The sequence below is a fragment of the Mustela erminea genome, chromosome 2, assembly GCF_009829155.1.
Source record: "Mustela erminea isolate mMusErm1 chromosome 2, mMusErm1.Pri, whole genome shotgun sequence".
NCBI lineage: Eukaryota > Metazoa > Chordata > Mammalia > Carnivora > Mustelidae > Mustela > Mustela erminea.
In genome coordinates this window covers 137967760-138513754 of record NC_045615.1, presented here as the reverse complement: position 1 = coordinate 138513754, position 545995 = coordinate 137967760, and the positions used below count along the sequence as shown (strand labels likewise).

Sequence of the window (545995 nt, the reverse complement as noted above, 5' to 3'; positions counted from 1 at the left end):
CTCCTGACCCCACCAGCTCCTGGGAGGCTGAGATCACCAAGGTCAACAAGAACCTTCAGTCCCCCCAAAGCAGGACCTGTCTCTTCCCTTAGCTGATGTACCCCTTCTTCCTCCGGGCCTCCTCCTGCGACCCAGCCCTACACTCCTTAGCTGTGTTGGCGGCCTCCTCCCCCTCCTCTGCTTTTTCTTCTCTTGGCTTTTCTTTCTTCTTCCTTTTTTTTTTTTTTTTTGTTTTGTTTTGTTTTGTTTTTTAAAGATTTTATTTATTCGACAGAGATCACAAGTAGGCAGAGAGGCAGGCAGAGAGAGAGGAGGAGGCAGGCTTCCTGCGGAGCAGAGAGCCCGATGCAGGGCTCGATCCCAAGACGCTGGGATCATGACCTGAGCCAAAGGCAGAGGCTTTAACCCACTGAGCCACCCAGGCGCCCCTTCTCTTTGCTTTTCTGACACCCGCCCCACCCTCCAGTCCCCTGACCCTGTCCCCCTTCTCACCTCATGTTTTGTATGGACTGGAGGTTTCTTTCTTTCTTTTTTTTTTCTTTTTAAAGATTTTATTTATTTATTTGACAGAGGGGGAGAGAACACAAGTGGGCAGAGCAGTGGGCAGAGAGAGAGAGAGGGAGAAGCAGACTCCCCACTGAGCAGGGAGCCCCATGTGGGACCCAATCCCAGGACCCCGAGACCAGGACCTGAGTTGAAGGCAGATGCTTAACTGACTGAGCCCCCCAGGCGCCCTCAGACTGGAAGTTGGAAACCCTTTCTGGTTCCGCAGCTCTCCTGGGCTCCTTCTGTCCATCATACATCTCTCTTTGGACATGTCCACTAGAAGGGCCCAAACGTTATCTTCTGCCCACCGGCTGCATTCCTTTTCTTGCGTCCCCTGTTTCGGCTCACGGCATCATCCTTTACCCAAGCTAGACATCCCAGCCACATCCTACATCCCTTCCTCTCCCTCAGATCCGCCTGTCAAGGAGCTCTGGTGACCCCCCCACCTCCCCACCGCGTCATGCATTTTGTGTCTCATCCAGCGTGGACTCCGGTCTCCACTGCCCCAGCCCCAGCTCTGGCCCCTCTTCCTCCTCATCAGTCCTGGGCAAATGTGCTTCCTCACTTGCCTGTCAGTGGCAAGTGACCCTTTACCTTTATCTTCTTGGCCTCTGCCCTATTCTCCCCCACGCCCCCCCCCACCTCCCTGCCCGACCTACCACCGGCCACCCTGTCCCACCCGTCTCCCCGAACAAAGACTGCCGGCATCCCTCTCCTACCTGAAGATCTCCGATGGCTTGTTACGAAGACTATGTATGTCCCTTAGGATGTCCGTTTGGGACTGCTGCCGTCTGGTCCTCCTCTGACTCTAATGGGCACCTTCCAGGTGAGTCGCACATGGGCACCCTAGTCACACAGCTGGCAAAGAAGATAAGCCTGCTGGGCAGAAAAGCCTGGGGTCTGCATCTAACTCCACCACTTCTAGTTATGTGACTTTTGAAATGTAATTTAATCTCTCCATGACTCAGTTTCTTTACCTACGAGATGGCTGTAACGATTTTTCTAACAAGGATGCTTATTCACTGAACAAATACTTACAGCGTATCTACTACGTGCCACATGTTACATTAAGAATTCTGTAAACATTAGCTCCTTCCCTGGGTAACTACTTCCTCTACACCTTTGTGGATGTGCGTTCTATGTGAGCAGGACCGCCCCGCCCAGTTCTTCAAGGCAGTTCAGTAGTTCCTTGTGACATTGACTGAGTGCCAAGCCTTAGCAGGAGGGTTGGGGGCATCCCTGGGACGAGAGGTATACAGGGGGTTTTGTTGGTTTTCTGCTGGCTTCTTCCTCTAGCCCCAGAGCTCTTTTCAGAGTAGGAATGATGTCCTAGGTATCTGCATCTGTTGCATTTAAAAACACATATAAGTACATGCAAAGGAAAAAAATTACAGGGTTATCTACTGTTGTCAAGACTTCATGACCCTTAGCATGAGTCTCTGGAAATTAATTTATAAACAGACTCATGTTGAAGTATCCCCAACATTTTCAGATTGCCTTTCATGTTGTGGTCAATAATTTCCTGCCTCCCTACCACAAAACCTTATTAATCTGATGTATGAAGCACTGATTGAACTGTTTGCATTTCCTAATATTTGTATTAGATGACAGTTATTGATTAGTTAGTTAGAAAATGGGCCATTGTTGATGTGTATTATTTTGAATAAACAGTTTTGAATTAGTGATGTTTACCTACACTTGTTTCTGCTAATATTGAGCACATTTCTGTTACTTGGATTTTTTCTTGTTGTTTTTGTCTGTCTGTCCCACTAGAAGGTAAATGTTCAAAAAAGAACGTTTGTCTGCCTTGCTCACTGTTATGTCCCCAGTGCTTAGTAATATTTGTGGACTAGATGATGAATAAGAAATGTATACGACATTGTGATTTTTAAGAGAATATGAATTATAAAATGCAAAATATGTGCACCAACATGTTTAAGAAATTAGTAGAATTTCTTAATTTGACTAATTTTTATAGATCTAATATTTGTAGATTTGTGGTCCAATGTTCATAAACCTCCACTCATGTGACCCTCCAGCAGCCCAAGATCTCATGTCTTAATGTCTATTTGAGTTGTCAACCCATATCCTACAGCCAAACCTTTACCACACTCTTCTGGACCCAATCCCACCGCCATTTCTTTCCTCTTTGAATATACTCCTGCTTCTTTCCTTACTTGAAAGTGTAGGTCATCTGCTGTGATCTGTTCCACTTCCTCCTTTTCTACTTCAGAGTTAACTCAGTGTCGACTTTACTCATGGTTTCCTCTCCGTCTCCCGCTGTTTCACCCCTGTACACGTCCCCGTTTCCCAGAATTCTCTTTCCAAGCCCACACGCTGGAACCCTGTTCATTCTTCGCTGCTCACTGCAGAAACCCGTTTGCCCCATGAAGCCAGAAGTAACCCCTCCCTCATCTGACTTTTCTCAGCGCTTTATCTAACAATTTTTTTTAGGGTTTCCTAGCGAAAATAAGACTGACTTTGTGCAAAGCATGGGAGGTGTTGGGAAGGTTACCAGAAAATGGTTCTAGCCCTTGAGGAATTTACTGTCTAGGCGTGTAGCCCAATGAACAACTATGAAGCATTATCACTAGGAATGTTCTTGTTCTCTTTGTAGAATATGAACTGATCTAGAGCAGGTCTTTGGTTTTCTCATCTTCATACTCCATGAAACATCTTATATGCTGTTGTGCCTTCAGTAGATGCACGTTTCTAGGTTATTTAAGAAAATTCCGGCTTTCTGCCCAAAAAGCGGGTTGCCTGCCCTTCTGACAACATTGTCCAGACCAGAGGTTCTCCACCATCACTCTCAGAATAAGGTAAGTTTTCCTATGATCAGTCAGCAGATACAGATGAGAAAGCCGTGTGCTTAAAAAAAAAAAAAAAAAAAAAAAAAAAAGATTGTTCTTTTTTGTTTGTTTTTAATTATCCTACGCTGGGGCTAATAATACATTATACATTTATTAAAAAAATTTTTTTAAATTAAATTATAAAAAAAAGAAAAAAGAAAAGAAAAGAAAAAAATAATTTAAACTAGTAATAAACAAGGAATTGTACAAACAAAAGTGTAACTCCCATTAGAACTGAAAAATAAATAAATAAATAAATAAATTAGCCTGGAGGGACTGGGGACTGGAACAGAAAAGGGGAAGGAGGTGAAGGGTGTGATCCTTACGATAAGCTAAGAAGAGCTGAAGAGCTCGGAGCCGGCAGATCCGTTATTTTCCATAAGAAAAGAGAGGGCGAGAGGAATGGGGGTGGGGCGCGAGAGAAAGAGAGGGAGGGAAGGCTACGGCCAGGCATGGCAAAGGAGAAGAGCTTCTGGGAAGAAAGCCGTGCTATACCGGTCAGAGGCTAATTGGAAGAATTTTTTCTTTTTTAAATAAGAAAGATGTGGGGGGGGGGGTTAAAGTGCTTTCGTAATATATGCTTTCGCATGAATGAACCTTGGAAGCATTGTATTAAGTGAAAGAAGCCAGTCACAAAAGGCTACATATTATCGATTCTGTGGATAGGAAATGTCCAGTTTAGGCAAATCCACAAAGATAGAAAGTAGATTAGCAGCTGGGAGGAAGAGGAGGAAGTAGGGAGTAAGAGCTAATGGGTATGGGATTTCTTTCTGCAGCGGTGGAAATGTTCTGGAATGAGTATGATTGGTTGTGTCATTTTGTGACTATAGCAGGAAAAAGAAAACAGCAATGACAAAAAAAAACCTCACTGAATTGTGCATTTTAAGAGGATGGATGTTGGGACACCTGGGTGGCTCAGGTCATGATCTCAAGGACCTGGGATCAAGCAAGCCCTGCATCAGGGAGCCTGCTTCACCCACCCTCCCCCACCCCCCTCTGGCTACTTGTGATCTTTGTCTGTCAAATAAATAAATAAAATCTTAAAAAAAAAAAAAGAGGATGGATTTTATGTCATGGAAATTACATCTCGATAAAGCTGTACTTTTTTTTTTTTTTTAAGATTCCATTTATTTATCAGAGAGAGAGAGCGAGCACAGGCAGGCAGAGGCAGAGGGAGAAGCAGGCTCCCCGCCGAGCAAGGAGCCGGATGCGGGACTCGATGCCAGGATGCTGGGATCATGACCTGAGCCAAAGGCAGCTGCTCAACCAACTGAGCCACCCAGGCGTCCCAAAGCTGTACTTTTTAAATAACTATCCTTGACAATAAGAAATTTAACATCCAGGCAAAGAGATCTCTCCACCCTGCTAAGGCCTTCACCACCCTCCTCTTTACCAAAGCCCTGAGCAGCAGGAATTATTTAGCCAATCGTAATGGTAATAATTCAATCTAAAATTAGGGAGACTCCCTTCCTCCTGGAGAAACTATTCTTTTTTTTTTAATAAATTAATTTATTTATTTTCAGAAAAACAGTATTCATTATTTTTTCACCACACCCAGTGCTCCATGCAACCATTCTTAAAAGTCTGTAGAGATTCATTCATGTGTCTATTTTTAACTGAGCTACTTTGTGATCTGATAAGTGGTCTTTAAGAATACAGAAATTTGGGGGTGCCTGGGTGGCTCAGTGGGTTAAAGCCTCTGCCTTCGGCTCAGGTCATGATCTCAGGGTCCTGGGATGGAGCCCCGCATCGGGCTCTCTGCTCGCCAGGGAGCCTGCTTCCCCACCCCTCACCGCCCCCCACCTCAGTCTGCCTCTCTGCCTGCTTGTAATCTCTGCCTGTCAAATAAATAAAATCATTTTTTAAAAAATACAAAAATTTGTATAGGTACAACTTCTTTTCTCACTTTTACACTCTAGTCAGATAATGAAAAGCTCCTTTATATTTATTTATATATTTTATTTTCAGTGGTGAGTTGTACAAGAGCCAACCAGCAGAGGTTAGCAAAAGAACTTCTATGAATAAGGAGGCTATTTCGACAACATCCAAAATATTGGGTACAAGTCAAAAGTTTAACATTAAGAAATGATTAAATTATGATATACCACCCAAAGGAAAAAATATTTTTGAGGGGCTATAGAGTAATATGGGAAAATGCTCATGAAGTTATCATAAATATCAAAGAAGATACAGTGTACAACCTATAACCCCAACTTCACCAAATACGTGCATGTGTAAGTAAAGACTAGAGGGAAATGCTCAAAATAGTATCAGAAGTAGAATTACAGGCTTTGCGAACTTTTGAATAGAGCTTGCAGTTCTTTAATTTTTAATATGTGCTACTTCAAACAAAATACAAGCATATCATAATGAATGGAAAAGATAACAAAAGGGTAGTGTGTAGAATGGTGTGTGTAGTGTGGTAGAATGGTAGTGTGTAGAATCATCCTACTTGACATCTGAAATGAATATAACATTGTATGTTAATTAGACTTCTATAAAAAATTTTTTTGAAGATGCAAAAGGGTATACAATGAAGGGTAAATCTCTTTCCCTTGCCTGTCCTTCATTGCCCTGCCCCAGAGGAAACCACGGTGATGTCTGGGCTTCTTGCGTGGGCTTGGAGAGAGAGCTGGTGTGTACACAGGCAAGCATGATGTCCAGCTGTAGCTAGGATGGAACGGTCCCCCGGGTGAGCAGCTACCCCTGGAGAAAAGAGACTAAGGACAATTCCTTCTAGCTACTTCCCCTCCCTACAAATTCTCTCTAAAAGGATCATAACATTTGCTTCTCCACAGCAATAAACCTAGTCTGATATTTTGGGATTCCTCTGGCCCCACAAGTTTTCCCCATGCTGCTCCCTGATGTCTAACATCCCTTTAACTGGAATAGAGCTTCTAGCACCCTTCCCATCTCTTACTCTTCCATTCCTCCCTTAGTACCGTGCCCTGCTACCACCAGCTGTCTCCATCCATCAAAATAATACACAGCTTCAGGGCTCAGCTCAAAAGCTTTCTCATCCATGAAGCCATCCCATGTCCTTCTGAAATAGTCACTTCCTCCTCTTCTTTCCCATGGCCTTTGGCCATCTACAGGGTGTTAAAGTGTATCATAGTTACCTTCAAGCTTGACTTCACTCCCTTACAGAATGTGAATATTCCTGGCAGCCATCTTGCCTGGTTGAGCCTCCCCGCTCCTCCCCGACATCTAGTCCAGTCCCCGACATCCATCGTTTAATACTCTTTCTTGGACTCAACCTAACATGCAAACTGTCCCCTAGCGATACCCCTACCTATTCCACAATATCTCGAGTTTAAAAATGCAAAATAGCCCTAGGGCCTATACTGGTTGAGTTGTCATTTGTCCAGAGATATCTGTATTAAAAGGTTTCCCAAAACTTTGTACCTGCTTGGCAAGCCGCTCCATTGTGTTCCTTTGCCTTGTATTTCGGGGTCTGGCCAGAATGCTTCAAAGGACAAGGAAAAGAAACTGGGGGGGGGAATTGAAAGATCCATAAATCTTACCTGTGCCAACAAGTTGCAACTAGCACTCCATGTAAAAGGTGCCAAGAGGGAGAGTCCCTTGTGAGTCAGCCTTGGTGCCCATGAAAACAAGGGAAAAACATTTCCAGATGCTTGGCCTTCGGGAAACAGCACCGTCATTCCCTCTTAATTTCTCATAGAGTTGGAAAGGCCGTAAAGTGCTTTGCAAATTTATTTCTTGGGCTTTCAGCCATGTTAAAATTTTGTGCTTTGTATTTTCCCTTCTCGGTTAAAAACTATAAAACTCAGCTCTAATTAGGCCTTAAGAAAGTGGCATGACGTTAATTCAGAACTTCCTAAATGTGCACCTGCCTCACAGAGGGAGAAGTGATCCAAAAATCCATAGGAAGAAAGATATAAGCAAAACCACCATCGCTTCTGAAGGCATTGAACATTTGAAGTCTGAATCTTTGAATCTCCAGGTAGGACACCACAGAGTTCCATTTCCTCTTACAATTCTATTGCTTCAATTTCTAGTGCCACCTTCAATCCCAGTAGCTTCCAAGGTCTGCTCGCTCCTTGGAAGAACCTGTGTTGTGCATATCCAAGAAACATTTTCTTACCCCTTAGCACAGCTAAGACAGGACAGGATTTTCAAGAGGACTTTACAAAATGCCAAAGTGCAAACAAGGGAAGTTAAGTACAAAAAAACATAAGAAAGAGTCTAGCTCAGTGGTTCTCAAACAGGCTTCCCCAGGGGACACTTGGCAATGTCTGGAGACATTTTTTTGTTGTCACATCTGGGGAGATGCTATTGACAACCAGTGAGTAGAGCATTCAATTTCTCCCTGCTTTCAGTAACTACAGTATGATATTGCTAACTCTCCCACAATGCCCATAATATCCCCCTACAACAAAGAATTATCCAGTCCCAAAAGCCAATAGTGATGAAACTGAGAATCCCCATCACAGGTTAAGAACCAAGAGAAAGAAGAGGTCCCAGCTCTTTGAGGGAGCCAGAGGATAGCTATCTCAGATGGCAGATAGAATCAGAGGGGTAGGACTCAGAACGTGGCCACATGGAGGATATTATATAGATATCATTCTCGTAGTCTCTCCTTAATCATCTTGACATCTCAGAGGGCACGACCGAGAGGAAGAAAGATCCCCATTCTGCTACTCCCCTACAATTCTCCCACCCAATTCTGGGATCTAGGCCTCTTGCCCCGTGGACCACACAATGAATTATCTTACCCTTCAGATATGACCTCACTCCTTAGTACATGAGAGTGTCTTGAACCTTATGACAATAGCATAAACATACATTATGCAAAACAATTATCACTGCATTGACATAACACTAGTGCTCCATGGACGGTCTTCAAGCAAATCATTTGGGCACAGGTGACATCCACATCGACAGCTCTAGCTGCTGAGGAACAGTATCCCAACTATTACCACGGGTTGAAAGTCATTCAACAAGTCTTGGTGCCCAGCCCTGTGCTAGGTACCAGATAAAGCCCACTGAGCAAGATAGGTATGGATGATAAAAATAAATCAAGAAGTTGGTGATTCTCATTAACTGTGTGCCAGGCACAGTGTTGTCTGCTTTATATACATAATTTCAACTAATTATGACAATAATCCCATATGTTGGGTCTTCAAAGTTGAGAAAATAGGATCAGAGAGGTTGGATAACTTTCCTGATAGTCATGCTTTTTTTAAGGCACAGAGGCAAGATTCAAACCCAAATCTGTGTGAGGCCATACCCTAAACTCATAACGCCCAGTGGGATGGGGATGTCAAGAGGCATTTTTAGAGCACCAGCCTCCTGTCTGGGGAGCACAAATGTTACATCTCTTCCATGGCAACAACAGGAGGGGAGATGAAAGGGGGTGAGGGCTGCTGACTCATGCTTTTCCTTGCTCCTCTGGAACATACAATGGTTCATTTGCACTAAGCACCTGTTTTCTGCCCCTGAGGTTGTATCCAAAGTGAGTGATCAAGGCCTTCTCCCACCTGTACCTACATCTGCTGGCCTGCTACTAGCAAGAGCTAGAAGCTTCTAGAAGAGCCAGAAGATAAGAAATGAAAATGTCTCCAAGTGGTGACCGGGGTCAGGCAAGAAAAGGCGCTAATATAGCAGACAGGAGGAGCAGAAGAAAGAATAGAGAAATAAAGCACTAGGAAATAACTTTGTTAAATGTAATCCAAAAGGGGGATGCAAAACTCCTTCTTCACAAATGGAATGGGAAGAGTCCGACATGATCATCTGTGACATGGAGCATGGAATCCTCAGGTCTGTACCCTACTTTAAATGCCAGCGCTGTGGCCAGGAATGGCTGGTCCAGAATAATCTAGATAACACAAGAGGGTACAATTGCTCCTGCTAATTGAGTAAATGCTTTTTCAACCCTGGAAAAGACTGGAATGGAAAAGAGATGAAGAAGCAAGGCAAAGCCAGAGACAACAACTTTCTAGTCTCTTTGGGAATCCGCTTTGTAATCCCTGGGACCATCTGTAAGTATTCTGGAAAGGGGTAGAAAATATGGCGGATGAGAAAATCCAACAGATTAGATTTGTGACTTCTGGGTGAAAGCTGTAATTTTAAGTTGAAAAGCAAAAGGAATCTTTTTTTTTTTTTAAAGATTTTTTTTATTTTATTTATTTGACAGAGAGACATCACAAGTAGGCAGAGAGGCAGGCAGAGAGAGAGAGAGGAGGAAGCAGGCTCCCTGCTGAGCAGAGAGCCTGATGCGGGACTCGATCCCAGGACCCTGAGATCATGACCTGAGCCGAAGGCAGTGGCTTAACCCACTGAGCCACCCAGGCGCCCCAAAAGCAAAAGGAATCTTAAAGAAATGTTTAGCCAGTTCTGAAATATTTAAGAGAATAAAAAGGTAACTACATTTACAAATTTATTGAATCTACAAGACTTATCTAAGGCTCAGAAAAGTTTTGTTTGCGAGGTCATAAATTTGTCTTGTCAGACATTTGAAAAGCACTTAAGAAAATTAAATATATTATACATACATATAGGCTTTGAAAAGTTTAAGGGCATTTAAGTTTGTAAACGAGACGGATGTTTGGGGGAAATTAATCTGTTCAAATTGATTTATTCTAATGTTACCTTGATCTTGTTTATTAGGTTTATAAAAAGTCTAACAAGATTTCTAAATTTAGGGGCGCCTGGGTGGCTCAGTAGGCTGGGCGACTACCTTCCGCTCAGGTCATGATCCTGGAGTCCTGGGATCGAGTCCCACATCAAGACTCCCTGCTCGGCAGGGAGTCTGCTTCTCCCGCTGATCTCTCTCCTCTCGTGCTCTCTCTCTCTCTCAAATAAATAAATAAAATCACTAAAAAAATTTTTTTTCTAAATTTAACATAAAGGCTTAAAAAATGAAATTTTAATATTTATGACTTTAAAATAGTTGGAATTTTGATACCCCCCCCAAAAAAAGTAAATAGTCCTCTCCAGACAAAAAGACCACTCCTTGAGTATGAAGAGGAGGAATGCTTCCCAAACTTTTTCAAGAACTCCGGAAGGATGGGTGGCAGTAGACAAGACCACTTCTACTTCCACCATCTTTAGGGTTTTTTTTTTAACCCAAGAAGTAGATTTTGCATCCCATTCTGTCATATAATTTTTTCCATATGAACATTATTTCCCCCTAAAAACCCTCCAACAAAATTGACATTCCACTAAAAGGCCCCATGCTTAACATGCAGGTTCATGCACTTTCTGGCATTCTTCTGTGTCCCTCTGGGGAACAAGCACCCTTTGTGGAGAAGCAGGAGCTTAGTCCATACACCCAGCTCTGCTGGAGAACATCCTTCACAAGGACACATGAACAGGTAGTCTCTAACCCCAGCAGCCATGCCTCTTCCACCATTCCAAGGTTTCTCTTGCAAGAGAAGTCTGTCCTTTTCAGATGACCTTGGTTCAGAGATCTCTGCTGAGGACAAAATGCGAGTTGATAATAAGCCAGCCATCTCACGTCTGCACGCCCAGCTACGATCTTCAAGTCCTTCAAATGACCTTGGGCTTCCCTGGCCTGCAGTGGAAACCCCCTGTGCTGGTTATTAAGACCTGGCTTCGCCAATCCAACCCCACCTTTTCCTAAGCAGAGACGAGGTGGCTGGACTCAACAAACAAGATTTTTCTTTTGCCTGCTTGCTCGCCTATTAGGTTCTACCACTAGAGAGACCATAGTGCTACCAGTGGCCTTTCGCCCCAGCTCGAATGTTCCAGGCTCCCGCTTTTTCCAGCGTGCCCAGAACCAGACTCATTGTACCCCCTTAGTGGTGCCAGAACCACGGAGACAGAGCTTCTTTCTCAATTATCTACATGCCAGCTCCAAGAGGCCCATTCTCTTAAGGTCTGGTTTCTGAACCTCCCAACTTCTTTGTTTTGTCCCAGCAGCCCTGGGGGGTGGTGCTACTTCCCGGAGTGGTTGTCTGTTTGAGTCAGTGTGCCTTTTCTGCTCCGTCAGCCCTCCTGCATCTATCTCTATATTAAATTCTCTCTGTTGGCATAGACAATATGGCTTCTGTTTTCCTGCCTTAATCCCACCTGGTACATTAACTCCATTCCCTGTTGCCCAGACCCCCCTTCAGAGGCCCTTGAACTACTAGCTGTGCGAGAAGCGATAAAGAGCAGTCCCAGGCTGGGAGCTCGTGGGAATCATGGTCTGTTGGCACTTGGCAGGCAAGCCCCTGTGGGTAGCTTGGTGCTTCAGAATGTGCTTCAGTCTCAGGGGAAGTGTTCTCTATATATCTTTGAGGCATGAAAAAAAATTTTTTTTTTCATTCAAAAAGCTATATATTCGATTTAGGAAAATCCCTATGAAGAATCTTATAAGTCCTGAAGCTCATATTGTATTAGTGTTTCTTGGGTTTCTACCCAACTTGGAGTCCTCAAAAATCCCATGAAGGGGGCGCCTGGATGGGTCAGTTGGTTAGGCATCTACCTTTGGCTCAGGTCATGATCGCGGAGTCCTGGGATCAAGCCCCGCATCAGGCTCCCCACTCTTCGGGGAGTCTACTTCTCCCTCTGCCCTTCACCTCACTCATTCATATGCTCTCTCTCTCTTTCTCTCTCTCTCTCCCTCTCAAATAATATATATAATCTTTAAAAAAAAAAAAATCCCATGAGGGAGGGAGAGTGGAGCATACCTTCTCCATTTTACCAGGAAGAACCTTAGGGGAGCTTCCGTCTCTTGCCATGCTCTCACCTAGCCCAACCAGGGACAGAACCCTGTCTCTTTAACCTTTTTCTGTTCTGTCTCCAGGACGTGCTTAATGCCAGAGCTTTGCTTTACTTTTCTATTACTGCACAACAAATACCATAAGTTCAGTAGCTTAAAACAACGCCCATTTGTGAGCTCATTGTTCTGTAAGTCACATGCCCAGCAAGACCTGGCTGGGCTCTTTGCTCTGGGCATCATGAGACTGTAATCAAGACTGTAATCAAGGTGTAATCAAAAATGTTTCCAGGTTCATTCTCGTCATTGGTGGAAGTCAGGCCCTTGCCCCTGTGGGACTGAGGTCCCTTTTTCACTGCGGTCAGCTGGGGGCCTCTCTCAGCTGCTGGACACAGTCCATGTTCTCTGGCACTCCTTTATCCTCAAGCAGCCCCTCCCCTTCTATCTCTCTCCTGCTTCTAATCTCTGACTTCCTCTTCTGCCACCACCCTGAGAAAACTCTCCACTTTTAAAGGGTTGTGTCATTAGGTCCACACACCCACCAGATAAACGACTGTGTGGTATGATCTAGTCTAATCACAGGAGTAAAATCCCAGTAATCCTGGGATCCTGCAGGATGTGTGTACCAAGGACAGGACATCTTGGCAACTTCTCAGAATTCTCCTGTCACGGTGTTATCTGTGGACTCCTGCGTCAGAATAACCTAAGATACTTGTTAACAATGGAGATTCTCATCACAACGCAGACCCCTGAACCAACCTCTGGGGGCATGGGGGTCTAGGACGCTGCCCTTTACTTCTCAGATGATTCTGATGCTCACTCAAATTTGAGAATCTAGGGGTGCCTGCCCGGCTAAATTGGAGGAGCATGCGACTCTTGATCTCGGGGTTGTAAGTTTGAGCCCCATGTTCGGTATAAAGATTACTTAAAAATAAAATCTTCAAAAAAAAGTTTTGAGAATCTAAAACCAGAGTTTAGCATTTCGTCAGCTTGGGATAAAATGCACCATGTTAGCCACTTTGATGGAAGTAAGGGTTAGGGGAACCCTAATGGATGCTGTGATGTACCATCCATATGCTTGAGTTACGATCTAGGCACTCACTTCCCAGACACTGAGAGCGCCGGGTCCGGACAACCCCCACTTGAGTCCCTCTCCAGGAATTGCCCTCCTGTTAAGGTAGTGGCAATGCCCAAGATTATGCCCCCCCCCCTCCAGCAGCAGCCCCCTTCCAGTGATGAGTCCACCAGGGAAAGAAAGACCTACCCCTTCTTTGCTTCAACTGGGGACATATCCCAAGAGCCATTGCAGCTTCAGATCTCCCTCTGCGATTGTCTGAGGCCATTGTTTTAAGTGTGGATCCACATCTCTGTCTGCCCCACCCTTTGCTCCTCACTTTTTCAATGGCTTTCGAGAATGTTCCTCAAAAAACTCCTGCTTTCAAATCTCCATCTCAGAGTCTGTTTCCAGAGTCTAACCTAGATAGCCTGACATCATCTGTCCGAGATCTACCGCTCTACTTCACATTAGATCCTAAATCTGCCTATTTCTCTCCATCTCCACTGCTGTCGTTCTCATTCAAGCCACCACCTCTCTGTCTTGGTCATCTCTGTCTGCTATCTTGGCCACTACCCTTCCCTCCTCCCTTCCCCATCACATTCCACCCTCCACACAGCAACCCCAGACAATTATAACAGCCCTTGTTACTTTGTCTCTTTACGGTCTAATTCCTCCATTGCAATGCAAGCTGGAGGAGGGCAGGGACTTTTTTGTGGTTGAACGTCTTCACACTGTATCCCTGGCATAGAGTAAATGTCAATGAAATCTTGCTGAATCAATTAACAGATTAAAGCACCAACCTCCCACTGATAACCAGAAGACACCATCAGATATTCAAGTACAACAAATTAAGATTAGGAAACACCCTTTGCGCTTTGTTCCCCGGAATTAGTGATATGAAGTCCACATAGTTGTTTTCATACCAGGATTGTCTTCTGGAAACTTCCCTTTAATATCTAGGATTTGGGGTTACCCTTGGAAAATGTCGGAGAAAGGAAGACACCTGGGCCTCTACGTCACGTTGCGTTCTAGTATCTGATTGTCATATCTTTTCTTTTTTTATAATAGTTAAATTCCAACAAAATATGTTATAATAGTAACATCGGAAAAGGAAATCTTATTCTCTCAATGACTAGCAAGACCAGTGGTATTTCTTGGGTGGGATGGGAAAAACCATTCATGGATAGATCCAATAGAAGACTCTTCAGGAAGATGTGTGAGGCTTCTCTTGCAAAGTCTAGAAATTTTAACCTAGCTACAGTGGGTTTATTTAAAATGAACTATCTCCGGGTTATGTCTGGGTGACTTGGTCATTTAAGAGTCTGAAGACTCTTGATCTCAGCTCAGGTCTTGATCTCAGGGTGGTGGGTTTGGGCCCCGTGTTGGGTTCCACACTGGGCATGGAATCTACTAAACAAACAAACAAATAAAATGGAGCATATCTGTATAATGTAACTTGCCAAGTGAACTTGAGAAATGAAAAAGTTAACTCATTTTTACTGATAACTTCCTTTTTAGAAACATTCTAATATTAACTTCTATGATTAGTCAGGAATGGGGCACCCAGTCACTGAAATCGTCATCCCTGAATCAGGATTTAGAAAAGGACAGCTTTGTGATACAAGTGCAATTTTGGAAGGACTATTATTAAGGGGGAAAAAAATGTTCTCTGGGTAGTCAGAATGATTCAGACTCCAAACGTATCACATGATTTATAACAGTAATTTGCCAGCCTTGGCTTCCTCAGGAGGAAAAAAATCCTTGAGAATAACTAAATTTTAAAAATATATAGGTGTATATATATTTTTTCTATGTTACATGTATGTGTTATATATGGCAATTATATATAGTATGTAATATATATTATAATATATAGTATTATATATAATATGTAAAAGCTAAAGCCAAAAAGTGCATGATACCACTATTAATTTAAAAGCCAAAAAATAAAATAAAGAGAAATAAAAGTAAAAATTTGAGAACAAGAAAAGAACAACAACCACAAGATTGACCACGGCAATCTTGTGAGACACATAGAGAATGAAATCCTAGTCTGTGTTTTGGAGCCACCCCTGGCGCACAGAGCATCTTCAGCAGCTGCTATGGCGAGATACAAAGTAACAGATAATAGAACCACACATCCTGGTATCCCATGAACCTAGTTATTCCTGCCTGGGTGTCAACATCAGACAAAAATCCATTGAAACTGGTTAGACCCAATACCCAAGGAAGAAATTGGAAACATTGTCAGAGAATTGGCTTCAAAAATGGACTTTAACACCAAGCAGTCATATTGCCCATATTCCTGTACTTTGAAAGAACAAGTCATTCCTGTGCAATGCAAGTTGCTCCAACATATAAAATAGAACTACCTAATGTATTCTAGAAAATAACTGGTAGCAAACCCCGACATGACTAGCCTCCAAAATGAAAAGTAGGAACACAGCATTTCTTCCGGGAAGCCCTTTTGGTTTTTATTAGCCAAATGAAGTATGTATGTGCCCTCTGACTCAGAAGTTAACTGCTGAGCATATATCCTGGGGCCATTCCCACCCAGGTCCATGTGTCATGGTAGTGAAAGGAGCTAAAGGCTTGGGCGTGCATCGATGGGAAGGTGAATGGTAAAACGTGTAAGCCTACCAGATTATTTTGCAGCAAGGAGAAGCAATGAGTTGGACATACTTATAGAAGCATGGATTGATTTTTTTTTAAGATTTTATTTATTTATTTGAGAGAGAATGAGAGAGAAAGCGAGCATCAGAGGGGGGAGGGCCAGAGGGAGAAGAAGACTCCCTACCAAGCAGGGAGCCGGATGTGGGACTCAATCCCAGGACTCCAGGATCATGACCTGAGCTGAAGGCAGTCGCTTAACCAATGGAGCCACCCAGGTTCCCAGCATAGACTGATCTTAAAACCATGGTGCTTAGTGAAAATTCCGGAAACAGAATAATACAACACCAGTTCAATGAAAAATATATTGTGCAAAAAATAATGCACATTTTCAAAAACACAAAATAGAAATAAATATACACATTAAAAGAGTTGCTTACTGGGGACAATAGGACAGAGACATATGATAAAGGGCGCACATATATGCAGGACTACATTCTGACTTCCACAGTCCCTGGGCCCTTCTGCATTTGTCTGCCAAAAAAAAAAATTAAAAATTGTACTTTTACTAATGAGCCCTAAAACAGCATGCTTACTATGCCTGATGATAAATTGGGTCCTTATCTGGAATGAATGAATGAATGAATGAGAGAGAGAGAGTTCTTGCAGGACCCAGGAATAATTATGTATTATAAAATGAGAAGTAGGCTTCCTTTTGTCCTCTGCCCCTGTGGTCCAAAATCCCTTCCCTAGTGTCGGGGCAGAAACTGGAATTAGAGTCCTGCCGCACTATCCTAAGACTGCCCTGTAGAGTCCTAAAACTCAGGGGGCCTGTGGGGAAAATTCTGTATCAAATTCACCGCAGAGTCATAAAAAAAAAAAAAATTTAGAGTTGAATAACTGTGGCTAGATGGGCTTACCACAGGGGACACACTGTAAACCTTGAACTTCTGATTATAAAGTCTAAGGTTCAGTGGTACTTTCCCTGGATTAATGAGTGAACAATCTGTTACAAGTCATCCGAGGGGAGACTGGAGGGAAAGGTATCAGTAAAATCTACATTCCTTTCAAAGGTTAAGGACTAGTATTGAGTGGGAATGCACCAAACCTAATAGTACTGCTACACATTTGCCTAAATGCAGGAAGAGGGGGAAATGGGTGAAGTCCAAGCTCAATTAAGTAATTAATTAATCAATTAATTAAAATAAACTTCCAAAGAAGTAGTTCCTTAGGTGAGAACATGATGCTCTGGGTTATCACTGAGGAAGAAGGAGGAGGAGGAGGGGGAGGAAGAGGAGGAAGGAGGAGGAAGAGGAGGAAGAAGGAGGAGGAGGAGGAGGAGGGGGAAGAAGAGGAAGAGGAGGAGAAAGAGGAGAGGAAGGGGAAGGGGAGGAGGGGGAGGAGGGAGAAGAAGAAAAAGAAGCAGTAGTTTCCCCAAAAAAGTGCTCCACCTGGGCAATGCCAAGTTAAACAGTGTCGAGCAGATTTTCTTATCCTATCATCTGTCATAAGCGTGACTCTACACTATAATATAAATTGTGACTCTCCAGAGGAGTGGGCACAGAAATAGGGTGTACCATTTCCCAATGCACTTTGACAATGGAACCCTCCTGCTGGGATGGCGGAGGCCTTGAGAGCTGGAACTCCCCAGGACATGTGGTCCAGGCCAGTACCTGGCCCTGGTCCAGGCAGGTGAATTCACCTGCAAGAGCCTGAGCCCAGAGCCTCGGCTGCCAGGGGAGCTGGGTTCCCACTTGCAGGTAGGGGGGACGGCGTGACTCCTTCAGCCTCCAACTTGCGAGGACGATCCCTGCGGAGTGCTGTGACCACGGCAGGCACCAGGGCGAAGTGGTAACGTGGCTGGATTTATGCTTTGCGAATAGTTAGAGATACAGTATACACGCTTTCATTTATACTAATGCATGAGCCCCTCAAATATTCGGGCCAGTGCTGGCCTGATGGTTCCCCTAAGCAGGATGGTCCTCCAGTACCACACCAAAACTGTCCTTGCATAACCCAAATCACAGCCATTCAGGCCCCCAAGATCCCTCTCCCAGGTGCCAGTCAGCCCCGAGTTGCCCGAGGAAGGCCAGCTTTGGGTATCCACACCTCAGGGGCTCAGAAGCACTACAGTGTGTGAGTTCTGGGTCCTCCGTCTCAGAAGTGCCTCTTTTCTGTCGCAGCCCAAGCCCCTGCTTTCAGGGAAACACACACACACCGCCATACACTTAGAGACACACAGACACACACAATACCTCCAGAGACATGCATACACACAGACATACACATATACACACAGACATACACACACAGATACACACAGAGATACACATACGCGTGCACACACGCACACACACACACACACAGCCAGGTTACAGTTATGAAATCCTATCTTCAAGAAAAATCCTTGGGCGCCTGGGTGGTTCAGTGGGTTAAAGCCTCTGCCTTCAGTTCAGGTCATGATACCAGGGTCCTGGGATCCAGCCCCGAATTGGGCTCGCTGCTCAGCAGGGAGCCTGCTTCCCTTCCTCTCTCTCGGCCTACCTCTCTGCCTACTTGTGGTCTCTGTCTGTCAAATAAATAAAATCTTAAAAAAAGAAAAAAAAGAAAGAAAGAAAGAAAGAAAAGAAAAGAAAAACCCAAGGTCTTGATGGAGTGATAATATTCTAGAGTTCCCAATGGGGATCAGAATCTCCCTAAACACTCTCACCTCAGGCATTGGGCTGATTCCTCTCCATACTCTCCATTTGCCCCCCCATCAAATCCATCCACTGCCCTTTTCTGCCACGTTCTGACCCCCAAGGACCTCCCCACTGGCCTCACTTGTCCATCCAGGCCTTCAGCTTTCGAGAGGAATGTGCAAGGGGGGTAGGGGGGCGGGAAGGAGAAGACACTCAGATATCAGCCGGGCAGCGCAGGAATCCCGAAGTGAGGCTTTCACGGTGAAGGCACATTTATGTCTACACTCTGCAAAGTGCTACATGGAGAAACGCTTCTTTGCATCACAAGACAACTTCAGGGCAGGCTAGCGCTCTAATCCTACCCATTTACAACCCCTTGATGAACTGAGATGGAATTATCCCGACTGAGCTTGGAACAAACAACTCAACCTGGATTGGGTTTTTGATAGCTCACACGTGTTTTTGCATTTGAATAACCTTGCTTTGGGGAAATGTGCTAATATCAAGCCATGATATGATTATCTTAGCGAGGCCATAGGGCTCGACCATTTTCTCCCATACAGTTGCCCCAGTAAGAAATGAGCATCTCCGACTCTTAATCATCCATGCAATAGAATAATTGTCTGCAGTACGGAGGCCAAAGACAGAAGTGAGGAAGAAACTCCCCTTTCTCTCTAGGGATGGGAGACGGTTGGCACAAACCCTACGGAATTTAGAACCTTCAGAGTGAGCTGCCCCAGCCTAGGGAAGGAATGCCGGGGACCAGGCAGGGAGCTGGAGTATTATTAGAGAAACTGAGTCCTTCTGGTCTTTCTCTGTCCTGTTGTACATCCCTTTCGTTATCATTAAATCTTCAGGAAACTACCCTTAAACCAGAGGCTGAGGGAGTGAAGATATGGGAATGTGAGTAGTGCCTGCCTTACCGACTCACTGGTGAAAATACCACCCGTTCTCAGGAGAAGACCACCTTGGCCAACAGAAAAGACTCCGTGAGGGTCAGCCACACACACAAGGTCATGGCAAGAGGAACCGGTGAGAAAACAGACTGATTCCCCGGTAATAATAATTCGAGTTACAAGTAGTACAGATCAGTTCAGATAACTGAAAAAGAGAGCCACGCTGCTCATACCTCATCTCGAGATACTGATTCAGTTTGGGGATTAAACTTCAAAAACATCACCCTAAATCCTACGTGATGGTTTTTCATCCAGAGCTCGCCTAGGATCATTCCTAAATAGGTGGGTGGGTGTTTAAAAATTCTCTTCCTGTATTTGAAAAATGGGACAACTTTCCACTCCCAAAAGCCAACTCGCCTCAGAGCTATAAAAAGAAGCAACCCTTTCAAAAGCTGGCTACCTAAATCTCTCGTGCTCCCGAGACATTAAAATAATCAAATGAGATTGCACAGTACCTGATCAATGACCTTGCTTGGAAGACTCCTTCCAAAGTGCATTCGGGCTTGCGGCTAATAACAGCCATGAATCACACGAGCCACACAGAAGACTGGGCAAGGGGTAATTATATCAGGTAATAAAAGTGAGAAATAGCCAGCCATTAAAACCGGGAAGCTATTTTTGTACAAAATACAGGTCAGGGTGACATATTTAGGATAGAGTCATCTGTGTATGAGCAGCAAAAAGAGGAAGGTCTGATCCCAGAGTAAATGATTCTACCACATAGAACCAAGGAGGATTTAATGCTTGAAGCCAGCCCTGGTGTGGGACAGGGTCCAGGTACAACCACACCACCCACAGCAACTGACTGGGGTGTCCCTCGTAAGTCACTTAGCCTCTCTGGCCTTCAGCTTCAGCTGCAAAAGATGAACTTGGAATAAATATTCTCTTGGTTCCTTACCAACTCCAAATTTCTCTTTGTAGTTGATACAGAATTTATTCAATACTTGGGAGGCAAAAAAAAACAAAAAACAAAAAACAAACAATGAAACAAACAAACAAAACAAAAAAACAATGAACCCTGAAATTGCTCATAATCAGTTCTTTTCTTCTTTTTCTTTTTTTTAATTTAAAATAATCTTTGCATCCAACGTGGAGCTTAAACTCACAACTCCAAGATCAAGAGTCGCAGAAAACTTGCTTTATGCCAACGTTGACTCTGTGTGATCTCATTTCGTCTTCGTGACAGTTTTTGGTTTGGGAAGAAAGGCTGTCTTTCCTTAGGAAGAGAAACCAACCCCAGTAGAAAGTAAGGCAATAAAGAATCCCGGATGATCCCCATAAATGAATTTCCCTTATGGATTCTTACCCAGTTAAATAAATGATTGAGCTAATTGCATGCATTCTTTGTACACTTTCTTCTTTTGAAGTAGGCTGATAGATAAAAGGAGCAATAAATTTCTTACATTCAACATAGTCACGTAAGTATAGCATACTTGCTTTGGAAGTAAGCTAATTGAAATAGCAAAAAAAAAAAAAATCAACAAGATTTAAGATCTTCCTTGGGTAAATTAAACTTGTCAAGTCATAATTGAAGTGTATATTTCATCTCGTGTATGCCAACCAACTGGAGCTCCAAAGATACTCTCAGCTGCAACAGAAAATGAAGATCTCTCATACCCCACGCCTGATGCGTCAACTCTCCATTTATTGATGTTTGGGTTTCTCCCTTTGGATATACCAACTGCAAAGGAAGACTAATAAAAAGTTTAAAACTCCGGGTTGCTAGGATACATTATCCATTGATTTTGAAGTACAAATATCCATTCTTGCTCAGGCTGGGATAAATGATCATTACTGAGAAATCTTTAGAAATACAGTCAGTTCTCAAAGTACTTTCCCCAGAATATTTATTCAAATAGCACTGTTCTAAAAAGGCTCTGTGTTCTTTATTCTTAGGAACTTGGAGGGTGTACAGACAGACCTATGAGTTACTATTGGGTAAGTCATTTGCACACTAGTGGTAGTTCACCCACTGGAGAAGAGAAATGTAGGGATATTTTGAAACTTCAGAGCGAAAAGGGAATTTGGACTTTGGAAGGGTGGGGTGAAGTGAAGGGAATTTTTTCCAATATTTATTTTTAGTGTTCTTTCAGATCTAAAGTCATTCCGTCCGGGAACATGAAGATTGAGTTATGACTGGTTAGTATATTTACCAAATTATCATGTGTGTCTTATATTTTAATGTGTAATTTATTTAGATATTTTCAAATGTATTACTTGGGGGTTCTTCTCAACATTCCAAATGGTTCCTACAGGTGGAGCTATATATTCCCAAATTGAAAGAAATCCAGCACCTTTAGGTTTTGTTAAAACCAAGCCAAAATCCACAGAGAAGACAGAAAAGAAGCATTTTATATTTTTTAAAGAAATCTATTTATTTCCTTATTTATTTATTTATTTATTTATTTAAATGATTTTATTTATTTATTTGACAGAGAGAGAGGGAACACAAGCAGGGGGCGTGGAGAGGAAGGGGCAGGCTTCCCGCTGACCAGGGAGCCTGATTCGGGGCTCGATCCCAGGACTCTGGGATCATGACCTGCGCTGAAACCAGACACTTAACCGACTGAGCTACCCAGGCACCCCGGAAAGAAGCATTTTAGAGCATTTACTGGATGCAGGTGCTACACGTAGGTGATCTCATAGATTATCTCATAGAATCCTTGAGAGGTAGGGTTGCTGGCCCATTTTCTAGGAGAGGAAGGTGGGGCTTAAAGCAGTCTAGCAGGTTACACAGCCAGCAAGTGGTAGAAGTGAGTTGGAACTCAGTCTACTGGACTCCACAGACTGCTTCTTCTCTCCCATCGCCCAATGACTATGGGGGCCCATTAGTCACCGGGGGGCCTTCAGAGAGAGTCTGTTTGTCCACCACCTTCCCACATCCTCTGAGGGTGATTAATCTTTCTGCCTCCACTGTCACAGTGGCACCCGTTAATAAACCTGTGGGCGGCAAGAAAAGAAACATGTTCTGAAATTCACCCTTGACTGCATTCACCCTATAGAAGGTGAAATCGCGGATGCCGCCAATTTTAAAGACCTTTGAGGGTTAAGAATCAAATTGAATGGAAAAGCTGGAGGTCTTGGTGGAGGGGTTGTGTATGTTGAAAGGAGCAAAAGAAAGATGACCATAACTTCTGACGTGACTTCTTCCCAATAGTACTTGAAGTTTTTCACCAAGAAAGATTTGGAGAACAGTCTGCATGCTTGGTTGCACATAGCTGGTAACAGGAAAGAGAGTCACCAGTTGCATGACTGCTAGATTAGCAAGGATGAAGAAGAGGAGGAAGACAGGATCAAAACTCATTTACCTGGAATGGTTTTGCAGGAGTTCTTGAATAAAACTTGGGAACCAAACCGAACAAACCAGAAGTGCCTCTAACCGCTCACTATGTATCAGTGAGCTCCCACCATGGGATTCTGCTTCTGTGAGTCTCTACTACAAAGGGCCTATTCGTGCAGGACAGATGTCCCACATGAAGAGGGTCAGCTCCTTAGCCGGACAGCTCAGCCTGGGGTCTCAGCAGGGTAGCCCTCCTCAGGCAGGGAGGAAAGCTGTCACAAGACCAGCTCCTGCCAGCCGCTGGGGGCCGGCTGCTGCATTCAAGAAATATGAGCCCTAGAAAAAGCATAGTCACGTGGATCCAGGAAAGTGATCCTAATTTCTCACTCTCCTGTTTGAAAATGTCACCTCACTCCTGATGTCGGGATTGGGCCTATGACACACAACTGGCCAATCATAATCCTGTTTCCCTAGACACAATGGGTGATCCAGGAGTGGGCAATGACCCAAGCAGAGCCAGAGATTGTTTTTCTGAGTCTGATACGTGGATAGTGGGAAAAAGAATTTCCCCGTGGGGAGCCTGTGACATTTCGGCTGCCTGTAGCCATCTTCCCTACCAGGCCCCTGGGGGAGAAAGCATCTCTGCAAAAGGAAATGAGAGATGAGAAATAGAGTGAGGGAAAAAGAAAGTTCTGGTGGCGCCCAGTCCTGAGAACAGGGACTGGTACATGAAAGCTCCTCGTCGAGTCCTAGGAACTAACCCAGAAATCAGCTCAGTCATGTGAACCAATATGCCCTCTTCCGCTTTTAAACAAACTTGGGTGGTTTTCTGTGCCCTGAACGTGACAGAGCTTTGATTCATGCACTTGGTTACCTTCCCAGGAACTGAAATTCCCTTGATTTTCCTGATGTCTCTTGCATCTCCTTGGCCTGGGTTAGCTTACATCACCCAAGTGAGCCCCTTAAACGTGAGCCGTAGGGCCACACTTACATCAAGCTCTCGAATCATGCAGAAATAAATCACCCTGAAGAAACAAGGGCACTGTATTCCCGTTAAAATATTTAGGGATCTGCAAGATATGCTATGGGGCATGCGATGCCACACAGAGTGATGGTTTACCGTCTGTCTGCAGAGGAGGCTGAATCCCAGATAAGGGATGACAGATGAGGGGCCTCTGTGGTGCCAGATGCTTCTACTTCAGTTTGGAATCTGTCCTCATGGCATTCCAGCCTTATTATCTGGTTTCACTTTTAGGATGGTGCATTTCGTATGTGCCTTTACAGAACGTGTGCTGATTACCTACTTTCCATGTGGGGCTCCACTAGGGTTTCTCACCAGTGGCACTACTGACCTTTTGGACCAGATAGAAGACTCTTAGTTTTGGGAACTGTCCTGTTCATTGTAAGACGGTTCACTGGCCTCTACCCACTGGGTGCCAGAAGCGCCTTCTTCCATTTGTCACAATCAAAAAATGTGTTTGGGCATTGACAAGTATGCCCTGAGGGACAAAACTCCCTCTAGTTGAGAACTTCTGGTTTAGAAAAATCACCAAGTTTGGACATTTGGTCTTTGGAAGATACTTTTTTCTTCCATCATTGTCCTCAAAAAAATACATGCAAGCTCACCATCTATATATCTTTTTTTTTTTTTTTAAGAGAGAGAGGGGGTGGAGCAGAGGGAGACGGAGAAAGAGATGTGGGGTTCGAACTCACAACCCTGACATCATGACCTGAGCTGAAATCAAGAGTCAGACGCTTAACCGACTGAGCCCCCGAGGTTCCCCACCAGCACCTGTCTATCTTTAAACTCCCAAATAATTGAGAATGTTTCTCCCGCAACTGCTAGGCTTAGACGATTATTTCAGGTAAGTTTCTGTAACTCTTGCTTCTGACCTGTTTGCCTCCCTCTTATGAGGGCCCTTGTGATTACATGGGACCCACCTGGGTAACCCAAGATAATCGCCCCATCCCAAGAGCTCTAACTTAATCACACCAGCAAAGAGCCCTTTGCCACATGAAGTGACATATTCACAGGCTCTGGATATATTTGGGGACGATATTCTATCACAGTCCTTGAGAGATTTCAGTCAGCAGAGCCCCACCTGCCAACCAGCCCTAGACATGTAGTATGAGCAAACGATAAATATTTACGGCATCCATTCACTAAGATTGAAGGGCTCATCTGTTATGGGTGCACAATTTAGCCCACGTTTACACCGAATTTCATTTCTGTCTCTGTTTATATGTTGCTAGTTTAAAAATAACAGTATTCAATATGGCCATTTTCTACATAAAGCACGCTTTTAAGTAGTATACCCATAAATAATCAATCTATGGGCAAACCAAGGAGATTTTTGTTGTTGTTCCTGAACAAAAGTAACGTTGATCTGCAAACTAGACCTAAAAATAAATATTGCACATATTCAAGACCCTAACAAAAGTCTTTTCTGAATCTGAAAAATCTTCACAGATTCCCTTTGGCCCCAAAAAACTAACCAGTTAGCAATGTGGAGATATTTAGATGTTGAATCGGATGAAAGTGAGGGAGAAAACAACTCACTGGAAGATGATTGAACTTAGTTTTTTGTTTCCTTGAAGTTGGGGGAAAGGGACCTGACCATTGAAATGAAAACTCTGAGTTTCCAAATGCAATCCTTTTCTTAATTTCTATAATTACGTCGGAGGTCATGAAAAGTAGAGTAACTAATATCTGACAATGCTGAAATGCAGAGTCCGAGGTGGACCACCCCCCTCCACATCTTCTTCATAAGTCGGATGGAATGGAATACTATGCAGCCATCAAAAGAAATGAAATCTTGCCATTTGCGATGACGTGGATGGAACTAGAGGGTATCATGCTTAGTGAAATAAGTCAAGCAGAGAAAGACAACTATCATATGATCTCCCTGATATGAGGAAGTGGAGATGCGACATGGAGGGTTAAGGGGGTCGGAGAAGAATCAATGAAACAAGATGGGATTGGGAGGGAGACAAACCATAAGTGACACTTAATCTCATAAAACAAACTGAGGGATGCTGGGGGGAGGGGGGTCGGGAAAGGGGGGTAGGGTTATGGACACTGGGGAGGGTATGTGCTTTGGTGAGTGCTGTGAAGTGTGTAAACCTGATGATTCACAGACCTATACCCCTGGGGCTAATAATACATTATATGTTTATAAAAAATAAAATAATAAAAATAAAACAATAATAAAAAAAAAAATAAGTCGGGTGGACATGTGGATACGTCAGTCTCTGTCCGAAGCAGTGTTTTGCCCCTCTAATCGCTAAGAAGTCTTCAGCGCATACCTCTAACAGTGTACTCACCGAAGTGCAATGAGCATTACAATACCTACAGACACAAAGAGAACATACAGTGAAATAAATAACACTTCTAAATGCCCTGCTAATCATGATGGTATCCTACTACACTCATTAATATTTTAGGACACAATATGCCTTAAGGAAGAGCTCTTTGTTGGGGCGCCTGGGTGGCTCAGTCGGTTAAATGTCTGCCTTCAGCTCAGGTCATGATCCCAGGGTCCTGGGATCCACATTGGGTTCCCTGCTAAGTGGGGGGTCTGCTTCTTCCTCTTCCTCTGCCCCCCTCCCTGCTTGTGCTCTCTCACGCTCTCTCTCAAATAAATAAATAAACCCTTTAAAAAATAGAAGACAATTTTTTAAAATTTAAAGAAAAGAGAAGAGGCTCCTCGTAAATGATAGGTGTGAATACAATTGTAAACTTGGTAATTTTTAATATTTTTGCCGAGCTTTTTGGTCAGATCTAATTTGGCTCATGTTATTTTTACCTTTTAATGTGGGTAGCCAAGAGTTTGTTTTAGGAGTGAAAGTGTCTGTTTTGTCATTTTTGTTGTTTGTTTGCATTTGTGTTACTGTTTTCACTTCGATCCATGGTTTCCCTGCAGGAAATCTTTTCCGTCATTTGTCTATTTTATGAGAGTTATTTTAATTAAAACCAGTGACTATTATTGAAAAATGTTTGTGCTCATAGACCTGGGCAGGCGTAAACTGTAATACATCACACTGTACTGAAAGCAAATGCAAGAATGAGGAAACCACCTTCAACCCTCCTGTGTTCTGGAACTCCCAGAGTCTCCTCAGAATGGCTCCACATGATACAACCAGGACACAAGAGCATCCAACGTTTGGATCAAGTGAGGTTGCCCATGTCAATCCAAGTTCTTAGTATTCTAGCACTTTTGGAATGCACGTGCCATACTCTGTAGAACTCTAATACAATCCCCTCTTACTGATGGGGATATGTCCCAAGACCCCAGTGGATGCCTGAAGCCATAGGTTGGACTGAACCCCATATTTACTATGTTTTTTTCCTATACATACAGTCAAGCTTAACTTATAAATTAGGCGCAATAAGAGGCTAACAATAACTAATAATAAAATAGAACAAATGTTAGCAATATACCATCATCAAAAGTTACATGAACATGTTCTCTCTTGATCAAAATATCTTGTGGGGTACTTACCCTTCTTCTTGAGGTGAGATGATAAAACGCCTCTGTGATGAGAAGTGAGGCAAATGACGGAGGCATTGGGACATGGCGTTTCGCGGCTACTGACCTTCTGACCATGCGTCAGAAGGAGGCTCGTCGGCTTCCGGTCTGCAGTTGACTGTGGGTAACTGAAACCACAAAAAGCAAAAGCCACAGATAAGGGGGGCATACTGTATAAATAATCGAAATGCAAGTTTTTAAAAAGGTTTTTGCAAGAGCGATGAAATCAGGTCTGTGACAGAAGATCTATAATCTATTCAATTAGCATTGTTCTCATAAAACACATGACAAAACCCTGAATCCCAGAGAGGCTGGCTGACTTTGCCTTGATCCTACAGATGGTTCTTGGCAATGAGGACCAGACACCGAATCCTATGCGCCTCAGGCCAACATGATTCCCATTATACCACAAGGTTATGAATGAGTACATTTAGCCATTTGGTGACTTGAATTGAGTCCTGCTGGTCTCCCTTCAGCATAGGGCTATATGATGAGGTAGAAACACTCAACGCCAAAACAAGGAGAAGAAGCCAGAAGGTCCAGCTCTGGAGATGGGAGAAGATTTTTAGCTCTTTGCAAGATATGAACGGGGATAGTTTGTCTTTCCACAGTGTCTCTCATCCCCAGTAACTGTTTGTCTCAGTGACATGGTCTTTAGTTTGATTGATTGATTGATTGACTGACTGATTAAGATCCTCGTGAAGGGGCACCTGGGTGGCTCAGTGGGTTAAAGCCTCTGCCTTCGGCTCAGGTCATGATCTTAGGGTCCTGGGATAGAGTCCCGCATGGGGCTCTCTGCTCAGCGGGGAGCCTGCTTTCCTTCCTCTCTCTCTCTACCTGCCTCTCTGCCTACTTGTGATCTCTGTCAAATAAATAAAATCTTAAAAAAAAAAAAATCCTCCTGAAAAGAGCTCTTTTGTATCTCCCCTTCCAGATAGTCAAGGACATTATATTCAATGTTACATTGATTATATTGACTATATTGACATATATTGATTATATTCAAGGACAACCATCCAGAAAAGTGTCTGGTGTAGCAATATATGAGGAATGATGAATTGTATCAGTAAATTTCAACCAGGGAAGCAAGACTACTAGGAGTATTGCAGGATAGATTAGTATTATGGTGTTAGACCTTACACAGTTTGGGGAGAAGCTGAGGAAGAAAAGTTTCCAAAAGTACCAGAGGAAAATCCTACCCAGCCCTGGTGGACAAGTCAGAGCTTGCTGATGTTGGGTGAAACCAATGGCTGGAGAGGAACTACAAAGAGGCTGGTGTCGAAGCATCTGGAAGGTTGTCGGCTCTTTGTGGCTTCCACTTCTGTGAGTTCACAGCAGAGCACCTCACGGTAGGTCTGGAGTCACCGCTGGTCAGTAGGACGAGGAGTTGGGAAGAAGAGCTGGATTCAGAGTGGGAAAAGCATGAACAAGATGGAACCCACAGGGACCTCTGCGGCCATTCCCGGCTGCTTCTACTGATTTCCAAAATGGCTGCTGCTTCGTTTCTGCCTCTCAAATATCCTACATATGTCTCTTGTGGCAACCATAACTCTGAAGCATCCAGGATATTCCTTTACCCGGGTATCTGGACAGGGCAGTTCCAATATAGCTAAGTCAACACTGTACAGAGCCACCATAACTCCTCTCAGGGACAAACACCGTGTGGCTGAAAGCAACACTTTGATAAGCTGCTTGGAATAGAGGACAAGACACCCAAGGCTCTGGCCCCAGTTACGATCCACGATAAATATGCTGCCTTCTGAGGATGTGAGGCTATCTGCATGGCTTTGTGTGTGGAATATTCCAGTTTGGAGCCAGACTTGAATCATGGAGGGGAGGAAGCAAGGTGCCCCCATGGCACGTTTTTGCTGTCTTTGCCTGTGGCAGGGTTCAGCTTCCCTAGGACGAAACCTGAAACAATTTATAGAATATAGGTTTGGAGAGAAACCTACAATCACTATTAAAAATTTACATGTAGGGGCGCCTGGGTGGTTCAGTGGGTTAAAGCCTCTGATTTCAGCTCGGGTCATGGTCCTAAGGTCCTGGGATCGAGCCCCGCATTGGGCTCTCTGCTTGGCAGGGAGCCTGCTTCCCTTCCTCTCTCTCTGCCTGTCTCACTGTCTACTTGTAATCTCTGTTTGTCAAATAAATAAATAAATAAATAAATCTTTAAAAAAATTTTGTTTACATGTAAATGCTCTTGCTCTTTGGGCCAGCAATCCCCCTGCTGAGAATTTTGCTCTCACCACTTACGAACCATGTGAACTTGTACATACTTACAGATGTGCAAAATTCTGTTACCGGTGAATTCCTTGCAGTCTAAGCAAAAATGAGAAACAACCCTAGCATTTCTCTAGGGGGGGCCTAGTTAAATAAAGTGTGGCACATCCACAGGACAGAATTCTATGAAGCTAGGAAAAAAAAGAATAAGAAAATTTTCTATGATAGGGGTGCCTGAGTGGCTCAGTCGGTTAAGTGCCTGACTTCAGCTCAGGTGATGATCTCATGGTCCTGGGATGGAGCCCTGGTCAGGCTCTCTGCTCAGTGGGGAGTCTGCTTGTCCCTCTGCTCTCTACCTCCTCCCTGGCTCATGCTCTCTCTCTCTCTCAAATAAATAAACAAAATGTTAAAAAAAAAAAAGAGAGAGAGAGAGAGAGAGAGTGTGTGTGTGTGTGTGTGTGTGTGTGTGTGTGTTTTCTTTGCTAATGTAGAAATACCTCTAGGATAGGTAGGAAAAAAAAAATGAAGAAGAGAAAAAAAGAGATAGCTGCAGAACAATAGTCTCCCGACTTTTGTGTAAGACAAGAAGGAAAATAACTCTACACATTTGGATTTGCTCCTATGTTCAAGTCATGGAAAGGATCCAAGAAACTAACAGAAGTGGTTGCCTATGGGGTGGGGGTGGGGAAGGGGTGGCAGGAGCATGGTAGACGAGAACTCTGGCAACCAGAGTTCTCCGTGTACATCTTTGTCTATAGTTTTGATTTTTAAGCCATCTTAGTGATTCACATATTGAAAAAATAAATTAATGAAAAAATTATATTCAAGTTGCCTTCAAAGAAAGAGGAAAAAAAAGAATTTGAGGAAGCATCAAATTACTGGCCTGCCTGGAAAAGCCAATATCTAGGTCAGACCCTGTCTCCGCTTCGCCCAGCCACTTGTCTCAATGTGGGGGACAAACTCTGTCACAAATTTATGAACCCCATTTTGCTGGTGGGGAAACTGAGGCACGGAGAGGTGAAGGACTTTCCCAAAAGTCACACAGCTTGCAAGGGATGTATCCTTGACTCCAGGCTGTTTGATTCCAAACATTGGGCCACTACACTGCATTTCTGTACTGATTTATTTATTTACATTATTTACTTAACTATTTGGGTTATTGTGTACCTCCTCCCACTGTAATACAAGCTCCTTGAAAAAATGGATTTTTGTTCTCTTCAGTCCACAGCTGTATCCCCCAGGATCTACAGAAGTCCAGGGCTATACTAGGTCCTCAAATATTTATTAAATTATATAGCTCCTGTGACTTCAAGCCCTTCTTTCTGGATCTAAGGTGAAAACAAGAATTTTTTAAGGTTTTATTTATTTGTTTGAGACAGAACGAGAGAGAGAGAGAGAGAACACAAGCCATGACAAGAGGCAGAGGGAGAAGCAGACTCCCCAGGTGAGCAGGGAGCCTGACTTCGGGCTCGACCCCAGGACCCTGAGATCATGACCTGCACCGAAAGCAAGAGTTGGACGTCTAACAGACTGAGCCACCCTGGCACCCCCAGGAAAACAAATTGTAATAAGGGTAGATTGGTTAAGCAGCTTTCACCCAGCAAATAAGAACCTCTTCCTTCCCATCTTGACTCTGTTCTGCAGTAAGCGGGAGGCAATATATTTAAGGCACACGGTGATTGTTTTCAATATTTGGCTTCTGATTTAGAACCGAGAGTGTCACACAGCTGTGTAATTGCTCACTAAGATAATAATCTGGCATTCTGGATGCCGGTTGCAGTGATGCTGTCAGGGCCTTCCCAGAGACAATCAAGGCTGGATAGACCTATATGAACCTAGGTGGAAAGTGCATGGCAGTTCATGGCCAGCATCATATGTTATTACAATCTAGTACTGCTTGTTGTGACTCCAGAGGGCCCCCAAAATAGCACCTCTAATCTCTGAAGTGCTTGAGGGGAAATAGATAACAACAACAAAAAAACCAGAAGGAAACCAAAACATCATGTTTACAGCTAAGAAAGCTGACATTGCAGAACGTGTGGCTTGGATTTAAGAGAGAAATGTTTTCTTAATACTAAACTCCAGAACTAGGCAAACTCACCCATGGATGACTACAGACCTCCCCAGGCAGGGCCTTGGCTTTAAACTTATGCCATGAAGGGGCATATGGGTGGCTCAGTCGGTTAAGCATCTGCCCCGGTATCGAGTCCCACATCAGGTTCCCCATTCAGTTGGGAGTCAGCTTCTCCCTCTGTCCCTCCATGACCCGTCCCTCCCCCAACTCAGGAGCTCTCTCTCTCTCTCTCTCTCTGAAACAAATAAAATCTTTAAAAACAAAACAAAACAAAACCTATAGGGTAAAAGAACAGAGCAGGATACACATTCTGTGTAGGTCCACCAGCTCCAAAGAGGACTACAGAGGGAAGGGTTGGCTACTCTATCCAGATATGGGTACTCTAAACCTAATGTGGGAAACAAAGGCAAATGAAAAATGAAATTTACTTACTACTTACAGCCTACTGACAAGTCCTTGAAACAGGCAGAGTGACATTCCTCTAGGAACTCAGCTGCCTCGATGTTAATAATTTGTTAAGAGTGAAAAGCAATCTTAGCCCAACCCCCCAAGACCCTGAGTCTACTTCTGCATAAAAATTCCTTTGGAAACTTCCTTTATCTCTACCCCCCCACCAAGATATATGTTGGCAATCTTCCCCCAAGCACATGACCCACCAAGATATATCTGAAGGGTCTCATGACCAAGGTTGTACTAGACAGTAATAAACGACCTTTCCCCAACAATAGCTAGCCCCCTCAAGGTACTGGAAACCTTGCTTCCAATATTCCCTAGAGATTTTTGCTATCCTTAACCCCCTCCCAACCTGAGAGTATATAACGGGCCACTCCTCATGACCCAGTGCATCTCCTTCTGCCCATGGGTCCTATCTTGGTGCTTTCATAAAGCCACCTTTTTGCACCAAAGCTGTCTCAAGAATTTTTTCGTGGTTGTTGGTTCCAAACCCCAACATCTTTCCTACATCAAACCCACTAGCTACCCAAGTCACTGCATCTCCTCAAGGAAAGAGTATCAGTGCAGAGATGGGAAGGTATCACATGGTGGATACCCCCTTCAATGGAAGGAAGCATGAAGAGTGGGGATGACATTTAACTTCAACAGCAATGTCCCAGGGGCCAGTGGACTGGTCTCAAAAGAACCTCAGTTACATTTCCGCCTTATGAATTTGGTGTTACAGAATACGCAGTAATCTCCTACAGCTAACATGTTGTCTTGTAGTTATCACAGCTAAAACTGGATTGAAATCCTAGAATTTTCCAGTCCAAATCGAAACTTCAAAGTTAAGCCAGTCTACTGCTTTCCTTTCTGCAGATCATGAGACTGAGGCTCAGAGACGTGGTGGGATATGTTGTCCTATCACAGAAATGCAGGTCACCCAGACCCAGAACTGGAAGCCTTGTTCTTTTTTTTTTTTTTAATCTCAAGCCACAGCCTTTATCTATCCAATGGCCTATTTTTCTGCTTGTCATCAAATTGTCCCTCATGTCAAAAAAGAGAAGGAAAGGAAAACCTCCCCCAATAATGAGAAACGAAAATATAATATACATGTCTAAGTCATGGCCAAGACTATGCAGTGGGGCTATGAAATGTTCCTGGAGAAGACAGAAGTGGTTTTTCTAAATGATGGAAGATGAGGACCTCGTCAACTCTCACTGTGCCTTTTGTGATTTGATACTCCTCACTGAAATCTTTTATCTATCCAAGTCTGTGGTACTATAGTTAGCTAAGTCTCTCTGTTCAGGGAGACTTAGCTTTCTACTGCCATAAAATTCAAGAGAACTAGGCAGATTTTTATGGGAACATAAGCTCAGTATCCTAATGACGTCTGTTTTAAATTATTTATGCACAGCTCAAACCTCCTAGGCATTGTTTAAAAAAAAATCCTACATTATTATGAATCATATGAGCTCATTCTCAATGAATGGTAAAAGAAATGAGTGTTATCTTCAGAAACCTGAAGGAGAGGGACATCTTATTTCAAGATTCTTTCACTTCCTACAGTGCAATGTATACGTAGGGATGGCTAGAAATAGGGCCCAATATAAAGATCATAAATCATCATATTTGAAAATAGAAATAAAGACTATATTCGACATTATAATAGTATAGTATAATAATAGCAATGATTTTTTTATTCTGTATATCCATAATTACTGCAGAAGTCATCCAATTTATTTGTTTATTCCCATGCTTACTATAAAAAGCTAATGGTATATTTTAAATTATAGAAAGTTTAGGTGGGTACAGAAACTTTCTATGGGGCTCCTGGGTGGCTCAGTTGGTTACCCTCCAACCCTTGATTTCGGTTCAGGTCATGATCTCAGGCTCAGGAGATGAAGCCTGCGTGGGGGCTCTGAACTCAGTGGGAAGTCTGCTGGGAGTCTTCCTCTCCCTCTGCCCCATCCCCTGGACTCACATTCTATCTCTCTCTCAAATAAATAAGTCTTAAAAATAAAATAAAGGGGCGCCTGGGTGGCTCAGTGGGTTAAAGCCTCTGCCTTTGGCTCAGGTCATGATCCAGGGTCCTGGGATCGAGCCCCGCATCAGGCTCTCTGCTCAGCAGGGAGCCTGCTTCCCTTCCTCTCTCTCTGCCTGCCTCTCTGCCTACTTGGGATCTCTGTCAAACAAACAAATAAAATCTTTTAAAAAAAATAAAATAAAAATAAATAACATTCCTGATCAAAAAGGACTGGCCCATGTTACAGCCCAAGCAGCAGCCTTGAACCATGGCTGGTGGGATGGCTGTGCATGGGGCTGTGATGTTTGGGGACCCACATGCTTCTGTGTGCTTGCTTCGGGCTCCCCAAGTAGGTCAGCTCATTACAGGGATGGTTATACGCTGCAGCACGGGGACAATGTGGTTGCTAAGGGAGTGAAACCCTTACCTGACAAAGTACAGGCTCTCCCAGCAAATCCAGGTCACTGTATTGTGGAAATGCGCTGTGATGTCTTTTTTTATTGGACTGTATGGCAATTGTCGCAATCAGATATCTGTAACAGAGAGAACTAGTCCACTGGCCTGGCAATCCTGAATTGTAAAGCTATTGCTCATTGCCTAGAAAGAGAAAAAAATGCTTTTAGACCTCGCCAATGTCCAGTGGGATCGGTTGGGATATTTCTCAGTGTAGTGTAAGGAGGACCTCAAGAGAGGGGTCCCCAGGAATATGAATCTCCCATGGCGACTAACAACATATCAGAAAACCCTAGAAGCTGCACTGGTTTATGCAACCCAGCATCTTCTAGGGTCATTCTCCTCAATAACAATAACAATAATAATAGTTAACACTTATTTAGCAATTACTTTGTGCCAGGAACTGTTTTAATGGGCTTATATATATCTAACTCATTTAACTTCACAATTTACTCTATGCAGTAAGTTTACTAATATCACACCTAATTTACAATTGGGGAAACGGAGACATAATGAGAAGTGCCTTGGCCAAGATCATAGTCATTAAATGGCAAAACATGCTCCAGATTCCTTGTACTTTCCCTTCCCAGGTAGAGAAACTGTTTTAATGTGTTACCTCTTATTGGTACACACATATACAGGCCCATATGAACTGACCCCTTATCCGAGTACTTCAGCAAAGCAGACCTTCAAGTTTATTGGTCAAGTAATAAAGATCTAATGTGAAAGCTTCCACATCAGTTCAATTCTTCCAGATTTCATCCTTTTACACTCATATTACTATTTTTTTTTAATTTTCTTTTATAAACATATAATATATTTTTATCCCCAGGGGTACAGACAGGTCTGTGAATCACCAGGTTTACACACTTCACAGCACTCACCTTAGCACATACCCTCCCCAATGTCCATAACCCCACCCCCCTCTCCCAAGCCCCCTCCCCCCTGTAACCCCTTTGTTTTGTGGGATTAGGAGTCACTTATGGTTTGTCTCCCTCCCAATCCCATCTTGTTTCATTTATTCTTCTCCTACCCCCGCTTAACCCCCCATGTTGCATCTCCACTTCCTCATATCAGGGAGATCATATGTAGTTGTCTTTCTCTGATTGGCTTATTTCGCTAAGCATGATACCCTCTAGTTCCATCCACGTTGTTGCAAATGGCAAGATTTCATTTCTTTTGATGGCTGCATTACACTCATATTACTGTTTTTTAAAGATTGATTTATTTTTTTGAGAGGAGGAAGTGGGGGGGGCAGAGGAAAAGAGAAACTAAGAAACCTATCTAACACAGGGCTCCATCTCATGACCGTGAGATCGTGACCTGAGCCGAAACCAAAAGTCGGACACTTAACAGAGGGCACCATCCAGGCATCCACACTCATATTTTTTATGTTGATGTATTTTACTTGGAAAAAAAAAGGTTTTTTTAAAGGAATTTACTTTAAATTGCAAATATCATGATGTTTCACCCCTAAATACTTCAGTATGCAACTCAAAGAAATGAGCACATCCTACAAAACCAAAAGAAATACTCATCATGCTTAACATACCACAATACTAATCATCTTAATGAGTTTTAATATCATTTATGACCCAGGCCATATCCCAATTTCCATAACTGTTGCCCCAATAAATTTCATCATGGTTCAAAACTGTTCACATTGGGCTCTAATCCAGGACCACATGTCCCCTTGGCGCTTGGGTCCCTCAATTTCTTTTCCTCTGTAACAACCTCTGTCTTTGTGATTGACAATTTGCTGAGAGTTTAGGATGGTGGACCCATAGAATGTTTCACCTTTGAGATTTGCCTGAAGGCTCTGTCATAGTGTTTAGTTTGTTCCTACTTTTTCCATTTACTATCTGCATTTTAGATACTCTTCTGATACTTAGAAGGGCAAAAAAATTTATCAAGTCCGCAGACATAACAGCCTAGAAAGAAGTTTCTGAAGACTGAGGAGGGGAATGAGCAGAAACAAATGCTAAAGAAACATTTGGGGGTTCTTTCTAGACTTGGTTCATTTGGGTGATACGTGGATAAATGACCATAAGTAATTGAGAGTAGAAAAAAGAACAGCCTCAACAACTTTTCGTTCAGAGAAAGGACAAGGCACTGTAGGCACAAGGCAACTTTGTGACGTGGACGCCAACAGGCCAAGTAGGATTTGGGGTTTTTGCCTAACAGGCTTTATCATGTTAGGTGGGGTTTGGTTATACAAGTTCTGATTGGGGACTCCAATCTTTCCAGAGTCAAAGTGCCAAAGAGCCAGGCTGAGTTGCTTAGGCAACCGATAATGTGAGACGTGATGAGTCATAAATTCAACTTGTTGTTAACTTGCAGTCATGAAAGTCTTTTGAAGCTTTGTTCCAAGACAACTCATTTGAATGCACTTTAAATGCTCAGGAAATGGCCCTGAAAAACATTTATTCAAGGCAGGTAAACAAAAGCTGTTTCTATGGTATTATTAAAATAGACTGGACACATTTCCAGATCCCTCCCGCCTCCATCTACTCACCAAATAGTCTATCCGCCCGCTTTTTCCAGGACCATGGACATGTCGCAGGGGTTCACCGGGGTTCAGAAACAAGCCAGGATTCTTTGTGTCTCAAATAAAGTTATATTTGTTCTGAGCCCCCATTCACTCAGGAAATTCAAGTTTGTGAATTGTAGGAAGGTGGGGAGGAGGTAACTCTTCTCCCTAGGGTCAGGAGAAAGACCGTCCCTGCCTTCAGGGATCTTTATATCTTATAATAGAGGCAAAGAAAGAGGTTATTAAAATACAGCAACAGGACGGAGCCCTGCACTAGAAGCTAGGAAGGGTTTTTCTGAAGGAAGTGGTTCTGAACGCTGAAATGACCCTTCCTACCTATGTGCCAGACGCGGTTCCAAGCAAGTATTTTGTAGCTATCGATATGCAGTGAGGCTAAGCTCGGAGCCCAGGCAGTCTGGCTCCAAAATCCACACCCTAAATCCTTAGACTCTACAGAGAGACCTGCAGGGTCTGTGTGGGCTTGCCACAGCAAAGTGTGGGTGCCTGGGGGTGGGGTAAGGTGGACGCGGTATGCAGGCGCCCTGGGAGGCATCAGGAACAGGCAAGCTAGAGCTCCGCTCCCCGACACGACCCAGCTGAGGCTCCAGCAGCTCTCCCAGGGTACTGACCAGGGAAGGGGACTCCCAGGATACTGACCCTTGTTTCCCTAATGCTGTGGAAAGTGATCAGGTGAGGGCGGCTGACTCTGGTGATGAAAGGATTCTAGAAAATTCCTCTCAAAAGTAAATCTTTGCTGACAACGCCAGATGCTGGCAAAATATAAGGCAACAGGAACTCTCATTCATTGCTGGTGGGAATGCAAAATGGTACAGTCACTCTGCACACAGTTTGGACAAAGCTAAACATACTCTTTTTAAAAAAAAAGTGGCGGGGAGCCTGGGTAGCTCCGTGAGTTAAAGCCTCTGCCTTTGGCTCAGGTCATGATCTCAGGTCCTGGGATTGATCCCCGAGCGGGGAGCCTGCCCCCAACCCCCAACCTGCCTCTCTGCCTACTTGTGATCTCTATCTGTCAAATAAATAAATAAAATTTTTTTTTTTTTAAAATATTTTATTTATGGGGCACCTGAGTGGTTCAGGTCATGATTCCAGGGTCCTGGGACCGAGCCCCACCTAGGGCTCTCTGCTCAGCAGAGAGACTTCTCCTTCTGCCTCTGCCCCTCCCCACTGCTCATGCACGCTCTCTCTCTCTCAAATAAATAAATGAAATCTTTAATAGATATACCTTCTTAAAAAAGATTTTATTTATTTATTTGAGAGCCAGAATGAGAGAGAGCACAAACAGGGAGCAGAGGCAGAGGGAGAAGGAGAAGCAAGCAGGGAGCCCTACGCAGGTCTCAATCCCAGACCTCTGGGATCATGACCTGAGCCAAGGAAGACACTTAACCGACTGAGCCACCCAGGTGCCCCAGAGCTAACCATACTCTCACTACATGACCCATCAGTCATGCTCCATGGTATTTCCCCAAAGGAGCTGAAAACTTCATGTGTACACAAAACCTGCCCATAGATGTTTCTAGCAGCTTTATTCCTACTTGCCAAACCTCGGAAGCAACCCAGAGGTCCTTCAGTAGGTGAGTGGTTAAATAAACTGGGGCACAAGCAGACCATGGAATATTATACGGGGCTAAAAAGGGAATGAGTGATCAAGTCATGAAAAGGCAGAGAGGAAACAAACGTGTCTTACTGAGTGAAAGAAACCAATCTGCAAAGGCCACATGCTGAATGGTTTCAGCTGTTGACATTCTAGAAGCAGTAAAAAGGTCCGTGGTGGCCAGGGGTCAGGGGGAGAGAGGGCCGCGTGGGCAGCCCACAGGGGAGTTTTAGGATAGCAAAACTACTCTGTATTATATTGTAATGGTGGAGACATGTCATTATATATTTCTCCAAACCCATGGAGTGTACAACCTAGGAATGAACTGTAAAGTGAACTACAGACTCTGGGTGATCATGACCCACAGTCATTAGTTATAAAAAATGCACCATTCTGATGAGGGATGTTGATAATGGGGAAAGGTGTGCGTGAGTTGGGGGCAAAGGAGATACGGAAACATCTCTACCTTCTATTCAGCGTTGCTATGAATCTAAAACTGCTTGAAAAAAGAAAGCCTATTTTTTTTTAAGATTTTATTTATTTATTTGACAGACAGAGATCACGAGTAGGCAGAGAGGCAGCAGAGAGAGAGGAGGAAGCAGGCTTCCTGCTGAGCAGAGAGCCTGATGTGGGGCTGGATCCCAGGACCCTGGGATCATGATCTGAGCCGAAGGCAGCGGCTTAACCCACTGAGCCACCCAGGGGCCCCCTATTTTTTTTTTTTTTTAAATAAGTCTTACCCAACCTTCTATCAATTAGATTTTGATGCCCACACCTCTCCTCTAGAACAGCGTGATGCCCTGCCAAGAGATAACCCCTGCTTGGATTTGTTGTACCTTCCACGTAAAATCTGATTGGTTTTCTCCTCCCCTGACTCCAGAGAGGCGGGAGGCCGCCCCAGGGAGAGGCTTGGGGCAGAGCAGGACACAAAGATGACAATGCGCTGTTGGAATGAGATCAGAATCTCCGCTGTAAGGTACCACTGGCCTCCCTTTGACTACATATTCTCTCCGCTCTACTGGGAGCATCCTGGGTTTTTGCAGGGCTTTGTGCGTCATGGGCTATGGAAGCCATGGGCTATGGAAGCCCTCAAAGGGCTTTGTGCGTCATGGGCTATGGAAGGCAGTTCTGGAATATTAAAACGCTACACTGACTTCCAAGATGTCAATTACCGGCCTTCTGTGAGTGAAGCTAAGGCTGTCTCAAGGCAGACCGGGGACACCCAGCCAAATCAACATGCTCTCCTCTTCATATTCATCTTCAGATTCATCAGATGTTCTCTGTTTGGGCCGAATTACGATCTTTGGGGACTGCTTTTTCTCTTGCTGAGTCTGGCAGTCTCAGCCTCAAATCCAGAGGAAGCTAAAGCCGCCAGGGCTCTGGGTCGATGGCCCAAAGTCTCCAGCCGAGAGCCTGGCACCAAGCCTTGCCCGACAGTAGCGTCCGCTCGTGAAGGAGAGCAGAGCCCGCGGTCAATCCTCGTGTGACACCTCCTTTCAACCCGACTGCTCTGCTTTTGTGTGACTTGACGTTATTTATTCCTCAGAGAGGGAATGAGTGACTCACAAGATCTTGTGATTCACAGAGCCTCTCGCAGAACTAGGCAGATGGCAAGTGGAGAGCCGGGACAAGAGAAAGATGACAGGAGGGTGAGGGCCGCTCTGGTCCCTCTGAAGTCATCAGAGATGTCTCCCCCCGCCCCCCAGAAACCAGGCCACCAGGAAACCAGCCAGACCCCTTCTATCCAGCAGGGAAGAGGCGGTTGGGAGGGATACTGGAGCTCCCTGTGGTGAGGATCTAGAGTTCATCTCCCCCCGCCCCGCCCCCTACCCATCTCCCCCCCACACTACCCCTGCCCACCGAGAGCCTGCTTTCCAGTCAACAGCATGGAACTATGTACAATGCTTTCCCCTTCCACCCCTACTCTGCTTGCCTGTGTCCCTCACCCTCCCTTCCTGCCCAAATCTCTTTCTGTACCTTCATCTTATCCTGTTACCTGTTCATGTGTCTCTTCTGCCCAGTGAGGCTATTGATGACATACGTAATGCAGAGGTTAAGGGCATGAGTCTGGGGCCAAGCCACTAAGGTCTGAGTCCTGGCTGTGCCAATTCTCAGCAATGACCTTGGCCACATTGGTTACCTTCTCTGGACACATACATGCATGATACGTACATATGCTCACACACATATGCAAGTACCCATTGCAGAGCACACTGAGAGCCCAGCAAGTGGGAAAGTAACCTTGAATCTGGAAGGGCTGCCAGGAGGAGGTGACCCCCAGGTCCAGTCTTTAGGAACAAGTGAGAAAGGGGAAGCAGAGAAAGGCTGAAATGCTGGCACAGGCGAAAGCAAAAGCATGAGAAGAGAGAACATCAGTCATTCCGTAGGGTCCCAGGGGAGTGTGGGGGTGGCACAGATAGATGTGTTAGAGACTTAGACAGGAGCTGAATCATTCAGGCCCTGCTAATGAATGTGGATATTGCCTAAGGCCAGTGCAGGGAAATGGAAAGAGTTCAAGTTGGAGCCTGCTGTGAACATTTTGGCACTTTCTAGAACACCACATTTTTCATAGCATTAGCCAGCGATAATCTCTGTGGTCATAAGCCTGAAGCCCCATAGGGTGCTGAAGAAAAGCCTGGAAAAGGACTCTGTTTAGTGTCACAGTCTTCTAGGGCCAAAAATATTTTATTGTACTCTAATTCTTTGGGAAATGATAAATTCTTTCTGGGAAGGATCTATGTCTTTTTTTTTTTTTTTTAATCGCTAAAAACATCTAGAACAACATGTAGGTATACCAGATTTGTCCAACAAATAGTGAAGGGAAATTCATACAATCCCTACACATTATATATTGGTAATCTTGGTTATTTGAGGCAATTAACTGACCATTCTGTTGGAAAGTGCAATCGAGGATTGGGACATGGACTTGATTTTAACGAGATGTTAAAGGAAAAATGTCCCCCTAGGGTATTTGTGGGACGGTAGACTTCTGCGTAATGGGGACGCTGTTCATGTTTTTCAATAAAACCAGTTAGAAAGCTTTTCCTTTGGTACCACAAAATGGCAGAGGTTAAACTTCTGACTTCTGGTAACACAAGGTAAAACTAGCAATAGAATGATATCCCCTTGGGGCGCCTGGGTGGCTCAGTGGGTTAAGCCGCTGCCTTCGGCTCAGGTCATGATCTCAGGGTCATGGGATCGAGTCCCGCATCGGGCTCTCTGCTCAGCGGGGAGCCTGCTTCCTCCTCTCTCTCTCTGCCTGCCTCTCTGCCTACTTGTCATCTCTCTCTGTCAAATAAATAAAATCTTTAAAAAAAAAAAAAAAAAAAAAAATGATATCCCCTTTCACTTGGAAAAGGAAAAGGGGGTGAAAAGAAACTGGCAAATTGCAAAAGGTAATGCAGTCTGGGGGATCTACTAGGGAACACTGAGCCTCCAAAACCACAGTATCTTGACACACAGCCTTTGGATCCGGGTTCATTCATCCATCCATTCATTCCACTACTATTTCGGAGCCCCCCCCTTATCTGGCATGCTAGGTATACAACAACGAACAAAACAGGTATCATCTCCTTCTGTAGCTCAAGAACATTACACGGAGGCAGAGCAAACAGGCTTTGAAAAAAATAAGCTCAAAAATAAGTACATAAGAACAACCCATGATACGCTGCGTGGAAGAAAATAAAGACTCCTGCTATGAACGAGAAGGGGAACCTACTTTCGGCTGGATGGGGGTCAAGGCAGGCTTCCTGAGGAAGAGTCAGAGAGGAATGAGTAGGAAAAAGCCAGGACAGGACTGATGGGGAGACGACTTCAGGCAGGGGGAGGCTCCTGGGGAGCTGCCAGGGGGACGGAGCTGAGAGAACTTGAGGAACAGAAGGGAAGAATAGAAAGGAGGCAGGAGTGGGTGGTGGAGGGGCCGGCGAGAGGGTGAGCACCGTGGAGGCGCTGAAGCCAGAGACATAAAGACCAGTTGGGATAGTAGGAAACAGTGAGAAATGCTGGAGCCTTCTACTTGGTTTACAACCTGTCTTCCAACTCAACATACTCCCTAAACCCCAGTGCCCAGATCCCAGGGGAGAATCTCAACTAAGGTCAGGGTGAGCGATACAGATGACAAAGGCATCCAGCAGCTTCCCTTGTCAGACGTTGGGAGCGGTAGGAAGCCCGCACACGCGGACAGAGGACAACAGCAAGAGAAGGCTTGGGAACCAAGCCCACCTGGCTTTCACTCCAGGCTCCCGTTGTGGCCTTGCACCACTCCATCTATAAAATGAGGGTAACGGTACTCATCCTAAAGGTCGTAAAAGGGATTGCATGGGGATGGGTGAAATGGTTGAAAGTGGGCAAATAGTACAGACCTCAGTTATAAAATAAATCACAGGCACTTAGTGTACAGCAATGGTGATGATAGTTAATAATATTGCATTGCACATTTGAAAGTTGCTGAGCGAGGGAAGCCTAAGAAACATGCAACTCTTGATCTCGGGGTGGTGAGTTCAAGCCCTACCTTGGGTGTAGAGATCACTTAAATAAATAAGTAAGTAAGTAAATAAATAAATAAATAAAAGCTCTTTAAAAAGTTGCTAGATCTTAAAAGTCTTCATCTTCAGGGGGAAAATTTGGGGGGAGGGTATTACTGTATAGTGAGGGATGTTACCTAGAGTTATTGTGGTGATCGTTTCGCAATGTATACAAATATCTCAGCATTATGTTATACATCTGAAATTAATACAATGATATACATCAATTATACCTCCATAAAAAAACAAACAAGAAAGGCTTGCCTGTAAGTGGAAGTAAACACTTGACCAAGGGGCAGCGTTCGGTAGATGGTTGTTGCCGGGTTCTTTGGGATGAAAGGAGATAACGTGAACCCCACCGAGAAGGCAGAACCTACTAGGTGTCGGGACTCCGAGCGAGGCGGGAGTCTCCGAGAGCCGGATCTCAGCCTGAGCAGCTGCGGGGGGGCGCTGATGTCACCCCCAGAGAAAGGAACCGCAGCGGGGGTGGGGTGCGCTCGCAGAGGGGCGGAGCCAGAGGAGGAAGACGCGGCCCGGGCAGCTGCGCAGGAGGCGAGGACGGGGCGGCGGGGAGAGAGGAGCGGGGAGCCGGCGGCCGCGGGGCGCGGGAGGCGGGAGCAGTCCGGCTGCGGCGGCGGTCGCGGGAGCAGGCGGGCTCCGCGGGGCTCGGCGGGCGCCCGGGCGCGGCTGGCTCCGGATCCCTACCTGCGCAGGTGAGCCCGCCCCGGGTGACAGCTGGCGGCACGGCGAGGAGCTGGGGGCGGGGGGGGGGGGAGGTTTAGAGGGGACAGCTCCTCTGCCGCTTTACTGCGGGGGTCCTCAGGGGCGGGGGGCATCCAGAATCGTCCCTGTCAATCCCTTCTGGCCTGGCTCGAGCTCTGGCCCAGGTCCGGCAAACGTGGGGGGGGGGGGGGGGCTCCGGGTCGTGCAGGCGGCCTGAGGCTGGAGATGAGGCGACGCCTGCGGACTGATGGCCGGCTTCCCTCCCCCGCCACCGGGAAGGGCCGCGCGACCCCCTCCGCTGTCCCTCTGAGCACGCGCCATTCCCTTGTCCTGCTGCAGGCCTCCCAACCCCTGCCCTGGTGTCGGCGTTCCTGCCGCCCCAACCACTGAAAAAGTAGAGGGACCCCAAACCCGACCAGGGCTTGGTGGAGGGAGCTGCACCCGGATGGCAAGACCTCCCAAGGAGGCTTGCTCAGATGTGGACCGGGGATTCAGTGGGTGCGAGGGGGCCTGACCACCAGAGCTGAGACATGGTACCTTTGCTCCCTGGTTTGAGGCAGCCGCCTAATGCCAAGATGATCTAATTTGGCTTTAGGTCAGCAAAAACTTCCTGAAGCTCATCAAGAAATAGGGTCGATCTAATAAAGTTGCCCTTTACTGCTCATCGTGGCCATTGTTGGTAGAGGTGGGGTTGGGAGGGTTCATGATCCACCTGGAAACATGCCCGATTTTGCTAAATCACTTTTCTGAGCCATAATTCGTTACCGATAATTCGTTCTCTCCTTTGGGAACCCGCCCCACGCCTTATCAGCTATTCCTTCTCAGTCATTTCCTTAGCCTGTTCTGTTTCCTTTTTTCTTCTCTTGTTGGTATTCCCTTAGCCTCATCGTTCACATTTTCCAATACTCTTTATAGACAACTTTATTCGTTTCTTGCTTTACCTCTCATCTTTATGGCAGCTGCTCCCAAATTCCTGTGCCCTGCGTATCCCTATTCTGTAACTCCAGAACCAAATTATCAAATATTCTCATTCCTACTGGCTAATCCCAGTGTATGCCCCCACAGGCACCAAATCCCACCTTTCCAAACTCAAATTCAAGACCTTCCTCAAGGTCTTGGTTCGGGTCTCCTCAGTTCTTCGGCTGGACCTTCCAAACTGGTTTTCCTGACTCCGAGTCCATCCATCCCTTGAAAACTCAACAGTCTTAGTCTTTGGTGTCTTCAGAACTAACCCGAGAGAAGAGAACTTTCTTCCTCTCCTTCCTTAGTACCCTGTATTCCCGTAAAGGAGCCCTTTGCATGTTGGAGAGCTGCTGACTTGTCTGTCTTCCCCTTTAGACCAGGAGCTCCTTCAACACCAATTTTTGTCTTCCCCTAGCCTGGCACATAGTAGACACTCAATAAATATTTCTTATAGTTAGTGACCTTGTAATGAATTGAAACCTTTTGTAGTAAAACTTTTAAGTAGTAAAACCTTTAAGTAGTAAAACTGTGCATGGTGTGTCATTTCACTCCAACCTAAATCCTAATTGTCCCCCTAGTGAGTTAATTTGTGTGTGTGTTGGTGGGGGAGGAGCATTACAACATGAGTCTGCAGGTGGTTGGAGACTAAGAGTAATGACAAAATGAAAGTAAGTTTTCCAAATTGCTGAGCTGATGCTAAGGGTGTTTTTAAGGTTGATCTCAAATTCAGCCATAGTGACTGGATGGTGACCTTCTTTCCTTAGACATCGAGTCAACGAGTAAGCTGAGCACATTCAACTAGAAGAGAATCAAAGAGAGAGTCATCATGGCTTCAGTGTCTACTCACGGAAACCAAGATAAAGGCCACCATTTGCCACCACCAAGCAAGCAGGTATATTTTTAATTCAGAAGTCTGCCAACTGAAGAGGACCATCACGTAGGACTTTCCTTAAACCTCATCCTTGAGCAGTCGGTCTTACTGTGTTCAATCTGGCACTTTGCTGGATAGGTTCAGAGACAATGGGATGGGGCAGGAAAGTTTTGTTTTGTTTTGTTTTGTTTTTTTAGCTTCCTTGAAAAGGAGCCTTTTAAAATTTTATTTATAAAATCCTTTCTTTTCTCTTTCCTGTTGAGAATCCAGCCTACCTAACTCTTATGCAGGTTGTCAGTGACTGAAGAAGTTGCCTTTGGCAGAACAGCTCTCTTAATTGAATCTAACAGAATGATACATCATGCTTGTTTTTACATTTTGTTGCCCAGGCTAGCCATACGAAGTATATATGCTGCTGACAGGTGTTCCTTAACTACTCAAGTAGCATTCAGCTTGAGAACCCTGGCTTTAACAGGGGCACAGTCTTGCAAAGGGTGAAGAATGCATATTATATGTTTCGGGGACACATACATGAAGCAAAAAGAAAGTATTTTGGTGGGTAAATGGAATTCATGTTCTCTAGCATCAACTTTTCCAGCTAAAAATGGTTTCATGAAGGAGGGAATGTTTAAGGAGCGAAGTTTAGGAGAGACAAAAAGACAAATGGTATCAAGTCACAAGGAAAATGTAGACGCCCGAGTTGCCTCTGTGAAATAGAGAGCCATGAAACATGTATGACTATACAAGAAAGGATCACCAGAGCTCCTCTGGGGAGACAGTGCAGAAGTATCAGTCTTGACAGCAGAACTCATAGCGACTGTAGTGGTCAGGGTTCCTGACCCCAGATGTGGAGATATATGGGTGTGTTTGAGGCAGACGAGGAAGGGAAGTGTTCCCTACCTTTGCCGCAGCCACTTGCAGAACCAAGAAGAGATATTGACACAGGGATAAGGAGTGCTTGCTGAGCAACTAAGGTAAGTGGAGAGGGGGAACAGCTCCTCTCACCGCCATGACTCACCCTGACCGCTATCATCTGTGCGCTGTGCTGTGGGGAGTTGTAAAGAAAGAAGATGGAGGTCTACCTACTTGAGCTATTTGTAGAACTCTGAAGGCACAGATGCCACAGGGTCCTTCACCTTATCATCATGCATATAAAGTGCTTGGCACAGTGCATGGCCCATGGGAAAGTGCTCAAGAAATGGTGACCATCATCCTCATTGACATCTACTACAAAGAGTCCAAAAAGGAACATTGGCAAAAACAGCAAGGGAAGACTCAAAAGCCAAAGAGCTGCACTTCAAGAAAAACACTGAATATCCAAGCAGTAAATGGCAGAGGTCCTACATAAATAATTCACAAACAAGGAAATACAAATGTGACTTGTACAGCAAGGGAAAAATTAAATAAAATTTGTTTAAAAAATGAATGAACCACCCAGAGATGGATAAAATTATTTTCAAATCACGTATCTGATAAAGGTCTAGTATTCACAATATACAAAGAGCTCTGACAACTCAACAACAAAAACACAGCCCAATTAAAAAAAAAAATGGACAAAGGACTTAAGTCAGTATTTCTCCAAGGAAAATATGTGAATGGCCAACAAGCAAATGAATAGATGATCAATGTCATTGGTCATTAGGGAAATGCAAATCAAAACCACAATGAAATACCATTTCACAATCACTAGCATGACCATAATTCCAAACAGAAACAATTTTGTTTATTTACCTTAAATTAACTAAATAAGTTATATTTTAAAAAATTTAATGTGCTAATTTGGAAAGGAACAGAAACAAAAGAGAAAATGAGAAGTGTTGACAAGAATGTGGAAAGACTAGATCTCTCATACTCTGTTGGTGGGATTGTACAACAGTGCAGCTGCTGTGGAAAACAATCTGGCAGTTCCTCAACAAATTAATCATAGAATTACCGTACGGCCCAGCAGAATTGAGAACAGATGTTCAAACAAAACTCACACATCCACGTTCAGAGCAGCTCTACTCACAACAGCCAAAAGATAGAAATGACCCAAATACCCATCAGTAGGTGGCTGGATAAACAAAATGTGGCATATCCATACAATGGAATATTCTAGAGCCACAAAAAGGAAATGAATTACTGACACGTGCTCCAGCATGGATGAACCATGAAAACATCATGCAAAGGGAGAGAAGACAGCCATGAAAGGAAACATAGTGTATGATGGCACTTACGTATCCATAGAGACTAAAAACAAATTCATGATTGCCAGGCAGCTAAGGGTTGGGGGGGAATGAGGAGAGGCTCTTTAATGAGTATACAATTTCCTTTTGGGGTGACAAGAAACTTCTGGAACTAGACTGGGGTCGTGGCTGTACAGCATTGTGGGTGTCCTTAGTGCGTGGATTGTGTACTTTAAAATGACAAATACTAGGTTTTGTGTCTTTTACCACAATGAAAAAGTATGGAGCCTCTGTATAACCCAAGATGACAACCGAGGTTTGCTGAGGGATTGCTTCAACATGTGAGGAGAAGGGCATTGGGGCTGAAAAATATGTAGATTCTCAAACACATTAGTTATCAGAGAAATGCAGGTAAGAATAAAATAACTGCGTTGTACTTAGACTATCAACATTTAGAAAAGTGGAGAATGCCAGATGTTCCAAAGTCTGTTCTTTACTCTAACCTGCTTCTAATCCAGCTTAACTAGCTCTCAGGCAAGCTCTGCAGACACAGAGGAACATTCAGGAACTGTTGGTATGAGTCGATACTGATGCAGTCATCGGGGAGAGAACTCCAGTAAGACTCTGCAATTGGGAATACACATGTCCTCTATTTTTACTTCTAGGTATCTCTCTACAGATGTTCTCACAGGAGACTGTAAGGAGACGTGCTGGAGAATTCGTCAGCAGTTAGAACAGTAATAGCGACGAGAACAGTTAGAACAGTGACCTAACAGCAGTTAGATCTTAAGCGCATCGAGCTGAGTTGAAAACATTTTTTGAGTAATATTAAATATATAAAACAATGCCATTGGCATGAAAGAGATGTCCGTACCCGCAACAATGACCATTGTACAACAATGCATATCAACAAATGAGCCCCATTAAACCCCCGGAATGGCAGTGATGGGCAGGGGAGAAAAGGAACAGAGAAGGTAGGCAAGCACGAGTGAATAATACATGAGCGCAAAAGGGGGAGGGTCTTAAATGGTGGGAGTTAGTCCAGATTGTAGCGTATTGATAGGATAAAAAGAATACTATGGATCTAGTAAAAAATGATCATGTCAACCATGTCAGTATTTCCACCAGAAATTATGTGCAGACCACTCACAAACGTGTAAAAGAACCTGTTAAGACAGAAAGTAGAGGGGCGCCTGGGTGGCTCAGTGGGTTAAGCCTCTGCCTTCAGCTCAGGTCATGATCTCAGGGTCCTGGGATCGAGCCCTGCATCGGGCTGTCTGCTCAGCATGAAGCCTGCTTCGTCCTCTCTCTCTCTCTGCCTGACTCTCCGCCTACTTGTGATCTGTCTGTCAAATAAATAAATAAAATCTTAAAAAAAAAAAAAAAAAAGACAGAAAATAGAGTAGTCAGGGCACCTGGGTGGTCAGCCCTTAAGCGTCTGCCTTCTGCTCCTGGGATGGAGCCCCGCATGGCATCGGGCTCCCTGCTCCGTGGGAAGCCTGCTTCTCCCTCTCCCACTCCCCCTGCTTGTGCTCCCTCTCTCGCTGTGTCTCTCTCTGTCAAATAAATATATAAAATCTTTAAAAAAAAGAAAGAAAGAGTAGACAAATAAAAAGCAGTCTGTTGAGGAGTTCATGGCCTTAAAATGCCAACAGAAGTAGAAATAGGTGAATCGGAATGCCCGGTCTATAAATAACTATGCAGTCCCCTGCTCTGAGTGGGATCCCGGATACATAAACATCGTGCCCGAGGGGACATCTCTTCTTCACCCAGGAGGCAATACTGAGTTGGGTCCTAAGGATGCTGGGCAGGCAAGGGGGGGCGAGAAGCCTTGCAGGGAGAGTGAGCCGCGTGGACAGAGAACTGGAGGTTGGAAAGAAACTCGGGTCTCGGCGGTCATTCATTCTGACCAGATATCCGTTGGGTGCTTGCGTCAGTGAATCACTGCTTCTCCCGCTAGGATTCTTTCCTTGCCTAAACCCGTCCAGCGTTCAGGGTTGGAAGGTACTGGCTGAGACCGGTCGTGACTGCTGGCCGCCACACAGCACACACGCTGGGTGACCGGAGTCCAGAGTCCTCCCTGCGCTCCTCTAGGGAAAACTGCACAGGCTTTGCTCATGATTCCAGTCAACTCACCACACAACTTTCCTTACAGAGTCTGTTGTTTTGTCCGAAATCAAAACTGCACATCCACAGGGGAGAGATTTCGAAGATTATCCGAGAATGTCAAGAAGAAAGCTTCTGGAAGAGAGGTAATTGCTCCCCTCTTAATCTTCGTTAACATGATATTTGCCACAATAAACGGCCCTCGGTGTCCCATTAGAACCATGGTAATGACTCACTTTTGAGCAGGGACTTTGCACGTCCTCCTGCCAGGCCTGCCTTATGTAAGACGAGGGTGTGAATTCACACTGTGCATTCAAGTCTCTTCCAATTTAAAAAATTCATGATTTGCCATTTGAAAATGTCATGATGGAGACTATAGATCTAGTCCCAGTGTTTTGCAGCATTGGGATAATGTACACTTTGAAATATGCATCTTGATTTCTAAGATCAGTCAAGTTCAGTGTCAAAAGATCGAAAAGTAACACTTTAGAACTTGATATTCATAATACCTTATTATGATTATTGACTGTGCTCCTAGAAATGCATGGGTTGTGTGTGTGTGTGTGTGTGTGTGTGTGTGTGTTTTACAGCCAATGAATCAGTAACTTAAGTGAACACTAGAAGATTAACATTTCAGTATGACCCATTCATCTACCATCAGGTAGATAGGAATGGGGAAATCGGTAGCTCTTCGATTTTTCTGGATTGCTAGGAAGAGCTAGATGTTTATCTGCGCTCTCTGCTCTTAGAAGAAGTGTTGCATTTTGATAGAACTAGAAACTGCCTTTGCCAGACTAACTTGCCTGTCTCAAAAATCATAGCTCAACACCACCCATGTTTAACATGGTATGATCATCTTGTCATCTTCAGAAAATAGACCTCCCCAAATTGTGCAGCAAAGTATCACTCAAGACAAAAAGCTAGGAAGGGTCCTAGGTGGAGTATGATGGAGTTTATAGGGTTTTTTAACTTTTACATGGGATTAAAATTTTCCAAAGCCACAGCTTAAAGCACACTCCCCAGTTCAACGGCTAAGCGGGCACACACGCCGGGATGCCTTTATTACAGGTTGTGCTCCAAATCTGGTGCAGGGGGTGGGGGGGGGGTGCTCTGTAAAAGCAGATGGCATGGAGGGAGTAGCATGGGGTTAGGTTTTATCCCCTTCTTGCTGGGCTTCAGGTTGAAGCACTGGGGCAGATCTCAAGAAAATTCTGCCTGCGGCATTTAATAAATATTTGTTGAAGAAGTGAAATAACAAATGACTGAAAACTCGTTGCCCAGCATATTACATGGAACACTGGGTGTGGTACATAAACAATGCATTCTGGTACACTGAAAAGAAATTTAAAAACAAAAACAAAAACAAAAAGAACTCGTTGCCCAGGTAGATAAGAGAAAAAAAATCCCAGACTAATTTCCCATGACTTCTGGATGGGGTGCCAAGCTTGGAAATAGCGATAACGAAAGACATTTTTCTTTTACAGCTTTGCCTTTCTCTCTTGTGAGCATGCTTGCCACCCAAGGACTAGTCCACCAAGGTAAGATTCTAGATCTATTGAACAATTAAACTTAAGAAAGCCCAGTTTTCACTGGCCCTCCTGGCAGCTTCTTGGCACTTGGCCTTTGTTTTTTGGTGAGGGATTTATTTAGGCCGGTCTTTGCTAATTTTCAGACTAAGTCCCCCCCTCTCCAGGCTGAGTGTCTATAGTAGGTTACATGGCAAAGGGAAATTAAGGTTGCAAGTGGACTGAAAGGGTGTTCATCAGCTGACCTTAAAATAGAGAGATCATTCTGGATTATCTGGATGGGCCCGGTGTAATCAAAAGGCTCATGAAAAATGCAGGAGTGGATCAGAAGGCAGAGCAGAGGGATGGCAGCAGGAGAAGGGCTCGGTTCAACAGCGCTGGCTGTGAAGACAGAGGCGGGGCCCATGAGCCGGCGGATGTGGCTGCCTCTAGAAGCTGGAAAGGCAAGAAACCCTGGAGCCTCGGGGAAGAAGGCAGCTCTGCCGATACCTTGATGTTAGCCCAGGACCATGGTCTGAATTCACATGGTGAACTCTTTAACACCCCATGCAGTGGTATTGGGGGATGGGGGTCTTTAGCAGGGAGGGAGAGCCCTCAGGAAGGGGCTTAGTGGCCTTGGAAAAGAGATCCCACAGAGCTCCTAGCTCCTGCCATCCCCTGATGAAACAGCAAGAAGTCTGCAACCCCAAAGTGGACCCTCACCCAACCATGCTGGCACCTGACCTTGGACTTCAGCTTCCAGAACTGAGAAATGAGTTTCCGTTGTTTATAACCCCTCCTCCCAGGGAGGGGAGGCAACAAGAAGGCACTCCTGCCATATTTTGGTATGGCCACCCCAATGGACCGAGTCACCTAGGGAGACTCGTTTTGAGCTTCTGACCTCCAGTACTGTAAAGGAACAAATTTGTGTTGCTTTAAGCCACTAAGTTTGTGGTAACGTGTCAGAGCCCAGGAAACCAATGCTGTGCCTTTCTGTGCGCGGGAGTCCCTGTGTTTCGCTCAGGCTCTGCTACGGTTAGACAGAGTGTCTCCTTCAGCAGCGGGTTCCAGAAAAGGAGATATGTGGCACGGAACTCCACCAGCGTGCTGGCACCCTGTCCAATCTGAACAACAGACCCAGAAACTAGGAGCGCCCAGCATCTCCCCAGAGAGCCTCTCCCTGACTCTTAGAGTTTTCCACATTTCCCATCTAACGCTCTTCTTTTCTTCTTATTTCCATCTAACGAGAGCACCTTTAGGCCTTGCTTGGGCCCCAGACAACAAGAAGGCACTTGACTTTGTCGAAGCTGTACTGAACACTATACTGAACACTGCTGATCACCAGGACTTTAAAAAGAGTATTGTACCCAGCAAACAACGTGAAAGAAAATGTTCTGGTTCTTTCTGGGGTCTCAAAGACCATATATGTCATACGTCTAGGAGAATCCCGTCTCACTCAGTGTTACTCTTGTCTTTAAAGTTGATTTATTAAATATGATTTCATTTTTTAAAGATTTATTATTTATTTTTGAGAAAGAGATCACAAGTGGGGAGTTGGGCAGAGGGAGAGAGAGAGATATCCTCAAGCAGACTCCCCACTGAGCATTGAGCCTGACATGGAGCTCGATTCCAGGACCCTGAGATCATGATCTGAGCCAAAACCAAGAGTTGGCCACCCAACTGACCAAACCATCCAGGCACCCCTGATTTCACTTTTATAACTTGAAGATAGCCTTTTTATAGAAATATATTCATCAATCGGTAGCATGCATTTGTCAGACCATTTCTTTTCTTTTTTTTTAAGATCTTATTTATTTATTTATTTGAGAGAGAGAGAGAGAGATTACAAGTAGCCAGAGAGGCAGGCAGAGAGAGAGGGGCAAGCAGGCTCCCCACCAAGCAGATATGCTCATGTGGGGCTCGATCCCAGGACCCTGCGATCATGACCTGAGCAGAAGGCAGAGGCTTAAACCACTGAGCCACCCAGTCAGCCACCCTATCAGACCATTTCTAACAACAAAAAAATATGGCCACAATATCTATAGGGATTATGTTTTATAGACACTAAATTGCTTAAAATCTACAGTCTCCCACATGTGTGCAAATATACGTTTCCAGGTTTGTGTATTAGTTTTCTGTGGCTGCTGTAATAAATTACCACAAGCATAGTGGCTTAAAGCAATACAAATTTTTTATCTCAAGTTTCAGAGGTCGGAAATCCAAAACAAGTCTCGGTGGGCAGAAATCAAAGTGCCAGCAATACTAGCTTCCTTGGGACTCGGGGGAGGTCGGTCTGGGCCTTCCGTTCCCTTTCCAGCTTCTGGAGACCACCCACAATCCCTGGCTTATAGCCCCTTCCTCTTTCTGCAAAGCCAGCAACACTGAGGCAAGTTCTTGTCATCCTGCCATCTCTCTGGTTTGTCTCTGAATCCCTCTTCCACATTCAAGATGATTACATCTTGATTACATCAGGTCCACCCAAATGTTCCAGGATAATCTTCCTATTTTAAAGTTATCTGGGGACACCTGGGTGGCTCAGTCGGTTGGGCGTCTGCCTTTGGCTTGGGTCATGATCACAGAGTCCTGGGATCGAGTCCTGCTCAGCGGGGAGCTTGCTTCTCCCTCTGCCTGCTGCTCCTTCTGCTTGTGCTCTCTCTCTCTCTGACAAATAAATAAAATCTTAAAAAATAAATAAATAAAAATGAAATGATCTGATTAGCAACCTTAACTCTATTTTCTTCATAGTTTTCAGGGATTGGGATGTGGACATGTTTAGGAGACCATAACTCTGCCTACCACAGATTTTAATGTTTTCATGTAAAAATTATGATCGACAGGCTATGAATCTCTAAACTGAGACTTTGTGTTCAGTTACTTAAAAGGAGGAGGAGGCGATGCCTAATTGCTTGGAACTAAGTTGTTAGTTCTGCCTTTGTCATGATAGCTTTTTTTTTTTTTAAAGATTTTATTTTTTAGGAATTTCCACACCCCGCATGGGGCTCAAACTTAAAACCCCAGGATCAAGAGTTGCATGCTCCACGGACTGTGCCAACCTGGAGCCATGCCTTGATATCTTTATTTATTTATTAAAATTTTACTTATTTAGAGAGAGACCACGTGACTGTGAGAGAGCACGAGTGGGGGAGGGGCAGTGGGTGGTGGAGAGAATCCCAAGCTGACTCTGCTGACCAGGGGGCCTGACATGGGCCTTGATCTCACGACCCTGAGCTCATGACCTGAACAGAAACCAAAAGGTGGACTGCAGCCAGCTGAGCCACCCAGATGCCCCCCTGCTCGCCCCCTCACCTTGGTATCTTTAAATCACTCTTGAATTTTCTGTTTCATATTCTTTTTCTACACATTTTGGCAACCTGCCAAAAGAGGTGGTTTGAGAGTTAAGTTCCATCAAGGACTGACTTTTAACTCTTTAAAAATCTTCTCTTTAGATTGAGAATCTACGTGTATTTTAAACATTGAAGTTTTCTTTATACTTTATAAATCTGAGTAAGTTATAAAATGAAATAATAATATATTTCTGTATTGTTCCTTAGGTTACTTAGCATCTAACCCAAAATTTGGATCATTGCCCAAAGTTGCACGTAAGTTATAGAAGTTAAAAAAAACTAAATTCTTTTTTTTTTTTTTAAGGATGTTTATAGCAACTGGATATATGGATTTTCAGGCCAACCAAATTGCGTGTGTTGACACTCTGAAAAATCGGTCTCCATGTTTTTGTCTCTTTGCACTTCTTAGTTCCTGCAGCACTTTCTGGTGTAAGGCTGGGCAGTAGGGACCCCACCTTCGACAGGCCTCTTTAAAGCCTGGACCAAAGAGAGACCAACAACAGAGCCTCTGAATGATAGAGCCGTTAAGGTTTTGAATTTTCTCCTTTTGGCCAGCTTTTTCAAAATATTTTGTATGATGGACCTAGCCAATGAATATTTTTCAAAAAGCACGGACTTTCTAATACTACATTAACCACAAACGTGGGGGCTTGTCTTATTCCACTCATTATACATAGACCTGTTGGGTAAAAAGAGGATGCAGTCCAGTGTGTGGGCTGAAACCCCATTCCCAGCAAGAAGAGCAGGTTGCGGGTTTCTCCCAGGGAGGTTCCCTCTGCCTTGTGACCGCTCCTCCTGGATGGCAAGATGGGTCATGGCTCCCCCTTCTCTAACCCATTGAGAGAGTTAAGGGGATTTCCTGCCAAGGAGTTTGGAAGCTACCGGTAGCCACAACCCAAACCCCATCCCTTCCTTCTGTGGTGGCCTCAGACATTCATTCGCTCACTGGGCCTCCCTCTGGCTGCCAGTCTCTGAGACAGCACCTTCTCTCCCTCTATCCCGGCCCTTCTACGACCAGCTCAAAACTGAGGAGATCAGAAAGTCTCCATTTCCCAATCCTGCTCTTTAATAGGGAGATTCACTGGCAGAGATTTTGTTTGTTGATTTATCGTGGTACTTTTCACGTAAAAATTACTACGGTTCATGTAGAAAGTTCTAGAAGATCATTAATGGAGGAGATTCTGAACTTTTAAATGATCTGTCCTAACCTGCTTTTACAGTTGCAGGTGTCTTGGGATTTGCCCTTGGAAAGGCGTCATACATACGAGTATGCCAGAGTAAATTCCATTCCTTTGAAGACCAGCTACGTGGGGCTGGTTTTGGTCCAGGGCATAACAGGTTTGTAACTTTTTTTAAAAAATGTTATTCAGTTCTTATTTTTAATTCCAGTACAGCTAACATACAGTGTTCTGTTAGTTCCGGGTGTGCAATCTAGTGATGGTCGGTGCTCATCATGATAAGCGTCCTCTTCCTCCCCATCCCCTGTTTCACCCATCCCCCCACCACCTCCCCTCTGGTGACCATCTGTTTGTTCTCTAGAGCTGAGAGTGTTTCTTGGTTTGTCTCTCTCTCTCTTTTTCCTTTTGTTCATTTGTTTTGTTTCTTAAATTCCACATATGGGTGAAATCCTATGGTCTTTGTCTTTCTCTGACTGACTTACTTTGCTCAGCATAATATGCTCTCACTCCATCCATGTTGTTGCAACAGGTTTGTGATCTTTTTGATTGAGGGATTGTAAAGAAAGGACTTACAACAAGTTCAACGAAGGCTCTTTCACCACTTATAATAGTAAACAATTATCTAAGTATCCATATACTTAGATGGGAAAAAAACCTCTTTAACTCTCCAGTTTTGAGTTGTTGCTATTCAATTTCAATAATAATTATTTATTACTAAACTTACTCACATAATTACCTATTTCATTTGCTCAACATTTCATGAGCACCTACTGCATTCAAGGCGATGTGTAGTGGAAAGAATGCCATCATCAGCAGACATGGCATCTACCATCACAGGGCCTCACACAACGGGAACAGGTTACTCTGCTGCAAGACTTCTCAGAACCCGTCTAGGTTAATGTGTATCATGATTCCTATTCAGAGGTGTGAGCTCCATTAAGGACACATAAGGTGTCCTTAAGTCCAGAGCCCTGGACTTAATGACATTCCCTCTCCGTTTCGAGTACCTGTTCGAAACCAGTTCTACCACTTACAAAGCTGGCTAACCTTGGACAAGTTTCTCACACTCTCTCATCTTCACTTTTCTCCTCTGTAGAAAATGGTGATCAGAACTGTTTTCATGACATGTTGTAAGGAATAGAAATGATTATTTAGGACAGTAAGTGCTCAGTGTATAATAGCTATTTAGAAATAGCTATATATTTAGAGCTATATATATATATATAGCTATATAGAGAGAGAATATTTATAGAACTAGTGGTGGGGACACATTTCTCCAAAGACCCTCACTTGTCACAGTGGATTCTATTCTAGAGGCAGCATGAAAACAATGGACATGAAGATCATTATTGGCCCTTTTGGGGGGATGAAATTCTGGGAGTCTCTCACCAAGAAACAGCTCCTGTTTTTCATTTAAAAAATGAGACTTGTGAACTTTAATGTAGATGATGTCTCTTAGGGGATATCTGGGTGGCTCAGTTGGTTAAGCATCGGACTCTTGATTTCGGCTCAGATCATGATCTCGGGATGGTGGGATCAAGTCCAGCACTGGGCTCATGCACTGCATGGAGTCTGCTTGAGATTCTTTCCCTCCCTCTCCCTCTGCCCTTTCCCCACTGCTCGAGCTCTCTCTGTCTCAAAAGGAAAGACAAAAAGAAAAGTCTCTCGGCAATGTTGTCTCAAGACTAGACCTTCCAGTGTCAAACCACAACTTCTGTTTTTGCCTCCATTCTAGGCACTGCCTGCTCACCTGTGAGGAATGCAAAATTAAGCACGGATTACATGAGAAGGGAAGTTCGCAGCCTTCCGCTTCCTAAACTTCTATCTATGGCTTTTGATGTTTCTCAAACCTCTGAATTTGTACACATTTAAAATTTCCAGTGTACTTTAAAATAATATACGTAGAGTGGAACAGAAACATTGTGATTTCTCGCACTCTTTTGAAATGCTTTCTGGGGAAGATTCCCAGTTGACTCGAGCAGTGTGTGTTTGTCTGTTTAAGAACATGTCCCGAGCACTCACACACGGAACAAGGAATTATGTGGCATTCCGTAACTTACAGCTAAGTTAAAAGATCTGCGAGTCTTCTCTCATCCATTCCTTCACTCCGCATTTGTTCAGGGTTTTAAGATCTCTGATAGAGGATGAGAATGAGTGCTGAGGAACTTGGGAAGTCATGCCCCACCCAAAACCAATGTCTATAGAGGTAGAAACAAAGGGCATGGAGGAGTGTGTCTTGCAGACTTGGGAGGTGCTTTCTAAAATGGAGGGACCAAAATTTTTAATTTAGTAAAAAAATATCTCCCTTGAAAGAGTCATAATCTCAATCTGCTGTCCTTTCAGTGATCCAGGTCACTTCAGGCCTGGTCAGTGGTGAAGTTTCGGAAAAGCTTTACGTTACTTTACGTTACGTTACTTTACGTTACGTTACGTTACTTGACGTTACGAAAACTCTTTAGGTCACTTGTTTAGCTAACGGGTTCATGCTCACGGTCAACACTGGAGAACTACGTTCTGTATACTGCTCGTGGCTTGTATATAAATACATACGACTTTCCAACCTGCCTCTCCTCTCCCAAGGAACAGTTTGTTTATGGCAATAATCACTGGAAGAATTAATTCTTGGAATGGTAAACTTCAGAGCTTAGAAGCAGCCAGTCCAACCCCAGGAGGTGGATTCCTATCCTCCTACCAGATTTTTTGCATGAAAAAAACGACCAACCACCCAACCTCTTCCAATGGGGACCTTGTGTTTTATGGCAAGTTGTCTGAGCCCTACATAAAAATTTCCCTTGCATCTTTGCATTTTCTTGGGGAAATGCTTTATGTATGTGATCATTTATATATTGGGCGTGTGTGTGTGTGTGTGTGTGTACATGTTTGTATTTTACTTAATACATCTTAAAACCCATACCATGGAGGGAAAAAGGGAAATCTCATCAGAAGTTAAGAATTGATATAAAATATTTTATTTTAAATATCAAAAATATTTGTGAGTTCTTATTTTTACATGAACTTAAGGGTCTGAAATGGAGTGATTTTGACTTCGTCTCCTGGCTATTACATAGCGTGGTCTTTCAGTAGAGAAAGTGCTGTTTCTGTCCATCCGAGCACAGAGCCAACATCCTGGCTTCAAGGATGCACTTAAACTCCTGGTTTCCGACAACTAGCAATTTGACTCTTTGTTCTCTCAGTGACTGGCAACAATTCCGAATGAGACACATTTATTTCCTGCGTGCCAGAAACTGATTTCCCAGGGATCAGACCATCTTCACATCACTAAGCACAGCGAGTCGATGTTGAAATCAGTCTTGGGGTACTGGGGAAAAAACAAAAACAAAAACGAATTATTGGTGAAAGGGCCCATTGTTTTCACAGCTGACATCTTCATCACTCTTCTGAATCCATTTGGATTTATGATTTGGGCTCTCTGCTTTTCGCAGGCAGGTAACTTATTCACTGAGACGGTTTATCACAGTGATCTTGCCTTTCACAGTGTGGAAGGAAATCAATAAAGAAAAAACTGGAAGGTCACTGAAGAAATCTCAAAATTTTTGCTGCATTCTCTATCGCTTATGTTAGGAAGTGCGTGTCTGAGGCAGAATGTCTGTTTCTTGTAGGAGGATGTGTCCAAGGAGTGGCATTTGTCTTTCAGCATTTAGAAGTTATCAACACTCCTCAGCACCCTGGCCATTAGCTTGTGAAAGCAGCACTTTCATGATTTAAAAAAAAAAAAAAAAATATATATATATACACATATACATGTATATGTGTATATATATATATATATATATATACATATATATATGTATATATATATATATATACACTGTATATAATACTTATATATTTTTTAAAATTCTCACTTAGCAAAGACATTCTCAGGGTCAACTGGGTGGCTCAGTCGGTTAGACATCTGCCTTCTGCTCAGGTCATGGTCTCAGTGTCCTGGGATCCAGCCCCACACTGGACTCCCTGCTCAGCAGGGAGTCTGCTTCTCCCTCTCCCTCTGCCCCTCTGCCTGCTTCTCTGTCTGTCAAATAAGTAATATCTTTTTAAAAATTATATTCTCAAAAAAAATTATGTTCTCTTCCCTTGCTGTCAGAATAGATGACTTATCTATTTTCTGCTAATATTATGAAAGTAATAAAATTTATCTTGAGTGACTTGATTAATGAAAATGTCAGGTAGACAATTTTCTTGATATTCAAATAATGCAATCTGTTAACTGACAAAATTTCTCCACTTTATTTTTTAAGATTTTATTTGTTTATCAGAGAGAGAGAGAGAGAGCACAAGCAGGGGGGGTGGCAGGCAGAGAGAGAAGCAGGCTCCCTGTTGAGCAAGGAACCCGGTAGGCAGGACTTGATCCCAGGACCCTGGTTGGGATCTGAACTGAACCTGAGCTGAACGCAGATGCTTAACCGACTGAGCCGCCCAGGCATCCCAGATATTTTCCACCTTAGAACTCAACTGCAGAATTCGATTTCATTGACATTGAAAGTTTGCAGAGATTTCAGTGATTAACCCAGAGGCAGTAAAGCCCAGTCCCAGATAGAGAACAGAACTGGGTGAATCTGGGCGGGGGTGGGGGGCAATGCCAAACACTGGTATAGCGTTCACTTCCCACACACACAAATATGTGGGCCCACTGTTGCCAAATCTTCCAGCTTTTGAGAACAAATAAGCACAGGATTTTATGTGAGACATCCTAGTTTTTGTGTGTTCATCCTTTCGTATATTCAATGACTGTGCTCCCAGTCTGCGCCTACACACTCTCCTAGATCCTGGAAATGGAGGAGTGAACACCACCAACAAAGCTGTTCTTATCACGAGTTTGTGGCTTGAAATCCAGTCCCACCTCCAGCCAACAGCAGGAATCCCTTCTGTGGTCTGGGCGGGTGAGATTCTAGGAGCCATGTACCTACGTCCCCTGGGGAGCAGACGCGCCTCTTCCTCTTCCTTCCTTCTTTGTTCTTCTCCTTTTTTTTGGTCCCACCCAGCCCTACAAAATAGAATTCTTCTTCTTTCGCACAGAAGCCTTTAAATATTGGGGCCCATGTGCCTCTGAGTTTCTCCAGCGATTGGAGTGGGTTTCCAGCCCTGTCACATCTGGCCTGGGACACCTTTTGGTTTTGCTGTCCTCTCGTAACCAAGACTGCAAACATGGATTGACCAGTTCAGGAGAGACCCAGATTATGGGGCTTTTCATTTCCGGCACTTGAACTGCTAGCAAGGGGCCATGCGTCACGCCCCACACTCCTCTCGAGGCGCCACGGCATACTGACACTGGGTCAGCTACACATCTGCTCTGTGCCTCCATTTTCTCATCTGTAAAATGGAAACATTTTAGGCTCTCCTGACAGGTTGTCCATGAGGATTAAATGAGCTAATCCTTACAAAATGCTTACAACAGGGCATGGCTTGAGTAATCACTCAAGGGATGTTAGCTATTACTACCACTACTACTGCTGTCAATGGAGTCCTAAGATAGGTGATTGTGCCACACACTTGGCCTGTGCTAAGCTTTCACATGACCCCCCTTGATGTCAAGTCATCCCATTTTATGCTACACGGCCCGTCGTTCTGAACTTGTGTAACTCAGTACTCTTAGCTCTTTTGAAATTTCACGATGATCTGTCCCTTTCAGTTTAAAATCTGTGATTTAACAGAGGAGTCGTGTCCATTAATCCCTTTGGTTTCTTAATGTACGGCGTTCATAGTAAGTGCCCGAAGAATCTTTATCCACTGAACGTTTGAAGGATTTGTTGTAAAATACAAACCTGGAAGAGTGGTTAGGTTTATTAGAGCGATTCTCTCATCTCTAGATGAGGTGGGGCAGGACCGAGGGTAGGAATGGGAAGGCGACCAGAGAGAAGGGAGAAGTTCATGATGGTGGAAAGAAATACCAAAAAGGCACCTCACTGAGTACCTCCCGAATTTTGGAAAATTGGGGCTGCCACCCTAGGACTTTCGATTTGAAAGCCCAGAAACGGCCTCACTCATTAACTCGACATTTTTCAGGATCTACTATATGCAAGGTAATGAGCTAGGAGAAATAGGGGTATATTCGTACGTAAGACAGTCCCTGCCGTCAAAGGAGAGGAGACAAGATCTGTAAATCAACAGCTCTACTACAATGTGATGTCTGGTCTGGGTGAGGTAGATACAAACTAAAGGCCACTAGAATTCGGAGCGTTAAGTGGTTACTTTGCTGCCCTTACAGATCATTTTCCTGGCCCAATTCATACTCTTTATATCCACACCTCTTGACATGCAATTTTACATTTCCTTCCCTCTGTGAGCCGGGCAAATTACCTATCTTGACCTGGTTAGTCCACATGACTTGCCTTAGGCAAGCTGTGATGCAGAAATGATGGCGTGCAGGTTCCAAACCCAAGCCTAATGAACCTTGTGTTTCCACTTGTGTCTCTACTGTGACCATGACACAGGCCCGACCCCTAGATGCGGAGCCGATAGCCTGCACACTGCCTGCACACACCAGCTCCACCGCAGCCTGGGATCTAATCCCTGTAAGAAACCCCTTACTCTCTACCATTCAGTACAGCAAGGTCCTGAAACCTAATGGAGGGAGAGAACCCCTGGCTAGACCCCACTGGCTCTGGTTCCCTGATGTCAGCTGCATCCAGCACCTGAATGACCTAAGAGAGACACAGCCAAATCGCTCAGCTGACTCCTTCCTTCCTCAGGACCCAGAGAAAACAGATAATAAACACCCGCTGTCTTGAGCCACTGGGTCTGGGGATTTACAACAGTTAACTGGAACGCTGTTTCTAGTAGAACTGCAATGAGTAAGTAGAATTTAGATGAGACCAGTGTCATTTTCCATTCACCTGAACCAAAAACAAACATTAGGTTGATAATGAGAAAAGTATACCAAATTTTTATTCTTGGGGAATCTGCCAATTTTTCAAATATGACCACTGCTTAAAAGTGCTGAGCTATTTACTGTGTTTATTTACACACGTCACACTCATTGTACTATTAAATATTCAGAAACAGATAACTTCATTTCCTGTCCCTATCAACACTGCTTACTTATAATTATACTTAAAAATAAAGAGATTACAAACAATAAAACCATGAAATCAACAAAGATGCATGTTCCTTTATGTTTTATTTACCATAAACATTAATGAGTGAATACAGCAAACACTGGAGAAAGGCTTTTTAATAATTTCTGGATGTAAAGCTTAACACTTAAAATTATGCTTGCTCCCCCCACCCACCCCAATTCAACATGCAGGTATGTATTTTCATATATGCTGATCCCAGAGCAGACAATCTCTTTACAGTTTCTTAAGAGAGTATCCTTACCCTGTAACTTAAACAATTTCACAAACTGTATGTGATTCTAGTATAATACCATCATTCAAACAGTTCTTCAAGAATACAGCCACACAACATTCACATTAAAATCTGTGTTTTTAAACATCATTTTAATAAGCCAAACCACAAGAACCCAGGTTCTAGTTTTAAATGTGTTTATGAAGACTGCTGCTGGGCTCAAGGCATGCAGATTTTCATGACCACCTAGATGAAGCTGGATATTGAAACGCCTTCAGTAGGTCCAATGATGCAATTTTTCACTCATCCCAAGTATCTCCATATTTGTTTACTTTGACTAGGAAAAAAGCACAAATAATCGATGATTCCAAATATTAACAAGTGAAAGATACTATTTCAAGGCTGCTACTATGATGCAAATTATGTTTCAGTCTCACTTTCAATAAATGCGCATGAGAGAAAGGGGCTAGCTACACTTTTGTGAACTGAAGGTTGGACATAAATAATGATGCACTCTACCAAGAACTTTACATCAATATTTGATCCTCATAATAACCATCCCCATTCGAAGGGGGAGAAAACAGATTAGTAACTTGCCCAAGGTACAAACCTAATAAAGCAAACAGAGCCAAAATCTGCACAAAGGTCTACTTAGGTCCAAAGCGTGGACACCTTCACAACTTTACCATACTAAGTGTGGTATATACTACAGCACATACAAAAAAATTACCACGAAATAAAAAATAATGACAAACACTTGAATTTTGTTTTCCACAAAAAAACAGAGTAACAAATGATCACGTCTTCACGCTGTGGTTAATTCATTCTTCTCCCCCATGAACTCTAATACTATATACAAGAAGGAAATGGTTTCCAATATTCCTGCATTTTACATGAAACTACATCTTGTAATAAGCTCCTTTGTCTTCTCTACTCTTTTGCTCTCAGCCTCCCTTCTACATAGCCTTCATCTGTGGACGGCGACGCTTCAAAGACTCGAGTATTCATAACCACGTAAAGCAGCCATTCTCAAAGTAGGGACGAGGGACCCCTCCCCCCAAGATTCTTTCAGGAAGTCTAAGTCAAACTACTGCATTATTATACTCAGATTACATACCTTTTCCCTATTTTGCCCCTTCCCCTGGCCTTCATTCCCTCATGAGCACAAGGCAGGCTTCTAGAATTTATGATATATGGTGCTGTCATTGCCTGATGGCTAATTGATAATATGCTTGCCTTTCTGAAATTTCTGTCTTCATTTCTAATTTAGGTAAATGTCAACAAACATAATCTACACAAACTGAAGGTGAAAACTTTTAAGTGATACTTTCTGACCAAGGGAAGCTACACTGTACTAACATAAAATTTCCTGTCTAGATTCTAAAAAATCACCCAAACTATTTTGTAACTGTTTTTTTTCTTGAAATTATATAGAGCACATGCCAAAAAATCCATTTTCTTCTTACAAAGAAAATAATTATTCCACATTACTGTGTCATGTAACAGAGCTTCAGGGTTGTTCAGTCAAAACCACAAATGTCAAAATCCAGCAAATCCCAAAGATCTACCTTATTTCCTTTTGTAAACCTTTATTATTGAGGCCCGACCGAAACACTTCATATGCACTGATACATCAGTGCGTCCTATACTGTGCAGACATACAATAGAAAAGATTACAAAAATGAGAGAAATGCTACTGCCTGCCCTCATGGAGCTTACAGTCTAAATCCTCAAATTCAGAAAAAAGTACCAGTAAGTCTTTACATATTACAAAATAATGGCCACTGAATGCAAAATGTTTATGCTACAAGTTTTTTTCTAATGATAAACATTAACAGGTATTTTTTATTATAAATCTATTTTTTTTTTAAAGATTTTATTTATTTATTTGACAGAGAGAAATCACAAGTAGATGGAGAGGCAGGCAGAGAGAGAGAGAGAGAGGGAAGCAGGCTCCCTGCCGAGCAGAGAGCCCGATGCGGGACTCGATCCCAGGACCCTGAGATCATGACCTGAGCTGAAGGCAGCGGCTTAATCCACTGAGCCACCCAGGCGCCCCTATTATAAATCTATTTTAAAGCTGGATTTTTTACAATAATATGACAGCAGTATTACCCATGATTATGAAAACAGAATTCTAAATGAAGCAACCACTAAACAGAAATAAAATTGGTTCTAAAAGAACAATCGTAATAAAAAATACTCAAAATTTTAATGTATTTTTGCATTCTTTGTGGCATAGGGCTCTCAAGAAGCTATCAAAGATCTCTTCTTTCCTTCTTTTTTTTTAAAAGTAATAAATAGAAAACCTTAATGACACTCTAAAATTCTTCAAAAATGTCATAAAATTCTACACTGATATAGGTACAAACCCCTGTTCAAAATGTCTTCTTCCATTAGGAGTAAACTTATCTCAGAAAATTTATTTTGGCTAATGTACAGCTGCTCCAGAAGGAATGAAAACAAACTATGATTTTTAAATTTATAATTAATTATAGAGCAAAAGTACTACTGAAAAAAAGGTCAAACTCTTTCAGAAGTGCCCTAAACGGTGGTTTATGATGCATATAACTTCTATTTCAATTTCACAAAACATGTAAGAAAATCAATTTCATTATTCGATCATGATTCTCTCATTCTGCTTGAAGTGGCATTACAGCCTGTTATCAATCTCAGGCAACCAGATCTGGCTTTATGCATTCGATGCATCATTTAAAAAACACTTATTAAGTCCCAAGGGGATTTCTGATAAGAGAAAACATTCATAAGGATTTAGAATTTCTACAGCATAATAAAACTAGTCTTACTGTCTTAATTCATACCACTATTTGGACCTTATTATTTTTTAACACAAAACGGTCTTTGGAACAACTTAGAAAAGGAAGACTAATAACTGTGACAGAACTATTCTTTTTTTAAAAAAAAAGTTATTTTTGTTAATTGCGTGCGGAATTAAATCATGTATTAGTATAATTAATATTTTTAACTAATGCTGCAGTTCCCAATCCTAAAGAGTAAAGTGATTCAGACTAAACTATCATACCTTCTTTTTTTGGCATTCTTTCCTGCATAGGCCTGACTGAGGGGTCAGTCTTATGTGTTAAAGTTACTTCGTATGACTCTCTGTTCTTAGTCCTTAATTCCTCATATGTAATATTTTTTTTCTTAGGACTTTCTTCAGGGTAGGGATCAGGTCCTAAAACAACAAACAGTTAATAAATGGTGATAAAAGGATTTGAATAAACCCAAAGCAACTAAATTTTCTAAATGCTTCTTACCTACAATAAAAACAGAATAAAGTAAAATAGTCAAATTATTACCACCATTCCAAAGGTACTATATTTTCCGCAAGATAATTACAAAACAAAAACCTTCTTACACTTTTAAGCTTTTATTTCTAAAGTTTAAAATCCACATAAAAAAATTAAAAAGTAACCATGGCCAGAAGAATGGATATCATAATATATACCAGTGCAATTTATTCTCACTAAAATACTACTGATTTAAACTGGAAAATTATTCGCACTGTTTGTACAATTAGAAATTATACAAAAAATTTATCGTACTAGTGACAATTAAAATTTGACAATGCATATAATTTACTTAGTAATATTTTACATAGTTGAACATTCCTATAACCATAATCTATACATGAACAGCTATTGTTAAAAAAATGCTATCTTTATATTTAAACAAAAACACTTGGAAATAGCTCTTGAAAAGTATAAAACATAGTCTTTGATCACGATATGCGTCATTTTTACTCAGGTCTAATGGAGCAATACTGTGGCAGAAAAAAGTGGCAATGATCATTTTGGCCAGGGAAACAGCATCTATTCTTTATCTCTCCCAAAAAAAGTCAAGGTGGCAACGTATATATATCATCAAAGAGTTAAATACTGATGTAAAAATAGGGGAGTGGTTACTCTTACTATTAGATGACAGGAGCAAATATTAAACACAGTTTACAGAATGTATAACCAGCAAAAAAAATCATATGAACAGTTTAAAAGAAATGAACTAATGCTAACATAACATTGAGTCAACAGCTAATTAACTTACAAAGTCTTACACACCACTCCAGAAGTAATTTTCAAAAAGGTTCTCACATACAAATTGGACATATCATTTTATTAATATAATCATTAATTAAAATAATTTTTTAAAAAGCAGTTTCTTGTAAGTGGCATTTTGGAACTCTGCAGTAAGGTCCCAGTGAATAATCAGAATTTTCAAATCAACATAACTACACTTTAAATGTTTTCAAGCATAACCTTTTATTTTGCTACAAGTATACTGCACTGATACAAAGCAAAAGGCTTTAAATATTAATCTAGATATTATACCATTCTTGAAAACTAAATTTTTGCTAAAAAAGAATGTAAAGAAAAATATTATAACCTTATACTGGGTTTAAAAAGCACCTGTATTTCACCATTAATGAGTAATTATTAAACTCCTTGCCCTTTACCATAAATAATATTTTTAAGATTCTGAAGGAGACAGTGTGCACTAGATTACTAGTTAGGAACGACAAGTTCTTATTCTCACATTGCCAGCAATCAGTGAATGTCCTTGGGCAAATCACTAAACTTCTTTGAATCTTGGTTTTCTCAGTTGTGAAATACAGACATTTAACTAGATGATCTATCTCTTAAGTTCCTTCCAGGTCTAAAACTTTTTCTCACTGAAAAGAAAATACTTGTTTGTTCCAAAATTCTGTGACAAATAATGGAAACATAGATTAGAAGATTAAGGAGAATTTCTTCCACTTACAAAGCCCAATGAAAATATTCTGCATTGTACAGGGAGCATGACTTACTACTTTGGGAAGGTTATGAAGAGCTGGAAGGAATAAAATATAAAACAGCAATGATTTGAATCTGACTGTAATAAACTATCTATGATAGGTCTAACAGCAACGAAAGAGTGCTTTCTACTTTGAAAGATTAGTAACTCTATCAACTCCTAGTACAAGCAAGCAGAATCAAAGAGGGCAAAGAGGACTTTAACAAGAGGGGAGAACGTCCTGGCAAGGGAAGACAGCAGCTGGGGCAAAGCAGAGGCGGCTACGGCTGGCCCATGTGGAGAGTGGTCAGAGTGGCAAACTCGATTTAGAGAAGGGACTGAGAAAGCAGAGCAATGGATGGATAGACGGCTACTCTCAAGGACATAAAATATATTAAAATATGGGCCTTGCTGCAGTCTGTGGGCAGATACCAAAAGGTTTTTATGTCTGTCTGCTTTTATTTGGAAAAGGAATTGTACAACACAGTATGGAATTTTCTAGTGCCAATGGAAGGAAAGATGGAAGAAGTCATTACAAGGGAAGAAGTGATGCATGGCTAGAACATGAGCAGAATGGATTTGAACTTGAGAGACTAGGAAAATGAGAGCTGCAATGAGAAGTAACAGCTGCCTGTGAAGATAAATCCTCACCATTCTCTCCTAACTTGCCTACCTCCTTCTCTCTAAGAGGTCTTTGTTTCCAAGCCCTGGCGGGGGAGAATCAAGGCTCTTCAATACCTTTCATCCACTTAAGAATGTCTTTAATTACTTTAACTTCCATTCTCTCCTGTTTCTTCTCTTCCAAAATGTTAATACTTACTGTCCCCACCCCAACCTGCTCTTAAGCAACGCTGTCCAATACCATTTTCTGTAATGATGAAAATGTTCTGTAGCTACCCATTCCAACGGAGCAGCCACTAGCACACATGGCTACTGAACAACTAAAATGCTACAAAGCAACTGAGGAATTGAATTTTCAATCTGATTTAATTTTAATTAAGTTAAATGGCCACATATATTTAGTGGCTACTTTATGTTCTAACCTACCTGGAAGCCCTTCTACAACTTCTGCAACATTACTTGACCTATACTCAACTTCTCCCTTCCCACCGTTTCCCCTCCCTCCCTTTAACCTACGCAGAGATCCAAATTTCTATCCCAAGCAGCCAAAGTGTTCCTTTAACCTTCTTTGTTCCTCATAGTTACTGGCTTACGGTATTTGCATTAAAGCAAATGTTTTCAAAGAATAATCTATCCGTAATCCCTTACCTAAAACTTGGTAGTCAGAAATGTTTCAGAATTCAGTTTCTCAGATTGTAGAAAGATATCATAGTATATAGCTTGTTAATGTGTCACTTAACCATAGAGTCAGATGACTGAAGCAGCAACGCATAACCCCAAACATTAATATTTTGTACAACAAAATGCAAGACACATCATATTAAGATAAAGATGATATGGTCAGGGTTTGAAATGACTTAAGTTAGATTTCATCACCAGTTTAATTATAAAAAAGCTTTGTAGGGGTGGCTGACTGGCTCAGTCGGAAGAGCATGTGACGCTTGATCTTGGGGTCATGAGGTCTAGCCACATATCAGGAAAATAAATAATAAAAAAAATTAAAAATAAAGCTTTGTGGTTTTCAAATTTTTTGGATTTTAGGATTTTTAGATAAGGAACTGCAAAACCTGTACTTCCTGATTCTTCACTTTTCACCGCAAATTAGATTGAAACAAAACAAAAGGAAGTGAACATCTATTAAGAGCCTATGACTTGGCAGTCTCATTTCATCTCATTCCCGAAGTTCTTTAAGAGGGATTATCAGCTCCATTCCAGAGATCAAGGAACTGAAGGGATCACAAAGTTACTTGCCTAAAGTCCCACTAGCAAATTTCAATCATTCAAATCCAGGCCTTAATCCAAATTTGATGTTTCACTTACATTCTGCGATCTTCAAAGCTAGCATTTACACAAACTTCACAAAGCATTTTCACATGGATTTTCTCACTTGACAAGAGTTCTGTAAGGCAGGTAATTATTGTTTTTCTCACATTACAGACAAAGAAGATGAAAGCCTTTAAGACCAGCCTAACAACTGTAACCTCTCCGAAGCCTCCCTGTGGCCCAATTTACCACTTCTTTGCAATAATCACCAAACTTTGTTAGTATTTTTGATTAGTGGGACATACTGGTACTTTTTCCTTATATTTCTATATCTTCTAACAGTCTGAGAGTTTCTCAAGAACAAGAACCAGGTCTTACTCATCTATACTTCTTTCATGCCTAGTTGAGTGCCTGATACCTACTGGATATCAAAAAATGTTGAATGAATGAACAATCAGAAGAACAAACATGATGAGTTTAGGCTGATGGTAGAATATACAGGTGATATCCAGCAGAAAAGGTCATCAAATAAAGTTTATACATACGTTGGACCATATAATGCTGAAACTCATTTCAAGAGAAGTTTCTACCTTGGGCAACATGATCAGTAATACCAGTGGGAGTAGATTCATTCATAGAAGCACTGAATGGAATTGGCTCATAATGAGGAAGCATCTCTTTTTCTATGTTGTCTGCTGCTGGAGACGTCACAAAGGATGAATGACCACTCAAATTTGAGTCATATTTTGACTTCTGAGAATAGTGCCTGTAAATCATATTGTATAAGAAATGCAAATTATTGCCTATATCCTAAAAAGAAAAAAAGTGTTTAAGTATGAAGCTACTTATCTTACTTTCTAAGAAATTATGTAATTTTTACACGGTTATCTATACAGTAAAATGAAGTCTGTTTCTCTCTGCCACAAAAACCTTACAAATAAGTTTTGACCCATTTATACAATATACAACTTAAAAACACCACTCTTAATACAGAAGAGTAATGTATATCCAATTTTCTAATTCCCAAGCTTCAGAGACCATTCTTAAAAAAAAATGTGCGTGAGCGGGTGGAAGGAGGGGCAGAGGGCGGCAGAAAATCTCAAGCAGACTCCCCACTAAGATGGGCTCTAACGTAGGGCTCAATTTCATGACCCTAGATCATGACTTGAGCTGAAATCAAGAATCAGGTGCTTATCCAACTCTGTCACCCAGGCACCCCACTTTAGAGATCATTTTAATGTGTTTAAAGTCCTTGGAGGGGTGCCTAAGTGGCTCGCTCAGTTAACCATCTGACTCAGGTCACGATCTCAGTCAAGGTCATGGAATTGAGCCCCATGCTTGAGACTTTTTCCCCCTCCCTCTCCTTCTCTGTACCTAGCCCCACTCGCTGGCACATGCTCGCTCTCTCTCCAAAATAATAAATAAATCTTAAAAAAAAAAAAAAAGGTCCTTGGAAAGAAAAAAGTATTTAAATTTAGAAAATATATCCAGTTCCACATTAAGGGAAGTTACTTCCACAGCTAGCAGGCCATAAACACTATTTTGTTAAAGCAGATATATAAGTAATACTAGCTTTCATAGGGTTTACCTTATAACAATTTAGGTATTACATCTACTTAATTACATTATCCAGATGGACAGATTCATTCATTTATACTTACGTAATTGAAACAAAACTTTGGAGAACATACTTAAAATAATTTCCCTAATTTAAACAGAAGGATTAAGAAGTTGAAAGTTTAAGGGAGCACCTGAGTGGCTCAGTGGGTTAAAACCTCTGCCTTCGGCTCAGGTCATGATCCCAGGGTCCTGGGATTGAGCCCCGCCATCCGGCTCTCTGCTCAGCAGGGGGCCTGCTTCTCCCTCTCTCTCTGCCTGCCTCTCTGCCTACCTGTGATCTATCTCTCTCTGTGTCAAATAAATAAATAAATAAATCTTTAAAAAAAAAAAAAAAAAAGAAGAAGAAGAAGTTGAAATTTAAGAAATGGGATGATAAAATCTGGGAAATCAAAAGAAAAGTCCAAAATTTAGTAAACAAAGGTATTTGCCAAATTAAAATCCTTTACTTCGTATAAGCACTCCTAACGGGCTGCAGCTCTATATTTAAAACGAAGACTGGGTGGGGGTGGTGCCTGGATGGCTCAGTCAGTTAAGCATCTGTCTTCAGTTCAGGTCATGATCCCAGGGTCCTGGGATCAAGCCCCATGTCAGGCTCCCTGTTCAGCTGGAGCTGAACCTCTCCCCATACCCAGCCCGTGCTCTCTCTCTCTCTCTCAAATAAATAAATAAAATCTTAAAAATGAATACATAAATAAAAATAAAACAAAGGTAGGGGTGTCTGGCTTGCTCAGCTGGATAGAACTCTTGATCTTGGGATCCTGAGTTCAAGCCCCAAGTTATGTGAAGAATTTATTCAAATAAGTAACTACAAATAAATAAAAATGAAACAAAGGTAGACATATTTTACTACCCTTTTTAAAACAAAATAGCTTTAGCTTGCTGCAAACAGCAAGTTCCCAATAGTCCTTCAGCTTACACAACTGTTTCATGCCCTGAATTATGGCAGTAACCAGGTACAATTTTTTTAGCTAAAATTAAAAACCTTCAATAAAAATTAGAATTTGGCCTACCCAGATGGTGAAGATCGCCGTGCCTGTCCTGAGCGTAAAGCTTCTCCAAGAGGGGAATTCTCAAGATTTCTGAACTTCTCTTGGCAAGTTTTCACGTAAGAAAGCTTTCCAGCAAAGTATCCCATGATACAAGCAACTTATTTGTAAAAACAAACAAAAAAATGTAACTCAATGTGCCCATTTAAATAAAAATCTTTCCTAAAAAAACACTTTTTAAAGAAATATGATCTTAAATAGGTCTTGACATGGGAAAATTGAGATCACATTAGATCAGATTCAGAGTACACAGAAAGATTCTGTAGACATAGATCACTTTCACAAAAGGAATAATCCAAAATAAAACTGCTCCAAGATATATAAATTCCACTTTACTCATTATTAATATAATCAGCAAAGATGTGATATAGGAATTAAGAGTTCTAGTCTACTCATAGGGATTTCAGGCCATTTCTTTTCCTGTAAGATGGGAATCATACTATTTGTCCAGCTAATTTTGTAAGACTGTTTTTAAAACTAGGTGCGACAAACTCCTTAAAGTAATAAAATTATGAAGTGTACCTAAATGATACTGTTGCCTTGTGTGTTTATTTACAATATGTAAGTGAGGCTAATCTGGAAAGATTCATAAAAAGTCTCAGGTGCTCTTTTTTAAAGCAATTTAGCTTCTTTCCTATAATCATACTATAACATTAGATAAATTATGCTTATTTACATCTTAAAATGTAAAGAGATTTTTAAAATTTAGACTTAATTTTAAAAGACAATCTATTTCCGCACAGCTGGACAATTTTCTTTCCTCCAAAGAATTTATTTTAAAATACTATATAGTTTTACAAATTATTTAAAAGTAGCAATTTTATTACATTATAAAAGAAAAAAATTCTCTTTCAAATAACTTGTAATTCTTAATGCTAACAGTAAAATGCCCAAGTAGTTGACTAGTCCATTTAATGAAAAGCTTAAATAAGCCGGTCAAAACAAATATCAAAACAAATAACCAAATAACAGTTATGAGTTAGACAAAATAAAACATTTGGTAAAAACTAATTTTACTCAGGCAAGAAAGCTAAGAAAATGAGTGTTGCCCATACTTACATATAAGTTTAGGGATGGAACCATATTTGGGATGACTTGAAAGGATTCCTAAAGATAAAAGAACAGATATTTCTGAGTCATATTAACTGTTAGAGATAGACACATTTAGATAAGATAATTAAGATGTCTTATCTTTTATTAAAATAAAATAGGCATATGCCAAGTTTATGCTAAAAGTATGTAAGAAAATGACAGAAATTATGATTTAAAAAATGCAAGAAAACTATTTTCTCTGAGCCATACTCTAATCTCTTCTAATGTGAGCAAGTAGTAAAAAGTTTAGCAATATAAAGATGCATCTATTACTCAGCAGCCTTGGGCAACCCACAAAGATAAAAGGAAAAATCAGGGCAGACTATTTTTAAGTATTATTACCTGACTATATTAGCTCTTTCCATCACCTCAGAGAAGTCTAAAAGCTACAGCTATTTAAAAAAGAGAACCAGGGGCACCTGGGTGGCTCAGTGGGTTAAAGCCTCTGCCTTTTGGCTCAGGCCATGATCCCAGGGTCCTGGGATCAAGCCCCACATCAGTCTCTCTGCTCAGCAGGAGCCTGCATCCCTCCCCCTCTCTGCCTGCCTGTCTGCCTACTTATGATCTCTGTCAAATAAATAAAATCTTTAAAAATAAATAAATAAATAAAAATAAAAATAAAAAAGAGAACCAAGTAAATTCAACATCAACAGAAATATGAAGACAATCCAAAAGTCTCTACAAGCTATCAGAACAGGTGAATATATTAGCAGGCTCACTTGATACAAGGTCAATATAAAAAAAAATACTATACTTCCTGTATATGAGAAACAAACAAACCAAACCTTTTTCAAAGATACAATTTATTATAGCACCCAAAGACATCAAAGATCCAGGAGTAATCTAATGAAAAATGTGAAGGATTTGTGCACTGGAAAGTACGAAACTCACGGAGAGAAATGAAAGCTAAGTAGAGAAATAATACATTCATGTCCATAAAGGGAAGACTGCAAATACTGCCAGCATGACAACTGTCCATAAAGTCATCTATAAATTCAATCCAATCCCAATTAAAAATCAAAGTGTTCCTAAAAGTTGAAAAACTTATTCTGAAAATCATGTGGAAATACAAAGAGCTGAGAACCAAGGCAATACTGAAAAACAACAGTAGTGAAAAACTGAGTACCAAATACAGAGATCTACAATAAAGCTACAGTAGCTACGACTGTTTTAAGTGCCAGAACAGATAAACCCATCAAAAACCAGAAGAGTCAAGAAACAGATCCATACACAGTCACTTATGACAAAGGCAACAGTGCATGCAGTGAACAAAGACAGTTCTTTCAAAATATAGTGAGCAGTCACCTCCATATCCCTAAGGGGGAAAAATGTACCTTTACCCTACACCTCACACAATATAAGTGTACCTCGGAAATACTGCAGGTTCGGTTCAAGAGCACCACAATAAAGGGAGAATCACAATAAAATAAGTTCAATGCATTTTTCTGTTTCCCAGTGCATACAGAAGTTTATGCTGTCCTGTATTAAACATGCAATAATACTGTCTAAAAAAATGTATATAAATATTTTACTGCTAAGAAATTCTAACCATTGTCTGAGCTGTTGTAATCACTGATCACCATTACAAATATATAAGGGGAACATCTGTGAGAATTGCCAAAATGTGACAGAGACACAAAATGAACAAATGCTGTTGAAAAAATGGCACCAATGAGACTTCTTCAAAGCAGGGTCGCCATAAACCTTAGATTTGTAAAAACCACAGTATCTGTGAAGCTCAATAAAACAAAGCACAGTAAAACAAAATGTGCCTATATTCAAAAACAATTCCTGGGGCACCTGGGTGGCTCAGTTATCGTCTGCCTTCAGCTTGGGTCACAATCCCAGTGTTCTGGGATAGATACCCGTAATGGGCTCCATGCTCAGTGCAGAGCCTACTTCTACCTCTCCAGCTCCCCTGAGCTTGTGTTCCCTATCTCTCTCTGACATAAATAAATAAAATCTTAAGAAAACAAAAAAACAAAACGATTCCAAATGACTTGAAAATTTAAGTATGAAAGAAAAAATAAAGCTCATAGAAAAAAGCGTTAGAGATTCCTCATGTCTGTTATTAGGCAAAGATCTTGAGCGCATAAAGCCTTCATCATAAAAAACATGGTAAATTATTTTATATACTAAGAACTACAGTTAATCAGGGGGAAAAATAATCACAAGACATACATCTGACAAAAAATTCACTTCTAGAATATACAGAAAACCTCACAAAATCAACAGAAAAAGACAATCCAATGAAAAATGGACAACAGACCTGAACAGACACTTCGCTAAAAAAGAACATATTCAAGTGAGCTATAAACAAAAGAAAAGGTCCCCACCTTCATTAGTCATTAGGAAGATACAACTTAAAACCATAATCAGTCTTAACTATTCACTCACCACAATGGCTAAAATTCAAAGGACACGAAAAGAGGAAGTGACGGCGATAATGTGACACAAACAGAACTCTACTAATAAATTGGTGTGAGAGTGTACAATGGTCCAAACAATTTAGAAAGTCCGGCAGTAACCACCACAGCTGAAAATATACCTAATCTATGACCCAACAAAACGACTACCAAAAGGTACCGTATTCATAACAGAACCATTTGTAATAGTCAAAACTGGAAATTACCCAATTGCCAATGTATAAGAAGATGGATACACTGCTGTGGTGTATTTACACAGCAGAAAACTATACGGCAACCAGAATATATAATCTACAATTACATGCAACAATGTGGATGAATCTAGTATGTGTTAGAAAAACCAGCTCTCCAAATAAAAAGCTCTGATTTGGAATGTCGGTTGATTTCCATGGAGAAAATACTTGCACCATGACCAATTTCAAGCTATCAATGATTTCAACACTGGCTTGCCAAGCTGTTGAAATTTTAACAATCAGCTTTCTGGAAGTGGTACAAGCCAGCTCTAGTATACCACTGGATGAATCTAATAACTCTGAAGGAAGATATACAGAGGAATACTTAATTGTAGGATTTCATGTGTATGAAATACGAAAACAGAACTAAGTTATGCTATTAGCTTCAGGTACACAACCGACATGAGAAAAAGGAAGATAGTATCGATACCTACCTTCATTCAAAACTGTTCCTTCATTCTGTCTCCAAAGAGTTAGAGACCACTTACAACACACAGACATTACCTACTAGAAAGTAGGAATAGAACAGTAAACAAGATGTTCTCTCTTGCTCTCACAGTTTTTACAGTTTTGCCCTCTGATCAGTGCCAGAGATAGCCTGTTTCCTAAGAGGAAGTAGCAAGAATAGAGGCAAATAGACTTGTTGACGGCTAATTCAATACTCTTGGCAACAGATGGCTGCATTAATTATGCTGGCGGGGCAGATGGAGGTAGACAGTTTATGGAGATATTTAAGAGCTGGACTAGAATGAACACTCATTGGGCAAGGCAAATAAGAGGCAGAGGTTAAGGATAACGCCTTAGTTTCCTAGATGAAGAGTCTACCATTCAGACATGGGGACAATAGAGAAACTGGTTTGGAGGCAAATGAACTCAGTTTGGGATGAAATAAGTCACTGTGAAGAGTCTGTAATAAGGGCCATTCATGTGAAGATATGCAAAATACGGTTCTGGAGCAGAGATGTAGGTGAGGGAGAATCACGGGGATTTAGAGCAATAGAGGGTCCTAAAGCCCACATTAGCACTCCCGTAATAGTTTACACAGACTGAAGAAAGGCAAAGCAGAAGAACTCTGAAGAACACAAGTGGAGGATGAAAACCCACATTAAAATATTAAGTACTGGCAGTTCTTGAATTTCTGTCTGTTGGTATTATCTGCCAAAAACAGTGTATAATACATATTAGACACTCAGAACACATGAAAACATGGAGGAGTTTCCAGTGGCAGAAGAAAAATCAGAATGTGCTTTCACAGAAGTCAGGTGAAAACAACCATTCCAGAGATTGGTTGAAGTCGTATAATCATCAGGAACAAAAACTGCCCATCGAATTTAAGCAACAAGGAAGCTGTCCTCGAAATATTCTGAAGTGTTGGTAAATGTCAGAACATATGCATAATCTTTTCACACAGATTGTAATGGGTTAAAAGAAGTAAAAATTGGGGGCACCTAGGTGGCTCAGTTGTTAACTGTCTGCCTTCGGCTTAGGTTATGATCGCAGGGTCCTGGGATGGAGCCCGAGCCCCACATCGGGCTCCCTGCTTGGCAGGAAGCCTGCTTCTCCTACTCTCGATCCCCTGCTTGTGTTCCCTCTCTCACTATCTTTCTCTCTGTCAAATAAATCAATAAAATCTTAAAAAAAAAAAAAGAAGAAGAAGAAAAAAGTGAAGTGCTCATTTGTGAAGTTTGACTTCAAATGCAAGACAGCTGGGAACAGCTGGAAAGGGATATGAGGGAAGATTTTTCTTTTTTATGTTCTCAAGTTACAACAGACCTGGGCATGTTTAAATGTTCTGGGGAAAAAAAAAAAGAGAGAGAACAAGTAGTGATAGAGCAGCTAAGACTATGCTGAGTATGACATAACACACTGTGGATGAAAGCACATACAAAATGCTAGGCATTCTGATTAAAGGCAAAATGTCTTGGTGGATTCTGAATTCCTTTTCTAAAGTCTTCCCAATTTCTTTTTTTTTTTTTTTTGAGACTGACTTTATTAGGACACTGCATCCAAAACAAATCCTCAATACAACTTAACAATAACAAAATCCCTTAATCCTGGAAAATAGTTATATGAATAGCACATCAATGTATTTTTTATATTTTTATTCCAAATTATCAAAACCCTGGAAGTAACAACTCTGACAAAGTTATTGTATTATACAATAAACATTAATCCATAAATTAGGTTAATCATTTTCAGCAATTCTTTCCAAAAAATGGAGGGGCACCTGGGTGGCTCAGTTAGTTAAGTGTCCGACTCTTGGTTTCCATTCAGGTCATGATCTCAGGGTCATGAGATCAAAACCCACGTGGAGCTCAATGCTGGGTGTGGAACCTGCTTAAGATTCTCTCTTCCCCCCTCCCTCTGTCCCTCCTCTCCACTCACAGCATGCACAAACTCTCTCTAAAATAAATAAATAAAATCTTTTAAAAATAAAATAAAAATTAAAAATGGATTATTGAATTCTACTGTAAAGGCTCCAGGCTCAGACCTTACAGACAATTACAATCCTCTGGAAAAATGTCGTTGATCATGGTATGACTTTTGCAAATGAAATCACAGAGGCATAAAGTGCCACTGATGACAAGTCAAATCATCACCAAATGGTGACTAAAAATCCAGGAAGATTTTAGCTGTAAGAAAAATCTGCCTCCTCAGTTAGAAGTTCTAACATTTTCAGTGGGATTCACCCTATCCAAGAACAGCTCTATCACGATATATCTGCAACTTATAAAAGGAAATTTCTGCTTCAGTTGTGTGTGTAATTAGTTACGTAGGAGGAAGGCACTGTAATATTCACACCAATAGAATCAGGGACAGAAAGTGGCCCCAACCCCCTTTCTATAAGATAAAACTCTGGTTTTAAGGAGCTAGAGAGCCACTAATCTTTAAACCAGTGCATTAAGAATTACCTGGAGCTTGTTAGAACAGATTCCTAGGCCCTACCTCAGAGATGCTGATTAAGGAGTTTTGGAACAGGGCCCATGAACTTGCATTTCTAATAAGATCCTAGGTAATAGTGATGGTGGCCTTCTTAGACCAGGTTTTTTCCTCTACCTCCCTGCAAACAGTCTGCAGGTTTTTAGTTACTTTCTTGCTCTTGTAGATTGTGAATGTTGCTACAGTGTCAGAGGACATCAAATTCTTAAGTCTATTTATGAGTCAGGGGTCCATGGAGACACAACTCTCCTAATGTTGGAGAAACATACCAATGATCATGTTTAATATGACATTATTATACTTTATCTAAAAATCAGGAAAACATAAAAACATAATGATATCCAAAATGCCAAATAAATCTGAAGTTTAAATATTTACCTTTACTAATTAATCCTTGAGTAATCAACATACTTGTTGCAGCCAAAGGCACAGCTAAAGGAAGAAAAAGAGCTTGTCAACATCAACAAAAAGAAAAGACTTAGATAATCTGAGATCACCAGGATAAATATGTATCAGTACAACTATCTAGGAACATCTTTACAAGAGATTTTTCCAGGGCACAAAAATCTGGCTCAGCTGATTAAGCGTTTGCCTTCAGCTCAGGTCATGATCTCAGGGTCCTGGGATCAAGCCCCACATAGGGATCCCTGCTCAGTGGGAGTCTGCTTCTTCCTCTGTCCCTCCTCGCTGCTCAGGCGTTTTCTCTCTCTCAAATAAATAAAATCTTAAAAAAAAAAAATAAGATTTTTCCATTTTTAAAAGCTGTATTTTAGGGGCACCTGGGTGGCTCAGATGGTTAATCATCTGCCTTTGGCTCAGGTCATGATCCCAGAGTCCTGGGGCTCCTGGGATAGAGCCCCATGTTGGGCTCCTGGCTCAGCAGGGAGTCTGTTTCTCCTTCTCCCTTGGCCTCAGCCTCTTCCCCTCCCCCTACTCATGCTCTTCCTCTCTCTCTGTATCTCTCGGTCTCAAATGAATAAATAAAATCTTTTAAAAAATAAAATAAAATAAGAGCTGTACTATATACAATCAGAAGAAATAATAAACTAAGAGCTGTATTATATACAATCCACAGAAATATAAGAAAAAATTTAAATTTAAGAAAATATTATAAATATTAAACAATGTAACTCAAGAACCATCTAGATTTGGCTTTAAAAGGGCCATTCATTAATATCACCAATAAAGACAACATTCTAAATAGGGAACAAAAGTCATTTCTGAATTAGAGTAAGAGGGAATTAATAAGAGGCAAGAAGTAGTATTACAATAAGAGCCACTACTGAATAAGTACTAAATTCCATGGCCCCTGCTAAATGCCTTATATACGTTTTCTCATTTACTTTTAACGTTATCTCTAGAGTTATTTTTTTTTAATTACTGCCCTTTTAAAGGTAAGAAAATTGAAACTCAGAGATGTTAAGGTTAAGTAATTTGCTCAAGGCCATACAGCTACTTCAATGGCAATTCCAGATTCTGTCTGATATCGTTATCTCAAGCTTTTAAGTTCTGTAGTACACTGTATGAACCAAAACAGAAGAAATACTTGTCGACAATTACACCGTGACGGGGGCAAGAATACACAAGAATACATTTTAAATACTATAGTTTTTTTCTTCTAAACCAGTGTATTCCTCAAAACTAAGTGAAAATATTACATAATGCAACACTGTGTCAACTACATTTAATTTTTAAAAATCTACATATGTACGCATATTAACCCAGACTGAAAAATCCAAAGCTCTCCATCATAATCTCCAAAAAGCTCATAATTAAATATCACTGTTTTTTCCACCAGCACTGTCCAAAAGAATTTTCTGTGATGATGGCAGTAGTCTGTATCCGTGTTTTCCCGTTAGGTAGTAGGCAGAAAAGATTTAAAATAGGAACCCTGAGACTGCCATCCTTAAAAAGACCTCCTTACAATGTCCTTGCCTGATATGTGGAAACGTGGCTAGTAAACAGTTCTCTACAAGTGATAAAAAACTTGACCTGAGTAAGTGGCTCACTGTGCCTAAACTGCTTATACAAATATAGCTTATGCTGAACACCTGCTTTCCTTCTGAGAATCTGGAATTTTGGTACTTGCTAGGCTGAGCTCATGGGACCAGCCCTCAGTAAAAACCCCGGGCACTGAGTCTTTTTTACTGAGAGTCCTTGGTGGGTAACACTTCACTCACATTATCACAACTCACAGCTAGAGAAAATTATCACGTCCACTGGTGTGTGACTCTACTAGCAGAGTCCTAGAAGTCTTGCTTGGTCTACCTGGTCTTCTCTGGACTTGAACCCACACTCCTTTCCTTTTGCTGATTTTACTTCGTATCTTTTCTGCTATAAAGTATTTCAAATTTAACTAGCCACATGTGGCTGCCACACTAGAGAGCATAGTTTCAGACCAGGGGTTGGGAAATGTTCTATAAAGACCCAGATGGTAAATATTATAGGTTTCACAGGCCACAGGTCTGTCTCACCTACTCAACTGCCAATTATAACCAAATGCATTGAGCAATAATAAACAAATGAACATATGGATGCAAAAATATAAATTTAATGTGATTTTCACATGTAACAAGATATTGTAACTCTTGATTTTTGTCAACCATCTAAAAATAAAAATGTAGAAACTATTCTTACCTCATGGCCATACAATAACAGATTTGGCCCTTAGGCTATAGTTTGCTCAACTCTGGTCTATACCCCATGAGCACTCAAAAACTAAGGTAATTTAAGACCTCTGAACTATTAGAGATCTCATGATTGAAATCCATTAATTTTGGACTAGGGCATTAGCTCTGTCCAGACACAATCTGCAGAAATCCTAAGGTTTAAATCCTTGGTCTACTACTTACGAATGGATTTTACTTTTGCTAGAAAAATACGTTCTTTAAGGTTGGTTGGTTAAGATACTTAATGAATTATCGTTTAATGGTTTTTTGGCGGACAGGTCTCTTTCCATTACAGCGTCAGTAAAATTTGTTATCATTTTCCCCCTTCAGCTTGACTCAAGGATGGCAACATGAAGCACTGAAGAATCACACAAGGATAAAATGTACTGAGTCAGCCGGCCATCTCACTTTGTCCTTAGGCCAAGATGGTATAATACAGAGAGTAACAGTTTGGTTAAAATTCTAGTACTAGTTCTGCCATTCACTACTACCTCTTTATATAAATTTCTTAACTTCTTTTCATGCTATAATGGATAACGGATTAGAACTAACATCTGGTCTCATGTATTTTGTCACCGTAAAAGAGAATGGTAAAACCAAAACAGACTTCAGAGATTATCCAATCTTTATCTTAACCAGAGTAAACTGATAATTGGAAAAAGTAAGTCATGTGCTCAAAAGCAACAAAGACAGGGGCACCTGGGTGGCTCCGCCGGCTAAGTGACTGCCTTTGACTGCTTTGGCTCCTGACCCCAGGTGCTGGCATGGAATCCCATGTCAGGCTCCCTGCTCAGCGGGGAGTCTGCTTCTTCCTCTCCCTCTTCCCACAACTTCTGCTCACTCTCTTTTGCTCTGCTCTCTCTCTCAAATAAATAAAATCTTTTAAAAAAGGAAAAAAGCAACACAGGTGGATAGTTTATGGTAGAGCTGGGTCTAAAACCCAGGTTTCCTGACCCCCAGGTCCACAGCCTTTTCCACTGCAGTATGACTCCTATCTCAAAGTCTGTTTTAAAATGTTTCTTTATGCAAACCAATAATACTGCTGACCAGAAGCTTTTTTGCACTATGACCCCAGACCTGACCATATCCAATATGAGGACCCTAAAATTCCTAAACTCTTCTCCTCTTACAATAACAAAATGCTAATCTAAATTTGTAACTGTGTTCAACTGAAACATTTACTTTGTAAAATCACGGTAGCACAAATAGCCAAATACAGACAGTTTAACACTTACAAAATAAATTGAGTCAATCCTCATAATAATCCTATGAAATCAGTTATTATCCCCATATAGATAAGGAAACTGAGGTATACAGGCATCAGGTGCTTGTTCAAAATATGAAAGCTAAATGATGGATGGAGCTGGGATCTGGATCCAGACAGGCACCAAAGTCTACACTCCTCAATCAGTATACTATCTCATTAGGAAACCGACAGTACAGCACGGCACCTGGCTTTCTCAGTTAGTGGAGTATGCAACTCCTGATCTTGAGGTTGTGGGTTTGAGCTTCACGCTGGGTGTAGGAATTACTTAAAAATAAAATTAAAAAAAAAAAGAGAGAGAGAGAGAGAGAAGAAAGAGAACCAATAGTACACATGTGTATTATCCACAAAATCTATAAATGATGCATAAAACCGGTATGAATTCATATACTTTTTCACTAATTCCCGAAGTTGAGAACTGTTATATGTAATACACATTAAACTACCCTTTATGTAATAGATTCCTTCATTACCTCTACGTATGGGCACAGATATAACCAGTTTGTGGTTAGTGCATGAGACGACAATTTTAAGGGCCCTGGAAATAAGATCCCCTCATAGCTGTATTTTAAAATTAAGTAGATTAAAGTAGAAATAAGTTACCATAAAGAGAATGAACCTAGATCAAACCTAATTTTAAACCAAGAGGACTATATTTAACAGATCTTAAAAAATGTGTAAAAATTACCCTAGGAAGTACTTTTTCTACTCATTCCTACTTCCACCACGCCTTTTTTAAAAATCAATGGACATAAAATGATACTCTCCAAAGTAACATGGATTCCAAAAATTCATTGATATGAAGTTAACATCACATACTGCATATTTAACATATATAAACATGCATATCCTTATACAAAGACACAAATATTAATGTATAAAATTTCCTAATACATGACTAATAGTTCTCCTGATAACCTTATGTTGAACTGCCTATTGTCCATGGTTACAGCCAAGGTTCTGTGTTTTCCATGCTTGATGTTACTGCAACATGCAACACCTAGCCTATCTGCTTTAAAAAGTAACCATTACATACTCATGTCTTAGTATAAGCTATTCAGTAATTTCCCCATAATCGATATGGTATGTAACTAACAAGCTGAAATACAACTAATGAGGTATGCTTCCCAACTTGTGATTAATCTGGTTTAAAACATTTTATTTTTAAGTAATCTCTACATACAACGTGAAGCTCGAACTCACAATCCCAAGATCAAGAGTCACATGCTCTACCGGATGAACCAGCCAGGCCCCCACGATTCATCTGTTTGATACACAGAATTACTGAGGTTCCCACTGTTCATATACTTGACGTCCTACTTTTAATAGTCAGGCATACACGAGTACTCTACCTACTGATCGCTGCTCTTCCACACTTCTAGCGTAATGCTGTTACAGCTATTTAGAATGCTAAACCTATAAAGCAAGTAGCTTAAATTTACCAGCCAGCAATTAATCCGGACACCACAGTATCTACGTGGCCATGAGCCCAACATTACAATGATCCCAAATCCCTATCCACCAGACTTGTCTTTTTTTTTTTTAATTTTTAATTTTTAATTTTTTATAAACATATATTTTTATCCCCAGGGGTACAGGTCTGTGAATCACCAGGTTCAGACTTGTCTTCTTAATTGTGTCAAAAGTAGACTTGAAAATAGACCATTGTATCTATCTACTTTAGGCAAACCACAAAGACAAAATATCTGTTGCCAGAGTACAACTGACTTCCCTGAGAAATTATTGCCTATGGGCCATGAAAACATTTTACAGGTCCCTGATCCACGACGACTGCGGATCTAAAAGAATTGTTCTCACCCGCAGATGTGATCATCATCTAATTCTTACTCGGGTTCTTTCTAGCTTGAAAGCTCTGTAAGTCTCTGAATATCTGAACTGAAGATAAAATGCACAAGCTTATATGAAACTCCTATTTTCTTTTCAGTCTGTTGATTATTTTACCACCACCTGTTGCCTTACGCAGGGATGCCACCCAAACTTCTGCCTACCATTCCTACATATTAACCACATGAGAGAGATTGTGCTTTTATTCCTACAATTATTAATTAATCATTAAATACTTTATAAATAATTTAATGATTACTCATTATTTATTAATTATTCCTACACTTAACTCCTTGAATTCACCAATACAACTATACCTCCAACCCTAATTTCTCACATACGCCTTTGCTCTCTAGGTGCTTACAGATCTTCTACAATCATATGCTGCACCAGGAAAGACTGTCCAAACGAGTTTCCTCCTTCAAACAGTAACTCCTATGGATTAAATATCTTTTAATCTGTAACGTCATTGTTAGTCTCCTAAGATGGGTATCTTGAAGTTAATACCGTTATAGTCAGTTTATTTTAAAATCCTGTTATCTATCCTTTAAAAGAGATGCCATCCCATCTTCTGTAGTCCAAACGACACTACACTCAATGACACCTCAATGACTGCATGCCTGAGGTACTGCCAAAAACTCGTAAGACTTCATAAAGTGTTACCTCTTATCCTTCTAAGCCATCCTGCACACTGCTACCTCATCTCCCTTTTAAAAATCTGCAAACCAATTCCTTGGGCACAGAACCGAAAATATGTAATGAATCAAATCTTCAACTTTTTGGTATTGCGTTCATTTTCCACCCCCAACAAAAGACCCCATTCCAATCAATTCAGCCTCAAGGCTCCAGTTCAGATGAAGTTACCATAGATTCTGCCTTTGCTCACTTTCTTTTCCTTTTTCTAAATGTTCTTCTACCTCCATTCTACCTTATTTAATTCAAGTCCTATTAGTTGTTGAGTCTCATTTGTTTGATAAGGACTTTTTTAGTTAAATCAACTCCAATTAATTTATCCCTTTTAAAAATTCCTACTGCCATTATGTATTTAATCTTTCTCCATGTGTTTCATGTGTTAGCTTTGTCTCAATTACAACAAAAAAACTACTTCAGGACAAAGACTAGGCCTAATAAAACTTATTTACCAAGCACTGAAACCGTAAACACCAGGCCAACTGATAAAAATGTAAATCATTCTTTAATTATTTAAGTCGCCCCTTCCCTTTCTAAAATTCCACTGTTTTTTTTAGAATCACTTTATCTGAGGGGCACCTGGGTGGCTCAGTTGGTTAAGCATCTGCTTCAGCTCAGGTCATGATCCCAGAGTCCTGGGATCAAGCCCCACAGCACCCTGCCTCAGTCCCCGCTCTGGAGTCAATCTGCTTTTCCCTTTCCCTCTCCCCCTGCTCGTTCACACGTTCTCTCTCTCTCTCAAAAATAAATAAAATCTTAAAAATACATATATAATATGAAAGGACTGCAGTGATCAGATGAAGCAACTTCAGGACTCTATTCAAAAATAAGATTCTATTTTATGCTGCTTTCAACATTGTCTGTATTTAAAAAATAAAATCTTCATGTATGAAGTCTCTAGTTGTAAATGAGGACCCAGGAGCATAACAGTATTTCACAATATAAAGTGGACACTAACTAGGTTTTATAATAGTCAGAAATCTAAGAGTTAAAATCACACACTTCTGTCTCAGACAGACTTGGCTTCAAGTCCAGACATTATGACTCATAAGCTCATTTAACATCTCTAAATTTCAATTTCTTCATTTGTAAGGTGAGAGTAGTAGTTATCAATCTAATTGGGTGGTTTTTATATAATCCACGTACACTCAGTAAATGCTAGTTGTTACTGTTACCAACAAAATTAACTCATGGTCTTGAATAAAGTTCTACAAATTATTACTTTAAATATGTATAATTTGTTTCCCTTAATCGATCTTTTTTAGCAGTAACCATACTACACCAAAAGTGTGCCAATTTTTTCTATACGAAGTCACAATAATTTTGGATACTAAAGGTGAAATTTTGTTGATTAGAAAACTTAACTTACATCTGAACCAGAAGCTTTCATCATTGCACTCTGCGAAGACTCTTCTTTCTTCCTCTGTTGGAATGTAATCAGCCCCTATGTCTTTTTACCAAGGAAAATTGGCAAACATTAAAATGCCCATGGAAAAGCTAAGCCTAAAAATTTAATTCAATCTCAACATTAACAAAACACATCCAATTTTTTTAAATGAATGAAACAAATGACTCATAAACTTTTTTTAAAATTTAAATTCAACTTATTTAGTTTCAGGAGTAGAATTTAGTGATTCATCAGCTGCATGTAACACCCAGGGCTCATTCCATTAAGTGTCCTCCTTAATGTCCATCACCCACATACCCCATCTCTCCACTCACCTCCCCTCCAGCAACCCTCAGATTGTTCCCTACAGTTAAAGAGTCTCTAAACAGGGACGCCTGGGTGGTTCAGTTGGTTAAGCAGCTGCCTTCGGCTCAGGTCATGATCCCAGCGTCCTGGGATCAAGTCCCACATCGGGCTCCTTGCTCAGCAGGGAGCCTGCTTCTCCCTCTGCCTCTGCCTGCCATTCTGTCTGCCTGTGCTTGCTCTCTCTCCCTCTCTCTCTCTCTGACAAATAAAATCAATCTTAAAAAAAAAAAAAGAGTCTCTAAACAACGGGCTTATAAACTTGAAGCAAACTGACTTCAAAGAGAAGGCAGTGCTACTATTAGTCAGGACTGACTACATAATGTGCTGGTTCAGTGCAAAATGAAAATTTGGAACCATTTACTCAAATTATTAAGAATTTCAAGATGGGGGTGCCTGCGTGGCAAAGCTAATTAAGTGTCCTGACTCTTGGTTTTGGCTCAGGTCATGAAGTCAGGATCCTGGGATCTAGCCCCCTGTCAAGCTCCACACTCAGCAGGAAGTCGGCTTGGGCTTCTCACTCCCTTTTCCCCTCCCACCATGCACACCCGCATGCGTGCTCTCTCTCTCTCTCTAAAATAAATAAATAAATCCTAAAAAAAGAAAAAAAAAAAGAATTCCAAGATGGCAACAGATCATTAGAGTGAATCCCTGTCCCATTGCACAGGTCACACACCCCCTAAACCAGGCCAGTTGCTGCTACTCAAGGCAGTGAGTTTTTATACATAGAAAGTGCTTCTAATTATAAATATTTAATTGATAGTTACGGGGAATTGGTCTTGGAACTTCTGCATTTGGCTCTTGAAAATCAGCTCTCCCATTCATTTTTCCTGCATCAAAAACATTTCAGTATTAGAAATCATTCAACAGACCAACTCAAGTAAGATACAGCATAGGAAAATCACCAGTCTACAGGCCAAACAAGCAACAAATACGTACTAGACACTACTACATCTGAAGTACCTGACATAATAAAAAGTGACCTAAATAAAAATGTAACAGACCTATTAACTTACTTGGATCTGATTACCCATCTTAGGTGCCTTAACTGAAAAAGAATAGGTCCTTTGTATTTATCAGCAGATTATGTCAAATTAAGATATAAAATGGTACCAAAGAAATACACATCTCTCTCCTCCTGAAGCTTGGTGATGTCACACTACCTATCTTGTTGTCCTTTCCCAAATATATGCACAAAGATTACGATGATTTCCCAAATTAGAAGAAGAAACACCTCAAAATTCATTTCTGGGCTTCCATCTTTTTTTTAAAAAATGAAATAATCATCAGGAAATCCACAACCTCTTCCACAAAGCACTACTCCACAAAAACTGAATAACAAAGACGTCATATCCTTCTCCCTGTCGTTAAAGCTAACAGCAAATTCTGCATCCTCCAAACTTTCCTCGCTCTCTAGAGACTCAGAATGTATGATTTCAAAATGCAAAATTTCAAGAACATACGTTATTTACTTATTTTTTTTAACCCCGTATCTCAGGATTTAAGAGACCAACAGATTGGATTACTGCGTATTTTACAGAATGTTCACACAGGACCATGATAATTCCCATCTTAAAAGCCATTTACACAAAAACGTGAAATGGCATACACGGTGGGAATAGCAACCGAGGCTATTTCACTCAATAAATTTCACTCAATAAAGCATCAATGAGGGCCCACTATATGCCAATCCCTTGTACAGGAAAAAGAAATAGAAAGGGTAAAATGAACTCATGGACGGATGGAGCTTGCTAAACAGACTACCTATGAAACGTTATTTTCCGCAACAGCATCCTACTTAGAAACCCTAGCGACAGGGCTGACAAGGCCCCTTCAACAACACAATTTTAACCTCTTAATGCTACAAAAAAAAGGCTGAATCCCGCACTGCACAGTCACAACCCCCGCGTCTCCCACCTGCAACACCCCGGGACACACATCAGTCACCACGAAATCACCCCCTCGCCTCCCGCAGGCACCCGCACTCGGGAGCCCGAGAGCCAGCGGGCGACCTGCCCACTCTCGCAGGCGGGAAAATGGCGGAAGGTGCAGGGTAGCGGCTGGCCGCTCGGAGGTGGTGAGTGGCCAGGTGGGGGGCGGAATGGAGGCTCTTCGCGTCACCTCACCCACCTCCGGACCACAGCGGCGATCGCGCGGCGAGCCGAGGCGATCGGGGGCAGAAGGCCTCGAGGGGACCCGAGAGGGCTCAAGGAGGAAGAAGAGCCCGCGGAAACCCTCGGGCGCGCGGCACCGCAGCAGAGTTGGGGGTGGGGAGCAGCCAGCCACTCTGCCTCCAAGAAGTCACCCAAATACGGGCTCAAAATGACCGCGACCCGGAAGCAATGGCCACCTGTGGGCGGAAATGACGTCAAGACCTCCCTGCGGAACCCAAAGGCTCTCAGCCTCGGACTGGAAGGCAGCGCCCGCGTCTGTCAGCCCCGCCCACCTCTGCCCGCCCCTCCTCCCTTCTCCCCCGGGCCGCGGCGCTCGCGAGCTGCACTGCGGCTGCGCGCGCCCCTCTGCGGGTGCGGACTCCGCCCCGCCCCCTCGTTGAGGTCCAGGGGTGGCTTGATTTCAGGCTCTAGTGTCGTACCTTTGTGGCCTTCCAGTGACAGGTAGACAGGAAAGTTCAGGAACCCCTTTTTAAACCCGTTATTAAGAGTAGCCGATTTTCCTTGATTTCTTTGGTTTGGGGCTTTACACGATCTGTTTCATTCTTGGAGCCTCTACGTTTAAGTAATGGAAAGTGATTATTAAGCCTGCGAACTTGGCTGTGTCATGGTGTCTTGAGTCCAGCTGCGGACTCGTTCTAGAACCTCAGGCATGGCACGTTCTCTCTCTGAGCCTCAAGTTTTTCTCCTCCGAAAAAATGGAAATTACACTTGCCTCATAGGGTTATTAGGATTAAAGCAACACGCTGAATAGAGGCCAGCACTCAGTGGTTCTCTATTAATGGAAGTCTATTGGAATGCGGGCCTCGTGACTTGTGTTCATCAGACATCTGCTGCCACAGCCGGCCACCAGTGATTCATTTATTCATTTCTTTCAAGTATTTATTGAGTGCCTACTATGTGCCGGATACTCAAAGTAAATGGTGAGTCAACAGTGAACAATTAGCTCTACTTGGTGGTTTTTGTTTCATCAACTCCTAAAAACCTCTTTGGTTTCTTCCCTTTTTTCTGAGCAGCTCTGCCACTGGCCTCATTTCACCTTTCTCACTGCCTGTAGAGCTGCCCTATATTTATTCTCCCACAGGCATATTTAAGAGAGACAGCCTACTGTGATCCATCGAAAACACAAATCCGGCCCTGTGGTTTCCTTTTGATAGCTGCCATCATGCACAGACTATTAAGGCCCTGCATGGCTCAGCCTCTGTCCTCTTGAGCCTCACTTTCTTCTATTGTACGGTTCAATGAGAAACACAGCCTGCAGCCTTTTGCACTCAGCCCCTGTATGCTCTTCCCCCCAGCTTAACCCTCTTCCCTGCCTGGTTCACTCTGTTGGTATTTCAAAATCCTACTTTCACATTACTTTCCTTGTCAAGCCTTCGTGGAAATCCAGCCCAGAGAATTTCACTCCTCCCTCTTAGCACATCTTTTCTTTGTGCATACTTCTGTCATTTCAGTGTAGTTCTGCATTATATTGTGATCTTTTTGCTTATGTCTCTCTGTTACGGAACTCTTTTAGGACAAAGAACTTGGCTAATAAATATTTGTACTCCCAAAATAATAATACTCATTTTGTTTCTGGGACATGCTAAGCTGAGCCTGGAACCAGGGCCTTTGCACTTGCTGTTCTCTCTTCTAGAATAAGTTCTTCGAGGTGTTCACATGCCTTCTTGTCTCAGGTTACAGCTGATGTCATCCCATCAAAGGGGCCTTCCTTGATATCCAATTAAAATTAGAACCGCAGTCACTCTCCATGTTACCATGTTTATTTTTTTTAAGATTTTATTAATTTATTTGACGGAGAGAGAGATCACAAGTAGGCAGAGGCAGGCTCCCTGCTGAGCAGAGAAATGAATGTGGGGCTCGATCCCAATACCCTGAGATCATGACCTGAGCTGAAGGCAGAGGCTTAACCCACGGAGCCACCCAGGCGCCCCACCATGTTTAGTTTCATAGCACTTATGATCTAGAACAATTACTTGGTTTTTTATTGCTTTTTTCTCTCCACTCACTAAAATAAAAGATCTGTAAGAGTAGAAGTCTGTCTGGCATCAAAATGATTGGCACATAGTATGAAATCAATACATATTCTTAAATGAGTAAAATAAAAGAATGAATTCATTCTTTTTTATGAGAAAAGAAACATAATTAAAAGACATACTGTGTGAGCTTTATGGTAGAGCAAAATCTGATCTTTGCTTTCTAATTAGATAGTAAGATTCTGGAATCCAGTTCTGTCGTATTCTTTACTGAACCAGGCCTAACACATGGCACATGGTATTTTGATGAGTATATTTTCTGTTGCCCATGTATTTCTCAGCAATCAAGTCAATAAGTTGGAATTCTATCAGTGAAAGGATGTGGTGCTCTTTCTGTGGGAACAAATAAGATTCTAAACACTCAATCGTGGGCAAGGAGCTCTTTGGGCTGCCAGAGATAATTTATGTTCTCAACACCCAGAGAGCATGGCAGGCGTCCTAAGGTGCAGCTAGCAGGGTGGAAACCCAAGGAGATAGGACAGGGGGTTCTGGTGGGTGTAGTTTCAGGGAGTAGCCCCAGAGAGCAGCCCCAAATCTCAGTCTTCAAATTAATTTAACATATCTGGCCTTTTGTAGTTGATGCATCCTTTTTGTGATATCCAGGCCAGTTGTAGGTGGACTGCTTAAACAATGCAAATTGGAGCTCATCATTATTTTTGTATACTTAAAATCTAAAAGTTCATTTGGATTCAAAATGCACTGGAATCATCGCAAGACATTTCTGTGTCACATTTGTTAGTGAAAGATAAGAAAATGTAAGAGTCTTTAAATAAAATTTAAGTGGTAAACGTTGAAAGGTTATTATATTCAAAATTTCTCATTAATAACTATTAAGCATTCATTAGTTAAATAAGTAAATAGAGGTATCTGGGTGGCTCAGTCAGTTAAGCATCTGCCTTCAGCTCAGGTCATGATCTCTCAGGGTCCTGGGATCCAGCCCTGCATCGGGCCCCCTGCTCAGTGGGGAGTCTGCTTCTGCTACTGCCCCTTCTCTCCTTGTGCTCACTTGCTTGCTCTCTCTCTCTCTCCCTCTCTCAAGTAAATAAATAAATAATCTTAAAAATTAAATAAGTAAATAAATAAGATTTAAGGGTGGGGGAGCACCTGGCTGGCTCAGTGGGAAGAGCATGCGACTCTTGATCTCAGGGTCGTAAGTTGGAGCCCCATGGTGGTGTAGCTGTCACTTAAAAATAAGTACATAAACTTAAAAAAAAAAAAAAGAATTTGAAGAGCTAATCATTTAAAAGAAAACTTGTGTGGCCATTTCAAATTTAAACCTACAATTAAAAGTTACATTTAGAGAAGCAAGTTCAAATTTATAAGATATATTTGGGAGTTTTATACAATTTAATATTTATTCAAATAGAGGCAGTGTTTTGTTTTATTCTCTTCCCTTGTGTTTTGGATTTTATTTTTATCACACTTATGCCATAAATAAACATGTGCCTAAACATATAAATAGATGTGTGTGTGTGTATATGTGTGTCTGTGTGTATTCTATACATATAGAATCCCAGTATAGATGCCTCAATCCCCTCCAGTTTATTTTAGTGACTAGCACAAATACCATCATTTTTCTGTGTTTGCCATGATGTAAGAAAAAGTTGGGACATGTATAGAACTTCTGAGAAAAGAGAGAGAGGACAGTGAATCAAGAACCATCTTGATCTGTACTGGGATTCTGTAGAATCCCAGAGGAGTATAGAGGACTAAACATACAGGTCATGTAGCCTAGACTATGAATTGCTGGTTAACAACCTCAAATACTTTGTCCAGCCTTCTAATTAAAATTTAAAAACAAACATTTTATTATCTAGGGAAATATAGGGCTTCCAATGATGAAATATTTCAGTTCTAATCTATGCTGTTTGAGGGCTTATAAATCCCAATAATATTATTTCTTTGTTCTTTCATTAATCTCAGTTCTATCTTCAGTATCCTGAGTTTTGCACTCAAACGTATATTTGTCCACTTTGTTATAACAATACAGAGTCAACTCTTTGTCAAAAGTTAGAGGAGGAGAATTTTTTCCACATCTAAGTGACTCCCTTTTGCTGAGAATCTTTTCACTACAATGCATATTTGAAGAGAAAGGCTTTCTTACTTAAATCCCCTGCTTCTCTTTCTTGTATGAAAGTTTCATTTGTAGGCAGAAGCAGGAAGAGGGAGGGGGAAATCCTTCACAGGAGATGACCCTTGCTGGCGGTGCCCCTCATGCTGTCAATCAACCAGAGAACCATCTGTCCCACTTTAGATTTCAGGAGCCATCTTGCACATCTGCTGTGCCTTTTCTAATGTCACTTATAGAACCCACTAAAAGCTGTTAGATGAATTAGGGGAACCAGAATGCAGCTGCACATAGCTGATTTTGAATTTTTGCAGCTGGGTCCTACATGGTACTCTCAGTTTTGAAGTCATTTTTTTATGAGATTGGAAAAACAAAGAAAGTAATTCATTTTATAATAATAACTCCGAGGGTCTTAAAATTTTGTTCTCTGAAAGTTTAACATATATTTTTAAAACTCCCACCAAATGTTTAAAATTTAAGCCAACTGTAAATATTTAAATAATTATTCAAGAGCTCTTCTTAAGAAAAAGTACCACATGGGGAAAAAATATTTTTAAAACTGATTCAGGAGTTTCTGCACTCACGCTTGGGCAGTAGGAGCAGATGTACTCTGGACATGCAGAACAATTCCAATGAGTTGGTAGACCTGTATGTGCTGCCAAGATGCTCCCTCGGTAAGGGCATTAGCTGCACCAAAGACCATATGTCCATCCGGATGAACATGGCCAAGGTCGACAAGGTGACATGCAGGTTCAACAGTCAATTTAAAACCAATGCTATCTGTGGGGCCATTCGCAGGATGATGAGTCAAATGACTCCAAGGCCAACAGCATCGTTTCAAAGAATTTCTGATTGGAGAGGATAATGGAGGTGGAATATTTCTTTAAAAGAAGAAAAAAAGCAAATACCCAAAGAAAGAGAGACAAAGATTGATTCAAGAGCCAAGTACTCTCTGAGATGGAAGCAGCTTGGTATCTAGATGCCAGAAGTTTGCATGACTTGAAAGTCATCTCTCCAGTTTATTAAGCTAAAGTATTTGGAGGCATCCATAATTCTTCTAGAAATCTGAAGTATTATCACCTTCAGGACAGTTTCCCTATATCAACTTCAAAAGGACTGAAAGACACAGTATTTACTTAATTGTCTACGCAGGAAAGAATTTTCACATACTTAAAATGTTATATCATAGAACTTAAAAAGCTTGCTGACCCAGAATATTAAACCAGAGGAAATTAGTCCTAGCTGCAAGCTATATACTCTGAACATTCTGTTCAGAGTTTTTCTCAGTATTAGCTCCTGCAGTATTTTCATATGCTTTTTTGATAACACTACATCAAAATTACTTACCCACTATATTGTTCCTTGCAAGAAAAGGGGACACTTCCATTTTCAAATCAACAGTGCCATGCATTCTAGGCTCTTTTAAGAAAGCATATTTAACAAAGTGACTTACAGGGGCACCTGTGTGGCTCAGTTGGTTGAACATCTGCCTTCAGCTTTGGTAGTGATCCCAGAGACCTGGGATTGAGTCCCGCATCGGGCTTCCTGCTCAGTGGGGAACCTGCTTCTCCCTCTCCTCCCCCTCGTGCTCTCTCTTGCCATTCTCTGTCTCTTTCAAATAAAATCATTCTTAAAAAGCGATTTATATATGTAATAGAAAAGTGCTCTAATATTTCTTGAAAAGGCCTTTAATACAATTAGAAACCACAAACTCATCACAACATCTACCTGCTTACCTGCATTGGTGCCCATATATTATGTCTTTCCTCCTATTACTACTAGGATCTTCTGCCTGGGCTCCCATCCAAGACCAGCTCTATCCTTGTCGTTGTTAAGTAGATCCTATCCCCTCTTATTTGCTCAAGGATGTCTCCTTAGCAGTTCTACCCACTCTTTCTTCATTTATTGACTCATTTATGGCAACTCCCCCCCGAAAGAACTCTCTATATTTCTGTCTCCAATTCCTGTTCTTCTAGCCTCTCTCAGACCTGCCTCAAGCATGCTTTTACCATTACCTAACCATGGTAAATGGCCTTATAAACACCCTATGATCTCCGTGTTACTAAACTGATTTTTCATTTCTCAATCCTTGTATTAGTTCATCTAAAGGAATCGACACCGCTGATCACTTCTTATTTAATTATTTTCTTCACCTGGTTTCAAAATATCTTTTACATTTTTTTTCTATCTTCAAGAACTCTCTTTGTCAGTCTCTTTTGCTGATTCCTCCTCATCTCTGTATCTTCTAAGTTTTGGGATGCCCTTGGATTCAGATCTTGGACATCTCAATGGTCACTTCCTAATCTCATTCAGTTTCAAGGTTTTAAATAACATCCGTACTCAGATAACTTCCAATTTTAGATTTCTAGTACAGACCTCTTCTTCTGGAACTCTAGACTCATATATCTGTGTACATATATCTACTTGGCATCTCAAACTTTACATCCTCAAACCAAATCCTGGTCTCCAACTCTACAACAGAAAAAAGAACCTCTCATTTTCAGTCTTCTCCATCTCACTTGAAAATCATCTCTCGGGGCGCCTGGGTGGCTCAGAGGGTTAAGCCTCTGCCTTTGGCTCAGGTCATGATCCCAGGGTGCTGGGATCGAGCCCCGCATCTGGCTCTCTGCTCAGCGGGGAGCCTGCTTCCTCCTCTCTCTCTGCCTGCCTCTCTGCCTACTTGTGATCTTTCTGTCCAATAAATAAATAAAATCTTTAAAAAAAAAAAAAAAGGAAAGTCATCTCTCCAGTTTATTAAGCTAAAGTATTTGGAGGCATCCATAATTCTTCTTTGTCTCACACACTATATGCAATCTCTTGCTAAATCCTATTGGTTATATCTTCAAGTCATTTCTATAATCTGATCCCTTCTCCCTAGACCCACCACCACCACCCTTGTCCATGTCACCATCATCTCTTGCCTAAATTCTTGCACGAATCTTCTAATTGCTCTCCCGACCTTGCTTCATTTTAATCTCAACATCTCAGCCATATTGATCTTCTTAAAGCCCAATGCAGATATTTACTCCTTGGGACCCTCCAATGGCTTCTGATTGCTCTCCAAAAAAAAACAAAGTCCTTACAATGGCAAACAAGACCCTGTGGCCTTTTTCAACCTTCCTTACAGAAGTCATATCCTCCTACTCTTTCTCTTACTTATTACACATCAGCAACACGGCTATTGCATTTTCTCAAACATCTTAAGCAGGAGCCCATCTTACGGTCTGTGTAATTGTTCCCTGCTTTGGGCGAGACATCTGAGTTCCCTTGCATATCTACCTAATTCAGTCTCTTATCTACTTCAGATCTTTGCTGAAAGGTCATCCTCTCCATAAGCCTTTCTTTATTATCCTGTTTAAAAATTGCAACCCCTCTGTGCCTTTTTTCTTACCCTCAACACCTTCCTATCAGTAGCAATTCCTATCCCCCCCAACCCCTTGCCCATTCCCCTCCCCCTTCCATATCATTACTACTTACCAATGGTTTTACTTAATCCTTTTTTTTTTTCTCTAGGAAAACACTATGAGGGCAAGATTTTAATTTTTCACTGATAGGTGCCTAGAAGTACCTGATAGGTACTCTAGTGCCTAGAAGTACCTGATAGGTGCTCAACTAAAATATGTTAAAAGACCTAATGAGTAAAAGAACTACAGTCATCAATGAGTACCATATGCCAGAGACTGGATAAAGAAGGCAGAGGTTTAACAACAAAACACAAATACAAACACAGCCTCCATTGCTAAAAAGCTAAGTTTATCAGCAGAGATAGTAATCCTACCTAATGTTTGTCAAGCACTTAACTTTGTGCCAGGCATTGTTCTAAGAATTTTACATTTCATAGCATTTAATCCTCAAAGCAAAATAAGAGGAGAACCTTACTAAAATAATCTTTTCACAAAGAGGAGACCCAAGCATGGAAATTAAGTAGCACACTCAATGTCATGGAGCCAGTAACCATTGATACCAGCATCCAGATCAAACAGTCTGACTCTGGAACCCATATGCTTAACTAAGTAAGTATGCAATTTATAATGCAAGAAAATCACTACCATAATTAAGGGAAATCTAGGACATTATAGGAAAACATAACAAGGCAGGGTTTCTAAGAGAGGTGATTTTGAAAAACAAATGAATTAGTGGAAGGAAATACAAGGGAATCAGTGCATAAGGCAGAAAGTGCAGCCTATTGCACCAACATTTGGATAGTGGGGTTCTTTGGGCATCCAAAAAATAATATTAGTTATACCTAGAGAGGAGAGTAGTAGACAGAAATGGGTAAATGGGGTATACAGAGGTCATACCATGAAGAGTTTGTATGTCATGGTAACGATTTTGCATTTTTATCTTGAAGGCAGTAGGGAAGGCATAGATGGATTTTAAACAAAGAAATGGAAATAAGATGAGATTTGAATTTCAGGAAAAAACGCTATCAGCTGTCTAGGTAATATTAAATTATAGGCAGGAAGAGCACCTACATTAATTGAAGCTCTTTTGATATTTTAAGGAAGAAAAGATGAAGGCCTGAACTGGGATGGCTGAACTAGGATGGCTGAACTAGGGTGGCTGAATCACTATGATGGTGACAAAGACAGAAAAAAAGATTGTGGAAATCATAAAAATGTATTTTTTATTTCTTTCATTAGTTAGTTGTTATTATTTTTATTTATTTTTCTTTTTTCTTCACTTTTTTTTAGTAATTTCTACACCCAGTGTGGGGCATGAGCGCACAACCCAAAGATCAAGAGTTGCATGCTCTACAGAAATACATGATATGCAAACAAACAGCAAACAAACAAAAATCAGAACAGATCAATGAAACTAAGAGGTAGCTCTTCAAAAGGATTGATAAAAGTGTTAAAAACCCTAGCCAGACTTTTCAAAAAGAGAAACAACCCAAATAAAAAAAATCATGTCTGAAAGAGGAGAGATCATAACCAACACCACAGAAATACAAATAATTATAAGAGAATACTCTAAAAAATTCTATGCCAACAAAGTCCAGGACCAGATGGCTTCCCAGGGGAACTCTACCAGGTATTTATTTATTTATTTTAAAGATTTTACTTATTTGAGAGAATGAGAGAAGGAGAGAGAGAGAGCATGGAGTGGGGAGGGTGAGAGAGAAGCAAACTCCATGCTAAGTAGGGAGCCCGACTGGGGACTGGATTCTGGGACTCCAGGATCAGGACCTGAGCTGAAGGCAGTCACTTAACCAACTGAGCCACCCAGGTGCCCCTCTACCAGACATTTAAAGAAGAGTTAATACCTATTCTTCTCAAACTGTTCCAAAAAAATAGAAATGGAAGGAAAACTTCCAAACTTATTCTACAAGGCCAGCATTACCTTGATTCCAAAATCAGACAAAGACACAACTACTGAGGAAAATTACAGGCCAATATCCCTGATGAACATGGATGCAAAAATTCTCAGCAAGATATTAGCAAGTTGAATTCAACAGTAAAAGAATTATTCATCACGATCAAGTGGGATTTATTCCTGGGCTATAGGGTTGGTTCAATATTTGCAAATTAGTCAGCATGATACACCAGATTAATAAAAGGGGTAAGAACAATACAATCCTCTCAACAGATGCAGAAAAAGCATTTGACAAAATACATTGTCCATTCTTGATAAAAAAAAAAAAACCCTTAACAAAGTAGAAATAGATAGAACATACCACAACATAATAAAGGCTTTATACAAAAGACCCATAGCTGATATCAGCCTCAATGGGGAAAAACTGAGAGCCTTTCCCTTAAAACAAGGATGTCCACTCTCATCATTACGATTTAACATAGTACTGGAAGCCATAGCCTCAGCAATCAGATAATAGAAAGAAATTTTAAAAAAAGAAATAATAGGCATCCAAATCAGCAAGGAAGAAGTAAAAATTCCACTATTTGCAGCTGACATTATACTCTGTAAAAAACCCGAAAGACTCCACTAAAAAAGTGCTAGAATACTTGAATTCAGCAAAGTTGCAGGATATAAAATCAATGTTCAGAAATATGTTGCATTTCTATATACCAAAAACCAAGCAACAGAAAAAAGAAATTAAGGAATCTATCCCGCTTGCAATTGCACCAAAAACAGTAAGATACTTAGGAATAAGCTTAACCAGAGAGGTAAAAGATCTGTGCTCTGAAAATTATAGAATATTTATGAAAAAAAACTGAGGAGGGCACAAAGAAATTAACAAGCATTCTATGCTCATGGATTGGAAGAACAAACATTATTAAAATGTCTATACTACTTGACTTATTTCACTCAGCATAATCTCTTCCAGTCCTGTCCATGTTGCTACAAAAGTTGGGTATTCGTCCTTTCTGATGGAGGCATAATACTCCATAGTGTATATGCACCGCATCTTCCTTATCCATTCGTCTGCTAAAGGGCATCTGGAGAGAGTCAATTATCATATGGTTTCACTTATTTGTGGAGCATAACAAATAGCATGGAGGATATGGGGAGATAGAGAGGAGAAGGGAGTTTGGGGAAATTGGAAGGGGAGGTGAATCATGAGAGACTATGGACTCTGAAAAACAATCTGAGGGGTTTGAAGGAGCGGGGGGTGGGAGGTCGGGGTACCAGGTGGTGGGTCGGGGTACCAGGTGGTGGGTATTATAGAGGGCACGGATTGCATGGAGCACTGGGTGTGGTGCAAAAATAATGAATGCTGTTATGCTGAAAATAAATAAAAAATAAATTTAAAAAAATCTATACTACCAAAAGTAATCTATATATTGAATGGAATCCCTATCAAAACTACCAACAGCATTTTTCACAGAGAACAAACAATCAATTTGTATGGAACCACAAAAGATCCTGAATAGTCAAAGAAATTCTGAAAAAGAAAAAACCTGGAGGCATCATGATTCCCGATTTAAAGCTCTATTACAAAGTTGTAGTCATCAAGATAGTATAGTACTGGTGCAAAAACAGACACATAGACCAATGGAACAGAATAGAAAACCTAGAAATGGACCCACAACCATATGGTGACCTAAGCTTTGGCAAAGCGGAAAAGAACATCCAATGGAAAAAAAAGACAGTTTCTTCAACAAATGGTGTTGGGAAACCAGACAACAACATGCAGAAGAATGAAAGTGGACCACTCTCTTACACCATACACAAAAATAAAAATTCAAAATGATGAAAAACCTAAACGTGAAACAGGAAACCATTAAAATTCTAGAGGAGAACACAGCAGCAACCTCTTTGACCTTGGCCATAATGACTTCTTACTAGACATGTTGCCAGAGGCAAGGAAAACAAAAACATAAAGTGAGCAAGATGAAAAGCTTCTGCACAGTGAAGCAAACAATCAACAAAACTAAAAGTCAGCCTACAGAATGGGAGGAGTTATTTGCAAAAAAAAGTATCTAATAAAGGGTTAGTATCTAAAATCTATAAAGAACGTATTAAACTCAAAACCCGAAAAACGAATAATCCAGCTAAGAAATGGGCAGAAGACATGAATAGACACTTCTCCAAAGAAGACATCCAGATAGCTAACAGACACATGAAAAAATGCTCAACATTACTCATCATCAGGGAAATACAAATCAAAACTATGATGTGATACCACCTCCACCTGTTAGAATGGCTAAAATTAACAACATAAAAAACAACAGGTGTTGATGAGCATGCACAGAAAAGGAAACCCTTTTCAACTGTTGGTGGGAATGCAAACTGGTGCAGTCACTCTGTATTTGGAGGTTCCTTAAAAAGTTAAAAATAGGACTACCCTACTATCCAGCAATAGCACCATTATGTATTTACCCAAAGGATACAAAAATACAGATTCATAGGGATACATGCACCCCAATGTTTATAGCAGCATTGTCAACAATAGCCAAACTATGGAGAGAGCCCAGATGTCCATCAACTGATGAATGGACAAAGAAGATGTGGTATACATATACAATACATGATGGAATATTACTCAGCCATCAAAAAAGAATGAAATCTTTTCATTTGCAATGACTCAGATGGAGCTAGAGTGTATTATGCTAAGGGAAATAAATCAGAAAAAGACCAATACCACGTTATTTTACTCATATATTGAATTTAAGAAACTAAATGGATGAACATTAGGAAGGGGGGGAAAAAGAGAGAGAAACAAATGATAGAGAACAAACAGGGTTGATGGAAGGAGGTAGTGGGGAATGGGTTGGTTGGGTGATGGGTATTAAGGAGGGACATGTTGCAATGAGCACTAGTTATCATACGTAAGTGATGAATCTCTGATTTCTACTCCTGAAGCCAATACTGCACTATATGTCAACTAACTTGAATTTAAATAAAATTTTTAAAAAGTAAAAAATTTTAAAATAATATGAGGCAAAAAAAGAAAAAGAAAAAGTTGCATGTTCTACCTACTGAGCCAGCTAGGCACCCCCTACTTAGATATTATTAACTAAGTAGGAAGGTTCAAGGGCACAAGAGTGACTCCCAGCTTTCCAGGCTTGGTAGCAGTATCAGAGAGTGGAAACACTGAGTGACAGAGAAAATAGTGGAGGGGGAGAAATTTGATGAAGGGCTGAGTTTTGGACTTGGGGATTTTGCAATGTCCATAGGATACCCAAGGTGGGGGGTTGTAGCAAGCAGTTGGATATCTATTGGTGTGGAGCTCAGCAAAAAACCTGGCCTAGAGTCATCAGGCCATTGATGGAATTTGTGTCATAGAATGTGCATATTTAAATGCACCAGTATTTAAAGCAGTGATTCCCAATCCAAAGATTTTGAGCAATAGATAGCCTCAGGATCTAAAAGTTTAAAATCTTTTTAAAATTTAGATTTAAAAATATAGATTCTGTGGAACCCCTCTCTAAATCTACTGAATCAGAATCTTCAGAAGTGAGACTGAGCGAGCCATACATTTTTTAAATTTACCAGTTGCTTGTGCTGCGGCTAGCCTGCAGCATGCTAAAAAGGGAAATGAGAACCATTGATCAAAATGATGGATAGAGAAGTCCAAGAAGTATTACTTAAAAGAAAAGGTAATTAATAATAACTAACATTTGCTGTGTACTTACTGGGAGGCAGGCACTCTTCTAAATATCTTGAGGCAATATCATAGGAAATCCTCTCAACTCTGTCGATGGTAGGCACTATTATTATCCCCACCTTACTATCCTATTATTATTCTTCTCCATTTATTATTCCAAATGAGGAATTGAGCCACAAAGAAGCTGAATGATTTACTCAAGGTCACAATGCTAATTAGTGCTAGAGCCAGGATTTGAATCTAACCCATGCTCTAAATCAATGCCTCTCAAACTTTAAAGTGCTTTGAAACAAATCACTTGTGGATTTGTTTTAAAAGGTATATTTCTGAATGAGTGGGTCTGAGAATCTGCATATGTAACAAACTGCCAGGTAAGGCTAATGCCGCCATTCTTAGGATCGCAGTTTGAAGAGCAGCGGTCCACCATTGGTTCTCAGCTTGGTTACATATTAGAATCACTTCGATAGATTTTTTTTTAAAGTAATGAGGCCCCTACCACAAACTAATTCAAGCAGAATCTTTGGGTGTGGGGTCCTGGCTGGGGAAGAAAATGGGGGTGGGGATGGAGCATTAAAAGTGACTGAAGTTAATTATTTTTTTAAGATTTTATTTATTTATTTGACAGAGCTCACAAGTAAGCAGAGAGGCAGGCAGAGAGAGAGGGACAGGAGGAAGCAGGCTCTCTGCTGAGCAGAGAGCCCGATGTGGGACTCGATTCCTGGACCCTGAGATCATGACCTGAGCTGAAGGCAGAGGCTTAACCCACTGAGCCACCCAGGTGCCCCTGAAGTTAATTTTTTTAAAAGGGGCAGAGGGATAGTGATCATCCTAGGTCATCAACCAAAGAGTGCGATAAATCAAATCAATCTAACCTTGTGGTCTATGTCTGTGGTCTAATTTTTTAAAAGCCACAATTTCAAACTATTTTTTAAATGTATTTCTAAAGAAAAAAGTCTTCCTGAGCAAAGATAAATAAAAGTAATTTAGAAAGGATGAAAACCAGCCAAGTATAAAGTCCAAAGTTGACAATATTCTAATGAAAGCAATAAACATTGATTATTTTCTTTCAAATACTTGTTCTGACTTTAAATGATAAATGCTAAGGCCAAACAATAAACTGTGAATGAATAAAATATGGGTGGTTCTAATTTTAGAAGACAGGTATATTGTCTTTTCTGGAGACCATTAATCCATAAAACCCACATAAAATGTACATACCCACATACCCACATCATAAAAAACTTAAATTGCTCACCACTTAAGTTTAAATGTTGCCATTTTCTTCTAAATAACTGCAAACTAAACAGATATAAATATACAGACAAACCTGGTTAAAAGACACAAGGGAGATTTCTGACAAATCTTTTAATAAATGTTGCTTGTCAGATCTACCCAAAATAAGTCATACTGCTAGCCAGACAAGGATTCGAATTATTGACTGTGCCTATCTGTTGCTATCCAGGCTGAGAAGATAGTGTTTCCTAGTTTTATGCTGTGGAGTGTTTTATGTTGTACAGTGGGTTCTCAACCCTGGCCATACGTAGCAATACTGCAGACTTCCTTGAACACCCACTCTTGGACTTCTGTGGAAATTTTTTGGAACTTAAGTACCCAGCAGGAGAATGGGCCTACCTATTCTTTATTGAACTGATCTCTGGCAGATTGCTCTCCAGAATGGCTGTCCCAGTTGTGCTTCCAACACAACGCATGGGGTTTCCTGTATATATCACCCCATCCCCACCAACTCTTGGCATTCCCCAGCTTTCTAATTTTTGTCAATCTTTTAGATACAAAGTCGTTTTTATTTCCATTTCATTGACATTTTGAGGTAGAGTGTTCCAGGAAAGGGAAGTATGATAGGTTAATTTCCTAAGGATGCCTTAGGAATCAGGGCTTAAAACCAGAAATTTATTGTCTCTCAGTTCTGGAGGCTAGAAGTCTGAGGTCACGTTTGGCAACAATCCTAGGTGTTTCTTGTCGATGCATCACTCCACTCACACAGCTGTCTTCTTCCTGTGTTTCCACCTTGTCTCCCTCTGTGTGTCTGTCTCTGTGTCCAAATTTCTCCTTTCTATAAGGACACCAGTCCTACTGGATCAGGGTTCACCCTTATGATCCCATTTTATCTTGATTACCACTATAAAGACCCTATTTCAAAGAAGGGGGGGCCTGGGTGGCTCAGTGGGTAAAAGCCTCTGCCTTCAGCTCAGGTCATGATCCCAGGGTCCTGGGATTGAGCCCCACATCGGGCTCTCTGCTCAGCAGGGAGCCTGCTTCCCCCTCTCTCTCTGCCTGCCTCTCTGCCTACTTGTGATCTCTGTCTGTCAAAATAATAAATAAAATCTTAAAAAAAAAAAAGCCACATTCTGAGGTACTGGGGCCTGGGACTTGTATGTATTTTGGTCGGAGGTATGCAAATCAGGTCATAACACACACTGTGTTTATTTCCATGTGAAGCACTCCAAATTACTGAGAAGGTGGTGATACATTATATGCCAAATATGAAACCTGTTGAGTACTAGAGGTACTTAAAATTTAAAAATCAGACAATCTAAGTATAAAGTATATTAGTTTAGACTATTCGATAAGAAATGCTCAATAGTTTAAACTGCTCAATAGAGTAGTTTAAACCAATCATGATCCAATCACCACGTTAAAGAATAAGCTATCGCACATTGTGAAACAGATCCGCTTGTGCCATAGTGCACATTTACCATTGCAACTGCTGGCCTCCCTTATTCCTTCTTTTGAAAATAGGCAGTGCCCCGATTTTCCTTTGTGAAACCAAGTGCTGCTCACTTTCAGTTAGTATGGTGAGGCAGAGGTCGGTACCCCTCAGTTCTAGCCATGGGCCCACAACACAAGCTAGGCTTGGTCTACTCTGGGACTGTGGCTGGAAGTATTGGGGAAGAGGCACATGCCCTTTGCCGGGGTTGCTAAGCTGCTGGTGTCTCCTGGAGAAGAAGCCACCACAGAGGAAGGCAGAAACCGGAGTGGAAGAGAGAAGGATGTTGATACTATCTTTAGACTGCTTGAATCCAGCTGCACAGGAGTAGAGCTCTACCTCTGGACTTTGCAATTTACGTGAGCCAAAAGGAAATCCCCCTTTAATCTAATTTGGTTTGAACTGGTATCTTATTCTTGCCACAGAAAGAGTCCTGATGAACCCTTGGACTGGCAGGGACATGTGCCCATGAGATACTACAAAGACAAAACAAAAACAAACAAACAAACAACAACAACAACAAAAAACCCTGAAAACCAAGATGCAATTCACATATAGGAATATTCCATTTTTGGGTAAAAAATAAATAAGAAAAACAATTCTGAAAAAAAGAAAAGAAAAACAATCCTGGAAGAATAGAAAAATAGATACAAAACTGTTAGAAGTGATTATCTCAAAAAAAAAAAAAAAGAGGGGTGGTTTCTCTTTGACGAATGCACACAGGGGATTTTACCTTCTATATGTTTCCTTATTTAACAAAATTTTGGATAATTAGCATATATTTATTGCTAAAAAGAAATATGATAGTGAAAAACTGGGAATAACGTATCCCACAATAGGAGGTGGGGGATAATTAAATAGATAATGACTCATCCAAACAAAAATCATAATTAAAAAAACATGTTTTTTAACATTTAAATTCAATTATTTAACATATAGTGTATTATTAGTTTCAGAGTAGAGTTTAATGATTCATGAATTGCGTATAACAGCCAGGGCTCATTGCGTCATGTGCCCTCCTTAATGCCCATCCCCCAGTTACCAGATCCGCCCACCCCTCTCCCCTCCAGCAACCCTCAGTATGTTTCTGAGAGTGGAGTCTCTTATGGTTTGTCTCCCTCTCCTTGTCTTAAAAAAAATCATGTTTTTAATGAATATGTGGTAATATGGTACGATGGTCACTATTTTACAGTAAATAAAAAAGGTGGCATGGAATTGGAACATGAGGATCCCAGTACTGCAGATAGAATAATGGAGCGCTTCACCGTAAGTTATATGACCTTTGGCAAGATTATCTCTCTGAACTAATTTTTCATCTGGAAAATGTAGAAGATGCTCAAAGTACCTACCTCACAAGGTTGTTCTGAAGAATAAATTAGATAATTAATGTAAAGCATCTGCCCCATAGCAAATACCTCATAAAGGTTATATGTATGTGTTAGAAAAACATAGGAAAAATACACCGAAATTTTTTTTTTTTTTTTTTTTTTTTACACCGGAATTTTAATAGTTGCTTTTTTTGGATATGAGCTTACTGATAAATTTTATTTTCTTCTATATACTTTCTGTGTTTTAAAAATTACAATAATGGGGGGGAGGGCACCTGGGTAGCTCAGTGGGTTAAGCCTCTGCCTTGGGCTCAGGTCATGATCTCAGGGTCCTGGGATCGAGCCCCGCGTTGGTCTCCCTGCTCGGCGGGGAGCCTGCTTCCCCTTCTCTCTCTACCTGCCTCCCTGCCTACTTGTGATCTCTGTCTGTTAAATGGATAAATAAAATCTTTTTAAAAATTTTTTAAAAATTACAATAATGGGGACACCTGGGTGGCTCAGTTGGTTAAGCTGCTGCCTTCCGCTCAGGTCATGATCACAGGGTCCTGGGATCGAGTCCCGAATCGGGCTCCTTGCTTAGCGGGAAGCCTGCTTCTCTGCTCTGCCTGCTTGTGTTCTCCCTCTCTCTCTCTCTGACAAATAAATAAATAAAATCTTAAAAAAAAATTACAATAATGAGGAACACCTGGGTGGCTCAATCGGCTAAGCTTCTGACTCTTAATTTCAGCTCAGGTCTTGATCTCAGGGTTGTGAGTTTGAGCCCTGTGTTGGGCTCCACAATGGGCATGGAACCTACTTAAAAAATAAAAAAATATAATAATGAAAAAATGTAGAGCAGCGGGGTGGCTCAGTCAATTAAGTCTCCGACTCTTGATCTCTCCTTGGGTCTCCATCTCAGGGTCGTGAGTTCAAGCCCCAAGTTGGGCTCCATACTGGGCATGGAGTATACTAAAAAAGAAAAGAAAAAAATTATTTGGTTTTCTATAAAATGCAATAATGATAGAAGAAATTATCAGCAACAACATTCAGTGTCTCGGGAAGATTTAGTGCAGTTTCCTGTTCAGAGGGTAGGTCTATAACTACACTATTAGATTTGTCTCTAGATAATAATGGTGGGAAAGGGGAAATCCTGGGTAAGTTCTCAGTCAAAAGGAAAAATTTGAAGGAAGTAATATCTTTATTTGCGTAGCACTTTTTACTTTATAAAGTGTGTTTACAAATGCTATTGAATCATCAATAAAGGTCATTTAGATACTGTTATTTCCATTTTATAAACAAGAAGGTGATGTTCAAAAAACTTAAATGACAAGAATAACCGATCTTGCAAATAATCAAGGTGGGGCTTGAGTTTAGGTCTTCTAGGTTAAAAAAGAAAGAAAGAAAGAAAGAAGAAAAAAGAGCATAGCATTAGTTTTGTTTCAGAACCTTTTCCTAGAAGTCGCCCATAATAATAACATTAGATATTTTTTCCTGTGATTCATTCCGAATAATCTGTTCACTTCTTGGGGAAATTCCACAATATTATTTTAATCATTTATGAGCATTTTGTTTTTGATGTTGTTTGGTTTTTGCTAGAAAAAAATTTTCAGTGCAGATGATTATTTATATAGTTCATGCAAAAATAATCAAATTTCAAGAGAAATTTGAATAAGGCAAATAGCACTAGAGATTTTTAGTGTGTATGTGTTTGTGTTGGGGTGGGGGTTAAGGGGAAGGTAGAGATAAAATGAGGAACTCTTATTAACCAAAACTGAATTGAATGTTTATAATCGGAACATTAATGAATATTAAAAAGCTGAGAAGTTGAAAGGTACTCAAGCTACATAGAGAGGGAAATGGAATGTGGATTTGTAAAACACACACACACACACACACACACGCGTGCGCGCGATAGGAGCCTTAAATAATCTGGGCAGGAATAATGTGTTTGTCCTAAAGTCAGGGAAAGAAGTCTGCCGCTCACACAAAGACTAGCACATGCCATTAAAGGGTATTTTAGAAAGGGAGTGACATTGTCAGAAGGACAACAGAGGGAAGTTGATTTTGGCAGCAGCTTTGGGAAAGGACTTGAGGAGGAAAAAGTCTGAAGGGGAGGCATTTCTCAAAGGGAGTAATGACTGTACAATGGACATAGGGGGAATGGTAAAAACAGAAGTGTCTAAGCATACAAGAGTCATCTGTTTTAAATTTTTATGGAACCTTTCTAACTTCAAGTCCTTTTAATCCATCTTATTTTTCACCTGTCTCTCCACTATAAATTTACATTTAGCTTTCATTCATTTCCTCGCAATCACTGTAACAACAGTGCATTTAAAAGTTGACTGTCTGCTTTGACCACCTGCGTTAACCTTAGTTTGTGTCCCAACAAGACTCAGGCATGTTTAATCAGTGGCTGAGCCCAACCATCTGGGCATTCCAAACTCCAGTAGTAAGATTAACACCTTGGACTTGAAATTTTAGAACAAAACACCCATTGTTTCAAACATCATTCTGTGTCATGAATTTGTGTTAAGAGGTGTTGGGGGGTGGGGGTGAAAGGCTGTTACTCAGGCTCTTTTAATAGCTTTTAGCTTGTTGGAACCCGAATTTCAATTCTTTGAACTTTTGTCTACCTCCTATTTATCCAGAACAGTTCATTGTTGGATAAACACCTAGCTGCCTCAAGGTTTTCTCTTGGTTGTTTTTTTTTCTTTTTTTCGAAACTGTTGCTAATTTATTTTGCACTAAGCTGCTTTGTATTTTTAAACTATATCCAGACTAATGGTAACGGTAAATAGGTGGTTGAAGTATACAAAGCAAGATAGCAACTGTCAAAGAGAAAATAATATAATTTGAACAGTTATTATTTTCATATATACTATTTTTTATCATGAAATTTAAGGAATTTAACCAACATCCATGATAGGACTTTTTTTTTTTTTTTTAGCGATTTAAGTGCTTTGGGATAGAGCTGTTCCATCACATCAGTTTTCACTGGTGTAACGAAGGAAAGGCCAATGCCGTTCCTAGAGCTGCTCTTTCTACTCAATACTGGAGATCTATAAGGTAAACAGACTACAGTAGAACTAATTAAGCTGTTAACGAATGTGCCTGGGAACCATTGCGTGTACTTTTAGACATCAAAGGAAGGAATTTTCCAAGACAATGTGTTCTTTTTTTTTTTTTTTTTTTATAAGATTTTATTTATTTATTTGACAGAGAGAGATCACAAGTAGGCAGAGAGGCAGGCAGAGAGAGAGGAGGAAGCAGTCTCCCTGCTGAGCAGAGAGCCCGATGTGGGACTCGATCCCAGGACCCTGAGATCATGACCTGAGCCGAAGGCAGCGGCTTAACCCACTGAGCCACCCAGGCGCCCCAGACAATGTGTTCTTGATGGCTTAATGGAATTATCTGTGGAAAGGCCCAGAGGATTTAGGCATAGCCATGAGAACTCATTGGCCTTGGTAAAATCAGCCCTTTCCCGACTGTCAGACCACCTTCAGTAGGACCACAGGAAGGACCACAAAGCTGCCACTTCTTAGTGATCATGATACCACCTGCCTCTCTCCTGCAAAGTGTTATAAGAGGGGTGACCATGGGGCTTAGTTGGTTGAGCATCTGACTCCTGATTTTGGCTCAGGTCATGATCTCAGGGTGGTGGGATCAGCCCCGCATCAGAGCTCCATGCTCAATAGGGAGTCTGCTTGAGTTTCTCTCTCCTTCTGCCCCTTGTCACCCCCCTCCAACTTGCACTCTTTCTCTCTCTCTCTCTTGAATAAATAAATAAAACTTTAAAAAACAAACCACAAACAGGAAGAAATCAGGCTCAAAGCAGAGGTTACAATGAAGACTGATACCCACCTTCTCTTAAGCCACCATCAGAATTAATCATATTATGCCAAATGCCTTACATACATTTCCATACAAATAACCCGAGCCGCTGGGTTATTTATTACCATTCATAGATGTTAATACAACCACTGATCTGAATCTCCCACTCCACACTGACCAGCCAAACCCTTCCACTCAGTGCTTTGGAATGCATGGTCCCTCTCTCCTTCACTGAAGCTTGTCTAGCCTTTGAAGACACTTCTTCCTCCTCCTGGGCTGTCACATGGCAGCGGTGTTTTCTCTCACACCCCACTCACAAGGACCTAGCTGTGAGGTCTGTGTTTCTCACTGCTGCTTTTAGGTACTTTTATCATTCTTCCTCCCAGAACAACAATAACAACTACTACCGTCACAACCAACAACAATAACAACTACCACCACCACAACTGCCTACTCAGTGACTTTGAAGCACATGCTGTCAGACCACCAACCCTCTATGTTGAGTCATCTACTCGCCTCTTGCTGACTTCTTTAGTCAACGAAGACTTTGTCATTCTGGTCTTCTTTCTCTCCACCACTAGTCTGTACTATGTCTATACTATGCCCCTTTGCTGGGTGACCATCCACAAAATTATCTATGAACCCCTATACATACCCATGTATTCCCTAGCCTCTGTGTTCCTTAATCTTCCCACCTTCAATATTATTATCCTCCACTACATTTCAGCAACACACTGTTGTAATCATATGCCTCAAAGAACTTTCTACCACATCACTTTATCATTTTCAAAAATTCTTGAGTTTTGGTATTCCCTACTCTTCTGATCAATTATCTCTTAACCTTTCTAGCTGTACCATTACTGCCACCAAAATCAACCTCTTTGGAGCAGCCCATCTATTGGTCTATTGCTTCGTCACCATCCATTTTTCCACTAGTGTCTTTTCTTCTTGCGCAGCTCACTGTAATCAGGTCTATTGCATAGACCCACGATTGCCTTGCCCCTCTCGCTTTGCCTTGCCCCTCTCACTCTCTGTCTTATTGGAAAAACCCAACGCTGCCTTAAACATAACTCCTTACTTCCCGTCAACATTGATATTCTGACTATCGCTAGAGAATGATATACAACCATGTGAATGGCTCTTCCATCATTCTTCGAGTCAGTCTTACCCTGTGCCATAGGCTTGTTACATTTCTCTGGGTTTTCCCCACTGTCCTGGATAGTTACTTCAGTGTCTCCGCCATCTTTCAGTCACAAATATCCCCACCCCCACTTCTTGTTCTTAGATAATGACCACTCTTCTAGTTTGACTGAGAAAATAGAAGCAGTTGGAAGAAAATTGCCTCAATTTTTTCTTTATTTAATCTATCCATCTACCAGCATCTGTAGCTATGCACTTCACCTTCCCTTCTATTACCGGACATAACCCTCCGTGTTCCCATCTGAAGACAACATGCGTATCAGATCCTGCCCTTTTGGCCCAGCAATGTTTTCAATCAAGTAATATCCTCTCTCCCCTCTGCATTCACCATTTTTCCTTCTCTTCTTAATCATCGCCATCAGCATACAAACAGGATATAAATTCTCTCTAGTGTTCTTGTCCCCTTCAATGAATGTCACATTTTCCTATCTTTTTTTTTTTTATTGCAGTAGCCCATTAAAATGGTTGATTATTGCTGTCTCCACTTTGTCACCTTGCATTTTCAATTCCAATCATTCCATTTCTGGCATTTGCACTGACTATTCCTCCAAGAAGGCTCTTGTCAAAAACAAGTAATAGTCTCTATCTTGCCAAATCCAAGTCATATCTTAGTTCTCACCGTGCATGGCTTCTTAATAGCATTTCATTTGCTGATCATTCCTTCCTTAAACATTTCTTCACTGAGCTTCCAGATCACATCTCTTTTCTGCTTCTCCTACTTCACTGGCCAGTCCTTCTTCCAAGACTGTTAATGGTTGGCATATGAGCGCTCAGTCATTGGCCGTTAAAAAAAAATCATCTCTGTTCTTTGTGCTCATTTCTTAGATGCTCTTACTTAATCCCATGGCTTTGAATGCCATCTATGCACTGAAGCTTCCCAGTTTATCCTTCTGGCCCTAACAACTCCTCTGACCTCCAGATTTACAGTCCAGCTATAACTTGATAACTCACCTTATATGTCAACTTGGTATCTCCAACTTTAGCTCTTCTTTCCCCTTCTATCTGCTCCTTTCCATGCATTTCCCTTCTCAATAATCAGCATTTACCTTTCACTTCACCAACCTGCGAATCATCCTGAACTCCTTTCTTTTCGTTGTACTCTGTCCATCATCAAGTCCTATCAGCTGTATCATCATAAAAAATCCAGGATCTAATGAAATCTCACCACCTCCATTGTTATCACTCAAGTCCAGAATAGCATAATCTCTCCTCCAGTCTTTTGCAAGAGTCTTCTAGCAGGTCTCTCTGCTTCAATTCTTACCCTTACACAATTCATTCATTACACAGAATCCAGAATGATCTCTTTTAATTGGTAAATCAGATCATGTCATTCATCAGAGTCAAGGCCTATGAGGTTTTGCATTGCATTTAAGAATACAAACTCAATCTTTATCCGTGTTTACAAGGTCCTAATGACCTGGCCCACCTCTCTGACCTCATCACTGTACTCTCCCTCTCCTTTACTCTGATTTGGCAACTTGGCCTTCCTGCTCTTCTTTGAACATGCCAAATATGTTCCTGTCACAGGGGGGGAAATAGGGCTTGTAGAGAATCTGAATTTGCTTCTAGGAGAGACAAAAACTTAGCAGTGTTGTGGCTGATTAAGCATGCTTGTTGGTCTCAGAGCTAGATCTATCAAGATCTATCAATTGAATCAAATTCCATTTGCAATTTTTACATATTTGTTGATTGATTGTTGATGAGGTAGTGAACTCCATGGACATGTCTGAAAGCTCATAATCATATCATATAATTCCTCAGCTGCTGCGGATGGTAGTTGATCTTCAGCCAAGACTGCCTTGATTTGGATTATTTGTGTAATGGTGTACTTCTCTTTTCCAGTGGAATATGACACAGAAGATGCTGCCCTCATGATTAATATATTAATAAACACTCATGAAATCTGGGTTATTTTTTAATCAACACAGGACCCTTCTTCTTCTCTACTCCCTTCTTCTCCATCTCTCCTGTGGGAAAAGGCCCACAGGTTTCTTTTCCAATTACTACTTTTTCCCTTCATTCTCATTCTCCTTTCAAAATCTGTTAGCAGACATTTTTTTTTAAAGATTTTATTTTATTTATTTGACAGAGAGAGATCACAAGTAGGCAGAGAGGCAGAGAGAGAGAGGAGGAAGCAGGCTCCCTGCTGAGCAGAGAGCCTGATGCGGGACTCGATCCCAGGACCCTGAGATCATGACCTAAGCCAAAGGCAGTGGCTTAACCCACTGAGCCACCCAGGGGCCCCAGCAGACATTTTTTTTAAAGATTTTATTTATTTATTTCACAGACAGAGATCACAAGTAGGCAGAGAGTCAGGCAGAAAGAGAGGGGAGGAAGCAGGCTCCCCGCTGAGCAGAGAGCCTAATACAGGGCTCAATCCCAGGACCCTGTGATCATAACCTGAGGCCATGCTTCTGTTGTTCACTGCATTCACAGTACCTAGTACATTGCCTGGCACACAATTGGCATTAATAGTAATTGTGTAAAATGCACAGATGGAAGGAAAACAAAAATTCCTCAGTTTGTAAACAGAAACTTAACATCTTGTTGTTGTTTTTGTTGTTGTTAGGGTAATGGAGAAAGAGATTCAATCTTTGTAGAAATCAAAATGTTTCATTCGGTAAGAGGATTGTCAGGACAGAAAGGCCAGCAACTGTCCTTGAAGACACTTGCCAGGAGTGTGCATTACCCAATTGGTGGAATTTACAATCGTCACAGCCGTCATTGTCAAGGAACTCGGTCCTAGGCTTAAAAGGCTCTGAAGTCCCATTTTATCAACATACAAAGAGCAAATCCATTTCTTAAGATTGGACTGACCTTACCCAAATTTATAATAATGACATATGAGCCAGAAAGCCAACTTATTAGTTTATCATGAGAACTATAATCATCATGAGAATTAGAAAATATGCAGTCTGTATAATCACTACATGCCTGTAGTTGTCCTTCATAAGAAGATGTATTAAATAAAATGGTTGCTTGATGAATAAGAATAAGAGATGCATTACAACATAGTGATTAAGACTCAGACAGACTTGACTTCAAATCCCGAGACTGCCACGCACTAGCTCTGTGACCGTGGGCAAGTTGCGTAAGCTCAAATGCCTTAATTTTCTCACCTGTAAAATGGGGATAATAGGGATGCCTGGGTGGCTCAGTCGGTTAAGTATCGGCCTTTATCTCAGTCCCTCTGTCTGCCGCTCCCCCTGCTTGTGCTCTCTGTCTCTGACAAATAAATAAAAATAAAATCTTTAAGACAAGTGGGGATAATAATGGTCCATACTTGTAGAAGATACTTTTTGGAATGTCTTTTTTTTTTTTTTAAGGGTTTTTATTCATTTATTTGCGAGAGAGACAGGGAGAGCACAGAAGGAGAGTGAGAAGGAGAAGCAGACTCCCCGCCAAGCCAGGAGCCTAGCCAAATGGGATGTAGGATCATGACCCCTACCGAAGGCAGACGCTCACCCACGGAGCCACCCAGATGTCCCTGGAATGTCTTCACAGGTCACTTCCTTTAAGAATAAGCATTTTTGGGCGCCTGGGTGTCTCAGTGTGTTGGGCCTCTGCCTTCGGCTCGGGTCCTGATCTTAGGGTCCCGGGATTGAGTTCCGCATCAGGCTCTCTGCTCAGTGGGGAGCCTGCTTCCTCCTCTCTCTCTCTCTCTCTCTGCCTACTTGTGATCTCTCTCTGTCAAACAAATAAATAAAATCTTAAAAAAAAAAAAAAAAGAACAGGCATTTTTCCCTTTACCCCTCCCTTTCTTCTTCCAGAAATGTGGGCCTTTATTATCCACATTACGTTGTAACCTGGAACCACTGGGCACAGGAAAATGGGTGGGGGTGGATTCCTTATTTAGGTGGGACTCATCAGTTTCTCTCACCCAGACATTTGCAATTAGACTCCGAGATCCCGTCCGGTCTGGTCTGTTTGCTTGAATGAAGTGATACAAACTTTGGATTGGAAGTTGTAACTATAGAGCAAGGACACCTGTCCATGTGCTGCCAGGACCAGCTTAGGCTGGTCTGCGGGGAGAGGGAAAGGGAAATGAAGCAGACTTGCCCAGAGAAGCAGAAATCAGAACCACAGGCACCAGAGAGAAGCTGGAGCAGTGCCCACTGGCTCCCTATTCTGGTCCTTCCGAGGCTCAGCATCCTTACCCTTTCTGGAGACATCCCTGTGTTCTCTTAAAAAGCTCCTCTTCTATCTTAAGCTTCTTAGGGTTGGTGTCTGTCATTTTCAACACAGAACCTTGAACAATATAGCACTACATGGTATTTTTTGAAAACTTAAATACTATTAATTAACATATGATGTATTATTGGTTTCAGAGGTAGAGTTCAGTGATTCATCAGTCTTATATAACCCCCAGTGCTCATTATATCATGTGCACTCCTTAATGCCCATCACCCAGTCACCCCCTTCCTCCAACCCCCTCCACTCCAGCAACCCTCAGTTTGTTTCCTGTGATTAAGAGTCTCATGATTTGTCTCCCTCTCTGATTTTGGTCTGGTTTTACTTTTTTCCTCTCTCCCCCTATGATCCTCTGTTTGTTTCTTAAATTCCATATATGAGTGAGATTGTATGATAATTGTCTTTCTCTGATTGACTTATTTTGCTTAGCATAATACCCACTAGTTCTATGCATGTCAATGTAGATGGCAAGATATCATTTTTTAAAAAAGATTTCTATTTATTTATTTGACAGAAAGAAACACAGGGAGAGAGGGGAACACAAGCAGCGGGGAGTGGAAGAGGGAGAAGCAGGCCTCCTGCCGAGCGGGGAGCCCCACGTGGGGCTGGATCCCAGCACCATGGGACCATGACCCTAGCCGGAGGCAGATGGCCAGTGACTGAGCAATTCAGGCGTCCCAAGATATCTTTTTTTTTTTTTTTTTTTTTGGATGGCTGAATAGTATTGAACAAAATGGTCCAGTTTCATTCTTTTGCATGTGGCTGTCTAATTTTCCCAACATCATTTGTTGAAGAAACTGTCTTTTTTTCATTGGCGATTCTTTCCTGCTTTGTTGAAGATTAGTTGAACATAGAATTAAGGGTCCATTTCTGGGTTCTCTTTTCTGTTCCGTTGATCTGTGCCTGTTTTTGTGCTAATACTATACTGTCTTGATGATTACAGCTTCATAATAGAGCTTGAAATCTAGAATTGTGATGCCGCCAACTTTGGTTTTCTTTTTCAACATTCCTTTGGCTACTCAGGGTCTTTTCTGATTCCATATAAATTTTAGGATTATTTGTTCCAGCTCTTTGAAAAAAGTTGATGATATTTTGATAGGAATTGCATCGAATGATAGATTGCTCTAGCTAGCATAGATAGTTTAACAATATTTGTTCTTCCAGTCCGTGAACATGTGTCTTCCTCAATTTCTTTCAAGAGTACTCTATAGTTTTCCGAGTACAGATTCTTTGCCTCTTTGGTTAGGCTTATTCCTAGGTATCTTAAGATTTTGGGTGCAATTGTAAATGGGATTGACTCTTTAATTTCTCTTTCTTCTGTCTCATTGTTAGTGTATAGAAATGCAACTGATTTCTGTACATTGATTTTATGTCCTGCCATTTTGCTGAATTCCTGTATGAGTTCTAGCAATTTTGGGGTGAGGTCTTTGGATTTTCCTCATGGCATATCATGTCATCTGCAAAGAGTGAGTTTGACTTCTTTGCTGATTTGGATGCCTTTTATTTATTTTTGTTGTCTGATTGCTGAGGCTAGGTCTTCTAGTACTGTGTTGAATAGCAGTGGTGGCAGTGGACATCCTTGCCATGTTCCTGACCTTAGGGGAAAAGCTCTCAGCTTTTCCCCACTGAGAATGATATTCGCTGTGGGTTTTTTGTTTATGGCTTCTATGATATTAAGGTATGTTCCCTCTCTCCCTACACTTTGGGGAGTTTTAATCAAGAAAGAATGCTGCACTTTGTCAAATGCTTTTTCTGCATCTATTGAGAGAATAATATGGTTCTTGTCCATTTTCAAATTCATGTGCATTACATAATATTTTTAAGAAGTCAGTAAATTAGAAAGCACCTGGGTGGCTCAGTTGGTTAATTAAGCATCTGACTTTGTCCTAGGTCATGATCTCAGGGTCCTGGGATCTAGCCCCAGGGTGGGCCCATGTTGGGCCTCCCTGGGAGGCCTACTTACCCCTCTCTGTCTGCCCCTCCCCCTGTTCATGCTCTCTCTCAAATAAATAAATAAATAAATAAAATCCTTAGAAAAAGTCAGTAAGTTAGCTCATGTAGAACATGGGTATTTCTGCCACTGGGGTTGACAAACTGACTTCTTCACTCATGGTGTTCTCTCTCCATAAGGGCTTGACGAAGGTTGTCAACAGTTTTCTGGGACTCTTCTACTCCCCTGCCTCAGTGGCAAACCATCCTCATTCTGTTGGACTCTTGTCTTATTGGATATGACGGCACATTTTATCCATTTCAGACAAGTCTTACAGTGTTAGGTGACTTTGGATTTCTCCTCTGTGATTCATTTTGTGCTTGTTGTACAATGAACTCCAAATGACCTTTAGACACTTCTCATTTCCAGATTCCTTAAAGACACTTCCATGAAGTCTCCAAACGATGAAGGTAATTTATGTTTCACTTGGCTTGTCGGTTCATGGGTATAGAAGAAGCAGCACAGTCTTAATGATTCTGTTGTCTATCTAATTCTCACCCTCTTCAGATTCCTTTATAGATTTCTTAGGGCAGTTTATAGGGTCTTAAGCCCGACTTCTGTGTCTCAGCTGCTTTAATGCCACTATGATTAAGGACTACTCTCTTCACTTCTCCTTTAACCTTGGGCCCTACTCTTCTGAGAAATTTTTTCAGTGCTATAGGCAAGGGCTATAAAGGAACCTGGAGAACAGAGTATAGACCAATTTGGTCCAAATATTAGGGAACAGTGGAAGTTGGAGCTAGGAGAATGGGTTGGGGTCTGTAACGGCATTGCCATTAAAAATAACACCAACTCAGATCCCCTGAGGTGGGCAGAATCTCCATGTGGGGGGAGATTAACTGGAAGCATAGATGCTTTTTTCCTTCCCCTCACTCAACAATGACAGCTGCCTCCATCACGCGCGGCAGGAAGAGCCACTGCCCTCCCATTAGCAACACCACTTTAAGACATGCATTGCCACCATTTTTACTGCTTTTGCTGGAAGCTCTTCAGTCACAAGTTCTCCAGTGTGAAGGACACTTTTGATGTCAGTACCATTTCGGAGGCTGGAACAAATTGTTTTCTTACTTGCATGAAAATTACCAGGCTGACATCGTACAGGCTAAAAATGTTCACATAGCAGGACTTCTATAAATAGACCTAAAATACTAAATTGTGTTGAGTGGGATTTCACAACAGCAATCAGATATCTACATATGGTTTGTAAAACTTTTTTTTTATGGAAAAAGTGACCTGCTAAAATACCAAGATGTGGAAGTTCGAGGATTTTCTTGGGGGGGGGGGACCCTCACAGATAAGGATTTACACTGTTTTCCTGACCAAGTGAAAGAGCCTAATTCTCTAAAGGTAAGCTATCTCTTTAAAAGATAATTTAACATAGTGTTCAGTTGTTGTGACTTTTTTTCTTTTTCTTTTTTTTTGTGACTTTTTTTTCTATGTTAAAGAATAGGTTACTGAAAGATGATTTTCTTTTTCAGTTGGTTGATAAAAATATTTACTATGTTGGTATTTTTATTATATGTAAAAGATAATTTATGAGGTGATAACGTTCCCCCCAAAAAAGAGAAGTCAATTGCATTTTGCTCTGTTCCTTGAACTTGAGCTTTTGCTTCTCTGTGATTATATGAACTGGCATAGCTACCAGATTACTAATCTGCTTGTCATTTACATAATTAATATATGTGATATACATATATACATATATATTTTTTCAGTTTCTCAATACACTGAAATTCAGGCCAAATTTACACTTGCAGAAAGGCAGGAAGACATTAAGACTTTTGTTTCTACAGTTCAAACAAACAAACAAAAAAACCAACTAATCAATAGACAGCTAAATATCAAGAGAATTGTAGCAAAGCTATTTTTAAATGTACCTGTATGATTGACTAAGTACTTCATTTCATTTTGCTGTAGATGACCTCATAGGAACATGCACTCATAAATCTTCATTATTATTCTAGTTGGCTGGTGGGATCTCTGTACATACTGAGTGTCTGTACATGGTTTTGCAGTATCTCAGGGCGACCTGGAAAATAGGCAAGTAAAGGCAAAGTTAGAAGACAATCCTTGGAGGGGCACCTGGGTGGCTCAATGGGTTAAAGCCTCTGCCTTCGGCTCAGGTTATGATCTCAGGGTCCTGGGATCGACCTCCGCATTGGACTCTTGGCTCAGTGGAGAGCCTGCTTCCTCCTCTCTCTCTACCTGCCTCTCTGCCTTCTTGCGATCTCTATCTGTCAAATAAATAAATAAAATCTTAAAAAAAATAAAAAAGAAGACAATCCTTGGAAAAGATAATGGGATGGGATGTGAGCCAAAATAATGATTCCACAGAGCCCATTTTTTTTCATATCTCCCCAGCCTCCTGAGGAGTTCATATGATAGCATATTTTATTCTTTTTTTTCTCCCTAAAAAGAGCAGGCTGTGTTTCCAGCTATAGTAAATGGTGATGTGTTTCCCAAAACGTTCTTTCTTTACCTTGAGAAAAGTAACTGGTTTTAATTTTGAATTAGATTTCAAAGCAGAGAAAAAAGACGGGTTTATCTGGAATCTGTAATGGCATCCAAAGTTGCTGATTCGTTTTTTTCTGAACTTCTGATGTATATTGTCACAGGGCAAAAAGCAGTGAAACTTCTCCCAAGGAAAAGGATCATATAACTAGTAAAAACAGACCCCATTGGATACAACCAAAAGAGATATCCTTTTTCCTGCATGCCGGCAGAAAAGTATTGCAACAACTTAAGAAAAAGCGATTATTGTCTCATTCGCTAGCATCAGAATTCTTCTTAGGGAGAATTTCAGTCTGTCTCTGTTTTGAAAGAGTATCTCAACAAGTGGCTGAGATCCTGAGGTCTTGGAAATCAGCTGGTGACAGAGCATTAGAAAAGGAATCCAACCTGCTTAGTTTGGGAATTTGCTCTATAGGAGGAGAGAAATTCTTGGCTCCTGCGAGAAAGTTGAGAAGATAGAGGAGGGGAAAAGTCATGTCAAGAGGGTGAGCAGGACCCGGGGCTCATGGCCAAGGGCCATGAGAAAGCATTGGTGCTGGGTGGCAGAAAGGACTCTGAGCAACGGAGTATATAATAAAACACGGCTCGGAGCTGTTTGCAAGGCTGTGTCTGATGGGGTGGCTCCTTTCATAGTGTTTCCACAGGTTTGCTGGCTTTTGTGATATTGAAAGAGCTCAGAAGACAGTCTTCAGTGAGAAAGAATGAACCAGGAAGCAAAGGTGAAATCAGAACCCCCAATTCCATACCCTTGCCTGGGTAATTCACAAAAATCCTTGGGAAAGCCTTTTGGAGTTTTATAAGGTATTCAGGCTCGTTTTTTTCTGTTTCTGTTTTTGTTTTTGTTGTTGTGTTTCGTTTTTTAAGACTTTGTTGATTTGACAGAGAGAATGAGCGCGAGCTGGGGAAGAGGAAGTAGGAGAAGGACAAGTAGACCCCCTGCTGAGCATGGAGTCTGACGTGGGGTTCCAACCCAGGACCCCAAGATCACCACCAGAGCTGAAGTCAGACACTTAAGCAACTGAGCCACCCAGGCGCTCCATCAGGCTCATTTGCTAAATCTGTCTCCAGCTGATGCCTAGGTTTTATAGGAGGGAATGTTTTGGTTTCCAGAGCGTAGGTTTGCCAGATAAAACACAGGATGCCCAGTTAGATTTGAGTTTGAGATTAAACAGGCGGGGCCTTTTTAGTGTAAGTGTGTCCCAAACATTACATGGAGTACTTTTCTGTAGAGAAAGAATGAATTATTATTTAAGATTTTATTTACTACACTTTTATCTTTGGGGTAAATAGCCAAACTATGGGAAGAGCCTAGATGTTCATCAGCAGATGAATGGATAAAGAAGATGTGGTGGGGGCACCTGGGTGGCTCAGTGGGTTAAAGCCTCTGCCTTCAGCTCAGGTCATGATCCCAGGGTCTTGGGATCGAGCCCCACATCGGGCTCTCTACTCCGCGGAGAGCCTGCTTCCTCCTCTATCTCTCTTTGCCTGCCTCTCTGCCTACTTGTGATCCGTCTGTCAAATAAATAAAAAAAAAAAAAAGAAAAAAAAGAAGATGTGGTGTATATATATATATATATATATATACACAATGGAATATTATGCAGCCATCAAAGAATGAAATCTTGCCATTTGCAGTGACGTGGATGGAACTAGAGGGTATTATGCTGAGCGAAATAAATCAATCAGAGAAAGACAATTATGATATGATCTCGCTGATATGTGGAATTTAAGAAACAAAGCAGAGGATCATAGAGGAAATGAGGAAAAAAATGAAGCAAGATGAAACCAGAGAGGGAGAGAAACCACAAAGTCTCTTCATCTCAGGAAGCAAACTGAGGTTTGCTGGAGAGGAGGGGGATGGGAGGGGTGGAGTGGCTGGGTGATGGACATGGGGAAGATACGTGCTATGGTGAGTGCTGTGAATTGTATAAGACTGATGAATCACAGACCTGAACCCCTGAAACAAATAATACTTTATATGTTAAAAAAATAAAATAAGATTTTATTTATTTGAGATAGAGAGAGAGAGAGTGAGAGAGAGCATAAGCAGGGGGAGTGTCAGGCAAAGGAGAAAAGTAGGCTCCCCACTGAGCAGGGAGCCCGACTTGGAGCCAGGACCCTGGGATCATGACCTGAGCCGAAGTCAGACACTTAACCAATTGAGCCACTCAGGTGCCCCAAGAATGAGTAGTCTTCATGAGGGCTTCCCATAGATACCCAAGGCAGCCACCTCCTTGAAGTAGAGCCTCATCCCCAGTAAACAATCTAATTTCTTGGAAAAGAGACTTGGGTCTGAGCCATGGCTATGGTCCCATAGAACACACCTTCATTTCTTTCTGCCTCTTTTTCCTCACTCTTAACTTTTCTCCTGCAATTACTTCCCCTAATTCTACAAAGTAGAGACAACTGAGGGCATGATAAGGGAAGAATCGAGATGTAGTCTCTCTTCCCTAACAAGAAGTGGTAGTGCCTTCTTATGGGATTGTTGTGAAATTTCCGTGAGTTCATACATGTGAAGTATTAGGAAAAGTGCCTGGCATAGGTGAAATAGTATATTTGGCTCTGGGGCATAGAGTCTAGGGCCAAAAAGCCTGTAACTACCTGTAGTCACCACTGTCCCCCTCTGCTAATCTATTCTCCATCCTAGAGCCAGCAATCTTTTAAAAATGCGAATCAGGGGGCACCTGGGTGGCTCAGTATGTTAAGCGACTGCCTTTGGCTCAGGTCATGATCCTGGAGTTTCGCAATCGAGTCCCGCATCAGGATGCCTGCTTGGCTGGGAGTCTGCTTCTCCCAGACTCCGGGAGTCTGGGCGTCTCTCTTCTTATGCTCTCTCTCTCTCAAATAAATAAATAAAATATTTTTTTAAAAAAATGCGAATCAGACCATGCCATGACTTTCTGTGACTCCGAATAAAAACCTACCATGCCCTGAACGCTTTTGCTTTTACTTTTTTCTCCAATTTAACTGCTTGTCCCATTTCCCTTCACTTTGCATTTCAGGGACAGAGGCCTTTTGTGGCACGGGCTGTGCTTTCTACCCAAAAGATTTTTCTCCTCCTCACCTGTCAGTTCCCCATGTCAATTCATACTCATTTGTCAGTCCTTGTCAAAGCCTGTTTTTTTTTTTTTTTTAAGATTTTGTGTATTTGGGGCACCTGGGTGGCTCAGTGGATTAAGCCTCTGCCTTCGGCTCAGGTCATCATCTCAGGGTCCCAGGATCGAGCCCCGCATCGGGCTCTCTGCTCGGCAGGGAGCCTGCTTCCCCCTTTTTCTCTGCCTGCCTCTCTGCCTGCTTGTGATCTCTGTCTGTCAAATAGATAAATAAAATCTTAAAAAAAAAAAAAAGATTTTGTGTATTTATTTGACAGAGATCACAAGTAGGCAGAGAGGCAGGCAGAGAGAGAAAGGGGGAAGCAGGATCGCCGCTGAGCAGAGAGCCCGATGCGGGGCTCGATCCCGCGACCCTGGGATCATGACCTGACCCGAAAGCAGAGGCCCAACCACTGAGCCATGCAGACAGCTTTTTTAGGGAAACCTTCCCTGACCTCCTCGTCTGGATTATAAGTCATGATTTAGAGCTCTGGACTCTTCCTTCATTGATATGAATTAGACTCTCTAATTGTATATTTGTGTGCTCCCTCCATGAGGACAGGGACCATGTCTATCTTGTCACTTGTCAGCCATTATGGTCCTTAGGCCTAGCCTAGTACCTGTCACTTACTAGGCACCAAACCAAAAAAAAAAAAAAAATAGAATTATGTTAGACCAGGAGTCAGTGGTAGAGCTCTTAGGCAAATCTGACCACTACCTCTCGGGCCTGAAAGCTAGGAATGGTTTTTAAATTTTTAAATGATTGAAAAAAAAACAAAAAAAAAAAAAAAACAAAAGAAGAGTAATATATCTTGACACATGAAAATTAAAGTTCCATTTCCATGCCCATGAATAAAGTTTTATTGGAATACAGCCTTGTGTGTTCACATATATATTTTCCATGGCTACTTTTGTGCTCTGGTGACAGAGTAGTTGTGACGGAGAGCAGATGGCCCACAAAGCCAAAAATACTCACTATCTGGCCCTTCATAGAAAAAATTGGCTGACCCTAGTGTGAAACAATAGTAATTTTGGTCTCTGGGGTAGCTTGTGTTCAAAAACACCTGCAGGTGGCTTTTCTCAATTGTTAACAGTTTGCTTCTGTTGCTGAAACAAGTGATCTATTTATTTTGCTTGGCTGGGAGGATTAATTAAAGAGACTTTCCTTTGTCCTTTGTTTTTCTGTTTCTCTATCAGCAGACAGAAGTCCCCGAAGGAGATTAGTCATATGGTGTACCCCTTTGCTAGTGGTATGATCATGTAACTGTCCCCCACATCAGGTTTCCCAGTTCTTTGGATAATTCATGAGTTTCTTTCCCAAACGAGATCACGAGTTTGATAGGTGGTAGCAATGCGTTTAAATAGAGTACCTCCATTTTCCCACCCCCTTTCCACAAACTGGAAATGGACTAAAACTTGTTTTGCCTTCTTTTAAAGGGACTATATCCCTTTCCAGTTACAAATTCATACTCAACCAGAGCAACACTTTAAAATCTAACAAGGTTTTAAGATAAGTTCAAAGTGATTTCATCAGAGTACTAGATAAACATTTCAACAGAGACAGATGATGTGTTCATGCCTTTAAATAATTTGATTTAAAAATCGGATCTGAAAAGTTACCACTATATAGGCTTTGGGCTGCTGAATTCAAAGATATTTGTACTAAGAAACAGACAAGGGGGATTGTACCGAAAATAGGTGTCTTTCTTTAAGTCATGCCTTTTATTTCTGAAAAGGAGTTTGTTGCATGAAAATAGATCTAGTTGAATAGTATTCTAAAAATTCCCTCAGAATAATCCACTTATAAAGTCAGGATTCAATCCTTGATTTATCTCTTCTTTAAATTCACATTTTCACACAATGGCTCTGTTTGGAATGGAAGCTCCTTTGTAATGGAGAAAAAGAAGAAAAATGGCAGAATACAAACAGACCACCTGTAAGATATTTTGGACAAAGTTAGGATTTTATTGATAAAGGTTTAATAAAATAATATTAAGATATAAAGCTTCTAAATGATCTAAAATATGTATGGAAAATGAAGTAAGACAAAATAAACATAATACTTTATTAGTGAAAGATAATTTCACATACATTAATCATGCATTCCACTGAATAAGAAATCAATTAATTTTAAAAAAGGAAATCAATTATTTGACCCCATTTAGAAGGTGATATTTCTAGACCTTAATCATAGCACCAGAAGATTTCTTCTATAGGATGCTTAACCATTATGAGCTATCCCATCATAAAGAATTTATGTCTGATTGGGTTGCACTATTTAAAAGAGCACTTTTATATATAATTATGTATACTTGAGTATATACATATATATATATTTGCATTGGTATAACACAAAAATTTCTTCATGTGTTTTAATATGGTTTAAATTATCATTATTACAATTGACACATGATAGACTTCAAGGTATCAGGCACTTACCCTAAATTTTTGGAAGTTCAGAAAATATATGTGCTCTATGGGTAAAAATAATTTTTAAAGCACACAAGTTTTTATTGTTTGATTCGTTGATGAGCAATGGGGGAACTTTCTAAGGATTAAACAACAGTTTTTAAAAAGTGTTAAGCTACGGGAGCCGGGATGGCTCAGTTGGTTAAGTATCAGCCTTCAGCTCAGGTCATGATGTTAGGGTCCCAGGATGGAGCCCTGCAGGGCAGACTGCCTCTTCAGCAGGGAGGTCGCTTTTCCCTCTGCCCTTGACCCTGCTCTCTCTCTCAAATAAATAAAAAAAAAAAAAAAAAAAAAACTGTTAAAAAATAAAAATAAAAAGTGGTAGGTTTAAAAAAAAAGTGGCAAGTTTCCCAAAAGAAAAGGGACTCCTATATGACATGGTAGATAAAGAATTCAAGTAGCATTTTGTAAGCACTTTCATAAATAAGAACTTGTCTACAAATATTCTGGCAGGAAGCTAGCAGGGCAATTAGTGTGATGCTATGACATTTATTCGTGGGTAGAGGGAAAATTAACAAAAAATCAAATAGTTTTTCCCCTGTATGGACACCATAGGGGAAAAGAAAACCTTAGGAATATTTTCATTTCTAAACCATTGTTTAAAAATACATGAAAAGAAGCATCAGATCAAGTAATTTGAAGTGTAAAGAATATTTTAGTCTCAACTGGAGGTTTGTGCAAGTGCTTTATACTGTCAAAGGTATTCAAAAGTCTTTTATTCTGAAGTTATAACCTTCCCAATTTTTGGTGGGTGTTTGTTTGTTTGTTTTTAAGTAGGCTCCCGGATGGGCACGAGCCCAATATGGGTCCTGAACTCATGACCCTGAGATCAAGACCTAAGCCGAGATTGAGTCAGGTGCCTAACAGAGTGAGCCACCCAGGTGCCCCCAAGTTTTGAATTGTTTTGTTTTGTTTTAAAGATTTTATCTATCTATTTATTTAGTTAGAGTGTGAACAGGGGAAGGGCCAGAGAGAGAGGGAGAGAGAGAATTCCAAGCAGATTCCAAGCGTGGAGCCCTATGTGGGGCGAGATACCAGGACACGAGACCATGACCCAAACCAAAATCAAGAGTTGGATGCCCAACCTCCTGAGCCACTCAGCCACCCCTCAAGTATTGGTTTCAAAATATTTTTATTTTATGAAATAATGGGAAGAATAGATATTTATTTATATTTACTTTTATGCCTTTGCTTTGCAAAATAAAAAGTTATCAAGACTGTGTCAGTTACCAAAAATTCCTTGCAAATTTTACCAGTCCATGAAACAAAGTCTGGAAATCAGTGATCTAGACTCACTTCTAATCTTTAGACAGATTTACAATAAAACATTAAGAAATTAAAATATTCCTAGAGGAGTAATATTCTGGTTAATTAGATTTTCACGTTGTAAGTTAACCTTTTCATTTCAGCCTTGCTCATTCAACCCAATTTGAAATGCATTTATCGAAAGCATCAGTTATGCCAATGCTGATACAAAGTGCATTAAGTATGGCCCTTGATCTTGGAAAACAATTCAGACTGGTGCAAGAGACAGAAAAAGAAACATTTAAGGCTTGTCTTCAATTTGATACCTAATCAAGTCAGGAAAGGGGGTGCATTCTGAAGTCTTCACAAAGAAGGTAATGCTTCTTTTGGGTTTTGATGGACAGATATATGAGACTCCTCCAGGTAAGCGTGGAGGGAAGGCTATTCTACACAAGGGAACCACATGACCAAAGGCACTGAGCCTTGAATGAACAGCATCATTGACATAGAGCAGCCATTTTAAGTGTCAACCGAGGGAGTGGCCAGAGGAGAAACCAGAGAGGCAGCCTGGAGTCAGATTATAAAGGGAGATGTATGTTTTGCTGAGTTGCTTGGACCGCATTCAGTGTGTGCCTTGAGAATCTGAAGGATTTTGAGCAGGAGAGAATTGGAAATCTTTCTGAAAATGTATTAGCATCTCCTTTCTGCCTCAGTAGATAGAATATACAGAACAAAAATGAATCTTTTACTGATGATTAAAGGTCATTCAGTGATATTCTCAATGAGTATCGGTTCTCGTTTTATAAAGGAACACACTGGAAGGTGTGAGGACATGGATCTCCTCTGCAGAGACCCAGGAAATATTTCTTTGAGATTAAAAAAAAAAAACAAATTACTATGAACTTATTTTCTCTTAATTTGTCTCATTCTTGTTACTATTAATAAAGGGCCGGGGGAAGGAATTTTTGCTGACAACTTCTAGGAATTGGATTTTTCTTAATTTTACTGTAGAAAATCACTAGTTAATAGATACTATCCATTTAAGGGCTAAGTGAGGGGTAAAGTTGTGCCACTTTTGGATGGAATTTGGAGATTCTGTCTCTGAAGGATGGAGACATATTCATTCCCCCCACCTTCTTTACTTAACACATAATAGTTGCTATATAAGTGTACAGTGAACTGAACAGAATTTGTAATATAAATGGTAACAATTTTTTCTAAAGAAAATTACTGGCTTCACTGGTAGTTCTTTGAGGTGGTTTACCTTTATGTATAAATAGGGAGAATAAATGATTATAATATATTTCATACTTTAAAAGGGTTTTAAAAAGATATGTATGCAAGGATGTTAAAAAGCTTTAGTCAGGCTGGCACATTGGTAGAAGATTTCTTTTTATTTTTGATTTGTTTAAAATAATTGCTACATCCAATGCGGGGCTTGAACTCACAACCCCCAAGATCAAGAGTTGTATGCTCTGCTGACTGAGTGAGCCAGCTAGGCACCTCTGGGAATATTTCCTTTTAAAGAGTGGGGACCTAGATTAGAGTTGAGAAATAAATGTATGGGATAATATCCCTCTAAGGGGAAAATATAAATTGTAAATTTCTGCAGGGACTGGTTCAGTAACATTGAACATGGTTTTGTTTTTTTGTTTTGTTTTAAGTCTTTTACATTAAAAAAAATTATTTATTTGACAGAGATCACAAGTAGGCAGAGAAGCAGGCAGAGAGAGAGGAGGAAGCAGGCTCCTTGCTGAGCAGAGAGCCAGATGTGGGGCTCTATTCCAGGACCCTGGGATCATGACCTGAGCCGAAGGCAGAGCCTTTAACCCACTGAGTCAACCAGGCAGCCCAAGTCTTTTACATTAAAAAAAAAAAAAAAAAAAAAAGATTTTGAGGGAGAGAGCGAGCATGAGTAGGGAGAGGAGAAATGAGAAAGTTGAATCTGAACTGAACACAGAGCCAGCCTCCAGGCTTGATGCTACAACTCTTGAGGTCATGACCAGAACTGAAATCAAAAGTCAGATGCTCAACCGACTGAGCCACCTGGGTGCTCAAATACTGAACATTCTTAAGAATGATTTGCTAATTGGAAGCTCTAGGTTTGCAGATTTTCTAAAATTTTCTTCTATGTAAATACTAATAGTAGTAGTAGTAGTAGGAGGCTGGGTGTATGAGCTAAAAAGTGATAAACAATCCTGTTGTGGGTAAGTGTGAAATAGAGAAAAAATAATATAAATTGTGTTTGTGAGGTGGTAATCTCAGCATGATTGGTTAAATGTAGGGAAGAGAACTTAGAGGTTACTGAAGACTGCCTTCTGGAGTTGCTGAGCCCAATGTGCTAGTGTAACAGAACAATCTGGACATCACAGAACAGGTGCTTTACAAAGAACCTGAAAACATCACCTAGACCTTGAACAAAACCTGTAGCTGAAACACATCTGAAATAGTAGATGTCTTTATTTCCAGAAGATCATACTAGATGTTAGATATTAGAATACAGAATATTCTTATTCTATTTATAGTATAATATAGAATGTCAGAACCCAGAAGCAGCCTCAAAGCTTGACAGCTGTGTATCAGAAGAAAGCCAGTATTACTTTACCTTGACTATAGTTTAAAAAAAAAAAAAGGGCTAACAACCAAAAACCAAAATGGAATAGGCTGAAAATGGGGGTTTAGTTACAAACACTTAAGAGATTTATATTAGCATCTCTGAAGGCTATCCAAATATAACCTAGGTATTTCCTTGTCTCTTGCCCCCTGTAGAAACACCTGAATGACCTACAGCCTTTCCCTGTGCTCACCCTTCTTATGGTTATGTCCATAAGATTTTTGAGCTGAACTCGCGGAAAAGTCATTTGAGCTACCGATGTTTATTTCCCCCATTCTGCCACTAAACTCCCTTCTAGGGTACCGCTGAGAGCTGTCACTTTCTGGGCACCACGGGTTCCACTGCAAATGCACTCAGTATCCAGAGGTCCGAAGGCTCTCAAAGCTCATCGGCAAACAGGGCCGGGACACTTACCCTTACCCTTCCCTGGTGGGAAACCCACCAGGCTGTCGAAGAATTTTTCTTCTCCTGGGGGAGGTTTTGCTGCAAGGTCAAGCTTCCGATGCCAGATTCCCTCTTTCCCTCAAGGGATAGCTTTCTGGTGCCCGTTTGGGCTCAGCCTGGGCTCCCCCCGGCTCCGTGACGGACGTCTTCTACTTCTACTTTGAGCTAGTCACGAGAGACATCACCTATTTAGTAATTTCAGAAGAGTAACTTAGCTTTCGTGGGGAACGCCGAGATAACACAAAAGACGTGAATTAAGCGGAACTTTTTAAGGGAAATGGTTTTAAATGCTTTTTTTCAATGAACGTTTGCGAGAAGACCCCTCCAGGTTTGCAGATGCTTTTACCAAAGCTCTTCGGCGCAGCGAGATGCCAGTGGAATCGACGGTGAGGGTAGAGTGGGCAGTGAGTGAAAACTTGAGCGAGTCTCAAGGGGAGTTAGGACCCGAATTTAGGTCTTCTAGCTCACTCTCACCCGTCCATTCACTAGACAGCGTGCTGGGGCTCCGCAGAATCCCAGTTCGCGATGTGTTACCCAACTGGAGAAGATTTGGAATTTCTCTCCCCTCCCTTTCCCGCTTTCCCCAATACAGGCTGTGAGTTTGTCCACGACCCCTACCACCATTTAAAGGGACAGGCGCTTAGAAGAAGGTAAAGCAGGGAGGACTTTGCAGCGGTATTTCTCAAACCCGTAAAGGCAGAGCGATAATGGGTAAGGGGCGTGCAGACTAACTCCTTTCTTGCCCAATCAGGTACACAGGAAGATGTCCTTTTACCAATAAAAATAAAGTTCGCTTTCCGGAGGCGGGAGGGTGAGCCTTGACTGCCAGGTCTCCAAAGCAACGATGGAGTAGAGGACAGAGAGTGATTAGAGGGAGGACCAACCCGGGGAAGGGGGCGGGGCGGGAGGGTGGGGCCGCGGTGAGCGGCGGCCGGCTGGGCCAGTGGAGTGCGAGGATTGCTGTTCCTGTTGTAGTGCTTGTCGCCAATCAGGAAGGCGAGGGGGTAGGCGGGGCGGGGAAGGGGTGGGAAGAGCTCCAGCACCGCCGGGCGTCCGTCGGGCTCAGGGGGAGAGAGAGAAATCCGGTTAAAATCAGAGTCGGAGGTTTAACCACACATCGGTTCCGATCGGATTATTCCTTAAAGGGGACGCGCCATTGTCAAGAGAACGGAGCCCGGGGCCCGAGGGCGGGGACCGGCGGCGCCCGAGGAGCGAGGCAGCTGCACTTGGACTGGGGACAGGTAGGTGTTGCCGGGGGAAGGACGCTTCATTTCACTTTCTCTTCCAGCCCCGGGGCAGGCGCCGGGATGCCCGCCGACCGGCGGCCACAGCCCTGGCAGGAGACGAGGTCGCCGGCCCTCGCCCGGCTGCCCTTCCTGATGGGAGCCGAGGGGGAGGCGGGCCAGGATGGCTGGCAGGCTGCGCCGCCAGGGCAAAGACTCCTAACGGACGGTAGACGGCGGCGCAGCCCCCGCCTCAACCGAAAACCCGCCGGAGCGGCCGCGGGTCCTCGGGGAGCGCCGCGCGCCCCGCTCCCCCGCGCGCCGGGCTCCTCTCGCGCGCGCCGCTGGCCCGCGCGCCCCCTGCCCCTCGCGCGCCTCCCCTCGCGCGCCCCCTGCCCCTCGCGCGCCCGGCGCCCCTTCGCGCGCGCGGCTCCCCTCGCGCGCGCCGCCTCCTCGCCGACTCGCGGGAGCCGCCCCGCGGGGAGGAAGGCGGCTGCGGCCAGGCGGAGGGAGGCCGGCGGCCACGGCTTCGCCGGCCGGGATCGTGAAGGGAGGGCTGAGGAGCAAACTTGGCGCGGCCGCGGGAGGCCCCGGGCGGGAAGAGGCGCCGGGGGGACCCTTGGAACGCGCGGAGTCGCCGGCCCGGCCCAGCATTGTCCCTCTTTTCCTCCGCTCTCGTTTCTCCGCCCACTCTCCGCGGTCGCACCCCCAGACCCGGAGCCTGCGGGAGCCGGAGTCGGCCCCACGGACGCCGCAGCCCGGGCTCGCCGGGCGCCCGGGCCTGATGAGTGTCTTCGCCGACCGCCGTCTCCGCTCCCGCGCGGGCTGCCTGGGCGCTGAGCTCTTCTTGCAACTTTTCTTTGCGGGTTGATGGAAGTTGTGGCTTCCGGGCAGCAGGTTCTTTGGGCCGAGACTCTTCCTCCTTTCCGGAGAGGGTGATTTCTAGGGCGAACTGGTTCTTGATTGCTGTCGATCGTGCTTCCATCCCAGTTTCATTCCTCGGCACCTACAATCGCTTCCCCCATGGATTTGCAATTATACGGGAGCATTAGCCTCTCTCAGGCCAAGATAATAGGAGAAGAGAGAGAGGGAGCGAGAGAGAGGGAGAGAATAGGGAGCTATGCTGACGAGGAGCAGAAACTCTCTACGTAGAGCTGAATTTGCCTTAACCTTTGAACTGCAAAGTTACCTCGACTTACTGGCGGAGCTTCTTTTGGAATGAAAACAGCAACAACAAAACCAATCTACTAGGTTGCTAGGGTCTGTAGGATTAGGAAAAAAAAGTATTTTTTTGGGGGGGGATAAACTTAGTTTTTTGTAAAGTGCTGTTCTGCCTAGCAGATATCTACCACAGAGTTAATTTCTGGTACTGAACTCATGGGCATCATAATTAGTAACAACAGCTTTTACTATTGATAAAACAAGAGATTTTTTTCTCATCCTGAGCATTATCGCTCTGCTATACCTGCCAATACTTGCTAAAGAAATCATTTAGGAACAGCACAGCCCTTGTTAGAGACCTTATTTAGAAAAGGAATGTTTTCATAAGCATTCATTTTTGACAGTTTCTTCTTGAGCAATACTTTGTAGAGTACTTGCATGTGCAAGTTACAAGCCTATAAACAAAGTAACAGTGGGTGTGTTACTCTGTAGTCTTTTTTGTTGTTGCTTTTGCTACTCATTATCAAAAATAGCACTCCATCCTGTCTTCCCTTCTGAGTTATTTTGTAAAATTATTTCTTTGGAAGAGTGAATTTTGTTGGAATGCCTGGCCCAGTGGTTTGGTTTTTTTTTCTTTTTTCTTTTTTTCTTTTTTTTTTTCTTTTAAAGCAATACTAACAACTTCCAGAAGGGTTCCTTGATTAACTCACTGGTAACTTTCTGAGTGGTGTGGAACCTTATCAGTTCACAGGCTCAGCAATAACAAGAAAGGAGAAACTGGGCAGACTGAAAGCCAATTCTGGATAATAATATTTGAGAAGTACTCTGTTCTTCCCACAGAATTTAGGAAGTGTAGGCAAACATGTTCTTTTGTAGTAATCTTGATGGTATCTGGCATTGTTACACCTATATTCCGCTCCTCCCTCCTCTTTGATCCTCTTCTGTGATAAGGATGTCAGGCCAGTTTGCTGGCATAATCTCCCTTTCCATCTCATAATACAGTTGAGTAGAAAATTAAAACAAGTTTCCAAATTTCGATCTTTGTTTACTTCCAGCTTAAACAATAGAGGAGAGAATTTCTGAACTTTAAAAAGAACACATTCAGAAAGAATTATCTTTGAAACAGCTAGGCTATGCTTCCTGGAAAACATTTTTCCTTTGTGCTTTTCATATTGTTTTAAACACATTGTCTTATGTATACACATTGCCAAGACATTTCTTGAGTTTTGAACTGTCCCTTGAGATCCTTGGGAACTAGCACTGTCCTTCATTTCTCTGCAAACCCACCGTGTCACAATAAATGTGTTGTCTTAGGACTTTGTGACAAAGAAAGATAATGTTCTATAAAGGCTGCTTGAGAGATTTAACTTTTTTTTTTTTTTTAAGATTTTATGTATTTATTTGACAGAGATCACAAGTATGCAGAGAGGCAGGCAGAGAGAGAGGAGGAGGAAGCAGGCTCCCTGCTGAGCAGAGAGCCTGATGCAGGGCTTGGTTCCAGGACCCTGAGATCATGACCTGAGCCTAAGGCAGAGGCTTTAACCTACTGAGCCACCCAGGTGCCCCAAACTTTTTTTTTTTTTTATAACAAGCACCCTTTCTGAACAAGTCACACTAAAGCAGAGCAACTAACTAGTTTAGTGTCTATGGGTAGATATTACTAGTCTAGATGCTTTTTGTTCTCTTTGCAAAAATGTGTTTTAATTATTTATAGTATCTGTTCCCAGACACCTTTTGTGTTAGTGATATCTTATTGTCACAGGTATTAGAACTAGGTTTAGCCTGTCAACCGTATCTGTTGAGTATGTATTTATTTAAGAAGTATTACGGAAAGATAAGATAGAAATGGATTACAGTTATTGCTTTCAAAGGTATAGCAGTTTAATGGGAAGACACAATATTATCAGCCATAGGAAGAAGAGTGCATATCTCAGCACAGTAACAAGTGCAAAGTGACAGTTACGCAGGATTCATGCCCAAATGGTAAAAGAATAGTGGAATAATAGAAGAAATCTAGGTGAGGTGGGAAAGTGCTCATTGCTTTATATAGCAGGTTTTACATTTTAAAAGAAATTTTGAAAGATAAAGTATGTTTGGGGGTTGGCTTAGTGTATGTTCTCTACTTGAACTATTTTTATCTATAAAATATTTTTTTGGGGCAGAGCATGTGTTCTGAATTTCAACTGTTGTTACCTCACTAGAGAGATCATCCATCTAACCCAGCTCAAATGTCACCTTGTCTGCAAGCTTCTCTTCATCTAACCATAAGTGATTGGTCTTTCTTCTTGCTCTTGTAAAACCCTTTTACAGCACAGACCATGTTCTGACTTACAATATGGTTATGTTTTTATTTTCTGCATTAGAATGTAGACTTTGCTAAACCATTAACAAAAGTTGGAGGTACTCCCCTATTTATTTATTTGTTTGTTTATTTTTTACTGTTGCCTAAAGTGCTTGAGCACTTTTGTTATCCCACCAGTATTCTAGAAAACCATAAGCTGTAAAGTTCAAATTGTTTTACTTGGGGAAAGTGTGTGTGTGTGTGTGTGTGTGTGTGTGTGTGTGTGTTTAGTGGTAAACCATTTTTTTCCCTTATCACCAGAGCTTTGCATGCTCTTGAGTACAAGGCTACCACTGTATGTGTACAAAACATTTCAAAAACTGGTCAAAACCTGTGTCCCTGAACAGTTTTACCTGCCTTTACCCTGACATACTTTTGGAGTACATACTCCTAAGCTTAATCTCTTCTCATTTCTTGATTCTTTTAATCTCTAGAGAGCATTAAAAATTGTTTGGAGCCTGCCAACAGGCACTTCTCATAGTAGCCCAAGGAGGAATGTGGGAAGACATTTCTTCATGATCAAATCACATATGGAGGTTTTTACTCAAACCTCCTGTTGCTCCTTGTGAAAAGGGAGCTACAATTTGGGCAGATGATGTAGGTGATAAGATTCTATTGTCCTAGGTGCTTCTGTAAACTAGCCTGGGGGGAAAAAGATTTTCTAAAGGTTCCTAAATAGGAATCCCAGCTGTAAGCAGCCAGTTGGCTTAATCAGCTGAGAAATCTCCACTCATTTGGCAAATTTTCATTGAGAATTGCACCTACTTTGTGTACCTTGCCTAGTATTGAAGGTCAGATTAAGTCTGCCTCTGCCACAAGTTGTGAGCTTAGACTGGTACATGTGGATTAAAAATAATGTAAAAAGTGCACACCTAGGTGAATTTATTATTCACTTTTGTTTATTGTTCTGCATAGCTTCTTCCAAAGTACACTAGCAAACAAACATGTCTTCCATTTGACGTGGGTAGTTCATGCACACTGTTAAATAAGTCTGTGAGTTCTGGAATTTTTTTTTTTTTTTTTTTTTTTTACTTAAACCCTGTTCTTGTGGGGCAGAATATTTCTGAAATTCTGCAAACATAAATGTGTCTTTTTCTCACACCCTACAAGCGTTATCTGTTTCAAAGACCGGCATTATGACACTACAGTACCTATATGCTAGCAGATAACTGGTAGATGCCTTTTTCAGGGTTTTTTTTTTTTTTTTAAATATATTATGAAAATAACCATTTTGAAAAGCCACTTATATAAAAATACTGTGTGAATTATTTTTAACTTTTATAAAATATACTGCCCTCCACCTCTCCCCGTGTGTCTGCTGCTTGCTGTTTGTATCTGTGGGGAAGGAACTGGATTGTTAATAAAGGGACTGTGTAGGACTGTCAGTGATGAGGTCGGCCAGGTCAGGAAGAATATCTGACAGAGGGCTATATCCTATGGAGTTTGACCATAATGCAGTAATTAGGATTTGTCAGCTTTTGCAAAGAGTTAAAATTTTAAAATAACATGGTCACCTGGCTGGCTCACTTGGTGGGGCATGTGAGTCTTGGTCTCAGGGTTGTGAGTTTGAGCCTTGAATTGGGTGTGGAGCTTGCTTAAAAATGAAATATTAATGGGTGCATGGGTGGCTCAGACCATTAAGTGTCTGCCGTCTGCTCAGGTCATGATGCCGGGGTCCTGGGATGAGTTCTCCATCAGGCTGCTTGCTGGCGCGGAGCGGGGGTGTGTGTCTGCTTCTCCCTCTCCTTTTGTCCCTCCCCCCTGCTCATGTGCACGTGTGCTCTCTCTCTCAGATAAATCTTAAAAAAAAAAAAAATAGAAAAAAAGTTTTTTTAATTTTTAATTTTTTTTTTTTTAAAGAAGGGAAAATAAGGGAGACACAGCCAGAGAGGGAACATAAGCTGGGGGAGTAGGAAGGGGAGAAGCAGGCTTCCTGCAGAGCAAGGAGCCTGATCCCAGGACGCTGGAATCATGACCTGAGCTAAAGGCAGATGCTTAATGACTGAGCCACCCATAAGCCCCTTAAAAAAAAAAAAAGTCTTTAAGAAGTTAAAAAAAAAAAAAAGAAGGGCTCTATGGAGATGTAGTAATTTACATATCATACAATTCACCTGTTTACAGTATACAATTCAAGGGCACCTGGGTGGCTCAGTCCCTTACATGGCTTGCCCTTGATTTCAGCTCTCATGACTCCAGGATTGTGAGATCTAGACCCGTATCTAACCCATATTGAGCTCCTGCTCAGTGGAGTCTGCTTTTTTTTCTCTCCCTCCCTTTCTGCCCCTTCTCCTGCTCCCATGCCCACGCACTCTCTCAAATAAATAAATCACTATAAATTAATTAAATCTTTAAAAAAGAAGTAAAGTGTTCAGGTCAGTGGTTTTTAGTGTATTCCAGAGTTATAAGCCACCACTACAAAGAGTTTTACAACTTTTGCATTCACCTTCCCCATCTCCCTCACCAGCCCCAGCGAACCATTGATTTCCCTTCCATCTCCATGTGTTTGTCCGTTCTGGACACTGAATAAAAGTGAAAGATAGCATTTTAATAAATGTGCATTTCCATATACACTGGTCCCTTTCAATGTGTGTAAATCCTAGGAGGGGAGAGATTCTTTCAGTCGTATGTGCAGCTCCAAGTTTAGAAGGATTTGAAGAGGCGGTTTATCTACAATCCTTATTCTACTGAAGCCTGCAGAGTGATGGGCAAAGAGATTTTTTTTCCCCTATGAAAATCACAGCATTCGGGCGCCTGGGTGGCTCAGTGGGTTAAGCTGCTGCCTTCGGCTCAGGTCATGATCTCAGGGTCCTGGGATCGAGTCCCGAATCGGGCTCTCTGCTCAGCAGGGAGCCTGCTTCCCTCTCTCTCTCTCTGCCTGCCTCTCTGTCTACTGTGATCTCTCTCTGTCAAATGAATAAATAAAATCTTAAAAAAAAAAAAGAAGAAAATCACAACATTCATTTTGTTGACAGTTTTTTATATTCATTTAATCATGTGGTGGCTCTCAACAAGTAAATAATTTATGTCTCAAATTTCTGCCTGCTGGACCTACAGAAAGGATAGTACTTTTTAAAAAAAAGTTGAGCGGTGCCTGGTCGGCTCAGTCAGTTAAGCGGCCAACTCTTGATTTCATCTCAGGTCATGATCTTGGGGTCCTGGGTCGGAGCGCTGTATAAGGCTCCCTGCTTAACAGGGAGCCTGCTTGGATTATCTCTCTCCCTATCCCTTTAGAGCTCATGCTCTAAAATAAATAAATGAATCTTAAAAAAAAAAAAAGTTGAAAATACTTAGCAAGTTCTTTTTTTTTTTTTTTTTAAGATTTTATTTTTAAGCAATCTCTGTACCTAACGTGGGGCTTGAACTCACAACCCTGAGATGAGGTACGTGCCCTGCAGATTAAGCCAGACCAGGCGCCGCTTTAGTAAGTTCTGATCATTGCTGGTGTAATGTGATGCTTTACCTTATTGGTCCAAAATGTTTTGCTCCTGCTGTGGCACTTACCATTTATTTGATCAAAACTAGTGCTGTGTGGGTTCATGGCAGTGAACTTTTATTGCTCCCGTGTGGTGCTGGTAACCCAACTTGAAAGCACTTAATAAATGCTTAATGATTGCCTGATCACTATGATTATAGATATTTTCATTAGCTCTACTAGTCCTTATTTGTCATTTTGAAATCATAATGTTAGCTAATTTATAATAATTTATACATAAATAACAATTCATAAATAATAAAATAATAAATATAATTAAATATATAGGTATATAATCTAAATAAAATAAATAATTTCTAAATAATAGCTAAATTGAGTGCTTACCAAGTATTGTGATAAGTACTCAAATGTACTATTTTTTTAAAAAGATTTTATGTATTTATTTGACAGAAAGAGATCACAAGTAGGCAGAGAGTCAGGCAGAGAGAGAGAAGGAAGCAGGCTCCCTGCTGAGCAAGGAGCCTTATGCAGGGCTCAATCCCAGGACCCTGAGACCATGACCTGAGCCAAAGGCAGATGCTTAACCCACTGAGCCACCCAGGCGCCTCTTCAATGTATTGTCTTTTAAGGTTAAAAGGATGCAATTTATTTTTGAGAATTTCCTGAAATTTACTCCACGGATTATAGTTTTACAGGTTTCTGATCATTTCTTTGTCTTTTTAACATTTTTGAATGAGGGGCGTCTGGGTGGTTCAGTCGGTTAAGCATCTGTGTTCAGCTCAGGTCTGATTCCAGGATTCTGGGATCGAGCCCTGCCTAGGCTCCCTGCTCAGTGGGGAGTCTGCTTTTCCCTCTCTCTCTGCCTGCTGCTCCCCCTGCTCATGCTCTCTGTCAAGTAAATAAATAAAATCTTAAAAAATGAAAGATTTTTTTGAATGACTGTTTTTGGTTAGACCTAAGATACTTTGATGCTGCTGCTTTCTTGATCTTTCCAGGAGATAAGATTTTCACCGGCTGCTTCCCGCTGTTAGGTGACAGCAATGGTAAGATCTATCTCTAGTTCAGAGCATCTATACCTCAGAGGGGTTGAAGTGTTGTGTTATGTTTTGTTTAGTTTATTCAAGGGCATCTGGGAATTGATGAGGAAAGGATAGTAGTTACACTCACTGCAATGCAGCCTCATGTTTTAATTCATAAAATATTCACATGTGTGCTTTGTTGCCCGAGTAAATTGCAGCATAATAGTTCAACTTCTCAGGATTCCATGTTTTGTTTTGTTCTGTTTGGTGTTTTGGTGTGTCTTTGTTTCATGGTAAAATTCAGATGTGACGGAATTTAGTTCAGTACTAAAGAATGCTGGGAAGATCATTTAATACAATTTTAAGTTTTGTGTGTCTGTTTAAAAATAGAAGATGGATTATGCTGTTTATAATCCTGGTTAAAGAATATCGCTGTGGTGGTTCCTTTTGTGTGTCTTGGGCAGCGGTGAACACACGATGATTTATTTGCAGAAAAGCGCTGGCCATTAGCTTCCTCAGTTATCAGTCTACAGACCACCACTGGTGGTCAGACCGTGGCTTGTTCACTTGTCGGCGAAACTCTTCCTTTCTAAATCATGTTGGTTTGGGGATCGGTTTGCGTATTACTTTACTGTTAGCTCTTTCTCTCTGCTCTCATTATGCCTGCTTACTGTACCTACCATGCCTTTCTAATAATTTGATAAGTTTGGTGTACCATGAGTAGAGCCCATAAACACACTTGTGGAACGGTGGATAAAAATACTAGAAAGTTCTGAAGAACGAGCCAAAAAAGCATAGGGCTTTAATACTAGGACCTTGTTATATTGATTTTCACTGCTTGGAGGACTCTTGGCTTCTTTCCTGGTTTTGGACTCTGTTTCAGGTAGGCGATGTCTCTGGATAGCAGGTGGTGTAGTAGGGTGGTACATAATTACCTTGTAGATGTTTAGCTTCCACTGAATAATAGACCTTTTAAAATTCTGTCCTACTCAGTCTAACTCAAGTGGATGGCGAATAAATAAGTGGATGGGAAAAAGGAAAAGTTCTTTCTTGGATGTCTTGATATTCTTTTGTTTTAAGATTTTATTTATTTATTTCGGAGAGAGCATGAAGTAGGGGAAGAGTAGAGGGGGAGGGAGAGCCAGACTCCCCACTTAGCAGGGAGCCTGACATGGGGCTCCATCCCAGGACCCTGAGATCATGACCTGAGCTGAAGGCAGATGCTTGACTGACTGAGCCACCCAGGTGTCCTGGATATCTTGATATTTTACATCTTGAGAGAACTGTCGTGATTCCCAAGCTTGTACACCAGGATATTTGAATGCACTGGTGCCTGCTTGCAATACAGAGCCTCATACAGTTCCATGAGCAGAAGGTAGAGGCCTTCAATGACATAGAGGCTGCATGCAAAATAGCCACCTTTGCCTAGTATCTGGATATTTCTATTTCAACTGGATCTTCTGGCAGTCTGTTTTCTTTGAGGCAAAATTGTCTGTGTAGGTGCTGTTTTCTATGTCTGTGTTAATGATAACTTGGACTATGTGTTATATTTAATATTCCTGGCAATCATGAAACTTCGGTATACTTTCAGTAAATACTGGTTAGAGTTTAGTCATGCCTTTCTTGTAGGTTGCTGCACTTTTCCCTGTTGTAGAACTCACGGAGTTACAGTGTTTTCAGAGCTGGAATGTCTTGGGAATGATCTGATAGAATTCTTACGTCTTGTGGATGACAATGAGATTGTGACTTGTTTAAACGGTGGGTAGAATAGAGTTCTTTTTGATTCTCAGTCCGGTGTCTGTCCTGTTTTTGTATATACTTCCCTAAGTAAAACTCTGAAGGGATAGATAGAATCTCGACTTTTGTAGCTTCTGTAACAGAAGTCTGCACATTTGTTTTGGTCATACTCCAGCAGTATAAAGAACTGTGTCTGCATTCTCCATATGTATGTTTGTTGTAAACTATATATTACCTATACTGTACATAGTAAGACGTTCATAAGAAACGAGATAAAGATGAAAAAACATCGTAGAACACTTTAAAATGTATTATTTTCATGTTTTTGATTCCACTTAAAATATTAGTAATTTTAAAAATAAGTATGACTGAATGTCATCACTCAAAGAAACTTTATTTTGGGGCACCTGGGTGGCTCAGTGGGTTAAAGCCTCTGCCTTCTGCTCAGGTCGTGATCTCAGGGTCCTGGGATCGAGCCCCGCATCGGGCTCTGTGCTCAGAAGGGAGCCTGCTTCCTCCCACCCCCCTCTCTGCCTGCCTCTCTGCCTACTTGTGATCTTTGTCTGTCATATAAATAAATAAAATCTTAAAAAAAAACCTTTATTTTAAAATAACTATAGACTCATAGGAAATTGTGAAAACAGTGCAGGGAGTGTGTGTAACTTTCGTTCTGCTTCCCCAGTGTAATATCTTACATAACATTAACAATCATGTTTAATCAGGAAACTGGCATTGGAATAGTACTGTTAAGTAGCCATCTTCAGTTTTCATGGTTTTTAGTGCACTCATTCGTGTGTGTGTGTGTGTATGTGTAGTTTTGTGCAGTTAATAACATTTCATGTCTAGATTCGTTTCACTACCACCATAATCAAGATACAGCACTGTTCCATCACTGCCAAGAAACTCCCCCATGCAGCTCAAGGTCCCCTCCACTCCCCCCGTCCCTGTTTACTGGCAACCACTCTTTGTTCTATCTCTATAATTGTGTCATTTTGAGAATGTTACATAAATGGAATCCAACTGTATCTTTTCGAGATTGACTTTTTTCCACTCAGCACAATGCCCTAGAGAACCTTGCAAGCTAACCAGTGTAGTGGTAGTTCATTTCTTTGGATTGCTGAATAGTATTCGTTGTATGGCTGTTCTGCCGTACGCAGTTTGAGTACTCACCTGTCGAAGAACTCACAAGTTGTTTCCAGTTTTTGGCTGTTATGAATAAAGCTGCTGTGAACATTCATGTATAGGTTTTTAGGTGAACATAAGTTTTCATTTCCCTGGGGTAAATGCCCAAGAGTGCAGTTGTTGGGTCATATTGTAAGTGAATGATTAATTTTATAAGAAACTGCCAGACTGTTTTCCAGAGTGTCTGTATGTTCTCACTAGCTATGTGTGAAAGATTTGGTTTCTCCATACACTTGTCAGAATTTGGTATTTTCACTTTTTTTTTTTTTTAACATTAGTGATTCTAAGTAGTTGTGTAGTGGTAGCTCACTGTGGTTTTAATTTGCCTTTCCCTAATAGGCAAATTGTTTCCCTAATGAGCAAATTGTATTGTTTATCACTGTTGAGCTTTGAGAGTTCTTTCTAGCATCTAGATATAAACCCTTTGTCAGATGCATGATTGGCAAAATTTTCTTCCCATCCAAGCTTGTCTTTCCATCCTCTTAACTGGGTATCTTTAAACGAGAGTCTTTTTTTTTTTTTTTTTTTTTTTAAGATTTTTATTTATTTATTTATTTATTTGACAGAGAGAGAAATCACAAGTAGGCGGAGAGTCAGGCGGAGAGAGAGAGAGAAGCAGGCCCCCGCTGAGCAAAGAGCCCGATGCGGGGCTCGATCCCAGGACACTGAGATCATGACCTGAGCCGAAGGCAGCGGCTTAATCCACTGAGCCACCCAGGCGCCCCTTAACTGGGTATCTTAAAGAGCAAAAAAGTTTAAAATTTTTATATACTGCATCTAAACATTTTTTTTTTTCATTTATGAATTGTGCTTTTCATGTCATGTCTGTGGATTCTTCATCCAGTCCTAGGTCTTAAAGATTTTTTTCCCCTATGTTTTCTTCTAAAAGTTATATAGTTCACAAGATAATCATTCTTTTACCTTACAGTTTTGGTAGGGCACTGTTATTGGTAATAGGCATTTGGCAGTTCCTTCATTTTCTTGTTGTGTGCTTGTATTTTGCTTTATCTATTTATTTTTTGAAAATATTTTATTTATTTATTTGACAGAGATCACAAGCAGGCACAGAGGCAGGCGGGTGGGGTTGGGGGGGGAAGCAGGCTCCCTGCTGAGAGCCTGATTTGGGGCTGGATTCCAGGATCCTGGGATCATGACCTGAGCTGGAGACAGAGGCTCTAACTCACTGAGCTACCCAGGTGCCCCATGTATTTTGCTTTATTATGTTTAATCCACCTTTCTTTGCAAAAAACCCTTTCTTATTTATTATAGGGATAGCTAAATATCCAATTCTGACAGTTTATATTTATTTCTTTAAATTTCAAACATTTTAATTCCAGTGTGGTAGATATCCAGTGTTAATATTCATTTCAGGTGTGCAATATATGATTCAACGCTTCCATATATTATCCAGTGTTCATCAAGAGAAGTGTATTCTTTAATCCCCATCACCTGGTTCACCGCCCCCCCCCCACCATCCTCCCCTTTCTCGAGGCCCCCCCCCCCCCGCCCCAGCAAGCACCAGTTTGTTCTCAGTAGCTAAGAGTCTGTTTTTTGGTTTGTCCCTCTCTCTTTGCCTTTGTTCATTTACAAAAAATCTTTTATTTTTTTATTTTATTTTTTTTTTTTTAAAGATTTTATTTATTTATTTATTTGAGAGAGAGAAATCACAAGTAGGCAGAGAGGCAGGCAGAGAGAGAGAGAGGAGGAAGCAGACTCCCCGCTGAGCAGAGAGCCCGATGCGGGACTCGATCCCAGGACCCCGAGATCATGACCCGAGCCGAAGGCAGCGGCCCAACCCACTGAGCCACCCAGGCGCCCCACAAAAAATCTTTTAAAACCCATTCGTGGGTGACATGATAATTCTACCGAGATCTGCAGATGTGCTTACTTGGGCCTAAGGAAGCTGCAGGATGTTGGAGTTTGCTAAAAGTGAGCCCACAGGTGAGGGCATCACAAACAGCCCCTCCTTGGTGCAGAGGGGCTGGCTTTCCTTTAGGGGACATTTACCTACTGGAATACTGAGTGTGTGTTCAGGGCCACAAACAAAAGAAGAGATTTCATCCGGAGATGAGGTACTTCCAGAGTTGTTAGAAGGGCCTAACAGTTGCTCTGGGATGGTGACACACAGGGAACCCATAAGGGGAGCTCAGAGGGCATCCCTGCCCCTGAACTGGGACCCAGAGCTTGGGCTCCCTCAACAGCTGCTGCTCCAGACACCCTGAAAACTGCCCGACACATCAGAGCTGCAAGTCAGGACTAGGAGGGCAGAGCGAGAAACCGCTGGTGGCCCGCCACACTGCTGCTCACCATCCAGGAGGCCAGAGAACGGACCCTGCAATGATGCTATGGTGAGGTGTTGTATGTCCATGACTCTGCTTGCCCCCACACTGCCAAAAACGGTGCCTTTCTGGTTGCCTCTAGGTAGACGGGAGGTCAAGTGCGCCAAAATGTGTGACGGGCATTCTTTTCCAATGCGCCCGGCCACAAGGCTGATACCGCCTGCGCAGGACCAGAGAGGGTGCTGGTGTCGGTTTCACACACTGAATATGAAAGCACAGTTTCCAGTTGAAGATAACACGAGTATGTTCAGTCTTAGAGTATTTTCTTTTCATGCCAGCAGCGTGATCACCCTGCCTCTGTGGGCACATGTACCCCACTTTGAACTTTAATACCTTCTGCATTCCCAAGTAGTAGGAACAGAGTAGGTCTGATATGCTTTTTTTTTTTTTTTTCCTCAAATACTTGAACTTATCTGAATATTTCCCAGTTTCTAAAACCATATCTATCCTAGGGGCATCTGGCTGGCTTAGTCAGTAGAACATGAGACTCTTGATCTCAGGGTGGTGAGTTCAAGCCCTACACTGGGCATAGAGCTTACTTTAAAACAAACAAAAAACACCCACGTCTTTCCATTTTATAAATATATAAAAGTATAAAATGTTACTGTTTTGGGAAACCCTCATTAAATCAGTCAACATAATTTTTCCTTACTGTTGGGACCCGAGCCTTCTCTCTAACACCCATGTCTTCCCAGCTGTCCTTGGAGAATAATGTACAAGAGTTGGGTTTTTTCTTAGAACTGTGCTTTGGTGCCAGAGGCCCTACAGCCAACTGTCATCATTACTTTGGTATCTATTTGTCAAAAATAATTAAAGTTTGGTTTGTTTTATTGCATACTTCAGATTTTTATTCCTGGGCGTAGCAAATTTTGGCACAAACTCAAAAGTGAGACATACAGATATCCTTGTGAAGACTAGTTTGCTATGGTCTGTGATGGCAACAGATTTAAAATGCAATAAAATAAGTTGTATGAAAAATTTTGAGTATGTGTTCATGTGCCTTTTTCTAGTGAGAGGTCCGTGGGTTTATCAGATTTCAAAAGCAGAGCCCATGATCTTGAGAAGACTAAGAATGGCTGCTCTAGAGGTAAAAGTTCAATCAAGACATTTGCCAACAATTGAACACCGAGTCTTTTGCTGTCAATCGCAGACTGTTTCCCCAATCTCTGTCCTGAGTTTGTAGCCTTTTTTAAGGACATATAAAGAAAATTATTGCTACTCAAGTGTTTAGGGGAGAGTGAAGGAATACCACAAGAGTTCATTATTAAATGAGGGTGGCTAGCTGGGGCTCAGTTATATTGCCCCAGTAATCATTTTTGTCAAAAAGGATCCATTCCTGTATGGTTGATGGGATCCTGAATAATGATGGGTTTTATGTGTCAGGATATCTTAAAACATTGATAATCTCTAATCCAATATGTTTTGCCTTAGGGAATCTATCTGAATTTTTGAAATAGTTATAAAAATAATTTATAACTTCACATCTGGAGCCTAAAATTATATAATTTAGAGAGGAATCGACAAATCACATAATTTTAGCCTTGCTTCTTAGCATTCTATCATATGACCTCTTCTCATAGACCAAAGCCTAGATGGAATGGAGGTGGCGTGGCAGAGATTTAAGCACTTTTTAAACAAAATTATGCACAGAGATTTCTGATGATGAAAGGAGAGATGGTTTTGGTTAAAGTAGGGGGCAAGAAAAGCCTTTTCCCCTTTACCCCCAAACCAACACACACACACGCACACACACGCAGTGAGAGGGTAGTGAGGGCTTTAGAAACAGGCCAGTGGAGGCTGTGTCATCTGAGTCCTGGTTCCACTGGTTCAGCTCCACAAACATTATTAAAATAGTATCTCTTTTTTTTTTAATATTTTATTTATTTGACAGAGAGAGAGATCACAAGTAGGCAGAGAAGGAGAGAGAGAGAGAGACAGACAGAAGAGGAAGCAGGCTCCCTGCCCAGCAGAGAGCCCGATGTGGGACTCGATCCCAGGACCCTGAGATCATGACCTGAGCTGAAGGCAGAGGCTTAACCCACTGAGCCACCCAGGCAGCCCCTAAAATAGTATCTCTTATAAGCCTGCCTGTTTGTGTTGTTATTTAAAGTCTCTCAAAGTGTTATGGGTAGTCTCAGATTCCTCATGTATCAAATGAGTAAAACATGATTTCCCTCATAGAGTGGTTGTGGGGACTAAATTAAAAGATACAAATGAAGCAGGGCGCCTGGGTGGCTCAGTTGGTTAAGCCACTGCCTTCGGCTCAGGTCATGATCCCAGAGTCCTGCATTGGGCTCTCGGCTCTGCAGGGAGTCTGCTGCTCCCTCTGACCTTCTCCCCTCTCATGCTCTCTTTCTCTCTCAAATAAGTAAATAAATAAAATCTTAAAAAAAAAAAGATACAAATGAGGCACACAGCCGAGTGCCTGTGTCAGGCCGAGTAATGCTGTCCCTCCACGTCTTCGTCCCTGGAACCTGTGAGAGTTATATTACAGAGCTGAGGGGAATTGAGGTTTCAGGTGGAATTAAGGTTGCTAATCAGCTCATTTTAATAGAATATCCTGGGTTATTACATTAGGGTGGGCCTAATGTAATCTTTAAAAGAAGCAGGAGGCAGGAAAGTCAGGACCAGAGAGACTGGCATCATGAGAAGGAGCCCAATGTCTGTTGGTGGCTCTGAAGATAAAAGGGGGTCAGAGCCCCGTGAGGTGGGTGGCCTCCATAAACCAGGAAAGGCAGGAAAATGGAATCTCCTTAGAGCTTCCAGAAAGGAACCCAGCTCTGCCGACGCTTTGGTTGTAGCCCAGTGAGACCTGGGTTATTTTGGACTTCTGACTGCCGGAACTGTAAGATAATGAATTTGTGTTATTTTAAGCCACTAGGTTTGTGATAATTTGTCACTGCGGCAATTAATTGCACTGCAGGAAACCGATATAGTGCTTTCTTAATAAATATTAGGAGCTAAATAAACCTCTTTCTCTCTTAAAACCACCTGCTGATGGGGTACCTGGGTGGCTCAGTCAGTAAAGCAGCTGCCTTTGGTTCAGCTGCTTTGGCTCTTGATCCTAGAGTCCTGGGATCGAACCCCACATCACGCTCCCTGCTCAGCGGAGAGCTGCTTCTCCCTCTCCCTCTGCTTGCTGCTCTGCCACTTGGGCTCTCTCTCTATCTCTCTGTTAAATAAATCTTAAAAACAAAAACAAAACTGCTGAATTTAACCCTTGTCCACTTCAACATAACCCTGTACCTTGTTTTCCCTTTTTAGAAAGAAATAATGTCCTTTATCTTCTTTTGACTTGAGCCTCATTCCTTCCTCCCATTTTCTGTCCCCTCCTGTATCTTCATTTTTTCTTGTCTCTTTGCCCATTACCTTGAAATTCACACAGAGCTATTTCGTCTTGGAGAAGCCCCTGCTCGGCATTCCTTTCCCTTTTAGTTCCCACCCTGCAGTCCCCCTCCAAGAACCACAGGACCTTAAGAGGTCTTCAATTTTTATGAGATAATTTCCTGTTTAATTTTAATTCTGTATAGGTTTATAACTATTATATGCAATATAAACTCATACAAGAATTTGAGTGCTTCCCTTTTCATAAACTTTATACCATGTTGGTTGTGATGAGGTTAGGAAAGAAAGAGAAGGCGTCAGTCCTCTTAGGAATTCTGTTGCAGACAGTAAGTAAATTAGCAAACAGTTCACAAGCAGTAAATACCAAGCGTCAGGAATCAGTGAGTGGTAAGGACAGTAGTAGGTACCGTTAGAGGGCAAAGTAGGGAGAGGCCATTTTAGAATGCAGCAGACTCTGAAGGGTTTTTTTGTTTGTTTTTGTTTTTAAGATTATTTATTTATTTATTTGACACAGAGAATGAGAGTGAGAGAGAGAGATTATAAGCAGGCAGAGAGGCAGGCAGAGAGAGAAGGGGAAGCAGGCTCCCTGCTGAGAAGAGAGCCCGATGCGGGGCTCGATCCCAGGACCCCAGGATCATGACCCTAGCGGAAGGCAGAGGTCTAACCCACTGAGCCACCCAGGCGTCCCCAGACTCTGAAGATTTTATAAGATTTTATGTATCCACTTGACGGAGAGTGCAAGCACAAGCAGTGGGGAGCGGCAGGTGGAGGCAGAGGGAGAAGGAGGCTCCCCATGGAGCAGGGAGCCCGACCCGGGGTTCAGTCCCAGGATGCTGGGATCATGACCTGAGCCGAAGGCAGCCGCTTAACTGGCTGAGCCACCCAGCTGCCTCAGAAGCCTTTTAGAAGAGATTCTTGAGTGAGGAATTTGCTCTTCAAGGAATTGGGGAAATTGGTTTCAATGAAATAATCTATATTATTAAAAACAGAAAACAAAAATTTGCTCATTTATTTTTTTGTGAACATATGTGGAAAATATTTTTTTCCCTATTGAATTTTTATGGTTGAGGAGAGACTCCTGTAGAATTTTAAACATGTATAGCCCTAACTTATAGGAAATTGGCAACACATTTGTTTTGATACTCTCAAGTAGAACACCTGAGATCTTTATTTTCTCCATTGCCATAAGTGATATATATTGCTTTTTTCATTGTATTTGTATTTGCTGTGGTGATATAACCCTCAAAATATGATTTGAAACATAGTATGACCCAGTCTGGGTTCATTGTGTTTTATGCACTAAAAACGTTGCAATTACTTTTTTTTTTTATTTATTTGACAGATAGAGATCACAAGTAGGCAGAGCAGAAGGCAGAGAGAGGGGAGGAAGCAGGCTCCCTGCTGAGCAGAGAGCCCGATGCGGGGCTGGATCCCAGGACCCTGAGATCATGACCCGAGCCGAAGGCAGAGGCTTTAACCCACTGAGCCACCCAGGCACCCCTGCAATTACATTTTTAAAGGAAAGTATTACATGGGCTCACTAGAGACAGTATGATAGACTAACCTTACGTTTTAGGTAGGGTTATTAGGTTGTGGGTCAGGAGAATGCAGAGGATAACAGTATAAATGAATTTCTGCCAGGCATTCGGTAACATTTCTCTCTTTCGACAAGTGGGAGACTGGGGGCTCCCACGAGATTAGGTAGACTTGTGATTGCTTGAGTAGCAGCTCTGAAGATTAGTGAATGGTGAGTTGATGACAACTGGAGAAAAAGTTCTCTTGCTGAAGGTTACTGTTCATGTGTTTATAATGTGAATAAGAACACTGGTACTGGGGCGACTGAGTAGCTCAGTCGGTTAAACAGTTGTCTTCCGCTCAGGTCATGATCCTGGGGTTCTGGGATCGAGTCCTGTGTTGGGCTCCCAGCTCAGCACGGAGTCTGCTCTTCCCCTCCCCCTGCTTGTGCTCTCCTCTCTTGGTGGCTCTCTCTAAAATAAAAAAAAAACCTTAAAAAAAAAAAAAAGCTGACACCATGCTTTTGAAATTTTAGCATGGAATGAATTTTTTAGGGTTAACTTTTGGAAAAATCTTCCTGACTGAAATGGTGGGCCAAGGCTAACATGGTAACTTAATGGGGCTTGATACAAAGTCCTCTATATGGGTTGAGAAGAAAGCTGCATAAGCATAGGGGCGACAGACGTGACAGAACACAAATAAGCATGTTGATGACTGTAGTGAACTCAATACGGATATAAAATGTGATGTGACTATGAGGAGGACTGCAGAGACCAGTAGTCTGGACTCCCAGAAGGAGGTTCCCCAAGAGGAAAGGTGGTAGTCTTACTCTGTTCTGTACTGTCCAGACAACACCTGGAGTGTCGTGTTGAGTTCTGGATATCAACTTTGAAAACGAATGAGAAAACAGAAAATCACCCTTGTTGGTGAGGAGCTGGAGAAATTGTTACCCTTGTATGTTGCTGGTAGAAATGAAGAAGGGTACAGCTGCTGTGGAAGACAGTTTGGTGGTTATTCAAACAGTTGAATCTAGAATTAGGATATGAACCAGATATCCCACTCCTACGTATGTACCCAAAAGAGTTGAAAACAGGTATTCAAACAGTTGTACATGAATATTTATAGTAGTTCTGTACTTACCTAGCAGTTCACATTAACTAAAAGGTAGAAACAACCCAAATGTACATCAATTAATGAGGGGGTCACCAAACTGTAGCATATCCCAAGAATGGAATATTATTCAGCCCTAACAAGGAGGTACTGATAAGTGCTGCAGAGGGATGAACCTTGCAAACATTATGCTAAGTGGAAGAAGCTGGAAACAATATCCTACATTATAATTTCACTGATATGAAATATCCCACACAGTTAAATGCACACAGATGCAAAACATTCCTGGTTGCCAGGGTCATAGGGGATGAGGAGACTGCTGGTTGGATGTGGGTTTCTTCTTGGGGTAATAAAATGTTTTGGAACTAGATAGAAGTGTTAGTTGTAAAACGTTGTGAATGTCCTAAGTGGTATTGAGCTGTCCACTTTAAAATGGTTATACTGTCTGGATTTCACCTTAGAGTGTCAGTATGTAGAAATTAACTGGATAGGCTTGAGAATCCAGAAATAAACTCCATGATCAATAGATTTTTTTTTTTTAAAACAAGTATGCCAAGAAAATTCAATAGGGAAAGAATAGTCTTTTCAGCAGATTGTGCTGAGACACCCAGAGATTTGAGATTTATATGCAAAAGGAGGAATTTGAACTGCTTCCTCCTCCCATCATACACACAAATTAACTAAAAATGGATCATAGACCTAAATGTACAGCAGAAATGATAAAATTCTTAGAAGAAAATATGAATAAATCTTAATGACCTTGGCTAGGCAAAGCCTTCTTGGGCCACTGAAAGCACAAACAACAGAGAATAAAATCGGTAAGCTGTACTTTATCAAAATTAAAAACTTCTGTGCCTCAAAGGATACCATTAAGAAAGTGAAAAGACAACCCATAAAATCGGAGGAAAATATTTGCGATTTCTATCAAATACGGGACTTGTATCCAAGGTCTGTAAAGAACTCTGGCAACTCAGTAATGAAAAGACAATCTAACTAAAAATGATGAATAAACTGGTATATGTTATGGTATGTGAATTATAGCTCAACAAAAATGGTTAAAAAATGACTCAAGTGGAATATGTTTAGTGATTTCTAGACTTAAGGGATTCAAAATCAAAACCCTGGCTTTTTCCGCTGATTCTCCTTTCTGCTTTTGCCTTCCTGCACTCTGGCTTCCAACTTCTGTCAGCTGTGCCTTTTAAACTGACAAGTTCAAGAACATTTACATTCTGTTCTGTAACCTTAATGAAGTCTTTGGTGCTTCATTTTTATGTTGGTCCAATGTATTTTAATTATTGTGCAGATACTCATTGCAGAGCAGAGAAGTTGTGGTGACATTTCCTTCTCATACTGTATAGAAGGCCGCTGTTCCTAGCTTCAAAGACCAATAGACTCTCTTCCTGTAATCCCATCAGCTGCTCAAAATCATGTCACATTGTTCCACACTTGAACCATGACTGCCTTTTTAAAATGATTTTTAATTTTTCTTATGTAATCTCTATACCCAACGTAGGGCTCAAGCTCATGACCCTGAGATTAGGAGTTGTATGCTCTACCAACTGAGGCACCCAGGTGCCCCAGCACCATGACTTTCTTGAGTAGGTTTGTTTTTGTTTTTGTTTTTTGTTTTTTCCTGGTGTATCACTTTGGTTCTTTTGGCAACATTTTGCAGAATATCTCACTACAGGGGACTTAGGGGATTGTCTTGATCTTTCTTTTATTGGTGGTGGTTCCTATTGCTCCCAGCATCTTTTTCTCACTTACTAGAGGGTGGGAAGAAGGGGATAGGATGGCCACTGATTCATCATGATCTCCCCACCCTTAAAAAAAAAAAAAAGAACTAGTTTTGAAAAGTTTAAACATTTAGAAAATTGTGAAAATAGTAATGTGAACTCTTATCTAATTTTTACCTCGATTTATCAGTTTTAAGCATTTTGCTGTATTTGCTTTCTCCTTTGTCTATATATCTGTAGTTTTTTGGGGAACCTTTTAAGAGGAAACTGCAGAGATCATGACTTTGCTTTTTTTTTTTTTTTTTTTTAGTAAAGATTTTTATTTATTTATTTGACAGAGAGATAGAGAGTGAGCACAAGTAGGCAGAGAGGCAGGCAGAGGGAGAGGGAGAAGTAGGCTCTCTGTTGAGCAGGGAGCCTGATTTGGGGCTTGATCCCAGGACTCTGGGATCATGACCTGAGCCGAGGGCAGTCACTTGACCCACGGACACTGAGCCATGCAGGCGCCCCATGACTTTATTCTTTTTTTTTTTTTTTTTTTAAAGATTTTATTTATTTATTTGACAGACAGAGATCACAAGTAGGCAGAGAGAGAGAGAGAGAGGAGAAAGCAGGCTCCCTGCTGAGCATAGAGCCCGATGTGGAGCTTGATCCCAGGACCCTGGGATCATGACCTGAGCCTAAGGCAGAGGCTTTAACCCACTGAGCCACCCAGGCGCCCCCCCATGACTTTATTCTTAAGCGCTTTACTACACATCATCTATGAAAAGGATTTTCTCGTGAGATCATGGAACAAGGATTAAATTCAGGAAATTGAACATTTGAGTTCACTGGGAAGCAGATGCCGAGGCCAGGAGTAGGACTCCTAAAAGCAGAAGCAGGAGTGGGTAAGTGGAGCTGTCAGATTGTGGTCTGTCTGCCCACCAGAGAAGCTGATCTGGAGTCAGGATTGTCCATTAGAAGAGTTCTGTGTTGGCTAGAAATTGCTTGGCTTGTACCTTGCCTTTCTCAGTTATATAGGCTTGAGCTGTTCGGAGATGATCGAGACCTCCTCTTGAGAGCTGAAGCCAACTCTGATGAAGCTAATAGCTTAATCATACTCCTCACATCTGGTGGTGAGTCTCTGGCTGTGGGTGGTACATTTCTATGTCTACCATGATACAATACTATTATGTAATATACAGGCTATGTTCACATTCATCAATTGCCCAGTAACACCCTTTATAGCAAATTTCCTCCCTATCAGATCTCTTTTCATCTTGGAAGATCTTTCAAGAAGCTCCCCAGGTGATTTTTCCTATATGTCTCGTTGGCCTGAAATGAATCACTTCTCCACAGTGGGACAGGAGAGATTGCTCAGACCAATTGCCTGCAAAGGAGAATGCGATTTTTCCGCTTAGTTTAGACCTGTTGTGATTTCATCCCATGGGTCTGGGGGAGAGGCTGCCTTTTCTAATCATCTGCTTCTCACCTGATAACTCAAAAAAGAGAAAGGAAAAAATGTAGGTTTCTTCAGCAAGAAGGAAGGGAGGAAAACTGGGTAGACAATTAGCATTCTGTGGGAATTTTCTGTTGCATAATTTTTTTTTCTATTGAGAAGGGAAACACATGCATTCCTGTCATTAAACCAGATTCTTAGTTATTCTGCCTTTTGAATGGAATTTACTCCTTTCTTCCTTTCATGGAGTTCACTAATTTTCTGTTTTAATAGGATGAATTATTGTCTAGTCCTGCCGCACAGCTGCCATCCTGGGACGTCTTTTTCATTTCACTCTTGGATCATTTCCACTGTTTCTTGTGTTCTCATATCTACTTTATTGGTTTTCATCCTTGTTGCTAGAGAGTGACCCCAAGTAATGTCCTTACATGTTTGGAAGTGTCTTTATTCCGCTTTCTTACTTGATGGATCGTTTGGATATAAAAATCTGGCTCAAAATTATTTTGCTTTTGAAATTTCTGAGGCATTGTTCTGTCTTCTGCAACTGAGAGTTCCTGATTTCAGTCCGATTCTTCCTTTTAGTCCTTTTTCCTCACATCCTTTAGAATCTTTTCTTGGTGGCTGTGTAATTTCACAAGGTTTGCCTGGGTGTGTTTTCATGGACCAGAAGGTAGGTCAGTTCCTCTCATTTGTCACCTGGCTCCCTGTCTTATTTTGTTAAGTGTCCTTTATTACTAATCTTTCCTGGGGGGCGATTTCACCACTGATGTGGATGGTTCATCTGCTATTTTGGACAGACACTGTACTTACTGGTCTCTTTCCTCGCTAATGAAAGCCCAGTTTTGTTTGGGTGTTTAGTGCTTGTGTGTTTCCTGGGCTTCCCCCGCCCCCATCCCAAAGGGGACAGTTTGTGAATGTGGCTCAGCCTAAAGCCAACTGTGTTAGTTCCATTCTCCTTGCCCATGATTGGTTTCGGGCTTATGACACGTCCGAAAGTCTGTGGGGAATCTGGTGTCCTTTAACAGACAAAGGGATAGCCCTTCTTTTGGATGTTGTTATGTGGGCTCATGATACTTGGAGCTACTGGAGCCATCTTGGATTGAAGAGAGTGAGTTGGGAATGACCCTCACCTCAAAATGATCTACAGTTGAGCTCCCAGTCTCCAGTCCTTCCTTCACCCATTTCCCCCTCCATCTTTTCAGTTGCTAAGGCCAAAAATGTTGGTGTTATCCCTAACTTACCCTTTCACATCCCAGATTTTATTTATTGGAAGATCCTAGGAGTTCCTCCTTCAAGTTATATTTATAATATTACTACTGCCTTTTCATATTTGCCCCACAGCCATCCTGGTCCATGCTACTGCTGTTTCTTGCCTGGGTTACTACAGTAGAGCAGTGCCTACTCAGGGAATTTTATTAGGGTTTAACCAGATGTGTGGCAATCCATATTTGACATCCCATTCACTTAGGATACAGGAGAGGAGGGACAGGAAAACCAGCTTACCAGCAGAGAAGGACAAATGTTCTTTGGGGAGAGGGGAATGTCCTTGTAGCAGTGCAGGAAGAGAACAGCCAGGGGTACCTGGCTGGCTCAGCTGATAGAGCATGCAGCTCTTGATCCCAGGGTTGTGAGTTCAAGTTCTACGTGGGGCCTGAAACTTACTTTAAAAAATTAAAAAAGAAAAAGAAAAAAGAGGAACAGCCGGAACTATTCTGTGCTTCTGCTTCAAGGTGAAGCTTGGGTGTGAGTAATGAAGCTCACATGAGTGGCTCTGTAGCTAACCTGGCTGAAGAGCCCCAAGTTCCACAAAGGCCATGACCTTGGAAAACCGCCCATGCGCATAGCTTCTAGAATTCCAACAGGATACACGCCCTATTGGAGGAGTCCCCACACTAAGAGCAGGCCAAAGTTACAGCCACTCTCCAGGTATTTATAGTCCCTCTCAGTCCCAAGCAGTTTACCAATGGGTCATTTTTACCATAAGCCATGTTGCCTAGTAACACAGCTGACATTCGGTGGTTTCTGACATTCATGGTTTCCTGGGGAACAGAGCTCGAAAGTTAACTGAATCCAAGAGCCATCTCTCCTGCTGAAAGACAAGGGTTTTTGTAACACTTCAGTGCAAATCGCCTGCCACTGAGAGGTCCCCCACATCTGGGCTTCTCCCCCTGTGCTCTTTCTCGGCACATTGGCCACTGCACTCCTTTTCAAACATATGATGATCATGTCCTTTTCCGGCAGACTCTGTGGTGACTCCCCAGCTCACAGCACATTGGTCTGTCGGCCTTCCTGGAGTTAGTCTCTTACTATCTTTCTGATCCTTTTTTTCCTGCTACCTCTAACCCTTGCCCATCTGCAGTCATTGCCTTTGTTCTGGCTCTGATGTGCCAGGCTCATTTCCGCCTTGGGACTTTGGCATGGCTCTTTCCTGTGGCTGGGACGTGTTCACTCCACTCCCCACCTGGCTGACTCTTCAGTTCTTTGTTCACCTGTCACCTTTACAATATGCCGTATTCCATTTAAAAATTGCAGCTCCTGCCATACAGAGCGCTTGACATTCCATGATCCTTTTTTTTTTTTTTTAAATAGCTTCTTTCACCTTTTCATTCTCCATAATGATATGTGTTGTTTATCGTCTCCTGCTGTTAATGTGTAAGTTACAAGAGGGCAGCATTCGTCGTTGACCTAGTCCTCATTGACTTATCTGGCTGCTTAGGACAGTGCCTGAGTTGATGGTTATTAATTTTATTTTTCATATATATATTTTCTTCTTTAAAATAAGATTTTATTTATTTATTTGACAGAGAGAGACACAGTGAGAGAGGGAACACAAGCAGGGAAAGTGGGAGAGAGAGAAGCAGGCTTCCTGCCGAGCAGGGAGCCTGATGCGGGGCTTGATCCCAGGACTCTGGGATCATGACCTGAGCTGAAGGCAGACACTTAATGACTGAGCCACCCAGGTGTCCCTATATATTTTTTTTTTAATTTTTTTTTTTTTAATTTATTTGACAGACAGAGATCACAGGTAGACAGAGAGGCAGGCCGAGAGAGAGGAAGGAAAGCAGGCTCCCTGCTGAGCAGAGAGCCCCATACGGGGCTCGATCCCAGAACCCTGGGATCATGACCTAAGCCGAAAGCAGAGGCTTTAACCCACTGAGCCACCCAGGCGCCCCCCTATATTTTTTTCTTAACAGTTTTATTTATTTGTTATATATAGAGAGAAAACACACAAGCAGGGGGAGCGTCAGGCAGAGGGAGAAGCAGACCCCCAGCTGAGCAGGGAGAGCCGACATGGGGCAGGATCCCAGGACCCTGAGATCATGAACTGAGCCATAGTCAGACTTCCAACTGACTAAGGCACCGAGGCGCCCCAGTGTGCAGGTTTTTGTGTGGACATGTTTTCAAGTCCTGTAAATACCAAGGAGCACAATTGCTGGGTCATATGGTAAGAGTATCTTCCATTTTCTAAGAAACCTCCACACTGTCTTCTGAAGCAGTAGTTCCATTTTGCATTCCCACCTGCAATGAGGGAGAGCCCTTGTCACTTCTCATCCCCTCCAGCATTTGTTGTCAATTGTTGCAGATTTTGGCCATTCTAATAGAAGTCTGGTAACATCTCATTTTAATTTAGCATTTCCCCATTGACATATGATTTGGATCTTCTTTTTATAAGCTTATTTGCAGTATGCATATTTTTGACTAGGTATCTGTTAAGGTCTTTGGCCTATTTATTTATTTATAAGAGTGAGAAAGAGTACACACATGTATGTGTGCCTGTGCAGAGGGGGTGAGGAAAGAGAGGGAGAGAAAGAGAAAATCTCTGTGTGGGGCTGGCTTTCTTGACCCTGGTATCATGATCTAAGCCAAAACCAAGAGTCCAGTGCTTAATGGACTAAGCCAACCAGGTGCCCCTTTGGCCCATTTTTAAATCAGAGTGTTTTCTTCTTCAGTTTTAAGATTTCTTTGTGTATTTTAGGTAACAACCCTTTATTAGGGGTGTGTGTGTGTGTGTGTGTGTGTGTTTTGTAAATATTTTTTTCCCAGTCTGTGGCTTTGTCTCCTCATTCACTTGATGTTGTCTTTTGCACAGTAGATTTTTTCATTTTAATTGTCAGGTATCAATTATTTCTTTCATGGATTGTGCCTTTGGTATTTAAAAAGTCATTGTCATTCCCCATGTCATCTAGGTTTTCTCTTTTGTTATTTTCTAGTTTTAGGTTTTGCATTTCGCATTCAAGACCATGATCCATTTTCAAATAATTTTTGTGAAGGGTGAAAGTTCTGTGTCTGGATTTTTTTTTTTTTTTTTAAAGGTGGATGACCAGTTGTTTCAGCTCATTTGTGGAAAAGACCATCTTTGCTCCATTGTATTGCTTTTGTTCTTTGTCAAAGATCAGTTTGGCTGTGGGTCTTTTTCTAGGTTCTCCATTCTGCTCCACTGATCTTCCCCAGTATTACACTGTCTTGATTATCCTAGGTTTATTTTAGGTCTTGAAGTTGGATAATGTCAGTTTTCCAACTTTGTTCTTTTCCTTCTGTATTATGTGGGCTATTCTGAGTCTTTTGCCTCTCTGTATAAACTTTACAGTCAGTTTGTTGATATCTACAAAATAACATACTGGGATTTTGATTGGGATTACGTTGAATCTGTAGATTAAATTGGGAGGAACTGACATCTTGATGATATTAAGTCTTCTTGTCCATGAACATGGAATATCCCTCCATTAATTTAGTTCTGTGATTTTATTTACCAGAATTTTGTAGTTTTCCTCATATAGGTCTTGTACACATTATGTTAAATTTATACCTATACCTAAGTATTTCATTTTGGGGGGATGCTAATGTAAATGGTATTGTGTTTTTAATTTCAAATTCTGTTTGTTCATTTCTGGTATATAGGAACACAATTGGCTTTTCTATATTAACCTTGTATCCTCTATCCTTGCTATAATTGCTTATTAGTTCCAGGTGTGTGTGTGTGTGTATTCTTTTGGGTTTTCTGTTTGGTGATCAATCATGTTATCTGCAAAGACAGTTTTATTTTTTCCTTCCCAAGCTGCATATAATTTATTTCCTCATTGTACAGCTAGGACTTCCAGTACAATGTTGAAAAGGGGTGGTGAGAATGGACATCTTGCCTTGTTCCTGATCTTACTGGAGAAACTTACAGTTTTTCACACTTAAGTATGATATTAGCTGTAGTTTTTTTGAAGATAATCTTTATCAAGTTGAAGAAGTTGTCCTCTATTCCAATATAATGAGAGTTTTTATCATGAATGGGTGTTGGTTTTGTCAGATACCTTTCCTGCATCCATTGATACAGTCATGTCATTTTTCTTTTATAGTCTGTTAATGTAATAGATTACATTAACTGATTTCAAATGTCTTTTGGTACTTCTGGCTGCATAGAATGAGTTAGTTAGGAAGTATTCCCTCAGCTTCTAATCTCTGAAAGTTATTGTAGAGAATTATTATAGTTCTAACATAAATGTTTGGGAGAAATCACCAGTGAACACATCTGGGCCTAGTGTTTTCAGTTTCAGAATAATAGTTCAATTAACGATTGATTGAATTTTGAAAGGCCCATTCAGATTATATTGTTAAAGAATTAGTCCATTTCATCTAGATTATTAAATTAGTGGGCATATACTTGTTCATACTATTTCTTTATTTATTTAATATTCATGGAATCTGTAGTGATGTCTCTGCTTTCATTTTTGGTATTAGTAATTTGTGTCCTCTCTCTTGTTTTTTTGTAGCCAGCTTTTGGCTTCATGATTTTTCTCTCTTGATTTTATGTTTTCAGTTTCATTGATTTCTGTTCTAATTCTCATTATTTCTTTCCTTCTGATTACTTTGAATTTAATTTGCTCTTCTTTTTCTGGTTTCCTAAAGTGGAAACTTAGATTGCTGATTTTAGATCTTCTTTTCTAATATACGCATTTACTACTATAAATTTCTATCTAAGCACTGCTTTTGCTGAATCCCACAAATTTTAAGTATTTTCATTTTCATTCAGTTCAAAATATTTTAAATTTTTTTTGAGATTTCTTCTCTGACCATGTATTATTTAGAAGTGTGTTCTTTAATCTCCCAAGTATTTTGTGATTTTCCAGTTAGCCTTTCTTCCCCTCCCCCCCACCCCAAGACTTTATTTATTTGAGAGAGAGTATGAGCAGGGACAGGGGAAGGGGCAGAGGCAGAGGAAGAAGCAGTCTCTCTGCTGAGCTAGGAATTGTAAGTGGGGCTGGATTCCAGGACCCTGGGATCATTGACCTGAGCTGAAGGCAGCCGCTAACCTACCGAGCCACCCAGGCTCCCCTCCAGTTATCTTTCTGTCATTGATTTCTGGTTGAATTCCACTGTGAACTAAGAGTAGGCATTGCAGGATTTCTGTTCTTTTAAGTTCATTAAGTTGTATTTTGTGGGCCAGAATGTGGTCTGTTTTGGTGAATGTTCCATGTAAGCTTGGGAAGAATGTGTATTCTGCTCTTGCTGAATGAAGTAGTCTAGGGATGTCAATTATATCCAACTGATTGATGGTGTTGTAGAGTTCAGCTATGTCCTTATTGATTTTCTGACTGCTGAATCTGTTCATTCCTGAAAGAGGAGTGTTGATGTCTTCAACTATAACAGTAGATTCATTTATTTCTCCTTGCAGTTTTATCAGTTTTTGCCTCATGTATTTTGATGTTCTATTGTTAGGCATATACACATTGAGGATTGTTAGGTCTTGGAGAATTATCGCTCTTGAGATTATGTAATGATCCTCTTTATCCTTGACAATTTTCCTTGCTTTTAAATCTGCTCTGTATCAAAGTAATATAGCTGTTCCATTTTTATTTTGATTAGTGTTAGCATGGTATGTCTTTCTCCATGAGGTTGCTTTTTTTTTTTTTTAAAGTCTCCAAGACCAATGTGGGGCTTGAACTCATGAGCATGAGATCTGGAGTCCAGTGCTCTACTGACTGAGCTAGCCAGGAGCCCCTCCATGCAGCTACCTTTAATCCAAATCTATCTTTACATTTAAAGTGGGTTTCTTACAGACAACCTGCCTTGCTTTTTGATCTACTGTGACAGTGTCTTTCTTTTAATTGGTGCATTTAGACAATTGATGTTCAAATTGATTATTGTTATAGTTAAATTAGTAACTATCATATTTATTGCTGTTGCCTAATTGTGGCCTTGTTTTTTGTTCTCTTTTTTGGATTCTGATCTTCTTCTGCCTTTTATGGTTTTAATTTAAACATTTTATATGATTCTGTTTTTCTCCTTTCTTAGTGTATTGTACTTCAAAAAATTGTTTTAGTCCTTGCCCTAGAGTTTGCAATATGCATTTACAACGAATCCAAATCCACTTTCAAGTAAGAGTATCCTAAATGGGTAGTGCAATTACTTTATTATAAAATAATCCTGATTCCTCTCCCCCCTCCCTTTTCTTGTATCATTGCTGTTTTTCATTCCATTTCATTTATATAAGTGTATATAATCGAATACATTGTTGCTAGTACTTTGAACAAACTGTTGTTGTTAGCTCAATTAAGAATAAGAAAAAGTTTTAATTTTACCTTTCCTTACTCCTTTTTTGATGCTCCTCCTTTCTTTATGTACATTATGAGGTCTGTTGGCAACAAATTACCTTGGTTTTGTTTGAGGAAGTCTATATCTTCTTCATTTCTAAAGGACACTTTAGAAAATACAGAATTCTGGATTTTTTTTTTTTCCTGTCAACATGTTAAATATTTTACTTCACTCTCTTCCTGCTTGCATGGTTTCTGAGATGTAAAATGTAATTCTTATCTTTGCTTCTCCATAGGTGGGGTGTTTTCTTCCCCTCTGGCTACTTTCAGGACTTTTTATTTTTGATTTTCTGCATTTTGAGTTTTTCTTGGCATTTATTCTGCTTGGGGGTCTCTGAGTTTCCTAGATCTGTAGTTTGGTGTCTGTCATTAATTTGGAAAAATTCTCAGCCATTATTGTTTCAAATGTTTCTTCTGTTCTTTCTTCTAGTATTCCTGTTATGTATATGTGACCTATTTTGTAGTGTCCTACATTTCTTGGATATTCAATTTTTTTCCAGGCTTTTTTATTTTCAGTTTTCTTTTCTTTTCAGATTTATTTATTTGAGAGTGTGGGAGAGAGCGTGCAAGCACACGTGCAGGAGGAGGGGCAAAGGGAGAGGGTCCTAAACAGACTTTTTGGGGTGCCTAGCTGGCTCAGTTGGTAGAGCACCAACTCTTGATCTCAGGGTTGTAAGTTCGAGCTTCATGTAGGATGTAGAGATTACTTAAAAAAAAAAAATCTTAAAATTTCAAGTTTTCTCACCCTGGCACTGATCTCCATGGAAGTTTCTGTTCCATTAAGTTGTGATTCTCTGTATTTGTTATCTGCTTCTTCATTTCTGTGAATAGTGATTTTCCCTATGATCTCACTTTTTTAATGCATCTAAGAAGTGTTTTGCTTTTCCTGTTCATCTTTTCACTTTTTGTTAGGATGAAGTGGTAACTTCTGGAAATATTATTTGCTGATGTGCAATGCTGGGGTTGGTGAATATTTAGGGGGATGTATTAAGAGCTGAGTTTGAAGTCCTAGTTGGTGTCCAAATAGGTAGTTAAATTTTTGAGGTTCATGCTCAGGAGAAAGAATGGGGCTAGAGATACCATCTACATGCCCACCAGATTTGAATGTAAGGCCTTCAGCCTGAGTAAGTAAGGTCACTCTGTGCTCTTCAGGGTTCTGAGGTGGGAAAGAGGCAGAGGAATTGCAACTCATAAGGAAGAAGAAGAAAACCAGCAGTGTGGCATTTTGCAATCCAAGTGAAGGTCTTTCAGACAGGAGGGAGAGAAATGTTGCTGTAGAGTCAAGTCAGATGAGGCCCGATATTGACCTTTAGATTTCATGAGGTGTGGAAGTCATTAGTGACATTGACAAGAGGTCCCAGGGAGTAGAAGGTAGAAAGCCGTGGAGTGGATAGAAGAGAAAATAGGACAAAGACGGGAAGCAAGTGAAGTACTGCATAGAGGCAACTATATGGAAGACTTTTATTATGAAAGGGAGCAGAGAGCTGCTGTAGTCACCGACAGGGGATTTGTGGTCTAGGGAGGTAAGTTATCTGGTCGCCAGTTCCAGTATGTGTGTATATGGGGTTTTCCCACACCACCAAGCAATTCTTAGATACCTCCTGGGAGTCCTACAGTTCATCTCAATTCTGACACTACCTAGAGATATCATCAGATCCTATAATTTAAGGGCTGAGTCCTATAAGATCATCTCCTTCGTCCCCTATCCCCAACTCCCACAGAAACACTTCAGATACCAGTCCAGGTTGTCAACTTGTGCCCCTGGACCTATAGGCTATAGACTAGGGGTTCAAGCAAATTCCTCCTCAGGTTCAATTCATTTGCTGGAGTGGCTCACAGAACTCAAAAGAAACATTTTACTTACTACGTTACCAGTTTATTATAAAACTCAGGAACAGCCAGATGGAAGAGATGAACAGTGCAAGGTATGGGGGGAAGGGTGCAAAGCTTTCAGGCCCTGAACATGCCACTTCCCCCACATCTGCGCTTACGCAACACAGAAGCTCTCCAGACAGACCCCATCCTTTTGTGTTTTTATGGAGGTTTCTTTACACTGGCATGATGATTATATCTTTGGCCATTGGCAATTGATTGAACCTCCAGCCTCCCCACTGACACCACGTGAGGGGGCTGGTGACAGTTAAAGTTTCAGCCTTCTAATCACAGAGTTGGTTCTCCTGGCAGCTAGTTCTGATCCTTGGGTGTGGTCCAAAAGTCACCTCCTGAACAACAAAAGACACCTTTAAGGCTGTCATCACTTAGGAAATTGTAAGAGTTTTAGGAGTTCTGTGCCAGAAATGGGACAAAGACCAAATATATATTTCTTATTTTAAATCACAGTGTCATCGGATGGCTCTTTTTTTCCTTCCCTTGGGGCAGGGATCATTATAGAATGTATGCTGATGGGAATGGTCCTTGGTAAGGGAGGAAAGAGATGGGGATTTTTGTCAGCTTGAAACCACTGTTTTAAAAATGGCTTGGATTGGGCGCCTGGGTGGCTCAGTGGGTTAAAACCTCTGCCTTCGGCTCAGGTGGCTTAAGTCATGATCCCAGGGTCCTGGGATCAAGCCCTGCATCGTCATCATCACGAGAGCCCGCTTCCCTTCCTCTCTCTCTGCCTGCCTCTGTGCCTGCTTGTTATCTCCGTCTGTCATGTAAATAAATAAAATCTTTTTTTAAAAAATGGCTTGGAGATGGTTGGTGTTGGCTTGAGTTTTCTCTACCCCACCCTCATTACGGAGCCTTTATAATTTTATTTTTCTCTTTTTGGCTTGCTTAATCTTATTGTGTATCTCCGATAGATTTTTATCTTTCACATTTCTGGTAAATAGTGATTATTAGGAAGTTGAACCAATTGTGTGTAAAAAAAAAATGTAAAAGACATTTAGTGGGGAATGTGTTTCCTAAGACCCATTGTTTACCACAAAAAGGAAACCACTGACTTTGTATTGCATCAGTGAAGATAAAATTATTTTGTGAACACAGTACTTCTTTTATGAGTAAGATTTTTCATACTGTGCTCAAAAGGAATTATTTTATGAAAACAATAAGTTAATGGGAATTGTAGCTTTGTTACAAGTAGGAATTTATTTAGAGAGAGGCCTTAACAATCAGATTTTGCTTCATAATGCTTTAAATGTGGAGTTATTTGCCGTAATTTAAATCATGGAAAAATAGTTTAAGCAGTTTAAACGTTAGATATTTCTTAATTTCTTGAAGTGTGATAAAAGTTTTAACTAATTTGAGGGAGAAAATAGAGCAATACAGGATAGTGGGAAATAGATACTTTGATTCTGAAGCACAAGGAAATCAAATTACTCTAAATATAGCTAATATTATAGTGAGAATATATTTAAGCTATAAGTAGACCATACATCATAACCTTGTATCTCCCTGTGTATCATAAACCCATGCTTGGTAGAAAAATTCTCCGTGAAGTTTGATAGAAACAACCAAATTTATAGAATATAGGGATGTTATACTAGATTTGGGGTCATTGAAGAGAAGTCTCCTTGGACTTTCCAGTTGGGATTTTATCTTCCACTCCTACCCTCCCCTGCCTTCCATTTCCCATTCCTGCTGGCTGGAAATATCTCTCAATATATCTTTGGTAGTAATAAAGTCTCCCAAATTCTGAGTATCTAAGAAATGTACCTATGGAGAAGCATCTCAGAAAAGCCAGAGATTGTAAGATGTTTAGATGTTGTATAATAGATAAAACTTTTTTATGTAACTATGACCCTTGCACTCATGGTGTAATGATTTCCAACTTTATTTGGTCTACATATAATTTGCATATAAGGAGATAAGTGTACATGTGGATAAATGTCAGATAGTGGTAACTTCTGTGATAAAAACAAAGTGGAAATAGGAAAGTAACATAGGAGGCCTACCTTATACTACGTAGTCCCTTGAACCTTCTTTTTCTTTTACCAATTGGGAATAATAATAACCATGCTACCTCCTCAGGGTCATGTAGATTTAACTGTCTGCAAAATGCACCTAGCAGAATGCCTGGTATACCAGATGACCCGCTACGCGTCATTTTGCTTTTCCCTTTCTTTTTGTAGTTCAAGTCCTCTAAATCTCCAGGGTACAGAGTATGTGTAAACCATGCGTTTAAACTAGAATGTGTTTAAACCATGTCCTTTGTGTGGTTTTAAAGTTCTTGTTGAAAAAGTAAATGATAAGATGAATGAACCTTGAGGATATCCTGCTTAGTGAAATAAGCCTGTCACAAAGGACAAATCCTGTGGGATCCCACTTGAGTGAGGTCCCCAGAGTAGTCAGACTCCCAGACAGAGAAAGTAGAACGCTTTTTCCCTGGGGTTGGGAGAGGGCAGGTGGTCATGGGGAGTTGGTGTTTAATGGTCACAGAGTTTCAGTTTTGCAAGATGGGAAGAGTTCTGGACATGGATGAATGGTGATGATGTTTGTGCAACAGTCTGACTGTGCTTAATGTTACTGGCCTGTACACTTAAAGATGGTGAAGATGGTGAATTACATGTTATGTGTATTTTACCACAGTTTTTAAAAAAAAACGTAAATGGTGAAACTATTGTTTTCGGTAAGCTTGTTTTTGGTGGATATTACTGAATCAAGTTGTGTCCCTCCCCACATTTTATTGAGATATAATTGACGTACAACGCTATATAAGTTTAGGGCATAATGACTTGACATATATTGTGAGATGATTACGAATCAAGTTGCTCTTGACTTAATAATGAAATAGTGGGTTACTATTCTTATGTCACGAGTCTGTTTGAGATTCCCATGCATTGAAAACTGTTGATTATCAGAAATTTTCATCATCTTAACTTTTAGAGTTATCAAACCTTAAATTGTTCCTTTTAGGGCAAAGAGTGTAGTATGGCTAGAAAATAGAATTTTTTTTTTTTTTTTTTTTTTTGGTATGTCAACTTAAAAAATATTTATAGCATACTTACACTCTTGGGTGAATAGCAGTAACTGCATTTGTTGAATGATATATGCTGCTTCTTAGTTTATATTTAATAATTATAATACTTGTAGCACTTGATGATCTTTATAAAGTAGTCCTTGAAGATGTGACAGTTGAGAAATCCAACATTCGGGTTGGATAAGTGAGTTTCTACTTTAAAAATGATTTTAGAGGAATTGCGGTGCATAGAAACAAAGAGTGGACATTCCATGTGGCGTTTGGGTGGCTCAGTGGGTTAAGCCTCTGCCTTCGGCTCAGGTCATGATCTCAGGGTCCTGGAATCGAGCCCCGCATCGGGCTCTCTGCTTGGCAGGGAGGCTGCTTCCCCCTCTCTCTCTGCCTGCTTCTCTGCCTACTTGTGATCTGTCTGTCAAATAAATAAATCAAATCTTAAAAAACAAAGAGTGGACATTCCAGATGGAAAGAAAGATGTGAGTATAGGAATGGAATACGTTTGCACAGTCAAGTTCAGACAGTATTAGGGAGATGTGCTAGCAGTTTACTTTCTGACATTAGGATTTTGACATTGAGGCTTATGAATTTCTGAACTCTATTCCGTAGGAGTTAGGAGTACCACTGTATATTACCAAGCCAGAGAATTTTTTGATCACAGTTGTGCACTTGGCAGCCGTGTCTGAAGTGCATTGGAGTAGTGAGAGGGGGGAGGTCAGATACAAGTCAGAACGGGCACTTAGAACTCTTCCGACGTCATTAGGAAGAGTATTTTAGTATTTAGTATTGGCGTCAGAGTGCAAGTGACTGGAAATGAGGGTAAGTTGATAGGTGAGAACGGAGAGGCAGAGATGCATGCTAAGAGGAAATCAGGAGGAGAGTGTATGGTGCATGAATTGTAAGTGAGAATTTTTTTTTTCTTTATGGTCATCTGACTGTACAGGTCAGATGTTAAGTATAACTTTGAAAAGGGATGATCTGGAGACCTTTAGAGAATGAGAAGAGAGATTTCAGCACCCTTGAAGAGTTTGCTTTGGGTATTTTCTTTCAGTTTAAGAGACAAGTCATCTGTAGAGTTCAGAGTATGGTGGGGCCTGGGAGTGTAAAGCGTAGACAAGTTTCAGCATCTCTAAGAACTCAGTAGGCTCAACCATCACTCTTGAGAACATGAGCTAGAATGGTGGAAATCATGGTATACTTTGTCACTCCTTTATATCAACTACTTTTATAGAGTAGATTTCTGTCTCATACAATGGGAGTATGTATAATCAACCAGTATTGGGTTGGTTACATGGAAAATTTGTTTTAAGTGAGTAGTCTCAGAAAGATATAGAGCTTCCGTATTTCATAACTGGAAATTTAACATGCTTATACCTCATCAATCATTGGTATAGCCCAGGTCTTCTCTTTAGGATGTTTTTCAAGGGACTTTTACAAATCATACAGCTTAATTTTCAGGGACAAAGCATTTTTTTTCACTCATATTTTTGATGTAATATTTAACTAAATGACATAATTATTGCAAATACAATTGACATAAATGGAGTTTGGGACAAATATAGTTTACTCTGGTAAGCATGCAGCTCAGTTATTAGGGAAAAAATAATATGGTGTAACAACAGAGGACTCCCTGCTTCCCCCGAGAGGAAGTTGAAACTTGAAAGTTCTGGTTCATTTACGGTTTAGAATGAGCAAGAGTGCTGTTTTATCTTGAATCCAATGCCTTCCCTATTGTATAGTGTGGCAAGGTGATAAGGAATAATATGGAAAATATTGGTTAGTGGTGAAGAAGTTACAGACCATATAAATATATATATAGCAGCTTGATTAAGATATAATTCACATACCATGCAAATCACCGATGTGTACGGTATTCACAAAATTGTGCAGCCATCACCACAATTGATTTTAGAACATTTTCATCATCCCCAGAAGAAACACAGTACCCATTAGCAGTCACTCCTCATCTCCCCCCACCCCCGCCCTAGTCAACCACCCATCTATATTCTTTGTACGTAGATTTGTCTATTTCTAGGCACTTCGTATAAATAGACTCATGTAACATGCGGCTTCTGTGGCCTTTTGTGATTAGCTTCTTTCACTTAGCATAACATTTTTAAGATTCATCTATTTCATAGTGTGTATCAGTACTTTATTCCTTTTTGTGGCAGAAATACTCCATTGGATGGGATATACCACATTTTATTTGTCCATTCATTAGTTGATGACACTTGTGTTGTTTCTACCTTTTGGTTATTACAAATAACCTTACTGTGAACATTTATATCCATAATTTTGCATGGATGTATTTTATCATTTCTCTTGGTATATCCTACCCAGGAGTGGAATTGTCAGGTCATGTGGAACTTGGGTTGTTTTCAGTATTTCACTTTTACAGATAATCCCACAGCAGTCCTGCCGTACACTTGATTTTGTGAGTGTACAAGTATATCTATAGGAGAATGTCCCAGAAAGAGGATTGTTGGGTCAAATGATACATTCTTAAGTTTGTAGATACTGACATTACCACTGGCAACAGAAAGTGCTTATTTCTTAGGATACTTGGGGGTGCACTTTTTTTTTAAATTATTTAAATTATTTATTTATTTTTATTTATTTGACAGAGAGAGAGAGAGAGAGTGAGCGAGCCCAAGCAGGCAGAGTAGCAGGCAGAGGGAGAGGGAGAAAGCCCAACATGGGGCTTGATTCCAGGACCCTGGGATCATGACCTCAGTGAAAGGCAGACGCTTACCCAACTGAGCCACCCAGGTGCCCCAAGGGGTGTACCTTTTGAAATAAAGGCAGTTCTAGGATCATTACCCCAGTCCTGTAAAGTATATGTCCTCAGGTACTAGGGAAGTACTCTTATGATGATTGGTCTTATGTCATTAAGAAGCAGTTCGTTATGTTTAGATGGTAAGGAAATTTATAATACATTTGAGAAAGATATTATGGGTGGCAAAAAAATCTTTAATTTAGAACCTTCCAAAGACAAATTCTCATTTTGTTTTCTCTCTCCTCTTTCCCTTTGTAGTTGAGGTTTTTATATAAGAAAGTTCTTCTTGTCTAGATTCTCAGTTATAAAAACTAATTTCAATAATGGTACTTGTTCTATGAAAACCGTTCTATGAAAACAACTCCTGTTTTAAACATGGGTGTTACTAATAACCAACCATATTCTTTCTTTTCTCTCATTTTTTTGTCTTCCAGCTTTAACATTCCATATTCTGCTTTGTACATGGTGAATCACTACTGCTTCGCACCAGTGTGCCCACTTGTGTGCCTGTAAAGTACAAGCTCCAGATTGAAAAAGCTTCTAGATGGATCCTTTCCAAAATTGGTGTCTTTTCTACAAACTCTGTGCCTCAACAACCTGTTCTAAGTGGTAAGGATATGTACTTTTTATTTTTTCTGTTTATTCAGTTATTTAAAAAAATATTTTAAAAGATTTTATTTATTTATTTGACAGAGAGAGAGATCACAGTAGGCAGAAGGGCAGGCAGAGAGAGAAGGGGAAGCAGGCTCGCTGCTAAGCAGAGAGCCTGACGCGGAGCTCGATCCCAGGACCCTGGAATCATGACCTGAGCTGAAGGCAGAGGCTTAACCCATTGAGCCACCCAGGCACCCCTATTCGGTTATTATTATTTTTTTAAAGATTTATTTATTTGAGAGAGAGACAGAGAGCCCAAGGGGAAAGGAAGGGCAGACACCCTCCGGACCCCCCACCCCCACCCCGCCGAGCACAGAGCCTGTTTATCCCCAGAACCTGAGATCATGACCTAAGCTGAAACCAAGAGCCAGACACTCAACAGACTGAGCCCCCCGGGCACCCAAGGATATGTACTTCTTAACAGAATAGTAGAAATTTATAAAAACTTTTTTTTTTGGATTGCCTTCCCCTTTATTATGCCTTCTCTCCTTATAGATGAGTAATACCTGCCTTTTTTTTTTCTTGCTAATTTTTAAAAATCACATCTAAAAATAGTGGTAACATCAGGTTTTTCGAGGCTGCAAAACGTTCTTTCCATATGAGATTCTAGGTCCAGTATAATATCAGATATTTATAAAGAGTAAATATAAAAATATGTAAACCACTGTGTGTGTACGTTATGTACTCTGTAAGTACTCCATTAATCTGTTATTGGAAGGTTGAAGTAGTTCATCCTGTTACTGTATTTTCCTATCTATTCGGGTATGTTGGGTCCATTGGGTCAAGAACATTGTCTTACTTCCCATTGATGTATGTTTTGTAGTTACATATTTATGGAGCTGATAAGAGAGGTGTGTGATGCCAACTCTTCTTTTTTTAGCCTGGCACTATGTGTGCCTTTTCATATTCTAACAGTTTTCGGAAGCATAGATGCTGGTTAGTTAACATGTTTTTTGAACATCCCTGAGATTTACTCAATACATTTTTGGCCGGGGTGGGGGTGGGGTGGGGTGGGGCAGAGGCAATAAAGTTGAGCAGAACCAGTTGCTTCTATAGGAGACGTGTAAGAGAAAATTACTGAAGTAGGCTCATTTTGAGTGTTAGTCAACAAATATTTACCCAAATGGAAATACATGACGATATTTAGCACTGTAGAGAAGTAAGTCATTCAATGGAACCATGGTGTTAGATGAGGACACAAGGTCGGGAGGTTGAGTGAAGAATGGGGTGCATTTTAGCCCTAGTCCTAATCATTAATTGCATAGTGTTCTTGAGTGCGAGTTCATTAGCCTCAGTGGACCTCAGTTTTCTCATCGCTGAAATGAGTGAGTTTTGGTGCTGTCATACATCTAACACTTTTAGGATTGTAATGAAAATATTGGCAGATTGCTCGTTTTTTGAGGATACCTTTCTTCTGTAACCCCTTTGATAGAGACATTTTTAGACTGCATTCTGTGAATTATGGAGTTACAATAAGGCTTCCACTAACAGAACATTTTTCAATTAATCCTTTTGTTTTGAAGTTGATGTCTTATTTCTCTCCACGTTTTTTTAAAATTTTTAAAAAATTAATTCATTTATTTATTTGACAGACCGAGAGGACTAGTAGGCAGAGAGGCAGGCAGAGAGGGGGAAGCAGGTTCCCTGCTGAGCAGAGAGCCTGATGCGGGACTTGATTCTAGGACCTAGGGATCATGACCTGAGCCGAAGGCAGCGGATTAACCCACTGAGCCACCCAGGCTCCCGTCTCTCCACGGTTTTTATTCTTCTCTTGGCCTCTAGAATTTTCCATTATTTGATGCCGATTTTCCCTTTCTGTCTCTTGTGTCATGTTGGTGGCTCTCATCATGCTGCTTTGATCTGCCTAGCCTCCATCATTCTCACCTGACTGATTTTCCAAGATCTCTACATCTTAGACCAGAGCTTCCAGTCCCGGGCCCCTTACCCATACAGACACCTTTTGAAATACGCTTGGGAGAAGGGTATGATTCTTTGGCAGGTAGCTGAAACCAATTAGTTAACCAGCATTAGTTCACTGGGACTAGAGCCCCAAAGTTCTGCGTACTGCTTACACCCCACCCCTTCTTACCTTAGGCCTCCCCATCACCTGGAACATTTCTATTTCTGAGTTTTTGGAAAGTTTTCTGTCATGATCATTACCCTCTGTCACATCCCACTTCTCAAATCTGTTCTTAATCTTCATTATGACTTGCAGTTTCTTGGCATTTTTTTGTTTTTCTAACCAAGTGAGCTATTTCCTAGCCTCATTAGCTTTCCTCTTAGCCAAACTCCATGATCATTCTTGCATCATATATTCTCTTGCCTTTTTAAAATTCTGAGCAACTGCTTTACCAAACCTCAAACCCAAGTTCCTTTGCCATATATATCCTTTCCCCCCTAGTTCTGGATGCTTGATATAGTTGGGAAAGGACACATGACTAAGTTTGGATCTACTCAGGAGTCATTGACTTGATCTCTGAATTGATTCTTTTCAAAGTCGGTTTCTTATCGTTCCTTTGAAAGATTCATATCTTGTCACAGGCCGGTTGCCTTTTTGGAGTGATCTAGCATACTTTCCTGACCTGTTCTTCTTTTTCACTTCCGGTTTTTTTCTGTGTCTAAATAAGAAATGTTTTCTTTATTTGTAACTTTTTTTTTTCTATTTTTTTTTTTTTTTTTAAATTTATCAGAGAGAGAGGAGGGGAGAGAATGAGCACAGGCAGACAGAATGGCAGGCAGAGGCAGAGGGAGAAGCAGGCTCCCCGCTGAGCAAGGAGCCCGATGTGGGACTCGATCCCAGGACGCTGGGATCATGACCTGAGCCGAAGGCAGCTGCTTAACCAACTGAGCCACCCAGGCGTCCCTATTTGTAACTTTTATTAAGGAAAATTTAAATTTATATAAAAGTAAATGGACTAGTATAATGAACCCTCTTGTATTCATCACTCAGGTTTGATAATTATCAGGTCATGGCCAAATTGTTTGTCTGTCTCCCACCGACTTCTCTGCCACTCCTGTATCATTTTAAAGCAATGCTAGACATCATATAATTTATTTGTATTTCAGTATGTATTCTTAAAGTAGCAGACCTTCTTTTAAAAAAATACAACTACAATACCATTACCACCTTAAAAAAAAAAAAAAACAAACACAGCAACAATCCCAGTGTAATAAAATATCCAGTTGGTGGTAATTTTGATTCTCTCATACATTTTTAAAGGAGGTGACTTGATTGACTCAGCATCTAGATAAGCCCTCCCTTCAGTACAGTTTGTTAATTTTTCTCCTAAGGTTCCCCCTCCCCGCTTGTCCTTAAAATTTATTTGTTGAACAAATTGGGTCTTTGTCCTGTACATGTGACTGATCCTGATTACATTCCTGTTAAGTGACTCAACATATTCCTCTGTCCTTTGTATTTCTTGTTAATTGGTAGTTGGATCTAGAGACTTGCTCAGATTCGGGTTCACTTTCTTTTGGCAAGTCTGTGTGTTTGACAAGTGTCTGGTGCACAGAGCTTTTAGTTCTCCCTCTTTTAATGTTGATTAGTTGCCCTTTGTACTCAGTGCTTTAGATCAGGGGATGGCAAACTTTCCCTGTAAGGGGCCTGACAGCGTGTATTTTAGGCAAAGTGGGCCATCTGGTTTCCTCTGATGCAGCTACTAACTTTGCCCTTGAAATGGGAAAGCAACCGTAGACAAAACATAAAGGAATGGGTGTAGCTGTGTTCTAATAAAAGTTTATTTACAAAAACAGGTGATGGGCTCTCTGCTTTAGGTCTATTAAATAATTAGGGGTTGCAAGACAGTGATGTGTTAATACTATAGCTTTATTGTTCATTTATCAAGTGAAATCTTCTATAAAGAGAAACTGTTCCTCATGTACTATTTGTTACCTAGTTGTATAGTTTGTATAGGAAAGGTTGGAGAAAAGCTTGATAGTTTCCCCTGGCTTACCAATTTCAAAAACAGTGAGTTGGTTATATTAACCTCTAACAGTGATCAGTTAGGGTTGCCCCTTCTCCCCTAGACTCGTTATGGACTCTTAGATTTGAACATAATGGATTATTTTTATTAATGCTTAAATTATTTAAACCTTGGTCAGTGGGAGCCTTTTAAAGTTGCTTACTGAATTATTTTGACATGACTCTAGTAGTTTTTGATAGCTTCTTGATTATCTGCTATAACAAGGAGTTCCAGGCACATCATGTACATTTCCTCCCTACACCTGGTATTTAGGGACCCCTGACTGCTTTAGTGGGGCATGGGATTTAAAGACTATAATCTCGGTTCTACAGGTTCGCATTTCTAATAGATTGATCATTGTTTCTAGGTATTTTCAGTAGTTAAAATTAGGGGAATTTTTCTTTTAAGATAGAGAACCTCATGAATTCATACGGATACTTCCAATTCTGTTTCAGCTCTATGAGATTTTTGCTCAGTCTTTTTAAAAAATTTTACATCCATCTTTTTCTCTGCTGAAAATCCTGGTTCTCAATGACACCAGGAATAATACAATTAGAACATTCCATAATTCCTCATTTTGAGTACCCCTGTGTGTTATACACACAGCAGTCTTAGACCAGCAGTACAAGTGTTAAAGCTTTGTGTCTGCCTTCTTTTGCCCAACATTTATCTGTGAGATTTACCCATGTTGTGTGAAATAAGTTTTTTTCATAGCTGTGTAGTATTCCACTGTGGGAACTGCCGCAATCTATCTATCCAGTTGATGGCTATTTTAGTTGCTTCTAGTTTGGGATAATTATCAATATGGTTGCTGGGAACATTCTTGTATGTGTCTTTCAGTGGACATAGGTGCTTTTTTTTCCTGGGTAGGTACCCAGTAATGGAATTTGTAATTCTTTTTTGATAAGGGGCATATTCCCTTGGGAATGTTTAGTTAAAGTACTGTGTGTGTTATCTATTGCTGTGTAACGAATCACCCCAGAACTTAGTGGCTGAACGCAGTGAGCCATATCTCAGTTGCTGTGGTCATTTTCTGTAGGGCGCAGCTAATTGGGAGCCTCTCACTCAGGGTTTCTCATAAAGCTGCAATCTCGGTGTCAGCAAGGACTGCATTCATCCCAAGACTCAGCTGGAGGGGAAACAAAGGAGTCCCTGGGGGTGCTTTCAACCACAGTGTGGTGATTATTGGCAGGTCTCAAGTTCTTTCTAGCTATTGGCCAGAAACTAGTTCCCTGGGCTTCTCCCCAGGGCACTTAACAACATGGCAGCTGGTTGTAAGGTTGGAGCAAGGGAGAAACCCCAAATGGAAGCCCTGACCTTTTCAAAACCTGTTCTTGGAGTGACAACCTGTCACATATGCTGCATTCTTCTAAAAAAATTTATTGTGTTAAAAATATACTTAATATGTAAAATATATAACATGAAATACACCATGTTACCCATTTTTGAGTGTATAGTTCATTTGCATTAAGTACATCACACAACCATTCATCTCCAGAACTTTCTCTGTCTTTCCAAACCAAAACTGTAGACCCCTTAAATATTACTAACGCCCCATTTCCCTCTTGCCTCAACCCCTGACAGCCACTCTTTTGCTTTCTTTCTCTGAATCTGCCGACTCTGGGTCCATCATGAGCGAAATCATAATGGTATTCGTCTTTTTGTGACTTATTTCAGCTTAGCAGAAGGTCTTCAAGATTTCATCCATGTGCACGTGTCAGAATTTCATTCCCTCTTTTAGGCTGAATAGCATTCCATTGTACATATGCACCGTGTTTTACTTATCCATGCGCTTGTTGGTGGACATTTATTTCCTCCTTCTGGCTAATGGGAAAAAATGCTGCTAGGAACATGGATGTTCTGCTGCATTCTGTTCTTAGAAACAAGTCTCTAAATACAGTCCTCACTAAAGAGGAGGTAAGTACCTGAGGGTGTGAATACCAGGAAGTGTGGGGATCGTGGGGCCCCTCCCAGAGGCTGCCTACCCTACTGTTGAAGGCAGTCTTCATAATTGTTCTCTGTTCAACTATGCCACCAACTGGATAGACATTTAAACTTACCTATTTTAATTTTGATACTTAGTAATTATTCTAAAATGTAATTTTGTTTTATAATCATGTATAACGGTTTCACGGTTCCAAAGTCAAATCTGCAAAACAAGATTTATACAAAGGAGTCTAATTTCCATCTCTGGTTTCTCTACTTTCCCTTCCAAGTAATTGCATTCTAAAAATTTGTTCTTCCATTCTGTTTGTTTGTTTGTTTTAATAGAATCAAAATATATATTCATAGTCTTCCTTTCTTATATAGAATACTGTATGCCTTACTTTTTTCACTTAATATATCCTGGGGATCCCTTCTTGGTAGTAAATTACTCATTCTGTTTTACAGCTACATTGAGTGAATAGACTGTGGTTCATTTAGCCGGTTCCTAATTGGTGGCCATTTGAATTGTTTCCAATTTCTTGTTCATAGTACTGCTATGAATAGCCTTGTGCATATACATGTCTTTTTATATTTTGCCATTGTGTATTTGGGACAGATTCCTAAATAGGAATTGCAGGGTCAAGGGGTAAATGAGTATGCAGTCTTACTAGATATTGCCAGATTTATCCTCTTGTCTCTCTCTCTCTGTATTCGCATCAATAATGTGTGAGAGTGCCTGTTTGTCTATACATAACCTCAGCAACAGAATATGTTGTCAGATTTTTGGTTTTTTTTTGCCGATTGGAGTATCCTTGTTGTTAATTTCCATCTCATTATGAATGAAATCAAATATCTTTCTTTTTAAAAAGATATTATTTATTTATTTGACAGAGATCACAAGAAGGGGGAGCAGTAGGCAGAGGGAGATTTGAGCAGAGGGGAGGGCGGCTCAATCCCAGGACCCTGGGATCATGTCCTGAACTGAAGGCAGACACTTAACCAACTGAGCCACCCAGGAGCCCCTGAATATTTTTTTTTTTAAAGATTTTATTTATTTATTTGACAGAGAGAAATCACAAGTAGATGGAGAGGCAGGCAGAGAGAGAGAGAGGGAAGCAGGCTCCCTGCCGAGCAGAGAGCCCGATGCGGGACTTGATCCCAGGACCCCGAGATCATGACCTGAGCCGAAGGCAGCAGCCTAACCCACTGAGCCACCCAGGCGCCCCCTGAATATTTTTTAAAGTTTTAAAAATTTCTTTATCTGTAGACATTTTAGAATCATTTAAATCAACAATGAATCTTTAAAGATACTATTACACCAAATTTACATTGAGGTATACATTGAGCTGAATATATTTTTATATGGTTAGGATGTAAGTGCATTCCTTTTTCTGTTAACTATCCATTTTTTTTAGCCCCATTTTCTCTAGGTTTGTTGATATTTTCTACTTTTTAACCCTTTTGCATATTAGGAATATCAGTCTCTTTGTCTGGTTTCTTCTTCTTGGCAGTTATATGGAAGTTTTTCTGATCTCCTTGCTTTATTTTGCTTCTCCTTTTCCAAAAATGTTACATTTACTCTTTCCCCTTTGGTATTCCACATAATACAGCTCAGACCTAATCCTCAACTTCTTCAACTTAACATTCCCCAGATGGAATTACACTTTATCCCCAAACTTGATGTTCCTGTATTCCCTTTATTAGGTAATGGTGCTATCGGTAATTTTTCCCAGTAGAGCACCTGAAGTGGTCTTTCCTGATCTGTTTATCATTCAGCAAGCGTTTGTTAAGCCCCTGCCAGCTACTGGTGCAGACGCCAGGGAACCAATGGTCATAGTCCTACCACTCAGGGAATAATCTAGTGTGTTTGGGGGGTGGGGGGGGGCTGATGATCTGATATATACACAAAGCCATGTCTAAATTTGTGGTACGTATTTCAAGCGAGAATTTAAAGGTTGGGACATATGACTAGGTTAGAGAGGTTAGGAGTCTCGCCTCTTTGAGAGTCGTTTAAACTGAGGTTTGAAGGCTATTTAGGGTTCACCTGGTGGAAAACACCAGGTGCCAGTTTCCGGATGTAGGAAACAGCGCATGAAGGATCCTGAGGCAGGGAGAAGTTGGGCTTCTAGGAAATGAAAAGGCCCGCCTGACTGGCACGTAGGGAGGTGGGGTGGATAGCCTTGAGAAGCAGTGTGGTTTACTTTATTAAAAATTCAGTCTGGTTGGGCTGGGGGGCATGCATGGGAGGGGGAACATGCCAGTTGGTTAGGCGACTGTAGTAAGCATTTGTGAAAAGTGCTGGTCTCCCATTCGCTCGGCTGTGAAATTCTTGGAGTTCTACTTCAGTTCTTTGTGCCTCCCACAGCCTTCGTTCCAGGAAGTTCTCTCTTGACTGTCCCAGTGGGTTTTTACAAACTGGTTCTGCTCTTTCAGTCTTTCCTTCTATCTGCTTCGGAAGGTAATTTTTAGAAATCCCAGGTCTGTTCCTATCACTTCCTTTCTCAAAAACTCATGGCAGCTCCCTGCGTTGGTTAATTTTGTGTGTCAACTTGACTGGTCTAAAGGATGTCCAGAGAGCTGGTAACCATGATTTCTGGGTGTGTCTGTGAGGGTGTTTCCACAAGAGATTAGCATTGAAGTCAGTAGACTCAGTAAAGAAGATCTACCCTCACTGGGGATGGGTGGGTATCCCCAGTTCTCCCAGGATCCAAATAGAACAAAAAGGCAGAGAGAAGGTGAATTTGTTTGTGTTCCTTGTGCTGGGACCTCCATCTTCTGCTGCCCTCAGACCTTTAAGTTTTAGGTTCTTGGGCCTTTAGAGTCTAGGACTTACACACAGAGCAACCCCTGCCCCCACCCTTGGCCTCAGACGAGAATTACGAGAGTTAAGCCATTGACCCCTCTGGGTCTCAGTTCCCTGTGGGACTACTGCTGAATTATACCACTGGCTTTCATGGTTCTCCACTTTGCAGATGGTACATCATGGGACTTCTCCATAATCACATGAGCTAATTCCACAGTAAACTTTTTATATATCTTTCTTTCTTTTGGTTTTCTCTGTAGTCTCTGAGCCCTGACCAGTACACTCCCTCATTGTGGGAAGATGAATGCCCACCTGAAATCGAAGGCTCTGTCATTTTCTTTAAGCCTCAAGGTGTGCTACTCTGACACTGCTTTCCTTTAGACAACCACACCGATATGTTCCTACCTCTTTTCTTTAGCTCTTGTTCATCTTCTGTCACGACATCTCTGCTTCTAGAACGCCGTCTTCTCTCTCTCTCTCTCTCTCTTTTCCCTAAAGGTTCTCCTCAGATCCTAACTATCCCCCAGTCCTCCTTAAATCTCCTCAGTCAGGTTGACTTTTAACCCACATGCATACCCTATTTTCCTTTTTGATATGTCAATTCTAAAATTTGTCACAGTGTCTGTTGTATTAGAAATATTCACGTTATTTATTTGGGGTGCAAAGAAGTGTGTGTTTTTCATTTTTGTAACTGATAACTCAATAGATATTTTAATTGATAATGATATGAAATTCAGGGGCATTCAATGTGGTAGATCACATTTCAAAATCTTTTGTAAAAGAGACAAGTCTCAAATACAATTAAAAAAAAATATATCCTGTTAAACCTTCAGGGATAGGAAAATCTTCCCTTTTGGACCGGTCTTCACAATTCAGTGAACACCAAGTAATACTTAAACTGTCTATACTAGTTTGACAAAAATATGTTTATATGACGATATCAGAGCGCTCTTACGACTTCTGGGGAGGGGAGAGATGGGAAAATGGCTTATTTAGAGAATTTAGTATTTGATTTCTACAGTGGTAGAGAATGGCCAATAAAATCATGACTATGTAGCATATCTGAATCTCTTCTTTTACCTGAGGTGTCTTGGGGACTAATCTACTTGGCTAATTTTTTTAATTAGGTGTCTTGCTGGGTTGAATGCACTCATCTGCATGTTGACAAATCATACTATACTTGCTTCTTGTGTGTGATTTTGTTTGTACATCAGGGCCGGCCTGCGGGTTTCTTTTGTGAATAGTACTAGCATTTACTGCTTGCAAAAACAATTTTATGTTCTCCATCTTTCTTTTTAATTCTTACAGGTCTTCTTACTTCTTTTCTCCTTTCCTCTCTCTCTCTCTCTCCCTCTCCTCCTATAAATGAGGTTAAGTCCCTTTGTTAATATGTATAACTCTACTGCATACATTGTGCTGCCTTCTCATCTGAGGTCATTTCTCTGTAATTATAATGGAGATGGGGTTTCTGTAGATTGGTTTTACATGGGACTATTTAGATACTAATGTAAGCTTTAGTCTGTTTGGATCACCTCTTGAAATAAATGACTGTTTTTTGTTTTCTTACATATTGAAGCAATAAAATGGTTGGGCGATTTTAATAATTTTAATAATTCCATCCTGAAATGGGATTTGTTTTTGTCTTTGGAAATGCAGTGGGGACTAAACCTTTTAAACCTATTTTAAAAGTTAATTTCCTAAAGTCACGTTTCACGCTTGTGGTGTTTCAGCAGTAATAACTAAAGAGAAGTGTTTGGTTATATTATTTTAAGGTAAAAATACCTTCATGGAAATTCTTAGTGAGCTTGCTTAAGATGAAATTAGGACATTAAAGGTTAGTTTCTGCAATATGATTTTTTTAAAAAATGGGTTTGAAACCTTACCCAGGAAAGGTGGTTATAGGTAAGAATCAAATCATCATTTGATAGTGTGATCTTCAATCATATTGCATTTGGTTTGGAGTGGTGAAAGTTTTTATTTTTAAAACTGAGAATCTATAAAACAAAGAATGTTTCCTGTAGCTCATGGTTTGATAGGTTCATGACAGACTTAAGTGATAAAATTGTCCCAGGTGAAATAATGCATTCCACATAGGATTTATGGAGCCAGTAGCCAGGTGAAAAGCCTGGTGAGGCGGGAGAATGACTCGCGTCCTTGCTTTGCGTCTTCCACTACTATTTTCTCCTTTCCAATCCTCTGTGAGAATTCCGGTTTCCAGTTCAATCGCAGCCTTAATCCACAAGCCCAATCTATTAAAAGATAAGCATTTGTTATTTTGTAATGAGTTCCATTTGTACCATATTGGAACTTTCTAAACACTCTCCTTGTAGGACAGTTGAGGAGGGATGGTCCTACAGCTGGATGGATCTCAGATTCCAGAAGGTCATAGATCTGTCTTACTCACTCGTCGTGTCCTTCACGGCCTAGCTTGATAAACCATCAGACTCCGCAAAGGTAGTAGAATTATGTCTGTTCTTACTTATTACACTCTACCTGGTTTTATATTTCTGGAAAGCTTGAACTTTTTTTCTTCCCTTTTTTTTTTTTTTGCTTTATTCTAATAGATCATCTAGTTAGTATTTATATCTACCCTTCGTATGATTTTAGTGTATATCAAGATTCTTAAGAAGAAGCGTTATAATATCTAAGTAGGGGAGTTGGTGCAGAGACAGCATTCCAAGGGTATTCTGATGACCCTGAACTGTCCACTAAACTGAGCCAGGGACCAACTATTATCCCAACATAAAGGAGGAATAAAGGAAAATGGGCCTATCCGGCACTAGGAGAAAAAGGATGATTTAAGTGTAGCGCGGAAAAGTTTCATTTTAAATCACAGATGTGGCAGTTGATACTTGTATAGTCCCTCGGTTTTCCCTGTAAATGTAGCGACTGCTAACTGAGTTTTGCAGCTGATTGAATTATCACCGGTGTTTAAACTGAGCATCCGTCTTTGGGAAACATTTTAGGTGAAAGATAATTTTAAGAACTCTGGTTACAACAGAGGAATTTCACTCTCCTTTGTAAAGTTGTTCTAGGACTTCTAAATTAATAATATGACATTAGCAGAAGATTGAATTTAGTCTTAAAATAAGCAACAAAGCTCTGTGATTTGTTGGCCATGATATAATTTCTCCTTTCTCCCTCTTTTTTAGACTTTAAAAAAAAAATCGATTTGTAGCTTCATATCACTGTGGCTAGAAAACATGCTTGATAGGATTTCAGTCCTCTTAACTTTGGTCATACTTGTTTTGTGGCTTACCATGTGAGCTGGTCTAGAGGATGTTCCCTGTGCACTTGAGCATGTACTGTTGCTTTTGGATGGGATGTTCTGTATATATATCTGTTAGGTCTGTCTTGTCTAACATGTCATTTAAGGTTGATGTTTTCTTATCATCTGTCTGGATAATCTATCCCTTGACGTAAGTAGGGTATTCAAGCTGTTATAGTACGGCTGTTTCTCCATTCGTATCTGTTAATGTTGGCTTTATATATTCAGATGCTCCTATATTAAGTTCATAAGCATTTGCAAATGTTACATTCTCCTGTCGGTTTGAGCCTTTATCCTTATAAAACGCCCTTTGGGTCGTCCCCTCTTCTTACAGTCTTTGTTTTGAAGTCCGTTTTTGTTTCTGAAATAAGCATAAGTACACCAGCTTTCTTTTAGTTTCCATTTATATGGAGTATCTTTCTTTTTTTAGAGAGTGTGTGCTTGCAGTGGGGGGTGGGGTGAGGTGGGGATAGAGCGGGAGCGGTGCAGAGAGGGAGGGAGAGAAAGAATCTTAAGCAGGCTCCATGCCCAGGTTGGAACCCCATGCAGGGCTGGGTCCCAGGACTCTGAGATCATGACCTGAACCAAAATCAATAGTTGGATGCTTAACCAACTGGGTCCACCCTGGTGTTCACAGAATATAATTTTCTATCCCTTCACTTTCAGTCTGTATATGTTCTTACAACTAAGGGAGTCTCTACTGGGCAGAATTTAGGTTTTGACTTTTCTTTTCTTTTCTTTTTTTTTGTTTTTTGGTTTTTTAAAGATTTTATTTATTTATTTGACACAGAGAGAGAGGGAGATCACAAGTAGGCAGAGAGTCAGGCAGAGAGAGAGAGGAGGAAGCAGGCTTCCTGCTGAGCAGAGAGCCCGACTTGGGGCCCGATCCCAGGACCCCAGGATCATGACTTGAGCCAAAGGCCGAGGCTTAACCCACTGAGCCACCCAGGCGCCCCATAAGGTTTTGTTTTTTAATCCATTTAGCCACTCTGTCTTTTGATTATAGTATTTAGTCCATTTATATTTAAAGTATAGTTATTGATAGGTATGTACTTATTGCCATTTTGTTCATTGTTTTTTGGCTGTTTTTGTAGTTCCTCTCTCTTTTCTTGCTCTCTTTGAGGTGTTATGATATTCTTTAGTGGTGTATATTTACTGTAGGTTTTGTTTTGTAGTTAAGGTTAGCCTTTACTATAACAACTTATATCTGCTTATATCTATTAACAGGCTGTTTTAAGTTGATAAAATAGTTGCCAACTTAAGTTTGATCTGCATTTGCTCCACATTTTTATTCCTCCTCCGCATGTTTTGATGTCACATTTTACACCCCCCTCCCTTTCTCTTTTAATCCTTTCCCTTCTCCAACTCTCAAAAAAGTACCCAGAGATTAAATTCAGGGAAACTCAAAGAGCCAAGGTGAGCCAGCCCAGCATTAGCAGGCTCCCTCCCACAGGGGCCAAAGTCTGGGCACAGGGGTCTCCCTTCAGAGCCTGGTAGTAAAAGCTGGTGCAGAATAAGGTGGTTCCAGAGGCTTGCCATAAATGGGGCACCCCCAGCAGGGCCATGCTGTGTAAGAAATGGTGTCTGTTGGCCTTGTCAAAGAGCTCCTTCCCTTGGAAGGAGCCCCATAGGAGGCCAAGCCTAAGGCCCTGGCTCTGGACCAGGCACCAAAGCAGTGGAAAGCAGCCCATGGCAGTGCGTGGTCTCGTGCTCAGAGAACTTACATCTTTTTATCTTGCGTATCTCTTAACTAATTATCGTACTCATAATAACTACTTTTGTCTTTTTAAGGTAATAGGTGATGAATACATTATTTTTATTATCTTTCCAGTGAGATTTACTCTTTGATAGGTGTTCCTTGACTGATCAGTGCTCTTTCTTTTCAGCTTAAAGAGGTCATTTGAATGTTTCTTGTAAGGCTGATTTAGTGATGATAAACTCCTTTGTGTTTTGCTCATCTGGAAATCTCTCTCCAATTCTGAATGACAACTTTGCTTGATTAGAAGTTTTCTTCTTTTCAGCATTTTGAATTAATTATGTCACTCCTTTTTGGGCTGCAAACTGTCTGCTGGAAAATGTGTTGATAGTCTTACAGGGGTTCCCTTTTACAAAACAAGTTATTTTTCTCTTGCTGCTTTTAGGGTCTCTTTGGGTTTTTCCGATTTGGAACTCTGGGCCTCCTGGATCTGGATGTCTATTTGCATCTCCAGGTTAGGAATGTTTTCAGCTGTTCTTTTTTTCAAATGAGATTTCTGTCCCCTTTTTTCTTTCCTTCTGGGAGGAAGAATGTTAGTAAGGAGAATGTTAGTCAATTTGATGTTGTCCCATAAGTCCCTTAAGCTATCTTCACTTTTTTTTTTTTTTTCCTACTTGCTGCTCTGATTGGGGGAGTTCTCCTGCCTTTTCCTTGAGTTCACTTATCCTTTCTTCGGCTTCATCTAGTCTGCTGGTGAACCCCTCTCTTGTCTTTTTCCATTGAGTTATCCTGTTCATCAGCTCTGGGACTTCTGTTTAGTACTTCCAGAAGATTTCCATCTCTTTGTTGGTGTTCTGTGTTCATCCATTCTTCTCCCCAGTTTGGTGAGCATTTTATGTCTATTACTGGGAACGCTTTATCAGGTAGATTATTTATCTCTGTTGTCATTAAAGGTCTTTTTTTTTCTGAGGTTTTTATTAGAGCCAGATCTTGGCTCTGTTCCATCTGGCGAAAGTCCTTCAGGATCCCCATCATATCTGCAAAGCTGTTGGCCTTGGACAGAGAGACACAGTTACCCTCTTCAGACGAGCCGCAGGGGCCCTGTGTTGCGGTTTGCAACGTTCAGGGCTGGCAGAACAAAGCAGTGGGACTGGTGGAAGCTCAGGGACCTGTACCTTGGTCTCCTTGGGGATGTCAAGGGAAGTTGTACAGTGGGTGGAGGATCCTAAAAGGGAGAAGAGACATTTAAACTTCCTGGAGATAAGACATCTGTTGTTAATGAACCCAAAGCTGAATCAGCTGCCAGTATCTTAGCAATCTGGCTGTGCAGGTGGCTTAGCTCATCTTGCACTTCTGTGGTGTGGCTTAGGGCACTGGCAAGGCTGGTTTCTTCAAGGTCAGGAACTTCTCCTCCGACCCCTGCAGGCTGGGTACCGAGGTATTGTGCTGCATAACAATCTGAGGGTTTGGCTGCCAGGTATGTCTCAGGGGCTGTGTGTCACCCCTCACCCGGGCACATGGCTCCTCTTGATCTGCAGCTGTCGAGGTGATGTCACCCTGAATGGGGACGCAGGTTGAACATGTTGGGCAGGGTCTTGAAGGGTGTCCAGGGACCTGGCTTCCGGGACAGGTTGGTTCCAGTTCTTCTCACTAAACTGCGCATAGCCCCATGAGGTTTGCCTTGCCATATTGGATGGTCACGTTGGCTACCGTTCCTGAGATTTCAAATGGTTCCTGTACTTGAAGGACAAAAGCAGCCAGAGAGTAGCTCTGCGGGCACGGGTTGGCTGGAAGCATGACTCCTTTCTATCAGGCCATCTCAAGGAACACCAGATTTCTCTTCCTAATGGCCCCTCCTACCACAGCAGGCTCCCCCCCCCCCCATTTTTTTTTTTAACTTTCAATACAGGAAGTTTGTTCTTTTTTCATTAAATAATTAACACACAGTATAACTATGCTTAAATCTTTAACTCTGAGGTTCAGAATCAATATAAAAACACTGAAATCATAATTACATTTTAGATTAAGAACTTTATTGCATAGAACTTTATATATAACAGCTTATTTTTTTAAAAAAATATTTTATTTATTTATTTGACAGACAGAGATCACAAGTAGGCTGAGAGGCAGGCAGAGAGAGAGGGGGAAGCAGGCTTTCTGCCGAGCAGAGAGCCCGATGTGGGGCTCAATCCCAGGACCCTGAGATCATGACCTGAGCCGAAGATAGAGGCTTTAACCTACTGAGCCATCCAGGTGCCCCAACAGCTTATTCTTTTAAAGGATAAAAGAATCCAGATGAATGGTATTCTTAATTCATTTAGGAGCTTTGTCAGTTTCTGTAGCTGCAAAGTTGAACATTTACAGAAGTTATGGGTTTGTTCCTTATGCATAGTAGGCCCTTAGTAATTAGTGATTGCTTTTGTCATTCTTATTGGCTACTTAGTTAATTTGCATTTTTAGGGCACCATTTCTTTGGGTACAGTGAACCAGTTCTGAATTCTACCCTCTTGTATTTGTAATTTGTTTAAACTGACTTAACCGCTGTGAAGAATAAAGCCTATTGGTGGAGTCGGGTGGGGTTTTTGGACTTCTGTGTGCAGTCCTTTTAGAGTTACTGCGTGTGCTGGAATGTGAAGGCTGAAGCTGTGTGGCATGTTCTATATGGTCATCCATAGTGACCAAACTCATTTGGAATGTTGTTTTGTTACTGACTCTGAAACGTGTTATTTTCCATACAGAGGATTTTGATCTGAAGAAATCGCTTCTCATCTTCTATAAATTTCTAGAGCGAGAGGACCTGTCAATCAGTGTAAACCTCACCCTACACAATACTTCCTTTCATAAACATGGGGAGGAGGCGTCCCCAAGATCACCATTTCTGGGATAAAGCCAGGCACCGTTGCGTAACAAGGATGGTATGGGATAGCACCCAACTTCGGAGCTTGTCACATGGGGAAGCTGTGGCTCACAGGCCTACACTCATGTTTTTTTGAGCTTTAATAGGTTACTTAAATGATTGGCTTTTAAAAAAAATTTTATTTTTAATTTATCTTATTTATTTTTTAAAAAATTTTTAAAAGATTTTATTTATTTGTCAGAGAGAGCAGGCAAGCATAAGCAGCGGGGAGCAGCAGGCAGAGGGAGAAGCAGGCTTGCTGCTGAGCAAGGAGCCCTATGTGGGACTTGATCCGAGGACCCTGGGATTGTGACCTGAGCTAAAGGCAGACACCTTAACTGATTGAACCACCCAGGTGTCCCAGTTTTTTGTTTTTTTTAATCAACAGCTAGCTGTCTCCTCCAAGAGAGGCAACAAGTTGTTTGTAGAGTCCCAGATTGTCGATGCAGTGAGTCTTCTGACTGCAGAGATGGTGAGCCCCGCTTACTTGGAGAGGTCTTTCCTGTCCCCTCTTCCACTTACACTGAAAATTGTTTCCCTTGTCTGTATCTGATTGTTGCTTGCACGTATTTGGGTAACTTTTGCCAAAGCACCTGAAACTGTCATCACATGTTGTCTTTTCTGGCTGGTCTGTAAGTTTCTGGGTGGTAATGGTTGTGTCTCTGTAGGTACCACTTAGTGCACATCCTGGGAACTCAGGCTTGACCATGAGTTAAGTGCATGTCTCCCTGGGACTTGTGGAGACTCCTCATTAACTGGTCCAGTAATATCGTTGGATGTTATCGCTAACAAATCTTTAATGAAAGACCTCAAGAGAAACTAATCCTATCCTGTATCCTCTACCACTCCCATCATACCCATTCTTATTTCTTTCTCTTATGCCAGTGCAAATTCTCTATTTCCTTCATTTGTTTCAAGGAACATTTCAAGTCCTTCTCCATGAAGCTTTTTCAAGGTATGTTTAATTTTGGTTTTTAGTAGTTAAAATCTAGAAATCTGGGAAAAGGTGAGAAATGTTAACCAGAACTGGAAATTTGGAATTTCTTATTAAAATACATTATTCTTGGGGTGCCTGGGTGGCTCAGTGGGTTAAAGCTTCTGCCTTCGGCTCAAGTCTTGACCCCCAGGGTCATGGGATCGAGCCCTGCATCAGACTCTCTGCTTGGCAGGGAGCCTGCTTCCCCCCTCTCTCTCTGCCTGCCTCTCTGCCTACTTGTGATTGCTGTCTGTCAAATAAATTAAAATAAATAAATAAAAAAAATAAAATACATTATTCTTTTAGGGGTGCATGGGTGATGCAGTTGGTTGCTGTCTAACTTGGTTTTGGCTCAGGTCATGATCTCAGGGTCACGAGGTCAGTCTCTGCGCTTAGCACATTCTCTCTCCGTCTGCCCCTCCGGCTCGTGCTCTCTCTCCCCCCAACATAAATAAATCTTTAAAAGAATATCCTTTTAGTAATGAAAACGTTTGTAAACATTTTCCTCAGAAATTATGTTAATTATGTTAAATTTTCAAATTTTTTCCCAAGTAATTCAAAACCTCAAACTAATAGGAATTTTAGGTAGACCTTATGGAAAGAAGGTGAAAGTTGTGTTGTAGTTTTCAGGTTATCCTGAGAAAGGGGTCTTTGTTGCATCACTTGGCATTTTATAGCTTATAAAAGGTATAAGGATTGGCTTTATTGTCCTTATTTATAAAAGGTTTTTTTTTTTTTTTTATTAAGATCATTTATTTTAGGGTGCCTGAGTGGCTTAGCAGGTTAAGCCGCTGCCTTCAGCTCAGGTCATGATCTCAGGGTCCTGGGATCGAGTCCCGCATCGGGCTCTCTGCTCGGCAGGGAGACGAATGCTTCCCTCCCTTTCTCTCTCTGCCTGCCTCTCTGCCAACTTGTGATCTCTGTCTGTCAAATAAATAAATAAATAAAATCTTAAAAAAAAAAAAGATTATTTATTTTAGAGAGAGAGAGCGCGAGAGAGCAGGGGGAAGGGTAAAGGGAGAGGGAGAGAGAGAATCCCAAGCAGACTCTGCACTGAGCATGGAGCCATACGGATTTTGATCCCAGAACCCTTAAGATGATGACCTGAGCCCAAATCAAGAGTTGGCCACCCAACCACCTGGACTACCCAGGAACCCCTATAAAAAGTTTTATTGGGATTTAAAATTGAAAGTCCTTTATGTAGGCTCTTTTTTCCTCCCCACCACTGCCCTGCTTCAATTAAACTGTAATAATTTACTGAAAGTTAATATATATAGGCAAAACTTTGATGTCATTGAGATTTTTTTTTCGGAGAAAACTGTTCCTTCTAAGACAAAACCAGAGGAGATCATTTGAACCAAGAACTGGTGAACTGTGGAGTACTATAAATCATGGTTGAATTATGAAAGTTTTATATTGCCCAGTTGTTTGCTGTTATTTTTTGTTTGTACAGGGCCTAGTTTTGCTGATTTCTTTACTAATTAATAATATCATTAAGCAGGTAGAGGGGAAAAAAGTATGATTGAAACTAAAAGTTAGTGTATAATTTGATTCTGAGTTTTAGAATAATTTTACAGTGAGTTGTTTTATCCCTTTATGGACAATGTAATAAAAATGGTATTTGCTTTGCCACATAGATATTATATATACAGATACATATGTAGACATACACATAATATATTTTATATTTTTATGCTTGTGAGATTTCAAATAATACACAATAGCATTGATTTTTTTTTACATTTAATAGTGTGTAGACAGCGTAGGTTTGATGAAACCTTTACATTTATATGTAAATATATAAAATTATAATAACTAATATATAAAAATATGCTTAGTTTGCATATTAATAGTCAAATTTAATTTTTATTTAGTGCTTTATTATTTTTATGAAAGCCATTTTGCTAGGCACTGTGGGAGAGCAACGATTAATTTTTTACCCTTTCGGGACTCATACTGTCAGAGCCAGTTCTTAGAACCACAGAATTTTAGAACAGGAATAAGTGTGAGAGATTATCTTCTCTTGGATGGGTGTGTGTGTGTGTGTGTGTGTGTGTGTGTGTAAGCAGCAGTCTTTTGATTCCAACCCACTTCATTGTTTTCTGTCCCTTACCTCCCCATCCTCCCAGATAAGTAATAATGTCATTTTCTGTGCCGGGGAGAGAGTTCAAGCAGGCGGATGATTGGCTGGTGTGAAATGTGTAGCTTTTCAAGTATCTCTTCCATCTCCTTTGTTAGTAAGCAGGAGGAATTGTGGGCCATTTTTTTTTTAAGTCTAGGGATTTAAAACTATGAACTCAAGAAATTATTTTAGTGGGTAGTGACTAGAATGTAACACTTTTTAAAAATAGATTGGAGACTTACCAAAATGTATTGCGGATTATTATTTCAAGTGTATCATGTGGGTGTGTGTATGTATACATAACACACACACATATATATATTCTGGGTTGTTACATAAAATGTATTATAAGTACATTTATATGCAGTGTGTTTTTTTTAATTTTTTTTTTTACGGCAGAGGAGAGTTTGGAAACATCTCTCTAATCTGTCTATTTCACCTTTATTTTAAACCTGGGGAGCAGCCATTGATACTTATCCCTAGATATATGACTTCTTCTTTTTGCAATGCTCTCTTGCTATCGTGACCTGACATCAAGGTAAACTTTTCTACACAGGTAGAAATATACCAGGTAGAAATATACACAGGTGATTTTTTACCACAGTTCATCTGAATAAAAGTCATGCAGTGAGGTGTTTGTTTGTTTGTTGTTTTTTTCATTGCACTGCCTCTGGGTACAAAAAACATGTTGGTGGAGCTAACTGTTAATTTGTAAGTGTTGTTTACAATGTGCCTAACTTGGTACCAAGATGTGATTTAAGCACCAAGAGAATTTGGATTATTTAATACTAGTACATAATAAAACTACTTATCAGATATTCATGTGGGCACATACAGAGGCATAATTGTATTCTTGTAATGCACAATATAAATACTAATATTGTTTTGGAGAATCAGCATGGTATGCTGAAGCCATGGTTTGGAAAAAGGCATTGTAGTATGTTTTTATCTGTGGGAATTACTGGCAAGTATAATTGAGAGATTCTAAATACTGTGGTTGTTTACTTCGCTTTCGAATTTGGCTTAAATATGTTTGGTCTTGCTTTTTTTTTATGATCATTGAATTAATCTGTAAGAATTATGGTACAAGCTAAAACTTACCATTGTTTTATAGATTTTAATAATTATATTTTTTAAAGATTTAAAAACAATGTCTCCCACCAAAGGTAATTAAAAAATGTAATTTTTCATGTGACCATCCCCAGCTTCAACATTTATCAACTTTTTGTTACCTTTACCCACTCCCTTTCTCCAGTTCCCAGGTACCTTGATGCTGTCTCTTGATGCTGTCTCCTGGCCATGAAACATCATCCATAAATATTTCAGGATGTGTTGCCAAGAGACCAGGACTTCATTTCTAGACCTATAAAGCTAGAATCTTCACCTTTTGGGGAAGGTACTGAAGTTCTGAGTACTCAGATTGTGTTGGGGATATTAGAGCGATACAAAGGAAATGTGAGATCCTTTAAATGGGCTAAATGAAAAAAAGTGAAATACTTGGTAAGCATTTGTGTCAAAAAACAATAGAAAAGTTACAGTGAGAAAGCAAATGATTATCTTCTAAGTGCCCCTGGAGAAAAAGGAGAAGTCAGCATTTTTGAACACCTAGTGTGTGTCTGCATTCCATACAGGTCAGCAGAGGAAAGAAGCCAAGTGCCTTTCACATGGCTTGAGATAGAAATTTTGGTCCTAGATTCTTTCTTGAGGGAATTTAAATGATGTATACAGGGCGCCTGGGTGGCTCAGTGGGTTAAAGCCTCTTCCTTCAGCTCAGGTCGTGATCCTAGGGTCCGGGCATCTAGCCCTGCATTGGGCTCTCTGCTCAGCAGGGAGCCTGCTTCCTCCTCTCTGTCTGCCTCTCTGCCTACTTGTGATCTTTGTCTGTCAAATAAATAAATAAAAATCTTAAAAAAAAAATGTATACAAAGACTGCCAATTAAGATATTTACTGCAATATTATTTATAACAGTGAAGAGTTGAACCTTACTCAATAATAATGAAATGATTAAATGCACATAATGTATTTATAAAATGTTTTGTAATTGCTAGAAATGATACAGTGTGACACCACTTTTATAAAACATCTAGTCCATATCGGAAGACCTGAAAGAAATGAACCCAGATATTAACATGAATTAGTAAGCGGCTCTCTCTAGGTGTTAGAATTATGACTGATTTTTATTTCTTCATTACATTTTTTTGGAAGTGTTACACATCAGGTTGTCAGAATATGTGATACAAATTAATAAATAATAAACATTTATTCAGTACTTACTGTGTGTCAGTCACTAAACATTTTTCATCTTTTATACTTAATTCTCCTAATAGCTGTGAGAGGTTTTATTATTCTTATTTTGTAGGTGAGGCAATAGGGACACAGAGATTCAGTGCCTTGACAATTTGATTCTATCTTTCTATGTTTATATTGTTTGCTTTTTTTTTTTCCAGTTTATTTTTTGTAGTAATCTCTACACCCACCATGGGGCTTTAACTCATGACCCTGCGATTAAGAGTCTCACAGCCTTCCTACTGAGCCAACCAGGCTTCCCTATTCTTTGCTTCCAAATGTAGTTTTAACTCCCAAACATTTGGAAAAATACTCTAAATACTGTTCGGTTACTCTCTTTTTACCTTAAGATATATGGTGACTATTGTGGTATAGTAGTAAAAAGTCTTATTTAATTGACAGATAACACTTTATTTCCTGAATATTCCATGGTGTATATTTCTGTGCCTCTTCTATAGCTTTCTGCTCATAGGAATAATGGTACAGTGAACATCTTTGCGAATAAATCTGTATGTGTACTTCTGATTATCTTCCTAGAAAAAAGGTCTTAGAAGTAGAATTATTGGGTCAAAGAATATAAAACATCTTAAAAGCTTTTGATACAAATCTTGAGATTGAAGATGACAAATGATCATTCCTCCTTAGACTTAAGTTGTTTGGGGGCTATAAATTTGGGAGAAAGAGATCATCTAAACATCAAGGGGAATTTGTGCTTTCATAGTTGCTCTTATAAAAAGTCAGGCTTCTCTAAGCCTGCTGGAGACCGTAAACAGGAAGAGAGAAGAGACCAACTTTGGGAGTTTCTGTGGTGCTCATTTACTTTTATGACCCTGCGACCATTTGCTTTTTCATTTTTCTGAAAAATTTAAAACTTGAATTAGCCTAGCAACCTTTTTATTGGAAATTGTTTTATAAAAATGTACAAAATATTCATACATATTTGCATGCAGTTTCTTTGATGTTTTACCTGATAGGACCTCAGGGTGTGACTTCCATTGTATAACTTTAAAAATTATGCATATAAAACAGACAGCACCTTGATTAGAGACTGTAGTGACCCCAGAAAATATTTTAGGGGTTGCATTTTTAAAGAAAAAAGATCTTTCCCCATTTTTTGTTATTTTCTAAGGAGGCACTGTTCTTGTGACAAGCAAAAACAGAAAATTTTTGGTTAATTAGTTGATAGTTTCTGTTAAATGATTTAAGGTTTTATTGTGGTTTCTCTTGAGCATATTTCTTCCAGAGATTCTGTGGGTGACCTTGCTTCAAAGACTAACAGGAGATTTGGGTAGTGGGAAGGGGATTTTAATTCAAGGGGGTCCAGAGAATAATTAACGAAATCAGAAAATTTCCTTGTGAAGCTACCAGAGACATTAGGATCGAGTTTTTTAGAAAGACGAATATTGATAAAAGGTAATCTGACAGCCTAGAAATTTGTAAGAGGTACGATTGGAATAAATAGAAAACATTACATTGAAATTTGAAGGCTACAAGTATTTTAATGGAGAAAAAGTGTTATTATTATTATTTTTTTTACTATGAACAGTAAAATTATGAAACTGCTATAAACGGCAGAACTAGAAAATAAACACAAGGAGGATTTTTATCAGGGGTTCTTAACCCATGATTAATGATTGGATTGGAAAGGTTCATACACTGCAAAATTAGGTATATATGTGCATTTTGGAAGGAGAGACCTTCAGCAGTTTTTTCAGATTCTTAAATGAAAGACTCCCAAAAACTCAAGCTTCTGTTGGAGGGTGCGCCTCATGAGGTCAGGGATTTTTGTCTGTTTTATTCACTTCTCTGTCCGTTCCCGGCATGTAGGTCTGCTTAGTAAGTCTTTGTTGAATGTATGATTTCTGTACATTTATATATGGCATGGATAGTGATAGATTTATAGAAGTTAGAGACTGGAATACATTCCAGATTTAGTGAGGTTGATGTCTTAATGATCTGCTTTTACATTTATTTAAAATTTTTCTCTTGGTTATGCCTGGGTGGCTCAGTTGGTTAAGAGTCTGCCTTTGGGTCAGGTCATGATTCCAGGGTCCTGGGATCGAGCCCTGTGTCGGCTCTCCCTGCTCTGCGGGGAACTTACTTCTCTCTCCCTCCGCCTGCTGCTCCCTGTGCTTGTACTCTTTCTATGTCAAATAAATAGATAAAATCTTTTTAAAAAATACGAAAAATAAAATTTTTCTCTTGGTGTTTAAATCTAGATGAGTAGGCAGAACATTGGTATGATACTTTTGGGATTGAATTCCTCTTCTTTTTCCATGCCAGTATGGAAATGTAATAGGAAAATTATTCTAAACCATACATATTCATCAGTATATTAGAAAATGTAGTGCTAGTGCTCTGGTGCTGTTTTCGTTTGATTCAATGAATGAAACCTTTGTACAAAACTTCCCCTTAAATTTTTTGAATGGAAAATTTTGCCACTTGTTTTCATTAGATCAAGTAGTATGATAACAACTGCTATTCTGGGTAAAAATGTAAAATCAACAAAATGTTGATAAATTTAACTACAGAGAATGTTGCTTTATCAGCAAGAAATTTAGATTTTCTTTCTTTTTTTTTTTTTTGCAGTGAAACCCTATTTTAGCTCAGTACCATTATACAGCATTTTTAGCAGGTAATATAGCATAATCTGTCATTACCTTAGTGTAATAAGTTTCTGTACTCCTTAAAATTGAAATTTGGGAGAAAGTAAAAAAGAATAACAGAAGGGTAAAGGTGCAAGCCCAGTTTAAAAATTGTAAAAACGATAGCATTTCTAAAATTAGAGAAAAAGTGAATTTCTAAAAATTGAACTGTGATGGAAGCTGTAGATTTTGTGAATCATCAGTTTTCTTTGTTAATTAAAGGGATGATGGTACTTTTTTTATGTTAATGATTTTTACCAGTCAGACATAAAAGATATTTGAATAATTGTTTGCTGCCTGCACTTGATTTTATGTTAATAGATTTCTCATACTTTATAAAATTTTTGGCAGATTAAAAAAATTACTGGATTTTATATTTTTCCAAATTATTTTGCTACTGTGAATAGGAGCTGTGATTATTCTAAATTTATTTGAAAACGATCACATCCTTATTCTAAAAGGCTGTCAGAACATTTGAATCATTTTGGTCTTTTGCATCATTTTAACAGGCCTTGTGAGATTCCCAGAATAATTTTAATAGAAGGGCAGGAATTTGCCCTCATAGATTACATATCTTGCAATCTGGTTTCTTTCTTTAGTTGAAATATAATGAATTTCTAGTCCCTACATATTTTAGTATTCAAGCACAGTTGACCCTTGAACATCACGGGTTTGCAAGTGTGCCAGTAGACATGGATTTTTGTGAATAAATGCAGTATGTCTTTTTTCTTATGATTTTCTGAACATTTTTCTCCTTATTGTAAGAATATAGTATATAGCACATACAACCTACAAAATATGTGTTAAGCAACTGTTTGTTATTGGTAAGGCTTCCTGTCAATGGTTGACAGGAAGTTTAGCAGTTTAGTTTTTGGGGAGTCAAAGTCTAAGCAGATTTTTGACTGTGTGTAAGTCAGCACTCTTAACCCCATGTTGTTCAAGGTCAACCGTGTAAGTATCAAATACATCCAGAAGTCAAATTTAGAGTTTTGAGTTGGAATCCTTGAAGTTAATTATTTCACCTAGTGGGATAACCATTTCTATGGCATTTTCTAACAGCTTTTTCCTTAAAAACACAGTAAGCAGGGATTTCCATTTCTTTATGAAGCAGCCTTCTCATCAGTTATGTAATAATTAAGTTTTTCTTTTCTTTTCTTTCTACTTTGTGCTAGACGTCATAACTGCCTTGTTCTCCTTTTGAAATTATGAAGTATATAGACAAGCATTAAGAATATTATAATGAACATCCCTGAGATTCATTTACTCTTAATTTTTGCTCTGTTTGCCTGAGATTATTTTCTGTATCATTGTAAATTGTAGACCTATACTTCAAGTGTCTTCCTACAGTTAAGATACATTAAATTTATAGATTTCTGTTCTTTATAATTCTAGTAATCCTGTTCAGAAAGGAAATGAGGTTAATGTGCTTTCTGAACACCCATTCAACTTTCTCTTTTACTTTTGGGCTGAAGTGAAACAAGGCTGTCCTTGGAGGACTTCATTTGACCTGAGATCCTCCCGAGCACCAGAGCTGGGCCACTGTTCTCTTTATTTATTGCACATGGACGCTTCTAGACCATTTTTCTTGCTGCATGTTTAAAGCCTTACTCCTCAAAGCTTGTGCTGGTTGACTATTTACAGTTTCTTCAGTGTTGCCCAATACCAACTGACCTCTGCAGGTCACTCTTGTTTATATGACTTTTTTCTTAAAATAAGAAACTATAGCATTGATTACATGTACACCAGGACCTCAGTTACAACCTGTTTGACCTTAACCATGTCAAAAGTAGTAATAGAAATGACTCTTTTTGTAGATAAAATATTCTCCAAATTAATCAAGTGAAAGGAGAGTTAAAATGAGTCCCATGTTAAGTGAGTATATACGGACACAAGATGGAGAAGACAGTTGACATGCAGAAAGAAACCCCAAACCAAAAGGTAAACAATAAAACCCAACTCTGCTAAAAATGACTATAACCCATAATGAAGGCCAGAGAGGTGTAAACCAACCATTTCCCAAGGTAACCAAAGACCTATGTTTATTTGATCAAAAGTGGAAGTTGGAAATAGGAAGGTTTTGTATCGTTAAGTTGTCATAGAAAATTCTAGACAGATTGGGAAGTCTTGAAATGACACAGTGCTCTGACAATATGGTTACAAGAAGAGAAAACACATTTTTATAAAAAGCATGGCATTAGCTTTTGCTGTGTCTGAACAAGAAATTCAAAACAGAAGCACAATGAGAGACCTGGGCATCCTGGTACAAATCGGTCCTCTTTGAAGTTATAGTATTCCTAAAACTGCTTTGTACTCTAGGAGTAATTGGTTTTGTGATTTGTCCTAGAAGAGGAAGTGAAAGTTTAAATTTCATTAAATACAGACTATTCTGTGACTGTACTACCCAATATAGACAGGAAAGATGGGCTGTTTGTCATATAAGCTTTATTTGCTTTGAGGGAGAAATGATTCCATGACCTAAGATGATAAAACAGTATCAAGAATTATGGTAGAATTGCGGATATCGTTTTGTTTACAGATTCAGAAATAACTTGGTGGGGCAGTCAAAATATTCATATTTATAAGTTCTTTGGCTTCGAAGGTTTGGTTTTAATCATGATTTAATCAGTTATGCCTGTCAGCAAATAGAATATCATATTTTTCTAACTTGGCTAAGGGAATTTTAAATTAAGGTTAAGTTCAAAATTAATATTTCAGAGAGTAGTTAGTCCTTTCTCTTGGGTTGGAGATTAAATTCATTAAACAGAAAAAAAGTAGTAAAAAACCGGTTATGATTTCAAATGAAGTTAATTTGAATATTCAATGCCAGTTTTAAAATGTGGCCTATTTAGCTATTGAAAAATGCCAAGACTTTCAGTGGTATTAAAAACATGGAATATGTACAATTACCTGAGTTCTTATGTATAGTAAAAAGATAACTCTCTGTATTCATTGGTTTTATTCTTAGTAACTATCCAGTTGTTTTATTTATTTATTTATTAAAGATTTTATTTATTTATTTGACAGACAGAGATCACAAGTAGGCAGAGAGGCAGGGAGAGAGAGAGGGGGAAGCAGGCTCCCCGCCCAGCAGAGAGCCTGATGCGGGGCTCGATTCCAGGACCCTGGGATCATGACCTGAGCCGAAGGCAGAGGCTTTAATCCCCTGAGCCACCCAGGCGCCCCCATCCAGTTGTTTTAGATGTGGTATAATAACTTATAACCCCTAACTCCATCAGTTAATATAATAGGACTTCAAAAAATATGTATCCCATAACTTTTCTGTAAATGAAGTAAATACTAGGCCTCATGGGTATATCAACTACTTTGCAAATCTGTTTATTCTATTGTATAATGAAGGTATTGACATGTTAGTTCAAGCATTGGCTAGTAAAAGCATTACTTGTCCCTGTGAAGAAAAGAAAGGAAGAGGGGAAACTGTAGATTAAAACGGATTTAAGAGACCTAGTAACAATTGCCTTATGGATTTTGTTTAGATCTGGATTAGAACGAACTTAAAAAAAATACTCTGATACAGTTGGGGAAATTTGAGCACTGATTGGTATTTGATGTTATAAATTATAATTAGTTAATTGTAGATATTATCATAATTGGCTTATGTTTAAAAAGTAAATTTGTATCTTAAAGAGATAAAGAATTATCTACAGATGCAGTGGTACCATGTCAGGAATTTGCTTCAGGATAATCCAGATTGGTGGGCTAAGGGGTTGAGGGGTGGGTGGAGGTATCAATGAAATATGGTTTGCTAGGAGTTCATAACGGTGGGGGTCATTATACTATTCTCAATAATTTTGAATTGGTTTGAGTTTTTTCGTAATAACAGATTTAGAAAAAATACAGTGCAGCAGTATTAAAGATGACTGACAGCACTCAGTGACTCTCCCTTATCATCTGTTCAGAAGGAAAGACGGCTGTAAGCACCACAAACGTACTTAGAAATGTATCTTATGTGTAAATCTTATATTTTGTTTCCCTTTAGAGCTGAAGCCATTTATTTGAATCTTGGATGATTAACACCTAAATGCTTAACTCTCAGAACTGCTCAAGAGTCCCACCACAGTCAGGATTAGATGATTCAAGTTACCACCGAGAAATTACTGTCTTGAGTTCTCCGGTAAGATGATAATAAATATTCTAAAGACTGAATAATGACTGTGCAGTCTAAAAAGATTTTTAAATGCTGGATGTGAGTGACTGACTTCTAGTATAATTTTTTAATCCTGACTCCTGTACCAGGAGTTGGAAGCTGTGATCATCAACCCAAGATCTTAGAAATATCAACAAGCAACGAGACTTCATGGCCTTTCCTCATAGATTTAGCTAGTGATGGGCACAGTCTTGTCACTGGAATGTCCCTGAAATGCTGTGCTTTCCCCATACTGTATGTCTCAGGGTGGGTCCTTCCAAAGCTGATGTTGAAAAAGTCTGGCTTCCAGGATGTTCGTTAGGGATCAACACCTGCCAAGAGGGGAGGTTAGGAAGCAGATTAGGCAGAGGAAATCAAACCACAATGCTGGTTTAACAAAGCCTTGGCCAAGCCCACAGGAAGAACTGTAGTTGTGAGAGTTTCTTTCCCTTCCTAAATAAATCGTAAGCTCCTTGGGAGCAGAGACATATTTTCAGTGCCCTTGTACATTGCACAGGCCATTGTAGAAGGCGCTCAGCAAACATCTGTGGAAAGAGAAATCTGAGAAAAATCTTGTGACTTCTTCTGTAACACCTAATCCTTGCCTTTTCCTTCGCCAGTTGAAAGTGCAGTTGAGAAAGTGGGGTTCATAGAGACACAGGCGGTTATCTTGTATATCATGAACAAAGAAAGGAACTTGCCCTCCATTATCAGCCTGTGTTATAAACCACTGTTTCTGGGCTCCATAAGATAAGGGAGACCTATAACGGGACCTCAAGAGAACCACAAACCGAAGTTGGAAAGAATATGTGATCCTATCTACTGAGAAGTAGAGGGAAAGACCCCGGAAGACACAGCAGTGCTTCTCAGCTCTTCAGACGTACTGATTACGGTTCTAACCAGTTGTTTTTTTCTGTGTGTGGGGAATAGGATGTTCAGATAGGAGTTTTTATCCTTTCATGCTCAGGGGTTAAGAGAGCATCCATTTCTTAGGAGCATTTTTTGAAAGGCAACATTGTTTTCTAGTAAGTATGGTCCTGCTTTAGGGTAAGAAATTTAAGTCTTTCATTTGATTTCCTTGTTTATCCTTCATTTTTACTATAGGATTCCCGGACACAGGATACGTATTAATAAATCCTCTTAATTTTCCCTGAACCTTAATAATATATTGCTGCTTTACATGTAGAGGACCTTCAATTAATATCTTTTAAATGAATGAAAGAAAAAATAGTTGACTTCACAATGTGGTAGAATAATGATTAAAACTCAGCAATTTAGAACCAAAAGTTCTGAATTTTTCTTTTTTTTAAAGATTTTTGTTTCTTTTTAGATTTTTTCTTTTTAGATTTTTATTTTTTATTTATTTTTAAAATATTTTTATCTATTTACTTGACAGACAGAGATCACAAGTAGGCAGAGAGGCAGGCAGAGAGACGAGGAAGCAGGCTCCCTGCCAAGCAAAGAGCCCGATGTGGGACTCTATCCCAGGACCCCGGGACCACGACCTGAGCCGAAGGCAGAGGCTTTAACCCACTGAGCTCCCCAGGTGCCCCTCTTTTTAGATTTTTTAAAGATTTTTCTTTTAAGATTTTATTTATTTGCGATAGAACGAGAGAGAGAGCGAAAGAGCATACAAGCAGGGGAAGTGGCAGAGGGGGAGGGAGAAGCAAGCTCTCTGCTGGGCAGGGGGCCCCATCTGGGGTTCGATCCTAGGGCCCAGAGATCATAGACAGACGCTTAACCGACTGAGCCAGTCAGGCACCCCTTCATATTGCAATTTTTCCTGATAGCTATATAAACTTTTATGCTTCATCTTTTAAAATAATGTAAATTATTTTCTTTGTTTGAGTATTAGAATGAGATTGTGCTCACTCACTGAGTGAATCAGATTTTTAAAAATTATTATTAAAATGTATATCCTTCAAAGTTATAAATTTGGTTACATAGGGAGTTTCTGTCTTACGTGATCCTTCTATTTATTTACTTCTTGCTCACTTGGTACCCCCACCAGAGGGCAGGCAAAGAAAAGGAGAAAAGGAGGTACTAATTTCAGTTCTCAAAGTCTCATGTAGGCACACTTCATTGACATATTTTGTCCGGCTTCTGGACTACAGTAAGGCGGTAGGATCAGCTGCTTTTGTTATTTCAAAATATTTAGTAGAATGCTCAGTTATTTGGAATTAAATTATGTAAGGTTGATTACTGGATTTATAGAACTAAATATTTATACTTTAAATTCTTCAATTTTGCATTCTTTAGACCGTATATTTTTAAATTATCAATCCTTTTTGATAATTCACGCCAAAGTTTTCATTGGTACCATCGATAATCACCATTGACTGCAGTGAGTTCTTTTTGTGTTTAAAAGTACCTTGGAAGGTTCACAATACAGTATAAAGTTTTAAATTACTGCTTTTAATCTCCCATAAAACTTGATGTTTCTGAGGTCTCAGTTTTCAGAATGATAAGAATTATCTTTTGAATACAAGTTACTGTTTTGCACTTCAGTTGTAAGTTTCTTTAAAAGTAAGACATGCCAAAAAAAAAAAAAAAAAAAGTAAGACACGCCCCAAAGTAAAGTAAATTTGTCTTAACATTATCCCAGCTTAGATTTTCAAAGTCTAAATGTTAAACCAAGCAGATGCTAGGCGTTTTATAGTCTCCATATTGCTGTTAACACCCATTGTACACGTACGTGTATGGCTGTGTATGAACGAAGTGCGGTTTCATGGGCTAGAGCTGTTTGGTTTGTTATCAGTGTGAACAGCAAATGTCTTAAAAATCAGCTTTGGAACAGCTGGTGGTTGACCTGCTGGCGTTCGGCACCACCTAAGTTCACGTGACGTTTCTTTGCTCTTTGACACAAATAGTGTAACTGACCTTCTCATCAGGAAGTTGGTGCAAACATCTTTCCATGTGCTTGTGGGTCTAGTAATACAGAAGAACCTTAAAATGGATTTTTTAAAGAGAGTCGTTCCTCCCATTCTTCCGGGAGATGTGGTTTTGGATACTAGAGATAGTTTTCCGGAAAGCTCTCCAAGATTACTTAAGATGAGACGTCTTAGTTGGCTTTCATCAGAGAAGATCATAGATGAGAAAGATGGAATCCATTTCTGCCACAGTAATTATGACAGACACCCACATCAGCAACTGGGTAAAGTAAAGATGCATTCTTTTCAATTCTTTAAAATATTTTAGGAAAGTAAAATTATTTTTACAAGGATGAAGTCTAGTGAGCATACATCTTTATTTTGAAAATCAAGTATAAATAGTAAAAATGTTTAATATAGTAGAGGTGTATTTGATCTAAATTTTTTTTAGTATCAAAATTGTTGTTTTGAGTTTAGATGGAGAAATATTGATGCCATAAATCAAGATTAAAGCCATTAGTAAAAGAAAAAGTTTGGTGATCTCTGGAAAATATTTTGATGAACGAGTGTTATACTTACTGAAAAAATGTTATTGGTACAACCTATGATATATATAAGTGAAAATTAAGATACGAGTTTTTTTTATTTTTTTATAAAGATTTTATTTATTTATCAGAGAGAGAGGGGGAGAGAGCGAGCACAGGCAGACAGAATGGCAGACAGAGGCAGAGGGAGAAGCAGGCTCCCTGCCGAGCAAGGAGCCTTATTCGGGACTCGATCCCAGGACGGTGGGGGTCATGACCCGAGCCGAAGGCAGCTGCTCAACCAACTGAGCCACCCAGGCGTCCCAAGATACGAGTTTTATCTATCATTATAGAATCCACTTAAATTTTGTTTAAAAATATATCCCATCCCATTCTTTTGTTCTGAAGATAAATAATTGGGGTAAAATATCAATAAAGTCACATCTTTGAATATAATTATTAATTTGTTTCAATGTGCCTTTGTTTCCTATAGTCTTGCAAAATTGAATATAACACCTTTTAAAGTCTGAGAGGATGACAGTTATTATGTATTAGGAGAAAAATCAGTTTTGCATATAGTAACTAGAAAATATTAAAAGACAGGAAAATCATTTAGGAAGAAGATGAAAAAATGCTTTAAGTTTTTACATTTTTGACTTAAACATCTCAAAATGTTAAAATGTTCTGTGTTAAGTATGAGCTTTGTAATCTTAGGGAATAAATATGGGCTCATATAAATTAATGTAATATTTAGTAGAAAGAGGAGAGTTCCTGTAAACCCTCTGCAAGTGTGATACATATTTTTATAGTTGTTTTCTGTGCATATTTTAATATGTGCATACACATTTTTACTTATAGAATTTAATAATGAGATTTACTCTCCCAACTATTCTTATACTTGCTTTTTCATTTAATACGGCATAAATATGTCTCACTTAAAATGCTCTCCATTGTGTGGCTATAATAATATATTCAATCAGTGTCTTATTGATGAACATTTAGGATGATTTTAATTTTTAGTTATTAAAAAAAGTTATGTAGTAAATATCCCTTGGTGTATCACTTTATACTTTTGTGTGATTACTTCTCAGTAGAAATTTCTATCTGCATTTTTTAAAGATTTTATTTATTTATTTATTTGACAGAGAGAGAGAGAGAGATTTCTCAAGTAGGCAGAGAGGCAGGCAGAGAGAGAGGAGGAAGCAGGCTTATCCCCCGAAGAGAGAGCCCAGTGCGGGGCTCGATCCCATGACCCTGTGATCATGATCTGAGCTGAAGGCAGAGTCTTAACCCACTGAGCCACCCAGACACCCCTCTATCTGTATTTTAAGTTTTTACAGACAATGCCAAGTAACCTTTCAAAAATTTCTTCATGTAAGCTCCCCGGGGCAGGGCGTTTCCCTATTTCTTTTTTGTATTCTCCCTAACACTATCTCTTGTCAGTTTAAAACATAGGGTGATATTTCTGAGAATCCATATATTTTGTTTTAAAAATATCCAATTTTAAAAGAAAGGAGGAGGAGCTTTTAAGGTTTAAGAAGAAATATATGTTGGCATTTACAGTGTACTGGTAAGAAGTCATTTTTCATGCTCTTCACTTAATTGGGTGGATGAAGTGAAGGCAAGGCCACTGATGGGTTAGTGTGTCTTAATTAAAATTAAAAATCTGTGAGTTGTTCAGCCCCTAGTTCTGTGTTCAATAGTGTATGCGTATGTGAAACATACTAATATATTTATATGTGTAGTTATTTAAGTTATTAGAAATTTACCTTTCCTTCAAGTTTTCCTCTTGAACCATTTGATTTTCTTTACTGTGCCATGAACAGTATGGTTAGACTTGATGCTGAAATGGAATGTGCCATGCCCATTAGTTTAATATGACTCTTTTTTTAGTTTAAAGACTGTCTTACACATTTTTGAACAAAGCATGCATATTATGAAGTGTGATCATTAGAGGCGACTAGGCAGCTCAGTTGGTTAAACGTCTGAGTCTTGATGTCGGCTCGGGTCATGATCTCAGTGACCAGAGATCAGGCCCTACATCGGGCTCTGTGCTGAGCATGGAGCCTGCTTGAGATTCTCTTTCCCTCTCCCTCGGCCCCTCCCCACCACTTGTGCGTGATGCTCTCACTCTCAAAAAAAAAAAAAAAGTTGTAACAGATGTGTAATTTATGTGAATTTGAAAATAAACACTCAAATTAATGATTAAGAATTTTCTGTAGTATCTTTTTTTTTAAAAAGATTTTATTTATTTATTTGACAGAGATCACAAGTAGGCAGAGAGGCAGGCAGAGAGAGAGGGGGAAGCAGGCTCCCCGCTGAGCAGAGAGCCCGATGTGGGGTTCGATCCTAGGACCCTGAGATCATGACCTGAGCCGAAGGCAGAGGCTTAACCCACTGAGCCACCCAGGTGCCCCTCTGTAGTATCTTTTTACTAATCACGGTCAAAGCAAAGCAGAATCATAGAGTACTGAAGAATCTATTGTCTGAAAATTCAGAGGCTGCAAGTTCTTTGCAGAACTCTTGCTTGGTTTTTGTCTTCAAGAATAAAATTCAGCTTCATGGAGTGACTTGAAATTAATTGACAGGACTTCTTTGGCAATTTCTGCACAGGGACTTGGTCTTAAAATGTTTGGTTCTTGAATTTAAATTTACTGATCAGTTCCTTTTCTTGCATCTCAAGATTTAATAATAAATTTATATCGTACATAAGAATAAGACACACATGCTGGCGATTCGCAGACCTGTACCCCTGGGGCTAATGATACATTATATGTTAATAAAAAAATAAAAATAAAAGAATAAGACACACATGATTCACAGCAGTGTGCAAATAGGTTGCTTGGAACTCAGCTTGAGTGAATTTTATTTCCTGTTTACTGGTGGTTCTGGGATAGAGATAATACAGTAGTTTAGCCAGAAGTCATGCAAATATGACTGTTCTGCAAATATGACTGGGTACATAGTTCTTCTAAAGGGTGTTACAGTTTTGTTCGTGCAGTGAAAGGAGAAATCAAGACTATGAAAAGATTTCGTATCACTAATGCCAAGAACAAACTATGCTTTTACAGAGAAATTAGTGTGACATCTCATAGCTTTGTACTTGGATCAGTTGCCAAATTGTTTACTTGCTAATTCAAAGTGGAAGGTGTGATTTCTAAGGAATGTTAGACAAGGTTGTAATATGGATAGATAACACTATACTTTGTGAGAGAAACAATTGAGAATAAGCTAGTCTGCAATATACAGAAATTTACTTGCTACTTGTAACTCCAGAAGTGTTCATAGATGCATAGGGTTTCCTTAACAAAAATATGTGTAGAATTTTGAGGTATTTCCAGGATTGACATTTTGAACATTTTTCTTTGCTTTTGATCAACTTTTTCATTTTCCCTCCTAAATATTAAGTTAATCTAATATTTTAAGAATTTTGTAGAAATTCTCAAACAACTCACTGGATTTGCCGGAAATCCTTTGTTTCTCTGTAAAACATCTAAACAGAGGCCTGTGGTACCCTGCACACTGTCCAAAGCCTTTCCCACCATTTTTGCACCCAACAGGTTAAGTTGTGTGGGCTTACCAAGAGTTGGCTGTGTTTTAAGCTAAACCTGTTTATGCCAATTATGCTTGTAATTGTGATCCTGTAACTTAATTAGGTATTACGTAATTCAGTGAAGTATGAGACTGAAAAGAAGGGGTTGTTTTGGTATAAACAAGGTTGACTGGTTGGGTGAGACTCCATGAACATCAATTCCTGAAAAAAATAAATTGCGTTTGAATTACAGGTTGGTCAGAGAAGTGTATAAGATTGGAAGCGTTTTTTCCTCAGATACTTTCAACTTCCCTTTCCACTTTGAAGAAATTGAAATTGGAAATCCTAGGCAATGTATATGGGTTGGACTTTAGGCAAGGCAGACAGTGCTGTGATCAGCAAATTCATCTTAAGGACCTGGCACTATATCAAATGCTAGAGAATAAATTATGGATTTTATATTTCAAGTTAAAATAAAACTTTTATTGGACCTATTGATCTTTGTTTCCCCTGAATCCAGCTTTAATGGAGCTTTTTGATTAGATGATTAGCTAACAGTTATAATTTATAGTAAAGGAACTGTGCTGTATATAGTTCTATAAAGTTGCGATTTTGTTAAAGAAGTGAATCCTTTCTGTCCCAACTTCTTTGATGAAAAAGGAATTAAGTTGTTCATGGTATGTAATCTTACTCATAACATGCTTAACTAGCCATATATTTTTGGTGTAGAGTCCTAATCATGTGATCAAAGACTGATTTCGCTGATATATATTGGTAGAATTGGCATAAATGATATCTATCTTCAGGCATAAAAGTTGGTGGGGAGAAGATGCCCTTCACTGATTCAGAATATACCACAGTGTTGTCCAACCACTGAAGAACAGTGACTATTAGGCATGGTCATGAGTCAGATCCTATGAATAAGACAGTGTGTTTCCCCCGGCTTCTGTTGTGACACATGCAAAGCTCTTCCATCTCCAGGACTGGGTTATTTTTATTCTGATGGAATCAACCTTTATTTTGTTGTTGTTCATTCTGTTTGGAGGCAAGAATAAGTGAGTGTAAATACGTTGTAAGATTGATTTTATAATTCACCAGGAACAGAGATGATTGAACGGAACTGAGTATATATCACTGTTAAGGATGGAAGAAACTTTTGAGCACCTTCTATATTCTGGGCACTGTTTTCTTGTTTTGTTTTACCAATAGCTTAATTTTGTGTACCTATTCACTATATACCGCAAGTAGAAAGGAAGTTGAACATAAACTCTACCTACTGGTGTGTTCCAGGATATGGCACATGATAGTTGCTCAATAAATGACTGGTTGAATGAGAAAATGTTCTCTTAAGTCCTCCTGCAAACCTTGTGAGATAGGTTGTTATACAAAGTTTTAGAACTTCAGAGAGGCTTAAGCGAATTATTTGAGGATTTTTAGTTCCTAAGTTGTAGCCCTTGCTTTTTTTCCCCCCCCTTAAAGATTTATTTATTTATTTATTTATTTGACAGGCAGAGGTTACAAGTAGGCAGAGAGGCAGGCAGAAAGAGGAGGAAGCAGGCTCCCTGCTGAGCAGAGATCCGATGCGGGGCTCAGTGTCAGGACCCGGGGATCATGACCTGAGCTGAAGACAGAGGCTTAACCCACTGAGCCACCCAGGTGCCTCAGCCCTTGCTTTAAAGTCAAGCATTTGTTCCTTGTACTCCATCTCGCTGCAGTGTTTGAGGTTTTCAAATCTTTATTTATAAAGTATTATTTTTTATTTAGTTATTTTTTAAAGATTTTATTTATTTGACAGACAGAGATCACAAGTAGGCAGAGGAGACAGGCAGAGAGAGGGGGGAGCAGGCTTCCTGCTGAGCAGAGAGTCAAAGGTGGGGCTCCATCCCAAGGACCCTGGGATCATGACCTGAGCTGAAGGCAGACGCTTTAACCCACTGAGCCACCCAGGCGCCCTTAAACTATTTATTTTTTAAAAGAGGGAGGGCATCTGTCAAGTTTAATTTTGCCAGTAAAGTGCCTATCTTTTTTTCCCCGTGATTTCATTTTAATTAAGAGCTATATTTCAATAGGAAAACACTTTAATTTCAATATAAAGCATTACTGTTTGAGGCCCCGTGTTTCACTTTAATGAGCAGTTGATAATTATTTTTATAACATTCTGGTTACATAAGCTGATGAAGTGAAGAGCCGTTTCACGTGACATTTACAAAAGCAGTTAAGAGGCATGCATTGGGATGTCATTCCATTTCATTACAAAGCATTAATGACTCCATGGGATGGAAAGTAAACTTTTAAATGGTACACTGGTATACCTCTCTTGAAGTACTCAGCACGGCTCACTAGCAGGGACAAAGCAGAATGTAGCATTTAGTATAAAATTCCAAATGCCTCTTGTTTGAGTTTTATTTATTTATCTTTTTTTTTTTTTAAGATTTTATTTATTTGTCGGAGAGAGCACAAGCCAGGGCGAGGGGTGGAGAGCAGTAGGCAGAGGGAAAGCAGGCTCCCCGATGAGCAGGGAGCCTGATGCAGGGCTCGGTCCCAGGACCCTGGGATCATGACCTGAGCCGAAAGCAGATGCTTCATGAACTGAGCCACCAGGCACCCTTCTTGGCTGACTTTTGAAGGCTGCTATCTATATATGGCTAGTAAAGAAAAGGGGGTGCTCTTATCAACTGGATTTCCTTAATAAGGGATCTTTCCAGTTTTGTTTTTGCAGAACTGATCTCAGTGGTCAGGTTTTGTATCTCCAGAACAGCTCAGTTTTGTCTGATACAACCTATATTGGCTAGAGGACTAGCGTGGCAGGTCAATCTCTTGTTAGAAGGGAATGAGATGGGTAAAGAGCCATTGAAGTCTTCCTTAGAGACTGGACCATTAGTAGAGAGTTTAGAGGAGATCCTGGGGAACAAGGAGATGAGGTTTTCTTCTGGCACTTCTGCCTGTAGACAGAACAGACCTAAGGAGATGGAGACTCGTTTGGAATTCAAATGTGATGAAAAGGATGGTGGGCAAGGCAATGTCTGGGAGGATCTGAGCTCCAAATGCTAATCCGTCTGCTCCGGGATTTCTGGCCTGACCCACATGATAACTTGCTGTAAATATGTGAAGGAGCTCAGGAGTTTTTCTTGCTTATACAAGTGGGATTTGAAAGCATGGGGGCTTTCATAGTGTCATGAAATCAAGCAGCATCCCTGACTTCAGAAGAGTCAGGGAGCACTTCCCAGGCTGTAATTATCGGAGGACATAGAAGCCTTATTGGGTGTTCTGTTCGCGCCTTTTCCATCTCTTCGAGAATTCCCGTGGCGGAGCTATTGGGAAGACCCCCAGCAGCGATAGCAAAGGGGCGGTGGGGTACCATGAAAGGAGCAGAGTGGGCTTTGATCCAGATGGAGCTGAGCTGGCGCGGTGACCGGCTGCGTGTCCTTGAACAAGTTACTTCATTTCTCTTGGCCAGTTAACCTCCCCTCTCAGTCTGAATGATAGCTTCTTTTGTAGCTTTGTTTTTGAGATGATAAAAAATGGCAGCAGAATCGACACATGGTTGAATACACGGTGGCTTTTGTTACTTACGAAAAGTTTCGGAGTTTTGACCTGGAGGTAGATGAATCGTGTCTAACTAGCATTTACGCCTGGATCACTGCATACTGGGAAACACTCTAGGAATTTGGATCCAAGTCTTTTACTGTGCCTAATTCCAAAGCTTTAGCCTGTGATTTACGGCGACAAGACAGTTCACAGGAGCTGGAACGGCTGCACTTTTTCTTGTGCTCCCTTTGTCCACAGCGTGTGCTCCGCCAGATAACCACCGCCAAGTGATTGCACGATGCAGATACAGAGGTTTTTGGAAGTCAGCGCAGCAATGTGACCTTGTACTTCCTTGTGGTTGGGTGGTATTTCTTTAAAAATTTATTTATTTATTTTTAAAGATTTTATTTATTTATTTGTCAGAGAGAGAGCACGCACAAGCAGGGGGAATAGCAGAGGGAGAGGGAGAATCAGGCTCCCTGCTGAGCAGGGAGTCCAACGAGGGCCTTAGTCCCGTCCTGAGATCAGGACCTGAGCCGAGGGCAGATGATTAACTGACTGAGCCATCCACGTGGCCCTCTCTGGGTTGTTTTTGTTTGTTTGTTTGTTTTTTAAAGATTTTATTTATTTGTCAGAGAAAGAGAGAGAAAGAGAGCCCAAGCAGAGGGAGCCCCAGAGGGAGAGGGAAAAGTCCCATGTGGGTGGGACTCAGTGAGCTGAAGGCAGACGCTTAACTGACTGAGCCACCCAGGTGCCCCTCTCTTGGTTGTTGTTAAAGTGAGCCTAACACTTCATAAGAAAGATCATTTTAGACCGTCTCCTCAAGTGACTTGGATGTTTATTTTTTTTTAAGTTGGCATAGTTAGGTATGGCTTCGGTTAGGGTCAGAGTTTTACTTCCTTGGCCTTTAGAAAGGACTTGCAAGAGACTTAACTGAAGTAAAGATGCATCTGTCTCACTTTTTTTTTTTTTTTTAAGATTTTATTTGTTTATTTGACAGAGAGAGAGATCACAAGTATGCAGAGAGACAGACAGAGGTCCTGATCTCAGGACAGGACTGAGGCCCACATTGGACTCCCCCCCCCCCCCGCCCCGCCCCACACCCCCATCTCTGGCTGAGCAGAGAGCCCGATGTGGGACTCAATCCCAGGACCCTGGGATCGTGACCTGAGCTGAAGGCAGAGGCTTGACCCACTGAGCCACCCAGGCACCCCTCTGTCTCACTTTTTAAGGGGCCTGGAATAGCCTCCCCTCTCTCCCCATTTACTGGGCTGTTTCCTAATCACAGAATTGATACGGACCTTGTATGTACTGGTACAATGATAGAAATATTAAATATTGTTAAAATATTACAATTCCTCCTCTCAGTTGAAGGTATTATATCTAGGATAAAATAGTTAAAACAGAGTAGAGAAGAAAAATATATAACTGGAGCACCTGGGTGGCTCAGTGGGCTAAGCCTCTGTCTTCGGCTCAGGTCATGATTTCAGGTCCTGGGATCAAGCCCTACATCGGGGCTCCCTGCTCAGCGGGGAGCCTGCTTCCCCCTCTCTCTCTGCCTACTTGTGATCTCTCTCTCTGTCAAGTGAATAAATAAAATCTTTAAAAGAAAAATATAAACTAAATACGGTCGCCTGAGTGGCTCAATCGGTTGGGCTCAGTCGGTTGACCTGCCTTCAGCTCAGGTCAGGATCCCAGGGTTCTGGGATCGAGCCCTGTATAGGGCTCTCTGCTCAGCAGGAAGCCTGCTTCTCCCTCTCCTGCTCCCCCTGCGTGTGCTGTCTGTCAAATAGATAAAATCTTTAAAAAATAGAAAGAAAAATATATAACTAAATAAATACTAGAGGAAATTTGCTGAAATAATAGAGGCATAGAAAGGTGAATGAGATGATACATAATAATCTCTATCAGAAGACATTAAGGAAACAGTGAAGGTGAGGTTAAAAACAAAGGCAGTAAAAGTAGATACAGATGACTAAAGTTGAATGTAAGTTTAAAATGTAACTAAAGGAATATACAAGAAAAGTTAAACAAAAAATAGTGTGCTGTAAAAGGAGTTCAGGAAACAGCAAACAGGCCAAGGGTTAACTCCACCCACATACAAGCAGGGAGCCTTTGGATTGAGACAGCCTCGGCTCGGCTTCCAGTCCTGTCCACCCCCGGGAGCTGGGAGGGGGCGGGGTGGGCATAGGACAGGATGATGGGGGGTGGTGGCGAGACACACCTCTGCATCTGTGTCCTTTTCCTTGGTTTCCAATCTTTTCCTCACCCTCAGCCTCAGTTAATTTTTCTTTGTGACAGGACTAACTCCTAGTCCATGAGCTTCTGTTACTCCATTTAAGGTAAAAGTATTGTTTCTTTTCAGCCGATGGTGAGTTTTTTTGTGATCAGAGTTGATCTTACTTCTGTGGGGAGCCCCAGCACTTAGCCTGATGTCAGGTGCTTAGGAAACAGTTAGTAAACGTTGGCTGGGTTTTTGAGGCCTTTCTCCTTTGGTTCTTGTCCTCTGTGTCCCAGAGCAAGTTTTTACTTGTTCCTGAGAGCTGCTGTCAATTGCCATAATTAGGCCCCTGGCTTTTTCTTCAAAGTCGTCTAGTACATTGCTCAGTAGGCCTTGGTTGCTGAGGCAGAACTAACCTTCCAGTCGCTTCACAACAAAAACAAACAAACCAAAGACCCCAAACAAAATCCTCAAAGCGTGCAGACAGTGATCTAGAACATAGGTCAGCAAACCTTCTTGACTTCCTGGAGCGAAGGGGCCAGATGATATGCAGACAATGGGCGGGGTTGTGTTCCAGTAAAACTCTGTACAACCACGGCCCATGAAGCAGATCTGGCCTATGGGCTGAAGTGTTCAAAACCCTAAACTAGATACGGAAAGGAGTCTTGATGAGGTCAGAGGGCTCCCTGCGGGTAACTTACTTGGGAAGCAGAGAACACAAGGGATCCTTTGGAAGAAGGCATCTAGCATTATACTTACTTGTATTTTCTACAGCCCCTGAATAGTGCTTTATCCTTAGCAGGTGTTCAGTAAATATTTGTTGATTGAGTTCGGGATTCTGCTCTGTTGCTTGTGTTCCCTGGCCTTCGGTTGTCTTGTCTAAAACTTAATGGATTATGTTATGTGATCTTTAAAGTCTCTCCAGTTAGGAAAAAAAAATCTGTGACTCACCGACTGTTTGTGGAAGGCCAGATGGTTTATTCTTTAAAAACAATAATTGTTGGCTTTATTACATTTCCTGTATGCCCTAAGTGCCCTCCTGAGTTCTGGAATGGTCGCTTTTATCAGTTGGTTTATAGTCTTTCCACACTGGAACTCCCCGTCCATGAAACTCTTCTCTCTCACTCTATCCAACCACATATATGAACAGAATACACACTCTGTCTGTTTTAATCATCAAATTTATTAAACCTACTCATTTTTCTTTGTTATTTAAAAGAATAAAGTAGCTATAAAGGTAAGTAGATAATCTCAGGTGATTCTTTGTAGAAAGACGGCAATTAAGATGAGGATCAGTCTTGTGGCTTAGAATTATATTTTTCTAAATTTTGTATCAGCAAAGTGAACATTGCATCATTTGATTTATTCCTTAAAATTGTTAAAGAGGAACAATCCAAAATTAACTTACTTATTACAGATATAAATTATAGTCACCTTAACTAAATTCTAACTTCTTTTTCTTAGATTTTTTAAAGAAGATTTTGTTTACTTATTTATTTTTTTGTCAGAGAAAGGGAGAGAGAGAGAGCACACAAGCAGGCAGAGAGGCAGGCAGAGGCAGAGAGAGAAGCAGGCTCCCTGCTGAGCAAGGAGCCCCAGGCATGACTCGATCCTTAGACCCTGGGATCATGACCTGAGCCAAAGGCAGGGGCTCAACTGACTGAGCCACGCAGGCGTCACTTTTTCTTAGATTTTTGATAGCTTTTTCTGTTTTTAAAGGATGATTTATGACTAGGTAAGCTGTGTGATGATCTCTTACACTATTCTCAAAAAGTGTAAGCCAGGGGGCGCCTGGGTGGCTCAGTGGGTTAAGCCTCTGCCTTCGGCTCAGGTCATGGTCTCAGGGATCTGGGATTGAGTCCCCCATCGGGCTCTCTGCTCAGCAGGGAACATGCTTCCCCACATCTCTCTGCCTGCCTCTCTGCCTACTTGTGATCTCTCTCTTTCTCTGTCAAATAAATAAGTAAAATCTTAAAAAAAAAAATGTGTAAGCCAGTATATACTTATAGTCTACTTGATAAAGAAACTTAAAAAACAAAACAAAACAAAAACCTCTGAAAAGTTCTTTGTAAGGAATACAGAAAATTTATTTTTTAGGCCTCTGAATTTTTCTAATCTCTATTCCCTTTTTTTTTTTTTTTAAAGTAGGCTCTGCACCCACCACGGAGCCCAATGCGGGGCTTGGACTCACAACCCCGAGATCCAAGATCTGAGCTTAGATCAAAAGTCGGATGCTTTTTTCTTTATTCTTTTTTTTTTTTTTTTTTTAAGGTTTTTATTTATTTATTTGACAGAGAGAGACACAGCGAGAAAGGGAACACAAGCAGGGGCAGGAGGAAAGGGAGAAGTTGGCTTCCCTCTGAGTAGGGCACCCAATGCAGGGCTCGAACCCAGGACCCTGGGATTATGACCCTACCTGAAGGCAGGTGTTTAGCAGCTGAGCCACCCAGGTACCCTAAGAGTCTGATACTTAACCGACTGAGCCACCCAGGTGCCCCTTCCAATCTCTGTTTTTTAAAATGAGTATAGTTGTGTGCTAAAAATGGCTTAAACAAAATAATAGTATATTTTAAAATAAAAATAATAGTATATTTTAAAGTAGCTCTTCTTAAACTTTAATGTGCTTGAGAATGACCTAGGGAACTTATAAAAATGTGGGTTCTGCTTTACTGGGTTTAGAGTCAGGCTTTAAAGAATATTTAGATTATGAAAGCAGGTTTTTCCAAATTCCTTTTCATGCAGTTTATGGTAAGGTGACCTGTGCATAAATATTTTTCTGTGTCATTAATAGGGCCTACTTTTGTGCTCAAAAAAGTCTGGCTTTGGTCATTTTGTGTTCACCCTGTTCATAGCTTATAGAATTTTATCCTTTACCGATAGGATTGGCCAATTATAATGCATATAATAATACCCTTTTCTTTCCAATACATCTGAATAATATATATTGATGATAGTGACAGTATTTTAGTACTAACAATTCTACTTTTTGGGGGGGTAGTGAATATATGTTACATGTATTATAATAAATGTACAAATATGATAACGAGTAGCCTTTTGAATGGAAATTTAAATTTAAATTTTTTATTTTTTATTTTTTTTTTAAGATCTTATTTATTTATTTGACAGAGAGAGATCACAAGGCAGGCAGAGAGAGAGGGGGAAGCAGGCTCCCTGCTGAGCAGAGAGCCCAATGTGGGACTCGATCCCAGGACCCTGAGATCATGACCTGAGCTGAAGGCAGCGGCTTAACCCACTGAGCCACCCAGGCACCCTATTTTTATATTTTAAATTATTTTTTAAAGTTTTATGTATTTCAGGCAATCTCCGTACCCAACACGGGGCTCAGACTCAAGACCTGGAGATCAAGAGTCGCACACTCTTCCAAGTGAGCCAGATAGGCATCCCTAGGAAATTTTAAATCTGGGTTTTTATTAACAGTGTCTTCAAAAAATTTTCAGGCAGTTTTAAACAATTTCTGATGTCCAGGTAAGGATCTCAAGAATTAATTTTAAATCTATTCATAAACATTTTTTTCATTCAAGAAATAATAATATCTTAGCACTGAGCCAAATAATAGCAAGTTGGTATGGTTTGTGAAGGCAAGGAAGAAAGTATGATTACAGGGTCTGGGCGGATTCATTTTAAGCAGAGGAAGCAATTTTTAAAAATATGTGAAATATATAAAAATAACTTAAACCAAAAGCTAGGAACAAGTTGGTCTATTAATAAATGCCCCGTGTTGGGAAGGTAACAGTAATTGTACCTTATCGCATACACAAGTAATATAATTGCTGCATAGGTAACCACTCCCAAAATTATAGAGTGTGGTTACAGATTTTATGCTGCTAATTTATGAATATATTGATGCCTTGGCCCAATCTGTGACATTTGCGTAAAACTTATCTTTATTAGAAATCCTTTTATAGCTATAACTATTAATTCAGAAACTCGATTTACATTTCTAGAATAAGCAGTTATTGTGGATGTAACCTGAAACCTTACTACCCAGAAACAGATGGAATTCTGGTCCATTGCAGGAGCAGTTACCTTCACTCCTGACTTTTATTTTGTCTGTTCATTCATAGTGCTGTATTTGAATTATTGTCTCTCTCGCTCGCTCTTTTTTGTTTCTTGGTTTCGTTTGATTTGGTTTTATTTCTTTTGAGTGGAATCCATTAATTTCTGGTTATTGTTGGCTAGGGAGTACTTGAAAATAATGAATTCATTTTTTCCCCCTCATCAGCAGAGAAGACAGGCAAGAGAGCTTGTGGGGTCTGTCTACTTATCTTCTGTCTCTGTAGCCTCCTTCTTACCTATAGTCCTGACATCTCCTCTGTACTTTTGATCAATGTAGCCCATACTCTTGCTGTGACCTACATCTGGCTTTTCCATGTTCTGTGCACAGTCCACGGACTCACCTAAACCTAGGGTTCACTCTTGACTATTTGAGCTTTATTTTTTTTTCTCCTGTCCTGTTGGTCACCAAATATATCAAGAAGTATCTGGTAGGAAAAACTGGAATCTCTCTTATTCCCATCTCTGTTGCTTTTTTCCTATTTTTTTTTTTTAAGATTTTTATTTCTTCAACAGAGAGAGATCACAAGTAAGTAGAGAGGCAGGCAGAGAGAGCCGGGGAAGCAGGCTGCTTGCTGAGCAGAGAGCCTGATGTGGGGCTCGATCCCAGGACCCTGGGATCATGACCTGAGCTGAAGGCAGAGGCTTTAACCCACTGAGCCACTCAGGTTCCCTATTGCTTTTTTCCTAATTACTGCAAGTATACTATGTATTTTTTTAGTCCTTTTCTTTCCCCTCAGCAACTTATGCTCAGGAGACTTCAGGAGAAACCTCCATTGTGTTCTCCTGAAGCCCATTCCCCACCCAGTCATCAATGGGTCTGTCTCTCCTTGTTTCTGCTCAGAACTCTTCAGTATCCAGCCAATGATTTCAGTTTTTCGTGGAGCCCTCCAGATATTTCAGGGGGTCTTTTCAGATTTTCTCAGGTAAGTGAAAGAAAAAAAGTGGCCATGACACCTACCCTAATCCTTGGTTAGCCAGAGTTACTTTGATTTTTTTTTTTAAAGATTTTCTTTATTTATTTGAGAGAGAGAGAGGGAGAATAAGAGAGAATGAGTGAGAGCATAAGAAGAGGGAGGGCCCAAGGGAGAAGCAGACTCTCCCTGCAAGCAGAGAGCCCGATGTGGGGCTCGATCCCAGGACCCTGGGATCACGACCTGGGCGGAAGGCAGAGGCTTTAATCCACCGAGCCACCCAGGTACCCCGGACTTACTTTGGTTTTAATCTGTTTTTCTTTTTGGGTTTAAGCATAAAGATTCATTCTTTAGGAGGTACATGCCAAACAGATTTGAGAGTTGCTATTGTCCCCTCAGAGTGACCGTCCCCCATCATGCTAACTCAGTAGGGCCTCATCTGGTTTTTTATGTCCGGAGACCCACTTTATTACCTTCATAGCCCTTAGTCACAATTTGTAATTTTATATTTGCATGTTTGTATGTGGGGACTTTCTCCCCTACCCCCAAACTCCTAATCTGTACCATTGTATCCTAGCCTTCCCAAGGGCACACTGATCTGTTTAATTCACTAAATTATCATTTAGCACTTGGCAGGGTGTTTCCAGTGTTTAGACAACTTCTATCTAATATAGTGGGTGACATGGTTGGGCTTAAATGTGTCTTCTTCTTATTTTCTATTTGTCCCATCTGTTTTGTTTTTACCCCTTCTTTTGTTGCCTTCTTTTGGACTAATTGTATATTTTTTAGTTGTAATTCTATTATTGGCTTTTTAAAAATTCTTTTTTTTTTTTAAGCTAGTTGCTCCAGAGTTTACAGAATGAATTTTGGCTTATCACAGTCTACTTTCAAATAATAATAACATTTAATGTATAATGTAAGATCCTAAAATCTTCTATTTCTCTCCACTAGTCTTTGCACTGTTGTAATCGGATTTTTTATTTTTACATGTTATAACCCTGGCAGTATGTTAACCACTTCTGCTTTAAGCCGTCAATTAACTTAAAGAAATTTAAAATGAGAGTTAAAGGGTCTCTTTACCTGCAAATGTACCATTTCTGGCATTCTTCCTCAATTGTGTGAATTCAAGTGTTCATTTCATATGCTCCTGTTTCTGCCTGAAGAACTTTCTTTACCATTTTTTGTATGCAGGTCTGTTTGAGACAGATTCTTTCAGCTTTTTTCTGTGTCAGGAAAGTTTTGCTTATATCTTTACAAGCTATTTTCACTGGATATAGAATTATAGGTCATCCGTTTTAAGCTGTAAGCTTTTCAACGATATCATTATGGGTGAAATGTTACCAACCAGAGAAACACATTAGAGACTCAGTGCCCAGGACAGAGCCTTGTTAGTTTCAGACGAAACATCTGTGTTGGTTTTTATCTTTTTCCTCTGTGTGTAAATTATTTTCTTTGACTTTTTTAGATTTTGTCTTTGTCATTGGTTATTGGCAGTGTGCGGTGTGCCTTGGCATCGGTTTTTGTTGTTGTTTGTTTGTTTTTGTCTTTGTATATGTGTTCTTGCTTGAGGTTTGATGACAGTTTGGAATTTGTGGGTTTGTAGGCTTCCTCAATTTTTGAAAGTTTTTATTTATTTATATTTATTTTATATTATATATATATTATATATTATATATATTGTATTTATTTATATTTATTTATTGAAAGTTTTATTTATTGCTTCTGAGAGTATTTTCTGTTCATTCCTCTCAGATTCCAATTATACATACATTGGACTGTTTGATGTTGCTCCAAAGGTCACTGAGGCTTTGAGCTTTCTTTTTTTTTTAATTTTTTTAATTGTTTTGACATTTGTACTTCAGTTTAGAGCTACTGTTTCCATTTCTCCAAGTTTCCATTTCCCCCAAATCTGATCTTTTGTTGGTCCCATCTAGTGAATTTATTGTTAAGGACAGCATGTATTTTTTTTTTATCTTTCAAAGTTCTATTGGAGTCTGCCTCTTATATCTTTTGTTTTCTCTTTGTGAGTTCATCAGTCTCATATTTTCTCTTCATTGTGTTTATTTTTTCCTTTAAGTCCTTGAGCCTATTTATGATAGCTTCTTAAAGAGCACATATGCTGATTCCATCATTTCAGTCATTTCTAGGTTTCTGTTGACTGATTTTATGGGTCATATTCTCTTAACATCTTGACAGATAATTTAAGAGTGATTTTGAAGATTTTAAATTATAATTTTTTCTTGGATGCTGGACATTGTAAACATGACATTGTTGAGAGCTAGATTTTGTTATATTCTTTTAAAGAGTTGTTCTAGAAGGCTTGCAGATAGCTGAATTCTTTGAGGCCTCTTGGATCCTTTGAAGCCATGTTAAGGAGGGCTTAAAGTAGTCTTTAGCCCATTACATTTCTGAAGTATCTATAGAAAGCCCTGGCTATTCAACTATTATAGTTTCTTAGGCTTTTCTTATTTTTAATTGCCTTGATAATGCTGAGGAGTATTGGTTTGGCAATTTGTACACTCTTCAGTTTAGGTCTGTGTGATTTTTTTTTTTCATAGTTAGACGGAGGTGATGGCTTTTTAGTAGGAAGAACACAGAGGTAAAATGCCATTTTCATCATAATCATATCAAGAGCATGTACTCTTATCACAGATGATGTTAACCTTGATCTCCTGGCTGAGATAGGTTTCTCTAACAATAAAATTACTCTTTTCTCCCTGCTGTCTATATTGTACCTTTGGAAGGAAGCCACCAAGTATATAGCTCACGCTTTTAAGGGTTGAGAGTAAGGCTCCTTTTTCTTGAGAGTGAATTATCTACATAAATTATTTGGAATTCTTCTAAATATGTCTCAGAGGTCCATGAGGCCATTCTCAGAGTTAAGGATCTACTCGAAGGACTCACAGGACACAGCATGTAGTTGTACTCACAGCTATGATTTATTATAACATAAGGGTACTACACAAAATTAGCAAGTAAAAAGGCATGTGGGGCAGAATCCAGGGGAAACCAGGTGCCTGCTTCCAGAATTTCTTCCAGTATCATTAGAGAGGAGGGAGTTGATTTCCCAGCAGTGAGCTGTGACATCCAGGTGACATGTTACCAATCATTCATTAGAGACTCAGTGCCCAGGATTACTATTGGAGCTGGTCACGTAGGCATCCCCTGCATGGCACATCCCCAAGTTTTAGACTCTGAGTGACAGCAGATGTCTAGTGTAAACCATATTGTTCGTACCAACAGTTTAGGCTTAGTGAGCCATGCTTTTTAGTTCTGTGAATGGTGGGGCCCTCTGAAAATCGAAGTTCTTAGATGATAGCTACGAGCCAATCTTATAAGCAGACATTTCAAAGGATAACAGACCTGCTAGGTTAACTCTTTTCTGTACAATGTGAGATTTGTCTCTTCTCTCTTAGTTATTTACTTACTTATTTATTTAATCATTTATTTATATCTGTGTAGACTCATGGATATTTATTTGGGATTCTATTCCAAAACTACATTGTTTATTTTGTTCAAATTGCTACAGCTTTGGCTCTTGGCCGCTGTCTCAGTGGGCTCCCATATCCTCTTGATATACCCACATTATTTTGTGTTTTGAGCCCTTTCCTACTTTCTGACCCTACGAAAGATGTTCTAGGCTTATCATGTGCGTGCTCTGGCTTTAGGAATCTGCCGTTTACCCAGGGAGCCCTGCTCCCTTTTTGTAGTGAAGTTTTAAAATGTTAAATTCATTGTGGAAAGTTTGGAAAATATATAAGAAGTAAGTAGAAAAGTAAGTGCACTAAGAAGCAAGTGTTAATTACGGACATCATTATAGATAATTACTGTTAACATATTTTGTTGCATTACTTAATAAGAATCCAGAGAAAACTCTGAAGAAATTTTATAACCATTTTTCTTTCTTTCTTTCTTTCTTTCTTTCTTTTTTTTTTTTTTTTTTTTTACAAATTTTATTTATTTTTATTTTAAATTGGAGTATAGTTAACATACAATGTTACTATATTAGTTTCAGGTGTGCAATAGAGTGGTTGAGCACTTCCATACAACACCTGGTGCTCATCACAAGTGCCCTCCCTAATCCCTACCTATTTCCTCCATCCCCCACCCTGTTTTCTTCTTTGTATTTCATGTATAGTATTAATTACCTAGCAGACCGGAGAGACGCTTTCCTTCTATACCTAAAGCCTTTCAATCTCTTTTTTTAAATTCCAGAAAAGATAAGGACTTTTCAAAGAGGCTGTAGAAGGCTCTAGGAGTGATAGGGTAGTTGACATTTTATATAGAAAAACATGCCAAGTTTCTGGGTTTTATCATATTATGATTGTTTTGGATTCTCAGTTTAATAATTTCTGAGGCAGTTTAAAAAGTGTCAATATAGGGACGCCTGGGTGGTTCAGTTTGTTGGGCGACTGCCTTGGGCTCGGGTTGTGATCCCAGGGTCCTGGGATCGAGTCCTGCATCAGGGTCCTTGTTCGGCCGGGCGCCCGCTTCTCTCTCTCTCTCTGTCTGCTGCTCCCCCTGCTTGTGTTCTCTCTCTCTGTCAAATAAATAAATAAAATCTTAAAAAAAAGCCAATATAAGGGATAATGCTTGTATTTTGTACTTTTTTTAAGGATGTTAATAATTGAAGACTTTTATTTCCTTATAGATAAATTTCAGTGAATTGTATGACAGTTTCTATTAAATCCAAACTCCATTATATATTGGGGAACATTTCGTTCAGATCCTATATTTAAATGGAGTATTTCTGAAGGATTTATTGATATTTTTTCCTGGTATGCATTCTTTTAGTGTATTAGAGTGTACCTCTGTCTTCCTTCTACTTAGACATGTTAAGCAAGTAACTAATTCCGTGAATCCTTAAAATGCCAGGGGAAAAGGCACAGAATTAAATGGAAATTGATTAAAAGGAAGAGGGAAACCTACTTTCTAACTCCTTGAGGGCAAGAGAACTGCCATGGTCATCTTTTGTACATAATGCTTTATATTATCTGGTCCAGGCCAAGAGGCTGGTAATATTGAAATTGTGAAATTCTTAAAAATATTCTAAATCTTATTTTTATTTTTAAAGTCTCATCTTTTAAAAGCATTCCTTAATATATTATAACCTAAGTGGTGGAAAGGAATAGAGTTAAAAGGAAGTGATCCAAAACAGACTTTTCTGTTTTGCCAAGGATATGCTATTGAGAAGTGATATCTACCACTATCTTCCCGTGGTGAGGATACTGAAAAATATATATGTATGATACATCTTGGAGAATTCTAAAGTTATAGAAAGAGTAAAATCGAGGACTGATATTTAGACTGGTCTTTGGCAAACCTGCATTAAGCCCTAGGGTATGTGTTTTTGTGATTAATCTATAGATTAAAAATAGAGAACTCACTTGAAGAAAGGTGGGAGTATTATTATCTGTGTAATATGAAAATATGACTAGTAATTGAGGGATTGAGAAAGCATTCAGAATACTGTAGGTCTCTGCTACCCTAGTCTTCTAAAAGGGTTGTTGGGCCTATATGTAATTGTGGGTGGATATGTAGTTCTTCTGATGAATACTTGAGTGATTTGCGTGATAACATTTTGGGAAGGTTTAGAAAGGAAATACTTATTCCATTAAACGTTGTTTAATTTATCATTAATATTTGGAGTAGTAATATGACTTATTATTTGCATTTCAGGATAAAATTCAGAGCCCAGGCTCTGCCCATACGAGTGGGCTTATCAAATTTTTTCCCATATAAATGGGAAGTGCCATTTTCACTCCCCCTCTGTCTATAAGGAAATCCTGATGTCAAGTAGAGCTTCCAAAATAAGCCCCAAAATTGATTTTATACATCTGTGTCCCAGAGAAGCTGTAGATTTGCCTCGGCTATATTTACAGAGTAACAGGCTGATTAGATATAATAGAAACTGATATATTCTTTTAGATCCATGTGGACAAAAGTTAGGCAGAAGAAAATGCTTTTTTTCAAGGTTGTGAGAGACTCGCCCATTATTTAACCTCTACCCCCCACTCTCAAAAAAGTTCTCATACTCTCATGTTCTATAGCATGTTCATTTTGCTAGTTATAGTTCATATTATAACTATAGTTATAGTTTTATACAGTTCATTTAGCTAGTTACAGTTTTTAAAGGTTTACTAGAAATGAACTTTAACTACTTTGTGGGCCATTCTAGCAAATAGTGTTGAGTAGCTTTTAAGATTGATGAGACTAGCAGGCTTAGCTCAATAGGGGTAGAAAAAATATGGCAAAATAATCTGGGTACACGTCCCCTAACTTGTCTGCTTGCTGACGTGGTTCAGTTCTGAGTCTTGGCGTTTAATAGCATAGTTTGCTTGGGTCTAGATCTGCTTATTCCCTGAATCTGATAATAGTTGTTCAATGAAAAGAGGATTGTATTGTCAAATCACTTTAGGGAATACTTTAATTAAAGAGAAAAACTGGTTTTGTATACCACTCAGTGCCCTTTGTTTGTTAATATGCATTGTTAATATGCATTGTTAATGTATAAGAATGGAATGTAGGAGGTCGTGCTTTTGGACTGTGGAATGCCCTTTATTCATGCGACACTGAGTCATTTGTGTTTCATTTGACCCAGGGGGATCCCTGCTCTTTACTGAGGTCTCTGATCAAGAGGATGTACCCAGAAAATGTATTTTGGTCCCTGGGGGTCTGTTTGGTGAGCCTTTGCAGCCCTGGTTTGAATTTAGGTTTGGGGCCTGTTCAGGAGTAGGAATGGCCCAGACTTACTCCGTATTTCTTGAACTCCTCTGAAGAAGCACTAGCTTTAAATGAAATTCCCAGCATTCCTGTTACCTCCGACTATGTCTTAATGGATAAGATTATCTTTTTCCCTTAGTATATAGAAGGATGTTCTTTCAGCTTTGAATAGAGTGCCTAGCCATTTGGCTATGAATAAATTTATTCAGTTATGCTTTGATCATTGAATTTACTTATTCCTTGTGGTATTTAAAGGATACGGTAGCATAAATGGGTCAATTCAAATGTATTGCCACATATGAAAAACCACATGCTCTCTTGACCTTCAGCATCATAGTGAGCTAATTATGGGGTCCAGACTTTTTCTTCTGACAGTAAAAAATTTGTTGGGTTTGATTAGGGAGTTTTCCTACTGTTTTGAAGAGCAGATAGGCTTTGAACAGTGTCAGTTTCCAGTTTCAAAACGATTCCTATGGAATACAGTTTTGAAAATGTGCATTTTATTTGACCAGAAGATCTCTCGCTATTCATTGATATTCCGACTGTGAGATTTCCTAGGGGAATTATGTGCTCTATTAAGAATAGAAGGCCCTATGTTTTGAAATAATCCCATTATTATAATAGAGTTCCCTCTTCTGAATAAGTTGCATGCAGCAGAGGAAACTTTGTCCTGAGCTGAGCAGTTTAGAAGGCTGATGGGGGCTCGGCCACAGCGTTCATTACATCATCTTTTCATCCCATTAGCCTGCGTTCTCTCCGGTGGGTTAAGTGAGGCAGTGGACTCTGTACCATTAGCCTGCTGAGAAAGTCACCGCTTGCTGCTTGGGGGTGGAGAGAATGTACTCCCAAAATCACCTAGAGAAAACTGATGTTGGAGTGGGATAAATACCACCGATCCTTTTTTTTTTTTTTCCTTCTTCTTCTTCCTTTTGGTCGGCTGTTCTAGGAAGTGATTTAAAGACCTCTGCTAGACCCGAATTTGTTTTGATCCCGAAGGCCCTTAGTGAGAAAAGTTGGCCTCCCTTGTCTGTTTACTAGCAGTCAGTAGTGAGTGACTCCACCGGAGGCAGCCGGAGACACAGTTCCTCAGAACGGCAAACAGGAACAGAAGCAGAGAAGATCATTGGGGCCACGTGTATGGCCACCTCAAGAAAGGTGACGCTGTCCTTCAGGCCACTTGTAATAAACTCGTAAGCTTTTATTCAACGGGCAAGTTCATCTGCATTCAGCAGCCTTTCCACTATAGTCGTGCGTCACTGCGAGACTGCATGGTAATGAAGCCAAAGCACTGTGGGCCAAAACTCTGCTGCCTCCGAGAAGAGAAGGGACAGCGGCTTGGGGAGAGAGATCAGCACATCCGCGGCTGCTGCTGCTGCTGCTGCTGCTGCTGCTGCTGCTGGGGCCGTTCCTGCTGCTGTAGCCCAGTTGAGACACAATGTTGAGCCTACAGGATTCTGTGTTTTTTGAAATTAGCATAAAGTCCTTGTTAAAGTCCTGGAGCAGCAGCTGTAAGTATAAATATTCCTAAATGGGAGAAATGCTGATATATGATCATGGCCCTTCCTTGCATGCTAATTCTTTAGACCAGTCCAAACGCAAGAAAAGCTGTTGAAAATAACACGAGGAGTATTTTCTTGGATGGCAGTCAGGGAGACGGATCGAAAATCTGGACGTGCACACGCTGGGCAGTTGTAATACCGGCAGTTAAAGAGTCTGAGACTGAAATTTACCAGCGTTGGTTTTCTTAGTAATCTGTATCATTCTGGCAAAGTTTCTCTCAATTGGTCCAGCACAGGGGGGGAAATGACAGATAGCCTCTGATCTCTGCAGGGTCATCGGATCCCAGTACTATTCCATAGTTCTGTTAGGACAGGATGTTTGCTTGAAACCACATCAGCTATCCGAAAGCATCAGACGATTTAATATAATGATCATAACTTTCCCCTGTTCCTATAATTGAAGTTACAGTGAGTAATTTTCGTGTATATAGTGGGTTTTCTGCTAAAGAACGTTCAAAGTTTAGGTAACTCAGTAAAACTAACGTCACTGAGTTACTATTTTGTCTGTAATTCCCTTCCTAATACATAGGTTTAGCAGAAATGCTAATTTTGTTCAGTGTTTCTAGTTTTTTCCAGTGGTCCTTTTCTCTGAAGACCTGAGAGCACGTATAGCAATGATTTATTACCATAGCCTGTTTTTTTTTCCTTTTTGGTCAAAATTACCTTGATAATATGATACCCAACTAATGAAGTAATCAAACAAAGATTCTGTTGTAATGTCTGTTTCACCCAAAGAAAACTGAAATGTAGAAAAAAAATATGACTCTTCCAAGGTCATACAGTGGCAGAGAACTGGAATTAGAACCCAGTTGTTCTTGCTCCCAACTGTGCTTCTGGTGCCTGAGCAAACTGATGAATAAAAGATGAAAGACTATATTTAATTTTTTCTGGTTAACTCCTTACCAAAATATTTATTTAGTGTAGTTTTGTTTTGTAAGCAAATAATACAGATGGCCAAATGTTGACATAGGGGGAGAAAACCTCTTAAGGTAAAGCCTGATGGAGTATAATTTGAGGAGATTTGTGTTTTGCCAAATAGACTGCATTTACAATCTCCGTATTTCTTTTATTTTTGATCTGTAAGGAATTCTTCCATATGGAGATATTGTTGTGCCAGATGGCAGAAAGTTATCTTAGTTCTAGGAAAGTTTCTAAGTGAATTAAAATATTGGGAGAATTATAACTGACTTATAATTACTAATTTAAATTAAATACTTTTACTACTGCAAAGGGGAATACAAGAATGCCTTTTCACTAAAACAGACTGTAGTTTCTAATCTTCCCCCTTCCCCCATCCTTACCATGTACTTTTTTAAAAATAGTAAGACAGTTTTATAGTGAGAAGGAAGCTATAATTAATGGGTTCTTCTATAGGAACAGTGCCTTAGATGATATCACAGCAGCTTGTCTGGTAAAAACTTAGATCGCTTAGATATTTTTGAATTATGTGGTTATTTTGTTTTGTGACCATTTAAACATTTCTTCATGTCATTGCCTGAACCGTGTAACCAGCCACCGCCAAATCTCATGTAATCACATCCCCTGAATCCAAAAGTGAACCCAAAACAGATGTTTGTAAAACCTTTGCTGTTAGCTGTTATAATGATTCAGGTTGTGGGCATCCCTTTGCCCTTGGCCGTTCATGGTACGGCCTGGTCCTGAAGGTGTTCTTAACAGTTGTAAAGCAATAGGTTAATATTGAGAAGACAACACAAAGTCTCACTGTTCACTGAGGCCCCCCACTAGGTCTGTTCTAGCCCTGGAAAGTGGGAGAATGTTTTTCTTTTACCATCTATCTGCAGATGGTCTTTTAAAAATCTCCCCTTAGCCTTATTGTATTTAAAAAGAAGAGAGAGAAGATTAAAATATGTTTAAGACCCTAGAAAAGGACAGCAGTTACCTGTCTCTGCCAAGGACTGTATTAAGAATCCAGCACTTGCATTGGCCAATATTGACTGAGCATAACTATACTGTAACAGATGGACGTGATCTTTGCTCAAAAGGAGCTTCTAGCTTAGTCGGAGTGCTAACATGCACAGGACGTTAACAGTAAGGAAGTTCAGTGAGCGCACTTACATATGTATCATGTTTTACCACGTGACTATTACACATGAAAAGAATGGGGGGTACGAGACCGAAGGAATCCTTTTGGACCACAGGGGACAGCCCCTCGTGGTAGACAGCACTGCCACCCACGGTTTCCCCGAGCCAGAAAGCAGGTTTGGGTCCACAGCCCTCACACCCACCCGTACACCACCTACCCTCCGTGCCTTTCATCCACTTATCAGTATGTGTCTTGCACAATTTCCTTAGACTCTCCTGCCTTCTCTTGCCAGAGCCACTTAACTTAATCCAGGCCTCTCTTCCTTATCATCTGGAATACTGTCATAGCTTCCTTTTTGTCCTCATAGTCCCTTCCACGGTGCTGCCAAGGGCTCCTTCTAAAAGCCCACTCTTAAAGTCTCTCCCCTCTTTCACAGTCTTTTTTATCGCCTGACGGATGAGCCCCTGCTCATTCTCTGTCTCCTGTTGCTGGGCTTGCCCAGTTCCTGCTGTATTTGTGCCTTGTATCTGATGCTTCCTTTGCCTGGAGTGCGCCCCCTTGTCCCCTTTGCCCCCCTTGTCCCCTCCACCCTTAGGCCTGCTTCAAAGTGAATTCTCCATCTTTGAAGACCCGTCCTTTTCTTCACCTTAAACATCATGGAATCATGTTTCTTATCACTTCATTCATGGCTTTCTCTACCACTTCAATGTAAGCTCCCAGAGGGCAGATTGTCTTTTTTGTTCTTTGCAAAGTTAATACTTCTTTGTATACTTAATGCTTAGTTAAGTTTTCATAACTGTGTAGGCAACTAAGAGCAAGCTTGGGGATGCAGTCATTTTTGTTGGGTTGGATTAATAACAGGAAAAAGGAGGATAAATATAAGGTCCTTCTTCTACTATGTGTTTATTATTATACTAGTGAGGTCTCTAAGGGGAATAGTTCCTGAAACAGGAATTTTTAAATGATACCTTAGTGAATTAAAAAAAAAAAAAAATTCAGCATTTTACTCAGTTCCGTTTAGTGAATTTCCCAGGAAGAATAGAGAAAAACCCAATTTATAATAGCTTTTGTGTTTAAAAAAAAAAAAAAAAAAGGAAGTGGCAAGTAATTTTTCCATTAAGTAAACTGTATATTTCAAATGTTGTCCTTACTCTCCTTAAAAAAGAAAAATTAAATTTTTGTCATTGAACATAACTTAATAGCAGTGCATGTTATAGTTCTTGATCATTAAATGATAGTGTTTCACTTTTATAAGATGCGTGTCCCAGGATTTGTATTATTGTTAAATGCTACATTTTATATTAATCGCGAGAGGCCCTCTGGTTCCAAGGCCTGCTTAGCTGGCAGAATGTTGATTCAGTGCTGCTGAAGTTTGATTATAGTCGAGCTTATTTCTTTCAGTAACAACAATGAAGTGACATTCATATGGCCTAAATTCAGGATTTTGCCTTTGTGCCAACAGTTTTAGGCATTACTTCTTTTAAAAACTGAATCAGGAACATTCTGTTAAACCAGCTGTGTAGTGAGGATGTTATCATTAAAAGATTGGCTTAGTTCCCTAAAATTGATAAGACAATGCAAGATTCAGTCCTGAGATCTATTCAGTTACACATCTGCAGTGTTAATTATGCTCACACACACATTATCAATATAATACCTCTTGTAAACATATTTATAAGATTTATTTTGCATTCGTAATTTTACAACAGCTAGTGTTTCCAAAAGTTCAGTTATCACAGACATAGAGGAGATACGGACTTATTTTTAACCACACTTTTTATAAATTAATATGAATAAGGTATGGTATGTTAAACAATCTGCATAAATTACTTGGGTTTTTGCACAATGAGCAAAGTTTACAGAGTTTTTAATGCTCAGAGATGTTTTTCCTGAATTGCAAAAATAGTAAATGTCAGCCCCAGAGGCACAGTTATGCATTTATCTAAACCAGTTAAAATTTATATGTCTTTTGATTGAAATATTACTACTTACCATGTATTGAAATAATTGTGAGTCTGGTATTATAAGTACATATATTGTGTGTGTGCATGTATGTGCATATACAGTCAAATTATGTGCACATATTTATTCTATCTCATGTAAGCATCTTGAAAATTTGATGGGGCAAACTATTATTGCCATTTAAAAAATACTGGGTTTATGATATGTAAGATATCTATAATTCACATACTATAATGTCATCCTTTAAAAGTCTGTCCTCCAGTAGTTTTTAATGTGTTAACTAAGTTGTACAACCATCACCACTCTCTAGTTATAGTACATTTGTGATCCCTAAAAGAAATCTCATACTCATTAATTTACTGCCTGTCTCTACGGATTTGGCTCTTTTGGACATTTTATGTAAGTGAAATCCTAATAGGTGTCATTTTGTGACTATCTTCTTTCACTTTCCATATTTCCAAGGCTCATCTATTTGTAGCATGCATCGATTTATTTCATTACTTTTTCTGACTGAATGATATCCCATTGTATGGATGTACCACATTTTGTTGAAACATTTGTTGGTAGATAAATTGCTTTATTTTAAAATAGAAGAGTAAATTGGTGTTCATATAAGTTTAAGAGCAGTAAGAACACCCCCCAAATACCCAAACTCCCCCCACCCAAGTTTTATTGAGATGTAATTGACAAATAACATTGTCTAAGTTTAAGGCATATAACATAATGATTTAATATATATGTACATTGCAAAATAGTTACCACAATGAGATTAACCTCCATTACTTCATATGGTAGAATTTTTTTCCTTGTGATGAAAACTTTTAAGACCTACTCTTCTAGTAACTTTAAAAAATAAAACACAATATTGTTAATTTAATATTTTCAATAGAGTATAGTTACCATTGTACATTACACACCAAATTCTCTAGCTAACATCCTTTAATTCTTCATGTTTCAATGGAAAGTCATCCCCGATCTCTAGTGATACTTCAGAATTTAACAGTTTGGGGGAAGGGTGGGTGGGCAGAAAGGATATGACATGGTGGGCAGTAGAGGACACATGACCTATCTGGCTGGAGCGGAGAAGCATGGGAATGAGCTGGAAAGGTAGGCCTGGGCCAGAGCGTGTCTTGAAGACGTAACTATGGATGGACTCCATGACAGTGGTTGCGATGATCTCATCAGGCTAATGTTTTCATGGAATGGCGGTGGGGGTAGGGAGAGAGAGGGAGGTACTGTGTACGGGAAAGGGTTAGGATGTGACTGCTGCAGATCAGATGTGAAAGGAAGGTTGAACAAATGAAGAAATGTCATTTCTTTCTTTATTTTTTTTTCAAGCAAACATGTATATAATGCCTACTACATGATTAGGTACTTTTCTGAGTGCTTCACAAAATACGAACTCATTTAATCATGGCTATGAGAAATATTTAAGATCTGGGAACAATAGATATGGGAGGTGACAGAGATTTTCAACTAAGTTTCTACACATGAATTCAGAAGGGTAATTTATGTTCTCAGTGACATTAATTTCAGAGATGGAGCCATTGAGAGTTAAAATTGATCACAGTGTAAGAGAATCACTTATTGCTTATTGCCAGAATACTCTTTCATCCCTCAGAGAAATCTGTCTGCTTTGGGAAATGAAGCCTAGACAAAGTAGCCAACTCATTGTGCTAAGTGAATAGTGTGAATTCTGTGATGGTCCCTGAATTTAGAGTTCCTAGCTGCAGACATCATTGAATTTAGGAATCGTGGGTCTGCTTTATCCATTTAGGAAATACACAGATTCTAACTCCTTAAAGCTAGTATTACCTCATTTGGCACAGATACTTTATTTTCTTCTTCTTTTTTTTTTTAAGATTTTATTTATTTGTCAGAGAGAGTGAGAGTGGGTGATTGAGTGCACAGCAGGGTAAGCAGCAGGCAGTGGGAGAAGCAGACTCCCCGCCGAGCAAGGAGTCCGATGTGGGACTCGATCCCAGGACCTGGGATCATGACCTGAGCCGAAGCCAGGGACTTAACTGACTGAGCCACCCAGGCATCTTGATACTTAATTTGTGAGAAGTGTAACTGATTCTATAACTCATTAAATATTTAGTTTCATGGTTTTTTTGAAACTATTGTATTGGTAAGTATTAGAATAAGGCATATAATTTACTCATGAGAAAATTCAAGATGGAAAAATCTAAGATGAATGGTCATAATATTTATAGGTGTCTAAGATTATTCAAAAAGGACAGTGTAGGGGCACCTGGATGGCCCAGCTGGGTAAGTGTCTACCTTTGTTTGGCTCAGGTCATGATCCCAGGGTCCTGGGATTGAGTCCCACATCGGGCTCCTTGCTCAGTGGGAGCCTGCTTCTCTCTCCCCCTGCTCTTGCGCGCTCTCGTTCTCTCTCTCCCCCACTCAAATAAATAAATAAAATCTTAAAAAAAAAAAAAGAATAAAAAGGACAGTGTAACATCTGTGGCAAGTTTCAGATCTGCTGTTTCATAAACCTGGGTGTCATAACCTTCCCCTCTTTTTTCTAAACTTCTTGGGGTGCTTGGGTGAGTTGGTTAAGCATCCAACTCATGATTTTAGCTCAGGTCATGATCCCAGGGTCATGAGATCAAGCCCCGCTCAGGCTCCACTCTCAGCATGGAGTCTGCTTGAGTCTCTCTCTCCATCTCCCTCTGCCCCTCCTCCATACTGCATACTTGCTCTCTCAGATAAATCTTTTAAAAAAGAACATAAAGCCTCTGTCTTATTAGCAGGCCCTTGGTCCTGTCCTATGCTATGATGGTGAGTTTTGGAGAGCCCTAGCTTTCTTGTCCGGACAACTCAGCATTGGTCCAGCCTCACTACAAGCTTTGACCTGACTTTGTTCTTCATTTCTAGTGTCTGGGCTGCCACTCCTTCTTGTGTCAAAGAATGGAGGTCAAAGCCCCCACCTCTACTTCTTGGTACTTCTTCCTTCCAGAGCCTTGCCTTGTCAAACAAACTCTTTCCTTTAAATATGGGGTTCTGCTTTGCTCCCCAAGAGAATGAAGTTCTCATCCAAAAACAACTATTAGGACCTGAAGAGAATCAAGTTCTGCTGATGTACCTTTTTAATGATGAGATACACCTCCCTTATCACAGGTCCGTGTACTTCCTGTTCTTAGACTTTGTGGAACATATCTGTTCGCTAACATGTAACTGTTGTTCTTTCATGGGTCTCCATGGTGCTTTTTACCTGTTATCAGACTCGATACCATGTTCGGCCTCCATTACTAGATTTCTCACTACCTCCAGCATCACTGATGTTCAGCCATTATGCATCCTTATGGCTGTACTGGTATTTGTAGTCAGAATCAGTTCCAACTGTCCCTCTATACCAATTGCTAAATATTTGAAGTGTGACAACTGACAGGTACCTGGCCTACATTAGTGGTTAAGCGCCAAATCATTGAGTTCTGGCTTGTTCCAATGTTCCAAGACTGGCCATATTCTTTTAGGTTTCTTTTCTAGAAGGAACCGTGTTTATAGTTTCATCACATTGATGAGACAGAGTTTGCTAGTCGTTTGCAGGATGGAATGGGCTTTGTTCTCTTAATTATTCCTCCTCCTGATCTTTAATGCATGATGTCACAGGATACAGCCTAAGTGGAATTTCTTATAATTTTATTTTGTGTCTTCTAGTTGATGGAAGCATGGTGTTCCCCAATTTTAAAAAACTTGCTAAAATGAGTAAAGTTTTAAGGGTTTTTTGAAAAAGAGAATTCAAGAGAAATCTGTTTGGGGGAATACTGTGGAAGCCAAATTCCAAACTGTCAGACTCATTTCTATTAGAAGATAATGAATTGGAAATGTGATGGCAGTACATAGTAGAAAATCATATGGATGGTTTAGAAATAATGCATGTATTTATTGACACCTATGGAACAGAAAGTGAAAATAGCCATAAAAATGAAGGATAAACTAATATCTATTAATATATTAATAGTGTAACAACTTATAAATTGCATATTGATAAATGCAGATTTACATTAGATGCATTAAATGAATATTTTTTGTTTAAAATAATCTTCACTTAGTTTAGAGCGGCTTTAGTCATATTTGCCAAAACTCGGAAGCAACAGAGCTGTCCTTCAGTAGGTGAGTGGGTAGATAAACTGTGGCCCATCCAGACAATGGGATATTAAGTGCTAACTTGAAATGAGCTGTCAAGCCATGAAGAAATTTGTAGGAAACTTAAATGCATTATTACTAAGTGAAAGAAGGCAGTCTGAAAAGCCTACATACTGTAGGCTTCCAACTATAGGATATTCTAGAAAAGATAAAACTATGGAGACAGTAAGAAAAGTAGTTGCCAGAGGTTAAGGGGAAGGTCAGATAAATAGGTAGAGCTCAGAGGATTTTTAGGGCAGTGAAACTACTCTGTAGTATACTATATTGATGGATGCCTTTGTTCAAACCCATAGAATATAAAACACCAAGAATGAACTCTGTGGTAATCAGTGGCCTTTGGGTGATAATGACGTGTCGGTGTAGGTTCATCAGCTCTAACAAGTGAACCATCCCGTTAGGAGATGTTGGTAATGGGGGAGGCTGTGCATGCGTGGGAGCAGAGGCCTATGGGAAATCACCATTCCTTCTTGGTTTGCTGTGAACCTAAAACTGCTCTTAAAAAAGAAGTGAAGTCTTAAAAAAAAATTGAAAAACTAAGAGCTTCACATAAAATGTTGGAGCAATATATGAATGAGTCATTCTTATTGTAGGGAGACCGTGGAAGAAGAGAAAATGATGATTCCAATAAAATGGCCTTGGGGCGCCTGGGTGGCTCAGTGGGTTAAAGCCTCTGCCTTCAGCTCAGGTCATGATCCCAGGTTCTTGGGATCGAGCCCCGCATCAGGCTCTCTGCTCTGCGGGGAGTCAGCTTCCTCCTCTCTCTCTCTTCCTGCCTCTCTGCCTACTTGTGATCTCTGTCTGTCAAATAAATAAATAAAATCTTAAAAAAAAAAAATGGCCTTAGTAACACCCTTGAAGGTAAGGCTAGTGGTGCATTTTTATGCAGAATACAGAGGCATGCATTCCACGGTTTGATGGGCCCGGCCTCACTTGGTTGAAATCAGCGTCACTTTGGCTGCTTTCTGACATTGTTAGCTCATCCGCTAAGAAGCACAGATAACTGTGAAGGAAGTTTTTTCAGGAGTCCACGCGGAATATTCTTACTGCACTCAGAGCTTAAGCATGCAGGAAAAAGAAAGCATTCCTTTCAGTCTGCTGGGGTTTGGTGACTAGACTGGCTAGAAGATACAAGGCATGGGGAGGGACTGATGCGATGGTTCTTGAGTTCTCGTCCCTGAAACCTCACCCTTTGAAATCACCGATAAGGAGGCAGGGGGTTCATAGGGCACCAGGATACGTGGTTCGGGGCGTGGTGGGGAGAGCAAGGGGAAGGGGCTGAAACCACGAGAGAAAAAGCAGTTCGTTGAGGTTTCTAGTTTGAACTGGGAGAACGACATATGACTTTTTAAAAATTAGGTTTTTGAATTGTTTTATTGATCCTTCACTCTGCTTCAAGAGTGTTTCCCCAGTGACATGCTTTTATTTAACAGCTCTCCAAATTGCTTGATGGATGTTATTTGTGGTTATTCTGTACCCAGGTTTCCTTATTTCTGGTGTTTTTGAAACTTTCTATTGATCAGAATTAGTTTTAAGTGAAATCACTGTAGAGAACCAACTGTTCCCCCAACGATGGATAGTGTAAGGCAATGATTCTCAACCTTGGCTGCGCCTTAGAATCGGGATGGGGCCTGTCAAAGTCTTAACAGATGCCTGGGCCTCCCTCCAGAGATTTTGATTGTGATTTAAGGAATTACCAGAGAAGGCCAGCAAAGACCGGGATCGGGTCAGAAAACTTGACTTTGCTTTAATGCTGAGAGTGGATATGAAATCTGTTTCAGGAGGTGGAATTGTAATAAACAGTCTGACAGAGACAAGTTTTTAGGTTTGCCAATTTACTAATTTACAATGAGAAATGTGCCAAGTGGGTGTTAATGCTAGGGCTGGCCGGCACTCCTTCCCTCTCCTCGTGGGGTAGGTCATAGGAAGCTAAATTCTAATCAGAAAGTTGCATGGAAAGCCTGCAGATCAAAGAAATTAATATCTGTGAAGCTTCCTTTAGGGGCCAGAATTACTCATCTTTTTGCTCAACCTACTGGACTATACTTGGGTGGACCTTACATTTCCGTCAGCAGTAGGTAAAGTGTTCCATTTCTCTGTACCTTGCCAACAATAGAGCTGATTTTCACTTTAGTATTTGCCAGTCTGATGTGTAGACAATGAAAGCTTATTGCTACTTTTGATTTGCATTTTCTGGGTATACAAAGTTTGAGTATCTTTTTCGTATATTGTCTTTTCAAATTTGTTCTTATGTGAATTGCCTAATTACATTTTTTTTTGCCAATTTTGTCTATTGTGTTGTCTTTTTCCTGTTAATTTCTAAGAGCTCTTTGAATACTTTATATTAGCTGTTATGTTACCTACATTATATTTTTTTCCAAATTTGCCCTGTCTTGTTTATAGTATTGTTTGCTGTATGAATATTTAAAATGTTTATTTGGTTGAATGCATTAATCTTTTTAAAATAATTTTGGGTTTTCTGTCTGGGCCAACAGTCTCCTCTTCCCTGAATTCTTTATGTTGAGTCCTAAGTTTTTTCTTTAAAACATTTTAAAAACTTAAAAAAACTAATTTTCAACATCCTGTCAATCTAGACTTCACTTTTTGAATATAGTGTATTTTTTTCAGATGAATAGTCAGGTGATATTCCAACATTATTACTAAATCATCTTCTTCCTTCCGATTTTGCCCCTGTTGAATTCTTATTCTGGGATTTTTAGGAGGTTGTTTGATGTTTTACATTAATCTGATTTATCTGTACTTAGGTTTACTGAATTGATTACTGTTATGTTCTGAAATAGCTTTATATTTTGATGTAATGTTTCAAATATAGTTATAATGTGTTCTGATTACAGTTATGTTGTCTTCTGATTTAGAAAATATTTATATATATATATATATATACACACACACATACACATATATTTAAATTTTATTTATTTTTTTGACAGACAGTGAGAGAGCACAAGTAGGCAGAGCAGTAAGCAGAGGGAGAAACAGGCTCCCCACTGAGCAGAGTCCCATGTGGGCCTTTGTCCCAGGACCTTGGGATCATGACCTGAGTCAAAGGCAGACGTTTAACCAACTAAGTCATCCAGGCACCCCTCTCTATATTTTTTTAAATAATTTTTTAAAGTTTTTCTGGGGGTATTTAATCCTCATTATGTATACCTTAAGATGGTTTTTATCCAGTACAACTTAAAAAAATAGTATTGAAATCTTTAATTGGAATTTAATTTTGTGAGACTTGACCCTTACAATAAAAAGTATTCTTACCCACAAATAAGTCTTTTCATTTGTTCAGATGTTCTTTTATGTTCTGTAAGAGGTTCTCATAGGGCGCCTGGCTGGCTTAGTCAGGAGAGCATGAGACTCTTGATCTTGAGGTCATGAGTTCAAGCCCCATATTGGGTGTAGAGATTACTTAAACAAACAAAAAAAGAGGTTCTTATAGTTTCCCCTATAAAAGTCCTATGTTTTCCTTTTTACATTTATTTGACTATTTTTATATTTGTGAAGAGAAGATTCTTGTCCACTTTCTTTTCTAGGTAATTATTGCTTTAATAAAGAAAGCTTTGTTTCTTTTTCAATATTTATAACAATGATTCAATATTTTTGTGCTGTTGCATTTACTTGTCCCTTAACCTCCTGATGTTAAGTAATAAGGCAAGAGCCTGCATTTTTGGTTAGTTTCTGTTTTTAATTGAAATAGATTTGGTGTGTTGAAACCTAGAATGGTGTTTGCTCCTCATGTTTGGTAAATAATTTTGTTTTCTTTGTCTCTGACCCCTCGATTTTCTGTAGAGGGGTCTCTTGCCTGCTTCTGAAGGGTGGGCCATACAGTTACAGTGCTTTCAAGAGTAATCCCAAGAGTGATAGAAGGAAATCTAAGGCAGTCTCAGCCCTTGTGAGCCCCTCTTATTTGGCTCCCAGTTAAGCTATTAGGAGGAAACCCCTCTGGTTCTTGTCTTCTCCCACTGTCTCAACCTCATGGGAATGGAGGATTTAGCCCCCTTATTAGACTGCGCTCAGCTTCTTGGAAGGCAGAGAAGATGGCTATACATCCATATGTAGTCGGTGACTTCCCTCAGGCCCCGAGTCTACGTATATTTGCAGGACGAGGTCCTGCAGGGTCCTGGTGTTCCCATATTCCCTTCAGGGCTGTCCTGTCCTGATCCCCAGATTCTTGTCCCACTAGAAGAGGAAAGTCTCCCACAATAGCTTTTGTCACTGGCAACAAATGTTTTTATGGGAGGACAAGAGGAGAACAAAAACGAAAACAACTTTCTTGTTACTACTGATACGTACCCATGGTTGAGATAGAATTCAACCCATTCATTCTCTTGAGGGAAAACAAAAGCTTAAAAAGGTTAAATAATATGACCAACATTATAATGATACCAAGTAGCCAAGTCAAGTTTGGGCCCTGGTCTTCTGACTCCTGGGTTCATGCACATTTTAAAAATACCACATTATTTCTAGATTTTTAGAATAGTTCCTTAGCTGAGTTTCTGATGGTTCAAAGAGTACAAGGAAATAATAACCTCAGGGAGATTCTAGCTGAGTGAATAATGGATTATTTAGAGATAGGTCATTTTTCTTGAGCTTTATAATAAGCGATATTTCTGTAGTAGACTTCAAGTAAAAAACACTGGAAATGTGCCAAGGATGTCATGGGACTTCTATGTTTAGAAACTGTTTTCAGTAGGAATAGTTTAGAGTAGGATAAATAAACATTTTAGGAACAGATGTCCAAAGAACAAGCAAAAGTCTTAATTTTTCTATCCATTGAAATTCCACCAGAAGAAAAAAATGTTGGACTGAATGGTAAGAAAAATGATGGCATTCACACAATAGAAATTCAAAGTATTTATGATTAGAATTAGTAAGAACTACATACTCTGATTTTAAACATTAATAGCTTGAAGAGTGAATAAAAATTCAAATCCAAAACAAGAATTCTATAGATCTCTTATGAAAGAAAGTATACTTTGGGGAGGGCAGGTGGCATACACAAAGGTAGATAAATTAATGACGATATGCTAGGTTCCAGACAAGAAGTCTTAATTAAGATGTCAGTTTTTTCTTAATTACTTTGTGAAGATATGCATAAGCCTGGAAGTATAAGTGAAAAACAGTAGCTGAGAAAATACTGAAAACGGTGAGTGAACAGCAGTATTTGTGCCAACAGATAATAAAGCCTATGATAAAGGTACAGTAAGTAAAAGGAGGGCCTGATACAAAAGCAGATTTTAAAAATTTGATGATGCTTATGTTTTATTATCTCACCATGATCTTTCTACATTTGTTATTATGAGACTGTAGTTTCACTGTGTCATTAATTTGGTAAATTTGTGATCAAGAAAGGGACCGCAGCCTATCACTCCTCAAAAAGACAGGTATCCAGGTATGAGATTTAAAGGAACAGTCCAGTGCAAATAGGCCTAAGAGGTATTCGCAGCCTACGTTCTAGGCCTAATTCACCTCCAGTCCTTTTCCTCTTTAAAAGAATCTCTTCACAGGACACCTGGTGGCTCAGTTGGTTGAGCATCAGACTTTTTGGGCTCAGTTCAGGTCATAATCTCAGGGTCAGGGATTGAGCCCTGTGTGGGACTCTGTGCTCAGCAGGGAGTCTGCTTGAGATTCTCCTTTCCCCCCCTCCCTGCTTGCCCACGCTCATAAATAAATAAATAAATAAATAAATATCAGTCTTTTAAAAGAAATTTCTTCTCTCAGCTTCCCCTCCATGTATATAACCAGGCAGGGCAAAGCATCCAAAACCAGAATCTTTTTGTTGTTGTTGTTTTGTTTTGTTTAGGATTTATTTATTTCGCTCTGTTTACTTATTTATCACTCCAAATAAACTCCAGTTGGATGACAGATTTAAATGGGAGGAGTAAAACTAAGTAAATAAAAAGGAGTTAAAAGAAAATATAGGCAAATATCTATCAAAGTGGGAAAGCTTTTTCTTTATAGCCCACTTTATGTGAATGAACTTGAAGATGGAACCAACATATTTGATTTGAGAAGTAGTTATTCTAAGCGAATAGAATGTTATCAATCTAGACCTTTAAAGAATTAAAAAAAAAAAAGGTTGCATCAAAATCTGGTGATTCTCGAGAAGGTAAAGCCACTGATCTTAGGTCCTCATAGAAATTGAGGACCTGACTTCTTTATTTCATGCCCATGTGGCAAGCGACTTTAATTAGAAGTCAGCTTCCTCATCCTGATTGGACAGTCATTTGAAGAGGTATATTCTGGATCTAGTCTCTGCTAGGAATTTTACCAGCTTGCTGTTAAACCCGTGGTGGCTTGAAATCAGCCATGATGACTACATTTACACAATGGAAATGGGCAAATGCTATAAATCAGAACCATTTTTAAAAGAGACATTTACCAGCATATCACTTGAAATAGGAATAAGTTTGTTAGAACTACAGAGAACAAACTGATCGTTACCAGAGGGGAGCTGGGCAGGGGAAGATAAATGTGATGGAGATCAAGGAGGGCGCCTGTGGTGATGAGCACTGAGTAACGTGGAGCACTGTTGAATCACTGAATTGTACACCTGAAACGAAGATAACACTGTATGTTAACTATACTGGAATTAAAATAAAAAATTTTAAAAAATGTTTATTAGGGTAACGTGATAATGTGCAAAATACCTTGATAACATATTAATAATGTTTCATTTCTGTCAGAAATAAAATGTCTGGTGTGAGTTTCCTGCATTTCTTTCTTTCTTTTTTTTTTTTTAAGATTTTGTTTATTTATTTGACAGACAGAGATCACAAGTAGGCAGAGAGGCAGGCAGAGAGAGAGGGGGAAACAGGCTCCCCACTGAGCAGAGAGCCCGATGAGGGGCTTGATCCCAGGACCCTGAGATCATGACCTGAATCGAAGGCAGAGGCTTTAACCCACTGAGCCACCCAGGTGCCCCAGTTTCTTGCATTTCTGAAGAAATTTTGAGATTACAGCAAACTGTGTATGTGCACTGAAGTCATCAAATGATGGTTTCATATTATACCTCTCAACACCCACAGCATACCTATTATTTATCTTTATTTCCTCTTCTGATACAGTTGCTTCCAAATGTGCAGTTTTTCTCTGGATAGTTTGTTGAGAGCTTACAACAACCTAATTGGCCTCACCACCAAAAGTTGAAATTCGCTATTATTCCCTGATACTGATTTTGCTAACTTTGTTTCTCCTTTTAGTCTACTATGTAACCTGATTTGTGTTTTTGACATTTTTATTTTTAATTGACTTATAATCTGTTTCCTTTCTCTCAGCTTGATCCAAGAACATTATTGTTTTAAGCTTTAGTTTGAGCTGTTGTTTATTTTGACTCTTCCCAGGCGTCTTTGGTTCTGGCTGACAGGGATAGAATGGGCTTTTCTTTTGGAGTTTTTTGTTTTTTGTTTTTTTAAGATTTTATTTATTTATCTGAGAGAGAGAGAGAGAGAGAGAGAATGCGCGAGAGAGAGAGAATGCGCGCACAAGTGGGGAGGACCAAGAGAAGCAGGCTCTCTGCTGAGCTGGGAGCCCCATGCGGGACTCATTCCCAGGACCCTGAGATCGTGACCTGAGCCGAAGGCAGATGTTTAACTGACTGAGCCACCCAGGTGCCCCTTCTTTTTGAGTTAAAAAAAAAACAACAACAAAAAAACAGACTTTGTTTTTTAGCACAGTTTAAAATTTACAGAAAATTTGAACAGCAAGTACAAGTAGCTCCTATGTACCCTCTTATCCTGCCCCCATTTCTCCTATTATTAACATTTTATATTAATGTGATACAGTTGTTATCATTTATGAACCTACTTGACACATCATAATCACCCAAAGTCCATAGTTTACATTAAGGTTCACTCTTTGTGTTGTCTATTCTATGGGTTTTGACAAATGTAATGATATGTTCCCTTCATTACAGTATCATACAGAATAGTTTCGGAGTCCTCAGAATCACCTGTGACCCCCTATTCATCATCTCTCCCTCCAGCCGCTGGCAGTCATGCTGCTTTTTACTGCCTTCGAACTTTTGCTTTTCTCTTAATGGCATACGGTGGGAATCATGCAGTTTTTCGGATTGGCTACTCTCACTCAATAATACACATGTAGGTTTCCTCTAAGTCTTTTCTTGGCTTTATCATTCATTTTGTTTTAGCACGGAACAATATTCCATTATCTGGATGTGCCAAAGTTTATTTTTCCATTCACCTACCAAAGGACGTCTTGGGTGCTTCCAGGTTTTGGCAGTTATGAATAAAGCTGCTATAATTATCCCTATTAAGGTTTTTATGTGGACATATTTTTAACTCCTTTGGGTAAATACGAAGGAGCGTGGCTGCGGGGGTCATATGGTAAAAGGATGCCTAGTTTTGTAGGAAACCTCTAAACCATCTTCCAGAGTGCCCGCACCATTTTATATTTGCACAAGTGATGAGTGACAGTTCTTGTTGCTCCATACCTGCCACCGACATTTCATGTTTTCAGTGTTCTGGATTTTTGGCCGTTCCAGTAGGTGTGTGGTCGCATGTCATTGTCCTTTTAATTTGCAGTTCCCTGAAGACCTGATGTGGAGCATCATTTCATATGCTTAATTGTCATCTCTGTGCCTTCACTGTTGAGGGATCTGTTCAGATATTTGCCCCCCCCCTTTTTAAAATTGGGTTATTTACTTGTTGACTTTATATATTTTTGGATAGCAGTCCTTTATCAGATATGTATTCTGCAAAGATTTTTTTTTCCCAATTTGTGCCTTGTCTTTTCATTCTCTCTCTCTTTTTAAAAAATATTATTTATTGGGGCGCCTGGGTGGCTCAGTGGGTTAAGCCGCTGCCTTCGGCTCAGGTCATGATCTCAGGGTCCTGGGATCGAGTCCCGCATCGGGCTCTCTGCTCAGCAGGGAGCCTGCTTCCTCCTCTCTCTCTGCCTACCTCTCTGCCTACTTATGATCTCTCTCTGTCAAATAAATAAATAAAAATCTTAAAAAAAAAATGGTTTAAAAAAATATATATATATTATTTATTTATTTGAGAGAGACAGATAGAGGGAGAATGAGAGAGAGCACAAGCAGGTAGAAGAGCAGAGGGAGAGGGAGAAACAGACTCCCTGCTGAGCAGGGAGCCCGATGTGGGCTCCCTGGATCCTGAGATCATGACCCGAGGTGAAGCCGGACACTTCAACTGACTGAGCCACCCAGGCGCCCCCTCTTTTCATTCTCTTTACAGTGTCATTTGTAGAACTGAAGTTACTAATTTTACTAAAGCTCAACTTACCAATTTTTCTTTCAAAGGCTTCCATTTGGGTGTTATATCTAAAAAGTCACTGCCAAACCCAAAAATACCTAGCTTTTCGTCTGCCTTATATTCTGGGAATTTTGTAGCTTTTTATTTTACATTTAAATCTGTGATCCATTTAGAGTAAATTCTGGTGAAAGTTGTCTGCTCTGTGTCTGGGTTGATGATTTCTCTTCCGCCTCTGCATGTGGATGTCCAGTTATTCCAGCATCATCTGTGGAAAAGTCTCCTTTTCCCATTGATTGCCTTGCCTTTGTCAGAGAGCGGTTGACTCTGTGTGGATCTATGCCTGGGCTCTCTGTTCTCTTCCACCAATCTATTTGTTTTTTCACCAATACTACACTGTCTCTTTACTGGAACTTTGTTTTTTTTTTTTTTTTATAATTTTATTTATTTGTCAGATAGAGAAAGAGCACAAGCAGGGGGAGCAGCAGGCAGAGGGAGAAGCAGGCTCTCCGCTGAGCAAGGAGCATGATGCAGGGCTCTATCCCAGGGCCCTGGGATCATGACCCAAGCTAAAGGCAGACGCTTAACCTACTGAGCCACCCAGGTGCCCCTTTCCTGGGACTTTAAAGTGAGCCTTGAAGTCGGGTAATATAGGTCCTCCAGTTTTTTTCTTGTCTTTCAGTGTTGTGTGGGCTGTTCTGGGTCATTTGCCTCTCCATATAAACTTTAGAATCAGCTTGTTGATATCCACAATAGAACTTGCTGGGATATAGGCTTCCCTTTTCAAACTAAGAATTTTGGTTTTGCTTTTTTAATTCAGAAACATTTTTTACATTTGTTCTTGTTCCAAGGCCATTTACCTCATACTTTCTTTTTCTTGGGTGGTCATCAAAATTTTTATTGTTAGCTTGTGTAAGTAGTAATAATAATAATTTTTCAAAAAAAGATTTTTTTATTTGAGAGAGAGGAAGTTGGGGGAGGGGCAGAGGGAGAGAATCAAGGTGAGGCTTGATCTCATAACCCATGAGATCATGATCTGAGCCAAAAGCAAGATTCACTCCCTTAACAGACAGAGCCACCCAGGTGCCCCACCGTGAAAGTAATAATTATGATAGTAAGCAGTTGTATGGAACTTTGTTATTCTTCTGCATTTTTATACATAAACATATGTGTGTGATATGCCCATACATATAGAAAGTTGTGATGATAAAGTAGGAATTTTTACCCCTAAAGACCTGTTCTCAGAGGTAGGCCAACTGTAGGCATTTTTCACAGACTCCGCTGGGATCTTTTTGAACCACAGCTACCTGCCCCCACGCATTCCTATCTGAGATATCCCAATTGTTGAGAATCCCTCTGTATTTTGAGAGATGTTACTGTTTAGAATGCTGTGTGTAGGAACATAGTGGAAGCAAAAAAAAAAAAAAAAAAGCTGAGAATCGTTGCTATAAAGTAATAAAATTGACACCTGGGTGGCTCAGTTGGTTAAGTGTCTGCCTTTGGTTCATGTCGTGATCCCAGGGTTCTAGGATCAAGTCACACATTGGGCTCCTTGCTTAGTGGGAGCCTGCTTCTCCCTCTGTCCACCCTTCCCCCTGCTTATGTTCTCTCTGACAAATAAATAGATAAAATCTTAAAGAAAAAAAAAGTAGTAAAACCAAACACATCTCATTTTAGGAGTTACGTCTTCTCATTTGTCTGCTCTCTTTGACTAAATTTAAATTTATAAGGGTCTAGATGTCTTAAGAGCATGAAAAAGATAATTATTTTAGTAAATATGCTAGGTACAGTGCTATATAAATAAGCTGTCAAAAAATACCATATTTATTTTTTTATTTGCACTTTATCTAAAAGAAAGAATACACATGCGAGCCTATATTCCCATGTTTTAGTTATTCAGGTCTTGCATTATTTTTGTCAGCAGTTAGAGTTTAGTGAATTGTAGTCCAAGGATGCTTGATATGACATTGGGCTCCTAAAATTTGTAATTTAATACCTGAACTGCGTTCTTAAGAATTATGCTCTAGGGGCGCCTGGGTGACTCAGTCGATTGGGTGTCTGCCTTCGGCTTGGGTCCTGGGATTAAGCCCTGCATTGGGCTCCCTGCTCGGAGGAGAGCCTGCTTCTCTCTCTCCCCCTCTGTCTGCTACTCTGCTTACTTATGTTCTGTATCTCTCTGTCAAAAAATGAATAAAATGTTCCAAAAAAAAAAAAAAAGAATTATGCTCTAACAGGTATGTCTTCGTTTTCTCATAAGCTTACATAAAGTTTTCAAAATTTTATGATAACATATAGGGAAGTCTTAACTGTTTTACATTATAAAACATTTAACTCAAACAGATGATGTCAGGTTAATCTAGTTATGTGGAAACTAGTCTTTTCACCTTGTGTAGAGAGACCACCCTTGTTCTTTAACTATTAGCTGAATATAAGAAATAGTCACACAGCTTTACCAAAGCTGAACATTACAGTGAAATACAAAACTGGGAGAGGGGGTAACCACTTTGAGAAACGTTACCTAATTTTTACTTGTTTAAAAAACATTAGTGGAGTTAAATATCGTCTTTTGTCTAGTTTTCAGTTTGGGGGTAAGGGTTTTTTTCTAACCTACTTCATTAAAGCTCTGTGGATGGGGGTAAATTGATTAGCTCTGTGTTTGTTCTATGTTGCAGATAGTCTTCTTGCCTTTTAATTTTTTATTGTTAAAGATTTTTATTTATTTATTTATTTGACACAGAGAGAGAGATCACAAGTAGGCAGAGAGGCAGGTGGGGATGGGGTGGAAGCAGGCTCCCCACTGAGCAGAGAGCCAGATGTGGGGCTCGATCCCAGGACCCTGAGATCGTGACCTGAGCTGAAGGTAGAGGCTTTAACCCACTGAGCCACCCAGGCGCCCCTTATTTTGGTTTTATGTACTTACTCTCTTATGACCTTTTCACACCTAACTCCATACATTGAATATTTTCCCGTGCCATTCAGTATTTTTTAACGATGTCATTTCAACCATCTACAGAGCATTCTGTTTATTAGATTATAAAGATAATTTACTTTGCCAGTCCTTAACATCAACGTTAGATTGTTTTAGACCAGAAATCTCATTAAGTATGTATGTTCTGTATTACTTTTTGGTATTAATGGAGTCAACAAGCATTCATGAAATACTAAGAAATACAATTGAAATAAATAAATTTGATTTAAAAACATTCGTTTTTCATAAAAATTGGATTTTCTCAAGCTTGAGATATTTTTATTTTAGAAGGTAGTGCAGATATTTGGAAGAGAAATCTTTAGAAGAGAAGTGCAGGTTCTGAAACTTTTGGCTTTATTGGCAAATTTCTTTTTTTTTTTTTTAAATATTTTATTTATTTATTTGACAGAGGGAGATCACAAGTAGGCAGAGAGGCAGGCAGAGAGAGCGAGAGGGAAGCAGATCCCCTGCTGAGCAGAAGAGCCAGATCCGAGCTTAATCCCAGGACCCTGAGATCATGACCTGAGCCAGAGGCAGAGGCTTTAACCCACTGAGCCACCCAGGCACCCAGCAAATTTCTTAAAATATGCTATTTTGATGCCTAGAAATATTTGTTTATGCTTAATTTATACTTTCTAGGAAGTGTAAGACGGTAAAGGCAAATTATTTGAGAGGTCATTTTAGCTAGTTTTTTTCTTTTTTGGAGAAACTGTTAAAAAAAAGGTCATTTAAAAAAGGTTATACCTCGAGGCACCTGAATGGCTTAGTGGGTTAAGCCTCTGCCCTTGGCTGAGGTCATGATCTCAGGGTCCTGGAATCAAGCCCTGCATCAGGCTCTCTGCTCAGCAGGGAGCCTGCTCCCCGCCCCCCTCCCCGCCTGCCTCTCTGCCTACTTGTGATCTCTCTCTCTCTCTGTGTCAAATAAATAAATAAAATCTTAAAAAAAAAAATAAAAAGGCTATACCTCATTAAAGTCTAGAATTTAAATACCAGATCTATTACAAGGCTTCTTCGGGTACATTTATTGTAAAGTTAAAGCCAAAGAAACTTTGTAACTGCTATGATCTTATGAATCTTATTTCAAGGTTTACAAATCTTAATTAAAAGAAAAGATATATTTTGTTAACTCTGACCTTAAGTCAAAGTCTCAAAAATGTTTTATCCTCGTTTTTATGTCTAAAATATAAATTAACCTTCTGGAAACTGAGTAGTTTTTGTTGTCATTGTTGTTTACTATTTTATGATTTCCTATGGTTATCCAACATAATATGGGTATAAAATATAGAGTTTGCTTAATGATCCAAAATAATTTCTTTTAAGATCTCTATTTTTCACAGTAACAGTTGTGAACAGATTCTCTCTTTTATAATACACAATGTTGGATTATGGAACAGAGTAAACAAACAGGTCATTGTTTTAAAATAAATAGTGTGTACTGTGTTCAAAGGACTGTGAATTTTTGTTTTGAATTGTTCTTATTATATAATTTTAGTTCTAGAATACAATACATAATATATTTTGATTTGGAAGTGTTGCAAAGATATTTAGTTTTAGGTGCAATATTCACAATTTGTAATATTCTTTAGATTATTTTTTAATATATAAGCATCATGCATGACTAATTTTTAATTTTGGTTTTGGAGGGAAAATACTCTTGTTTTGTGGAAAAATAAATAAATAAAGATTATGACTAGGACATGAAGGGAGGCCAAGTATTTGGAAATTCTTTCAACAATTTTTTTTTCTTAATTTGCAGTTATTTTTTCTGAAGTAAAATATTTGTATTTTGCATTACTTTCTAGAATTTTCTTTTGGCGTTATCATGCGTCACCTTTATTTATTTTGGCACACTATGGCATAGTAGGGTTGGGTTTGTTTGCTTGTTGACAGAATAGTTTATTGGTTTGGAGAGTATGTATTTAGAATAAATTTGCCCTGTAGTTAGGTACACACATACGGAAATTCAGCATGTTTCATGTTTTCATGGAGGGGTTCGCTTTGGGGACACCTTATGCAAGGGCATTACCTGGAGATCAGGTTGGGATAGAGAAGTACAGATTTGCAGGTTTTCAGTGAATATCTAGGCCACAGTGACGTGAGCTGAAGTTTGGGAAGGGAAGGGTCTGTGTTACACAGCCGACTGAAAGACCGAGGTGACTGGATAAAGTGAAGGTAGGAGGGAGGCCCAGCAGTCAAGAGGACAAAACCTGTGACAATAAAGAGCCTGTAGCAATCGACGTGTGCTCTTTTTGTACCCCAGCTGGGGCAGGCGCTGGGACGTCCCTAGATGAGGACATGGCACCACTGTCCTTTGAAAGATTGCAATAAAAATCCTACAAGTTGGGGCGCCTGGGTGGCTCAGTGGGTTAAAGCCTCTGCCTTCGGCTCAGGTCATGATCCCAGGGTCCGGGGTCGAGCCCCGCATCGGGCTCTCTGCTCAGCAGGGAGCCTGCTTCCCCTCTCTCTCTGCCTGCCTCTCTGCCTACTTGTGATCTCTGTCAAATAAATAAATAAAATCTTTAAAAAAAAAAATCCTACAAGTCATTGCCAGTTCCTTTCCTTCACCTTGATGCCAGATTCACTAACACGTAACAAATGTCAAGTCCTTTCCTTCTCTCCTGTGCATTCCATCCTCTTACCCTGAGCTAGTATTGTCCTACCTGAGCCTGTGTAGTAGCGTCCCTGAGTATCCATGCTGCCTTCTAGTCCATTCTCTGGAGGAGCTGGAGAGATCTTTGAAGAGAAGCAAGATCCTATCCCTCTTCAAGTTAATACTTCCCACTGAATTTTAATTTCACTTAGAATAAAATCTGATTTCCCTACAAAATTCTAAATCCCTGACTAATGATTTTGACCTCGTCTGAAATTGCCTGTCACCCCAGCTTCTTCCCTTAAGCTCCAGCCACACTGGTCTCCTTTCTGTTTATCAAATATGCTCACTCAGTTTAGCGCTTTCTGTTCCTGGTGCTTTGCCTTGCTGCCTCTTTTTTGCTATCCAGATGAGTTTAAATGTAGCTTCTTCAGTGAGGCCTTTTCCTAATCATGCTTTCCCAAATAGTATCTTTCAGTGCCCTAACCAATCATGTTTCCTTTATTCCCATCTGTTTTATTCCCTTCATTACACATCACTTTGTTTAGAATTGATAAATTAGTATGTATTTATTATATACCCAGTATATGCTAAGCATTGTTCTAGGCACTTGGGATTTATTGAGATTTATTTATTATTTAAAGACAAAAGAGAATCCCTGTTTTTAGGAATTTCACATTAGTAGGGTCAAAAGAAGAACAGTACATAAAAAACAACACATAACTAAATTACATTTGGGCAGTTTGTGAGAATGTAGCAAGTATAGTAAAGAAAAATAGAGTATGATATACAGATTGGGAGACCTGGACAGGGTTTAGGGACAGGAAGCATATTAAATAGGGTGGTCACGGTGGGTCTCATCCTTGTGTTGATCATTAGAGTTCTTTTGTTTCTTCTATTTTTAGCTTCAGCACCAGTCAGCAAAGTGAATAAGTACTGTGCTTCCTCCAACTTTCATTCCACTTTGGGAAAAAAGAATATCATCATGTCAAGCATTACGATTGACCCAGATGTCAAGCCTGGTGAATATGTCATCAAGAGTCTCTTTGCAGAATTTGCTGTTCAGGCTGAAAAGAAAATTGAAGTTGTAATGGCTGAACCCTTGGTGAGTAGAGCTGACCTATAAATCTGAAATATTTTCTTAACTTTTGCACGAACCATTATAATACAAAGTTTCCAAAGGAAATAATGTACTTGAAAAAGAATTAAAAGAAGCAAATCTGAAAAGGCTGCATACTGTAGAGTCCCAACTCTGTGACATTCTTAAAAAGGCCAAACTATGAAGATGGTAAAATGAGCACTGGGGAGAGGAGCTGGGGGTGGAGGGATGAAGAGGCAGAAGGAGGAAGACTTTTAGGGCAGCGAAAGTAGTCTGTGTGATACTGCAGTGGAGGACACACGTCATCATACGTTCCCCCCTACCCACGGAACATACAACGCCAAGAGTGGACTGTAATGCCAGTTACAGAACTTGTATGATTAGGAGGTTGTCATTATAGTTTAATCTGTAATAACAAATGTACCACCCTGGTGGGGAGGCTAGGCCAGTGTGGGGTGGGATATGTGGGAAATTTGTACCTTCCGCTCAGTTTTGCTGTGAACCTAAAACTGCTCTAAAAAAATAGTCTAAAAATTAAGAGATTAGTAAAGTGACGATCTAGAAAGCTGTGACGACTTCAGACTGCGCCTTGTTAAGTCACCGCAGGTCACCAGAGAACAAAAATGGATTTTACCAATAGGAATTGTTGAGACCAGATAAAACATAAGAGAAAATAAAGGAAAATCTAGACTATCCTGCAAGTTGATGATATGGCAGTTGCCAAACTTATAATAAAACTGTAAACTTATTTTTAGACGTAGAGTGCATGCATGAGGCAAACTTAAGCGTTCTGAGAAGCTCCATGTGATTAGAGCTTATGGTAAAGGGGAAGGAAGAGAAAGAATGAAAACAAACATTTGAGTCAGATTCTGAGGGGCTGTGAAGGCTGTTGTGATAGATAATACAGTGCTTAGACACTCATAGGAAGAAGAGATTAAAAGCAGAGGGTAGAGGGGCCCCGGCTGGCTCAGTGGGTAGAGCATATGACTCTTAATCTCTGGGTAGTGAGTTTGAGCCCCATGTTGGGTATTGAGATTCCTTAAAAAAATACAGTCTTTAAAGGCAGAGACTACTGTTTAGCTGTTGTATATAATACAGGCTGGAATGAACAGAGTCTTGAATTAGGGCATTAACAGTGGAGTGGGTGAGGAAGAGACTAGGATAACAGAATTAGTAGAACTCAACAAACAGGAGTAGGTGTTTCGAGGGAAAGTGAAGGTTAAGAGTTCTTTGACATGTTAGAAGAGATGGTATTAGATTAAAGAACACGAGAATGTTACTGGGGTAGGAAAGGAGAATAAGATAATTTTTCTGTGTGAATGGTAAGCTTGAGATACTGGTAATGTAAAACACGTGGAATTACTTTATTGGTAGCTGGGAATTCTTTGTCAGTGACCAGAAATGATGACCGGAAATAGAGATTTTGGCATCATCTATGAGAGAGAGTCGTAAAGCCAAGAGAGCAGATGACGATCAAGAGAGAGTGTAGAATGGCATTATTATTGTCAAATGATATGGAGGGGAAGAGTACAATGAACACTGAGAGAAGTTACTGGACTTGGGAATTAAACAGCCTGAGAAGAGTTTTAGTAGGGTGATACAACTTTAGGAAATACCTTTAGGAATTTAAAGGGGTTGAATCTGTGACGTATCAAGACCACAGGGTCAGTTAAAATTAGGATGGTCACAGTGAAGGTGGAGGTGGGGTATGTCACCGCTGGAGTTTACTTACTCCTTACGCAACTGGGTTAAGGATAGGTTTTCACCAGCGATCTGAGACCCCAGGGGTTTGCTCCTTGCCTGAAGCTCAAAGCCACGGAATGGCAGAATGAGAAGTTAGGCGCAGTAATGGCTTCAGAGCCTGTATACTTACTCACTTTGCTGTACTTCCTGCCTAGGAAGGAAGTGGGGAAAGGAACAGAAGAGAGAACAGGGATAATCTAAGAAGGGTGGGAAGGTGAAGGAGGTAATATTCTGCTTTCTTAAGTCCTACTTCACTGAGAAAAGTAACATGGCTAAGATTGCAAAGGGATGTGAATGGGTCTGCGCATGCCTGCGAGCGAGTTTCTTGCTGTCTTTAAGTAGAGAAGAAACTACTGTGAAGAAAGCAACTCCGCAAAAAGTGTTTGGGGTCCGGTAAATAATAATATATAAGAGAGCATTAGCCACAATGTATGTTTTAAAACGGCAGCTCCTGTATTCCATTTAAATCATTCCACAGTTGCTTTCTGTGTTGCACATTAATGATTTTGTTTTGATCGGTGCGTATACATTTACAGCAGGTATATAAAGTTCCCCCTTAGAAACAGGGTTTATAAGGACTCGTAGATACGAATTAATGGTTATGAGGTTTGATTATTGATGTGCTTAATCTATAAAGTGTTATTTTCTTCATCGGTGGTCTGTGAATTACTCTGTAGTATGCTACAGTAGCTTGTTTAACCGACATATAGTAAGAAAGGGAATCACTTTAAAAAAAAAGAAACATTAAAAAAGTTTTTGGAATATAGTCACTTGTTGATAATACTGTATTATAAACTTGAAATTTGCTGAGAGTAGACCTTAAATGTTCTCACCCCCCCAAAAAGGTAAATGTGTAAAGTGATTGACATGTTAATTAACTCAATGTATACATATACCAAATCATCACATTGTACACTTCAAACACATTATAGTTACATTTGTCAGTTCTATCTCAGTAAACCTGAAAAAAAGAAAAATGTTTATGAAAAATTTCAAGTTATATATAAAAGTATAGATTATAGTGTGATGAACCCTCTAAAACCCATTGCCTGGCTTCAACAGCTTTCTTTCTTTCCTTGTTTTTTAGGGTTTTTTTTGTTTTTTAAGATTTTATTTATTTATTTATTTTAGAGTTTATTTATTTATTTGGCAGAGAGTCAGGCAGAGAGTGAGAGGGAAGCAGGCTCTCCGCTGAGCAGAGAGCCCGATGCGGGGCTCGATCCCAGGACCCTGAGATCATGACCTGAGCTGGAGGCAGATGCTTAACCCACTGAGCCACCCAGGTGCCCCCTACTTACTTATTTTTTAAATATTTTATTTCTTTATATAAATAAAGGAGAGAGCGAGCGAGCACAAGCGGTGGGAGGGACAGAGGGAGAGGGAGAAGCAGACCCCTGCTGAGCAGGGAGCACCTTAAGGGGCTCAATTCCAGGACCTCAAGATCATGGCCTGAGCTGAAGGAAGATGCTTAACTGATTGAGCCATCCAGGTGCCCCTAAGGGTTTTGTTTTTTAAGTCATCATTTTTCCCAACATGGGGCTCAAACTCACAACCCTGATATCAAGAGTTATACCTTCCACCGACTGAGCCAGCCGGGCGCCCCTGGCTTCAGCAACTTTCAACTTGCACAGCACTTTTAAAAAACACTTCACCTATTTTATAAAATACTTATTTATTTATTTATTATTTTATAACATATTTAATGAATAGCAACATGTGGTATGGTCCTGTCAGCTCTCAAATATTATATATTAAAGGAAGTTTAATTTTGACATATAAAGTTCTGGAGAGTAAAAGTGTTACAAGAAAATATGGGTGAAATTACCTAATTTGAGTTTATAAAATGGTGATTTTATATCTTCCTCCTTTCTTTTTCTTCCAATGCCGTGGTCACTATCCTAGCTCAGGGTCAGCTTTGCTCGTAGTAGGTCATTGCAATAACCAGAAAGTAAGTGGTTTGTCACCTTTCCATTTGTCTTGCTCTCACCAGACTTTGCTTCATCTAAAACAAATATTATTACCTTTTTCCTTTAAAAATCTTGCTGACTTTTTGTTGCTGTGGAATGAATTCAAGTTCTTGGTGGGTCGTTCTGGCCTCTTCACAGTCTTATTGCAATTTGTATAATGTCTCATGACTCTCTTACCCTCATGTCTCCTATGACACTTAACGTGTCCTCTATATATTCTTTTGTCCTGGTGTGTTCTTCCTTTTCTCTTGATCCAAAATACTCTTAACTCTTCTCTATTTTAAGCCTCTACTCATCCTTCCAGACTTCCCACATGTTCCCTCTCTCGTAGTGATTCTCTTCAACCTGTATGAATCTTTGTTTTATCATCAAAATTTTTCATACTCCTAGATTCTGACATTGTCCTGTTAATTGCTTACGTGTTTATCTCCTCTGATGTGAGCTGCTTGATACCAGGACCCAGGTCTCCTTTGCCTTTTTATAGTCCTGCCTGTGGTGGTAGATGCCTAGTAGAAAGTGAGGGGTAAAGAGTTGTATTTTAACTTGACTTTAGCCTTACAGAACATCACTGTGTCATGTAGCCTTTGTTCTCTAAAGTAATATAATATTCTCATTCTAGCCATAGCTTTTAATAGTTCTTTTATAACAGTCTGATGCTGACTGTATTTTATTCTGTAATTTAGTAGCTAATTAAAGAGACATCTGCTATGTAGTCAGAGATTATAAAATTTGGTGAACAGTGGTGAGGTTTCCATCAGAAAATTGATGTTTTTACCCCATCATTGTACTTAGAAGAAGCACTCCCTGCTTACTCTTCCTGACATACCAGAAAACCCCCAGTGTAATGGACTGTAGCAACCAAGGACAAAGTCTGTTAAGCATCCAACTCATGGTTTCGGCTCAGGTCATGATCTCAGGGTCCTGGGAACGAGCCCCACACTGGGCTCTGGGCACAGGGTGGAGTCTGCTTTGTCCCTCTCCTTCTGCTCCTCCCCTGCCTACCCCCCCCCCCCAGAATAAATTAAAAAAAATTTTTTTCCACAAATTTTAATCTAATCTTTAAAAAAGATTAGACAATGATACATTTAATCTAATACTGTGACAGTGTTGATATTACAGCTTCAAATTTGTTTATTGTGATTTCCTTTATTGTGAAATTTATTCAGTATTTTTATTTTAGTAAAAACAACCATCTAAGATGAGTCTCTCGAGTTCTTGAATGAAACTCTTGCAGGCTCACTTCAAAGAAACTAGCATCCATGCATTGTTACATAAAAGGATACTAACATGTCTCATCATTAGTCGGACAGTAAGTTACATAAAAACGTAGAAGCACAGATGTGAAGGGATTTTGCTAAAAGAGTTAATCTACCACTAAAATGAGAGAACTGGCCTTATCATTCTCATATTGGAAGCCATAATAAAATTAGTGGAGCTTGATTTTTAGCCACAACTTCATTTTCATTTTAGGGGGAAGATTGGGGAAGGAAGGCCATCACTGATTGAAACTGCAGCTTGCAAACCACAATCCAGTACCTTAGGTCTCTTCCCCTCTGAAAGGAGGTGGATCAATCCTTGGTTAGTGAGCCAGGCACGCTCTAGCTTATCTGTTAATCTTTTAGATTGCCAGTGACTAGAAAAGAAGATAAGAAAAAAGGCTTTAACCAATCACCTGCTCATTTAGACTTCATTTGGTTTAGGCCCAGCATTTTTACAGCTCTGAAATAGCCAGTATTTTTTCTTTTTTGAGAATATTAAGTACATATATGTAATTAAAAAAATTTTTTTTCTCCTCATATAATCTGTTTCTTCTAAAAGTTTTGCCTTTTCCTTACATGGATGCCTGTCGTAATTTGTTCTATTTTACCACCACGGCATGAAACAGACCGGAAACCTGGGTGGGTAGGCCTTTTTGACTGCGGTCTTCAGTGTGTAGTCATCTGAATGAATCATCAATGTCAGGTCTATTTCTGGGGTCTGTCAGGGTCCCTAGGGAAGGTTCTTCCAGTACCCCAGATGGGAGGCTTTAGCTGATGACCTAGGGGTCTTGAGGCTGAAGATAACTGGGTTTGTTGGTATTTGGCCCCTAGATGTTTACTTGAGCTCCCTGTCTTCAGTGTGTTATCTCGTCTTCCACTATAGCGTCCACCAGTCAGCATTTCTGTTTCGCCCTGTCCTGAGAAGGACAACTGTTCCGTGGGGAAGGTGGAAGACAGAGCTGGTGAAGGGAAGGAAAGAGAGGGTCTCGGTTTTCCTTAATCCTTCAACCAGCCCTCTTGTCTTTGACTCCACCTTTACCTACACTTTCAGAGCACTGAAGTTCTCCAAATCCACAGGAATTGCAAAGCATTGACGGGATTATCTTTCCTCCACCCTGTGTGGCAAGCTCACCCACTTTCCACCTGTTGAGACTCAAATGTCATCTCCTCTATGGTCCTTCTGTCTAAAATCTCACCCCGCATTCCAGCCTCCTGTCCTGAAGTCTGTCTAAGAGAATAGACATTTTAGTTGGTTCTCTCATTAGACTTTTAGCTTCATGAAGACAGGGATTGTTTTCCATTTTGCTCGTGGTGGTGTCTCTACAGCCTAGAACTGTGCCTGGCATACGGTACACTCAGTAAATAATTCAGGTGAATGAGTGAGTGACTGTGGAGAATAGACGCCCAGCTTTCCCCCTTGCCTACTTAGGACTCACTCTTGTTGGCTGAAATGTCTTGGTTGGGCTTTACTGTCTCTCGCATTCTCTCTACCCTTTGGTTTTAATTTTTAAGTCTTCTAAAAATTCTTTTACTGTTGTCTTGGTCAGGTTTTAGGAGAGAGTGGAGGCTCTGTGTGTGTTAAGCCTGCTCTCTTTAATTGCAAATTATTGAGGTATTTCCACATCATTGTTAACTCTACCAGAATCCTTTCAGTAAATGCTCCTGCTTTCCCTGCAGGCCACATGCTGCTCTTGGTGCATATGTGCTACTTAAGGAATCAAATTAGAACATAAAGATTGGGAACCTTGGGGCGCCTGGGTGGCTCAGTGGGTTAAGCCTCTGCCTTCGGCTCAGGTCATGATCCCAGGGTGCTGGGATCGAGCCCCGCATCGGGCTCTCTGCTCAGCAGGGAGCCTGCTTCCTCCTCTCCTCTGCCTGCCTCTCTGCCTACTTGTGATCTCTGTCTATCAAATAAATAAATAAAATCTTTAAAAAAAAAAAAAGATTGGGAACCTTAGAATATTCGATCTTTAGATTTTTTTTTCTTTTTTTTTTTTAAGATTTATTTATTGATTTACTTATTTGGGCGGGGGCATAAAGAGAGGGAGAGAGAATCCCAAGCAGACTCCCCGCTGAGTGTGGAGCCCACTGAAAGGCTCTATTGTGCAACCCCGAGGTGCATGACTGGGCTGAACTCAAGAGTTGGAGGCGCAACCGACTGAACTACCCAGGCGCCCCCAATGTTAGTTTTTTATATTATTATGAAATAATGACATTATAAAAAGTGGAAATAGTTCTAAATTTCATATAACAAGAGTAAGGACTCTTACTTGCATTCTGTATCAAGATAAACACTGTCCACAGTTTGTAGTCCATCATTTTCCATGTCTGTTAGCCATCTCTGTAGCATCTGCCACCTTTTTAAAAAATTTTTTTTATTTTTAACCTTTTTTGCCACCTTTTTTTTAAAGCACAAATGGGAGGTTTTATATGTGTGTGTTTGTGTGTGTGTATTTCTGTACTTACATATTTTGAACAAAGTAAATTGGAGATTATTCTGCATTAGCCTGTATAAATTTGCCTTGTTTTTTTTAATAGTTCAATATTTTATTAATTTTTTTAGAAGATTTTATTTATTTATTTGACAGAGCGAGAGAGAGACCACAAGTAGGCAGAGAGGCAGGCAGAGAGAGAGGGAGAAGCAGGTTCCCTGCAGAGCAGAGAGCCCGATGCGGGGCTCGATACCAGGACCCTGAGATCATGACCTGAGCCAAAGGCAGAGGCTTAAGCCACTGAGCCACCCAGGCATCCCTGTTCAATATTATTTTGATAAAAGAATGTAATGTAATTTTTTTTTACTAGTCTCTATTGATAGTCAGTTTGGGAATTACCTTAATTTAGGGCTACTTTAAAAAAACATAGTAAAAACATGGTAAAAAACATGGTAAAAATATGGTAAACATTCTTGCACAAAAGGCTTTGCGTGAAGATAGAAAATAATTTCTATTCTTTTTTGTTGTCATAATGGGTTGCTTATGCTATAAACATTTTTCAAGGATGTATCTTTTTAAAATGTCTTATTGGAAGACACCCCAACTGCTTCCGCAGTGATGAGTGTGTCCTCAATCACCCTATGCTTAAATTGAGAGGTTAGTACAGAGTTCTTGGTTACTAATTTCTATTTAGTACAGTACACTTGTTCTATGTTTTTGTACTTACGGTAACTTAAGTGTTCTTTTGCATTCAAAAATCATTTCTGAGTTCTTCTTATGGGAAAAAGAAAGCTTGGTTTAGGGAAAGCTCAGGGAAGATGTCAAATCTTTGAGGAAGCATGAGCTTGTTGAGAAATAAAATATGTTAATATGAAACGACATTTTGTTTCTGAAAAGCTCTCCACTGTGCTTGGCCATTACTCTAGTGTATAAACATGTCATTTGAGTAATAAACCACTTAGGTCAGCAGTCCTCAAGATGTCACTGAAGACCTTTAGACAGAGTGTAAAAGGGGATTAAATGAGTGCAAAGAAGCCACTTACTGTCTCCCCCAACCTCTCCTCTTAAATAGTTCATATGAGGATAGTAGAGGCCCTTTAGCTCACTATTTTTCAAACTTCTGGATACTTTTAGAAATGGTGTTCTATGGAACTGCTGTAAGACTTTGTGTTTTACTGAAATTTTAGAGCTAATTGGTATCATCTATATGGTTGTGCAGAATCATCGTGTTGGATATAAATGATGTATAGATTGGTTTTTGAAATACAGAACTTGTTCTGCAAGATAATCACCCAAGTGCGCTTAGCCTGTGAAGGCCCAAGTACCAAGGACACGCCAAAAACCTATCCTTATTAAGAAGGTAAAGTGCTCCAGAATTCAAGCACTTTACTGATTTCATTTAAATTAGTTAGAAACAGGTTGTACTGATAGCCAGACTGGGAGTTTTTACAATTTCACTGGCAAATATACTTGCGGATGTGTTTCCATCAAGATTAGCTCCGAATGCCAGAAAGTGATAGGACTCTACCAGATAAAGAAACTTCAAAATATACATATTCTAAATTCTCATTTCTTTCAAAGAAGGATGATGTTTGTTTTTCTTTGATACATGTTTTATGTATTTAAAATTCAATAAAAAAGCCTAACATAGAGAAGTTTAGATATTCATCCTAAAAATCTCAACAAAACAGCCATCGTGTATTTGAATACAATCCTCGCTGTCTCCTGTATTCAGTAAGGAAGTCAGGTAAGGATATGTGAGGTTGCCAGCAAGGCAAGTAGGTAGGAAGATGCACAGAAGGGAGCACACTGTCTATGCTATCTTAATTTAAACTCATTATGTTATAGATTTTATTTGAATTAAACAGAACAAAAAGAAACAAACTAGAATGATTTAACTTCTGAATTTCAGGTAACATTTTCTTTTATAGAAAGAACAGTTCTTGAGAGATCTTTAAAGCTGGGGCACCTGGGTGGCTCAGTTGGTTAAGCGTGTGCCTTCGGCTCAGGTCATGATCCTGGGGTCCTGGGATCGAGTCCCGCATTCGGCTCCCTGTTCGGTGGGGAGCCTGCTTCTCCTTCTCCCTCTGCCACTGTCCCTGCTCATGCTCACTATCTCTCTGTAAAATAAATAAATAAAATCTTAAAAAAAAAATCTTTGAAGCTAAATGTAAAGAAATAAACAGATGTGTACATGGAGGTTTAGTGACAACTAGATTTGAAAATGAGGAAATTAAATCACTTCATAATTCATGATTTTGTTTAGTTACATTGTTTTTTTCTCATATTTTAAAACACGTCTGTTCTGTAACCATAACTTTCATGGCTCTACCCTCCATTGTTCTAAAATTAAATGAATTTGCTGGATTGCCACCAAGCATGGGAAACTCAAGAACAACCCTCAAGTTTAAGAATGAGAGGAAGTAATTTACGTTCTTTGTACAAAATACAGAAAATAAATGTAAACTAATTGTTCAACCACAAAACAACCTGTTATTCTGTTTTTATTACTAAGGCGTGCTAAATATGTTTCTAGAGCTTTAAATGTATTTATATGTGTAATACCATCATATATGCATTTTATCCTTTTATAAGAGAATTAAATCTGTTATTCTCTAATTTAATTAATACATTGAGAACGTTTTTCCAATCTACCAATTTAGTTCTACCTGTCACTACTCTAATGTGTAGCTATATCGAGATTTTTTGACTCAAATTCCCCATTGTTGTACTTTGATGTTGTTTCTTATTTTTGACTGCTTAGTTAATGTCCCTTTATGTGCTTTTTATAAATGTAGAACACATTCCCCCCCACTCACCCTGGGGCATATTCTGTCTTTGGATCAAAGAGGAAATTAAATCAGAAATGATGTTTTTATTAGGATTCTCCAGAGAAACAGAACCAACAGGGTGCACGCGCGCGCGCGCATGTGTGTGTGTGTGTGTGTGTGTGTGTGTGTGTGTGTGTATAAAAAGATATTTATTGGAAGGCATTGGCTCACATGATCCTAGAGGCTGAGAAGTCCCCAGGTCTGCAGTGGGCAGGTGGGGGACCCAGGAGAGCAGGTGGTGTGAGCTCCAGCCTGAAAGCTGGTCCAAGAAGAGCTCCTGTTTCAGTTCGATATGGGAAAAGTGGTAGGGCTGGGCTAGCCTGATGCTCCAGCTCAGTGTAGTCAGGCGAGGAGGAGTCCATCTTACTCCAGGAAGGGTCGCAATTTTGGCTCACCCCAGGCTTTCAGCCTGTTGGCTGAAGTCCACCCACATAAGGGAGTCTCAGTCTACTTGCTTGACTCAGTTCTCCAATTCAAATGTTAATCTCATCCCAAAACATCCTCACAGGCAAACCCAGAAAATGCTATCACAGGGTGCCCTGTAACATAAAATTAACCATCACAGTATCCAGTGTCCATCAAAATTTCTGTCTGTCTAGGATTTACTTTGTTCCCTCTTCCTCTCAATCCATCGCAACATAGTATCACAGCCCATTCCTTCATTCCTTTGTTTTCTACTGGGTGGAGGCCCCTTTATGTCCCAATGTCATCCATCCTTCCTTCCTTCCTTCCTTTCTTCCTTCCTTCCTTCCTTCCTTCCTTCCTTCCTTCCTTCCTTCCTTCCTTCTATGCATCCTCCATCCTTCGGGGGGGCGGGGAGAAAATCTTGACGTGAGGCTGGAGCTCATGACCCTGAGATCATGACCTGAGCCAAAATCAAGAGTGGGATGCGTAACTGACTGAGCCACCCAGGTGCCCTGCCGTGACACTCTGTCTGTACTAACTTTAGACACTGATCTGGACTGACCTCTTTTGAGTCATTTCTTCATACAAGCAAAGAAGAGTGCGCATGCGGATGAGAGGGTAGAGAGAGTTTACTATCAGTTACGTCCCCCAGGCCCACTGTTGAAGGGTAAAGGGTTTAAGCTTTCCACAATGAGTCCTCTGAGCCCTCTTTGGGTCACAGATGTTGCTTGCTCATAGTAGGAGCACAGTATGTGTTTTTTCAGCGAATAAATGAACAGAACAAATGGAAAGTTAAAAAAAAAAAATCCAGTACTGTTGTGTGCTGAAGGAAGACACAACACTAAATTGGAAGATTAAATTAATAGGAAGCAACCATACTGAAAGGTCACCTCATGAAAGTATCATGTTTCACTGTCAGTACTTCGCTCTTTATGTAGTTCTCTTTTCCCTTGGCTTCTGTGATACGCAATTTCAAATGGTACAAAATTCTGTATAGTAACAACTTTCCATCCCGAGTCCCCAACCCTCCCGTTATTCTAACTGTCCAATTTCTTTCCCCATGTGCAAACACATATTTCTTTCTTTTTTTTTTAAATGTAGTCTGTGTATTTAGTAGCGCGTGCGCGTGAGTGTGTGTGTGTGAGAGAGAGAGAGAGAGAGAGAGAGAAAGAGAGAGGGAGTCTTACCTTCGTTTAAAATAAATCTAATTACAGATGAAAACAAAAACAAAACCAACTCAGGAATCTGCTTTTCATATATAAGATTTCTAATATTTTGTATTCATACTTTTTTTTTTTTTTTTTAAACCATAGGAGAAGCCATTGTCTAGATCTCTTCAAAGAGGTGAAGATCTTCAGTTTGACCAGGTATGCCAATTTTGGAGGGATATTTTTTCTCCAAAGGAAAATGTTTATTCTAACAGTCTGGTCCAAATAAATCCAATATTAAGAAATTGCTTTATTTTGTATAGTGAACCTTTATATCATTACGCATTAGATTCAGTCTGAAATTGGTAGTTTGTTTTTTAACAAATGGAAGGAGTTATGAACTATGACCTTTATAGCTCATGGAATGATCTGTGAACTTGATTGGTTTCTGTCATTTATTTATTTACTATTTTAAGATTTTATTTATTTATTTGATACAGAGAGAGAGAGATAGAGAGGGAGTGTGTAAGCAGGGGGAGTAGGAGAGGGAGAGGGAGAAGGAAGCCCCCTACTGAACAGGCAGCCTGGTGTAGGATTTGATCCCAGAACCGTGGGATTATGACCTGAGCTGAAGGCAGATGCTTAATTGACTGAGCCACCCAGGCACCGCAGTTTCTGTCATTTAGCATCTGAAAACTTTTTAGTTTTCATTGGTAATCTCTTTACTGTGTCCTTTGAAATCTTCTTAAAATGTTTCCAGTTACATACCTCAATCTTGTGTACCAATTCATAAAATTTTTACATAATAATATTTTACCTTTTTTTTTTAAGAGAGGGAGAGAAAAGGGTGGGTAAGGGGCAGAGGGAGAGAGAGAGAATCTTAAGCAGGCTCCATGCCCAGTGTGGAGCCCGATATGGAGCTCTGTGTCACAGCCCTGAGATCATGACCTGAGCCAAAATCAAGAGTCAGACACTTAACCTACTGAGCCACCCAGGCACCCCATAATATTTTACCTTTTAATGTTTTGGTTTTGTCTCTTTGGGGCTATCAGAACCTTAAAATAGAACATTAATATTTAAAATTGAATGCAGTATTCCTAGGATGTTAATTCTTTCCTCTTGCTGAGATTAAATGTTTGATCAAGTGTTATTTTTGTCATAATTATGTTCATTCAGGAATTATTTTATTATATATTGTTTGCAAAAACCAATAGCCCAGATTAGCTGTTTGTTTCTAGTATTCCTGTACTACTTTTCTCATAATTATGTATCTAGGAAACAGAAATTTATGTTCATGTTCATCTCATCGACTAGATAAAGATGACTGGCTACAATGACCTGGTAGAGACTTAACAGCATATTGTGTTTCTGGACTCTAGCCCGGTTCTGAACAGAGTTACCAAGAGCAGGGCTCTAGCACCTGTATTTTACAATAGATCCCTGGGGGATTCTGAAGGATATGCCACTTAGTGAGTAGCCATTGACCTAAGAAGAAATCATAGAGAGGAAGCCTAGTTTCTGTTAAAGTAACATTATGATCACTTTATGTCATGCTCACCAAATCTCAGTGTTACTACAAAAGGTTCTAATTATTACAATAATTAATTTTATTTATCTGTTACTAATATACTATTTTAAAGATATTTAGATTATTTAGATCTTAAATTCACTAATGAATAAATGTATAGTCAGAATTTGAAATTCTATTAAAGTATTTTAAGGACTATTTCCATTTTTTAATGTAAACTATTAATAAAACTTTAAATGGTTATGCCCCATAGTTCAGTTTTGTTCCCCCCCAACAATAAAAAGCCAAGTGTGGGAGAAACTGTTTTAATATATACTTAAAATAGTAGATGGTATTTTATTGTTCCTTCTTTAGATATTAAAAGGATTTGCTTTGAGTTATCTTTATTGTTTATAAAATACAAATACGAAAAATTAGTTAAATAAAATTAGAATCTTGTTTTTACTTTAATTTTCTATATTAGAAACCATTACCTGTCAAATTATGGTTAATTATAAATAAAAGTATGACTAGAGGAAGGCAGAGATAATGAAAAAGAGAAGAAGAGCTTATACAATCAAATAAACTGTTTTATTCTTTTCTATTTCCTTGGATGAAGTACATTTTGAAGTTAGATGAATTAGGAAAATTAAAGGTTTAATTCCTGGAGGTACCTATCTATCTTCTTTAACTGACACTTTCTGTAATCCTGGAACTGAACAAGACTTAAATATTCCTGCAACCCATCATTTTTTAGTTAAGAAAAACAAAATAAAGAATGTTTGACTGTATACTTTGAAGTATTAATTTTACGGGCAATGAGTTGCATCAGATATGGAAATTCCTATGCAGAGCGATTTTTTGCTTGAGATCCTTCAGATGAAAAGTGACCTTAAGGACTGCTTGCTAATGATAGCTGGTGTGCTTCTTACTGCCACTGCAGGGACGCTGGGTTCATTCGTAAAATGAATCTGGCATTCACCTAGAATTCGGATGGTTTCCGGGATGCCTCAAATTGAACACCATTTGTTCATCCCAACTACGTTTATCTTTATGCTGTCCTCTTACATATCCTAAGCTTTAAAAGTTTGTTACAGCACGTTTCCAATACGTTCATGTGTGGGTGTCACAAATTAATAATGCAGTTATAATTCTCCATTCTGCGGTAGAGTGACACAAAGTTTACTCTCCTACACTTCTCACATAACACAGTCTTCTCCGTTCCTCATCTCTTCATTCATTCTAGCGGCACTATTTCCAGCCTTCTGTTCGCATGAGCGTGGAGGAGGAACTGGCCGGGGGAAGGAGGCGGGTGTGGTTTACTCATGTTACACACACTACTTCCCTCACAGGTATCCTTCTGTATATCCAGAGATGTTACTAAGGGTCATGTTTTTACACACGTGAGTAGTATATAGAGGCAGGAAAAAGGTGGACAGCTTAGCCCACTTTGTTACTTGGATAAACCCCTAATTCTTATTTTAAAACACATTTATTGGGGCGCCTGGGTGGCTCGGTGGGTTAAAGCCTCTGCCTTCTGCTCAGGTCATGATCTCAGAATCCTGGGATCGAGCCCCGCATCGGGCTCTCTGCTCAGCAAGGAGCCTTCTTCCCCCCGCCACCCTCTTTCTGCTGCCCTCTCTGCCTTACTTGTGATCTCTGTCTGTCAAACAAATAAACAAAATCTTTAAAAAATTTTTTAATTACTCTGTTCATCTTAGAAATATCGCTCATTTCCAAATGATGGCTAATAGAGTTAGGAGTATGACACCTTGATGTGTTTTAACTTCTGGTGACATCTTGTGTTTTCAGTTGATAAGCTCTATGAGCTCAGTAGCAGAGCACTGTCTCCCTTCCTTACTCCGCACCTTGTTTGACTGGTACAGACGCCAGAATGGAACTGAAGACGAATCCTATGAGTACAGGCCTCGATCCAGCACAAAGTCTAAGGGGTAAGGGGCTCATTTTCCACTCTTCTACCTAGAATTGAAACGCTTTCAATGAAGGGGGCGTTAGTGTTCTCAACCAAAGACTGATTGTTTGATTTCTGAACAAAAACACGGACTACTTTCGTTATGAACATGATAGTGAAAGCAAAGCATAGTCCATACTTAAGTGTAAATCAGGGGAAGGTACCAGTTAAGGTCGATGGAATTCCATGGTACCGATCACTGGGATAGTCAAATGAATTTCAGGAGCGCCATTTCAGTAGTTCAGTGAGGACCTTTAATGGTTCTAGAAGAAGTTAAAATATTCAGAAAAGGTCCAGTTCATATGGCTTGTGATGGGAAGCAATTGTTGTGATTCAGGAGGACTGCCACACCCTGTATTATGATACCGCGAGACTCCCTGTTGCTCAAGTCCCCAAATTTCTCTTCCCTCCTTCAAATTTGCCAGGGAGGTGTTGGCTTTGCATAAAACATCCATCTGGGTTCAAGAGATGATCCATAGTTTGGAATTGGGTTTTAGTTGATGCCACCTGTGATTTTTCACATTAGATGCGCAGAAAGTTTCCCAGCACTGTATTTTCATCAGAAAAGTTACTATTTTTGTTTCAGTTCTTAATTAAAAAAAAAAAATACTAATCAAATATGGAGTAATGTTAGATTTTCTAAATAAAATTTGAAGTATTTTCCTTAACTGATTCCTTTAGAATGGGTCTAATTTCTGACAGATACAGTAGCGACGTGTTTATCAATACTGTACAAAATACCCAACACGAGAAAGAAAACAAGCGCGTACAGATGTTGGGTGTTTTAAAAACTACTTGAACTGTCAGTTGCTGTTGGTCACCATACATACGAGGAGCTCAGTAAATAAGCAAACTGTTAACCAATAGCTATTTTAAAATGCGATCCTAATTTCTGGTTCTTGTTGCAGGGACGAACAGCAGCGTGAAAGAGACTATCTTCTTGAAAGGAGAGACTTAGCAGTAGATTTCATTTTTTGTTTAGTTTTAGTTGAAGTTCTAAAGCAGGTAAGAAGCTTTCTTTCTGCAGAGTTTGTGTTCCTTATTCTTATTTTGCCTTCACGTTTCCTTTACCTTATCTAGGGTGTTAGTCTAAAATTCTGGCCCATGTTAAGTAGATTTCTACAATATAATTACACATCTTTCCGTTGCCTGGGGCTTTCGTGGCCCATACCTATCACTTCCTATTCTTTTTACCTTTACAAAATGCCATTTAAGATAGAAGATCTTGTTAGCAAAATTGAGAGGAATAGAAATTGGGTTACATACAGGCTTTTAGCTGTGAATACAGTCTACCTGTCATCCATCAACTTCAGTCCAGTTTCAAAGAATTTCTCTTCCAAAGTGATCAAGCCTGTGTTCCAGTGTGTAATCATCGTACAGTTACAGTTAAGGGATAGGGACGTGTTGACCTGGGGAACACCGAATTGTCATGTGCAAGTGCTTTTTGGACAAGTGAAAACCCCTCAGGATAATAAATGTTCCATGTCTATTCAGTGTCTGTTAGGATGCTAATATTGTGTTCACGCTGTGCTTGTGAATGTGACATCTGATGTCCGGTATCCTGTGTATTTGTACTACTCAAAGTCAGTATAGGTATACCTTTAAATACATCTAAGTCCTTGTACTGATTTTGAAAGTGGGTTTTTTTTTTTTTTTGATCAGTTTTTGTTTTTTTATTTACTAAAATCAACTACTTTGTTCAAATGTGTGAAAGTATTTTTTGTTTGTTTGTAGTCTTTAAAAAGCTCTATATCACTCAAAGTCAAGCCATCTATTTCCAGCCATGTACCTTGTAATGTTTGGAAAGTTTAGGAAACCTAAAAGAAAAAAAAATCACATTTTGCATATGACCTATTTGGACAAGGATTTTGTTGTTGTTATACAAAATGAAATAGAATATATACTATGAAAGCAAACAGCAAATGTTAGACATAGAAGTTAATTGACAGCCAATTTTTTTGACGGAAGCAATATAAAATTATTTGAGTTATTTTTTTTTACACTTTGCCTTTGTTTTTATACTGTATGTGAAAAATCATTGAAATCTGAATAGCTGAAATTCACAAATAAAAATTTGAAATATGAAAAGCAGACAAGTACATTAATCAGGGGTGAAAACCATTTTAATTAATTTGTACCTTTCTTAAAGTTCTTTCTGTAGGTGTAGGAAAGAAATTTGCTGTGGGAGTTGTGCTAATAAACCAGGTTTTCTTTCTGTGATCTCAGTTTCGCTGGGATCCTAAGAGCCTGAGGCCAGCGTAATTTGGGGTAGAAGAGCTTAGGACCAGAGCGGCCATTGACCATGACTGGACTTTGCCTAAGACTCATTGTGGTTGACCTCTAGCACCTCCTGTGTGCTGATGTAGGTCATATGAGTGATTAGGTAACCAACATTTTGCATTGCTAGTTAAATAATCCAGGGTTTCTTCTTTGAGCAGGAGAAATTGTAAATTCCCCTAGACATTCAGGCCCGTCTCTGATCTGGCTCCATGGTACCTTTTCTCCTTTGTTTCCCGAGGCATTCGTTCGCTTGCCAATCAGTGTCTCCTCTGAAAGTTGCCCTTCATTGCAGGTTCAGAGCTTCTATGCACAGATAACCCTATGTAAGATTTCTCTCTCCTGTTCTCCCTGCTCTCACCCGCCCTCTCCCCTTCCCCATTCTCTTGGTCTTCATCCTCCTTCCTTCCTCCTCCTCTTAAAAAATAATGCAGATAGCTCTTCCGGTGGAGAAGACCATAGGATTCATAAACTTTCATTGGGCCCATTTTTTAAAGTCCATTCCACAAAGTCCCTTCAGATCCGTGGTGTGCATGGACTCAAAGTGTGGGGAAAAAAGAAATAACTCCTTTTTTTTTTTTTTTTAAAGATTTTATTTATTTATTTTTCAGAGATTTCGAGAGAGAGCAAACACAAGCAGGGGTGTAGCAGGCAAACAAGAGAACAGGCTCCCTGCTGAGCAGGGAGCCCAATGTGGGACTGGATCCCCAGGACCCTGGGATCATGACCTGAGTCAAAGGCAGCCACCTAGGTGTTCCTACAACAGCTTTAATAGCTAATCTCTGTTTTTTGGTTCTGCCACCATATTGTTCCAATCTATAGCAGCCTTTCTACTGTTTTCTCTCTTTTACCATTATCCTCATACTTTCACTCAGATGCACCCATGAAAGAATAAAATCTGTCACAAAGAACAGTGAGATACTTTATTTATTAAAAATCATGCATAGGTTTTTTTTTCTTTTCCCCAGTAAAAGGGAAGTCTTTTTAGCTTCTTCAAAACTAATAAAACCAGAGAAAATGAAGTAAAAATCAATAGAACTTTCTGACGTATCATGATGAACTAACCCAATTTTCTACCGTGTCAAAGTGATGTAGGGTTTAATAGATCTGGAGACTAATCAGTGTCATATATCTTTAATAGGACTTTTACTTTTGCCCCCCATAAGAGACACATATTAAAACGTGACTCAGTTTTATTTTGATGAGACAGAGGGTCGCAGGAGACTGAAGTATTGATACTTGGTTGGGCCAGTCATAAAGAGGAGTAAATATTCTTTACGGGTTAGTCCTTGACATCCTATATTATACATTTTTTGTTTCTTGAATAATCTGTTGTGTCTTCATGCGTGTTTAGAACTCTTCATGATGCGTAAAGGCTCTATATCCTTTGTATCAGCTGGTCATTGTAATAAAACTAGGAAACAGCCAGGACAAGTGTTTTTATTCCAGCTGTCATTTTTTTGCTGCGTAACTTGGATGAGTTATTATTCACTGGCTTTTTCCCTTTCTGTAAAAGAGGGATGATAATATCATTTTTGTAGAAGCGTGAACATTAAATACAGTAATGCCTGGGACATGGAAAGGGCTCTCTCAGTATATCTGTTATCTTCATTTTGCAGATGAAGAAATGTTCTTAATTTAGTGACTTGCTGATGATTATAAAGTTAGTTCACTTTTTTATTCCAAGTTTTCTGCCATTAATAATAAGAATATTGGTAAAATCAGTGATACAAAATTAGGTGAAATAGGCAGCATCTAGGAAAATTAAAGTTTTAATCATAAATTAGAGAAAGAATTGAGTTAGTGTAAATATGATGAAATGAGTATGATTCACTATGGGAACAAAATTAATTCAAGATGATAGAGGACCTAATTTTATTTTTTCAAGAAAGTCAAACATAATCTTGGGCTCATGGCCAACTACAAATTTTAACATGTCAATACCAAAGGCTTTCAAATTCATAGTAAAAGCATGTCTAAACGGCAACATCAACATTTAGAAAGTTTGAAGCAATTTTCTTTCCATATGAAATTTTAGTCAGACATTTACTCATTGAAATAAACAAGATTGGGAAACTTGGTTTGTAAACCATCTCCAGCTCTCGGCTTAGTTTTATTCGTGCTGTTGCAAAGTATTAGAAGGTGGAGTACATCCTTACTATGTTCAGATTTCACATGTGCATTTTTGATGTGGATGAGTTCCCTGAAGGCTGTGCGGTTATTTGTGATTTTTCTGGGGTTAAATGCATTCCTTCCCCTTGGCACTGAAAGCTGGTCATTTAGGGAATGAATGAGCCTCATTGACTCTGCAGTGTCCCTATCATAACCTGATTTTGTTGTTTTTCACTTTCATGATGTGATAAAAGCATTAAAGTTTGGGAGGTGGTGCTGGGAAGGGCCTTGGAATAAAACTCGGATAATCTTTTTTTTTTTTTTTAAGTTTTTTAAAGTTTTGTAACCAATCTTTGTATGCAACGTGGGGGCTGGAATGCATGACCCTGAGGTCCAGAGTCCCATGCTTCCTCTGATGAGCCAGCCAGGCGCCCCTGGGTGTTAAGATTCTGCCAGATATATATCCTTCTGGAATGTTGAAGAAGAATTAGTGCTGCTTCTGAAATCACAAATGACAAGGCCTAAAGAAGTCTTGACAGTATAGGTGGGAATATTACTCCATGCAAGTAGACTTCTTCCTCTGTAAGCGGAAAAGGGGTTCTGCCTCCTGCCCCCCATCGCTGTTGCCTTTTTTTTTTTTTGAAATTCAATTTGAGTATGTTTTTATTATTATTACTGTTATTATTATTCTTGAAAATAAGGGGAGAAATAGGGATTTTGAGAAAGTCTATGCTTCCTGATCTTGTTCGTTCTTAAAATTAGGTAAGACCTATTTCTTCTTTCACTTCTATTTCTGGCAACAATATGATAAAATTGAAAGCTTTGATTTCTTTTGCCTTTATCAAATGCATTTTTATATGGCAGAAACTGGGCGTGCAGTATTTTCTAGGGAAGTACACATCAGCTTCTGAACTTTAGTTCCCTCATCTGTAAAATAGGGAACCAGTATCTACCTTATAAGACTAAGTGTTACAAGTAGTATTTATAAAAATGCCTATCTAATGCCTGACACACAGACATATACCAGGTGCTGATGGCGGCCATAGGAGGGAAATGACTTAGAGTGTACAGCATGACTCAGCAGTGTCCCTAGCTGTCATTGTTAGACATCAGACATCACTGGACCAAATAAGACAGTTTAGGAGAAATTGCAGGTTTAAGTAAACCTGTATTTCATATCTCTGGCCTCGAGCACACTGAACATCCCTGTGAGGAAATCCATATGGTAAAACCACAGCACAGAGCAATACATGGAGTATAAAAATTAAATCACATAAAATGCAGTGTTGCATTATTGCAAGGTTAATGAGATGTCTGGGGCCCAGCCTGTATGATTAGCGCCATGAATTGTGGAATAGGTTCTAGAAGTTAAAATGCTTGATCCGGGTACAGCCTCTTCCTGACTGGTTTGTTATCCGCTGGTGGTAGGCGTCTGCTCTGTTTTAACTGTCAGTGGGTAGCCCCAGGGCTGACCCAGTGCTCGGGACAGCAGCCTGGGTGATAGTAAGTAACTGTTTCTGTTACCTTAGGGCCTATTTATGGGCCCAGTTGAGGGCAGATCGGGCTGGGAGACGACATCTGCCTCCTTGCTTCTCGAATGGGCCCTGGTTTCCTTTTCCCTACCAGGCTTTCTCTTCAGTATCTCCATCCTTATATTCTAGCCCCTTTGTGTGGCCTGCTTTCTCAGGAGCTAAGAATTTTTGCCTAGTCCCTTTTAGAAAAAGAAAAGGAAAAAGAAAAAGGGGAGAGGACAAGAATCAATGTCCAATTGTATTATGCTCTATTTTTCATTCTCTCAGGACCAGTCTGTTGTCTATGTTTTATAGGTGGGAAAGTGGAAACTTGCTCAAGGTTATATAACTAGTAAAAAGTCAAAAGAGAAGCTGTGGCTTGATTAAACTAAGCCAAAATCCATAGTCTTTCTATACTTTTATCATGGTAGTAAAGAAAATGTTTTTATTTATTATATAAACATTTGATTACAGTTTATTTACAATAAATTTATCATCTTGGTGTGTATAAAAGGAACACTTGGGGAATACTGTTTTGGGTTTGGGGAGAGGCAGGCAGAGGGAGAAGCAGGCTCTCCAAAGAGCAAGGAGCCCAATGTGGAGCTTGATCCCAGAACCCTGGGGTCATGACCTGAGTTGAAAGCAGACACTTAACCGACTGAGCCAACCGGGTGTCCCTGGAAAGGTTGTTTTGTTGTTGTTGTTGTTTGTTTGTTTTATGATTTTGCTTATTTATTTAAGAGAGAGAGAGAAGGAGCCGGGGGAGAGGGAGAAGCAGACTCCCTGCTGAGCAGGGAGCCTGACGTGGGGCTCGATCCTGGGACCCTGGGATCATGACCTCAGTCAGAAGCAGATGCTTAACCGACTGAGCCACCCAGGTGCACCTGAAACATTTCTTATAACTTACATAGTCGATCATAAAATTCCTAGTTAAGTATTTCTAATTGCTAAAGAAATTCTGGCTTTAAAATTTCATCTTCCAGGGGGTGCCTGGGTGGCTTAGTGGGTTAAGCTGCTGCCTTTGGCTCAGGTCATGATCTCAGGGTCCTGGGATCGAGTCCCGCATCGGGCTCTCTGCTCAGCGGGGAGCTTGCTTCCCTTCCTCCCTCTCTGCTTGCCTCTCTGTCTACTTGTGATCTCTCTCTGTCAAATAAATAAATAAAATCTTGAAAACAAATAAAAATTTCATCTTCCGGTGTGGGACGAAGATTAAGATTATTCTTGTAGAGTCTGAATTCTGTAGAATAAATTCAGTTTCTGTGCAATTTATTAACATGGGATTTTCAAATCTCGGCTTCTACAAACAGATGCATAAACATCTTTGCTCTGTCATCAGGCTACTACTTTTAAAGGTTCATTGAGAGCTAAGACAGGTAGAGTTTGGATTACAGCTGCTTCCTCACTTAACCCTATTTGATTTTGCGATGGAGCACATTTTCTTCGAACTGGATTCCAGGTACAGGCCTTTAGGATGGTCCCAGTTTCTAGGAAATCTGAGACATATGCTGTCTCTGATCCTCTTCGGTCAACAACAAATTATCAATCTGCTTAGCCAAGATAAAGCTATAGCCTTCCGTCCTGGAGTTAAAAGTTCACCATGCGCCTTTCCAGCCTTTCATAGCTGCATGCCTCCCTCTGCTTGGACAGCACTTTAAAAATAGTGCCAGTATTCTCACTGAGCTGAATAAATGGCAATGAATAGTTACTGACTGGATTTCTTGTATCTCTTGTCCCTCATTACAGTGTAATCATGGTTACTGTTTCTAATGCCTCTCTCCTATTTACTAGGTTGGAACTAGCTCCCAGTCATTATTCAGGACTAAATTCAGCTCCCTCCTGATAGACTCCTGATTTACCTTTGTGAAAAATAAGTTATCCTGGAGTGACTGGGTGGCTCAGTGGGTTAAAGTCTCTGCCTTCAGCTCAGGTCATGATCTCAGGATCTTGGGATCGAGCCCTGCATTGGGCTCGCTCCTCCGCGGGGAGCCTGCTTCCTCCTCTCTCTCTGCCTGTCTCTCTGCCTACTTGTGATCTCTGTCAAATAAATAAATAAAATCTTTAAAAAAAATTATCTTTACTTTAAATTAAAATTCTCCTTTATCAAACCCTCATAAAACATTGTCTGACCATCTCTGAATAATTAGTGTTCCCTGCTGTTCTTTACCTCAGGCTAGTTTGTGGCTTTCTTGATAAATTAAAATCTCTATTATGATTTTATCCTATTGATGAATTTTTCTCTAATATATATAGTTAAATTTTTTTAAGGAAGTGTGGAATTCCTGTGTGTTTTGTTTTAATTGGACTTCAGGGCCACAGAATGGGAGAAATCATGATCTTGGTTCAAGATATGCTGTTATCATTGGTCTCTGTGTGGCTGCCTCTATATTTGTGTACAATATAATGGTTACCTGTGGGCCCCAAATACCTGTAGCTTAAGCCTAATAATATGAATCTCTTCTAGTTCAATCCCTGGCTCCCTCGTACCATTACACTGATCTTTATGTTAATTATTCTCTTTTAAAGATTTTTCATATATGTTTGAATAGTAAGTTTTCCTTGTCTTCTGATTTTCTTGAAGAGTGTATCATACTATATGTTGTCCTCTGGGACTTACTTTTTCACTCAACATTATGTTGCTTGGATTAATCTGTGAAGTGTGCAGCTATACATACTTTCTTAGGTTTTCTTAGGCCTATAATTGCTATTGTAGTGGAGCTCCACTCTCTTAAGTTCATTCCTGGAGCCTTGCAAATTAAATTGACAACCGTCACATGAACAGAGGAAAGGTGTATTACCAATGCATATTGAGGGCTTCACGGGAAAGAAGTTAAAGACATAAAGAACGGTTAGACCCTAAAATTTAACAAAGAGCAACACATTGTGAGTGACAAAACAAAGGAAAAATGTCTGGGCTTCTAGGGGTGGTAAATTGGGGGAAGGAAAATATGTGGGGGATCTCATGGAAGGTAAGGGCTGTTTAGTAAGTTTGTGCAGTCCTATCTCGTGTTTCTGATGATAATGGTTGTTTTCTTGCTATGGGAAAGAGGAGGGGAGACTGCTTTTAGGCAGAAAGGAGGAGGCTGGAGAGCTTTTCCTGCACCTGGAAAGTGCAGTTGGCTTCAGCTCAAAATAATTCTCGTGCCAAAGTGCCGTGTTTTGTGGTGGCATACTTTGATCAGCTTCACTAGATTGTGGGCTGTATAAAATATTGATTTGAACTTAACACCAGCAATGTCTGTGAAACCTCATTTATTTATGTTATCTCTACTATTTGGTATTGTCAGACTTTTCCCCACTGAGTGGGTGTAAAATGATACCTTGTATATGTTCATTCTCCTTATTACTAATTAAATCAAGCATCTCTTCATACTTATTAGGAAAAAGCCCACCCAAGGACAAAAACAGAAAATTATAAAGCCTTGCTAAAAACCTTTAAAGAAGTGAAGAGACATTCCATGTGAATGTAGAAGAATACAGTTAGCCCCAAATTGATCTGTGGATTGACTGCAACTCCAATAAAAATCCCGACAGTTTTTCTGTAACTTTGAAGGGTTACTCTAAGTTGAATATGGAGGAACAGTGGGCCAAAAAGGGCTAAGCTCTCTCTGAAGAAAAATAAGGGGGACTTTCAGTACCAGACATCAGAACTTATTCATAAAGTCTAATAATGAAGACTCTATGATTTTAGTACCAACATTTAAAAACTGATAGAACAGTGAGTTCAAAAACAGACCCACACATGTATAGAACTTGAATATATATCATTGGTGACTTGTGTAATCTTTGATCTATCTGTTCCTCCTTTTGGGCTCTTTCCCATGGAATTACACAAGCATTTAACATTAAATGTACAGGATGTTTATTGTATAACATTATGTATATTGATTATTGAAAATCAGAATGAAATGTTCAGCAATAGAAAGCTCATTAAATGGCACAGCGGAGGGGCGTCGCGAGCTTCTACTTTGCTGTACGGTGGCAGTGCAGCTCGAGCGGGACCGCGCCGGAGCTCCCCTGGATCCAGGACCTCAGCAGCCATGTCGAAGCCTCACAGTGACGTCGGCACTGCCTTCATCCAGACCCAGCAGCTGCACGCGGCCATGGCTGACACGTTCTTGGAACACATGTGCCGTCTGGACATCGATTCACCACCCATCACGGCCCGGAACACTGGCATCATCTGTACCATCGGCCCAGCTTCCCGATCGGTGGAGATGCTGAAGGAGATGATTAAGTCTGGAATGAATGTGGCTCGTCTGAACTTTTCTCATGGAACCCATGAGTACCACGCAGAGACCATCAAGAATGTGCGCGCAGCCACGGAAAGCTTTGCTTCCGACCCCATTCTCTACCGGCCGGTTGCCGTAGCCCTGGACACCAAGGGACCCGAGATCCGAACGGGGCTCATCAAGGGCAGCGGCACTGCGGAGGTGGAGCTGAAGAAAGGGGCCACGCTCAAGATCACCCTGGACAATGCCTACATGGAAAAGTGCGACGAAAACATTCTGTGGCTGGACTACAAGAACATCTGCAAGGTGGTAGAAGTGGGCAGCAAGATCTACGTGGACGACGGGCTTATCTCTCTGCAGGTGAAGCAGAAAGGTGCTGACTTCCTGGTGACGGAGGTGGAGAACGGTGGCTCCTTGGGGAGCAAGAAGGGTGTGAACCTCCCTGGGGCCGCTGTGGACCTGCCTGCTGTGTCGGAAAAGGACATCCAGGATCTGAAATTTGGGGTAGAGCAGGATGTAGATATGGTGTTCGCATCTTTCATCCGCAAGGCATCTGACGTCCATGAAGTCAGGAAGGTCCTGGGAGAGAAAGGGAAGAACATCAAGATAATCAGCAAAATTGAGAATCACGAGGGAGTTCGGAGGTTTGATGAGATTCTGGAAGCCAGCGATGGCATCATGGTGGCTCGTGGTGATCTAGGCATTGAGATTCCTGCAGAGAAGGTCTTCCTTGCTCAGAAGATGATGATCGGGCGGTGCAACCGAGCCGGGAAGCCCGTCATCTGTGCGACGCAGATGCTGGAGAGTATGATCAAGAAGCCCCGTCCCACCCGGGCTGAGGGCAGTGATGTGGCCAATGCAGTCTTGGATGGAGCCGACTGCATCATGCTGTCTGGAGAGACCGCCAAAGGGGACTACCCGCTCGAGGCCGTGCGCATGCAGCACCTGATTGCCCGTGAGGCAGAGGCCGCCATCTACCACTTGCAATTATTTGAGGAACTCCGCCGCTTGGCGCCCATTACCAGCGACCCCACAGAAGCCGCCGCCGTGGGCGCCGTGGAGGCCTCCTTCAAGTGCTGCAGTGGGGCCATAATCGTCCTCACCAAGTCTGGCAGGTCTGCTCACCAGGTGGCTAGATACCGCCCCCGTGCCCCCATCATTGCTGTGACCAGGAATCACCAGACGGCTCGCCAGGCCCACCTGTACCGTGGCATCTTCCCTGTGGTGTGTAAGGACCCAGTGCAGGAGGCCTGGGCTGAGGACGTGGACCTTCGGGTGAACTTGGCCATGAATGTTGGCAAGGCCCGAGGCTTCTTCAAGAAGGGCGATGTGGTCATTGTGCTGACTGGGTGGCGCCCCGGCTCCGGCTTCACCAACACCATGCGTGTCGTGCCTGTACCGTGATGGGCCCCAGAGCCCCTCCTCCAGCCCCTGTCCCATCCCCTTCCCCCACCCCATCCATTAGGCCAGCAATGCTTGTAGTGCTCACTTGGGGGCTGTCACGTGGCACTGGTGGGCTGGGATGCCAGGGAAGCTGAATGCCCCTGTAAAACATGACTGATTTTTAGGACCCTGTTCGGGTGAGGTGACCCAGAGCTGGGTTGCACATCGTGTGACCTCACCCAAGCAAGGGATGAAGGAAGGGTGCAGGACTGGAAGCCCTGGAGTTTAACCTGGAGGGCAACAGCTCCTGCTTCTCCTCCTCTGCGTACTCCATTCTGTTCCTGTAGAAAACATGCTCAGAGAACTCCCAATCCTGGCCTGGGGTCAAGAGACCACCAGCAAGAGTAGCAGCATAGGGCAGTGGTTCCAGTTTAAGGAGACTGGCTCGGGCCCTTACTTGCTTCTCCACCCCACTCCGTCTCCCCCACTTCCCCCTTGTGCGTTGTGCACGTCTGTTCCTACACTCAGCTGTCGCTGCAGGCACACTCCACCCTCCATTTTCCCCACTACTGCAGCCGCCTCCAGGCCCGTTGCTATAGAGCCTACCTGTGTGTCAATAAACAACAGCTGAAGAAAAAAAAAAAAAAAAAAAAAAAAAAAAAGAAAGCTCATTAAATGAATTACAGTACACTGAGTAGTATATGGCCATTGAGAAGAAAGGAGGAACTCTAAGTACTGACATGGAAAGATGCATCATTGTGTTAAGAAACCTAAGGTTTGTCTGTATGGGTGTGTGTAGGAAAGAATCTGAAAGGATATACACCAGGCTATTAGTAGAGATGATAAAAGGGGGATGAGGCAGGGATTTTACTTCCTGGTTTAAATATTTTGGTTATGTCTTAGGAAATAGCATATAACTTTTAAAGAACCAAGCAAAACAAAGATATTTAAATGACAAATTTCTAATACGAATAAGGCCATACATAGTTTTCAGTTGTTGAGAAAGTTGGTGTTGTTTTGGCTGCTGTTTATGATAGAAAATCAGACTAATGGAATGTGTGGCTGGCTCAGCTAGAGGTTGCTTTTCTGTACGTGTTGCAAAGAGGTACATGTGGGTGTCTTCGTAATTTCTGGGCAGTGATAATTACAGTCACATCAGCAATCATGTCTCCTTGTTCCCCTTTATGGGCTGTAGTTCAAGGAATTTTGATTATGAAGCTAACATTCTTAAACTTAGAGCTTATTAAATTAGATGGGTAACTGAATTCTCAGGGAAAATAATAACATCCTTAGAAAAGGGGAAGATTGACTAATTAGTAATAGATCCTATCGTGGAAATGAAAACTGGTTATTGATTTAATTAGTTGAAATGTGGAGAACACTCGGAAAAGATTTGTAACCCACTTAGCTCTTGCCGACTTGACAATTTGTTTTGTTCCAGATTCCTGTTCATCCTGTACCCGATCCCTTAGTTCACGAAGTTCTAAACTTAGCTTTCAAGCACTTTAAACATAAGGAAGGGTAAGTAAAATGCTAGCTTGGGATCGATGCTTTTCTCTGCAGGCCACGTTTGGACTATTTAAGTACAATTCAAACTCTCATTGATCATTTGTTTTTAGAGTTCAAAGCATTTTCCTTCCCTTCGTTCCTTCCCCCCTTTCTTCTTTTTTGAATCCACACCAAATGCTTACAAGAAAGGTGTTTTGTTTTGTTTTTAGGCTACGTCCCCATAGGAAAGATTTTATTTAAAAAATTCTTAAAACTATTGATTGGATTTATAAGAATTAGAAGGTTAAATTTCATGACAAAGTAAACTCCAGATAGAAGAAAATTCATGTGGTTTTTATTATCCTATCGATGAATGTTTAGAGACGGGGGGAAAAAACTGTATAACACCCTGACGAGAGATTTTCAAATTTATTAGGGAGAGTTTATAGAAAACTTTGATAATACATTTGTTCTCTTGTTGTTGTAGATATTCAGGAACCAACACTGGGAATGTGCATATTATCGCCGATTTATATGCAGAGGTGACAGGGGTTCTTGCCCAATCAAAGTAAGTGTTATAAATCACTGATTTCAGTTTGTGTTTTAGAATGCTTCCTTGCTTGGGGCGCCTGGGTGGCTCAGTCGGTTAAGCATCTGCCTTTGGCTCAGGTCATGATCCTGGAGTCCAGGGATGGAGTCTGCAGCCGGCTCCCAGCTCTGCAGGGAGTCTGCTTCTCCCCCTGACCTTCTCCCCTCTCATGTTCTCGCTCTCTCTTTCTCTCTCAAATAAATAAATAAAATCTTTTTTAAAAAAAAGGAATGCTTCCTTACTAGTATAATAGATACAGTTTTAGATTTTTTTTTTTTGGTAGTTATTTTGTAAAGATGTTTATTTATTTATTTGACAGACAGAGATCACAAGCAGGCAGAGAGGCAGGCAGAGAGAGGGGGGGAAGCAGGCTCCCCGCTGAGCAGAGAGCCCGATGCGGGGCTTGATCCCAGGACCCTGAGATCATGACCTGAGCCGAAGGCAGAGGCTTAACCCACTGAGCCACCCAGGTGCCCCCATAGTTATTTTGAACTCCATCTTATATTACTTTGCTGCTCTAGTCCTTAGAGGATTTCAAAGTTACATTCATACATTAATTTCACAACTTGTTTTCATTTATTTGGGGTTTCCCATAAATTCTGAATTAAGGAAATTGGAAATTACCAGGAATAATCAGGACATTACCTTATTGCCTAGTTTTAACTATTTTATGAGAAGTTTTTGTTTTGTTTTGTTTTAATTTTATTTATGTATTTGACAGAGAGAGACACAGCAAGAGAGGGAACACAAGCAGTGGGAGTGACAGAGGAAGAAGCAGGCTTCCCGCTGAGCAGGGAGCCCAATGTGGGGCTCGATCCCAGGACCCTGAGATCATGCCCTGAGCCAAGGCAGATGCTTAACGACTGAGCCACCCAGGTGTCCTAGAAGTGTTTTTTTTTAAGTGGTTTTTTTTTTTTTAGAACTCTACAGAGCTAGTAATGACTTTTTTTTTTAATTTAAATTCAATTAGCCAACACATAGTACATCATTAGTGTTTTTTTTTTTTTTTAAAGATTTTATCTATTTATTTGACAGAGAGAAATCACAAGTAGATGGAGAGGCAGGCAGAGAGAGAGAGAGGGAAGCAGGCTCCCTGCCGAGCAGAGAGCCCGATGTGGGACTCGATCCCAGGACCCCGAGACCATGACCGGAGCCGAAGGCAGCGGCTTAACCCACTGAGCCACCCAGGCGCCCCTAGTAATGACTTTTTTAAAAAAGATTTTATTTATTTATTCATGAAAGACAGAGAGAGAGAGGGAGGCAGAGGAAGAAGCAGGCTCCCCAGTGAGCAGGGAGCCCTATGTGGGACTTGATCCCAGGACCTTGGGATCATGACCTGAGCCGAAGACAGGTGCTTAATCATCTGAGCCACCCAGGCACCCAATAATGACTTTTAATACTTTCTAGTTGAGCGCTTCCATTTCTGAGTGCAGTGTCTTCCTCCTAATTATCTTATTTGTTTTAGCACCAAATAGTGTTTTGGATGGATAGAAGAGATACCAAGAAAGAAAAAGGAGATAATAGATTACTCCATAATGGTGTTCGTTAGGAGTTATACTCGTTGAACTGCCTTGAACCATCATTATAATAAACAGTAAAAAAGTTTGTCTTTAGTATCTCGTGGTTTCTCTGAAGACCTTGGAATTTGAATTTCCTTTGTTGCTACTGGGAAATTTGTGAGGTAAAAAGTTATCAATGAAGATTTTCTTGGATGTCATTTAAATAAATGAGTCTTTGGTCCTGAAATCATCAGATGAAAACCATTCTGAATTCTAAGAAGCCAAGTCCACTCCTTGTTAATGTTTGGTTCCTGTGATTTTAGTGACTAATAGTTATTATGAGAAATTTAATAAAAAAGAAAAACCTTTGGATTCTAGTGTTATTACAGTGGGAAGGGTTTTATCTACTTTATATTTTCTTTATGAGATGCAAAAGAATACGTTCATGAAAAATGATATTTTTTGTTAAGACTCAAATGGAGGTGGATAAGTAGTATTTTCCATCGTGTATCCATATTTCATTAGTATGCACTATTTTTTTCCCCTATGTAGTCAGTGATGATTGGAAAATATGCCTCATTTGTTATTTTAACTTTCAGGAACTGGTTTCCCCAAGTAACATTAATAGCAAAATCTTTAGCTCTTTCATATTCTATAGAGGGGGGAAATTAAGTATTACTGGTTATTAAATTGTTAGGTATCTCTTTGTAGTGTAAGCAGAGAAAATAGTTTTGGTCATTTGAATCCAGGATGGTGCTTATATTTTAAAGCATTTCAGTTCTTTCCCTTACTCACTTTGTAGGAGACCATGTCCACCCAGTCCTCTCCTTCAGTTTTTCTGCAATGTAAGGAGAAATTAATTTTAAGTGATGGTGGTCTGAAATTCTTTGGTTCATGTCTTTGAACAAATTTGTGTAGTCCCTACTCTGTTCTCCATATACCTCAAATTACAGACTTTTAAAAAGGAGCCTTAAACATTAAAGATACTGTCTGATTGATAGGGGGACGTTTTATGGGTGGATTATTTGATTTTGTTTTTATTATGATTATTATTAAACGGTAATGGAGCTGTACGGATGCTATGATAGGAATAAAAAATCTTAACTGTTTTTTAAGATTTTATTTTTTTATTTGACAGGCAGAGATCACAAGTAGGCAGAGAGGCAGGCACAGAGAGAGAGAGAGGAGGAGGAAGCAGGCTCCCTGCTGAGCAGAGAGCCCTATGCGGAGCTCCATCCCAGGACCCTGGGATCATGACCTGAGCCGAAGGCAGAGGCTTTAACCCACTGAGCCACTCAGTTGCCCCGAAATCTTATTTTATCTACTTACAGAGCATTTAATTTTGCAATAAATGAACAGTAGATTTGGAATGACAAATAACTACGTTTTTCTCTATGCTTTTCTGGTAATTTTCAGGAAGGCCAAGAAAAGAGATGATGTCTAGGTGTAATATCTTTAGATTCCCATGTTGAATATAGGGTGGGACCCTAGTGTTTTTAGTTCATATCCTATTGTATATTCATGTATATTGCAGGTTTCAGGCTGTGAGGAAGAAGTTTGTGACAGAGTTGAAAGAGCTACGGCAAAAGGAGCAGAGTCCACACGTGGTACAAAGCATCATCAGCTTAATAATGGGAATGAAATTTTTTCGAGTAAAAATGTATCCTGTAGAAGATTTTGAAGCATCCTTTCAGTTCATGCAGGTGATAAGTCTTCTCCGTTGCAGGGATCAGAATTAGCCTCATAGCGGTTATTCTTGCTCTTTAGGACTTTTTAAAAGAAACAAAATGTATAGAAATTAATGACATCGCTATTAATGCCTAACCACAAGTGTTAAACTGGTCACAAGTGCGAATTAACTTGTTTAATTTGAGCGTGTCTTGACCTTAACTTTTCGGTAAAATGACAGTACTTAGACAATTATCATGATCCTAAAAATTCTTAAATCTTCCTCTTTTGTGAACCTAATATATACCTCTTTTCCCCTCAAGGAATGTGCTCAGTATTTCTTAGAAGTAAAAGATAAAGATATAAAACATGCACTTGCTGGTTTATTTGTGGAGATTCTTATCCCTGTAGCTGCTGTAAGTATGTTTTAATTTTTGTATTATATGTTAAAAAGTACCTTTTCACTGAAGAAGTTGCCACATGAAATATTCTTTCTGGTAATTTTGTAGACTAATAAGTGGAAACTTGGAATGTAATGTGGATACGGGAAAAGTGGTTACTCGCCAAATGTCAGTAGAGCACTGATTCGTCTTTTAATTAAAAGAATGGGCCCAGGCCCTTAGGATTCAGAGACTGTTAGGAGGGCAGAGTATCTGCAACGTAGCCTCTAGGTTATGCCTCTCTGTCATGGCTGCCCGAAGTTGCTCAATGCATTTACTCATGGTTTTGCTTCTAAAATGTGGCGGCCATTTTAGTAGCCTCTGAAGATACTCCATGTTCAAAGTACTGTAACGTGTACCTTGGAATTTGCAGGACTGTCTCGATTGTAAACATTCTGTTCTGTAGTTGCTGTTGACATTCATCATACTTGTTGAACTATATATGCTAAATTACTTAGAAGATAGGATTATTATAAATATGATTGCATTAACATCTAGGGAAGCAGATTTATAAAAGCCTTTCTTGGTGTAAAAGGAGTGTGTTTTTTGAAAATAATTTTTGCAGTGACTAGTAACAGCATGCTATAAGTAGAATTAAGGGATTTTATAATACTTAGATGCCAAGATTTTTATTTCCCATGGGTTTCTTTTTTTCTCTAACCCAAATTATTTGTTCTGTATATGTTATATGCTACTCACTTTCAGTATACTACACATGCTGTGTACATATTCTTTTCATGTATGTCATTATTTCATTTTTAAACATGAGGTCAAATTGACATACAATAACTATGCATACTTAGAGTATATGGCTTGACATCTGGATGCACCACTGAAACCATCACCACAATCAAGATAATGTACATATTTGGAGCTCCTGGGTAGCTCAGTTGGTAAAGGCTCTCACCCTTGATTTCGACCCAGTTCATGATCTCAGCATTCTGAGATCGAGCCCCGTGTCGGGCCCTGTACTGGGTATGGAGCCTGCTTAAGACTCTCTCTCTCCCTCTGCAATACCCCCCCCCAAAGATAATGTACATATCTATCACACCCTAAAAGTTTCCTTTTTTTTTTTTTTTTTTTAAATTAACCCTCCCACTCACCCCACCTTGGTGAGTGCAACTATGGATGTTCTATCACTCTACATTGGTTTTCCAAGAATTTTATATCAATGGAATTTTACAGAACAAAGCTTTTTACTCTGAGTAATTTGAGTTCCAGCTGTGTTGTGGAATATATCAGTGGGTTTTCCTTTTTTGAGTAGGTTATGTGTTCACCTGTTTTTGGACATTGGTTGTTTCCGGTGTTTGGCTGTTACAGATAAAGCTGCTGTCGATATTTATGCACAACTCTGTGTATGAGGAAAACAAATTTTTTTAAATTTATTTTGGGGGAAATGTCTAGGAGTGGAATTGGTGGATCGAATGATAGGTGTATGTTTGGTTATTAAAGAAATCGTCAAACCATGTTCCAAAATTGTTACACATTTTGCATTCCAAGGAGCTGTGAGAGAGTTCTAGTTCCTTCACATCCTCACCACCCCTTGTTTTAGTCAGTTGTTTTAGTTTTAGCCATTGTAGTGACGCACGAGCAGAAAGTCCAAATCAGGGCTCCATCCCACAACTCGCGAGATCATGACCTGACCTGAAACCAAGAGTTGGAGGCTTTTTTTTTTTTTTTTAATTTATTTATTTGACAGAGAGTGAGAGATCACAAGTAGGCAGAGAGGCAGGCAGAGAGAGATGGGGAAGCAGGCTCCTCGCTGAGCAGGGAGCCCAATGTGAGGCTCGATCCCGGGACCCTGAGATCATGACCTGAGCCGAAGGCAGAGGCTTAACCCACTGAGCCACCCAGGTGCTCCCAAGAGTTGGAGGCTTAACCAGCTGTGCCACCCAGGCATCCTAATACATTTTTAAAACGTGTTTTAAGTGAAAATATTTTATCAGATATATGCTCTGTGAATATTTTCTCCTAGACCGTGAATTGTCTTTTCATTCTCTTAACTCTCTTTGGAAGGGAAGTTTTGATGAAGTCTGATCTATCATTTTGTTCTTTCATTAATTTTGCTTTTTGTATCATAGCTAGGGAGTCTTTGCCTAACCCAAGGTTGCAAAGCTTTTCTCCTGTTTTTCAGTTTTAGGGCTTAATTTTAGGTCAGGATTCATTTTGAGTTAATTTTGTGTATGATTGAGGTAAGACCAGGTTTTGTTTTAAGTTTTTGGTTTTTTACGTATGCTATCCATTTGTTCCATCACCATCTGACCTTTTGTTGACAAGACAATTCTTGCTAAGTAGCTTAGTTTTTTGTTCAAAAAAAATCAGTTGACTGAGGGGCACCTAGGTGGTGGCTCAGTCGGCTAAGCATCTGCCTTTGGCTCAGGTCGTGATCTCAGGGTCCTGGGATTGAGCCCCACTTCAGGCTCCCTCGGGAGGAAGTCTTCTTCTTCTTTGTCTCTCTCTCCCTCTGCCCCTCCCCACTGCTCAATCTCTCTCTCAAATAAATAAAATCTTAACAAAAAATCAATTGGCTGTATATATGTGGGTCTATATATCTGAGTCTCTCATGTTCCGTAATGGTTCTCTAAATGATAGGTTTATTTTATAAAAAACAGAACAGACTAACTGGAGTGGGAGGCTATCTGACTCAAACTACCTGCAAAGCAATAATTCTTGACTTTTGTTCATACCCATTAAAAAAAAAAACTTCAAATATTTAATTATAAGGAAATAGTTTCTGTAAGTAAGAATTTCAAGAAAGGTATGAAAAATCAGGCCTATCACTGTCATAAATATTTCAAATTCTTCACTTTCCATACAATTCCCTGCCCACCTTTTCTAAGCATGCTCTAGACAGGACCTGAATGCCATAAATCAATTCATATGAATATATAGATCACAAGCCATTTAATTCAATATTATAAAATCAAAGTCTACAGTTTGAGTCTCAAGATGAAAATAAATTTCTCCACTTCTTAAATTTTCAACTAAAGTAAAGCCTGAATAAATGGAAAGTTACTAACTTCCATTTCTAGCCAAGATGATATAATTTATAAAATCCTTTCTAAAACCATCAGTTTTAGTCTATTATCCTTAGTACATGTGCTCAATTTGTTTTTTAGAAGTAGTTTGAATTACTGCCTATCCAATCCCAGATTGTCATTGGTTTTGCCAGTTACCCGAGATTAGGTTTTTTTTCCCAGCTAATTAAAAGGAGCAGGTTGTAGGAAGAAGGACCCTTGACTGTGGTCCATTAATACTGTGTTGCCTGATTCTTCTTTCTTTTTTTTTTTTTTTAATTTTTTTTTTTTTTTATTTGACAGAGAGAGAGCACAAGTAGGTAGAGAGGCAGGCAGAGAGAGAGAGAGGGAAGCAGGCTCCCCGCTGAGCAGGGAGCCCCATGTGGGGCTCGATCCCAGGACCCTGAGATCATGACCTGAGCCAAAGGCAGTGGCTTAACCCACTGAGCCACCCAGGCACCCCTGATTCTTCTTTTTTTTACCATGTTTGCTTTGTTTGCTAAGGCAGCCCTGACAAAATACCCCAAACTAGATCCTTAAACAACAATTATTGACTCCACAGTTACGGTGGCCGTGTGTCCGAGACCAACGTGTTGGCAGGTTAATCCCCTCTGACGGCTGAGAAGGAATCTCTTCCAAGCCTCTCAACCTAGTTTCTGATGTCTTTGACCTTCCCTGGCTTACACAACCGTCACCTGAGCTCTGCCTTCATTTTTACATGGCGTTCTCCTGTGTTCGTCTTTGTCCAAATTCTTTTTTTTTTTTTTTTTAAGGACAGCTGTCATGTTGGATTATCATACCCCAACCCCAATAAGACTTCATCCTAACTTAAATAATTACATCTGCAATTTCCAAATAAGGTCACACATTATGAGGTACACAGAGTTAGGACTTCAGTATCCGAATTTGGATTGTGGGAGAGGTGACCGTTCAATCCATAGCAACCACTCTGCACATAGAGCTCCTTCTGTCTGGAACCTTCTTGCCTCTTTAATAACTTTCCTACCTCCTTTGCCTGGTTGGACCCCACTTATTCATTATGTGTATGGAGTGCTTTCTTCAGATCAGAGCCTCTTCTGTGCAAAGGGAATGCAGGAATGATCAAGGGAAGAAAGACTCCCTGCTCTTAGCTACTTTTAGTGCAGACAACAGATAGTCATCTAGTAGATACAATATATAGTATGTAGATGGTGATCAGTACTATGGAGAAATGTAAAATAGGGCTGGGGGGTGAGAATTGCTGAAGGAGTAAGGAAGTTGAAATTTTAGATAAAGTGATTAGGTGAGACTTCCACCTGGAAAGAGGTGATTGTGTGGTAACTGCTAGAAGAGCTTCTTGGGCATTAGAAACCAGTGCACACGCCCGGAAGCAAGACCATGCATGGTATGTTCTAGGAACAGCAAGAAGCTGGCTGATGTGGCCACATCCCAGGGCAGGAGGGCGGGGTAGTGGAGGACAAGGCCAGAGGTTACGGCAGGGAACTATTGCACTCTTTTCAGGCAAGAGGAGCTAGATTCAGCTGAGGTGTTCTTTCCTTGCAGAGGTTTTCTCTAGGGGCCTCTATGCGAGGCAGAGCACCGAGGATTTCTTTCTTGTAACCATCTGATTGCTTTAGCGAATGCGCACTTGTCTGCTCTCCTTCCCAGTTCTCAGGGGGGCAGGGACTGGGCTTATCTTCTTTCCCGAACAGTGGTCATTAGGCAGTTCACAGGACTTCAGTGAGATAGTCGTGAATTACTTTTTTTTTTTTTTTTAAGATTTTCTTTATTTATTTGACAGACAGATCACAAGTAGGCAGAGAGGCAGGCAGAAAGAGGAGGAAGCAGGCTCCCTGCAGAGCAGGGAGCCTGACTTGGGGCCCGATCCCAGGATCATGACCTGAGATCATGGGATCCCAGGATCCCGAGGATCCCGAGGATCCCGAGATCATGACCTGAGCCCAAGGCAGAGGCCCCAACCCACTGATCCACCCAGGCGCCCCGATAGTCGTGAATTATTCACCGATTTCGAACCTTACAGAAGTTTCTTATAATTCTTGGATCATTTAACTTAATGTTTGTAACCATTCTCTTTCTTTTTCTATTATCTCTTGACCTAGGCTGTTAAAAATGAAGTGAATGTTCCCTGTTTGAAAAATTTCGTGGAGATGCTCTATCAGACTACTTTTGAACTGAGCTCCAGAAAGAAGCATTCATTGGTATTGAAAAGCACTTCAACCCTTTACATATTTCATTAGGAGTTAGAGTAATTGATTTATGAATTCAGGAGAGATTTAAGAGAATTATAAAAGCTGAAATTATAAAATATCCAAAATACAGCATAAGGGCAAGTTTTGTATATTTTTCCTGCTTTTTTTAAGATTTTCTAGTCCTAATTGGACTAGCTCTACATTTGATAGGTGATTCAGACTTCATTCTAGGTATTGGCCTGTCTTGACAGCTGCTTTAAATTATGTATTATACTATGTGGAAGGTTGACTGTACTATTGAACCATAAATTCCCTTGTTTTACATTATAATAAGTTGCACTCCAGAAGTATTAGATTATTTAGGAACCGTTGTCTGTCTAATGACATCATTCCTATTCAGAGATTTAAGATTTATCCCACCCTCCCCACCGCCCCTCTTAACCACCCATTTCATATAATGTTAAAGGATTTTCTGTAAATTTTTATGCAACTTGGAGAAGGTGTGGAGAATTAGACAAATACTTAACCACTTACGATAGAGATCTAATAATGAATAAATAGTAATTGTGCCAGGCATTGAACAAAGTGCTTTGCATTCTTGTTTTACTTTAAGCCTCACAACACTGTAGGAGACACGTAATTATTATTCTGAGCTCCGAAAGCGAGCCTTGGAGCACATCATGTGTCTGCCCTGAAGTCACGCACCTGGATAGCTCAAATTTTAGTGCCAGTCCGTCCTTGATCCTAGGGGATCACTAACCCCTGTACTGCTTGAAGGAGCGATGGGTCTGTGGAAAAATAAAAGCATGAGAGGAGATAGGTTAAGGAGTTGTTCTGATAGAAAATTTGCTCTTTATCATGTTTTTTGTTAGATTCCTCTGTGAGATCGTACCTCTTATGACACATGGGAATCCTGCCTAAAAAAATGTACTTCTCTTTGTATGAGAATAAATATAATTAACAGATCCAGTGCTTTTCCCTGAAAAATGTTAATCCCCCTTTCCCTGTCTCCTACAGGCTCTCTATCCACTAATTACCTGCCTTTTATGTGTCAGTCAGAAACAGTTTTTTTTAAATAACTGGCATATTTTCCTACAGAACTGTTTGTCACATTTAAAGGTAAGACGTAAGTCACATTTCTGACCTGTAAATATTCTTGACTATACTATATTCACTTATGTGTATATATATATATATATAGAACAATATGTATTAAAATGTTCCTTGTTACTGGTACATTTGAATAGTAATACTTTACCATATTGCTTTTCTTATAATCATTCTTTCTGTGGGGAATCATGTATCGACATGAATAAACTTGTGATTGAAAATTTAGTTTGACTTAACACAAAACTGTACATTTTTAACAGCTGTTGTTTATATTATCTTAGATCTAGCAGTATTTGTTAATAAGTACATTCCTTTAGAATTGCAGAGTATTAATCTTACAGAACCTTCCAGATACTTATTTTGTGTTGCATTTTGAAAAAATTAAGTAATGTTGTCCCCAGTCTGAAAAGGAAACAAGCCTGGATATTAAATGTCACTAAAAAGCACATTTAATGTAAGTATGCCTGGTGGAATCGAAAAGCCTGGTATTGGATCCACATGGGTACGAAAGCTCCTTTAATGATTCTGCCTTGAACCAAGAAATGGTTGTTACTAACGCTATTTGGCATATCCATGTCCAGTCTCTCACTGTTGTCAACAAAACTGTGCGATAGTAGGATCTTTATCTTCCCAGGGTACTCTGCTAGCAGGGCGCTCTGCTAATGGGATTTTCCTTTCTTCTGTGGATAGGAGCTCAATTTGTGTCTGCATAAAACATGGCACTGTTCCTCACCTGAATATCATGGAAATGCTTGATATGAACACTGTTTTTGATGCATGGATAGATATGTTTGAGTATTTGCTTACAAGTTATAGAAACATGATAGACATGACATTTCATTTCCTGTTACTTTTGTAAGTTAGGGATAACATCAAAAACTTTTATACTTTGAAGACAATGAAAGCAAGCACAGATAGATTAAATGACTTTTCTCTGACCCTATACGTCATTGGGGTATTTGAGAAATAGGTCTGGCTCTTCTTTCCCACTTTGAGTATGGTCCATGGAACCACATTATCCTATATATACTTTCCATGACATTGTATATCATTTTCCAAAGTGCCTTGATCACTTAAAGAGGTATACAGAAAAATATCAGTCTTTGAAAAACAGTTTTGGTTATTTTTCTCTTAGCTACACATCAGTATTACTCATACTTGGATGAGAATTGATAAGCTCTCTTTGCTTCCTATATGAGGATTCTCAGGACCGATCAAGCTTGTTAAACTTTTTATGTCATGCAACCAGAAAATAGGTTTTACTTAATTAATTGTGTTAAACTGTTTCTGTCCTCATTTTGAAAAATTCGTATAGATATAGATACTGAAAGGGAATTGATCATTTTCTGGGTGGTATGATTTTTCCATACTTGTAATAAAATATTGTAAGACATGCATTTAAGTGTTTGCTGAAAGGTTGCTTTGTTTCATGACAACTCATACTTTTCTGTTGCTTGTTGGAATTTTTTTATATATATATACGTTTCCACCTAACATATTTGCAATTCTTTCGCAGTACCTTAACTTTTATTTTTTGTCTTAAGGCTTTCATTTAAAATGCTGTTTTCTTTGAACCCTTACCTCCTGTTAAATATTTCTGGCATATTGTCCATTTTCGTTAATGGCAATGTCCATCCGCCAGGCTAAAGGAGATAAGAGCCACCTTAGCATGAATATTTGGAATATAGTTGTCTTGGCCATTAACCCTTAACTTACATTAAGGCTCTATTCAGCAGAAATTTTCTGAATCGGCTCCTGTTTATTAGGTTTTAGAGACTGTGGCTACACTGCAGTTGAGGTAAGACATTGAGTATGCAGAGAAAAAACCTACCTACCAGGTTACTGGTACGGCAGATAGGATTTATTTGTTCTCTATATAGGAAAAACTGGTTCAAGATAAAGGCCTACAGTGATTTTGTTATGAGATTCAAGTAACCTCCTGATTTAAAAAAAAAAAAATCTATAGCAGTTTTTAATTTATTAGACTTATGACTTCTTAAAGCTTGTTGTTATTAATATTTACCATATGTTAGATGCTCTAAATATAGTATCTCTTAATTCTTACTGTAACTGAGGCTATAAGAAGATAAGTAACCCATGCCAAAAAGTGGTAGAGATAGGATCTGCATTTAGATCCATTCAGTTCCATAAATTTTGCCTTTTTGAGGTCCACCTTTTAATGGTCTCTAAGGAATTTTGCTATATTGAATATTTTCAGAAAATATTTGGCTATAATGCTAGGATAGTAAGAAGCATTATTCTCTAGAGCCATAAGAATAAATAGGAGACATTTTCAAAACACTTCACTATTGTCCACTTTTTTTTTTTGAATGACCCTACTAGTTTTTGAAGTTGGCAGCCATGAGAAATGGGCGTTAGTCCTGTTGGCCCATAACTGCCATGAGAAAGCATCCATTGATATTCACAGAAAATGATAAATCTGTTATTTGTGTCCTAAACAGATTTAGTAGCTTCCTATTTCCCGATCTTTATATTCGTTATGGTCACTGTGTGGAAAATGATGGCCAAGTTTCTGAAGAATAATCTGAGAGGGATTGGGGGGAAGGGACTAATAAGAGTAGATTTCCTATAGAAATAATTGAAGTTTTTTTTTCTACAGTGCATGCTTATTTTCCTTTAAAAATTTACCCTTGCTCAGACTCAAAAGCAGTGGTCTGAGGAACATTTAAGAAAGTTAACAATTTAACCATTTTCTCTTAGTTCGAGTACTGTAGATGTATCCCATGATCCCCGAATTGTAGGATTTTTTTTTTTCCTCTTAGTGTTTCTGGCCACTGTCTTGGAACTTTCAGATTTCTTCTAAATAGAGACCTTGGTGAAGAGCTGTCTTGTTTTGTGCTTATTTTCATCTAACATGCATGTGCCGCATCTCATGTTTACGTTTGCTGTCTCACATTGCTTTATTTAGATGCCATCTAACAACAGTATCAGAAAACAAATAGAAACACTCCAGGTGAGTTGTGTTGACGGTACAAAGTAAACTACTGCTTTATCTCCTTTAAGTGTGGCTTTTTTCCCCCCCTGACCCATTGTTGCATTGCATGTCTGATGTATTTATTCCAACCTGCTTCTCTTCCTGTCAAAGACTAGCTCCCAGCAGGGACACTCTCCAGGGTTCATATTAACGTGGCCCCAAGAAGATGAGCTTACAGGCTGGAAGGGATATGAATGTGGATTCTTAACCCACATCCTTGATTTTAAAATAGTCTGTTTAATTTATTGTCTAACATTAATTACATTGTTATAAATGAAACTTTAAGAATTTAAGTGAAATTAAGATGATAGTGGCTTAGATTGTGACTGTGATTTTTGATGCATGACTTTTTAAAACTTTCATCCTATTGGTTTGGGTTTTAAACAAAATATTTTGGTTTTATTTCCCAGTAGAAAAAAAGGGAAACATTAAAAATGATTGCTACCAAACATATTGGACATATCAGAACTTTATTGGATTTTAATTTACGTAACAACCTGATTCTTCATTTTATACCAGAAATTGTGACTAGGGAATTCTATATATACATCTATCTTTGTTTAAGGCTCAGATCAATTTAGGATGTTTTAATTATTCAGACGTGTAGAGCAGCGTTTTAGTGACTGAATAAGTATCATTGCTTGATCATTTTTCATGTGGTTTTGGCTTTGTTCAGTATAGAGTAACTCTGCTTTGTAAACATAGTAGTCCATCTTAGAAAGTTTGAAAGTCAAGTGGTTTCATTCTGGATACCTCAACTTTTTAACATGAGATAACCCAAATATTTTATTAGCCATTCATATAAGAACATTTTTTTTTATGAAATTGGACTTAAATATTTTTAATACATTTTGAAAATAGAATGTAATAATGTGAAAATAGTACTTGGAGTATACATATTATAGTTTGATATCTTAGATTTAAATGATAGATAAAACTTGGTTGTAACTAGTAACAATGGATATATTCCTTGATACTTCATATGTTACTTTAGTTACATTAGTAACAAATTAGTAACTACTAGGGAGTGTATTTGAAATTTGGACTCATTATGGATTTAGCTGTGGCAGGAGATTGATGTTAAGACACTGACCAGCAGAATAATCAATACTCCATTCTTTTTTTTTTTCCCCCTTTCAGCGGTGGAAAGGGGCAGAGGGAGAGAGAGAATCCTTAGCAGGCTCCACATCCAGAGTGAAGCTCTACCTGGGGCTTGATCTCAGGACCCCAAGGTCATGACCTGAGCTGAAATAAAAAATTAGTCCCTTAACCGACTAAGCCACCCAGGCATCCCAGTATTCCATTCTTAATTATATCAATTCTTCATACAGATGTGTAAAATCATATTTTCTAGTGGCTGTTTTTCCTCTTAATCCTGAGTTGTTATTGTTTTGCATTGCTTTTCATACGTAGTTGTCCATTTTTCTGCATATTAAGAAAACGTAAAATAGAATGGCTAAGTTACTTAGTATTTTAAAACTACCTTTTATTCCTTGCTGTGTATAAAATAATTGTTTAACAATAAGAAGTTCCCAAACCTGGGGTATCCAGGTGGCTCACTCAGTCAAACTTCTGCCTTCAGCTCCGGTCATGATCCCAGGGTCCTGGCATTGAGCCCCTCATCAGGCTCACTGCTCAGTGAGGAGCCTGCTTCTCCCTCTGCCCCTCCCCCTGCTTGTGCTTTCTCTCTCTCTCTCTGAAATAAATAAATAAAAATTAAGAAAAAAAAAATCTCCCAAACCAAACTAAATGAATGCTAATTTATAGCAATCAGTGCATCCTAGAACCAATCAACATGCATAAAGAAATGCTTCTGGGGCACCTGGGTGGCTCATTCGGTTAAGCATCCGACTCTTGATTTTGGCTTGGGTCATGATCTCGGGGTCATGTGATCAAGCCCAGTGTCCGGCTCTGCGCCGGGCATGGAGCCTGCTTAGAGATTCTCTCTCTCCCTCTCCCTCTGCCCACCACCCTCCCCCCAGAATGCTCCTAATGAAAGTGACCAATTAGGTACATTTTGAAAATTCACAATTAAATCTCATTACATGACTCTGGTCATTTGAGAACTTAACTTTCTAGAAGAAGTAGCATGAAGAAAAAGTTTACAGATCAAATTGTGATTGAAATGGAATAATTTTCTCATTCTAAATGATAACTTAAGTCATTTCTCATTCTAAACAAAATGTAAAGGTACAACAACTAACATGTATTGAGTATTTAACATGTGCCAGGCAGTGTTCCAAGTGCTTCTCACATATAATAACTTCCTTAATATTTGAGGTAGGTACTATTTTGTCTCCATTTGAGAGATGACAAAATCGCTTGTGGCACCAAGTGATCAAACAGTGCCCCAGGATGGACTCTGGCCGGTATCATTCCTGATTTCAGAGTCCATGCTTTTCGCCCTCTATTCTGTTTTCCCTTGTAAGGATAATCACCTTCTAATAAAAAATAAAAGGATAATAGTTCTCATTTTTTCATAAATGCAAGTATCTATAATAACTTTTGGTGTTCTGAATTTTAACTATGTATGGGCTGCAGTGAATTACTCCAAAGATGAGTAATCCTTCCACATGATGTCAGTACTGTGTGAACCATTTATTATCAAGTAAGTTGATGGGTGTATAATTTAGAAGTTCTTTCAAGTGTTAATGTAATATTAATATAATACTAATATTTTACCATTTTGTTTGAGCATTTAAGGAATGGCTCAGGATTTCCTTATTTATGGTTACCTTTCAATTTTCTGTGCTTACCATATGCCGGATATATATTTACATATCTAAGCCTGCTTTAGATTGAAAGACAGAAAGGAGTAGGGCAATGGCTTTTAGTTCTTGATAGATTGTATTAGGTCGGAAATGATTACAAGTGGTTTAATAAGTTTATTTTTTTCTCTTTTGTTTTTAAACAGAATAAAGATCCTAAAATGTCTCGCGTTGCACTGGAATCTTTGTATAGATTGTTGTGGGTTTATGTAATTAGAATAAAATGTGAAAGCAACACTGTAACTCAAAGGTAAGTGCCTTTGTATTAAAGTATATATTTAGGGGTGCTTGGGTGGCTCAGTCGTGAAAAGACTGGCTTCGGCTCAGGTCGTGATCCCAGGGTCCTGGGATCAAGCCCTGCATCAGGCTCCCTGCTCAGGGCGGAGCCTGCTTCTCCTTCTCCCACTCCCCCTGCTTGAGTTCCTCTCTTGCTGTTTCTCTCTGTCAAACAAATAAATAAAATCTTAAAAAAAAAAAAAAGTATATGTTTTTAAATATCTTGGTTAAAAAACATCACACTGATTGGACTTTAGTGAGCCATGCAAAGACCTTAAGAAGGAATATGAATTCTCTTGACATCTTCTAAGAGTAGGAAGAATGTTGTCAGTGTCATTATCTCTTTGTGACTCAGTCTCTTTTTTTTTTTCCCTATAGTCGTCTTATGAGCATAGTGTCAGCACTTTTTCCAAAAGGTTCACGTAGTGTGGTTCCTCGTGATACACCTCTCAATATATTTGTGAAGATTATTCAGTTCATTGCTCAGGTGAGTGCTGTATCCAATAATACACATATACCTGCAACTTACACATAATTTATTATAGTAATTTGAAGTTTTAAAATTTGTTGCCCATCTAAAAGCATGATAACAAAACACTTATTAATAGTGAATAGTGAAAAATGAGCATATGCTAATAATTTTTTTGTGACAAAGTCAGTTTACATCCTTGATCTACACCACAGGCAGAAGAAGCACGTAATTTAGGAAGGGTCCAGGAGGTCTCTCCCAAGATTTTTGGAAAATTGTTCTCTCGTGCATTAATCTAGTTTCTTAGGGACAGATACAGAATCCACTGCAGCTAGCGGAGCCCAGAAAGATCTTTGAAGCAATCTGGATGGTTCACAGAGTCACTAGTAGGACAAGTCTGAATGACTAAGAGGAAATTGCAGAATTGGGCTATCAGGGTAACTGCTGCCATGGTCCCCATCAGTAGAAGATTCCTTCTGTCCCCTCTTCCTCTTCCTCAAGTATGCTGGTTCCCGTGGACTCACATGGGTATATGCCCCTTGGCAGGGTCTAAATCACATCCCGAAGCCCACTATAGTGAGGAGCCCTGGGAAATACAATTTGAGCTCTGAGTCTCTGCAGTAAAGGAGGGTTTATTACAAAGTGATAGAGCTGAGTGAGCAAATCCCAGGTTTCAATCCCCTTCCCTTTGGGGACATCAGCCTTGGAGAAGCATAGGTAGGGTTACCTCGCCAACTAAGGAAAATGCTTTGATTTCAGAATATTCGTTGTGTTCTCTCTGAACTAAAACCATGACAGTTTTGACAGTTTAGATCATCTATAATGTAATAATTTTGAACAGTGAAGAAATGAGGAATATTTAAATATAGTGAATGCATTACTGTATACTGGAGCACAGAACTAACGATGATTAAATGAGTATAAATATTTCCTTAAGGTGAATGAAAGCAAACTGCTTTAGCCCTTGTGTTCAGAAAGCTTTTGCCATTGGTGCACATCTGTGTTTTTTTTTCTTTCCCCTCGGATCTTACCTACTCCCTTGGATTAATCACCACACACCAGTGAGAACTGTCTGACTCCTCTCAAACCTCAGTTAATCTTACTAATCTTTCATGTCCTTGGAGGTTTCCCTGGAGACCTATTCTGCCTGTCTTACTATGAACTCACCACTCTCTGGGGCTGCTGCATGACTGCTGCTTTGGGACTCCCTCTTGTCATCATTTTGCGAATTCCTTCACTTAGATATTCGGGTGTGATTTTGGTAAATGAGTGTTTAAAATGTTTATCCTATTTGTTGGAATACTAAATCATTTGATAATTAAGTAATATATTTATAGTCACATTTTTTCCCCCTGAATTTGTAGGTATTTTTCTTTTGTCCAGCTAGGTTTATGACAATCTTATGGGTACAGACCTGTGTTGTTGCTATTATATGTTTAATTCTTAACATGATACCCAACACATAGTAGAAGGTTATAAGGATTCCTTGATATTTTTTTCTAGGAACGTTTGGATTTTGCAATGAAAGAAATAATATTTGATCTTCTCAGTGTTGGAAAATCTACTAAAACTTTCACCATTAATCCAGAGGTAAAAAAAAAAAAAAAAATTATAATATGGTAATACCCTATCCTATATAACTTTTTATTTTTTTTAAGAGCAGCTTCTGGAATCAGAATGCTTAGACTCAAACCACTAGTTAGAAGCTTTGCTTTTAATTACCAGTGTAATCTGGGACCAGTTATTTCACCTTTCTGATGGCCGACTCAATAGTTTCATAGCATGGTAAAAAATAATCAAGAGAGAAAGTTTTCCAGATCAATCAGCTCAGCGGACTTCTGCAGGTTGTGATATGAGCTCAGGTTCCTTTTATCAATATTAGTATCAGATTTTTATTTATTTCTTTTTTAAGATTTTTTTTTTTTAATTTATCTGACAGAGAGACCACAAGTAAGTAGAGCAGCAGGTGGCAGGGGGGCGTGGAAGCAGGCTCCCCACTTAGTGGAAAGCCCGACACGGGGCTCAATTCCCGAGATCATGACTGGAGCCGAAGGGAGAGACTTAACCCCCTGAGCCACCCAGGCACCCCAGTATCAGACTTTTAAATAAATAGTATTTATTTAACAGTTAGTTTAGTTAAAGCCAGAAAAAAATTACAGACTTAATCAAATATTGGCAAATTGCAATACATGGGAAGAATGAATAAGTGGGGGTCCTTCTGTGAACCCCAGTATATTATGGACCTTTCCCACTTCCTTCATGATGTTTTCTATGACTGTGTGACATGACCATGTGATATTTAGACTAAGGGAGGACACCCATGCTATGTCGTATATAAAGATGAATAAAGCTTAAAACTTTAATCTTATTTAAATTCAAAAATACGTATAAATACAAGTTTTTATTTTCTTCTGGTATTCCAGTGAGCTTGGGTCTTGCACACCCATCAGGATGCAAATGGCCACTTTAGAGACCACTGGCGTAGGGCAGCGACAGTGGCGGCGTGGGTGGATGGAGAACAGTGGTGGTGAGACGGAGAGAAGGTTGTTGACCATGGAAGGAAACCTCGAGAAGGGATCGAGGTTGAGGGGAAAGTGCATTTGGCTTGAATGAGTCGAACATGAGGCATTTTGACATCCAAGTAGAGCAGTCATGTGGGTCTGAGGGTCTGAGTTCAGAGAAGTGAGGCTTCAAATTGGAGGGCATTGTGGTATGGGTGATAATGGAAGCCATGTAGACTGAAGTTACCCTGGGAGAGAAAACCTAGTGATAGAGGAGAATGCTGTCTCGGACCTCGTCCTGAAGCAGTCTCGCGTTGACTCTGTGGCGAAAGGAGGCTAGAGCTACAAGGCTGACAGAAATGACTCAGCCAGCCAGGGCACAGATGAGTCAGAGGAAGGGAGTGTTGCAGAAAACAAGGACGAGTTGACAGAGTCCTGTGCTGCTTGAAAAGTCACTGCTGAAGCAGTTGCTTCAAGGAAGTATTATAGAGAGGACTTACTCCATTAAGATAATTGAACATAGTTAATGAAAGTTAACATAATATATCCAGTTGAAAGGGAAACGCTGGAGATGCAAGCACGAGAAGGGGTAATGGGTGGTGTGCCATTGCTGGGAAAGCAAGAACAGATGGGATCCCAACACCAGGGAAGCCCAGCGCCCCCTTGACGTCAGCAGAGCAAAGGAGAGGGAGAAGAGGCGTTACCTCGTGAGAGACTGAGGACAGTTGATGGTTTTTTCTGTTGTGAAGTAGGAGACACATCATCCCTTAAAGGAGGGGATGGTGGAAGGGTAGGATTGCTGAGGAAGGAGCAAAGAGGGTGGAAATAAAGTTTCTAGAGAACAGGAGAGCCAGCTGGCCTCGGAAGTGAGGGGGTAGCATTCGGGAATTTGGTATTAAACCGTAATGCCCAAACTACGTAAAAAACACTAGACAGAAAAGTTAGTTTTCCTCGTATCCTCGTGCCCCCCATCCTCCCCAGGGTTAACAGACAAGATGTTTTCAGTGTGAAAAAAGGGTATCTTCTGATGCTCTGATCTCATTCTGAAACTTTTTTTTTTTCCTGAAGAGAATGAACATAGGCCTCAGAGTCTTCCTTGTAATAGCAGACAGCTTGCAGCAGAAGGATGGGGAGCCACCGATGCCCACCACGGGGGTTATTCTTCCCTCAGGAAACACTCTTCGTGTCAAGAAAATTTTCCTCAACAAAACCTTGACAGATGAAGAAGCAAAAGTCATAGGTTAGTGTTAACTGGGCCAAATAAACTGCTTTGTGATAGAGTTTAATTTTCTTTTGAAAAAGTTTATGAACAACTAAATCTAAAATTAATATGTTGGTCTAATGTGGTTATTCCAGTGTAGAGTGATACAGAAAGTGAATACAATTTTGATAATACCTCCAAGGTTTTGTATTAAGAGTCTTCCAATTCAGTCATTATTTTCTTACATGATACTATCCACTGCATTTTGTACTTCTTTCCAAGTAATTTTAATTCTGTGCATGAGTTGTACACATTTTCTTCAATATACTGAAGCTGATCATTAGGGAGAAGAGTGTAGCACAATGGACATTCCTTCCTTGGTGCCAACAATAGCTGATGTCCTTGAAAGATAGGCTTTTATTTTTTATGGAAAGTAACTACGGCTGTTCTTTATGTAATTTCTGACATTTTATAACCACGAGGCTGTTTCCCTAGGAATGTCAGTGTACTATCCTCAAGTACGAAAAGCATTAGATAGCATTCTCAGACATTTGGACAAAGAAGTTGGGAGACCGATGTGTATGACCAGTGTACAGATGTCCAATAAGGAGCCCGAAGACATGATCACGTATGTAGTTCACTATTTCTCTTCATTGCTATTTCAGTTTTCTTAAAAAGGTAGCTATGGTTCATTCTTGCTTCCTTTCTTTCTCCTCTGGAGTTGCCCCATATTGCCATCTGCTGCACTTCTTAATAAAGTGATTTCTTCCACCTGCTCAGTTTTATTCTTTAAAATGCTGTCAGTGGGCACCTGGGTGGCTCAGTCATTAAGCATCTGCCTTCGGTTCAGGTCATGATGGGATCGAGCCACACGTCGGGGTCTCTGCTCTGCGGGAAGCCTGCTTCTCCTCCCACTCCCTCTGCTTCTGTTCCCTCTCTCACTCTCTCTCTCTGTTTCAAATAAATAAATAAAATCTTTTAAAAAAATCAAATAAATAAAGTGAGGGGCACCTGAGTGGCTCAGTGGGTTAAAGTCTCTGCCTTTGGCTCAGGTCATGATCCCAGGATCCTGGGATCGAGCCCCGCCTCGGGCTCTCTGCGCAGTGGGGAGCCTGCTTCCCCCCTCTCTCTGCCTACTTGTGATCTCCGTCTGTCAAATAAATAAATAAAGTATCTTAAAAATAAATAAATAAATAAATAAAGTGCTATCAAACGAGTTGAGAGAACAAAAGTCCTCCTGGATCTCAATGTCATTGTCAGTGACAAGGCCCTATACTTGTTCCATGACCGATAGATAAATCCTGGTTACCCTTGACATGTGTGGATGTGGATGGTTTAGTAAGTCAAACACATACTCTTGTTTCCAGAATCCCAACAAAAAAGAAAACCTAAAAATCTCCCAGTAACAAGAGGTACAAGAGAGGAATAATATGAGTCGTTTTCTTGAAACACTACGTCAGCCCCCTGCCACCCCCCACCCCCGTGGCTTGTTGCTGCTTGTCATCCCAGCATCTTTTTTTGTTATTGTTATACAACAATAACTTGTATTTGCTAGTAAGTATCTATGTATCCTGTAATAAGAGAAGATTTTTTTTTAGATATTAATATCTGCATTATAGGTTTTAGAGCACCAAACTGGATATTTGATCTATCAATTTAGTTAATGTAGAGTTATTATATACTGGCATATGCTAACATCTCTGAGAACTTATCCGGTGTTGACGTTTGTCCCCTCTGCATTCCTTTCCCTGGAAAGTCTCTGTCCTCTTCATCACAGCCACCTTCCTCACTGTGTGACCAAGTTGGCCCTCACTAGCTTCCTCTGGCTGTACACGTGGGGTCTGCAAACACAGCAGCCTGCACACTCCCTGCCAGCTGTCCCCTCTGTAATGCCATTCATGTTTGGTTCCAATTTCACCTCTAGTGAAACCACTTTTCCTTTCTCTGCTGCGCTTGCATCCTTGTTGGCCAGTTTCCTCTTCTGATGATCCATGCTTGTAAAACGTCACCTGTGTTATCCCTGGAGACAAGGAAGCAGCACAGTTACCTGCTTTGCTGTCTGTGTGAAGGAGTAACAAGTGTGCAGTGACCAATCACAACAGACTTGGACATGTCTGGGTCCCCTGGCTGGCTCCATCGGAAGAGCATGCGACTGTTGTTCTCCAGGTCATGAGTTCAAGACCTGTGTTGGATATAGAGATTACTTAAATAAATAAAATTTAAAAGAAAAGTAACACGATTCGTCAGGGATTACGATGCACATCTGTTACTTACATAGTGCTTTGTGGGCTGTAGAGCTAGCAGGGAAACAGGTAGTACTCAACTGAATTGTTGTAACTGGAATTCATGCATATTGGAACCATTTAAAGAGAAGGTGGACTATATAAAATGTTTAAAAGTAGGTTAGCAAGGCTTTTGCCACAGTAACGAATACTGACCCAAAATGCTGAGAACATCCAAATTCTTTTCTACCTGAGAGGATTTTAGGCCACTTCAAGAACAATTTGGATAAAATAAACTAAAATCCTCACCTTGAAATACAGACCAAAATAAAAACAAAAACCAGTGCATTAAGAAGATATTTAAAATAAAATTTTAGAAATCATTGAATAACCAGAAGAAAATATAGTAGAAATAAATTGTATTGAGCCTCTGAAGGAACCAGGGTTTTCAGAACTGACATTTAATTAGATAAAAATGTAAGTATCTATATTTGTGTGTATTTGTGTACATTCTAAAGTAAAATAAAAAGAGAATAGACAGTACCAACAGTGGAATGTGAGAATGTCTTTAAGACCCTGTTAATTATACATGTACTATATGTATGTATATGTGTGTATATATATACATAATTATGCATAACTATACATACATACTAATTATACATATTAATTATAATATTAAATATTATACATTAAATATTAAATTTTATTAGTTTTATATGTTCCTAAAATAACCAGTGTTTTGTTATTTAATAATATCAATTGTATTTCCTATGATTTAATAATTAAATATACTTTATTAAAGGTTAGATATTGATTAAATTATATTTTATTTTTAATTTAAAGTAATTGTATTCTAAATAATTAAATACTATTTATTGTTTAAACATAATAGTTCCTGCGGCTTTCTAATTACTGAAAATCTTTTTTGCTTGCTAGTGTTTTCTTTCCTGAATTATCTCTTTATTCTTTTGTCGGCTTGTAAACTGATGACTGTTTACTGGATTTGCATGAGTTCTTTTTATATTAAATACATTAAACTTCTTTAGGGGGAGGAGACTCCTCTATTTTCTCTAATTATTTTTCCAGCTTTGCTTTCGTTGTCTAGCATATGTAGTAAACTTACTAAATCCTGTTATATATTTTTCAGGGGGGAAAGAAAACCCAAAATTGATTTGTTCAGGACTTGCATTGCTGCTATTCCAAGGCTGATTCCTGATGGTATGAGCAGAACTGACCTCATTGAACTCTTAGCAAGGTAAATGAGAATGACTCTTTGCTCTGTTACTTTTTACCTCTTTCAGTCCCTTTAAATGTCGAATACACTCCGTTATTGTTCTCATAAACAGAGTAATAAAGACATGTTCAATTCTTTAATTGATATACTTTTTTTTTTTTAATTTTTTTAATTTCTTTTCGGTGTTCCAGAATTCATTGTTTAAATGTGATATACTTTCTAAACTTCCATGTTGTCTTTCATGTTTTGTTAAACACATCCTCCCCACTCATTTTTAACTTTTTAAAGTTCTTTTGGATTCCTCTACAAATCCTGTTTTTCTGTTTTCCACCTTTTTCATCTAGTATATTTCTTGGAATTTAGATAACATGTTATTCCTTAACAGATACGAGGTGTTGCCCAGCAGGCAGTTAACTATTGGGCTAACACTTGGATTCCTTCCTCTGACACCCAGGGTGGTGTCCCGATCTCATGGTCACTTATTTCTCCCATCACGGAGCCCGTAGGGTTTATGCTGCTCTTTCCTCTGTTGGGCTTCTCATAGCTTTATAAAATAAGAAATAACATGACAACCGAATTTGAATACTTGCTCCCAAAACTAACTCCAAGCTGAGGTGAAGGTTTGTTGAAAACTGCTTCTTTGTTGATGAACTTAGGGATTCCGTAGATAAGGGGTTGGCAAACATTTTTCTGTGAAGGATGAAATGGGAAATATTTTAGGATTGCAGGTCATACTCATCTCTGCCAGTGGCTCAGGAGCAGCCTTGGGCAGCCTGTAAAGGAGAGGGCGTGTCCGCGTTCCCATGGTGCCCTTGGCCCTTGAACTATAATTTGCTGGCCTCTGCTCTAAATGAAAAAAGCCAAGTATCATGGCCGTCACAGAGCAGGGGTGCTTGACTGTTTTGAAAGTTGTTTACTGGTTGCCAAGCACTTATCGCTAAGCCTTAAGTTAAACTCACTGTGAACAGCTAAGACTTCTACAGAAACCCTTTTCACGTCCTCCTCAAAAACACCTAGCGTTTCACACGCCCCTCACTACCCTGTCCTCAACCCGTGCAGGTTGCCATCAAGCTACAGAACAGCACTTGTCTTCTCCTCCGTTCAGGGTTATGAGGGGAGAAAGGAGTCACTCGGAAACTTTGCACCATGAGCTAAATTCCTCCCGTTCCACTCTCTTAATTTTTGCTGTGAATTGGATTGAAGAGTTACAAAGTTCATGTCAGTGTTAGGGCAGGAAAGGAGGTTTAATGATTTGTAATGTTATTGCTTGGAAAAAACAGAAAACATCTCTTACACGATTGTACGCTTGGTAACTCGTACCCTTGGTAACTCGTCTACACCTTTGTGGATAAGGATCCCATATCCCTCACCAAAAGGAACCTGCGTCTCTAAGGGGCAGGGACTAGGGGGCCCAGTGAAGGGAACAAACATCTGAACAGTGAGTGAGTGACAGCTTTGCCACTTGCTTTGCTTCCTTCCCCTGTGAGATTCATTTGCAAGTTAATTTACTTTACCAGAAAGGAACATTCTAGGGTCTCTTCTATTTTGTGCCTCATTCTTACCATTTGGAGTTGTGATCTCTAAATCTTGGGGGTTTTGTTTTGTTTTGTTTTGTTTTTAATGAAAGCAAGTAAACAAAACAAAGATGCAGACTTGTATGCTATGTCTAAGGAAAGTTGATTCCTCTGTCTTAAATTAGCCCAGCTGCATTGTTGTTCTCTACGCACTGGGTGGTTAGCTCCCGTGTGTAAATTCTGAGTTACACAGATGGGTGCAAGGTGGACATGTGTACATTTGGGGATTTGAGGGCGGTTGAAATCATCTTTGAAATGAGCACCGTGGAGACAGTCATTCTTCCACAGAATCTCCCTTGGTGCCACTCTCAGAGACAGGACACTGGGCTACAGAGCCTGACCCTGGCCCCAGATGATACTTCTGCTGCTCCGGGTTCATGGCTTACTTTCAAGTCCGTCGAGCTGTAATAGATGTTCTCTTCCGTCTCGCTGTCAGGTGAAGGTTGGCTTAGTGAAGACCAGAACTGAGTTCAGCAGGGCGAAGACGTGCCATCTCCTTCCGCTTAAAGCACGCAGCTTCCCTCCTCTGTCAGTGAGGGTAATGCCACCGCCTGTCGTTGTGGCGTAGTCTGATATGACCTACTTAGCTGCTTCCCGCAGGCTCTTCCTAACTCCGATGCCGATGTCCTGATGGCCAGTCACTAAAAGAGTCCTCTTCAGCCCCAAATCAGAAACTCTTGCTCATGGAGGATTATGTATTGGTAGCTTCACTATTGCAACCATCTTTTATGGTTTTCTTATCATTCTCTGCTTTATGTTGGTAAAATCCTTTAGCTAATACTACTTTCATGTCCTCTTATTGCTTGGATATCTTTAAAGGGTGATTTTGTATAGCCTCTCCTCAGTCTGTTTAGGGACTTGTGTGTTAGATCAGCACTTTTTTTTCCCCCCATTTTTTTCCCTACATATACCCCATTTATGATGTTACTCTAAAATTTACTCTCCCGCTTCAGAATGATTTCTGTTGAATTGCTTTCATCTTGGTTTACTGTATTTTCTTGTTTACAATCAGCCATCCTGTATTTAACTGTAACTGCAGCAGCACGAAAAAAATGACCGATAAATCATGTTCTTTCCAGTGATAATAAGGGACTGAACATCCGAGAGATAGGGCTAAGGTATTATATGACTGGATATAATTTTTTTTTTAAGATTTTATTTATTTATTTGACAGACAGAGATCACAAGTAGGCAGAGAGGCAGGCAGAGAGAGAGAGGGAAGCAGGCTCCCTGCTGAGCAGAGAGCCCGATGCGGGACTCGATCCTAGGACCCTGAGATCATGACCTCAGCCGAAGGCAGCGGCTTAACCCACTGAGCCACCCAGGCGCCCTATAATTTTTGGCTGATAACAAGATAACAAGCATTTCAAGGACTAAAGCGTCTTTAAAATGTAATTCTGGGGGCGCCTGGGAGGCTCAGTAGGTTGAAGCCTCTGCCTTTGGCTTAGGTCATGGTCTCAGGGTCCTGGGATCGAGCTCCGCATCAGGCTCTCTGCTCAGCAGGGAACCTACTTCCTCCTCTCTCTTTGCCTGCCTCTCTGCCTACTTGTAATCTCTGTCTACCAAATAAATAAATTTTAAAAAGTCTTTAATAAAAAGTAAAAAAAATATATAATTCTGATATGTCAAGCTCTATTTTTTTTAAAGTACAGCATTTTAATTATGATCAAACATACCTGAATTACAATAAAGGTACCATCTACTATTAATAGATTTATATGGGAATTTAAATAAGTGAATATAGAATAACATGGGGTGAATATATTCGACAGGGGAACACTGGTTCCCACCTTCAGACTTAGAAATCAACAGAGAGGACAAATTCTTCAGGTTCCTAGTTTTCAGTTGCACATGATAAAACTGGGAAGGTGTTGAGGTTTGCTAACGGACTTCTGTTCTCGATAGGCTCACCATTCATATGGACGAAGAACTTCGCGCTCTGGCTTTCAATACCCTGCAGGCACTAATGCTCGACTTCCCGGATTGGCGGGAGGATGTTCTTTCAGGATTTGTTTATTTTATTGTCCGCGAAGTGACCGATGTCCATCCCACGCTCCTTGATAATGCTGTAAAGATGTTGGTACAGTTAATAAACCAGTGGAAACAAGCAACCCAAGTGCATAACAAAAACCAGGACTCCCAGGTACCGAATTCTTTTGTCTGGTCCCTTTGTACGTGGTCAGTGGGGAATGCCCAGCAATGGCGTTAATATATGTTGCTTTGTCAAAAACCGAACATTGGCTTAATGTTGTTGACTTTGGAAGTATTCATAGTCCCTTAAACTGAACCTTCCTGCAGTTCAGATATTAAATACAGTGTTTGTGTGTCCAGCCTTTCCAACCTTCTTCCTCTGGTAACAGTTTTGAATGAACACAGAGAGTGGAGGCCATCCTAGCTTACATTTAGGCTATTTCCAATATATTTAAAGCTGATAGAATAATAATTTTTAGTAGTATTCCATTTGAGTTATTTGATTGTTTTACCCATGGCACTAATCCCTGCTTCACATATGCAGTGTGTCTGTTTAAATGAAAGGTTCTCAGATTATTGATTTATGTAATGTATTGTCTTAGAACCTTGTAATTTTGGAGTTGGATCATCCAAATCCGTCCAGCTTCTCAACCTTCATTGAGCATAGAAATCACCATGGGCTTGGGCGCCTCAAGGGCCTAGTTGGTTGAGCGTCTGCGTTTGGCTCAGGTCATGATCTTGGAGTCCATGGCTCAGGTCTTAGATCTTGGAGTCCTAGGATCGAGCTCTGAATGGGGCTGCCTATTCAGGGGGGAGTCTGCTTGTCCCTCTGCCTCTCTCTCTCTTGCTCTGTATCTCAAATAAATAAATAAAATCTAAAAGAAAAAAAAAAGGAAATAAATCACCAGGGGCCTAAGAATCTCTGTTTTCTACAAGCTTCTAGGTAATGCCATGCTGCTGGTCTACACTTTGACTTCAAATGGTCCAATTCAGACCCCTTATTTTCCACAAATAAATGTTAGACCACGAATCATTAACTGTGTCAGCTCCAAGATTACAAAGTAGCCAGAGAACGGTATCAGTTCAGTACAGAATTCAGAGATTGCAAGTTAAATGCTTCTTTTCCTCTGTGTATACTGTTAAATTTTGATAACTTAAGTATTATTTAAATTGCCTGAGCTGAGGCAGACCTGTTGCTGTAATTGAGATAATTTGCTTTCCTCTTTTATCAGTGGTTGCACCAGAACGTCTACACATATTTTGTTGTTTTATTGTTAATTTCTGTTTATTTTTCAAGCATGGTGTGGCTAATGGAGCTTCACATCCCCCTCCTCTGGAAAGGAGCCCGTATTCCAATGTATTCCACGTGGTCGAAGGGTTTGCACTCGTCATTCTCTGTAGCAGTCGACCTGCTACTAGAAGGTTAGCCGTCAGTGTCCTTAGAGAAATAAGGGCTCTGTTTGCACTTTTGGAAATACCTAAGGTAAGATTTAGGTATATTGCTTAATTATCTAGTGAAAGTACTTAAGAACCCTCCTGTTGTTCATTCTTACGCCTTTTGCCTTGCTGCTGTGTGGTTATAACTTACTTTATAACAAACGAACAAAGTCTTTTTGACAGGGTTTAAACTAGCCCACCTGCCCTCAATTCCATTAGTACAATTCCATTTTTACAAGTAGCGCTAACGTGAATGTTGTTATGTTTTCTTAGATTTGGTTACTTTTCTTAATCATTCCTAAATCTTTTTAGACATATGATACTTTTTTATAGGGTGATGATGAACTAGCCATCGATGTGATGGACAGGCTGAGCCCATCCATTCTCGAGAGCTTCATACATCTCACTGGGGCTGATCAGGTAACTAGAATGATTTCATTCTATTCAGTCTTGAATGCTGTTCAATCTTGGAACTTCAGATAGACATCTCTGATTTCCCTTTACCACTTTAATGCATTGGAAAGTATTTTATGTCCAAGTCATAAGTAATTTGACTCAGTAAGATGAAGAAAAACACTTTGTCAGCACACACAACTAAGAATGGGTTGATTTTTTCTTTAAAAGGTCATACATCAAGATTTCAAGATTGGATGTAAACATACCTTTCCAACTTGATTACCTGAAGTTTTTTTCTTCCCCTTTGAAATACAGGGACAAAGTTTCTGTTCTCTGTCTGTGACACTTGGCTCTTATAACTCACAACTTAATATATAACCGAGGGAGATAATAAAAAAAATTATAAACCTAAGTGATGATTATAAATCTGTACAATTTGAAGAATTCTGTTTTAGAATATTAACTATGATTTATGCCAACAAAAAGAATAGTGAAGCACTCTCTTCTAGTGCCTGAAGTCTTGCCTTCCTGCCTCAGAGCGGGTGTTTCGTAAATATCTATTGACTTGATATAGAGTATGAATTGAGTTTCTGTTCAGTTTCAGACCCCATTTATTTTTGTTGTTGTTCGAATGACACATAATTTGCTGTGAAAGTCAGTCTTTATCTCTTCAGTATAAGAGCTTAGAATATTGTTGAACAAATATGTAAGAATAGGTACCTCTGTGAAGTCCCATTTTCCAGTCTGTTCTACAAATGCCTATTTCAGGCATGTCAGCAGGAAGTTAATGGTCCCTTTTTCAGTTCCCAGCAGCGTTAGTATGCCCACGGAAGTTGCCCATTCCTATATGAATTACGTAAGTTGTAGTTCTTCACCCTTTTTGGTCTATAGAGCCTTTTGAGACTAATGAAAGCTGTGAAATGTCTCTCCAGAAAAGCACATGTACACACCTACACACAAAAATGGTGTGTGCAATTTCAGGAATTCACTACTCCCTTAAACCCACTTCGGACCTCATCATTACCTCTGTTTTAGAACCTCTGTTCCAGAAACTACCAATAGGCCACGTATAGTTTAATACAATTCATATGGCAGCATTTTGAAAATGACCGAAACGTGTGATAACCCATTGTTTTTTTTTTTTTCTCTTCGTAGACTACTTTGCTGTACTGCCCTAGCTCGATAGATTTACAGACGTTAGCAGAGTGGAACTCTTCTCCCATCAGCCACCAGTTCGATGTGATCAGTCCTTCCCACATATGGATATTTGCACACGTGACCCAAGGCCAAGACCCGTGGATTATAAGCCTCTCCAGTTTTTTAAAGCAGGAAAACCTCCCCAAACATTGCTGTACAGCTGTGAGCTATGCTTGGATGTTTGCATACACAAGACTTCAGTTGTTGTCCCCACAGGTTGATATAAAGTAAGTAATTTCCTAGTTGATCTAAAGTACATTTTTAGGGGCACCCAGGTGGCTCAGTGGGTTAAAGCCTCTGCCTTCGGCTCAGGTCATGATCCCAGGGTCCTGGGATCGAGCCCTGCATTGGGCTCTCTGCTCCACAGGGAGCCTGCTTTCTCCTCTCTCTCTCTGCTTGCCTCTCTGCCTACTTGTGATCTCTGTCAAATAAATGAATAAAATCTTAAAAAAAAAAAAGTACATTTTTAAATATGTAGACTGTCCGTTTTTATAAATATGTATTTGAAAAGTCACACAAGTTGGAAATTCCACAAATGAATGACGTGCCATAATTGGACTGATGTATTAAAGAGGGAGATGAAAGATGTGAAGGCTGTAGTCTTATAATCCCCTCGTGCTTTTCATGTCATTCAGTCTCACCAGATTGTTAGTTCACTTACTAGGACAGTCCTTGGTACATGGTGTGTGTCTGATGGATCCGTGTGGAAGGAAAGAATACGGAGGGAAGGGTCGGAAGAGGAGGATGGATGTGGATATAGGGAAGTTTGTAGATGAATGGTGTGAAGTGAGGAGACACCCGTCTCAGGGACCTGACTTCTCCTGATGACATCAAGAAGAAGGCCATCTGCTGATAGGCAGTGACAATGGCATTGAACTTCCATTTGGAGGCTAAGGGTAAAAATTTGGAGTAACTGATGGTGTGATAAAGTGTGGAGGCAACTGCTTTATCAGTTAATTTCTTCTTGCTCTTAAATAGAACAGAGAATTTTTGAACCTGAATTTGAGTTCCTGGTTTCATTTGATCCAGTACACCATTTATCAGATGGCATAGAAGGAGTCCTCTCATCAGGACTCCATGTAAACCCAACACCCAAACTCAACACCTTAGGCTCACATGAAAGGCTCTCCGAACTTGGTTCCAGTCTATACATTTTTCCTTACTTTCGGTCATGGCTACCTATGTGCTCTTATGTTAGAACAAAAAAAAACTTCTCAGCGTTCACTGCATGGGTCTACAGTTCTAGTCTCTTGAGTTTTTATTCACATGAACCTAGAATGCTTTTTGTCTTCTCTGTGTTCTCTGTGTTGATATCTGATGTAGCTCAAATTACACCTTATTTTTAAAGCTTTCTTCTACATCTCCGACCCAGAGTAGTCATTCCTTCTTTTGGACCTGAATATAGATATTTTTGCTATTTCAATATGTGTATACACACTTACTATATATATCTGTGTATGTTCTCAGGAATTGTGTATTAGATTTTTTTATTTTTATTTATTTTTTTTTTTAGTGAAAATTGGCACCTGCCACCTTGCGTAAATAACCTTTATGACTTTATCTCATTGGGTCTCCCCTAATTGCCATATTTTAAATTGGAAGCCCCTCTCCTACTACCATTCTCTGTCTCTTTTGTTGTTCATTGTCACACTGGGCACCATCTGACATTGTTTTATTTATTCTGTATTGTGTATCTTCCCCGACACACATGATGGTAGAGATTTTTTTTTACAGAGTTTGTTTTGTTTTACTGCCATCATAATATTTTCTAAAATAGTAAAACACTGTTGGTGAGTTAACAAAGTGGTATATTGCTTTGCTTATCTTAATTTATGAATGTATTGAAGCCAAGGACAATGTATTAGTATCTTTCTGCTTTTTTTGCTCTGAGTCCTTAATCCCACCAGCATTTTGGTAATTAGAAAAATTTATAGAATTGTGCCAATATATTTTATTGGTCTGATGTTTGAAGACAAAAATTTGAGAGAAGCCTTAAAAGTGTAGTTGTCCTTTTGATGTCGCAATTTCAATTTCAAGAGTTTACCCAAGAAAATAATTAAACTTTTATTGTAATTAAGCATATATTCAAATGTATAGTGCTGTGTATTATAGGGGAAAATTGCTATTAGCTAAAATGTCCAATAATGAAAAGTTGGACAATAAATCCTGATAATTTTTATAATAATATAGCATACAGCCTTCAAAAATGATGTCAGAGAAGTATATTCATTTAATGGGAGATGTTTAAAGCACACACTAAATACATGTGAAAACCAACTTTATTATTCAGCTTTTATAAGTTAAGGGAGATATATTCATTTATTTATATATATGTATGTATTTGAATTGAAGATGTATGAAAGAATATACAGTGCTTATATTGACGTGGGACTAAAGGTGATTTTCATTTTGTTTTCCCAGTTTTTTTTTAACACTGAGCATGTGTAATAAGTTATAAAATGTGGCCTGATAAAAATAGTAACTTTGATCACAAGAACAGTAGATTATGTTAAAATGATCCTACGATGTATTTAAATTTTCAGTCGGATAGTCATATCTTATACCATCCCACAGAGACTTAGTGGTTAGTAATAAAACTTTATTAACCATCTTTCCTAAATTGATAGAATTTAGCTTTAGTTTAAAAAAAAAAATTTTCAGAACACGTTGAATTATTTACAGCTCCCTGTTTCTCTTCTTTTCTTCCCCCAGTAGCCCCATCAATGCCAAGAAGGTCAACACCACCACCAGCAGCGACTCCTACGTCGGCCTGTGGAGGAACTACCTGCTGCTTTGCTGCAGTGCGGCATCGTCCACGTCCTCTTCCGCATCGACAGGGTCTGTGAGGTGTTCCCCGCCCGAGACGCTGGCATCCACCCCTGACAGCGGCTACAGCATTGATTCCAAAGTAAGCTTTCCCCATCCGCCACTGAATCTGAAGGGCACCACAAAGTAATGTTTTCAGATTTCTTTTCCAGGACAGTAAAGTAATGTGGTTGAAAAGTGTATTACTTGTCCGAATGATGAAAATAGCTCAAGGAGTCCCATTACTATGGATTCCTGGTTGGAATCCGTTTTATATGTATGTGTGTGTATGTTCATGTGTATTTGTGTGTGTGTGTGTGTGTGTGTGTATAATTGATTCCAACCAGGAATATATATAATGAAAACCTGTATAAAACTATATATATGTATATCGTTTCTCTTTGGTGAAAAGATGATCATGCTCATTAAATTCATCATAATATTTTTAAAGCAATTTTCACCCCCACTGTTGCTCACTTGGTTTCCTGTAGTTCTCACAATATAAAAGAAATCATTTAAATAATTAAATACCTTTGTTGACTTTCCCTAAATTATGCAGTGATATGTGATACTTGGTAAGAACAGTTCTGTAGTCTTCATGATGTGACACAAAATATTGTGAGATGGTTGAAGAAAATTTAGAAACCTGAGTAAGATCTGAGTGTCTTACTTTAACACCAATGACTTGGAAATAATTTTGTTTAATTCACTTTCACGGATCAAAAGACATAGAATATCAGAATATCCTCCTACAGAGGAAGTGAGCCTATTATGTAATGGTAAGTATCTGTAAGAAATTAAGAAACCCACAGAGCCCAAATTCTTTCAGTGAACTTAGAGTGAACCTTTGGACAAATTATTTAATGTTCTTAGATTATGTACACCACAGGTGAATTTTGCAGTTCCACTCACAGTAAAATTTCATCTCTCCGTTGCCCTTGATGAAGTATTAATGAAATGCCAAGTTATTTAGTTGGATGTACTGTCATTAATGGCTGCTATAAATACATATTTTTTTTTTCCAGATTATTGGCATCCCATCTCCTTCATCCCTGTTTAAGCATGTAGTTCCAATGATGCGCTCTGAGAGCATGGAAATCACAGAATCCCTTGTTCTAGGTCTTGGCAGGACCAACCCAGGAGCTTTTAGGTAATTACCTTCATATGTTTTCTCTATACACTAAAATAGTCAATGTGCTACTGGAGAGGTGAGATAGAGTCCTTACAGTCAGGACGGTTCATATCAGTCCTGATATTTACCAGTTAACTAACCATGTAACATTAAACGAGTCATTTAATTTCTTAGATCCTTTTTTCCTTCATTTTGACTGAGCAAATAAGATTTCCCCAGTGTTCTTTACAGGATTACTATGAAATCTCATGTATACTGTATATAAATGTGTTCTAAAAATGATAAAATGCCACGTAAATTTTTAATATTTCCCTACCTATTGACACGTCTATTTTATAGTTTTGGTCTACTGGTTGAAACTATAGTTTTTCCTTTTCTTGTTCAAAAGAATTAGATTTTTTTCACTTTTTAAAAATTAACATATAATGTATTATTAGCCCCAGGGGGTACAGGTCTGTGAATCATCAGGCTTACACATTTCACAGCACTCACCATAGCACATACCCTCCCCAGTGCCCATAACCCAACCACCCTGTCCCTACCCCCCTTCCCCCAGGAACCCTCAGTTTGTGTTTTTTTGTTTTTAGATATTTTATTTATTCATTTGGGAGAGAGAGAGAGCACATGCAGGGGAAGAGGCAGAGGGAGAGGGAGAGGCAGACTCTTCCCTGAGCAGGGAGCCCGATGCGAGACTTGATCCCAGGACTCTGGGATCATGACCTGAGCCGAAGGCAGATACTTAACTGTCTGAGCCACCCAGGTGTCCCCCTCAGTTTATTTTGTGAGACTAAGAGTCTCTTATGGTTTTTCTCCTTTCCTATCCCATCTTATTTCATTTTTTCCTTCCCTACCCCCAAAGCCACCCACTTTACCTTTCAGATTCCTTATATCAAGGAGATCATATGATAATTGTCTTTCTCTGATTGACTTATTTCACGCAGCAAGAATTAGATTATTTTTAAAAGAAATATTTTTTATATCATCCTTGATGTTCTTTATCTTGACAAAGTAAATCCTTCATTTTTGCATGAGTTTCCGCTTTATTGTTGCCTGCTGGGCCTTGTATTTATTCTTTTGAGATTATCCTCTATTGATCTAAGGTGATGTTTGTTTGATATTTTATCTCTGAGATATCATGTACAACAGAGGTAATAGGTCTATATTTGTGGGATGGCATTCATCATAAATGAGGTTTTGAAAGATTATTTTATGACAAAAAAGTACAGTATTTTGCTAAGAGCAAAAAAAAATGGGTTGGAAAAATGATCTCAGCTTCTTAAAAAAACAAATTCTCATAAACAGAAACAATCCAGAGGCAAATACATTAAAGTCTGCAGTAGTTTTATAGATGATAAAATAGTGGATGCATTTTATTTTTTTCTTTTCCCCATCATCTACGATCTACATCTATAATGAGCACATATTCAATTTAAAATCAGATTATAAGCAAAGATGAGATTATCATTTTTATGAAGTTCATGCCCTTTGACTCATCAACTGCATTTGTAAGAATTAATCCTAAGGAGATCATCAGAAATGAAAACAAAGATGTTCACTGAGGCAGTATTTATAATAATAAAAATTAGAAAAAATTGGAGCACCTGGCTGGCTTAGTCAGTAGAGCATTTGACTCTCGATCTTGAGATTGTGAGTTTGAGTCCCACGTTAGGTACAGCGATTACTTAAAAATAAAATCTTTAAAAAAATTTAGGTGAAATTTAATGAACCAGTAATAAATGAAAATGTTTAGAAAAACTATGGTATCCCATAGTGTTGGGATAATGTGTTATCCCATATGGTATCCCATGTGGTAGGATATTGTGAGTTAACTAAGGGCACGTGGATGTCATTATGCTAGTGTTGGAGGAAGAAAGGATATCTTCTCATATCTGCTAGGGCTTCAACTATGTAAAGTACACCTGGGCTGCAAAATGATGGAACACCAGTGTTAACGTTATTTACCTCTGCAAGTTAGAATAGGTGGCCTGTACCATTTTTTCTGCTTTCCCAGTGGTCTGCAGTGTGCACGTGTTCTTCTGTAACCAAAACAGTGAGGACTGTGTTAAAGCAGTAGAACTGGGATTAACACTTTACTGCGTGTCATTAGATGAGTATTTACATATTTGTGCATCAGATTATATCTGTTCAGCCATTATTTAACAATGTGTTTAATTTTTCTTCTAGGGAACTAATAGAGGAATTGCATCCCATAATTAAAGAAGCACTCGAAAGAAGGCCAGAGGTAAATGTAGTTTTCCTCATTAAATATATATTTGGCAGATACTTATTTGTCTTCTGTGTTCCCTACATATACCAAAAGTTAGCGATTGAGAAGTAAATACATAAAAGATGGTCTGATGCAGTCATCAACCCTTTCTTTCTTTCTTTCTTTTTTTTTTTTTAAGAGAACCTGCAGGGGTAGGGAGGGGCCATGGGGGAGGGGTAGAGAGAAGTTGAGCAGGCTCCATGCCCATTGTGGGGCTTGATCTCATGACCCTGAGATCATGACCTGAGCTGAAATCAAGAGTCAGATGCTAAACTGACTGAGACACCCAAGCATGGTGCTCCTGAACATTTTTTAAACATACAGGATTCTTCCCTACCCCCTCACAGAAGATCTTACACAGAAACTCGTTCTAGAAAACATATTAAATTGCTCTAACTCAAGTGGGCCCAGTCAGAGTCTAGATTGGGGTCAGCAAAGCTTTTCTCTAAATGGCCAGATAGTAAATAGTAAATATTTTCACCTCTTTGGGCCCTGCTGTCTCTGTTGCAATTACTCAGCCTGCTCTAGGCAATGAAACAAAGGGGCATGGCTATATCCCCCCCACAATTTTTTTTTTAATTTTTTTTTTAATTTTTTTTTATTTTTTTAAAGTATTTTTTTTAAGATTTTATTTATTTATTTAACAGACAGAGATCACAAGTAGGCAGAGAGGCAGGCAGAGAGAGAGAGAGAGAGAGAGAGAGAGAGAGGAAGAAGCAGGCTCCCTGCTGAGCAGAGATTCCTGATGCGGGGCTCAATCCCAAGACTCTGAGATCATGACCTGGGCCGAAGGCAGAGGCTTTAACCCACTGAGCCACCCAGGCGTCCCCACCCCCCCAATTTTTTTTTTTAGGCAGCAGTGGGCCAGGGTTGGCCTGAGGGCTGTAGTTCGCCAACCCCAGGTCTACGTCCCTAAATCTAAAAATCTGCAACTTTTAGAAACCACAGGTCTGGTGGGGACAGGTAGATACGTGAACCATAATTATGACAGCATATTACACACTGGAATGAAATCAAAGGTATGAGGTTGCTCAAACCACAGAGAAGAAAGCCTCTGGCTCTACCTTTTGAGGAAAAGTAGGTCTGAAGCACCAATATTTGAGGAGAAGTTTGAAGCATGTTCCCCAATGGACGAACATGAGAAAGACATTCTAGGCAGGTAGACGGCATTTGCAAACTTTATAAACAGATTCTTTTGCAGATTCTTTTGATGGAGAAAGTGAAAGATGATTGATTAGGCTGCAAAGCAAGACAAGAACTATCTCATCAGGGACTCCTGGTCTCAGTTTTATCCTGCATTATCCTGCAGACCACTGGGCACCATATGGCGAGAGTATTAGAACTGCCTGGAGGAGTTCCTCCACATTATAGATTCCTGGGCCTATTGAGTGAGATTCCCTGGAACAGAGCTCAGAAATCTTTTAAAAAGCACCTTAGGGGGCGCCTGGGTGGCTCAGTGGGTTAAGCCGCTGCCTTCGGCTCAGGTCATGATCTCAGGGTCCTGGGATCGAGTCCCACATCGGGCTCTCTGCTTAGCAGGGAGCCTGCTTCCCTCTCTCTCTCTCTGCCTGCCTCCGCATCTACTTGTGATTTCTCTCTGTCAAATAAATAAATAAAATCTTAAAAAAAAAAAAAAAAAGCACCTTAGATGAACCTGGTGTAGGAGACTGAGAGCCACTGCTATTGATGTCCCAGAGGAATTAAAGCAGGAGAAAGGACATGGTGACAAGAGCTGCCCTTTTAGAAACTTTAAGATGGCATCTGTAAGCCTTCAGTTCCTTTCTTTAATTCAGCCCTGTAGAGTAGTGATATTGATTGGACTTTTGTTTCAGAATGATCATGTTGGTTACAGTGTAGGATGATTCATTAGAGGGACTTGGAATTGGCAACAAAATTAAGTAGCAATGTTTATACTTCAGAATTTCAGGGGGAAGAAGTCCTCCTAGCAAGTGAGTGGGTTAGCTCAGTGTTGTACCTGGAATGTAAGATTGATTTTGAACGCTTCAGACTCACGATCTTTCTGTAGTGACAGAGTGGAAACAAGTCAACTAAAACTTCGCAGAGATCGTCAAAGACTGCTTAGAAACTATCCTGTGCAGTACAAATGGCTGTAAACTTTATAAAGAGCGATAAGAAATAGGAAATGTAACGAGCTGGTCATCAGCAAATTGGTCTGCTCTAAAAGGCAGGAAACTGCATTGTTGCTCTGTATTGTGAAAATCACCTCCCAGTGATGTAATGAACAGTAGAAGGAAGTGGTAGAGCAAATCTGTCTCTTCCAACTACACGGGTTCCCACAGAATACGGGGGAGATGTGACAGCTAAATGTGCTAACCATTAGTCCTTCGGTGCTAGTAGGACCGATTTATTCAGACCGTAATGATCAGGGAAATTTTTTTCTTCAGCATTTAGTTTCTGTGTCAGAATTAACTATTGAGTGGAGAACTTCAGCGTGAGCAAAATCTGTGGGGTTTCTTCATTCTCCTTTGTGTTCTTTTCCCTGTCCTATTGTTATATTTTGGGGAATATCTTAGGGATTCTTAACCATGCAGTGGGAATAGTTTACTGACTGCTTCAGTGCTTCTAAGTTACCAGATTAGCAAATCACCTGAAAGTAACTGAGATCTATAGGATTTTATTTTCTCCCCACACAAGGAGTGTTGCCGCATAAAATATCATGTGATTTAATTTGGCTCATTAATTCAAACTACTCAAACGTATCTCTGATTCAGTAGCCAGTAGAGTGATGGAAGTGTGCATTACACATTATTCTTCCCAAGTTATACAGAAAAGTTTTCTAGCAACTTCTCTGAAGGATGTTTACTGAATGTCTTTCTGTCTTTGGAATAGAATATGAAACGGCGCAGGCGTCGAGATATTTTACGAGTACAACTGGTACGAATATTTGAACTGTTGGCAGATGCTGGTGTCATTAGTCACAGGTCAGTATTGGATTTTGACTTTTTTAAAACTTCGGAATGATTAGGGAACATATTTTTTTCTCTTATGAAATATATAAAAACAGAAAAGCACCTTTGCAGCAACAACAAAAAACTTCTACCCTGTGAACATTATTTACAGAAGATGCAGCCAATACGTTAACTAGTGGCTAAAAACTGTATTGAAGAAAATCCACCACTAGTACCAGATTGCTTTGGGCAAAAATCAGCTATAATGTTCCTAGGATTTTTGATATTTGCAGGAATCTAGTAAGTCAGGCAAGTGGACAGTGGCCTTTTTTGGTAACTAACTTAATGATTTCTTTTCTTATTTTAAAGATCTATTTCTTTTGGATTGTAAAATCATATATATAAAGTCTAAATGCTCGCTATAAGGTTTGTAAGTTTATTCCAGTCAACTCTTAATCTCTCCAAAACCCATGAGCATAAATCATAATTCATAACTTACCACGCTTCACCAATGAAAACATAAAACCTAGAGTTATTGCTAGAATAAAGGCATGTATGTGGACACTAAGACCAGGAAAATTCCATTGACTTTGGAAGGGTAACCGTGTTGCCTGACAATTGAAGAAGGAAAAAAAAAAAAAGATAGATCTGATCATCTCCCAAAAAAGGTAACTGAAAACTGAAAAGAGATCTCGAGGGAAAAAGAATTTTCATAAGCTAGTGCCGTATTATGACTTTGGCATTTGTCCTGATTATTTCTTAGTGTACCTCATACCTTCCATAGTTAGCATCAAATGCTTTTGATGAGTGCTTTCAAAATTGAGCTTTAATTAAAGAGAATTTAGATCACTGACTTACTTTTTCTTTTATAATAAATGAAAAGAAAGAAAAAAAGAAACAGCATTCTTTTTTTTTCTTTTTCTTTTTGTCCTACACAAAAATAAAACAGTGGAAGTTAGGAAAAGAGAATTTGAAACATACTGGACTTAATGCAAAAAAAATCAACAATCTAATATGTCTCTGTATCTTTTTTTTTCTTTCTGTTTTGTTGCTTTCAATGTAGTGTTAGTGAATGAAGAATCTTTGGCACTATTTGGGGAAACTGCTGGATGTTGGTATATTTAAAATTTACAAAAGCCGTAGTCACTATTGAGCAGTAATGGTTTTGAACACAGTTACATGTTTTGTTTTTGGTTTTGTTTTTTTAAGAGAAAGTAATCCTATAAGGTTGTTAGTACTATGGACTTTTTATTTCCTTGATTAAGGAAAAAAAAAATGAATTCTAGAGGCCAAGAAGGCAGGGATCTTGGCTTTGTTCACCCAGCCGATCTGATATGCCTGATGCGTAGGAGGGATTCAATGAATAGTTGTTAAATGAATGAATGTTTTTTTTCTGAGTCAGGTTGCAATCTTTTAAATTGGTTTCCCATCCAGTAGTAAATCACAACTCAGAAATTAAAAACATTCCTTTAAGGAATGAAGAATAACATTTCATTTTGAATTTATTCAACATATTTTTGTTGTAGACTGGTATTTTTAATACATTGTAGTACCATTGTGACTCCTTACTTTTCTTTTCATGGACACAGCTCCTAAAAATTATTTTTACCCTTTTTTTAACTTTTTATTTTTTAAAGATTTTATTTATTTGTCAGAGAGAGAGGGCATGCACAAGCAGGGAGAGCTACAGGCAGAGGGATAAGCAGGCTCCCTGCAAGGAGCCCAGTGAGGGACTCGATCCCAGGCCCCTGGAATCATTAACCGACTGAGCCACCCAGGCATTCCTATTTTTACTTTTAAAACCACATTATTTTAGAAGTACTTTTCAAATATAGCAAGGAAAAACCGATGAAAATAAATGTAAATGTAATAGCTAACCATTTATATAGCATTTATAGTTTACTTATCCTTTATTATATAGTAACTAATTTATATTCTCACTAAAATGCTCTGAAGTAGCTGCTGATCAAATCCTTAATAAGTGTGGGAACAAGACTGGAATCTAAAACTTCTTACTAACCCAATGACCCCCTTTCAATCTGTGGTTTCCAGGCTCAGGACTCTTACCTCAGAAAATTACTACAGAGAGTTTTGAGGCAACTCCATAGGTGTTAGATAGAAAACTTGAAAACCAGCACTCTTTCTTGAATTCTCTTAAATTTTTGTATCCTCGGTACTCCCTATGCTAGAATCTTGCTGAGAATAGGTACCTAATGGATATTTGATTGCTCGTACTAAAGGCATAATATAAATTTGCATGGCAGCTCTGAGAATATATAGAACTAGTCTTTCTTCTTTCTACCCCCACCCCTTTTTTTAAAGTAAGTTCCGCCCCCAGTGTGGAGCCCACTATGGGGCTTGAACTCACAACCCTGAAATCAAGACCTGAGCTGAGATCAAGAGTTGGCCACTTAACCAGCTGAGCCACCCAGTCACCCCTCCTCTTTCCACTCTTCTAAATTGATCCTCCCTATCCCATATGCCTCCTTATTTCCTTATTTTGAAAAGCTATATATTTTGCCAGAGGGAATAACATTCAGCACTCAGAAGAGTTGATTAAAGGTAGATATGGTATTGAATAATATAACTTGAAGTAGCAGTTTCTTGATTGAGAAGCACCATCTATTTTGTATTTGGAAGCCAAATCATGTTCATTTAATTTTTATATATTAAGTTGCACACTACCATGATCTTGCCAAGTTTGATATACAGTTCACCTTTGAACATGGATTTGAGCTGCATAGGTCCGCTTGTATGAGGGTTGTAACAGCACAATACTATAAATGTATTTCCTCTTACGATTTTTCTCAATACTTTCTTTTCTCTAGCTTGCTTCATTCCAAGAATATAGTATATATTACATATGACATATAAAATATATGGTAATCGACAAGTTTCTGCTATCGGTAAAGTTTCCAGCCAACAGTGGGCTATTAATAGCTAAGTTTTGCAGAGTCAAAAGTTACATGAAGATTTTTGCCTGGGGTGGTGGGGGTAGGTCCCCCTAACCCTGACATTGTTCAAGGGTCAACTGTATATTATTTTGATTTTGATTACTAGCAATTTATTTTGATTTGTATTATAATTAAAATCAATTTTCTTTTTTTTTTCCCCCCAATATTTTCAGTGCAAGTGGTGGCCTTGATAATGAAACACATTTCCTCAACAACACTTTATTGGAATATGTAGATTTAACTAGACAACTCCTGGAAGCAGAAAATGAAAAAGACTCAGACACACTGAAGGATATACGATGCCATTTTAGTGCCTTAGTGGCGAATATCATCCAGAATGTTCCAGGTACTCTTTCCAGTTTCTTAAAACACTGTTGACTATTAAGGAACCATCGTGTGCTTTCTTCCCCTGAGGGTTTGCAGGCTAAGGTGATAAAGCAGCTTGGGAACATAGTGGGAAATATGTCAGCGTAACATGGGTGGCCAAGAGTTTAACCTTCAGTTAGTGTTGCGAGTAGAAATCAAAAAGCAACACCACATCGATTTTTAATGATAATAAAGACACTAACAAAAAATTTAAGAAATCAATAGAAGAAGCTTCTTTAGGCAGACTTGTTCGAGGTGCAGTGAGCAAAAAGCCATTATATCCCAAATGGTAATTGAGCAGAGAATTAACAAGGTACTGCTGAATGATGGAAGAAGGGCATAGCCACAGTTACAAAGTCTGCTAAGGATACCGTGTTACTGGTTGATTCCTTTAAGGTATATGTTCTGTTACTCCAGTACCTACTATAAGCCACGTCCTGGTTTAGGCCCTAGGAACATTGATACATGCACTTACATTTTAAAAAGCTATAAATTGTTTACAAGTATGAAACATAAAATGTGACTGTAGCCTTTGGTAGACAATGTCATTGCAAATGTTTCTTTTTCTTTCTGAAAAGGAATTACTTTACCTTTAAGAGAACATGCAAACTGTTGACTCTCTAAGTGAGAGCATGGGTTATATTTTATAAAAGAGGCCTGTAAACATTTCTTTAGGTCCATTAATTTCAAGCGCAGGAGGCCTATTTTGAATTTCAGAGGGAAATGATTTCTTCATCTGAAGCTCAGTTAGCATAAAGATATAATTTTGTCCATTACCAGACATTTGTCTACAACCTCCAGATTGGTTCATTAAGGTACTGTTGAGTTTCTTCAACAAGGATTGATGCAGAGAACTTGTAGATAGAATTCTTGGAGATCATCTCGATCAGTGGTTTTCAAACAATGTTGTTTCTCTTCTGCCCAAGAGGCAGCAGAATGGGTTTAGACTCTGGGCCTCCCGCCTTACTTCAAGTAGATCAGCCCCTCCTTTGTCTGTTCTGTATATCAAGATTCCATGTAAGGATTCTTTGAAAAAGACAGCTGTGCAGCTGAAAACATACAAAGCTCAGAAGCAGCTTACCTATTCCAAAGCTTTGTCTTGGCAATGAACCAAGATCCAGACTTGCGTTCGTGTTGATGTCTCGGCCAAGCTTACCATGTAGCCAGCAACAGCTGGGGAGAAGCAGGGGCCCGACTCCCTGCTCTGTGCCTGCCTCTGGGCAGTCCTGCGCCTGCCTTGAAATCCTGCTTGCAGAGATCCTGTATCTCTCACCGTGCTGAGCTACATGCTGTCAGAAACCGTGGCCCTCTTTGCTGGTCCTGCACGTGCATCAATGATTGCCATCACTGAGGAGGTGTTTGGTAGGCTCAAAGGAAAACCTTTGCTGGCTTTCTTGCAGTGTTACGTACTCAGTACCAAATAAGTTGACATGCATGTTAAAATAAAAAGAAATGGAAATAAATATTTTCTCATCTTTTTTTTTTTTTTTTTTTTTTAATGCACAGTGCACCAGAGAAGAAGTATCTTCCCTCAACAGAGCCTTCGTCACAGTCTGTTTATGCTGTTCAGTCACTGGGCAGGTCCCTTTAGCATCATGTTTACACCCTTGGACAGATACAGTGACAGAAATATGCAAATTAACAGACATCAGTACTGTGCACTAAAGGTATTGCTTAGAAATCTAATTTCTTTTTTCTCCCGTGAAGAGTGCAGTTAAATATTTTGGTCTCTCAGTGTCTAGTAATATAAAAAGGATGGATTTCTTCTACCCTTAGAATATTTGCCTGCCGTATTCGAATATTTATACTGTATACTTCTTTAAATACATAAAAGACGATGCAAAAAAGTTACAGAATCTACCCAAAACTTAAATGCCATTTTCTTAAAGAACTGAGAATTGCCTCTTTTTTCCTACTTAAGTACTTTTTCTTGGTCTTTTCTTCCTCTTCTCTTCCAGTACTGTCCAAGCTCATGCCTTATTTCGTGTCATGTATTTACTTAATACCCATCATAAATTATTTAGTTTCGAAAACCGCTATTACACTCTTCTTTGTAAAGGAAAGAATTAAAGATACTGTGGCTACATAAGCATGAATAAAAATATTCTGCCTCTTCGCATTAAGCAACCAACATAAAGCCTCTTAAATGTTTTAAATGTAATTCTAATATTATTGTTTGAAGGCTATGTCTGCTGTACTATGTTGTGGCCCTGTTGCAGATAATGTAGGACTTTCATCAGATGGCTATTTGTACAAATGGTTGGATAACATTTTGGACTCTCTGGACAAAAAGGTGATTATGACGATTCCTTTAAGATTTCATAATAATCCGCACTGCTTTATTTGGAATTATAGTATGACCCATTAAAAATAAGTCTTTTTTTAAAATTAGGTTAGAATTGTATGCAGAAGGCGTGTTTTGTAAAATTAAATAGGATGCAATAATTTAAGAAATGTCTAATTCTCATTTATTACTTATTTAAATAATGTTAATTTCCCTTTTGTATTATATGATTAATGTGGTTGTCTCACAAGAGAGTTCTAGATCTGTAAATAAAATATTAATATACAATATGTTGAGCTCCACAGAAGAAATGTGTTATTTGTTATGTTTAATATCATTTTTTTGACCACTCTCCAATTAATCTTTCTTGCCTTCCCTTTTCCTCACTCCCCTCCTGTGCATGCCCAGACTTCACAATTTAAAATAAGACTTATTTTTTTTCCCCTCCAAATAATTTTTCTATTGGGTTATCAAAAACAAGAATAAAGCTTGATAAAAATAACTGGAGAGGTTAATAACTCACTTTTCTGAAAGCACTTAATCACTGTTCATACTCATCAGCCGCCTTCAGGGCTCTGCTGGAGGAGAGAATTGTACTACTTAGAGTCTTGTATAAAAAGCAAGAGACCAAGTATAATTTATCCATGTCATTTTTTTTTTCTTTTGGCTGAATAAAATGAGAAGGACTTGAACAAAAGGAGACTAAGTTTTGTGCTTAAATATAGTAAATATATATACTATATAAATATATATACTATATTACAGGTATAGTATATATACTATATATAGTATATATACTATATATTATATATACTATATATATATATATACACACACTATAAATATATATATATATATAAATAAAATATATATATATATGTGTATATATATATATATATACACACTATAAATACAAAAATGCATATATACTATATTGCTAAATATATGAACTATGCTATGTATACTATTATCTATATATATAGTACATATACTGTATATATTGTATATATAAATTTTTTTTGTCCTGGGCATTGTTGTGACCTTTACGTAGGTTCACCAGTTGGGCTGTGAGGCAGTTACATTACTGCTGGAACTGAACCCGGACCAGAGCAACCTGATGTACTGGGCTGTGGATCGATGTTACACTGGTTCCAAGAGAGTGGCAGCCGGCTGCTTTAAAGCCATAGCTAACGTATTCCAGAACAGGTACCCTACATACTGTCTTCCGTATTTTAGTTAGCTTTTGTTTGTTTGTTTCTTTCTTTCTTTCTTTTTATTTTAAAATGTTTCCTTTTGAAGTCAGAAATACTAAGAAACCAGTGTTTTCTTTCCTTGAACTTTAATGAAATTTAACCAGAATAACAATAATGACCACCTTGCATCTGTTGCGTACCTTTTGCCTTTAAAAACAAAAACAAAAACAAAAAACAAAAAACAAAAAAGCAAAAAAACAAAGCAAAACAAAAAAACCCCACCTAGCCATAGGCTCAACACTTGATGTCTGCAGCCTTGCCCTTTGTATATCGTATTTATGAATGATATGAAAGCCTCTAAAATTTCTCTAACATGTAAAATTTATCCCTAGGGATTATCAGTGTGACACAGTGATGCTCCTAAATCTGATACTGTTTAAAGCAGCTGATTCTTCTCGAAGTATCTATGAAGTTGCTATGCAACTTTTACAGGTTTGTAAGCAAATGTTAGTTAAAATATAAGTTATTGATGATTTAATGAAGCATATAAATATTTAGCCTTTTCTTTTTTTAAGATTTATTTATTAGATAGAGAGAGCGTGGGGCAGGGAGGGGCAGAGGGAGAGGGAGAGAGAAACTCTCGCAGACTTTGTGCTCCGTGCAAAGCCCAACACAGGGCATAATCTCATGACCCTGAGATCACAAGCTGAGCTGAAACCAAGAGTTGGTCGCTTAACAGACTGTGCCACCCAGGCACCCCTGGGCTTTATTTTTAATAGGGAGGCATGGCACCAATTCCTGTTATCATTAAAAATAGAGGACAAAGAGGGTGTCTGGGCGGCTCAGTGGGTTAAATAAAGTCTCTGCCTTCGGTTCAGGTCATGATCTCAGGATTCTGGGGTCGAGCCCCGCATCGGGCTCTCTGCTCAGCAGGGAGCCTGCTTCCCTTCCTCTCTCTCTGCCTGTCTCTCTGCCTACTTGTGATCTCTGTCTGTCAAATAAATAAATAAATCTTTAAAAAAAAAAATAGAGGACAAAGGGAAGAGATGCCTGGGTGGCTCAGTCAGTTAAGCATCTACCTCGGGCTCAGGTCATGATCCCAGGGTCATGGGATTGAGCCCCATATCTGGCTCCCCGCTCTGTGGGGAGTCTGCCTCTTCCTCCATCTCTGCCTACTGCTCCCCGTACTTGTGTTCTCTCTCTGTCTCTGTCAATAAATCAATAAATAAATCTTTAAAAAAAAAAAAAAGGCTACCAAGATAATATGGGTCACTTAAGTCTGGAAATAATACAGACTATTCACAAATGAAACAAAATGGGATCAGGAGGGAGACAAACCATAAGGCTCTTAACCTCACAAAACAAACTGAGGGTTGCCGGGGGGACAGTGGGGTAGGGAGAGGGGTGTGGGATTATGGACATTGGGGAAAGTATGTGCTATGGTGAGTGCTGTGAAGTGTGTAAACCTGGTGATTCACAGACCTGTACCCCTGGGGCTAATAATACATTATATGTTTATAAAGAAAATCAAAAATTATTTTAAAAAAAAACAACAATACAGACTATTCAGAAGTGTATTCAAAGGGCTTATGGATCTCCTCCGACATACACACACGTATGCGCCTGTGTGTTCATTTCAAATGAAAATGGAGTGGTTGGGACTTCCATGTGCCTAGAACTATCTCTGTCCAGCAGAGAAGAATATTGTGAGCCAAAGGTTTTTTTTGAGAATCAAGTAAAAAGTAATCAGCCCTTTTATGATATGCTTGTATAATTTTTTTTTTATTAGACCTAGAAAAATAACCTAGAAAGTTAACTTACCAAGCATGGAGATTTTACAGTTATTATTATACAGTTGCTATACATTATTGTGTAGTAGACATTATTATACAGTTATTATTATACAGTATCTAACTAATTGATAATAGGATGAGGTTCTTCCCTCTTAACCAAGTTAAGAATGAGATTCAAGTAGATGCTGATTTTTCCAGAGGGTTTGACTAGTGGTACTGATGCTAGTAGCCCCCATCTTGGGAATTATACCCTCATGGCTTTATTAATTATGAAGAAAGTTCAGTGCTGTATATTTACTTGGTATAACGTTAAAATAATTTTTAGCTCATAGTCCATATTTAATCTTTATTTAACCAAGACCTGTTTGAGGATTTTTTTTCACATATACATGTTTTATATAATCCTATTTTTGAGATGGAAAGTGGTAAATCTTCTTCAAGTAATTGCAAGTTGCTAAAGTCATTTTCAGACAATGCTCCTAACCCAAACCAGTGGCATTAAGCACAAGGAGTGTAAAGCCTCCCGAACAGTTAAAGATCTTTTGCAAACATTCCTGGGAATTAGAAATTAACCTCTGAAATACTCTACAGTATGCATAACTATGTAACTTCTGAGCTGGAATAATTCTTAGAAGATTTTATTTTACAGTTATGGCTGAAATCCAGAGGACTCATAAAATCTCGCATCTACATTCCTGCAGATCCTGGAACCGAAGATGTTTCGCTATGCCCACAAGTTGGAAGTTCAGAGAACAGATGGAGTCCTCAGCCAGCTGTCTCCTCTGCCGCACCTGTACTCTGTTTCATATTATCAGTTGTCCGAGGAGTTAGCAAGGGCTTATCCTGAACTAACTCTTGCCATATTCTCAGGTATGACTGTTGAACTTGTCCGTGGGTTTTCTTTAGCAGTCATTTCTAAAAAACTACTTGTAGGAAATTTAAATATAAGAAATTTGAGGTTGATTCAAAACAGAACATGTCTTTATGTAAGAAAATAATTTTTTTCCTTTAGTAAGAACATGTAATACTGATCTGTCATGGTAGATTTCTTATTAATGTAGTCTTTCCAAGGCTTCTTACTTTACCTTCCCTTCTCTACCCCGAGTGGGGGAGGGCTTCACATACAACTTAAAAATGTTTCTTTGATAGACACAGAACTTTCTAAATTTTCTAGTACGTACTTCATCTTGTGTATTGGTCTGTATTTAATAATGGAAATGGGCAGCGATAAAGATACAGGTCTCTTTCCATAAGTAACACCTCTCATCATAGGGAAAGATCCTGCACTGCTTAGAGCAAAAGTATTGCTAAGGGGGCACCTGGGTGGCTCAATGGGTTAAGCCTCTGCCTTCAGCTCAGGTCATGATCTTGGGGTCCTGGGATTGAGCCCCACATCGGGCTCTTTGCTCAGCAGGGAGCCTGCTTCCCCCCTCTCTCTCTGCCTGCTTCTCTGCCAACTTGTGATCGATCTCTCTGTGTCAAATAAATAAATAAAATCTTTTAAAAAAACAAAAACAAAAACCTACTACTAGGATTCCATGTTGCTTTCTGTTCCCATTTCCTTTCCTTGGACAAATGACAGTTCCTTCCAGGGGTTTCCAGAACAGCAGCACTATGTGTCAGGCAAGATACCCTCTTTATCTGCATCTCCCAGGACTCAGATTTAAGACAGTTTTTTGTTTAAAATCTAGTTTAACCGTCCACTCGATGAACGTACTATTGTGAGTGTTCCTAGAGTGCTTTATCCTTCTACTGAAGATTTAATTTTAACACAGCACACCTCGGTAGTTTTTCTGCTTTCACTTGCCGCGAGATCTTATTTTAACCTGAGAATTGAACATGCACCGAAATGGCCATCCAGGAGATGACAAGATTCTGCTGTGGTTCTTTCTTTCATTTGATCTCAAGATTTAATGACCTTAGTTAGCCTTCTTGGAGCATCTTCCCACGGCGCCCGTTTCAGCAGTAGAAATAGTTTCCCAGCCCTCACTATCCTGGACGGGGAAAAGCCTGTGTCAATCCTTCTGACAGTTCTTAAAGCAGTTTACCTGTCTGGTTTGCACTGGTAGATGGCAGTGATCGTGTCTCTTCCCTTTTCATAATTGCCCAGAGTCCTGTTAGCCCTTTCGGGATCAGGGGTGGATGGTCATCGGTGCAAAGCAGTGGCTGCCAGGATCCCTGATTCTGCTCCTGGGCTGCTTCTCAGGGCTCCCACACAGAAAGCAGGAGAGTCCAGCTGAGTCTCAGAGCTCAAGAAATTGGTGGGAATGGGGGATGTCAGCCGGGACTTGTGGAGAGCATGCCCACAGCTCAGTCGCCTTGTCTTTCACTTCCGTCTTCAGTTAGTCTTGTCGTTAGGACCTGCTAATTATAACTCCTTTGCTGAAAATGGTCTGTTCTAAACCAAAACACAGCCTGTAAACCTCCTCAGTGCAGTTTTCACTTTTACTGCTTCCAGGGTAAGATGAGCAGAGTGTTTGTTAGGGATTGTGTGGGGAAGGCTGTCAGTAGAAACGTTGCCCACTTTGAAATTTGAAGGTCCTGCTCCTTCCTTTCTCTGGGACCAATTGCGGTGATCTTTAAATGTTTTTCAGCTCCCTGGCTGTTCTCATTGTTTTCTTTCTTTACACCCACTTCTGACCCGTCCCCCACCCCCTTTACCTGCCTTGAGTGTCCACATTCACTTTGTCCCTTACGCATCTTCACAAATGACCTTCAGACTCCATCAGTGTGAGTTTCTTCTCCGTAAAGTTACTGAAGACTCCTCACTGCTAACCCTAATCATCAGCTTTTGGTCTTCAATCTGTTGGCTACTTTGCCAAGCAATTGATGTTAGTCACCTTACATTTCTTTAAATCCTGAGCTCTCATGATTTCTAGAAATTTAATGTTTCCTGGTTTTCCTTCTGCTGTGAGATGTTCCTTTTCTGTCACTTTTGATGGATTCTTTTCTTCTATCTTCAATATTCGTGTTCCCAGGCCACCTCCTCAAGAGACCCTGTCTCCGTGAGAGAGGTCACGGCCATCGCTTGGCGCCCCCCCCATCCCCGCTCCCACACATACCACCGCCCCCTCCCCTGGTCAGGATCTCTTCATTCAGCTACTTTCAGAGCTCCAGGTCTTTCATTTCGTACCAGAGGTAATTACAAATCAAAGGAAACCGAAATGATGCCGGTTGTTCCCTCTTTCGGCTTGTTTTTAATTGCAGAGATAAGCCAGAGAATTCAGACGGCTCACCCTGCCGGGAGGCAGGTCATGCTGCACTATCTCTTACCCTGGATGAACAACATTGAGTTGGTGGATCTGAAACCTCTGCCCACAGCAAGGCGACATGATGAAGATGAGGAAGACGACTCCTTAAAAGACCGAGAGCTCATGGTGACCAGCAGGCGCTGGTTGCGAGGAGAAGGCTGGGGCTCTCCACAAGCCACTGCGATGGTTTTGAACAATCTGATGTACATGACAGCGAAGGTAAAGTGGGGTTGGTGTTCACAGTTGCTGTGCACAACTATTTTTTTTTGGTTTGTCCATTTTTTAAAAATTTTTTTTGTATTAACATATAATGTATTCTTTGCCCCAGGGGTACAGGTCTGTGAATCATCAGACTTACACATTTCATAGCACTCACCATAGCACATACCTTCCCCAATGTCCATAACCGAGCCACCCTATTCCTCTCCCCCCCAGCCCCCAGCAACCCCCAGTTTGTTTCATGAGATTAAGAGTCTCTTATGGTTTGTCTCCCTCCCTCCTGATCCAATCTTGTTTCATTATTTCCTCCCTGCCCCACACAACCCCACTCCCTGCCTTTGAAATTCCTCATATCAGAGAGAGCCTATGATAATTGTCTTTCTCTGATTGACTTACTTCACTTAGCATAATACCTTCTAGTTCCATCCACGTCATTGCAAATGGCAAGATTTCAGGGGAGAGGGGTTGATGGCTGCATAGTATTCCATTGTATATATATACTGCATCTTCTTTATCCATTCATCTGTTGATGGAGTCTAGGCTCTTCCCATAGTTTGGCTAATGTGGACATTGCTGCTATAAACATTGGGGTGCAGGTGCCCCTTCGGATCACTACATTTGTATCTTTAGGGTAAATACCCAGTATGCTGCACAGAACTATTAAGAGGAATCATAAAGGGTAGAAATAGGTGAAGAGATCAGATCATCCTATGATAACCAAACAGATAGTGGTCTGAAAAGAACCAAATTCCTTCCCTTAAAACACTTCTCATTGGATACAGGATATGATCTTGAAGGGAGGAGAGAGAATCATATATGATTAATGATGTTTATGTTTAGATTTAAAGAAATGTTTATTCCTCTAGAGGATGGAAAAGATAAAAGCTGTCTCTAAAAACACGATTTTCTAATATTTCACGGTGTGACAAAGTTGGGTACTGAATACGCAGTCATCACTGAAATGTGTGGTGTGTGTCCTACATCTAGTATGGGGACGAGCTGGCCTGGTCGGAGGTGGAGAATGTGTGGACCACGCTTGCAGACGGCTGGCCGAAAAACCTGAAAATCATTTTGCACTTTCTGATCAGTATTTGTGGAGTGAATAGTGAACCAAGCCTCTTGCCTTACGTATGTATTCAGGTTCATTTAATTATTATTATTATTATTATTATTATTATTATTATTATTATTATTTTGTGTGTGTGGCTTAGATTCTTTTTCTTTTTCTTTTTTTTTAAACTTTGACAGACAGAGATCACAAGTAGGCAAAGGGGCAGGCAGGCAGAGGTAGGGGGGAAGCAGGCTCCCACCAAGCAGAGAGTCTGATGTGGGCCTCGATCCCAGGATGCTGGGATCATGACCTGACCCAAAGGCAGAAGCTTTAACCCACTGAGCCACCCAGGTACCCCTGTTACCATTTTTTTAAAGTAATACATACCTGGTTTCTTGTAGTACCAGAATGTGGGCAGCAGGAGAGCAGTGGAAGCAAAGGCCCAGAGTAGGGACCCCACCTGGAAATCAGCACATGCCTTTGTCTATTGCTTCATTCAACCGCTGTCGTCTGGCCTTGACTACAGGCCAGTTGCTTTTCTAGATTCTGAGCATTTCAGTCCAATGGGTGATGGAGATTTTATTCTTTGAACCTCCGCCTAATGTATTTAATGAGTAAACCAGTAGTTAATACAGTGCAGTCTTGATCAGGGCTACAGAGGAAAATTGCAGGGTACTGAGCATGAATAACCGAGAAACCGTAGCTCTCTGGGATGAGTAGAGATGATCCCCGAGGGGAAGTCATCTAGAAGTGAGACCAAAAAAATTGAGAATGTTCATGCTTTCTGCTAGGCAGGAGCTGGATAGGAGATCAGTATGGTGAGTGAGAGCTCAGTGCTTGTGGAATGGTGCCAACGGCTTTCAGAAGCCGGGGGGAGCATAGGAAGAGGTATGCCATGAAGACTGTCACAGTCTTTACCTTCTAGAGGGGAAGCGTTGCTTATATCTGCTTAAGTGGAGAGTAACACGAGAATGTGAAACATGAAGGTTCGACTGGAGGCACACAGGCGGACCAGCGCACACGTGTGTGTGCACACTGAGGTCAGGCAGGACCCTAAAATCATGACCTGAGCCCAGATCAAGAGTTGGTACTTAACTGACTGAGCCACCCAGGCACCCCATCCCTGGGTAGATCTTAAAATATGCTCTATTATATCATACCAGAAATCTTACAATGATTACCCATTGATATCGACCTACACACAGCTCTGTATCTACTGCTGTCTTCCCAGAGCCTGGACTAGTGCCTGGCATATAGAAGGGACCTGTAATTGGATGGAAGGATGCCTGAGTTGGGCTGGAAGAAGAAACAGGCTGAAGTAATAATGCCAAGAAGCCAAGATGAAATTCAGGGAATAACCATTTGCCAGGAACTTAAAAAAGGAGCTATTTTTAATGACCATTATAATTTCTCGATTTTCATTCTTATTCGCTTATTCTAGGCCAGGCATGGCATAAGCACCTCATCTACATTGTTCCATTGAATTCTTAGATCCGTGTGTGTGAAGATTACGGCAGTTCTATGGATGAATAAAACAGGGCAGAGAGATGAGTACTTCTTCAACATTGGGCAGCTCTTAGCTCCGTCACTTAGTAGAGTGAATTCCCACTTTGTGGAGAAGACTGGCTGCTTTCTCACAGTCAGATGGATTAAAGGCACAGAGGCAGGAATGCATCTAGCAGGGTCAGGAGGTGACTGAGTCTGAGAACAGAGACTTAGCGAAGAGTTAAAGCAGTTTGGATAGAGACAGAGCTGTGTGTAAGTCGGTTATCAATGGGTAATCTTTATAAGATTGCTGGTATGATATGATAAAGCATATTCTAAGGGTGGGGTGGGACACCTGGGTGGCTCAGTGGGCTAAGCCTCTGCCTTCAGCTCAGGTCATGATCCCAGGGTCCTGGGATCGAGTCCCGCATCGGGCTCTCTGCTCAGCAGGGAGCCTTCTTCCCCCTCTCTCTGCCTGCCTTTCTGCCTACTTGTGATCTCTCTCTCTGTCAAATAAATAAATAAAAATCCTAAAAAAAAAAAAAAAAAAGATTTGCCCAGGGAGGAGCGCCTAGGTGGCTCATTTGGTTAAGCACCCGAGTCTTGATTTGGGCTCAGGTCATGATCTTGGGGTCCTGGGATGGGCCCCGAGTTGGGCTCCACATTCAGTGGGGAGTCTCCTTGAGCTGTTTTTTCTCCCTCTCCCTCTGTCCCTCCCCACTCTCTCTAAAAATCAATCAATCAGTCTTAAAAAAAATAAATAAGATTTGACCTGGGGTCACGTAAAGCAGAGTTGCCCAGTTGTCTGTGGGTTGGTGAATCACCAGGGTATCTGGTTCTGGCTGCGGGGGGTGAAGGTGGGGCCCAAGATCCTGTATTTCTAGCAGCTCCCTCTCCCCACCAACCCTCATGATGATGCCTGTGCTGGCAAGACCACATTTTTTAAGCTGCAAGGATTGAAGTACAAAGAAAAAAAGAGGCTGATGAATTAGTATTATAACATATTCATTAATACTTATTACTGAGGCAGAATGCATACTGCTGAAATTTTTTTTCCACTTATTTAACTCATACTATGTACTAGGCATGTTTAAAGTGCATTCTTAAATTTACTTAATCCTAACAACTCTATGAAGTAGGTGTCGTTGTCCCCATTCTGCAGAAGAGAAAACCGAGAGTAACTGTGCAGTCGCATAGCTACCAAGTGTCTACACCCCAGTCCACGCTGTGTGGTCTGGGTTCTAGTTCAGCTCCAGTTCTGTTTGTAATCACTACTCTGCACCTGCTGGTTAAATACGGAGTCTTAGTAGGGGAAGCAGAATAAAAAATCCTGTGTTTGAAGTCTAAGGGGATTTTTAGAGAGAGTTGGGGTGCTATTATTAATTGAAATCTCTCCATTAAAAAGACACTGATTTATAAGAAAGCAGTTATCTTTTGCTTTTCTTAAAAAAAAAAAAAAGGCAGAATAATAAGGAAGTAGATAATGTGGAGACCGTTAAGCAGTCAAGTCATCCTGATTAAATCTAACCCTGAGGGCCAGGGAATACCGTCTTTATAAAGCCAACTAACATCTTACTGCCAGTCGATGTTCAGATTTAAGTTGGGCTTATTTAAATACCATTTCAAATGGATCTTACCTGATAAAATCTGCTTCGAGACCCAATTTATGAAAGAAAAATTGTCCTTTTTCTCTTCTGAACCGTTTTCTCTTGTGACAGGTGAAGAAAGTTATTGTCTATTTAGGTAGAGACAAAACCATGCAGTTGCTGGAAGAGCTGGTGAGTGAGCTCCAGCTGACCGACCCCGTCAGCTCGGGTGTCACTCACATGGATAACCCCCCCTACTACCGCATCACTTCCAGCTGCAAAATCCCTTCCGTCACCTCAGGTAAGAAGTCCCTTAAAACCGACCCCTTGGTCTCCAAAGGGAAACTTTATTTAACTGTTCAGCTCAGCGGGCCTTTGCTTTCAACAGCGTCAGGAAACACAAAAGCCATCGTGAGTCCCGTATGGGGACCAACTTGACAGGACTTCGTAAACCTCACAGAAGTGAAGTTGGACCGCGAAAGGGTTCTTAGTATTATAGAGGGAAACGGACTTACACATACGTGTGTGGAACTGGAATATAGATTTATATACCCTCATACTACAAGCATTTTTAAAATAAGTATAATTAGTATCTTAAATATAGAAAAGGCTTACTTATTGACCTACTCTGTAATTTCGTATTATAATTATTTGGGCATATATGATACCTAATGTCCAGTCATGTGAGTGTTATATGTATATACAGATATAATCACAGTAATATTTTCAGTTGCAGAAACTACATCCCTGAGGGAAGAACTGCCTCTGAAAATCAGTGTAATATCAGGACTATTTTAGATTATATTTCCGTGAAGTTCTTTGTCACTCAGTTTCTATGAAATGTTTCTGGCATGTTAATAACATCTGTGTAATTAGAAATATTTCATAATTTATTTCTTGTCATCTATTTTCATCTCTTAGCTCCTTTTGTTCTGCTTTCTAAGGGATTTCTGATAACACTTCCTTGAGTTTTTCATATCTGTCAGAATGTTAATTCCATAGAGTTTATTTTTTAATGAATTTTTTTTAGGAGCACCTTATTCATGTTTCATGGTTGGACTGTCATCTATAATTAATTTTCTTCTCCCTGCAGAAGAGCCTGTTTTCTCTATATTGCTCTGTTTTGATTTGTCTTGGTAAAAGCTTTCCTCAAAAGCCTACCGATTCGAGATCTGTATTTTTTGATAAAGAGTAGAATATTAAAAAGTTGATTGCATATTTTGTAGGTATATATGGAGCTTGTTGACTTTGTCATTTGTTGTGTGATGATTTCACTGATGAAAGTGTCTATAGGTCTCTTCTCTTGGACTAATCCAGTTATCCAGACAAAACTCTACTAGTCATCTACCCAAAGTAGAGTGTGTAGGGCTGTGTGTATGTACATATACATAGAATCCATAGATAGACATACACGTACACACAACGTTGTCTTCATGCCTTCTGGTAGCCCAGGGGGGTGAGAAGCTTTCAAGGGGATACCATCTCAAGTTTTCGTGTGTGTATTTTCCCTCAATCCCCCTATTCTCAATGAAGTTCTTCCTCTTTCAGCTGTAAATAATGTGCTTTAGTCCAGAAATCTTTGACTTACTGTTATCAGAAAAGAATCCTGGGGGCATCTGGCTGGCTCAGTTGGAAGAACATGCAACTCTTGATCTCAGGGTCTTAAATTCGAGGCCCATGTTGGGTATAGAAATTACTTAAATGAGTAAAAAAAAAAAAAGACTTCTGGAAGTGGAGGGGCATAGATCTTGGGGACCAACTACTTCTGAAATAGATTTTCAACCAAGCCTGCTATTTTAGTAACATTTCTAACCTCTACACCCAGAGATACTCAGTGCTGCTAATGCCTGAGTCTTTGGGAGGTTCAGCCGTAAAGATATGGATGCTTCTTGGTTTCCCCCACTACCAGCTTAGGATTCAGCCTTCTCAAAGCTGACTTGCTTCTTGTCCCTTTGTTTTCAAGCTTCTAAACTTTGGTTGCTGTTGTCTCCTTTCCCTCTTGGTCACTATGAGTACATTTCTTTTGAAAAATCACCTTGCTCTCATTTTAGTGGAGTTTTAACATCTGTAATTTTGAAATCTTTTGTTCTTATTAAGTTATCCCAGGCTTTAAGCTCCCAGATAATGTTTCATTTCTGATTGCAGGAACTACTTCCAGTAGCAATACAATGGTAGCTCCCATAGATGGCAATCCTGATAATAAGCCCATAAAAGAGAGTATTGAAGAGAGGTAAGTACCTTTCTGTTCTTCATTAGCCTTTCAGGTTGACAGATACTGTGAGCACCAGAATAAATGATCATTTCTGCATTGCAATGTATGTTTCATTGAATGTATATTTCAAAATTCTAGTGAAGAAATATATTTCCATTGTGGAAATTTTCCATCATGACTGTTTCATCATCAGAATGCTGATGTGCTAGATTCTTTTATGTGCTCTAATGGATGAGTAGATTATGTCCAGTCTTTTTGTGTTGTCTGCATTTTTAGAGCTTTCTAAATGGCTGTATACTCTGTCTGTTTTTGATAAACTGGGTTTCACCAGAACATTATTACCATGACAGTTTAAGAAAAGTCTTCAGGTAGAAATAACTGACTTAAAAGCTTAAGCTTGGGGCACCTGGATGGCTCAGTTGGTTAAGCTTCTGCCTTCCACTTAGGTCTTGATCCTGGAGTCCTGGGATCAAGCCCCGCGTTGGGGAGCCTGCTTCTCCCTCTCCTTCTGCCTGCAGCTCTGCTACTTGTGCTCTCTCTCTCTCTTGCTGGCAAATAAACAAAATATTTAAAAAAAAAAAAAAGAAAGCTTAAGCTTTTGAACTATATGGTGGAAATTAGGATATATCCTAGGAAGCTTTTGTCAGTATTTTATGTACTGTGTTCTATTTTAAACATAGAAAGTGAAAGTACAAATACCATTTTACCATGAACTGTGACTAACTGCGACCATCATTCCCATAGCTATGTGCACCTTGACATCTACAGTGGACTAAGCAGTCACTTAAATCGTCAGCATCACAGACTAGAATCTCGATACAGTAGCAGCTCGGGAGGATCTTATGAAGAAGAAAAAAGTAATAAATTCCACATGTTTTTTTAATGACTATAGTGGCGAGGTGTATTATTATGTTGATGCCAGTGAATATATTTTTCTGATAAATTGTTTTTAAGAGGAGTATTTAAGTGCCACTGATGGTGTTCCAACATAATCTGAAATGTCCTGATTTTAAGCAGCAGCAAGAATGGGGGAGATTTGTTTTCAAAGCACAGGTTCCCTTATAGATAAATCAAAAGGAACATAAGAATTGGTTCTCGAGAAGCACCGTAGACACTGGCTACAGCCTGCTTTTTCTACCAGGTTTGCTCTTTCTCTGTGGATTCACATTTTACTGGAAAATTCACCCTTGCAGTCACAAAGTGCATGTCCACCCAAGTCTCCCTCTTAACCCTGGGGGAGAGTGGAATAGAGGCACCAGCCTTCAGACCGGGAAGGGACCCTGAAGATGATCTGGTCCAATCTCCTCACTTTGCACATGATGGAACTGAGGTCCAGAGAGGTTAAGTGACTTACCCATGTCACACAGAATTCACATTTCCTGATGTCATTTTTTCACTGCACCCTACAGCCCCGTTGCGGTAAAGCAGATTTCCTTTTACATCGGTTTGTGTTGGCCCTATCTCAGGAAATTTAGAACAGAGTAACTTACCAGAAGGCCCTTGCTATAAGGCAGCTTCACCTCTGATGGGGTTCATGGCTTGGACATCGCTTATGGAGTCTAACGGAGTGCGAATGTAGTTTTGCTTTGCTGTAAACGATGGAACCTAAACTGATAGTTCTTTCTGTCCCTGATTTGCTTAACTTGACAATAGTTGTGCTCAGGTCTTCCTAGCAAACCTATGTCAAAAAAGAGTGGGAAGTTATTTTCTTATCACTTTCCAATGCTATAAATAGATGGTGTCTTACTAGAGTTTGCTTATGTTGGCAGAAAATAGATGGTGTAGAAAATGAGATCATTTTATTTTGATAGGTGATTCAATGCCACTTTATTCTAATTGGCGACTGAAAGTGATGGAGCATAATCAAGGAGAGCCACTGCCCTTCCCACCAGCTGGAGGCTGCTGGTCACCACTGGTGGATTACTTGCCTGAAACGTCATCACCTGGATTACCTCTTCACAGGTGGACCACAGCGTCATTCCTATTTCATATGAGCCAAATCGCTGCTTAACACTTTCAGCTTTCTTTTTGCTATCTGACAACACGGCATAAGAGCCATTTCTTTCTTTTGATACTGCAACAGATGAGATCCATGTGTTTAGAGTTCAAGAAATCTACAGACTCAGAATTCTGTTTACAATTAATACTATTAAATCTACTTCTGCCGCTGCTTTTCTGGGTGTCTGGCATAGTTACTTGACCTTTCTGGGACCCAGTTACTACATCTGAAAAATATTCTATGGCACTAGGCACTATTATTTTGAATTGTGTTAAAACTGAATTCTACTTAGCGAAATCACAATAGAACAGTTACCGCATTCTCTCAAAATTTATTAATGTATCAGACACGTACTGAACACCTACTATGTGGCAAGCAGTGTGCTAGGTGTCAGGGTTGAAGATGAAGAAATTATGGCCCTTGACTTTGGGGAGCCCTTAGCAGGTAATGTTTTATTCTAAAACTATCACTGAATGGTTTCTTCAGCTATATTTCCTTTCATCTTTTTTTCTTGAGAAGTTGTATTTTTCCATAAAATACATTATTAAAAAAGTCTTCAAGTAACTGGCGTAAGATTCTCTCCAAGTGGACTCGGATAGAACACTAATAGCCCTCTCATTTGTCACAGGTGTAACATAGCCGTGATCCTTTTGACTGATCTGATCATTGATCACAGTGTGAAGGTGGAGTGGGGAAGCTACCTCCATCTTCTTCTTCATGCAATTTTTATAGGTAATAAATACTGCTTCTAACTCAATGTCACATTATATTTCTACAATAATTTAAGGACAGTCTGGTTTTTTGGTGTTCGTGCTGTCGTTCTGTTGTCTATCATTTCCATGATGCCTTTTATAGTGATTCTCATGGCCCAGTAGGGACTGAGTCGTCACCTCTCTCTTAACCACAAATAGGTCTTCTGTCTTCATTCCCACTCTGTCCTGCGGCCCCTCTCCTGCTCACAAACAATCCCTCTAGCAGGAAAAATTCGGGAGCTATAGCAAGAGTAAAGTTAATTTACCTCTGGAACCGGAAACTTCCAGTGTAAATGGAAAATTAAAATGGGTTCTAAGTGTTTCCCAAAAGAATGGGATTTTGGGCAGCCTGATTATTGAAACTCCACTGGGCCCTCAGTCACGATACATGGGGGCCATCCCGTCCGCGGTCCTTCTCATGCTCCTAGAATTGACTTCCGGAAGCAGGTCAAGGTAGCCATCTTCTCCACAGTTTTCCTGATATGCACACTTATATATGTATTCATTTCTTGGATAATCAAACATGTACTGATTTTCCGTTATACTAGACACAAAAAATGTTTGCCTTTATGAAATTCATTTACATACAGTGTTATGTAACAGTAATTTTTTCTTTTTAAGAGAGGAAGAGAAGGGGGGTTGGAGAAGGGCAAAGGGAGAGGGAGGAAGAGAGAATCCCAGTCAGGCTCCACACCCAGCATAGAGCCTCATGTGGGACTCGATCTCACAACCCTGAGACCATGACCTGAGCCGAAATTAAAAGTTGGACATTCAGCCAAATGAGCTACTCAGGCACCCTCAGAGTAATAATAATCCCTAATAGATTGCTAAATTTTAGTCAGAAACGCATTGAAAACTTGTCTTGATTCTCTCTGCTCCTCTAAGACAATAATAAAAATTCCAGACCAATAACTATTTTTGTATCTTCTACATCATCTTCTGCAAAACATGTTCTGTAATGTCCGCTTTTCTTTAAAATATGTTTGGAAGCAAGAGTAGTCATTATTTCTCTTTATTGATGATTATTTTCTCCTGTCCTTTCTAGGGTTTGACCACTGCCACCCTGAGGTGTATGAGCATTGTAAACGCCTGCTTCTGCACTTACTAATAGTAATGGGATCCAACAGTAACATCCGCACTGTTGCTTCTGTCCTTCTCAGGAACAAGGAATTTAATGAGCCCAGGGTGCTTACAGTCAAACAGATTGCACACTCCGATTACACTTTCACAGGTATTTGCTCCGAATGCCCAGTTCGACTGACAGTGGAAGCGTGCTTCATTAATTTGAAGTCTGCGATGGAGAAAGTCAATGAAATCAAAATTGAAGTCCATTTTTTTAAGTGTAGTTTTATTAGTTCAAGAACCATTTACATTATTTATTCACTTGTAAAAGAAATAAGCATGGAGTGTTTGAATGTTTTGCCTTTTAAAGGTCTTTGTCGTACAAATTTTAAGTTCTCAACATGCAAGTTGAAGATCAGTGAAAGAGCTTAACTGATTGAGCACAGTTATAGAGAAGACATTGAACCTGTATTAGATTCCTCGAACTCTCAAGATCTGAAAAATGGACAGAGGAAGGCATATAATGTTTTTTATTAACTTGATTATATTTACTGTATGTATGTATGTATTTTTTAAAAGATTTATTTATTTGAGAGTGAGAGAGCACATGTGAGTGGGGGCAGAGGGAAAGGGAAAGAGAATCTCAAGCAGACTCCCTGGTGAGCACGGAGCCCAGTGCGGGGCTCGATCTCATGACCCTGAGATCATGAGTTGAGCTGAAGCCAAGAGTCAAGGACACTTAACTGACTGAGCCACCCAGGTGCCCCTATATTTACTGTATTTAAAATGTTATGCATTTTTAAGTCAAGTAAGTTCCAAGTTATACATTTTGAATAATGAGGTCCAAATTACTGACTTTCATATAAAAGTTATTTCATTGTTGGTATGAATTTCTTTACTTTGCAATTTATATTTTCTTCTCTCCTGATAGCCCTAACTTACTACATTTGTCTGTATCATCAAGTTAATAATAGATGATCTAGAAAGTGTTTTTTATTTTTTTATTTTTTTATTTATTTATTTGACAGAGAGAGATCACAAGTAGGCAGAGAGAGAGGAGGAAGCAGGCTCCCCGCTGAGCGGAGAGCCCGATGCGGGACTCGATCCCAGGACCCTGAGATCATGACCTGAGCCGAAGGCAGCGGCTTAACCCACTGAGCCACCCAGGCGCCCCTAGAAAGTGTTTTTTAAAAGTGAAATAAAAACTACCTTTTTTCACTAGTCCTATAACGTCAGATACAGGGTTAAAGTACTTTGTTAAAACCCTATTATTTACTTAAAACTGTGTAGTTAGTAAGGAAACAATTAGGAATTATTTCACCTTTTAAAATGTGATTAGAAGATCAGTAGAATAAAGCTTACACGTAATTGAAAATTCCATAGTTCATTTTTGGTTTTTGTTTTTAAGACTCCTTTTGCCATCTTGTGAAAATCGGCATTAGTAATGGCCTCTAAAAGAATTTAATAATTGACATAATAAAAATATTACAAAGTTTTGAAAATTATCTTTCTTCAAGTAAAATGAAGCGGGAAGTGTCAAGTCCTTTCCCTAAGAAAAATCAGTTCACGTTGTGGAAACGCTGGGCTCAATGCATGTTGAGACAATGTGCTAGAACATTAGGAAAGTGCCACTTTCAGCTTCCCCCAACAGATGGCAGTAGAGGACTTCACAGTAAATCCAGATAGTTAAGTTTTGGTTTTGTTTTTTTAAGATTTTATTTATTTATTTGACACAGAGAGAGAGAGAGAGAGAGAGAGATCACAAGTATGCAGAGAGGCAGGCAGAGAGAGAGGAAGAAGCAAGCTCCCGCCAAGCAGACAGTCCGATGAGGGGATCGATCCCAGGACCCCGGGATCATGATCTGATTCAAAGGCAGAGGCTTTAACCCACAGAGCCACCCAGGCACCCCAGTCCAGATAGTTAAGTTTTAATAGGAGGCTGTGGAAAACAATGTTGGCTCCCAGACTCATGCGCTAGAATTTGGTGCTGATGAGGTTCGCACGGGAGAAGTGTTGATTCGCACCAACAGGTGCCAAGATTTCCCACGTGGGTCCCGTATAACCTGTGAGGAAGGAGGATTTAACTGTAGATAGTGTGTGAGATCCTTTCCTGTCTGGTATTCACGCCATCTTTTCTCTTGCAGCGGGCGTTAGTGACTTTATACCTGATTACCAGCCCTCCCCCATGACTGACTCAGGGCTTAGCTCAAGTTCTACCTCTTCTAGTATCAGCCTAGGAAATAACAGCGCTGCCATTTCCCATCTGCACACCACTATCCTCAATGAGGTTGACATCTCAGTAGAGCAGGATGGAAAAGTCAAAACCCTCATGGAATTCATTACCTCAAGGTAACGTCACAGCTCTCGCCATTCCGGCAAATGGTCTGTGTTAAGTTGTTCTTGAAATTTGTCAGCTATGGGGAGCCCTGTTTTTCACTGCTGGCGGGCCACTGATTTGGAATACACAGGTCTATACTGTGTGACACTTGGAAAAGTTGATGCCTCCAAAGACGTCTTTTGTGTTCACATAGTTCCCCCTGAGGAGGACCTTAATCGAGTCTGGGTACCAAGTGGCCAAAGAGGAGGCCATATTATCAGAATACATATTCCACTTCCATTAGCTACATTGGCAGTCATCAGATTTTTACTTACAGCCTACTCTTTACAAGACACCATAAGTAGGGAAGACATCGAGATGGGGACAAGGGGGTTGGTGTTCCACAGCAAGAGAAAAATCACCAGGAGCATGAGAAATAAAATGTGTTTGGAAATGGTGAGTAAGCCAGTCTGACTGTAATGCTGAGGGAGATGTTTCTAGACGAGAAAACTCTGAAGGCACGGGAGAATTCAGACTGGAGGGCCATGAGGCCTAGGCCACAGGCTACAGATCTCTCATCTTTCCAGAAAACAGAAATTATTGAAAATCCTTGAGCTGGATGGGACGGGGGTGGGGAGCACAATTAAATATGTTGCGAACAATCCGTCTCAAGGCAATGAACAGGATAAATTAAAGGTTTTGGAAACTAGTGGCTAGTGACCTCCTAAGGTTTTCAGGGCCCTCTGGGCCTGAGGTAATGAGGAGTTTAACCCTTACTAATCAAGGCACAGCCTTGAGAATGCAGATATTTTAAAGAATCAACAGGAAATCGTTCCATCGTAAACATTCCCTATATTTTTAGCTAGTAAATTATTTTCTTTGCATTACAATCTAAATACACTGTAGCCTCTCCAAATTATGTTGTGACCTGTAACACAGAAACAGTAACCAGTACTCTTCTCCCTTGGCAGAATTCGTCATCTTTTCCTACCTTCTCCGGGAGAATTTAACTATAATGACAGAGGCTGAAATTTCTTGTAACCCGGATCTTCCTCTACTTGAGAGAGCCATTACACATTCAAGTACATAAATAATAGTGGACTGTATGCATGCTATTTGATTTATTCCGCTGGTGTCCTTTCTCGTGGCAAAGGCACATTTTAGGTGATGAGGAGTGAAACTGTTAATGCCAGTTTAAAACCAAGGGAATTATGTCTGTTTTCTGTTTTCAGAAAAAGAGGGCCCCTTTGGAACCATGAGGATGTTTCTGCCAAGAATCCTAGCATAAAGAGTGCTGAGCAGTTAACTACGTTTTTGAAACATGTGGTTTCTGTTTTTAAGCAGTCAAGTTCAGGTATCTTCTATTAAATATTTCAGATGATGCTGACTTTCAATGAGATATTTTAATGTGATGTGAAAATTTCTGATACTGCTTAGCAAAGAGTTGACAGTGGACATGTCTGCATTAAAAAGTTTTAGATAGGTTTTTCTTTCTTCTTCTTCTTTTTTTTTTCTTAAGATTTCATTTATTTGAGAGAGAGAGAGAGAGAGGGAGCATGGGCAGAGGGAAGGCAGAGGCAGGGGTGGGGCTGGTGCCCAAGACTAGATCCCAGGACCCTGGGATCATGACCGGAGCAGAAGGCAGATGCTTAACCGACTGAGCCACCCAGGCACCCCTAGACATCTCTTTGAACTCATTTTTTTTTTTTTAACTCATTTGTGATAACAGATTTGTTTTGGTTCGAGAAAAACTTAATCACTCCTTAAAAAATAAGAAAGTCACTTGTGACATTCTGGGGTGGTTCTTTTCATATGTAATGACAAAGTTACAGTGCGGTGACATATTAGGAAACAGTTACATGACGGGAGCATAGGCGGAGGTGACAAACTCAAATTCTGTTTTAATCTGTAACAGTCTTCTATGATCTAAACTTGACATTTGAAAATCAGAGTAAAAATGTATCTGTTTAAAGCACTGGTTCTCAACTAGGAGTGATTGTTGACCCTCGGACATCTGGCAATGTCCGGAGCCATTTTTGTCACAATGGGGGGGGGGGGGTGAGGGACCACAGGTCACTCTTGATGTCCAGCTGGGCAGAGGCTAAACCACTGCCACACAAGTATGCCGCACAGGTCCACCTTCACAACCAAGGCTTGTGCGGTCAAAACGGCAGCAGCGCTGAGGTTGAGAAACCCTGTTCTCCAAGAACACTGCCCTGGAGATGGGAGCGGAGAGTCCTCTAAAATGCACATGAGTGTAGTACAAAGACAAGGCACTGACTTCTAAAGTCTGAGTGCCTGCCCGGTTTGCCAGGCGGTGTGCTGGGCGCTGGGTTTAGAATGGTTCACGTCTGGTGATAACCCTGCCTTCCAAGCAGCGGGAAGCACTCACTGGTACCCTTTGTCTCCGCAGAAGGAATGCATTTGGAACATCACCTTAGTGAAGTTGCTCTGCAAACAGCACTTTCTTGTTCTTCTCGACACTATGCCGGGAGATCCTTCCAGATTTTCAGGGCCCTAAAGCAGCCTCTTTCTGCAACTACACTTTCTGATGTTCTCTCCAGACTCGTAGAAACTGTAGGGGACCCAGGGGAAGATGCACAGGTATTGCTTTAAATTCTTTCCACGCCATTGAGCTACTCACTGTCAAGGTCTCAGTTGCCGAGTACAGAGCATAGCAGGTCTGACGGTTATGGAGAATTTGTGTCAGATGCTCACAAGCAGGCAAAGAATTATGAAACAGAGTTTTGTAAATGATATTTAGTAACATACTAACTGAATCAAATATCTAGTGCCTGTTAGAGAAAGCTTTACATTTACACACGCACACACGCACATTTGGATATTATTTTGGGATGACCACAAGGTAAAAGAGATGGGAAATTAAATTTAAATGGAGAGTGCTGAGTTTTTAAGATAAATTAAGTGAAATAATGCAATTGAGAACTTACGCCTATATAGAGTAGAGATTTTATTTACACTGTTCTAGATACTGGGGATACAGTAGTGAACAAGGGAAAGTTCCTGGCATTCTAGAGCTCACATTCTACTGGGAAAATAAGCCTCTAATCCACCAAGAATATGTAACACAATTTTATTTAGTAATTAATGCTTTGAAAACAATAAGGTGGAGTAACAGGTTAAAGAGTGGCAGGGAAGAGGGAGTTGTTTGTATATATGATCATCTGAGAAGGTGAGTTTTAAACACATATGTAAAAAGTGAGGCCTGAGAAATAGGACTAACAAGTGCAAAGGCCCTGAGGCAGAAGCAGTAGGCCTTTCTTTGAAGAACATGAAGCAAACCAGTATGGCTAGCATATTGGATGGGGTAGTCTAGGTAGTCAGGAGTTGACATGGGCAGGTCCAGACTGTGTGAGGTCTAGTAGACCCTGGTGTGAGGTGGGCTTTTAGTTTGAGTTGATGACAAACAATGCTTCTAGGCTTTGAGAGGAAAGTGATGGATATAATTTGCTATTTAGAAAACTTCAGAGACCTGGTAGAGAGTCCTTAGGAGGGCAGTAGGACTCAGCTAAGATGCTTATTGTAAAAGTCCACACTGAAAGGGGGGCAGTTTAGATTAAGGGAAGCTGTGGAGGTGTAGAGAGAGGTTCGGATTTCGGATATATTTTATAAGTAATATTTTCATGACTTGCTGATAGGTTCAATTTAGATGTGAGACAAAGAAACAAAAGTGACTCCGATTTTTGGCCTGAGCAATTTTGGGTGAATTGTGCCATTATAACCATTAGTTTGATGAGTTTTCATCAGTTAGCAAGATCATGTTGCTCAAGAGTTTAATCATTTTGTAATATTAGTGTTGAGTTCATTCTAATTTTAAATCTCATCGGGAAGTCCGTTAGGACTTTTTTTCTTCCAGAGCATAATTAAATGAAAATCTGCCCTTTTTTTTTGCCCCCTAGGGATTTGTGATTGAGCTGCTTCTTACGTTGGAATCTGCAATTGATACTTTGGCTGAAACCATGAAGCATTATGATCTTCTTTCTGCCCTTTCTCAGTAAGAGTTTAAGCCAGACGAACTGTAGATTTGTAGTTAGAACTCCAGTAGCTAAATATATGCATAACTGTGACATTATATTATTATTATATTGGTAGTGAGAATAATACCAAACAACTCAGATATATTACCAGTGGGAATGAGAGCCTCGGACAGGGAGGCCGTGTGCAAAGTCTTACAGAGCTGTAAGTGGCAGGGTGTTCTTCTGAGGCCCTGGTCAGAGATCTTTCTGCTGCACGACGGGACATCAGCATCACCGCCCAGCTCTGTTCCTGCCACACCCAGCGTCCCACTGCGTCGCACACAGCGGGCCAGCCCCCTCCCGGCTCACAGCAGCCGCAGAATGTTCCTCTCCCACTTTCTCTTCCTCACAAATCCAAATTGGCTTATCCTTCAAGACCCTCTCACCACCTAGCCAAGCATTTCGAACTCCCTGAGGGTGGTGTGAATTATTCCATTTTGGGGGTTCCCATGGGGTTTTCTTCAGAGTTTGATAACAGTAATTAACAAGCTATAAATGTTTACATCTCCCCGTCTCCCAACAGACTTCAGTATTCCTAGCGCTTTGCATGCTGCTGGCACCTATAAGCAGCATTCTCTCATTATTTTTATGAAATCAATGATAATTGGATGTGAGGGAAAAGGAGAGATCAAAACTAAATTTTTGAGCTTGATTTTTGGGGGGAAAGAGTGCGCATAGACAGAAATGAGGACATGGGAACCATCAGGTCTGGGGATAAGACAAAGGAGGTCTGCTTTGGACTAAATCCTAGAGCGGAAAGTTGCCAGTGATTATTGTGGCAGAATTTTTACTTCAAATCAAACGTCATCCAGCTCACGGGACACAGTTAGCCACGGCAGGAAAGATACTGTTGTACATTTCGCTTTCATATGGAGGAAAGAACCGAAATTTGAATAAGTCAAGTCAGATATACTCTAACATAATTTTTCCTGATTAACAGTGCTTTTTCAGTGTTTTCAAGAGTAAAATTGAGCTAGCACAACAAGTGATGGTACATGGCATTTATCTTTTCTTTCTTTTTATTTTTTGGTCCAGAACCTCATACCATGACCCTATACTGGGAAACAAGTATGCAGCTAACAGGAAAAGCACTGGACAGCTCAATCTAAGCACAAGCCCCATTAATAGTAGCAGTTACTTGGGATACAACAGCAATGCAAGAAGTAACTCTCTGAGACTAAGTTTCATCGGTGACCGAAGAGGTGACCGGCGGCGGAGTAACACACTGGATATAATGGATGGACGGATAAACCATAGCAATAGTTTAGCAAGGACTAGAAGCCTCTCCTCTCTGAGAGAGAAGGGAATGTATGACGTGCAGTCCACTACTGAGCCTACCAACTTGATGGCCACCATATTTTGGATAGCAGCATCATTACTAGAATCTGATTATGAGTACGAGTACCTCCTAGCACTCAGGCTTCTGAACAAACTGCTTATCCACTTGCCTTTGGATAAATCGGAGAGTCGAGAGAAGATCGAAAATGTACAAAGCAAATTGAAATGGAATAACTTTCCAGGCCTTCAGCAGCTCTTCCTTAAGGGTTTTACCTCAGTCTCTACACAAGAGATGACCGTGAACCTCCTCAGTAAACTCATCGCTGTCTCCAAACTCACGCTGGTGGATCCTTCCCAGCTGTCAGGTGATGTTAATAGAATTGCACCAGCTCTCTGCTTTTGAATGGAGTGAAGTGTAGACTAATGTGTTTTGAAGTCTACTAATTTCCGCTTTTCCACACAGAGTCACGGGTTGATTTGTTTGCTTGTTTGTTTGAGTACACGAGATAGCTTCAGTTCCTTGGTAAAAGCAAAAAAAAAAAAAAAAAAAAGATTGTAGAAGGTCAGGTGTTTCAAGAAATAAAAAGAAAATGGTTTCCATGAACCATGAAGAAAATACCTTTGGTTTTTAAAGTCATGTGCAATAAAATTGGTTATTGTTTGCTTTTTTTTTTTTTTGATAGGCTTTCCTCTTAACATCCTTTGCTTATTGCCTCACTTAATCCAGCATTTTGACAGCCCAACTCAGTTTTGCAAAGAAACAGCTAGTCGAATAGCAAAGGTAAGCAAATGTTATGCTGACAGATAATGCTAAAGGGAAATTTTTCTGGAGTTTATCTTAAAGGGGGGAATCTCTTAAGTCTTTCTACTGTCACTTCCTCTGTGAATTTCATGTCTAAATTTTTATTCTTTTCATGCATCTCAAGGCTTTTACAGTAATGATGTAAGCTACCACTCTTCAAATCACAGTGAATAAAATTATTTGTTTAGCGTATTGCTCCTCTGAGTCGAGTCTTTATCCGCTCCATTTCCCTACTTTATCTTCTACCTCTCTGTCAGTCTCCAGTTCATTCATTTGTTTTACCAGATAACTTGCTGAGCACTGGGTTGGGTGCCAGAAATGCAGTGATAATCAAAGGAGACAGAATACTTGCCCCTGTGGGTCTTAGAGTAGGGGTGCAAGCAAGTAAGTAGACAGTCCCCTAGAGTCTGATAAGTGTGCAATGAAAGGACAGGTCTCCAGGGGCACAGAGAGCAAAAGTCTGCCTAGACAATGAAGGCTGAATAGGATAAATCAAAATAAGATCCCTCCCTGGATGAGAAACAAGGAGCAGGGTGAGGTTAGGTTTCCAGGCAGGAGAAACTGCATGTGCAAAGGCCCTGAGAAGAAGAGGGAATAATACACTCTGTGACTCCAAAAGTTCTCTCGCCCCTTACTTTTGCCCTTTTCCTTTTAACATTCTCTTCACCTCTCTTTGTTGGCTTCATTCTGTTCCTTATTTTCTTTCCTTCGAAGGTTTCTGAAACAGGAACGTACCGATTTTTAAATCATCCGTTACCATTTGTTTGAAAGTGTTAGAGCTCTTAATCATAATTTTAAAGAAGAGTAGGACTTTTATGAACTTTTTAATAATTTCAAGAATAAAGAACCTTGCCGTCTGCTTAAACTTAATTCTTAATTTTCTTTCTTCTTCCTTTTTTTTTTTCTGTCAATTATTGAGTCTTGGAAGAAGGGCTTTACAGACTGAAAATATAAACAGTCATGAGAAGGCATTCTCTAAACTTACAAGCTTGTATGTACAATAGGAAATCAGCTGAGGTGGGGGAGATGAGTGAATAAAAGCAGAAAGAAGATAACCTAGCTAAAGCGGGGGGAGAAGAATCAGAGAAATTTGCAACAAAAGGGAATAAGCAAGTGAAATTCTCTGAACGAGCTTTTTTATATAAGCAAATCTTTAAATAGCTACAGGTCATTTAACAAGTAGCACAACAGTAGATGGAAAGGCAAGCATGCAGAAAGCCAAAGAGAGCACCCGCCTCTCCAGGGCCCGGATCCTAGCACGGGCAAGTGCAAAGTCATTTCTGAGCTGCCCTGGCCCCATGAATCCCGTTAACAGCCACACACACAGAATCCTTTTTGTTAATTTGAGAGATACTCGTTAATAAATGACAAGGTAATATTTAATAGAGTATGCTGTTGAATCCCTCTCTGATTAAATTGCTAAATTAATAAATTAGATATGGAGAGATCTTTAACATAACTGTTTGAAAAGCATGCATTTAAAAAGAAGAGCCATTGGGGTGCCTGGGTGGCTCAGTGGGTTCAAGCCTCTGTCTTTGGCTCAGGTCATGATCCCAGGGTCCTGGGATCTAGCCCCACACCTGGCTCTCTGCTCAGCAGGGAGCCTGCTTCCCCCGCCCCCCGCTCTCTGCCTGCCTCTCTGCCTACTTGTGATCTCTGTTAAATAAATAAATAAATAAAATCCTTTTGATAAATAAATAAATAAATAGAAGAGCCATTACTGTAGTTAGTGGAAACCTATCTTAATTTTGAAAATGATTGCCTAATAAAGCCCAACAACATGTATTTGCATTAATGAGGTCTGAAAGTGATACAAAATAATTAAAATATTGTTCACTTTAATATTCTAATGACCTGTCATTAAAAGAATGTCGTAAACAAGTTCTTTTTTTTTTTTTTTTTTTTTTTTTGGTGAGAGGTAAGAAAGATTTGGGATTTCAAAACATAAAAAGCACCAGTCCTTTAATGAGGGAAGTAGGAGCATTTAGAATGGCAGGGGATGCTGTTGGAGACCCTCCTTCCGAATGCTGGCCCAAGCCAGGAGCCCAGTCTGGGCTGGCCCAAAGGCTGTGGAAGCACGGGAAACTCCCAGATACCTTTCTGTTTTTAAGAAACCAAACACAGCTTTCTATGAGTCATAAATTGTTTTTAAGTCTGTTTTCTTCCTGTTGAGTGGGACACAAAGAGTCCCTCTGTCTGCTTTCAGCAGCCTGCAGGATATGAATTAAATTGATTCCTTAATTATCCTCTCACTTAAAACTGTTGAAAATCATTTTCTGCCATTATGTGCTTCCTCATTATGCAAATATCCCTGGTTCTGTTTGTGCCCGTGGAGAGCACAGAACTTCAAAGTGAGGCAACACTTAGGACAAATATTGTCCTTTTAAGCTATTCATTATAGTAAAAATAGTATGCTAAAAATGTTTGCTTATAAGACATACTCTTTTGGGGTCATACTTTAACCCAGTCATTCAAAAATTCCAAAATTAAATCTAAGCCGTTGTCTTTACAATTACACAGCATCTATTCCTAACAATTTCTTCCTCTTCAACAACAGGTTTTTTAAAAAATCATGCTTTAAAAAAAATATTTTTTAAGGACAGAAGAGTTCTTTAAGAATGACTTATTTTTCAGAAAAGAATGCTTTAATATTTTAAAGAACTTACTTTAAAATAGTAAGATGATTCTTAAAAAGATAATAAGTTGTAAAATTTTAAAATTATGTGATTTTTAAAAATAGTATGATTATTGGATTTTGAAATACAAATTTTTTTTTCTGCCTACCCCGTCTGTCTTATGGGTAAAAGGGTAATGCATGAAACTAGCTTCTTTTAACAATCTTATAAAATAACTTCTAAGATACTGCTAGGAGTCCACAGTCTCTCATGCCTTCCTGTTTCAGGCCTATCCAGTGATAACATCCACATGATGAGTCTGAGTAATAGTTACGTTCATCTGAAAGTTGAAAAGTACATATATTTTAAAAGGTAATATTCTGCAGTTGACCTTGAACAACACAGTGGTTGGGGCACCAACCCCCTGCACTGCTGAAAATTGCAAAAGACTTTTTACTCTCCCCAAAAGTAATTGCTAATGTCCTGTTGACTGTAAACCCTACTGATAATGTAAACAGGTCATTTAACACATATTTTGTATACTACCTGTATCATATACTATATTCTTACAATAAAGTAAACTAGAGCACAGCAAATGTTACTACAAAATTCATAAGAGAAAATACCTGTACGGTCCTATCCTGTATTTATCAAAAAGAATCTGCATATAAGTGGACCCGCACCCCCTCTGCCCCGCCGTTGTTCAGGGGTCAAGGGTACTTGATTGAGGTTCTGTAATACTGGATCAGACAAACTCTAGGAAGTCCGCACATTTTGAAATGGCCTTAACTTACTGGCCAAGACCTTAAGAGTTTGTGGAGGTTTCCAGAAGAGCGAATCTGGGGTCCGTCCTGCAGGTTCTCATGCACGGGGTCCTGCAGGATGGCCTGGAGAGGCAGAACTCAGGGTTTTATCAGAGCCCCAAGGAAGTCCTTTGAATAGGTCACGCATGTAAGCGCCTCTGCAGTTGACTGTCCTACTCAGAGAAGCAGGGGAGCTTGAGACAAAAGCGTTTCTGCTCTGGCTCAACGTCTCTGAACCCCGTGGAGCCTGCCTGTTGCGTTAATGTGCGCTGAACCAACCACGTAGGGATTTTACAAAACAAAACTCTTTACAAGACAGCTGCTAATGATATGTACCATTTCCAAAACCATGTATGGGTTTTGCCAGAGGCAGCTATACAAAGCATCAGACTGACAAAAACAGAAGTCCTACTATTTAACCCCCATGGGAGTTCTCGACATCATAATCATCTTTCCATGTTACCCATTAAGTTACTCTCTCAAGAATGCCTCTTGCTATTTTTCTCTCTTTTCTACTGTATTAAAATAAAATGTACTAAAGCTTCAACATCTACCTCTAAATTATTGAATAAACACGTTTAGTATAAAATAAAGTTTGAACTTTGAATTGGCTTTCTTTTAAGTGAGTGAAATTTTTTCCTTTGTTTTTTTAGGTGTGTGCAGAAGAAAAATGCCCAGCGCTTGTCAACCTCGCTCACATGATGAGCTTGTACAGTGCGCACACCTATTCTAGGGACTGTTCCAACTGGATCAATGTCGTATGTAGATATCTGCATGACTCCTTCTCAGATACTACATTCAATCTTGTGACTTACCTTGCAGAGGTAAATTTACCAAAAGGAAAAAAAAAGTCCTTTTTAACTCTTCTGTGGGAAAATTTTCAAGTAGACTTAGTTCTAGAAGCAGTACTGATACTAACGAATCTTGAAATTGTCTTTGAAAGTGAATATAGATAACAACCTTTTTAAAAGGAAAATACTGGTAGTTCCTTTTCAAGTAGAAAGAAAGTATAAAGTGTACTGTCAAGTATAAGGGTTTGTTTTTTTTTTTCATTTTCAGTGTGTATTTTCTCACTCACTGTCCTTAGGTGACATAAAACTCAAAAAAATGTACATTTCACCTTTATTTCAAATTAAAAATGGGTTTTCAGTGGTCTTGATCCTAGAGAATGGTTATAATTTTTGCTTCTAAAAAAATTAGTTCTTGACTTTGAAATCCCATTCTAGAATAATACAGCATGCAAAGGCTTTTTCTCCTGGCTAAGTTCTTATTTTAATGATACTTTTGCTTCCTGTTTTAAAATATGATTTGGGTGGCTAAAGATGGAATTATAAAAACACTAGCCCTACAACAACATAGAAAGTAAATATTTATTTGTTGAGGAACTAACTTCATACCTAAAAAAGTAAATTATTGTTAGATATCCACAAAGAATCTCAAAGAGTCCTAGTTACTAAAAATGCTTGTCCGCTTATAATAAAGTGATACCTTCCTTTTTAAAACTTGATCTCTAGGGTGCCCGGGTGGCTCAGTGGGTTAAGCCTCTGCCTTCAGCTCAGGTCATGATCTCAGGGTCCTGGGATCAAGTCCCAAATCAGGCTCTCTGCTCAGCAGGGAGCCTGCTTCCCCCACCCCTCTCTCTGCCTGCCTCTCTGCCTACTTGTGATCTCTGTCAAATAAACAAATAAAATCTTTAAAAAAACAAAACAAAACAAAAAAACTTGACCTCTAAAAATTAAATGTAAAACACTGTATCAGTTTAAAAGAAATTATTCCTAACTCAGTAAACATTTTAAATATTTGCTCATAACACTGTTAAGCCTAGCTGTGTCACGGATGTTGACTTTAATAGCATGCCTTAGGACTGGTGTGCAATTTTAAGGTGTTGCTTTTGATAGGTTTGCTACCATCAACCTTAGATTTAGGAGAGATTACGATGGGGCAGGGGCATCAGGCTGGCTCAGTCAGGGGAGCATGCAACTCCTGATCTCGGGGTTGTGAGTTCAAGCCCCGCATTGGGGGGTGTAGAGAGTACTTTTTAAAAAGAAAAATTCTTAAACAACAAAACAGAGAGCTGACAATGGGAACTATCTGTGTAGCAGCTTCTTAACCTGAATAAATGCAAGTCTCTAGCTAGGTTTATCTTATACCTACGCCTTTAGGACAAGAGCCAACATAAAACCAAGGCTAACTTCTACAGCCTGTTCCTTCATTGGCTTTGAAGTCAAGCTCCTTAGATCAGCTTCACATTGGTGTCGCCATCAAGCTCACCACTAAGGTAGCCCTAGTTCTCCCATCCTGGGGTCATGGAGTCTGGAACTGGGACAGGACAGCCTGTGTGTACCACATTTGTAACTGGTTTTCACTCTGTAGAGAGAATGCTTTGCCCCAGATGTTACCCTCAGTAATGTAAGTTATCCTTGTTTTATTATCATTATTAATTTGGAAATTATTACTGACAACAGTACTGAAACCAGTTACGTAAACAATATGAAGTTTAGATAGTATGACTGCTTTTTCTTCTTTTTTAAGATTTTATTTATTTGAGAGAGAGCATGAGCAGGGGTGAGTGGTGAAGGGCAGAGGTAGAGGGAGAAGCTGACTCCCCAGCAGAGCAGGGAGCCCAACATGGGGCTCGATCCCAGGACCCTGAATTCATGACATGAGCCGAAGGCAGACACTTAACCAACTGAGCCACCCAGGAATCACATGATTATTATTTTTTTAAAAGTCTTATGGACATTGAGGAAGGTATGTGCTATGGTGAGTGCTGTGAATTGTGTAAACCTGGTGATTCACATACCTGTACCCCTGGGGATAATAATATATTATATGTTAATTTAAAAATTAATAATTAAAAAAAATCATGGTTAATCAGAGGTTAAGAAACTTGTCCAAGATCACATAGCTGATAGGTGCCTGGTATGAATGGTTTGGGGGTAGGTATTCTTTGGTGATGGTGGTATAATGATTTTTTTCTTAACCTAGAATAAATGGTGGTCAACTTAAATTAGTTAAGGAAATGAAAAAAAAACTAAGGTTAAAATGAAAAGGAATTATTGATCCTTTCTCAACCAAGGACAAGTAACAGTAACAGACATTATCTTTTACCTTTATTATATATTAGTTTGTGGATTTCTCATCTAACCATAAAATCATGGATTAAATCTATTATGTTTTCAACATCATAAATATAAATATTGAATTTCCTTAACCTAATGAAAGTATCCTTTTTAATACTATTTTAGCTGTTAGAAAAAGGACTGTCCAGCATGCAGCAGTCGTTACTACAGATCATCTATAGTCTTTTGAGTCACATTGACCTCTCTGCTGCCCCAGTCAAGCAGTTTAATCTGGAAATCATAAAGATTATTGGCAAATACGTACAGGTGAGTGAACACAACATTTATGTATAGAATCATTCATTGCAAAACCGTTTATAATCATAAAAAAACTCTTTAAAGGTCCCAGAGTAGAGAAGTAGGTTAGTCCGGAAGTCATGTTCCCAGGAATATTTACAACATGGAAAAGATGTTCTTAATGTAAGTGACAATAAGCAAAATCTGAATGGTAGGGTTGGCATGACTCCTAATTTTGCTGAGTCATTGTATCTGTGGAAGTACATTTCAGTAATGACTGGAAAGAATGTACACAGGTGGCAGCTCTCGTCACCTCTGGACAGGACACGTGTGACTCTTTTGGGCTTTCCTGCTACTCACGAGGTTCTACATAGTTAACAAATGCTACTTTCAGAAACAGAAGAGCTCTTCATAGAGTCTATGTTTTAGACTTGCTTTGTGTGTCTGATACAGGGAGCCCAGATATATAGAATGTGGGAAATAAAACTTGGTTTCATGTAAATGATGACAAGTCAATCTGGTCTGTGCTGAATTTCACCTTTGAATTACCTGTTAAGAAGGGCCTTGCTGAGCAGATAAGTATTGTGGATACACCTTATTAAAGAGAAAAACTCTCTTAAGAGTCTAAAAAAATTAATATTTTGTTTCTACTCCAGTTATATTGCATTCACTAAAGTAAAACTTAAAAATGGAAATAACTTGGCTAGCAATGAGTTTTGTTGTAGCCCATATCTGAAAGTAATAAAACTGTGTTGGTTTCCATTATTCTATTAGGTAATCCAAATTCTTTTTATATTCCCCTGACGGTCAGTGAATGCAAATATTCAAAAAGCATAAGATTTCTTTGTGACCCTGTTTATCTTCTCTATCTTCTTTCTCAGTGAATAATGTTTCACCAAATAACAACTGAATAACAATTACATGTTTTTTTCTAAAGAACATTTCTCTTTTCTTCTTAAGGTGTCGAGAAGTTAACTCATCAGATATTTGCTGGGTCTCCCACAGAGACACATACCACATTGAACTACTAATTTATAAAGTGTAGATGCATTTTTTTTATGTTCAGAACCACAGGTTCACTTGTCCACTGGGCAAGCGAGAGATCATAAGAGGGCATAGATTTCTGACTAAGTGAATGGCATATTACCCATCCAAAAGGAACAGCACAACTTAGCTTTCCTTAATGGCTGCCATGTTGGAGGACAGATCCAGTGTGGCGAGAACACATAACTTTTGTAGAGAAGCTGGAAATGTGGGTTTTTCTCTAAAATCTCCTAATTTCGAAATGTTGACCCAAATTTCTTAAATTTTATGTGAACCCAAGTCATATTTAGCTGATGGGCCATCACAGTTAGTGACTTCTGCTTTATTCAAACATAAAATATTTCACAGAATGGAACTCCTCCTGATAATCTTTTTATATTTGAAGCATAACTGCCAGTATAATTTATAGAAACACCCCTGACGAAGTTTTAACTTTTTACAGTGTCCAGAGCTTCTAGTTATTTCTGTCAGAAAAAAATGTCATAACTTTGTTAAATATAAACTACTTGTTTGTTTGTTTTTACAGTGACTTACGTGCTTAAAATGTCACAATATCTATGTGGACGTTTTTATAATTATTAAATATTTTGTGCTTTAGGCGTTCTCATACTAAGATGTTATTAGAGAAATTGGATGACTCAGTTCTGCCAAAGACATTTCACTTGCTGTTGATTATTGTTTTAGTGACATTTTCACCTCAGAATGGTCAACTGTGACACCGTATGTAGAGCACAGGTTGAGGTGTAATTTTGTGACCATAAGTCAGAAAAAAAAAAAGCAGTTTTTTAATGTGTATGCTTTTCAGTAGATGGCAAAAAAAAAAAAAATACTATAAATTCTTTATTAGAAATTGATTCTTCTTTGGGCGCCTGAGTGGCTCAGTTGGTAAAGCGTCCAAATCTGAGAGCGAGCCCGTGTGGGACTCTGTGCTGGGTGTGGAGCCTGCTCAAGAGTCTCTCTCTCTCTCTCTCTCTCTCTGGGTGTGGGGGAGAGGGGTCCCCACCCCCACTTGCACATGTACACTCTTGCTGGGGAGAAAAAAAAAAAGAGAGAAAAAGAAAAAGAAATTGTTTCTTCTTCTTCTCTACAAGTATCTGTTATGGTCATGTAAATCATTTTTAAATTATGTTGGTAGAAAGACTATACTTTCAGGGATCATTTCTATAGTTTGTTAAATTATGTTGGTAGAAATACACAAAACTAAAAGCAGAAAAATAACTCAAAGACCTTAATAACTCCAATAACTGGGCCTTTTTATCTCCCCAGTGGCCAATCAAAAGACGACACAGCCACAAATGTAGGGGAAAACTCACCCTATACAACTCAGTAACCCCTGAGAACATCACTTTAGCTGTAACGACCAATCAAAATTAGAAATCATATCGATCCTACCATTCAGATTTGGGCTTGGGCCGTCAAGAAAAATCTAAATTTTTTTAGTTTTTTTAAAATATTTTTATGCCTGAAAAAGAAAATATGCATTAAAAGTGTCTCCAAGACTTTAAATATTTTAAGTTTGGAGTCTTAAAGCCATAACTTCATGCATCTAGAAAGTTCATATATATACAACCCCTTTGTTTACCACTATGGTGAGATTACTACATAGACTTTCTAAATTAATATTTACAAGTGCAAGGTATTCTGAGTTGGTAGCATTATGTATATGATGTCTCATGAATCCGACAATAGAAAATAATTTCCTTACCTGTTGTAACTCAGATCCTCTGTTAAAGGACCTTAAAGTGAAAATGAATGATTTATAAAAAGTTTTTGTAAAAACAGTATTTTCATTGCTTACAGTGTCCACTTAATTTTTGTTCATAGTTAAATATGTATTTGTAACTTTTATATGCCTATTATTTTTTTAAACCAGAGTCCTTACTGGAAGGAAGCCCTTAACATATTAAAACTGGTGGTGTCTCGCTCTGCAAGTCTTGTTGTACCCAATGATATACCCAAGACCTATGGAGGAGATCTAGGTTCTCCTGAAATTTCCTTCACCAAGATTTTTAATAATGTCTCTAAGGAGTTGCCTGGGAAAACCTTAGATTTTCATTTTGATATCTCTGAGGTAAGGTGCTCTATTAGAAATGTTCGTTGGTTCATTTATTCACCCATGCAATAGTAGGAAACGACAGTGCTGTGGAAATGGGGTGGTAGTGGGGAAAAGCCCTGTCATTAGGGGCAGCCTACATACTCTTGGGGAAATGGGTGAGTAAACATTGTGAGAAGTTCTTTGGTTGGAAGTCCGAAGTACTGTAGGAAGATACAGCATGTACCTCTAACCTGATCTGCGTGTTGAAACACGAAGTAAGCCTTGACAGGCGTATAGGGGAGTTTGGGGAGGGAAGGTTAATGCAAGAAAGAGCAGCATGTATGAATAAAGCCTTGTACGTGTGAGAAAGCATGGTGTTCTGGAAATTTCGGCGCAGACTGTAGAGAACGGAGGTGTAGAGTAGGATGGGCGGTGAAGCCGAAAGCACAGGAAGGGGCGAGATCATAAGGACCTTGCAAGCATCATAACAAGATGGTTTTATCTTGAAGCAGTAGAAGCTTTTAAAAAAATTTGTAACTGGAGTGGAAATAGTGGGATTTGCATTTTGGGAAATTCACAATGGCAACAGAATGGAAAAATAGACCAGAGTGGGGGGGGGGGAGTCAATCGGGAATCTGTTAGAATAATTAAAAAATAATGTTGGAATGTGTCTAGGCAATTGCCAAGGAAATGAAGAGGGTCGGGATGGGTTTCAGAAAGCCTAAGGAAGTCCTACATGGGGTTTCCTGGGAAGGAGAGGAGGTGTACTAAGTAAGGAAGAGGCATCCAGGACAGTCGCTTTGCCGGCAAGGTGAGTGTTGGTGCCATTCAGAGAGAGTGAGAAGGCAGAGAACAGATCTTGCCGGAATGGGAGGGTGATGAGGTCAGTCTTGACTAAACCAGCTCTGACACTAAGACACATAAGCTGCCTAGTAGGCAATTAGATTTTAAGATCTGAAGTTTTGGAAGAAAACTTGGATGGAAGTAATCATGTAGGATCTTCAGTGACCGTTAAAACTGTGAAAGGAGGGTGCCTGGGTGGCTCAGTGGGTTAAGCCGCTGCCTTCGGCTCAGGTCATGGTCTCAGGGTCCTGGGATCGAGTCCCGCATGGGGCTCTCTGCTCAGCAGGGAGCCTGCTTTTCTCTCTCTCTCTCTCTCTCTCTGCCTCTCCATCTACTTGTGATCTCTGTCAAAAAAATAAAATCTTAAAAAAAAAAAAAAAAAAAAACTGTGAAAGGAAAAATAGAACTAAAATAAACTACGACCCAAGAAGCCCAATACTTTAAAGAGTGGCGCAGGGCCCAGTGCAGAAGGGAACCTGGGCCCTTTATTATGTCACATATTTAACACAAATCTCACATAAAAAATTTTGACCCTTGTTGGGAACCCCTAATTTTTTTTCCCAGCACCAGAACCCATTCTTATTGGCCTTGGAGCCATGAAAATCATCTTTCAGAAGCCAAAGAAGGAATTTTCAAGAAGGACGTTACTGAACAAGCATTGTAAGGAAGTTGAGAGTGATTAAAAAAAGAAAGAAAGAAAGATCCAGGGGCACCTGGGTGGCTCAGTTTTTAAGTGTCTGCCTTCCACTTGGTTCATGGTCCCAGGTTCCTGGGATCAAGCCTTGCATTGGGCTCCCTGCTCTGCGGGAGCCTGTTTCTTCCTCTCCCACTCCCTCTTCTTGTGTTCCCTCTTTTGCTGTGTCTCTCTGTCTCTCTCTGTCAAATGGATAAATAAAATCTTAAAAAAAAAAAAAAAAAGGAAGATCTGATTGGTTTTATATCAATCAGGATCATATAGATTAAAAAAATTATTTTGCTGTTTAGCCTTGGTATTAGAATTTATCCCAGGCTTATGGGTTATGTTTTTTAGATAGAAAGAAACTATGTTTGTTGCTAATTTTTTAGTTAATATCAGAATTCTAGCATAGGGCATGATAGAGAAACCGGGCTTTCCTGTTCCTAATTATCTTGTCTAAAGCAGTGGTAAGAATTCTCAAAACACTTGATATGCCTCATTTCAATTTGTTTCCTCAAGAATTCCCAAGTACCTGCTCTGCGTAGGCAGAGGGGATATAGTGGGGGAGCAGAGATGAATCACATAAGGTCCACAGGGCTCACGTGTAAGACAGCAGTGGAAACAAGGCCCCAACACCAAGCAGATGTCCACATGTAATTACCCAGATGTGTGGTATCAGGGAAGGCCTCCTTGGAAGTCTGGCGTCCCCATTAAAAGATGATCACGGGTTTGGTTGGTTGGTGAATATTGCATACAAAGAGTGCACCATGTGCCAAAATGTAGGTCCCTGAGAATGTGGTGTGTTTGGAAAACAGCAGCAAGTTAGTTGTGCTGGAGTGTGAGCTTCAGGCGGGTGTGGTAGCAGTTGACGTCCGGGAGATAAGCAGGAACCACATCATAAAGGGACTTGGTTGATACACAGATGAGCTTGAATATTATTTTCAAATATAAATTCAAGACTCTTCACAAAGCCAGAATAAATATAAATGAGTTTTGGATAATCACAGAATTTTTACTGATACAAATTTGGAAATGTTATATATCAGATTTGGAGTAAGAAGCTACATAGATATCTTCCTCTTTGGAGTTGTTACTTAACTTGAATATTGACAGAAGTACATTATTGAAGCACATACAGCAATATGAACGGAAAAAACACCAAAATATTAATAGACGTTAAATCTAAGTGATAAGATTACAGGTTTTTTTTTTTTAATCATCTTAATATTTTCTGAGGTTTCAAAGAGGATGTATTTTATAACCCTGAGGAGACATGAGGAGGTGGTGGTTTTTTTAAAAAGCAGATCTCTATTTAAAATAGGAATAAGCTCTCTGTAGTCTTCTGAGAGAGTCATTTTCAATAAAGCGAAGTTTCCAGATTTAAAAAAAAAAAGAAGAAAAAGAAGACATCATGGGCAGCCCCTGGTTGGCTCTTTCAGATAAGCGTGCAACTCCTGATCTTGGGGCTGTGTTTGAGCCCCACGTTGGCTGTAGAGATGACTTAAATAAACTTTTAAAAATAAATTTTAAAAAAGACATCACTACCTTTGATTTTTGTAACATCTACTTCATGCTAAGTAATCTTTGACCTTTTGTTGTTTTTGGTTGTTTGTAAAAAAAAAAAAAAATGTCCTTATAGATACAGTATTAATCCTTTCATGTTAGAATATCTGAGTCAGACACCACCATTTTTGTTTCTATGCAGACCCCAATCATTGGAAATAAATATGGCGACCAACATAGCGCAACTGGGAGAAACGGGAAACCGAAGGTCATTGCTGTTACTAGGAGTACTTCCTCCACTTCTTCTGGTTCTAATTCTAATGCCTTGGTTCCTGTTAGTTGGAAAAGGCCACAGTTATCACAGGTACGTTAAAAAAAAAACCATCAAAAGCAAAAATTTATAGAAGAATCAATTTTGTTATATGTACGAAAGCTCGAGAATTTGCCTTGATCCGTAATCCTAACATTCTGAATCTTTTTTCCCCTTAGCGAAGAACAAGAGAAAAGCTAATGAATGTGCTTTCTCTCTGTGGTCCGGAATCTGGCCTTCCAAAGAATCCATCAGTGAGTAACCATGACCGCACACGTAGAAGTTTTAAAAATCCTGTTGTTCCGTGAAAAAATGGAAATGCCTCCATCTCCTTGCTTGCCTCTTCTTGCTTCCCTTACTTTATGGTATTAACTAAGAATGAAAGAGATATTACTGGTCTCTGTGGCACTGGGCAGTTATGGTCATTAAGTATTCAGTCAGTTAAACGTTAAAATGAAAACCAGATTACAGCTCGGAGTACATTGGCAGAGCAGACCTGTGGTGGCTTCTCAGGCACCAGTCCTCAGACACAGAGTGACGAAGCTGACAGGTGGCTTTTGTTTTTGTTTTTGTTTTTGGCCGGGGCTCAGGTTGTATTTTCTTCTAATGAGGATTTGGAAGTCGGTGACCAGCAGACCAGCCTAATTTCTACAACAGAAGACATGATCCAGGAGGAAGAGGTAGCCGCAGAAGATAACAGCAGTGAACAGCAGTTTGGCGTTTTTAAGGATTTTGACTTTTTAGATGTTGAATTGGAAGATGCAGAGGTAAGGATGTGGGCTCTCCATTATCATATTTATAGTTTACAGTTGCAAGTTTATGAGAATTAAGGATTTGACCATAGGATCTTTACTAGTTAAGGTAAAGAAGGTACAAATCCAGTTAAATGGGTGACAGGTGTTAAGGGCATTTGCGATGAGTACCAGCCGTTGTAGGAAGTGATGAATCACTAAGTTCTGCTCCTGAAACCAATATTACACTATATGTTAACTAACTGGAATTTAAATAAAACTTGAAACTATATACACACACATATATATATATATATATATATGTCCATAAATTTTTTTTTAAAAAAGAAGAAGGTAAAAATCTGAATTGGGAACAAACATGATTAGTTTGATTAGTCAGTAACAGTAGTCTGAAACAAAAGAGGAAAGAGGAAATCTAATTTTTAATTTTTTCCCCAGAAAATAAAAAGTGAAAAATGGGTTTCTTCCAAAGTAGGTCTTTAATTTAGGGCATGCTTAGACTTAAATGTTCCACATGAGCCAAACAAGTTAAGGTACAGCAAAATGATTAAAAAAAAAAAGTATTAAAATTTATCAAACACCGTTTTGAAGTATAAGTACAGACGTTTACACTAAGTTAAGTTAAATTAAATGAACTTACATGAGTACAAAGGCTTCGGCTTTCTAGAACTTTCTCCTGTGGCATATGACCGGTATTCTACCTGTGAAATCCTCACCATTTTCTGCTTCACGATGTAGCCAGCTCCCCCAAATGACCCATTTCGTTTAGCACCGGAGGGCTTCTTTCTCCTCTACACTGAGTCAGTCTAGAGTAAGTTGACAGTTGTGTGTCAGTGTAGGTGATTTCGAAACGGAAACTAAGTCAGAAGGTGGATTTATTAGCTTACAGAACTGAGAGAGGCCAGAGGTAGAGCTTATTCGGATACAGCTCAGTGAGGTCTCTGGTTATGTCTCTGCAGCCAGCGAGGCTCTGCCCCTCTCTGCACGTCTCTGCCAGATGCTTATGTCCACAACGCAGCAGGGTTCAAAGCAAGTGAGGGTCACTTCAGAGATGCTCTTGTGCTGAAGAAGTGGAAGTGGAGAAGTTGCTCTCCTAACGTTTTTAGCACATTTCCCATCGTATGATTGGGCCACGCTGGGACATTAGCTAATTTCTGGAAAGTCGTTGTGGTAAAGAGAATAGGATTGTCTCGACTGTGTTGGCCTATATAGGGACCTATTTCTGTAGCTCAGTCCCTAAACTTCCAGCTCCTAAACCTGAAATGTCTATGGCACATGGGTTTAAAACATGTGCACTCTAAAATTTTTATAAATATCTCTATTCCAGAAGCCTTAATGGCTTGTCATCTAGTAGCCACACCATTGTCAGTTGAGATGTCTTTCCCCGAGGAATTGAAAGTCACTCACATAATCGTACGCATTCATTAACCCTCTTGGAGGGATGTTTTCCTTTGGCTCTGATAGGTGAGGGGGAGTGAAACCTAATGGCCCGTGCCATGCCACAGCATTAGCTGCTGAGAGGAGACCCTGTAGGGAGGGCCTGGTCCATGCTTCAGCCTTCCCTGCACCGCGGAGGATATGCGCACGGTGGCCCTGGGTCCAACCAAATGCCTTTGCACTAGCTTGGCCGTGGACAGGCTTCCATAATGGCTCACCACTGACGTTCCCGCAGACCCGGGGGTCACCAGAGTCTCAAAACAAGTATTATTCAACACCACGTAGGGCAGTGGCTTTTAAAGTTGTTCTTTTTTTTTTTTTTTAAACCATAATCCATAGTTAATACATTTTATATCATGTCCAAGTATCTAAATACACATACCTTTAAAATTCAAGTTTCAGGGCGACTGAGCAGCTCAGTCAGTGAAGCCTCTGACTCTTGGTTTGGGTTCAGGTCATGATTGCGTGGGGCCTGGGATGGAGCCCTGCGTGGGGCTCCCCATTTAGCACAGGGTCTGCTTGCAGACTCTCTCCCTCTGCCATTCCTCCTGCTCAAGTGTGCACTCTCTCTCTGTCTCTAAAATAAAATAAATATAATCTTTAAAAATGTTTAAATTAAATTAAAGTTTCAAGAATATGCAGCCTTGGGCATCTGGCTGGCTCAGTCAGTGCAGTATGACTCTTGACCTTGAGGTCATGAGTTCAGGCCCCAAATGAGGCATAGAGATTACTAAAAAAAAAAAAAGAATATGCAGCCTTACTCTGTTATGCACACTGATATTTCCTATTCTCTTCCATTTTTTTTCCCCAAAATGGCAGGCCATCACCCTCTAAAATTGATTTCACATCCCCAATTTGAAAAATATGTTGTAGGAAATAGGGCTGGCTTGAATAATCAGGTAATAAAGTGTGACGGACCAAAGAGGCCTGCGGCCCTATCTCAAGGGCATCATGAGCAGCTTCTAAATCTTTTGTAGTTATTTGCTTTTTTCATTTGAGAGTTTAAAATTTCTAAAGCAGACAGGCTCCTGACATGTTTGTAATGGTAAGGTTATTTATTTTGTTTGCCTTTTTTTTTTTTTTAAGAACTCTGTAAATGCTTCCAAGTTGATCCCATAACCTAACATGTCAGTAGTAACAAATATGGCTTTTTTTTTCTTTTTTTTTCTTTGGCAGGAGGGAGGGAGAGTGGGGGGGTGAGAAAAGAGAGAGCAAGAGAGAGAGAGAATCCTAAGCAGGCTCCACACCCAGCATGGAGCCCAACGCAGGACTTGATCTTAAAATCCTAAGACCATAGCTTGAGCCGAAATCAAGAGTCTGATCCTTAACTAAATGAGCTGCGCAGGTGCCCACCCCCGCCCCCGGCCAAAATACAGTATTTGAATAGAACCTTAGTCAAATTAGATTAAAGATATTTAATGTAGTTTTTTCTTCAAGTTGGTGATTTGGGGAGGGTGGTGTTAATTTATGCCTTATAAATTAGGCAAATCAAAAAAGATTTTTAAAAACCTAAATATAGTCTTGCTTAAAACAGGGTAATAGGAAACACTTTGCTACAAATCAAATGGGACTGTTCATTAAACTTCTAAATCACCCCCAACCTGGAAAGCTACCCATGTGTATTCATTAATTCACCAAATAAAGATTGAGGGCTGTATGCCACTACATAATGATATTTGAAATATCTTGTAGAAAGATAGCTTTTCAAACTTTGACCTTTAGGGCCTCTGATAGCCTGAGAAACAGGGAAAGATTCTAGGGCCAAATGGGCAGAGCTCCTGGCTACCTGTTTTCAACCAGAGCAGTTTGGGTTTTGTACATCAGTTTTGCATGGTTGACTTCCATTTTAAATCTCATTTGAAATAAGTATTCCTGGGGTGCCTGGGTGGCTCAGTTGTTAAGTGGCTGCCTTTGGTTTGGGTCATGATCCCAGGGTCCTAGGATCAAGCCCCAAGTCGGTCTCTCTGCTCAGAGAGAGAGAGAGAGAAAACAGTTCTCTAATAAATAAATAAATAAATAGATAAATAGATAAATTTTATTTAATAATAAATAAATAATAAAGTTTATAATAAATAAAATGTTTTCTCAAATAAATAAATAAAATGTTTATTTTATAATAAATATAAATAAATTTTTATTTATGAATGAATAAATAAATTTTTTTAAAGAATTATTCTTTTGCTTTATTAAAAATTTTGAAAACCTCTACTCTGGACCATCCCTCTTAAGTAAAAAGGAAGACAAATCCTATTTGGCTGGCCAAATTGTGGTAATTTGTCACATCAGGGCTTACGAGAGAATATAAGAATTACATCCTTGCAGAAGGAGGATCGGTTTAGAGTAACCGACACGTAACTTACATAAACCCATAAGTGGCATGAAATTGAAATCTGTCCTATTTCCTCTTGAACTTTTGACGTTATCCAGGGTTATCTTCTGATAGCTTTGATCTTGATCTTAAACTGTTTTATAGCAGAAAATGGGTTTAGCCAGAACCATCCTGCAGACTAAAATAATTGTGACCCTATATGTTGTCAACTGAATGTGGGTATTTTAAGTCAGTTTTGCATCGTATCAAGTATTAAAATCCATGTAAATTTCGAAGATTTTCCTAAAGTTCGTGTTGCCAGAGTGTATCATAGAAATGTTGTTTTAAGTGTCTGTCTCTGACTTCTTCATAATATATCTTGCATAAAAAAGTAATTTGAATCACCTGTTGGCTTCCTACTCAGAGCTTAATCCAGAGCTTGAATCAGTCTTTGGGTTTGAGAAATCACAAAGAGTTTTCCCCCAAAGTGTAGTGTATATTTAAATGTTTGTCTTCGTTCTTTCTAATTCTGTGTGTTTTCCTTTTTGCTAACCAGGAACTGCAGGTAAGTTGCAGCCTGGTGTTGTGGACCGTTTATGTGTTGTCATTTGTGACGTATGTGTCTTCCTCACGGTCTCATCTGTGTTTGTGTGTTAGAATAGAAATGGCCTAGATGGTAGGTTTAGTTGGTCCCCGGTCACACATGATAGAAAGTCCAGAAAACTATTTAGTTAAAACAGGATCAACCAAATCTTTTGATCTCTTTAAGTATAAATATTTAAGGAAGTTTTAAAAAGTTTCGAGACATTGAAGGGCTGATTGAAACTCTGCTTATGATGATGCATTAAGTGCTTTTCATCCGGGTACATGTTTTCCTGGTGTAGCATGTTTGCCACCTGCACACGTACCTGCGTCTTAGAAACCATGTCTTGCTTTTCCAGGGTGAAAGTATGGACAATTTCAACTGGGGAGTCCGCAGGCGCTCACTGGACAGTATTGACAAGGGGGACACTCCGTCCCTGCAGGAGTACCAGTGCTCCAGCAGCACCCCCAGCCTGAACCTGACCAACCAGGAGGATACAGACGAGTCGTCCGAGGAAGAAGCGGCGCTCACTGCAAGCCAGATCCTCTCACGCACGCAGATGGTAAACGGTCACCTTCCCAGACGGCGACAGTCACTCTCGCTTTCCCTCTTAACTTCCAACCTCGTCATTACTCTGTCCTGGTTTTTCTGATTTTCATTTCACCGTGGGTACAATGCACATGCTGAAATGAAAATTAGAAATTGCACTGCTAATGCAGCATTCCGTGCACGACAGGACTAAGCATTTACGTGGAGGCTGAGCACCCCTTAGCGGCTAAGAACGTCGCCTCTTCTCTCGGAGTGATGGCGAGTCTGCCTCTGAAACTAGTAGTACAGCATATGTGAATTCAGACAATAAATTTTTAGAAATTACATATAGGACCAAAAAATAATGACTCTCAGGTCAAGATAGACATGGTTACGTGGGGCTTTTCCACGTTTGTAGTTTTTGCCTAGTGAGACCTACCTCGTGTGAGCTGAGGCAGCACCGATTCCATCAGAGACAAAAGTGGGGGCAGAGGTCATTGTAGGAGGTCAAAGAAGCTCTACCAAAGCTCCCCACCTACCTGATGACAGTCTGTTCCTTGTGGCCTTTGTGACCATCCACGACCCGTGAGCGAACTCCTCACTCTACTGTCTCTCCCTTCAGTTGAACAGTGATGGCGCCACAGATGAAACAAGGCCGGACCCCCCTGATTTACTCCTTCAGTCTCAAGATTCCACGGGCAGCGTCTCTACAGAAGAAGTGCTTCAAATCAGAGATGAGACCCCAAGTTTGGAGGCTTCTCTAGATAATGCTAACAGCCAGCTGCCTGAGGTGGGGAGAAAGGCGGGCTGGTGCTTGGCCAATCTGGGCTCGTTTTAGCAGCCTGTTACCTCGCTTGTCTTTTGAAAGAGTTTTCATCTGATAACTTGATTTGTGGCCAGTATTTCTAACCTGTTGGGTTATTTTATTTGAAATGAAATAGACAAATCTGATAATTTAAAAAAAAAAAAAAAAAAAAAAAGGAAAAGCTGCTGGATTAAGGAAATGACCTGCAGGTTAAAAATAATCTTGAGTGTTTGAATGAGCCTTTCGTGTTGCCGAGTATGATTTTAGGTCAATGGACAGACGCTTCCTGGGGGTGGCGAGCATCTTCTTTGGGGCTGGATCTTGGAAGGGCCGCTTTTTTGTTTTTTCTTCTCTTTTTGCTTTGTGTTGGGGTTTATGTGATTGGTGCTCTGATTGGGATTAAAACCTCAGGCCAGCTGCGTTAGCGGTTGGTTAAAGGAAACCTTTTTAAAAGACGTTGGAACTACTAGTATTATGACTTTTGGAAAGGCCTGTGAGAAGTAAGCCAGATTCCAAGCTAATGACTGACCAAAAATAAGTAAGTATTAGTTTTCTTGATGGTTTTTTTTTTCCCTTAAGATTATTATAGATACTCTTTCTTTTCTTTTCTTTTTTTTTTTAAACTGTAATTGCTATAGATTTGTCATATGTGCTTTAATGCTTTGGTAACTATTAAGAAAATACTGTATTTTTTCACAGGTAACCAAACTAATGTTACTAGATCTTACTATTTTAGTTAGTTAAATTCTCATATTCTTATTAGGCTGACAGTGTAAAAGATTTTTAACAGTAACCAGAGTTTGAGGTGAAGGCATTTGGCATTTTTTTCAATGTATGACTAGTATGGCTTAAGTTTGGATAACTCAACAAATATTGAGATTTTCCTGCATGCCAGACATTGAGTTAGGTGTTTGAATAAGGCTTGGTGACCCCTACTCTGAGGAAGTGCGTTGTCTATTAAGGAAGACAGAGAAGATTGGGGAGAAAGGCATTACATTTCCATATGAGAAACTTAGTAACAGCCATGTCCCGGGCTTTTTGAAAACTCAGGAGAGGCTGGTCAGCTGTGCAGTGGGGTCATGGTGGTGAAGGACAGGTTTCGTGGCATCTGGGACATTGCAGGCAAAGGGACATGTGGAAAGACAAGGCAGCGTGAAATAACGTGGTATATTTGGGTAACGGCAGGAAACTGAGTATTTCTAGAGAATGAATTGGATGGAGAGGGAAAGGAGAGACGGATGGGGGCCGGGATGAGAAGGGTCCTGCGTGCCACACTGACGACTTGGACTTGACCTCAGGGTGATCACAAGTCATGAATTTTCACTGTTTCAAGAGACACCTGTTCCGTGACAAGCACCGTACCAGAACCCTAGGCGAGAGTACAGGCCGTGCAAGTATTCAGTGATTTAACCAATGTTTCCTGAGCCCCTACTGCCTGCTGGTTGCTTGCTATTCTGGGCACTGGGCATATGGCACTATGTGGAAAAAGGCTCCTGGTTTTCTGGAGCTTAATTGTAGTAAAAGGATGATAAGCAGGTTAGACAAATAAAATATAAATAACATGTCAGAAAGTGATCTTCCTCTTAGTCGCACTGAGAACATCTAACAGTAACGTGGAATTGGTGAGGAAGAAAGGTGGAGCGGCATTTGAGGTGAGACCTAAGTGACAAGAAGATGTGGGGGGACAGTGTCCCAGACTGTGGAGGCAACAGGTACAAAGGCCCTGGGGTAGCCGAAAAACTGGCCGTCCCTGAGGCTTGAGCCTGGGGAGCAGGAGGGCTAGATGGAGAAGGAGTCAGAGAGGGGCCGGTCTGAGAGCCACACAGCAGATAACCATCAGAGGGTTTTAGGCAGAAGAGGGACACGATCTGATTTTGCTCTTTAAAATCTCTCTTTTTGTATATTGAAAAGGAAAGGAGGTTCTAGTACCCGTTACATGAGCTCACAGACCAGGCGCCTGTCATCAGGGGAAGGCACCGTCTGGTTTGTGTTCTAGCAAATTCTCTCTGTCGGAGGTGTGGAGGGTGGGCAGGAGGAGGCTGAGATGGGGAGATAAACCAGAGCAGTATTAGCAAGAGATAATGGGGCCCGAAGGAAGTCATGAAACGAGGAATGTTTCCAGGAGAGGACTGACCAGTTTAGAGATGCACTTTAAGTAGACTGTATTCCCTTTGGTTGTTGGGAGGCTTGTTGTGTGAGTGTTAATTCCTACTTCATAATCTGTCAGCTGTATCCGGTTTGGATCACAGCATGTAAAAAGGCCTCATTAGAAACAAGGGAACACAGACTCATACTAGAAATACCCTCTTAACAAAAGCAGTAAGGTTAATGGTTGGGTGTTGTCATTTTGTTTACTTGACAAATGGGAAATCTTTTATTTTGGGTTATTAAAAGAACTATAATCACAGTAAACTTCTGATAGAAATCACTCATTTATTGGAAACAAATTGGAAATTCACATATATTTCTGTATATATTGGAAACTTATTTCAGATGGGACAGCCAGAGCTATAATCACAGTAAACTTCTGATAGAAATCACTCATTTATTGGAAACAAATTGGAAATTCACATATATTTCCGTATATATTGGAAACTTATTTCAGGTGGGACAGCCATTCATCCAACAGGACTGTATTTGATGGCTTCTTTCTAAGACACTATAATGTTCCTGGTGACATTTTTTTTTTCCCTAAAGGAAAAACACCTCACTTTACTAGGTTTATTTCCTTTATCAGTCGTGGGTTTCATTTTCGCCATAAGCTTTGTGACACAGGTGAATGAGGATGAAGGAGATATTCATAAACATAGTATTTCATTAGTAACAGTTCTGTTGACTTTAAAATTATCACCAAAAGAATGGCTGTCCGCGGGAGAACATTAGGTATTTTAGCCTAATGTGCTTTCCCCTGTCATGCCAAATAGTGACAGACGACCTCAAATTGCCCTTTTTTCAAAAAAAGTGTGAAACCACCAAGGTAATGAAACAAAACCATAATTCTTGTTTTTTTTTTTTTTAAAGATTTTATTTATTTATTTGACAGACAGAGACCACAAGTAGGCAGAGAGGCAGGCAGAGAGAGAGGAGGAAGCAGGCTCCCCGCTGAGCAGAGAGCCCGATATGGGGCTCGATCCCAGGACCCTGAGATCATGACCTGAGCCGAAGGCAGAGGCTTAACCCACTGAGCCACCCAGGCGCCCCCATAATTCTGTTTTTTAAAGCAATTTCTTAAGAAGAGGAATTAATTTTAATAGGTGAAATACTTCATGAATTAAAAGGAACATTGTTCCTAGAACTGTTTGCAAGCGGTTTTTTTGTCCCTTAAATTATATTGCTATCGGGAGATGAAACAGAACAGGGTACAGCATTTCGTGTCATGACAAGCTTTAGAGCCATTTGCTGCTTTCTTCTCTGTAATATGTACACATCACACTTTGAGCTGTTAAGGGATTAAGTCCGTTCTTCATTTGCATTTATTAGAGAAACCTTCACAGATGAATTTCTTCTAGTATTTATAATAGCTTAGATATCAATTCATGGATGGCAGAAATTATTCCTTATAGGAAATGAATCTTTGAGTGTAATTGGATTGGGGGGGGTTGCACATATACGCATCACTGTGTAGTAAGATAAAGTTCAAGAAAATTTGATTCTCATAAGGCACATACAACAGTGGAATCCATTCCATGAGCCCAAAAGCGTCTCTTCATAAAATCTAGGTGTTCCTAGGACATTTCAGCATGTAGTATATGTTAATAATTACAGATAAAACATCTATTTTCTAATTATTATTCAATAATAAATGTCAACCAGATACAAGTATAAACTAATGAAAAGTGAGGACATTAAACTGAGAAGTTTGGTGGGTTATTACAACCTGGTATATTCAAATTGGTATAGATGGAAAGATTCAGGCTAATAAAATCTCTAGGTGTAGAAATATCTCTAGCACTATCACAGAAACTCTTTCCAGATAACTAATGCTTACCGCTTTAATGGCCAAATCTTTTTTTAAAAAATTTCAGATACAAACAGTGTATTGAATTTTTTTTAGAATGATTGAAGTTTGTGGAATGATTCAGGAATGATGGGTCCCATATTATTTAAAAATGCTATTCTGTGCAGAGTCAGAATTTCTCCTTTCCCTGCCTCACTAACCTCAGGCCAGTGTTCCCGTGATATCCTTCGTGTCTTCCTGCCACACTTCTGTGCCATTCCTGTCTTTTAAGTCCTCTTCCCTGAAATGCTGTCTTGGTCTGCTTGGGCTGCTTTTACAAAATATGAGAAACTGGGTAGCTTATCAATAATGGAGATTTATTTCTCACAGTTCTAGAGGTCAAGGAGTCCAAGATCGAGGTGCCAACGGATTCATTGTGTGTGGCGGCGGTGGGGTGGGGGGGAGGGCTTTCTTCCTGGTAGCTCTTCTTGCTGTATTCTCCCTAGCTGGCTCTCTGGCCTCTTCTTGTAAGGGCACTCATCGCATTCCTGAAAACCTAATCATTGTCCAAAGGTCCCATCTCCTGGTACACCACACTGGGGGTGAGAGTTTCAACGTAGGCATTTTGAGGAGATAAAAACGTTCAGCCCATGTCAGTATCACTAACCCATCTTTGTCATACCCCATCGCATGGTATTTCCTCCAAGGAGACTAGCCTCCATGCCTTAACCAGATGTGACCTCTCCCTTTTTTGAGTACCAGTAGTCCTCTGTATATTGTTTGTAATATTTACCTAACACTTAATGTACTCTCGATGACTACTATTTGCATAGTAGACTAACCCCATTATTAGGTTGTAAGCTGATTGGAGATAGTTACTGATTTATCCCAGAGCACCCAGCCCAGAGTCTGGTGAAAATCCTTCATTCATTTTATGATATAGATGAATTTTACACATGTATAAACTGTGGCCCAGACTGGTCTAAGGTCAGGGGATGTCTCCCTTACTTTTCATGTTTTGGGAGAAAAATTATACTTTGAACCAAGAAGAAAAGAAACAACTGCACAACTAATTAGTAACTTAGGACTAAGCACCTTTGAAAAGGAGCTGATCTTTACTCCTAAAACTGAGACCACAGTGCTTATTTTCAAACCGATTAAACTAATATCTGTGCACATTAAAATTAGTGTTGACCCCGGAGTGGGAGAAGACATTTGCAAATGACCAATCTGATAAAGGGTTAATATCCAAAATCTATAAAGAACTTACAACTCAACACCCAAAAAATAAGTAATCCAGTTAAGAAATGGGCAGAAAACATGGACATTTTTCCAAAGACGACACACAAATGGCTAACAGACACATGAAAAGACGCTCAACGTCATTCATGATCAGGGAAATACAGATCAAAACCACACCTGTCAGAATGGCTAGAACTAACAACCCAGGAAACAACAGATGTTGGTGAGGATGAGGAGAAAGGGGAACCTCCTTGCCCTGTTGATGGGAATGCAAGCTGGTGCAGCCACTCTGGAGAACAGTATGGCAGGACCTCAAAAAGTAGAACTTAGCCTATGGTCCTGCAATTGCACCACTGGGTATTTACCCCAAAGATACAAAAATACAGACTCACAGGGTTACATGTACCCCAATGTGTATAGCTGCATTATCAACAATAGCCAAACTGTGGAGAGAGCCCAAATGCCCACTGAGTGATGAATGGATAAAGAAGATGTGGCATCTGTATACAATGGAATGCCAGTCCGCATCTAAAAGAATGAACTTTTGCCATTTGCTAGGATGTGGATGGAGCAGGAGTGTATTTTGCTAAGCAAAATAAGTCAGAAAGATAAATACATGATTTCACTCATATGTGGAATTTAAGAAACAAAACAGAGGAACATAGGGGAAGGGGGAGAAGAGGGCAGCAAATTATAAGAGACCCAACTACAGAGAACAAACTGAGGTGTGACGGAGGGAGGTGAGCGGGATGTTGGGCTAAATGGGTGACGGGGATGAAGGCGGCACTTGGGCTGATGAGCACTGGGTGTTGTATGTGAGTGGTGAGAGCACCACATTCGGCACCTGAAGCCCATTTTACCATACATGTTAACTAAGCAGAATTTAACCCCAAACTTGAAATAAAAAAATAAATTAAAAATGTTCTCTTATGTTTTTAAGCTTGATAAAAATGTGATTGTTTTACAGGATACAAGTTCAGCATTAAAGGAGGAACAGGGGATCGCGACGTTTGAAGATGAAGGTTCATACATAATTCAAGAACAGCAGGATTCTCTTGTGTGTCGGGGGATTCTGGACTTAGAAGACGCTGACATGCCAGAGCCCCTCGCTCCGGAAAGCTACCCTGAGTCCATCTGTGAGGAAGATGTCACCTTGGCTTTGAAGGAACTGGATGACCGATGTGAAGAGGAAGAAGCTGATCTCTCTGGACTGTCTAGGTGAGACTGTGGCGTCACACACACTAGAATGCGGGGGGTTGTCCTCTCTGAGCCCCTCCCAAGTATGGTTCTCTCTTCCAGTTCACTTAACTTTTGTTTCTTTGTTTTAGCCTGTAATCATACCACCTTCACTGTAAAGGATAAAATGACTGTGATGGATTTATTTTCTGTAACTAACCTTTAATTTGCTTAAAAGAGAAGCAAAGCACCGCGAGCAACAGTCGACACCAAATTCCTCTTTTGGCAAAATGCCACATGGCCAGTTGTTAAGATCAATACTGCATTGTGGCCAGAGCCAGGTGTCAAAATCATGGGACGAACTTGGTGATACCAAAATAAATCTGAAATATATCCAAAAAATTATTTTACAGTTTCCTCATCAGTGGTCATGGTTGTAAAGTTTGACCTTTAGAATGGGCAGAAGTAATCGTTTCTTGATACTGTCAGATGTTAGATGACTTCTTTTAAAATGTTCATGTTCTGTTCATCCAAAATATATTATCAAAAGTACCAAGAATTCCCAAAGAGAGCATTTTCTTCACTCATGGGCTAACAAAACTGAATAATCATTATTGCATATAATTCTTAGAAGAAATCTTGGCTGTTATGAAGTGTGTAAACCAAACTGTTCTATAATAATCTAGAATTATGACATTAGGCATAATAGTAGATATAGTCATAATAATAACAATATATAATATAATAGTCATAATAAATAGATATTATTTATTTTTCTTTTAAGTTTTATAAATATTTGTTGCTCAAAATCATGTTCTTTATAAAGTTGTCTAGCTTAATGCACTGTCCGTATATCTACTTCCCCATTCATTAATTTCAAGATCTTTGATAGTTATTTTTAATCAAATATTAATATTTAGTAGTCATCAAATATTTCAGAGTTTCACTCTTACAATAAAAACCATTCATTTGTATTTCAAGTGATAATAGAGGGGTGTGTGTGTGTGTGTATTAAACTAAGCACTCAACCCAGTGTGGGGCTTGAACTCACAACCCTGAGATCAAGAGCTGTGTGCTCCTCCAGCTTAGCTGGCCAGGCACCCCTTCCAGTAATAATAGAGTTTTAACATACACAGCACAGAAGGAGGTTTTCACTCTTCAATATACCTAGAATATTCTCCTGTATTTGAAAGTCTACATTCAGATATTAACTGCCACAGTGATACACCTTATTCACGTTACCGATTCGGACGGCAGTAACCTGCAGTCACTCATTTCATTCATCGTACACAAAGGCAGGGATGCCAGAAGTGATGTGGAGGTAGATATTCAACTATTGGGCTTTCTAAAAGGTTGAAGCCAAATGATGGACTTTGGCCAAATACCAAAGATGAAATCGAGTAGTGTACCCCTACTAATACAGAGGGATAGCCATTCGGGTTTACAAGAAATACATTTTGCTAAGATCAATCACTACAGTGACATTGTAAAATTATACTTTTTTGAGGTATGGCTTAAAGTTTTCACTTCAGATGTCTGCTTTATTTTTATTTTTTACTCCGTCTTTACTCAAATCCCTCCCTTCCTTATGAATTGCTCCATAATTTCTATAAAGCCTTATAGAGCTACTTTGTCGTGTGAAACTCGCAATTTTAAGACCTTGGATAAAACATTTCTTTATGGAGTTTCTGACTCAAACACCTCTTCAGCCTTAAGACCCAGGGTCACACATTTCGTTACAGAATATCCAACCCAAACACACCTTCATTTCTTTTCATTGTTCCATTGTTATCTGTAGTATCTGACTGTTGGGATTATAAATTCCTCCAAAGGGATGGCGTGGTCTAATTTTTCTTTGAATCCACAATCTGTTACACACCACAAGGCTTATAATATATACTCATGAAGTAGCTGAGCTTCCAGTATGTGTCGAGGCTTATAACCTTGGGTTTGGACCCGGAGTCCTGGGTTGAAATTCTGACTGTGTCATTTCCCACCCAATAACCTAAGCATAATACTGAATTTCACTGAACTTTTTGTTTCATCATGGTAAAACTGAGGGCTCAGTCGTTAAGTGTCCGTTTTCGGCTCAGGTCATGATCCCATGGTCCTGGGACGGAGCCCCCATCGGACTCCAAGCTTGTTAGGAAGCCTGCTTCTCCCTCACCCGCTCCCCTTGCTTGTGTTCCCTCTCTCACTGGGTCTCTGTCAATACTAAATAAAATCTTAAAAAAACAACAACTGAGGTAATAAGAGCCCAACCTTCAGAGTTGCTGTGAAGACAGACTCACACAGTCCTTAAAGCAGCTAAACTAGCCCCTGACCCAAAGCCAACAGCCAGAACGCTTTACATGTCGTCATCACCAGTTTGGACCTGTTAAATTAAAGCCCTCCAAGATTGATCATTTAAAATGAAAGCATTCTACACGGCGTTATTCACAGAAGTTGCTGGAAATTACTGCAGAGCACTGGCATATTATAGAGCTTGGCTTGTTTTAAGGTAACCGGTTGCTTGAAAGTAAATTTCTAATTCCAAAGATGCTTAGGAGAAGGAACACGGAAACCTGCTTCCTTGTACTTTCTTACAAAGTTTAAGTTGTGTACTTTTTTTTTTTTTAAGATTTTATTTATTTATTTGACAGAGACAGAGATCACAAATAGGCAGAGCAGCAGGCAGAGAGAGAGGAGGAAGCAGGCTCCTCACTTAGCAGAGAGCCCAATGTGGGGCTCGATCCCAGGACCCGGGGATCATGACCTGAGTCGAAGGCAGAGGCCCTAACCCACTGAGCCACCCAGGCGCCCCTGTTGTGGCTTTCTAAATCAATGCGTAAATTTGAATAAAAGCCATCTACGTTGGATGACTCAAACTATTTTAGGATAGTGTTATGATTACTGTGATATTTGTATTCACAGTCAAGATGAAGATGAGCAAGATGGCTTCCCGGAAGTCCAGACGTCCCGTCTACCATCACCGTTTCTTTCTGCCATAATAGCTGCTTTTCAGCCAGTGGCGTGTGATGACGAGGAGGAAGCCTGGCGCTGCCATGTCAACCAGATGCTGTCTGACACAGACGGGTCCTGTGCCGTGTTCACTTTTCACGTGTTCTCCAGGCTGTTTCAGGTCCGGCAGGTTTAAAGTTTTCTGAATTTATATTAACAATTACCCGATAAAGTTATGGGTTTGTTGTTGTTTTTCTTTTTAAATCTAAAATCAGTACCTTAAATTCTATTTTCTTTCATTTTTTTATTCAAATTCTGTTCGATTTTTATTTTTTCTTAATGTCTCAAATTTTCATCTTCCCACTGCTTTTTTTTTTTTTTTTTTAAGATTTTATTTCTTTGACAGACAGAGATCACAAGTAGGCAGGGAGGCAGGCAGAGAGAGAGGAGGAAGAAGCAGGCTCCCTGCTGAGCAGAGAGCCCGATGCAGAGCTCAATCCCAGGACCCTGGGATCATGACCTGAGCCGAAGGCAGAGGCTTTAAGCCACTGAGCCACCCAGGCGTCCTCCCACTGCTATTCTTTTAAAAAAAATTTCCCCTGCCCCGGAGCTCCTGGTGGTGTAGTGTGTTGAACGACCAGCTCTTGGTTTCGGCTCAGGTTGTGAACACAGGGTCTTGAGAATGAGCCCTGCATTGAACTTCACGCTCAGAGCTGGGTCTGCTTGGGTTTCTATCTCCCTCTCCCTCTCCTCTACCCCCCCAAAAAATAAATATTTAGAAAAAAACTTTTCCCCAAAGATAGTGATATTATTTAAATTTATATTATGACACTGTAGTACTGCTGATTATTGATACAACAACTAGTACAGATATCTCCCCTTAGGCAACTAAAATAAAACTTGAACGTGATAAAAACTGTTAAATTTTCTGCAGTAAAGTGGGCACCAACCAGGATGCCATAAAAAATAAGAAGCATAGTCCCTGCGTTCAAGGGGTTTGCAGTCACTAGCATAAAACAGCTTATCATTAAGTACTCAGTTAATTGGCTGTGTCTCCGCACACCTCAAAAATTTTAGCTAAGATTGCTTCCAAGTGTAGGAATAATAACATAAGCTCAACAAGCGCTCACTGCACGCCTGGCATTGCGCTTAAGCGATTTACATTATTTAATCCCTAGACCAGACCTACCTATGAGATGTAGACATATTTCTGGTGTTCTGTAGCCAGGGAAACTAAGGCACAGAGAAATGCCAGCTCAGTCATTATGCTCCTGCTTTTCCCTTTGACCCCAGCGAATGCTGCCCGTCTTGGAAGACTGAGCTAAGTACATACTCTCAGTGGAGCTTTTCCAGCCACTCCAGCCTCCAGTCTCTCCCTCCTGGGGCTTATTTAATGCTCATGAAATTATTCTGTCCTTTTGCACGGCTACTTGGTTTCCTATTTATGTGTATTTTTTCTTCCCAATGATACTCTGTTTCCTGATGCCTGAGATTGTAGCTTCTGACTTTATTATTATTAAAGCAGAATGATACCTGTGGATACACATTGACTATTCATATAATTACACCAGTGAAAATGTAGTCTGAGTCACTGAGCGCTCATTATGGGTAAGGCACGATCTATTTTATGTTAATGAGTATTCTTGAGTTTTGAGAAGATCGTACCTTCAATGCATCTTTAGGACTTTTAATTAAATCAGATGGATCCCATAGCCAAGCACAGTAAACTGCATTTACTAAAGGTTTCTTTCAACTAAAACTTTAGAAGAGCTAATTCTTCAAACATGTAAGGACTTTATTTCCAGTGAAGTGCAGCCTGTATTCCTTCTCTCTCTCCTAATGAAAAAAATCTCAGGAATGGGGAGGCGAATGGCATGGATCATTGCTTTCTTTTTTCAGTAGTCATGATTTTGTAAATTTTGATCATTTTGTGAAATTAACATTTCCTAATGAGCCTAAACACATGAATTTACAGACCAGTTATTAGAATTCTATGTATCACTACAATAATAATTTTAAAATAAAATTTGCCCTAACTATAAATTACACTTCTTAAAGATGAAAAAAAAAGGCCTTCTTAGGAAACACTAAAAAATATTTTAATGCTTTTCTCCATAGACAATTCAAAGAAAGTTTGGAGATATAACTAATGAGGCAGTCAGCTTTCTTGGTGAGAGCCTGCAGCGCATCGGTGCCAAGTTTAAAAGTTCGCTGGAAGTGATGATGATGTGTTCAGAATGCCCGACGGTCTTCGTGGATGCTGAAACAGTAAGTTTTTATATAAAGACTTATTATAAAGACTAAATGTGAATGGCACCAATCAGTAAATGGTCTTTTTTTTTTTTAAAGACAGTTGAGAATTTTGAAGTTTAAAGGCTTACATTTTCAGTTTGACTAAAAATATCTAGCAAAATTTGACTAAAAATATCTGGCATATTATAGGCAGTGACTTGTGACTCTTTCTGATTCTGAGCCCTCACTGTCCTCACCTTCACAGAGTCCCAGATGGGGAAGCTGGAGAGCCCTACTCTAGACATGGCTACTTCTTTTCCAATTCTTGAGTAAAAGTGGGTAGGAGAGGGCTAGACCTACCCTCGTGAAGAACCCAGAGCTCAGTCCTCCCATTTTGTTTGCAAACATACTCAGAGATCATGTATCAAGATATTGAGAGAGGTGCGCCTGGATGGCTCAGTCGGTTAAGTGTTAGACTCTTGATTTCCGCTCAGGTCATGATCTCTCAGGGTGGTGAGATCAGGGTGGTGCATTGGGCACCACGCTGGACATGGAGCCTGCTTAAGATTCTCCCTCTCTCCTTAAAAAAGAAAGAAAGAAAAGAAAAAGATATTTAGAGAATTAAGGTTTAAGAAGCTTCAAGGGTGTTACCTTTAAGTTAAGATCTATACTAGTCTGGCAGGCCATTCTCTGGAAAGCATTTGAAGCCATGCTTGTCCTTGCTGGCATCCCTGAAGTCCCAGTGCATTCATACTGTGTTTCAGTGAAGGGTCAGCCCTTCACTGTATGGGACAGAATGCAGTAAAGGGACATTGGCACTAAGTTGGGCTGAAAACCAACTAACAGAAATTCCATGGCCCAAAAGTTACCAGTCTCATGACCGTGATCAGAAATGATGACCTGGGGGCACCTGGGTGGCTCAGTCGGTTGGGCATCTGTCTGCCTTTGGCTCCAGGTCATGATCCCAGGGTCCTGGGGTCGAGCCCCGCATCGGGCTCCCTGCTCAGCGGGGAGTCTGCTTCTCCCTCTCCTCCCTGCTTGTGCTCTCTCCCTTGCTCTCTGCCTCTCTCAAATAATAAATAAAATCTTAAAAAAAGAAAAGAAATGATAACCTGCCTCAATGCTTCTGATTTGACAGCTGATGTCATGCGGTTTGCTGGAAACACTCAAGTTCAGCGTTTTGGAGTTGCAGGAACACCTGGATACATACAATGCTAAGAGAGAAGCAGCTGAGCAGGTCAGTCTCGCTTCACCACGGGAAAAAAGTAGCTCGCTTTTGACAACAGAAATGTTAACTTGGCAGCTGAACAACCAAGCTAGAAAAGGGGACCTCTAAGCACTTGCCTCAGGGTTTTACTGAGAAACGTGGGGCCTCCCTCTGAACTCTCTGTCCGGTGAATCCCCATCGTTGGCTTTTAGAAATCAGCCCTCTAAGAGCTTAAGAACATCCTGGAAAACTATCCACAGGGCAAGGGGAGAGATAAAAGCATTAGTTCTCTGAGAAGGCACTGTGCTGTTGTGATCCAGAAAACGTGTCACCTGTGACAAAGCTGGCATCTTTTTCCCACGACCTGTATGCGGGCAAGCAGTGGGAGAAAGAGACATGTAGTAGATTATAGACAGCACTCGCCAAGAAGTGTTTCTTCCACTCCCGTCAGGCACTGCAGAACAACACTAGTCCTGTTCCCAGAGAGGAAAGGTTTTATAGTTAGCAGGGGCAAGAAAACTGAAAAGTGTTTATTTTCTCCTTTTCACACAAACGATATGTAGGAGACATTTTTTTCCTAGAATAGATAGATCTTTCATTAATTAGTATTAAGTATCTGTGCTGTGGAGCGCTCACTTCGACAGCTCATATACTAAAATTGGAACAGTCCCAAGATTAGCTTAGTCCCTGTGCAAGGATGACATGCAGATTCGTCAGGTGGTCCATATTGGGGGGGGGGGGAGTGGAATATTACTCAGCCTTTTATAAAAAAAGAATGAAATCCTATCATTGCAACAACATGGGTGGACCCAGAGGGTTTTATGCTGGGGGAGATCAGTCAGTCAGACAAAGACAGTTACCACAGGATCTCACCCATAAGTGGAATTGAAGAAACAAAACAGATGAGCATAGGGGAAAAGAGAGAGGGGGCAAACCAAGACATAGACTCTTCATTATAGAGAACAAACTGAGGGTTGCTGGGCGGGGGGCGGGGGGATGGGGTAAACGGGTGATGGGGATTGAGGAGGGCACGCGTGATGAGCGCTGGGAGTCGGAAGTGATGAATCACTGAATTCTACACCTGAAACTAGTTCTTAAAAGAAATTTTAATTAAAAATATGTATCTATCACATAAAGGCCAATGAAAAGTATAAAACCTGGCTCTTGTTCCCTTAATATACTAGGTGAGACTATAAAGCACAAACACTATAGATGAATAATTAGTAACAGAAGTGAAGGGTCAAGGCATAAACAAAAGTACTGGCAGTGAAAGAGACTTCACAGCACTGCACAGGCCTAACAGACCTGATGCTATACACTGTGATTTCCAAAGCAAGGTCACTTTGGGCCATTAGGAAAGCTTCATGGAATAGAGATCAGACCTTAGGCCTGGACAGACAGTAATTTTAGATTGTGAGATTCTTTCAGGGAAAGAATATGGTATGAGAACATACTAATATTAAGGCTTTCTCCCCTTATAAGGGAGGAGGGAATCTTACATTTGGACTGACAGAGTAATGATGGATGGGTAAAGAGGGAAGAGTTTTCGACGTTGGGAAACTATCGGGCAAGATCTGGTCATCTTACAAACACAGTAGTCCCCCTTATCCGTGGGGGGTACATTCCAAGAGCCCCAGTGGATGCCTGTAACCATAGAAAGTCCCAGAACCTAGGTATACTGTGTTTTTCCTGTACATGATGAACTTTATAAGTAGGCTCAGTGGAAGATTAACAAGAGTAATAATGGACTGTAAGAGAGGCTGTGGAAGGTGGTCTCTTTTTCTCTCAAAATACATTATTATATGGGACTCCCCCTTCCCGTGATGACGGGAGATGATGCAGTGCCTTCAGGGTGAGATGGAGAGGTGAATGATGGAAGCTCTGTGACGTAGCGTGAGGTGACCATTGACCTTCCAGCGATAGGTCGGAGGAGGATCACTGCTTCCGGGCTGCCGTTGACTTTGGGGGACTGAAACCACCCTGCCATGTACATGCTTGTGCTTATCTTTTGTGTACTTGGGATCGCATATCTGTTGAGTGTTTACAGAGAATTGCTGGGTCATGGGGTAGAACATTTGTTCCCCTTTATTAGATTCTGCCATGCGCTTTCCTAAAAGATGCTCCATCAGTTTATAATCCCTGCAGAAGTGTGGACAAGAGCTACTGTTGCTTCATATCTTCACCACCACTTGGTATTTCCAAATTTTAAAATTTTAGTCATGCCGGTGGGTGTGCAGTATTTTATGGTATTATTGTGCATTTCCCCTGAGCACCTACTCAAATAGGTATTTTCATTTAGGCATTTTTTGAACTGTGCCTTCAAGTATGTTGTCCATTTTTGGAAATAGATTATTTATGGATTTCTTACTGACTTCTAGGAGTTTATTCTAAACACAAGCCTTTTACTGGATGTATTATAAATTTTTTCCCTTCTCTGTGGCTAGCATTTTTACTATTAATAGCATCCTTTGATGAACACAGGTGTTCAGTTTTAATTAAGTCCAGGTTACCCGTCTCTTTTCCGTTATGGTTAGTGCCTTTTGTGTCTTCAGAAATATTTGCCTACCATAGAAGCTGTGATAGATTGCTACTATTAGTGACCTTGATAAGTCATGCCTCTGTCCACAGCCTTTTAGAACTTGGCTAGATGGAGGCTAGTTTGCCACCTCTGAAGTCTGAGATATCCTTGCCTTTTCCTGACCAGTCCCCCAGGCGCCCCTCCCCCATCTGTTCTGACCAGTCCCCCAGGCACCCCTCCCCCATCTGTTCTTCGTTACCTTTTTTCCTCCTTTCTTGTCTTGGAACCAAGTTTTTCTTGTTGCTCGGGTTTTTTCCCCCTCTAATAGTTTTTGCTATTACAGTATTATAATTAAGACAGTCTTCCATTACACCTTGAGTCTCCTGAGGGTCATGAGTGAAAGCCTGGGGTGTGCATCAGGACCCCCGCCATCCTGGCCGCTAATGACCAGTTCTTCTTTTCAACACGAGACCAGAAATCTCTGCTTCAATTTTTAGCCTCCCAGATGCTGCTGCTTGGTTTTCTAGCCTTGCCACCCGCACATGTTAGACGTTAGAGCAGCAGCGTCCCGAGGGAAGCTGCACACAGTTGGGCGCCTTCTCTGCAGGCCCCTTTCCTCCAGCATCCTGGCCCTCAAAACTTCCCTACCTTTGATGACCCTGTTTTCCCAGCTCAGTGAGACCGTGGGCCACACACCCACGCTATCTGTTCAGCCCCTCTGCCTGAGGAATAAGCAAAGCTTCGAGTAAGCAGATCCCCTGCAGTAAACACTGAAATCTCCACCGGGCTCCCTTTCAGGGCTTTGGTCTAACTCCCTCAATCCTGGCAGACAGTATTCTGCTTCTGTGGTTGTCCTCAGAGGACTGGCCTTATACAAGCTACTCCATCACGCCCAGCAGCCGAACCTCTCCGTTGTCTTAACCTTCACTTGAGCCTTGAGTAAAGAAACAGTAATGGCAGGGAGACTGACTGGATATGAACTGAAGACATTGTGTACACAGACTCCTGTGTCTGGTCCACACTGGCTGGAATCGCATGGGCCTGTGCTGTCCAGGCCAGTGTGTAGCCATGGGACTGTAGCCTCGGGACATGTCTTTTAATGGAGTGGAAAAAAAGAAATTAAAGCTCCCAAAATGCTAGATCACTGGGCATACAATAGAAAAAATCACATTTTCTAAGAATGGGACATTAAATAATCAATTACTGTTTTTTCCAATTTATTCGTCCACTTGAACAAATTGGACTAGATTAGTGAGGATGATTAGGTATGGATGCATTTTAACATTCTGTATGAATAAATACTGACACATTCTACAATAGATTTCAGCCGAATGTTCTTCACATTAAGAAGTCTGCTGGATCGCTTCTGACAGTGGCTGCCGGCTGCCTATCTCACTAGGAAAGCTTAACATGTTTCCTCAGAGATGCTGTCAAGCCAAAGCCTAAGGGCCTGTGCAGTCTGAGGGACTAGAATAAAAGCAACATAAGGTCAAAGAACTGTTTTGAAATAACTGAGAGGTCTAATTTTCATTCTCTGCATATAGAACAGTCAGCTACAGCTGAGCGTTTTAAATGCCTGGTAGTACTGAGACATTTCAGAGTGTATCCTTAACATAGCGAGTAGTTTCTCTCAAAGCCTTAATTTCTTATACATATATTAGTTTTATGCTTAATCGAGCACACATGTAAAGAACCAGGAAGTAAAAAGAACAGACATTAAGAATATCGAACTGTTGGGGTGCCTGGGTGGCTCAGTGGGTTAAAGCCTCTGCCTTCAGCTCAGATCTTGGGATTGAGCCCCGCATTGGGCTCTCTGCTCAGCAGGGAGCCTGCTTCCCCATCTCTCTCTCTCTGCCTGCCCCTCTGCCTACTTGTGATCTCTGTCTGTCAAATAAATAAATAAAACATTAAAAAAAAAAAAATCGAACTGTCTAAACCCAGGGCTTCCCTTGGAGGCTCTCAGCTTTTACTTCAGCTTGGACATTCTACGAGCCCCACACTTTCCCCACTAAACTACAATACTGTTATTTTTATTTGACCAAGGAAAGGATACCTTAAATAAATACCCACCTTTAGGAATAGCCCGTGGATAAGGGGGAAAAAAACCACATGTGGCTTCTGTATCCAGTATGCTTCGGAGATAACATGTTTGTCATTCATTAATGTCCAAAAGGAAGAAAAGGGAAAAAATAAAAACAAGATTTAAAATGGATTTTGGTTTCTGTTTCACTAATTAAAACGGACACCAGTCTTCTGAGAATTACACTTCTGATAAGCAAACCGACCTGCTTAATTTGAAGTTGCTTTTATTAAATTGTGCCTCTGGAGGGAAGCACGTCTTTTATTGCCTCATCTTTCGTTAGACACAGGTCAGGTATAGGTTGAGAAGATTTCCAATAAAATCTGCAAAATGAAGGCTGCTGTTGACTGAAAAGGAGCGCCAGGCGTCCCTGGAAGAGAAGACGCTTTATTGCATTTCTGTGAGCGAAGCCCGAGTGTGTGCGTCTGCTTGTACTTAACAGCGCTGTTCTGCTCTGGGCCGCTGCGTATAATTAGGCTCAAGTGGAGACTGAAGGACCTGTCTATAACCAGTCCCAGAACTTCAAGTTCACTTGTAAAGTGATTTTTATGCACACAGGCTGTTTTATTACCAGTTTCTTGGTGCACTGTACAATCACTATGTTAAAATTTACTTATTTCTTTAGTGGTTAGACAACTGTAAGCGGACATTTGGTGCCAAAGAAGACCTATACAGGATAAACACAGAAGCCCAGGTAAGTCTTCTCTGCTTAGTTTTGCTGTATTTCTAGATCAGGTAAAATGAAGTGTGCGTGTGCGCGAAGGTCCCTGCTTGATAATCCTAGAATTAAAATTTATAACACTTTCCATTTTTGTTATCAGAACCATCTTGGTCAAAGTTGGGTTCAATGAGATATTGGCTTAGTAATGAAAAATGCACTTTAATAAAAATGAACAACCAGCTTGGGACTGCAGCTTAATAACATTCAGCAGATAAGCCTGATGGGTATCTGGGCAGTCCGGGTTAGACCGTACTTGCTGCATCTGCCTCTTCAAAAATGTGTGTTCTGCATTAGTATTCTGCAGATAAATTGGTCGGGAAAGCAAACCTGAGAGTAATGTTATATACATTCATGGTGGCCTTTCTGAAGGTGAAATTCTGAGATTGGATAAATTAAAATTTTTGTATAGCATGAAAGTAAAAGTAAAATATGTTCTTCAAGTACATATATATAACACATTACATTAAATGAGGATAAATTAGGCCCTACAAATTATTCTAATAGGAATATAGCATCCTATGGGGAAAACACAGTCATCAGTTAAAATTAACAACGTCTGCATTGACATCAGAATTTCAGGCTTTTCCAACATTGGTTACGCTGTTACGCATTTCTTGTCACTGTAAAAGCCCCTATTGTACTATTATAACATGAAGTTTTTTTAAAAAACTGAAATGTTGAGAAAATAACAGTATGCATTTCACATTCAGTATTATCCCCATTTTGCAGATGAGGAAGCTGAGGCTCAGAGAAGTCAATGTATCTAAAATCAGTAAGAAAAGAGTTAGAGGGGAGCCTGGGTGGCTCAGTGGGTTAAAGCTTTTCTGCCTTCGGATCAGGTCATGATCCCAGTGTTCTGGGATCGAGCCCCGCATCATGCTCTCTGCTCAGCGGGGAGCCTGCTTCCACCTCTCTCTCTCTCTCTGCCTGCCTCTCTGCCTACTTTTGATTTCTGCCTGTCAAATAAATAAATAAAATCTTAAAAAAAAAGAGAGAGAGAGAATTAAGATTTAATATAGGCGGGCTGACTCCTAGTCCTGCGCTGTGTTACAAGGAAATGGTCAGATGACCTGTGTAAAGAAAGAAACATGGGAAAATGAGGAATTAACTCTAAACTAGAATTGGAGCCTTTGGTTTTATCTTCACCACTGTTTAACTGCATGGCTTGAGTATGTAACATAAACTCCTTTTTTCCTACCTAAGTTAGGTGATTAGATGAAGTGATTTCATACATTTCTCTGCCTTGAAGAAAATGAGTTCCATCTACAAGAGTCTAAGTCAGTTAATATAGCTCGAGGCTTTCGACTAAGTGAAAACAGAAAACTGTACATTTTAGAATTTCATTTATATCTTCTCTCTCCTTTTACATTCAGCTCCTTGAGTTTGAGGACACCTGTTACATATGACTAGTATCTGTCGCTGTGTATGAAAATTCTTTTGCATAATAAATACTTAAAAATGAAAAAAATATACCTGCCAACTTCAGTACACTGAATATCAAGAATTTCAAATCTGGAAAGTTGGCATATTTAAAGTAACTTCTGGTAATTCAGAGCTACACGATTAACTACATTTGTGTCATCTCCTACAGTTGTGACCAGAGATTGATTTGAGAGAGGGAGAGAGCAAGCAGTGGAGGGGCAGAGGGAGAGGGAGAGAGTCTCAGCTCTCAGGCAGACTCCCTCCGGAGCCCGACATGGGGCTCAATCTCATGACCCATGATGTGCTTTCCTCAGATCATGACCTGAGCTGAGAAACAAGAGTCGGGTGCTTAACTGACTGAGCCACCCGGGCACCCCATCATGGTTTCTTTCCCGTTACATCCCGAAGTGGATGCTATGAGTGTGTGCATCTAGAGCCAATTCCATTTTTTCGGCGAATAGAAGTGAGGAAGAGTATTTGAAACTCAAGTGGTTGTTAGTTTCCATATAAAACCGTATAAAGCAGAACCTCAAATTTACATATGCTAGTATGTTTGACATTAGATTATGCTCAACTAATAATTCACGGAATGACTATCCACGTAATACATAAGGAAGCAGAATGGAGCCGAAGTTCACCTTTGCTTAGAAAATCCTTTCTAAATGGATAGGAACATTATATAAACAGTCCTTCAGAGGACACTGTTTTGAAAAGCAGACTTCAAAGGAACTTTTAGAAGCAATATTTACATTGTAACAATTGCCATTTGAATTAAAAATCATTCTTCTCTAGAGTGGACCAGAAACTAGGTCCAAGTGGCTATAGATATTTTAATAGAATATTTTAAAATAGTCCTTAAACTAGATGTTTTACTCTATATTTTACGTACATCATCTCTTTTGACTCAAACATAGTTGGGCTGAACTTCTGAAGTTCACTAAATTGCACTCTGGAATGCATTTTTTTTTTAAGATTTTTTATTTTTTATTTGACAGACAAAGATCACAAGTAGGCAGAGAGGCAGGCAGAGAGAGAGGGAAGCAGGCTTCCCGCTGAGCGGAGAGCCCGATGCGGGGCCTGAGCCAAAGACAGAGGCTTCAACACACTGAGCCACCCAGGTGCCCCTGGAATGCATTTTAAAACATACCTCTGCGTTTGACATTCTGTGTTCTGACTCCACCAGTTAATGGCAAAGTGGGACCTAATTAGTAAGGGTCGGAAGCCTGGACCCACACCAGAGATAATGTTCTCGTCGGTATTTATACGATCATAAGCAAGTTCATTTCTAAAAACAGTAATTCATGTCTCATTGTCCAGTCAGAAATTTTCCACTTTACTGATGGAAATTTTATGACATTTGCTTTTTCTTTTAGATCACTTACACTAGCCACGTTTCCCTAGATCACATTAGTTCACTTTTGTCCTGTGTAGCTTTCACACAAGAAACAAATTATAGCCTAAAGGTAATTTAGTTATTTGTCAAAGAGTTTAAAGTACGCTGGATTGTTACAGTAAGTATATAAAAAGTTTTATCCTGGAAATAGCAAATTTTTCTTTTGGATGCAATTAAATGTTCTTCAGTTTGCCTGGGACATCTGTGACCCTACTTAAAATGATGTCTTACACTAATTCTTGGTCTTTTTCTTCCTTTGTATTTTTTGTGAACCGATCACCTTCTTGCTTAGCAAATGGAAATTCTAGCAGTAAGTGACCTGTCTTAATTTATAGATTATCCATGTCAGACAAACTGATTTTCATTTGCCATTTGTGATCTAGCAATGTTTTGTCATGGACTACTTTAAGAGTATGCTTCAGTTCCGCATAGCCCTAATCCATGAAATGTTGGTCCTCTAAAGAGGAGATTTGCTGATATGCGCAAACTAGCAGCCACCTTTTTTGTACATCTATAAACTAACAATTTAAACTTAATTTTAAAAATCAAAAGTGTCTATGTTAATTTCATGGTCTCATTTCCATGAGATTTCAAGGTTTTGTTTTGTTTTGTTTTTAGAAAAATGAATTCATTTTTAGGTAGGAGATAAGCCAGTGTGACTTTGCTTCCTCACACATTTGTTGATAAATGCTGTGAGATATATATCTCAGTGGGCAAAAGTATATGCATTTGTCCTTCTTTTTCATTACGAATTTCAAGTTAAAGTGAATCCTTTTTAAAGCATTTGATGTTGCCTGCCGAAAAATTCTGATGTGAAAATGTGCTTCTCGCTAAATGAATTACATAACCAAGTCTTTGTATTTGTATTTTAATCCCAGTCTTCAAAGCATTTTTCCTCAGTTTCACACTATATTAACTTGCTTACTGCAGAGAAATAAATGTCAAGATAATTTTTAACATAATTACTTATAAATTTTTACTGGAAATGTACTGTCTACTCAAACGTCACGGACAGTGGCACCTGAACTTAACGCAGTATTATTTACTTACTTCTAGGAACTGGAGCTCTGCCGAAGGTTATACAAACTGCATTTTCAGTTGCTGCTTCTGTTCCAAGCCTACTGCAAACTGATCAGCCAAGTAAATACAATAAAAAATGAGCCAGAGGTAAATATTCAGTTCTAGCAGGAATTACTGATCCTAGAATATTAAATTATAACACACATATTCCTTGTAGGAGATCTTACGTCAAAAGTCACTTAACAGTGAGTCCTTTTTTTCAGAATTGTCATTTTAGAAATGATGTGCTGTTTCGGGACCTGTCAGTAAATAAAACAGCAGATAGCCAGCGGTCTTGAAAGGTTCAAGACCTTCAAGGTCACAGCAGTACCAACAGAGCATCTGTAACCACAAGTCAAGGAGAGCACATCAGCTGAATAAAGACACAGTTAAATTATGAAACTCCCCTAACGTCTTGTCCATATATTTTTGTAGTTTTAGTGACGCACATGCAGCCTGTCAAAAACACTTTGAATGTTGGAAATCCATGTAGTGAATAGGTTCAAAGACAGTGACTTTAGTCTTTTTACCCCCTTGTCAAAGCTGGTACTGAAACAGGAAATGCCTTCACTTTCATTAATTGGTTAAATCAATTTAAAAAATACATACCGGTTTATATAAAATGCACTGGGTAAATAATCTTTTAAAATATAAAGACTTTCCTTTGCTGACAAAAAAAATTCATGACCCCCTCCATAACAGTGAATGATTTTTACCATCCAAGATGTAATATCACATATTAAAACCGATATAAACATTGGTTATATCTAGTTTTATTACATCTTAACATCTATTGTAACCTTTTTTTTTTATTTCCTTAAATAACCTCTATGCCCAATGTGGAGCTCGAACTCACAACCCCAAGATCAAGAGTCACATGCTCCACCAGCTGAGCCAGCCAGTCCCCCATCGCTTGTTCCTTATCAAGAGTATTTAAAGATGAGGGTTTGGAAGTCTACTGAATGGAGAACTTGAAATATTAACTGCCTTTAACTACTAAACTTAACGTTTGCCAGTCTTGAAGAGAAGCTACTCCTATCATCGGACACAGCTTTACAGCCAATTAGATGCCCCATGAGTTCTTTAATATACAGATAGATCCTTTTAAGGTATATTTATTTGTTTCAGGTCATCAACATGTCTGAGGAACTTGCCCAACTGGAAAATATCCTCAAAGAAGCAGAGTCTGCTTCAGAAAATGAAGAAATCGACATTTCCAAAGCTGCGCAGACTACTATAGAAACTGCCATTCATTCTTTAATCGAAACCTTGAAAAATAAGGAATTTGTATCAGCTGTGGCACAAGTGAAAGCTTTCAGGTGAAATGGATTTCATACCTCTCCACCTAGACGGACAGGGATTTTATACTGACTGGGTTTGGGCTTTTGATTTGTTGTTTCAATATCATGTCTTTATGAAAGCGTGACTTTGGTATTTTCTACAGTTATCACTGAAATGACACCAGTTTTAGACTTTGTTCACTCTGCTACTTTGGGGGATACATTTGCTCAGATGTCTGGGTGGCTCAGTTGGTTAAGCAGCTGCCTTCGGCTCGGGTCATGGTCCCGGCGTCCTGGGATCGAGTCCTGCATCGGGCTCCTTGCTCGGCGAGGAGCTTCTCCCTCTGCCTGCCATTCTGTCTGCCTGTGCTCACTCTCTCTCTCTCTGACAAATAAATAAATCTTAAAAAACAAAAAAATAGATCCTCTGATTCACAAGGGAATTTTGTTAGAGGTATTCATTTAAAATGTCGCTGACTTTAATAACTGCTTGAGTCTCAGGACTTAAAATTGTTATGTATTTCAGGGGCGCCTGGGTGGCTCAGTGGGTTAAGCATCTGCCTTCAGCTCGGGTCATGATGCCAGGGTCCTGGGATCGAGCCCTGCCCTGGGCTCCCTGCTCAGCGGGGAGCCTGCTTCTCCCTGTCCTCCTGTTTGTGTTCCCTCTCTCGCTGTTTCTGTCAAAATCTTTAAGAATATACGTATATTGTGTATTTCAGAGCTCTCTGGCCCAATGACATCTTCGGCAGCTGTGAAGACGACCCCGTGCAGACGCTGTTACACATCTATTTCCATCATCAGACGCTGGGCCAGACGGGAAGCTTCGCGGTGACTGGCTCTGACCTGGACATGTCCGAAGCCAACTACAAACTGATGGAACTTAATCTAGAGATAAGGGAGTCTCTGCGCATGGTGCAGTCGCACCAGCTTTTAGCACAGGCCAAACCGATGGGAAATCTGGTGAGCACCGGATTCTGAGGAACTTCAGGCGTTTCGGGCAGAAACAAAACGGAAGCTGACGAAGCATATGAACGGGCGCCTCTCGTGAGCCCTTGCAGTTCCCGGATGACTCTTCCTGGCAGCATCCACAAGGCGAGCGTCACTAGTGTCCAGCTCTTACCAAGATTAAGAAGGTCGGAAGGAATCAAAGATCTGAAGAAAAGAAATCTTAGCGGCTGCCCGTACCTCCCACGAGCAACTGTATGAAGAAGGCATTTTTCTTTTTTTTTAATGACTTAACCTGTGTGAAAAGAAAAGGGCTAAAAGGGATGCGTACGCATGCACTGCTTTCTGGAGAAAGGAGAGAATTCCCAGACTGTCGCAATAATGGCCTCTAGTACTGAGACATTGGAAAGCAGGTGACATGAGGCTAAAACCCAGGCTCATTCATTTTAGCTGAAGACCTGCGCGGCTGCGGGGTTCCCAGCAGCCGGGAGCGTCCTCTGGAGTTGACGCTCAGTCGTCTACATGAAGAACCTTCAGTCGGATAGATACAGACAGACTTATTTGCAAAAACCATTGATTTTTTTCAACACATGGGATGAGGGCGTGGGTGTTTTGTTTTTTAGTCTGTATAAGGGGTTGTGTGTGCGTGAGCAGGGATGTGTGCGTATGTGACAGTCCTATTTTCCAGGTATGGATGTTTGGTGATACCGTGTCAGCATGCCTCAAAGAGGACGGCAAGATTATTTTTGAAGAAATTTTATTTTATTAGATCTAACTCTTCATAGTGTGTAAATGTTAGAACATTTTAATAATATTTTAAAGCTGGGCTTTCCCGGTATTTTGAAAAGAAATAATATATCTGTTAATGTTATTGGAATGCTGCTCAGTTCTCTGATCAGTGCTTACGTTACGATTGTTGATAACTAACCAAAGTAGATGCCTGCAGAGACTTTAAAAATGTAAAATAAAGATGTATGCTGCCCGTCAGCTATTCTCATTAGAGAAGTTAACTTATTTTACTCCATAATTATTATAGAAACTGTAAAGATTAAACCAGTATTGTACATTGGTGCAATGCAGTGTTAGACAAGAACAGGTGTACAAAGCTAAAGAAAAGATTGCGGTCACTGATGGTAGCGTACATGACCTGCGGGCCCCGAAGTCTGCAGAGAATTCAAGAAGAGAGATGCAAACCCGTTTTTCTCTGGTCGTGTTCAGGACTCACGTGTTTCACCCAAAAGGAGCCTGGGGCTATGGGGGAAAATGAAAGGAAGCCGGAAGACTGACTACCAAAACATGCAATATACTTACTCCTGTCGAAGCCTGTAGCATAACACGAACTGGATTCTGTCCTTTTCTAAATAGCATTTTGTAAAAGAAATGAATGTAGTCCCACAATTCCTCTGATTTGAAAGGAACACCTTGTATTTTTATAGGCATCTCTTATCCACTGTGACTTTCTTTTAAACTGGGCTCTGGGATTCCAGAGTTTAGAATGTAGAAATGAAATGCTTATAGCTTTGCCTTTTCTTGGGGGTGTGGACCCTGCCAGAAATGTAATTATGCTCAAGTGCATTAATTGAAGGCACTGTGCAGGCCGTTGGACTGATGACTCGAGTTCTGTCACCTGTAAAATCCAGAACTGGTCATGGCACATTCATGATCACTGTATTTTTTGACCCTGATAAACACACACACACACACACACACACACACACACACACAGTTATTTCAATGGTGTTCTGGTACTGTAAATGGTGTCCTTTAAATTATTTAATAACTTTGGGTGTGAGGCAGGAAGAGAGGGGTGGTGTCCAGAGACACCCCACACTTTACATCCTGTCCTGCCATCCCCTATTTTCTCACCCTCCTTATATCCTTTTTGTTAAAATAAAAAGCATTGTAGCTGCTGGTTGGTGTTGTATTTTAAGGATGAATGATTATCGTGTGCAGCCTGCAGAAACTTGTCAAATATGATCCTCATCCGTAAACATACTTCCCCTGAGAGGGGGAGAACGAAGTTGAGAACAAATCGGGGTGACTAATTAATTGCCCAAACCAAACCTTTAAACAGTTGAAATTTCCTTTTCATGCTTATGTAGCTCAGTTGATTAATAAGTAAGGCAAATACAAAATAGGCTTGTCCTTTGGCAATCGAGTTTTCCTAAAACCTATACTAGTTTGCCCCTCTGAATCCAGAGATTGCATTTAGCAAAATATACCAGATGCTTAATTTATTAAATACCATATGTGGTTCCAGACAGAGCTGTTTATGCTCATACGACCTTTCTCTTTTGCCCACCAAGTTGATCTTTAGTAAGCTTGTACAATAACACCAAGAGAAAAGCTCTGGCAGTCTTTTAATTCTGCTTCTAAAATAGGAAGCCCAAAGTTTTTTTGTTTTTAAACACAATTTTAAAAATATTTTCTTCTTTTAGTGATATAACATAGGGGGTGTAGTACAACCCACACAATCTACCATAAATTTAGAAAATGTATGGTTCCATTCTCTTGGAACAAACTCACCGAAGCCAGAGTAAGTTTTCCTTATTTAGGTCCCGGAGCGCTGCTCACACACCATGCCGGCATATTCTAAATGAAAAGAAAGAAGATATCAGAATCAATGTAATTATAATTGTACTTCGAGGCATTTAAAATATTTTTCAAAGTAATGCACGCTTGCCTTAGAGTCACTGGACACCCAGAGATCATGTATCCTGGGGATTTCCCTCTAGTCATCATGTCTGCCTTGCTACACACACAAACACACAAATTCCCTTTGTAGAGTGTGACAGTGCTAATTCCCAAAATGTTGTCACAACTTTTAGAATATTTTTGTGCCACTTTGTGCAATACACACTAGGTAAAACCTACTTTGGTCCTTGCTTTCAACTGTAAAACATTAGCTGCTCCATTAAGAAAAGTAATGGCAGGCTCTTTAGTTTGAAGAATGATTTAACTACCCATATTAATAGACTTGGGACTCTTTAGCAGGTATAGTTCTATGGTTCCCTCATTAAATAAGTGTCTACTTGTTAACATGTTTGCATGCCACAAGTCAAGTAAGTTTCCTTTCCCCGTCCCTCCCTTCAACCAAATCTGTAGGAACAGGTGTTTGATCACCTTCCCCTACACCTAGAGTGGTCATTCAGCTCTTTGGTCCTACCACCATTTTATCTGATCTTTGCAAGTCTCCTTACTGGTTTACAGGCAGCCACTGTGATTATTTCTTTTTGAAGATAAATCTGTGTCCTACCACAGCTTTAACACCTTTTAGTGAATTCAAATGCCAAGACCAGTCAGTCCTCGGGGAAAGTCTAAAAAGTCCTCCTAGTCTATGTCTACCAGTGTCACTTGCCATCATGCCCATCCCTGTCCCCCAGAATATTTGACTCCTTTGGTTTCCTTCTGGTTTGGTCTACCACTGGTCCTTTGCACAGGTGACCTTGGTCTGAAAACTTTCTCCTTCCCCTCTTCACCTAAGCTCTCCCAAACTTCAGGCCAGCCCAAGTGTCATTCTTCAGGCAAACCTTCTCTGACCTAAATCTGACCTCCCATTATAGGTCCCCGAGTAGCTCTTCTGTGACAGACTCCATGTTACCTGTTTTTAATGTAGAAAATAATGGCCGTCTACTCACTCCTCTGGAAGCTCCAGAAGGGCAGAGCCACACCTGTTTTCCTGAAGTATAAGGCTAACTCAAGCAGTAGTTCCCATACTTTCATGTAGAAGCAACATCCAGGATGCTTGCTAAAATGCTTCAGCCCCGGACAGCGATTCGGGAGGGACAGGGGCCTTGGAATCTGTTTTTACAAACACCTTCCCCGGTTCATGTGGATGCAGAGGGGACTTCCCATTGCTCGAAGGGTTCTAGAGACCTGAGATTCATTTTAAGTTTTTTTTTTTTTTAAGATTTTATTTATTTGACAGAGATTACAAGTAGGCAGAGAGAGGGGAGGAAGCAGGTTCCCCACTGAGCAGAGTCTGATGTGGGGCTTGATCCCAGGACCTTGAGGTCATGACCTGAGCCGAAGGCAGAGGCTTAACCCACTGAGCCACCCAGGTGCCCCTTTAAGTTCTTTATGCCTTCCATTTGTCTTCACTCACTCATCCAAGATGTTAACAGACATTTCTGCATACTTCCCTCTGAAGTCGTAAGGGTTAACTTTAATGGGAGGATTAGGAAATTGGGAGGCATAATTAGCACCTGGTTCCAGTGAATGTGGTTTCTGTAACTATTAAACCAGTAACCCTCAACTCTGATACCATTAAAATCCTGAGGCTCTAGACAACGTGCCATCCCCAACCAGGATAGCTCTGGGAGCAGGGCCGTCATGCTCTCTTGGCCGTCATGTAGGAAGCCAGCAGGCACGGACAGGGGAGAACTCCTGGTTAGTCTGCAGTTACAGAAGTGCAAGACAAAAAGCCAGCCTACAGCAGTCTGTTAACTAACTTGAAATCTTTTTTTTTTTTTTTTTTTTTAAAGATTTTATTTGTTTATTTGAGAGAGAGAGACAGTGAGAGAGAGCATGAGCGAGGAGAAGGTCAGAGAGAGAAGCAGACTCCCAATGGAGCTGGGAGCCCGATGCGGGACTCGATCCCGGGACTCCGGGATCATGACCTGAGCCGAAGGCAGTCGTCCAACCAACTGAGCCACCCAGGCGTCCCCTAACTTGAAATCTTTACATTTAGAAGGCCCATTTAAGTTACCACCTGAAGTCCAGATGATGACGTTAACAGCTTAAAGAAGCTGCCCTTTGCCACCCTGTTCTAGTCCCCACCTGTAGCCTCTCTGTGAAATGGTCCATGTAGTGTATAGTTCCCAGCCTCCCCCTCCACAGCCACCAGCTGCTTGGGAGCAACCCAGAGGCAGCACCCTCACTCTCGGGCGCCTGGGTGGCTCGTCATTAAGCATCTGCCTTCTGCTCAGGTCATGATCCCAGTGTCCTGGGATTGAGCCCCGCCTTGGGCTCCCTGCTTGGTTGGAAACCTACTTCTCCCTCTCTCATTCCCCCTGCTTGTGTTCCCTCTCTCGCGGTCTCTCGCTCTGTCAAATAAATAAAATCTTCAAAACAAAACAAAACAAAACCCTCACTCTCTTCATACATCAAGCCTGAACTCTGCCTCCACCTCACTGGGAAGAATGTTGCTTTAATGAATGGTTAGGTGGCTTTTCGCTCAATCACCCTCTTGCTAGAAGCTTCGGCCCTATAGCCACATGTAAGCAGTAAACCTCACAGTGAGAGATTCAGACAGAAGAAAAGCTCTCCTAAACTTAAAAAAAACCTTATGCAATTTATCGTTTTTGCAGTACTTTTATTTGAAGGCTTTATCAAAAATACAGCCTTTCATGAAGTATTTTTGAGAAGGAAGAGGCAGAAAGGAGCATAGAGAAAAGCTAACGTGTCTGCTCCGTTAGCTCATGTTCAAGTAAGACCTTTTTTTTTTTTACATTCATTTAAATGATATACTTGAAGCTGAAAGTGCTGTCACAGGACAGGCGTTTGCCTTTGCATCTCCCACACAAATCTTGACGATGGGGCCTTTTTGGGTCAACGTGGCGAACTTTTACAGTGCAGGAGCATCTAGTCTGTTTACAACTCTGCAAAACCAAAGTGAGAAGGACAGGAGATAAGCCTGTGGGGACGTCCTCAAACTTCCAAGTTATTTTTCTAGTTCATTCGAATACTTACGGAATGCACTCTAAACAAGGCCCTGGGCTAATTTTGCTCTGTCTGCGCCCCTCCAGCAAGGATAGGATAGGATTAAAGTGTGCTTAACCAGGTGCTCGTGCTCTCATGTTGTGTAGATTCAGTGTCGTCTTGTGAAGGTGCTTTTGAAACACCATTAGAGGGAAATCTTTCTGCCCTTGAAGGGTGGAGAAGAATCCGTCGGGGCAGGGGAGTCGGACAAGGAAAGCTAGGAGGAGAGACTAGCTACTAGGCCAAGCTGGGAATCCAGCCTGGCGTCCATGGACTTGAACCTGCCGCCCACACACACACCTGCTGCAAATGACCTTAAGCGGACACCAAAAGCAAAGGAGCACCCCCCAGAGCCGGGAGCAGGGTGGTCAAGGCATCCTACTTTATTTAGAACCTGACCCTACTCTGCCTTCATCTAAGGAAGTCTAAACTGTTTTCTCCATACTTGGGTTTTCTCTTCCTACCCTAGCCAGTAAGGCCTCCAATGTCCAACTTGAGGAAAGTGCGTGGATTAGGCTTGTTAGCTAACACATCAGGCTCCACTACTGAGGGCTAACACGTCATCATCTCAGGGTCCCAGGATCGAGCCCCACATCGGGCTCCTCCGCTGCCACCCCCCCGCCCCACACCGGCTCATGCTCACTCTTTTTCTCAAATAAAATCTTTAATAAAATAAGACCTACAGACCATTTATCTCTTAAAGAAAAAGAAAAGTTTAGTCCTTTTCCTTAGATTATCTAATCCTCTTCCCACAGTGCAGTGCTTAGTTTGCTTAGTTAAAAAATGAACCAGCCGAGGGCCTGGGTGGCTCAGTCCTTAAGCATCTGCCTTCAGCTCAGGTCATGATCCCAGTGCTAGGATCAAGCCCCGTGTCGGTTCCCCATTCTGCAGGAAGCCTGCTTCTCCCTCTCCCACTCCCCATGACTTGTGTTCCCTCTCTCTCGTACTGTCAAATAAATAAAATCTTAAAAAAAAAAAAAAAAAAAGTAAACCGGCAATGTTACTCATTAGCCCCATAAAAGTGGCCAGCTTAAATTCACCCTGGAACAAATCAGCCTCCTTTTGCAAGCACTGGGCAAGACTGAAACTTTCGAACCCCACGTTTATCACTAAGTATCCTGACTGCAGGGTGGGCTTCATATAAAGCATTTGGGCAAAACAGGCAGCTTCATGGCAAATAGAAGGCATTCTAGGTTTTTGACCTATTTTCTCCCATCAGAGAACCAGGTAAGGCCAACCTTCTTCCGTGTTGCAGGAGGGGGCCAGCATCTCAGGAGGTTAACATAACCAAGATTTGCGAGGACAGAAAAATACAAGACACCCCACCCCCACCCAAAAGCCGGGTTTCCCAGTTGAGTACTCTTTCCCCGTCCCCACTGAAAAGCTGTCAAAACCCAGGTAACTAGGAACCTCGCTTCAGGATACATTCAAGAAACTCCACCAAAGCCCTCTCCCAGTTACCCAGTTCAGACACAAAAGGGGAGTATTCGATTTACTTGACAGGTGATATCCTCCACTCGGTAAGGGTTGTAAGACTTCTGACAAGTTCTGCAAAACTGCTTGAAGTAAACCTGTGCGGAGAGAGGAAGAGAAGCAGAGTGAAGTGAAGCAGAGCCCTCTGGACACCTGGGTCAAAAGAGGCGGGTTCCGCAGCGTTTCTTACCTTGCTGGTGCCCTGCACACACCACACGTAAGCACTCTCCCATCGGATGTTGCAGTCCTTGCAGTGGTAGTAGCCGTACTTCTGCTCCAAGAACTGAACAGAGAGACGCCAGGGTTTAACTCATGGGAAATGGGAATTAGCCTTCATTTCACAAACTGGGAAGGAACCGATTTGCTACTTAAAACGGGCAGCCTCCTTCTAGATCAGGGAGGAAAGTGGGCTCAAGGTTTTGCCCATTAGTCTCTACAAGGTAGTGGTCAGGTGACCTGAGGGTTTAATCAAACGCATAAGCAAGCAGGAGCCTAAAAAAGCTCATTGTTCCAGATTGGTTTGGTCCTTCACTTTCCAACAGTGCTAGGAGTCTCAACTGGGGAAAAATCGGAATTCATATTTAACTTGAACTGAAGTACACGGTCTTATTCTTAAGCTTCTCTTCTCCCCTCCCCGTGAGAAACAGGTGTTTGGAGAGCTCTTGAAGGCCTAACTCCAAAGTTCCTGCCAATTCTAGAGCAGTTTTATGGGTGAGCAAACCTAGGGACAGGGAAGTTAGGAGGCAAGCGCACACATGGTTCAAATTACACGCAGCTTCCGTCGTCGAACTTGACTCTCTCCCTCTTTCCTCCCTTGCCCCCGCGAGCCCTGGGCCGGCAGTGGGAAAGACCCCAGAGGAGGCCCCCAGCGCTCTCACCACCGCCCTTCACTTACCTGCCTCACCACTGCCCCGCGCACCGCGACGGTGAGCGGACCCACCGCGCCTGCTGCGCTCGCGCGGCAAACCCAAGGGCCCCGGGGCGTTAGCAACGCTGTTTCCGAAGAGGGGTACTTTCTAGGAGCTAGAAGAGATCCCCAGGGAGGCACGTCAAGAGCTCTAGCTTCCAGGAGGAGCTTGGGGGATTCGGCCAAGAAGCAGGGGAGAGCCGACCAGGACCCCGGTCACTGTTAGGGCCTCTGCCGCACTGAACTCGGACCGGAGAGGGGGACCCGCGGGGAAACGACTCTCCTGCCAGCACGTTCCCCTTAGGGTGTTCTGGGGCGTACCCCTCCTAGATCGTCCAAATGGGGACTGAACGCCCGACTACACGTCCACGGTCAGGGTTTTGTTGTTGTTTTTAACAGTAAATACGCTCGAAATGCGAGTGTTACCAGGGCCCCCGTGTTACGATCGCCGCCAACCACCACCCGGCGGCACTCGCCCAACTCTGCCGCTGGGGGAAGGACGATCCCCGGCAGCTCTGCGCGGCCGCGAAAAGGCGCCTGGACGCCGCCCGCCTCCCGGGCGCCTCCGCGTGTCGCGCGCAGCCGGGGGCAAGGGCCGGGGACGGCCACACGCCCGGGGCTCCCCCGCGCCCGTCAGCTCCCGCGGCCGCCCGGGCCTCACCTGGAAGCGCGGCCGCTCCTTGGCCTGCTCGGGGCTCCGCGGCGACGGCGTCTCGTCCGCGGCGTCCTGGGCGCGCTCCAGCGGCGGGGGCGGCTCCGGACCCCTGGGCGCGCGCCGCCGGGCCGCCTCGCCGGTCCCGCTGTCCCGCGGCGGCAGCCCCGGCCCGGCGGCCGGCTGCTCCCAGCTGGTCCGCTCGGCGGCCTGGGCCCCGGCTTCGTCCCCCTCCTGTTCGGGCCGCGGCCGTCGGGGCGCCTTCCTCGCCGACGCCTCTCCCTCCTCCGGGCCTCGGGGCCTCGCAGGCGGCGGCCTTCGCTCTCCCTCCGGCGCCGCGGGCCTCTGCTCCCCGGCCGTGCCGTCGGCGCCTTCCGGGAAGGTGGTGACGCGGCGCGAGGCCACGGGCGAGTACACGGCGACGGTGCGCTGGAAGCGTACGGGCCGCGGGGCGCCGCTCGGGGGGCTGCGCTGCTCGGAACCCCGGCGCGCCGGCTGCGGGGACGCCGAGCCGCCGCCCGCCGCCGCCGCACCCTCGAGGCCCGGGCCGGCCGGCGCCGCGGGGTCGCGGGTCCTGCGCAGCAGCGTGCGCCGCCCCAGCGAGCACTGCACGGAGGCGTCGCGGCGCGGGTTCACCTGCACGGCCACGTCCCGGCTGCCCGCCCTGCGGGGCCGCGCGCCCACACCCGGGCCCACCTGCGACAGCAGGGCCATGAGCTGCGCCCGCTGGTAGCTGTCGAAGTACTCGGCGGCCGTCAGCTGCCCGCAGCCGGGGAAAGACGACGCGGCCGCCCCGGCGGAAGAGGACGACGAGGAGGAGGACGCGGGAGCGCAGCCCCCGCCCCGGTGCCGCCAGCCGCCCGCGCTGACCGCGCCCTTGCCCTTGGCGGCCGGCGGGTAGGGGTACGGGTACGAGTAGGGGACGCACGCCGGGTACATGTAACCGTCCAGCACCTCATCCCCCAGGGCAGCCATAAGCGCAGCCCGGGCCGCTCCCGCCGCCGCCCTGCCCTAAATAGGCCGCCGTGCGGAGGCAGCCAGCCGCCCACCCCGCCGCCGCTCCCCGCGCTGCGCGGCCGCCCGCACCCTGCCCGCCACCCGCTCGAGTCCCGGAGTCCCCGCCTGGGTGGCCTGGCCCAGACCTTCTCTGCGTGGAGCTTTTCCACACCCGGAGGTCCGCACAGATACCCTTAGGGGATCGGGAAAGACTGCTTCCTTTGTGATGCAAGAACTGATTTGCAAGTGAGCTCGCCCGAGGTGAAACGGGTCCCAACAAAAGGGCGCAATCACCGGGATTAGCGGGGCCAGGTGGTCCCCATGCCTGGGTGATTCCAGGTGTCTGCGCTGCTGGGGAAGCGGAGGCGAAGCTGGGGGCCTCTGTCAGGCTAGTGAGCAGAAAGGCAAAGGTTTGGGGTAACGGCTTTGGGTGTGTTAACGGCTTTGGGTGTGTTACCTATGATCTCAGATTCTGGTCTAATTATCTCAGAACTGCTCTGAAAGTCCACACCTTGCACCCTTTCGGGAACTCCCGAAGGAAAGCACTCTAAGGCACCCACATCTAGCCTAATTGTTTTCTCTCCTGGAGCTCCTTCCCCCCCCCCCCCCAGCTCCCACCTCAAGTGGGTCCGGAGAGGTACTGATGTCTATTGGGGTGGATAGTACTACAAGTTTTCCTAACCAAATTATCCCTCCAAAAGAGCATTGATTTGCGATGTGTGCATGAATGCCCAAACCAAATCAGTACCAACTGAGAAGAAATGTTCCCTGGAAAAATGTTAGCTGTCCATTACTAATCGATATCAGATACACATTAATGTATGTTTTGTGTTGATTTGACACAGGTTTGACAATAAAATACTGTATTTCATTGTTCAGTTGACCTGTTTTGGGATTTTTTTTAATACAGGTCAAAATTCAACACTCAGATATTCATAAATTGAGCAAGCACTTTTTTTTTTTTACAATTACATTAAACTCAATTATGCTTTACAAATTGCTTTACAAATTATGCTTTACAGAAAAAATAGCTTGTTTTTACTCATATAAGATAATGCACCAAAATTCTACATTTCCAAGACCCTGTTTTCTAAGAGCTTACATATTCGAAAGAGTCATAGAAATTGGTATTGATAAAAACTAAAGAGCACGTTGAACATGTTCAGGCTTTACTTTAGCAGTCCCAGGTGCAAGTTATATTATGACATTGATTTGTAATTTGTGAAAACGCGTGGTTAATACGCCAATACGACCTTACAATGGGAAGATCCTAATTGTGACACGTATGATAATGGGAACCATTTGTTATCCTTTATGTAAACCATATTCACTACCACAGAGCATAACTATGAAGTAATATTTCAGTAAGATAGAAGCTCCTCTGGATCTCCACGTTCAGAGAGAAGTCTGAGTGGTTTCCATCATAATTAAATTATCAGCTTTCACTGTGCCATAGGAAGTGTCTGCCATTTCCTCTTCTTTCAGTTTCTTGTAAGAAATATCTGTATCTTCATCTTCATCTAGAGGATCCCGCTTGTGCAATATTTCACTTCCATACACTTTATATATTAAAACCAAAATCCCTGCTTCTGCAGACTGGAAAAGGGCATAAAGCAAGGGAAACATGTACATACTTCCTATGAATCGTGGCGGGAAGGCCAGTTTCAGAATAGCAGTACAGAGCTGCACATTCTGACTCCCCGTTTCCAGGCACACAGTCCTCCTGCAGTTGGGCGGAAGGTGGAAGAGAGTAGCTAAGCCATAACCTGAGGCATAGCCTGCCAAAGGCATAAAAATTGCTATCATGTAAACGCTTGCGGGGATACTCGCCAGCAGTTCAGGTCCTAACATAGTGCCAGTCATTATGAAAAGGACCACCAGCGTCACTAGCAGAGACCACAGGGAAACCTAGTAACAGAAAAGGAACAGACAAACCATCAAAAATAGGATAGCTGGAAAGGAATTCAGGCAAGCGAATCCTAGGCTCTTGGAAGAAGAGACACATCGAGTCTCATCTCCCGCACCATGGAGATCCTTGCCATAAGCAGTCTTGGACAAAGTACTTCTGAGGATAGGTCACCTCTTCAGGATGAGTCTGTGTCCTTCTTGGACAGTTCTAATGGCCTGCAGGCCTGTCCTTAGGAAGAGTGACAATCTGCCTTCCCTACCAACTAGACTTTATCTTGGATAGATGCTCAGGAGCAGCACAGACCAGACTCCTGTTTAAAAAACAGGAGGACAGGAGCTCCTGGGTGGCTCAGTGGGTTAAGCCTCTGCCTTTGGCTCAGGTCATGATCCCAGGGTCCTGGGATCAAGTCCCATGTCCTGGGCTCCTTGCTCAGCAGGGATTCAGCTTCTCCCTCTGCCCCTCCCCCCTGCTCATCACTCCCTCTCTTGCTCTCTCACAAATAAATAAAATCTCTAAAAAATAAATCAACAGGAGGGGAGGAGTGCCTAGTCAGTTGAGCATCAATTTTAGATTTCAGCTCAGATCCCGATCTCAGGGATCCAGCCCAGCAATGAGCTCGTCGCTGAGTATGGCCCCTGCTTGGGACTCTCCCTCTCTCCCACCCACCCCCTCTTCTTCTCTTTCTCTCTTTCTCTAAAAAACAAAAACAAAACAGGAGAAGTCTACTCTTCTTCAGGCACATTGTCTCCAGACTTTCATATAACTCTGTAGCGGGAGTCTGGGCTGTTCTGAATGTGTGCTTCATTTGTGAGTGTACCTCTGAAAGCCGGGACTCAGAACTGAGCCCAACCCAGCAGGTGGGGTGTGATGAACAGAGTGGTCAGATGAACATGACCTTCGCTGAACAGGACCCCATGTTTTCCACAAGAAATTAGCTCTAGTTTTACACGGGAGATAAAAAGCTATTAAAAATTTATGAAACTTACATGTGATATTTTCAAACTTTAAAATACTTCATGTTTCAGAGAATTGACGGCGATATTGAAACGATGACCAACTCTTAGATTACGCAAGTGAAAAATGTAAACAGAAGATGTGAGGAATTCCTTGTGATTCTGAACCCCCCTGTTTCATCTGTTCATGAGAAATCTCCCACCTGTAAATCTCTAATGATGCCTAAAAATGCTTACATATAATAGATGGATTTTAGGGGCGCCTGGGTGGCTCAGTGGGTTAAAGCCTCTGCCTTCAGCTCAGGTCATGATCCCAGGGTCCTCAGATGGAGCCCCACATTGGGCTCTCTGCTCGGCAGGGAGCCTGCTTCCCCCTCTCTGCCTGCCTCTCTGCCTACTTGTGATCACTCTCTCTGTCAAATAAATAAATAAACAATCTTTCCAAAAAAAAGAAGATGGATTTTAGATGAAGCACAACTGACTGTATAAGACATGTCATCGTCTTGACGGCCGACTGGTACATCTCACTCATTTAAGTAAGACAAACTGTGAAAACAGTAAGGGGGAAACCTAAAAATTCCTCTACTACTCTCCTTGATTAGTAGTTAGCTAGTTCTTGTTTTGTTTTGTTTTTGTTTTTTAATGGGGGGTGAGGGTTGGGAGGGGTCTGTGCAGGAAAGCAGAGATTCAGAAGAACAGCTGAAGTGTTGATTCTGGTTTGCTGGATATCTGGGGGGAACCCCCTTGGAGTCTGTGGGATTGGCATATAATTTATACTCCTTTAAAAATTATTTAAAATTTATTTGGGCTGGACAAAAAGGCTATGCTAGCTGGTACTGAAATAATTATATAAATACTCATGCTCCAAAGGTGCAATGGGCAGAAACCAAACTGTTATAAATCAAACTTTTATTAAGTGCTCTATACCCAATGTGAGGCTCAAAGTCATGACCCAGAAATTAAGAGTTGCATGCTCTACGGCTGAGCCGGCCAGGCACCCCTGAATCCTTTTTTATATTAAGATGTGTGTCCACATCAAAAGCTTTGACGGGAAATCTTGTAAAAATCTTGTAAAAATATTGGCTCCAAAGTTTCTTTCGAACTATTTTAAATCATTTGGATGACACTGACATTGAATAATCATTTTAAAGTGTTTGCAAAAGTGTAAAAGTGTTATAAAGCATACTTTATGAGTGTTCTGGTTAAGGAGTAGGAATTGGTTCAGCTTAAATTCAAAGTGAGCCATATCTTACCAAATTGTCTATTACTTAAATATATGTATCTATTTTCAGTATGGGAATAGCTTATTTGACTGACTTTCTCTTAGAATTCCTAAGGTTTGGGCACGTCTGGGTGGCCCAGTGGGTTAAGCCTCTGCCTTCAGCTCAGGTCATGATTTCAGGGTTCTGGGATGGAGCCCCACATAGCATTGGGCTCTCTGCTCAGCAGGGAGCCCACTTCCTCCTCTCTCTGCCTGCCTCTCTGCCTACTTGTGATCTCTCTCTCTCTCTCTCTCTGTCAAATAAATAAATAAAATCTAAAAAAAAAAAATTCCCAAGTTTTTATGGTATTAGCTTAATGATTAAGCTTAATAAGTTCTTAATGCATTTCAAGGTTATTTGTAGGTATATTATATAAGTAATATATAAAATATATGTATATTTACATGTATACATAAATTTATTACATTCAAAATATATATGTTTATTATTAAATATAATTTTTTTACTCAAGACTGGATATATGAGTACAAAAGAACCCTTTATTTTTATATTAATAACAGTTAGCTTCTCTGAATAGTCAGATTTTAGATACATCTATTCTTTATTTAAAATTAACCTACTTAATTACTATAAGTAAAACACAAAAGATTATGTCTTCTTAAATCTACGTAATGGAAACACTGGAGAAATTCCTTTCACTTGTTTAAATGAATTTGCCTGAGCATGAATAGTAATTAGTTACGCAATTTTGAGTAGCTTCCTAAAATGTGAGTCGAGTCCTATTCATGGTTTACTCTTACTTACTATTTTTGAGCTTTCAGACAAAGCTTGATTGACAAATATTTAATTTTTTTCTCTGGTCAACTGTTACAAAAATCTCTACCCTTCAAAAAGCACCTTTTTTTTTTCTTTAAATAAAGCCATACTGGAAATAGGGTTCAAAATGATAGGAAACCCATCCTTTCACTTGCTTTAGAAACCATATGCAATACTGGCATGGGGAAGGAAAAACACACAGATTTACTAATGGTAACATACTCTGCTTTATTTATCCAGGACGCAATCTTATTTTGTGCTTTAAAGCCAATATTTTGCATATCCTATGGCTGCAATGTGATTTTTAAGTTACTTTTGGTCTTAATTAGTGTCTCTTTTTAGAACATGAATAAAACATTTTAATTTTTAATTTTTTTAAAGATTTTATTTATTTGACAGACAGAGATCACAAGTAGGCAGAGAGGCAGGCAGAGAGAGAGGGAGGAAGCAGGCTCCCCGCTGAGCAGAGAGCCTGATGTGGGGCTCAATCCCAGGACCCTGGGATCATGACCTGAGCCGAAGGCAGCGGCTTAACCCACTGAGCCACCCAGGCGCCCCTGAATAAAACATTTTAAAGGAAACTTCTCCAGAGTTTCTCAAAATTAGAGTTCCACTTTTGAAAAATATAGTAATGCATTTCTAAAATACTGGACAAATTCAACTCATATAATTGTATTTTCCCTGCTTTGATTCTTAATAATGCACGATTTGTCAGTGGAAAATATGTTGCCGGTGAATGGCACGCGTATCTCTTTCTTTCCCCTGTGATGTATTTCCTCCTGTGAATATTAATAGCTTTCTTTTGCTGTTTTTAACTAATCTTTGTCTTAGTTAAAGCTGTGAGTTTTTGAAATGCCAAAGATAGAAGTTACTTTGTGGTACAAACTTTTTTTTTTTTTTTAAGTTATCCATGCAAGGGTTGCCAAGTTTTCTTCCGTATCCCTCTTTCCCAAACTTCTTAACATTTCAGCCAGGGGTCAGAGACCATGAACTCTCTGAATACATAAAGGACATAAAAGGAAGAGTGACCTTACCTTCACAATGTAGTCCGCCACCCGGTTATATTTGTACCGAATGAACACCCCCAGGCCAATAGGGATGAGGGTGCCGCAGAGAGTTAGGGTCACTGCCCCCAGCGGTAGTAACTGCACCAGGGGGGTATTGATCCAAGCCCGGCTATAGATCCACAGGCACAGGGGCATCAAGACCAGGGCCAGAAGCGTGGAGGAGATGGTCATGATGATGCTGCAGAAAAGGCAATGGACGGAATTCAGAATGGGCTCTGCGCCAAGAGTCTCTCTTGCCCATTGGGGAACCACTCTCTCTTGCACACAGGGTAGAGGAGAAAGAGACTTCAAGTCTGGAGCTTGAAGTGTGGGGAGAACCCACTTCATCCGAGGGGAGGGCCAAGAGAACGGCACCTCTAAACCCAACTGAAACAGGAACGGGGGGGGGGGGTGGGGGGGCGGAATCGGAGGACGGAGCCCCAGGATTGGGGGGTAAGATCTGAGGACGGTTGCCCTGGCTTTATAAAGCCTATTGAGCTGGCCAGCGTCTGGAAGATTCCGAGGGCAAAGAATAAACATCTTCCTTCCTTTTTAAATTTTCCAAAACACCCTGTTAGACATGGTCAAGCTGCTGAGCACGACCTGTTGGACTGAACTCAATCATATATGAGATCTATATGAGATCACCTTCGTCACTGGGGCCAAGAGCCTTATTTGGCTTTTGCATTTCCGGCGAGACCTGGCTTCAGGCTTCTCAGTTCCCTTTGTCTTCCCGAGGCCGAAGACCTCCCGTGACAGCCCAGCCCTCAGGGAGGAGGGTCGGAGCGCCGTCAGAGCCGCTCTGTCCCCACCAGATCTTTCCCCCTCCAGCACCACCTTCCTCACATCCGCCTTGACTTCTCAAGCCCGGGCTCTCTAAAGTCAGCCTCTCCCCGCACGGCCTTCCTCCCTCTCCCACGCCCCTCCTTCCTCTCGGCTCGGTCTCGAACCCACCGCCGAGCGCGGCTGCTGGGGATGCGAGACCGGCGCGGGGACCAGACAGCTCCGTACCTGAGGTTCATGTCGCCGTCCACCAGCAGGGACATGAGGTTGGAGAGATTCCCGCCGGGGCAGCAGCCGCACAGGAGCACGGCCACGGCGGCCACCTCGTTCAGCGAGAAGGCCAGGGCCAGCAGGAAGGCCAGCAGCGGCAGCAAGCCGAACTGGCAGAGCGCGGCCAGCAGCGCGCCCACGGGCCGGCGGACGTGCTCCCCGAAGTGGTTCACGTCCACCGTGCAGCCCAGGCCCAGCATGGTGATGCACAGGGCGGCGCCCACGAACACGTTCAGCCCGTGGTTCAGCGGCGTGTCCCAGAACGGGGTCTGGGGGTGCGCCCAGGGGTGGGGGAACAGGGACGGGCCCAGGCTGGCCGCGCCGCCCGCGGAGCCGCCGGCCGTCGGCTCCGGGGTGGGCGCGGGGCCGGGGCTGAAACCGACGCCCGGACTGGGCGCGAGACTGAGCCCCGGGCTGGGGCCGGCGCTGGAGGTGGGGGCGACGGGCAGGTCCGAGCCGGGGCGCAGGCTGCTGGCATCGGGCGACAGCGTGTAGTTGTCCGGCTGCAGCGAGGACGGGCCGAAGAGCAGCGTCGCGTTGTCGGGGCCGTCCATGGCGCTGCGGCGGGAGGCTGCGGGCCTGCGGTTCCCGGGCCCCGCGCGCCTCTCCCCGTCGCGCGGTCGCCGCCGCCGTCCGCCCGCCCGCCTGTCCGTCGGTCCGCGGCAGCAGGCGAAGCTCGGTCCCCAGCCGGGGCTGCTCGGCGCTGACGTCTCCGCGGCGTCGGGTGCGGCGCTGGGGCCGCGGGGGGCGGGGGCCGGGGGTGGGGGTGGGGGCGCTCCTCCGCGGGCGGCACTTAGAGCGCAGCCCCCCAGGGTGAGCCCAATCGCTGCGCCCCCGCGCCAGGCAGGCCCCGCCCCGCCGCCGAGTCCCTCCTTTTAATCACCAGTAAGTGGTTCTGTTAGAGTGTAGCCAGGGGCGGAACAAAGACCTGACAAAGGACAAGAAGAAGAAAAACCGTGCCTGGCTGCCGATCAAGTTCTCTGATGGGCTCTGCCTCTTTCATAATGAAATCTGGAGGCCCAGACACAGAGGGGGAGAGAGCGCGCGAGCGAGAGAGCTTATCTAAGACGCACGTAAAGTACACGCACTGCTCAAACAGCGTGCAACCCTGAGCCCCGAGAGGGCTCCCGGACTTAATATGAGCGGTTCTCTGGGAGCAAGACACACTGTCTGGCTTTAATTTGCTAGGGGATTTTTAAATTCTTTTATTATTTTTTAAGTAAAATAAATAACTGGCTAACAGTTTTTAAATAAGATGAGTTCGGACTTAAAGTAGAAAGTAATAATGCCGGTGGGTTCGGAGGGGCGTGTGCGTTATTTCATCTGATCCTCACAGCGGAGCCTTGAGAGGTGCTGTTAACTCGGTTCTTCCACAGGAGGAGCCTGAGGCCACCGGGGAGATCTCCGCCTCAGCAAGCAGCTCCTGGAGAAATGTGCACGGCGACACGTCGTTAGAGGGGGCAGAGAAGAGCTCTGCTAAGAATAGGCTCCATGAACAATGTGTTTTGGAAATTACTGGCAGACGGGGAGAGGGTGTCTCTCGGTGGCCATAAATTTTTAAAGTGTTGTGTGAGTACAGCCCCGGCATTAGGATTAAAAGGATTGAAGAGAAATAAAGTGGTGGGGTTCCCTGCTTCGGACAGGTTTATCCCCAAGTAAATCAAACTCAGAGCTCAGGGCACTGTTGACTCAAGGACTTTCAGTCAGTCACCAGAGGCAGCTACAAAGGAGAGGGGCCTCTGCCTACCAAGGATGTGGAGCCATTCGAGAAGCTTCTATCTGTCACCAAGCCACAGCCGGTGAGTTGGGAAAGCCAACAGGAGGACTTTCCAGGCAGAAGTCTTCGTTCAGGGTTAGTCTGAGTGGAGCTAAGACCCTAGAGTGAGTTCTTCCTCCCCTTTTCTGACGTAGAGGAGAATGCTTGGCTTCCTTTTCCCACTGGTGGACTGAGCTCCTGTGTTTCTCTCTTCTCCCCACCGAATCTCATGAAAATGACAGAGAATACGAAAAATAAGATTAAATTTACAACATATTGCACTCGTGATCACAAATAATTTCTTTTTGCTCCATTAGACCATAAATTCCACAGGGGCCTCTAGAGCTGCTGCGAGCGTTTAGGAAACTAATGTGCCTTTATATTCCCCAAAGCGGGAAACCCAGGAAAACCATGCCGTGACATCTGTTTAGATTTGGAGAAAGTGGAGTGGGATAATCTACGTTTTCGTTTAGGTTTATGTAAGCAAAACAAAGATACTCAGATAGACTATGAAACATGCTACCCAAATACTTTCATTAGGTGGGCATATCCCAGGGAGATGGGGAGAAACAGACAAGACAAGGAGTCCCTGCTGAGCCTTTACATTCCTCAAACCACAGGATGAGATAAGCCAAGAACACGAATGGCAGGCACGTCCCTGTTTGCCCCCTCCTCGTGTTAATGATATTAAAATCCACAACCAAATTCAATAAGCAGTAATTAGAGGCAGACCCACTCATCCAACAAGCTCCTCTCTTGGCTTGGGGAAGGACTGGGGAGGCGATTTATACAATGGGCCAAGAGCAAAAAGCAAAAAGGGATGGACCTGTTCTGTAAATCAGCAGGCTCACAGTAAACCTGCAGCTTGGGGAGCTTTTGGGGTCCTGCAGACCTGTCGTCTCCCTGCTGATGTAGTCACTGTCAGTGTAAAGAAAGCAGATGTTCCTGTCTCCCGTCTTCTTTTTAATCGCCTTCACTATTTAGGAGAAAACCCCAGCAGTAGAAAACAGAGCTTATAATCCAGATGTAGCACTGGCATGGGTCCCTTAGCCTCCTCAATTATCCTCCTTTTACTCTTGCTGCCACCGAGGAGGAGGAGGGTGTGACCCACCCAGGGAGAATACATCGAAGGGATAGACGACAACACAGCACTTGGAAAATATGTTATGGAGGTGGAGGTGGGAGGTGAGAATAAATTTAGAACCTAGTTGCACATCATACACCAAAAGTAATTCCACATAGATTAAAGGATTAACTATAGGGTGCCTGGGTGGCTCAGTCAGTTAGGCTTCAGCTCAGGTCATGATCTCAGGGTCTGGGATCGAGTCCCACATTGGGATCCTTGCTCAATGGGGCACCTGCTTCTCCCCCTACCCCCCACCTTGTGCTCTCTCTCTCTCTAATGAATAAATAAAATCTTCAAGTAAGAGGGGCGCCTGGGTGGCTCAGTGGGTTAAGCCTCTGCCTTTGGCTCAGGTCATGATCTCAGGGTCCTGGGATCGAGCCCCGCATTGGGCTCCCTGCTCAGCGGGGAGCCTGCTTCCCCCCACCCCTGCCTGCCTCTCTGCCTACTTGGGATCTCTGTCAAATAAATAAATAAAATATTTAAAAAAAATAAAAGTAAAGTTAGAACATTTTTTAAAAGATTTTATTTAACGGAGAAAGAGTACACGCAGGGGGAGCGGCAGGCAAAGGGAGAGGGAGGAACAGACTCCCTGCTGAGCAAGGAGCTCCATGTGGGACTCGATCCCAGGACCCCCAGATCATGCGTGAAGCCAAAAGCAGATGCTTAACAGACGAAACCACCCAGGCACCCTTAAATAAATAAATCTTTTTTAAAAAGTGATTTTTAATTTTTTTTCTTTTTTAAAATTTTTACTGTTTCTGAATTTCTGCCGTAAAAATGTTATTTTTTAAAAAGTATCAAATCCAGAGGAAAAATAAATTCCACAAGTGTCAAAGCGTAAATCATTTTAATCAGCCCATAGGTTGGTAGAGAAAAACAGGCAAAAGACAGAGACAAATTACAATAGAAAAAGTATATGCTATCTATTAAATAGAAAATGTTTTATTTCACTGTAGTTAAACACAAAACTTGAAATCAAGTAGACAAAGAGTCTCAAAGTAACAGCATTTAATGCTGAATGAAATGCAATGGAAGAAACTCTTGAACCCCCCAATGGCAGTAAAGGATGTGATAGAGTTTTGGGGGAAAGCCATTTGATAATACAATTCTGTTTCTGGACATTTTTAAAATCAGAATTATTTCAAAGGCAGTGCCAGAAACCCTAACTCACATTGGTTTAAGGCCAAAAAGGGAATTTATTGACTCATGAAAATGAAAAATCTCCAGGTGTGGCTGGATCCCAAGTCAAAATGAGGACTCGGTGACTCTCCATTTCTCAGCTCTGCTTCCCTCTACTGTTATCGTCATTGTCACGTATACTTTACTTCACTGTCACGTATACTCCATAGGGAGGCCAGGCAATTTCACACACCGGTTTCCCCTGATATCTGAAAGCGGAGCATTCCTTTGAAACCTTTCATAAGCTGGAACGCCATCAAAGGAAGAAGCCATTACTATTCACCTATGCAGAAAATTTTTTGAGCATTCCTAGACCTGCAAAGTAGCCTTGGGACTCCTGGGTGGCTCAGTCAGTTAAGCATCTGTCTTAGACTCAGGTCATGATCTGGGGGTCCTGGGATCGAGTCCCGCATGGAGCTCCCTGCTCAGCAGGGGGTCTGCTTCTCTCTCTCTCTCTCTCTCTCTCTCCCTCTCCCCAGGCCCCACGCCTACGCTCCTGCTCTCTCTTCCTATTTCTCTCTCTCAAATAAACAAACAAAATCTTAAAAAAAAAAAAAAAACCAACAAAGTATATCTCTTAGGCTTTTCTGATACCTTTGGACACATCTTGCTGATGGTAGCATGTTATAAATGGAGATAAAGCAGAGATGCTCACAGACACAGTTGAAATCTACAGAGGTTTGCTTGCTGAGATGCTAAGCCTAGTTCTCTGGGAAGGGCTGCTCTCATTGCTGTGGGAGAATGGCTTCTATCACATCTATCAAACTCATTGCAAAACAAACTCTGAATGCTATTTTCCCCTTTTATCGTCAAGGTGAAAATCCTCTTCAGATTTCTTTTGAAACAGGTGCGAATGTAGGTCTTTCATAAAAGGGAAGTGGCTGAAGGCAAACTTTGAAAAGTGAGGGGTACCTGTATATCCTACTACTTGCAACCACCTACGGAAAGACGATGTCCACTGCCCAATAATTCCCAGAACAGTCTTGGGACGAATTTGGCCCGTGACCTTCTGCAGTTATCCTGTTTTTTTTCTGATAACATGCCAGAGTTCCATCCTCTTTGTAAAAGTACCATCTCATTGCTCTCGAATCACGTGATTCAACTGTACACTTCCTAGTCGCTACCAAAAAGCCATCAGGAGGGATTTGACTTAATCCAGATTCTCCTTTTTGCTTTATCTCAAAGTCTGTACCAGAGAAGCCTCGGCTTTCCACACATTCCTTCAATGGTTGAACAAGAATTTGCTTTACACGGAAAGATTTATTTTCTTCCTTTTCTTCTGCTCACGATCTGTTCTTTAACCAGTTCTGTTCCTGTTTTTATATCTTTTTTTTTCTTTAAAGATCTTTTAAAATTTATCTTATTATTTATTTGACAGACAGAGATCCCAAGTAGACAGAGAGAAAGAGGAGGAAGCAGCCTGATACGGGGCTCCATCCCAGGACCCTGAGATCATGACCTGAGCTGAAGGCAGAAGCTTTAACCCACTCAGCCACCCAGGCACCCCTGTTTTTATATCTTCTTTAACTTTCCTATCACTGCCAGCTAACCTGAAAGGTAAGAGGTCTGTTGCTTTCTTGAGGTTGTAACATCTCAACATGTTTTGGATGCACAGACATCACATAGCGATCTTCGTAGGGCACTGGGCTTGCATCAGGAGGCGGTTGTCATCTGATAAACCGAAAAGGAAGAAACAATATCTACAGTGCTCTAACAGGATATTAAACTGAGAATTTATTTGATCTAAACACACACAAAAAACCTCCAGATGTTTTTCAAGTCTCCCAACTGAAAAATTACCTCTTGTTAAGTTGCCGAACAGTACAATAAGAAAAAAAATGATTGTTTTAAAAGAAAATATTTTTTTTAAAAAATGAAGATTTGGGGGCACCTGGGTGGCTCATTTGGTTAAACATTTGCCTTTGGCTGGGGTCATGATCTCAGGGTCCTGGGATCGAGCCCCTGAAAGGGCTCCCTGCTCAGTGGGGAGCCTGCTTCTCCCTCTGCCTGCCTTTCCCCCTGCTTGTGTTCCCTCTCTCTCTCAAATAAATAAATCTTTTCTAGAAAAAGAAGTTTTATTAAAATTAGGCTCCACTAATTGGTTTGGATTTTTTTTTCCAAGATTTTATTTATTTGTCAGAGAGAAAGAGAGCACAACAGGGGGAGCAGCAGGCAGAGGGAGAAGCAGGCTCCCCGCTGAGCAAGGAGCCCGATGTGGGACCCGATTCTAGGACCCTGGGATCATGACCTGAGCCGAAGGCAGATGCTTAACCAACTGAGCCACCCAGACATCCCTGTGTTTTGTTTTTTTTTTTAATTTCCATCTTCCCATACAAGGTAGATAAAGCATTAACATTTTTTTTAAAGATTTTATTTATTTATTTGACAGACAGAGATCACAAGTAGGCAGAGAGGCAGGCAGAGAGAGAGGAGGAAGCAGGCTTCCCGCTAAGCAGAGAGCCCGATGCAAGGCTCGATCCCAGGACCCTGGGATCATGACCTGAGCCGAAGGCACAGGCTTTAACCCACTGAGCCACCCAGGAACCTCAAGCATTAACATTTTTAATTCAAGAAATGTTATCTTGAAACATTCTTTAAAGGTAGATTTCTCTTGGAACAATTTAGAACTTCCTACCTGTTGAAGGGAAGGAAAAATAAAATAGAAACAGAGAGGGAGCCAAACCATAAGAAACTCTTAGCTATAGAAAACAAACTGAGGGCTGCTGGAGAGGAGGTGGGTGGGGGGTGGGGTAACTGGGTGACGGGCATTAAGGAGGGCACGTGATGCTATGAGCACTGGCTGATATATGCAGCTGATGAATCACTAAATTCTATCCCTGAAACTAAAAATACACTATGTTAACTAAATTGAATTTAAATTTAAAAAAATTCTTGCCCATTACACAAGAAGCAAAGAATAAAAACCACCACTTGCTTACTCATTTAATCTGTCAGTAATATGTGTTGGAGAATAGTAATGAATTCTAGTTTCTGACAATCCTGAGGAAGACTGTCATTTGTTAGTAATTTTATATTTCATTCTTTTCTTACTTTCAATATTGAATTGGTCTTGCCATTCAGTAGATCTGAGAATGATGACCCGTGGCTTCCGCTCACTGGTATCTGTCATGGCCATCCATGGCCCTGCTTTGTCTAGAACACTGATTGGGAGAGAGTGGATAAGGTCACTACTTTCTCCGCATCACTTCTGCAAAATCACGCTGAAAGGACTCCAGTGGGGCTGGAGATGGGGGAACTGAAAGTTGGTACCAGTGTTTTTCAAGTGCTTAGACTTTCTTCTAAGTCCAGATGCTTTTCTCAAAAACCTGGTATTTCAGAATATATATGACACATATATGTATATCTACATGAAGTGAAAAAATATATATATTTTTTTCTTCTATTTCTCTACACCTTTCAGAGTTGTCTGTATTAGTAGACTTGGATCCCTAGAAATTTCGGAGTTCTTTTTGTAATACTGTGTTATAACAACTCAGTTCAAGTTCTGTGTGTTAAACTCCCAGTGTTTTGCTGGACAGGATAGAGATGATGTAAGATATGTTTCCTGTTCTTAAGGATCTTGGTGCTCCAACAAAGTGTAGAGCTAAGTGGACAAATGCAAGGCATATTGTGCTGAACTTTGTATCTTGGTTCACATGAGAGGAAGAGATGAATGCTGGCTGTGGAGTTCAAGCCTAATTAAACAGTGAGTCCTAGACCTTCAACATGGGAAGGAAGACAAAGGATGATCTAGGGAAGGGGAACAGCTGAACAAAGTCATGGGAGCATATGTCTTCCCGCGGGAGCACAGGGGGAACAGAGCGTGTGTCCACAGTGACAAGGATGGGAAACAAGAATGGGCAAGGCAGAGAGTGAAGGCAGATTTTTCAGGATCTTTGCTGCCACGTGAAGAACTTGAACTTGATTCTGTGGCAGCAGAAAGTTAGCTAAGGTTTCCACCCGCGGAAGTAGCATACCCAGATTCAAGTCTCAGGAAGATGATTCCAGAAGCTCTGGGTAAATGGGTAGGAAGGGCATAAAGAGCAGGGAGAGTCAAGGAGGAGGCTGACTCTAGCAGGGGAAAATAATGGCAGCCTACAGTACGGAATAAGCACGGCAATGGAGAGGAGAAAATGCATTGGTGTGAAGGAGAGAGATGACTCAAAGCAAATTTAGGCTCTCATTTGGAAGACTGGGTGGATGGGAATGGTATTAACTGAGACATAGTACCTCGGCAAAATTGAAATTTCAGGTCATGATCTGCTGGAGACTCAAGCAGTGAGGTTTCAGATGTGTTGGGTATTGGATCTTTGGAATGTCTAGTTGGAGTCTAAAACCCAATGAACTTCAGTTCTGAAGCATGGCCGAGATCTGGGGAACAGACATAAACAGTCAGGCTTATGGCTACCGTTACCCACCACCTGCTGGCAATATGTCTGACGCGGTAAACTGGAAATCCTGAAAATACCCAGATGTGCTGCACAGAGTATAACATCTTTTTCAAGGCACCGACAAACCCACAATAGAGTCAATGGAGAGAGCCCCCATGCACGTCACATGGGCATACCAGAAGGAAAGAATGTACAAGAAACAATATCTATCTTTTTTTTTTTTTTTAAAAATTTTACTTATTTACTTGACAGACAGAGATCACAAGTAGGCAGAGAGGCAGGAAGAGAGAGAGGGGGAAGCAGGCTCCCTGCTGAGCAGAGAGCCTGATGTGGGGCTCGATCCCAGGTCCCTGGGATCATGACCTGAGCCGAAGACAGAGGCTTTAAACCACTGAGCCACCCAGGTGCCCCAAGAAACAATATCTTTAAATGTAATAGTAAAGAATTTTCTAGACTTGAAGAAAGACACGAATCCAGATGCAGACAGTGTGAGGAGTCGTAAGAAGGGTAAAGAGAAATTAAAGAGAAATAAATCTAAACCTAGACGAAGAACAGGTTTGGGCTTTGCTTCTCATTTCTGAGACAGACTGGGTAATTGGAATGAATGTCAGGTACTAGGAAGATGGTTTCCGTGAAACAGTGCCTGCTGTCTACCACATACTGCTATTCTATACTCCTTCTATACTCTTCAGACTCCTCTACATTCCTGTATTTCTGTCATAACATTAAATGTTCCTGTTCCTAGGATTTAGTCACAGGCTCTTTTTTCTTCTCACTTTGCACATTCTTTTTTTTTTTTTTTAAGATTTTATTTATTTATCTGACAGCAGACAGATCTCAAGTAGGCAGAGAGGCAGGCAGGGGGTGGGGGGCAGGAAGCAGTCTCCCGGCGGAGCAGGGAGCCTGATGCAGGGCTCGATCCCAGGACCCTGAGATCATGACCTGAGCCAAAGGCAGAGGCTTAACCCACTGAGACACCCAGGCGCCCCTAACTTTGCACATTCTTAGGTGATTTCATTAACTCTCCTGGCTTTAGCTATGAACTACAGACGCGGACTCATGAATTTCTTTCTTTCCTTTTTTTTTTTTTTTTTTTTTTAAAGATTTTATATTTATTTGAGAGAGAGCATGAATGAGAGAGAGCGTGGGCACATGAACAGGGTCCGAGGGAGAGGGAGAAGCAGACTCTACTACTGAGCAGGGAGCCCAACAGGACACACGACATGGGGCTCTATCCCAGGACCCCAGGATCATGACTGGAGCCCAAGCAGACACTTAGCCAAGCCATCCAAGAGCCCCTGACTCATGAATTTCCACTTCTAGCCGCAAATCTCGTCTGAGCTCTACATCTACCACAGGTACCGCGTACATGACCTAAAGCAAAATCCGTTCTATCCAACCCCATTCTACACACCCCCCACCCCACCCCCACCCGCGATCTTCTTTACCTTAGTTAATGGCACGGTCTCTGCAGTCTCTCGCCTTTATATACGTGTTTTTTTTTTTGGCTGGCCCTACATCCACCCCGCTTTCCTTCCTCTGGAAATATCCAGTCCGTCCCTTCAAATTGACTTCAAATATCACTTTCCCTGCCAGCCCCTTTAACTTGTCTTTCGTTTCCCTGTTTAGAGAAGGTGCTGAGAGAGAGAGAGAGAGAGAGAGAAAAAGTGTTGTCTTCTTTGATTTCCTGGACCTCACCCATATGTAAGTATTTTTTTGGTTTTTTTGAGGTCTCCTTCTCCAGTAGACTCTGGGTCTGGTACTAGCAGGAGCTGGTACTAGGGCTGTTTGTTGTCCTATGCCTTTCTTTCCATCCTTTTTTTTTTTTTTTTAAGATTTTATTTATTTATTTGACAGATATCACAAGTAGGCAGAGAGGCAGGCCGAGCGGGGGTGGCGGGAAGCAGGCTCCCCACTGAGCAGAGAGCTCGATGCAGGGCTCGATCCCAGGATCCTGAGATCATGACTCCTGCGGAAGGCAGAGGCTTGACCCACTGAGCCACCCTGGCGCTCCCCCCCTTCCTATCCTTAAGAATAAACCCGCTTTGCATATAGTCAAATGAATGGGCAGATGGGTTAATGAGTGGGCGTGGTCTTATCCAACCAGCTCCAAGGGAATGAAGCGTGCGGCTTTGGTGTCATAGTGTCATCTTCATAGTGTCATCTGGTGACAACATTCGCTTCTATTAAATCGGCTCTGACGGGTAGTCAGGTAATGGAAGCGGAAATACTGCACAGAGCACAGCAGCTGGCTTCCTGCGGTCTGTTTTCCAACAGCAGGGTGTCGCCAATCATCGTCACAAAGGCATCTCAACAGCCCTGCTCCAAATGACCTGATGGGAAAGTGTCTGGGCTGTGGGTTGGAATATTAAGTGACATTGTGTTTCTGCAGCGAGCTGAGCTGCTTGAGTCACGGCCACGGTGAAAACATTTTAACGAAATTAAAATTTCGGTGGAGGAGGGAGGGCAGAGAATAAACAAGCTTGGACCAAGGCGGGGATGGGAGAAATGGCGAGACAGAGACATTGGTTTGGCCGAGAGCCTCCGTTCTACAGGGGCAGGAGAGCAGAGATTAAGACGGAGAGGTCCCCACATGGGATTGAAAATGTTTCAAATTTGCTCCCCACTGAGCTGGCGGAAATAGATAAATAAATAAGAACCTTCTAGAAAATACATACAGTAAATTGAAAGGGGCCGTGGGGCAAATGCATAAAAGCTCTCTCCCATGAGAGCAAATTGAAATAGATCAAGTGCCTCTTGTCACTTCCTATTTCCAAACGAATGAATTACTTTTTAAAAAGCCCTTTGCAACTGCTGGGTTTGGCACCAGGAAGGACATTCCTGATGTGTATCTCACGCAAATGGAAAATGATCTCGGTGATAAGGCACTGCCGCTTCTTCAGGGAATCGACATAAATAATTCTTGTAAATTTAGGAAAACTAGAACTTGAAAACCCTTTCTGGAAGTTTAGAGCTCTGAGGAGCACACTGTATTTTACTTTCCCTCAAAGGAGTATTTCCAGTGTCACCTTGAGCAAAGGGAAGGGACCTAAAAACTCTGAAATGGAAGATAGCTTTCTTGGGTTGGCTCCATCAAGAAAGGAAAGATGAACTTGTCTCACTGCCTTCCAGATATTGTGGGTCCAGAGGGAGTAAGAGGAGATCTCTGCATCTCACAGACAAATGTAGAAGGACCAGATAGAGCTCAGCATTAGTGTCAAAGAGCCCAAAGGCAGGAAGAACAGCTAGACCCCAGGAGGGATTAGAGGCAGGCCCTGATGGTCAAGAATCTGCTTTTATCTCCATTTCTTTTCCTGCAACCATGGCAGAGGAATAGGACCCGTGTAGACACAGAATCGTGGAAGGTCTGCTCTGTTTAGGTATAAGGGGGGACTGGGGTCTGGGCATCATGGAGGAGTTGAGGGAGGAATGACAAAGCTGGGGTGCCTGGCTGGTTCCGTTGGTAGAACATGTACATGACTTTGACCTCAAGGTCATGCCAGGGTTGTGAGTTTGAACTCCATGTTGGGGGTAGCGATTACTTAAAAAATAAAAACAAAAATTTTAGAAAAAGGGACAACAAGAGGTGAGAGAGATAAAGAGGGTTTAGCAGATGGATCTTAATTCTATAGGTTGTGGAGGGATGAGCTCATAAGCAAAGAGGGTGATATTTTTAAGGAAATTCTCTCTGGCAACAACATGGAGGCCAACCCAAATCCACGACTCTTGGCCTTTTCCCACCATGACATCCACGTTCGTGTCTTCCCATTTTCCATGTGGAACTAATACAGGAGTTTCCAGCCTCAAGAAAGCAGAATGAAAAGCAAGTAAGAGCATGACTTGAATCCATTCCAAGTTATTTTAAACTACATTTATCACAAACTTTGGTATTTCGGTTACTACTAAATTATATGCAACGCACCTTAGAATTGATCATGAAAGAGTCATGATGCCATGCTTGAGAACTACTAGAGCGAAGATGATTATCTGTGCTCCACAGACACCTGGGAGTTCATAGGAGACATCTTGGGGACCAGGGAGAAGCTAAGAGGACAGAACTCTGACACCCCCCAAAACCCACATTTCAACCAGAGAAATCATGTTATTATCTTATTGTTGTAAGCCTTTCACCAAAGTTTTGTTTCAATAAGATACTCCACTACTGGGTCGCAGGGTGGCTCACTGAGTTAAGCATCTGCCTTTAGCTCAGGTCATGATCCCAGCATCCTGGGATCAAGTATCAAGTACTGCACCCAGCTCCCTGCTCAGTGGGGAGTCTGCTTCTCCTTCTCCCTCTGCCTGCCGCTCCACCTGCTGTGCTCATGCTTTCTCTCTCTCTCTCTCTGACAAATAAATACATAAAATCTTAAAAAAAAATGTTCTGCTACTTGAGAAGGATGACTTGCCATGGATAAAAGATGGGAGAGATTGGAGGCAGATAAATCAAATAGGAGATAATTGTAATAGTCTGGGTGAGAAATAATAAAATTCATTCAGCTAAATTTAGTCAAATGGATAAACTAAAGCTCATAACTCAACATGAATCACAATGCTCAAGATATAAGGAATTTCTGTAATATATATAATGGAAACCCATACTGCTAATTTATTTTGGCATGTGAAAGGGTACAAATAAATAGATAAAATATAACATAACAGTGCTTCTTGGACTTTAATGTATACAGACATCACTTGGGGATCTTGTTAAGAGGTAGGGTCTGATTTACAAGGTCTGAGGCAGGGCCTGAGGTCCTACATTTCGAACAAGTTCACAGGAGATGTGTGCTCCAAGGACTACACTTTGGGTAGGAGGGTATCATAGAATCCTACAAAGGATTTTAAGCTTTCAAAATATATCCCTAACTCAGGAAGGAGCAGGGGCTTTGAAGTCAGAGAACCTTATATTTAAGTCCAAGATTTACCACTTACACATCAGGGCTCACGTCTCAGTCTGTCTCCTCATCTCATGATAGTACCCGACAAACTGAGGATCTGTTGTGGGGATTAAGAAATAGTACAATGCCTGGGTGGCTCAGTTGGTTGGACAACTGCCTTCGGCTCAGGTCATGATCCCAGAGTCCCGCATCGGGCTCCCAGCTCCACGGGGAGTCTGCTTCTCTCTCTGACCTTCTCCTAGCTCATGTTCTCTCTCACTGTCTCTCTCTCTCAAATAAATCAATAAAATCTTTAAAAAAAAAAAGAAATAGTACAACGTTGGGGCTCTTGGGTGGCTCAGTTGGTTAAACATCTGCCTCTGGCTCAGGTCATGATCCTGGGGTCCTGGGATAAAGCGCTGCATCAGGCTCCCTGCTCAGTGGGGAGTCTCCTTCTCCCTCTCCCTCGGCCCCTCCTCATGTTCTCTCTCTTTCTCTCACTCTCTCAAATAAATAAAATCTTAAAAAAAGAAAGAAACAATACAATGCAAAGAATTAGCACAATGCCTAGCTCACAGCAGAAACGTAGTAAATATCAGCTTATTGTTATTTTCTAACAGCCCATCTTATAAGAGTGATCCACAAATCACCTTTACCAGAACCACTGCGGTGCTGGTTTAGAATGCAGACACCTGGAGCCTGCACTGACTCTGTTCATCCAGAAGGTCTGGGGGAGGATGGGCATTCTTAACCATCCCGTCTGTACCCTATAGCTGTGGGACCGCTGCTGGAAGCTACGAGCATGGGTGGCGAGCATGGTCAGGCCATCTCTGAAGAAGATCTGTTTAGCATGCAGGGCCCCAAACCTGGGCTCACACCATGACCTGGCTTCCTGCAGCAGGTGGGAAGGAGGAAGACAGTGTGGTCCTTGGGCTCTAGAGACAATAACATTTTTAGAATTGAAGAAGACATCCATGTCCTGCTTCACCGTATTCTTTACCCGGTAAGAAGCTCCTGTCCCCAGACAAAAAAAATGCCATCTTGAGCCTCCTTCCTTTCCCAACTCTCGTGCAGGTTTCTTGCCAGGGTAAGAGGAACTGCATCTTTGCAGCTCAATTCTGGGCAAAGCGGACCTTGGACTGAATATCAAAGTTGCTCCAAGTTATTTATTTCTGAGGTTTTCCTACTTTGCTTCCCACCACCCCTTTCCTGCCCCCACCCCCCACCTCCTACTTTTTAGGCCTGCCTTCTCTTCTCACCCTCTGGTGCCCTGAGCCACCTAGCTCTTCCAAATACCGACTGCAGTGTCTTCTCTCCCATCTGTAAACTCATTCTTCCTTCCTATCTAGCAAACTACTTTGGTGGAAGTATAGGGATAAGTAGGGGGAAGGTGGGCATCTTCTAGAAGAAAATGGTGGACTGAACCAAATTCCCATTTGGACCAAAGCTAGCACTACCTACAGACAAAGCTAGGACTTTATTTAGGAAGCAAGGTTAAATCTGCTCTAATACATGATTACATGACCATCGGGGTCCCCTGAATTACAGAAAATAACTTTAGCCCTAGAAAAAGACAGATGTGACTAGTTGTCTGCCATAGACAAAGCCTAAAAATGGTCCATAGGAATATCCATTTTTGATCAAATGAACTTTTCAGTGAACCTGTAAGGGCCATTTACTCATTTTCTAAAATCTTGTGCACCTGTACCTAGGAGGCAGCCAGTCAACAAATTACCTGTTGGATATCTATCACATGGCAGCTTACTTTAGTTTCTGGGGCTGCTACCTCATAGATTGCATTTCTTTGTTTATTTTCTAAACACACGAGTTAATTTTAGGTGACGATAGATTCATATGCTGTAATACATACTATGAAGAAGAGAAAACAGAATAATGTGGCATGTGGGTGGGGTGGTTAGGGGAGCCTTCTCCCTGGAAGTACCGTTTAGGTTGAGATCTCCATGAGGGGAACATGGTAGTCAGGGAAGCATCCAGGGGAACAGCAGTCTAAGAAGGACAGTAACACAAAGACCTTGGGATAAGATAATCTTGGCATGTGTTCAGAGACAGAATGAAGGCACCAATACATGTTCACATTATATATGTGGACGTCAGTGGGGTGCATGGGTAGCCCAGTCAGTTGAGCATCCAGCTCTTGGTTTAGGCTCAGGTCATGATCTCAAGGTCGTGAGATCGAGCCCCAGGTTGGGCTCCACATTCCACATGGAGTCTGCTTGTCCTTCTTGCTTCCCTTCCTCTACCCTTCCCCCTGATTGCAATCACATGTGTTCTCTCTCTCTCTCTCAAATAAATTAATAAGTAAAATCTTTTTTTTAAAAGTAAAGTCATCTTTAAATAAATAGAATAAATCAATGGACATCGAACATCTAACAGACATGATTGGGAGCCTTAGCAGAATTTGAACTATAGCATTAGCACATTATCAATTACTTTTTTTTCCCCAAAGATTAATTTTTTTTAGTTTAGAGAGAAAGAGCTTGTGAGCCAGGGGAGGGGCAGAGGAAGAGGGAGAGAAGCAGGGAGCAGGGAGCCTGACATGGGGCTGGATCCCACAAACCTGAGATCATGACCTGAGCCAAAACCAAGAGTCAGACACTCAACAGACTGAGCCACCCAGGTGCCCTTCAATTACCTTCCTTTCTTTCTTTTTTTCTTTCTTTCTTTCTTTCTTTCTTTCTTTCTTTCTTTCTTTCTTTCTTCCTTTTTTCTTTCTTTCTTCATTCTTTCTTTCTTTCTTTCAGATTTATTTATTTTACAGAGAGAGAGAGAGAACACATGTGCAGTGGGGGTGGGGTGCAGAGGGAGAGAGAGAATCTCAAGCAGACTCCCCACTGAGTGTGGAGCCTAATGCAGGGCTCCATCTCACAACCCTGGATCGTGACCTGAGTTGAATCAAGAGTTGGATGCTTAAACCACTGAGCCACCGGCGCATCTCTCAATTACTTTTCTTTTTAATCTATTAAGTATTAAATGTCTTCCCCCCCACCCCCCAACCCCCACCCCCACCTCCAGCTGGCAGGCTTTCTACTAGAGGCAGAAGATAAAAGATGCATCTGAAAGTGTTTGTCCCAGGTAGCTCAGAACTGGTGGCGGAGACAGATAGGCAAGTACCCAGTTAAAGCCATCTTTTGAATGAGTTACAGCCCCACCGTGAGGGGCTGAGGAGGCTTAGAGGAAGAAGGTCTCATTTCTCCAGAAGTATGGAAGGCTTTTACATAAGAGGCGACCTTGGAGTTGAGCCCTTCAAGATGACTAGGATTTAACAAGACGAATAGTTCCCAGCAATACTGCGGACTAGGTATTCTGAAAACCCCCCCAGTTACAAAACACTGAACTGCAGAATTAAATACAATAAATATCCTTTGGAAGCCAGGAATGTATAATGGGGAACTAGTGCCAAAGCCCCATGTTGTCTTGAGGGCATTTGTCAGTACCAGGAGCCCAGGGTCCTGGGGGAGGGTGGACTGGGGGCATGTGGAGGACAGGACATGAGAGGCAGAGACTCCGACACCAGTAGATAGCTGGGACACTGGCAATGAGACACCCCAGAAAAAGTCAGGAATCCTGAAGACCCACCCCCTTTTCAGAAAGGCAGGAGAGAAAGCTATCTGCCCCTTAGCCAGGGCAGAGCCTGTCAAGATTAGCTTGTCCGTTTCAGTCTAGGTGCCGGGGACAGAAAGAAAGGATAGGACTCCTGAGGGAATGAATTACCACAGCTGACCCTTCTCTCACTCAAGCTGGGGTCTGATTACACTACCGTCTCCACTTCCACCATAGAATCCCCCAAGGCTCAAGAATGGGTGTCCCGTGTACATCAGGAAGATGGTGTTAAGGATGGGCTAAAATGAGAATTATTTAAGGAGCGGTTAGGGCCACCGTGAAAGTCTATACATTTCTCAGTATGTAAATTATATTTCTTTTTTTTTTTTTTTTAAAGATTTTATTTATTTATTTGACAGAGAGAAATTACAAGTACACTGAGAGGCAGGCAGAGAGAGAGAGAGAGAGAAGGAAGCAGGCTCCCTGCTGAGCAGAGAGCCCGATGCGGGCCTCGATCCCAGGACTCTGAGATCATGACCTGAGCCGAAGGCAGCGGCTTAACCCACTGAGCCACCCAGGCGCCCCTGTAAATTATATTTCAATACAGATTTTTCCCCCCAAAGGAGAAGAGGAGGAGTGCGATGAAGAGGAGGAGGAGGAAGAGTTAAATGTCCAGATCTACTCCCTAGTTTATGTGTCTAGATCGCCTCCCCTGGACTACAGTCTGGAGAGGGTAAAAGTTTCTCTGTACTAGGGAACGTCAGATACAGTTAAGGGTACACATGCAATAAGCAAAAATAATGGATGAAAAACACGAGATACCGTGACTGGTTACTCTAGCCTTCTTCCCCCTACTTGGTTCCCAGAACTTGGCAGCTAGCGTAAAAAAAGAATACCAGGGTCTCCCCAATAAAACGGCTGACCCCAGATCACCATAAAGGGTTTTCAGAGCTTCCAGTCAGCAGTTCAGTCCCCCTCTCTTAAGAATGAACACACAGGGGCACCTGAGTGGCTCAGTGGGTTAAAGCCTCTGCCTTCAGCTCAGGTCATGATCCCAGGGTCCTGGGATCCAGCCCTGCATCAGGCTCTCTGTTCAGCAGGGAGCCTGCTTCCCCCTCTCTCTCTGCCTGCCTCTCTGCCTACTTGTGATCCTTCTGTCAAATAAATAAATAAAACCTTTGGGGAAAAAATGAATGAATACACAACTGGGAGTGCCTGGGTGACTTAGTCAGTTGAGTGTCCGACTCCTGATCTCAGCTTAGGTTTTGATTTTAGGGTGGTGGGCTTGAGCCCCACATTGAGCCCCTTACTGGGTGTAGAGCCTACTTAAAAAATAATAATGAACACACAACCAAAGATTATTAGACATCTATGGAAAGCTTCCCCTGTAGAAGATAAAGACCCATACAAACCAAAAAGCAAACAAGCAAGCAGCATACAAAAATAAAGACCAAGCATGGGAAATAAAACTTTTTAAAGTTAAAAAAGACCCTTTCAGACCTAGGGACTGCAATCACAAAATAAGAACAGGAGGCCACAAAAAGGAACATATAGAAAACAACAAAAATAAGAGGTCTTAAACATTTTAAATATGAAAGCAGAAATGAAATACTCAGTCATGGAGTTGGAACATAAAGTTACCATTTTCTACAGAGGAAAGCAAAATGACAGAGGCAGAACATAGGAAAGATTACAGAAATTAAAGGGTATCTTAATTAGTTTAGGAACTATAAAGAAAGAACCAAAGACAGGCTGGCTTTTGAACAACAGAAATGTGTCTCTCATAGTTTCGGAGGCTGGGGGTCTGAGATGATGGTACCAGCATGGCCAATTTTGAAGAGCTCGCTTCGGGGCTGCAGACTTAGAGTTATATCCTCACATGGCACAGAGAGACCAAGCTAGTTCTCTGGCCTCTTCTTCTAAGGGCACTAGTCTCATTCATGAAGGCCCCACTCTCATGAACGAATTATCTTCCAAGGGCCCCAGCTTCCTAACACCATTGCATTAGATTAAATTGGGTTTTAGCCTGTGAATTTTGGGGGGACAAAAACATTCAGTCCATAACAGAGGGCCAGTCCCCAAGGTACAATATGTTAATGCTCATTCCTAGAAGGACAAAGAAAACTGAGCAAAGTAAATCTTCAGTGCAGGTTTTCAAGGTCATTCTTAGAATCTAGGGATAGGATTTGCAGACTGGAGAGATACACTGATGAAGCCCAGCACAATGGATGAAACAGGTCCACGCTAAAGTACATCATTATGACATTTCACTAAACTAGCATCAATGTTTATTTGCTTTGGAGAAAGAGAAAGTAACAACCACCCTGGTTTTATATAAAAGATCAGGCATCTGAATGGCTTAGAACTTAACAGTAATCCTAAAAGCAAGACCTGAACAAAGCCCTGCAATTTCCATTAAAGGCAGGATAGGAAACTTAGCAATCCCCCTGCTGGAAACAATGGAAAACACTGGGTAAGATATATTTTTTGAAGATAAAAGTACCTCACAAGCATTAAGGACCTAGACAGTTGGGAAACTCTCAGGACTAGAGCTTACAACAAGAGAGGCAGGCAGAACATCAGAACAATAATGCCAAACCAGAGCTAGACTTGCTCTCCTTCCCCTGCAGCATAGGGAACTGTGGAGGACCACCTTGGTGCTGCCTTGGGGAGCCGGTGGGGAAAGGAAGGGAAAGAAGCTGACCTGGGGAGGTCATGCCCAAGGATGGTCCTCACAGGAAACTGTGTTCAGAGTGTACATAACCTGGATGGGCCAGGAATTCTCAAAGCTGGATGTACTTCTTCCTGATAGGGCACTTAGCACCTGGAAGAAACAAATGGAAAGTTCTGCAGGAAGGCACATCCAGCCTAGACCTTGGAGAAACGACCACAATCCTTTTTCTAAGGTAACATCTAGCCGTCAGCAGAAGCACACCAGAAAATAAAACCTTAATCTGAATGACAACAGGTACTGCAATGATCAGTCATGAACTTTAAAGAACTAGGCCTACCAAGTTTAAAGAACTAAAGAGTTTCACTTAAAACTATCTTTATGAAACAAGGAATTTGGAGAATGGCAGAGCAGTTATGAAAAAGAACTAAAGATCATTTCCAGATATGAAAAACACGCGAAAGGGCACCTGGGTGGCTGGCTCAGTGGGTTAAAGCCTCTGCCTTTGGCTCAGGTCATGATCCCAGGGTCCTGGGATTGAGCCCCACATCGGGCTCTCTGCTCAGCGGGGAGCCTGCTTCCCCCTCTCTCTCTCTGTCTGCCTCTCCGCCTACTTGTGATCTCTGTCTGTTAAATAAATAAAATCTTAAAAAAAAAAAAAAGAAAAACACATGAAATTTAGAAAAAGTATAGAAATGCCTTCACAGTTCAGAAGGAAAATGATTGCTGATCTGAAATTCTATACCCTGCATATATACTGTATTAATACATTACCAGGTTAGGATAAAGAGACTTTTTTTTAAAAGATTTTATTTATTTATTTGACAGACAGAGATCACGAGTAGGCAGAGAGGCAGGCAGAGAGAGAGGGGGAAGCAGGCTCTCCGTTGAGCAGAGAGCCCGATGCGGGGCTCAATCCCAGGACCCTGGGATCATGACATGAGCTGAAGGCAGAGGCTCGACTCACTGAGCCACCCAGGCACCCCTCAACTCGACTTTCCTTAGGTGTTGTTACAAAAATTCCTCTTTTCCCTTCCAGGTCCTGTTATTTGGATCATCTAAGAAGCTCATTTATTCCAAGATATTTTAACATACTCCTAAGAGCTGAAGTTAGGTCATATGATTTTAAAGATTTTATTTATTTATTTATTTATTTGAGAGAGAGAGAGAGAGAGAGAGAGCAAGCACAGGTAGGGGGAGGGGCAGAAGGAGAGGAAGAAGCAAGCTCCTCACTGAGCAGAGAGCCTGATGTGGGGCTCGATCCCAGGACCCTGGGATCATGACCTGAGCCAAAGGCAGACCCTTAACTGACCGAGCCACCCAGGTGCCCAGGTCATATGATTTTAGAAGCAAAAAATAGAGAACTTTCAACTCCCTTTGATACTATTTTTGATGACAATCTGTATGTTCTCCCAGCAGCCCTGCCAGATGTTCCAGCTGTGGTCAGCCAGCCGTCTGTTTTCCAGAACTCATTCTTGTCCTACAAGTTCCCAGAACTCAATCAGTTTTCCAACATCAAACTTAGTAAAACACCTACACACAGAAAGGATGAATACCCAACTTTTGTAGCAACATGGATGGGACTGGAAGAGATTATGCTGAGTGAAATAAGTCAAGCAGAGAGAGTCAATTATCATATGGTTTCACTTATTTGTGGAGCATAACAAATAGCATGGAGGACAAGGGGAGATGGAGAGGAGAAGGGGGTTGAGGGAAATTGGAAGGGGAGGTGAACCATGAGAGACTATGGACTCTGAAAAACAATCTGAGGGGTTTGAAGTGGCGGGGGTGTGGGAGGTTGGGGTACCAGGTGGTGAGTATTATAGAGGGCACGGATTGCATGGAGCACTGGGTGTGGTGCAAAAATAATGATACTGTTATGCTGAAAATAAATAAATTGAAAAAATTAAAGAAAAAAAAACCACCTACACACTTACACAGAAGTAACAAACCCCCACATTGGGATGTAAAATGATTAAAACACCACTTCCAGGGTACTTAGAAAGGCTGTCCCAAGCAGTTGACCTGTGAGATCCAGCAACACCGAAGCCGGCAGGCTTGGTGCCCCTTTCAAACCATCCCCTCGTCATTCTGCCATTCCCTTATCAGTTTTGGAAGTGATTTGAGACTTTACCTGTGTATCACTTTGTTTATAATGTCAGATTTGTGGACATAAATAAAAAATTTTTCTCATAAACTCAGTTGGAAAATGTATTAAGAGGCTGCACTGTGTGAAGTTGGGAGATTAAAGCCAAGGGGTCTTCTAACAAGGAGATACCAGAAACGTTCTGCTAGTTGCCCCATAGCCTGGAAATCTTTCTTCCAGGGACGTCACCCCTGAGCTGAATGCCAGGTGAGCCCGCTGTCAGCTTTGGTCCTGGGACTTTCCACCATACAAACTGAAGGGGAGGCGATAGATGCCCATAAAAAAATTCAGGATATTCATCAGTGGTTGAAAAAACATACCCCATAGGGATGGTTTCCCCCTCTTGTCTGATTGGTCACTTAGAATTTGATGATTCAAGTAGTTCCAGGAAATAAGACTCATGACGTCAGTCTGTGCTAACATTTGTCTCAATCATTCCATTCTCTCCTGGTAACTGATTGTGCTTAGCAGTGTGACAAAGCCAGGTGGAGTCAATTACAGGGTGAATTTCGCTAGATGCTTCTTTAGAGCCCACACCATCAGAAGACATTCTGCCAAGAAATTTTACTGCAGTCTTAAATGAATTAATATGACCCTGACACATGCAAATTACTCACCATTATTGTGTTTCAGCTTGGGAGTGTGCCAAGAAAACAATCTGCGGTGTATCTGTTTGTTATCTATACTTTGCAAGGGCTAAAGTGATTATACAACTGAATTGAGTCATTATTTGCTAATTGATACCCAGCTATTTTAAAGGATGGAAATGATTGGGCTAGTATTTCAGAGTTTTTAATTTGAAACAAAGCAAAATGTCTCTTATTGATGTTTTCCTGAAAGTCATCTATTAAAATTATGAAACATTCACTTTACTATTTAATAAAAACCCACGATAATGGTTTTTGTAAGAAGGAAGACGTCTTTCCTTAAAGCAAGATCAACAACTATAGGGTCATGATACTGATCAACAATTCTGAGGTCGTGGGGGGAGTTCCCCCACCACTGAGCAATTCTCCAACTCCAACGGGGTGTGCCACAATTCCATTCAGTCCTGACGCTATCTACCTGCAAATAGCGTCAAATTCCTCAGATTAAGGGCACAGTCCTATGAGCCTGCCCTCGCACTCCCCACTCAGGGACCAATCTTAAGTCCCAGTTGTCACTTGGTTTCTCACCCACTGTGTATAGATTGGAGGTTCCAACGACCCCCTATTCTGGTTTGATTACTATGCTAGAGCAGCTCACAGAACTAAAAAAACCATTTTACTTACTAACTAGACGACCAGCTTACTAGAAGTGGGTATAACCCAGAAGTCAGATGGAAGAGGTGCGTGAGGGAAGGTGTGGGGAAAGGCTGCAGAGTGTCCATGCCCTCTTCACTCTCCCTGGATCTCCATGCGTTCACCGACCCAGAAGCTCTCTAACCCCGTCCCCTCGTGTTCTTATGGAGGCTTCATTACATAGGCACCATTGATTAAATCATTGGCTGCTGGTGATGTAATTCAACCTGAGGTCCCTCTTCCCACCTCAAAGGTAGGAGGTGGGACTCAAAGTCCCAACCCTCTGATCACACAGTTGGTTCTCCTGGCAACCAGCCCTCAAAAGCCATCTCATTAACATAACAAAAGATACCTATCACTCAGTCACTTAGGAAATTCCAACAGTTTTAAGAGCTCTTTGCTAGGAACAGGAGAGACCCACTATATATTTTTTATAATATCACATAAGGTATATAACTTAAATGATTACACCCTTGGTTAGAGTTTGAGTTGAAGGAAGACATATGAGTGATAAAGAAGAGATATTTCGGAGTGTAGATGCAGTTTCTCTAAAGGCAGTATGTAAGTTAGGAGAGGCTAGCTGCTTTAACGAACAGTCCCCAGATCTCAACGTTTTGATTAGTAGAAGTTTACCGCTCACTCCTGTGAAGTCCCAGGGGAGATGTTCCTGAGCACTAAAGGAATTGCTCAAGAACTGATGCTCCTTCCGTCCTACAGCTTCGTCATCTTCCTCAGAAGGCCACCAAGTTGGGAGAGAGGGAGAGATTTCAAGTGGGAATAGCCTTGGGCACATAATTCCTTGCCTCTTAAGTGACATGTCGCTTTTCTCACCTATCTCAAATAAATGTAATGCCTGCTCTATGACATAGCTACTAGTAAAAAAAAACTAGATAAGAATCCAGGCCACCCCACCCATGAAGTGCTCCTTTTGGAAAGCGCTGGGTAACCTAGATGACTAACTAGTTGAGTGATGTTGCTCTTCGCTTCCTGTATCCTTCCTACTCTTGGGTTTAAGTTCACCAGTGAAGGGGACACCTGTCTGGCTCTGTGGGCAGAGCCGGTGACTCTTGCTCTCAGCGTTCTGGGTTTGAGCCTCAGGTTGGGTGTAGCTACTACTTAAAAATAAAATCTTTAAAATAAATAAATTCACCAGTTAGAACTGAGCCTTCACCATCTCACCCTCAGACCCCAGTAAAGGCTGAACCTCAAGTCCATGCTTTCTTGTCATCTCTCTACCCTCAACCTTGCTGTGTGGCCTCTAGAACTGGTGAGTGATAAGTCTTGTTCTTCAAAGTTCTCCAACGGTTTTTCACTTAGGTGCATCTTCTGATCATGATAACCGCGAGAGCCCGTCCAACCACAGCAATGGCTGCAACCAGGGGAATGTCTATGGGGTCTGTCAGCCCTACAGGTCCAGGCAAGGGCCTTGGGCATTCCTAGCCAAGAGCATCACCATCAACAGGCTGAGACCAACAGAACACCCACCTCTGTGAAAGTTAATCTCATGCAAAGAATCTCATAGAAACTTCTAGAATAATGTTTGACACATGCCTGGGCACTGTGGTCTAATGAAGTTGACACATAAAATTTGCCATCACAATGAGGAAAGAATAAGATATTTTCAAAAATTCAAGACCTCCAAAAGTTAACCTCCTATGGACCCTTTCCTATGAGCATCTGAGAAAGCTTCAGCAGAACAAGGGAGTAGACAAAGAAAGAGAAGCTGTGGTTCTAGAAGTCTCCTACACAGGCCAGTCTAAGGACAGCTCTGCAGCAGGTGGAGGAAAGCACCTGGGCCTGTGGGAGCAGCAGGATGGCACTCTTTAGGGAAAGCAAAGGAAGATCTTTCCTTGGGCTGTTTCTCTGGGCATCTCTAAGGATGGCTATCAAGGGCACTGATGTTGGAGCCATACTTTCTGGGTTTTAATCCTGGTTTACTCCTCAGTATCTGGGTGATATGCATCTCCCAGGGTTTCCATTTTTTCCCATGTAAAATGGGGGAAATTAGAGTATGTTTTGCTTAGAGAAATGGTGGATGGTCAGGGCAAGCGACACCATGTTGCTCAAAAACCCCAATATCTCAGTGGCTTAAAAGCAGAAAGATACTTTTCTTTCTTATGTTGTATGTCCTCAACTGTTGGCTGGGGCGGTCCACAATGTCCTCACTTAAGTGTGCAAACTGTGGGAGGCTCCATCACCAGGAATGACAGTGTTTTCTGTGGAGGGAGGAAGAAAATGTGGAGAGTTATATACCGGTTTTTACGGGTGGGTATGTTCCACGGGCTGAGGCAAGGGAATCGTAATTCTACCTTGTGCCCACGTGCAGGACCGAAATGTCAATGGACACCCTCACACCTACCACAGATCCCTGCGCCTCCCCATGACAGGGAAGGAATCCATCATGGCTCTAGATGAGGAGTGGGGCCACCTGAAGGGAGGAACTAGGAGGGAATAAAATGCCCAGAGAACGGAAGGGAGCCATGAGCCCAAGGACTGTGGTTTGAATTTAGAGAGAGAGAAGAGAAATGAGAGAGCTCTTGTAAGGAGTAGAATCTTCGAGAGCGTGAGAGAGGTCTCAGGAACTCCTGGGAAGTGGTGTGCTACATAAAAACACATATCAGAGAAGAGTTCTCTGATACCTCCTCCAGAAAGTTTAGCAGATTTTTGTTACATTTCTTGGAGATAGTACACCAGGCTAAGAGGGGCTCAAGGGAGCCCATGCATGGGAGTCAGCAAGAGAACTCAAGGGATTTCTCAGACATTTAGGTACTTGAGGTAGGCTTCACTGTACTTGTCTAGGAGCCTCTCCTCCTTCATCTTGGCTGAGGGAGGGCTTGGTGGGAGTTTGCAAAGCTCTGATAACAAATTTTTTTTTTTAATATTTCAGTATTTTAAATCTATCCAATCTTATTTAATTATATCTTGGTATACTTAAAGCTCATTTAGCAAATTTTTCTTTTTAATATTCAGGTTATCTTTCAAATACATTGTTTTGAGAGAAGGGAAATTATGTTCTGGGCTCACTTTTTAAATGAACTTTTTAAATAAAAAATCATTTTATTTTTATTTTGGCAGCGTAGACTTCTAGAAAACTTGCGAAGCTAGTACGGGGAGTTCCTTCATATCTTCTGCCCAGTTTCCCATCTTGTTAACATCTTACATAAGTATTCTATATTTGTTACAATTGACAAAGCAATATTTTTTAAAAAATATTTTATTTATTTAAAAGAGGGGAATGAGAGAGGGAACGCGAGGTGGTTAGGGTCAGAAGGAGAAGCAGACTTCCTGCTCAGCAAGGAGGCCCACATGGGGCTTGATCCTGGGACTCCAGGATCATGACCTGAGCGGAAGGTGGTCGCTTAACCAACTGAGCCACCCAGGTGCCCCTTGATAAAGCAATCCTGATATATTATTATTAACTAATATCCACGCTGTAGTCAGATTTCCTTAGTTTTTGCCTGATGTCCTTCTTCCACCCTAGCATCCCACCCAAGACACCACATTACGTTTAGTCATCATTCTCATTTTATTTTGATAAATATGAAAATCTCACACTGATTGACTCATACTGAAACAAAAGTAAGTGAATTTACAGCGAGCGAAGGAGACTTGGGCTTTAAAGACACTCCAAGAGAAAACAAGATTGCCCCCTGGTGTTCAGAATAGAAAATAGCATCTTGACTTTCCAAGGTAGGACTGACGCGGAAGGACTCCCCTTCCTAAACTAGTTCCTTGTGGAAAAGCTAATAAATACCATAGTTTAAATATAATCAAAAGAAAGGGAAGGTGCTATCAATAACAAAGATAACAACCTCAACAATGAAATGTCCTTGAAGACAGACAGAACCTCTGCCACGGCAGGTGGTAATGTCAAAAGACTGGAAGGTTGGCGTGTGGCTGTGGGATGGATCTAAAAGGTAAGGCATTCAGTGCGTGTGCATAATATGACCCTTAAAAGCTGCCTCTCCATTTCACTAGTCTTGCGAGCTCTGTATTTAGCAGCACTTTCCCCCACTCCCTCCTGTCCCCTCTTTAATTAGAGGATATTCAACCGTTTGAACATAGTGAAAAGTCAAGAAGCATGCCTAAAGAGGCTGAGAAAGAGCTATCCCAAAGACAGAGAGAAAGTAGGCATCCATATAGAAATAGACACAGTTAAGAACCTAAAACTTGGGGACGTCTGGGTGGCTCAGTTGGTTGGACGACTGCCTTCGGCTCAGGTCATGATCCCGGAGTCCTGGGATCGAGTCCCGCATCGGGCTCCCAGCTGCATGGGGAGTCTGCTTCTCCCTCTGACCTTCTCCTCGCTCATGCTCTCTCTCACTGTCTCTCTCTCTCAAATAAATAAATAAAATCTTAAAAAAAAAAAAAAAGAACCTAAATCTTGGGTGGCTCAGTGGGTTAAAGCCTCTGCCTTCGCTCAGGTCATGATCCCAGTGTCCTGGGATCAAGTCCCGCATTGGGCTCTCTGCTCAGCGGGGAGGCTGCCTCTTTCTGTCTGCCTCTCTGCCTACTTGTGATCTCTTTCAAATAAACAAAATCTTAAAAAACAAACAAATAACCTAATTTAGATGTCTTGCACACTTATATATGTTCCTGAAGAGCAAGTTTTCTGTTACTTGAAGACCAATTTATTATATACTGACCAATTAATATTCTTCCAAATAGTTTTTTAGTCTTAATAATTAAAATAATTAATGTTTACTGAAGCCCAGGCAGTATGTGAAGTTCTTTATATGCTTTGATTCTTTTAATCTGCACAGCAAGTTCCTGGTATAGATCTTATGATCAAGCACCTTTTGTGAGGGGTGGAGGGATATTTGGAAATTTAATGAGGTGCCCCCCTAAGGGTCACACAGCTGCTAAGGGTCACACAGCTGCTAAGGGGTGGAGCAAGGACTCAACTCAGGTCTGATCCCAGATGCTCTTATCCACTCTGACAGGATCTTAACGTCAGTTTCCACACCTGAGAATGTTTGGAAAAAACTGAAATAACTTAGGCTGTGATCTTAATAACTGTAAGAGCTCCTTACTCTATGAATACTGAGCATAACGTAGGCCCTGGTGCATTGACGTCGAATAATTTCTTGAATGAATAAGTATGTCTCTTCTAATTCTTTCCTGACCCTGAGATTTAGAGATTTCAAATTTTTTTCTTTCTCTCAAATGTTAGTAACTTTTATCTTCTCATGGATACTCATAGATTTTTTTCTAAAGTTTTGTGGGAAAGAAACCTACAACTTGATCAAAATATGTTGTTGTGTGTCAGATTATGGTGGGAATATCTTGGTTTGAGAAAAGAAAGTTTGAACATCCATTTATAATAAAAACTGAACAAAGTGGGTATGGAGGGGACATACCTCAATACAGTAAAGGTAAAAAGCTGAAAGCTTTCCTGTCAATCCACAAATGAGACAAGGAGGCCCATTTACTTTTATTCAACATAGAAGTGGAAGTCCTAGCCATAGCAATTAGGCAAGTTCATCAGCGGGTTGACCATCCAGAAAATCAACAAGAAATAGTGGCTTTGAATGACACATTGGACCAGATAGACCTAACAGATATATTCAGAATATTTTATCCAAAACAGTGGAATACACATACTTCTCTCTTTTTTTAAAAAAAGTTTTATTTATTTACTTGAGAAAGAGAGTGAGACTGCAAGTGGGGGAGGAGCAGAAGGAAAGGGAGAAGCAGACTCTGCGCCAAGCGGGACTCGATCCCAGGACTCCAGGATCACGACCCAAGTCAAAGGCAGATGCCCAATCAACTGAGCCACTCAGGGGCCCCTACACATTCTTTTCAAGAGCACATGGATCTTTCTCCAGAATAGGTCACATGTTAGGCCACAAAACAAGTCTCAACAAATTCAAAAGGACTGAAATAATATTCTCCATCTTTTTACATAATGGTATAAGACTAGAAATCAATTGCAAGAAAAAATCTGGAAATAACTCAAATATATGTACACTAAACAACAAGCTACTAAACAATGAATGCGTGAACCACAAAATCAAAGAGGAAATAAAAATAGTACATGGAGACAAACAAAAATGAAAACACAATGGTCCAAACTCTTTGGGCTACAGTAATAGCGGTTCTAAGCTGTGCTGAGAATATTATAACAATACAAGTTTACCTTATGAAGCAAGAAAAAGCTCAAGCAAACAACTTAATCTTATTCGTAGGGGAGCTGGAGAAAGAAGAACAAAGCTAAAAGCCATTAGAAAAAGGGAAATACTAAAGATTAGAGCAAAATAAATGAATAGAGACTATAAAAATCAATAGAACAGATCAATGAAACCAGGAACTGGTTCTTTGAAAAGATCAAGAAAATTGATAAACTTCTAGCCAGACTCAATAAAAAAAAAAAAAAAAAAAAAGAAAAGAAAAAAAAAAGAGGACTCAAATAAATAAATAAAATCAAATGAAGGAGAAATAACAACTAATGCCACAGAAATACAAAGGATTATAAGAGAATATTATTAAAAATTATATGCCAACAAATTAGACAACCTATAAGAAATGGATAAATGCCTGGAAGCATATAACCTTCCAAAAATGATTCAGGAAGAAATAAAAAAATTTTGAATAGACTGATGACTAGCAATGAAATTGAACCAGTAATAAAAAATTCCCAACAAATGAAAGTCCAGGACCAGATGGCTTCACAGGTGAATTCTACCAAAAATGTAAGGAAGAATTAATACCCATTCTCCTCCAGCTCTTTCCAAAAATACAAAAGGAAGAAAAACCTCCAAATTCATTTTATGAATCCAGCATTACCCTAATACCAAAACCAGATAAAGATGCTACTAAAAAAGAAAACTGCAGGCCAATATTTCCGATGAATATAGATGCAAAAATCCTCAACAAGATATTAGCAAACAAAGTCCAATATATTAAAGAAAAATCATTCACCATGATCAAGTGAAATTTATTCCAGGGATACAAGTGTGGTTCAATATTCACAAATCATTGTGGTACATCACATCAACAAGACAAAGAATAAAAATGATATGATCATATTCAAAGATAGAGAAAAAAACATTTGAGAAAGTACAATATCCATTCATGATAAAAACTCTCAACAAAACATGTTTACAGGAAACATAGCTCAACATAATAAAGGCCATATATGAAAAATCCATAGCTAACATCGTACTCAATGGTGAAAAAATTGAGAACCTTTTCTCTAATATTAGAAACAAGACGGGGCGCCTGGGTGGCTCAGTGGGTTAAGCCGCTGCCTTCGGCTCGGGTCATGATCTCAGGGTCCTGGGATGGACTCGGGTCATGATCTCAGGGTCCTGGGATCGAGTCCCGCATCGGGCTCTCTGCTCGGCAGGGAGCCTGCTTCCTCCTCTCTCTCTCTATGCCTACTTGTGATCTCTCTCTGTCAAATAAATAAATAAAATCTTTAAAAAAAAAAAAAAAGAAACAAGACAAGAATGTCTAATCTCACCACTTTCATTCAATGGAGTACCGGAAATCCTAGCCACAGTAATCAGACAAGAAAAGGAAATAAAATCATCCATAGGTGCGCCTGTGTGGCTCAATTAAGCATCTGACTCTTGATTTTGGCTCAGGTCATGCTCTCAGAGTCCTGGGATTGAGTCCAGTGTCAGGCTTTGCACTCAGTGGGGAATCTGCTTGGGGATTCTCTCCCTCTCCCTCTGTCCCTCACCCCTCTCACACAGACACACACTCTCTCTAAAATAAATAAATAAATCTTTTAAAAAAGGCATCCACATTGGTAAGGAAGAAGTAAAATTTTCACTATTTGTAGAAGACATGAACTAAATATGGAAACCCTGAAGTCTCTACCAAAAAGCTATTAGAACTGATAAGTGAATTCAATAAAGTCATGGGACGCAAAATTAATATACCAAAATCCATTGCATTTCTATGCACTAATAATGAAGTAGTACAACAAGAGAAATAAAGAAAATAATCCCATTTATAAATACACCAAAAATAATAAAATACATAGGAATAATCTTAATCAAGGAGGAGAAAGATCTGTACTCCAAAGACTATAAAACACTGATGAAAGAAATTAAAGATGACCAAGCAAATGGAAAGATAGTCTGTGTTCATGAACTGGAAGAATTAATATTGTTTAAATGTCAATACTACCCAAAGCAATGTAAACATTTAATGGAATCCCCATCAAAATACCATTAACCTTTTTCATAGAGCTGGAACGAATAATCCTATAATCCGTCAACCAATGAATGGATAATGAAGATGTGTTATATATAAACTATGGAATGTTACTTGGCCAGAAACAAGAATAAAAGTTTGCCATGTGCAACAATGTGGATGGACCTAAAGGGGGATAATGTTAAGTGAAATAAGCCAGAGAAAGATAAATGTCAGATGATTTCACTTATGCAGAATATAACAAAAGAACAAAGAATGAAAGAAAAAAAAGGGACAAAAAGAGACTTAAATACAGAGAACCAACTGGTGGTTGCCAGAAGAGAGGTGGGGAGGATGGGTGAAATAAAGAGAATTAAGGGTACACTTACCATGATGGGCACTGAAAAATGTAGAGAATTGTTGAATCATATTGTGCACATGAAACTAATATAACACTGTATGTGAGTTATACCTGAATAAATAAAAAAAAAAGGTTTGAAGAACTGAAAAAAAAACCTCCACTAAATAATAGTGTAATAAATGTCCTTATATTCACATGTACACTAGCAAATGTGCAGATATATCTGTAAGATAAATTCTTAGAAGTGGGATAATTGAATCTAAGGGTACATTTTAAATTTTGTTAAGTGTTAAAAATTGCTTTCTAAGGACTCTCACTAGCAACGCTTTCATTCAATATTTGAACACCTACAATGTGTCAGGTACTGTTCTAGGCACTTATGACATAGTGATAAATAAATCAAAAATCTTTTTCCTGTGAAGCTTATTGTGTGTGTGTGTGAGAGAGAGAGAGAGAGACAGAGAGACAGAGAGAGATAGGGTTTGGAGAGGCAAGGGAGAGTCATCAAGAAAGATTCCTAAGTTTGTTTTCAGCCTGTGGCATCAGCCAAGAAAGATGAAGAGTTTTGCAAGCTTGGTTTTGCGCATGCATACCCTGAGATATCCACGGATATCCAAGATGTTAAATCAGCAGCTGCATATGTTAATCTAGAGTTCAGGAAATGGGTCTGAATTCCAGACATATAATAGATGAATTCTAAGCCATGAACCATTGAGTGAGTGTAGACAGAGAAGTAGGCCAAGGACGGGACCCTGGGATGCATCAAACTAATAGCTGCAAGGATAAAATTGAAAAATTCCTGGTGAAACTAATTAAAACTCATTAAAAAGATAAAAATCACAAAAAACTACTAAAAACTACATATACTTATTATCCAGGATACATACAGAACTACAAATCTGTAAGAAGAGGAGATAAGTTATTTGAACAGCTTTCAACAAGAGAATATTCATTTGTCAAAAAGATATGAAAATGTACTCAACCATCACAAGTTATCAAAGAAATGAAAATTAAACCCACAAAGATACCACAACATACTCAAATGACCGAAATAGGAAGGGCTGTCAATACCAAACACTGGCAAGGACGGAGAGCGATGGGAATATTCATGCACTGCAGTAGGAACGTAAACTGGTACAACCACTTCGGAAAATGGTTTAGAAAAGATCTGCAGCTGTTGAGCATACACGCATCATTTTACCCATTAATTTCAGTTTTCCATGAAAACCCAGCAGAGATCTATGCACTTATACCAGAAAGTTCAGAGTAGCATTACTGTGACCTCACTCACAGTTGTTTTGTTTTCAGGATTGCACGGATTTCTACTCTTTATTCTTTCCTTCTGCTTCTTTCCTTTTTCTAGTTTCTTAAGGCAGAAGCTTAGAACATTGATTTAAACACTTTCGTTTCTTAGTTTCTTACTGCTGCTGTAGCAAATTGCTACTAACTTAGTGGCTTACAGCAACACAAACACATTATCTCACCATTCTGTAGGCCAGAAGTCTGAAATTTTCTCACGAGGCTACAACCAAGGCATTAACAGGGCTTTATTTCTTCCAGAGCCTTCATGGAGAATCCATGTCCTTGCCTTTCCCAGCTCTGGAGAGGGCCTGCATCCCATGGTTCAGGGCCACTTTTCTCCAGCAATATTAGATTGAGTCCTTCTCATGCTGCCATCTCTCTGTTTCTCCCTCTTTTGCCTCCCTCCTCCAGATTAAGGACCCTTGCGTTTTCATTGGTTACACTTGGATAACCTATCTCCAAGTCAGCAGATTAGCCAACTGAATTCCTTCTGCAGCTTTAAATCTGTTTGCCATGGAACTAAACATACTTCCAGGTTCCAGGGATTAGGATGTGGACATCTTTGGAGGGATTCTGTTCTGCCAACCACATTTTTTTCTAATATAAGCACTTAATATTATAAATCTCCTTCTAGTTACTTTAGCTTTCCCCCCAGATTTCAATGTTTTTAACCTTCATTTTCATTCAACTAAAAATATTTTCTAATTTCTAATGAAAGTTTTAAAATTTCCAAATTATTGTTTTCCAGATATCTTATTGTAATTGATTTCTGCTTTAACTTTCATTCAGTGAATAAAATTTGTTAATAGAAAACTTGTTCTTGTTTCATGACCCAGCATATAATGTTTTGGTGAATATTCCATGTGTAATTTAAAAGAATGTGCTGGGTTTTTTTTTTTTTAATATTTTTATTTATTTGACAGAGAGAGATCACAAGTAGGCAGAGAGGCAGGCAGAGAGAGAGTGGGGGGAAGCATGCTTCCTGCCGAGCAAAGAGCCCGATGCGGGGCTCGATCCCAGGAACCCAAGATCATGACCTGAGCCGAAGGCAGAGGCTTAACCCACTTAGCCGCCCAGGTGCCCCCAAAGAACGTGTTTTATACTGTTCCTGGATTGAGTTTTCTTTAAATGTCAGTTTAGTCAAGTTGATTTATAGTGCTGTTCAAGTCTTCTGTACCCTAATTTTGACTACTTGTTCTATCAATTACACTTCTGGATTTGTCATTCTCCTTTCGGCTCAAGTTTTTGCCTTCTGAATTCAAAGATCTGTTATTAGGAGCATACATTTTTTTCAGACGGTTACATTTTCTCGGTGAATTAACCTTTTATCATTATGTAATTTCCCTTTTTATTCCTAGTAATATTCCTCATTCATAAGTCTTTGATAATATTGTCATTGGTTTTTTTTTTAAGATTATTTATTTGAGAGAGAGAGACAGACAGACAGTGGGGGAGGAGACAAAGAGAAAAGCAGACTCCCTGCTGAGTGTGGAAACCAACACAGGGCTCCATCTCATGACCTGACATCATGACCTGAGCCAAAAACTGAGTCCAATGCTTAACCAACTCAGCTACCCAGGTGCTCCAATCACTAGTTTTTTTATTGATGTCTGCATTGTATGCTTTTTCATCCTCTTACTTTTAACCTATGTCTTCATATTTATGTATAGCTATAGTTACAACAGCATATAGTTGGATATCCTCTTCTTTTAATGTAATCTATCTCTTTTAATTTGGCCATTTACCAAATGTTTAGTCCATTTTTTACATTTCATGAAATTATTGGTATGGTTGGATTTAGTCTACCATTTTTTAAAAAGACTATTTATTTGACAGAGAAAGCGAGCAAGCACAAGCAAGGGGAGCAGCTGGCAGAGGGAGAGGGAGAGGGAGAGGGAGAAGCGGTCTCCTTGCTGAGCAGGGAGCCCGAGCGGGGCTCGATCTCAAGAGCCCAGGATCATGACCTGAGCCCAGGGCAGCTGCTCAACAACTGAGCCACCCAGGTGCCCCTAGTCTACCATTTTAATATTTACTTTCTGTTTGTCCTCTGTTTTTGTTCTTCTTTTTCACCTTTCCTGCCTTTTATAGTATTTCAACAGATTTATAACTTAATCTATTCTTTTTTTCCAATTAGTTTCAATATACACACATATATAATATATATACCTAATCCTTCAATCTCTTTAGTGTTAATATTTTTGCCATTGCAAGTAAAATAAAGAAGGCTCATAACTATACACACACACGTATATATATCCCTTTATTCTTCTTATAGTCCTATGTATTATTCCTAAATGCACTGAAAACTTCTCTTGACAATTAGTTTTTGCTTAGAAAAACTGTCTTTTCTCTTTACCCATATATTTAACATTTATGTTATCTTTCCTTCATTCTTACAGTTCTCAATTTCCTTCTAGCATCATTTCCTTTAAACAAGTCTGCAGCTACAAATTCTTATTTTCCTTCACCTGAAAAATGTCTTTATTTTGCCTTGATTCTTGAAGAAAATTTTCAGTAGATAGAAAATTGAGTTGGTAATTCCCTTTTTTTCCAGCACTTTAAAAATACTCTTCACTATCTTCTTGCCTCCAGTTTCTGACCAGAAATCTGATCAATTCAATTGTTGTTCCACTATATATAATGTTTTTATCTTGATGCTTTCAGTATTTAATTGCTCATTTTTAGCAGTTTGATTAGCTTCTTTCTGGGTATGTGTTTGAGTTTATTCTGTTTTGAGTTAAGCAGGTTTTTATTTTTTTAAGTTTCATTATTTATATGAGAGAGATATGATGAGCAAGGGAGAGGGGTAGAAGGAGAAGCAGACTTCCTGCCGAGCAGAGAGCCTAATGCAGGACTCTTATTCTAAGACTCTGGGATCATGACCAGAGCAGAGGGCAAATGCTTAACTGACTGAGCCACCCAGGTGCCCAAGAAGTTTATTTTTTATTTTCAAGTAAGCTCTACACCAAACACGGGGCTCGAACTTACAATCCCAAGATTGTGCACTTTATTTTTATCTATTTATTTTTAAAGATTTCATTTATCTACTTGACAGAGAGAGAGAGAGCACAAGCAGGGGGAGTGGCAGGCAGAGGGAGAGGGAGAAGCAGGCTCACCTTTGAGCAGAGAGCCCAATGTGCGACTCAGTCCCAGAACCCTGGGATCATGACCTGAGCCAAAGGCAGACGATTAGCCCACTGAGCCACTCAGGTGCCCAAGAAGTTTTTTTATTTTAAAGTAAGCTCTACACCAAACACGGGGCTCGAATTTACAATCCCAAGATCAAGAGTCACATGCTCTACCAGCTGACTCAGCCAGGCACCCCTGAGTTGAACAGTTCAATTATGATGTGTATGGGTGTGGTTTTCTTTGAGTTTATCTCACTATCAATATAGACAGACTCGTGTCATTGGCATTCTTGAATCTGTAAATGTATGCCTATCAAACTTGGGAATATTTTTTAAAAAGATTTTATTTATTTATTTGACAGAGAACACAATTAGGCAGAGAGGCAAGCAGAGAGAGAGGAAGGGAAGCAGGCTCTCCACTGAGCAGAGATCCCGATGCGGGGCTGGATCCTAGGATCCTGGGATCATGACCTGAGCCAAAGGCAGACACTTTATCCCACTGAGTCACCCAGGTGCCCCAAATTTGGGAATTTTAACCATCATTTTTTCAAATAATTTTTCTGTGCTACTTCTTTCTCCTCTTTCTCTGGGACCAACACAGGTGTGCTGAAGCCAGCTTGTTGATTGTGCATGTCTCTTCCCAACTCCATGTTCAGTGACATCATGTTGATGCCTTGAAAACAGCTACGCTGGGAATACTTACACCTGGACATAGGAAAACATTACAAAAAAGACTTCTTCTTTTTTTTTTTTTTTTTTTTTTTTAGAGCCAGTTTACTGCTGGACTCAATGACACAAACATTAGAACAATTTTGGTATTGGTTTTCAGGTTCCTAAGTCTCTGCTCATTTATTTATTTATTTTTGGTCTTTTGTTACTCTGTTCTCAATTGGACAAATTCTACTGATTTATTTCTTTTCAAAATCATTGATTCTTCTATCATCATCAGTCAGCTATTGAACCCATCTAGCAAATTATTAAAATTTCAGCTATCTTTTCAGTTCTGAACTTTCCATTTGGTTCTTAAAAAAAAAAATACTACTCTCACACACTTTTTTAAGATTTATTTTTAAAAGAGAGAGAGCATGAGCACACATGTGCAGGCAGGAACGGGAATAAGAACAGGGAGAGAATCTCAAGCAGACTCCCCACGGAGCCTAGAGCCCCATGCAGAGCTCTAGCTCATGACCTGGAGATCATGACCTGAGCTGAAATCAAGAATCAGATGCCTAAACGAGTGCGCCACCCAGGTGCCTCCCTCTTGAGAATTTCTACAGTTCATTCATCTCATGTTTTTCTTTCTCCTAACAGCTGCCTTAGAATTTGATCGTTCTCTGTACCCCTGAAGCAAATAATACATTGTGTGTTAATAAAAAAAATTAAAAAATATGATAGTTCTAGTATCTGTATCATCTTGATATTGACATTTGTTGCCCTCCTTGAGAATTGATCAGTTTCCTAGTTCTTTATATGTTGAATGACTTTATTCATTGAACATTTTTAATATTATAGATTCTAGGTCCTGTTAAAATATTCTGAGCAATGTTGATTTTTGTTTAATAACCAACCCAGATAGGATCAGATGCAAGTTCTGTTTTATATTCTGCAGGCTGTGGTTCTAACATCAGTTTGGTTTACAAAGGCTGGTTATGCTGTATTGGATCAATCTCACACATGCCCTGATACTCAGTAGCTGGCCCATGTCATATTCAGTGCTCTCAACTGTAGTTCAGTTCTCGAAGACCTTGCTGTGCTGTTTTGGGTCTGAGTATGCACAGCTCAAGGTTAAGTTTAGAGGTTGTGCTAATTACAACAAAAAAAGAGGAGTCCCTGCTCTAGCTCTCTTCTCTTTGGTATCCCCCTTTGCTGCCCAGGGCCCCTTTGCCCGGTCTCTTGGCCAGATACATGGGGGTCCTCCTGGACTGTTAGCTCTACCACCATTACTGTGCAGCCCTCACAGCACACCCATCTTCAGGACAAGGAGAGTATAAACAGAAAAAAAAAAAAAAATAAAGATCATTTCAATTCTTCAGACTGCCGAGTGTTCTCTTCCCATTTCTTCTGTCCAGAAAGTTTCCATCAATTTTAACTGTTGGCACAGCTTGTTATTGGGGCTTACCTGGGGGCTGACCAGTGACATGTCATGGGAGAAAAGAGAGAAAAGAAAACTCAACATGTTCTTTCACCTCAGAATTTCCTCTGGTTTAACCTATCGGAGGGATGAACCACTACGATAGCTCTACTGGAGGCCCTCTCCTGACGTGGGGCCAAGAGAGAAGGCGGAGGGGGGATGAAAACACCCTTGTCTGGATCCTTGTCTGGATCTCTGCTCCAGGTTTGACTCTACTCCCATTCCATCTGCTTTATGTATTTTTTGGTGTCCTCAGGTAGTTGCCTTTTGCATTTTTAGTTTTAAGTGGGAGAGGATTTTGAGCGTGTACTCCATCTTGACTATGCCTGAAGTCCAAAGCTGCATTATTTTTAAGAGGCCAAACTGGAAACAACCCCACTGTCCTTCGACATTAGAATGGACAAATTGTGATATATTTATACAATGGCATATAGCATGGCAATGAGAGTAAACTATGGTGACATCAGCAACATGGGTGAATCTCATCACATTACTTTTGTTGTTTAGTGGCTGAGTCTGAGAGAAACCCCATTTCCCCCCTTTAATCAAAATAAGATAGGCAGAAAAAAATTACAGTATATGGTTCCATTTATATAAAGCTCACAAATAGGTAAAACTAAATTATAATGTTGTAAGTCAGGATAGCTGCTATCCTGAAGAGAAGGACGCAGTGATTGGAAGGTGGCACCAGCAGAGCTTTTGGGGTGCTAACAGTCTATTTCTTGCCCACGTGGTTACACATGTAATCACTTAGTAACTCAGAGAGCTCAACATTCATTTTGTACTCTTGTGGACATATTTTGTTTATCAACTTCAAAAATCACTTGAAAAATTAACTCTTTCTTCTCTGAGGAATGAACAGAATCTTAGCTTAAACTGACCTAGGTACCACGGGGAATTTATAGTGACTGAGGTACTTCACGGAATTCAAGTACAGGAATGATGCTGGGACTCAAGGACAACTGAGCCAAGGGTTAAAATACTGTTACAGTTGTCTTTCTCCGCTTGACTTATTTCGCTAAGCATGATACGCTCTAGTTCCATCCACGTCGTCGCAAATGGCAAGATTTCATTTCTTTTGATGGCTGCATAGTATTCCATTGTGTATATATCATATGATCTCCCTGATATGAGGAAGTGGTGATACAACATGGGGGCTTAAGTGGGTAGGAGAAGAATCAATGAAACAAGATGGGATTGGGAGGGAGACAAACCATAAGTGACTCTAAATCTCACAAAACAAACTGAGGGCTGCTGGTGGGAGGGCGGTTGGGAGAAGGGGGGTGGGGTTATGGACATTGGGGAGGGTATGTGCTTTGGTGAGTGCTGTGAAGTGTGTAAACCTGGCGATTCACAGACCTGTACCCCTGGGGATAAAAATATATGTGTATAAAAAATAAAAAATTAAAAAAAAATACTGTTAGAGCCTTCTCTCACTGCAGATGTTACCTCTAAGAACATATGACCACTGACACGAAACAGTCATTTCACAGGATATGTACGAAGATACTGGTGGTGCAAGCACCATGTTCAGGGAAAATGGTCCATCCACATTTTCATAGGGGCTGCGCGGCTTTTAATTGACCCCGACCATCTGACCACAGTCAACTTAGTCCAGAAATGAGTACCTGACTGTGTAGAGGAATCCTACTCCTAGAAGTTTTGTTCTCAGAATCAGAGTTCTATTTTTGAACAGGCATGCTTAGGGTGGGGTGCAGAAATCTGTTTTAACAGCCAATCAAGTGATCCTGACAATTGATAACTCTAATCTAGACCATCTCAATTCTTTATTTGGTTGTGCCTATTATTTCTTAAGAGGTATTTTGTTTTAAAACGGGAACTGTATTCAACCCATACTGTCAGTTCAGTCTGCTAGACTGTTGTGGCGGGGGAGGGGGCGGTGTGTGTGGCAAGTGTCAATAACATATATATAAATAACTGTGATAATACTGGTTTGGTGAAGTTTTGGAATTGTTATCTGTAGACTCCTTCTCAAACTCCTCCCCCAGCAAAATCCATCTAAATGATGGCAGTGACCTTGGAGTCAAGATAAAGTTATGGTGTCAACCATGAATATGATCCCAATTTCATAAGAAGAAAAAACAAATTGACAACCTCCTTAAATTTAAGTGGTTGATTACCTATGGAATTAAGTGCTTTGTCTTCTTTTATAATGTCATTGTATTTCTCTAGTTTTATACAGTAAACATAATCTTTCACAAGAAAACCAACCATTATAAAGATATAAACAATACGTATGACAGATTTTTAAAAATAACATTTAGGAATATCTGCACTCAGGAATAGAGATATGTGGGTCAAGCTTTCAACATCAGTTAATGTACACCTCTGTTCAAAAGCAAACTCATGTGAAATATTTTTCTCATCCTGAACAGAAGACTTTCTGCCCTTTCACTTAGCATTATGTTACACCAGCCCTTAAATACTTATTTCTGGATGGTGGGATTGCAGGATCCCAAGTGAAATGTGGGGTCATTTATATTAATATTTTCAGTTTTTGAATCAATGAGTCTCTACTAGTTTCAAAATCAAAGGCTTTTTTTTTTTTTTAAGAGAAAACATTATGTTTAGCCCAGTTTAAAGAATTGGCTTGAAATTGGCATGCAGCTAACATGGTTTTAATAAGGTCCATGACTGAAATGTTCCATTTTCAGACTAAGAACCAGAGGACCACTTAGTCCACTCAGACTTATATTAAGGATCATTAAAAATATATTAGGGGTTCCTAACTTTAGCTTCATGCTCATGTGAATTGAACACTCTGTTCACTACCTGTCTCGAAGTTGGTTTCTCTACTATTTATTCTGCTTTTGTAACTCAAAGCTAAACTTTGATATAGCAAATATCTCACAAGAACCTCCATATATGGGTTTTCCAATGTACTGGGTATATAAGAAATTTAAGAAAACTTTTCATTCACTGATTTACAAATACTCAGATAATTTTAAATAGTTCTTAGAAGTTTTTGGGTTGGTTTGAGGGAAAATTCAAACATGGTATCATTTCTCTATGCTGCATTAATGAGACTAATTGTAACATAAGAGACAGTAAAAACTTTCAAAAGGAATGTGGGGAACTAATTAAACAGAGTATAATTCTGGATTTTCCCCATTTATCTCTGAGAGAAAAATGCACAATTAACTAAGTAAATGTATTTGGTTTGAAAATGTATTAATTTTCCCTTCTGGAAACTCATAAATAATGGCTTTTTGCTTGTTTTACATATGCTGGCTTTTTAAAAGTAGGTATCAATTCATAGCCAGTGACAAAGTTCCAAGAACATACCAGTTTTGAATAAACTATAAGTATACTCCAAATAATTCAAATATGAAATAACTAGGACAAGGAGAATATAACATGATATATTCCAACTCATGAAGATCAAGTTTGAAAGGGCAATACGACTTGGGTCTGTGTGTTTAAAAAAAAAAAAAAAAAAATCAACTGAGAAATTTATTGAAACCAACCGTAGGCAACTTGGGGTGGGGAATCTTACCATATCCAGAAATTCATAAAACACTTGAAAAAACCAATATAAATTTAATAATAAACATTATGGTCAGGCTGTTTTATTAAGGAGGCAACCACACATACAAGTTCAGCTATAGAAATGTTTGCAAATCAAACTTCATGTGATCTGAAAGGACCATGCGTAATGTCAAAAATGGATGTCTGTACATTCAATAAAAATTTAAACATACATAGTCTAGACCATTCTAGAGTCATACAAATATCTGGGGACACATGTTTCTAATTTCCTTTCAAAAAAACTCTTATAAAAGTGATGTACTGAGATAATTTTAAAAAGTATCTGACAATTATGAATGGTCCCCAGTTTTACAAAATGTGATTTCCAGGGCATGAAAACTGAAAAAAGTTAACTCTTCAGAGAGTGTTTCATATTATACAAACAAGTTCTGTAGAAAAATGATCCAGCAAATGCTCGAGTTAAGAATATTTATATTTTTTTTCCAATTTTTTACACTTTTATTAACACACTTACAAAAAAATAACATTCAAACACTGAAAAAATTAAATAACTTTGGAAGCAGAGCTCAGAGCTCTCTGCTTACATATAAGTGACAATTCTGGGCTGTTGGCACAGAAAAATAATCAACATTCATAAAACCCTTACTACTATATATCAAACATAAGTTAAAATCATAGGCACTAGTTTATCAAATCCACATTTCTTCTGTAAGACTAACCACAGTGAATCCTTAGATATTCCCAAACAGAAAAATTGGCAGTACACAAAGGCCTTCTAGTAAAAAGGCAATTTTTCTCTTTAGGAACCTAAAAGCCAATAATCTGTGGTAGTACAACAGCAGGTAAAATAATGTTTTACCCAACTCAGATCCAAATACGTTTTTAATAAGTGATGAAGTATTTTAATAAAAAAAAAAATAGACATTTTTTTTTTCTGATGCAGCCATTTAAAAACAAAGTTAAATAACCTGAATACTCCTTTTGAAACAGATAATCTAACTTAATGTAATGGGTGTTTCAAATAGAGTTAAAATTCCTTGTAATTATTAGATTGCAGCATATTTTTCTTTTGCAATGTTGCACTGAAACTGAGACCTATTTTGTATACATATGGTTTTAAAAAGAGACAGTGGCAAGTTCTTTCTTTTACTTAGATTTTTACATGAGATACCCCCCACCCAAAGCAGATGCTTTCTTTATCTTCCTCTGAAAAGCAACATTTTTTAGTTCATCATCATGTGGAATTCTGGCGCCACCCTTCCCTGACCCACACCCATCACCCTCCAATTCAAGGATAAAACTTCTTCCTTGCATCATACACCAAATACACTAGCACTGGCAGTTTAAATCTCCAGCTGCGTGCGCTAACTGAATGACTCCCTAACGGTTAAGCTAACAAAAAATCCCACGGTGTCATGGCAGAATGGGGGTCTTGGTTTTAAAAATTTTATCATTCTCTCAACCTATCAACCTTAATGCTATCCCGAATATCAAGTCTCTCTTTTGTCTCTCAATTTCTGCCAACTTACAGAATGTCTTTTACTAACAAGAAATGAACTTATGTTCACATCTCTAAAATCCCTTCGGTAACCTGATTGCCAGTATTTCAGAGCCATTCAAATTAAGTATTTTAAAACAGACCTCACCATGAAAAAGGAGAAGCCTGCTGAAGAAAGTTTGTCTCGTAATTGTCTAATAAAACCGAAATAAGTGATTTCCAGAATACACAAGGGGCCACTAGAGAGCAAGTATTTAACACGTTAGAGTCATACGGAGTGGATTTCATTTGCTACCAAAAATGTAAAAATTAACGTAAGGCAGAATCCAAGTCAAAAGGGACAGTATTCTCCAAGGAGGTTGTATACAGTTACCTAGTTTGAAGTGGATCAAGTGAAGTAGGATCCAGCCGGCTGTATCTTCCTACCACGTAACAGACCGTTGTGTCAGTGAACAGTAACAATACAACAGTCATTACCAGAGATTTTGTAAGTGAAGTGCATAGATTTCCCCCTTCTCTCTCATGGTATGGTTTTGTTCGAGGCTGTAAGCACGGAGGCGGTGTTAGTTAGATCAAGGATGAAGACACACACTACTTGCTCTTTCGTATCATGGAGACCTGCTAATGAAAACACGATCTCTTAGTTCTATAACAGATATGATAGCATGTGAAGACGTTGGCTTCAACAGCAAAGGCTATCTTTCCTGAGCCAGGAGCTATAAAGTTTAGAAAGATTGTACAACTGTTATTAAGCCCTTTTGGCAATCAAAACAAACAGGCAGCAGTCCGATGTGTCAATGCAACATGGCGGATGCACGGTGGAACGTTCTCTGGTGCTGGTGGTACGGGAGCTACATCCAAAACTTAAGACCAAGCAAAATGACAATTTTTTCTGGTGAATCTGCAAAAATAATTTATAGAATTCTCACAAATTTAGGTATCATGTTTGAAATCTCTAGCCTAGATTTCTTCCCACCCCCATCTTCCCTTCCATCTCAATTTAGTTTCTTGGAGTACTAGTGAAACACTAGTGAAACATTTTAGATAATTAGTCAGAATATTAGTTCTCATTAACACAAATATTTATTGATGCTATTTATACAGTAAATTAGGTTGAATGCGAAGTTTTGGAGAGCTTGAATTCACCATTTTCTTGTGCACAAAGGTATTCTCTCATTTACAAATGGGCATTTCTCTTTGGCATCCGTTAGTTTTTTGCCCAGATATTGGCCTCTGTCAAATATTAAAAAATCAACTTAGTTTCTATTAAACAAAACTAAATGTGATTCCATGGAGAGTGATTGTATGATTACCAAACACATCTGATGTTAAATGTCATTAAAGTGCTGCTTGATCATCTCCGTCAGTTTGTGCTAATTAAGACAGAGAGGGCTGGGATTTATAAACCCCATGAGTCTTATCTGAACAGTCTGCATATAAAAGTTGTCTTTTAGCCTGGTGAAGGGGTATCCATGAAGCTGTGGACCTCTGCATTCTCATCTTTGCTGGTCAGTAACAGCCATCTTTCCAACTGTCATCTTTCATGCTACCATAGGTTTTAGGAGCTGGCAAGGATCTGAAATAAAGCAATTTAATAAAGTGATTTGTAAGGCTTTATGAAACGTTACCATACTATCTCCCACAGATATTTTTTTGCAGGTGGCATCCCGATCCAATGAAGGCTGCTTCAGGGGACTACTGAGATCAAAGCTCTAAACAGCCTATCAGCACAACAGTCCCACACTTGGCATTTCCAACTTCCCAGCTGACGTCTCTAACTGGGCCTCAGGTGACTTCACTAACATCTTTTTGTTAACACAGCCATTATAGTTAACATAGCCACTAACAGAAATGAAAGGACTGTCTCATCTCTTCCAACAGCATGGATCACCAACATTTTAATTAACTACTTAGTTGGAGGGGGGCAGAGTGATGAATGTGACAACAGACTCAGTGTCACCATCACTAGAGAGGCAAAATGATGTAAGTGCTTAAATGGACTTTTAAGTCAGACATATTTAGAACTGAAAGCCTTTAGTTGTATAATCTTGGTCAAATTACTTAATGTCATTAAATTTCAATATTCTTCTCTGACACAGGGAAGTAATAACAGGGGTAATAACAGTTTAATATTTATGTTATTGTCATGCCTAATGTTACTGTAAAAATTCAGTAAGGTACAAGTTATTTAGCACAGTGCACAGCAAAAAGCTGTTGTACTCTACTGCTGAATTCGGAAATGTAATAAATCTATCTTAGAATAAAAGATATAGGTAATTCAGTTTAAATTCTTACAAGATGAAAGCCATTTTTTCCCATGAAAATAAGTATTTCAAGTTTAATTATAGTTGGACTCCTAAGTGTACTGATGGTGGTAATCACATTCCTGAAAGGCACATACTACGATTACACAGATGCATGGTTCCCAGCCTGGCTGGCCTCAGAATCACCTGAAGATGCAACAGACAAAAAAAATTACCCACAGATTTCGGCCCTCATACCAGATCTACTCTCTGGGCGTAAAACTTAGGTCTCTGCATTTATAACTCCACAGAAGATTCTGATTTGCAACAAAGTTGGAAAACCACCCTCTTGGGTTATACTCAGATTTGCTAGCTAGAAGTTTTATCTTAAATCTCATGCTAGGTTCTAACAAGTCTTTATCTTTACTGAATAACATACTCAAAATGAATAAATATCACAACCAAACTGAGTGATTCTAATAGTTTTTTCTAGGAGTTCTTGTAGATGCCTAATCACATTAGGCATCTGGGTGAATTTTAGCTGACCAAAGTGGAGTGATTCTCTAGTATCTTAAGTGACAATTTCTTTAAAACAGCAAAGTAACATTTTATTCCAAGTCTACTAGGACTCTCTAGGTTTGCTATCACATGCACTGATGAGCATAATTCTAAACTACCCACTCTGCTGTCTGTCACTTACCTGCGAACAGGCTGTGCAAGTTTGCTGCGAGGCACTGGTATACCCCCAGCGGAAGGGGCACTGGGTCTGGGTAAGCCACTTCTCATTGCGGTTGTCCCTGCAGGTCTGGTTAGAGTAGTGCTGTTGATATTGTTGGGAGGATTTGCTGGGACTGTGTTCGGAACCATGGGAGGCCCAGGTGAGGAGGTGGTCTGTGTGAGCTGTGTTGTTTCTTGGCTCCCAGGAGAACCAGAGCCAGGGTTACTAAATGCTTTTACTGGTTGTCGGAGAGCCAAAGGAGACGGTGCTGCAGGGGAGCGGAATTTGCCTGGAGAAGGTACTGCAGAATGGCAAAGAAAAATCAATGTTTTTAGTAGAAACTAAGTGTAAGTGAACCAGTGCTTTACATTATACTTGATGACTAGGCCACAGTACATCTGTATTCACAAAAACTTGCTCTACAGAAATGCAAGAAATAAAGAATATTTCTGGGCTGACAAAACAAAACAAGAGAACTGGTAAATCCTAATTAACCAAGTCCTTATTCAGAGGACTGCAACTATCCTTCATGACAGTATTTTAACTCTGCCCAGCTAGGAATCCACAATACCAGAAGAGAAAAGGCACTGCAGGGTTCTATTTCACTGCAGCAGCTAACCTGGGCCATATTCTAGAAATGAAAAAATGGCTATGACATGTTGACTAGAATTTGAAACATACTCTCCCTTCAAAAAGATCATTCATGTAAATATGTTATCAAATATCTGGTGGCTGTATTTCAAAGTCCTATGTCACCTTTAGTGTAACTTAAAACTTAGAAATAAAACATTAAAAACAAAACAGAAAAGCTTCTACTATTGTGCTTCACCAAGCAGAGAAGTTATAATTCTAAGGGCATATCAAGATTTGTTTGAAGACACAGGATAAAGATGGTACATTCTTCAAGAATGTCAATTCTATAAGTTAACACACTTTTAAGTTAAAGCAAATACTGATTCATGAAAGAATAAAACATAAAATTTGCATTAATTTTTAAGCCAAAATAGGACTATAAATAAGTTTTATTATCGTGGTTGTATCTTAATGTTTTAAGTTCAGATCTCCTAGGGGACACATTCATCGTTCCCTGTTTATTTGGTTTAGCTAAGTCACCTCTAAAAGGGCATCAATTTTAGTTTCTTCAAATGTCCACGAATGGCTACACACCATATAAATAAAATTTTACCTTGACTTGCTTATCTAACAAAGAATTTGGGAGGTGAAAAGGATGGAGATGGGGAAGGGGAGAGTTGGATAAAAGGCAGAATCAGGTCACCCTATTCTCACTCAACACCCATTAGTTTGGGGATGTTATGACTGAAGGGAAAACCTTAGTCTTGAGACTCCAGAAGTAGGATTATAACACACAACTCCATCTTCCTCACTTCTACTAATCTGTCTAAATGGTATAGGTAACAGTAAGGTCTACCATAGTAGCAGGTAGGAAAGGAAAAAATGGATGAGTCTGGTCACTATTTTCTACTGCTGAGAGAAAGTAGAGAGGATACACTTTAGCTTCAGAAGTCCCAAATGGGAAATTCCTCTCTTACCTTCCTTACAGTAAGTTTTTTTTAATACATAGCCTCCTTCCTTCCCAACTAATCTTTCCTGCCTTCTGTTTGAATGAAGTCCCAAATTTCAGCATCTCTGTACTTAAAATATATTAGGCCCCCAGTAGTTGACAGACTCAAATCATCTCTGCTTGGCTCCAAAAACCCTAGAGCCATGATTCCCAAACTTGACTGTGCATCAGAATCCCGAGGCACTTTTAAAAAAAGAACACAGAAACCCAGACACCACCTCCAGAAAATCCGGTCTAGAATGAAACTCAGATATTTATTATTAAAACCACCAGAAGAGTTTCAAGCCATGATGGCAAAACTGGGAAGAGGGGTTACCTTCCTACTTGTAAACACCTATACAACTGGACAGAATATACAGAACAGTTTTCAAATATTGGACAACAGGCAGCACAGAACTGTAATTTCCGAGAAAAGGATGATGAGCTCTGTGAGCACATCGGCTTTTCTGAGGGGAAGGACATGCTTTTTGGAATGCAGAGCAAGAAAGATCCTGAGCAGATTAAAGTTATCTTGCTGAGCTGAGAAGACAAAAGTTGGAATTTGAGGAGCAGAATACCTCTGCTGTGGGAGCTGCTCCAGAAGACCTCCAAAACTCAGCTGAGGAGTCTGCTTGAATCTTTGGCTAAATATTGTGCTGCACATATACCAAGTGAAGTTCCAGGAGACTGAGCAAAGGAAGACTGAAACACTGTAAACTAAACAAAGCCTATTACTTGAAAATAAACATATAGTAAGTTAAATTGGCCAAAAAAAAAAAAAGTAGATGAAAAATAAGCCAACAATAAAAATAAAATGTAATGTTAAAAGGTACTTAGTTATTCCAGAATAAAAGAGGAGGGAGAAAAAACAACAACAAAAAACAAAGATCTGAAGGGACAGAGAGAAAACAAACTGAACTTGCAAACCAACCATATTGATAACAGCATTGACTATGAACAGCAATCACTCCAATGAAAAGGTAATGACTGTTGGTACCCACAAGAGAAAGAGCAACATGCTATCTAAAAGAAACACATTCTAGAGAATACTTTCCAAGAAGGCAGAGGAGTAGGAGACCTTAGTTTTGTCTGGTCCCAGTAATTCAGCTAGATAAGTTACCAAAGCATTCCGAACTCCCGAGAACTCAACCAGAGATGTAAGATAAGAATTGCTGCAATTCTACAAATAGAAAAGTGGCCACTTTCTGCAAGAATGACAAGATGGAAAAACTCCCTCAAAAATGAGAAGAAGAGGCAGTACTAACTGCCAGGGGCCTAATCAGTATGGGTAGAAGTAAGATGTCAGAACTAGAGTTCAGAATAATAATTATAAAGATACTAGCTGGGCTTGAAAAAAGCATAGAAGACACTAAAGAATCCCTTTTTGGAGAAATAAAAGAACTAAAATCTAATCAAGTCAAAATAAAAAAGGCTATTAATGAGATATGATTTAAAATGGAGGCCCTAACTGCTAGGATAAATAGGCAGAAGAAAAAATTAGTGATAGAGAAGAAAATATGATGGAAAAAAGAAGCTGAGAAAAAGAGAGATAAACAACTACTGGATCATGAGGGGAGAATTCAAGAGATAAGCGATATCATAAAGCAAAACATTATTAGAATAATTGGGATCCCAGAAAAAGAGGAAAGAGAGAGAGGGGAGCAGAAGGTATACTGAAGCAAATTATACAGAGAACTTTCCTAATCTGGGGAAGGAAACAGGCATCCAAATCCAGGAGGGACAGACAACCCCTCAAAATCAGTTAAAACAGGACAACAAAACAACATTTAATAGTGAAACTTGCAAATCTCAAGAGACAAAGAGAAATACTCAAAGCAGCCTTGGACAAGAGGTTCATAACCACCTACAAGGATAGAAACATGAGACTGACAGCAGACCTATCCACAGAGACCTGGAGGCCAGAAGGACTGGCATGATATATTTAGTGTGCTAAAAAATAAAAATATGCAGCCAAGAATACTCTATCCAGCAAGGATGTTGTTCGAAATAGGAGTGATAAAAAGCTTCCAGGACAAATAGAAAATAAAAGAATTTGTGATCACCAAACCAGCCCTACAAGAAATATTAAGAGGGGTCCTTTAAGCAAAGAGAGAGCCCAAAAGTAACACAGACCAGAAAGGAATGGAGACAATATAAAGACACAGTCACTTTACAGGTAATACAATGGCACTAAATTCACATCTTTTAATAGTTACTCTGAAGGTAAATGGGCTAAATGCCCCAATCAAAAGACACAGGGTATCAGACTGAATAAAAATGCCCATCAATATGCTGTCTGTAAGAGACTCATTTTAGACCAAAAGACACCTCCAGATTGAAAGTAAGGGTGTGGTAAGCCATTATTATGCTAATAAACATCAAAAGAAAGCGTGGGTAGCAATCTTTATTTCTGACAAATTAGATTTTAAACCAAAGATTGTAGGTGAGAGATGAGGAAGAACACTATATTATACTTAAAGGGTCTATCCAACAAGAAGATCTAACAATTATAAATATTTATTCCTCTACCATGCGTCAGCCAATTATATAAACCAATTAATAGCAAAATTTAAGAAACACATCAATAATAATATAGTAATAGTAGGGGGTTAACACCCCACTCACTGCAATGGATAGATCGTGTAAGCAGAAGATCAGCAAGGAAACAAGGGCTTTGAATAACAACACTGACCAGATGGGCTTCACAAATATATTCAGACCATTCCATCTTAAAGAACAGAATACATATTCTTCTAGAGTGTACGTGGAATATTCTCCAGAACTGATCACACATTCGGTCACAAATCAGGTCTCAACTAGCACCAGAAAATTGGGATCATTCCCTGCATATTTTCCGAAAACAATGCTTTGAAAATCTAACTCAATCACAAGAAGATATTTGGAAAGAACTCAAATACATGGAGGCTAAAAGCATCCCACTAAAGAATAAGTGGGTCAACCAGAAAACTGGCGAATTAAAAAAATTGTTGGAAACAAATGAAAATACAACTGTTTAAAACTTTTGGGATGCAGCAAAGGCGGTCCAAAGAGGGAAGTATATATAGCATTACAAGCCTTTCTCAAGAAACAAGAAAGGTCTCAGATACACAACCTAACCATACACCTTAAGGAGCTAGAGAAAGAACAGCAAATAAAGTATAAACCTGACAGGAGAAGAGAATTAATAAAGATCAGAGCAGAAATCAATGAAACAGAAACCAAAAGAACAGTAGAACAGATGAATGAAACTAGGAGTTGGTTCTCTGAAAGAATGAGATTGATAAGCCTCTGGCCAGACTTATCAAAAAGAAAAATGACCCAAATAAATAAAATCATGAATGAGGAACGATTACAATCAACACCAAAGAAATACAATTTTAAGAACATGTTATGAACAACTATATGCCAACAAATGAGCAAATCTGGAAAAATGGATTCATTCTTAGAGATGTACAAACTACCAAAACTGAAAAAGGAAGAAACAGAAAGCCTGAACAGACCCTTAACCAGCAAGGAATCTGAAGCCAACAAACAGGAGTCTGGGGCCAGATGGCTTCCCAGGAGAATTCTACCAAACATTTAATAAAGAATTAATACCCATTTTTCTGAAGCTACTTCAAAAAACAAAATGGAAGGAAAACTTCCAAATTCTTTCCATGAGTTGGTCCCAACATTATGTTAGTCCCAAAACCAGACAAAGACCCCACCAAAAGGAAGAATTACAGACCAATATTCCTGATGAACACGGATGCAAAAATTGTCACCAAGACCCTGGCCAATAGGGGGATGCCTGTGGGGCTCAGTCCGTTAAGTGGCTGCTTTCAGTTTGGGTCATGATCGCATGGTCCTGAGATGGAGTCCTACACTGGGCTCCCTGCTCAGTGGGGAGTCTGCTTCTCCCACTCCCCCCGCACCCTTGCCCCCTTGTCCACTCATGTGCATGAGTGCACACTTTCTCAGGTAAATAAATAAAATCTTTAAAAAAAGTACTAGCCGGGGCGCCTGGGTGGCTCAGTGGGTTGAAGCCTCTGCCTTCGGCTCGGGTCATGATCCCGGGGTCCTGGGATTGAGCCCCGCGTCGGGCTCTCTGCTCAGCGGGGAGCCTGCTTCCTCCTCTCTCTGCCTGCCTCTCTGCCTGCTTGTGATCTCTGCCTGTCAAATAAATAAATAAAATCTTAAAAAAAGTACTAGCCAGGGCGCCTGGGTGGCTCAGTGGGTTAAAGCCTCTGCCTTCACTCAGGTCATGATCCCGGGGTCCTGGGACAGAGCTCCGTGTTGGGCTCTCTGCTCAGCGGGGAGCCCGTTTTCCCCTCTCTGTCTCTGCCTGCCTCTCTGCCTACTTATGATCTCTGTCAAATAAATAAATAAAATCTTAAAAAATTAAAAAAAAATACTAGCCAACAGGATCCAATAGTACATTAAAAAGATTATTCACCATGGCTAAGTGAGATTTATTCCTGGGCTGCAGGGGTGGTTCAACATCGGCAAATCAATGTGATACACTACATTAATAAAAGAAAGGGCAGGATGCCTGGGTGGCTCAGTTGGTTAAGCATCTGCTTTCAGCTCAGGTCATGATCCTGGGATGCTGGGATTAAGCCCAGAGTTGGGTTCCCTACTCAGTGGGGAGTTTGCTTCTCCCTCTCCCTCTGCCCCTCCCCTGCTTGTGCTTGCTCCCTTGCTCTGTCTCTAATAAATAAAGCTTTAAAAAAATAAAAATAAAATATAAGAGAAAGAACCATATGATCCTCTCAACAGATGCAGAAAACACATCTGACAAAGCACAGCATCCTTTCTTGATTAAAAGTCTTCATAGTGTAGGAACAGAAGGAACATACCTCAGCATCATAAAAGCCATATACAAAAAGCCCACAGTGAATATCATTCCCAATGGGGAAAACCGAGAGCTTTTCCTCTAAGGTCAGGAACATGGCAGGGATGTCCACTATCACTACTGCTGTTCAACATAATACTAGAAGTCCTAGCCTCAGCAATCAGACCAAATAAATAAATAAATAAAACACATCCGAATCCACACTTTTTGCAGATGACATGATACTCTGTGTGGAAAACCCGAAAAACTCCATCTCAAAATTGCCAGACCTCATACAGCAATTCAGCAAAGTACAGGATATAAAATCAAGCACAGGTATCAGTTGCATTTCTATACACTAACAACGAGACAGAAGAGAAATTAAGGAGTGGACCCCATTTACAACTGCACCCAAAACCATAAGATATCTAAGAATAAAACTAACCACAGAGTCAAAGTATCTGTATTTAGAAAACTACAGAACACTCATGAAAGAAATGGAAGGAGACAGAAAGAAATGGAAAAACATTTCATGCTCATGGACTGGAAGAACAAGTCTTATTAAAATGTTTGCTACTTAGAGCAATCTATACATTCAATGCAATCCCTATCAAAATACCATCAACTTTTTTCTCAGAGTTGGATATGGATGGAATTCGAGGGTATGATGCGAAGCGAAATAAATCAATCAGAGAAAGACAATTATCACCATATCTCACTGATATGTGGAATTTAAGAAACAAAACAGAGTATTATAGGGGAAGGAAGGAAAAAAGGAAACAAGATGAAACAGGAGAAGGAAACAAACCATAAGCCACTTCTTCTTTTTTCTTTTTTAAAGATTTTATTTATTTATTTGACAGAGATCACAAGTAGGCAGAGAGGCAGACAGAGAGAGAAGAAAGGAAGCAGGCTGCCTGATGAGCAGAGAGCCCGATGCGGGACTGGGATCATGACCTGAGCCGAAGGCAGAGGCTTTAACCCACTGAGCCACCCAGGTGCCCCTCATAAGCCACTCTTAACAACAGGAAACAATCTGAAGATTGCTGGAGGGGAAGGTGGTGGGGGGATGGGGTAACTGGGTGATGGACACTAAGGAGGGCACGTGATGTAATAGAGCACGGGATATATGACTGATGAATCACTGACCTCTACCTTTGAAACTGATAATACACTATATGTTAATAAATTGAATTTAAATAAAAATACGGAAGGAAGGAATAGGTTTTAGACATAAAAACATAGGTTTTAGACATTTTAGACATAAAAACATAGGTTAAAAGTAAAAGGACAGAAAAAAATACACAAGACCGATCATGAAAAAGCTGGAATGTCTAAAATAACAAGAGAAAAAAAAAGATTACCACGAGAAATAGAGTTCAATGTTAAAGGGGTTGATTCAGAAGAGAACGTAACATATACCCAAAAACAGATGTATGAAACACAGGGAAACAAACTGACATAACTGAAAGCTGGGGGAAAGTCTATAATTAGATATTTCAATACTACTCCACTCTCAGTAACTGATAAAACAAGTAGGTAGAAAATCAGAAAGGACATAGAAGACAAATACCACCACCAATCAAATTAGCCTGACATTTAAAGAACACTCTACTCAACCGATCACGGTTCAAACTTTCATTAGTGGGTGAATGACTAAAACTGTGAAGTATCCATACAATAAAATATTACTCAGCAATAAAAAGGAGTAAACTGCTGATTAATAAGGATGACTCTAAAAATAATGCTGAGTTAATTAAGTGCCAGAAACAAAACAGCACATATTGAAGGACTCCATTTATATAAAGTTCCAGAAAAGGCAAATCTAATTTATGGAAACAAAGCAGATCAGATATTTGCTTGAAGTTGGAAGAACTGACGGAAGAAATACGAGGACACTTTTGGGGATGATGGAAATGTTCTATGACTTTACTATATTGGTGGTTATATGAACGTGTGTGTACGTGTGTGTGTGTGTGTGTGTGTGTGTGTGCTTAAAGATTTATTTATCTGAGAGAGAGAGAGAGAGAGAGAGAGAGAGCACACGGGTGCACAGTGGGGAAGGAGAGGTAGAGAGAAACTCCAAGCCAGCTCCGGAGCATGGAGCCTGAGGGAATGCGGGATCTCAAGACTCTGAGATCACAATCTGAGCTGAAACCAAGAGTTAGTTGCCCAACTGACTGTGCCACCCAGGCACCCCACGAATTTGAAGTTTTGCTGAAATTCAAAATGTGTTTTTAAAATTCCACCTGAATACAGCTGACTTTAAGAAAACTTCATAAGGGGGGTGCCTGGGTGGCTCAGTGGGTTAAGCCGCTGCCTTCGGCTCAGGTCATGGTCTCAGGGTCCTGGGATCGAGTCCCGCATCGGGCTCTCTGCTCGGCAGGGAGCCTGCTTCCCTCTCTCTCTCTCTCTCTCTCTGCCTGCCTCTCCATCTACTTGTGATTTCTCTCTGTCAAATAAATAAATAAAATCTTAAAAAAAAAAAAAAGAAAGAAAGAAAAGAAAACTTCATAAGGGATTCTACAGTAGAGCCAAGGCTGAGAATAATGACTCGTGAATAATTCATGTCCTGGTTCCCCAACAACTGTTGCAGTCTCCTCTGTAGAAAACTGAAGATGTCCACAGGGTCTGAGTATCCCTGAATTGCAAATTCCATGATTTTCATGAAGATTTTTTTTTTAACTCTTACATAATCCATATTGCCCTTTCTACAGGTGACTATAAATATATTTTCTCAACTCCATTCTCCAAACTTAGCCTTATCTCCCTTGCCAGATCAGTCTCTACCCAAGCTGTTCCAGTGGTTTCCTGGAGGCTTACTGGGTAACTAAGGCTCCCAGGCTCTAATTCATCTAGCCACTACTTGAGGGTGTGGCCTGGACCTCATCCTTCTAGTACCAACTCCAAAAAGGCCATCGTCAGTCCCAGCTTTTCCCATGGTTGGTAGTCTTTCAGCTAGGATTTGGTTTTGGCAGGAATGCAGGTTTCTGATAGGAGCAAGAACAGTACAGTTCAGAGGATCATAAGCTTCAAAGAGTATTCTGGAAAAGTCTGGGGAGTTGAGGAAAGATGGCAATGAGGTGAGATTAAGAGATGCACTAAAACACTGTGACTGACAATCTGCTAGATGAGGGATGACCAAAGTCCTAGGCCTCCTTCTTATGGTGACTGATGTAAAGCCCATGGTGAAATTAGGCACTTACACTAATGAGACTAGGAGTGCTTCATTTCTACATGACAACCTTACACATATGGGAATACATCTATAATGCTCTGAATGTCTTACACAAACCTTACCTTGAAAATAAGCTTTGTGCAAAGCATCTTTTCCTCTGGAAAAACTTTGGATAGTTTTTTGAACTGATACTACTAATACCAGGGAAATGATTGTCTCTCAAAATTTTTATTTTTATTTTATTTTTTTAAAAAGATTTTCCTATTTATTCATTTGATAGAGACACAGCAAGAAAGGGAATACAAGCAGAGGGAGTGGGAGAGGGAGAAGCAGGCTCCCCACTGAGCAGGGAGCCGCATGCGGGGCTCGATCCCAGGACCCTGGGATCACGACCTCAGCTGAAGGCAGATGCTTAACAACTGAGTCACCCAGGCGCCCTCTCTCAAAATTTTAAAAATGTGAATCTCAGACTTGCACTTGGGAAAATGGGATAGATGTATTTTTCTCTATTTCTTTCACTTAAGTATAATTTAAAACCCTGGGCATGATATTTAAAATAGACATAAAATTCTGATGTGGAGTGGAAAAAGAAGACTGCCTAGGGACCTTGAGACCTAAGGGATGACATAATCATGAGTTACTAGGGTTTTCTTCTTGCTACATACACCCCAAATTGGAGCAGAAGAAACTGGCAACCTGGAAAAGCCATTAGGTGTGACAGAGGAAAAAGTCTGCTCTCTCTAGCCAAAGGGCTAGGAAAGAGAGCTTTTAGATATCACTATTCTACTCCAGCCAAACACTACAGAGAAACTGTAGCCTTACTCTCACCCATCAGCAAGGGCTGCTGGGGTGTCCAAACTACTATTCTTGTGAGGTTTAACAAGGTGCCCCATATATTCTCCAGGAAGGGGTCAGAGAACAAGGTAATCAGATGTTCTTTCCCCTCCTCATGGGTTAGTGTCAGAGGAGGTCCAGTACAGAGTCAGGACCTTGAGGATTGCTCAGTGGTAACACGACCACCTCCACCACAGTGTGAATGGAGACCAAGTGCGGAGCCAGAACGACTACCTCCACCCACCTGTCCCCTCTGCCTTGGGTGCCAGCAAAGACTGAGTAGAAAACCCAGGTTTCTATTTCCACCTAGTAGTAATAAAATACCACCAAGCCTCGGCCATCAAATGTCTGAGTGGTGTCAGAGAAAGACACAATAAGCCAGAAAAAACAAAACCAGAAACAAAGTATCAAAAAAGAAAATCACAGACTGATCTCTCTCATGAATGTAGATGTATAATTCCTTAACAAATTATTAGCATATAGAACCAATGATATATATATATATATATATATATATATAATCTCATATACCATGATCAAGTGGGGTTTATTCCAGGATGCAAAGTTGGTTCAAAATTTGAAAATCAGGGGCACCTGGGTGGTTCAGTGGGTTAAGCCTCTGCCTTCGGCTCAGGTCATGATCTCAGGGTCCTGGGATCGAGCCCCACATCAGGCTCTCTGCTCAGCAGGGAGCCTGCTCCCCGCCCCCCCTGCCTGCCTCTCTGTCTACTTGTGATCTCTGTCAAATAAATAAATAAAATCTTTAAAAAAAAAACCTGAAAATCAATCAAAGTCATCCACCATAAAACAGGCTAAAGGAAAGTCACATGATCACATCTACTGCAGCAAAAAGCATCTAACAAAATTTAACACATATTCATGATAAAAATTCTGAGAAAAACAGGAATGGGAGAACCTGAACTTGTTAAAGAACATTCATAAAAAATATACATATAACATTATACTTAATGGTGAAAGACTACTTCCCCTCTAAGGAACAAAGCAAAAATATATGCTCTTACCACTCTTATTCACAGTGCTGGAAGTTCTAGCTAGTGTAATAAGCAAGAAATTAAAAGGCATATAAACTCAAAAGAAACGGTCTTCAGATTGTTGCCTCAAAAATCCCAAGGAATCCACACAAAAAATAACTTCTAGAAATACTGAGTTCAGTAAAGTCACAGGATAGAAGATTAACATAAAACAATCTACTGTTTTTCTATATAACAGTAATGAATGTACAGAAATCAAAATAAAAAACATAACACTACTTACATTGCTCCCCAAAAAGAGAAATAGAAATATTTAGATGTAAATCTCATATAAACAAAACTCAGCAAGTTTCAGCAAATAGCACAGGTTAGCTGTGAAAATCAAATGAGTATTATTTGTATAAACAGTTGGCAAATGTGTAATATTACACAAACTGTAAGGCATACTACATCTGCGCCTTCCTTATCTAGGGAATATTGGAGCCTTTCAGCCTGTTGCAGCTTAGTTCTCTGGAAAGATATTCAACAATGCCACTCAAGACAATCATCTCCCAGGCCATCCTTATAAATTAACTAAAACACAGGGATTAGTTAGGTTTTACTGTCCAAATTAATTATGACAGTAGGTTATAATTTCTCTTTACTCACTTTGGATACTGAGAATTGCACTTAAATTGAGGCATAAAATGAAGCTGTTATCTACTCTGAACAAGAATTAGAACTCTATTTATAAAACTGACATATGACTAAAAATACTGACCTCAGTGTCTCAGTTAAGCCACCTCTGAAATGAAATGGTGGGTAGTATGAGGATTCCTATTTTCAAATATTCATTTTTTTGTCTTTTAGTAAGCATTTAATAAAAATGGTAAGTTTTCTAACTGAGGCTTAGAAAACACAATAGGCACTTTAGAATGGGAAAAACTGAGTAAATTATATATTGTTTTTTAGCTTGATAAATATTTAGAGTGTTTTATAAATCATGTATCTCAAATGTAAATAGCAACATGAAAAAAACAGAGATACTCCAAATGGTTCTCTTTACAGTGATGTGTCCAAACTAAAAATTTCATTAATTGTATAATTGCTAAAAATATGTAAATATCAAATATATAGTTTACAATAAAAATATACACATTCTGAAACACTGGCCACTATGACTGATGGGGGGAGAGAAACATTTATTAAAATAGATATGCCATTCAATTAATTAACCAAGATTAAAAACAAAAATACTTGTTAACTCTCCCTTACTATAGTAAGTTACATCATCCCAGTTACACACCATCAAGGATTGTAAGAGGTTACTGACATAACAAAGACTTAAAAAAAAATAAGTTCTGGTTATTAAAGACTTCGGAGATGATGTAAATATGATTCTTTCATTATAGTCAAAAAATCCTTGCTACAAGAGTCACTAGTGATTATCTGCTCCCACCTTTTCACTGTGTAGAAAAGAAAACTTGCCACAACCACAGAAATCAACTGAGCAAATAAAAAAGAAAGAAGCTGAACCCACAACTCCTCAATCCCAGATTGGTATTCTTTACTGGGAACTAAGAGAGAAACACCTCCAGAAGTAGAAATTAAAATGTTATTTTCACCATTTTTATTTTCAACTAGACTCAGGACGTATTTGTGGGGCTACTATCCTAGACAGGTTTCATAAGACATGATACCAAGGCCTATTAAATTTGTGAAGGCTGACAAATAATCACACACACACAAAATTAACAACGCACAGAAGCCTTTGATTTCTTCTTCCATTACTATACATGAGTCACCATTATTTTTGTAAGCACACAGTTAGCATGAGAAGATTTATTAGATGTAAGAGGCAGGAGACACCCCTGGGAATGAGCTTCACTATAGGTTTTCTTCCTTACATACAAAAAGATTGATAGATACGAATAAATAAGCTACTGACAAATACTTGCAGCATTAGGATTTTCAAAAGAGGCAAAAAAGTGTAAATAACTCAGAAGTTCACAACTGAGAAATGGATAAATGAAATTTGGTATATCCATACCAAATTGGATATACATCACAATAAAAAGGAACAAAATACTAACATATGCTGTACTATGATGAACTTCGGAAACCTCATGCTAAGCCAGTCACAAAGATCACATATTGTATTTACAAGAAATAGCAGAGGCATAGGTAAAAGCAGAGACAGAAAGATTAGTGGTTGCCAGGGGCTGGAAGGAGTGGGAAATGGGTATGATATTTCTTATGTGGGTGATGAAGATCTCTAAGGTCAAAATAATTGCTCAGCTCTATAAATATAGTAAGAAACACTGACTTAAACACTTTAAAAGGATGAATTTTATTTATTTAAAAGATTTTATTTATTCATTTGAAAGAGACAGTGAGCAAGGGAGCAAGTGAGGGAGCACAAGCAGTGGAGGGAGAGGGGGAGGGAGAAGCAGGTTCCCCGCTGAGCAGAGAGCCCAATGTGGGGCTCAATCCCAGGACCCTGAGATCATGACCTTAGCGAAAGGCAGCTGCTTAACTGACTGAGCCACCCAGGTGCCCCAAAAGGATGAATTTTATAACTAGGGAAGAAGAGCAAGGGTAAGAAATCTCAGAAAATAAGTAGTATTTTTTTAAACAGTTTTGCAATCTCCATAGACATAAAATTAGAAAATCTTAATTCAAAGTCCCTTTCTAAATGTTTAGAAAAAAAAGTTCCAAAGAAAAATGGGCAAGAGACAAGCACTGAGATCAAATCCCATGTGAAGTTACTATTAAAAAAAGAAAAGAGCAGAATAACATTTAAAAAAAAAGATTTTATTTATTTATTTGACAGACAGAGATCACCAAGTAGGAAGAGAGGTAGGCGGAGGGGGAGGGGGTGGGAAGCAGGCTCCCTGCTTAGCAGAGAGCCCGATGCGGGGCTTGATCCCAGGACCCTGAGATCATGACCCGAGCCGAAGGAAGAGGCTTTAACCCACTGAGCTACCCAGGCGCCCCCAGAATAACATTTCTACTAACAGTACAACCTTGCCAGAAATCGTATCCACCATGCACACATACACAAAAGATGAAAATTATAACCTAATATTTCAAATTCTAAAAACATTTAAGAAAATGATAAAAGATATGAAAGAACATCATAAAACAGAATGGGAAACATTAAAAAATGGGTGATAGAGAACACAGAAAAGAACTGGACATAAATCATCTTAGAATGAAGTCTATGGAAGAAAGAACACAAGAATCACCACACATGACAGATAATGCTTTAAGAGAAATAGACAATGAAAAGAAACTTTTATAGAAAAAAAATGAAGATGGAAATGGATTCAAGGGAAGGCAACAGACACAGAAGATAGGCGAAGAACATCAACACACGTACAACAGGCATCCCCACGAAAAGAAGAAAGCCAAAGCAAGAGAAAAGAATACTAAAAACCATAATTCAAAAGACTGTCTGAAATTTTAAAATATGTGCAATTCCATACTGAAAGAACACACCACCTATCTGGGGATATAAAATCACCTATCTGGGGAAATAAAATCAAAATGACCAACATTAAGATATATTCTCATAAATTATTGAACTTGAGCGCTTCAATGGCTCAGTTGGTTAAGTGGCTGACCCTTGATTTTTGGCTCAGGCCATGATATTGGGGTCCTGGGATCATGCCCCATGTCAGGCTGCACACTTAGTGGGAAGTCTGCTTCTGGATTCTCTCTCCCTTTGCCCTCCCTTCACTTGCTCACTCTCTCTCTAAAATAAAAAAGTAAATCTTAAAAAAAAAAAAAAAAGATTAAACTTTAAAGGAAAAGAAAACATCCTTTGGACATCCAGATAAAGAACCAAAGCAATGTAAGAGAAATAACTTTTTATTCCTGAGAAAAATGGAGTAATATATATTTAAGACACTCAAGGAAAGAAAATATGAACCAAAGATTTCATATCTAGTTAATGAATTTCAAATATAAAAAGGATGGACGAACTGTCATCAACACACAAAACTGGAGGGAATGGATACTGCTTCTTTAACTCCCTTTTAAGGAACCTACTAGAGAATGAAACAAGAAAGTTCAAACAAGAAAAATGATTGGTGAGACAACAATGTACAGACTGGTGGTAAGCGCTAAAATATTATTTAAGTGTAGAACTAAGATTAAATAAAAGTACAAATGACTCTTCAATCTGATAATGGATATGCAGTTAACTGCTAAAAAAAAAAAGGAGCAAGCATATGCGAAAGGTTTTATTAAGTATTTTCAGTAATCACACTGTATGATATTATGCTAATGGTTTCCCCAGGTTTTGTGTATAATATGGGATAAAACAAATTGTTAAATAATATTTTAATTCTATCTGCTGGTGAGAGACAGAATTCTTAGAGCAAGATAAGGGAGATACAGGTGTAAGTTAAGAGATTAACTATCGTTAAGCCCTGAATTTGAATAGAAGTATCAGCATGAACTCATTAAGGCATTCAATCTTAAAATATACACAGTCAGGAATCTATGCATATATTTACTAGCTCCAGTAACTAAAAAAACCCTAAAATAATGACCAACCCAGTAACAATTAATATAACTAAGAACTCAGATTTTGGTTTTGAAATTCCATTTCCTATCAAAGGAAATTATGACTTTTTGGAGAAATGATTAATCTGTGGCAGGAAATGTACAAGATGTGCCTATCCTATCATACCAGTTAGCAATAATTTATCAGACTACTAGGGTTATATCAAAAAGATTTGAGGGCCGGGGCGCCTGGGTGGCTCAGTGGGTTAAGGCCTCTGCCTTCAGCTCGGGTCGTGATCCCAGGGTCCTGGGATGGAGCCCCACATCAGGTTCTCTGCTCAGCAGGGAGCCTGCTTCGTCCTCTCTCTCTCTGCCTACTTCTCTGCCTACTTGTGATCTGTCTGTTAAATAAATAAATAAAATCTTCAAAAAAAAAAAAAAAAGACTTGAGGGCCAACTTGAAGAAACTTCCACCAAAGCTGGGAAAATGTCCAGAATGAATCAAAACACATGAAAAGAATGTTTGAATCTATAAGAGCATAATGATACATATCTAAGAAAAATATGGGTCACCTTTGGAGGATGGTAGAGTGCCAATTTATTTTGTAACTGGTAAATAATGAGAAAGAATTAATTTATTCAGAATTTCCTAATGAAAGTATATTGCTGGGTGAGCAAAGAATAAAAGAAAGCTTCTCTCTATATAAGTATTTTGACCAAAAAGAAAAAAAAGGGAGTATCAGAATGGAAATAAACCAATTCTGCAATACCCAATAAAGTAAGGTATTAGGCATATATAGGTATTAGGATATAGGTATTAGGCATCAGTGACTGATAATATCACACCAAAAAAGAGGTAGTCTTGCTTTGTGCACTTGTGGCTAAAGCAGCACACCACCTATGAAGTAGTCTTCCCCCAAACAGCAAAACTGAATCCAGTTAAGCATCTAGATCCAATTACCACTTCATGGAAATACAGAGAAATGTACTAAACGACACCATAGAAAAGACATCAGCAAGATCTGGCCTGTGGATCTACATCCACAGCTATGGGGCCAATGATCTGGTGGTTTCTTTAAACAAGCTTAACAATGGTGAGTACAGAGTTAGAAGAAAACTATAAATCAAGAGAAACGTAAAAAAAACATAAAGAGGCAGAACTACAGTTTCATTTCTTGGATGATCAAAATGTCCAAAGAAGTAAGGAAGTGACCGCTATAAAAATTCAGAAGAAAGGCTACTCTGGGGAAGTGGGTCAAGGGAGGATCATGTCTGGAAGCAGAGAGGTAGTTTCTGAAGTAGCAAGTTACAGTCTCCTGATATGAATGGTGGTCACTAAAGGTTGCCTTCTAATAATTCATTAAACTATGTATTATACGGTTTTCTGAATTCGTGTTATATTTTAAAATAACAAAATTTAACAAACAGACTTATAAATTCGAGAAGTTCTACAATCTCAGAATGTGGAGAGAAGTATTTTAACAAGGTTAACGTATAACCTAAGGGAAAACTAGAAAGTAAAGAAGTGCACTAAGCTACAGTTTCACTATTATAAAAAGTGTTTCCTATAATTGTAGCAGCATTTTTGTCTTATCTATAAACTTGGGGGCTAGGAAGGAAAAAGAATAAACTGGGGTTGGGATGCCTGGGTGGCTCAGTTGGTTGGACGACTGCCTTCGGCTCAGGTCATGATCCCGGAGTCCTGGGATCGAATCCCACATCGGGCTCCCAGCTCCATGGGGAGTCTGCTTCTCCCTCTGACCTTCTCCTCGCTCATGCTCTCTCTCACTGTCTCTCTCTCTCAAATAAATAAATAAAAAATCTTAAAAAAAAAATAAACTGGGGTTAATTGAAATTAGGTGATTTTTGAAGGCTTCCTAGCTCTAACTTTAATTTCCTAAAAGTCAGTCAGCTTTTAATCAGAAAAATAAAGGCACCAATTTCAGAGAGGAGAAAGTTTTGATCTAGGACTTCCTCTACAAAAGAAATTGACAGATGTAATGAAGATGTGACTAAAGAAGAAAAAAAGATCTTGGAAAATAAAAAAAGACTTATCAACTCTAAATGTAAGCAGAATCTATTCAACTATCATTCCAAAAATAGTGTGAAATGGCTAACAAGGATTTGTATGTTTGTAGAGAGCCCTATGCCCACTCCTTTCCCATTCTCTCAATTTTCTATAATAAAATCATGGGAAAGGGAACAACTCTTATGATTTTAACTGGATCTAAAAACTCCACATGACAGAGCTGGCTTTGACCACAACTATAACAGAAGTAAAGAGGGACTAGACATGGGGGCGGGTAGGGAAGGGAAGGATATAATGAGTGTATCTTGTTTATGACACAGAGTCAATAAATACTTGTTAGTGAAAAGCGAATATAAGAAATTTTAAATTTTGGATCCAAGGTAACGGCAAAATTCCTAGCTTCTCCATTTTCAGACAGTCTGATATCAAATAGCATTTTAAACTCCTATCAATATGGCTTCTTATAAACATTTATCTCACCTTCTATAAATATTCAAAATACAGTGAATTCAAGCAGTATGGGACAAAAACCATCGCTAACTCATACTACATTTCCGCCTCTTTCTACTTAAAGAAACATACTTACAGTATGTTTCTACATTTTAATTTGTCCTGATCTATGCATGAGTTTTTCTAAGTAGTCATATTTTTCCCTCTGACTTGGTGAGGACTTTACTTTGTTTACCTCCACTTCACTGAGTTCCCAATAAATAGGAATGAAGATCTCTTTGTCAGAGCAGTTTAAACAGTCACGCCCATGAAGCCTTAACTATACACAATGGATTTTTTTTTTTCCTTAAAGAGATGGATGGGCTAAGGAAACAAAAAACCCCTTGCAAGAAGAAAATGCAAAGAGGAATCAGTCCAGCCTTGAGTTAGTGGCATGACTGTGTTCATTCAACAGATGTTTATGGTGTGGCCCTTTGTGCCAGGCAACACAGTTCTTACTTCTCTTCCCATCTTCAAACTCCAAATACCACTAAATGCAATTAAAATCAAAGTGACCAGGGTTCCTGAGTGGTTCTTAATTTTGGCTTAGGTCACAATCTCAGGGTCATGAGATCAAGCCCTACTTTGGGCTCTGTGCTGAGCATGGAGACTGTGTAAGATTCTCTCTCTCCCTGTTCCCCCTCATGCGTGTGTGTTCTCTAAAAAAATAAATAAAATCATAGTGATATTTCCAATTGTTAAGGGAACTACCTTCTCCCTCTTTCCATGATCCTTTGAGTCCTTAAAATAAGTATGCCAAATTTCTAGAAGATGTGACAGCTTCATCCCCAGGATGGGACAACTGATTTATGTGACAATTTACTGACCAGTCCCATGTTTCTCTAGTCCAGGTTTAAAGTGCCAATGGTACCTATGAACACACGGTGTCTGAATCTTGTCTGCCTCAATTCCCTAACAAGAATAGAGAATCCCCCAGTCCAGTGCAGACCCTCTTTTTCAAAGTCGAGATATGAGGGAAAATTAGAAAATCCATTTGGCCTTGGACCCAAGAGATCCCAGTCTCTGATTCAGCTTTACCAGTAATTAACCTAAGTTTATTTTTTAAAGTAGGCTTGATGCCAAACATAGGGCTAGAACTCAAGACCCCATGATTAGGGCACCTGGGTGGCTCAGTTGGTTGAGCGACTGCCTTCAGCTCAGGTCGTGATCTTGGGAGTCCTGGGATCAGAGTCCTGCATTGGGCTCCCTGCTTAGCAGGGGGGTCTGCTCCTGTCTCTGACCTTCCCTCTCTCATGCTTGCTCACTCTCATTCTCTCTCTCGCTCAAATAAAATAAATGAATAAATAAATAAATAGACTCCAAGATTAAGAATCAAGTGCTCTACTGACTGAGCTAGTCAGGCACACCTAACTGAATTATTTTAAATCCTATTGTATATCTGTGTCCATTTTTCAATTGGTTCAGATTTTTTTTTTTTTTTTTTTTTTTGGTTCAGAACTTCTAGTAGTATAAAATGATCACCCCAAACCACAATACCAATAAAAAAATTATGAGTCTGGATTAAATTAAGAGATTAAACAAAAAGAAACAAAACAACAATAAAACCCAACACACAAACATTCAATCTTCTTTCCCTTTACTAAGACAACTAGAGGTACCAGGAATTATAAAATTGGGTTTTCCTGCCATCGTATCATGGAGGGTGGGAGTTTGGTGGCTTAGTCACAAAAATATGCAACTTTCATAGGTCGAAAAAACCCAGTAGTAACCCCAAAACATAAAACCAACCACCCAAAAGTTATGATCTTCTTAATCTAATAAATAGCAAAAAATCCTTGAGTAAAAATTTAAAATTATTTAAACCTACCTGATTCCCCTAAAAATTATGAAGCAGTTTAGAGAGGCATACAACAAAATTTATATAAACATAAAATCCTATGTTTTATTATGATACAGTAATCTCCTGTCCTGTTTTAGACACCACAATCTTTTCGTTTCATGTTCCAGGAACATTTCATGTTCCTGTTTTCACTACCTCTCACCAAGTACTCAAAAATATCTAGAAGTCTCAAAAGAAAAAAAAAGCCTTTGGTCCTCAAATAATTTCTGTAAGGACCCTTTTCTATTATAATTCCTAATAAGTCACCTTCTTCTCTATCTAAAGAACATATACTATCCAGTCTTTTTTTTTTTTTTTTTTTTTTTTTTAGATTTTTTGGATTTATTTGTGTCAGTGGGGGAGATGGACAGAGGGAGAGGAAGAAGTGGGCTCTGGGGAGCCGGACACAGGGCTCGATCCCAGGACCCTGAGAACATGACCAGAGCCAAAGGCAGACACTTAACCAGCTGAGCCACCCAGGCTCATTCTTATTTCTGACAGTAGCACTGAAAGACATTTGTATTGGAGGGCTATGATCGACTTTCGGTATTCAAAACACAAATATTTACACATGCAAAATTTCCATTTGATTATTCTCTTCCCTTCAGATTCTATTATCTAAAACTATTTCCTTAAATCATACTTAATTTACCAAATCATTGCTAAAACATTTACATATAAATGAACTTGCCAAAATATGTATTTCAGTGTTTTTGTACCCGTATTAACAAAATCTTTTTCTTCAACTATCAAATCTCAAATCTCCTCTTTCCACATAATGTCCTTTAATACTTTATCCTCCTCATATATCTTTGTTATTTACTGAGATCTGAAACTGTCGAGAAATCTACATGTCCTGGATAGGGTTAATATTTTTCCTCACTGCTTATATTTGTTATGTCCCATTTCCTCTGAGGCTTCTATTCATTCTTACTACTGCTGGTCCTACCGAATTCCATGGTATTTTCCCCAATTCTACTTCTCTCTAGCTGCTCATACATCCAATCTGTTCAAACCAAAATGATAGCTTTGGTGTCCAACCTTCACATACTTCAACTTTCAGTTCTTAAAAAAGCTACCACTCCTGTAAATAAGTCCAAACATTACCAATTAACCACAACATCTTGTGTTTTAATGTTTATCAACTTCTAAAAGGAAAGCATTCCCATTTCATCCTACAGATAAGTAAATCCAAAACTCAAAGTCAGAAGAAAAAAATTCACGTACAAAATGTCTGGCATTTGGTTAATTTTAAAGCACTTATTAGTTCATCTACATTAAGCTAAAACAATGACCTTCAGTTTTAGGTTGGTAAGAAAAATGATAAATTCTCTAATAGAAAATGCTACATATCATTTATTCCTTTCAGAAGAGCAATCCAATACGTACCTCTGCAGAAAATAAGTTTCTTCTGGACTTATCCAAGAGAGAATGAATCCACATTACTTTATTAAAAAAAAAAAAAAAAAAGAAAAAAGAAAATGTGCCCTACAGACATCAATGACTCAGTATACCAAAAGGTATAAGATTTAACTATTAGATCATTTGCTGAAATTTAAAACTTAGTAAGAGGCTGTAGTTACCTCTTTTTGTAGATGAAGTTTGAAGCAACTGTTTGGCTTTGAGGGAAGTACGAGGCAAATTTTTCAGCCTTTGCGAAGCTGTTGAAAAATAAGGAACTGTAATATTTGCCTGGAAGGACAAGATAAAGGCTATAGCTTCTGTAAACTTGAATATTTTTATACATACTTGAAAATTTATCAAGGAACAGAAACCATAAGTTGAAAATATGTTAGAAACCTAGAAGCAGAAGAATCTGAAAGTGATGCTTAGTGCATTAAGTCGGAAAGGAAAAGGGATGGAAATCTTAGTGCAAAGTGCATACTTAAAGAAATAGTTTCTTATGGATGAGAAAATCTACAATATGTAAACCAATCAAAATATCAAAGAGAAAGCAAACCACCGGCAAACATGCTACAGGATGCAAAGAATATAAAGCTAATTAAGTAAAAGTGATGAACACAAGCACACAGTATAGAATAAAATAAAAGTAGTACTTGTTCAATGCAAAAAAGCAGACTTTGGCAAAGCAGTTATTGTTAGATGAACTGCCCTAACATAAAACAGTAATCCCCGTACTCAAAAAGGAGAAGAAAACTCAGAACGAGGCAGGTCCTCAAGGGAGCAAAAATCCAGGGGCTTTAATATATTCAACATCATCTTGCTGTAGAATAAAACTAATTTGTACTTTAGACTTTGTGTAGCAACATATCTGGGCTATGCTCATATTAAATGGCATGGATAGAGGTGTGTGTGGGGGGCGTGGTGCACAGTGTGTGCTGGGGTTGACGGGTTTGGAGGAGTCAGAGCATCTGCTTCTTAAAGTGATCAATGAGGAGTTCTAAGCTTTCTCTAAAACTCCTAATCTATTAACTGCAACAAACCGCTAAAACCTGGCATGTAAATGGCAGCTCAGAGCCATCTAGAGTTAAAGCTCACTATAGTTTCATTGAACTGAAAAGACCCACATCTACCAGTACAGTTACCTATTTAAGTGGTTCTAAAATGTTACTCTACTGATTTTTAAGTTGGACTTCTAGGATTTATATGCAGAGAGAAAGAGATCCCACAACCATAAATCTGGCCAGCACTTAAACAATCATCAGGTTGGCAAAGGAATACTTGATAATATCCTCAAAGAGAATTAAGGAGAATTTCTCTTTTGCTCTATTGCTTGACTCTATTAATGCTTTTAAAAAACTTTAAATGCTTAGTGCATTAAGTCGGAAAGGAAAAGGGATGGAAATCTTAGTGCAAAGTGCAAACTTAAAGAAATAGTTTCTTATGGATGAGAAAATCTACAATATGTAAACCAATCAAAATATCAAATTTGTTCGTCACTAATAGTAAATATTTTTAATAAACATATTTGATTTCAAATTTTACAGTATTCCACACATTACTTAGCTAAATAATATACCAATTCAGCCTAAATATTGCCAGGAAGACTACTAAAAACTTCTTCAAACCTTAAAAAAAAAAATCAATTTTATAATTACCTCATATCTATCCCACAGAAATACAGGATTCTATCATCACTGAATATTCTCCACTTGCATAATTATTCATACTTCCAACCATTCATAGTATCATTCATTTACTCATTCACTGCTGCTGCTGCTTTTTTTCATTCTTTCAAATAGTTAATTATCTACTTTATTTCAGGTACTGTTTTAGGTACACTGGATTTCTTCAATAGCCAACTAGATAGATAAAATTCTTACTTTCATGGAACTAACATTCTGAAAAGAAAGGGGAAAGAAAAGAGTCAGACAGTGAGAGCTGCTAAGGAGAAAACCAAGTAGGGAAGGGAGACACGAAATGGGAGATTTAAATTGCAATTATAAATGGGGTGATCAAGAAAGATTTCCCTGAGATGACATTTGTGCAAAGATCTGAAGGAAGAGAGGAAGGAGGCCATACAGCTATCTGCGAAGAACACTGTAGGCAGATGGGAAGCGATGGTAGAGGACCTGAGGTAAGTGTGTGCCCAGTGGATCTGAAGGACGGGAAGTGCGCCGCTATCACTGGAATAGAGAAAATGAGGGCAAAAGGTAACTACTGGTATGTATGTTGGCAATCCACAATACCTATTACCATTAAAAGTTTTTTTAGTGAGGGCTTAATATCAAATATCATCTGTAATCTGTTTTGGAAAAGTCCTACTGAAATTAATAGCTATGATAACTCCAATGGACTTTATCTCTCAAGTTTCATGGGTAACAACAGCATCCAAAACAAGTAAAAACGATGCAATGGTTACCTGAAGAATCAGACTCAAACAGAATCAAGCCGTATACTCTAAACTTGTCTAATACAACAAATCTAATAAATCTGACAAAGAAATGAGTGATTTTCATAAGATACTGCATAGTGGTGTATTACTCAAATAAGAACACTAAGTTTTTATTTGAATTATCACTCTTAATTTGATCAGCCTTCTAAAGACAAAATCATTTTTTAAATGATATAGTAAACAGAAAGTCTCCAAATCTTTCCATAATAACAGAATTCAGCATGTTAGTTGTTTAAAAATACTTGTTTCCCTGGTTTCTCTCTTAATATTTATTTAATTCCAAATTAGCAAGACCCACCATGGAAAGCAAAGATGGTACAATAAAAATATTATTCTCTCATTCAACGTTAGTTAGGTTAATGTCTTCCTCCACATACCAATTCCGACAGTCTCTGTATTTTTGTTAAACATACACCACCATTTTCCAAGTCATTCTAGCTCAAAGTTTTCTTTAATTCCATTTAGTCATCCCTATAGTTCTGTTTACATCCCCCTATTGTCTCCTAAATACCGAACTCAGACCTTCATCATCCTATATTTGGATTAGGACAGTATCTTTTTTTGGTTTCCCTACATCCAATCCTTCCACTTTATTCATGTGCATCAAGGCAGCAGTAGTGGAACTGCTGAACCAGCCCCCCGCCACACACACTCCAGTGCAGTCTGGGCAGTGAGTGAATGGTCTATAAGGAATTCAGAGCAAAAATAAAACCAGCTTGGTCTTTTTTTTTTTTTTAAATCATCATCATGTCCTGGATTAATAATCAATGTTGGTGATAAAATGCTCCTCCCTAAAGAAAACAATTTGTCAGCCTAAGTTAGAAATAATTGCTGCAGGTACCATTACCTTTTAACAGCAAATATTAAAGATTTAAATGAACATACTTATCTTTTAATGTACATTGCATTTCACATGAAAAATAACCAGAACTCCCAGTTATATGGTCTCCCCTATCATAGGTAGATTCAACTACACGTTTCTTTCCAGAGTTAAGGTCACAGAGATGTGAAATCAAGATCAGTTAGCACACTACTATGTGCTTCTAACCCCTTTCGTACAATATTTTTTTTCCTACATTTACACGGCTTAGAAATAAGCCATGGTGGTACAGTGATAATTAAGTCAATGAAACAGAATCTGAGTTACTTCAATTGTAATTACATGTGACTGAGTATTACTTGAATTTTTTCAGCTTGAATTTTTTCAGCTGTGAAGACATTTAAAAAATCATTAGATTGGGGGGCACCTGGGTGGCTCAGTGGATTGAGCCTTGGCCTTCGGCTCAGATTGTGATCTCAGGGTCCTGAGATTGAGCCCCGCATCGGGCTTTCTGCTCAGCAGGGAGCCTGCTTCCCACCCCCCACCTTTCTGCCTGCCTCTCTGCCTGCTTTTGATCTCTCTCTCTGTCAAATAAATAAAAAAAATCTTTAAAAAAAAAAAACTTTAGATTTGATCCCCAAAGGAACTAAGATATGGACAAGATGGCAATTTCTGAAATGTATTGTAAAATGGAAATTTATGAATTTCTGTCAAACTTATCATTATGTTGACTATTTCCTTACTTGTGCAACAGGTGCATTGTGGGGAAGAAGAAAAACTTTTCAGATTTAAAAACTGAAGACTATTCTTCAGTCAGTATGACTGAAGAGAAACCGATAAATCTGGCTATACTGTATCTTGAGCTTCAGTATACAAAGATCAATTCTGAAGAAGTTATTGGCAAATTTCCAGAAACTTAAACTATAGTATTCACTACTGTGACAGACCAATATGTAAAAACATTTTCCTTTTTTATAAAAAATGATTTAAAAATACCTTTTTTGTAATGTTGATATAATTTTTTTACTGATAGTTATAAAATAACACTCAATAAAAAAGTATTTCTCATTGTCTGCATTTTCTCCAGCCATTATTATTATAACCCATTCTATTTCATTATTATTGAACATAATTTTGTCATATGGAGAGATGTTAAAAATAATTCCAGGTCCCAAATACTAAGTAAGCATAAGCCACTACAAAAGAATGTTAATCACTGCCAGGTAAAATGTTCAGTGTTCCCCCTAACTCGGCAATGACATTTTGTTTTGAAACTTTCATTGCTTATAAATTCTCATTCAGAGTCACCTTTCAATCCTCTCTCCCTCTCCACCTCCCATCTTCTCAGTGTTACCAAGTCACATATCCGCTTTCATTTTTAAAAATTCATCCAGATCTCATCACCTCCCGTACCAATGCCTTTGTTCAGATATTCATTTCTTGCCATGATTGTACAATAGCCTTCTAAATGGTTTCTAGTCTCTCAACTTTAATCCATTCTTCCTATTACTACTAGAATGGATTTTCTAAGAAGCAACATTGATCAAAAGTCTACCATGGCTCTTCCTCTCTCTCTGCCTGCCTCTCTCCTTACTTGTGATCTCTGTCAAAAAAAAAAAAAAAAAAAGTCTACCATGGCTTTCCACACTTACAGGATGAAATCCAAATTCCTTAATATATTAAAAAAACTCCCAGTCTGTGCCTTACATATTTCTCTCATCCTTCATCAATGGAAGCACTAACCATCCTGCCGCACCCTACACTCTAGTCATACAAAAACCACTATAAACAGGGTGCTACTTTAAAGACTTCATTACCAATCACACTATTAGGTAAATCTGTCGTTCCTTTCTTCATGTGGTCTCATGAGCTCCTCCTGAGTTAGCAGAAAGATAACTTCAATAACATTCCTGAAAGCCTCTTCACACACAAAAGAGTTTAATGCCTTTCTTCTGTTCCCACAGAAGTTCCTGCTAATCACTCCGTGCTACTGAAGGGCACCTGCTCTCATTTATATCTATAATCCCACTGCCTATAACATAACATATACCCAATATCTATTGAATAATTAAGGACACATGAGTGATTGATCACTAGATAAAATCTGAACAGAGATCTGAACTAAGCATTCAAGATCCTCTGTAGCAGAGATCTATTCAAGTGGTTCTCAAACCTGAATATACTACAGGATCAGTGAGACACTTAAAAATATACATGTTGGGTTACCATCCCAGATGTATTCAATCAAAATATATAGGAGTGTCAGAAAAACATAAAATCTTTTTGTAATTAGATAATTGACCATCATTGTGCTGCTTACTCTTAAAAAGAAATTCTAGAAGTATCCCATTCATTCTTACATCAGCCCATTACACAGATTTATCATAACTTATTTGATTTTATAATCAGTGTAATCTTTTAAGGTTTGGTTCCAAGCGAAATCTGGATGAAAATTCCTTCCCCATGGGCCTCAGGGCAGTCTGGTTACATGTAAGCTGACCACTGTCTTGGACACTCCCTCTTCAGTGAGAAGTCTGGAGTAGAATACTGACCATGTAACTTTTCGCTGGGGTAACACTCTGTATCTTATGCAAAAATATTCTTCCATTTGATTAAATGTAAGTAAGTGGATAAATATTACACTGGATTATTTTACTCATTTGTGGTAATTCACTGAGAAAATGACATATATCCACAAAGTATAGTTCAATAATGCTCCAATAGTCACTCAGGAATATTTTCCAAGATGCCTACTCATTTGCAGTTACGTCAGCATGATGTAATCAAAAAATTATTGGGAGGATATCAGGGGACTCAAAGAGTGGTTGGGAGGAGGGAGTAATTTGGTTTGGTTTTGCACTTTTCTAGTTATATGCTACTGCATGTGTAATACGTATGGACATCTGCTTTCTCTCTATGAAAAGAAACAGGTTGTTGTGAGATTCAAATGAGATAATTCATGTGAAAATAAATATTTAAAACTACTAACCAGAGTTTTAAGTATTAAATTTTTTTAAACCAGCAGATCTTCTAGGGCTTTTCTCCCTTTTCTTATTTCTGAACCGATAATTCCTGTATCTTTCTGAAAACTAAATTTCCTACTGAACCTCTACTCTAGCAGTCTTAGCAAGGCACTAGTCTTTTGAAAAAACTCTGTTCCTGACAAACATTCCTTCCTTTAACTGGAGAAACTGAGAAAATGACATATATCCATGACCTCTGCAATGCTCTGGTTTTCTTTAACTTTTTAAGTTACTCACATTTCAAATACAGAAGCTGGAAATTGGTAATAGCTATAAAAATGAAAATATATTAGAACTCTCATAATATTCGTATTTGAATGCCAGCATCCACAATAATGCAGCCATAGCAAATAAGCATATAAAACAGTGATCGGCATAGTACAAGGCAAAAGAAGTGGTCCCATAAGTGGAAATAACAGCAACCTCGCAAAGTTAGGTTCATGCAGACCAGCAAGTAAGAACCAAAGCTTTACCACTTAAAGGCTGGAAAAATAAAGACTTAAAGGAAAAGAAAATGCAACATCTATTATACTAACCAACTGACACAAAAAATAAAAAATACTAATTCATGTATAAAACATATAAGACTTGCTATTACATTTATAAATAATTCTATATCAAAATAAAAAGGCTATTATGAAAGCAGTATACACACACACAGTAATTAAAAGAACACATACATACATTTCTATCAAAGATATATGTAAAATTTTAAGAAAAATAAGTACATTACAAAATATAATGTTAATTTTAAACAAAAGGCTTTACAATATTTTTATAAAATAAACTTAAGTTTTAAACTTGGTAAAATTCTGGATTTACCTTTTTCCAAAAATATTTTTGGACTGTGATTTTACATTAAAATAAGTATTTGTGACATTTTAATTGTAAATAAGCTTCACTACAGTTTCAAATATAAAAATAAACAAGCATATGAAATTGACAAAAAAAAAAGGATGGTACCTTGTTTTCTCTTTTGCTTATATACTGTTCAAATGTTGAAATACACCACTATGAAACTGCATACATATTTTTTACTTAAAAGTAAACTGGTGATTAGAATCTCATTATTTTTCCCTACATATTTTCTTTAATTATCAATTTCTGGGGAAAAAGAAAAAAATAATTCACCTATAGAAAAAAATTCTAGGAAATCAGTAGGTAAAGAAGGCAAGTAATTATTACAAAGTTTAAGATATGGTCAATATATTTTTTCTATTAACATTTTTATCCTAGGTTCTCAACTTTTTATATTTTCTTCTATTTCTGCGAGGATTTTTATTTCCATACAGCTTTGAGGGGCTAGAGTAGTTCAAATAAAGAACATACATGAGGGCATGAGAGAACAACCCTGAGTAAAGAACTGGTACTGAGAATTTACTGAATATAGTAAAGAGAATATAGATATAGCTAGTTTTAACAAAGAGCCATGAAGCTGTCTCTGGAGATATAAAGTTTTGAGAAACTGAGAACTTAACATTCAAAGTAAGCACAAAAGGACAAATATAAATAATGTTTTGGATTATCTGTGCATAGGCTATAGAAGTGCAGCTTGTAATATGCATGATTTTTATTGCTTAATCTTAATGATACAAAATTTTCTTTCCTGTTGTATTAACATTGTGCACTGTTTTTTGTTTCAGGCAAATATACCAAGGAGGAAAAAACCAGACACAATGTCCTCAAGGGTCAAACTGACTTAATTTGTAGACTTAAAGGCACAAAAGTTATCATTCACCATTTTGATAGAATTTAGAGTTCGAATTGCTACTTTATTTTTATTTTTAATGTTTTGTGATTCCCTATTTTTCATACTAATTATGAGTATACCATTTGAGTATCATAATGGCACTCTTGCATAGTCTGTAAGACTTGGAATACTAAGTTTAAATTTCAACTTGGTTCAAAAACATGTTGCACACATCCAGCTGAGTAAATGAAGTATATAAATCTCTGTGTAATAATTTTCTACAGTGCCTTAAATTTTAGGGCTCATCTTACAAAAAAACAGACAATAATTCTGGACTATTTTTAAATCTTAGTTGTAAACCATAAATGTGACAAATCTCGCTAGGTGGACTTGGATTCTTGAGCACATGGGTGCGAATCCTAACATCCCGCCTATAAGCCATATGATCAAAGATAAGTTATTCAACCATTCAAAGGTCCTATTTCCTAATCTGCAAAATGTTAATAACTGTACCTACTTCACAGAATTGTTGTGAGGATTAAACAGGAATATATACGTATGGTCCAGCACAACATGAGTTTCTGTAATGTAAGTAATATATACAACTAGAAAGTAAGGAAAATGTATCGATGTTATCACATAAATCATTTGTGATAAAAATACATAAATGTATTTTATTATTTTAATGTATTTATTAATTTATTATCATTATTATTTATGTATTTAAAAACATAAATGTATTTTTTCCTGGCCTGTTTTTTTTTTTTTTTGAGTCACCAAGTAACAGCAGCTTAACACAAAATACACAAAGTCAGCTAAACACAACAGAGCCAAGAAAGAGTATAAAGGAATGAAAAAATAATCAAATGCTTTCAAAGTAGTATTATTCAATAAACAAGTTACATAAATGAACAATCAATAACCTCATGTTTGTGCTACTTCTTCACAGCTCTGAGGAAATGAAGGAGCACATCACAGCTACCACTTCAACCGGTGACATAATGTGCCACAAAGGAACGGGGTCTATCAGACTACAAGACTGATGTGAGCTGTGGGATACAGAGGGTGCACATTGAGCATTTCTAAAATTATAGAACTGTGATAGTTTGTTTAAACCTGATTGGATTACATGCTCTTATCTACTGTAGTTAACAAGTAACACTCTTTGGAAAGTGTTCAATTCATTTTTCATCACCTTGTACACCAAAGTACACAGTATCCATCTATTCCCTTATCACTTCTTGGCTCAGTCTGGCTCCTTTGTCTCAGGAGTTCTTTCTGCATGATTCTTTCTGATCGTTGTTTATGTTGCATATGTCTTCTTCATTCAACGCTCTCAGCTCTTCCTTTTCATCAAGTTACCTTCAATTTTTTGTTTTTATGAAGTTCTATATTTGCTGGAGTATTTATTTTAGTCACTGAAAATTTAACATGCTTCTGATTATGCTAGTATTTTTTGCAGGATTATTGCTTTTTATTAATGTTCTAGTAAGAAAGCTGCTTGGGTTTTAAGTTGTCTGTTCCAGGACTATTTCCCACAAAAACTTGTCATTTTCTAATGTGTAGGTTTCTAAGAAATACACACACACACACACACACACGCTTATTTTAAAATTCTGGAAAGACCAAAGTTTCATTCAGATACAAGTACTGATACAAGTGGGTACTGTACTTTACTGCAGATATGGTTTAATACAGCTATTCAGTACAAAATTACTACCTATTATTTTCACTTTCCTTTAAATAACTGGTACAATAAAGGTACTTACTGGCTGAAGCCTGAGGTTGCATGCGAGGTATTCCTCCATTTGGCACTTGAAAATTTGAGTCACTTCTGCTGCTTTTCACTGAGTCAACTTGTGTACTAGATGGTCGGGACAGGTTTGGAAGACTGCGTCTTAGTTTTTCTGTAACAAGAGAATTTAATGAAAAAAAAAATCAAACCATTCTTTAAGATGAAGAAAGAGTTAAAATATTAATTGGCAATCAAAAACAGAATTCTTTATTTAAGCATTCAGCATATTATAGAAGAGTTAATAGGAAGTACATGTCTTATAACAACTCAACCCAGGTTCTATAAATTGGCAGAACAAAACCTTTAAAAAGAGCCAGAAATCAATTAAATAAAAATCTACATACAGACCACTTCATGAGTAGGACAAAGTAATACTAACATAATCAAGTAAAATTCACTTTCTTCTTTATTTGTGATTCACTAGTGATAAAACAGTAAACTGACTGAACTTTTGATCTACTTGTCTGAAATACAAAACCCTGGTAAAAATCTGTTACATACCGAAATATGAAGGAAAATTGTTTCTCCAGAAACATTCTAATTACCTTCATTTTTAACACTGCTTGTCTGCAGATCTGTGGGATGACCCTGAAGTGAAAGGCGAGGTTGCTGTAAGCGGCTAATCATAGGCTGTGGGGACACTCTACTATATTCTATTCCCCGAGCAGGAGATCGTGAACGAGGTGAATTTCTGGGTGACTGCTTAGGTGATGGTCGAGGTGAATTGCGTGGTGATGGTGAAAACCTGTTAACAGCAGGGTATACTGCATGATGCATATTGTCATCTTCATCATCTAAACTTTGCGCATCAAGTTCCTGATCACTAAAAGTACCCCGCCTTGTAGAATTGCAAGATGAACCAGAACTGCGCCGAGATGTGGTGGCTGCATACTCTTGACGGAGACCTGACAATAATGAATGTGTTATTTCATTTCTTTAGGTATATTTCTAAACATTTAAATATTTTTGAAGTTTAAAAACAAAAGAATACCATTGAGAAATTCAAACAGGCTATAAAGTGTAAAGAAAAACTCCCTTTCCACTTGAATCATCTTACACATTCTCCCATATGCCTAAAACATTCAAAAAGATTATTTTTAAATTGAATGGAATTCTATAAACTTTTGCCCAATCCAAAATTTTCTTCTTAAATCTGAAATCTATAGTAGAGACAGAATGATAAACTTGAAAATATTCCTACTCCTAAAGACAATAATCGAAATTTGAGATCAACATTTAAGAAATATTAAGGGAAAATAATTACTGTGCCACCAATGAAAAGAATACACCAGTGGATAAATAAACTCCCTGGATACTAAATTCTTTGAATTGATGTTACTGATGAAGCAAACTTCTATCCCACCCTCAGGAATTCAATATTTGGGCATAAATGAATTTCAATTGCTTCACAACCCAAGACTTCAGTAAAACAAGCTTAAATCCTAAGCCATCAAGAACAAATTTTCAAAGGGCTCCCCTATGTATCCTGACATCTCCAGAAACACCCAAGGAACATTAGGCCCTTCAAATAGTATAAAAACTTCTGGAACAAAAACAAATGTTGATATATATTCAATGAAGAAAAAAATTACTATTCAAGAAAGTACAGAATTTAGCTAATATTTTGAGCAAGTCCTGCTATAACCATGGACAACCTAATTTAACAATCTCTATTATACAGAAGTATTCAAACTTTTAAGATGGGTACTCATACACAGATAGTTCTATCGATACGGTACCCAAAGAAGTGGGTGAGAATCACACCAGGGTATCTGTAAAACTACAAATTCCTGGGGCCTATCTGGTCCTTCAGTCAAGCCACAAGTTTCACTAGTAACCAACAAGTTACTCAGTGTCTCATAACAGCAAACACAGCATTAAAGACACCTAACAAAAGACAGCAGACCAGCGAAGAACACTGTTTTACAAAGAAAAACACAGATCCCAAAGCAGGCCCTCCAGTACTAGGGGATCCTAAGGAAGCAACAATCTCTATGGGATTGTGTTTTTCTCATATTAAAAATAAGGAGGTTTAATCAGCCAACAGCCAAAATCTGTAATTCTACATTTCTGTTCATGCCACTTCATGAGTAGGACAAAGCAATACTAAAATAATCAAGTAAAATTCACTTTCTTCTTTATTTGTGTACTGATTCACTAGTAATAAAACAGTAAACTGACTGAACTTTTGATCTACTTGTCTGAAATACAAAACCCTGGTAAAAATCTGTTACATACTGAAATATGAAGGAAAATTGTTTCTCCAGAAACATTCTAATTACCTTCATTTTTAACACTGCTTGTCTGCACATCTGTGGGATGACCCTGAAGTGAAAGGGTCACACACAAAACACACACAAAAAAACAGGGCGCCTGGGTGGCTCAGTTTGGTTAAGCCACTGCCTTCGGCTTGGGTCATTTTCCCAGAGTCCTGGGATTGAGTCCTGCATCAGGCTCCCAACTCCCTGGGAAGTCTGCTTTTCTCTCTGACCTTCTCCCCTCTCATGCTCTCTCCTTCTCTCTCTCAAATAAATAAAATCTTAAAAAAAAAAACCAAAAACCCACACACACCTCGCGCGTGCACGCACACACACACACACACACACCCCAAAACAAAACAAAAAAAACCCCTGAAGAAATGATACTTTAAAACATTTGCTTAAAAAAAAAAATCATTTGCTTAAAAAACAAAACAAAACAGGCATTTGAAGGCAGGCATTTGAAGGCAGTATAGGGCACATTTTTAGCATCTTTTTTTTTATTCACCAGAAAAAGAAATATTTGTGCATGGGGATGCCTTACAAAGAACAATTAAAGTAAGGCTAAAATTTCTTTTACTTGTTACCAAAACACAGTAAGAAAGTGACAGCAAATAGCTGGTTGAGTTGCTAACAAAATCCTAGGGTCTAAAAAGTCAGAGTTCAGAGAGGAAATGAGACAATTAACTCTAAGTTATAGTAAGGAAGCATTCTTTATTCTTTCACATCCCTGACAAAAACTAGCCTCTCACTAGCTGACAATACCAGTCTCAGTGAGGAGTTATATATAATTACAGAAGAAAAAAGAGTACCATATTATTAGTTTCTAGAGCTTAATATAAATAAAGCAAGCACCAAATCTTTCTGGTTTTCTATGAGAAGTAACGTAAAAATGGGAAATGAATCAGTAGGATAACATTCTGCAGCTTCTTAATAAATGTTATAGTTTAATAAAACTACCTATTTATATAAAGGGGCCTAATGTAGAAAGCATTTCATTAAATTATAGCAATGCTCCATATTACCCTTAGTCAGCTGTCAAGACTCTGAAATGTGTACTTCAAGAATCTTTTCATTGTAAAGAGAAAGGGGTCACTTGAGAGAGACTGCTTGCTTCAGAGTTAAGCCTGTGGTATTTTATTATAAAATGTATAGTCAAACCATAATACTTTACTAAAAACATAAAACAATCCCATCCTCCCTAAAAGCCTTTTAAAAATGTGTACCATTATCAGTACAATTAGGTGAGGATATTTCACATGTTCAAGTTTTCCTGTTTCTTCAGGTTGAGAATCCTTTTATGATCTCCTGAGAATGACACTGTGATTTTCTTAGTCTCATTATTTTCACTTACTCTTTTCATTCCTCTTCTTTATTTACTCACGTTTTGTGTACTGAAATATTTTTTTAAATCTCTTATGCACAAATATGAAAAGTGCAGCTATATAAATAAGAATGAATTGCCATTTCTATTAAAAAGAAATGTAGAGGCAATACTCTCTCCACCATCTTAAAATGAAAGCCAGGGCATCTATAAACCCTTAATATAGTATGAAAAAATCTGTGCACATGTGCATTTTGGGATGGCAAGGGATATAATTTTTATTCGATTCTCAAAGGTATCTGTGACCTGAGAAATTGCAAGGACTACTCTGCAGCAAAGCAAGATCCTATGCTTCATTTAATGTCATAACTCCAATTTTCTCATAAAGGTCTCTTTTTTTGTAGTCTCTATCATATATTCTGAGATTATGTCCCCAAGGGGGAATAATTGATTCTTGGGGTATGAAAAAAATCTTAGTTACCATAATAATTTATGGTCCTCATAGTACATAAAGATATGCAGGGTGGATCTGTGGTATTAAAATATCATGATGGGAGGTGGTAGGCAAAAAGGAAAAAAAAAAATGTCTGAAAAGGCACTCTTGAGGGGCTAATAACGGAAAACGGTTGAGAAACACTGATCTAGAATAAGAAAATACGAAGTCATAGAGTAGTAACTACTCTAGAGAGTTCCTGCACAAAGTAACATGCAGGGTATGGTTACCAGTCATTGAAGCAGAGTATAACCTGCCTTTCTTTGCTCCTCATACAAGATGTTTTATGTAAAATGAACTCTGAAAACACGTTAATGAACAAGCAAGTCTATATGTTGAATAAGCCACTGAAATTTCGACATTTGTTACTATTCTTCCACATCTTAAGACCTATTTAAAAACCCCAACAAAATTATACCTCAACTAGACCTCAACTTTAACAATTAAAATACTTACTTTCTTCCTGCATCCGAGCTAGAATCTGTACATCGGTTACATCATTTAGCTTATAATTGGATCCAATTGAATCTTCATCTAATTCTGAAGCACTTAACTCACTGTCTATAGAGGATTGAGGGCTGAGTGGAGGATTTCTGTCTGATGAACTTTTCAAATTACCTTAAAAAAAAAAAAAAAAGATTTGAGATTTGGTTAAACAAAAACTGAATAAACATCTGTTCTAATTAATTTTATATTAAATCTTTGATCCAGTTCACCATTATTCTGTTTTGTTTAAAAAATTCCCAAATACTGAAATTAAAAATTGACCTTAATAAGAATAAAGAGGATGGAGCACCTGGCTGGCTCGGCAGTGGAGTGTGTGACTTTTATCTCCGAGTTGTAAATTTGAACTCCAAGTTGGGTGAAGAGATTACTTAAAAAAACAAAAGATAAAATCTTAAAAAAAAAAAAAAAAAAAAAGAGGACTATAGGGTCTCCTTCATACATTATGGCATAAAAACAAAACATTTTAACTATAAATTATCTGTCCTCTTATGAAACAATTAAGCTTTTACCACAGTGCTTGGCAAGTAGGTAGTGTCCAATACATGTTAGAGGATTCCAACTTTTCTAAGACAGCCAGTGGAACTGCTTATAAACAGATGCATTTATGATGTGTCTTCTCCTCTCTAAGTTACTTGTTAGCAAATACCATTATTTTTTTCCCTGAATAAAAGCATCTACTTTTCCTAAGCAAGAAAACTGTAATTTGAGGAAAATCAAGATTCCTTAGAGACTTACGAGCAAACCAAAAAAGAACACTATGCTCATTTTTCCTGCATTATGCCATGTTTACAAAATTCCTTTGTCCAACTAGTAATGGGGATCCAAAGAGCCTTCTGAAGTGCAGCAGTGAAGCCCAAAGATGGAATAAAGAAAATAAATAGATTTAAAAAAGCATTCTGGAGTGCCTGGGTGGCTCAGTGGGTTAAGCCTCTGCCTTCAGCTCAGGTCATGATCCCAGGGTCCTGGGATCGAGCCCCGCATCAGGCTCTCTGCTCAGTAGGGAGCCTGCCTCCACTTCTCTCTCTGCCTGCCTCTCTGCCTACTTGTGATCTCTGTCTGTCAAATAAATAAATAAAATCTTTTAAAAAAAAAAGCATTTAATCACTCAAAACAAAAAGGGATAGAAGACAGGTCAGAGGAATAAAGGATACACTTATTAACTTATAAAATAATAATAATTTAGTTATAAATAAATGGTTTAAATACTTATTTAGTTATTTTAAATATTTATTTAGTTATAAATAATAACTTATTTCTAAGGAAATGCTTTCATCGGATCATCAACTTCTGGTGAAGCATAAAGTCCCAACACTGTTACTAATATTTCTAATACAGGTTGATTTGAAATCAATCAATCAATCAATTCCCAGAACTCTTTACCATAAAAGTCAGCTTTCACAGAGTGTTGTATGTAATTGATGAATCCCTAAATTCTACACCCAAAACCAACTTTACCATATATGTTAACTAGAATTTAAATAAAAACTTGAAAAGAAAGAAAAAAGTCAGCTCCAACATGAAAAGACTATAAGTAAGAGTTAATGTGTACATTATGAAGAAGAACACAGTACATATGACAGGAAAAGTACTACAAGGTCAAGCTCAAATAGTGCCCAAATAAAATTATATTAAACAAATATTTTTAGGATGCAGACATGGGTGACATGAATAGCAGCAAGTAACAACTTACGTACAAAATAAACAGCAGGATCAAAAGAATCAACAGACTAGGGAATACACAGGTCAAAAATTTGGGGTGGTTAACAATAACCTTAATTTTTAAGGAAGCTGCAATAATTAGCCATAACAGCAGCAGCAATAAGAGTTAACCAGGGCCTGAATTCCGAAGAACAGTAAGTTAGAGAGAACATGTCTGTCACAGAACCACAATAAACATTCTTTCCCTGAGTTACAGCAGTCTATCCCTCCCCTATCATTTAGGGCTCCACTCTGTCGGCACATTTCACATATGGCCTTCTACTTCTCGTTAAGTGCAATATCTAAGCTTATTAAGTAAAGCTTGAATTGTTTAACAAAATAAGTGAAAATAAGAGCTCTTATTTTTAGTGATGCTGGGTGACTCAGTTGATTAAGTGGCTGCCTTTTGCTCAGGTCATGGTCCCAAGTCCTGCATCCAGCTCCTTGTTCACTGGAGTCTGCCTCTCCCTCTGCCTGCCACTCCCCCTGCTTGTGTGCTCTCTCTCTCTCTGACAAAGAAATCTTAAAAAAAAAAACAAAACAAAACCGGAAAATGCTATTTAAACAAAAAGAGCTCTTATTTACAGCTTTTACAGCTCAATCAAGCTATTCCGCAACCATCTATTGGTTAAGAGAATCAAAAGCTTATTAATCTAATCAAGGCAAGATCTACAAACTTAGTACATGCTAAAAAAAATTTCATGAATGTAACCTGGTTTATCTGTATCCCTGGGACCTAGAATAGTATCTGGTGCTCCTCACTGATATTTTCTCTAAGCTCTTAAAAGTTTCATAAATAAAAGAACTTTAACAACTGATGATTATGTTATTTTTGAGGTAGCGCAATAAATTCCTTAATTATTCATTTCATTTTCTCCTTACCTGAATTTCCAGGAAGTATTAGCTGTTTGACTATAGGAGGTCGCACTGGGGTTGAGGATGGAGAATTGAAACCACTGCTGTATGGGCTACTTGCATTCGGACTGTAAGGACTTGTGTAACTCATGGAGTTGAAAGGATTATTATATAAATTCTGCCTCTTGAGAGCTGTGTTAATGAGAAGGGGAGAAATCAAATTTAATAACTGAGAAAAGTTAACATTTTACTTAAAATTTTTTTTATTGGAAAATTCATTTAAGTCATTATCTCAATTTATTTTATTTTATTTATTTATTTTTTTTTAAAGATTTTATTTATTTATTTGACAGAGAGATATCACAAGCAGATGGAGAGGCAGGCAAAGAGAGAGAGAGGGAAGCAGGCTCCCTGCTGAGCAGAGAGCCCGATATGGGACTCGATCCCAGGACCCTGAGATCATGACCTGAGCCGAAGGCAGTGGCTTAACCCACTGAGCCACCCAGGCGCCCCATTATCTCAATTTAAATACAGAAACATTCTTATAGTAGAGGAGGAAATACATCAAATTAGGAATTCCAACAACATATTTCCATTACCTTCAATTGTGCTATGCAAATAAAACAGCAGCTACACCAAACAATAAAAATAGTATCACAGGAAGAATATCTTTTCAACAAATTATTAGCCATTAAATTAATTTACTCCTATCTTGTTAGAAAGTTTGTTCCAACTGTATCAACCCTGAATAGCCTTAAAAAATAAGATGAATGAAAAAGTATATTTGTGTTTTCTCATTTTTCTATAACAAGCATGTACTGCGAAGAAAAAGAAAAAAAAAATCCTATGAAATGAGATTTAAAAACAGTCTTTCCAGAGGTGCCTGGGTGGTTCAGGAAGTTAAATGTCTGCCTTCAGCTCAGGTCATGATCCCAGGGTCCTGGAATCATCAGGCTCTTTGCTCAGCGGGAAGCCTGCTTCTCCCTCTCCCTCTGCCTGCTGCACCCCCGCTTGTCCTCTTCCGCCCTGACAAATCAATAAACAAAACTTAAAAAAAATAAATAAATAAATAAGGGACTCCTGGGTGTCTCAGTCAGTTAAGCCTCTGCCTTCAGCTCAGGTCATGATCCCAGGGTCCTGAGATAGAGTCCAGCATTGGGCTCCTTGCTCAGTGGGAAGCCTGCTTCCCCCTCTGCCTGTCACTCCCCCTGCTTGTGTGCTCTCTCTTTCTCACTCTAACAAATAAATAAATAAATAATCTTAAAAAAAAAAGACTTTCCAAGGTTTGGATTTTTGAAAAATTAATAAAGGAATATCGACTACTTAGACCAGGTTAAGGTCAAACATGTGAAAAATTTTTTTTTCTTTTAAGATTTTATTTAATATTTGACACAGAGAGAGAGATCACAAGTAGGCAGAGAGGCAGGCAGAGAGAAGGCAGGGGAAGGAGGCTCCCTGCTGAGCAGAGAGCTGACTTGGGGCTCGATCCCAGGACCTTGAGATCATGACCTGAGCCAAAGGCAGAGGCTTAACCCACTGAGCCACCCAGGTGCCCTGAGAATTCTCTTTTTAAAAGGAAAAAAGCCTCCCCCAGCCCCAGTTTTCTGACCCAAGAATATTTCTGCCAAAAGAGGGAAAAAAATTTGTGCTGTGCATATAAAATTACAGAAACAGTACCAAAGTAGAAATAAGATACTGAGTGCAATTATATACAAGAAATACACTTAAAATAATACTTATTTCCTCTATTCTAGAATCTATAGCTTATTCAATACTTCTAACCACGACAAAACAGTATGTAGAACATACAGACAAATGTGACATGGCACTACTTTTTAAGAGGTTTACAACCAAGTAGTGCAGGCAGAAAAAATCCAATGATTTCAGGGCAAAATGAAACAAGTACTATCATGACGGTGTAAGGGGCTGTGGAACTTTTGAAATAAGAGTAATTCATTACAACCAAGAGAAACCAGGTAAGCCTTTTTGGAATGAAGCCCTGGGGTAGTCTTGAAGAGGATGAGCAGCAATGTGATAGACACTGAAAATGAGCAAAGGTGGTGCTTTCATCTGTGTTTATAATAGGAACAAAAGTAGTGCCTTGAAAACACATAACATGGTCAGGGAGAAAGAGTGAGTAATATAGCAAGGTAAAGCACATAGCTAAGGGACAAAACAGGAAAATCTGGCTGGGCCAGGTCACGAAGTCCTGGAAACTATGCTTAGGAGAATGACGTTTATATTCATATCAGTGACTTTTGAGCAAGAGTAATATGATCCAATCACTTTAGGAAGAAAACTGATGGACATTTTTATGTTGAATAGATTGGACTGAACCAGGCAGTAGAAGTGACAAATATAAAAAAGAAAAAAAAAAAGAATAAGTATTAAAAACTAGAAGGATCACTAAAGGAAACAAAGTAAGTCCTTAAAGTGTCTTTAAAGTTTCTGATTTATCTTCTGGGAAGAGTGGTGCTTTGGAGAGAAGGAATATGTTTTCTGTTTAGATTTTGTTTAGTTGGATGACGTAGAAGAAGCTGGATAATGTGATTTTGTCCATATTCACCATGAGATAACATGCCACACTTTAAACATACTTAGGATGTAGTATGTGCCATGATCTCAGAAATACACATCTGAGCAGAAACTGGGGTGCTAATTTCTCCCCCTTTACTCTTTGATCTCCTTTTAAGCTTATTCTCTTCTATTTGGTTATTTGTTTAATCATCAGCATTTCAAGTCCTCAGCCCTTTTGTCTTCTCACTCTATATTCCTTCTCCTAAGAAATCTCATTCATACCCATGGTATCAGTTATTATCTGTATTCCCCAAACTCGCCATTATTTATATCTCCAGTCCTAAGCTTTCCTGGTCTTCAGTCCTATATGTGCTGCCCATTTAATGTCTCCTCTATGGGTCTGGCGAATGCACTTCAGAGCCAACATTTCCAAATTCAAATTCATGATTTTCCCACTAACACTGAATTCTCTTTCTGGGTGGATTATCTCAGAATGATTAATAACATTCATGCTGTCACACAAGCTGGAAACCTAGATCATTGTTGATACTTCTCCCAAATGTCCTCAAATCTGGTTCATTCATTTTTCCTACCACATCTTTTCATCTCCACTACCATCAACACACATTGCCCAGCTGTCACTATCAACTCCCCTTAAAAGCACCCTATATTCATTCACTTTTGGCCCTTTCCAATGTACTCTCCATACTACAGCTAGCATCCTTAGCCAAACTGCAAACCTGATCATGTCTTCCTGCCCATACACACCATACCCTTGAATGAAACTCTCCAATATCTTTCTATTGCTTTTAGAAAACATAATCTATAAGGCCTTAAAAAGTCTGGCTCCTACGTATCTTTCTGGCCATCCCTCAGATCTCTCCCTTCCTTAGTCTTCTCCAGCCACATGCTGCCTTGCTCCAGGTCGTCAAATGTCGGCCATACTCCCCACAACATGCTCCCAGACCTCCCACAGAGCTTTTTTTGGCACATGCTGCTTTCTCTACTTGGAATGTTTCTCCCTCTTTCACCTTCCCCCTTAAATCATTCATGTCTTTCTGAATCTTTAGGATTCAGGTCAAACATTGCTCCCTGAGGAAAAATTCCTATTTCTCAAAGCTCAAAGCACTAGGCACCATTCTTTCATTACAAATCACCAGTTATAAAAATTATTTGTATTAGTACGTTTCCCCTAGTAGAAGACAAACTCCATGAGTTTAGGTACAGTGTTAGTTTTTCCTCATTATGTATCCTCTATCCTTTCCTCAAAGTCTGATACACACCAGGCTCTCAGTAAATATTAACTGGATATATACAGGATGAATAAGATTAATCTTTCTTTTTAATAAGATTAATCTTAACAGAGGATCTGGACACCTTATGAATGGATGAGATAATAAAACAGAGGGAATCCAGGCAAAAGAGACACGGGTCACCATAAACTTAAAAGGCAGGCAGACAGGGGACAGGGAACTAGGAAACTGAATGGATACCGAATTTTCATGTGGGATGGTGAGAAAGTTCTGGAGATGCACAGCGCGGATGGATGCACAGCAACGTGCATATACTTAATGCCACTGAACTATATATTTAAAAAAAGACTGAAGTGGGAAATTTTATGTTATATAAATGTTACCATAATGAAGAAAGTTGGACAAAGAAGGAAGACCCTCCAAAGAAGACTTCAAAGAAAACAGCAGGGAGGATACGAAAGGGCAAAAAACACAATGCACTACCATAAAAGAATAAAAGAAGAACATCTTAGGGACATGAAGCAGCACAGTGCAGAGAAGCTGAGAGTGACAGAGCCGAATCCATTCTCTTAGAATACAGTAGTTATATTTCTAGGGAGCTCTGCTTTATCAAAGAAACACACCTGAAAAATAATCTCCTACTAACTTGGAAAAAAGGGGGGAATTTAGGACAAAGGTTCAAATGTGCAATAACCAAGTTATTCTTCTTTTCAATATATATTACAGGGGTGCCTGGGTGGCTCAGTGGGTTGAGCCTCTGCTTTCGGCTCAGGTCATGGTCTCAGAGTCCTGGGATCGATCCTCGAATCAGGCTCTCTGCTCAGCAGGGAGCCTGCTTCCCGGCCCCCTTTCCACCTGCCTCCCTGCCTACTTGTAATCTCTCTCTGTCAAATAAATTTAAAATAAATAAATAATAAATAAATAAGTAGACATTATATTTGTAGCTGCAGCTGCTGCTCTGTTTGTAACCATAAACTCTAACCACTGTTAAATCCAGGACATGATTACACCTAGTTCAAGAGTTAACAGTTTCTCTTACATACTCCTACTATTTTTAATACCTTGTGATATAATAAAGCAACAAACTACTCCCTCAAATTGCTATTTTTTTTTAAAGATTTTATTTATTTATTTGACAGAGATCACAAGCAGGCAGAGAGGCAGGCAGAGAGAGAGGAGGAAGCAGGCCCCCCGCTGAGCAGAGAGCCCGATGCGGGGCTCGATCCCAGAACTCTGAGATCATGGTCTGAGCCGAAGGCAGCGGCTTAACCCACTGAGCCACCCAGGCGCCCCTCAAATTGCTATTTTTGAGGTGCTATTTTGTTTTTCTCCTTCTAAGTACAACTTAACTATTTTCCAATTCTTAATAGTTCCTATTTTTTAGGATGTTTTAAGCCAGGGTTTAGTAAACTATAGCCTGTGAGCCAAATCTAACCCATCACCTCTTTTGGTAAATAAAGTTTTACTGGAACACACCCACCCCAATTCACAGTCCATAAAGCCTAAGATGCTTCCTATCTGGCTGTTTACAAAAAAAGCCTGCCAACTCTTGTTCATAGGTTTATTTAACTATTATCTGCCACACCCATTAGAGTACAAGCTCTGGTCTGTTTTATTTTTTTTTTATTTTTATTTTTATTTTTTTAAAAGTTTTTATTTATTTATTTGACAGAGAGAAATCACAAGTAGATGGAGAGGCAGGCAGAGAGAGAGAGAGGGAAGCAGGCTCTCTGCTGAGCAAAGAGCCCGATGCGGGACTCGATCCCAGGACTCTGAGATCATGACCTGAGCCGAAGGCAGCGGCTTAACCCACTGAGCCACCCAGGCGCCCCTGGTCTGTTTTATTCATTGCAATACCCTAAGAGCTGAGAACAATACGTAGCACATAATAGGTTACGAACATATAGTACTGAATGAAGAAAATTCCTAACTATAAAATATACTTACATTATTTCCAAGGTGAGACAGAGTACTAGTTGTTAGTAAAGATTTTTTATTAATTATTTTTATTAACAGATAATGTATTATTTGCTCCAGGGGTATAGTTCTGTGAATCGTCAGGCTTACACACTTCACAGCACTCACCATAGCACATACCCTCCCCATGTCCATAAGGCAACCACCCTCTCCACACCCCTCCTTCCCCCAGCAACTCTCAGTTTGTTTTGTGAGATTAAGAGTCTCTTATGGTTTGTCTACCTCCCCATCCCATCTTGTTTCATTTTTTCTTTCTTTACCCCCCACGGCCCCTTGCCCTGCCTCTCAAATTCCTCATATCAAGGAGATCATATGATAACTGTCTTTCTCTGACATATTTTGCTCAGCATAATACGCTCTAGTTCCATCCATGTCGTTGCAAATGGCAAGATTTCATTTCGTTTGATGGCTGCATAGTAGTCCATTGATATATATATATATATATATATATATATATATATATATATATATATATATATATATATATATATATATATATATATATATATATATATATATATATATACCACATCTTCTTTATCCATTCATCTGTTGATGGATGTCTAGGTTCTTTCCATAGTTTGGCTATTGCGGACATAGCTGCTAAAACATTCAGGTACAAGTGCTCCTTCGGCTCACTACATTTGTATCTTTAGGGTAAATACCCAGTAGTGCAATTGCTGGGTTATAGGGTAGCTCTATTTTCAACTTTTTGAGGAACCTCCATACTGTTTCCTAGAGTGGTTGCACCAGCTTGCATCCCCACCAACTGCGTAGGAGTTCTCTGCATCCTCGCCAGCACCTGTCATTTCCTGACTTGTTGATTTTAGCCATTCTGACTGGTGTGAGGTGATATCTCATTGTGGTTTTGATTTGTATTTGCCTGATGCCGAGTGATATGGAGCACTTTTTCATGTGTCTGTTGGCTATCTGGATGTCTTCTTTGCAGAAATGTCTGTTCATGTCCTCTGCCCATTTCTTGATTGGATTATTTGTTCTTTGGGTGTTGAGTTTGGTAAGTTCTTTATAGATTTTTGATATGTCATTTGCAAAACATCTTTTCCCATTCTGTCAGTTGTCTTCTGGTTTTGTTGACTGTTTCTTTTGCTGTGCAAAAGCTTTTAATCTTCAAGTCCCAATGGTTTATTTTTGCCCTTGATTCCCTTGCCTTTGGCGATGTTTCTAGGAAAAAGTTACTGTGGCTGAGGGCAAAGAGGTCGTTGCCTGTTATCTCAAGGATTTTGATGGATTCCTTTCTCACCTTGAGGTCTTTCATCCATTTTGTGTCTATTTTTGTGTGTGGTGTAAGGAAATGGTCCAGTTTCATTTTTATGCATGTGGCTGTCCAATTCTCCCAACATCATTTGTTGAAGAGACTGTCTTTTTTCCTTTGGACATTCTTTCCTGCTTTGTCAAAGATTAGTTGACCATAGAGCTGAGGGTCTATTTCTGGGCTCTTGATTCTGTTCCATTGATCTATGTGTCTGTTTTTCTTCCATTTCTTTGAAAAAGACTGATGGTATTTTGATAGGGCTTGCATTATCCATGTAGATTGCTTTAGGTAGCATAGACACTTTCACAATATTTGTTCTTCCAATCCAGGAGCATGGAACATTTCTCCATTTCTTTGTGTCTTCCTCAATTTCTTTCATGAGTACTTTATAGTTTTCTGAGTACAGATTCTTTGCCTCTTTGGTTAGGTTTATTCCTAGGTATCTCATGGTTTTGGGTGCAACTGTAAATGGGATTGACTCCTTAATTTTTCTTTCTTCTGTCTTGTTGTTGGTGTATAGAAATGCAACTGATTTCTGTGCATTGATTTTATATCCTAACACTTTACTGAATTCCTGTAGAAGTTCTAGCAGTTTTGGAGTGGAGCCTTTTGGGTTTTCTAGGTTAAGTATCATACATCTGCTAAGAGTGATAGTTTGACTTCTTCTTTGCCTATCTGGATGCTTTTAATTTCTTTTTGTTTTCTGACTGCTGAGGCTAGGACTTCTAGTACTATGTTGAATAGCAGCGGTGATAATGGACATCCCTGCCATGTTCCTGACCTTAGGAGAAAAGCTCTCAGTTTTTCTCCACCAAGAATGATATTCGCTGTGGGTTTTTCATAGATGGCTTTGATGATATTGAGGTATGTACCCTCTATCCCTACACTTTGAAGAGTTTTGATCAAGAATGGATGCTATACTTTGTCAAATGCTTTCTCAGCATCTATTTAGAGTATTACATGGTTCTTGTTCTTTCTTTTATTAATGTATTATATCACATTAACTGATTTGCAGATGTTGAACCAACCTTGCAGCCCTGGAATAAATCCCACTTGGTCGTGGTGAATAATCCTTTTAATGTACTGTTGGCTCCTACTGGCTAGTATTTTGCTGAGAATTTTCACATCTGTGTTCATCAAGGATATTGGTCTGTAATTCTCTTTTTTGATGGGGTCTTTGTCTGGTTTGGGGATCAAGGTAATGCTGTCCTCATAAAATGAGTTTGGAAGTTCTCCTTCCATTTCTATTTTTTTTTTTAACAGTTTCATGAGAATAGGTATTAATTCTTTTTTAAATGTTTGGAAGAATTCCCCTGGAAAACCATCTGGCCCTGGGCTCTTGCTTGCTTGGAGATTTTGAAGACTGCTTCAATCTCCTTACTGGTTATGGGTCTGTTCAGGTTTTCTACTTCTTCTGGTTCAGTTTTGGTACTTTATACATCTCTAGGAAAGCATCCATTTCTTCCAGATTGTCAAATCTGCTGGTGTATAGTTGCTCATAATATGTTCCTATAATTGTTTGTATTTCTTTAGTGTTGGTTGTGATCTCTCCTCTTTCATTCATGATTTTATTTATTTGGGTCTTTCCTTTTCTTTTTGATAAGTCTGGCCAGGGGTTTATCAATCTTATTAATTCTTTCAAAGAACCAGCTCTTAGTTTCGTTGATTTGTTCTACCATTATTTTTTGTTTTCTATTTCACCGATTTCTGCTCTGATCTTTATGACGCTCTTCTGCTGGGTTTAGGCTTTCTTTGCTGTTCTTTTTCCAGTTGTTTAGGTGTAGGGTTAGGTAGTGTACTTGAGACCTTTCCTGTTTCTTGAGAAAAGGCTTGTATCGCTATATACTTCCGTTGCAGGACTGCCTTTGCTGTGTCTCAGAGTTTTTGAACAGTTATGTTTTCATTTTCATTTGTTTCCATTAATTTGTTCAATTCTTTAATTTCCTGGCTGACTGGTTTATTCTTTAGTAGGAAGCTCTTTAGGCTCCAAGTATTTGAGTTCTTTCCAACTTTCCTCCTGTGACTGAGTTCTAGCTTCAGAGCACGGTGGTCTGAAAATACGCAGGGAATGATTTGGATCTTTTGGTATCAGTTGAGACCTGATTTGTGACCCAGCATATGATCTATTCTGGAGAATATTCCATGTGCAGAAGAATGTGTATTCTGTTGCTTTGGGATGGATGTTCTGAATATATCTGTGATGTCTATCTGGTCCAGTGTGTCATTTAAGGCCTTTATATCCTTGTTGATCTCTGCTAGATCTGGGGTATATTTTGATCTAGTAGAAGAAATTGTATCCCAAATTTTTTTAGGAAAAAAAAAACCTTGTTTGTATACAAAAAATAAAGTTAGATACAATGAAGTTCATGATAAAATATGACTACAATAATGAAGGTTTAAAAAGATTTTTTAAGAAAGGTATTGTTAAGATAAACTAGTTAAAAAAAAACGTTAAAAGAGGAAAGAGGAAAAGTTTAAAAAATTAGAATAAGAAAAAAAAATTAAAAAAATTTAATTAACTTTGTAAGACTAAAGGATCATGGGGAAAAAGCCATGAATTCCATGCATTACTTTTCCCTAGCTCTGAAGTTCCGCTGTTCTCTTTGATTGGTGAGCTTGGTCTTGGCTGGATGTTCTTGCTGATCTTCTGGGGGAGGGGCTGTTGTAGTGATTCTCAAACGAGTTTGCCTGAGGCGGAACTGCACTGCCCTTGCCAGGGGCCAAGGCTAAATAATCTGCTTGGGTTCGTTCTTGGGGCTTTTGTTCCCTGAACACTTTCCACAGAGCCTTGGAGGATGGGAATGAAAATGGCAGCCTCCCAATTCTGGCCTGGAGGAGCTGAGAGCTTGGGGCCCCACTCCTCAGTGTACCCTTGGAGAAAAGTGGTCAATCTCTCCTGTCTCCCTGGTCTCCGGCTGTGCTCCAAGCTCACCCAGTATGTGACTGAGCATTTCTGTTTCTGGTGCATGGCCCCATTTGGAGTCTCCATACCCAGCAGATTCCTGCCATGCTGCTCTTCCGGCAGAGGAAGGTGGGGTCCCTGCTCAAAGAGCAGCAGCCTGACTACTGGATCATGGTTTAAGGTAACCCCAAGCTGAAGCTCACTCCTTGGCTCAGTGTCTGTAGTCAGCTTCCCTGCTCTGATACCTATGAGCTCTGCCACACTCAGATACCCCTGATCCTTCTGTGACCCTGCGGGACCTGAGACCACACTGTCACCTCGAGGGCTCCACCCTCACTTAGCCTCTGGAGCAATGTCCCTCAGTGGAGCAGACTCCTAAAAGTTTGGATTTTGTGCTCTGTTGTTCACTGCTTACCGGGTCCCAGCCCCTCTCCCTGCAGTCTATCTTCCTTTCACTTTGGATTCACTTCTCTGCATGTCCTACCTTTCAGAAAGTGGTTGATTTTCTGTTCCTAGAATTGCTGCTCTTCTCTTCGATCTCCTGTTGGGTTTGTAGGTATTCAGAATGGTTTGATAACTATCTAGCTGAACTCCTACAACCTGATGTTATCTCAGTCTGCTATGCCTCCACCATCTTGACTCTTCTCCCCACATTTGACCAATTTTTTAAGATTTTATTTATTTATTTGACAGACAGATCACAAGTAAGCAGAGAGGCAGGCAGAGAGAGAGGGGGAAGTAGGCTCCCTCCTGAGCAGAGAGCCCAATGTGGGGCTCGATCCCAGGACCCTCAGATCATGACCTGAGCCGAAGACAGAGGTTTAACCCACTGTGCCACCCAGGCGCCCCGACCAAGATGTTTTTAATAAACATCTAAATAGGGGCGTCTGGGTGGCTCAGTTAAGCATCTGCCTTCAGCTCAGGTCATGATCACGGGGTCCTGGGATCAAACCCCACACTGGTCCCCCTGCTGAGTGGGAAGCCTGCTTCTCCCTCTCCCACTCACCCTGCTTGTGTTCCTTCTCTTGCTGTGTCCCTCTCTGTCAAATAAATAGATAAATAAATAAATAAATAAAATCTTTAAAAATAAATAAAATCTTTAAAAAACAAAAATTAAAAAAAATCTAAATAACATCACCTAGGGGCACCTGGGTGGCTCAGTGGGTTAAATGTCTGACTCTTGATTTCAGCTCAAGTCTTGATCACAGGACCATGAGATCAAGCAGTGCACTGGGCTCTGTGCTTAGTGAGGAGTCTGCTTGAGATTCTCTCCCTCTCCCTTGGCTTACACATGTGTGTAAACGCACATGTGCTCTCTCAATAAATAAATCTTTAAATAATATCACCTAACTGGAATGAGTTAGAAATTTTCCAGTTATTACAAATTGTCTACTACCTTGTTTACGTATTTCTAATAATCTTATGAATACAATTTAGATCAAGCCCCAGGATATAATTCTAAAAACACTTAATATTCAGGAAAAACATTTTTGGTCTATGACCACACAACCCTGAACACACCAATCTTGTCTGGTCTTGGAAGCTAAGCAGAGTCAGGCCTGGTTAGTACTTAGGGAGGAGAAACAACATTTTTAATCACATAAAAGCATTTCCTTTTTAAAAAAGGATCCCCTACACGAGGAAAAAGTAACAATTTGGTGTCAAAACAGATTCAGAAGCTCTATAATCACATCTTATGTTATTTCCATATAATAACCACTACTTCTAGCCAACCAAGCTATGCTTTATTGTATGCCAGTTTAACTGTTTGGTCTCCCCTTTGTCTTCCCCAAACATTTTCAGCTTACACTCTAATAAAAGAGCACGATTTTAACAGTTAAGCAAAATAAGCAATTTTAAGTACATGGCTATCAAGTAAACACAAGGCAAAACAAAAAACAAAACAGAAAACCTATTTAGGAGGAGTAATCACATATCAGATCCTCATTACATAAGTATTCCAAAAAAACAGTAACATTCTTAAGAGACTGAAATTCCAAGAAAGAGTCAATAATATTTTTCCTACATTTCTACCCACACTGGCTGCTATATTAAATGCCATAAGTAGTGACAGACACATTTTGTCAGCTTTGTGAGTGCTATTAAACAAAAGAGCATAAAATCAATGTGAACTAAAATGCCAAGTTAGAAACAAAAAACAAGGGAAGGAAAATGAATTCATTTATTAAGTACCTACTATGAGCCAGAGAAAAATGTTATGTTCTTGCATAAACATTATCATCTAGTCCTTAAAATAACCATACAAAGGTCATCATTCTTATGAGAAAACTGAGTTCACAGAAGTTAAATAATGCTCAGAGTCACTCAGTAACTAAGTGCTAGAGTGAGAACGATGTCTCTTAGGTTCTCAGCCTGTACCTTTCCACCACATCAGAATTTTCCCCAAGGGTAGTGAGATGATTTTAGATGATACTGAGTCTTTTTTTTTTTTTAAGATTTTATTTATTTATTAGAGAGAGAGAGAGCATGAGAGGAGAGAGGTCAGCAGGAGAAGCAGACTCCCCGTCAAGCAGGGAGCCGGATGTGGAATTTGATCCCAGAACTCCAGGATCATGACCTGAAGCCAAAGGCAGGCGCTTAACCACTCAGGCGCCCCCTATTTTTTTTTTTTTTAAACTGTTATTTGTTTTAACTTGCATTGGAAGGGAAAAAAAAAAAAAAAAAAAAAAAACCCTGCTGTAAAAATCCTATTGTTTCATGGAAATTTTTAAAAAGATTTTTAAAAATTTATTCATTTGAGAGAGAAAGAGAGAGCGAGTGAGTTCATGAGCAGGAGAGAGCGTCAGAGGGAGAAGCAGACTCCCAGCTGAGCAAGGAGCTTGATGCGGGGCTCCATCCCAGGACTCCAGGACCATGACCTGAGCCAAAGACAAACGCTTAACCAACTGAGTCACCCGGGTGCTCCCATGGGTATTATTTTTTAGGATGAAATTAAATAAAAATGAAAAGATTGGGGGACAAAAGCTATTAAGTAATAGCACAAGGTTATGTGCTTATGGCAAAAACTCATGACGGCATGCACAACGAGATTCAAAAAACACTATAAAAGAAAGAACAGCCTTCCTAAAAATATACCCACTCAACCTTTATCTGTTTTTTTATTAAAGAAAGAGATGAATTTAAAAGTAAAATTATAGACATACCTGACATAGTTTGATCAAGTTTGTGGATAAGAGATTTTTTAGCACATTCAACATCAGGACTTGGGTAATCCAAAACTTGCCTGCACCAAACTAATGGGCTAACTGATTTCTGCATTGGTGTAAGTTTTTTCTTTGGTGATGAATACAGCCTAGAAGAAAACAAAAACATAAGGGTGGCATTCATTATTAAGCATAAGGTCATAGATAGAGATCCTTTTGGACAGATTTAAATTGGGAGGGGGCACTGTACATGTCACAGATTATCTACAAAATCATCCACATTTTACTTCATGCATAAAAAGAAAATGACACTAAAACAAGCCAAATTTCAAATTTCAAATAAACCCAAATGAAGCCAACTGTCCAATCCTAAAATGTCTAACTTTTCTTATAGTCTCATTATAAAAACTGTGAGTAAACATCTGTCTTTACAACAGTTAATTCTGTTTTCACTAGTATTTAGCCAACTCCTTAATATAACCATATCATTAAGTATTGTCTAGGAGACAGAATAAGGAGATAAATACCTATTTTCCACCTCCCAGTCCCCTTCCTACCACAAACCACACAGAAAATCTCCTATTAGTGATTCATTCCTTTTAGTTCAGCAGTACACACTCTATAGCCCTATAAATCCTTAATAACTTAGTATGAATCCATTTATGAAGTTTACTTCAGTCTCGGGAAAGAAGAATAGGACAGTATTTTATAAGCTCCTGTGGAAAGGATCAAAAAAGAAAAGGTAAGCATAAGACAAGGGAAAGAAACACTTAGTTTTTCTACTTCATAGTTTTTTCCTCAGATTGGTCTAGATTATGTCAATTGATACTGATTTATTTCAAATATGATGCCATATGAAAAATGTGAAGTTACCTGAATTCTAACCAGAGTGGTTCCCAAATTAAGATACTTTAAGTGGAATTAATGAAGTAAAAAAAGCATAATTAGATTTATCCACATAGTTAGATGTTTCAATAAGGCCAGGAGTTAGTAATTTCACATTTTACACTGATGAATTTAGGGCAATAAAATGAAGTGTGTTCTGGCACAAATACTTAAATATATCTCTATCGTACCAGAATTGACGAACTACTTGCTAGTGACACCATATATATTTTCCATCTCTTTTCTCATCTCTTCTACTTATAACGTAGCTGTGTCACATCAACTATTTAACTCTTCTCAAGATAATCAAGGCTAACAGGGTAAATAATTTCTCTAGTCAACAATCCATGTTTATTTGGATAAAAATGGAATGAAATCTCAATTTATTAAATAACTTATTAACAGTTCAAAACAAAAAGAAACCAAGGGGGGGCTCATTCTCTTTCCAAGTTAAACACTACAAATGTTTCATAATCAAGCTCTGTCACAGCATTCCCACTGTAATTGTGATTACTATCATATACAGATATTCTAGGTTAGCAAATACTTAATGAACAAAACCTCTTAGGTGACTAAGCATTAATGAAATAACTTTCTAATAGTATCATCACTCTTTCAACATACAACTTTTCCCTACACTGACTGGTGTCACACAGTTTACCCATATGATTCATGTGTAGTTAGTTTCACAGCTAATAGTAGAGGAATATACTAATTGTAAAAAGTGCAAGGAGAGTGAGCCTCAAAAACATGCTCAAAGAAGCCAGACCAAAAACATACGTAGTATGATTCCATTGATATGAAATGTCTAGAAAAGAACACAGAGCAGAAATTAGATTACAACGCCTAGGACTGGAACAAGGAATGGGGAAGAGATTTCTTTTAAGGTGACAGAAATGTTCTAATATGTTGGTGGTGATGGTTGTGGTAACAATGTCATGACTGTAAATATACTATATTCTTGAATTATATGATGAGTTTTCTTGTATATAAATTACACAGGTATGGGTAAATTTTATAGTATGTAAATTATATCCCAATAAAGCTTTCATAAAAAATTGTAAGGTGCTTTTAGAATCTTTAAAAAGACAGAATCTACTATAAACTACTTGAATAAAACAATAATTCAACATCAATTACACTAAAGCATCATTATCTCTCCTATATTGCATGCATGGAAGCTTTCCTATTTTTGTTAATGGCACCATAACTCTTTCACTTATAAAAGCTAAAAATGTAAGAGTAATTTTAGATTCCTCTGTTTTACCATCACCAATAATCTATTACCAAGTCTTGCTGACCCTACATGACAAATTACTCTTCCCTTCTGCTATTCCTATATTTACTTCCCTAACTGGTAATAGAGGCTGTCCCTTCCTTCCATTAATAGATAAAGGTTAATGTAGCCACGTGCACATTCCTAGGGGAAAAGAGGGAGACGGCTTCAATAACCACTGAATATGCCCACTATCTCTTACCACTCTCTCCTCTTATTTCAGTGCCCTATCACGACCCCTCAGTCTAAAAATGGAGTACTATGGCCCAAACAGTATTTGCACAAAATTATTCTTTGGTCAAGGAACCTTTGGTTGAGGTTTCAAAGTACTTCTAAACCTGTCAGAGGACACACAAACTGAGCTGTAGCTCATAACTGAATCCTCTTTTAGGAAGATCAAGGTGTTTCAGTCCCTGAATTTTAAAGAAAAATCCCAAATAAAAATATTTGAATAACTATATGTATTACTCCTTTGTTTCTTACAAACATACAGACTTCTTCAAAATAACTTTTGCCCACTAAAAACACTTTTCTCATTCTGGTGCTTTTCAAGTTTTTAAATAATAGTATTTGCCTTAATTAAGAGGGATTTCATTCTTATGGACACCACCAGTATATAGATGGCTAACGCAACTTAGAACAGATTGAGATTTGTCAAGTTTTTACTTGCCAAGAAAACGTGAAGCATATAACTTCATCATCCTAATTCTGTTAAAATGAAGTCATAGAGCCTCCATCCCTATCCAGCATCAGTAATGTAGGAGGCAAGGGGAAGTGAGCACCTCATCTCCCTTTCACAATCGTCTGTGTGTCAGTGGAGCCCAGTATAGAGCTGATTTTACATCCCATCCGACAAGGAGGAGAAAAAAAGCCTGGGCTCCACTTTTGCTGACATAATGCCTGCATGGCCTGGCAGGGAGCTGAACATCTATCCCATGCACTACATCTAAATAAGACTGCCTACTAAAAAAGAAATATGATTATGAGTCCCCCAATATAACAGCTAGAATGTCCAGGATACAACTGGAAATCACTAATCATACCAAAAAAAAAAACAAAACAAAAAACAGTTAAAGGAGGGACAGAGAACAAAAAAACTTGAGTCAAATTTAAAAACAAAAAGCAAAATGTCAGACATAAAACCAACCACAGCAATAATTACACTAAATATGAACAAGAGTATAAACAATCTACTCAGAAGAGATGGTCAGACTGGATTTAAAAAAAAAAAAAGGCCCAACTATACATTATCTATAGAAGAAACACCTAAGATTCAAAGTCACAGGGAGGGGTGTCTGGGTGGCTCAGCTGGTTAAGGGCCTGCCTTCAGCTCAGATCATAATCCCAGGGTGCTGGGATCAAGCCCCCTGTCGGGCTCTCTGCTCAGCGGGGAGCCTGCTTCTCCCTCTCCCTATTCCTGCTGCTCCCCTGCTTCTGCTCTCTGTCAAATAAATAAAATCCTTAAAACAAACAAAATAAGTCACAAGTAGGTTGAACTAAAAGATGAGAAGATATACCATGCAAATAGTAACCATAAAAGGGCTGGAGTTTAAGATAAGAAATATTACTTGAGACAAAGAAAACATATAAATGTATCAGGTAGGTTTATCAATCAAATGTAAAGATACCTAATAACAGTAACAGAATAAAAGGAAAAAGAGGCAATTGAGAATTTTTTTTTAAAGATTTTATTTAATAGAGAGCATAAGCGGGAGAGTGGCAGGCAGAGGGAAAAGCAGGCTCTCTGCTGAGCAGGAAGCCCAATGAGGGACCTCATCCCAGGCTGCTGGGATCATAACCCGAGGTGAAGGCAGATGCTTAACCAACTGAGCCACCCAGGCACCCCTATTTGCCTTTCAATGGCTCCCTTTAACTACCTGAAAAAAGAACTACATAGAGAAATCAGTAAGGATATGGAAATCCTGAACATTATCAATCAGTTTTACTTTGCCGACAATTAAAGGGCACTCAATCCACCAATAACAGAATACATGTTCTTTTTAAGTGCACATGGAACGTTCTTCGGGTCAGATCAATTCAACTATGAAAAAGTCTTTTTGGGTTTAAAATACCTGGAATTCTTCAAGCCACAGTGGAATTAAATTAGTATCAATAGAAAGAAATTTAGTAAATCCCAAATATTTGGAAATTAAACAATACACATAAAAAACCACAGGTCCAGAAATATATCACAAAGGAAATTAAAAAACATCTTGAACTGAATAAAAGCAAAAATATAACATACCAATAATTAGGTGATGAAGACAGTGAAGTAGAGGAAAATTTATAATTTTAAAAATAAAAGAGGTCTCAAATCAACAATCTAAGCACAAAAAAACTGAGCAAATTAAACAAGGCAGTCATGAGGGAAAATACAAATATAAGTATAAATCAGTGAAACAGAAATATAGGTGGGGGGAAAAACCCAAAGTTGGTTCTTCAAAAGATCTAAAAATGGCGAATCTTTAGATTTACCAAAAAAAAAAAAAAAAAAAAATCAAAAAACACTAATTACCAAAGTTAGAAATAGAGAGTGAACATTGCTACAAACAAGATGTAAAGGAATATTATGAAAAATTTTACGCCAACAGGTAACTTAGATAGACTATACAAATTCCTAGAAAGGTATGTTACCAAATGGGACTCACAAAGAAATAGAAATTCTGAAGAGATTTATAAAAAGAAACTGAATTAGTAATTAGAAATCTTCCTGCAAAGAAAAACCCATGCCCAGATGCCTTCACTTATTAAGATTATCAACACCAAGGAAAATTTCCAATCCCATACAAACTCTTTCAGAAAAATAGATCTAATGGTAAAAGACTGAATTCTTCTCGAACTAGAAATAAAATTAAGGATGCAAACTCTCATCCTGTCTACACAATGCTATCCTAAAGTGTCTTGCCAGTATAAGTCAAGAAAAAGAAATTAAAGACATCATATTGAAAAGAAAACAGGGGCACCTTGGTGGCTCACTCTTAAAGCGGCTACCTTGGACTCAGGTCATGATCCCTGGATCCTGGGATCAAGCTCAGCAGGGATCCTGCTTCTCCCTTGCCCTCTGCCTGCTACTTCCCCTACTTGTGCTCTGTCAAATAAATAAATAAAATCTTAAGAAAGAAAGAGAGAGAAAGACACAAACCAGTCTTTATTTGCAGACAACATGATCCTGTATATAGAAATGACTTTGTAGGAATCCACCAAAACCAAAAACATCCAACTAGAATAAATGTGTTTAGTAAGGTTGTGGGATGTAAGTTCAATAGGCAAAAAATCAATTGTATTTCTAAACATTATCAATGAATAATTAAAATAGGATATGACAAATGAAGTACAATGGTACACTGAAAACAAACAATGTTGAGATAAATTAAAAAGACAAATGTTCATAGACCTGAAGACTCAATATTGTTAAGATATCAATTCTTCTAGACTGATCTACACAACTGACACAATCCCTAAAAAAAATCTCAATAGGCATGCCTATATATAGATAGATAGACAGACAGACAGGCTAATTCTAAAAGTTATAGGAACATGTAAAGAGCAAAGAATGGTCAAAACAATTTTGAAAAAAAAAAGTCCTTAAAAACCAAACCAAACAAAACAACAAGGAAAAAAAAAAAACCCTGAAAATCCCTGGTCTTACTTCCTCCTGATCCATTCTATACAATGAAGCCTAATTGTTTTCTAAAATATGTATCTAAGTATGTTAATATTCTTGTGCTAAAAATTCTGTGCCACTTTCCTTTTTGCCCTTATGATAGAACCCTTTCCAAAAAATGGCCCCCACAGCCCTTGAGGCATGAGCAGTGATCTGTTGCAATACTCTTTTTTTTTTTTTTTTTTTTTTTTTTTTTTTTTTTATTTTATTTATTTATTTGACAGAGAGAAATCACAAGTAGATGGAGAGGCAGGCAGAGAGAGAGAGAGAGGGAAGCAGGCTCCCTGCTGAGCAGAGAGCCCGATGCGGGCCTCGATCCCAGGACCCTGAGATCATGACCCGAGCCGAAGGCAGCGGCCTAACCCACTGAGCCACCCAGGCGCCCTACTCTTTTTTTTTTTAAAGCTACATTTCTCATCCTCCTCCCCCACCCAAATCTTAATAACAGCCATATGGTACTAATTTCTATTCCTGGAAAGCCCAACACTTTCGCTTCTAGGTCACATGTGCATGTTCTTCCCTTTGCCTGAAACAAGGCAATCCTACTCCTTGCTTATCTCACCCTCCCTTGCCCAACCTCAGCCAGCCTATTCCTACTTTTTACTGCATCCTGGCATAAACTGCACTTCACCAGGGAAACCTTTCTTCAACACCTCTCATAAGGCTAGTACTATATAGTGAAGCAAGGTGTTTTTAACAAAGCATCTTTGCAGCCACTTAAAGATGTCCCATCAAAAAGGAAATTCCTCTAACATTCATTCTAGTTACGAAAGACCTACTTTATAATTTGTTCATTTTTGTCCTTTTGAAGTTTTTAAGTTAGTATTTATAAGCTGAAAAGAGACATTTAAAAAACATACTAGAGACAATAAAAATGCTAAAATACGGGTAAACCTCAAAAATATTATATTAAGTAAAAGAAGCCAGCCACAAAAGAGTGCATCCTATACGTTTATATATTCATTCAGCCACAAAAGAGCGCATCCTATATTGTTTATAACAGAATGTCTAGGATAGGCCAATCTATGAGAAAAAAAGTTGATTAGTGGCTGCCTAGGGATGGGAGAGGGATAAGGGGAAGAGAAATGGGAAGTGACTGTTAATGGGTACATGGCTTCTTTGGGGATGTTGAAAATACTCTGAAACAAGACTACGGTGATGGTTGTACTATTCTGTAAATATACTGGAAACCACTGAATACTAAAAACCCTAGTACACTTTAAATAGGCAATTTTGTAGTATGTAAATTATCTCAATAAAGCTGTTTTAAAAATCTGTTAGAAATAAACTGGCCCTCCCAGACACATGAAAAAAGGCTCAACATCACTCGGCATCAGGGAAATACAAATCAAAACCACAATGAGATACCACCTCATACCAGTCAGAATGGCTAAAATTAACATTAGGAAATGACAGATGTTGGCAAGGATGCCGAGAAAGGGGAACCCTCCTACACTGTTGGTGGGAATGCAAGCTGCTGTAGCCACTCTGGGAAACAATATGGAAGCTCTTCAAAAACTTGAGAATAGGGGCGCCTGGATGGCTCAGCATCTAAGCGTCTGCCTTCGGCTCAGGTCATGATCCCAGAGTCCTGGGATCAAGCCCTGCATTTGGGCTCCCTGCTCAGTGGAAGCCTGCTTCTTCCTCTCCCTCTGCCTTCAGGTCCCCCTGCTTGTGCATGCTCACTCTGTCAAATAAATAAAATCTCCAAAAAAAAAAAGTTGAAAAAAATTGAAAATAGAGCTACCAGCAACTGCATTATTGTGTATTTACCCCAAAGACACCAATGTAGTGATCTGAAGGGGCACCTGCACCCACATGTTTATAGCAGCGATGTCCACAATAGCCAAACTATGGAAAGAGCCCAGATGTCTATCAACAGATGAATGGATAAAGATGTGAGATATATTATATATGTATGTACTTATATGTATTTATATATATTTAATTATACAATAAGATCTATAATGGAGTATTATGCAGCCATCAAAAATGAAACCTTACCATTTGTAACAACATGGCTGGAAGTAGAGGGCACTATGCTGAGTGAAATAAGTCAATCAGAGAAAGACAATTATATGATCTCACTCATATGTGGAATTTAAGAAACAAAACAGAGGAGCATAGAGGAAGTGAGGGGAAAATAAAACAAGATCAAACCAGAGAGGGAGACAAACCATGAGACTCTTAATCATGGGAAACAAACTGAGGGCTGCTGGGGGGGAGGAGGATGAAGGGATGGGGTAACTGGGTGATGGACATTAAGGAGGGCATGTGATGTAATGAGCACTGGATACTATATAAGACTGATGAATCACTGAACTCTACCTCTGAAACTAATAATATATTATATTGCTCTGCGGGAAGCCTGCTTCTCCCTCTCCTCTTCTCTGCTGCTCCCCTTGCTTGTGCTCTCTCTCTCCCTCTGTCAAATAAATAGATAGAATCTAAAATAAAATAAAATAAAGTTGTTATGGGGGGTGGTGCTTGGGTGGCTCAGTCAGCTAAGCATCTGCCTTTGGTTCAGATCATGATCCCAGGGTCCTGGGATTGAGCCCCGTGTTGGGCTCCCTGTTCGCTGGGAGCCTGCTTCTCCCTCTATTCCCAGCTCGTGCTCTCTCGCTTTTAAATAAATAAAATCTTAAAAAAAAAAAAGCAACAGATGGCTATTTGCTTAGACCTAGCTTAAATGTTGAAAAACAATAATAAAATTGGAGTGAATTTTAGATTAGTGTATAAACTTTCACAGGTCCAGGAAAAAAATCAGTTTTTAATGCCTCAAAATCATCCTTCCCTATTGAGTAAGGCATAAGTGAGGCTAAAAAAGAGCTGGTCTTCACCAAATTCAATGCATAATCCCTGGCACAGTGATTGACATTTAGAGATGATCAAATATTTGCATCTGAATGAATGAATAAAACAACCATGATTATAATATTTAAAAATGCACATGAAAAAGGTAAAGGAAACATATCAAAGTAAATAAGATCAAAGTGACTATAGACTTTTGTTTCTATTTTTATAATTTTATGATTTTTAAAACTTTCATTAACAGAAGTATCTTTGGTTTTACCCACAACTAAATATAATTTAATGATTTTAAATTCTTAGGATACATCGCTTTATAATGATTTACCAAGCTTTCTTAGTCAATGTGACAATAGGAAGTGCTATTATTTCATATTTTATCAAATGCTTATTACATGCCAGGCATGGTTTCAATATTTTAAAAATACTTTCAATTTTTTTCTTTAAAGATTTTTAATTTATTTTTGTGTGAGAGAGAGAGAGAGGTTGGGGAGGGGGCCTGACACAGAGGAAGAAAAAGCAGCAAACTCCCCATAAGGAGGGAGCCTGATGCAGGGCTCGATCCCAGAATCCCAGGTTCCCAGGATCATGACATGACCCACTGCAAACACTTAACTGACTGAGCCATCCAGGCACCCTAACTCTTCCTTTCAATCTTCACAACAAACTCATGAATAGGTGCTAACTAGGTTTACTCCAGAACCTGTGCTCTTAACTATTGTATTTTACCGCCTAATGAGGCTCTTGGCTGGCTCAGTCAGTGGAGCATGGGACTCTTGATCTCAGGATTGTGAATTCAAGCCTGGTGACAGGGGTAGAATTTACTTAAAAACAAAACACTCCAATGTATTCATCATTCTAATGGTTCCTGTGGTTCTCTGTTCTCTTTTCCTAAGCCCTACCAACCATAAGGGTGTAACTGATCCCCCATCACAATAAAAAAAATCAAAACTCAATTAAAAAGAATATCTTCAGTTCATATATATATAGCAAGAGTCTTTCTGAAATTTTAGATTGATCATGCCATTAACTATGATCAATCTAAACTATGCTAATTTGGCCCATTAGCAAACTTAAAGCATATGTACTACATTTATATGAAGAAATATAAAATACCCTTCTAGTTTTTAGAGAACTATCATTGGTATTACTAGTAATAATGGTAATTATTAGCAAAGCAAATTCATTAAGAAATTCTTAAACAGTTTACAAGCACTGGGATGCCTGGGTGGCTCAGTTGGTTAAGCATCTGCCTTTGTCTCTCTGACAAATAATAAAATCTTGGGAAAAAAAAAAAAAACAGTTTACAAGCACTGAAGTGACATTAACTACAGGGTAGGCAGTATACACATATAAACAGAAAGTATGGCAGCAGAATACAACACAGTGAGCCAAAAAAAGGGCAGAGCAAGCAAGCAAGCTGAAAAGACTAAAGAAAAGCTTTAAAACCGTGAATTCCAAAGTTTCAGTCAGTGACACTCTATGCTTCCATTTTCATTTCATGACTCTCTTGATTCTCATTCCAGTAAGAAAAGGGTGTTTTTTTTTAAATCAAAAGTTTTGATATTCTCTGGGATTCCACAAAAGAGAGGTTGGAAATTACTTCTTCAAAAAGACAGTCTTCTAGTGTTTGAGGCATAGCCATGTACTGCTGGGAAATAGTTACAGTGAGACCAACCTAAAGTGCAGCAATCAGAAACTGAGGGGCTTTTTTTGTTTGTTTTGGTGTTTTGTATTGTTGAGAAAAGACATCAGGAAGGCTAGGAGTCTCAAACTATACCAGACTCTGCAAAATTTTGACAATAGCTACAGAGTATGACGTATATGACTAAACACATAATTTCAGCCACAACCACGTACACGGATAACAATTACTGACAGCAGAATTTATTCCACAGAGAACATAATGTGTGTGTATGTGTGTGTGTATACACATATACACATCCCGATACATAGGTTACATGTATATGAAGTGTGTGTGTATAATACACACTGATTCTTTTAGGGTCCTTTGCTTGTTAATCACTAACTTTTTATTGGTAAAATGCCTTGAACGGGATTTTATCTGTAGAAGCCATGATACTCAGGGCTAACAAGTCATAACTCAGTAAATGACATGTCCTTCCAATCCCAGGTGATAATGCATACTATAATGACTTTTAACAATTTGTCAACTAAGGTTAGGTTTTAAAAATTAATATATTTTTCTTATTGTTGAGAAAGTTTCTGCACAAATATCTGAGAAAAGATACGAGAGTATAAAGTTAGAAAACACAAAGTACTGCTAACAAAGATTTGTTAATACAATAAAGAGTAAACAACTCTTTTATCAGAGAATTTTCTATTTGCAGTATTCCCATAGGTTCTAATGTTAGTTTCTTGAATTACAAAATTAAATATTTTATCCACTTTGTGAAAATACGAACAAAATAATGGGAGGAATCTAAATACATGTATTTGCTACATATATATGTTTACATATTTGTATTTAAGTATATGTATTTATCCCCAACAACAGGCTGGCCGAAAACATCAAGTAACTGAAGTGGTAAAGAAAATCTGGCAATGTTTTAATGCTACATGCCAGAGTAGAAGCGAGAATGGTACTCTGCACTCCGTTTCTAGAATGAAGACTAGCTCAAACATTCTCTTCTCTTTTTCTTTTGAGTTATATAAAAAGATAAGAGTGAGTATGTGAGGAATCCTGATATATACCATAAACTGAAATGGTTAGAATGCATAAAATACTTTTGAGAGGCGAGAGGGACAATATTTTTAGAACTGGCATTGTCCTAGAAAGAACCTGATCTTGTCCTCCAATATTAGAATTTGTAGTTGTGTTTGTATATATACAATTTATATATAATCATATAACTGTCTTTCATAGGGAACTCCAAGCATCTCAAGGGCAAGAATAGTATTTCCCCATCATCTCTTATGCTCTACCTTCAACCCCAAAGAAACCTGTCCTGCATGTAGTAGAAAAGATTGCAGAATGAACAGAAGAAATAACTACAAAGAATCCATAAGAGGACACCGCACTTTTTCTTGAAAAATTATACAAAAATTCTACAGTTATTCTCGATTGTACCACTTAGTAACTCTAGTTGCAAGATGAGAACTAAATTTTTTTCTATTTTAATTCCTATTCATTCCACCTAATTTGTTCCTTTCAAAATACTCCTGACAACTAACCAGGATCTCTCTCAAGTGACAGTAATCAAATTATGCCAGGATCTTTAAGAGACTAAATTTAACCTATTCTCCAGTCTATTAAATTTCTTCATTTCCCATCAGTTTTTGCCCATATCACTTATTAAAGTTTAATTACTAAAACTAGAAGTGATGACATAAGGGTCTGAAAATATGTAAGTGTAAAAATCGAGCTTTTTTACTTCTTCACACATTTTCTGTATCACACTATTTTTGTTATTCTATCAACTGCTGTATCACAAGATATAACTATAAATTTGTTCCTACTATTTTATTCTGTATTTATCAGAAACTTTTAATTTGATGAAGTCTTTTTTTGTTTTATCATAACCAACTATCATTCTTTGGACATAGATGATTTTCAAATAGTTCCAGTCCTAATTTTTCTCCTGGGTGTCACAGAGCTCCAATGGTTTACTACAGACATTCCCCCAAAATCAAATACCTCCAAACAAACATAAAATGGCACTACTATTTTTTCCAGTCAACAAATGAAAAGTTTTATGCTAACCTTGACTATTTTCTCTTGCTACATATTCAATGTGCTCAATCAACACATCCTATCAATTCATTAATGCCCCTAAAATCCATCCCTTCCTTTTCATTTCCACTAACTTCACTCAAGCCTAGACCCTCGGCTCACCTAACATATGCAATTATAATAATATCTAGTGGTTTCCCTGAACCTACCAGACTTGAACTCCTCTAATCTATCTTCTACCCACTACCATTTAGCTAAAATACAGATCAGTATAACATTGCTTCACTGCTCAAAAACTTCCCCAAATTTAGCCTGCAGCTTAATTTTTAAGGTTCTGTTATCTCATCCACAATTACATCCTTTGATCTTCTCTCCCATGTACTCCAGTAAAAAAAACCCCTCTTGTCCAGCCAAATGTATGTTTATCTCATGTACCCTGGATAGTTAAACCATAGATGTCTTTGTCTGTAATCCTTTTTACTATGGGGGGGGAGCAAATTTCCTTTCCATTTTCCTGATCTAAACCAAGCCTCATTTCAAGATCAATTCAAGACTTGCTTTTTTCACAAGGCTTTCCAACCGCCATAGTTCTCACACCTACTTCTTTTTTTGTTGTTTTTTATTAACATATAATGTATTAGTAGTCCCAGGGGCACAGATCTGTGAATCGCCAGGTTTACACACTTCACAGCACTCACCATAGCACATACCCTCCCCAATGTCCATAACCCCACCACCTTCTCCCTAGCCCCTTCCTCCTGACAACCCTCAGTTTGTTTTGTGAGATTAAGAGTCTCTTATGGTTTGTCTCCCTCCCAATCCCATCTTGTTTCATTTATTCTTTTCCTACCCCCCAAACCCCCCACGTTGTATCTCCACTTCCTCATATCAAGGAGATCATATAATAGTTGTCTTTCTCTGATAGACTTACTTCGCTAAGCATAATACCCTCTAGTTCCATCCACGTCACTGCAAATGGCAAGATTTCATTTCTTTTGATGGCTGCATAGTATTCCATCGTATATACATACCACATCTTCTTTATCCATTCATCTGTTGATGGATATTTAGGTTCCTTCCACAGTTTGGGTATTGTGGACATTGCTGCTATAAACATTCGGGTGCACGTGCCCCTTCAGATCACTACATTTGTATCTTTAGGGTAAATACTCAGTAGTGCAATTGCTGGGTTATAGGGTAGCTCTATTTTCAACTTTTTGAGGAACCTCCATACTGTTTTCCAGAGTGGTTGCACCAGCCTGCATCTCCACCAACAGTGTAGGAGGGCTCCCCTTTCTCAGCATCCTTGCCAGCATCTGTCATTTCCTGACTTGATAATTTTAGTCATTTTGACTGGTGTGAGGTGGTACCTCACTGTGGTTTTGATTTGTATTTCCCTGGTGCCGAGTGATGTGGAACACTTTTTCATGTGTCTGTTGGCCATCTGGATGTCTTCTTTGCAGAAATGTCTGTTCATGTCCTCTGCCCATTTCTTGATTGGATTATTTGTTCTTTGGGTGTTGATTTGATAAGTTCTTTATAGAGTTTGGATACTAGCCCTTTATCTGATACGTTGTTTACACGTATCTTCTCCCATTTTGTCAGTTGTCTTCTGGTTTTGTTGACTGTTTCCTTTACTGTGCAAAAGCTTTTGCTCTTGATGAAGTCTCAATAGTTCATATTTGCCCTTGCTTCGGCGATGCTCCTAGAAGAAGTTGCTGCGGCTGAGGTCGAAGAGTTTGCTGCCTGTGTTCTCCTAAGGATTTTGATGGATTCCTTTCTCACACTGAGGTCCTTATCCATTTTGAGTCTATTTTCATGTGTGGTGTAAGGAAATGGTCCAGTTTCATTTTTCTGCATGTGGCTGTCCAATTTTCCCAATACCATTTGTTAAGGAGACTGTCTTTATTCCATTGGACATTCTTTCCTGCTCTGTCAAAGATTAGTTGACCATAGAGTTGAGGGTCTATTTCTGGCCTCTCTATTCTGTTCCATTGATCTATGTGCCTGTTTTTGTGCCAGTACTATACTGTCTTGATGATGACAGCTTTGTAATAGAGCTTGAAGTCTGGAGCTGTGATGCCACCAACTTTGGCTTTCTTTTTCAATATTCCTCTTGCTATTCGAGGTCTTTTCTGGTTCCATATAAACTTTTGGGATTATTTGTTCCATTTCTTTGAAAAAAATGGATGGTATTTTAATAGAGATTGCATTAAACATGTAGATTGCTTTAGGTAGCACAGACATTTTCACAATATTTGTTCTTCCACTCCAGGAGCATGGAACATTTCTCCATTTCTTTGTGTCTTCCTCAATTTCTTTCATGAGTACTTTATAGTTTTCTGAGTATAGATTCTTTGCCTCTTTGGTTAGGGTTGTTCCTAGGTATCTTATGGTTTTAGGTGCAATTGTAAATGGGATTGACTCCTTAATTTCTCTTTCTTCTGTCTTGCTGTTGGTGTGAAGAAATGGAACTTATTTCTGTGCATCGATTTTATATCCTGACACTTTATTGAATTCCTGTACAAGTTCTAGCAGATCTGGAGTGGGGTCTTTTGGGTTTCCTAGGTTAAGTATCATATCATCTGCAAAGAGTGAGAGTTTGACTACTTCTTTGCCGATTTGGATGCCTTTAATTTCTTTTTGTTTTCTGACTGCTCAGGCTAGGACTTCTAGTACTATGTTGAATAGCAGTGGTGATAATGGACATCCTTGCCATATTCCTGACCTTATCACACCTACTTCTTATCACCTTAACATATTACTCTACTCATAGTTAAGTACCAAATGTATGTGAGATGATTAACTCCGAGGATGCCCATTATCCCGTTTGTCAGGGAAGTCCTAATTTAAGCCTGTTGTTTTCACACCCCAGCACTCCCTTGACTCTCAAATAGTGCCCACATTTGTACAATAAATTAGTTTTTCTTAATTTTCATAACATTACTATTTTATGACTTAGAAATGTAAAGGGAACAATTACTAGAATGCAATCCTTATTCCTGCAATTTAGCACTAAATATTTCTGGTTGAGGCTGTGTTGTAAGTATGCTGTAAGGCAATACTGAGGTGATTTTGCACCCAGGGGACATCTGACAATGTCTAGAGGCATTTTTGTCTGCTAAACATCCTACAATACACAGGACAGCCTCCACAACAAAGAATTATCTGGCCCAAAATGTCAAGATCCTCATATAAGAAAGCTAGTAAGACCAAACTGCTATTTTTGGAAAATATAAGTATCTTGTAAGAGGAACTATTCTGATCTTTAATCATTTACTTCAGTATGATTTTTATGTAAACAATTATGAATAGTTGGGATGAAATGGAAAGAACATCACTCAATATTCTGGCTTCAATTCCAGTTCTGCCGTGTGCTTCTGGGTACAAGAGGTAGATAAAACTTAGAAGCTCAGTTTTCTAGCCTTTTAAGCATAGCTGTGCCTTCTGTTCCCACCTACATACAATTGCCATACTTATCTTTCCAAAACACCATTTTGCTAAGAATATCCCAACACTCAAAAATCTCTCTCTAGATTTCAGAGGCCATCCACAATATGGTCCCCAAACCAATGATTCAACTTTCTCACTGTTCCCCAACCTACTTAAGTATCTTCACAGGCTTTTTCTTTACCCTGCTCAAATATAGCACTCACCCTTCTTGATTCTGACAGAACAACAATACCCTTCCACCTGTACAAAAATCCTTTGTCACATTCAAGTCCGTATAAGCCTTTCTTCTACGAACTCTCATTGCTGGTTTCAGAGAGAACCAAATTCCAAGTTCATTCTGTCTCCAAATTAAATTGTAAGTACCTTGAGACCTTAGTATCAAGTTCTACTTGGTCATTTAAAGAAATATTAACATAGCAAGTACCATTAGCCAGGCACGGTGCTAGACAGGAATTTAAAGATGAATTAGGACAAAACTAGATTATATATAATGTTACATGTTAGCCTCTCCCATTCACTTGCTGTACTACCATTGTGACCCTTCTTGTCAAGTTCCAAGCCTCTAGACTCAGGTTTCTAGGATTGATCAGTTTTTAAAATTTCATTTTTTAAATCCTCTCCAGAACAGCCTTAGCTAAGAATAACCAATGGCAAACAAAAATTTTACTATGACAAGTGGACACAAGTCAATTCCCCTTCTCGAAAGGATATTAGTAAGGCGACTCAAAAAATATTCTAAGATTACTAAATTATCCCTTCTGAATCTAATATTAATAAAGATAAACATCTAACCGCATTATACCTATAAAATACAATACCAAACAGGCACTAAATACGTACTTCTAAAACCTCCTAACTCAATAGCATCTATTAAGTTCCAATCCTCAACATTATCAGCTTACAGGCTGCTTACAAACTTAGCCTTGCTCCCCTTATCATTCCTTTCAAACAAAACCCTTGAACAGGCACATGCAATTGGTAGTTTTTTTACTCTCTTACAGAGAAATGAGCAAAAGCTCCTGAATGGAGGGCTGTATGTGGGAAGAGTTTCCTTCTAGTAAACTGGAGAAGTGGGAGATGGTTTGATTCATCCTCATGGATTCTAAATCTCTAATTTTCAAACACTATCTCCCTCTTCTTATCATTCCAAATACCTTCACAAATTTCATATCATATATTATTGTACTGCATTATCTGGTTTTCATTTTTCACATTTAAAGGAGATACAATCACTTTTTCTTTTCCTCCCTATAGACCTTTAACACCTTTAAGAAATTTCACTTTTATTCCAGCATTTGAGCCTTTTCAAAGTCAAAGCAAACTGTAGGTTTTTCATTTTTTGGAGCCACACCTAGTTTAAAGACCTAATTTTAAAAAGCCTTCCTCTTAAATAAGCTAGTTTGTTCCTAAAGGTGCCTATTTCCTCCATAATTTGGATTCCCAAGTGAAAGACACCAGGGAATGTGATTTTGAGTAAATGGAACAGGGAAAATAAAAACTTATATTACCTAAAGTCTTAAAACCTACATACTTTTACATGTTCATTTTTACTTCTAAACTAGCACAAGAGACAACATATAGTGTGCTTGGCTAGTATCAGTCCTTACTATAATGAACAGTACATTACTGTAACTCAAACCATTTACATTAAGATACTTAATTCTGCTACTTGCCACTCAAATTGTTTCCTATTTAAAAAATGTCATGGGGTGCCTGGGTGGCTCAGTTGGTTAAGCATCTGCCTTCAGCTCAGGTCATGATCTCAGGGTCCTGGGACTGAGCCTGGTGACCAACAGGCTCCCTGCTCATCAGGGAGTCTGCTTCTCCCTCTCCCTCTGACCATCCTCCCTGCTTGTGCTGTCTCACATAAATAAATAAATAAAATATTTAAAAAGTAAGTAAATAAAAAACAAAAAACGTGGGCACCTGGGTGGCTCAGTCAGTTAAGCAGCTGCCTTTAGCTGAGGTCATGATCCCAGGGTTGTGGGATCAAGCCCCGTATTCATCTCCTTGCTCAGGAGGATGCCTGCTTCTCCCTCTGTCTCTGTCTGCTGCTCCCCCACTTGTGCTGTCAAACAAACAAACAAAAACTTACCTTAAAAAAAAAAAAGTCAAAATTAAACTAATTTACAAACACAGTTTTAGATATATATTCCTAGCAGACAAGCAAGGAGGCAGGGGGCTCGGTAAGTGGGGGAAGAAGGGAAAAAGCCTTTCTGGTTTACAAGGGCATTCATTAGCACTTTGCCCAGAAGGCTCATGAGATGTGAGCTACACACAGCTTTGGGATTCCTTATATGATATCTCTGGAAAATAAAAAAGTTTCAGGATTTTCCACACCTACAAAAACATACTACATATTTTAGGCAGATCTGATATTAATATTTATACTTGAGGGGGTCCCTGGGTGGCTCAGTTGGTTAAGCATATGCCTTTAGCTCAGGTCATGATCCCAGGGACCTGGGATAAACCCCTGTGTCAGGCTCCCTGCTCAATGGGAAGCCTGCTTCTTCCTCTCCCTCTGCCCCTCCACCCGCCCCTTCCCACTTGTTTCTCTTATTCTGCTCTCTCTCAAATAAATATCTTAAAAAATTAAAAAGAAAATTTACACTTGGGTATTTCATTTTTAAATTTTTTTCAATTTTTTTTTTATTTTTTAAGATTTTTAAGATTTGTCAGAGAGGAGAGCGCGTGCATGCACACACACAAACAGAGGCAGTGGCAGGTAGAGGGAGAAGCAGGCTCCTTGCCAAGCAAGGAGTCCCATGCAGGACTAAATCCCAGACCCTGGAATCATGACCTGAGCCGAAGACAGATGCTTACCCTACTAAGCCACCCAGGTGTCCCTGGGTAATTTCATTTATAAAATGCAAAGTTAAAAACAAGAATAATAGATAAAATCATATATATCAGCTAACTTGGGCTCCAGTTCTATTAAAAATGCATGTCTAAACTTACTGGAACCCAATTTTTTTCAACTGTGATATATAATCTCACTATCACTAAGTAATAAGGAAAACATCAACTGTTTCTTAATGTATCGTATTATGATTCCTACCTATGTGACCACAAAGTAATGAAATTACTTAAATCTTATAAACAGGATTAAAAAAGACTTATTTACTTATTGGGTGGGGGGCAGCATGCGCACATGAGTGGGAGGGGCAGAGGGAGAGAGAATCTCAAGCCAACTCCTCACGCAGGAATCAATCTTATAACCAAGGCGAAACCAAGAGTAGGATGCTTAACTAACTGTGCCACCCAGGCATCCTATAGATAGGATTTTTTAAGTTATAAAAGCAATTTGTGTTCATAACAGGAAATTTAGAAATCACAAGAATTACAAACAAGCTTAAAACAGGGTACATCTGCTACCTTACCAAAGATATATCACTGTTTCAATTAACTTTAAAACTATTTTTTTTAACATCAGACACTATCTAGATAGTATTTTCTTTAATTCATCACGGGAGAGTATAGATTCAATACTGCTAGTATTCAGAATGTGTGAGAAACTCATCTCAACTAGCATAAGGGTCATCAAGTCAGGCCAGAATCTGATCTCATTATTTTTCCAGCTTCACCTCATTTCAACCTAACATCACTGACAATCAGAGTGAGTCAATGTAATTGAATGTAACTGAACTCTTACTAAACACAAGATACTGAGAGCCTGTTCAGACACATGAAGATGAATATGATACTCTCCCTCTGCTTAAACTGCTCACAATCTAGACTCCAGAGATCAAAGTACAAGGTTGTCTTGTTACATATACTCTAAAAAGTGTGTAAAATTGATAGGTAACACTGAAAAGGAAGTATACCAAACAGGATATTTAGAATTTCAAAAAGAAAAAAGGTGCTCTGTTGCAGAGTGAACATCAGAACATGCCACCCGGCAGGAATGTCCCTGAAGTTTGCTGGCAACAGTAAGTAAAGGCAGGAAAAAGGAGAACTGGAATTGGACTGCTCAGGACTTTAAATACCTTGCTAACCCATTTTTATTAACTAGCATAATAATGATTTTTAATAGTTTTCAAAACTCATACCTACTCTCATAAGGTAAGGAATCTTCCATTACTGAGGATATTCAGAAAAATGTGCTATAGATTTAGGGGGAAAAAAAATCTAGGCGCCCCTAGGTAGCACAGCTGGTTGGTTATCTAACTAACTCCTGTTTTCAGCTCAGGTTGTGATCTCAGGATGGTGAGGTAGAGCCTGCTGGGCTCTGAGTTGAGCGAGGAGTCTGCTAAAATTTCTCTCCCTCTCCCTCTGCCCTTCCCCTTGCTTGTTTGCTCTCGTTAAATGAATAAATCTTTAAAAAGAAAAAAACAATCTATGTTCCTATTGCTAAAGATCTTTCCCACATTTAACCTTAGCACTTTGTCTTGAAAGTATCTTATGCTCCCAAATACATCACAGTATTTTAATCAGAGTTAAAAGGACACTGAGAAGTAACCTAATTCAACTAATTTTTACCTCTTTGTAACATCCTTTGTCACAGGACTATTCAACAGTCCTCACTGCTGAATATCACTTACTTTTTTTTTTTAAGATTTTATTTTTTTAATGTAATCTACTCCAATGTGGGGCTTAAAATCACAACCCCAAAGTCAAGAGTTGTATGCTCTACTAACTGAGCCTGCCAAGTGCCCTAAAATTTACTTAAACTTTTTAAAGACAGTCTATACCAGGAGCATCTGGGTGGCTCAGTGGATTAAGTGTCTGCCTTCAGCTCAGGTCATGATCCCAGGGTCCTGGGATCAGGACCCACATCAGGCTCTCTCCTCAGTGGGTAGCCTGCTTCTCCTCCCTCTGCCCCTCCCCCCCCCATTGTGCTCATGCTCTCTCTCAAATAAATGAAATCCTTCTAAAAAAAAAAGTTTAAAAAAATAGTCCATACCATCTAGAAACAGCTGTACTAGAAAGTTCTATCTTATATTAAATAAAAAATTGCCTGCCTCTAATTTATACCTATTATTCTAGTAATGATCTTCAGTTATACAGAGTAAGTTGAATAATCCTTATTATACTCCTTCAAATATTTAAAAAGTATTCTTTTCTGAAAGCTAAATATCCATAGATTAAATAAACCAAGACCAAATGTTTTTCATTAGACAGGATTTTCACCCTTAGCATGAATCTCAATCCACTATCTTAGCTATGTGACTTTGAGATTAATTTCATTATCTGAAAAAAAGGGATAACATGACACATTACAACACAGATGAACTCTGAAGACACAATACTTAATGAAATAAGCCAGAGAGAAAAGGTCAACTACTTGGTAATTTCACTTACATGAGGTACACAGAGTAGTCAAATTTATTGACACAGAAAGTAGAATGGTAGTTGCCAAGGGCTCGGGGCAAGAGGACAGGGGAATTGGGGAGTTACTGCTGAGTTTCGATGGGAAAGGATAAAAACTTCTAGAGGCAGATGGTGGTGATGCTTGCAATAATAATCAGTGTAAATGTCATTGAATTATACACTTAAAATGGTTAAAATGGTAATTTTTTGTTTTGTATATGTTACTACAGTAAATAATGGAGATAATAATAACTTAAAATTGTGCAGATTAAATGGTCTGCCATGAATAAAATGCCTTACACAGTACTTTGTATAAGGAACATAATTAAACAATAGGGATTGTAATATATTTTACCATGTGACCCTTCTTGGCCAAATTCTATTTTTTAAGAAAGCAAGAACCTGCATTATCACATCTCTCAGCATCCCCAACATTGTGCTGTTCACACATAGGAGTTCTAAGTATTCTATTAATAAAAAAAATTTAAGTCACATTAAAATCACTGGAAAACTACTAAGGAAATAAAATGCTCATCTAGATGTGTGACTTCTTAATTCATTTAAAACACAACACACACATGAACCATGTTACTTTAAAGTAACATCTCCTTGGTAGAGAAGAGTCTAGAAAACAAGCTTCAAGAAGTTAATCAGCAAATAACTGCCAAATTATTCAGATAAGTAGTGATAAGTATACAAGTCAAAATGCTTTATTTATCTAGACTTAGCAAATAAAATTACAGGTGAATTCTAGCAATGGTCTCCCATGAGAGGCATACATAAAGCAAAGAGGCCATGTAATATAGATCATTCTTAGATATGAAGGACCATGAGTGAAAAACACAGCAAGTAAAAACCACATACTATCTATCTCTAAGTTAGGGAAGTTTATCAGTAAAATTTATTGTTAAGAAGTCAGTCTGAGTTTAATACGGCTTCATAAACTTAAGGGAAAATTGATTTAAAGTAAAATGGGGGCACCCGGGTGGCTCAGTTGGTTAAGTGGCTGCCTTCGGCTCAGGTCATGATTCCAGGGTCCTGGGATCGAGCCCCGCATTGGGCTCCCTGCTCAGCAGAGAGCCTGCTTCTCTCTCTCCCCCTCTCCCTGCCGCTCTGCTTACTTGTGCTCTCTCTCTAGCTCTCTGTCAAATAAACAAATAAAATATTTTTTAAAAAATGGATGTAACAGGATATGAAAGACTTACTTGATTTCTAATATCAAATTTTTGAGGGGGGGGTGTGGAGGGGCAGACGGAGAGAAAGAATTTTAAGCAGGCTCCCCAGTCCGTGTAGAACCCCACACAAGGCTTGATCTCACAACCCTGAGAACATGACCTGAGCCAAAATCAAGAGTCAAACACTTAACTGACTGAGCGATCCACAGGCCCCTCAAACCTTTTTAAGATGATGTAACCATTTGTCCTCACCAGTCTGAATATTAAACAGCTTAAAAACAAGAGAAATGACCACCCGATCTCAAAGTCCATTTCTAATTTCATTTTCTATGATTTTATGTTCTTTCTGCCAAAGTTCCTAGGAGCCCTGCAAAGAGCTTTCCTAACATCTCTATTTTCAATCTGTTGTCTCCACTACAGACACAGGGATCTATGTCAACAAGAAAAAGGGGAAAAATGACAAACTTCTAGATACTAACAACTAATGTTAACTAACAAATACTGATTAGGTAATGCAATCACTATGCCATATTAAACTCTCATCTAAAAAAGTGCGGCACAGTAGGTGAATAAACAATCTAAGACTCATTTAGAAAGTATTTCATATATACTCCCCTTTTGCCCACATGTAAATTCCTTTTCAATTAGCCACAGTTCACAGTAAGGATGGAGAAAACAATCTTAAAAGACTTGAAGAGATGGACAAGTCAGTTCCTAACTCTCCTCCTCCTGTTATATGTAGTTGTTCATTCTTTTATATGAAGCCCTTAAAAATTTCAAATAAAAACCATTTGTAAAATCTCCTTTCTTTGAAACCCAAGACTGCTTCTTTCCTCAGTAAGGTACAAGGTTCTAAGTAAATTTAATGAAGAAAATGTGGATTTATGGAAAATTAGACTGAAATTACTGTTCTACAAAATGTGGGAGAGTACAAGGACATGGAATCAAAGCACAAAAACTCTAAAACCCAAATTGACTAGAAATGTTAAGTAACTATACATGTAAAAAGAGGGATGATATTATGGGAGTTGATTACAGGTCAACAAGCCAAGGGATATCAATACTACTTAATACAAATTTCAATTCTAGTACAAAGAAAAGATGTAACAGTGATACAGAACCACCTCAGGTATTTACATAACTGCTGAAAATTTGACCCTGCACAAAGCAGAAAACCTAAGAAATTTGTGATTTGTCTCAACAATTTAATTTCTCAAAAGGCTGGAAAAGAAACGAGAACTGGATCTATTCTGACCATCACCAACAAATTAACTGGGGATATACAAATGATGAAAATACTTGAAGAAAGAACATTTCATTTTAGAGTTTATCACAGAATAAGCAGGGGGGTATAGCTCAGGGTTAGAGCATTTGACTGTAGAGTTTATCACAGAATAAAAAAAAAAAATTCTAAACATAGATAAGCAAACCAATTTTTAGAAAATTTGATCTAAAAACATTCACAGCACATTTGATGATGCTAAGGAATTATTTTTAATGGGAGGGAGTGAAAGTGATATTGTGCTTATGTTTAAAAAAAAAAAGTCCTCATTTTCTATTGTAATATTTAGTAAGTAGATGATATCTAGTTGGACTTTGCATCAATATAATCCAGGAAGTTGAGGTTTTGAATGGGACAGATAAAACAAGAATGGCATGAGTTGGTAAGTGCTCAAGAAGGGCAGTAAGTTGAAGTTCATTCTACTTTTCTGTATGTTTGAAATTTTCCAAAATAAAAAGTTTTTTTTTTAAAGTTCAATGCAAAGATAAGCAAATCTGAAATTAATATAACAGTGATGACGATGGCAATGATGAAAGCTAACACATCTTTAACTTGTGCCAAGAACTGTTAACATTTTACATATATTACATTAAATTCTGTATTAAAATAATTCTCTCTGTTTTGGAGATAATGAAGATATCAAGCAAGAGAGTAAGTGGTTTGTCAGGGTCCCACATGTAAGAAGGCTGGGAGCAGCGACTTCAACCCAGGCTACCTAGCTGAGTCAGAGCTTCCAGCTACTCGTTATCAGACTCCCAAGAGCTTCAAAGGCCAATTTAGCACAAAAATAATGAGTACAAAAAGAGGTCCTCATAGAAAGAAATAAAAATATACATGGAGGTCAAGCTGTTAAAGACAAATGATCAAAAGACAAAACTGGGGGGACACATAATACCTGAAAGTAAGTAATAGTATAAATCTTAAAAATAACATAAAAAACACAGATAATTCGAATCAGGTAAAGACTGAAATTTTTTAAAATATAGAGTAAGACTAACTGGGTTCCAATCCAATCTCAGCCATATACTTGAATGACTGTAAGTAAATTACTTAATCTAAGCTTTAATTTCCCCATCTTCAAAATGGAGGTTAATAATAACAGTCTGATCATATCTGATTATTTGGAAGATAAAATATGAAGTGGTTAGCATAGTATCTGTCACATGTTAATGCAATAAATAATTGTTAGCTATAATTAAAAATAAAAGAGCAATTAAAATCACATTGAAGGATGTCCACTTTCACCACTTGTACCCAACGTTATAGTGGATGTTCTAGCCAGGGCAATTAAGCAAGAAGATAATAAAAGAGGCACTCAGACTGGAAAGGTAATAATTACCTTTATTAGCAGATGACATGATCTTACATATTTAAAAATCTGAAGAAATACACGCACAGAAACAACTAAAGCAGCTAATAAGTGACTTCAGCAAGGCTGCAGAATATAATGACATCAATAAACAAAAATCAACTATATTTCTACATGGTAGCAATGAACAACCAAAAAATGAAATTAAGAGAAATAATTCCGGGCACCTGGGTGGCTCCACTGGTTAAGCGACTGCCTTCAGCTCAGGTCATGATCCTGGAGTCCCAGGATCGAATCCCACATCAGGCTCCCTGCTTGGCAGGGAGTCTGTGTCTCCCTCTGACCTGTCCCCTCTCATGCTCTCTTTCTTTCTCTCTCATTCTCTCTCTCTTTCTCAAGTAAATAATCTTCTTTTTAAAAAAGGTAAAAAAAAATGGGACACCTGGGTGGCTCAGTGGGTTAAGCCGCTGCCTTCGGCTCAGGTCATGATCTCAGGGTCCTTGGATCGAGTCCCGCATCGGGCTCTCTGCTCAGCAGGGAGCCTGCTTCCTCCTCTCTCTCTCTGCCTGCCTCTCTGCCTACTTGTAATCTCTCTCTGTCAAATAAATAAATAAAATCTTAAAAAAAAAAAAAGAAAAGAAAAGAAAAGAAAAAACAATTTCATTTACAATGACATCAAGAAAAGTAATTAGGAATAAAATAATAAGATAAATGCAAAACTTATAACCTAAAAATTAATAAACACAGTTGAAAGAAACTAAAGCCTTAAGTGAATGGAAAGACATCCAATGTCCACAGATTCAAAGAATCCTTACTGTTAAGCTCTCAATATAGCCTGATGTAAAATTTTCCTGACTCAATACAATCTGTCAAAATTCCAGCTGCTTTTGCTGCAATTTACCAGTTGATCCTGAAGTTCATACAGAAATACAAGAGACCCTGAATACCCAAAACAATCTCAAGAAGGAACAAAACTGGAAGATTCACACTTTCCAACTTCAAAACTTACTAAAAACCTATAGCTATGACTGTTTACTACTGGCATAAGGGCAGTCAAAGATTAGTAAAATAGAACTGAAAGTTCAGGAATAAATCCATACATTCATGGACAACTGGTTTCAACAAGAGTACCAAGACAATTTAACGGGGAAAGTCTTCGAAAGGTACAGTTACAAGATATATTCATGCAGAAAGAATGAAGGTGGACCCCTACCTCACACTATACAAAAACTCAAAATGGATCAAAGCAAATGTTGGCAAGGACATGGAAAAACTAGAATCCTTTTCTAATGCTTGTTGGAATGTAAAATGGTGCAGCTGCTAAGGAAAACAATATGGTGGCTCCTCAAAAAGTTAAACACAGAATTACCATTTGATCCAGCAATTCCACTTCTGGGTATACACCCAAAAGAAGAGAAAGCACTTGAGGAGAAAGGACTTGAGGAGGTATTTGTACACTCATGTTCACAGCAATATTATTCATAACAGCCAAGAGGTAGAGATAATCCAAATGTCCACTGACAGGTGAATGGATAAAGAAAATGTGAGATATATATTTTATATATATACATATATATGTGTATATATATATATATATATACATATATATATGAAATTCAGTCCTAAAAAAGGAAACCGCATCATATGCTACAACATCAATGAAACTTGAGGACGTTATGTTAAGTGAAATAAACTAGTAACAGAAAGACAAATACTACATGATTCTACTTATGAAACATCTAATCTCATAGAAACAAAGTAAAATGGTGGCTGCCAGGAGCTGGGAGAAAGGGAGGCCAGGAGTTGCCGTTCTGTGGGTGTAGAGTTTCAGTCATGCAGGATGGAAGAATTCTGGGGTTCTGGGGATCTGTTGCACAACAATGTAAATGTGACTGACAATAATGAACTAGATGCTTGGAAATTATTTGAAGGCTGACTTTTCTGGGGTTTTTTTTTTGTTTTTTTTTTACCATAAAATACAGCATATACATGTACATTCCATATTTAAATGTGAAAATCATATGCACCACACAGCTCAGGTTTGGGATAGAAAGATTTAAGTGTTGCTTTCTTCTGCCAATTGAGGATTATAAGATTTAATAAAGCTTTAGAGGGGTATCTAGGTGGTTCAGTCGTTAAGCATCTCCCTTCAGGTCAGGTCATGATCCAGGGTCATGGGATCAAGCCGCACATAGGGCTCCCTGCTCAGCAGGAGCCTGCTTCTCCCTCTCCCACTCCTCCTGCTTGTGCTCCCTCTCTCGCTGTCAAATAAATAAAATCTTTAATAAATAAATAAATAAATAAAGCTTTAGAGACAACCACCCCCCAACCCAAAAGAAGGAAATTCTGAGATATTCTACAACATGAATGAATCTTGAAGACATCGTGCTAAGTAAAATAAAACAGTTACAAAAGCACAAATATTGAATGAGTCCACATATATGAGTTACTTAGAGTAGTCACATTCACTGAGACAGAAAGAATGGCTGTCAGGGGCTAGGGAGAGAAGGAGGGTTATTGTTTATCAGTATGGAATTCCAGTTTGGGAAAATGAAAAAGTTCTGAAGCTGGATGGTGTTGATGGCTGCACAATAATATAAGATGTACTTTAATGCCATTGAACTATACATTTAAAAATGGTTTAATGTGGCAAATTTGATACTATGTATATTTTACCACAATTTAAAAAATGCATCAAAGGGGTGCCTGGGTGGCTCAGTTGGTTAAGCATCTGCCTTTGGCTTGAGTTATGATCCCAAGGTCCTGGGACTGAGCCTGGCAATGGGCTCCCCACTGGACAGAAAGCCTGCTTCTCCCTCTCCCTCTGCCTCTACCTGCCATTCCCTCTGCTTGTGCACACTCACTGTCAAACAAAAATAAATAAATAAATAAAATAAAAAATTAAAAAATTAAATGAAATAAAAATGGCTCAAAGACCTAAATATAAGAGCTAAAATTATAAACCTCTTAGAAGATAGGAATAAATCTTGTGATCTTGGATCAGGCACAGGTTTCTTAGACAGGACATCAAAAGCACAAGCAACAAAAGAATAAATACAACTTCATAATATTAAAAACTCTGTGCTTCAAAGGACTCCAGCAAGAAAAGTGAAAAAACAGGGACACCTGGGAAGCTCAATCGGTTAAGTGTCTGCCTTTGGCTCAGGTCATGATCCCAGGGGCCTGGGATCTACTTCTGGGTCAGACTCCTTCCTCATCAGGGAGCTGAGCTCTGCCTACCACTCCCCCTGCTGTGCACGCACTCGCTCGCTCGTGCGTGCTCTCTCTCTGACAAATAAAATCTTTTTTAAAAAGGGGGAAAAGTGGAAAAAAAAAAAACTAAATGAGAGAAAATATTCACAAATCATGCATTTCATAAGGGATTTGTATCCAGCATATATAAAGAACTCTTACAACTTATTATAAAAACAAGTAACACAACTGGAAAATTGGTAAAACGGTTTGAGTAGATATTTCTACAATAGACAGACAAATGGCCAATAAAATAGCTGAAAAGATACTCAATACCATTAGTCATCAGGGAAATGCAAATCAGAACCACAATGAGATACAAATAGAATGGCTATATAACAAAAAAGAAGACTATAAGAAATGCTGCAGAGAATGTGGCAAAACTGGAACCCCTGTGTATTGCTGATGGGAAATGGAAAACAGTCTGGAAGTTTCTCAAAAAGTTAAACATGGAGTTAACATATGACCTAGGAATTCCACTCCAAGGTACTCAAAAGATGAAAACATGTCCATATAAAAACTTGTAAATAAATGGTCACAACAGCATTTTTCATAAAAACCAAAAGGTAGAATGAACCCAAATTCTCATCAACCAATGAATGGATAAACAAAATATGATAATATTATTTAGACATAAAAAGGAATGAAAAGGGGCACCTGGGACGCTCAGTTAGTTAAGTGTCTGCCTTTGGCTCAGGTCATGATCTTTGGGTCCTGGGATTGAGTCCTGGTCATCAGGAGTCTGCTTCTCCCTCTCCCTCTGTCCCTCCCCCACATTGTGCTATCTCAAATAATCTTTAAAAACCAAAAAACAAATGAAAAAAGGAAATCTTCTGACACATGCTACAACATGAACCTTGAAAACATGCTAATTGAAAGAACCCAGACACACAATGCCACATATTACATAATTTCATTTATATAAAGTGACCAGAATAGGCAGTTCCATACACACAGAAAGTATATAAGTGGAGCTGGGGTGAGGGGGAAATGGGAAGTGACTGATAATGGGTCTGGTGTTTTTTGTTTTGTTTTGTTTTAGCAGGGGGGCAGGGAGGCTACTAATCAAAATGTTCTGGAATCAGTGGTGACAGCTGCACCAGTGTGTAAATATACTAAAAAAAGCCACTAAATTACACACTCATAAGGGCAAGTTTTATTGCATGTCAATTACAATCAACAAATATTTATGAATAAAAAAGTATACTGAGGAACATTAGTATCAAAAGAGGGACAGGCCATATTATGGGAGCAAAATATGCAGTAAGACTAAATGACAAAGAGTGGGCAGAAATATTCTTTAGCTTCTGTATTTCTGTCAATACTTTGTTCAAATGGACAGCCCACATAAACATTCTTCAAAGGAAACTGAATTTCAAATAGGGCAAGATGATAGTTAAGTCAGAACGTAAGGCAGAATAAAGCTTGAAATATGTTTAGGCCTACCGCCTCAAATAAGTAATAGATTCAAAATTTTGTCACTGAATTATTGTCGACTCAAAATACGTCAACCTATAATACCATGTCAGGTTGAAGATACACTTTGCCAAAGAAGACATCCAGAAGGCTAACAGCTGGTGAAAAGAAGCTCAACATCACTCATCATCAGGAAAATACAAATCAAAACCACAAGCAGATACCACCTCATACCTGTCAGAACGGCTAGAATTAACGACATAGGAAACAGCAGATGTTGAGTATGTGGAGAAAGGAGAACCCTCTTACACTGTTGGTGGGGATGCAAACTGGTGCTGCCACTCTGGCAAACAATGCGGAGGTTCCTCAAAAAGTTAAAAATAGAACTACTGTACCACCAGCAACTGCATTACCAGGTATTTTCCCAAAGGATACAAAAATACAGATTTGCGGTAAATGCACCTTGATGTTTATTTAGCAGCAATGTCCACAATAGCTAATTTTGCATGTGTATATATACAATAGCTTATATTGCATATGTGTATATATACACACACACAATGGAATATTACTCAGCCATCAAAAAATGAAATCTTGCCATTTGCAATGATGTGGATGGAGTTAGAGTGTATTATGCTAAGTGAAATAAGTCAGAGAAAGACAAATACCATATAATTTCACTCATGGAATTTAAGAAACAAGACAGATGGACATACTGGGGAGAGGAAAACAAACCATGTAAGTCTCTTAACAGAAAACAGTTGGTGGAGGGAGGAAGGAGAGGGATAGACTAGATGGGTGATGGGTGTTAAGGAGGCCACTTGTTATGATAAGCAGTGGGTATTTTAGGTAAGTGATGCATCACTGAATTCTATTACTGAAACCAATATTGCACTGAATATTAACTAAAATTTAAATAAAAATTAAAAAATATAATAAGATAAAATAATACATCAGGGTCAAAAGTGTAGGTAAGAGAAAATATGATAATTTCTAAAGAGAAAAATAAGTAGGTCTAGAATTTCCAGACCAAACTTATTTCTTGCAAAATTCAAAACTGAATTAAACAAAATGTCTGTGAAGTTAAAAAAGGAAAAAGACAGGATTCACCATGAGAAAGTCAAACCAAATTAAATGCAGTTTCTATTTTGACAGTTACTTCATTGCAGGTAAGACCCTGTAAGCAGAGTGTAACTTAATTATAGCAAGCAATTTGGCAAAATCTTTCATAATATCCACGCATAATGGCATATAGGGATGCTTGGGTGGCTCTGTTGTTTAATCGTCTGCCTTCGGCTCAGGTCGTGATCCCAGGATTCTGAGATAGAGTCCCACATGGGTTTCTTGCTCAGTGGGGAGCCTGCTTCTCCCTCTGCCTGCTGTTCCTCTTGTCTCTGTGCACGGACATACTCACGCTCTGACAAATAAATCTTTATAAAAAATGGCATATGGACTTGATAATAAGTGGAACTAAGTTACTGAACAACCAAAATGTGTGTTAATAGATTGATGTTAATCTGGAGGGATTCTAACGGAGCTGCACATTTCAGAGCCCTCTGTCATTTTAACATTTTTATCAACAACCGGAATGAAGACCCAGCAGGTATGCCTACCAAATATGAAAATGACAAAAATATTAAATGCCTAAGTCAAGCCTATGAAATTAAATATAAAACCTAATTTAAATATAAATACACACACACACACACAAAAGCCTAAAGAATTCATTACACAAAAACAGGGTCAGGGAGACTTAGTTTAACTTATCTATAAAAGATACTGAGTGTAACTGACACTACTGGATCATATTAAACATAAGCAACAGAAACCAAAACTGTAAATGAAATATTTGGTTTCAAAATAACAGCATTTAGCTCAAGCAAGGTGTATCCACCACACCTGTCTAGTCAAACCAGCACATGGCTGGCTCAGTCATACCGTTCTATTCATTCCGTATAGAACTCTTGATTCATTCATTCATTCATTCATTCCGTATAGAACTCTTGATCTAGGGGTTCTGAATTCAAGCCCCAGGATAGGTGTAGGGATTAAAATCTTAAAAAAAAAAAAAAAAATGCTGAGTACAGTTCTGAGTACCATGTTTAATGACAATGAGCAACTAGAATTCACTGCAAAAAGTGATCATGGTTAAAGGATCAGAAAATTATATAATCTAGGAATGACGAAATTAACTGGCACTGTTTTAGTCTGCAGAAGAGAACAGAATGCTGTGTGTCTGTGTTTGTGTGCGCGTGTGCGCAGTGGATAGAAGACGTCAACAGGATCACACAGTAGTCTTGAAATATCTTAAGAGGCCATTCATATGGAAAAGGGATTACACCTGGAAAAAGCAAAATACAGGGAGAACAGTATGGGCTTTGACGTCGTAAGTCCTGGATTCAAATCCTAACGCCATCATTTACCGTGTGTTATTTGAAGCTTAGGAAGATTATGTGTCCTTACCTAAAAAAGGATACTTAATTCACAAGTAGATGTAAATTAAATGTAAATGTTTATAAGCTACCAGGCACAGCCTAATACACTGTGATGTACAATGATGTTAATTGCTTTCTCTGACTCTTCTGAATTGTTCTAGAACAGTGCTTTCCAAACTGATACACAACCCATTAATGGGTCACAAAATCGGCTTAGTGGGTTGTAACCAGCCTTTTTTTCCTAAAGAAACAGAACAGAAAATATTAGAGCTTACCACACATACTACAAGCAACTACAGTTTTGTGATACATATAATTCAATTATTCATATACATGTATAATAGGCTATGATGTAAACTGTATTTGTTTATCATGAAGGTGAGTCCAAAAAAAGCCACAAAAAAGCTATGAAAGCCACTGCTCTGAAGCACTGTTAGTTCTAAGTGTGTTCTATAAGAATTAGTTCCTTGGGAACTCAAAAAGAGTTTACCACTTAGATATTTACTATATTCACTCAGACATTTACAATTAGCATATCAAACAAGTCCAGGATTAAATTAAATGTTTATTTTTGTTAAACCTTATTTTTCCCCACATACATGTAACCTCAGGCCCACCGTTATTTTTTCACACAGTATCTATTAACATCTTCAGAACTAGCATTTTATACTACACACTTGGGGAAAACCATTACTCTAGATGAAAAAGAAGGTACAATGGGTGTAAGTCACAGAAAGTAGATTTTTAGTGCGCTAAGAAAAAAATCTTGATTCTTTGAAATCCCCTCAACACCCACCCCTTCCCATTTGTACTCCAAAAACATACTCTAAAGCACTTTAAATGATTTATAAAACTTTCAATTCACACAATTCTTTTCAGAAAAAGGATCGGATCAAGATACATAGCCAGGATAAAAGCAATAAGCAGGAACCACCCGGTGAAAAGAAAACTCTGGCATAGGATTCAAGAGTTGCTTTACCTGAATGAACTCTGCTCAAATGCCAAAGCAGCAAAATAGGTATTCAGCTTCCCCAAGTGGAGTCAATGTGTTCTAATAATACATAATCTAAAATGGGCTCATGAGTGCAGCTAATCCTCATTATTAAGAGCATCATTATCATCATCACTTGGAAGAGGCACGTGATGATACTGAAATGATTCTGGCTTCTTATAAAGTGTACACACACCCAGGATTCTTTTGGGAAGACATGATCTCACACTAATATGAAAAACTGTCACTACCACAGACAGTTCTAATAATATTTCGTATTACTTGGAAATAAAATAACAGCTTGATATCATACATTCGAGTACCTCTGTAATTCAAACCTTCCTAATTGGGAGTTACAAACATCTGACTCTGCTCTAGCAGTTGTCAGAGCATAAAAGGCCTCCCCACTCTTTCCCCACCTCCAGGCTCTAAAGTCGCCTCTCCTAAAAGTTTGCCTCAGCTACTTTGAACCATTTTCTCTCCAAATTCTGAGAGCTCTCAGTACTTTTGTTCCCTCACTTTTTTTTTTTTTTTTTTTTTTTTTTTTGCAATTCACTGTGTATCTCCTAGCATATTTAATTGCAAAGAACTTGGCTCCCAAGACTGTAACTGCCTTAATGAACAGGGATCAACATGTTATGAATCTTTAGACTTTCCCACAAGATCTTGTAAGAGCTTACTGAAAATTTCATGATTTAAGTAACTAGGCTGAAGAGTAATTGCAGTTTGCTTGGGAGAGTTTACTATGTGCCAGACCCAGTGCTAAAAGCATACGTGCATTATCTCACGTAATCTTCATAACTCCACAGAGATAAGAACTATTATTTTCCCCATCAAACAGGGGAAGAAAGTGAAGCTCAGAGTAACTTGCCCAAGGTCATACAGCTAGTGTGGCAGAGCCAGGGCCTGAAAGCTCTTAACTATCTCAGTAACTGTAAAGTTGCACCTCTGAAATATTAGAGTCCATGAAGAATTTCCACTTCACTGGCTTAAAAGTTTCAATTTCAACAAAGAGTTGACACATGTTTAGCTACCAATCAAAACTTTAAAAAGGATAAATTAACACAGTTTCTCCTAGACATCTTCATGGGGTTGCAATAAAATGAGGGAGAATGCCTCCCATGACCTTTCTATTTATGTAAGTGATATTACGGTATAGGTCAAAGCTCTATCAAGAAGTATAGCTTATGACAATACAGCTTTGATATGTATTTTTAAATAGGGCTCCTTTTCTCTGCCCCTAGGATGACACGGAAATTAAGGGTGGATGGGGTAACTGTCACTTCACAGCTCCATAAAATGACAGACCCGATTCTTGTTTAAAAAATAAGAGCCAGGCTCTTGTTCCACGCTGACTTTTCACACAAAGCAGTACCATCCTCTTCACACAAAGCAAGCTTTACCCCACTACCCAAAGGGGAGTGCTGATTCACACAGTCTCCCCACCGCGGCCAGAAATGTACCCATCTCCCCCTGGTCCAAACCACGGACCACCGCACCAGACCACTCTGTTCTGCTCCCCGCACCCGGCGATACCTCATCACGCAGACCCCTCCCCAACACCCAAAATGCACAGGGCACCCTCCTCCAGTATTTCACACAAAGCAAGATCCTTCCCTTACAAAGCACTTTCCCATCGCCGACTCCTCCCCCAGCGAGCAGCCCTTGCTTCCCAGGCTGTGCCAAACCACAGACCCCAACGGGGTCTAAAACCCAGAGGGTCCACAACAACCGAGAGGAAAACTAGCGACAAACCCCGTTCGTTGCTCTAGCACGCCTCGAACCCCCAACTCCAGTTGACCTTTCCGCAGCCAAAGCAAAAACAAACAAACAAACCCCACCAGCGCCCGTCAAGAGAGCGGGTCTGGCTACACAAAGCGAGGTGTCTTCCCAGGGGTACCCTCGGAAGACGCTCTCCGCCCCCGGCCCGGTCCCCGCCCAGCCCCGGCCCGGCCCGGCCCGGCGGCCCCGCGCTCACCAGCTCTCCTCCTCCTCCTCCCAGCCTGACAGGCGCTCCAGCTCCTCGGGCCGCAGCGGCTCCACCTCGTCCAGCAAGCCGCCCTCGCCCGCGGCCAGCAAGGAGGTGGCGTCCCGCAGCTCCTCGCTACTCGTCCGCCTCGGGCCCGACCCGACCCCGCTACCGGACTTGGCGTTGAGGCCCAAGGGGAAGCCCCGCGGGGACGCCGCGCCGGACGAGGGAGTGGACGAGCCAGCCCGAACCGGACTGCCGGGCCCGAGGGAGCCGACGCCCTGCACGGCCCCCGAGCGGCTCCTCAGCTGTTCGTTCTGCTTCTCCAGCTTCTTCACAAGCTCCTGCAGCTTCCGCACCTCCTGGTCCGCGTTCACGTTGGAGTTAACGTCCTCCATCCCGGCCCCGCCGCCGGTGCCGCCTGCCACCCGCTCGGACTCACAGCGACAGGGAGAGGGCCAGGGGAAAGAGGCGTCGCCGCCGCCGCCGCCGCCGCTCACTCTAGCCGAGGCGCCGGCATACAGCAGGGCCAGGCCCCACCGCCAGGGTCCCCCCAGCTCGGGTTCCGAAGCGCCGCTGGCCCCAGCCGAGCCGCCTCATCTGCGCCGGCTCCAGGATTGGGGGAGGCGGCGCCAATATCCGGCCTCGGCCGCCATCTTCCCTCCGTCCCTCCGCCCCCCGCAGCCCGGCCCCGTCGGTGACCTCAGAGCGTCGTGGGTGGACGCGGCCGGCGGCGGGCGCTGAGAGGACCGAGCACTGAGCTCGCGGAGGGGCGGGGCCGCGGGCGAAGGCGGTGGGCGGGTCCTCGGCCGGAAGGGGCGTGTCCGGAGCGCCGCGGAGGTGGGAGCCTACCCCGCCCGCTGGGAAGAGCAATTCCGGCCGCAGGCGGGGCGCCGCGGGGCAGATAGGCTCGCCGGGGCCGGAGAGGAGTTAGGGCTTGGCTGCGGGTGGGACTAAGATCGCAAGCTATTGGTCTTGGAGAGGGGGGGCGTGTGATGTGTTCTCCACCTCCAAACACCGGCGTGTCGGATCAGCGCCCTATCCCGTTCTCTATCCCGGCTGGTTCTCTGGTGGGTGCTTAGCCGGACCCCTTGGAGAGAGAGTTTATTTTGTCCGTTTGTTCAGCAAATATCATTCGACGCCTGCTTGAAATAGGATATTGTCAGGGCTGGCAGGAGCCTAAGGGACTGTCAGTGACCTGTTTCCTCCTTTGGAAATGAGAAAACAGGATCCCAAATGGTTGAGAGGTCTAAGGTCAAAATAATAACCAGAAGTTGTTGAGTGCGTACTATGGGCCAGACACTATGCTAAGTATTTTTTTAAAGTAGGGTCCACACCCAGCGTGGAGCCCAAAGCCCAGGGGAACTCACCAGAGATCAAGACCTGAGCCCAGATGTAGCGTTGGCCGTTGGCCGCTTAACGGATTGAGCCCCCCAGGAGCCGCTGTGCTAAACATTTTAAAGGCATCTCGTCATTAAAACAGTTTTTTCCGACTTAAAAGTTTACTGCACACTGGCTTGGAAGCGGGGGATAGAAAACCGCTCCTCAACTTTGTTAACTGATGTGTAATCTGCTCTTTGGATCGTTTCCTTGGTAAAAACTTTTTCATGATGTGTTTTGACTTTTTTAAAAGTGTATTAAGAGATCTTAATACATAAACATCAAAAGAAAATAAACTTAATAAACAAAAACAAACACTGATGAATCCTAAGGGATGTATGAATGTAAAAATCTGAGTTCAGTTGCACCTGTTTATAATGTGTACCACCAACAGCAAAACAAACCAAAACCACTTAAATTTTTTTTTTAAATCACACTATTTTTCAGATGTCAGCTGTGAACTGCTTGCCTTATGTTTACAGCTTTCCTCTAATTGCCTCCTCCACCCTTAGCTAATAATAATCCAGTCCTGTTACACCTGGGTGCGGACGAATATGCCTGAGCTTACTTCTACCTTTTAGCCTCTCTGTGCTGTATTTTCCTTATCTAGAATATTCTACCTGACAAATCTGGTCCCTTTTCTTAAAACCCATGCTCACATATCTAGGAAAACTTCTCCTGACAATTCCACAAAATTTAGCTGTTCCGTTTATTCTAGCATTACCTGATCAATAGTTTTCAACGGGTGTTTGTATTTTAAATTTTTTTTGCTTCTTTTTTGTTTTTGCCTGTTTACTTGGTGAAAGGAACCATTTATTTATTTATTTATTTATTTATTTCATGTCTAGTGTGTGACACTAGACAGACGTTCAATATCTGATTTGTTGAAAGTTGAGAAGAATGCAAATTCTGACAGGTCAAGATCTAGATGTTTATTCACAGCAAAAAAAAAAGCATTGAGCATTTTTTTAAAAGATTTTATTTATTTATTTGACAGACTGAGTATTTTCTTTTTTTTTTTTTAAGATTTTATTTATTTATTTGACAGACAGAGACCAGCAGTGGACAGAGAGGCAGGCAGGGAGAGAGATAGAGTGAAGCAGGCTCCTGGGAGCAGAGAGCCAGATGTGGGGCTCGATCCCAGGACCCCGAGATCATGACCTGAGCTGAAGGCAGAGGCCTTAACCCACTGAGCCACCCAGGCGCCCCAAGCATTGAGTATTTTCAAAGTTTGCTGACTACTTATAAATAAGTGCTTCCTTAGGTATGTATACCTAATCAAAAGATGTCTTTGGTAACACAGTAATTGTGAATTAATATGTCTTATCTATATAGTGCACGTCTGAATATCACTCTATGATACATCTGAACTAGTTGCCAAAGGGTTCAATATCATGACTGCTTCAATGTAGCACTTTCCACTTGCATTTAACAGTTTGTGAAATAGTTTCCAACTAGCCAGGTTCTGTAATGAGAACACTTCAAATATATTCCTTGAAAAGAATAGTTCGTATAACATTATGAAGTTAAACACTAAATTATGAATATTATCAATATTATGGATATGAATATGGCAATATGAAATTAAACGCAAGAAGAGGTTGCTGTGACAAGGAGCAATGAATGGAGAATCAGAAGACCCGGTGGCAGATTCTAGCTATTACACCAATGTGGTGTTTGACCTTGATCTCTGATCCTTAAGCAAGTCACATTGGCTGTATGTTCAAAATACATCTGAATACTTCCTGGCACCTCCACGGGTACAGCTGTCATTCCAGTTCCCGTCTTTTCTTGTCTTGCTTACCATGGTACTCTCCTAATGGGCTGTTCTGCTTTGCTGCTTACAATCTGTGAGGCATAGAGCAACCAGATGATCCTGTGTTTGTTCGCATCAGGTCACTCCCCTGCTAGGAACCTGAACTTGCTTCTCAACATACTTAAACTACCAAATCCTATTCTTGGCTGTAAGACTGGATATTTGGCAGCTTGTGCAAGTGTCTCATGGACTACCGATCCCTCTTCCCTGCCATCACCCCACTCCAGCCATACTGGCCTTTTTGATGTTTTCTAAACATGCCAAACATGTTTCTACTCTAGGAACTCTGTACTTGCTAAACCTTCTATCTAGGATCCATTCTTCCTTCACATTGTCACATTACTGACTCTCCATTCAGGTGTCAGCTCCTGTCTCACCAACTAAGTTCACTATCCCCATTGTTATGACCCTCAGAGCAACGCTGTCATTCCCCCCGCCCCACCAGCTCTTAGCTTGTTTCATTTTTCCTCTGACACCTCGTCTATTTCTTCCTTTGTTTGTTGCCAATCTCTCCCCACTAGTATATGAACTATGGGAAAACAGGGTTCACTGCAGTATTCCTGGTGCCCTTATATATTGCAGATGTTCAAGAAATGTTGAATAAATGATGCCTATAGGTTAGGTGAAGCCTCCTAACAGATAATTTCAGATAAATGTGTTTGTTATGTCTCAAATCATCAAAGTGGAAATTTCTAATAATGTTGAATGGTTAGTTTTTAAAAATTATGTATTTCCCTTCCAAAGAGCAAAATGTCACACTCTATATGTCATCCTCAAAACTAGGTCACTCCCCACTTCCTGAGTGCCAACAGCCCTTAAGAATTGCTGAGGAGAGAAAGTCTCAGGTTCTCACTTAAAAGTATGAGGACAAGAATATTTCCATTCTGTCCTAAATGTTGCCCGCATCCTTCTCTTTCAGGTTAGCTACAATACTGTCTTCTCTAATGACTTAGAAGTGTTAGAGCATGTTTTTAAAAAGTCACTGTAAAAGTGGCTCTTACGGAAATATGAGAAGGTAAGCTGGTAGCTGTCTGCGGTGTGCATCACAGGTGTCTCAACCAGATTTTTCAGGTGTTGTCTTTTACGATAGATAAGCTTGTTTTGTTCCTGGTTGAAGGAGTTGCTTCGCTTCTCAGCAGGTGTGGCCCTTTCCATAACTTGCTCCTACTTGCGTATTAGCTCCTGCCAAAGCTCTTGCCCAAGTGGAAAATATTACAAACCACTGAAAGTATTTAGAAGGTAAAACTATTACTCAGTGGCTTAAAGGTATTCAGCGGTTCTAAAATCCTAAATCAAGATGTGTGTGTGTGTGTGTGTGTGTGTGTGTGTGTAACTGAGCACATGCCCAAAAGTTGTTTAGAAAACATAAGGCGGAGGGTGGGGGGAAGGTATTAAAAAAAAGGGCACCTGGGTGGTTCAGTTTGTTGAGCATCTCCCTTCAGCTCACGTTATGATCCTGGGTCCCACCCATATCAGGCTCCCTGCTCAGCGGGGAGTGTGCTTCTCCCTCTCCCTTTGCTCCTCACCCTGCTCATGCTCTCTCTCAAATCAATAAAATCTTTTTGTTTTAAGATTTTATTTATTTATTTGACAGAGAGACACAGTCAGAGAGGAAACACAAGCAGGGGGACTGCGGGAAGGAGAAGTAGGCCTCCCGCAGAGCAGGGAGCCCAGTGTGGGGCTTGATCCCAGGACTCTGGGATCATGACCAGAGCCCAAGGCAGATGCTTAACGACTGAGCTACCCAGGAGCCCCTCAAATCAATAAAATCTTTAAAAAAAAAAAAAAAAGAGGGCGCCTGGGTGGCTCAGTTGCTTGAGTGACTGCCTTCAGCTCAGGTCCTGGAGTCCCGTAATCGAGTCCCACATTGGGCTCTCAGCTCCATGGGGAGTCTGCTTCTCCCTTTGACCTCCTCCCTTCTCATACTCTCTCTCTTTCTCTTTCAAATAAATGGATAAAACCTTTTAAAAAAAGATATTATAACCTGCAAGGTGCTTACAGAAGTATTTGCATTTGTTTACAACATGCTCAGTTTTGTTGAAGAAATCTTTATTATCCGACACATCTATTTTCTCATCACACGCACCCACCGGGCTGGTCATTTCCCCTGTGTCCTTGCTCACCTGTTCTTCACCAGCATCCTTCTCCCAGGTGTACCTCCTCAGGTCTGTCAAGGGCCCTCTTCTTCACGGTCTTGCCACATGCAATTTTAAGAAGGAATCTCAGGAACTTCAAAGGCTGGGTTTGTATGAGATTCTGAATTGAAACCCTGCAGACAAAAAGAAGAGGGACCCAAGTTTTGGACCTTAGAATTTTTCTAGTCAGCACTGATCAGATCTTACCATTACGGGATGCCTCAAAGGTGGCC

At 40.1% G+C, this 545995-nt stretch overlaps 7 protein-coding genes, 2 long non-coding RNA genes, 1 other non-coding gene and 2 pseudogenes across 25 annotated transcripts; 6 read left to right on the top strand and 6 right to left on the bottom strand.

The window, feature by feature from the left end:
* Nucleotides 1–43574: 43574 nt before the first annotated feature.
* On the top strand, nt 43575–57837 carry OCIAD2 (OCIA domain containing 2). The gene is made up of 7 exons (XM_032334271.1): nt 43575–43777; nt 45515–45642; nt 49942–50038; nt 51377–51430; nt 54949–54996; nt 55962–56079; nt 57655–57837. Exons 2-7 carry the CDS (start codon nt 45577–45579, stop codon nt 57734–57736), a joined length of 465 nt encoding a protein of 154 aa, XP_032190162.1. The 5' UTR covers nt 43575–43777; nt 45515–45576; the 3' UTR covers nt 57737–57837.
* Nucleotides 57838–63040: 5203 nt separating this feature from the next.
* On the bottom strand, nt 63041–89818 carry OCIAD1 (OCIA domain containing 1). Of its 4 annotated transcripts, none has more exons than XM_032334267.1 (9): nt 89605–89818; nt 88242–88304; nt 87094–87174; nt 79635–79688; nt 73625–73672; nt 72530–72665; nt 70490–70665; nt 66271–66423; nt 63041–63564 (listed from the first exon to the last, which is right to left on the bottom strand). In XM_032334267.1, exons 2-9 carry the CDS (start codon nt 88297–88299, stop codon nt 63527–63529), a joined length of 744 nt encoding a protein of 247 aa, XP_032190158.1. In that variant the 5' UTR covers nt 88300–88304; nt 89605–89818; the 3' UTR covers nt 63041–63526. The 4 variants fall into 4 exon arrangements, with proteins under 4 accessions (XP_032190158.1, XP_032190159.1, XP_032190160.1 ...); XM_032334268.1 differs by lacking the exon at nt 89605–89818 and adding an exon at nt 89392–89516; XM_032334269.1 differs by lacking the exon at nt 66271–66423.
* A 4547-nt stretch (nt 89819–94365) lies between these two features.
* LOC116585067 lies at nt 94366–94601 on the top strand (annotated as a pseudogene).
* Nucleotides 94602–119260: 24659 nt separating this feature from the next.
* On the top strand, nt 119261–130248 carry LOC116585069. The gene is made up of 3 exons (XR_004283453.1): nt 119261–119350; nt 127485–127694; nt 130090–130248. It is a non-coding gene; the product is annotated as an uncharacterized LOC116585069 (long non-coding RNA).
* A 1137-nt stretch (nt 130249–131385) lies between these two features.
* Nucleotides 131386–393042, top strand: FRYL (FRY like transcription coactivator). Of its 10 annotated transcripts, XM_032334261.1 has the most exons (65): nt 131386–131619; nt 169657–169831; nt 198455–198589; nt 248413–248612; nt 260557–260610; nt 263711–263850; nt 264779–264875; nt 276824–276903; nt 277358–277438; nt 280493–280661; nt 280950–281042; nt 286183–286281; nt 287290–287391; nt 290312–290356; nt 293292–293395; nt 293800–293908; nt 295394–295480; nt 297460–297631; nt 298088–298220; nt 300965–301072; nt 304531–304768; nt 305894–306079; nt 306367–306453; nt 307585–307853; nt 310339–310534; nt 311457–311581; nt 313748–313805; nt 316680–316771; nt 319866–320038; nt 321565–321725; nt 322241–322351; nt 323394–323548; nt 323928–324027; nt 326030–326198; nt 328536–328798; nt 329786–329926; nt 333053–333221; nt 335066–335150; nt 335877–335989; nt 336944–337094; nt 337760–337863; nt 338929–339114; nt 341090–341294; nt 342495–342616; nt 343676–343866; nt 345183–345277; nt 346329–346942; nt 347261–347358; nt 351451–351621; nt 354046–354186; nt 357074–357271; nt 360460–360621; nt 360747–360821; nt 361158–361334; nt 366006–366209; nt 366798–366965; nt 373127–373377; nt 376249–376456; nt 378394–378543; nt 379646–379744; nt 384938–385006; nt 388141–388158; nt 388905–389015; nt 390036–390226; nt 390907–393042. In XM_032334261.1, exons 4-65 carry the CDS (start codon nt 248493–248495, stop codon nt 391163–391165), a joined length of 9102 nt encoding a protein of 3033 aa, XP_032190152.1. In that variant the 5' UTR covers nt 131386–131619; nt 169657–169831; nt 198455–198589; nt 248413–248492; the 3' UTR covers nt 391166–393042. The 10 variants fall into 10 exon arrangements, with proteins under 10 accessions (XP_032190152.1, XP_032190155.1, XP_032190154.1 ...); XM_032334263.1 differs by lacking the exons at nt 131386–131619; nt 169657–169831 and adding an exon at nt 187364–187382; XM_032334262.1 differs by lacking the exons at nt 131386–131619; nt 169657–169831 and adding an exon at nt 190823–190921.
* On the bottom strand, nt 184270–185328 carry LOC116582635 (annotated as a pseudogene).
* Nucleotides 273708–276015, top strand: LOC116585065 (pyruvate kinase PKM). Its single transcript, XM_032334265.1, has one exon. The coding sequence runs from the start codon at nt 273808–273810 to the stop codon at nt 275401–275403; it is 1596 nt and encodes a 531-aa protein (XP_032190156.1). The 5' UTR covers nt 273708–273807; the 3' UTR covers nt 275404–276015.
* LOC116585068 lies at nt 340340–359592 on the bottom strand. Its single transcript, XR_004283452.1, has 2 exons — nt 359416–359592; nt 340340–340394 (listed from the first exon to the last, which is right to left on the bottom strand). It is a non-coding gene; the product is annotated as an uncharacterized LOC116585068 (long non-coding RNA).
* On the top strand, nt 380343–380446 carry LOC116585438. Its single transcript, XR_004283628.1, has one exon. It is a non-coding gene; the product is annotated as a U6 spliceosomal RNA (small nuclear RNA).
* Nucleotides 393043–396574: 3532 nt separating the features above from the next.
* On the bottom strand, nt 396575–400839 carry ZAR1 (zygote arrest 1). Its single transcript, XM_032331974.1, has 4 exons — nt 399874–400839; nt 398496–398588; nt 398329–398403; nt 396575–396732 (listed from the first exon to the last, which is right to left on the bottom strand). The coding sequence occupies exons 1-4, from the start codon at nt 400837–400839 to the stop codon at nt 396589–396591; spliced, it is 1278 nt and encodes a 425-aa protein (XP_032187865.1). The 3' UTR covers nt 396575–396588.
* Nucleotides 400840–401742: 903 nt separating this feature from the next.
* Nucleotides 401743–408573, bottom strand: SLC10A4 (solute carrier family 10 member 4). The gene is made up of 3 exons (XM_032331971.1): nt 407819–408573; nt 406796–407006; nt 401743–402768 (listed from the first exon to the last, which is right to left on the bottom strand). Exons 1-3 carry the CDS (start codon nt 408412–408414, stop codon nt 402256–402258), a joined length of 1320 nt encoding a protein of 439 aa, XP_032187862.1. The 5' UTR covers nt 408415–408573; the 3' UTR covers nt 401743–402255.
* A 40783-nt stretch (nt 408574–449356) lies between these two features.
* Nucleotides 449357–545782, bottom strand: SLAIN2 (SLAIN motif family member 2). 4 transcript variants are annotated; one of them, XM_032334253.1, is made up of 10 exons: nt 528497–528505; nt 519095–519098; nt 505513–505661; nt 492454–492618; nt 489823–489984; nt 485837–486196; nt 485266–485403; nt 475691–475768; nt 453863–454181; nt 449357–452495 (listed from the first exon to the last, which is right to left on the bottom strand). In XM_032334253.1, exons 3-10 carry the CDS (start codon nt 505625–505627, stop codon nt 452429–452431), a joined length of 1404 nt encoding a protein of 467 aa, XP_032190144.1. In that variant the 5' UTR covers nt 505628–505661; nt 519095–519098; nt 528497–528505; the 3' UTR covers nt 449357–452428. The 4 variants fall into 4 exon arrangements, with proteins under 4 accessions (XP_032190144.1, XP_032190143.1, XP_032190141.1 ...); XM_032334252.1 differs by lacking the exons at nt 519095–519098; nt 528497–528505 and adding an exon at nt 545751–545782; XM_032334250.1 differs by lacking the exons at nt 519095–519098; nt 528497–528505 and adding an exon at nt 540441–541180.
* Nucleotides 545783–545995: the final 213 nt, after the last annotated feature.

What these genes read in the sequence shown, in the direction of transcription:
- OCIAD2 (XM_032334271.1), top strand. Translation starts at nt 45,577, where the DNA reads ATGGCTTCAGTGTCTACTCACGGAAACCAAGATAAAGGCCACCATTTG. An exon ending in ATCATTGCCCAAAGTTGCAC is followed by an intron (nt 54,997 to 55,961) that starts GTAAGTTATAGA and finishes CTGCTTTTACAG; the next exon opens with TTGCAGGTGTCTTGGGATTT. An exon ending in TTTGGTCCAGGGCATAACAG is followed by an intron (nt 56,080 to 57,654) that starts GTTTGTAACTTT and finishes CCTCCATTCTAG; the next exon opens with GCACTGCCTGCTCACCTGTG.
- OCIAD1 (XM_032334267.1), bottom strand. Translation starts at nt 88,299, where the DNA reads ATGAATGGGAGAGCTGATTTTCAAGAGCCAAATGCAGAAGTTCCAAGA. An exon ending in TGAAAGCTTCTGGTTCAGAT is followed by an intron (nt 79,689 to 87,093) that starts GTAAGTTAAGTT and finishes TTCTTCCTTTAG; the next exon opens with CTGTGCCTTTGGCTGCAACA. An exon ending in CGGCGATCTTCACCATCTGG is followed by an intron (nt 70,666 to 72,529) that starts GTAGGCCAAATT and finishes TATGATTTACAG; the next exon opens with GCACTATTCTCAGAAGTCAA.
- FRYL (XM_032334254.1), top strand. An exon ending in TAGTTGAAGTTCTAAAGCAG is followed by an intron (nt 264,876 to 276,823) that starts GTAAGAAGCTTT and finishes GTTTTGTTCCAG; the next exon opens with ATTCCTGTTCATCCTGTACC. An exon ending in GGGGTTCTTGCCCAATCAAA is followed by an intron (nt 277,439 to 280,492) that starts GTAAGTGTTATA and finishes TGTATATTGCAG; the next exon opens with GTTTCAGGCTGTGAGGAAGA.
- LOC116585065 (XM_032334265.1), top strand. Translation starts at nt 273,808, where the DNA reads ATGTCGAAGCCTCACAGTGACGTCGGCACTGCCTTCATCCAGACCCAG.
- ZAR1 (XM_032331974.1), bottom strand. Translation starts at nt 400,839, where the DNA reads ATGGCTGCCCTGGGGGATGAGGTGCTGGACGGTTACATGTACCCGGCG. An exon ending in AGGAGCGGCCGCGCTTCCAG is followed by an intron (nt 398,589 to 399,873) that starts GTGAGGCCCGGG and finishes CTCTCTGTTCAG; the next exon opens with TTCTTGGAGCAGAAGTACGG. An exon ending in TGGAGGATATCACCTGTCAA is followed by an intron (nt 396,733 to 398,328) that starts GTAAATCGAATA and finishes TTGGTTTTGCAG; the next exon opens with AGTTGTAAACAGACTAGATG.
- SLC10A4 (XM_032331971.1), bottom strand. Translation starts at nt 408,414, where the DNA reads ATGGACGGCCCCGACAACGCGACGCTGCTCTTCGGCCCGTCCTCGCTG. An exon ending in GACGGCGACATGAACCTCAG is followed by an intron (nt 407,007 to 407,818) that starts GTACGGAGCTGT and finishes CCTTTTCTGCAG; the next exon opens with CATCATCATGACCATCTCCT. An exon ending in TGGCGGACTACATTGTGAAG is followed by an intron (nt 402,769 to 406,795) that starts GTAAGGTCACTC and finishes TTCTGTTACTAG; the next exon opens with GTTTCCCTGTGGTCTCTGCT.
- SLAIN2 (XM_032334250.1), bottom strand. Translation starts at nt 540,829, where the DNA reads ATGGAGGACGTTAACTCCAACGTGAACGCGGACCAGGAGGTGCGGAAG. An exon ending in AAGCAGTGTTAAAAATGAAG is followed by an intron (nt 485,404 to 485,836) that starts GTAATTAGAATG and finishes CTCTTGTTACAG; the next exon opens with AAAAACTAAGACGCAGTCTT. An exon ending in CTTGCACAGCCTGTTCGCAG is followed by an intron (nt 452,496 to 453,862) that starts GTAAGTGACAGA and finishes GCTTTATTTCAG; the next exon opens with ATCCTTGCCAGCTCCTAAAA.